General features: G+C 45.7%; 1 protein-coding gene across 3 annotated transcripts; it reads left to right on the top strand.

The window, feature by feature from the left end:
• Positions 1 to 158106: 158106 nt before the first annotated feature.
• Positions 158107 to 385557, top strand: PDZRN3 (PDZ domain containing ring finger 3). 3 transcript variants are annotated; one of them, XM_040995071.1, is made up of 10 exons: positions 158107 to 158911; positions 170646 to 170732; positions 176726 to 176833; positions 361791 to 362038; positions 364707 to 364794; positions 376923 to 377021; positions 378130 to 378192; positions 380493 to 380594; positions 382356 to 382472; positions 383137 to 385557. In XM_040995071.1, the coding sequence occupies exons 1-10, from the start codon at positions 158189 to 158191 to the stop codon at positions 384697 to 384699; spliced, it is 3198 nt and encodes a 1065-aa protein (XP_040851005.1). In that variant the 5' UTR covers positions 158107 to 158188; the 3' UTR covers positions 384700 to 385557. The 3 variants fall into 3 exon arrangements, with proteins under 3 accessions (XP_040851005.1, XP_040851007.1, XP_040851008.1); XM_040995073.1 differs by lacking the exons at positions 158107 to 158911; positions 170646 to 170732; positions 176726 to 176833 and adding an exon at positions 298825 to 298908; XM_040995074.1 differs by lacking the exons at positions 158107 to 158911; positions 170646 to 170732; positions 176726 to 176833 and adding an exon at positions 334143 to 334211.
• Positions 385558 to 576716: the final 191159 nt, after the last annotated feature.

Below are 576716 nucleotides of genomic sequence, written 5' to 3'. Positions count from 1 at the left end.
TAGTACATTCCTGGCACTGTGTGCAGTATCTTACTGAACACAAAGAAGTCTATTGTTCATTCATCATCCACTGTATTGGGTGTCTTGGCACTCTTGTACACTGTTCATTTACATTGAGTTTCTTCTCAACGCAAGCCGTTTTGTCTCCTTACTTCTAACACTTGTCTAGTCAGTGTATGCCAGGCCAGAACATGACACTTACCATGGAAGTCTGGCATTGCTCGGTCAGTTTGTCCCTCCGGCATTTTGAACAGCATCTAGAGCCACACACCTTCGTAACTGCCAGCCTCATGCCACTCAGACTGGTCTCAGACATGGCATTGGGAAAGTATAGCCCTATCTCAACCTGTCCTGCCTGGCCCTTGCTTGTGCTGGGAGATGGGCTCTGTTTGGGTCTCCGAAGGAGTCTGGAAGACGTATTCCATGATGCTGTCCAGCTATTGATCGCTTCCTTTCTGCTGGGAAGACCAGATGTGTGTCTCCTGGAAGGTCTTGCAGGCAATGGTATAAGTCAGAGTGTAAGATGTGGGCAAGGGTAAAGCAGAGAAACCCAGGAAGGGAATCAGGTGACCCCACTAGAGCTGATTCTTCAGCAAAAGTTCCAGAAATACCAATTTCACAACACTTTTTTCATCACAAACAAGGAGACCTTCAACCAACGAGAGTGGAATGGAATTCAGAAATTCAGCATTCCAGATCTACGTCAATGTTTAATTTTTATGATGATGGATTCATGTGCAAGATGAATTGCTTGAACAGTGAAAAGAATAATAAAAACACATCCCCTCGGGCCCAGCGCGGTGGCGCAAGTGGTTAAAGGTCCTCACCTAGCACGCCCGGGATCCCATATGGGCGCCGGTTCTAATCCCAAAGGCCCCGCTTCCCTTCCAGCTCCCTGCCTGTGGCCTGGGAGAGCAGACGAGGACAGCCCAAAGCTTTGGGAACCTGCACCCGGATGGGAGACCCGGAAGAGGCTCCTGGCTTCGGATCGGCATAGAATCGGCCCGTTGTGCTCACTTGGGGAGTGAATCATCGGACAGAAGATCTTCCTCTCTGTCTCTCCTCTCTGTATATCCGCCTTTCCAATGAAAAAATAATAAAAATAAATCTTTAAAAAAAAAAACACATCCCCTCGTAAAATGGAGGTTGCTTTTTCTTCTCAGAGATAGCACAAGATTGGTCCAGCTTGAAGGTAACTCTTCTCTAAAAAATTATGCGAACATTGCATTTCCTTCTTTCTTCCCTTGCACTGCTCTGTCATCCCCCAGTGTGTTGCCAACTCACGTGAGTGAAGATTGGGTGTATTACATACCCCACTTCCAGCTCAGGGGTAATGGAATAAAGAGAAAGTTTGCAGGAAACAAAATAGATTTTAGAAGGTGGCTCAGGAGGCATAGCCCATCCATCTGTCTCTGCTCTGCTGGTGATGGCTCAGCCACACAGTCTCACCTAGCTGCTGGAAGCTTCTCAAGCATTTCCAACTGGCACCCGTGTGGTACTAACACTAGGAAAAAAGAAAAATACAACAAAGAACAATTATGATTCCCTTACTTAATCAGTGTGTAAAAAAAGATTGGGAGTCAGGAACATTTTTTTTCCCAGAAACTACATACCCTCCCCCCCCTTCTCTCTCTCGCTCTCTCTCTCACACACACACACACACACACATTCGTACAATCACTACCACAGACAGTGGCACCTACCTAAAATGCCCAAATCCATTGTTTCCTTAGGGTTTTTTTTTTTTTGGTTTTCTGAACCTAATAGCAGCAAACAGTGAAAATATGAGGAATGAGGAAACTGTTTATCAAATGTAGATTAGATTTCACATTTTGGCTTTCGACATCTCTTTCCAGTCCTTGCTTTCATTTATGCTTCTGATGCACATGCAGTGTAATTCTATTAGCATGCAAATTAGACAGCTTCTGACATGTTTTGAGTGGAAGAAATCCCTCTACACCTGTTCAAGTTTTTAAAACACTAAGCCTTAAAAAGATTACAAAATTAAACTTCATGCCTTACACAAAGACGGGTGTCCACATGACAGAGCATCACGTGACAAGCCAAGAGGTAAAGGGAGACTAGGTATAAAAGCTTAGTTCTGGTTTTTAGAATGACTAATGTCCAAAGCTGATCCTCATTGTCTTAAACACTTTCCATTAAACCACGCCCTTAAAGTGTCCACCTGCTCTCAGGACCACCAACCATGCCTATAACACACAGACTTCCTGGGAACATTTAACACCCAAACCGGTACCCACAGCACAGCATCCATCAGCAATGACGAGCGAGACAACTGTAGTTAGCAGGTGATATCTGATCTCTAGTACCCCACATCTTCCAAACGTTCCATAGAGTCACTCCAGGGTCAACTGGCACACATCTTTCATTTTTCAGAATGTTAGAAACCCCTTATAATTAAAATTCCCCCTTAGAACTTTTTTTAAAAGATTTATTTTTATTATTTTTTTTTACTGGAAAGGCGGATATACAGTGAGGAGAGACAGAGAGGAAGATCTTCCGTCCGATGATTCATTCCCCAAGTGAGCGCAATGGCCGATGCTATGCCGATCCAAAGCCAGGAGACTCTTCCAGGTCTCCCACGCGGGTGCAGGGTCCCAAAGCTTTGGGCTGTCCTCTGCTGCTTTCCCGGGCCACAGGCAGGGAGCTGGAAGGGAAGCGGGGCTGCTGGGATAGAACCGGCGCCCATATGGGATCCTGGGCGTGCAAGGTGAGGACTTTAACCACTTGCGCCACCGCGCTGGGCCCAACTTTTTAAGAAAGTTTACATTTAAGGCCAAATTGTATAAATGGCTCAAAGAATATCTTTCTTAGCATTATTCACAAGGAGACAATACAGTCTATATTTTAGGATGCTTTTTTTGTGCCAAGCCAATATATTTTCTTTTTGGAATCTCGGTATGTCAGACAGAATCACTGCTGTTCTGGTTAAAGCAGAGGTTGGAGTGAAAAACTCTAACCACTGGGCATTCCTGCCATCTGTCACTAGTGCCCGACGCCTCTTTGGGAAGTCTGCTGCCACTCTGTGAGCCCTCTGAAAACAACACTCCGTGGATTCTGCTCACCAGTTGCAATGCAGGGGTGCACAAGACCAAGGAAACGGGAGCTTTTTTCTGTAATGCCAAAGCAATGTGCCATTCCCTGAACTCAGCACAGTGTAAGGAATCGAGCCAGATGGAACATGGGAAAAGTTCTTGCAAAACATTTGCACCAATATAAAATGAACCTTTAATTCCATTTCCTAAAACCTTTTTGAAGTTTCCTCATACGGGAAAAGGAGGGAGGTATTGAGAAACTCGTGTGATTTTTTTTTTTTAATTTTTTTAGTGTTTTCCCCAGACTTGTGAAATTTTCGCCACTGCTGGTCTCTGCTGACCTAGGTCTTTTCTTCTACAAGATAGAACAGGTGCTGTGTTGAGGGCCAATAGGATGCTCACCTGCTGTTTAAATAGAGACCTTGGCAAGCCCCCGGAGTTGCCTCTCTCGCCACTCCACGTGGGTTGCACTCAGCACTCCTTCTGTCCTTCCCGCTTCCCTCGTGTGTCTTTATTCATCCAGAGGATGTACCACCACCTGATGCCATACACATGTATCCATCACCTCTGATCAGAATGCAACCTCACAAGGGCAGAGTCTTGGTTTTATTTGGTTTGCCCCCTCTCTACCTGGAGCCCAGGAGAGCTTCTGACATGTAGCAAGCAGGCAATAAAATCAGTTAACCGTTGACTGAATTGTAAGACTGCTGTGAAAAGAAAAGTTACACAAGGTGTTTCCCTTGGTGTCTGGCACATCAAAGGTCCTTGACACATTAGTTATCTGTGTTCTTGTCATCACCTTCCATGAAGAGACTGTCAGAATGTGACCGGCTGAGGGATCTCACCTCTTTACAGCCTGGAAGATCTGCATTCACTCCACAAGTTACAACAGAATGATGTAGGCAAGGGGGATAGCATTCCCACATTCCTGACATAAGCGCATGTGGAAAAGCACATGTGGTTTGAAATATCTTAGTAGAGTCTTCAGGAACACACAACCAAGAACAACAGGCCATGCTTCCTCTACACCCATCCGGGCCAAAGAGTTCCCCCGACGTCGAGAGAGGGTGGTGATTCTTGGGTTGACACCAGGTAGAAGAGCCTGTGTTGTAACAAACGTGCTAGTAATAACTGAACTCTTAGAATGTTTCACACGACTCCATTTGAAAAGTATGAACTGTCTCCGTAGGGTGAGATGTAGCCAAGATGGTTGTGAGAACAAGTTCAGGAGATGAAGGTAATCTTTTGTCTAAGTTGTTCTGGGCCAAAACTGCAGTCAGTGATTCACTTCCATGTTCGTTCTGTCTCTCTCTTTCACTTCTGTTCTGCCATGCGTGTAGGTTCAAGTGGCGTGAGTGGAACATGCATGCCTACAGAGGCGTGTGACGGGATGCTCAGCCCATTCTTCAGTTGGAAGGATCTCCAGCAGATGTTTTACCAATATGTTCATTTTAAATAAATTGCAGAAGAATGTGGAAATAATTTCTCTAAAGATACACAGGTAATGAGCCCCATTTCTGGGACTCACCAAGCCAACATTTCTGCATCTTGCTTAACTCCCTTCTGACACGTAAGACTCTCATTTTCTTTCTCCTGTGTCCTCTCCTACAGCCATTTTTTTAAGGGCAATGCACTTTCTCTGAGCTCAGGATTCAAACATCCTTTGGTGAAGCCTCTGTGTTTCTTCACCCTTTTCTTGCTTCTGTCTCTTCTTTGTCTACTTTCCCAGGAACCAATAGGATTTCTGCAGAGCCTCCCCAAATGGATTCACTTCTCTGTAAGCAGACCAGTTCCCATCTTCTCCACCCTCTGGGCAACATCGCTAAGTGGCTGGTATGGCAATCACAGCAATGCCGCGTGGTGGGGCCTGATATTTTTTTTTTCTTTTCCAGTTATTTGGAGCAGGGAAAAATGTTCTCACACAACAGAATAGGAAAACACATTCAGACAGTGTGAATGGAGAATGCAACGGACTCAGAGACCCCAACAGTACTGACAGAACCTTGGCTTTGAAATACTAAGCATCTGCCTAGAATGCCAGATTGCTGCTGTGGATTCAACTGTGGCTACAGATGACCTCACAACACACTTGGAGCCTGAGAAATGCTTTGAGACGTTGCACAGAGCAAGTTTGTTGCTGGAGAGCCAATGTGGCTGTGGAACTGAATCCTTCTTGTGTATTTTGATGGGAACCAATGTGCTGGTTCCCAAAGTGACTCAGTCACAAATCCACTGCCACCCTCATCACTCCACCTCACTCTCATCTCTCCTCCTATTCACTCCCCACCCTCCCTGCTATGCCACACACACATACATACACACAAATCTTTCCTTTCCAGAGTTTGCCAACAGCTAAAAGCATTTCATTTCCTCCTGCTGCAGATGTGGCCTTTGGAATATTTTCAATGGCTATGACCATGGAGAAAATTACAGAAAATACAGAGGAGGTAGCTTGAAAGGAAAACTAAATTGGAACAGTACTGTCCCTGGACTTCCCCAAGGTCATCTATGGTGCTGGATGTTAACCACCCTGCCCCCTTGTCCTGGTTCTATTTCCTTTTGATTCCATTAGTGATCTTAAGTCTCTCCACATGTTTTACAGACATTGCCCCCCTCGTTCACTGGTATAGTTCTTTAGGCCAGAGACAGGAGGGAGAAGAAGAGGAAAAAATATGTGCAAAGCTTCTGTCTGAATAAGCCAACCATTTGGCTAATGCCTCAGGTGACAACCTAACAGCCTTTGAAGTTGACAGGGAATTTGAGTCTCATTTTGTAGGTGCCTTCCCAGTCTGACTGATGACATGTCAGGTTTGAAAAGACCTTTGCTCCAGAGGTGGCTTCTGCTAACGTTGGAATTGCACTAGCCTAGAGTGCATGCTGACGGGTGGGTAGTCATCTGTGAGGACACAGAAGGCAGCACAGATCAACCAAGGGTGTTATTTTTAGAGCATTCACGTGACATGATTCATCTTCTGAACATTTTAAGGGTGAGGATCCGGGACTATCATCATGATTTACTAAAATCAGGGGGGACACGTGGGACTTTCTTGTTTCCAAGATGACACGATGAGGACACCATCGTTTTGTTTTTTTTTTTCTTTTTCCCTCCTTTTTGTTTCACATAGAATTGTTGGGCCAAAGCACAAGACCAACATAACTTCCCCCAGTACCCTGCTGTTTCTATTCAAAGCCTCTGAGTGTTTGGTGCACATGATCTATGTACCAAGGTGCTATTCGAACAGAGACAAATTATGTTCAAACATCTGAAAGTCATCATTTCTATGCATACGCGGGCATTTTGAGAAAAATCTACAAGAGGATCAAAAACAAGATTAAACCACATCTGCTTGGGTTTAAATGACATTGTCTATGTAGTTCAAAGTTGTTTCCTTTTGTTAAAAAAAATAAATTCCGCACAGCTGTTTTTTATCTTAAATTCTTAGCCTTTATCAAAGAAGTGTTTTCATTGGCTAGCCGGTATTATTTTTTAAGAGTTGAAGTATTTAGGAAAGGGGATTAGGGAAAAAAAAAAAAAAACCTACTTTGTTCTTCTATGTTCTATCCCCAAGCTTTTTCATGGTACCCTCAGAAAATGAATCCAGGGGATTTGTTGATTTCTAAATAGAAAGGCTGAACCTACTGTGTGTCATCACATCGTAAATTAGGTCTTCCATCCTTTCCTATAAGGAATTGATTACAATTGAGATTGATAAGAAACATGAAACACGACCCTAAAAGGCACCTATGAAATAAGAAATGACTGTGTGGCCAGTGGAATATTCTAGAAAACTACATGGAAAGGTGAATGTTTCTGAAAGCCGTTGTCAGCAAGCAGTCTTATTTAGGCAAGACACGGGTGTGGAGTGACATCGTCCTGGCAGCATGCTTCGTTTGAACGACTGACGCATTTAAATATGAAAGTAATCACACCTGATTACAAAGACTTCCTACCTTATGAGGACGATACAAGCAATGCTATAGCTATGAAGGCTTACTAACACGTTTATTAGGATGAAACCTAATAACAACAACAACAACAAAAAAGTCTGAGGACTCTATGCAACTAAACCAAACCATTCTATGGAATTGCTTCATGGCTGTCTGCTTAAATGGTTCTGCATAAGTTTGCAACTGTGTTTGGCATAGTAACTAAGACCATGACACAAACATACCAGCAAGCAGATTTACACGCACACAAACCCACACACATACATCCTCACTGACTCCGTCGTTGTTACCTAGCGTCAACAATCAGCAGGTAATTTTACAGCATGATTACGGTGGAAAGCATACGTTTCCACTGTGACATTGGCAATCATTTCTCAGCTGCAGACAAGTGAGGAAATTCTTTTTCCTCATCAAACATGGACACTTCTAAACTTTTGTACCCAGCCTGTGTCAAAGAAATGGTACCAGTTTCTTCACTCTTGATTGCCATAAAAACATATTTTTGAGAAGCAATAAATAAATAAATATTAGACTCTCAGTTTCCATGTGAATGGCAAGTTCCATAAGCTTTCCTGTCCACTGGGTTTTAGCTCTTTCTCTTTGCTCAATGCATTCAAAATACCCATGCTAGCATCATGTTTGCGCTTTGGAATCAGATTGTCTACTTTGAAATCACTGTAATTTGGGGGTGACATAAGCTCAATTTCTTCTTCTACAAAATAGACCAACTTCGACAGATTTTAGTAAGGGTTTATGTAAGGAAGGCTATGCAAGGCACCTCATCTAATATCTAGCACATAACAATTGCTCAGTAATTCTCCTTCAGACTCTGGTTTAAATGTTCTCTCTACTCTTCACCTTCTTCCCCACCCCTCGCCCCTGCCAGATGCCTGCTGCTATCCCAGGCGATCAACTTATACACCAGATTTCTGATCTGACGGCTAGGGAGTGGACAGTACCTAATGATTTACATCTTACCAGAGCTTACCGGCTACTCTCCTTCTCTTCCTTAGCCTCTATCTCTGAAAAAGTCACCCTCCTCCCTTATAAAACCACTTCATCCATCTCTAAACACAGCTCACAGGTTTTTGCCAAGAAAAGCCAATGGCAATGTGCTTGCTCTGGGTGATTGGCCACGACTGTATGGTGCTATCCACCCTGGTTTGTAAGAAGGAGAGGAACGCAGTGGCTGATGGGTGTGTGGCACAGACCCTGGAGTCCTGGTTCTGATCCTTTCTTGCCTCTCCAGAGTGCATACTCCTTCAGCCATCACCTTTCTCACTTTCCATGCATCTCTCTCAGGGATTATGAAAATCTTGTCTTAATGGACCATCTAACTACTGCCTTTCTTCCTTCTGGTCCCTCTTCAAACTGCTGCCCAATGAATCTCACCCAGCCGTTTCAATCCAGAAATAGCTCATGATCCCTGTTACAGACAGGGAGAAAAAGTCACTCTTCTTGAAGCTGATAGGAAAACCATCAGAACTTTACCTGCCTTCACGGAGAAAAAGAAATCTAAATTGTCTTTTAAAAAGAAGACGTGGGTCACAGCAATGATAGGTCAGTGAATAAGATCCTCGCCTTGCATGCACCTGAATCTAATATGGGCTCTGGTTCTAATCCCAGCGGCCTTGTTTTCCATCCAGCTCCCTGCTTGTGGCCTAAGAAAGCAGTGGAGGATGGCCCAAAGCCTTGGGATCCTGCACCTGCGTGGGACACTTAGAAGAGGCTCCTGGCTCCTTGCTTTGGATCCGCCCAACTCTGGCCGTTGCAGCCACTTGGGGAGTGAATCATCGAACTGAAGATCTTCCTCTCTATCCTCCTCTCTATATATCTGACTTCCCCCCAAAATAAATAAATCTTTAAAAAAAGAAGCAGATAGGAAGCACAGAACATTCTGGGCACCAAACTCAGTGCCAACAGTTTTGCCCATTCTTTCCGTTTTAGTCTTCGCAAGAGTTCTAAGAGGTGGGTCTTACCATTGTCCTCCGTTTGGTGACAGGGAAACGGCACAGCAAGGGCAATCAGGCTCAGGCACCCCTGATTCTGGTGCCTTGCTGATGAATCGTTTTGTGTATGGCCTTCTTGTTTCTGTCACCCCAACCTCTATACACACGTTTTCCCTCTGGATTTGCACCAGGAAATTCATGCCAAGTAAGCACACGGTGGATGGTAAATGCCTTTTGAACCGAATTGGATTACAGGTTTCAAGGAACTCCTTGCGTCAGCACACATCTGCACCATTCCCCAGAAGGGTTCTCCGTAGTCTACAGTACTCTGCACCCTCCAGTTCTCAAAGCATCTCCCCACTTCTCTTCTCTGATCCTCCAGTAAGCCTTGTGATTCGAACCTGAATATTCCCATTTCGTACAGGTGGTAAGCGAAGTGCGAGACAGTGGTGTGGTTGGCTAAAGCCATTCACTAGTCATTTATGGAACGAGAGACGGACCTACACCCTTCCAATCTTCTCTAAACATCTCTTAAACTTAGGCGTTTAGTACATTCCCTAGTTGGCAGCGCAGTGGCTCAATGGCTACAGAAAGTTGGCCAGTTCCATTATTTTTAAGTACAAATAGCCAGGGAAGATCCTAAAAGCTGAGTAGGAGATTGGAGTGTGGGCTCCCAGCACGTGGCTTTTTTGCCCATGTCTGGCCCAGGAGGTGAGTTAAGGACAGAGTCTCCACTTCACAATGAATGTCTTGGTTTTCCTGAATTGATTTACCAACCATCCGGGATATTATTTCAACACAGTTTATCTTTCTGTGCGGTCATACGTCCCTTTATAATTTCAAGACAGATCAACATAAACTGGGGCTTTTGAGGTTTTTGGACAAAGGTGGCCCTGAGCTTTATTCAAGGGATTTGAATTTCAAATGTGCGGAGGAGGGCTTGGCGAAAAGCCTGCCCTGAGGACGTTGGACTGCGATGCCAGGGAAGGAACGTTAATGCCGCTCCTGTGTTTGGCTGATCTGCATCCAGGAAAGAGACAAGAAAGCACAGCTACTTCTCAGAGTGGGAGGAGCTGATCCAACGGTTTGTAAGAGTATTTCAGTTGCTTGGTTTCAGAACGGTTTGTTTAAGTGGATTTTCAAAAAAGTGAAATAATGAAATGGCCACACTCCAGAACCGGCCAGCTCTGGAACAAGCAGGAACTCCATAGGCATTTGGGGGAGGGAAAGATCCTACAGCGATTAATCCACATGCCAGGTTGCCCCTGACTGACAACTGCTTGTTTCCGGCTTGTAACATTGATGTTTGCGATGTGCGTCAGGACAGGTGCACTCCTTTGTCAAGTCCAACACCACTGCCAACCAAGACAAAGCAGAAAACTCAATGGCTCTTGAACCAAAAGCATAGATTTCTGATCCTTAGAAATAAGTGATCTAATTGATAATTTACTATTTTAGCGGCAATGCTCAGCATTGGTTTGGGGGAACCATCCATTTTTATCTACAATGAATAACTGTTTACATTTGTCTTAAAAATAAAAACAAAAAGTGGAACAAAGCTTGGTGCTGCCCCCAGAGGCTCTCATGGCTGCTTCTTTCTACTCTCAGTTATTGTCAAAACGTACCCTTTCCAACATGCATTTCCTCAAACCTGCACTCTAATACAGTGCCGATGATTATCTTGACCTTAGATAGAGTCATGGTGGCGTGGTTTTGTATTTAAAAAATAGTTATAGGGGCTGGCCTTGTATCGTGGTGGCTTAAGCCACCACCGGATGGTAGCATCTCCTAATGAGTCACTAGTTCAAGTACCAGCTGATCCCCTTCTGATCCAGCTCCCTGCTGATGCAAGACGAAGGGCAACCATGTTGTAGCCCTGACTGGAGTTCCAAGCTCCTGTTTTCATCTTGGACCAATCTCAATCATTTGTAGTCCTTTGGGGAATGAAGCACAGAATGGAAAACTTCTCTCTCTCTCTCTCTCTCTCTCTCTTCTCTCTCTCCTCTCTCTCTCTCTTTAACTATGCTTTTTAAATAAAATAAATATATCTTTCAAAAAACATAGCCATGACAGTGTGCCCATGAACATTCCTAAAAGCAAGGATAGTACTGAATTCTGCTAAAAAAAAAACCTGTTTTTTTCTATGCACACTTCCTTATGACAAAGTTCAGTATAAAAGTTTAGTGCAGTAAAGTTAAGAGCAACTAGAAATAAAATGGAAGGGTTGGTGCTCCATGCTGGAATAAAATGACCACATCACTAGGCTGTGTATTGTGATCCGAGGGATAACAGCAGGGGATCAGATAACAGAGACAGTGCCAAGTGCCTAACGGGCAGGTAGTGTGAACAGAGAGGTAGGCTGGACCACAGCATGGTGCACACCCAGGGCGGGATAAATACGATTGGTGGGAGATTTCATCCCATCAGTCAGAACCACACACCATTTAAAACTAACTTCTGGAAATTTTTGTCTAGCGTTTTAGATCATGGTTGACCACAGTACAAAACCATGGGTAAGGAACTGGCTGTATTTATTTTATGGAAATTCTTACTGGAATACATTTAAAAAAAAAAATAACCCGACAGAGCCGGTGTTGGTGTACAGGAAATCAGAGTATCTGGGTTGACATTGTGAAAGGAAGCTGTGACTTCCTAGGAGTTGGGCTTTTCTTCTCCCTTCTCGTTTTCCAGGACAAAGTCAATTCTTAATGATTTGAGGGACCATAAAAAAGCCTCTCCTCACTCATTTGTCCCACTTTCCCCAGAACCCAGCCCCTTCAAATCACCTTGTCACTTTTATCACTTTCCTATCCCCCACCAGAACATAAAACCCTACACAGAGGCCTGATCTGAAATCTGTGGTCTCAGAGACAGCGCGGTGGTGAGCATCAACCTGCCTTTCTGTTGCAGCCTTGTGCCACCCTAGACCTGGCACAAGTTCTGCCCTGCAGGGTCTGTTCTCTCTGCTTCCACATTCAGGCATCCTTCCGATGTCCAGAATAACAGTACCGACCAAATGAGGCCACTCAGAGACTGTGCCACAGAGAAGCACTTTAAAATGGAACTTCTTGGGCTCAGCGTGATAGCCTAGCAGCTCAAGTCCTTACTTTGGATGCACCAGGATCCCATATGGTCACCGGTTCTAATCCCAACAGCCCCACTTCCCATCAGTTCCCTGCTTGTGGCCTGGGAAAGCAGTCGAGCATGGCCCAAAGCCTTGGGACCCTGCACCCAAGTGGGAGACCCAGAAGAGGCTCCAGGCTCCTGGCTTTGTATCAGCTTAACTCCAGCCGTTGCAGCCACTAAGTGAATCATCCAGTAGAGGATCTTCCTCTCTGTCTCTCCTCCTCTCTCTATATCTGACTTTCCAATAAAAGAAATTTCAGCCTTTTCTGCGGTCTGCGTGTTAGTTTTTCTTCACGTGATAATTGGATCAACGACTTGGCTTTACAAATATTACACCTAGAGAATAAATTCTGCTTTTGGTTTTACTGATTCTGACTTTTTCTGTCCATTTCTTCCTGCTGCTTTCTCCAGCAAAATGGAAAAACAGAGTTGGGATGATGACTGAAATGAGATAAATTAAAAACTACTTGAAATCCCATATAAATGCCAAGCCAAATGTTATAGAAATCCAAAATGCATTTGAGATATTCAGCAGTTCTCCTAAGGTCTGATTACAGGCTTGATGGTCTTAATTTTTCTCCAATATATAATTCTCTATGAAATGCTGTAGCATATCATTAATGCTCTCAAAATGTCACAAAAGTGCACCGGGCAGAAAACCTCCCAGCTAGAGAAATTTTACAATCTAAAGATAGAGGCTGTTCACTTTAATCTAGGAGGCTGAAAAATAACCACAAGATGGGTGAGTGTCTTATGTAGAATGTTCCTCCCATTCCTTTTGAAATAAGACACTAAATGTGGGGCCTGACAGTGTTTGGGCTATGGAAAAAAAATATATATATATATATGAAATGTGATCTAGAAGTTGTCATGGTAAAGGGAAGGAGAAACAGGAAGAAGACAAAGCAATGCCGAGCCTAACAGAGCCCCCTGTTGACGCTGACCAAAAGCCAAGTTCAGAAAAACGCATGTCCACACATACATTATGTTGAAAAGCAAACCTAAGTCTGAAGTGATTGGGAAGAAAATAGCATAATAGAAATTGGAGGTGCTGTGTTACTTTGTCAACCGAATGTACTGAAAAAATGCAAATAATTCAAGCTTTAAAAACTTATGATGGGGGTCTAGTACCCTGGCTCAATTTGCTAGTCCTCCTCTTGCAAGTACCAGCATCCTATCTAGGTGTGGGTTCATGCCCTGGATACTCCACTTCCCATCTAGCTCCCTGCTTGTGGCCTGGGAAAGCAGTAGAGGATGTTCCAAAGCCTTGGCACCCTGCACCCGCGTGGGAGACCTGGGAGAAGCTCCTGGCTCCTGACTTGAGATCAGCTCAGTACAGGCTCCAGCTCAGCTCTAGCCGTTGTAAACCATCAGGGGAATGAACCTGTGGGTGGAAGATTTTTCTCTCCCCTGCTTAATAGTCAATGATTTTCCACTAAACTTCAGAGAAGACTCTTCCTTTTCCCTGATTATAAACCCTTCCCAATCTGGCCCCAAGATCCACCATTTCATTTTTTAAATTATTTATTTGAGGAGCAAAGTGACAGAGAGGGAGAGATGACCCTCCATACGATGATTCACTCCCCAAACAGCCAGTGTTGGACTAGGCCAAAGTATCCCAAAATTCCACGAGAGTCGTCCACGTGCGTGGCAAGGGCCAAAGGGCTTACGTCCAGCTTCTGCTACCTTCACAGCAGCATTTGCGGGCAGCTAGATCCGACGCGCAGCAGCCAGGACTCGAACTGGCACTCACATGGGATGCCAGGGTCGTGGCCAGCAATTTATCCTCCTGGGTCACAACCCTGGGTCTCTCCTCACCCTTTTGGCCCCATGCCATACATTATTCTCTAAAAATAGACTTGCTGCAAAACCTTGTAAAAGTCCAACCCTCAGAGGCCTACAATAGCACAGCTCAAGTGTGGCCCAAGGACCCTTAACCTCATCCCAGAGGTGACAGGAGATGCATTGGATAGGGTCCGTCCCTGACTCACCCTCAGTGGGAGTAGAAGGCTGTGTTTCAGCAAGTCCTCCAGGCGACTTTTCTGAGTGCTAACAATAGAGTCACTCCCCGAGGAACTTCTGCTCCCTGACTGAGAATGAGCTGGGATTTCAGCTATAATATTATCAGCAGTCAAAACACAAGTGGTGGGGACGTAGTGATGCGTTTCTTTTCCTTAAAACTGTCTGAGCAGGTAAGCCAGAGCTGGAATGGGATTTCATTTTTCCAACAATTCAGATCCTTGCTGTCTTGCTCCGCTGTTCGTGACAACCATGTTCAAGTTCATATCATGACCCAAAATATCTACTGTGTTTCCGGCTTTCAAGGGCAGAGAAAAGGAAGAGTGTCATCATCTTCTCCTTAAAGACACCTCCCAGAAGTACATCCTACAGACCGGAATGTAGTCACGTGGTCACATCATGCAACAAAGAAAGCTGCCAGTGACAAGTGTTTATTCCAGATGGTCTCTTATCTGAAAGGGAGGAAGGGCAAGGAAGGAATGAGGGGACGAGAGAGACGAGTTTACTCACAGTGAATCTTGGAGTCAGAAAAACAGGAATCAATATCCCGATATATGGCAGCAAATATGTACAGCACAAGCCTAAAACAACGTATGCCACTGAAATTGAAATTTTGATATTATGATTTGCCATTTACTGTTTATTGGATCATTTATTTAGTGGCGAGTTAAGCTCTTGATTGTAAAGAAAATGGAAAGCAGGTCATCGTAGAAATTGAAAGGAAAATAAGAAAGAAGAGACAGGGTGAGAGTGAGGGAGGATGTGGTGGGAAGTACAATTCCGCTCTTAAAACTTACATACAAAATTCATGAGATGTGTTCCCTTCATATAAACACAAAGAGAACACACAACCACACCAATGTAAAGAAAACTCTTACCAAAAGAATGTGAGTACCATGTAGTAGATAAACAACATTAAAAGGATCAGTAAAGATCAATATGGATTTTATATAGTGAACCTGTATGTGCCTAACACAATTTCAGAGTGTATAAGTCAAAAGTGATACAAAACAAAAGAAGAATGATCCGATCTGTGATCATTGAAGACTCACTACGCTTGCCTCAGGAAATTCCCTATCAAGCCTAAACATTAATGAGACTATTCATACTGGGAGCAAAATTATCAAGAGTAGTCTGCTGTGTGTCTGAAGCCTTGCTTCCAACAATAGAACCCTCTTCAAAAATACATGCAAGTAGAGTGTTTTTAAATTCAGCTTCCATGAGGCAACAAAGGAGTGTCAGCAAATGCCAGAGAAATTGGATCATAAGGACTATGCTATCCGACAAGGGCGTGATAAAATTAGGCCTCAGTGTAAGAGAAGAGTCATCCCTCGGAACATACGCATCTAGAAACTTCAAAAGTCTGCTTCAGTCCTTACAGCAAAAGAGAACAATGGGAGACGATTTACAAGTGACTGACTAAGGAATCCCACTAAGTTCCACATGAAGCAGATTGCATCATCTTAAAATAGCATTTGGCAAATGAAAGTAGGGTGGGCATTTGGCTTGGTGGCTAAGATTCTGCTTGTGACATTGACATCTCCAAATCGAGTGCCCGGGTTTAAATCTCAGCTCCACTCTCAATTCCAACTTCCTGCTGATGCACAGCCAGGCAGACAGTGGTGATGACTTCAGACGTTGAATTCCTGCCATCCATACGGGAGATCTCAATTGAAATCCCAGTGCTTAGCTACAGCCTGGCCCAGACCCAGCCTTCTTGGGGATTAAGGGGAATGAATCAGCAAAGGAAAACTCTCTATTTCTTTCTGTCGCTCTAGTTCGCAAATAAACAAATCAAATAGAAAAGATTTCTTAAACAAAAGAAAAGTTGAAACCAGTGAGCTAAGTGTTCAATCCAAAAAGATGAGATAAAGAATACTGGGGTAAATGTCAATGAACAGTAAGAAGGAAATGATAAAAGTAAAACTTAAAGGAGTTTTTCTTTTTAAGCATAATGAGGATCAACCTAACATGACTTCAACCCCTTGAGAAGCTATTTAAATGGACAAGCTCATGTCAAAGTCTATGATTGTGAAAAGGGGAAACGGTTGCTGCTAAGTGTGGTGAAAGAATGGTTTGGCAACAGGTCACTTTATTTCAGTAAATACACAGGAAAAAAAATAGGATTACGCAGGTGGAAAGCATGGCTTGGTGCTTTCAACTCAGAAGGAACAAAGTAAGCATTGGTCTTCCTTCTCTGAATGAAACAATACATAATTGTATTAAAGGGCAAGAATAGCCCAGTGAAGGGATTTTGAAATGCCCAACCCATCTTTAGATCAAATTGAACTCAGAATCCGAAAGCATGAAAACCGATAATAGCACAATGGCTTTGCAAAAAGTCGGAGGCAGAGGAATTTTTTTTTTCTGTCTCCCAGGAAACACCTGCATATTTCCTGATAACCCTTAGAACTGCAAGACCCAAGGTTCAAAACTAACAATTAGTGTATCTGCTAACTAAACAAATCCTTTCAACAGGGCCACCATGCCCCGAGCCCTCCTGTCTCCAGGATGTCCAAAGGTCTCTGTGAAGAAGAGAATCGCATGGTAGCAACATGCAACAGACTGTTGGGTACCTCTGTTTTAAACTGTCAGAGTCTTCAGGGTTTCCTCATGCGCTAAAGGTGCTTTCACTCTTCATTTGAGGCAAAACACAAGCCTGGCCCTCATCGGTGAAGCCCAGTGTCTCTGCTAGAGCACTTGGATTGCAGGAAGGTAAGACTCAGGCCAGCAGCCATGGAAGCCATTTATTGAAAGAACACTGGGCAACCCACTGATCCTCCATGGAAAGAGGACGCTGAAGACAGCTCCAATGTACACACAGAAGGAATTGAGAGAGTTTAACCACATAGATGCTGCACTGAGCTGAATCCGTTCCTTGTTCTTTCCCAGGAAAGCCTCCTGGATGAGACCAGCATTCTGCCCGATGGCCTTCCCGGCCATAGGACCATTGCTGCGCTCCTCAGGTCCAGCCCTTTGCAGCTGTCTGGGTACTGGCCTGTTTTCCAAGTCCAGTTCACAGCTCCCCAGGAAGTCTGTGAATACTTGCTATTCTCTAGGTCCTTAGGACAATGCAGTCAGTACCTGTGGCTCAGAACCACAGCCTGGCTCTGTGGTTAGTTAGCACCCTTCCCTTCAGGGGACTGTGCGCATTGTGACATCGGTGCCCTAAGCTAGCATCTGACCACTTTCTTGCGGCTTAAGCTTACATCAGCCGGAGTTAAGAGATCAAAGTGCAAGGAACTCTCTAAACCCAGTCGACCTCTGGCAAAACCAAAAGCAAGGCTGTAATCGCTCTCTTGGTTGCCATTGTACTTTTGTAGCTAGACTGTATTCTGAGAGAATGCGGCTTTGTTTGCTTGTCTTTTTCCTTGTTATAAAATCATGAAATTAAAGCAGAAAGGCTGACAGTGATTCTTCGTCCCTGCCAAAGTGAATTTGTCAAAACAATAGACAAAATAAAACTTAATTTGATCATCCCAGGTGGGGAACTTGGGAACATATTGCCAAAAATATTTTGCAGAGCAAGCCTTCAATCAAAATTGCCTTTTATTTGGGGAGACGTGTATAAACTGGCTTTGCAGAAAATGCAGCTCTGTTTTTGCTAGCCTTAAATGTGTGGGAGCCAGACATAAGCCTGCATATGCCCGGATTTTTTATTAGACAATTACTTAAACTCTCAAAGAACATTGTAAATTCATAGCAACACATCCATTGAGAATTTTACCCAGAAATGCATGGGAAATGCCCAGGCAAATGCTCACTAAACAGTATCCTACACACCAGCCAAGGCTTCAGGGGCTTTCCTTCCAGTCTTGCTTGGTTTTCCCCATTTGCTGAATCAACTTCTCATACAGAAAGGTTTGCCCAGGAGAAGCACTCTGTAGGAAAGAACAGAGCCCCACAAATCTAGAACATGTCTACGTTAAAAGAAAGAATGAAAACCATGAAGTTTGAAGAGTTGAAAACCAAGCATCTTTGGAAACCATCTGCATTCGTCCTTAACAAATTTCCCTTGATCCAAATACCAAGATTTGGCCAATTCACAAGCAGGTGCCAATTAACTTATAAAAAAATTGATTCACACCATGAGTTATCAAGGAACTGCAAATTAAAATCGCAGTGGAATAGCAGTAGCAAATAAATGGCTTAAGTTAAAAGCTTCACCGTAACAAATAATACAAAGAATTAGGGAAACTGGAGTTTCCATAAACTATACGAGGAAACCTAAATCAGAACAATTATTTTGGAAAACTGTTAGATACACCTCTTCCATGACCTAGCAATTCCAACGTACGTATTCATTCATACAGACAGCAAGAAACACTTATGGGAATCTCGTTAGCAACAACATTTGTGATTATCCTAATCTGAAAATAACCAAATGTTCATCAGTTATAAAAGAGATAAATAAATCTATGTAATCAATACCATACAATCATGCAAATGACCAAGTTGCATGTAAAATGCAGGAATTTGATCGAATCCACCTAAAAAAAGTCAGACACGTAACAATACTGCCATATTATTCCTTCTATGCAGAGTTCAAAATCAAAGACAGCAAACCTACGGTTCATGAAGTTAGGACTGCAGTTGCTTTTGAGGAGGTGGGAAGAGCTGACGGGCGGACTGCTGCAGCACGTCCTGTGGATTACCCAAAACAACCGATGACCTTCATCTCAGTGGAAGTTAACAGGTGTTCTCATTTTAATTCAATACCTGTACTTTTGGATGCTTTCTATATATACAAACGTCAAAATAAAGAGTTTTCAAAATATAGGTCTGGAGACTCCTGGGATAACTGTATTTCCAGGTCTAGATGAGAAGAGAATCATAATGGCAAAACTCGGGGACTCCACAGTCGTACCTGCACTTGCTTATGATTTCCTCACATTAAAAACAGACCTACTAGGCCCGGTGCTGTGGCCTAGCGGCTAAAGTCCTCATCTTGAAAGTGCCGGGATCCCATATGGGCACCGCTTCTATCCTGGCGGCTCCACTTCCCATCCAGCTGCCTGCCTGTGGCCTGGGAAAGCAGTGGAAGACGGCCCAAGGCCTTGGGACCCTGCACCCACGTGGGAGACCTGGAAGAACTTTGAATCAACACAGTATTGACCATTGCGCTCACTTGGGGAGTGAATCATCCGATGGAAGATCTTCCTCTCTGTCTCTCCTCCTCTCTGTATATCTGACTTTATGATAAAAAAAAAATAATAATAAATAAATAAATCTTAAAAAAAAAAAAAACAGATCTGCCAACTCCCACCCTGCAGGGGGCTGGCGTTGGCTTTCAAATAAGTGTTTCTCTACGCCTGGAAGGCTTTGCCCAATACGTTAACTCAGGGCTTTCTTGTCCTTAGGGCACGAATGTTGATGCCCCTTCTCTCAGAAGGCAGTGACTGCTCCACGCTGATGGCGCCTTCTCCTACCACGTCACATTGTTGCCTCCTAGTTTCAACAACACAAGATCGATGATCAGGCTGATCAAGAATAGGAAGAGTCACGGGTCAGGAATTGTGTTGTAGCAGTTACGACACTGCTTAGGAATGGCTCCGTCTAACAGTGGGAGGCATGCTTCCGGTCTCCACCGTGCCACTGTGCCTCGGATCCGGCTCCCTGCTAATGTACACCTGCAAAACGACAGGGGATGCCTCAAGTGCCCTGGTTGCTGCCCCCTCACGTGTGAGACGAGGTGGAGTTCCAGGGTCCTGACGTCAGCCCGGCCCTGCCTATCACAGTCGTTTGTGGAGTAAAGCGGCAAACCCCTGTTTCCCTTTCTTTCTTCTTCTCTCTCTTTGTTTTTCCACCTTTCAAATAAATAAACAAAACTTCAAATAAAAAAAGAAAAGTGTTACAGGAGTAGTGAGGATCTGAGAAATTTTTTTAAAAAATGACCAGAAAAAAAAAGTCTAAAATCATGGTTCTGAGGAATGTTGATGAGAAAACGGCTACTCTTATAGCTGCCATCAAAGAAACAAAGTGGGCTCTCCCACAGGGCATCAAACCCCACCGAAGCCTAGCAAAGGACTTCCTGGGGAGCAAAACTTACATCATCGGCCAGTAGCATGGTAGCAAGGGCATTTGCTCAAAGATGTTGTTGGCTTTCATAATCGGATCGGTCTTTGCCCAGTCTTATAACTTATAAGGAAAAGAAAAATCTCACTGTAGAGTATAAAATAAAAGTTGAATGGTCGCAAGTAATCCCGAATGTCGGACATAGTCTGTTGTGATTCCCTGTTCACATGCCTAAGAAACAGCGCCATCTGAGACCCAGAATCAAATCTAGCTTGGTACCATTTTACCTTCACAGCGGGCACAAACACAAGAGCAGATGACGGGACGTAGAAAGGTTTGTGAGAGAATTGAGTTACAATAGAAAAGCAAAACAGAAACTTAATTTTCAACCCAAGTCCCATCACAGTCGAGACACTTCTGTAAGCAATGGGACCAACTACTTAGTCCATCCCTGAATAATTCCTGGCCCTGGGAAATCAATCATATCAATGTGTATATTTAAAAAGTAATATTTAGAAGAAATGTAGACATCTATCAAAGATTAAAAAATAAATATGAAAGTCAAAAAGAAGCCAAATCAGCACTGTAAGGTGGATGCCTAATGATTTCCTGGTAAAACTCTGGAGAAATGGGCCCGGTGCGATAGTATAGTGGCTAAAAGTCCTCGCCTTGCACGCGCCTGGATCCCATATGGGTGCCGGTTCTAATCCCGGCAGCCCTGCTTCCCTTCCAGCTCCCTGCCTGTGGCCTGGGAAAGCAGTGGAGGACGGCCCAAAGCTTTGGGAACCTGCACCCACTTGGGAGACCTGGAAGAGTCTCCTGGCTTCGGATCGGCATAGCATCGGCCGCTGCGCTCACTTGGGGAGTGAATCATCGGACGGAAGATCTTCCTCTCTGTCTCTGTTCCTCTCTGTATATCTGATTTTCCAATTTAAAAAAAAAAAAATTCTTGGCACATGTAAGGTGAGGACTTTAGCCACTAGGCTACCACGCCTGGCCCTAATTGCTACAGCTTTTTGGTGTATTGTATGTTGTATATTGTGTGTTGCCTAGGTACTGTGATGGCTTGATTAATACAGTATTAATTTGATTAATACAGTATTGTTTGATTAATACAGTATTAGTTCTTTGAAAAAAATCAACAGAATTAATAAACATTTAAATTTAGTTTTATGAACTACAACATTGAGAATATACTCAAAATACTAAAATTGACATATCATAGATAAAATTTAAAGAAATTAAAGTGATTATAAGAAAATCTCTTGATAATTGTATAAAAAAAAAAAAAACCTCTTGAGAAAAAATCACCCTTGCTTGTTGAGAGAAGTTTTCCCAAGGATTTATCTTGTAAAATTTTGGTGAACTTTCTCCAATAAAAAGACCTAATTAAATAAGCCTATGCGGATTTTTTGGTTATTCAGAAAATAATCAAAAACGTCTTGAATGTTCCAAAAACCTTTTGCCACTACCTTTGCTCACAGTCCGTCTCCTTTTCAGCTTTTGATTAAGCTTCGGATGGCACTGCTAAAGTCACCTTTGCAGCTCTCAGAAGAACTCCAGGCCTCAAGGTCTAGAAGCCTGTTAGGTAAGCTGCCAACCAACCCTCTGTCATCCGCAGCTCGTCGGAGCGTAACCATTTCAGCACTGCTCATGCTCCATTCCACTTGCTCAGGTAGAACTGAGTCAGTCGACCGACGGAGATGTCTTTGGTGTTCCCTACCGTTTCTGTCGTTAATCATAGGTCCGTTTCAATTAGCAGCTGGGCAAGATTATTTTTTTTTTAACCTTGAAAATGGATGTGAATAGTCTGCCCTCGTGTGTTTCATGTTCAACATCATCTTGTCCCTTCTTAAGATGAGTATCTATTTGTAGACATACAACTTCCTGAGAGTGTTGTTGCTATAAAGCCCTTCCCAATGTATGAATGATTGCGCTCCATTTTGCCACCCAGCTTCACCATAGATGCGATGCGTGTCCTTGCTTCCATTCTAGCAGGACACAGACTGTTGTGACAGGGGCTCCGCTCCAACTGATGTCTTATAACTCTAACTCTTCCACGCTACTTCATATTCAGACCTGCCATCACAAATTAGCATGAGTTTGCTTTGATGTAAAAGCAATGAAGATTCGTGTATAATTTTCCAAAATATTTATCTCCCATGTACTCTTTGAAAACACTTGTTAAAATAATAACAAGTCGGGGTCATTTTTCATTCTGCTTTGTGCCCCTAAGAAAGATATTACAGGGTTTGTTTTCAAAACATATTTGCTGAAGAAAACAGTTGAACGAGTATACATCATCGTAATTCATCTCTGGTAGGACAGACCTAAGCAACTGCACAGTTTGAAGACTGACTGGTTGCCTAGATGTTGTGCTAGGTCCTGCAGCCAGTGGGGAGCACCGGAAGGTGAAGATTTTCTGATGACAAGATGGATTTTGGCCAACTATCAGTAAAAGTCTGCGGAAGACTGTCCACACAACCTAGGATGCCAAAACCACAAACAGGCTTCTTTTCTCTTCTTCATCTACTTCTCATCTCGCTTCTCTTCATCCCAGGCAGCTGCAACGAAATTCTGCATGCAAAAGTCACTGAGATCTTTCTATAGGGGCTCCAACGGACAGGATAGCAAACTCCTGTTTCGAAAACTCTTGACTTTGCAAGCTCAGAGCAAACTTCCGATTTCTGACTGATTATCGTGGTTCGTGGATCCAATTGCTTGTGATTGCAAAGTTCTTTCTATACCGAGAATATCTAACTCAAGGAGGTCGGAGAATCTACAAGTTTCGATCAGTTGCCCAGAGATGTAGAAACAGTTTTGATTCATACAAGACTTCAGACCTGATGAGGAGGAGGGTCTCTGGTTGTATGTAGCACATGAGAACACAGCCTGCTACACCCATTTGTCAGAACACAGACAGGGAGGCTGTTTTTAGCAGACAGTCCAGCTAAATGGGGGAGAGGAGGTGAAAAAGTTGAAAAACCCAGATGGTTGCGTATTTACGTTCAAGAAAGAAAATTTTGAAGTATGATAATGTTTTCTTCTTGACTTTGGAATGATTCGGGGACTCTATTTTTATGGGTACAGTTACACAAGGATAAATTAAAGGACCAGAAACCATGATTACACAGTGCTGCTGCACATTTTTGAAATTCCGAAACGCCCTTTAGCTGTGAGGGAACGCCAGGAGATGGCAGCATTTCCTCCACCATGTGAGACTTCATCGGCCAAACTCCGAGACTATCTACATTTCAAAGTTAACCATCGTCAATTGCGGACCAGCTGCCCAATTTGCTAAGTGTAGTAACCTTTCTTTTATAATACACCCCTTCATTCTTTAAAAGCGATCCACTGAGCCAATATTGCCGTTAAATTTCCACACAATAGTAAAACTGCACAAGCAGTGTGCCAACTTTCCCTTCTTTTTTTTTCCCTCTCTTTCTATTGGCTCAGATACAAGGGAGACTTTGCTTGTCTAATTGTATGGAGGCAATTAGCTGTTCTGTAAAACGTGGCCTCCTCCGATCTGCATGTGCAACCACTTACACACAACTTGACTTGCGGGCAGCAAAGCAGGGCCAGTGAAAACACGAGGGACCAGGATTGATTTTCAGCGCATTATCCTATCCTGGCTCCATCACTTCACTTTGCTGAGCTGTGTACTGATGTTTCTTTTCACCATGCTTTGTGTGTAAAGAAATGAGTTGGAGTTTGTGGCAGCTATACTGATTGTCAAACGTACACACAACAGTGCAATGGAGTGAATATTTAGTGAGTCCCTATTATATGTCAGGCTTGTGCCAAACAGGACGCACACATTCCTGGAAGGAGCCACCTAGAAATGTGCTTGACAATAATTACTTGTCACAATTTGCAGCTATTTAAATACCAATTGATGAAATTAAATCATTAAAATCTAAACAAGGGGCTGGGTTTTGGCCCGGTGGGTTAAGCCTCCACCTGGGACACTAATACCAGATCTACCAGAGCAGCTGTTGGAGTCCTGGCTGCCCCAGTTCCTACCCAGCTCCCTGTTGACATGTCTAGGAAACCAGCAGAAGATGGCCCAAGCATTCCCAAGCGAGAGATCTGTATGGAGTCCTCTGGCACTGGTCCAGCCCATCCCCAACTCTTGTGGCCATTTAGGAGGGGAACCAATGGATTAAAGATGAAAGATATCTCTCTCCCTCCCCACCACACACACACACAACCCTGGCCTTTAAAATAAACAAAAATAATACTCTAAAATAATAAAATAAGATGTAAATAAATTTAAATTTTTGTTGCTCAAATGCACTGGCCATTTTCCCAACACTCAATGAGTCACATCTTGGATAATGCACTGACAGGACATTCCCACATCATTACAGAAAGTTCTATGAGATGGCTGGACCCAGAGAAGTGTACGATCAGTTGGAAATGTGCTGAGACAAAAAACGCAAAACATGGAAGTGAAACCAAAAGGAGCCCTGAGTTCATCCCAGCAGTGCCAAAGAAGATACAGGTGTAGATGGACATTTGGTTTAGCAGTCAGTTAAGATGTCTACATCTTGGGTCAGACATAATGGCCTAGAGGTTAAATTCTCTGGTTGTATGTGCCAGGATCCCATATGGGAGCCAGTTCATATTGCAGCTGCTCCACTCCCCTTCCGGCTCCCTGCTTGTGGCCTGGGAAAGCAGTAGAGGATGGCACAAAGCTTTGGTACCCTGAACCTGCCTGGGAGACCCAGAAGAAGCTGATGGCTCCTGGCTTCAGATCAGCACAGCTTTGGCCACTTTGGCCTTCTGGGAAGTGAACCAGCAGGTGGAAGATCTTTGTCTCTTCTTCTTAAATCTCAAAGAAAAAAGGAAAGAAAGAAAGAAAGAAAGAAAGAAAGAAAGAAAGAAAGAAAGAAAGAAAGAAAGAAAGAAAGAAAGAAAGAAAGAAAGAAAGAAAGAAAGAAAGAAAGAAAGAAAGAAATGCCCATATCTTGCACAAAAGGACCTGGATTGAATTCCCGTGTGCACCCTTGAATCCAGCTCCTAATGCAGACCGTGGGACACAGCAGGTGCTCAGATCCCTGGCACCTGCTGGGAAACCCAGCTTGAGTTCCTACCTTCAGGGGTCAACACAGGCGAGCATTAGGCACTGGGAGCATTTAGGGCATGAACTGGTAAATGAAGGAGCATTCTCTCTCACTGTCTCTCTCTCCCCCATCATCCCTATCTCTCCAATAAATAAATAAAGCTGAAAATCACATAGATACAGATGACACATATAAATACATGAACACACTTCATGAAAATTAGGAAAAAATTAGAGTAAAAGATAAGTTTATTTTGCTAAGAAGAAACTCATGTATAGATTTTGCATAATATGCATTTCAATTAATTTTTTTCTTATCTGCATGAATTTCCAAATTTTTTGCACCCAAATAAACTTATATTTTAATTCCATTTTCACAAACTTCTTTCATATATATCTATTTAGAGTCAAATAAAAGATTTATTTATCTGAAAGTCAGAGTGACGTAGACATTTATTCTCTCCTCCGGTTCATTTCCATTTGGTTGCATTGCCCAGGGCTACATCACATGAAAGCCAAGAGTGAGGAAATGCATCTGGATTTCCAGCACGGGCGGCAGGGGACCAAGCATTTGGGCTGTGTTCTGCTGCTTTGCCAGACACATTAGCTGGGAGCTAGAGCAAAAGCAGAATAGCCAGGAGTTGACCCAGCATTCTGAGATGGAATGCTGGTGGCTGAATCTACTGAACTACAACACAGGATCCTCTACAAGCTTTTTGAAACACCCTCACAGATGCATGTTGTTTTAATAGGTGAGGATTACAAAATCTGGTGCTCAAGAAGGAACCCAGGGCTATCAGTGATCTCAAAATAGCTGGAGGAGTGAGGAAGACACAAGGAAGTGGGGAAGAGGCTCATGGACCAAATAAAGAAATACCAGATAACTACAGGAAATTCAGACTCATCTCTGTTGTGGAAGAATTAAGAGTGGGGAGCAAGAAAAATCTGATGAAAGAAGATGAAGGTTAGAGGGAGAGAACCAAGGAGGAGAAGGAGCCTACCTGAACTGTGGCCCTTACAAGGCCAGTGAAATGATCGGATCTGGCCTTGCCCAGACAGCTGCGGACTGGGCTCGAAATTCTATAACTCTACAAGAGACATATTTTTTAGTTGATAATTTTGCAGGACACGTGAATGTTGTTTATAAATATCCAGCTAGTCCCTGGCAGAATAAAAAGGTTCCCAGCCCTCCACATGGGTTAGCTCTTCTTTCTACCACAACAGACAACTCATGGTGACCCATGTTCTGTCTGACGCCAAAAGAGAGGCAGCGGAGTATTCTTTCCACTCAGCCATCTGCACGGAAAATGAAACCAAGGCCCTTGCCAAGCACATCTGGGAACAGGGCTGCTTCTCTCACTCATCCCTCAGACGACAAGAGCCACTCACTAGCCACACCACCGAGACCACCCCCTCCCCAGCCCCCATTGGACAAGCCCTGCCGCCCTCTCACCTCCCACGGTAAAACATAGCCACGTCTCAAGGATCCCAAGCTTTGAACCAATCTCCAACTTTCTGTGGTCAGAGTTCACAGTCAGCTGGCAAAATGTGACTTCCTGGTTCTGAGATTAGAAGACTTGGGAAAGGGGTTGGAGGGGTGGTGGGGAGGGGAAGGAGACTGAGAAAACTGCCTTGCATCCACTGCCCCTTGCAACATCCAGCTTTGATGAGCAAAGTGCAAATGCATCCTAGTCGTCCCAGTTACATTTCTGAAAATGTACACACTTTTGAAATGTCAGGGAAAATGGGTGTGAGGTTTCTCTGGCATCCAGACATTTGAGCAAGAACTGGAGGTGCTGGCTGACTGGAGGCACACAGCTGGGAGGACGAGGGCCTTTCTCTTTGGGAGTTACGGGGTGGGAGAGGAAGGAGGCGAAGAGCGCTGTGTTGTAATGGATGGTCCAAGAATCAAGGGTCTTTCTCAAGAGGAGCGAGTGCGGGGAGGAGCTGGCTGAGCTCTTCATAAGGTTTTATTTAAACTGGAGTGAAGATAATCAGCTCTGCTGTTTATTTCCATACCAAATGTTGAGGGGCCAAAATTCCGTCACATTCCTAAAGCAGATCATTTTAGCAGTCATCGTTCTAAAATGGAAAATGAACCAAAGACACTTCCTGGCGAAAGTCACCACGGGAATCCAGAAGATCCTAGCCTGGGACAAATGAAAAACCATCACCAATCACTGTCTGGGGTGGCCAATACCTCATACTTTCCGTGTGATGCCATTGGACGTAGGAGAAACCAGCCCAGCTAGATCGCAGGCTCACCCACTGGAAACACAACCTCTTTCTCTCTTTATCATCCTGATTAGAACGCTGATCGGAGACGGAAGCTGGCACCCAGAATCACCCCCAAAGGCTTCCTTCAGTGATGATGCAATCAGGTATTTTGCAAAAGGAGGGAAGAGTTGGCGGTGGAGAGTTTGCCTTCATGCCCTAGCTTACAATTTGATTCCTCTTAGTCTCAGTGCCCTCATCTAGGCAAATAGACCTCTCCTTGTGTCTATACCTCCCAGGGTCATTTTGAAATATTGTGAGCTGTACCCATTGGGTGCCAAGCACACTAGCTCTGATCCTTGCTTGCCTAACCCTTCCAAACTGCCCCCAGCAGACACCCTCACTGCCTCACATGGAGTGATAGGATTTGAATGTGTCCCCGCCTGGTGAGAATTGGAAATTTAATCCCCCATGAAAGAGCGTTGGGAAGTGGAGCCTAATGAAAAAGGATTGGGAGGCCCACCTCCCTGAATGCATTAAGCTCTTCTTTGCAGGAGTGGTGGGCTGCTTGCAAGGGGGACTTTGGCTTCTCCCCCGCCTGCTCTTTGCCCTACAGAGAGTAATGTACTCAAAAGACCCCTACCAGATACCAATCCCTCAAACTCCAAATTCACAGCCTCTAGAACCATTAAAAATAAGTTTCTTTTCACTGTGAATTATTCCATCTAATATATCCTGTTACAGAAGGCCTGACAGACTAAGACATAGAGGGGAAGGGAAGAAAGTCTCCCAGGAGATTGAATACGCTTTGCTTTACATTAACTTCGACAAAATACCTATCTATCCATTTGTCTATCATCTCAACCATATCATTTATCTGTCTATCTATCTATCTATCTATCTATCTATCTATCTATCTATCTATATTGCTTCTGATCCTGCTAACACACTTGGGAAGGCAGACGCTGGTCCAAGTACTTGGGGCTTTGCTACCCATCTGGGAGACTAGGATGGAACTCCTGGCTCCTGGCTTCAGCCCGATGCAGCCCTGGCGGATACAGCCATTTAGAAAATGAACCAGGGAATGGAAAGCCTATCTTTCTGTTATTCTGCCTTCCAAATACATAAATAAAAAAAATTAAATGTATAATGCAACTAACTAAGCTGCAGGAAGAACTAACGGCAATGCTCCAGAGTAGGAAACACAAGATTCGAAGTCAGACATAACAGTTCAAATATAGGGATACTGTGGAAAGCCTGTGGGAAATGGAGATGAAAGATCAGATTATCCCGGTGCAAAAACACTTTCACATCCATGCCTAGCTTTTTTAATAATAAATATTTCCCATTAACTTTTTGAAGTACCTTCATGTTGACCTTGACTTTATCTGAAAACTTGGCCAAATTATTCAATTGCTTGAGTCTTTCTATCTTCCCATAAGTAATAAGATGTGAACATCTGGTCCCTGAGGATGTTACACGCTGGAATAAAACATCTAGTAGAGTAGGGCTTCTCAAAGGTTAGCACACGGGAGAATTTTTCTGAAAATCTTGTGAGCACACAGGGTCTGATTCAGTAGGAGTGGGGTTTGAGGGGATGCATTGCTCACATGCTACCAGAGGCGCCAGGGCGCCTTGAGGAGCCAGGTTGTGGAGTGCTTGATCACAATACCTAACAGACACTAGCACCTACTGGAAGGGCATCCACTCCTGAAAAATAGCTTTTCGTGGAAGGCTGAAGCAGATAAAAATAGGTCTTGGCTCACGTATCGCATGTGATTTCTATAAAGTCTAAGCAGGTAGTCCTTTATCCTGGTGACAACAAACTACAAGTCTGGGCCGTGATGACTTTCACATGGAGATCCCAGGATCCATTTCGGCTCCCGGCAGTGGCCACTGGGCTCCTGAACGAGGAAATGAGATGGGAAGAGTTAAATGTGTTGTGCCAAATGATGCTTCTCCAAGTCTCTTCGAACGACCACCACACTCACTGCTTTGTGTTTCCATATGAATCTTTTACTCCACAAATAGCTTAACTATATAAATGTGTTTCAAGTACAGGGATAAACAACATAATAATAAAAAGCACATGGCTTTCCAAAGAATGCATCCCTGCAGTTCTGAGCGAACAGAGACAGCAACTTTCACTTCAGGGGAAGGGGATGAGGACCATGTTTCAAATGCACTGAAGAGACTAAAAGAAAAAAAAGGAGACAGAGCAGGAAGAAGGGAGAGAAATATTGGCTGGTATGACTAAAATATTCCCAGGACTGTGGAGGCATTGAGGAGGAAGAGGGCAGTCTGGCAAGCAAAGATGCGTCTGGTTTTGTGCTGACGTTAGAGACAGGAGGAGGAAAAGCTTGTGTCCAGGAGTGTAAGAAGATGGCTGTTGGATTAAGGCAGAGCCTGATGCGATGCGGCCTCAAGCCTGTTACTCCCGCGCAAACCTCAAAACCAAGTTACCATCTGTGATGTGGTAATTCTCACCTTGCTTGAATCACACTAACACGACACTCAGAACACGTGGGGGACATACTTGGGAAGACTCTAGCTTGAGGCCACCAGTTGAACTGAAGCTCATGCAGTTGTTTTCCACCTGCTTTATCGAATGGACCGAAACCATTGGCCATCCCATATGCAAATTCCCCAGCTTTACCTGAATCTTTAGACATTCTAATCAGTGATTTTCTGCTCCAAGATCACAGCTCCTAGGACATATTCATGGCATTTGTTCCAAATCATCGCTTTGCTTTTCGACACCTCCAAAGCCAGGCAGCCCCTAAGTGGATCCCTTTGTCCACCCGAGCTCGCTTCACATAGCACTTGCTTACCTTAAATCCTAAAGCCATCAAGATGCACCTATGCAGTCCTATGACTGTTATTGACTAGTGAGAGAAACTTAACACATTGTTTAGCTGCCAAGTCCACTTTCTCCCTGTGTTAAATGGGGAGTGATGACCCTGCCTCCTCAATGAGGCTTCAGCCCCGTAGCTGACATATGGAAAGCAGACAGACACACTACTGGTTGCGGTTATTGTTATGACTCACGTTGGACTTTCTTCTTAGTTACAGGTTTAGGAATTTGCATTCTAGGTGAACCAGTGGTGGCGTCAAACCTCACAAGTTACTGGTCCCGTGGGGACAAGGAAGCTTTTAAATGTAGAATAAAAGATGTTCAAGACATCCAAAATAAAACTTGCTGGCTCCAAAGCTCATGGCCTCTACAGAGTAACACAGTACTAGGCACTTACAAAAAGTGGTAAGGGGCACAGGACATGGGTGGCACCCCATATCTTTCCAAGGACTCTGGCATGACAACAGTACGCTAAATGACTTTGGGATGTCACTACTGTGAGAATTCTTCTCCCTGTCCTTTTCCCCCCTTCTCTCCTGAATAACTCCATGTTCTTTCACTTGCAAGCCATCTGACTTTCACTGCTTTGTTGGCTACTCTCCAAAAAGAAGACACGAAAACCCTGTAAGTCAGACAAGATGAAGACTCCTGTGAAGAAAATCACTTCACTCATTTGCTGATGTCCCTGGCTCATCATCATGTCTGCCGAGCTGACATTTCTTCTCCAGCCTTAGGTGTTGACCTGGGTTCTGGCATCTACCTTCTGATTCAGGGAATTGGACTTGATTGAGGCTCATTTCTTTTCATGCTAAGTCCTTGTTGGCTTCAGGTTTTGCCTGCCTTCCTGATTTTTACTCTTTTGGTAGCTCAAATCCCCAAAAGCTCCCTGAATTCATAAAATTGGCTTAGTTTTCCTAGCACCTCATCTTGCTGGCCTTCAGATGGTGGAGTGTCTTGAGTTTCCACTGAACCGCTCTGTCCTCTAGCTGCTTCTCTTGCATGATCTCATCCAGCTTAGGTTTGAATACCTTCCTCCACCACTGTTCCTGCATGCATCTCTCCTCCCCAGACCTCTCCCCAAGCCTGATGCTAATATACCAAAAAGGCCTAGGAAGTCCTACAGGAACAGACCTCCTTTTGATCTCATTGCCTTTCAGTTTCCACCCCACCCACCTCACTTCTCCCTGTTCCGCCAACCCACTTGCTGTTTCCAAATGCACCAAATTTTCCACTCCAATAAAAGGATCCACACTTGCCCTTCCCTCTGCCTAGAGCATTTTGCCAAACATCTTGGTCAATTTTCAGTCACCATAACACAAGAATTTGTAAGGAAAAGAAATGTGTGTATTACAATTAAGAGGGATGAGAAGACCAACATTGAGGGAGTCCCATCTGGTTGGGGCCCTTTTTGCTTTCTTCAGAATCCCGAGGTGACCCGGGGCATCACACGGAGAGACAGAACAAGCAGCCAGGGAGGGCTGCTCCTACTGCAAAACCATTTCCGTGATAACCCATTCATCCATGAGTGGATTAATCCATGTCAAAGGTCCCACCTCCTAACACCATTCTCACGTGACTCCAGGAATCAAGTCTTACTCCTAAAACCTTAAGAGGACACATTAAAGTCAGAGCATCACACATATCTACAAAATTCCTCTCACAGTTCATGCCTCTGCTCATGTCTTGATTTTACCATTAGGGGTCTTTCCTGACCAACAGATCCTCAGTGCCTCCTCACGACTCATCGTGTCACCATTCTCTGGTCCTTACCTGCTGTGTCTGTCCTGGCTGTGTCACAAACAGCCTTCTTGTGCACTAAGAGATTTAATTATCTACCACTTCCCACTACCACCCCAAGCTAGATTCTGCTACACTCTATGAAACGGATGCCTGCCGTTGTACCCTCCAACTCCACAAACATGCCTGACACACGTAATCAATATGTGCTGAATGAATAAGCCTATTGCTATCATTGCTGTTTTTCATCTTGTCACCTAAGCCCAGGGGAACAAAGAGCTAGCTGTGGAATCCCTGCTAATAAACACATCCCAATTATCTTCAAAGGATTCAGCAAGCCAGGAACTTGCACATGGCCTTCTTCCCCTTCCTAATCCTGACTCATCTGAAGCCTGGTTTTATAGGACGCTGGCCCTTACAATGCCTACATCTCTATACCCTCCACTCTGATATGTACTCTCTCTATATGAAAGTATATCTGTATGCATAAATGAAGTTTATACTCTGATTTATTTGATTTGTGAGTTCCAGAAGTGCAACACAAATAAATGTAAAGTTAGAAAAAGAGGAGGAGGAAGATAAAAAGGGATCAAGGGTCTGGGAAAGAGATTATATATGAGTGACTTGGGATGGTAGAAAGCTAACCGCCATGCATGACGCTCTGGGCTCAAACTGGGGAAAGCTCAGGAAGGTTTTCACAGCAAGAACCACTCCAACACGAGTGGGCTGACTGTGGACGAGATTCAAGAGCCTCGTGGAATTGGGGAACTCTTAATTGACAGCGTCTGACCTGGGTGAAGAGGAAAGAATGGCAATCAATCCACACGCTAGTGAACCCTCGAGGCGGGCCTGAGATACACACCAATGTCTCCACGCACCCGCAGAGCAAACGAAGAGCGGGTAAGCACGCCCGTATCTGATGGGCTTTGACTGCATGGTCTGGCTTGAGTTACTGTTAACCACTGGTGGTGCCTTGTCCTGTTTGCTTTTTCAGCATGTGCACAAGTCAATATTGAACCATTCTGTGAGCCTGCACCCAGTTTCCCACTACAAACACACTTCACAAATACGGAGCAGGCTACATTCGTTCTATATCTGGGGTTTGGTTTCTGAGGTTGTGGCAGCAGTTTGGTCCAGATGCTTCAGTCAGCCCCACAGGACACACGGTTCCACGATGGTGGATAATCAACTCCCCTGGCCCCATCTCTCAAAGCCAGTCACTGCAGCTCGGAACCCACGGGGAGGACGGCATAGTGAATCAAATCAGATACACTTTCTCCTGTGTCTTCCTGGAAAAAAACAGCAGCATGTTTGATAAGAAAAAAAAAATGAAAAAAAAAAAAAAGAATTCTGATCAAAAATGTGTTTGAGAACGCCCGTTTGTTTGTTAGACTAAGAAAGACAGCGAATTTTTTAAATTTTTATTTTATTTTGATATGTTTGCTTTACCCCAGAAGTTTGTCTGCAATGATATGATAATGAGAAAGAAGAGCAAGGGATTATTGCCTTAATGTATTAAAAGTTGACTCAGAGCTTAAAATATTTCTCTAGAATGTTGGAGCAATAAGAATGTGTTTCATAAACTTTGGGAGGTCATTTCTTTGAAGCTAATTTTGAATACTCTTTTTTCCTTCCTCTTTCCCTCTTCTCCTATCCTTCCCTCTTTTTTCCTTCCATCCATTTTTTTTTCTACCTCATTGAATTAAAAGCTTGGGAATTGGTTATGGAGTTCACACAATACAGAATAAAAAGCCAAGACCAAAATAAGTTGTGAACATTCCTTGTCTTCTAGAGTTTATTTTTGTCTTTTTTTTTGTTTAGGTTTTTTTTTTCCCCTCCTTGTGGGGACCAGGACTACTCTGAGATCAAAATTTTGCTCAGAAAAATGAACCCTACACTCCCAAAGTCACCAGCGGCCCTCAGGGCCCCCCTGGCTGGCCAAGGTTTGAGTGTTCCCAGTCCACATGTCAAACTCCATCTGCTAAAGGGCAGTGCGAGCCCTGGAGTCAGCAACGAGCCAGCATCACAGGGAGGGAGGTCTCTGGCCATCTGGAGGCTGCACGGCTAAGCCATCTATTTTCTAGCAGATAAGCTGCACAAGGGGTTAATCAGTCACAGCCAGTTCAAACGCAAAGCCTCCTCCCCGAAGCTCACACACCCCACTGCCAGAGCCAGCGGGGCAAGACCCAACATCAAAGCCAGTGTCTCAAAGCAAACATGCCAAAAGCCCAAATGGAAGTGGCTGAATTGGAGAGGCCTGGATGAAGTGTCACTTCATCGCACAGCCCAAGAAGGGGCAGAGGTGACAACGGTCACACCCAGGGCACAATCCAGGCATGACGTGGCCTCAGAGAAGATGAAGGCTTCCCAGCACGACCCCCATCTCCCTTGCAAGCTGTCGCTTTATAAGAACCCACCTTACAAAAATATTGCAAAGACAAATAATCAAAGAGCCATTTCCGCCAGCAAGGCCAGAGCAAGCTTGCCCTTGCACACTCTCACGGACTCGGTGGAAAGGGGCAGACGGCGTGGCTTGCTGCCCCTGCTTCAGCATTGCTCCGAATTGGACACAGATGGTAATTCCTTGACCTTTTGGCAGCCCCCTGAGGAAGGGGGTGCTGCGTCAGCTTGGTTATCTTTCTTGTCCTGGCTCTTTGCCCCTCTGCTAGACGATTTTTCATTATCTTGCAGGGTAATAAATGTGCACTTCATTCTTCCAACTATACCATGTCTCACCAACAGCGCCTTTAAACTCAGATGGGTCTGGATGACTGTATTAGTCCATTTTTCATCACTACAACAAAATACCCAGCAGGCATCTTTCTAAAGGAAGAAAGGTTTCTGGGGCTCATGGTTCTGGGGGCTCAGCATCCACATCTGAGCAGCCGCAGAGGTTGGTTTCCCATTAAGCTTCCCTCCACGCCACGACCCAACACCACCTCTAGGGACCAAACTTTCCATATGTGAATCCTTCTTGGAGGACAGACCACATCTAAGCCACAGGTATAACCACAGACGCTACCGCTGTGTAGCTGTGCACCTGTGGGCTTCATCTTTCTTGAAATTCCTTATTATATTCTGTAGGGTGGAAAGAATAAGCATTTCCAGGGGCTTAGGGTTGTTGAGAGGATGATGAGAGAAGATTGGATTAAAGGTTTGGAGCAAGGCCTGGCAGAAACAACCATTCCCTTCAGAAGGGTTGCAAGGCTCCAAGACTTCCAGCAGATACCTAAAACCAAGGCATCCTGGGATCCCTGCCTGTGCCAGCGTCTTCCTGTGCACACATGATAAAGTTTAGCTCATCCATTAGGCACACCAAGAGATGAACACTAAAATCGAATGGCAAATAATTACATACTGTGTGATAAGAGCTATGAGACTATGATTTTCCATCTCTTAAAATAGATTATGGAACTATAGATCTTAGGAATCTCAGTATCCACTTTTTTCCCGTCCTTATTAGGTTAAGCACCTGTACTTTGTCACATAAAGGAAGCCCCATATGGCTTCTCTTTGACCTATATGAATTTCCAGCATCAGCAGTTTAGTGTTTGGGACAAATATTAGATCAAACAAGAGTTAGTGAATACTACCCCCCTACTGATAATTGTTTTAATTACCAAGAAGGCTAAATCACCATTGGAAGAGTAGCATATACCACAGGCAAATAAACTGGAAAATGAGATAGCTCAGGGATCTGCATTAAGAACGGTACACTGTTAAAACTTATGAATTATTTATTTCTGGAATCTTCCATTTGAATTTTGGGCAACAGTTGGCCTATGGGTAACTGACACACAATTCAAATAACCTGCTTTACATGGCATTGCCTGGATACAATGGGCAGTGGTGACCAAGATGCTGTACAGGGCATTCCCTGGATACAATGGGCAGTGGTGACCAAGATGCTCTACATATACGGGGCATTGTCTGGACAATGGGCAGCGGTGACCAAGGTGCACAGGGACATTGCCTGGATACAATAAGTAGTAGTGACCAAGGTGCTATACAGGATATTGCCTGGACACAGTGGGCATTGGTGACCAAGGTGCTACACAGGGTATTTGCTCCTGCAGAGTTCACATCCAGTCTCCTTGGGGAAAATAGAAGCTAAGCAAGCAAATAAACGCATAAAACAGAATGATGCACATAATGAAACCATAGGGTTCATGCTATAGGGAAAGGCCTGGGATTGGGATGGGGGCTTCGGGACTTGGGGTCCTCATAAGACCTGGACTAAGACTTGAAAGACAAGAAACTCCAAGCAGGGACAAATTACTGCAAAGGGAGGAAAGACGTCCAACGGTTCTGTGTCAGGGCTAAGCATGGCACTTCTGTGGACAAACAGAAAGAAGCCTGCTGGGACCTGGGCACTGACAGGCATGGGCACAGCGGAACAGTGAGCCTGACAAAGTGGCAGCATCATTCCTGTAGGACAGTCTTTACGGGACTCAAAAAGAACTTGGCTTTTCCTTGGCCCACTCTGTTCTTGCATCTGCTGGCCCTTTGCAGGGAATCAAGAAGAAGACATTGACTTTCCCACAGCCTAAAGGCCACCTTTCCTATTCACAAAGGCGCGGAGTACCTAGTGAAGGGACCTTGGGAAATCTCTGGACGAAGTTCACACACATGCTGCACACCAGGAAAGGCAAAACGCCAGAGCTGAAACACATTGTAATTGTAAGAACGTGCAGCACCTGATAACTCAGGTTACTCCTGGTTATTTTTCATGCTGTGGGCAAATGCCTAAAACTATGGTGTGTTGGTTCTTTGTTCAGATACTCTATGTTGAGAGAGAGAGAACGCGCTTGGCATGCAGAATCCTAGTCCGTGATCCACTTCTCAATTCTGCAATCTCATCACAGTGTGATCTAGGTAATGTGTTTGCCTTCTCTGATCAGAATCTCTGCTTATTCATCTGTATACGGGGTTAATGCTATTTCTATATTACTATATGTAAGATGCTACTTATATATAACTACAAATTATAATACATAAATATGTAAGTATGATGTACACTACTATATAAAATACATAATTTAGAATAACGCACACATACATATATTTGTGTTTGTATTTGGACTAGGTAACAGGAGCATCACACACCCTTGAGTAGGCCCGTCAGTGTACAGCAGCATGTGGGTATTAACAATGACACACGCCTGTGGCTCACAAAGCAGCAAATCTCTCATGGGCCTAACCCCCATGGCTGCCTGCTCTTATGAACAAAGATGCGCTGGCTGCCAGCCACATCCCATATTGTCATATTAGCTATGGCTGCTCACAACCCTTTGAGACCAGGAACACTAATGCAGACCTTAGAGCCCACACAGCATATGACCTTAACTCTCTGGCCCTTCCCAAAGTTCTTTTTCCAGTTCTTCAAGTTGCCTGGAATGTCATTCCATACCACCAGCTCCTCTTGGGTTCCCAGCTGTGACTTGCAGACAGTAAGCAGTTACCATGGGCGGTGTAAGTGCATTCAATAGAATGGAGTTGAATGAGCTACAGAGAAAACATGCATTTGATCAGTGAGCAGTGTTGCTCAGGGGTTGATTCTCCCCAAAAAGCCCTTCCCTGGGCTGCAGGTCCACTTTTTCTCAGTGATTGCCAGGGGATTCATCTGTGTGTTGAGGATGCCCCACAGTGCCCTAGCTCTTCACCCTGTCTGTTTTCAGTTCCTCCCACTCTCTCCCTTGCTCTCTGCTTGCTGTGCCTGGAGACCTAGGGGTCCTGGCTCATGCTGATCCTCTGTTGAAGGCCACCTCTCAATAAGCACTGCCCACTGCCCATCCACCAGCCCATGGCCCTGCATGGCCAAGCCTCTGCCACGGTCTGTTCCCCCTGGCATCTACGGCCCCCTTCCATATCTATCCTGTTTAACATAATTGGTTTCCGCCATATGTTCCCTCCGCTACAGGTAAGTTCCACAAGATGAGGACTGGGGGCGTAGTCCAATCAAGCCAAAAACTTAGTTATTTATTTTTCTAACTTAGAAACTTCTTGTGGACCTGATACTCTCTTAACCTGGCCTTCCTTAGTGGTAAGTAGCTGATAAATGTTAGTGCAATGGGTAAAATTGGAACTCTAGCCTGGGTGTGGCTCTGGGCCCAGCGGATTACAATGATAGCCTTCACTCCGACCTGTTCCTGCGTGTGCTCTTAGACAAGTGATCAGCTTCTCTGAACATCCTTTTTGTCCCACTTAGAAAATAAGAATGAGGATTCTCACTTAAATAGGTTATTTTGACTAAGGTGCTGGTATAGTTTTGTTGTATAGGGAAAGACTAACAAAAGCAGCAAAGTAATGCTACAGTATCACAACAGTAGGCAGAGGACCAGGTTGACCGTGCCTCCTTACTGTTCTCCTGACTCTCTTTTACACACAGGAGCCATGCTTAATATGTCCACAAGGTGTGAGTTCTGCAACGCAAAGTAAGTAAAAATTCAAACCAGCTTCCTTGGGCCGAATTCCCTGGAAATTAAGGTAGCAATTATTTCAAAGCATTCAGTTCTGCCACCTTCCTTTTGTATCTTGAAAGAAAACACAAGAATAAATGACTTAAGCAGTAAAAAAGAGGGAGGGGAGGATTTTATTAGTCGTTCCACATCAGTCATATTTCTTGCACACCTAACGTGTGTGTGTGTGTGTGTGTGCGTAAACCTTTTGACCAGCAGCAGGGACACACAGTGATCAGCACAATCAGGGGAACCGCTGTCACTCCGCTCACCCCCATGTGTGATGGGGAAAGTGCAGGACCTGAAAGGCACCAGGATGTTCAATTACTATTATTAAATTTTCTAGCTGTCAAGCACTGGACTAATGATCCCTAGGCATTCATGATTTTGTTATGCTGGTGAGGCAGCTTCTACCACTATGCATTTTTTTTTTTTCTGGAAGAAGACAAAACTTCAAGGCATTGAAATGTCCAAGAACATGGGCAGGAGAAATCCAACCGCAGCCCAGGCTTGTTAGCAGCTGACAGCAGTAGCTCTCCAAGTGATAACTGCTGGGTCCTTACTGAACGAGTTGTCATTTTCAGATTGATTTTGTCATCTGCAGAGATAGGATCTACCATCAAAGATGGGAAGAAAAACTAACAGGTGACAGATGGACAGTAATCAGACGAGACGTAATCCACGCCACTCAGGTGGATGCTAGTTCTTAGATAAATGTATGATGATGGAGCCCTGCTTGGGCATACAGATAGACACATAGGACAAATAAACGCATTAGTGGTGACCGGCATGAATTAGCCACTTACCGTGTGCTAGATGCTGTGTTCTCACGTGGATGAACATGTCAACCCAGCACCAAGGAGTGTGATCAAAGAGACAGAGGAGGGACCCAAGTTACCCAAGGTCACACAAAGCAAACCAAGGCTCCAGTGCTCTGGGTCCAGGGTGTGGCCATAACCACATTGTTGAGTGCCTGCGGGTAACATCACCATTGTTGTGATTCCAACAAGATAAACAAACAATACACCAAAACAAAACCCCTCAGGACCAGTGCAGTGGCACGCAAGCTAATTCTATTCCTACTAGAACCAACATCCCATATGCATGCTGGTTCCTGTCCACTGGGTGCTTCACTTGCAATCCAGTCCTTGGGACCCTGCACCCACGTAGGTGACCCTGAGGGAGCTCTTGGCTCGGGGCTTTGGATCTGCTCAACTCTGGTTATTGTGGAAACTTGGGGAGTGAACCAGCGGATGGAAGATCTTTGTTTCTCTTCCTCTCTCTGTAAAATTTGTCTTTCAGGTAAAAATAAATATTCTTTAACAACTCAACATACTATTAGAATTATATTTATGAATATCATCGAATCTATTCTATTTGCATTAACATTACCCTAACATGAAAAGCGTTAAGAAAAATGAACTCTAAAAATTTAGTGTTTTATTCTCAGAGAATAGTGACATAAAACGTATGCATTAATTTTCTAACGGGGCTTGTTTTTCTTGTGGCACCTATAGCTTGCTATAGCTGGAGAACCCACCTGGATGTTTCCCTTTGTTCGCATCCATCAGAGCCCTTACGATGTCTGTATCTGACTACTTAGAATGTGCACCTGCTTCTCACCTGCCTTGCTCCACATCATCCATTAGTGCCCTGTCAAGGACAGTGAATGCCCACCCTCCACCCCTGTCATGGCCTAGGAGCTTACCTGCCTAACATAATTTGCAATCGAACTCTTGATCACCCCTGGCAAGGAACCCTTGGAATGCCAGCTCTGCCTTGCTTGCCTCGAGTTGCCCACACACTGACATTTCATTTGCCAAAGCTGTGCTGATTTTCTCAGTAACTGTTCAACTCAGTACAGCACAGAGAGAAAACTAGGCAATTCTTTCCACTTGCCCACTGAATTTCCTAAAGGAGATTTCAAGCCAAAGAAAGGGAGCAAAGCAGTCCTTCCTTTGTATTCTTTTCCAAGCTACGAACTTCGCCAGACACCCCACAGTTTGAGTCTGATCTCATCTTGGATGCTGCTTTGGGAAGGAATGGGTTCTTTTTGGGGCAGTGAAATATTTGCTAGCTTCTCCTAATGAATGTGATTTGCAGATGTGATTTCCACAGAGCTATATGGTCAGGGCAGGCGTGGACAGCAACAGGCAAGCCATAAAGCAGGACAGGGCATGCAGAGTTGGGCTGTAAAACTCAGGTCCCGCATGTGTTGTGAGGCTAGACACCATGGCCCTGTGCCCTCGGCCACCTGTGTGCGATTCCAGCCGATTAGATTGTTTCTGTCCAGAGGCCATTTTCTTCTAAGGCTTGGTTGTGAATTTCATTAAGTTTTACAGTCCTCCACACACGTGTATATAACAAGAGCTATCTCCCCTTGTGGGATGACATTTATTTTTATAATACCAAAATGAAATCAAAATCTAAGTCATAAAGGATTTTTTTTTCCTTTTCAAGCGTGTGAAAACCAATAGGCAGAAAATAAATCACCCGGCATAGACCCCTGTGGAATGTCAATCAAGGTCCCTCTGAAGGGGCCTGGAGAGCTATTTTCAGCATTACCCTGAACTGAGTATGACAAGTACCTTGAGACAACATGAGCATAAGCTCAATAAACTATTGAATGCCTGGATATGAATTCTGTTGAGTTGGAAGGCATGCCTTGGGAGGAGAGTGGGAAAATCCACCCAGGCGACAGAAGTGTCATTGCAGAAAGCAGCAGGTCCACAGTGTGCGGGGGGACGTGTCCAGGATCTCTTCATTGGAGTGCCCTGCCTTCGTACCTTCGCAGCCTGGTGAAGACTGAAAGAGGCCCAGGGGTGCCTCACGGGCTGTGCTCACCTCTGTGTCTTGGAGTGCAAAACCCTGGGTTCCACATCGCCTACAGACCCTCAAGAATTCTGGCATTTTAGGTCTGAGTGGCTTGCCTAGTCCAGGGCTTGGTCAACGTTTCTGTGATGGAGATATGGGAAATCTTCAGCTTCGTGGGCCTCCTGACGTCTGTTACAACTTACTTAGTTTTGGAGCACGACAAAAGTCAGAGACAGCAAGTCCGTTGAGGTGCCGCAACAAAGCCTTTTTGGAAAGTTCACACAATTCCCACGTGTCATACACTGCTTTCCCCACCCCGCCACCCCCAACCATTCAAAACCATAAAGCCATCCTTAGCTCACAAGTAGTATGAAAGCAGGGAGTGAGCCAGATTTGGTCACAGCTTGTTAACCTCTGATTTAGTCCAGTTTCAAAGACCCCAGGGCAAGGTAAAGGACTGGTATATGCAACCAGCCTCATTTCTCTCATTTCTTTGTGTGTGGCTACTTCTCAAGTAGGCTGGACTACAGACATCGAAGCAGTTATAGGACAATTTCTTCTTTGACATTCTAATATTTAATAATATACTAGGCAGCCCACTGGGGCCTGTAGAAGACATCTGGTAACATAGTAAAGGAGAACAGAACAAAGTGGACAACAACCCCAGCCGGACAAGAACAGCAAAAATCCAGGAGAATGGAGACTCTAAGGTGGACTATGTCAGCCAACGGACACTGAAAGCTTTCCCTCATCTTTGACCAGCAAGACTAGCACTTCAGAAGTATCAAAACCACCTACGCCGTTCCCCATTTCCGGGTACTGGGGCGGAAGGGAGGCTGGGTGTGGCTTCTCCCCTTACATCCCCCCCCTCCCTTCAGATGCAGGAAGAAGAAATAGAACATTTGGAAACAATAATCATACCCACTTCGCCCTAACCCTTAATCCTTCCCACCCTGATTAACTATGTAAACATCAACTAAAATAACAATCTTTGAAAAAGAAAGGTTTTAAATGTCCTTTCTATGTAAGACAGAAAAATCCTAACTATGCAAGATAATGGGCATGGTAACCAGTCATTCCACAGCGTCAAAATATTCTATAGACACCTCGGGTAAATGCAACTTTTGTCAATCAGGAAGTTATAATGAATGGGTAAAAAGGGCAGTTAATAATTATTACTCTCTGATTTGATCTTTAGCAGGATTGATTTCTCTTTGTGATCCAAAGCCTTAACTTGGCAAATTGAGAAACCATGATCTGCTATAATTCTATAGCATAAGGCAGTAGGTTCAGCTGCTGCCTATGAGGCTGGCATCTTATATCAGCAAAGCCTCAGTCCCAGTTGTTCCACTTGCTGGTCCAGCTCCCTAATAACGTGCCTGGGAAGGCAAAGATGGCCCAAGTATTGGTGCTCCAGCCACACCAGTGTAGGAAACCAGGATGGAGTTCTGGCTCTTTATTTAGCCTGGCCCCATCTCAGCCACTGCAGCCATTTGACTAATATTAGCAGCCTCAGAGAGCAGCAGAGGATGGCTCAAGGCATCGGGATCCTGCATCCAAGTGGGAGAAGAAGCGCCTGGCTCCTGGCTTCAGATCAGCTCAGCTCTGGCCATTGTGAGCGTTTGGAAAGTGAATCAGCAAATAGAAGATTCTCTCTCCTCCCTCCATCTGTTTCTCTCTTTCTCTCACTTCCAGCCTTTCAAGTAAAACGGTCTTTTAAAAAAAAATCATTTTTAAAGCCCACAATTATCATTTTTACCTGAAATTTAAGTCGTGACAAATTCTATGCTTGTTCTCTTCTTACTCCCCTGCAAGGAAGGAATGTCTTCTCCCCACTCTTGCCCCTCTCCCACTTTGGATCTTGCGTACGGCCAGGTGGCCAGATTTGGTGGATGAAGGCAAGCAGGCCAGTGAGGTGACAGGGTGTCTATTCTAGGCAAGGACCTTAAGAGGAGTCCCAAGTTCCTGCTGTCCCTCCAGGAGGCTCTGGCTCCCTCCCTGAGGTGAGTGTAGTCCAGGAATTGCTGCTTCTGCAGACTAGTCCAGCATGAGACACCCAAGAGCAGGACTGACCTTGACACGGGGCCACCATAGCTGACCAAAAGACACAAGGCTGGATCTGCCAAACCACGATCCAATGGCAAGCAGTAACCCACAGAGATCTCAGCTGGTTTGCTTCGCAGCACAACCTCAGCTCACGGAGAAAGAAGGAAGATTGAGTTGTCATAGGATAAGGTGAAGAAGGAGCCCCACTTCTTCGGTGGAACTTCTGAGCTATCCCCAGGTGCCAGCCCTGGTCACCAGCAGCCCACCACATTTTGAACCCATGGTCTCCATTGTTCCTCCTCCTCCTTAAGGCTTGAACATCTTTGCTGTGTTTATTTTCCTTTCATTCTCTCTTTGTTTTTATTCCCAGGAAAACTTGGCATATTGTGAGAGACAAATCTCATTTTGTTTATCTTGAAAATGGATTTGAGAGAAAAGGATCAGGTTTCGTCTAAGTGGAAAAGACAGTGCTGTGAAGACAAGAACAATATGAGTACAAAGAGCTCAGAGAAGAGCTCGAGTGCTTCTGAGAGCTAGAAAGAAACCCAAGGGCAGAGTAAGTTTCCATGGAATTGTGTATGTCTGGAATTTTTTTGAGATCATATCCACATATACCAATTGCAAAGAACCAGCTAGCTTTGTTTGCCGGAACAATCATTATAAATTTGGTGCCAGGCTCTATTTAGCAGTTGGCCTAAGTAGGACTAGTATTTGGCATGCTAACTGTAGGCTTGAGAAGGACAATTCAAAAACAAAAGAGAACCGTGACAGTTGAGCACAGCGATGGCCTACACTGCTGCTGATCCTCTTGCCTGGGCTCAGTGGCTTGTGGGAGAGTCTTGCTAGCAAACTCTGCTGCTTGTCTTCCCCCAAGTCCCTTAGCAATTCAAGCCGCACAAAAATTTCGAAGACCAAGCTTGCTCACTTTATACTGTTACCGGCTTGGTCTTTCTGAGAATGTAGAAACAAACAGAACAACACACAAAAATAAAAGAGCTATGAATCTGGGAATTCTTCCAGACCAAGAAGAAAGAGAAAGAGAAAAACAAAAAAATTCTGCGAAGAAAAGGTAATAACACAGGTTCCGCATTTTCAAAGAGTCAGTCAATGCAGATCAACAATATTACAAAAAAAAAAAATCATCTCTCCTGGACACATAGAGATATTGCCATTATTAACCAAACAATGCAGTCTAGAAATTATAGCCTTTACATTGCACTTGATATGGTAAGTGATCTCAGGATGACCTAGAGACTATTTAAGAATGTACATAGGTGACAAGCAAATGATTTCCTAATTTCATATGAAGGACTTGAGTATTTGTGTTTATGGGCTTAGAATAAGTTCCCCTCAAATAACCAAGGGACATAGCATCATGTAGCTGAACAGCACAAGAAATGAGATGTGAAATAAACTCACTGCTTAATCATAACTAAGGCAAGTCAAATCGATTGAGCTTCCTCGTGGAAATAAGGCATCAGATTGTACAAGGTGATCCCGTTGTCTACAGGATGAAAGCTAACACTAGGTTCCATATCAGATGGAATCCGAGAGGAGGGGTTTTACGTGCCTTGCCTTTTTGCTTTGCCTGTGAAAAGCCAGCATAATGAAGACGAGGACAGCTGCCTAAGAGCTATGACTTACATTCAAACATGCATAAGACAGAGTTGATTGAGCTTGGCACAATGGGGCTCCAGTGGGGCAAGTGAAGCCGTACACTTGAGCCATATACCTGCCCAGGAAGGGCAAGAGAAGGTTACTTTTAACTATTTCACAGAAAACATAGAAGATCTGTGAGCCACGCACCTGCCATAATGGGCACCATCTTCTCACCAAATAGACCAGAAAAAGCTTGAAAATGAAGCAAAGGGGTTGCCTAATATTACACTTGATTCATAAAGGATATTTTTCTTAGATGCCTCCCCTGTGTTTTCAACAAATAGGCACATCAAAAAGTAATAGATGTTTTCATGGAAAGATGTTCTCATTCTGCATTTTGTCCAAGAATATCAATGTTTTATCAAATGACTGATGGCATTCTTGCCATTTGCTCATATCACTGTGCTCCGAGGATGCTATGTTTAGCTGGCAGAGACAGGGTCCAGGATTAGTGATGGAATAAATAGTTCTCTGATGGAACCTCTCTCCCCAGTGTGACTCAGGCCATCTGGTTCCACTGCTGAACTACTCACCTAGTACTGGGGGTGCCTCCTTTCCATCCAACCCAGGGAGGCCTTGGGTCCCGCCTTCCAGATGGACTCAACAGCATAAAATGATATTTCTTGTATGAGTTAAGGATCTAATCAGCTTCACCCAGACTTCTAAAAAGCATATCTGCAATCTAATACTTGGTTATACATTGGAATAGTTCCAAATTCAATGGAGTATTTAAGATGAACATAATTAAATGGTTACATTTCTTCAAAGTAATTTCACTTGAAATAAGGCCTTGGGCCTGGTACAGTAGTCTAGTGGCTAAAGTCCTCATCTTGCATGCCTAGGATCCCATATGGATGCCAGTTCATATCCAGCTGCTCCACTTCCCTCACAGCTCCCTGTGTGTGGCCTAGGAAAGCAGTGTAAAATGCTCCCAAAGCCTTGGGAACCTGCACCCCTGTGGGAGACCTGGAGGAAGCTCCTGGCTCCTGGCTTCATTCAGACTGACTCAGCACCAACTGTTGCGGCTACTTGGGGAGTGAACCAGCGGATGGAAGATCTTTCTCTCTGTTTATCCTTCACTCTATAAATCTGACTTTCCAATAAAATCAAATAAATCTTAAAAAAAAAATAAGGCCTCAAAACTCTATAATCTTTTCTACGCAGGACTTCCTTGTAGCTGCCTGGCTGAATCACACCTCAGGACACCAAGCTTTATTCAGTCCTTTGCTACAGCTTTTCCTCACCTGGCCTCAAGCTTCTGCACCCATTGTTTGCTCCCCTGAGATCGCCTTCCCTTCTCTCTGCTTGGAATTATTTGCTTTGCATCCCCCTTTAGTGAGGTATTCCAGAACTTCGCCAAATTAACCAAATCCCCTGTTGTAGCATTGCAGGAAACGATGCATGTCCTTGGCGTGTTTGTACCACACTCCTGAAAGACACAACCTCAAATCCCATAATCTCAAATCAGAAAATCCCCAAAGCTTAAAATCTCGAGAGATAAAAATCCTGAAATCGCAAGTCTAAAAAAGTTAATTTTGAAAATTCTCAAAATGCACTTTGATTTTTCTACTTACTCTTTTTAAAAAATGTGTATTTATTCATTTGGGATGTTTGTGTACTTTTTAGTTGTTTTTATTTATTTGAAAGATAGACCTACAAAGAGAAGGAGCGACAAAGAGATCTTCATTGGTGAACGCCCCAAATGGCCACAACAGCTGAACTAGACCAGTCCAAAGCCAAGAGCTAGGAAGTTCTTCTGGGTCTCCCATGTGAGCACAGGGGCCCAAGGACTTGAACCATCTCCCATCACCTTTCCAAGCCTTAAGCAGGGAGATGGATCAGAAGTTGAGGAGCCAGGAATATAAACTGGTTCTCATATGGGATGCCAGTGCTGCATGCAAAGGCTTAGCCTATGTACCACAATACTAGCCCCTATTTATTCACTTGAAAGGTAGATCGAGAGATCTTTAGGCAAGGCTAGGTGTTCAATCTTCATTGCCCATGTGGATGTATGTCAGCTGACCAAGCTCTTAAGCCATCTTCCATTGCATTCTCGGACACATTAGCAGGGAACTGAACCAGAAGTGAAGCATCCAGAACTCAAAAAAGCAGTCATATGGGATGCCATGTCACAAGCAGCTGATCCTAAATTGGAAATTATTCAGGTTTATTTCTTTGAAAGGCAGAAAGAGATCTTCTACCTGCTGATTTGCCCCTTAAATAGGTACAACAGACAATGCCGGATTAGGCCAAATTCAAAGGCTAGGCACTCCATCCAAGCGTCCCATGTAGGTGGCAGGACGTCAAGTCCTTGACCCTTGACTGGTTGCTTCCTAACGGCATTAGCAAGAAACTAGATGGGAAGTGGAGCAGTAGGAATTCGAACTGGTTCTGTAGAATAGTTAGTCCACTGCACCACAATGCTGGCACCTATGAATAACACTCTACAGGCAGACAGAGGGCCCTTGTACAGTGCTGAGCAAATGGAAATCATTTAAAAGCAGTGTCCCCTGCATGGATCCCTTTTTATTTTGAGAAAAGTAGACTAGAATGGCACAGATGTACACAAAAATCCAGAACAAGACATCAGCACATCAGCAAAAGCTATCTAGGGCTAATAGGAACCTGGACGGTGTCCTTGCTTCCTTTCTTACACCCATATTTCCTCTTTTTCCCCAAATTAGCACATGTCACTTGTGCATGCCATATGCTGGTTTCCTCCCACAGCGGCACTGTCTGTGACATCCAGTCTAAGGCACCCTATGTCTGCGTGCGTTCTCCAAAAAGCATCCACTTAGACCAGGAGCCGTGGTGAGCAATGCTGAGTCCTGCGGAACTTCCCACGATGGCGAAGTCACGTTCTCATCTCAGAACCCGTGGTGTTGATCGCTAAAAAGTTTCCACGAGACTTTCTCTGATGTTAGGGTTCTTTTCCAAGGAGTCCGTGGCCTCCTTCTCACTCTCCTCTCTTCCCCCCTTGTCCGGCGGCCTTGACCTGACCTCAGCTACTAAGTGATACACTCTTGTAGTCCTTTCTTCTACATGGATCTTGGTGCAGTCCCATGCTTTGTCTGTCCTCGCATCTGGCGGAATGTAACCTCTTTTCAGTCAAGGCCATGTTTCCTCAGTTAAAAATAGTCTCAAGCCAGCTGCGGAAGAGACACAATTTCATCGACATGGCTGCCCAGAAACAATGAAAACCGAATGATGATGCTCTAAAGACGAAGAAGTTCTTGTGTAATGAATCATTCTCTTAGGATAGGCTGTCAATCCCTGCAGTAAAGCATCGCCAGCCTCGAAGGCAGAAACATCTCGACAGAAGTGTGGGTCTGATTTAAGATTCTGCTGATCTTTGGGGAACATTATGCACCGCATATTGCTCTACTGATCAAGTTTCCTATCGTGCCACCAGACTCTGGATACTGGTTTTGAACTTCTTAGGGCTGGTAGAACTCTGAAAACTCAACTCTTGGCAGGATTTGAGGTCATCTTCAAAGGCCTGGCACACACACACAGATAAATCCATCCCCGGGGATCTCATGTCCTTAAGAAGTCCCAACTGTTGGCTGCTGAGACTCTAGCACTTCGCAAGAGCCAAGGGGGAAACCACAGCGCTCGGTAGTCAGGCAGCCATCACATCAAGCAGGGAGGCGGACAACTTCGAAAGTAAATTCCATCAATTCCAATGAACCCCAATTTTCGTCCAGAACTCCCATGTATAACTGAAGCCAGAATTCCTTTCATTTTTGTTAACAATAATGAGGGCTAGCATTTGTTAATGGCACGCCAGGTCCTGGTTGTAAAAAGCACAGCATGAATGATTCCCTCCAACTCCCCCAGCATCCCCATCCTATAGCATGTTCACCCTGCCCAGCCTCCCACCCCACATTTTATTGGAAACCTGCTAAGGAGTCTGTCCTGCATCTCACAAAGGTGCGGTGGCTACAAGGGAACTTACGGCTGACTTCAAGTCCACAAAAAGTTCCCAAAATCTGTGAAATGTCCTGCTACCCCACCCCCATAGAATGGAGTCTTCTCTGCCCTCACTTTAGCATCTAGCTGGAGAGCATTAGATGATATCCTTAGGCCAGATGCACTAATATTATATATTTGCAAAAATGGTTTTCAGTTGTTCTGGCTCAGTCATTTTCTAAAATGACCCCTATTAGCAGTTAAACATCTGTGTTCCCAAATGGCTGGGATAAAAACTGTCACGTGTGTTTCAGCCCTCGGCGTGATAACTACTAGAACAGAAGTAGAGTAAAAGCAAGTTCAAGGACTGCTATTGTGAAATATATTAGTATTATGTCATTCCAGAGTCCTCGTGTTCCGCATCTAAAACTGCTATATTATAACACATCTGGTAGAAATTGGCATACACTTAGACAAAACTGTGATTTAAAAAAAAAAACTATCAGAAACTACATACTAGTATTTTAGCCTTTCTTCATGTTGTAAGTTCAAAGATTTTTAAAAATTATTTGTCCTTTAGAAACTGCTATTTAAAAATATAAAGGAAGAATTTACATTTAGTTCTTGCAGATAAGTTTCTATGAACATAAAATTCTCATACTTCACATAAAGACATAATAATTTTCTTTCAGTTCAATATTATTAACCTTCATCATGTCTTTATTTAAAAACTGTTTATAACTTAGTAGAAAACAAAATGAAGGTCAAATGAAAAGTGGTCAGCTTTATGGTTCTTATAGTTCAAGTACAAATATCAAGGATAGCATTTAAAGTTTTCTATTATTATAAGCTGAAATAAATTATGGAAAAGAGAAATCTCCTCTTGTACCCTAACGGGTCCCTCTGAATTTTATTGTATCTACTTTTAAGTTACCAAAAAGTAGATGTCCTTAAGTACACATTTTTATAAAAAGCCCAGTGTCTTGCATTCTTGCCAACAGGAGGTTTTGCCATCAAACCGATGTGAATTCTACTCTCAGCTCCATGGAAGGCACCATGGCCTAGGGCAAGTACCCATGCTTGTGAAATTGGGACAATTATAAAGTGTGGATTATGTGGAATAGTATCTATAAACAGGCCAAGGTGGCTGCAAGCACACAGTATGTGCTTAATACGTAGTCATTTTCAAAACAATGTTTGACCTTCCACTAATGGCGGGATGGGGAACATTTTTTTTTTCTGCCAAGAGTCATTTGGACACTTAGAACGTCCTTCTGGGGGCGTACAAAATTGTCAGCTTAAAAATTAAGTGGCATAGATTTACTGAATTTCAAGTGCTGACAGGTCCTGGTCAAATGACTCCCCAGGCTTTATAAGGCCCCACGGTTTGATTGTCCCCTCACCTCTGTCCAAAGGTGAATGTAACTTGTTCACGCCAGTTAGCATGCTGTGGTTGTGATGTGCACCAAGTCGTGGTCATTAGTAGCCTCCATCACTTATGTAGTGTTGCTTGGAGAGGCCCCTGGAGTCCTTGACACTCAACGCTTCCTCCAGCCTCTTAATTCATTGAGAGAAAAGTGCCAGTTTAGCAGGATCCATGATACATTGCACATGATGGGAAGCTACCTTAGGACTCGGTTACGCTGAGCCAGTATTCTGGTTACATAGCTCTTATTTTTTTTTATCTTTTTTTTAAGATTTATTTTTTTTTTTTTGTAGGAAAGGCAGATATACAGAGAGAAGGAGAGACAGAAAAATCTCTGCCCACTATTTCAGTCCCTAAGCGGCTACAACAGAGAGAGCCGAGCTGATCTGAAGCCAGGAGCCCGGGGTCGCCTCCAGGTCTCCGTTGTGGGTATAGGGTCCCAAGGCCCTGGGCCTCTGCTGCCTTGCCTTCCCAGACCACAAGCAGGAAGCTGGAAGGGAAGTGGAGCAGCTGGGATATGAACTGGCACCCCCGATGGGATCCTGACCCATGCAAGGTGGGGATTTAGCCACTAAGGCCACTTAGGTGGCAAAGGGTGAGGGAGACAGGGACTGAGCAACATGTAATGCCAAGGGAACAGATGTTGCAGAAAACTGGTGTGCCCAGCATTCTCAGACACAGGAAAGGAGCCATGTCCAGTGTCCCGCCTGGCTCCCAGTTCAATGCTGAGTCCTTTGTACTGAACTCAGTGTCATTTTCCTCAGCACTCCTGCATTTTATGAATAACAACTGCACCTCCCATTATGTCGCCCTGGAGAGTCTTTCTCGTGATCATGGATCTGTCTTTAATGTCACCATGTCCACCTGTCCTCTCCCACAGCTATGCCTCCTACCCACTTCCCAGGGTCTTGACTAAATAAATGGTTGTGTGGCACGTAGATGGACCTGCTCTAATCCAACCACAAAAAATGATTTACTACAGTCAGAAATAGAAGAAAAGGGCAATCCTGGAAACTACAGTGTAACCAAACTACTTTGAAATATGTGCACTGAATAATAAATTAAACCCTCAAAGTGTTGACAAGTTACAACATATAATTTGCATGCTAATTGGTTATAAATTGAGATTTCTGAAGTTCCTAACATTTGAAGTAAATTTATACTTGAAATACTTTTTCTTTTTTAAACTGACAAGTATGTTTATTGAAAATATAGCCCTTGCTCAAAGTAAAAGGAATATCAAATTGGAAGGTATAAAAATAAGAAAAAAATTTATTTTGCATCATGAACATGTTAATTGTAAACAAGTTTTTTAAATTGCACATGTTTGGGCCCAACACAGTAGCCTAGCGGCTAAAGTCTTCACCTTGAATGCACCGGGATCCCAGATGGACACCAGTTCTAATCCCAGAAGCCTTGCTTCCCATCCAGTTCCTTGCTTGTGGCCTGGGAAAGCAGTCGAGGATGGCCCAAAGCCTTGGGACCCTGCACCCACATGGGAGACCCAGAGGAGACTCCGGTCTTCTGGCTTAGGATCAGCTCAGCTCTGAGCATTGCGGCCACTTGTGGAGCTAATCGATGGACGGAAGATCTTCCTCTCTGTCTCTCCTCCTCTCTGTATATCTTACATTCCAATAAAAATAAATAAATCTTTTAAAAAATTGCACATGCTTAAAGAGAGTATTCTTTAGTTCTTTACTTCCTTGTAAAGCCCTTCTCCATCAGCATATTAGAAACTCTATGTAAGACAGCACCTGACTTCAATTAATTGTTAGTATTATTGTCAAATGATGATTTTCTAACTGTATTAGGATGGTATTCTCATACGCAGAAATGTCCCCTTTTCCTAAAGAGGCAATTTATCCATATCCATACGGAATCATGGTTTCCAATTCCGCTACAATCACTCTCCCGGTACTCACATTGTCCGAGATGGGGACACTGCACTACCTTCCACACGGGGAAGCACAGGGTCAAATATTTGTTTGTGTCGTTTTGATATTCAGCCTCAAGGTCGGTAGTGCAAATAAAGAGGTTTGAACGAATACAATTCTGAAGTTTCTCAGGAATTTATGTTTACTTCCTCTGTTCCAGTGTTTGGGAATAAATGTCTGATAGCAATGTACCCCACCTTAATAGAATCATTTTTAAATGGCTGCTAATTGAATTAAGGAGATGGGGCTTCTCAAGTACATTCCTTTTTTCAATCTTTGAAGTTACTGGAGGAAACATGATCACAAGATTCCAAATATGTGCCCTGAATCAGCTTGTATGTGATCAGCATAAGCGGCTCATAATACCTCTGGGACTGTGCTCAAGACTGAGACGCACAAGCCGCAGGTGGTGTCCCTGGAGGGACAAATGAGGGAGTGAGGTGGGATGACCTCCTTGCCGACAAGCAAGACAAGAAGTTCCATGTGTAGGCAAGCAGCCACCTAGGCAGTTCCCCTGCTCTTTCTTGCCACTGCTAAAGCGAGGTGTTTTGCATGATGTATCCTTCCTACCCCCTACCCTGAAAACTTGGTTCATGTGAAATCACAAAATTCAATTATGGGGTGTGAAGCCATGCTCCCTGTGTTGCAATTTGCCACCCTCCCCAGCCCCTGTTGGGCAGGTCTCGTTCGCTGATTCCGGTTTTCAGAGCATACCAATGACATCCAAAGCCGTGGAGCTCTGACAAGCTTGGTCATCAATATTCAATAAGTCCACAGGGGTATGAGAAGTAGCTTCAGAGTTCAGCGAGAACTACACATGCCTGAATGATGTCAGGAACCGTGTGAAACTGAATGAGATTCAAGGAGCTCTTGAATTTGCAGGGATTTTATAGAGACTCTGGCTCTTCAAACAGGAATACAATCCCAGAATAAGCACAAAAACCCAAACCATGGCCCAACCAAAAACTATCTCCTACATCCTTTAATAGGGTAAATTCTGGGGTCTGTATTGTAGCACAAAAGGTTGCGAGCTCTGGTTCACATCTCCTCTGCTCCACTTACAACTCAGCTCATAGCTAGTGCCTCGGAAAAGGCAGCAGAGAAAGTACTTGGGCGGGTCTCCCGCACTCACCTGGGAGACCCTGATGGAGATCCAGGTATATAGCTTCAGCTCATTGTAGCTGTTTGGGGATTGAACAAGTACATGTAATAAGATTCTCTCTCTCAAAATGAAATTGGCTTTAAAAAAACATGAGCTCTATGGTATATGAATTGTGTCTCAATGGAGCAAAACAAAGCAAAACAAAACAACAAAACCATCTACTCCTTCAAGCTGTCACAGCGAGGATGATGCCAAAGGCTGTGAGATAGGACCTCTCATTATTCCCACTTAACACATAAGAAAACTGAGGCAGAGAAAAAAGAAAAGTCTGCCCCCAAACATAGTTAGCACGTGAAAAAAAAAAACCTATGTGTTTTGTTTTGTTTTGTTTTTCTCCCAAACCCAGGCTTTACCCAACACACTAGAGTTGAATAAGAACGCACAATGTACAACCTGAAGTTAGCTCAGCTACCTGTCAATGTAATTTCTCATCAGGAGCAGGTACTCAGCGAGTGGTTACGATGCTTCCTTGCATATTCAAGTGCCTGAGTTTTAGCACTAGCTCTGCTCTCAGTCCCAACATACCCTGGGAGGCAGCCAGCGATAACTCAGGTGCTTGAGGGTCCCTGCTACCCATGTGGGACAATGCATTGAGGTTCCAACTCTTGGCTTTGGCCTGGCAAAGTCCTGGCTGTTACAGCCACTGTGCATATGAACAAGTAGATTGGAGATCTCTCTCTCTCTTTCTCTGTCTCTCTCTCTGTCTCTCTTTCTTGAGCACACCTGTGTATAATATGCATGTGTGTGTGTGTGTGTGTGTATCTGCGCCTTTCAAATTAAATACTTTTTAACCCAGAGTTCCCCATAAGAACGAAGTTGTATAAAAGAAATACTTGGATCACAAAAGCAGGGTTATGTCAGCACTTCAATGAGTAAGAGTCCTGGTTCCTGGTTTGCAAGTTTTGAGAGAGTGCACTTTTGCCCTCACAGGCTGGGCCTCCTATTTGACTAATTATTTCAACCAATAAGTTTTATTTTTAAAGATCTATTCATTTTTATTTGAATGGCAGATTTTACACATTCAAGAGATGGAAAGAGAAGATTTTCTGGTTTACTCCCCAAATAGCTGTATAAACCAGAACTGAGTTGATCCAAAACTAGGAACCCAGAAGTAGCTGGGTCCCTCATGTGGATTCAGGGACCAGAAGACTTGAACCATCCTATACTACTTTCCCAGGCCATAAACAGCTGGATCAGAAGTGGAAGCGTCAGGACATGAACCAGTGCCCAGAGAGGATGCCGGTGCCACAGAGCCGAAGATTGGCTTGACACACCACCTTTCCAGCCCGTCAACTAACAGGTTCTTTACAATAAAATCACAGTCCCTGAAATGAGAGAGAAAATATGAAAGAACAAGAAGTATCTTAAGTTAATCATTTATACTATCTGTAATTGGCTACTATATCTTAGACAGAGAATACTTTCTTTAATTTGTGAAAAACAATGGGTTATACCTGTTTGTTTTATGCATTTGAAAAGAAAAGGTATTTGATGCACTCCCTGGGACACCTGCATCCCACGTCAAAGCAGTGTGGTTTCAGTCTTCATTCTGCATTAGTTTCCTGCAAATGCACGCGCTGAGAAGCAACAGGTTCCAGAGCAAGTACTTGGTTTCCCTCAGCGCAGGTGCGGGGTCTGAATTGAGTTCCTACCTCCTGGTTTCTGTGGGCCAGACCTGATGTTTGCAGTCATTTGAGGAGTGAACCAACACCCCTTTTCTCTCTTCCTCCTTCTTCTTCTTCCTCTCCTTCTGTGTTGCAAACAAAAACAAAATCAAATAAACAAACAAAAACCAAACGCAAGAGGTATCCAAATTGCCGATTTTGGTAAAATACAGCAAAGCTAAAAATAGAGTTGGAAAGTAGGTGCATAGAATTCTATTGTTTATTAAAAAAAAGGGGGGGGGGGCATTGTCCTCTATGCCTTACACTGAACAGGTACTTCTTGAATGGCCAGACACCTGCGAGTTGTGAGTCACCTGCATTGTTCAGTGCAGAAGCAGCCGGCTGACCTCAGGAGGGCTCTGAGTGCCGGTGTTGCTAACCTGCTTCCTCGGATGTTGATGCTTCCGACACGTGCACCACATGGAGCAGCTCCACTAAAGGGTAGCCTACACTTGCCATAATAAAAACCATCCGGAGCTCACGAAGAAAAACCGTGAGAGAGCTCAGCAAAGCCAAATGCAATCAGGAGATGCAGTCACTCCCATCGTCCGCCAGGTGACCATCCCTGGTCTACATCATGCATATGTCCCCACCTCAATACTATTAACATACAGGACACAGCCACCAAATTAAAACAAAAATGCAAGTCCTGGTTGATTGTCAATGCGTTATTTCAATTGATTTATGTTTAGTCATCTATGGGATTAAGATATTCAACATACTGTATGCGTGTTAGGCAGTCTTCATAACCTGAGCTCTGTCTTCCTTTAAGACCCAGCTATAAACTTTGCTAGGGAACAGATTAAGGCTGACAGATATGGTGCTAAGCATGCTTGGTGTTGACATGTTTGTGTTTGCTTGTACAAGAATATTAGTTGGGCCCAGCGCTGTGGCCTAGCGGCTAAAGTCCTCACTTCGCACACACCAGGATCCCATATGGACACCAGTTCTAATCCTGGCAGCCCTGCGTCCCATCCAGCTCCCTGCTTGTGGCCTGGGAAAGCAGTCAAGGATGGCCCAAAATCTTGGGACCCTGCACCCATGTGGGAGACCAGGAAGATGTTCTGGACTCCTGGCTTGGGATTGGCTCAGCTCCAGCCATTGCGCTCACTTGGGGAGTGAATCATCGGACAGAAGATCTCCCTCTCTATATATCTGAATTTCCAATAAAAAAGGAAAGAATATTAGTTGCTCATTGATTAAAAGCTGAAGGGGAGAAAAGGAAATGATAAAGAGGAAAGGCTTAAGACTTGGAAATCAATAAATATTGCCCATATTTGGCTTTAGGGTGTGAAAAAAAAAAGATTTATTTATTTATGTGTTTGTAAAAGAGAGATCTTCCATTGGCTGGTTCAGCCTCCAAATGATCCTAACAGTCAGGGCTGAGTCAGACGGAAGCCATCAACCCGAAACTCCATCGCCGTCTCCTGTCTGGCTGCAGGGACCCAGGGACTTGCAGGCCATCTTCTGTGTTTGCAAGCAGATGAGCAAGGAATCTGGATCAGAAGCGCAACAGCTGAGGACTGGATTTTGTGCTCTGATATGGAATGCCAACCTGGCAAATGGCGGCTTCAACCACTCTGCCGCAACACAGGCCACCCCCCCCCAACCTCCCAAATATTTTTTTAAGCGCAGGTTGTCAGTCCTTTTTGAAATATACCAGACTCTCCTTGTAATTTTCATATGTAAATGCTCCTGTTATAATTAGCAAGCTGATGCACCAAAAAGACGACATTTCAAAAAGTTTGTGGAAAATGGAATTAAAACATGAATTTACTTAAGTGCAAAAAGGTTTTAAAATCCACACATGGGTTTTTTTTTATCACAGTATGCATTTCCCATGAGTTTTTTGAAATTGCATGCATGGATTTCAAAAACGTATCCATCCAAATAAACTAAACTGTTCATCTCACTTTTTCCAGGAACTTTCGAAAATTGCCTTGTGTGTGTGTGTGTGTTTGCATATGTGTGTAAACACACACACATATAATATGCATCGATGTATGCAAACACACACATATGTAATATGCACCAATGCATGCAAACACGCATGCATACATTATGATTGCAAAGAGGGCTCTTGGCTGGACCTTCAGAAAGCATATTGCATAAACTGTGCTTAGAATCTCCTTGCTCCACTTCCACTATACTCCCAGTCCTTATAAAATCGAATTACTGAAATTCATGAAAGTATCTGTCTTTTATCATTTCCATGCTACGTCCACTCTTACTAAGTATCTTCCTCAGCTTTCTGAAACAAGCGAGAAAACGCTTTCTTTTCTGCAAGTTCAAAGAAAAAGACCTCTAGCCAGACCTGAGCAGTTGCCTTGGGAATGCAGATTTATGAAAATTGATAGCCTGGCTTTGTCTGGCAAAACAAAGTGTCTTTCTTTCCCATTTTGTTCTCTGCCTCTGTAACACAGACAAGTTTTTTTTTTTTCCTCCTCTTTTCTTTTTTTGAGTGTGTGGGGCGTGGGTGGGCGGGCTGTGAATTTCTACATTAAACATTCCCTCTCAAGGCCATGGCAAAGAAATACCTCTGGGGTCTCTGCAACTCCTTGGAGCCCCACAGGAAAAGATGTTGACTTCAAGTTCAAGCAAAAATGAAGCCTGAGAGCCAGTACGCTGGGCAAGAAAGAGACAGATGTTCACATCACGTGTTCAACTGATGATAAGTAAACAGCTTATTATAAACAAAGCCAGACGGCTGCATATGGTTAGAGAGTGCTTATATAAAAAAAAAGTAAAATAAATAAGATTAAAATTCTCCTCTAAAAAAAATGAGAATGTAGGAAATGTTGAAATAGTTCTGTTCTATTCCGGTTTGAGGGAGGCAGCATCGAGGATTTACTGGTTTTTCGACTCCACAAATTATGTTTATATGAACACTGAGCTTACCTAGGCTTCATAGCATATGCTAAAAATAATAACATCTTCTCCCCTGGGACCAGATCACATGTCCCTGCAATCATCGCATTTACAGTGTGTGTGTGTGGTGACCAGGGCCATGAAAAAGGTACCAAGCAGCTGAGATAACACCATGAATGTCTAATATCACTTGAACATCCTCTATTTACTAAGGAGACCCAGGGCCTCCGTGGCTCTTTTTTTTTTTTTTCCTTTTGCTGCCCTACAATGTGGAAAGCAACTGCATTTCCTATCACACTTGGGGGAACTTGAACAGCATCCAGACATCTGTGAGATGTGTATTTTTAATCACATCTGATTTTCACGTCCAACTCTTGTATATGAGAAACTATCATGTGGGTACAGCCCGTAAGGTCGCCTACAACCCACCCCCCAACATGGGAGCTTCCTGGAGCATTTGTTCCCAATTTCCCCAACTGAGTCAGTGTGTATGACTCCCCTGAAGTGCTGGAAATCTGATTTGATTTGACAAGGTTCTGCTAGCCACACCTTCCCCAAAGCGTTTGCATCGACACTCTTTCCGAACCCAAGTCAAGTCAACAGACTTTCTTTTATTTGCCCGGAATGATGTAATAACTTTACTACTAAATAAAGACACGTTTCCTAAGCATTTACTAGGTATGAAACATGGCCTTAGCATTGAAGAGAGTGGTAGGATCGGCCAGCACCGAACTTGGTTGAGTGAGAAATTAAAAGCAGATGAGGTCATCAATAGCAATCGAAGACATCAATAACCATCCAGACAGCAACAGATAACAAAGGGTAGCTTTGCAAGGATGAGAACGACTGGAATTCAAAAGAAAGTTTGGCCAGATATATTAATTTGGGTTTGACCAGACAACTGGTCCTTTTAAGTTTCAGAAGTGTCCCAGTGTGTATGAGAGATTGTGAACTCAGAGAACAGAGAGAGAGTAGGAAAGATGTTCCCAAAGGAAGAAAATGGAGACATTAGTAAGAACTAAGAGCCAAAGCAAAGTGTTTAGGGATCTCACAGAAAATGTCGCTAGCCTATATCTTATGTCTGTAACTGCTTCCAATTAGAGAGAATAGTATGTGTATGGCGTTAGGTAAAATACACAGATAACACAGATGATTATAAAAAAAAAATCCAAGATTACCCAAGATTTCTAGCACCTCATGCCCACCATTGTTAGTATTCGAGATGCATGCCAATGATAGCAATTTTTCCCATGCGGATGTAATCTGAAAGTGCTACTTCCTACTTCATCCACACTGTATTTGCTCACTTTCTGTGTCGTGACCATATGTTTCTATCAATAAGCCAGATCTATTTTTTAACCTTTGATTGCTGGTGCATAGAATTCTATTATACAGTGAGCAATGATGCATTGAGCTAGTTCCCAAATTAGATATTTGGGACATTCAGAGGGTAATTTTTGTGCTCTTATGAATAACATTGCAGAGAACATCCTTAGGTCAAATCTGTATTCAGTTGTCCAATGACTTTCAACATCACACATTTCTAGAAGCAATCTTTTCTAAATAGATTCTTTTGTAGAAATTTAAACTTACAATGGAGAAGTTGAGCCATCCAAGCCACTGGTCCATTGTCATTTGTTCCCAGGTGAGCAGAAAGAATAGTTTTAACACACTTCTGATTTCTCCACTTGCTGTTACAGCTCTCTTAGCTTTCTTGAGGGAATGCATCAGCCTCTGGATTCGTCTTTCCCCTACCCAGCTCTGTCCAAAATGCTCTCCACTGCATGAAGACAAGTTATTTTAAAACACCGCCCAGATGATGTCATTTCTCTGCTTGAAACCCTTCAATATGTTCCAGTGAAACTTCAATCAAAACCAAGCTCTCCGGCATGATGCCACAGGATTTAACCAGGACTGCTCCCTGTTACAATTCCTTCCCGTTCCCCACGCCTTCAACACTCCAGCCTCCGTGGCCACTCTTCCATTCCTGGAAGGAGCCCAGTCTGTCCGCTCCTGGGTCTTCCTTCACCTGTCACTCCCAACACACTCATCTTTATAGCTGTGCTCAAACCTCATGAATTAAACCCATATCTAGGGCCCGGCGGTGTGGCCTAGCTGCTAAAGTCCTTGCCTTGAATGTGCCGGGATCCCATATGGGCGCTGGTTCTAATCCTGGCAGCTCAACTTCCCATCCAGCTCCCTGCTTGCAGCCTGGGAAAGCAGTAAAAGCCCAAAGCCTTGGGACCCTGCACCCATGTGAGATACCTGGAAGAAGTTCCTGGTTCCTGGCTTCAGATCGGCATAGCACCAGCGTTACACTCACTTGGGGAGTGAATCATCGGACGGAAGATCTTCCTCTCTGTCTCTCCTCCTCTCTGACTTTGTAATAAAAATAAATAAATCTTTAAAAAAAAACATATCTAATTAGTCCACAATTTAATCTCCCCTATGAGACTGTGCATAGAAAAACAACTTTTTCTCACTCTTAGTTTTTGTTTTGTTTTGTTTTGTTTTTTGGTGCTTCTGAAAAGGGTGCTTGCACATAACAGGTACCCAAGTAAAGGCCAGAGGCAACGAAATGGATGGGATCTAAGAATGTAGCTCAAATAACTCCCCTTAGATTAGAGGCTGCCCTTCATTAATTTAGCCTGATACAGTCTAAGATCAATTAGCCAGGGAAGGCGCACAAGCCTTATTGGCAACCAATGATACGACACCTGGAGACACACTGGTACTACCCACAAAGAACCTGGAACCTGGCCCCTAGATACTCCCTTGTTCCACTCAAGGCTTCCCCTGCTGAAGGCTAACCCCAGGCCAAAACAGGAGCTGGCAGCTGGAATGCTACGCACCTGGCTTTCCAGAGGACAACAGAAGTCACTCCAAGGGTGGGGTGACTGACACTGCACAGCGGCACGAGGGTGACCAGAAGGGTTAGCCAGGTCAAGGCATGAGCCAGCAGGAGCAGCCAGTGCAACAAGCCCCACAGATGGTGAGAAGCGATCGGGTGTCACCTCTGCTCATCTCCATCTGTCTGCCTGTATGACCCTGGCGCTGGCCCCGGCTTTCCTTCTGGATTCAGAGACAGCTGGAACCCGAGGACAATGAGTATCCTGCAAGACTGGTGGGCACCTGTGTGTCCAACATGGGCTCATAAGTCATGAATGCGACTGGTGCACAGTATCAAGTTACGGTCTCTGCTTGTTTCTCTTGCCACAGAGACACAGTCCGGTATAAAAGAGATGGAAGGGAGACTGTGAGGGGACAGAAATCCCCATATGCATCATTTAAGGAATCAGCAAATCAGTGAAAGATAGACAGAGGTCTGTCTTTGGCTGTGGGTTCCCATCAGCTCCTGTACACCAGACTGAAGGAACTTGAACTCAAGGTCAAGGGATTCTAAATGCTCACTTAAAACTAGCATTTGGTTTGACTCTGAAGTTGAACTTTCTTGGGTCTGGAAAAATCATGCTAAAATATATCCTAATGCAAAAAGAAAAAAAAAAAGTCATGCCATAATGCTTAAGAGTCTTGGCACTGCTTAGACCCCATGACATGATGGGTACTGACATTAGAAAGTGGTACTCCTACACAAGTGTTGTGCCCAGGGGCCTCAGACTCCCTATGGAAAACATCATGGCAGTTCATCTGTATAGAGCTTTCAATGGCTTCCCACTGACATCTGCCCAGCTGTGCTCAGGTCCAGCTGTAGGTGACTGCCCCTGGATCTTGCCTGCTTAGCCAATGTGGGAGGTCACAGGCACGTGGTACACCGTGCCCCTGGGGGATCCCGCGACAGTGATTTCAGTTAACTGAAACTTCAACCTGACCTTCTCACTAGTCATTCAGGCAAGGGCTGTGGGTTGTACCCCAGTCTCTCTTCTCTGCCCTTGGATGAGCTATGCTGGGACTTCTTTGATAAGTAACTCTTATAAATCAGGTGTGGTCTGCGCTACCTGCCAGCCTGCCTGGCATAAGTGATCCACAGCCTACCTACCAGCCGTGAGTGTTGGACATGACCCACGACATGATTGGAGGGTCTAGAGAGATAGACGTGCCTTCTAGCCAATGAAAGTGCTGCCGTTGGGAGGGCGGACCATCAGGAGATGTTCCCTTGCCTTTCCCTTTCTTAGTCTAAGTTTGTGCTTGCATGACAACAAACAGACATGCTCAGGCCCGGCACTATAGCATAGTGGTTAAAGTCCTTGCCCTGCACGAGCCAGGATCCCATGTGGGCGCCGGTTCTAATTCCGGCAGCCCTGCTTCCCATGCAGCTCCCTACTTGTGGCCTGGGAAAGCAGTTGAGAACAGCCCAAAATCTTGGGACCCTGCACCTCTGTGGGAGACCTGGAAGAGCTCTTGGCTCCTGGCTTGGGATTGGCTCAGCTCCAGCCATTGCGGCCACTTGGGGAATGAACCATCAGATGGAAAATCTTTCTCTCTGTTGTTCCTCCTCTCTGTATATCTGCCTTTCCGATAAAAATAAATAAATCTTAAAAAAAATAAAATAAATAGACATGCTCAATCAGACTGTCTCTGGTGGTTCGTGCTGTTGAGGAACATCACCACCATTGCCTCACCCCCTTCGTGGACACGGCATCCTGCTGGTTAGGCAGCCCCCGAGATGCAGGTCCCATTCATATAATGTCATATGCAACTTTATGAGAATAACTTCAGAATATTAGATGAGAAACATGGATACAGTCAGAGAGGATTCTGCCACATTACAGAATAACTTGGGTCCTCTTTAGTTCCTAAAGAATTACAAAAGTTGGCAGGAATGTCCTTAAGTGAAACAATTTCTCCATTTATGGAAGACACAAATAAGTATTGAGGTCATTACAGACCGATCGTTGGTTCCATCAGAAAAATGTGTGAATACAGAGGAGACATCTAACCCGCTTTTGTAAGAAACGTATGTGTGCATGTGTGGTTTTCCATTCTTTTTAGCTTACAAAACAGCATCTGAACACCGGTGACTGTTAAACTCTAAAATAAGCTTTATGGGGAGAGTACATGAAGAAGAGGAGGCAAGCTAACCATGAGGAAGGAGCAGATGCAGTAATGAACAGTACGCTCCCACCAGCTGCATGGCTTTGTCACCTAGCTGCACCGGAGAAGCAATGATCTCATCTTCCAACTGAGGTCCCTGGGACGCTGGCTACTCAGCACTGATGCAATGATTACATTGACAAACACCGCTCAGCATCTGCCCATGAAGAATGATTGCTACTTTGTGGTTAACATGAATTCTCCTGTGTGTCTCGATATCTTCAGAAAGGACGCTAGAACCATGGTGACATTTGTCTAATTCTGTATCACATCTGGGATGAGACCATCTCTCAGCTCTCCCCCGGTGTAACACATCATCTGAAGTGTAGTGCTGTGATCGACTGCCAACGGCTGCCCGCAATAGAAAAGAGTGCTATGCCCCTACCCATACCTTACCCAAAAAATCAACCAAAACGCCAGTTCTAATCCCAGCAGCTCCACTTGCCTTCCAGCTCCCTGCCTGTGGCCTGGGAGAGCAGTCGAGGATGGCCCAAAGCTTTGGGACCCTGCACCCGCATGGGAGACATGGAAGAAGTTCCTGGTTCCTGGCTCCAGATCGGCGCAGCACCGACCATTGTGGTCACTTGGGGAGTGAGTCATCGAACGGAAGATCTTCCTCTCTGTATCTCCGCCTCTCGATATATCTGACTTTGTAATAAAAATAAATACATCTTTTAAAAAAATCAACCAAATAAGATGGATAGAGAATCTAAATCTGTGACCTGACACTACGAAATTATTAAAGGAAAACATCAGGGAACCTTTGCAAGACACTCTGCAGGACATCAGCATAGGCAAAGACTTCTTGCAAAAGATGCCAGAAGCACAGGCACATAAAGCAAAGGCACATGAATGCAATTGCATCAAGCCAAGCAGCTTCAGAACCACAAAGGAAACTGCGAATCAAGTGGAGAGGCAACCAACAGAATGCGAGAAAATAGTTGCAAATGATGCAATTTATGGAGGATCAATACCTCGGCTCTATAAAGAGCTCAAGAAACTCAACAACAACAAAATAAATCACGCAACAAAGAGATGCACAAAGGGTATAAGCAGGTGTTTTCCAAATGGACAACAGACACATGAAAAAAAAAAAGTCCACATGTTCACGAGCCATAGGGGAAATGAAAATCAAACCACAACAAGGTTTAACGTCATCCCAGTTAGAATGGTTATTCTTCAGAAATCAGAAATCAATGAAAGCTGCCAAGGATGTGGAGAAAATGGCACCTTAATCCGCTCTTGGTGGAAACGTGAACTAGTACAACCATTCGTGGCAACAGTTTGGAGAATCCTCAGAGATTTAAAATGGATCTACCATATCAACCAGACAGTGCACTCCTGGGAATTTAGCCAAACAAAATGAAATCAGCTTCCAAAAGAGATATTAGAATACCTACATTTATTGTAACTCAATCTATCAAAGCTAAGATGTGGAGTGAATCGATGACTGGATAAAGAAAGTGTGGGATGTACTCACTGTGTAATACTACTGAGCCATAAAAAGGAATGAAATCCTGTCTTTTGCAACACATTGTCTGCAGCTGGAACCCATTATGTTAGTGAAATAACCCAGTCCCAAAAAGATCACCATCATCCATTTCCACGGTCTGTGGTAAGTAACACACAAAGTACAAAACAGGTAATCTGTGTGAATGATGGGGACGAGTTGAGATTTGACAATTGTCCACAGTCTTTGTCTATACTCTTGAAGAATTATAGAGAGGTTTTTTTTTTGCTTTTTTCCTACTTGGTATGACTTGAAATCTTTAGCCAACGGAGTGGTCACAAAGTGAAATGAAAAAAAATATCATTGCAATGAAAAAAAAAAAAGAGTACCAAATAAGGAAAAAGGAGTGTGGATACAGGCAGAGAGGAGACTGGGGTGGAACGTATCACGGTGCTCCTAAGCGTGTATTGTGCAATCCATGAAGTTGCACCTTATGTAGATAAGGCGACAATAAATTAATAATGAATCATAAGGGTCCTTCGGCCATGTCTGTCAGAGGCAAGGGTGAGCGGGAACAGCTGGTACCATTTCTGTCACCAGAATGTGGCCAACAGCTCTTCAGAGAACACCTCTGGACGTGACAGGACACGCGACTCTTTTTCTCACCCTCCCCAACGCCAAGACACATTCCCTGCCATCTTCCAAAAGTGCCCTCATTCTCAGAAAGAAAAAGGCAGAACAGCCATCTGCTACTAACCACGTTTCTCATTTCGCCTCGGCAGCCTCCTGAGTCACTTCTCCTCGCCCACCAGCAATCCCAGCTGAAATGACTGTTTTTCACCACGTGGCAGCTTTTCATAGCCTGAGGACCTGCTTTCTCTCTGCTTGCCTGAGGCCTCTGGGTGTGGGGGCGGGCCCCTGCACATCTTCTCTCCTGCAGGGATTTCCTCTTGAAATCTGTTTTCTCCTCCACATCAAAGCCCACTGGCAAAAGAGAAACCTCAACCCATCAGGGGTTATATACATATATAAATACATCCATCAATTCCTCTAACCCTGGTTTTTATCAAGAGCCATTCCTCTGTGCGGGCACAAAAGTGCGTTTCATGGGCAGTTGACATGATCGATGGCCCAGCGCCCTGGACGGCGACCACAGACGTTTTCCTGCAAACCCCTGCATGAAGTGCATGGTGTCCTTGGTTGTGTACTCAGAGCTGTTGCTCAACGGCATTCAGTTCAAGGAAACCTCACTGCACAGCAAGAAAATCTGTGCACAGCATGATGCAGCCACAGGCTCTGCAGCAAAGGAAATTCCATTGCAGAAGGAACATCAGCCGTCCCCATGAGAGCCAACTCCACCAGCCCTCTGTCAGTCGGTTCTGTGGAAGCTCACAGCAGCTGGGGAAAGTCTGGGTAGTGTTTTCCCTTCCCATTCTTGCATAAGCGGCCCAGAATCTTTGTGTCTAAATCAGAACTCTCCAAGCTTGAATCAAAATCACAGGGGGAAAGACGGGAAAAGAGTCGTGGGGTGGGGGGATGATGCCACATTAGGAATTGGATTTGAGTGTGTCCTCAAAATTCCTGTGTTGGAAGCTTGTCTCATATGGGCATGTTCAGAGACCTGTAAGTGGGGAGAGACGTGGAGAAGGCAGCTCCCAGCAGCCCAACCACATCAGTACCCAGGAATGGGGGATGGCCACCCAATGTCATTCCAGGGTCTCCAATGTGGAGCATCTTCTGAGGGTACTGCTTAAGAGGATTTGATAGTTCTGAGATGCTGGTGATTTCATTGCTCCAAGGTTGAGGAAATCCTTCCAAGGCCCATTTGCTGACATAGTCCACCTTAGAGCCTCAATTCGCTCAGATACACATTGTCAAAGCTTGACTCGGAGAGCTGTCCAATTTGTTCAGCCCTCCACAATACTAGACGTCATCTGCAGGCTTCAGTGAACTGGTTGTCGTGTCCCCCATGAGCATCTGGACATGCCATCTGCTGCACAGGCCTCAGCAACCATAGAGACATAGTTCTGACATATGGACTCCACAGACAACTGTTTCCACGATTTTCACCATGATTAGAGTCCAGTGATTCAGTTTGAGGGTACCTGCCCAAAGAAACCTCACCAGAGGTGAGCCCAGGCCTCGCTCCTGTGTGTGACAGCCAGTGCGGAGTCTGGCTCAGTCCATCAGCCACATCAGCCCACACACGTGTCTCATACACAAACCACAGCCCTACCACAGGCAAACCAGTGGGTGCTGCAGCCCAGCTCAATCCTGCCTACCACACGCTTGGCCCTCACACATCCTGGCGATAACTACAGCCTAGTCAGAATAACCTCCAGTAACCCCCATCAGGCCCACCCCCACCCCTGCTTCTTGTGCATAACAGTATGTACAACAAACCATTCCAGTTCATCCCACATCCCATTCAGCTTTTGTACACATCGATGGATGCTGCAGCCTAGCACAGACACTACTATTCCACCCTCAGAAGGTACCATCGCCTGTCCAGCCACGCCTGCCCCCAGCACCACTTATGCTCACCAGTGAGGGAAGCAGCCCACAGTTTCCCTACTGGGCCCACTCCCAGCCCCAGATCCTGCACTTTTCAGGTGGTTCTGTAGTCTAACCTGACAGGACTTGCCCCCAGGCCCAGCACCTGCTAGCCGATGCTGTGGCAAAGCCAAACCAGCCTGCATTGCCTCTAGTCATGTACATACTAATAGATACAGTTATTTAGCCCAGGCTGGCTCTCCTCCTAACCCATCTTAAATGCAGGTCAAAAGGCTTTGTAGCCCTGCCCAGACTGGTCTGCCCCCAGTCCCAGCTCTCATACTTACCAGCTGGAGCAGTGTCCCAGCAGGTGAGCCCCCACAGTGACCCAGTCTGACATAACTTGCCTCACCTCAGCACTCATCAGCAGGTGCTGCAGCCTGGCTTGGCCCTGCTTTCCCCCAGTTTCAACTCATGCTGGTGGGTGATGCAGCCTAGCCCAGCCAGAATTGCCCCCAGTCTCAGCCCTAATAGGAACTGGCTGGGATTGTGGGCCAATCCGGCCTGTCCTGCACCCCATCCTGGTTCTCACATCTTCCAGTGGGTGACTTTGAGATGTGTAGGTTTCAGGTGCATGTCTCCTAACTCAGGCCTCCCACATGGGCAAGTGTATTAATTTGACCTCCAAAGATCCTCTGATTTCCCTTCTCTAAACCACCGATCTCAGCCCCCTAGCTTACCTGCAAGTGCAAAAGCCTGATTGGTGGACGTCCTGCAGAAATCACTCCTCACTTGTCACATTCTCTTTCAGCACACTCCTCCCTCCCGCGCATCTCCAGATCTTCTTCCCTGAGCAATCCCAGAGCCCTAGACCCACAGATCCCCAAGCCCGGGCCTCTGGCAGTGTGCTGTGCTAGCCTGGGCCCTTGTCTACCTACCAGGGCCAATACACACTCATGGACCGGTGCCCAGACCCTTACAAAAAAAAAAATAGAATAGGGAACTATGCTGGCACACTGTTACAGTTAACATAAATTTGGCATTAACCAGGCCCAGAATGCCCATCAGCTATAAGCTGCTTTTCTCCCCGTAGTGCGACATTTGTCTAGGTACAATCCAACCTAGGCAGTTGTCTATAACTGGAGAGATTTCTAGGTTCTCACTTAATGGATGCTTATCTTGAAAGGCTAATGAATGCCTGGGAGCCTGCATTTTAAACATAGATTCTTTCTTATTCATCTGGTGTATTAGTCACTATAACCCAATACCTGAAACTGAGTAGTAAATAAATTAAAGAGGTTTACTTAGCACATAAGTCAGAATATCCAAGAGCATGGTATGAGCCTCACCCTGGCAAACACTGAGAATTAATAGGAGATCCTGTTGACTTTTGCCCAGCGTCTTAATCTTCCTCCTAGCTCATAGATTCATGACAGTACTTTTTTTTTTCCATAGCATGTAAAACCTTGTAAAGTCCCCAAGAAAGCCCAGCACAGTTTTCCCTCAATGTGGCTGCATTCTTAGACAATGCATGTGGCAACAGTGCCTGATAGAACAATGCTGTGTGCGTAAATGTCCATCAGGCCTACACAGCGCATGCAGATAAGCATACTAGTTCCACTTGTGGGTCTGGTAGTTGTGCCAAATACTGCAGCTGCTTTAGAGTTCACAACTTCCCCTCGTTTACATATGGAGTTATCATATGACCCAGAAATTCCACTCCACGGCATACCTCCAAGAGAAGCAGGAGCATAAGCACATCAAAAAGGTGGGCATATGTGCCCAAGGCAGCTTTATAGAGAACTGCAAATCGAAAGCAAGTCCAATATCCCTCGATGGATGAATGTTGAATAAAATGTGATGTTTCTAAGCACGTTACACTGAAGAGGAGGAAGCACTCATATCTGTGACCTTGCTAATAGCGCGCTGTGTGAAAGATGCCCACCACCAAGGACAACACATCGTCCCGTCCTATTTGCATCAAAGATTCAGAATAGAGGCAAAAGAGCAAATCAGTCATTTCCTAATGACTGGGGTGGGAGATTAAACAGTTGCTATGGTTATGGTTTTTTGTAAGGAGAAAGGATTAATGAAAATGGTCTAAAAGTCACTAATGGGATAATTTTTATAACTCTCAGAATAACTTAAAAAAATAAATTGAGTACTTCAATTAGATGAGTTCAATGATATGCAAACTGTTTCAATGATGGTATTTTTTTAATCCCTGCAGATCAGAAAACAATATAATAGTGTGTGAGACTATATATTGTAACCCTCTCTATACGTTTTTTGCTTAAGATATTTAGATTCTATTCCACTTGTTATCTCAAACGCAGGACAATAGTAGCAGCCTCTTATATCTTCACACAGTGCTAAGTTCAGACTTACAGAAAACCATGAATCACTGCTCTAAGCCATTTGCATAAAACAATTCTTTCTTGCCATGGATTGGCTCAGACATTCAGAGTTAAGCCAATCAGTAGTTTGGAGACACAGCGGTCATATGACCTGCATTGGCCCAATCACAATAGAAAAACATTCTATCCAGTGCTTTTAAAGAGTCTCTTTTTCTCTCTCCCTCTGGATGTGAACAGAGACACACACCTGCTTTACATCATCTCAGATGCCATTTTGAGCTGCGTGGAACCAGCTGTAGCATGAACCTCGTGCTGCTGGTGAGAAAGAGCTGGAGTTCATGGCTCAACTGCTTCATTGCCCAACTCTTGCTATTCTGTAAAATAACAAGTTCCCTTTCTGTTTTAACCATTTGGAGGTAGATCTTCTATGAAATCAGAACCAAAATGACCAAGAAATGGCGGTGAGATTTGCTGCTACCTTGAGGTCCAAGAACATCTGCGTGTTTCCGGCAAGACTTCCAGCTCTGTCAAGGGAGACAAAGAAGACCAAAGAACATGTTTTAGGCCCTGAACCTCTGGATGAGGGTTCAAGTCGGGCCCTAGACTTCAAGCATGCCGGGACAGGGTGTAATGCACAAGCCGGATCGATTAGACACATAAATGAAGGAATAGCCAAAGGAAAATAATATCTGCATTATCTGTGCCCTTTTAGAGTCTCCTATTTCTTACAGCTCTCTGAAAGTTTCCCTTTTGTTTATGTCAATATTCTAACTCTATTGTTTCATAGATTATTAGTAAGTCTAATATCTGATGTTTTTCCAGTTCATTTTTACTCTGCAGTTTCTGTCAGTTCTTACTCTGAGTACTTCGTTTCCTTGTGTGCATGGTCATATTTAATGGTGCATTAATCAACATTCTTCAGCAGAATTGTGGGGAATTCTGTGTAGCTTAGGCGGAAGACACCTGTGCGGAGATGATCTGAATGGGCCTCTAGCACATGCCTGTGAGCGTAGTCAGTCTAGGGCAATCTCAACGTAAACTCCTGTACTGAGATGATGGTTTTCACGGATTTCAGTGACGGTATCATCCTATCCCTATCAGCACCAAGCACACACTCAGTGCGCTTCATACACAGCACCACACTTGGACGTCACAGGAACCCTAGGATGCGAGTGTCGCAGTTATCCCAACACAGCTGAGAGAAAACTAGGGCACAGGGCGTTACATGATTAACCAATCCTGAGACACACAGCCAATCATTGGCAGAAATACTAAAGCCCTAGAACCTAAAATCCTGTATACTGCAGCCTATTTGCTAAGAAAGTAGGCACTTATTACTCATCAGTGCAAAGCTATTGTTCTTATGGGTTTTAAAAAAAATGGAAACGAACCAACAACAACATCGCTCCGGTTGATTTGAGATGAAGTCCATTAATCTCTAATTGCCTACACACTGCATGGGTGGATCGGATCGAGTATGACTGGTTGTGAAACATCAAACAAGGTTTGAAGATGCTAGGAAGCTAGGTTTAAATCAAACTTAAACACATCAGCAGCAACAACAAAAGCAATAGATCCTTGGGAACCACAAACACCATTAAATTTGTAACTGAACATAAAATTATTTTTCAGGAAGAGAGAAAGTTCTTCAGAGAGTTTGTCAGTCACAAGCTGAATAAATTATTGACAAAACAATTTAGAGGAACTTCTTAGAATTCTCTGTTGACATCAAACCGGAGAGTAAGTATGAATTGAGAGGCCCCAAGTGGCACTTTCTGGAGGTGCTTAGGCCCATGATTCTGCCACACTGATCAGATTTTCATTGTCGATGCTTGGAACCAGGCCGTCAGGTGCTCTGGGTAATGAGGCCAGTGAGCCAGATGAGGGGATGTATTATCATTGCCTTAGGGTAGGCCTTTCTCATTACTCACCTGCACAATTAACATTGATCCTCCAGTGGACTCCAAATGTCCGCTGACTGTGGGGACTGCTGGTCTTTGACTGTCAGCACAGTGAAGTCATATTCACCTCCTTGGTTCAGGCAGCAAGGATTTATTGAACACATGTTCTCTCTAGCCATCGAGGGATTTGTGCTACACAGCCGCCTGTATAGCCCTTGCTCTATTGCGGTGCACGATCTAATGAGGGACTCTGGTGTCACAATAACCAAAGACAAGTGCACAATGACAAATGGATACACTCAGTGAAAGACAGCCACTCTGGATGTTAAGATTGATGCATTCCATGGACCTGGGGGCAGGAGGGTGGGGAGCTCCAGTGAAAAGTAACATTTGAATGCAAAACTGAAGGATATACTTTTATCAGGAGCAAACCATGCATGCCAAAAGACTCATGGTTGCAAAGGTCCTACAACACAGCATGAAATAGTCCATCAACAATGATTAGATTTATGAATGAATGCATGTGTGACTCAGACCAACAACCAACACCACTAATGCTCTTAACCTTGTGCCAGCAGTTACGTTAAGCGTTTCATTTACACCAGCTCATTCAACCTCCACACAACCCTAGGTGGTAGATATTATCATTAGCTCCATTTTTTCAGATGAGAAAACTCAGTTACTAAAAAACCCAAGAACCTGGGTTAAAGAAGAAAACCGGGCTTTTCTGAATCACCTACGCAATCCATGGAGTAAATCATTACACAGGGCGTGGTAGGCTGAAACGGTGAACCCCAGTTATGAAACAAAGCCAGCAAAATCCAGGAGCAACTTTCTTTAAAAGTTGTGAGCTACTCAAAGGAATATTCAGTATAAAGTGGCTTTCAAAAATCTCGTGGCAAATTCAGATCATGAAAAAAAAATGGGGGTGATTTCAATATTTTTCTATATTAATATAAACCTATCACTAATTCCATTCTTCCATAGGTATTTTGAGGTCACGTTGTAAGGACTGTATTGATGTCCTAAAAATTCAAGTGTCATTATTTTTCAAAATGACACTTTAAGTTATACATGTGTAATGAAAAATAGCGGCAGAGAACAGTAAAACAAAACTAGGGTAGAAACTGATGAAAGGAAGACAGCAAAAATATTTGCACAGTGCGTGCTGCTTCTTTTGAGTGTTTTTCTCGTAGAAATTTGAAACAGCAATTTCACTGCATTAAAAATTCTGGACAAACTCTCTTGTATTCTTTCACTATGACTCCAAGTTTTGGAACAAGGTGAAGGTCAACCCAATTTTCTAGGGGCCTTCCTGCTAATCTATCAGCCAATAGAAAGTGTGACGCTGTGGACGTCATGAACCCCGTCTGTTTCCCTGTTTCTGCCATCTCGAAAAGAATGATAGTTATCCCTTTGTCTCCAAGTGCAAGACATATTGAGAGTTAGGAAATTCTGGAAAATCCCTCCTTTCTTCCCAGGGAGGAGCCCTGCTGCGAAACTCATCCTGCTTGTCAGCTAAGACCTTGTTTCCTTTCAGAATTGCATGAATCCCAAATCCAAGTGAAATCCTGGGATGGCGGGGCCAGGCAGGCAGGCAGGCAGGCAGCCAGCAGCCCTGCCAATGCTAGTCAGCCTCAGCCAACCATGGCATCATTCATTAGCCCAGAATCTTCCAAGCAACGCTTACCCTTGAATGTTCTGCTCACGCTTTTATATCAAGTCAAACATTCCAGGGGGACGAAGGGCTGTTAGTTTACTTTAATGGCTCCTTCTCTTTGCTCCGGCCCCTCCCACTTTGTCTCTGTCTTTTTCTATTGTTGTTGGTTTCTCCTTCCATTTTTGTCTTTTTCTCCAGCCACTCCTAGGAGCAAACTCCAGCAGGGGATGGTTCACAGTCGACTATTTTTGCTCTCACTGTGGAGAATATTTACAACATATGGAAACTCCGGCCTGTGGTTTAACATCATGTATATTTTCTGAACAACAACAACAACAACAAAAGGACTGGTTTCCAGATTCAGCAGATAACTTGAAACCCACTGACAGCTTTCTGTATATACCTTGTCCTGGGAATCTGAGCTGACCCTGACAGCTCCGGAGACTGTAAAATCATCCCTACAGGTGTGAGAACTAAGGATGGGGTGGGCTCACGCTTTACAGATACTAACTTTGTGACCAGTGGCTCATTGTTGTGAAAGACGAAATTCAAAACAAGCTACATGCAACAAGAAATATTGTGAGCATCCTGTGTGTGACCTGATTAAATTATTCCTCCTTTTCATCCAACCAAGTTACCCCTAAAATGTTTTTGGATACATGTACTATTCCATTAGAACGCACTTAATCTTGAATACATTTTACCATGAAATATGAACATAGTAATTACAGAATTTTCCATTCAGCATCCCCTATCATATTCCCAGCATATTGGATTCTCTTAGAATAGCATTTAACTGTTTTCATATGGGCTTCAGCAGACATCCTGGAAGATTTGAAATAGCCGATAATTTCACTGCACTAGAACTCCATAAAGACACTCTCCCTTTCTCTCTCTCTCCCTCTCTCACTTTCTTTCTCCCTCCTTTCCTCCTCCTCCTCCCCCCATCTTTTGCTATGATTCCAAGTTTTGAAATAAGATTAAGGTCTACCTAATTTTCTAAGAGCCTCCTGCTGATTCATCAGCTGATAGCCAGTCTGCGGTCTTCAGGCCAATTAAACTGGTTCACAAAGCATTGCTCAGCAGATAAATATGAGGGGGGAATGTGCAGGAGGTCTTCTTTTATCTCTACTTGAAATCAGAAGGAGCCAGGCAGGCTGACTGCTGTGTGTGTCAGGGTGGGCGGGAAGCAACCCACTAGTGTCCACTAAAAACGATGCTGACGGTAGCTTTCTGACAGAGTGGCGCCCAAGCCAGTGGACTCTGCTTTTCTGGCTCATGGGGAGGTTTCTGTGGGAGGTTTCCATCCTCAGGAGGTTTCTACCCTGCATCAAGTCCTTGGGGAGGGAGGGACTTGGATTGTCTCAGCTGTCCTGCTGGCTCACACTGGGCAGCCTCCTCCTGTTTGGATCCTTTCTGAGGTTCTGTGATGTCAGCATCACAGAGCGTGGGCCAGTCCCGGGGGTGAGAGTCTGAGAAAACTGGTTCAACTGGGCTGCGACTTCCTTGGCTTTGGATGGATTTTTTTCTTTTCTCTGTTCTTCTTTCTCGTCTGTATAAGTTCACTCTAGAGAAGTAAAAACTCCAAGAAAACAGAAAATGGCCAACAAGATCTATTTGCACTAGCTCAACAGTCTTATCTTTCACAAAGGCTTTCTGTGTTGTTTCAAGAATGTCCCAGTGGTGCAGCCAGCACTGCAGGATCACTCAAATTGCTTGCTGACTGACTCACTACAAGTTGTTGCACAAACCCCAAAACAAGCCCAACGGGGTTTGTTAGCACAGACCCTCCGGCTGTGCTGCTGCTTATGCAGCACATTCCTGTGGGGTTGGAATTTGTGTCCCTGATAAACCCCAGGTGATGTGATGTTGTTGGTCCCAGGGGTTGGGGAGAGTGGGCATTGTCATGGAGGATGCCTCAAACTGAGTCTCTTCTGGGAGCCAGCAGCCTCAGTCCCGCCTAGGCTGATGCAGCAAGCCCTGTGGCTGTTACACAGTTCCGTCAACTGTATGCATTCATTCAACTCGTACTTACTCCAGCTCTACAATGCAGATGGCAGAAAGTGTTCCAAACACTGAGGACAGCGTAACTAAGAGGAAAGAGTTTCAGTCCTCAGAGAGATTCCATTCCAGTTGTACAATCAGGCAAGAAGCAAGTGCATGCCTTAGGCGCTGCCTGCCAGCAGCAAGTGGTATCAAGAAGACCAAAGCAGAACAAGAGGATCAACAGCAGAGGTGGAGGGAGGCAGCATTAAAAGGGTGCTAAGGAAGGACTGGGCTGCATCCCACCCGACAGGCTCAATCAGAAACGCGACGTAAGCCTTGTCGGCAAGGTGATGCGTTTTCCCTGTAATCACTGTTCTCTTCTGGGAAGGGAAAGGAGCAAACATGAGGCAGACAAAGGGAAGGATTTAAGATACAACCAGGGCTAGGATGTGCAATGCAAGGGGCAAGGAATTGGAGAGTGTGCAAGACAATACTGCTGATCCTAATGTTGGACTTTTACCTTGTGGAGCAGGAGAATGCAAGAGGTTTCTCAAAGAAGACATGGCAGAATCTATGGCTGGAAGCCTTAAAGAAATGGCGGGAGTAATTATGCAAGGGAGTTGAAACTTAGGAGGAGAGAGAATTCTTGAAGATGGTTGCAAATTCTGTGACATGACTCTGGGAGTGGGATGAATGAGATAAAATAGAAGATAAATGCTAAGATTAAAAAAAAAAAAAGTCAAGCATTCTGATTGGACCATAGAACTCGTCATTGGCACCCAAAGAGGCAGAGTACCAAGCAATGAGTAGTTACCAATCCATGGAGAAGCATCAACCACTCAACATTTCAGTGCTGTGTAAGAGAAAAACACAAATGAGAACAATCTTTTAGACTCAAGAATTATGTCAACATCAAGATATAAAAAGTTTGCCATGAAAATATCAACCTGCTCTATAAACAAAACATTGTTGCACAAAACAAAACGTAGCCATCAACTGGAGGAAAATTGGAGGGTTTTATTTTGTTTTATTTATACTTCCAGTCAAAAATAATGCCATACATGTTTTTATGTCTGTGATCCTGACATTCGCAGGATGCACAATGCTGGGGTTTTGGTGGTCCAGAACAAGTCCATGAAGTCAGGTGTTAGGTAAGCCATTGCAGAGGATGGTCCTGTAGACAGCGCAGCAGGATTGGCTGGATAGCTCTGTACATTTTGTTCGCAATCACTTATTCAACCCCATATGCAAAGATAAAGGTCCAGAAATAAATGATATAATGCCAGTCGTGAGATTTCAAAATCTCATGTCTTTTTATCTCTTGTGTGTAATTCTTGTAACCAATTTCATTGTACTTCTTGCTTTGGTTTTTGGATTATCAGAGCTATCTGTATGGTCCACCATTGAAAATGTACAGGACTTCCTGGCAGGTGCTGTGAGGGTTAATTTATTATTTCTTCCCCATGTTCTGTCTTCCCTAACTATTTGCAAACTATTTTAATTTTACACTTGCATATACCCGTGTAAGCCTCTTCAGCTCCTTTGAAATAAGGTTAAAAATAAATAATTAGCATAAGACAAGGTGAGTCAATAGATTGTGATCAGGTTGGTTGTAGTGTAAAAAAAAAACAATAAAAAAGAAAAAGAACATTCTGGTGCACATAGCTGGAACCTACAATGTTGAATTTCAGCAATAATTAGATGTAGACACTTAAAGGACTTTGTCACAAACTGTCTGCCTGTTTCAGCTTTCATCTCAGGAAAGAGCTGAAGGAGCAACACCAGAACCTCCTGGAGTCTTGGCATCAGATATCACCAAATCAAGCCAATGGGTTAATGCTAGGTTAGCGCTCTGTCCTGTTTGGATCAGTCTGGGCCACACAGCCATCCAGTTTAGCCCAGCCAGAACCACATAGATGGTGGGTTGGGAATGGGATAACTTTCACAAAGCTAAAGTTGTGTGTTATGCCAAGCGAGGCAGACTGGATCCATCCTTGGGTGGAAACCACAGACATCACCGCTCCAATCTTATAATCTAGGGAAGATAGGTCCTGGGCACCAGAAATGAAGAGAGACCAAGCACACAGGACATGCACCCAAAGGATGATATTTATCACAGAATGACATGAGGGGGGCAGAGCAGATAATTTGCAAGAGACTTTTCACTCAATAAGAATTTAGTGAGAACCTTTTATGTACCAGGCGCTGTCTTAGGCACTTGAAACACATTCTTTGTACTCCTGTTAATAACATTTCAAACAGTACTTTAGAGATATGAAAATGAAGTGCAGAGGGAGGAACTGGCATTGTGACGCAATGGCTTCAGCCACCATCTGGAGCACCAGCATCTCAAAGACAGTGCCTGCTCCACTTCTGGTCCAGAGCCCTGCTGAACACCTGGGAGAGCAGAGAAGGATGGCTCAAGCAGGTAGGTTCCTCTTCCCATGTGAGAGACACAGATGAAGCTCCTGGATTTTGGGAGACATCAACCACTGGGTGGGAGATTCTCTCTCTTTCTTTCTTTCTGTCTCTCCTTCTCTCTTTATAACTGCCTTTCAAACAAATAAATATTTTTTTAAAGAATGAGTGTAGGGCTTATAAGAAATTAATGGAAATAGGAAAGTAGAGTAAAGAAAGGGAAGTTGGAAATGCTACAAAGCTAAGGTAAACCTCAATGAGAATCTGTGAAGGAGCTCCTTGTGAGAGACAAGGCTATATTTTTTTAAAGATTTATTTTTTAAAAAAATTTCATTGGAAAGGCAGATATACAGAGAGGAGGAGAGACAGAGAGGAAGAGCTTCCGTCCGATGGTTCACAAGAGCTGAAGCTGAGCCTATCTGAAGCCAGGAGCCTCTTCCAGGTCTCCCATGCAGGTATAGAATCCCAAGGCTTTGGGCCATCCTTGACTGTTTTCCCAGGTCACAACCAGGGAGCTGGATGGAATGTGGGGCCGCCAGGATCAGAATCAGCACCCATATGGGATCCTGGTGTGTTCAAGGAGAGGACTTTAGCCACTAGGACACTGCACCAGGTCCTACATGATTGTATTTTGAGTAGAATTACATGACAGAATGTCATGACTTGGGGACATCAACTTGACCCTGAGAAGCACTGGCAGGTGAGGTTCTGCCTCCTGAGATCCTGCTCCCCTACAGGATGCCTTTCAAATAAATACATATATCTTCTTGCGAGAATACATGCTTAAAATATAATGGAAAAACTTATCTTCAAAAGACATCACAAAAGGCAATGTCAATGTTTGATAACTGCCTAGCTTTAAGGAAAGGAATGGGAATGTCAAAGGAATTTTGAATTTTGAATTTTGTCCCCTGGGGATTGTGGTGCGGAGTCCAGAGCTGAGAAATAATACTAAGGAGCTGCCAGTTAGAGTGTGTTTAAATGCATGTGTAAGTTAGATTCACATTATGACTTCTAATTTTGACAGATGTGCAAAGCACTTTCAGATCCGGAATAATAGAAGTATGATGTGAGAACAGAGGACACAGACCAGAGAAAGCAGATTAGGTGTGAACTGCAGAGTGATGCTTGAAGACAAATCAGTGACTAGATTGTTTTAAGAGGTGTCTTGGAAAGGCACGAGGAGATATGGGTGGATGACTAAACGTTGGTGGCTTTTTTGTGTCACAAGGGAAGAACAGAGCTTCTGTGGCATCACAGGAACTGAGAAAAGAGGATTGCAAGGTCAAGTCGGTTTTGATCGATCTTATGTCAGGTCAGGTAGACAGAAGACCAAACCACTGTGGACAGAAACCAGAGGCCAAAGCAAGCAGAAACAGCCAGGTAGAGGCAGAGATGGCTGCTAGGTCTTGAAGCCACATGACCGTCCTCATGAGATCCTGATTCTGAAAATAAACTTGTCAGTCTAATGTTCCTCCGCTCAGGCACTCAACAAATGTGTGGGGGACCACTGGGTGCTTGAACATCACTGTCCATAGAATGCTCCAGTGCTAGAATGTACTGCACACCGACCGCCCTTTGGATGCTCAAAACATTCGTCAACACAGCAAGCTTTGCATTTTTTTTTTTTTTTTGCTGAAACAGATTGAGAAAGCCCTGGCTGAATCAGTAATGATACATTCACTTAACTCAGCTCTAGGAGTGCGGTTTAGATGACAATGACTTACATTATGTGATCCAGGCTTTGAACCTTCGATCCACAGTTCAAACTTCCAGGTGTGACTTGTTTTAATCCCAGGTTTGAGAAAATCCCTCCTTTTGTTCCTTCTAACAAACAATGCCCATGACACTATGCTTAGTCTGGCTGGATTCCCTAATTTCTCATCATGGACCTCATGAGTAATACGCTTTCTTTGAAAAACCTCACTCATAAATTGCTGAGTTTCGCTTTACAAATAAGAATGAGCCAGTATATTAGCACAATTGAAATGTGCTGTTATTTTTTAGAGTTAGACTGGTCATTAAAATTAAGTCCGTGGGACAAAAGTTCTCCCTGATTTGAGTAGAACAAACATAATTTACCTCTCATACTGAAATGACAACGTGTATAAACAGGAGCAAGGAATATTCAACTGTGTAGTCAATCTTGATTTACATGAGCAAGGCATCTACATTAAACTGCAGCTTCAAGGAAAACACCTTGTACATCATGGACCCTCCATAAATGTTAAGTTAAACATCTAGCAATGGAGAAAATCTAAAGATAGTTTATCACTGGCCCACATTTCTCAAAGGTTTTCGACTGTTATTTTATTGTGGCTTTAAAGCTCAATGATAAAGAGCAGACCATGTGAGGTGCTCTTACCAGTCTATAGGAATTCTACCACACTAGAAAACATGAGAAATTGGGAGAGGTGATCCACAAAGGGGAGCTTATCTTCTGGAAATTTCCAAGCAATGTCAGTGGCTACAGACATGCTGGACTCTTTATTCATCATGAAACATCAGTCACTTCATCATACAAGCCTCAGTTTCCCTGCCTGTAACAGAGAAAAAGCACTGCTTATTTGGTAAGTGTGGGTTTTGAGTAATGAGATGATCTCCACCACAATGCCAGTAGGCAGTATGGGAACCTGGCTGAGAAACCCTACAGATCCACCTTGTCTTTTTTAATTATTATTATTTAAGATTTATTTATTTTAATTGGAAAGGCGGATATACAGAGAGGAGGAGAGACAGAGAGAAAGATCTTCCATCTGATGGTTCACTCCCCAAGTGAGAGCAATAGCTGGAGCTGAGCCAATCCAAAGCTAGGAGCCAGGAGCTCCTCCAGGTCTTTCACACAGGTGCAGGGTCCCAAGGCTTTGGGCCATCCTCAACTGCTTTCCCAGGCCACAAGTAGGGAGCTGGATGGGAAGCAAGGCTGCCAGGATTAGAACTGGTGACCATATGGGATCCCAGGAGCTTGCAACGTGAGGACTTTAACCACTATGAGACCACATCAGGCCCGATCTACCTTGTCTTACACATAGAATATTCAATGAGATGTGTAAGGAAATCCTTGGCAGAGGGCTTCTAGGGCTACCTTCTGTTCTTTTGCTCTTCCCCTGCCTGCTGCTCAGGAGGCTGAGCGTTAGAAGCCCAGTGCTACTTTCATGGCCACCTGAAGGAAGTCAGAGGTTCCAGCTCTTAGCTAATACCCAAATAGGCAAAATCGGAGATCTGAATTTCCATTCACTTGCAGGCTGATCCAACAGCGTATAGCTTTGGCTAGTTGGCCTTACTTCTGCATCACTTAGCTCCTAGAGATAAACTGCTGCTTCTCTTCACTTTGTTCTAGAGAGAAGAACGTCCTCCCTACAGGATTTCCCGCTGAACTTGATAGCATCATCGTCCATTTTCCCTTGACCTACACATTTATACATAGAAACATGGGCTCTGATCTTTGCATTGCAAAGGATACGCTAAGTAAAACGATGCATGGAAATTCTAAAACTGTTTCCAATGGTGAAATCAACACTTTGACCACATGGATCTCTAGAACCTTCCAAAATGGTTATTCCTGGGTGAACTGTGTTTTATTAGAAGACCAGACATTCCTTGGTGGTCTCTCTGCAACACAGTAAAAGTCTCTCCTGCAGTCAAGCTCTGAGCCACTGTCTACATCATACCTGGAAAAATAAGAAAAACAGGAGACCCAAGTTCAAGGACACAGGAAGCATGCTGGGGCACTCCAGGGTAAGGTCATAAACTTGAGTTGTTGCCAACTTCGGTCAGCGAGAGTAGGAAAAGAAGTCATATGAACATCTGACACCTAGTTGATTTTCCCACTTTGATAAGAACATGGCTTTGGGGTGATTTCTCCACTCTGAGAGAAACAATGTTACAAGCACAGAAAGACACAGCAGCTGAAGATGTCTCAGGATTAGGGAGAGAAGAACGGATACATTAGCGACCATGACAAGCCAGGGTTTACCTGCTGTCTCCACAGAGGGCCTTTTTCCTTCACTCCAACAATGTGTTTCTACCAGAGCTTCCGATTTTCCAGGAAAAGCCAGAACTCATTGTTTTTGTGTGTGTGTAATCCTCTCATGTTTAGCAGGAAGACTGTGTAAGCCAGCCCGGGACCTACACTTGGGCAAGAGCAGCTAAAAAAAAAAAAAAAAAAAAAAAAAAACAGCAGCAAAGGAAGGGGATTGAAAATGGAATCAGGGGTTATTTCACCTAAAACAAGTCCATTAAAGAGGTCTTTGTATACGCCCAGGCCCACAGAAGGCATTTGATTTGAATGAAATCCGAGACAAGAAGCAGAAGATAGAAAGGGATTGTTAAATGCGACAAAGAAACTTAGAAATCAGATGAACTTTGTTAAGAGGACGTTTCCAAAAGCCCAGGCAAAGACAGAAATAATAAATGAAAGAAGTAAATGGTAGGAATGTTAGCCAACATCCCAAATGGCAGGTGTTTAGCCAGGCTCCAGCGCCCTCGCTCTCTGCTGTGCACATCCTTAGGTCAAGCCATCCTTAAGAAAGTTGGCTGCATAACCAACAGGATATTGCAGTAATATAGGAGAAACAGAGCATGACTGCCAAGGCTAGATCATAGAAGTCATGCTTGCTTCCATCTTTCTCTGAGATCACCGCCTCCAGGGAAGCCAGCTTCCCTCCTGTGAAGATATCCAAGAAGTTCTACACACAGGTTCTCATGGCAAGGACCAAGGCCCCTGACCATGGCCAGCGTGGCAAAGAGACCTCAGGGCAGCACTCATGCAAGACAGGCCCTTGGAGGAAGAGCCAAGGACTTGGTAAGGTTGTAGTTGCTATGGGACAGACCTGGGAATGAGCCTCAGGAGAGACGAGGGTGGACAGCGCCAGCGAAAGCTCTTCTGCACCCAGGAGCCCTGGGCCCTCAGCAACTTCCCAATAAGAAATGTCTGTTGTTTGAATCTATGAGGCTCCTTCATTCCAACAGGAATAGTTCCAGATCTTTGGAAGAACAGAGGCACTGGATATGACTACCAATCCAAATCTTTTAACAAACAAGAGAAAAGAAAGAAACAAAGAAAGTGCAGATGAGTGCTGCTGTAGAGGGTACAGGTTTTCCAAGAAGAATAATGAAAAGCAGTAAGAGCTTTTCAGGTTAAGCAGACGTGAACCCGAAATACCACGATGCCCTGAGCTACGTGACGCCAAACACTTTTCAGTCTCTAAGCTTCAGTCTCTTCTGTTACGCTTGCTCTCAAAATAATAGTAACGCCACACACTTGTGAAAATTAAAAGACAAAATGCACAGGAAAACCTCTGTGTGGCACTATCACTCATGATCATGTCATTGACGGTGGGTATCACACATGTTTGAGATCCTGATTTGCCAATTTTTTTCACTGGGCACGGTGGAGGGGTGATGTCTGTGCAAATGTACCATTCCATCACCTCTCGGCCTTTTGGCTAAAATCAAGCTTGGAAATGTACCACTTCAGTGCTTTTTTCTGTGTGTGTGTGTGTCGGGGGGCGGGTGTGATTTTGAAATAGTCATATACCAGAAAGTTGATGTATTTCTTTTTTGAAAAGATTTACTAATTTATTTAGTTGAAAGGCAGAATGACAAAGACATGGAGAGACAGGAGGTGAGGTGAGCTTGTATCTGCTAGTTCACTTCTCAGATTTCCTCAACGGTCAGGTTCGGTTATGGCTGAAGTTGGAAATCATTCATTTTCCCCTCCTAATCTCCCAGCTCTGGGACTATCTTTTTTTTTTTTCTTTCTAATGATACAGTAGTTGCAGAGACTTTGGGATTTTCGTTCAGATTTCCCCTATGTTGTTACAATAGTATAGCCCTTCATGAACAGTCGTAAGTCCTTCATTCTGCCATTTAAGTGTATCCTGATATTGTAGATTTCAGGTACAGACAATGGCAGAGAGCTCAGCATCCTATTGTCATGACGTATTTAACAGTTTCACTGGAATTCCATCTTTGATTTGGAACCAGTGATGCCTACTGCACTGTATCCTCACATCTGGATATGATAGTCTCTATTGCACAGTTACTTTACCTCCTTTTCAAGGAAAAGTCATAAAACAAAAATCAACAACAGGGAGAAAAATAGAAAATTTACAACAACATTAAGGTACTTTACACAGGAAACTGGGTCGAAATGGAGCAGACTGGACTGAACTGGCACTCCCATTTGGGATGTAGGCACGGCAATCAGCAATTTAATCCACTGTACCACAATATCAGCCCCTTATTCTCCTTCTTTCCGCTGAATTCTCTTAAACTTGAGTTCTCGGCACCCACAACATCTTCAGGAAGAAAAAGCTCCAAGTGGAGCGTGGAAGTAAGTGTGGCCAAACACACAATAGAAATAGGGATGGCTTGAGGACAATGCTAGCCCTTCGCTTCCCGTTGAACGCTGTCAACCCTGTACTGAGAACACACATTCATTCCAGCTTCCTTTCACAGCAGATGCCTCATTGTTAGTTCCAAGTTACCACTGTGACAACAGTGCATCAAATTTCAATGACGTCATATTTTACTGTTTTGTGGATTACTGAATCATAATCCTAGCACCACCAGCAGCACTTCCACGCCCACACAAGATGGAGGCACTGAGACACGGGCTGTCAGCATGTGCTACTTTCAAGGTCGAATATCCCTTCCTCTCCCATAAGGAATGGATGTGCTCTCCACTGAATGAAAACCACGCCCTGCAGAGTGGCCCAGTAGTTGGTTTGATATCACCCAGCCAACTAATTGCACTAGAACCTTAATTTCTTGTCCTCAAATTGAGAGCTTCCTCTTTTTCATTTTAATGTATTAATTTATCTTATATGAAAGGAAGATAGGGAGTGCTCACAAATGCTGGCAACTCCCCACATGCTGACAACAGCCAAGGATGGATCAAGGCAAAGTCAGGAACCATAAATTCAGTTCGTGTCTCCCACTTGAGTGGCAGGACCTAGGTCTGCATGCCATCACCACTGCCTCCTGGTGACTGGAACAGCAATTGGCAGGTGAAATGAGGATTGGAGCTGGGACCCCCATGCAGGCACTCTTATGTAAGATGTGCTGGGTTAAACACCCACCTTGCACACTTTCCTTAACTTGTATCACTAGACTGTTCCTCCTTTCCTTCCCCTCTTGTCATTCCAGCCCTGCATCATATCACTGCCTTCTTTCAGATCTTGTCCTCATCCCCTTTTACCACCTTTATCGAGCCCACATATCATTATCTTTCTGCTCATATTAAATAACTACAGCAGCCCCCCTCATCTTCAGAGAATTTTCTTCAAGCTCTATAGGGGGTGCCTAACACAGCAGATAGTACCACATATACTCTATAAATGCTATGTTTTTCTTAATCCATATCTGGATCTATGAATAAATGATGCAAGTTGACTTATAAATTGGACACAGTAGGAGTGTAACCATGCAGGCAGGTCTCTAGCCTAGTAGTTAAGATGCAGATTAAAATGGCTAATCCCCCAACGGAATAGCTAGACTTGATTCTCTGCTGCAGCCTCCTACTGATGCATACCCTGGCCATAGTGGCCATCGGAGAGTGAACCAGCACATGCAAGACTGCTCACCCTCTCTCTCTCTTGCTATCACTCTAGCTTGCTACCTTTCAAAAGATTAAATAAATCTGTTTTTAGAATAAAGTCACAAGTTTATCAATTTTAAACAATGCAGGAGAGTATATCCAATAGCTCATGGGAAATGGAATTAAAAGTTAATATCACTTCGGTCCAAAAAATAAATCTATGCACAGGTTTTCATTGTACACATTTCTGTGACCCTTTGAAGAACATTTTAAAGGCTTTATTTTTATGGGAAAGGCAAATTCAGAGAGAAGGAGACAGAGAGGAAGACCTTCCATCCACTGATTTACTCCCCACAACCACTGGAGCTGAGCCAATCCAAAGACAAGAGCCAGGATCTTGTTCCGAGTCTCCCACACAGGTGCAGGGTCCCAAGGCTTTGGGCCGTCCTCTACTACTTTCCCAGGCCACAAGTAGGGAGCTGAATGGGAAGCGGGGCAGCTGGGACACAAACCAGTGCCCATAGGAATTCTGAGGTGCTCAAAGCAAGGATTTAACCTTGAAGAATGTTCATACACATGCATTCACAACATCTTATACCCTAAATTTTTATATCTTCTTCCATGAACTTTTGGAAGCAGCCTCACATTGTTGTAATACCTGTTTTAGTGATCAGTGTTCTTTGTTCACTGATAAATTTATACATAAATTTTGTCACAGGCGTATATCTCCAAAACAAAGCACGGCACGCTTGGGGTTCAGACCCATCCACAGATTCAAGAAAGCACTGAGGCTGTTGAAACATCTCCCTGGCAGCAATAGGAACTGCTGCAATTCGTTATGGCAGCAAATAGCAAATTAAGACTGCACCTTCTGGAAAATGGGCTTCGTGGTCAAGTGAGATTTTGAAATGCCACTGCTATACCTTCTTGCTGGAGATCTTAAAGAAAACCACCATGAGAAGTGTGAATACTAGAGAATCTTTACTAACTTCTTAAAATGTACTCTGCCCCAAGTTTTCCTCTGAGGAAGACCTATAAACATTCTTTGGGCTAATAATAACAGTAATAATAATTATAATGGTAGTTAACATCTATGAAATGCTTACCACATTCCAGACACTGTGTTACATGTTGAAATATTATTTAATTTCCTAATAGCTTAAGAGATGGTTATTATTACGTTCGTTTTATAAGGTGGTAAGTTGATGCTCAGATGGATTAAGTAATTTGGTTCATGGCCATACTACAAGTAAGATTTAAAAGTTTGCTGAAGTTCAACACTCATGACTCCAATCCTCCACTCTAGTTTTAAGAAATGCTTGCTGAAACCCTGAATACACCCGAGCTATTCTACAGCTACAATAAATCATTAGTACATAATGTCCAACATCTCTTGCCATAGTTTAAAAGGTATTATGTAAATCCTTTTGCTAGTAGCAAAGCCAAATGAAGGATAAGAAGGCGGTTATCAACTGGTTTGAAAGCAATTAGCATCCAATTGGAAAGCAATCAACACAGCCACTGGATACTAGGGTACATGCAAGGTGAGGTACCCAGCTGCTCATGAAGAGCCAGTGTTAAGAAGCAAAGTCCCATAAAGCAGAAGTACTGACTGAGCACAAAGAATCAGCACAGTTAAATGAAATTCAGTGCAGAGGCACCAATGAGACATCCCTGGATTACCAACATTTGTCTTGTAGAGAGCTGTGATCCATCCCTACAAATCAACTGTTAGCTAAAACTAGGAGAAAAAAAATGACTAAGAAAAGGATGCTTTGCAGGTAACCTAACCCCATATAGTGGTTGGGAACTTGCAGGGCAGGTAGGGTCGTAGAGCAGAACAGGAAGGATTTTTGTCATCCAAACAAATATCTATCATCCAAAATGCCTTTGGGGAGCATTTCTTTCCTTTTCAATTCATGCTTTAATAAACAAGCACATCACTCTCTGATAGAATATCCTTACTTCTAAACTGCCATGTGCGTCAACTTCTTCACTGACTATTCCCCTCAAAGAAGTATGTACTTACTCTAACAAGTTTTGGTATATATGTACATGGGCTCCCAAATTTTAAGCAAATTTTGGGTCAATTGCTATATTTTTGGACTTTTTTTATGCATGCTAATATAAAAATCAAGCAATTTCAAAATTTATATACTGATAGGGATTTTCAGGAAAAGTGACTATTTAAAAAATATTAGTCATTTGTTCATTTTATCTGAATGCCAGAACAGCAGAGCAGGAGCGCCATTCATTGGTTCACTCTTAAAATGTGCCAAACACCCACCCTTCCTTTAAAAAAAATAATTGACATTTTTGAAAGAGAGAGAGGAGAGAGAGAGAGGAGAGAGAGAGAGGAGAGAAGGATCTCATTGCCTGGTTCACTCCTCAAACACCTGTACTAGCCTGGACTGCGCGGTGCCAAAGTTAGGAGCAGGGAACTCAATGCAGTTGTTATTTCCCTCGCCTACTTCCTGTCTCTTCCATCACACCTACAGGGGTGGCAGAGGCCCAAGGTACTTAAGCCATCATTGCAATTTCCCAGAAACAGCAAAAATCTGGAATGGAGCCCAGAGCTGGAACCCAAAACAAGGTTCTCCTGTGTGGGATGCAGGTGTCCCAGCTGGCACCTCCACAGCTGAACCAACTGCCTGCTCTTGGGATCGTTTCAGACTTTCTGAAAATCACAGAGATGATACAGAATTCCTGTGTACCCTTTACCATACTCCTTTTGATGTTACATATTATTCTACTGTGACAAAACTATCAAATATAGGAAAATGTCTATTAATGAAAAATCAATTGCCTATGTTTAGATATTACATAACTGTTTGCTATCTAACAGGGAAAACAGAAGCAGCGTGCCAAACGGCAAGATGCCCTGATGCTGACACTCCTCGGTGGTAACACTTGTACTGTTTAATCTGATTTTTCTTTTCTTCATTACCATTCTGCTGAAGAGCTGGTTCCTGGACATATCTCCTTCTATAAGGTTCCAGTTAGAAGCAACACAACTGCACAGAACTTGGCACCAGGTCAACATGCATAGGATCGCTTGTGCATTTTGCTCACTTGTCACCGTCTTCCTATTTAGATATCCCATCTTTCCAGGACAGGAACCATATCTGTCTCATCTATTAATGCTACTCAGGTACCAGTCCTAACATGGGGTGGGTACTCAAATGCTATATGGTGCTGGGTATGTTAGCAAGGTGGCATCTGATTGCAGGATATCCTGAAAGGACTAGATGCACCTTTGCAGATACAGGGCAAACGGGGCTCATGTGCATAAATGAAGATTCCAGTGGTCTGAGTCATGAATATGGATGCAAACCTGAATGGGGTCATGAAGTGAAAATTATGTGATTATTCCCTCCTTGGAAAACAAGTAGATAAACAGAGTTTAAAGCAGTTCCCTACACAACAAGGGTGTAGAACAGCACCCCATTAGTCTTCAGCAAGAAGGCTCCACAAATTCATTCATATCTTAAGTGTATTTGAGCTCCAGGTGCTCAATAGTCAGTGAATAGGATAAATAAGAGGGGGCCATGGGTGTGTCACAACAGATTAAGTTGTCACTTCCGGCACCAACACAGGTATATCATATTAGAGACCTGGTTACAACTCCAGCTTCTCTGTTTCCTAGCTTCTTTCTTTCTGGCCCATCTTCTTGCTAACGTTCGTGGGAAGATAGCAAAGGAAGCCCAAAGTACTCTCATATAGGTTACAGAGATGAAGTTCTACCTTCCTGGTTTCAGCCTGGCCCAGCTCAGGCTATTGTACTCAGTTGGGAAGTGAGCCAGCTCATGGGCAATTTGTTTCTTCTTCCTCCTTCTCCTCTTTCTCCTCCTCCTCTTCTTCTTCCTCATCCTCCTCTCTTTTTTAGTCATCCTTTCAAATCAACAAATCTGTTTTAAAAGATAGGAGTTCTGCCTTAAGATGTGATGGAAGAGATAAGAAACAGACGAAGGAAACAACACCTGATGTGCTCAAAGGTTGAACACCCATGCGCCATGCCAAATCCAAGGACAGCAGAAGGAGAGAAAGTCATTGTGGTTTGGGTTTACAAGCCCTGGGAAGCTCTCTGAGTTGAAGGCACTCAGGTTTTGCAAGGAATATTGAGATGATCAATCTACAGCGTTGAAGGTGGTGGTCCAGAAGGCACTCATTCATTCATTTCGCCATTTCTATGCTTATTCACTTGTTATCTTCGCACTGAGTGCCTAGTATGTCCTAGAACCATCCCTGAGAAATAAAGAACATCATTGACAGTCCACAGACTAGATTGGTTCTGGCCAATAAGCTGTAAGTAAAATTGTTACTGGAATTTTCTGCATCAGTTTAGTCTTTCTGCTAAGTAGACACACCCCTCTGCGATGGCCCATCACCTCTTATTTCTTTCCGCATTTACACATGGTACCTGGAACTTCAGCTGTCATCTTGTGATAATGAAGCAATCAGAAGGGGGAAAGAGCGTAAGGGAAACCTCACACAGGCTAGTCCTGAGACTATCAAAACTCATAAACACCCTTTATTCATAAGTCATTTTATAGGTCACCTTAGCAGTGTTCTGTGTTGGTGGCTGAAAACGTTCCTACCAGGATGGATTTGGTGGTCTGCCCACCATGCTCAAAGGATGGAGTTTACCACTTTCCTGAGCTCTTTGGTCATTAGCATCCCCATCGTAGGTAGTCACCACCCAGCATCACCACCGTCATCATCATCAAGACCATCACAATCACTCCTGGTGTTTATGGAGTGTTATCTGATTGTCTATTACCTAGTTCATGCTTTTCAATTATTCTGTAGTTTATTAGGTAATTAGTATCTCATGATCTAGATTGTGGTCTATTATTATCTATGCTTTATTATCTGGCCTTTAGTATCTCTGAGACAGTAGATATTACTAAGGAAACAAGCTAGGCAGTGGATTGCCCAAGGTCACACAGCTGAGCCAGGATTCAGATTCAGATAGTCTGACTCCTGTATCTTCAAACTTGACCCTAAAACTCCTATTCAGATCCCTCATGTGCAAACACACGTTCAAGTTCCAAACTGGAGTCTGCTCTCCCAGGAAGTAGCTTTAGTCACAGGGATCTCTGATTCTCAGATGTATCCTAGAGATAAGCCTCATGAGAAATTAGCAAAGTCAAACAAGCTTGTCACCTCATTTTCTTCCTCTCTTCAGCGCTGGAATCATCACAGTAGGAACACAATTTCACAAAAATTGCCAGTCATCCATTTTTGGCATCTTATTTGCGAAACAACATTATTACTTTTAACAGGAGCGTAATTTCTTGGGCCCAGTTGTTTGCAGAATCGTGTCTCCACCTTTTCACTAATAGAGAGATTATCTCTTTCTTTATTTTTCAAAATCCCTCCTAGATTTTACCCACAGTAATCTTTTAAATTGCTATCGAGAAAAAAAATAAAACCTGAGTTCAATTCTCCTGTGTCTCTATCCCCTTCATTTGAATGCTACCAAGCTGTTCAAGGAGATGGGAAGGAATTGAGAGCCATTAAGAGTCATCTTTCTCATGCATTAAAACATCAGCTCTGTAAACAGTCTGGCAGGTAGCTTAAGCTGAATGCTAATCTTTTGTTTAACTCTTGGCAGATGATTATGTTGTCAGAGAGAGAGAGAGAAATAAAGCTAAAATTATTTTATACAGCATCCACACAGAGCTAGTTCACAGGTGAAGCGATTGCTAAATAAGGAAAAGCAGCTTTAGTTTTCTCTTCCTCATTATCACTACCGCGGCAAGACCTTGTACTAAGAGCCAGGCCATGTCCTAAGGCAGGGGTGGGGAACACCACAGAAGGCCCATGAAATCAATGACTTTGACTCTGCCAAGGCAGTTGCAGTTGGGACTCAAGATTCAATAAATCTATAACACGTTAATTTTTAAATTGGTAATGTGGTCTGGCTTGCAAATTATGTTATAAATGCCGATTAGCAGAAAAAAAAAAGGTACCTCACCCTTACAGCACTCAAGATCAAATAACTTGTTAATTGTGGCAATATAAACACAACATAACATCTACCACCGTCACAATTTCATGCATGGTCTGTGCAGCCATCTCCACCATCCACCTCCACACGCTTTTCACTTTGCAAAACTGAAGCTGTGAGCTCACCAAACGACTCCTTAGTCTCACTGCCTCCAGTCCTTAGTAATCATCATCCCACATTCTCCCTGAATTTGAGTGTGTATTGACTGAATTTCTACATGTGGAAAAGGAATCACACAGGGGGAGGTATAGCAGCCCAACAAGTGAAGCTACTGCTTGAGACAACCACATTTCAGGATGTGCTTGGCTGAGTCTTGACCTCTTTGCTACAAACCCAGCTCCCTGTTAATGTGCCTGAGATGATGGCTCAGATGTCTGGGTCTCTAACAGCTACATGGGAGACCTGGGTGGAGTTCCAGGTTCTTGCCTTCAATGTGATCCAGCCCTGGATATTGCAGCTATTTAGGAAGCGAAATGGTAAATGCAACATAGGTGTTCCTCTCTTTGTCTTTCTCCTCTCACTCTGCTTTTCAAATAAGCAAACCTTTACCTAAAAAAAAAAAAAAATTAAGGCATCATACAATGTCTGTCCTGTGACTGATTTATTTCACTTAGCAGGATATCTTTAACATGATATGTCGTATCATGTTTCCAAATTCTCTCGTTTTTAAAGCTGAATAATATTCCCCCATATTTATGCCATATTTTTCCCACCCATCCATCCTGCAGCAGGCATGTGGCTTGCATTCACTTGTTACCTAATGTGAACGCTGCTGCTAGGAACATAGGGTTAAAGCCATCACTAGCCCTTGGTTTCATTTCTGTTGACATGACCACTGGGTCACCTGGTAATTCTGAGATCTTTCTGAAATGCCACCAGCAGTGCCCAAAGGCTTTCCCAATGCTTGTCACTTTCCGGTTACGTGTGTGAGGTATGAGGATTTCTTTCCAGTTCTATTTGGTGAGGGAGACAATTAAAGCCCAGAGAGGTAAAATAGCCTGTTGAAATATCACATTGTCACTAATCGGCTGCAGACCTGGGTCCAAATCCAAGCGGTGGAGTTCTGAAGTCATGCAATTCTCTGTTGGCTTTTACTGTCAGGGACACATAGCAGAATTGATTTTTAATCCTACAAGACAGTCATTATTACCTCTATTTCTTAATGAGAAAGATAGGAAGAAATTAAGTGTATTGTTCAGGGTTATTTGGCAGGTAAACAACAGAGCTGGGATTCAAATCCTGATCTCTGAATCAGGGGCATGGATAATTCATCTCTACCCCATATTGAATTTGAGATCAATAATCCTCCTATTGAGTTCCTGATCTTTCTTTGTGGTCTCAATACAGACACTTTCCTTTCCCAATAGCTGATCAAAAGTCTTCAAACTGAATTCCATCACGTTCTGCATCTGCTCGTTGTCTCAAGGAAGCTCATGCTCGAATTTGAATGTAATTCTTCAAGGCTTTCCAGTAAGCTAAGTAGGTTGAAACATGTACACCTAATGCAACATTCCTTCCCAGGTAAGAGTGGGTTGGCAGGGCTCACCGTCTCACAGCTGGGCCGTGACTCTTTAAAGAGCACTCCATGTACCTCTTTGCTTTTTCCCAGGTACCTTGTTCTTTCTAGATTTTTCACCAAGACAGAGTGCTGAAAGCAAAAGTGTCTCACTGCCGCTGCTAATAACTCTTTCCTCAACTTACGATTGTATCTTTGGAGAAGCCAAGCAAGTTTACTCCACCCTCTCCTCAGAATCTCCACTAAGCCTCTTAGTTGTGCAGGAGTTTTTTTGCAAACATGAGGTTCCAAGAAATGAGAAAAACCATTCAGAATAGTGGGAAGCAAGCACAGCATCGTGATGGTGAATATAAACCCCAGAGTTCACCAAGCTATCTCCAAGTACTTCGTATAGACATCTCACTTGGGGAGAGCTGTTTCGGCCTCAAGAAGCCTCAGTTTCCCATGCATATACATGGGTTAAAATGATCTGTATTGTGGGGTTTTGAAAGGATCAAATGAGATCATATGTGTTAAAATAATATCATGGTATTTGGCAAAGAGTAAAAACTCCATAAACTCATTGTTCTAGTAAGGCTCACCAGCTGGGTGATAGCATTCCAAGGGTAGTGATTAATCCTTATTGTCATGTCTAGCAGGGAGCCTGAGACACAGTAGGTCAAGAAGAAATTTTTCTAGATGATGATTGCTTATTAGGCACAAGATGTTTTCTACAGTGTGACTACACTCCCAAAGTTTAAAACAAAGGACCAGAAAGGCTATAGCTAAGGAGGGTAGAGAGTTTAGGGAAGCAGGCTTGGAGACAGGCACTCACAGGAATCTCAGAAATCGCCAGGCTGTGAGATCCAGCCTTGAAGATTCTTCAGACTTCAGGCCAGACGAAGTTGGCTGGAGCTTCTGTGCTAGGAGGTGGGGTGTTGAGCAAGGATCGGCATGTCTGGACGGTTCCAGCATCTTGCCCACCACAGGAGCTGTCCCGACACCACTCCCGTCATTCTTCTGCTTTTCCACACCCACACAATAGGAAATTTCTCTTCTTTAGGACACTCTTGGCCAAACCATCTCCAATTGTACCTTTGAATGCAATCAGCCTTGGAAGCATTTTTGCTTGGAATTGGAATGCCATAGTGTTGTACTAGAAAGCCAGCCCAATTCTTACGTCATTGCTGGAAATTAAACCCATTTATTGTTCTAGAACTAAGCTAATACAGTAATCCCTATGCTCATGTGGCTATTTAAATTTAAATTAATTTGTATAAAATGTATATTTATCTCTCCAATTTCATGAGCCATAGTGTAAGTGTACAATAGCCAGTGTATAGGACAAGACAGATGTAGAACATTTCTCTGTCATCACAGAAAGTTCCATTGGGCAGTATCATTCTAGAAAAAAAAAACACAAACAACAGAAAAAAACCAAGTGTAAGCATTGTGGAGCAAGTGATTCACATGACAAAAGCCTCAGAGTTAGATGAAAATCAAGAGGCGATGGGATCCCCTTGCACAATGTGTGATTTTAAACTGTCATACAATCCCTGTCATATCTCTCATACAAGGTGAATTAGATTCGCCTGCTGTTGCATCTTGGCTAAACCTGGCAACTTGCTTCTGGTGAACAGAATGTGATGCAGAAGCTACTTGAGAATTTCTAGGACTGTTAGAAATGGCACCAGAGCTTCTTCCACTTGGCTCTCCCACGCTGCACCTGTGCAAGTGCCAAATGGGTGTCTAGGGGCATCCCATACCACAACATGAGAAACTTCCTAAATGCATCTGATACAATCTACCCCTTGAACCACTCAGATGTGTTTTACCAAGTTCAAACAAGTACATGGTCTCCTTCAAAGGGGTGGTCCTTATACTCTCTGCAAAGACTCAAGAAAAAGGGGCCAATGAACCAGGTTGCCACATCACAGCTGCTACCAGTATGGGACTATCATTGCTACTCCATGATTCTCCTTCTTCCATTAACCACTAGCAGCTAGTGATGGTCAATTTAAGGTTATCAGACTGACTGGATTCAGGGAAACCAGATAGCTGGTATAAAGCATTGCTTCCATGTGTGTTTGTGATGAGATTTCCAAAAGAGATCAGCATGTGACTCAGTGGCCTGCCTAAAGCACCATGCAATCAGCCAAGAGCCAAGAGAGAACAAGAAGACAGAGGAAAGCCAAGGACCTTTGGGCTTTCTTTTGCAGAGCCATTTTCCCATTCCATTTACAGCTATAGGGCACATCCCCACCCTTCTCACACTGGAAGGTGCCATCCAACAGAAGCATGAGCAGCAATTTCTGCCTTCTGTGGCATTTCAAGGTTCTGCTAGACCCAGAGCAAGCCTAGCTTCTGACTATGGGAGAGTTGATGCTCCAGGAGCAGCTCACATTCAAAAGAGAGAATAAAGCCCCTGAGCCTCTCACAGTTCGGGGCAGCACACCATACACTTCTCCGATGTCCCAGCAGGATCTCACCCCCACTTTCCAGAGGGACAACGGGAGCAGTTAACATTGGCTTTTACTCCTCACTTGTTCTACCCTCCCAACTCCCTCCGTCTTGACTTTTTAAATCATCTCCCACATAAGATCTCAAGTAGGCTCCAGAAAAAGAAAATCATCAGGGAGAAATTGAGGCATTTCGTTGTGATAGATCAGTTCTGTAACAAGAGTTAGTATCCCTAACTATGTAGGCCCTAAGGACAGAATGGCAACATGCAAGGCAAGAAGTGAAAGAACTGTGGGAAATACACAGGTGAGGATCAGGCAACTGGCCTAGCAATTAAAAAGGATGTGTAGAGATACTCAAATCCCAATATCCAAGTGCTTGGGTTGGATGGTCACTCCAACTCCCTATTCCAGCTTCCTGTTAATGTGTAAACATCAGAGATGGCTGAAGAAATCATATTGCTGTCACCCAAGAAAAGATATGGTTGAATTTCTGGCTCCTGGCTTTGACCGAGCTTGGCCTCAGCTGCTGCTGCACACAATCGAAAGAGAGAACCATTAGATCAGGACCTTTCTCTTTGTGTCTGTATGACTTACTCTCTCTCAAATGTGCAAAAAAACAAGAAATACAAAGATTAACACTCTAATATAATATAGAATTACAATACTTTCTTTAAGCAATTGACAGGCTAAGCAGGGGAATACTTAAAAGATCAGTACTATCAATTCATTTGATCTGGTTGATGCCTATAGCTCACCCCACAAACAACAGAACATTCTTCTCAAGCTTACCTGAACCAGTTACCATAAAATCACAGCTGTACTTGGACAACTTCAAAAGAAAAGTGATCACCCAAGAACATGCCCTTGGAGACAATGGGATTAAACTGCAAGTCCAGTGACAAGGAGACAGCCAGAAAATTCATAAACACTTGAAAACTGACACATTTCTAAATCACGCATAGTCCAACACCAAACCTTACAAGACATCTAAAAATAATTGAAACGAAATAAAGCTAAAACTGCAGCTGCTCAAGATGGTTGGGGTGACGTATAAGCAATACAAAGAGGAACGATTATAGCATTAAATGCTTATGTTGGAAAAGTAGAATCCTCTAAAGTCAGTCATGTAAGTTTCCATGCTAGGAAACTGGAGGAAGAGAAGCAATTTCATTCTAAGTGAAATAAAAATTACAGTAGAAATTGCTGAAATTGAAAACGGGAAAACAAAAAACTTGTTTCTTTGAAAAGACTGATTAAATTGACAATAACATAACCAAGCTAACCAACAGAAAAATAAATAATAACAAAACCAATTATATAAGAAATGAAAAAGGGTCATCACCACTGATCCCATTAACACTATAAGCATAATTAAAGAGTTATGCTTGTGGTATTTGTGGACATATAATATGTCCACAAATGTGACCCCTGAATGGGATTGTTTGTGAAAAAGAATTAGCTCCCTGAAAACCACAATAATATAAGTCACATAGGAAATAATACAATTCAATAGTCAGCAGTAGATTATCTAAATATGGTTGCGTCGACAATACTCATTGAATCAGCAATTAATAACATTTTAAAAGGGAAAGGCAAGTACAGCTGACTTTACTGGGGCAATCTATGAAATATACAAGGAAGAAATGATGCCAGGTTTTCAAAATATCTTACAGAGAGCGAAAATAGAAGAAATATTCCCTAACTCATTCTGCAAAGGCAGAATTACTCTCATTCCAAAAGGAAGGAGGAGGAGAAGGGACAAAGAGAAGAAAGAGGAGGGGGAGAAGCTGGAGGAGAAGCAAGGGGAAGAGGAGGAGAAGGTGGCAAGTAATTTCCACAAATATTAACCTAACACACAACCATGAGTAAAATAACATAAAATGGCCAGATGGGAGTTATTCCAGGTCCACAAGGTTGGTGTGATGCTCTCCAGTTAATGCACTCCATTGCATCTGTGGACTAAAGAGGAAAAATTATGTGGTTATATTAACTGATACAGAAAAAAAGAAGCGTTGGAAAGAGTCACACATTCCTGGTAAGAGCTCTCAGCAGGTCAAGATCTTTTTATCCTCCTCAAGTATGTAAAGAACATATACAAAAATAAAAAATGAAGAAGTCTATATCATTCTTCATGGACAGAAATGGATCCTTTTACCCTAAGACTGGGGATAAAGGCAAGAATGGCTCTCACCATGCTCCATGACAATTTGTTTTAAAAGAGAAGTTGGTATTGTGGCATGGTGGGTCAAGCTGTGGCTTGCAACACTCATATGGGCTCTAGTCTGCTGTCCTCCGTGCTTCACTTCCCATCCAACTCCCTACTAATGGCCCGGGAAAAGGAGCAGAAGATGGCCCAAGTGTTTGGGCCCTGTCATCTACATGGGAGAGCCAGTTTAGAATTATAGACTCTTGGCTTGGCCTGGCTCAGCCCTGGTCATTATAACCATTTGGTAAGTGAGCCAGTGGACACAGAGCAGAGAAAAATATTTTTTAACACAAATATCTGACACACAACTTGTATTCACAATATACCAAGAATTATTTAAAAATGAACAATAAGAAAGCACGCATCTCAGTTTAAATAAGATTGAAACAGACATCTCACAAAAGATTGGCAATTAAGGTATATGACGATGAGCCTATGCAAAGACGCTTGGTTTCATACTTCATTAGGACATTGCCAATGCAAGCATTTCTCACCTCTCACAATAGATCATTCTTTTTTTTTTTTTTAAATCAGCTGCTGAAAGAATACACAGTAATGAACTCTCATGGGGTACTGGTTGGGAAAACACAGACACTTTGGAAGGCAGTTTGCTACTTCCTCAGAAAGTTGAACGTAATCTTCATATACAATTCGGTGATCATACACCTACCTATTTACCCAACTCTCTTGAAAATTTAAGATCACACGAAGCTTGTTTGTAGTCCCTTTAACCATAATCACCTCAGACTGTAACCAAGTCTCATAGCAAGCCACAGGTAGACAAAGGGTGGCACACCATCAAATAGAATATTATTATTCAGTGATAAAAGAAAATGAGCTACCAACACACACACACACACACACACACACACACACACACACACACACACACCTGTCTAAGTGAAAGAATCCTATGTGGATAGACAATATGCAGTAGGATGCTAATTATAAGACACTCTGGAAGAGGCAACATTGTAGCAAGGGTAAGAAGATTAATGGTTGCCAAGGAGTTTGTAGTGAAGCTAGAATCAAACAGGTGAAACCCCGGGAATGTGTGGGATGGTACAACCATTTTGTGTGATTCTGTAATGACGGGCACGTGCCAGGCAATTTGTCAAAACCCATACGTTATAGCGCATAGAGTAAACCATAATGTACACACATTATAAAAAAGCATTTTCACAGTGTGAGAATCCAGGATGAAAGGCTCGTTGTGACCAAAAAAGTCTGACCGTGGCACAAACATATAAAGCATCTCAGCAAAAGAGACTAGAGAAGCTGCTGAGCTCATTAACTTTGAAAGGCACAAAATCTGCAAGACACAAGTGAAAAATAAGCTGTTGGTAAGCATGTACTCTAGTGATAAAATGATGCTTACAGGAGTAAAAGCTAGAGCCCCAAATGGGTTCTTCCTGGTCCAGGCCCTGCGGTTGCAACATGTGGGGAGTGAGCCAATGTATGAGAATTCGCTTTCTCTCTCTTTTCCATTGTTTTACCTGGGCTCTCTCTCTGCCTGACTCTCTGCCTCTCAAATAGAAATAAGAAGGCTTCAAAAAAAAAAAAATAATAACAGTAGACATCCTGACCAACACCACCTTACCTGGATGCAGAAGTCAAAGTCCTCAGTGATGTTTAGACAACGTTGAGAGTGTGTGCTCTTTAACCCAATGCAGCAAAATGCACTTTACTTCTGTGACTTTACTCCCAGGGACTCCGGGATAATTGTGGGAAACACATCAGATGAACTCAGACTGGGAGAAACTGTATTAAATACGTGATCAGTACCCCCCTTCAAACCAGGAGAAACAAGGAAGAATGGAACATTTGACACACACATCCCTCAGAAAACAAACATCAGGGGCAGGTGTCAGGTTAAGCCACTGCTTGGGACTCCCACATCAGATGGCAGAGCGCTGGCACAAGTCAGGGCCATTCCATGTCTGCTCCGACAGCCTGCTACTGCATCTGGAAAAGCAGTAGACAGTGGTTCCAATACGTGTGGCTCTGCCGTCCATGTGGAAGACCTGGCTAGAGTCCCCAGTTCCTGGCTTACGGTTAGCTGATAAGAACATTTACAGAATGAGCCAATAAATAGGAAATGTCTGTCTCTCTCTCTCTCTCTTAAATGAATAAGTAAATGTTTAACTGATGCTGTGAAAAGGCCAGTAAAGCACCTATCTACCTGGCCGTGTTTGCTGTCCTGCAGGGACGCGAGGCCTATAATAACAGGTGTAGACTCCTGAGATGGTCAGATAGCCAAAGTTTATTGCTAGCTTCAGACTTTCTAAAAGAGGTTGTCACGTAGGCATCACGGGATTTGAGGCATTTGCATTTCAACAGCAAGAGACAGTCCCCTCATATACAATTTGTCTGTCTAGCAGGTCCCTCCTCAGTCTGTTAATCCCTGGTCCCCTGCCTGGAGGAGGAAGCACCCTCTTTGATCTAGCATCTAAACCTGCAGACTGGGGAATTTCTTGTCTGCCAGACTCCGTACTGGCAAAAATGCACAAATATATAGCGTCAATTATAGAACTCACAGAGAACATTCTTCTTGCCCAGGACTCCCTAGTCAGTTCTGTTTCTCTTTACCCCTCACTCAGATCATTTATCTCCATCAGAACTTTGGATAAAAGCACCTCATCCGCTGTTTGTCTCTCCAGGATCTTATAAGGGAAACTAAGAGACACAGATGGATCCATATGCCCCGTGTTCATTGTTTATGATAACAATGTCTTATCCTGAGACACACATAGGCCTGTGCCTACTGAGCAGGTTCAAGTGAAAAAAAAAGCAGTGAAGTTGGGGGTGGGGACGGGAGGAGGTGAGAGAGAACAGCAAACAGTCCCTTTAAATGCCAGGAGTATAAAAAATAAAGCAATTCAACCCAGATAGCATCAGAAAACTTGAGCCCAAGTCAGATCCGGTTGGAGTTCCTGAGTTTCGTTGTTGTTGTTTTACCCTTAAGTTCAGGCCTAACGGCAAGATAACAACTTTAGAATAAGATAAAACTTGAGGAGGATGTCAGATTGCGGAGGAGAAAGCTTTTACTGCAGTTACACGTCTTGGATGCAAAGGGGGACAAAACACAGGGCAGATGTCAATTCTTACTTCACAGCAATCACCTAATTGATAGATTCTTCCTTAAGCACTGAGCGATTTTTTTTTTTTTGAGAGGCAAAAGCAAAGTGTCTGCCTTTTCTGCAAAGGTTTCAAACCAGTCAACTCCTGTGCTTTGAAAGGTGCCAACATTTTAGCAGAAAATTGGGCTTTCCATCTACTGCTTAAGATAAAAGTTTGCATCCTCCACTGAGAAGTCTGTGAAAGTTGTCTGATACATACATATATATACATATATGAACACTTTTACAGTTTTTTAGAGAAATTGTGAGCCTCACGCATTATTTTTTTTTCCCTGAGTAGTTTGCAAGTGATAATGTTCCTTAAATGGCTCTGAATGTTTGGTTGCACTGTCCACGCTGTAAGGTGGTCCCCTGATGCTTTCAGAGTCTGTAAATTAGGCAGAGGAGTCACGTGAACAGCCAATGAACACTCACAGAACTGCTCTGGGACAAGATACCTTAGCCTACTCTTCAGAACAGAGTATGTCTCTTGACTCCTAGGGTTTTTAAGATCAAATTCAGGGGTGAGATGGGTTCCAGGCCACATTCTCACAAGGCATCCAACAAGAAGACGGATTCTGCCGTACCCTATGGCAGCCACTCATCAGATTGGCTAAGGAGAACTACTCACTGGCTGATGATGACATCAGACTCAAGAGATGCCTCCGCTTACCCTTGAGGGCCCTGCTTGGCATAAGGGCTGCCTTGCAGCAAAAGCTTATCATAAATATGACTTGTGAGTGTACAGCTTTGGACATCTGATAAGGCCCAGCTACTCGTGCTAGCCTCATAACCCTTAGCGGGTTACGGAAAGTGAGGCTCAACGCGGCTAAGTGCTGTCCTTGCTTGGTCCCAGGTAGAACAACTGAGTCATTCTGTTGCCGAAAGCCAAGCCACTAGCCACGCTGTAAACTACTGCTTCTACACAAAGCATCATGCTTGTGGGCCTCACAGATGACAGGCTCTTGAGTCAGCCTGGTGTGCCTTTAATCACTCCCTAAGAAGTCAGAGAAGCCAAAGGGAGAGCCAGTCCTAAGGAGGCACCTTCCCTCACCGACTGCTATGTATGTGCCAGGCACAGTACATCGAAGGGTTTCACCTGGTCCTTCTGAGAGTGCTGGCTCTCACAGGGGGATTCCATCAGCTCTCACATCCTTTTCCCAGACGAAAAAAGATTTTGGATCACACGATCTTTAATAGCAGAAGCATGACGCAGAGCATTGGCTGTGAGACCCATCGCCTCTTTATTGCAGCAAGCTGCACGAGACATCACGGGAGTAGAAGCTCAGGCATTTGCTGGGTGTGTTCTGCAAGCTGGAGCCCTCCTCTAACTCGAGTGTGCCATACACGACAAGGTTCTTGGAGCTGTGGCTGGCCCTCTGCCATCCCCAGCCCTTCCCAAACACAGAGAGAACCTTCTAGCTTCCAAGTTCTGGTGACACATCCCCCCACCACCTTTTCTTATTTTTATTTTTAAATTTTTTATTGAGAGCCCATTGCCCTGTTTTGCTTTGCTTTAAAATATGGATTGAAAAAGACAAACCACCTTGTATAGCAAGCATCTGTTTTCCTTCCTCTCTTGTCCCACCATAGTGGGCAATGTCTCATTTTTGTCTTTTCATCATCTTTCCCTCTATTTCTGGTCTGGAGAGCCTGATGCTTATTTACAGACTGGCAACCTTTTCAATCCATGACTCAAAGCAGAACAAAAAAGGAGAAGAAGCAGAAGTGATCTCAGCAAATCCATTTTAGCATTTGGATTTACCCTTGTTTGATGAAATAATTAACTTTATTTGGAGAGCCTGCATTCAATGTCCAGTCTCTGACTGCAGCATTCGCCAATGCAGGAGGCGGAAGGTGATGGAGGCGGAAGGTGATGGAGGTGGAAGGTGATGAATCAGGTAGTTTGGAGCCTTGTCACCTACAAGAGAGACCTGGATTGAGTACCTAGCTCCCTGCCTTCGCCTCGTCCCAGCAACTGTGTGCTATGAAGGGTGAACTAGTGAATGGGAAAGCTCTCCCTGCCTCTCTCCTCTCAATTAAGAAAACGATTTACAGTAAAGGTAGGATGCTACGGTTGTAAGGCCCAATATCACCTCCTTTAAGCCTGTTCGCTACCCATCTAGGAGAAGGCCTCATTTGGTAGCAAACACTTGAAGCTCCCTACTGCTAGAAGGGTCAGACTAAACAGCGTCCCTGCAACCAGCTTCTGAACTCATCCTAGGACCTGACAATGAGGAAGCGCTTACCCTCGCCCCCAAGAGAAGCAGTAAACCCAAAGCTGAAGCCTGGTCCCTGAGTTGAGAATCCCCAGGCCAGCCATCCTGCCTTAGCACAGCTGGACCATCCAGAGGTGGGGACACATATCAGGACAGGGATGATTTCTTCTGAGCCCTCACTTACTCAGCTACATCACCCAGTAACCACAGCTGATTCAGACTCTGGTCACACCCCGTTCTTTTCCACTTGGGGGAAATGTTAGAACAAATGTGTTCAGCTTTGCCTGCCCTGTGACTCACATCTCACAGATTATCTTACGTTTTGTCTTTCTAGTTTTCTTTTCAAGGAGTTGTACAGGTTAGACGCTGCACAACTGTGGGGAGCGCCATTTGTAGAGTCCATGGTGGCTCTCAACAGCTGCTTGGTGCCCTTTAAACTCGAGCCTCTTTTTGTTTTGTTTTGTTTTGTTTTGTTTTGTTTTCCCTTTCATTTGCACATGGGAGATACAACCTGCTTTATTTCCTTCAGTTATTGGAAGGAGGACATAACATAATTGAGACCAACATGCCTCCTGGATTGCATAGTTCATTAAGGAGTGTGTGAACTGTGTTGGAGTGGAGAGAGAGGCTTCTCCAGCTACCCTTACATAAACACAACGGCAGTGTCCTAAATGACTCACTTTATCCAGAGGATGGAATTTGTCAGACATCCCTCCACCTCCTACACGGGAATGTTTATTCAGACTGCAAACAAACCTGAAGAACTGAAACTCTTACACCACCTCCGTGGGGGAAAAAATATACTTGAATAGAATAAAATAAAGTAAAAATAAAATAGCATCAGGTTGTGTTTTTGGTGGTTGCTGTTGGACCAGATGTGGAAGAGGCCAACTCGGAACCCCAAGGTATCTTGGCACAGATAAGTCCGTGTCCTCATAGACTGATACCCAAATTTTAATCAAGAAGATGTCTCCTTCAATCAGACGTTTACAGTGAAATAAATGCTGCTTTCAGAACACATTTGACAGAATGGATATCCTAATCAGCAGAAACATGAAATAGTCAAGCAAATCAGACATTCCATCTGAGCCCTAGCAGGACCAGCCCAGGAGCAACAGTGAAGTCGTGCCAGCAAGCCTGATGTTATCGCCAGGGACACAGGGATTTCTTGAGCTGTGTTTTGACTCTCCTTATGGAAGAGGGAGCAGTGTGCTATACCCTCCTCCAAGGCCTTTGGCCATCTGCCTGATTTTCGAAAGTCAAACTGCTATAAAATTACATAGAGACAATTACATTCGGAGTTGCCTTTGCTGGGTATTTTCAATTAGACCAAGAGTCAGCCATGTCAGGTTCTCCACTCAATAAAAGCAATTCACAGCTACATTATTTTTTAATTGATCTTCATTCATTAGCGCTAAATGAGAGGAATAATTGGTTCTAATTACCCTGGAATCTGAGTAAGCGGTAGTATAATTTTCCATTTGGCTCCACCGTAGTCTCAATAATTAAGTCATGTCTCTATCTAATTTAAGAACCTGAACGAAATGACAGAGTGAAAAAAAATTCAAAAAACTTAATCACAAGCCTTATTGATATGCAGCTTTTTTTTTTCCTATCTGTAGCTTCATTTGGGTTCTAATCAGGACTTGCAGTGGGGTGCCAAGTTCATGGGGGTGATCGGAGCAAATCTCAAACTACGTGCAAGAACGCTGTTCTGTTGCTTATTCGGGATGAGAATTCACTGCTTAAAAATGTTTAATGCTGAGAGGGACAGAAAAATAGATACCATCCCACGGCACGCCTGAGTGCTTTTGTTTTGATTAACATCAACTTGATAGCAATCCAATCCCTTCTGAAACCCGAACACAGATGTAACATGAATAATTAGGATAGGTATTAACTTACATTTATATAACCTTTTATAATTTTCCAAGTATTTTAATGTACATTATCTCATTGGAACCAAAAAGAAGCAAAACGTTGTGTGTAAGATGCCAGCGCTCGGCTGGGGCAGCGTGAGGTCTAATTTAGATCGTACCATTCCCTAGCATACTACCACCCTGGGTAGTCATCTCTCTGCGGCTTGCTTTCTTCATCCGCAAGACAGAGATGGTGTTAGACCCCCTTTCACAGGGTGCCTTCCAAGTCCACATCAGTTATTGGCAGCCACAGTGCTTAGAACATCACCATTGCCCAAGTTCATTTCCCTGGCAGCCAAAGTCAGAGTCCTTCATAAAATTCACCTGCCCAAGGTCAAAGATGTGGTAAGAACAGGCTTGCTCAACAATGGCTCGGGGACTTCATTCTTTGTTTGCTATGGCTCATGAGCATAAGATAGTTTGGCTTTTTTTTTTTTAATGGTTGAGGGAAAATAAGTAAGAGTAACTAGTGGCATATGAAAATGATGTGAAATTCAAATGTCAGTGTCTGTAAATAGATGTTATTCGAACACAGCTGCACCCATTATTTTGTATTGTTTATGCCACATTTATGCTACAATGGCACAACTAAATAGTTATGACGGAGACTGTATGTCCTGAAAAGCCAAAAATATGTACTCGCTGGCCCTTTACAGAAAATTAAAACAGAAAAAAGTTGGTTGTCTCATGGCTTGCTTATTAAAGTCAGGTGCATAGGGAGGGTAAAATCCATGTAGTACAATCAGAAAGGCAAGGGGTTGTTACGAATCTCTAGTGTTAGGGAGGAGGAATGGGGTTAGTGCTGGTGAGACAGACCTGAGCTGAATCCCAGCTCCAACCATCCACATCTTGGACAGCCTTGGGCAAGCTACTCAGCTCTGCTGGTGTCCAGCCCCTTCATCTGAGAAACAGATGATAATACTAACCTCACAGCGTCAGTCTCAGTACGCCTGGCTTCCACATCTGCAAACTCAACCAATGGTAAATAGAAAATAGTTGGGGGAAAATAAAACTGCATCTGTACTGAACATGTACAGACTTCTCGTGATTATCTAAACAATATGGTCTAATAATTGACAGCATTCAAACTGCATTAGCTCATGTATGCAATATAGACATGATTTTGCGCATACAGCAGGCTAGGCACAGGTTATGTGCAAATACTGCACCATTTTATACAAGGGACATAACCATTCAAGATTTGGATATGTTCAGGTGGTCCTGAAATCAATCCTTCTGGAATACTGAGGAATGATGAGGTTCAAAACAGATAATATTCACTAAATACCCAATGGTTATTTAGTAAGTGATCATCAGGTGTAGGTCTTACCAGGCTAAAAAAAAAAAAAAAAAATTAAAGCCTAAGGTTGAAAAAGCACTAGAAGGGTCAGCACCATGGCATGTTGGCTAAGATACTGCCTGTGGAGTCTGCATCCTATGAAGGCCCAGCTGCTCCTCTTCCAATCCAGCTCCTTCACTATGTCCTGGAAATACAATGGAGAAGATGGTCCAAGGTCCTCGGGTCCCTGAACCCACATGGGAGACCCAAATGGAGCCCCTGGCTCCTGGCTTTGGATCCACCTAGGAGCCAGGAGGGTCATAAGCCACAGTTCAGCTCTTGCAGCATTTGGGGAGTGAACCAGTGAATGAAAGACATCTCTCAATCTCTCTCTCTGTCACTCCTTCCCTTTGAAACTCTGCCTTTCAAATCAAAATGAAATTAATCTCTAATTTTAATCAGGAAGGAAGGAAGAAGTACCAGGAAATATAAAGCTGATTTCAAGGACTGGGGTTTCAGAATCAAAGAAGCAAGCACAGGTTTAGGAGAGGGTAAGAGGCACAGGCAGAGCATGCGCTCGAGCTCACAAAGGAGCCTGATTAAGAAGAGAGAATTCTTCCAATGAGAGATGTTCCTTCCAATGAGGCCTCCACCTAATCCTGCAGCGATTTTCCCCACACGGGTGTGACATGTTATTTGTGGACTCAGGTGTCTCTAGGTGTGGTCAAGTGAGGGGCGTGTAGACCAGGATGAAGGAAGTAGGCATGTTCCATCTGAGACCTGTTGGGTTTGAGGTGCCAATGGGCCATTCAAGTACAGATGTACTGCAGCAGCAGGCCTGTAGCTAGAATCCATGGAGGAGGAGTGGGTAAGTCTTCAACGAGGAGATACAAAGGAGGAAAGGAAGATGAGGAAGGTAAAAACAGGACACACATGTGGCCACATGCAAGTCATCGTTGGATCCACTGCTTCCTTCTACCAAAATGTCTAGGACAAATTTTCCCTTAATGGACTGTCTGAAAATATCAAGGTTTTAGGAATTTTTAGGTAACAGAAACCCATTCAAACTAGTTTCAGCTTAAAAAGAATATAAGGATATATCAAAAAGATCATGCAAAAAATTGGACAAGTTTATTTTGAAATTTTGGCACACCATTTTTTTTTAGTGATATGCATTGCCATAAACTTTTGAAGGTTCACTGTCTATTAAAAGAACACAAAACCATTTCAGATAATACAAGGTAAAAAGGAAGTCAGACATTATAATGAATTCTGTGGGGAGGATGCTGTGGCCCCATAAATAGAACTCTTCCTCATATCCTGAGCTCTGACCCCAGTGAGAAATGAGGACAAAGATTTAATAACAAATAGAAGACCAATTTTGAACTCTTATTCACTCCTAGAGTCTCAGAACCTAATGTAGTGGCCAACATTTGGGCAAAATCCAGCAGTTTTTGGGTGAATTCAAATGAATTAATGAATGCAATATTTTTCTTCTCAGGGAAGAAGTACATTTTAATGAAAAATAGTAAGGCCCAAATGATTAAATTTCAGAGACCAGTGACAAATGATGAGCTTCGCAAAATCCATTGTCCACTATATTTTACATCTATAGCAGTAATCACACTGCTTTGGTTGTTGTTGCTGGTGTGTGTGTGTGTGTGTGTGTGTGTGTGTGTGTGTGTGTGTGTGTGTGTTTAATTCATCTAAATAGAGGGAGAAGGAGACAGAGAATGTGTGGAAAGAGCTCCAGTCTGCTGATTAATTCTCCAAATACTTGCAATAGCCATGAAGGGGACAAAGCTGAAGCTGAGAGTCTAAAACTTGTCCCAGTTCTCCCAGTAGAAAAGTATCAGTGCAGTCCCTGGAGCCCTCAGCACTCACTGCTTCCTACAGCCTGCCGGGTCAGGAGCCAGAGCTGAGAATCCAATGCAGGGACATGGATATGTGATATGGAGGTGTTGCGACGGCAATGCCCAACATCCGTCATGATATATCCAAGTCTTGACTCACAAGGTTAGGGACTTCATATGCGAAACAGTTATATCTGGGTTGACCACTGTCCCACAGGGCCAACAAACATTTTTTTTTTTAAGATTTACTTTATTTTTATTGGAAAGTCAGATCTACAGGAAGTAAAGAAAGATCTTTCTTCCACTGGTTCACTCCCCAACTGTCTGCATCGGCCAGAGCTGCAACAATCTGAAGCCAGGAGCCAGGAGCCAGAAGCCAGGAACCAGGAGCCAGGAGCCAGGAGCCAGGATCTTCTTGTGGGTCTCTCAAGCAGGTGCAGGATCCCAAGGCTTTGGGTCATACTCAACTGCTCTCCCAGGCTACAAACAGAGACCATGAACCGGCACCCATAGGGGATCCCTGCATTTGCAAAATGAGGCTTTAGTAACTAGGCTATCACTCCAGACCCAACAAATATTTTCCTTGTGATTGTTTTCATTTTTTGCAAGCTTTATGGCAACTCTCACAACTATTCAATATTACTACTGATGTAGGCCATATTTGTAAAGGGTTCACATAAAATTATGATCTAATAAAACTTTGTTAGCAATGGGAAGTGCAGATGCCATAGTCTGCTGACCCCAATCTAGCAAATAGTTTAGTGTTTAATAAATATTGGATTCTGCATCAACTTGTTGATTTCGCACTGTGCCCCAGTAGACACCATGAGAGGGAACATTGCTTTCCTTCCCTTCTCTACAGAAATCTGGTCTTGAGTAAAAGGCTTTCCAGAGCAGAGCGGAAACAGATAAAAGGAAAACAGTTGTAATTTTAGACAAAACAAGCAGGCACTTGGCACATCTTTGGGATGCCCACATCCGATGAAGGAGTAACTGGATTCCCATCAGCAGCTCCACTTCTGAGTCCAGCTTCTTACTAGCATGTATTCCGGGCGACCCCAGTGGTTTCTCCAGCTCCTAACTGCGCTGTGACCCAGTCCCAGCCCTGCAGGCCTCTGGGGAGTGAACCAGATCAGATCAGAATTCTGTCTGTCGGGCCCGGCGCGGTGGCGCAAGTGGTTAAAGGTCCTCGCCTTGCACGCCCGGGATCCCATATGGGCGCCGGTTCTAATCCCGGCAGCCCTGCTTCCCTTCCAGCTCCCTGCCTGTGGCCTGGGAAAGCAGCAGAGGACGGCCCAAAGCTTTGGGACCCTGCACCCGCGTGGGAGACCCAGAAGAGGCTCCTGGCTTCGGATTGGCATAGTATCGGCCCGTTGCGCTCACTTGGGGAGTGAATCATCGGATGGAAGATCTTCCTCTCTGTCTCTCCTCTCTGTATATCTGCCTTTCCAATAAAAAAAATAATAAAAATAAATCTTTAAAAAAAAAAAAAGAATTCTGTCTGTCATTCCCTGTTTTTCAAGTAAATAAAAACAGTAACAATACACTTCTAAAAAGATAGAAAAATTGCAGGTTATATTTCTAGACTCAGAGCTAAAGGAAGACCATTTTATCTGAGTCAAGGCGACCCACCAATGAAAAGTTTCCACAAGTAAAATTTTTGAGATTGTTTGAGCTTTGAGAGACCCAGAAGGCCTGAGTAATACTGGGCAGGTGACTTTCTGTGTCCTGATCTACAGGTGAAAATAATGGGAACTTCCTTACAGCATGCTTGAGAGGGGTGGGTCATACCTGAATTAAAAGCCAACAAAGAACTCACCAACCAACACATAAAAATATCCCCAACAGATCTTTTTATTTTAGAGCTAGTACAGCTCTTGTTTTCATTTCGTTCTGAAACCCTTTTTTTAAAAAAAATAGATTTGCTCCTCTCCCAAAGATATGTCACGTGCCGTTCGGCCCTACCCAACTTTCATGAAAAATTCAAGACCGTTTCTTCTCTGTACACATTTCCTTTGACATCACTACACAATACAGAACATGTGTGCGGTCACAAAGGAGAAAATAAGGCTTTGTGGCATAAAGTATTGATATGTTTTGGAGCATATGCAAAATGAGACATGGGGGAGGGAAACAGAGTGAGTAAAGAGATGAATTTGAAAGAAACTTGATTTATAAGCACAATTAAATCCCTATGAAATGATCCTAGCTAAACAACCATAATTTAAACAGGCTGACTATAAATTAGGGAAAATTGAATTCACTAAACTTGTTTATTGGCAAGGGTGGATGAGGGTAGTTATCCTAGAGCCTCGTACCTCATGTTACCCTTTGCAAGGCTGACCTTGAACATGAAAACGATGTTGGTATAATTCAGCATGCCATATCGGAGAAGGCAAAGGATATTTGCCTTCTGGGTGTTTTGTAGAAGCAAGCCAAGCTACAAATTGTAAGGAAAGAGCCATCATTTTGTTAATCCCCTTCCCCCTCTGGTGCTCGCATGCACATTTTGTTCTTGTAATTAACAAGTTCTGTTGTTTCCCTGAAGTACCTCAAGCTGGTGAGGTTCTGTGCTTTCACTGGCTCCAGTGGCGAGCATGCTATGTCATTTTCCTAAGAGTTAAGTAGCCCCTCAACCGTGCTCTCACTTCCCTTTCAATTACACATTTCCTCTGTCCTTCAAAGCGGGTCTCAAACCACAGCCACAGAAATGGCTTCTCCCTACGCAGACATTTTTTTTTGAGATCAGGTGAGATTTACCAAAAAAATAAATGAATCTACAAATAAAAATGGAAATATTACTCTCGCAAAATTTGAAATAGGAAGCATTTCAGTTTAAAATTATTTATTTGATTGGCAGAGGGAGAGAGAAAGAGAGATTTTCTATATGCTGGCTCATTCCTCCAACGACTGCAAGAACCAGAACGGGGTGAGGTCAGTTCCAGGAGACTGGAACTCCATTCAGTCTCCCACGGGAGCAGCACGGATCCTTCGCAAGTGCAGTAGCAAGACTGCGCATAGGAAATGAAGTAGCCACGATTAGCACCAGCGTTCCAATAGGGTAACCCAACATCCAATATGGGGAATTACGAGCCCTCTGTGCTTTAATGCCAACTCTTCCTCCTTTTATTTTTAGCTTCCTGTCATAATGGGTATCTGAGTGTCATTATAGTGGCATACTTTTATAATTTCTTAACCTGAAATTACGGAAAAGAAGGTCATTTCCAAAGAGACAAGATATGTGAGGAAACTGACAGAAAAGAACAAAGCCTGATCTCTTTCTTTCTTACAAAATTTCTGTATTTAAAAGGTAAAGTGACAGAGCAAGGGAGAGAGAGAGAGAGAACCTGTTCCCTTGGTTCACTCTGTAAATGGCTGGGCCAAGCTGAAGCTGGGGACCATGCGCTTCTTCCAGGTCTCTCACACTAATTGACAGGAGTCCAAATACTTGGGCCATCCACCTGCTGTTTGCCCAAGCCGTTAGCAGGGAGTCAGATCTGAAGTGCAGTACTTGGGATTCAAACCGAGGTCTGTATCAGAGGCTGGTGTCCCCGGCATTAGTTTTACCTTCTGTGCCACAATGCCGGCAAACTTGGTCTTCTAATCTCTTAATCCCAATTACTCAAAATTGATGTATGATGATGTATAGTCTAGCAACTATTTTGAGGCATACTTAGAAAAAGTATGCCCACTTAGAAAAAGATGTTTCAGGTATATTTTACGTCTCAGAGTTCCCATATATAGCCAACACTTCTTGGCTGTTTTTCTTGCGCTCTCTTACCTAAAGAAATGGGAGGCCAAACTCACATGTCACCAGTATGACAGAATCTAAATGAATAGTAGAGGACAGATACCTTCACATTAAACACAGAGGGCTAGTTCTCCACCAAGGTGCAGCCTCTGAGCTCCGCTTCTGTTGCAAGAGATGGCCATCTGTACTTGCTTTTCATGCTTGTGAGTCATCCACAAAGACAAGCATTTCCTCACCCTACACAAAGCACTTTCACAAGCTCAAGGACAATGACCCTGATATGAGAGAGGCAAAGATGAATAGCAGGTTCTGTGGTGAGCCTGAGAGTCCAGTGGCCTCACCCAGAGAGGTGCAGGCTGCTCAGCAACCCAGTCAATTAGAAAACTGGAAGGTGTGAGCAAGCTCTGACAGATGGCTGGTTCCTTAGTTACACAGACTCTGGCACCAACAAGTGCCATCATTGTTGTTGGTATCATTGTCATTGGTCCCACATGAGCTGCAATGGACATGAGAAGTAGGATTAAATTAGATCAGCAGCAGAATTGATTTCCATTACAGAAGCAGTTGACCATTCAGGGCATGGTTTTTGTTTTTTTGGTTTTTTTTTTTACTTTTTATTCTAATTTCCTGATTTTCTCTCAGGAACATGCCTCCCACCTCCACCATCCTGTTGTCCAGAGGCTAGAACCTATTGTGCTTTTAAGTCTTAACTCTAGAACACAAAGTCTTCCTATGGATTCTTCCTTCTTCCAATGTAGAATCCAAATTCTCATACCCCTATTCTTTTGCTAGGGAGTTCTCGAACAGGCTTGTACCCATTCAAAAGGAGTAAATGTTAACATTTTTTCTAGAGTGTTTAAGCTGGCTGTTAAACACAGCATTATTGAAAAATCAAGGAGCAGGAGTTGAGCCTAGAAGTTGGGATGACTGTAACATGCTCAGGAGTATTGGGGCTCAGTACTTGGCTGTGCTCCTGATTTCAGCTACCTGCTCATGCAGGCACTGAGAAACAACAGGTGACGGCTTAAGTGTTTGGGTCTTTGCCACTCATGTGGGAGACCTGGAATGAGTTTGACCTGGCCCAGTCCTAACTGTTGTGGGCTTCTGGGGGAAGTGATCCAACTAACAAAAACACCTCTTCACTGCTCAGTGTGTATAAGAGTCTGTGCGCCTGCCTTTCATATACAGTACCTATTTCTGCTGATTTGATTTATAAATTTTTGTACTTTTCAATGATATCATATTTCTCAGTTATTTCAACGCAGTTTAGTTACTGCCAATGTTCTTGAGATTACTAGCTGAAGCCTCTACAGGGTAGCAATGCTACATGATGGCAGGCTGCAATTGCCTGTGCTAAACCGTAATCAATGATTTCCAATTGGTAGCTTGAAGTTTGCCTTGTTGGGAATGTGTGGAAATCCACAATCACTACAAATTAAAACTTTTCTTATCACCTCCGACTCAGAACCAGGAGTTAAACATTTACTGGAACAGCATTGCTTTCATTCTTTTGAATGTTAATCTTAAAAAAAAATCTGCACCTCTCAGGATACCACGTTCTCCTTTGTATTACAAATTCTTGGCTATGAATCACATAACTCTTTATAGACTGTATGTTCCTAGAGGGTAGCAAAGTCATCTTATTTGTGTCTTTGTTGTCTAAAGCATCTGGCACAGGATAGATTCAAATAAAATTCGTCGGAAGTCCTAACTCAGTCTTTAAAAAGATAGATTCAAGTCTCACATTTAAATAAAATGAACCACATGGACCAGATGAGGAGAGGGGAAGGTGACTCCAGCAGGTCTGCCCAAGAAGGAAGAGGCAAGGTGAAAGATGGTGTGCTTGTGGACGGAAAAGAGCATTTAAAGCGGATCAAATCCAGGTATCAGAAGCTTGAGAAGAACTGATAAGACAGAAGTCCAGGTTTCTTCTTCTCTCAAAGTGGGATAAGGAATTCTCTTTCACAAATCTCTCTGCTTACTCAGAACATTCTTGCAAATCTTTGAAATGATTCTGTAATTGGTCTATCAGAACAGGAGCCAATTCCTGGTATTTAGATGTCAGCCTCTTCCTGCCTGCCTGCCTGCCCACTCTTTATTTCTAAGAGGAAACCGCCCAAAGTGGAACTCCTACTGCCCATATGGCCATATTTTCTGCCACAAGACCCTGTTTTGATGGCAACTGGCACAGGGATGAGTACCTGATCCACTAGACTAATCTGTGAGTGACGTGTCGAATGTGGGCAAGTTTCACCTAGGAAACACATTGAGCTGGAACCAGTTAGATTTTGGCAAAATGGGTGAGAGGTGGGTACCATGCTGTAGCAGGTCTAGGTCTCTGACCCAGAATTTCACAAGAAATTCTGAAGCAGAAAGTGGCACTTTATAGCTAAGAAAATCTGCAGCAAATAAAGAAAAGCGGGTACTCTGAGCTATGAAATGGAGCTACTTTCGGTTTTGTTTAGCAGTGAGATACCATAATTTTAGACACATATAATGCAAGTAACTTACTCAAGGTCACATACAGTGAGCAGTTAAATTTCTCATTCCCAGATGCATGATATTTTCAAAACAGGCATGTGGAGCATTTGCGACCACCCCCACTCTATTTACTTAGCTTTCAACTCTTTCTGAAGATAAAGTCGAGGTTCCCGAGTTGGCTCACAAGTGTAGGTAGTTATACCCTGGGTTTACATGTGAAGGTACAAGCCATCAAGTTATAATTCTTGACAGATGTGCTCAGCTAGAAATTGCGTTTAACCATAGTAGGAGGGCTAAGTAACACGTTCGAGGGTCCTTTCCAGTTAGGCTGCCATTGGCCAGAGGTGGATCCTTCTCTCCACGTTTTTAACAAAGCAAAATCCCCTGGGAAGGTTAGTTCCTCCTGATTTTTTGGCATCTGGTGCAAGAAGAATTTTGTTGCCATAATCTGTCAGTCTTGTGCACCCATCCTAAATGAATAATATACTTGATTTGATCATGCATATCCAAATTACAGGAGATGCTAGAGGTGAGAAGGGACCTCCTCTGTAACATCTGGAAAGAGTTCGACTGCAAGGTAGCCTCAGATACCTTCCTGAGGAGCGCAATGGGCAAAGCTTAATCTGTGCTTGTCGAAGTTTAACACTGGAAAACAAAATAGCAGCAGAGGACTCGCTTTTACCAAAGTCACACTACATAGGAATGAGCTAAATTTGAAACTTATTTTTTCTATTTGAAACTTTAAAAACTTACTTGTGACCAAGCTAGGTAATTATGAGTGTGGGTTAAAATATACACTTCTTATACTATGAAACAATTCCGATGATTTTGCACTTTTTTCAACATGAATCAATATGCAGAAGGCAATCATTATGGTCATCAGCAATTTGTAAATTGGCTATAAAAACTAGAAGAAAATAATTTAGGAATACTTGGTTGATAATGAAAAGTTCGGAGTTGGTTTTCAACCTATGTCATACTTGTTGGATTGAAGCTAACAAGCTTGAGTTAATACAAACACAGTGATTACTTAATTTGAACATACACAGATATGAAATTGATATCTTTATGCTTCAAACTCAAAACAAGCCTTAAATGAGAGAAAATTCTGTCAACATAGCTGCAGATATTAAAAATGGATTTCAATGTGATTTTGGGGAAACTTTTAAATACATTTGGAAAAACTAGGGCATGTTAGTCTATATTTTCAACTATAAACTTAAAGAAATCTAAATACAAATTAACAATTTACAGCAAAAATACAACTTCCAGAGGCAGATTTAAAGTATACAGCAAATTCCAAAGACTTGGAATAAAAATGATGAAATATCAAATTAATAATTTTATACTGATTAGATGTTCATATCATAAAATAAAGTTATGCATGATTAAATGAAACATATTATTAAAATTAACTTCAGCCATTAAAAAGATTGTAATGGACTGCCGGGAAGTTTGAAATGGTGCATGTGGCTGGCACTGTATTTCCTTGGGACCATGCTATTGTAAAGTTAGAGCAGGGAACTAGTGTCATGACCTAACAATTCAAACCTCTGCCTGTGACACCAACCCTGTCTATGAATGTTGGTCCATTTTCAGCTGCTCTGCTTCCAATCCCATGCCCTGCTACTGTACCTGGAAAAACATAAATAGCTCAAGTACTTGGGTCCCTTCCTGCATGTGGGAGACTCAGACGGCGTTCATAATCCAGGCTCCAGCCTGGCTAAGCCCTGGCTCTTGCAGTGGTTATGGAAATCAACTACACAAAGAAGATCTCTTCCTGTCCATGTTTCTACCCTCTTTCTGTCATTGTACCTTCGAACAAGCAACTCTTGAGAAAGAAAGAAAGAAAGAAAGAAAGAAAGAAAGAAAGAAAGAAAGAAAGAAAGAAAGAAAGAAAGAAAGAAAGAAAGAAAGAAAGAAAGAAAGAAAGAAAGGAAGGAAGAAAGGAGGAAAAAGAGAAAAAGATACATAGCTGTATCTAGAGCTGTTGTGTATTATTTTAAATTTTTTTTCAGTTTCAGTACAAGTGTTAAAATACTCAAAATCTATAACATCAGTCCTACTTTTTGTTAAGGGATCCCACTGAACTTCTAAGATACTAATTATTTCACAACCTGACCGTTAAATCAGCATCCTGGACTAACAATCTGGGGGTAACCATGAGTGAGGAAGGATCTGAATATTTGGAAGGTTGCGTGTGTATGTGAGAGAGAGATTGAGGCAAAACATTTGTAGTCCGAAATTAACCATTATGGCTGTGTTTCAATCCTATGAAATTAAGTCTATCCTCATTGTTGTGCAGCCATCATCAGCTACTATCATCTATGGCAACCAGGATTCTGTACATACCAGACACGCATTCCCTCTCCCAGGCCCTGACAAATGTCCTTTCTGTGGGTGTGGACCAGGGCAGTTTAGGTGTCTCATACTCACATAAGCAGAATCATTGTGTGTCTGTCCAAGTTTTGATCGTGTCTTTCAGTGGTATATTTTGGAATTGATCAAAAATCTCATTTCCAAAGAAATCTTGCTTATTCACAAGTAGCAATCACTATGCTTGATAAATGCTAAACAAGAGTCTGTGTGCCGGCTGGCTCCATGGCCTAGTGATTAAAGTCCTTGCTTTGAAAGCGCCAGGATCCCATATGGGCACCAATTCTAATCCCGGCGGCCCCGCTTCCCATCCAGTCCCCTGCTTGTGGCCAGGAAAAGCAGTCGAGGACAGTCCAAAGCCTTGGGACCCTGCACCCACATGGGAGACCTAGAAGAGTTCCTGGATCCTGGTTTCGGATCACAGTACTGGCTGTTGCGCTATCGGACGGAAAATGTTCCTCTCTGTTTCTCCTTCTCTCTGTATATCTGACTTTGTAATAAAAATAAATAAATCTTTTTTTTTTTAAGAGTCTGTTTGTAAGGCACTTCTTTTGCTTAAGGGGAAAAAAAAACCCAGAGTTAAAGTCAAGAAAAAATTAGCAAATCTATCAGGAAGCATTAGGGTGACATTAGGATATTCTGCAATGAACTTGAAGAAAGTGTTAAAACTTGGGATAACTGTAAATTATACAGCTCACTGGGTCCTTCACAACTGTGTCAATGCTTCACATATGCACGCTGGCTTGACAGGACAGAGTGACATTACTCAGTTGAAGAGATCCTGAATGGCAGTTCAAATCATTCTCAAGACGAACAGATGGAGTCATCAGATTATGCATCCATATTCTCTGCTCACTAAAATGATGTGGAGGGTGGATGGATGGATGGATGGACGGATGGATGAATTAGATCTAACTTTATCTAATATATATCCAGGCTGTGCACTGTTCACATTTCTTCACTTTGGGTTTCTTCTGGGAGAAAAGTGAAATATTTTTCAGTGTATTGATAACCAGCTATTTGTACTTGTTCTTCACTCTACAATAATGATTTAGATAACGTGTGCCTCTACATGCTTAAACATGAGTTTGTATGCATAGAAACAATTAAAACACAGAAGAACAATGGATCGCTATGAGGGAAAAAAAATCAATAAACCTGTAATTAAATCCTTGGGAGAAACATATTGCTCTATCCTGAAGGCTCATCAGAAGAGAAAAGAAAGGTTTTTAAACTGAGAAAGTGGAGTGATACCAGAAGAGTACTGAGCAAAGTTTCAAATTAGTGCCAAGAAATCCCACTGATTCATTGCAAAGGTAGGAACTGAAAGAAGGCATGAATGTGGCTTTTGGTAACAAGAGGTCACAATTCGGACACGTTAAAGATGACACAAAGAGTGGGTGGAGGGTGTCAGGACCACCACAATCGTAGCTGACAGGAGAGTGGAGACCCATGCCAGTCCTACATCTTTCTCGCTCTGTTCACCTTGTATTCAATCTACATCTGATCATGCAAAACAAACGGAGCTTTCATTTATTTTGCCCCCTTTATAAAAGCAGGAAGTATCTGCATTTCCAAGGAAAGCATTTATGTATTTTTAAAGTGGAATCTAAGACCAATTTAACACGCATATAAAAGCAAACAAATATATTTGCCTGCTGGCCAATGTTGTCTGAGATCCTAACTTGTTTTACATGGGAACAAAGACAGAGAAGTTTAATTCAGATGAAGGAAGGCTTTTAAAAAAAATTTTGTTACCTTACTTTTGAGGGAATTTGCTCCACTTGCTTTCTTAAGCGACATTACAGCACGTGCAAAAATACATCATGGCAGAAGGGGTCTGAATACTTTCGAAGTGGGGTTCCAGTTGTTGGTAAACAAAAATGGATGAGTAGGCATTGAGCACTTGGAGGGTTCCATTTTTCATTTTCCACAAGGAATTGTAGACTTGCTAACTGTGAATGCCAGCATGGATTGGGAGAACCGTTTTTCATTTAATAGCTTTCATTTTCCATTTTAACGGAACAACTACAAAAGCCCATCATGGGGCCACTACAGTGGAAGCTCATTATATCTCAGCACCATGTGATACCCTGAGTTCGATAACCAGTAGGTTCAAGAAATTAAATGAAATCTGGTATCCCGGAACACACAAATAAAGTCAGTGCAGGTGGAGATGCAAGCAACTTGAATCAGAGGGGTCTCCCTGTTGGAAAGGAGTGTTGACTTCATGGCTTTAGACACTGTGCCCTGGTGTCTTCCTCCACCGTCATGCTGATTAATTGGCTAATGTAAATTCCAGAGGGTCTTATTAGTTGGATTAAAGAAATAGCAGTAGGTCATGTTAAGTTTAAAATTAATTAAGGAACTTAATCATCAGTAACAACTGTGAAATTCCTCTTTGTGAAATGTTCTAACAGTACAAAGAAGCAAAAGATAATAAAGAAGAAACCGTTATAAATGTGTACGTTTCTAATCTACATAACAGTGGAGATCTTAAAAAAAATATTTAACTGGTGCTTGGGCAATTTTTCCTGCTGTTTTGACAAATCACTATATACATACCTAGTCCAGCAATAGTTTTGTCATTCTGATGTTGTTCTTTGTCATCTGCTGGCCATGAAGTCGGGACAGAGGAAAATCGCAAAAGCAATGGCTGTCATGGTTGCTTTGGGCTACAGCTGTGAATTAGGCTCTTCCTCTGACCTCAGCTACAAAGTACCTGCTGGGGGATCTCAGCCAGCTGAATCCTGCTCAGATGAGCCCTATTGGAACTTTGCTGTAAGATCCAGGCCCCGGAGCTGCCAGTGTCAGTATCAAGAACCGCTCGCAGGATCATGGATCTTTGAGCCATCACCTGGCATGACAAGGTGCCATCTTACAGACGAGGGAGGTTCATCGCATCCACGTTTTCTGTATTAAACTTTAGTTTTGTTGATTCTGCTCAACTCTTCCTTCTGGAGCCCAGAGTATTGTCTTTCCACTCTATGTCCTAACATCTCTCACCTTCCTTGCTGGTCTTCTGCTTACATCTCCATTCTACTGACCCACGATCTAGTTTCTGCCACAAATAGAAGGGAAAAAAAGTTAAAGATCTCTTCAGGTTATGAATCATACATCTGTGTTTAAAACTTTCCAGTAGAGCAGCACTTGGCCATGGGGTTAAGCCATCAGCGAGGACACCTGTGTCCTATATTGCAGTGACTGGCTCAGTTCCCAGGGCTGGCTTAGGATTGCAGCATCCCACTAATGCCAGCCCTGAGAAGTGGCGCTGACAGCTCAAGTCACTGGGTCTGTCCCACACACATTCTCAAGCAGAGATTTGTCCCAACCCTGCTTGTAGCAGGTATGGGAGAAGTGAACCAAAGGATGAGAGTACAGTTTCTCTCCTTCAATCCCTTTCTTATTTTCAGATAAATAAACTAATAAATACCTTTTCAAAATAGGACAAGATGCCAACATGAGAGTATTTTAAAAAAGCACAGAGGCCTTAGAAGTCTGAGTCACAGGTCACACAGCAGCAAAGCCAGCCCTGTCCTCACCAACACCACCCCCGTCACACTGGGGCATTCTCGTAGGTAGTTCATTGAGTCTTGCTTTGTAAAAGGCAGCTGTGCATGAACACCTGCCCCATCATCTTACGGTAACTGTTACAGAGCAGGTCTTCCTGCCACCCTACTTTTGACACACTCCCTATCCTCCAGCCCCTCCTTGGAGTAGTCCAGCACACCTGTGGTATCATCCGTACACACAGGTGAAAATAAAGAATCAGCACCGTAAGGAAATACAATTTGTGTTGATAAAACAAACACAAAGAAAAGAGAGGCCACCACCATGTTGTACTGGGCTGTCCCTGCCTGCAGTACCAGCATTCTATATGAGCACTGGTTCATGCCCCAGCTGGTCCGTTTCCCATCGAGCTCCCTGCTTACTGCCTGGAAAAGCAGTGGAAGATGGCTCAAGTCCTTGGACCGCTGCACCCATGTGGCAGACCAAGAAGAAGCCCCTGACTCCTGGCTTTGGATCAGCCCAGCTCCAGTCATTGCAGCCATTTGAGGAGTGAACCATCAGGTGGAATATCTCTCTCTGTTTCTCACTCTGTTTGTAATTCTGCCTTCAAATGAAAATAAATAAATTTTTAAAAAGGAGCAAAATGCCCCGGAGAGTAAGCATAGAGAAGCTTTAAGGACCACAGCATGGACTGGCCAGCAGAAGTAGCCAACAGCAATCGCCTTAGTTATCCAATGCCCTGTCCTTGTCTCCACCTTACACTTTGCAGGAATTTCCCTTTACTATTTCTTGGACCATAACAATAGTAATACTAATAAATACTGTATCTGCAGCAATAATCACAACCACTGCAATGTTTTGAACTCCTAATATGTATCCAGGCCTGTATGTGGTGTTTGACTTGCACCAATTCACAATTCGGGGGGATGCTTTTACAGACGAGTAAAATAGACAAAGTAGGCTTGAGGGAGTTAAGAATGATCCATGCTGAGTGAGTAGCGATTCACATTTCCCCAAGCCCAGACTCCTAAGCAGGAATTCTCCCTTGTACTGTCCTGTCCCGTGCAAGCCAGTATTTCTGAAAGAATGCTCAAAGGACTCCGAATCACCCAGGTGCTCACTGAAAACAGAGAGCCTCATGCACAACCTGGAGAGCTAGGCTGTCCGTGGTTGTGGTCAAGGATGCTGTGTGTATGTGCCCATGTGTTTTTATCAAGTCCAGGGACTCTTACTTAAAAATGAATCTAAAATGTCTGCTCTGTTTTCTTTCTTTTTAAACGAGTATTTTTTTTTTTAATTTTTGTTTGAACAATAGATTAACAGAGAAAGGTAAGGAGAGAGAGTAAGAGAGAGTACTTCCGTTCACTGGTTCATTCCAGAAATGATCATGATGGTTGGAGCTAAGCCTATTGGAAGCCCGGAGTTGAGAGCTGCTTCCTGGTCTCCCAAGTGAATACAGGGATCCAAGGGCTTGAGCCATTCTCAGCAGCCTTTCCAGGATATAGGCAGGGATCTGGATAGGAAAAGAAACAGCTGGGATGCAAATCTGCAACCCTATGGAATGGCAGAGTTGCCAGTGGAGGATTATCTCACTAAGCCACAATGCCAGCCCCTGTTTTTCCTCTTCACCCATTTGTTTTTCTGTAAAATCTCCCCGCCCATATGTTCCTTTCTGGAGGTCCTTGCATTCCTTGGACCTTCATCCACTTTAGCTAAATGATGGGATAGAGTTTAGCATGATGGAGTACGTGTTTCATGCCAGAAGCCCATGCAATGCAGTCAAACAGAGCTTGCTAGTCTCACCCAATAAAAGTTAAAGTAGATCATTTTCCCATACATGATATGGAACAAGATAGGCCAAACAGGGTCTTTAATGTTGCATTACTCACTTTGCTTCCACCTCCATGTGTGGAAGGTCATTTGTTACAGCTCCTGTGACATCGACATTCCACAGCCCAGCCTAGGGCTCTGAACATCATCAGCTGAGCGGAAGAAAGAACCCCAAGGAATGAAACCAAACAGGCACAGAGATAAAAGCCATCTCTGACCTCTAGCCTGTTCCCAAGATTGCACGATCAGCACACATTCACGGAGTTATGCAGAGCATAAATATATTTTGAGATCTTGCCTCCTGCCACTAATGGAGATTGCAAAGTTTCCCTGTGTAAGCACTCAGCCTACATTTTTCTCCACCTCATTCATACCTTGTCATTAAATTCCCAGCCTGTGTTTACTTTACAAATACCAAGTCGTGATGTCATGTTATTAAAATGACATCTTTTTAAATCATCACACCAGTTCACTTATACATCACTGTCTGTGCTGCCTTGGATCATGTCTTCTAGAGAAATAAGCAGGTTCTGATTGCCTCTGACTGGTAGAAATGTGACAAGGAGGGAGGAGGCCAGTTTCTTGGGGAAAAAAAAAAAATCATCATCTTGCCAGAAAGTCAGAAGAGAAACACGAACTAAGGGGATCTGGCCACAGAGTGCTTGAGAAGTAATTCAGAGGGAACATTAAAACATGGCCCCAGCAAGGAGTCTTACACCCAAATCACGAGCATGGTTTGTAAGGTCAGAATTCATCCAAGCACAAATAATAAATCCATGGGAGAGAAACATGGTGAGGTTTACATTTTCCCATTAGCGTTCAGCACATCAAAGCTTGAGCAAGAGGCAGATTCCTCCCAATGCCTGAGGAGAAGGGGCTCACCTGGAAGCACCCCATCTTTCCCGTTCTGAAAGCCCTTGGTTTAGAAGGCATTTCTCAAAGGTTCAGCAGACCTTGTGATCCTCCTAGGCCCTCTGCTGTAACGTGCATGCTCTATTCTGAAAACGCCTCTTGTCACAACTGCGCTTTTCTTATTTCTAGGAAGACCAGACCCGGAGCTCACTCAAAATGTCTCAGAACTGTGTAGGAACGGCAGAAATTGGCAGTTCATGTTGCAGCTGCTCCACCTCCGATCCAGCTATTGGCCTGGCAAAAGCAGCGGAAGATATGCCAAATCTTTGGCCTCTATCACCCATGTGGAAGATCTAGAAGAATGTCTCTGGCCATGATGAGCCAACAGATGAAAGCCATTCTCTACTCTCTATCTCTCCCTCCATGTCTCTGTGTAACAGTCAAGAGCAAATTTAAAAGCAAACAAATAAAAGCAAAAATTGAGTACTGATCAACATCCAATCCAGGTTTCTACTAACTTTCCTGGGAAGGCAACGAAAGACAGTCCAGGAACTTGGGCTCCTACCAAGGTATCTGTCCCCTTACTTCAGCCTGGTGCAGTCCAGGTTGTTGTGGTCATTTGTGGAATGACCCAGAAGATGGAAGACCTCTATTCTATTTATCTATCATCTATCTATCTATCTATCTATCTATCTATCTATCTATCTATCTATCTATCCATCCATCCATCCATCCACCCCATCCACCCATTCATCCATCTCTCCCCCTGCTCTCCTTTTCAAAATAAGTGAATACATAAATCTTTAAAAATAAATAAAAGAAGAAAACAATACAGAATTTTTGCTTGATCAGAACTCAGAGACAGGGAATTCCCCAAGTGCAGAAGAAGGTGTCTGCTGGCTGATGGTTCTGAATGTGCCCTAGGCATTCCCGCTCACTCTCAGCTGTTCATGCTGCCTTGTCCCCTTGCAGCTCAATGATGGGATGAGCATTTCTTTTAGAAAACAAGAGCTGACTTGGGCTGATGGGCCGGTTAGGAACAATTACCTCTCAAAGGTCTTACCGCACATTTCAAAGATGCCTAGCTTTGGAAAAGCATAAAATATAACCCAATGAGTTTAACAATTTCCAAGAATGTTCTTTTTTGAAATAAGCAAGAAAAGCATATGGGTTCCTCAAATTAAAAAAAAAAAAAAAAAAAGACCTAGCAAATTTCAGAAGCTACGTCAGAAAGATGCAAACCTTTTCAGAGGCATGGGAAGCAAAAACAAAAGACAGTGTTGCCACTATCGGCAAATGTGTGGGTGTCTGAGCTTTTCATCTACTAAGATACACTTGTTTTTGCTTTAATATGGTAAGGAGAATCTGATTCTGATCCGAGAACAGAAGTGCTTATGAGTTTGCTTGATTGACTTTCTGTACAGTGCTGAACCCAGCAGGCATAGATATCAATACATTCACGGATGGAAGTGGCTTCCACAGCAAAAGCCAAAGTTAATGGGAATAACATTGCCCCAAATCCCTTAGCAGAGCTCCCCCTATGAAGTCTCTATTGCAGTTATCTCCATGACCATGACAGTAGAGCATAGAGATAATGCATTGTTGACAATCAGATAATGTAAATTACATTTGCTCTGAAGTAGTACTGCTTATTTCTTTTGAAACCAGACAAGGTCAAGCATACAAGATGCAGAACATACACACATAAAGCATAGGAACATGCAGACCACCTGCTTCGATTCCCTGAAACTACCAAGAATACCAATGTCAACTGTTGTGAAGCAGGCAGGATTGTCCGTCAGGGGAGGGTGTCCGATACTATCACATATTAATCAGAACTAGAAAGCACGGGGATTTGCATGTGCTGCGACAACAAACACTGACTGTACCTCTTATTCGTGTTGCCCTTGTTGGTGGCAAAGGCCTTCACATGCCCTTGCTTTTGTAGTTGCTATTAATCCTCTCATCGTCATGTGCAGGTGACACAAGACCACAACGTCTTGTCATAATACAGAACCTCAATTTCAGGGTATCTGTTAAGGTTTGATGGCGAGGGCCAACCGGCTGTCTTCTATGCCAAGAAAGAGTCAGGAGTGAGCAGAAGCACCTAGGTACAGTAACACTGAGGTCTGGGTTGACAAGAAGCTCAGTTAGAGCTGAACACTAATGTAGCTGGTGAAGCATTCATTGCATCACAGACTCAGATGCTTGTGTCAGAAATGAGGCAGACAGCACCCACTCCGTCACACGCAGAGTATTGAATGCCGTTCTGGGTCTCAGACCTGTCACACATAGGCTTACGATGCTGTGTGAGCATACTAAAACGACCTCTTGACACTCATTCTTCTGTGTAGGCATCAAGATAACCAGTGAGGATACTATACAGCCATAAAAAGCAAAGAAATCTTGTCTTTTGCAACAAAATGGATGAAATCAAAGACTATTATGCTTAGAAAAATATGCCAGTCCCCAAAAGACATGTATCATGATTTCTCTGGTTTGTGATAAATAATATATAAAGAACAAAATAATTCATGTATATGAGTGAAATTGTTTATAGTCTTTACCTATACTCCTGAGGAACAATATCCTTTCTGTTTTCCTAATTGTAGGATTCTTTACTTAGGGTAGAATTCAGCTTTTGATTGCGAAGCAAACTGAAATATTTGGGAGTCAACTTTATGGTATAGCAGACAAAGCCTCTGGTTGCAGTGCTGAAATCCTATACAGGCCCTGATTGGAGTCCTGGCTCCTCCACTTCTAATCCTAGTCTCTACTAACAGCCTGAAAAAGCAGTGGAGGATGGCCCCAGAGCTTAGCCAAAACAAGATCCTGACTCCTGACTGTTGTGATCATTTGGGAAATAAACCAGCAGATAGAAGATCTCTCTCTCTCTCTCTCTCTCTCTCTCTCTCTCTCTCTCTCTCTCTCTCTCTCTCTGGTTTTCCTTATCTCTCCCTAAACCCTTCCTTTCAAAGAACTAAATAAATCGTTATAAAAAGAGAGCTTGTCGTTGCAAAAGTTAGCTAATTACTAAATAGAGAGAGGAAGGAAGGGAGGAAGGAAGGAAGGAAGGGAGGAAGGAGGAATCTGCTTCTTCAGGCAACTCCACCACTGTATACAGTCTTTATGGAGCAGCAATCAAACTCCAAGCTAAATAATAACATGCAGATCAAACCAAACCCTTAGCATTTCCTCTTCCAGAAATGTGAACCATAGATGAATAAGAATCACATAAAATTTAAAAGCAAGCCAACAGTAGCAGTCTGCAAAGATGATCCTACTGTTTGATCCCCAAGCTCTTATCGCTGACTTTTTTCAGGGCTTGCAATTTTTATCTTATTTTATAGCCAATTCCCAAGTTCTTAAGTAACTTCATAGTATTATCATTTAATTTTAGAGGGGCACTATTGCTTATTACTCAATACCAAATGACTTTCATCAAAGTTAATAACTCATCACTGTGGAAACTAGATTCAGACCTTGCCAATTTCAGAACTAACACATTAAACTGCTACACTGTTACAGCACGAATCCCTGTGAGCAAAGAGTGGGAAAACTGAATGAAGGAAGAAACAGGGAGGCAAGAGGACGGGATGCCACTGGCAGATGAGAGAGAGAATAGGTGGTTTTTGCTGCAGAAGGGTCAGCAGGGAGTCACCCCTCAGGTAACTGAAGGGTAGTTGTTCAGAAGAAAGATTAAAGATGATCAATATTCATTGACCCATTGACTCTTTTTGTAACAGTTTTAACTGAGATGTGTCCAGTGCTGAGGTTGCAGAAGCCAATAAACCTGAAATCCTTGTTTCTATGAAGCTTCTACAAGCTAGGGATAAGAGGCTATATAGATATATAAATAATATATACATTATAAACGTTATATATATTATATATGTATATATTATATATACATATATATAATAAAAACGAATCTAAGAAGTATGAGGAGGTGAGAGCCATCCCAGAGATATATTGATTGGTGGCCAGAAAAGGTCTCTCTTGAGGCAGCAACTCTTAACGAGAGAATTGTGTGAAGAGCTTAGAAGCTAGGCCACTAGAAGAAATCTTTCGACACAGAGGAAGCAACAGGTACAAACTTAAGTTTTCCTTTTCTAGAATATGCAGGTGCAGTTAGAAGACAGTGACACAGCAGCAGAACAGGTGCAAGAATGCGCCTATCGTTTCTCACTGTGTGTCCTCACACAGTTACAACATGGGTGGACCAAGACAGTAGCAGGAGAGGACGTGCCTTTCAAACACCTGTTATTTAGAGAAGATGGAGGCAGACAAACACGAAAGCATGAATCCCAGGTAGGAAGCAATGGTGGTCATCCAGACTAGAGAATGACAGCAGTGCAGAGGAGCTTGGCGCATGTCTGCGGGAGCTCTCACGGTTCTGGAGGATGCTGTGCCGAGCAAGTGTAAAAGGCAGACAAGACTACAGAGCAAGTCTCGGATTCTTTCTTTTCCTGAGCAGTTGGGCGAATGGAAATCCCATTTGCTGCCAGGATTTATGGAGTGAAATTAGGACTGATGTAAGATGAATCACAATGTTATGACAGCAAACACATTGCAATAATCATATTTGGAAAAGGAGGGAATGAAGTGACCCTTCATGAAGATGAGAAATCTGCCACCCAGGGAAAGGAAGAACTGAGTCAGCCCAGTAATGTGCAGTGAGATCTTCCTAAAGGGACTCAAGTGCCACTATGACTGAAGGTGAAGAATCTGAAAGGTCTTTCAATAGTGAAATTTTGCCCACTGTTAGACTTACAGTATTGGTCACCCATTATTTGTAAATAATACACACATTGCATTTGACCTGTTTCAAGTTTGTGAACTGAAGACAGGGTATGTTGGTCTAACTCTCCCAAGATATTACACTGTTTTTGAGTTCGGAATAAGACAAGGTGAGACTGTCTTGGGAAAGCAATGAAGTGTGGTTTGCTGTTCTTCTCTCTGTCCTCAATGGGGATTGGGGAAACCCAGTGCATCTGTGCAGTCTGTCGAGGCAGCAGACTGGAAGAACAGCGCTAGCATCTCATTATGTTCCATTCCCTGTGTGCACCGTCCCTGCCAATGGCAAAGATTCTTGAGGGCCTTCCAGACGAGCCAGAGGCAAGAAAGAAGAGCAAGTCTGGGGAGGGTTTTTTTTTTTTTTTCTTTTTCTTATTTCAGGAGAAACGGCCCTTATATAAATTTTACAAATGATCACTTTGTGTTCTGCGGGACATATTTAAAGCTGATTCCTCATGTACAGGGGGTGCAGGCATCCAAAGCCCATTTCCTGTGCATTTGAATGTTTTTTGCCAGTTTCCCTTTCCCTCTCTAGACGTACCAGCTGTCCTGTTCCCCTGCCCAGGGACAGTGCTCAACACAGCTCTCAGAAATTGTCTCCCAACCCTGGATCTCATTCATATCTTGGTGCAGAAGAAATCATGAGGGAAAACCCACTCCCTGACTCAATTCAATCTTCAATCTTCATGGTCACTGATGATTTTTAAGAAAAAAAATCGAAATCACCATCGAAACTGATCTGGGGTGGGGGTGTCTTTGTCCATCTTGGCTTGCTTTTCTATGAGAAATTCCCTCACCCGTCATCCATTCATTCTATCGCCTTCATGTTCCGTTCAGGCTGTTTTTCAAAGTCCATGGAGATGCGTATTATGAAAAAAAATTCTACAAAGATCTGTTACTCCTCACAATGACACTTCTGCTTGTATCACTCTGGAGAAAGGCAGGAAAACAAAGTGGAGATGAGGAAGAGAAATGGCGACAGAGGATGATAACTCCAAAAAGATAGGATCACACACAGGCCGTGCGGTAGCAACAGGAGACCGCAGTGTGGACCGACTCAGCCACCACCCCCCACTCCATACATACACACAGAGAAGCCGATTTCCAAGGGTGATTTCATTATACACAAATGCAAGAAATAATAAGATACTGCTCCTGACCTCCCTAAATAGACTGGCATGCTTCCTTCAGAGGATGCCCTCTCCACGTGACGTCTCCATGAAAAGCGCCTATTCCTTCCCTGCAGCACGAATGTCTATGCATATTTACCACTACACCATTAACACCCCAGGAGTGGGACTATTCAATCATGCAACATCTGCTATTGACCAAAGAGGCAGTATGTGGTAATGCAAGGATAAATAAGACCTAGACTCTGGATTTGTGTTCAGTAAGTTCCCAGTGTGTGAAAACAAAGGATTAGCAGGAGACATACTTGCTCTCCATGTCTTTCTGTGTCTGGAAAAAGACTGTCCCATAATAAATTTATCAAATCGATATCTATGTTGAAAGGAGGGCACAAATTAGGTGATAAACATGCCCAAGAAGAGAAACCATTGGAAAGAAAAAAAGTAACACTGGAATGCCCTCAAATCCTTGTTTGAATGAGGAATCCACCTTAAGTATATTTTACTTTTTATTATCACCACTTTGATATTTCCAGGGAAAAGAATACCCTCATTCCTTCTCAGATGTCACATGGTTTCTAGCTGACTTTTAAAGTTTAAGACAATAATGAAAGTTAAAACCATGGCTGGCACAGTGGTGTAGCAAGCTAATCCTCCATCTGTAAGCACCTGCATCCTATATGCATGTTGGTTTGTGTCTGAGCTCCTCCACTTACAATCCAGTTCCCTGCTTGCGGCCTGGGAGAACAGTGAAGGTTAACCCAAAGTCTTGAGATCCTGTACCCATGTGGGAGGTAGGAAAGAAGCTCCTGGCTCCTGGCTCCTGGCTCCTGGCTCCTGGCTCCTGGCTTTAGTTGCTGGTAATTGGCTCAGCTCTGGTTTTTGCAGGCCAAATCACTGAACATTCCAGCCAGAGGCACTTCTCCTTCCCAGTTATTGTCGTTTTGCTTTTTCTGAACAAATTTTGCTTACATTTTTCTTTTAATCTTGTGATACAATTCCATAGGCTCTTAAGGTTTCTTCCCCTCCTGCTGGCTTTATCCTAAACTTAGGACATGTTTAGAAACTGCAGATCAAATGAATGCATGGTTGGAAAGCAATAAGGAATGCAAGGAAAACATGGCAAATAGCAGAAAATCATTGATGTGGCAATTTAATGACACTAAAAGAAACTAATCAGATGGCTGTAACAGACATGTCCGTCATTGTTGTGATCCTCAGGGAGTCTGCAGATCTAGTTCCATGATGGGAGACCCAGAAGGTTGAAATCAAGTGCAAAAGGAGCACATCAACAAGCATGGTCCAATTCCAAGCCTGGGTTCTTTGTTCTGGAAAAGGGAAGCATGTCTGGTTAATTTATCCAAAGGATAAACATGCTGGAAGGACACCCAGTAGCTCATCAACCCCAAGAAGGCAGAGACACAGCTCAGGCAGGAAGCAGGGAAGGCACGGCCAAGTTTAGCCATGGCAGTGATCTACTTAGAGACTTGTTATCATAACTGCCATGGAAGCCATTGCCATTGGTGTTTTGCTCCATGGCCTCAAGCTCTCAGGGGTGCTACAAATCACCTCCATCTGACCCTACAACTTTGTTTCATTGCACCAAGATGCAGCACCAGATGGACCAGCTGTCATGAGTCCGTTCACCGCAGGGAGCAGGGGTGGGAGCATGCCTCTCACCCTCTTAGCTCTTGGAGCAACACATGTCTTTCTTTGCTCTGTCCTCTGGCTTCCTCAAAGTAGAATATCTAGACATCATCCAGCCACAATGTCAGGATTGGTCTCTGACCAGCAAATCTCAGGAAAGGCAGGTGACCTGAGAAACTTTCTCTAAAGGGAATTCAAAGTGACGTGAACAAGTAGCTAAGAAACGAGAGCAAACAAAAATGGCTTTCACTGAGGGTCGAATGACCAGGAAAGTTTTATTCAAGGACTCACAACACTAAATGGGATGTACTGGTTGATCTGGGTCTAGGAAGAGGCAATCAACCCTCATACACAATGTTTTTTTCTGTTCCTAAATGCTTTCCACAGCATCCTGACATGATGATACTTCCAACAGTTTATGGGACATGGAATAAAAATAAGCTTATCTTTATGCAGATACATATATATATATAAGATAGATACCCCATGCATTTTTTCATGGATGGAAATGTCTCTGTATGTCTCTTGTCACCCTTTAATTCTGACTTCAAAATAACTAAGTAAATCTTTAAGAGTATTTTGCAATAAAATATTTCTCATTCTATGTCTATTTCCATGACATTTTTGAAATACTCTCATTAAAAAGGCAGAGATAAGCTGTCGCCTGTCCCTTTGTCTTCCAGAAACTTCTGCCACCCACCTGTCAACCAATTCCCCTACGTTTGTGTGCCCAAATTGTTAAGATCTACATAATTCATGGCACGAGAATGGATTTTTTTGGTAACTGTTGGATAAACTTTTGTTGCTATGTATACAAACGACATTCAGGTCTGTGTAATGGAAAACACCAAGAGCCCAGGGTCCTGGGTTTCAACATGGGTCAGGGTGTGTTCAGCTCTGTCAGCATCAGCGGCCCTGACGCAGCTCTGGGGAGATGGGTCCTGCACTGTCCTTGGCCTTTCTGCATCTGCCCTGGTCCCTGGATGAGCTGTGTGTCTGCCTTCCTGGGCACTCTTCCAATTCAGACTCATTGAACACTCACAACAGCCAAGGAAGTGAGTATGGTTATAATTTCCCACGTGTTACACACAACGAAACTGAGGCCCAGAAGGGTTAAGTCACATGCTCAAGCTCAGAAGGCTGCTGGGGAAGGAAGCCAGGATTTATACTCAGACAGGTTGGTTCCAGATCCTGGCTCTCTGTGCCATGGTGAAGGGCCTTGTAAGGAGATGAGCAGTACTTGGGCCTTCTAGCTCAGTGATTTCCCCTTTCATCTGTTTCATCAGCATGCCTGAGTCTCCGAGTGAAGGAAGCAACAACCAACACTCCCACAGTACTAAATTCATGCCAGGTGCTGCTGCAAGTGGTACGCAAATAATAAAGTCTAAACAATGAGATGGAGGGTGTCGTTAGACCCATTTTACAGACACAGAAACTGAGGCACTGAGAAGCTTAGTGACGTTCCCAGAGTCAGAAAGTAGAAGATCCATAATCCAAAAATCTATTTTTTAAATTGTATGTAGTTACTTGAGAGAGAGAGACCTGTCCCAACCAACTGCTGGTTCACTTGACTCTAAATCCATAAAATAGCAAGGTCTGGTTGAGTCCAAAAATGAAATCTAAGTTTTCCAGACCTAGACCCTGGAGCTGCCTCCATTGCCTCCAGGGTCCACATCAACAGCAAGCTTTTGTTAGGAACCAGAGGCAGGAATACAACTGAGCCCCTCTGGCTTGCCTGCCAAGCCAAACACTGACTCAGCATGCTTTGCGTCGGGATTACCTAGCTTTAAAAATTTTAGCCCATGTAATATACTTTCCCACTAAGCTAAAAAGAGCCATTATTAGCCCACTATACATATGAAGAAAGTGAGGCTCAGAGAAGCAAATCTCCTGGGGTGCAGACTCAACAAACTTCCTCTATATGGAAGAGTATAAGTATTTTCAGACTCGTTGTCTCTATGCCACTCTGTAACTGTACTATTAAAAATCCACCTAGGAAGAGGCAAAACAAAACTCAATGGGTGGGCCCGGCGGCATGGCCTAGCAACTAAAGGCCTCACCTTGAACACACCAGGATCCCATATGGGCGCCGGTTCTAATCCTGGCAGCTCTACTTCCCATCCAGCTCCCTGCTTGTGGCCTGGGAAAGCAGTTGAGGACAGCCTAAAGCCTTGCATCCGTGTGGGATGCCTGGAAGAAGTTCCTGGATCCTGGCTTCAGATCAGCATAGCATCAGCTGTTGCACTCACTTGGGGAGTGAATCATCGGATGAAAGGTCTTCCTCTCTGTATATCTGACTTTCCAATAAATAAATAAATCTTAAAAAAAAAAACCTCAATGAGTGTGACTTTTTGATAAAAGTTATGTATAGCCACTATAATAATTTGGGAAAAAATATTAAAGGGGGAAAACAGGGAAGGAGAAGGGAGCGAGCAAAGGGAGAAATCCCTACACCTTTAACTGTACATTGTGAAAAATGTCTCATTTTGTTTATGGTTTTTAGAAAGAAAGAAAAGCTTATATATAAATGCTGAAATTTGAATTTCATATAATTTCCACTTGAGGCAGCTTATAATCCTTCTTCTGTTCTGTGCAGCTCTTTGAACATGTGAAAATACATTCTTAGCTTGAGGGCCATGCAGAACCAGGAGAGAGCCAGGATTTCTCTACACACCATAGCTTACAACACTTGGCCTCAATCACAGAGCTGAACTGTGTTCTTGTCTAAGCCAGGGTTCCTTCCTCGGAGCCATGCAGTTCCTCAGCAGAGGAAGGGGGCAAAGAGAAGGGTCTGTCTACACTGGGGCCGGGTCAGAGGCTAGTTTACACACACCACTCCTCGTAAGTTGGGGCGAGTTGCTGAAAATGGAGCATTGGTGGAGGAAGGGAAGAAACAGAAAGGCACACTTGCCCTGCAGAGCAGTGTGTAGTTTCCCTTAGTCATAGCTGATGGTAAAAATATACACTAAGTAACACTTCCGAAGCATGTTTTATAAAACGTCCTCTCCATCACAGAATGGTGGCAAATAGTTTTCCAGGTCATGATAAAATGGATTGTTTTGAACCATAGTCTGTATTTCCCCCTTTCATCCCAGGAATCAGACTGAACGTGCATGCATTGCCCTGAGAGGGCTCCTTGCCCATCCAGCCATGTCCGCTCAGGTCTTGGACTTCTTGAAAAACAGAAATCACTCCTGGTTGTAAAACCAGTGAACCTCTTTCCTTGATTTAACCTCTTGCCCTTGAAAATGTGCTGTTTTATGGTTCGCACGTGATCCCACTAAGCCTGTTCTCAGCCATCCTTGCTCAGGAGTTGTATATAGAGGCACTTCAAAGAGAAATGTGGTGCAACTGCAAGGGGGAGTTGTGTACTCCAATCCCATCCTAATTCATACCACTGAGTTCCACTGCCAAGTACGACAGTCTGGTGCGTAGGAATTCTGTCTGTGTTTCCTCTCCCCTCCATCCCTCTTCCACGATAGTGCACACCGGTCCTTGGAAGACTCTCTGGTTTACCAGCCAGCACCTGGAGTTCTTTGTGGGCAAGTGCAATAGGGCTGCTTCAGAGGGCTACCTGCAGAAGAGCATATGTGTAGGTGCCTCATTCTTGGGGGAAGTTCCCAGCAGAGCCTGAGGGGTTTGAGACTACAACTGTCTCCTCACTCCTGATGAGAATAACTCTGAGATGCGACCCATGAAGTATCTCGAGTAACCCCGCTGCACTGAGTCACCTTCTGCAAACGGTGCAAGATATAAACTCCATGCTTGGCCTTTTGCTCAGCTTGCTTTCATGCCCCCACTCCTGTTGGTCCCCCCCTCCCCCGGCCTCCTTGGAAACACATCAGATTAAATTGCTTTCACACAAAACCTCCTCTAAGACTCCCTGCTTCAATGGACAACCTAAGTCATGGGTCTCCAACAAGCATTCAGAGCTCTGCCTTCATAGTACATTAAAATGAAACCCTATTTCAGAACCCTAAATGCTCCCAGAGTATTGCCCATGGAATCTTCCCGACAAACCACTCCTTTCATTCTATATCAGTGGGAAAACTGGGGCTCAGAGAGAGAGTCACCAACTTGCCCCAGGTCACCCTGGTATGAAGTCATAGCCCCTGGTGATAGCACTAGGGTGACCCAGTGTGACCTGCAGCAGATAATTTGTCTCGTGGACTTTTATTTCCTCCCCAGCTAATAGTGGGGAAAAAAAAAAAAAACAAATACAGGTCATTCTGGTCCGTGCAGGCTATTACAATAGAAATGTTTTTGGCTGAGTGGCTTATAAACAGCAGGAATGTGAGCCTCACAGTTATACAGGCTGGGAACTTCAAGGTCAAGACACTAATAGACTTGGTATCTGCAGCTGGCCACATTCTGATTCACAGATGGTATCTTTGCCCATTTTCTCACCTCAGGCAGTGGATGGCTTGTTCCCTGGATACTTGAGGCACCACCTGCATGACCTAATCACTTCCCAGTGGCCCCTACCTCTTACTGAGATCACCCCAAAGGTTAGGATTTCAACACAACCCAAATGCCTGTCGAAAGAGGAATGGATAAAGAAACTGTGCTGCATCTACCCCACAGAATACTATTCAGCCATTTAAAAGAAGGAAATTCTACCATTTGCATCAAAATGGTCCCAACTGGAGACCATTATGCTTAGTAAAATAAGCCAATCCCAAAAGGACAAATATCATATATTCCTTCTGCTTTAGGCAATATTCATGCAAAATACAAAATAAATATATAGGTAAACATGTATATAGAGATGTCCTCACAGACTGACTGTATGATGGAGATGAGCATCCCAGGAAATGAAGGTATATTTCAGTATGCAGCTCTACTTCCAAATAAAAGGAGGACTCCAAATGAAACTATTAGATATATCTTGACAATATATACTAGAATATCAACGTTGCCTATACCTACACTGCCATGATGGACTACATAACAAAATGTTGTACTTGTGACTGTTGCTGAAGGACAATACTGTTGCAATAATATGGAAGAAAATGTTGGTGAGGGAGAGAAGGAGGAAGGTAGTGGAGGAGGGGATTCCTATATGTACAAAGCTGTATCATGGAAAATAACAATAATTAGAAGAAAAAAAGGGATTTCAACACATGGATTTGGAGGGGAGGACCCAAACATCCAGTCCATCAAACACTTGCAGGCTGCTTGTGAAGTTATAAAACAACGTGTGTACAGGAGGGCCTGGCTCAGTACCTGAAACTCTGATAAGAGAGTCTTGACTTCAGATATAGAATAAATAATGACAAAAGCTGTCAGCACGACTATAGCAGTCATGGTCATGGTCAGTCATTGTTGTGTTGATGTAGAACAATACTATTATTGTGGGCGCAACAGCTTAAGGCCCCTGCGTACACCATTAGCACTAGTGAACAACCATGACCCACATCATACAACGCCATTGTAACCTGTTGGAGGGCAACTTGTGCTTTAGGATGTTTCCAGAACAGCCCTGACCACTAGAAATGCAACATAAGCCACCTAAGCAAGACAGAATTCTCCAGTTGTCATAATTCAAAAAGCAAGCACAGGTGGAATGGATATCAATAACATGTTATTTAATTCATATTAATACCCATAAATAAGATATAGCTGACATATTAGTTGATGCGTTACTAATATGTTAATAATGTAATTATTTACCTTAAAATATTATGATTTTGACATGTAATCAACATAAAAGACATGACCAATGATATATTTTACTTTCTTTTTGTACTAAGTCTCCAAAATGAAGTGGGTCTATTAAACTTAACACATCTAACTGCAGACAAGGCATATTTCAAAGGCTTCCTAATCATATATGATTACCAACTGTTGACGACTATTTGGGCAGCAGAGTTCTAGATAACAACAACCGAGGGCCCACATTGTTGGCACCATGGGTTAAGCCACAGCCTGCAACACCGGCAGCCCTTATTAGCATGCCTGATAGGCTCTTGCCTGCTCTGCTTCTGATCCAGCTCCCTGTAATGTGCCTGGGAAGGCAGCAGAACAGGACCAAGGGCTTGGGCTCTTGTCACCCACATGAAAGACCAGATGGAGTTCCAGGCTCCTGGCTTTGACCTGGCGCACTCTGGGTCTTCCAGCCAACCGACTAGTGAATTCTTTCTTTCTTTTCCTCTCTGTGTCTTGCTCCATCTTTCAATTCCATTAAATAAATATTCAAAATAAAAACTAAAACAATACATTCTGGATGACCAAATAAACCACATTATAGGGTCGCTCATAATGCAGAATTTACATGCTTCCAACTGCACAGAGGGGAAAAAAATCGCACTTACTTGCAATGTAATGAAATGATCAAAAGAATACAAAATTGGCTCTGTGGAGGCTGAACATCAGAAGCAATTCTATATATTCCCTCGCAGTGGAAACATCTGCGTTCCTTTTCTCCATCAAGATATACAAACAAATCAGTAGTTTAAAACTCTTATCCCTTTGATTATAAGTTGGAAATGTGCCTCTTCTCCTCACTTCACTGCAGTCTCCATTCCAATATCACCTTCCCGGAGGAGTGCCATCCACACTTCCATACACACGATTTGTGAGATAAATGTCTCTCCATCATTTGGATGTCATTCTGTGTTTTCCTTATTGGTAAAAGATGTCCACCTGTGAAAAAAATCCACCCCACCCTCTTTTTCTTCTTTCTGGCACTCGATCAGGACACTTGAGATAAACAAGCTGTTAGAAAACTATGTATATTTATAACAAGGAGGGAACAGCATTGTAGAGCATCGTGTGAAGGCGCTGTCTATGATGCCAGCATCCATATGGGTACTTGTTTGACTCCCAGCTTCTCGTTTTCCAATACAACTGCCTAAGAATGTGCTGGGGAAAGCAGCAGAGGACAGCCCAAGTCCTGGAACTTTTGCACCCACATGGGAGACCCAGATGAAGCTCCTAGCTCCTGGCTTCTGCCTGGTCCAGCCCTGGCTGTTGCTGCCTCTTCAAGAATAAGCCAGAGGATGGAAGAATTCTCTTGGTAACTCTGCCTTTCAGATAAACAAAGCAATTTTTAAAAAACAGAAAGGAAGGAAGGAAGAAAGAAAGAAAGAAAGAAAGAAAGAAAGAAAGAAAGAAAGAAAGAAAGAAAGAAAGAAAGAAAGAAAGGAAGGAAGGAAGGAAGGAAGGAAGGAAGGAAGGAAGGAAGGAAGGAAGGAAGGAAGGAAGAAAAAATAGTACTGGCATTGCATGCAGGGCCCTTAGCCCACAGGAAGGAATGAATTCGACACCTAATGTGAAGCAAAGTGCAGAATGTCTGCAGAAATTACGTACATTCCAGAATATTCCAATGGCTAGAATGCAAGGGATAAAGGAGAAGGAGGAGCGATTGCTGTGCCTCCAGTTTGCATCTATAGCAGTGGAATAGATGCAGTGACCCTTACTGACAGGAGAAGGACCGAGGGAAGAATGAAGTTGTGGGGAGAATTTAAGCATTAAGATGCAGTGTGAGAGTTCATTTTAAGAATCAACTTGACTTTGTTGAAGGATTCCCATAGAGCTGCCAAAGTATTGTTTCTGGGTATGCTTGTGAAGATATTTCTGGAAGGGGTCAGCTCTGAATCGGAAGGCTGAGAACAGAAGATCTGAAGAACCGAGTCTAGGGGCCTGCATAGCCTCTAAAGGCAGCAGAGAAGCAAACCTGCACTCTCTCTCCAGAAGCAAAGACGTTCCAACTTCTGCCTTTTGACATCAGATTCTCAGACCTTCCTATTTCAAGACATCAATCCCTATGGCTTCCCAGTTTTGGGGACCTTTAGCCCTGAGTTAAAAACTCTACTGCTGGCTTTCCCAATTCTCCAGCTTGGCAGAAGAAGTTATCATGGGACTTTTGGACCTCTGTCATTGCATGGACCAATTCACATAACCAGTTCTGTCTTACAATCACCAATTTGATGATTTCTGTCTAGTTTTACAATGATGCAATGCCATGTGCATTCGGGAGAAACCATACCTCAGATGCTCAGTCTTGCTGTTTTCCTGGGTCGATCATATTGACTGTGTTTCTGTCTCATGATGTGAGCAAGCAGCAGCCTCGGCCACGGCTCCCAGTCAGCTCCGTGGTGATGAGGGAACACCAGTGCTCCACGGTGCACTGCGTTGCTAAGCTATGGTGCTCGTTAGGTCAGGTGCAGTCAATGCGCTTTTGACTAATGATGCTTTTAACTTGCTATGAGTTTATCAGGACGTAACCCCACCATAAATTAAAAAGCATCTGTATATAGAAACATGTTCCCTATGGTTCAGTTTCTCTGGAGAACCCTTACACAGCTGGTAAACATATTAGGAAGTGAGTCAGTAAAGACTAGAGTCCTAAGGAAAAATCTGGACAGCATACATAAATTTTGGAGCCACTACAATAGAAAGAATATTGGAAGTCGTGTAAGTGAATGAGACAATGTAGAAAAACTGGAAGAACCGAGTCTAGTGGCCCTCAGCCACTTCAAGTCTGTGATTCCTATGTTGAAAAGCAATTAGTAGAGTTATATTCTAATACATATGCACAAACAAAATCAATATATGAATAATGTAGACAATGAATTAGTAGTGCTATATTAACCTTATTGTAATGAGCTCTTGGTAACCCATGAAACAGTCCCAATGAAGTAAGCCAATAAATAAATGATACAAACAGGAATCATTGGTGCCTGGCCCTCTAATCCCTCTTCTGCCTTCATTCCAGACTAGCTCTCTCTACTAGGTGCCCAACAGGAAGAAGCCCACATTCTTCTATTAAACTCACTGTTCAAAAAGATTCTCCAATTGGTTCTTCCAGAATCTCTTCAGAATCTCTTCTCATTACACTCTCTCAGCGCTTGTGTCCACGTTTATATTAATCCTGTGCCCGATATACATTGATTGTTCAGGCTTAGGTCCCACATCCATCATCTTGGAGGAAAAATCAGTGTCTCTCCCAGAGGAAGTGAATATTGGTACCAGGCTAGGAAATACAATAGCCACAGTCACAGATCAGCTTTCTCTCTAACCCATGAATACTATATGTAAGCATTCAAAACCGCTACTGTCCCATCAGTCCAGATGGAGCTTGCCTTACCCGAAGGGAATGCCCATTATGTGTAAACACTGTAGGACTAGAGAGCAGGGATGAAGATTGGGGCTGTCACAGGATGACCCCAAAATTAAGAAGTCAAATGAGGAAAAAGAGTGAGGTTAGGGGGCCAGTGTTGTGGGTAGCGGACTAAGCCACTACCTGTGGTACTGCCATCTCATATGGGTGTCACTTCATGCCATAGCTGCTCCACATCCAATCCAGATCCTTGATAATGGCCTGAGAGAAGCAGTGTATGGTGATCCAAGCGCTTGGGCTGCTTACCACCCATACCTAGAAGAAGCTCCTCAATCCTAATTTCATCCTGGCCCAGAGCAGGCAAATTAACATCCATCTGGGGAAGGAGCCAGTGGTTGGAAACTCTCTTTGTTCCCTCCCCCACCTCATCCCCACCATCTGTAACTCTGACTTTCAAAATAAACAAATGGGTAGACAGAGGGAAAAGCAAAGAAACGGAGATAACTGGGCAGATTTGAGGATTCTAACCAGTGGAGTGGGCAACATCTAGGACATCTAAGTGGGCTTGACGTCTTAAAGTACCTTGAGAGCTTCAGACAGTGGAGAGAATTCTACCAGGTTTAGGAGCCTGGACTCCAGCGAGGGAACTTCAAAGATGAAGGATGATAAGAAACAAGTAGAAACGTTGCAAACTCGTTTCCAAGCTTGTAGGAAAGGGATCCTGAGCAGGGTAAAATCTGGTAGCTTTGCAAAATGGAGCCTGACCCTGCATTTCTGCCTGTGTGGGACAGTAATTGTGTTGATGAATCTTAGCAGGACTCTGCTCTATTCAAAAACCTAAATCCAGCCCAGCCCAGCCCCCTGGAGCCTGTGAGCGGCACATGAAGTCATTAGGCTAATGTTCTCCCTGTTGTCTCTACTCTGAGCCTTCCCATAAAAGCACAAAGCTAGAACCATAGCGGGCTGCAGCCAGGTGCCACATCTACATTGTGAAAACACACACACACACACACACACACACACACACACACACATTATATTTGTTTTCTATTGCACATATATAAATATAATTATTTTTATATTTATCTGAAATGTAGACCGGTAACTAGTTCACTTGCTAAATGCCCACTTCTATTGGGACTGCACTACACCAGGGCCAGAAGCAAAGAAGCCACATTGGTAGTGGGGACCCAGTTACCAGAGCCATCTCCACTGTCTCGTAGAGCGGCCATCAGCAGGAATATAGAACCAGGATACAGCCATTCCAACACAGGAGACACTATCCAAAGCAGCGTGCTAATTCTTGTCCCGAATTAATGCCCATCCATCTTATTTTTGTAATGACTTATTTAGTTGGAAGTCAGAATAATAGAAGGAAGGACAGAGAAATTTCATATATGAATTGACTCCCCAAATGACCATCACAGCCAGGGTGGGGCCAGGTCAAAGCCAGGAGACAGGAATTCTATGTGAATCTCCCATGTGGATGGTAGGAACCCAAGTATTGCAGCCATTGTGTGCTGCCTTGCAGGTGGGTGTGTTAGCAAGCAGCTCGATCAGAAGCTGCATAACCAGCCCTTGAACAACACTCGGATATGGGATGTGTCTCACACCGCAGCTTAACCCACTGTACCTCTGTGTCTACCCCCACACTTTAGTTTTGTATTTCCCTTCCCCTTCTCAAATACAAAGAGCAAAAATTAGAGGATTTGTTTCAAATGCCTGTGAATACATAGCAGACAGCAACTTTGAGAAAGGCTGTCCTCTATCCTTGTGTTTCATGGCTTTGACACACCCAAATATGAATTTCCAAACTTTCATAATATGATGGTTGATGAATAGCTAAAGATGAGCTAGTTTTAAAGCTAAAACAGGCCTCCACCCCTTCCGTGCAGGTTTTGCTTTTTGGTGAGCTGAGAGTGGGGCGGCAGCCAAGGGCACCTTGTGGCTGAAAGAGGAAACCTACATTCTCACCAGCTCTCCCGCACCTTGCAGATATCCGTGGGTCTGGGTTTCAAACCATCTGGGGGACTCATAAAGCCCAGCTGGCCCAGAGAATTGAGTTCTCAACTGAGTTAAGTGCGACTGAAGAAAACACAGAGAAACAATTCCGGGCTAACAAAAGAAGGAGCAAACGACTCGATTTTAAGTGAACACTTCATTCTCTGTCTGCATGATTCGGCTGAGATAATCTAACAAGGGGCAGTGGACCACCACCACCATTCCTGTTCCAGCGGCTCACCAGGCCCAGGAGGCAGCAGGAAGCCAGTGAGGGCCTGTGGATGCAGGCTTGGGAGATGGAAAGGCTGGGAGTATAGCACCGGTGGGCCTGTGTGACGTGGAAGCTCACCTCTAGGCAGGTGGAATGAACCTGGGGATTTCCCCATGTGCTTGGTCCTGGGTGGGGAAAGGGGAGAGGAGAGCCCCAGGTCATCACGCTGCCCTGGTGAGCTGGTGAATCAGGCCTGGAGAACCTCAATGAGTCTAGATCTGGGGTGTGGGGGGGGGAGAAGGTACCAGGCCAGCTCATGTTCCAGGAGCTTGTGACTGTGGTGGGTGGGGAGAGCTTTGGATCAGCACGTCAACTACTGGGCTTCCGAAGGCTGGGCTGAAGAATCCATGCACTCCTGGGCATGAGGATTGTGGATTGAGTAGGGAAAGGAGCTAGGGGATATGGGGTAGGGAAGACTGTCGTGGGAGTATGCAGGTGAGAAACGACTCCCCTCCCAATAAAAAGGCCAATGTACTTTCAGGTAATTTGGGGGGGCGGGGGGGGGACTAAGACCTGGTGCTTTGGAGGAGAGAGACCAGAAGACCAATATGGGTCAGACTGATGACTCAGCCCACATGGGAGACCTGAACTGAGCTTGTTAGCATGGGTGTAAGTAGATGGGTCTCTGCCACCCATGTGGGAGACCCATATCGAGTTTCTGGGTCTTGGCTTCAGTTGTAGGTATTTGTGGAGTGAAACAGTGCGTGGGGGCTTACACTGTCTCTCTCTTAAATAAATAGTTGGATCTGAGGCATCACATGCCACTTTTAGTCACACCTCATTCAGTGAGACTGACTTACACAGGGCACCTCAAAACAGACCGCCCTGAGTGTTGTCCTGGCCTGGCTGGGCATATATTTCACAGCTCTACTGCCATGGAGCACTGCAGCAACTAGTATCTTTCACTTGAGAAATCTCCAGATTTTGCATTACCTGGGCTCCTTGCCACCCACCACATGGCATGGTTTGTTCTCTGACATCAAGGTATATGGGTTTGAAATGCTACTTGAATAGTACACATGTCTGCAGGTCAGGTTGGGCAAGTGTTGACCTCATCTGTCAGGTGCGAACAGCAGTGTAGCTGTGAGGATTGGATGGAATAAGCCGCATCTTCTATGCTGAGCACTGGGAAGAGCAGGGTACACGGTAAACAGCAGCCACCGTGTGCATCGTTCGCCTACCAGGAACAAGAGGCCCGTGTGATGCTCTCTGCTCAGCTTCATGACTGCTGGCTTGACATGCTTCAACACCTGCCTCTTCTTCCTGCCTCCTCAGCTCCACCTTCACTGCCATGTGACTTCACAATCTGTCCATTTCTCTCCTCATTCCAAGGCTGGGCCCACCTTCCATCCACAGTGCCAAATGATTTTAGCAAAGAAGGGGGGGCGGGAGAGGTCTGGCTGTGAAGCTAGGCAAAATGTCCAGAACTTCTGTACGTAATCCACATTGCTTAACATAGCGCGTTCCACAGAGCGTTCAGAAGGCTCCGACTTTGTGAGGAGAGAGACCAAGTTCTGGGAGGTGGGGGTGGTTGTGCACCTGCTGTTTCAACATGATCGGGAGTATTCAGCCAAACTCTGCAGAAATACCAGGACCAGTGTGCGAGGTACTTCTCACCTTAAATGCTTCTGGGATTAGCGAGAGGAAACATTCTTCCTTTTGAGATATCTGCAAGGGGCTCCCTCAAAGGGTCAACCGAGATAAAGGGATGAAGCCACTGATGACCCAGTTAACTGGCTACTCCCCTGACCCTGTTGGCTACCTTAAGAATGGGTCCTGTCTCAGGAAGGGTTAAAGGACCACAGAACTAAGTAATAATCAATCAAACACAAGACATGTAACCTTGAGATAAACATTATTAATCCCACTTGCAAGATAAAGAAATAAAGTTTCAGAGAAATTGTGTATGGTCCACAGGTATCCTAGGAACTAGGTAGAAATAATTCTTAACTGTAATCTGCTTTTTATTGGTCAAATATTTTTATACAACCATTAAACACACACTACACACACAAACACACAAATACAAACATATGTTCTCTAAAGGAGGGCAGAGAACAATGGTCTCAAGGATCTTGAGAAAAAAAGTGTGGCTTTATGGACTCAGAAGATAAAATCTCATGGACTAGAGAGACAGAGGGAAGAACAGAAAGAAATGAAGTAAGCCGCAAGCATCTGTCCTTCCGGCCCTGCGCTGAGCAAGCCCATTTCCTGTCTCTGTGTTTACTCTTTCTGCAGATGATGGAGGAGGTGGGGAAGGCTGCAGCATCCTTATCTGCCTGCACATTTAAAATGTGACCACAGGGGACACGGCTTTGGAGAGGGTGGCACCGGGTTCGTAAATCATATCACATATAACTTAGCCTGCAAAGCACGGGGATGGAAAGCAAACAGTTTCAAAGGCGAAGGCGAAGCACAAATCCATATGTTTCCCCGAAACACAGAAGTGTGCTAACTTTAGCAGATGTTCTAGCTGATGTGGGCAAGGCAGTTCCCTGGGCAAAGGCGAAGTCAGAAAACCCCGTTTCTCTTAGGTTGTTTCTCCTTCGCTCTCTAATCAGCACCACGAACCCCTCTCTCCACTCTCAGGACCACCATGAGCTCCTGGTTTGTGTCTTCTGTCATTAGTATCCGATTTTCTTCTCCAAATTGCAGTCACATCAGTAACCAGGTCACTAACCACGTCTGGGGTTCTTTTAGCAGTCATCATCATAGTTCCGCTACGTAGGCAATTACCAGTCATGGTCCCTGGTGACTCAGTGGGAGGGTCAATGGAGACTGCCAGAGGCGGTGACGCTGACACGGACACACGACCACAAAATGGTAGGAGGGGAAGGATCAGAAAGCCTAGACGTCCAGTGGCTGCAAAGGGGACCTAGAGAGGGGCCTGGCATAGCTGGTTCTAACAGAAGTTCTCAATCTGCTGTGATTCAGCCCCTCTGTAAAGATTCAGCGATGTCTGGAGACATTTATCTTTGTTTTCACAACAAGGGAATGGATGCTGTTGGCATCCAATGGATTAGATGCTAGGGATGCCACATAACTTCATACAGTGCACAGTTTCTTCAAACAAAGAATTATCATCCCTACAAGACTAATTCTGCCACGGATGAAAAGCTGACTCTTCAATACGAGCCCAAATAGAGATCTAACTAAGGTACATCTTAAGACCAGCACAGTGGCACAGCACAAGAATTCTCCACCAACAGCACCAGCATCTCATATGGGCACTGGTTCAAATCCCAGATGCTCTGATTCTGGTCCAGCTTCCTGCTTACAGCCTGGGAAAGCAGCAGAGGTTAGCCCAAATCCTTGAGCCCTGCACCCATGTGGGAGATCTGGAGGAAGCTTCTGGCTTCAGGTCAGCTCAGCTCCAGGTATGGCAGCCATTTGTGGAATGAAGCTCCAGACATAAGGTCTCTCCTCTTTCTCTCAAAATATCTGCCTTTCAAATTTAAAAAAATATATATTATTATTTTTAAAGTAAAGTACATCATTTTTCATGTTTAGCAGCTCAAATGGGCAGATTGACAGACATGACCAATCAGTACCATGAACTCAAGTTCCTTTCATCTTTTGCTATGCATTCCCTACAAATGGGGTTGGAAAATTTTTCCATGAAGGACTAGGTTGAAACGTTTGATTCTGTAGGTCAGAATGGCCTCTGCTGCAGCTTCTCAGCTCTGACTTAATTGCATGGCGGTGACCTGAGTAAATGGATGTGACTACTTGCCAATAACTTTTCTTTCAAATATGACAGGTAGGTTGGTTCTGAACTACAGACTGTGGTTTGGATTCCTTTCTTACTCAGACTGTGCTGGCAAGTAGAACAGCAGAGAACAGATTTGGGAAGTAAGGTGTTTTTTTTTCCTTTTTAAAAAAGATTTATTTTATTTTTATTGGAAAATCAGATACACAGGAGAAGAGACAGAGAGTAAGATCTCCCATCCATTGGTTCGCTTTCCAAGTGGCCACAATGGCAGGAGCTAAGCCAATCCAAAGCCAGGAGCCCAGAGCCTCCTCTGGGTCCTCCACAGGGTCCCAAGGCCTTGGACCATCCTCAACTGCTTCCTCAAGCCACAAGCAGGGAGCTGGATGGGAATTGGGGATGCTGGGATTAGAATCAGCACCCATATGGGATCTCGGAGCATGAAAGGTGAGGACTTTAGCTGCTGGGCTAAGGTGCTGGGCCCAGCCGCTTTCCTTTTAAGGACAAAGGTAGAAGTGGGTAATGGTGCTTTAATACATTCATGGAAAACCGAAATTCATAAAGTTTATTTCACTATAACAATGTTGGTATCCATGCATGTAAAAGATCTCCCAAAAGTTCATACAAAATACATGTTATGAAAAGACTATGCATATTCAATATTTTGGCACTGAAATAGTTCAACTTCTAATTTCATTTTTCCACAAATCTTTTCCAGTGCTCACATGTGTCACTCCTGCTTTTGTTCTCTTGACCACAACTTAGAAAAGCTGAAAATGCATTTCTTAGCAGGATATTATTTTCCCAGGGAAAGCTAAGTTTTTTAAAAAATGATGTAAATAGTAAGGGACAGTGGGGAACAAATGATGGCGTCTTCAATTGCGGGAGTGTGGGATCGGGGAAGATTGAGAACTAAAGCTGGGAAGGCGGTCAGGGTGAGATCACCATGCTTTGTGTTCAAGGTATGAAACAGGATTCCAATTTTTGTCCTACAAGAAATGAAAAGCTCTTGAACAGCTTTAGCAAGGAGGTTCTCGGTCACTTTTCCATTATAAAGGCTCACAGTGCATCAGCCTGTGGAATAAAAAGGGGCCACACTGAGATAGGGGCAGTTGACTTTGGAAACCATCACCCACATCCAAGCAAGACAGATGAAGGCAACGAATGCAGATGGTGGCCGAGAAATGAAGTGAATGGATGGCAGAAAGTCTCCTTTTAGGAATTTGGGAAAAAGAAGCTCCATGAATTACAAATCTTTAAAAACAAATGGAAAGCCCCCTTTCTCATCTTCATCTCTATGGGGAAGCTGATTGGGCCCCTGTGGATGCTTGTCCTACTGTTTGCTTTCTGCACCCCAATGCCCATTGCCCCCATCTCCTAAGGAACACTGTCCTGACTCTCCACTGGACTTATGTGACTCAAGAAGGGATGCAGCCTGCCAGGTCCCAGATGTGACAAGTGGGCAATCCCAGTGCCTAGCAGAAGCAAAGCGCAGAAGTAGGCTTGTTTTTGAGACTGGCTGGCTCCTAGGTAGACAAAAGCCCATGGTATAATTATGCCAAGTATATAATATGATGCAATCTGCTGCTGTCTCCAATATGCCCTGCAGTGCTTGTGAGAGGGCTTTGAATAGCAGAGTGCTTCAGACCCAACAGTCTATGGCCCCTGGAAGCCTGAGAAAGCCACAGCACTTTGTCTTTCTCAGTCAGGGTCGTGCGTCTCACTCGGGCACATACCACAGGCCAGGGATGCACAAGTAAGACAGGAGCATACGAATTTCTCCAATAGCTCTCCGGTTTTTTGCCATTGTTCCCCCCAAGAACAAAAGATGTACAGATCTTTGTTTCCTTTGCTTCAGATGAGCTTCCAGGAGCAAAGGCATTTTGACAACAGCAAACTCGGTTGTTGGGATCCTACGAAGTTCCTTTGGTTTTGTATATAAGGATGGTGGACATGTTTGGCCTCGAAAGACCAGACTGCCCAATAATTCACTTTCCAGAAAAGATATCACAACCTCTGAATCTTCTTCTGTTTTCCATGTTTTCATGCTTACTCTGGGAACTCATCAGCGAATCCACAGAACAGCAAATAATTCCAAGAGAGGAGATTCACATGAAATGCTTCCTTTTCTAGGTGATGCTGGCCCACAAAAATGTCTCCCTGCCCCCTCTTTAAAAATTTATTTGTCATATTGTCCCTCCACTGCTGCATTGCCCACATGACTGCAGTGCTGCCAGAAGCTGGGAGCTAGGAATTCAATGCAGATCTGCTATGTGAATGGCAGGAACATGGCTAATATGCTTATCCCTGCTGACTCTCAGGGGCCGCGTTAGCAGGAGTAGGGAGCTGCTTGTCAAACCCGTGTGCTTGGATATGGGATTTGAGCATCTTCAGCACTCGCCCCAATGTCTACCCCCTGCTTAGCCCCACCAACATAGCCTCAGTGGTTTCCAGGTCAGCAGGGGTCCAGTGCAGACCAACTACTTCGCATGTTTCCTAATGTGTCAGGACACCTCCCCTGTGTGTCTGCACTGTACAGGGTGTGACTGAATCTCTCTCTTACTAAGGAGGAAACCAGAGGGAAATAATGGATCTGTACAGCCAGCGAGTGGTGAATCCTGGATTTGAACACAGATTTTTCTAATTCTCTGCTGTTTTCCTTTGAACAAGCATTTATGGGTTACCTATTAATTACCACAACCATAATATTCTGTGTCATTGCAATGACCTTGATGAGCTCTGTAATGATTTTGTCTCAACAAAAACGTACATTCATGCACATCAGTGTTTGGCAGACTAGGGCCCTTTGGAAAATTAAGTTTTAGTGGGATACGGCCTCGCCCATGCATTTACAGTATTGTCTTGTGCTACTTGTATGCTTGTGTCCGCCAGGGTCCCAGTTGTGAGACTATACAACCCACAAAGATGGAAGTATTGACTGAGCCTGCCAATCCCTGACACAGGGCCCGATCACATGTACTGTCTCCTGGGTGAATATTTTCATATTCAATGACAGTTTAACTATAACAATGCATGTATAGGAGCTGTTTATGTGACATCACTTTTTAAAATTTTTTTTTTTCAGGATTCAGTTTCATCCTACAGCCACCATGTATGATGCTAGCATCCCATGTGATCACAGGTTTAGAGTCCCAGCTGCTCCACTACTGTTCCAGCTCCCTGCTAATGTACCTGGGAAAACATCAGGAGATGACCAGCCTCCTGGCTTGGGCCTGGCCCAGCTCCACTGTGTTGCAACCCTTTGGGAAGTGAATCAGCTAAAGGAAATACTCTGTCTCTCCTCCTCCTTCTCTTCTTCCTGTCTGTAACCCTGCCTTCCAAATCAATAAAATTCTTTAAAAAGAAAGCATCTTCCTATCAGTCCAACTCAGCAGTTGTTTTATCAGATGCAGAGGAGCACCTGTAAATGATTTCTGCAAAGAAAAAAAGGCACCACTCTTGCTGAAATGTGTGCTGGGGAGACTTCCGGGTCTGTGTGGAAGGCTGGTCTGGGGCGTTGTGGGCAATGCTTAGAGCATGCCTGCCCCTGCCCATGCCTCTTTGAGACTTGGCTATCTCTCTCTAGCCAGTTACCACCATTTGGGAGAAAAACTAAACAGCATATGCGACAAAGGTTAGCAACACGCTTGCACTGTCTCTCTAGCCATTTAAAGAACTCTCAGAAACCACTGTAGTTCTAGAATACAGAAAGTGGCGCGAGCCCTCCGTTTCCAGCTTTATCTTCATCTGTGTGCTTACACAACCCACAGATAAATTATAAGTTACTGCAAAGATTCCCACCAATGACAAACTGACTCACTGTCCTCCAAGTCCTTTCATCTTTCTGGATTCCACTTCTAAGGCTCTTTATGCTCTGTCCAGACGGAGTGTGCTATTTGCCAAAATTACAGATGGCATGCCAGCATTTGGACACATTTTCCATTTCACCTGTATACAGATATCACACCACCGCTAACACTTTCCACAGCTGCTTTTTTTTTAAATCCCTGTAGACAACAGTTCCTACACAGTTTTGTGAAATATGCTCTCTGCTCCTGTACAGTAACGAGCGCAGAATGAAAGGTTAACTGCCTTTTTCGTTTGTTCATTACAATATAGCAAACTACTATCCTAGAAACATTCCATGATTGTAGAAGGGTTTTTTTGTTAATGTTTTCTTTTAGCTTCTTTGCCAAGCGTCTGCTTGATCTGGGCACTGAAACCACCCTTGCAGAACACAATTTCAAAGAACAGCGATGTCACATTTCTCCCGTTGGCTGACATCTCAAAGTCGTTCTGCCTGAAGCCATCCCGGAACAGGCATTAATTCATTCATTGTAAAATGATGAAAAGAAAGGAGGGTAAGAAATTAAAAAAAAAAAAAAGAAGGCAAGCTTCTTTTCTGGTACAGCCCAATGATTTGAAGGGCAAGGGATTGTGTGTTATGTACTAAGATGCTCTGAAAAATCATAAGTTTTGAGGGCTGCAGTTCTGTGCTCAGATCTGGATTCGTTGATGCCAAATGGCGAGTATGTTTACATTCTGCTGTTAGGACGCCCTCCTGACAACTGGCCTCATGATTCACATGCCTGTGTTTCATATTGGAGGTGTGGGTTCCACATCGGCTCTGGCTTCTGACTCCAATATCCTGCTAATGTGTGCCCTGGAAGGCGAGCAAGTGATGGCTCAGTAGCTGGATCCCTGCCCCTCAGTGAAGAAACCTAGATTGAGTTTCCAGCTCCGGGATGTTGCTTGTCCAATCAATCAGCATCGCGACTATACATGGAAGTCATGTCTAATTCCATCCCCAAGGAGGAAGAACATCAAGAGTGTGACCGACTAACTTGAAAACAGAAAGTTGTTCACCAGCAGCTTAAAATAATAATACTTAGCACCTGTGTAATGTCTTCACAGGTTTCTGCATATAAAAATTAGTTAATTAGCAATTATTACCATATGCCAGGTAAGCACAGATTATTATTATCCTAATTTTACAGACCGAGTCAATGAGAGTGAAGGTGAAGGTGCCAGGAGAAAAATTAAAATTAATGAGTTCCTAGATCATAGGCTTCAGCTGCAAGCACTTTAAAGAGCTGGTTTATTAAAAAAAAAAAAAAAACACGCCTCAAAGTTTCAAAGTTATACTTAAGTACCAGAAAAGTCAACTTTCCACATTAGAAACGTTCTATTTCTTAATAGAATCTGCACCAGGACAGTGGCATTTATGTCATTGCTTTTTGTGGCTTAGATCTCCCATACATCTATGGTGACTGACTTCTGTATTGCTAATAGAAGAATCCATGTTATTCATAGGTCTTACTCATTGAATCTTGCGGCTTATCTTCTTGACTTGAAGAACATGAGTGTGTCTTTGAGGTTTTAAAAACCTGGAAAAGATGCTTCTGCCAATGGGGACTTGGGGGAATGGCCCAACTAACTGACCTGCTTGCTGAGGGTCCTCTGGGAGCCGAACACAGCCCTGGCCCGGGCTGTGTGATGCAGAGCACACCTGCATGACGGGTGCTTGCTACACTCCACTTTAGACACTGTGCCTATGTGTGTGACTGAGCAGAAGGAAGAGGATCACTGGCTGCATAAAAGTCATTTTGTGGGGTGGGGAGGAAGGACCTGGTATGATGGTTCAACTGGCTAATCCTCTGCCTGTAAGTGCTGGCATCCCATATGGGCTCCACTTCCCATCCAGCTCCCTGCTTGTAGCCTGGAAAAGCAGCCCAGAACCTTGGGACCCTGTGCCGCTCTCTGGACAATTCCTAAGAGGGTATGCTGACTCCTGTCTTAGGATCAGCTCAGCTCTGACCATTGTAGCCATTTAGGGAGTAAACCAGTAGAGCAAAGATCTATTTCTGTGCCTCTTTCTGTAGATCCCACTTTAAAAAAAGAAAGAAATCTTTTTCGAGTCATTTTAGATGTACTTTGAATTTGAGCATATCATAAGTGTTCTTATGGAAAGAGCTCTACATTGATTTACCGACCAAACAGATGATTGTTCAAGGCGGAATGTTACTGATAACCTTTAGGGAGGCCCCCGGCATTCGTGAAACTCATTCTAAGGCAATGGTTGTCCTTATATTTTACAGATAACACTGCCTTAACTCCTTTAAGATTGATAATGACTTCTGCGAGAACACTAGAGGCAACAGGGCCTGCCTGTCTGACTTCGCTTTGTGATACCCCAAGGATTCAGATTCTTTTTTTCAAAAAGCATTACTTATTTACTTATAGCAACAGAGAGAAAAGGGGAAAGAGAGAGAGAGAGAGAGATCTTCTCTCTACTGATTCAAAACAACCACCATGGCTGGGGCTGGACCAGGCAGAAGTCTCTGAAAAGCAAAATAAGTCTTAAGTCACAGAATTTTGAAAAACAAAGTTAGGCATATATAGATAATCAAGATGCCACATTGCTGCTTCCTTGTGACATAACCCTATTAATATTTTAGAATTGCAATAATAGCTGTATAGACACATCATTTATAAGTCATAAAATGTATCTGTTGAGACAACTCAGTGTTCCAGTATATTCTCTGAATTATACAACTGTCAGCACAATCAAGTTTCCCATCACGTATCGCTGTATAAGAAGCCCCTTATACATGAGCAGTCACTCTCATTCTTCCCTGCCCCCAAGCTTCTAGTATTGCTGAATTTCTGTCCTTATTCCATATAAACAGAGTATGTGTGGCTTCTGTATAGCACATAGTATTATACTGCCTAGATATTCTGTGTTTGGCTTGTATTTCATCAGTTGATAGATATCTGAATGGGTCTGTTTATAGCTGTGAGCGTTCATGTACACATTTGGGGATGGACATTCATCTCCGCTCTCTTACGCACACACATAGCAGCAGAATCACTGGACTACATGGTCGCTCGATGTTGACCTTTCCGAGACCCTGTCACATTATCTTCTGAAGCGGGTGTCCTATTTTCCAGTTCCAACACCAGTTGCTTGTGAGTTTCCCTTCTTCACTTCTTTGTCAACACTTGTCATTGTGACTTTCTGACTTCAGGTCTGCTGGGTGTGAGGTGACATCCCCTGGTAAAACTCCATTAGTATTCATAAAGCCATGCTTCTGCGGAAGGAAACAATTTTCACAGATTTTCTTCGCTGAGTGGAGGGCATGCAGCAGGGATGCAAGAGAAAGTGGTCAAGAGGAGATTCCAGCACAGCTCCTTGAAAGGATGACTGAGTGGGGACTATTACATTGGCTTCCATCTCCCTCCCCTATTTTTCCATTCCAATATCTTCTGCTCTCCAACATTGAGCACGGGGCCAATGAAGTGAGCATAGAGGCCAAGCTCTAAGGATGGTAGGGAGAAAGAAAAAAGGAATCCTGAGCCCCTGGGCTGCTCACTAGGCGTTTCTTACTTTTGCTTGAGAAGTAAATTTCTAGCTTATTTATCCAAAGGCTTTTTGGATGTTTTGTTAAACTTGAATCTTTTTTCCTCGTGTGTGTGTGAGAGAGACAGAGAGAGAAAGAGAGAGAGAGTTAGTATACAATTATAAGAGGACTTCAAAAAGTTCATGGAGAATGACACTGAAAGTTAAGTTTCAGGGCCTGGCAGATCAGCTCATACGGCTAAGCCCCCACCTTTAAGTGTCAGCATTCCACATGGACATTGGTCAGTATCCCAGCTGCTTCCCTTTCCATCCAACTCCCTGGGAAAGGAGCTGAAGATGGCCCAAAGTCTTAGGACCTTGCACCTGTGTGGGAGACCAGGACCAGGGAGAAGCTCCTGGCTCCTGGTTCCAGATCGGCTCAGGTCTGGCCCTGGCAGCCATTCGGGATGTGCAGCAGCGGATGGAAGATCTTTCTCTCTATTTGTCCTCCCCTCTGTAAATCTGTCTTCCCAATAAAAGGTTTTTTTTTTAAAGAAAGTTAAATTGGTGCAAACATGTTGAAATGTATACATGTAAATGATCTTCAACAAATTCATGAAAATATGTGTTACGAAAACATTAAGCATGAATTTCAAAAACTGTTGCACCAAAATAAGTGTGTCTCTTGAATCCATTTTAAGGTCCCCTACTGTGTCTACAGATATATATGTGTGAAGTATACACACACACACACACACAAACACATAGAATTTCAGTGTGAAGTCGGCCAGGTCACAACCACCAGATAGTAACCCAGTTGTTTACTTAGGAGTTGCTTGTTCAGAGCTCAAGACAGACTTTGTTGTAAGAGCAGGATTCTAAATGAAGATATGAATTCTGAAGAGTCCACACAGGCCTCTTTAACCCACCCTAGGGTTCACAACTTTCAGGCTGGTAACACCCATGAGAGCTTAAGATCCTAGAAGCGTGGATTCACTCAAGTAGGTGCTTGTTCAACATTTATGAAATGTTGGTCACTATTATACTTGTGGGATGGATGCCCTATTCCATGAGGGCATGAAGAACATGACATGGAAACTAGATATTGACCAAATGTGCCCTCCACTGCCCCAAGCTGTCCACTGCCCCAAGCTGTCCACTGCCCCAAGCCCTCCACTGCCCCAAGCCCTCCACTGCCAGTCTGTACCCTGTCTCCTGTCTACATCTCTACCCTCCTTCGGTTATAGTCTAGCCTTTCTCAGCCTGCCCCAATTCCGAGGCTGGCACAATTGAACTCAAACAAACCAATTTCTTGGCTCCCTCTGGACCTTGGCCCTTCTTGTTCTGTCTGGAACATTCTCCCAGCTGTTGCTGATTCGTTTTCATTCTTCCAGCAACGATCGCATCCTCTCGTCTCAGACTGGCCTGTGTGAAGTAGTAGCCTAGCATATCAGCTTGTTTTATGGTGTTTAAGGTATTATTTTTCAAAAACCTTAAGTGCACACAGGTTACTTTGGAATCCTTTTAACATGCAAATGCTGGTTGGGTAGGACCATAGTGCGGCCAGAGACTGCCAGTGCAGCCAGCCCCTAGATGGTGATACTTTCTCACCCTAGATCACACTCTGTGTAGTGCTGCTTCAGAGAATGCATCGTATTGCATAGTTAGAGCACTTGGGTTTTCCTCTGTTCTACCTCTAGTTATCGTGGCATGGGAATTCCACACAGGCCAGTGACATTGATGCTGACCATCTTTGCTATCTGTACAGGTGAGAACAGCCCCTTTCTAGCATACATTAGCTGCAACAAAAGCCATCACTGACTGAATGAAGACACCCTGAGCCATGGTCAGTGTTACACAAGGGCATGGGAGCTAACTCCATCTGCGGAAACAGGGAAGGATGGCTGATCTCTGGTCCCTGACTTCTACACATACTTGGCAGAAGTACTTTCTAGAATCTTCCTTTTCTTCCACCTAATAACTCATCCTAACTTATCCAAGTTTTCATACATCTCCAGGATTAAAAGCTATCTTACTCTTCTGCTTACCTTCCAATGCAGGGTCCAGAAAACGTCTGAGCCCCCAGGATGGAATACGCTGGGCAGTTTAAAAAGTCATCTATCTCACTGTGACCTCACATTGACAGTAAAGACGCCCTTGCGGCCGTCTGGTGTAAGAGCATGTCTGTTAGTCTAATTGCATGGTGCTCCACAAACACTGGAGCCAGGGGAAGCCACTGGACAAACACCTTGACTTTATTTGTCTTCTCCAGGACTGACCCCCAAATTATGTGGATGCTAGGGGCAGCGAAGGAGCAGATGAGTGAAGAGGGAGGTGTGTGATCAGCTGTTCATTTGTAACCTGAGGTCTCTGTAATTAGGGGTTCTGGAAGAGGCAGCGTACGGCTCATAGAGGTTAAAAGTGAAGGTTCTGGAAGTGTGCTGTCTGCACTTGTGGTTGCCAGATCAGTACTTTACGCAGTCACTCAGGAGCTCAGGCTCTTCATCTGTGAAATGGGACTAACACCATATCTACTTGCCACATGCTGCAGACATGGGTAGGTATGCGCCGAGCACAGGGCTGGTACCTACTCCACACTCCAAACACAGTAGGTATCACCACCACCGTTTGGTGAATCACACCGACAAAAAGGACAATACGAACAGAGATTACAACCAGATGGTGGAGTCACCATTGTGGGTTAAGCTGTGGCTTGCAGTGCCTTCCAGGCCCAGCTATTCCACTTGAATGAGGCAGCAGAAGATGACCCAAATACCTTGGGTCCCTGCCACCCATGTGGGAGCCCAGGGTGGAGTTCCTGACTCCTGGCTTCAGCCTGACCCCGCCTTGACTGTTGAGGCCCATTGGAAGAAGGAAGCTTCAGATGTCCCCTAAGCCCCAAAGCCCCATCACGTTTCTCTCTGTGTGTCTTGCAAATAAATAATACGGTCATTAAAGATAAATTTAAAAATAAAATTAGGGAGGGATGGTGATGAGAATAGAAGTAGTATTTCTGGGGGTGGTGGGTGTTTGGTGCAATGATTAAGACACTGTTGGCAATGCCTGTATCCCTTACCACAAAGCCTGGGATTAAACGTTGGTTCTGTTTTCAAGTCCTGCTTGCTGCTAGCACACACTCCTGAAAGCAACAGGAGATGATTCAAGTGCGTCCTTCAGCTTTTATTCAGGTATCAATGAATCCATGGGATGTCTCACCTGTCAATCCCCCCTGCCTCTTCTCCTGGGCTACATGCAATTCCAGCTGACGGTCTGCGCGCTCCCAGCATGGGCTGACTCTGACAGTGAGCACAAGCTTCTCTTGAAGCTTGGTTCTGGCTTTGACCCAATTGTGCCTTGGGCAGGGTGGCGTGGGGGACACTGAGCAAGCATGCTGGTCTTTGCTGTGAGCTGAGGTGGGGAGAAGTGAGTTGCTGGCGCTACTGTAGCAAGCAGGTGACAACCAGAGACACTGTGACACAGCACACAGACTACCACACTGAGGACGCCCTGCTGGCAAATAAGCAGCTGAGGTGTCAGCAAGGCCAATGTGGAGACGCTGTGCCTTGAACAGCTGTAGTGCTCTGGGCTTGCAGTTCCCCTCCCCGTCTGATGCAAACTCACAGACTCAATGATAAATGCGTGATCCTGCCAGCTCTGCCATTCTAGGATATTTTGCTGACTTCCAAGAATCCCGATGCTAAAATTAACCAATGAGGAGTGGCTCACACAAACTTTCCTTTTACCCGAGAGGCCCGTCCGCAGTGGCTCCAACTTCTCCGTGGCCTCAGCTGGAGCATTTCATCAACGGCTTCCCCATTGGTCTCCCGGGGGGTGGGACAGGCCAGCTCTGGAGGGCAGCTGACATCTTAAGCCAGTACTCATTTCCCATGCGCTGGGGGCAGTACGGTGGGGGGAGATGTATTACAGAGCTTTCCCTGCATCTGAAAACCAGTTTGGTTTGAAGATTACCCTGTTGACAGTAGCCCACCCCGTGGAGCTGACAAGCCCACACACCTTTGTTGAAAGAATGTGTTTCTTGCCCATGATGAGAGTCCCTATGAGCAAGTTCATAAATATGCTGATAGAGGAGTCCCTGGCACGGGCTTATCTGAACAATGGCCAGCAACATTCCACCCAGGAGGGATCTTATCAAAGAAATGCAAGACCTCATTAAGCCCCAAAGAAACTTTCTGCCACCAGAGCCAAGCGAGGCCACCAACACTGATGAAAGACCACTGTCCAGTGACCTTAGCCATGCACTCCCAAAATCTTGCAAGTGACAACTTTTTTTTTTTTAAAGGCCAGTTGAAAACAAACGCGTCTTGGGATATCAAGGTAATTGTTCCAGTCTGATGAAGCACTTTAATAGTGCAGATCACAGGGCTCTCACAGCCGCAAAAAAGAGAGAAGTCAAAGCCATCAGACAGAGTGCATGCTAAAATCCCACTTTCCAGGCTGAGGAGTGAGCGCCCGCCTTCCGGCTTCCCCTCAGAAAGCAGCAATGTATTCCAAATGAGAATTCCATGGCTTGATGTGCTCACCAACGCTGTCTGTGTCTGTCTCCAGGATTCCTACAGCCTCGGGAGTTAAAGAAAGAAATAGCCCCTCCAAGCCACGGAGGACGCTCCGGAGGCTCCATCTAAGTTCAAACCTCAGAGTACTCTTTCAACACTCCCAGGTGTTGCTGAAGACAAGAACCAGTCAGGCTCGCTGTTCGGCTTGCAAAGCTGTCTTGGAGTAGGAGAAAAAGTCCAGTGGCATGGAGGGCCAGGATTTTCCGGTCAAACGGAAACCGATGGGTTGGCCACACCAGTAGTACACAGGATTACCAGAAAGTTCTTTCCACGCAGAGATCCTCCGTAGCCGGGGTCAGCACAGATAGACCCAGAAAAACACGGAACTACTTTGCAGCAGGATTTTCTTCTTTTTGGGGTGGGGGTGGGGGAAGAACCTTTTCTCGGCCAGGAAAAAGAGACATGACAAAAAGGGTAGCCAGGAAAATGGAAGGAACGCAGCTGAGGTTACAGGGATTTTTCCGAATTCTAGACTTCTGCAGTTCTCGCTGGAGGGCCCGTCAGCTGGGAAAATCGTTTTTCCAATGATCACGAAAAGGTTTAAAGCGGCGCCCAGTACCAGACCAGTCAGGCTGTGTGCAGCTCTGAGGCATCACAGGCACTGGGGCAGAGTGTGTGTGTGTGTGTGTGTGTGTGTGTGTGTGTGTGTGTGTGTGTGTGTGTGTGTGTGTGTGTGTGTGTGTGTCGGGGGCGGGGGTGAAGGAACAACAAACCAAAGCCTCTTCCACCGCCACTGCGGGGCCAGCTGAGCAGCCCCCGACCCAGCAAGTTCACCCTCCGGGCCTTGCAAACGCCTGTCTGCGGGCTAAGCCCCAGAGTTGCCGAGCCTCTCTAGTCGAAACTTAAGTTGCAGCAGCAGCAGCAGCAGCAGCAAGGACAACTGGCAAGCTCTGTAACTTTCCCCGGGATGAAATAAATAAATAAATACAGGCCGTAAGTGCTGAGATAGATGGCCCGGTTGCTTGTGCGCTGCCCCTCTGGAGAAAGCCACAGGCGAAAGGGGAAGAGGAGGAGGGGAGCCTGCGAGGCTTTGCTGCGCTCCGGAAGGGGTCGGTCCAGCCAGAGCTCTGGCGGGCGCCTGGAGGCGGCTCCTGCTCTAAACTCTGGGAGGCCTTCCCTGCTGGCTCAAGAGGCTCCCGTAGTGAAAAGTGCCCGGGAGTGGGACACGAAGCCCGGGAGGGTTCAGACCGGCGACCCGGCCGAGTCAACCCCGCCTCAGCTAGCCTCGGGGTCCACTCCCACCCCCGATCCTCTCCCTGGAAAGGGGGCGGGCGGGCGGGAGGCCGCCGACCAGGGATGCGCGTGCGCTCGCGCAAATACGGTCGGAGGAGTCCTGTTCCTCGGGCATTTTCCGAGGAAGTCTGGAGCAATTAGGCTCAGTCCGGGGAGAGCGAGCGAGCGGGCGGGCGGACGGCGCAGCCGGCGTGTCTGGGCCGCCTCGCAGGGAGGGACGGAGGGAGGGGGCAGCCGCCCGCCCGGCGGCGACCCCCGGGCCGGCCGCCACCATGGGCTTCGAGCTGGACCGCTTCGACGGCGACGTGGACCCGGACCTGAAGTGCGCTCTGTGTCACAAGGTCCTGGAGGACCCTCTGACCACGCCGTGCGGCCACGTCTTCTGCGCCGGCTGCGTGCTACCCTGGGTGGTGCAGGAGGGCAGCTGCCCCGCGCGCTGCCGCGGCCGCCTGTCGGCCAAGGAGCTCAACCACGTCCTGCCCCTCAAGCGCCTCATCCTCAAGCTGGACATCAAGTGCGCGCACGCGGCGCGCGGCTGCGGCCGGGTGGTGCAGCTGCAGCGGCTGCCCGAGCACCTCCAGCACTGCGACTTCGCGCCCGCGCGCTGCCGCCACGCCGGCTGCGGCCAGGTGCTGCTGCGGCGCGACGTGGAGGCGCACATGCGCGACGCGTGCGACGCGCGGCCCGTGGGTCGCTGCCAGGAGGGCTGCGGGCTGCCCCTGACCCGCGGGGAGCAGCGCGCGGGCGGCCACTGCTGCGCGCGGGCCCTGAGGGCGCACAACGGGGCGCTGCAGGCCCGCCTGGGCGCGCTGCACAAGGCGCTCAAGAAGGAGGCGCTGCGCGCGGGCAAGCGCGAGAAGTCGCTGGTGGCACAGCTGGCCGCCGCGCAGCTGGAGCTGCAGATGACCGCGCTGCGCTACCAGAAGAAGTTCACCGAGTACAGCGCGCGTCTCGACTCCCTCAGCCGCTGCGTGGCCGCGCCGCCCGCTGGCAAGGTAAGCGCCCCACCTCCCTGCCTTTGGGTCCCGGGAGTGCCACGAGCTGCCCTGGAGCATCCTAGGCTGCTCCTGTCTGGCCCAAGGCTGGCCAGCCGTGTCGCCACGTGCACGGTGTGCGGGAAAGAGCGGGGGAGGGTCCCCACTGGCCAGACGCCCCCGCGCTGAGGCAGAGCCGCAACAGTTCCAGAGGGTCCAGAAAGCCTAAGGTGCCTACAGCCAAGTGCAGCGGGAGCAAGGAAAGAGGCAACCCAGGGGGGAAGGGGGAGTGAGCGCTGTGTACGGAGGTGATGCTTGTTCCCCAGAGTTCAGGGAGGGAAACCGCCCACCCTCTCAGAAAGGAGGGAAACCGCGGCGCCTGTGACAGCGAGGAGAAAATAGTGACAGACAGGGCGAACCGGAACCACGTCAGCGCTGGGATTCCACAGCCAGGAGAGTCCTAAACTAAAAAAGATGCCAGCGCCAGAGCGAGGTCTCCAGCGTGAAAGCTGGAGCCAGACGTGGGCTCTGCTGCCAGCCAGCCAGCTGGCTGACCTTCAGCGCGCCGCCTAACCCCTCTGCAGTTGGGAAAGGCAGGCCCTGGACACACACACACACACACACACACACACACACACACACACACACACACACACAGAGTGAGGCACAGCCAGCCAGCCAGCCAGCCACCCTGGGAGGTAGCCATCTGGGGGATTCAGAAGGAACCAAAGGGAGCCCTTTCCCTCTCCCCCCTCCCCCACGCCACCCCTCCCTCCTTCCCCCAAGAAGTATAAAGTCATTTTGTGAGTCCCTTCCGAGAGTTTGAGCCGCGTTCCAGTCTGGGCTTTTCGCTCACCTGCTGGGTGACCTCCTGTCCCCACCTCCAGGTGCCTGAATGCAAAGGCTCCTGGCATGGGGCCTGACAGGGAGCAAATGCTCAACAATGCCATGTGGAAGGCGTGTAAACATCTGGTAGTTGGTAGAACAGCCAGCCCTAAGAAAGTACCCAGCCTTGGACCCTGAGCTAAGTTGGGCCACCACCCACCCCACCACCCCAGCTGCCCTTCGTACTCCATCCATTAAGGTAGAAGGAGGCGCGCTTAGGGGCATGTGTGACGTCCCAGAGCTGGGTTTGATCCCATGTGTTATCCTCGCTGCAGCCAACTCTCTTAGCCATCACCGTGTGGCCTTGCCCGGGTGACCACCAGTCCCGGTTAGTGTTTTTGAACGTGCCTGGAACTATGGGGGCCCTTCCCATGCTCTGTTGGGGTGTAGGAACAGGCAGGTTATATAAGCTGTCTGAAGTCCAGCAGTGACGCACGGTGTAGGGTTGCATTCAGATGGTGCCTCTGAGTTCTGTTTGCTGAGGGCGTGCTGACATTTTGGGCAGAGAACTCTTCTTGGTTGTGGAGGCGGTGCTGTTCTGTGCATCCGGGATACTGTGCAGCATCTCTGGCCTCCACCCCGCTCGATGCTGGTAGAACCTTCCCAAAGCAAATGGTGGCCGTCGAAAATGTCTCCAGCTGTTGTCAAGTGTTTGCTAGGAAACACAGTCTCTTCTGCTGAGAACCTCCGGTGTCCTGGACGGCAAAGCTTGATTTTCAGCAGCTGGGTGCTTCTGCTTTCTTGCTAGGGAAGGACACGGGCCATGCTGGTCGTCCAGCTCCGGGTGGCGTGGCAGAGAGGGTCTCCAGGGGCCTGTGGCTGCTCTGCCTCCCCCTGGCCTCTCTCAGGCCCCTTTTTCCATATGTGCACATCAGGCCTGGGAGTTTCCTGACTCCCCCTTTCTCGGCCCCTGGCCTGTCAGTTTCAGCCTCAGCAGCTGGCCGGTTCTAGAGGAAGGGCAAATATTTACAGCTCCACGGCTCACCCGGGAGGACCGCACAGGCGTACAAAAGCCCGGTGTGAGCCGAGAGTCACCAAAGCAGAGAGCTAAACGTGGTCTTCCATTAGGCGCTGGGGTGGGGCCGAGCCGTGTCCCAGTCTCCCGTTGAGACTGTCATCTAGACTTCCTGTGTCCCTTAAAGTGATGCTTATTTATAAATAAGCCATTCACTGCCTTAGAGTTTATACAGCCTTCATTGTGGAGTTGGTTTATTATTCCTTCTTGCCTTTCTGTTTTCTTTCTGGAGTGTTTGGGTAAACGCTCTCTCCAAATCAAAAAATAGGATACTTGAGTCAAAACTGTGGACGTTTTTGAAGCCTGGGCATGTTGAGTGGGTGGGAACGTGGGGGAGATTCAGCAGCGAACAAGATGCTGACTTTGAGCCTACAGAGAAAGTGTGGTTCTGGAGTTGGGGGCCTTGCTTGACATGTCCACAAACCCGGATTCCAGTCTTGAGGATGCCCTGGGCTGGTTGTCTAGAGCGCTGCCCTAGGTGGCCTCTTTGACCTGGGCCGCTCCTGCCCTGAAGTTAACCCTCGGTGGCCCTTGTTGAGAGCTTTTGCTTCTCCTGCGTCAGCCATAAAAACCGCCACTGGAAGTTGTTTAAGAGCTTGTTTATTTCATTGGGTTCACTCACTGCCCCTGCTGGGCACTGCTTGTTCTCTCCTAAAAGGGAGACGGTTTTATATGGGCTGGAAACCTGACGTTTGCGTCAGGGTTACCAGCTGAAACAGTTCGGAAACATTTTGGAGGTGTCGGGCACCAGCTCTGTGCCTAGAGCCTGTTTTGCAGATGACGTTTTCGGAATTAGCTTGGGTTTCCATTCTTGGACACCTGCAGGATGGCGTGCTTAGGGTTCTTGCGTAGATGTAGCTCCTTTTCTTCCCAGTGGGAGCTGCAGCCCTGGTGTGATGGGAGGCACTGTTGGGGTTATCAACACACAGATCTCACTCAGTCTCACCCCTGGGAGTACTGACCCACTGGGTCTGGGGCCCTAGGTTCTGCATTTACAGTGAGATGTCGGGAGACCCCGTCCTTTGTGTCATTAGGCGGAGGTTTATGTGGGGGTGTGGACCACATGTGTACTGGACTTCTCCAAACAGCTGTGATTTCCCTGGTCATTGTCCAAGCAACCCTTCTGAAGCCTGTAAGACCAGGATACTGGTTGATAACTCAGACTGCCTGACAGTGACAGGTGACCGGGGCCCACAAAGGCATTCTGAGGCCATAGATTTGGTCGTGTTACATGGAGTAAGTTAAGGAGTTTGGCGTCCAGCCTCAGCTTCCCACCCTGACTTAGCCACCTGACTCGTAAGAGGAAAAAACCTTCCCGAGTAAATGCTAGTTTCGTTTTCTGGGGAAAGAAAAAAATTCCAGATGTTACTTTTCTTGGGGTTGGTGAGAACCTTAAGACTCCACTGTTATACCCCCTGATCTTTGCACCGCCTCCCTCCATAGCCAATCTGTCATCACCTTGCGGGGGCATTACGTCCTTGATCTGTTCTCAGCTCCCTGACTCATTCCAAGGGTTGCTTTGGTCTATACTAGGGTTTCCTAACTTCAGACTCTGAACATTTTAAAGTGGGTGAGTCTTGGTCACACGTGGTTGTTTTTTAGGATGGAGGGTGTGGCTGTTCTTTGCGTTGTAGGATGTTCCGCACCATCTGCAGCCTCTACCTTCTAGAAGCAAATAGTTCTTCCTAAGTTGCGATCATCAAAAATACCTCCACTCAGTGCCAGATGTCCTCTGGAACATTGATCCCAAGCACCGCCATCCTTCGCCCTCACCACACCTGTTCCATCTGCACATCCGCTTGCTCAATTCGTTCTTTACCTAACAGCAAAAGCAATCTCAGCACGGCAAAGAGACAACACTTTCTTTGTCCTAAAGCCTTGCACCTTCCTGTTTCTTTAGGGTGTTCTGGTCCCTCCCGGCCTGTCTCTTCGCCCCTTTAATTGTCCCCATTGGGTTCACCGGCCTGTGCAGGCTGGCTGGATGACCACCTCCCCCAAACTCCCTCTGTGCGTCTGCACCCCTGCACTGGCTCTGTCGCCAGTTTACCAGTGCTCTTCACTGGCCCACCAGGTGTGCACCCCTCCCACGTGCCCCAGTCTCTCTGTCCATGTGTGTGGTTTTTTTGTCTTCACCGGATAATTCTTTTTCTCCATGCCGTCGCATCCCAAGCCTCGCCACGTCTAGGAAATCAAGCATCTGCCTTTTTGAACGCCTGCTTCTCTGATTCCCTCTTTTTGGTGCCCAGCCCCTGCTGCAAAGCATTTCTCATGGCTGTCACTAATTCATTAGAGGAGGTGTTTTTATTCAGTGCCGTGTCCCAGGCACACGGATCCATTGCCACATGCGCTGTAAGCTCTTGATGCTGTGTTTGCTCAGTGGACGAATTTTAGATCGAAAGGGCTGTCTTGTCAGCCATCAGAGCTTCTCGTGTTGCTCAACCAGAGAAGGCCTGTGCTAAAGAAGCAAGAATTGTGTTTTTTTTTGTTTGTTTTTTTTCTGTGACATCCTCCCACCCCTGCTGCCTGTCTTAACAAAATTGTTTCCAGGTTTTGGGGAAGCAAATTTTATTTTTTTTCTTCTCCCTAGATCCACCCAAATCAAGTTAACATCAAGTCCCAAATCCCAGACACACATTTGCCTACTTTAGCGTTGGAGATAGCCAGTTCTAACAGACAGTCGTATCCCAAGGCTTCCTAGATGTCCCCGGCCCTGACCAGCGTGCAGTGGCTCTACGGAGTGTGCATCCTCAAGGATGTTTGGCTTCTGAGAAACTTCAGCGAACAGCCTCATCTGGTTATTAGAAGTGTTGGCTGTCATTCCTTTTTTGACTTTAGAGACTTATGAAGAATATTGGAATTTGGTTTACAAATACGATCCCAGCTACAGTGGATTAAATGCGCATAACTTGGTGATTTGGACTGGGAATTCTGTTCAGATTTATCTTTATGTGGTTCCTTCTCTGTTCAGAAGCGACTGCCTGGCTCGCTTAAAGAATATTGGCTAAGCAAGAATCCAAAGAGCTTACCAGGAAAGAAAATATTTGTTGAGACCTGCTAGGTGTCGCACCTATGAGGGCGCTTCATGTTTAAACACTGTTTGTCCGCCTTCTCTGTTAAGTAGAACTCTTTGTTACTGCGAGGGACAAAAAAGGCGTTACAGGGGTAGACGTTTCATCTAGGGGTTTTAAGAGCCCAGGTTAACATGGCCAGGCGCTCATGTTCCCTATAGCAGAGCACTGGTTTGAGTGCTGGTTGGTCTGCTTCAGATCCAGCTCCCTGCGGATGCAGTGGGGAGTCGGACGGCAACTGGAGTGGCAGGCTTCGGTCCCTGCCACCCGCAGCGGAGACCAGAGGGGATTCCTGGCTCCTTGCTTTGAATCTCCGCAGCCCCAGCCATTGCAACCATGTAGAGATTAAAGCGTTGGATGGCTGATCTCTCTCTCTCTCCCCATTTCTCCCTCTTCACCAACCCCCACCTGTGTCTGTGTCTGTGATTCTTCCTCTGTGTCCTTACTTTTATCTTTCTGTTCCCCCCCTTTTATTGAGACTTATTTATTTTTTTTGGAAAGTCAGATATACAGAGAGGAGGAGAGACAGAGAAGAAGATCTTCCATCTGCTGACTCACTCCCTAAGTAGCCACAATGTCCGGAGCTGTGTTGATCTGAAGCCAGGAGCCAGAAGCCTCTTTCGGGTCTCCCACATGGGTGCAGGGTCCTAAAGGTTTGGGTCGTCCTTGACTACTTTCCCAGGCCACAAGAAGGGAGCTGGATAGGAAGAGAACTGGTGCCCATTTGGAATCACAGCACATACAAGGCAAGTACTTTAGCCACTAGGCTACCACGCCAGGCCCTCTCTGTTTTTCAAACACATAAAAGAAAGCTTTTGGCAAAAACAAATACTTGCATCCCACATAAGAGTGCTTAGTTAAAATCTCCCTTCCGGATCCTGACTTGAGGTTGCTAGGAGGGCACACGCCTGGCAGGGAGGAGTGTTATGTCGAGCAGTCGGGTCCCTGCCACCCACATTGGAGGCCTGCGTCAAGCTGCCAGCTCCCAGCTTGGGCCTCAGCCCAGCACCCGTGGTTGTGGGCAGGTAGGCAGTGAATCAGTAGATGGGCGCTCACTCCCTCTGTCTCTGCACCTCGGAGATAAGTAAATAATTTAATGAAAACATCATAAAACTGTTAAATGAAGCACGGACGCTGGATTCCAAGTGTGGAGCTGGGCCGTGAACCCCGGCTTCAAGCACACACGCCTGCTATCAACACGAGGCAAGTGCTGTTTCTTGGGCAAGTGACCCTTCTGAAGTCTCATGCCAGCATTCACAGAGCCTCCGTTCCACATTGCAGGTGTGTTTATTTCATCCTCAGATAGGTGGGCACTCCTGCCCATCGCTTGCCACCCTCTGTGCCTCAGATACAAAAGCCGGAAGCTCCAAGGGTCAAACAATTCACCCAGCCTCCTCTTCGGGCTCTGTTTTGAACTTGTCTGTTGACTGCGGGTTCACGGTAATGAAGGATGTTCACCCTGTGTCTTTAAGACGCCCCCTTTAAGGGTCTACTCTATAGTGCATCAAGCAGATCCTAGCCTCAAAGGAGATGCAGATAAAATAAATAAAAACGAATAAAAAAGACATGGCATCTCTCAGATGGACCAGCTCCTCCCGCCTTTAACTTTTATCTTAGCAGTTGGAAGAGAAGTTGGTAGGAGGCGCTGAGGGAGATGGTCCCAGTGCATGGTGGCAGCTGAGTTCCTCGCAGTCACCCCTCCCACGGGCCAGGCACTGTGCTAAGGCACCATTGGATGCAAGTGTGAAGCTGAACAGCTGAGACCCCTGGCCTCAGACACCCGCTCTGCCTTTGAAAGCACAGCACCATCTTTCTGTTCTTTGCTCATCCAAGCTTTGCAGCCACGGGTTAGCCGCCGTCTCCCCTTCTCCCCTAGACTAATGGTGTCTTGATAAAGCGGTTCCAATACGAAGGGGGAAGTGGCGTAACATAATGATTACTCTTATAAAGAAAATAGCTACCAGATGGACCTGTGTGGCCGTCCTTCTCACCCCTTGCTTGTGCATAATTACAGGGACCTGAGCGGGCCAGACATCATGCAGTCTGTGTGTGAGACTGGGCCCTCCAGCAGCCTTACCGCTAGGGAGGGTGGTGTGTGCCGAGTTGAATCCTGGGCACAGAGCTTTCCCCTAGGGCTTTACTCTCTCCTGCTTCCAGGTGCTTGTGTCTCTGTGGATTAAATGGGCCCAGCACAGTAGCCTAGCGGCTAGAGTCCTCACCTCGTATGTACCAGGATCCCATATGGGCAGCTGGTTCTAATCCCAGCTGCCCCGCTTCCCATCCAGCTCCCTGCTTGTGGCCTGGGAAAGCAGTCGAGGACGGCCCAAAGCCTTGGGACCCTGTACCCGCATGGGAGAGCCGGAAGAGGCTCCTGGCTTCAGATTGGCTCAACTCTGGACATTGTTGCCGCTTGGGGAGTGAATCATCAGATGGAAAATCTTCTCTGTCTGTCCTCTCTGCATATCTGACTTTCCAATAAAAATAAAATACATCTTAAAAAAAGAGGGAGAGAAAAAGAGGGGCGGGTGATATGATTAGGCATGGATTAGGGTTGGCTGCAGGAAGAGAGTCACTCGGCAGGCTCCAGGCTCCTGAACAGTGTGATGAATGTGGTTAATATCCAGGCTCTGGAATTCACAATATTGGCTTAGTGTCCTGTTGTGGAGGGAGTTGTTAAAAAGATGTATTTGTATTGATTTACTTATTTATCTGCTTGCTTATTTGAAAGGTAGATTTACAGACAGAGTAATATCTTCAATCCACTGGTTCACTTCCAAATGAGCTTGTGGCCAGGCCTGGGCTGAGCCGAGGCCAGGGGCCTGGACCCTTACCCGCGCTCACGTGGACCCCAGCATCACAGAAGGAGCGTAATGCGCTGTATCGCAATGCTGACTTCTGTTATGGGAGTTTGGTAGGATCTTCATTCTCTAATCCTCAGTTACTGCATCTTTGAAATGAAAGGATGCTCCACCAGCAGGTAGGGGAGTCATTGGGATGAAATGAGAGTATAGATTTACCCAGCGTTTACTGGATATCGATGAAGTGGCGTTTTTAAATAACTTAGGGAAGGAACATCCGAAATTTAAGGTGGTACTCTAGGGTAGGAACTTGTGGCTGCATAGGTGTGTAGTCTTTTCAACTTCATTTCTGGTTTACTTCAGTTTGGATGGTTGGTCGTTTAAATGTCTTTGTTTATTATTTTGCTTTCATTGTATCTGAGAGAGAGAGAGACAGAGAGACAGAGAAAGTTCAAATGTCCACAACGTGCAGAGCTGGGCCAAGCTGAACCCAGATCTCAATCTTGATGTCCCACATGGCTGATGAAGTCCCGCATGTGTAAGCCATCACCTGCCATGTTCCAGGGTGTGTGTTAGCAGGAAGCTGGAACTTGAACCCAGACATTCGGAAATGGGATGTAGGTATCCGAAGCAGTGGCTTAGCTCGGTTCCAAAGCTTGCCTATGGGATGTTTAAATTTTAAAAACTCTAACCACGCTGTCCTAGACCAGTTGGGCAGCCGGTTAATTGGAAATTTATGTGGAGAAAAGCATGAAGCATGGATTATGACAAACTACCCCAGAGAATCGATATTGGTTAATAGTTCCTTCCAATGCGAGAAGTCTCTGTTAAAACAATGTGAACAGTTGGAAGAGCAGCATTGATGCAAGCCTTGGTCATTTTTCCATTTTTCCATTTATTCATTGCTTCGTTGGTGGCATATAATTAAGTAATCACTTGAATGCCCTTGGTCATGGAGAATTTTGAGTCTGGGAACAAGCCAAGTGGCTAAACAGAAATTAATATTAGCAAATGGAAAGTGTTTTTACAACTCTTTCCTTCTGAAAAATTATTAAAAATTAAGCGAAAGCAGTTATAATTGGGAAAAAGTGGGAAGGTAAAGGCACCATGAAACTTGGGATGTTATAAGCAGATTAAGACCTTTGATAATGAGTTGGAAAAGTGCAAAGAGTCGAGCCTATTCTGAACTGTTCTCTTCATTGACCCTTCTGGCCTTCAGTGCTATGATTTTCTGCACATTGTGTTACTAGCGTAAGTCAGCTCTGAAACAGGCCCTGCAGCCCAGAGACAATGGCTAACCCTCCTGGCAGCAGACTAGGAAACCTATTGCCTAACCACCAGCCCATTTTTTTCTTCTCCCAGCAGTTGCATCTGGAAAGGGCACATACGTTTACTGGAGTGTTCTAGAACATTCTTTGCAAGTTGCCATTGGCTGAGGACTGCTGTTTCAGGGATGGCCTCATTTGTCCCTAGGTAGAGTTTGTTGACACCCAGACTGGACTTCAGTGTCCTCATGAGACTGAGTCTTTGGGTTTTGGTTCAGACACTGGTGTCCCGAGTAAGCCATACTTTACTGTGTTCTTTCTTGGAAATTGGGCAACTGGATCACCTTGGTAGGAGCTAAGATGCTACCAGCATCTATGTACGTGCTTCCTATATGCTAAAGGGAAGAGTGTAATGGAGAAATTAAGAGCTAGAATCGAAGGTGTGAGTTTGCATCCCAGCTTGATTTACTGCTCTTTGGTGTGGAATAGTTTCCTTAATTTACACTCCCTCAGAGTTCACACCTGCGTCCCAATATATAGTGATGTATTTGTATAATACAATATAGTGCCCAATTGTAAGATGGATCAGATGAACCAACACATTTAAATACTCGATGTAGTTTCCAGAACAGAGCGAGCAACCAGTAGAAGTTAGTTGTTATTATTGTTAATGAGGAGTCATTAAGAACATTTTTCTGGGCCTAGCGCAATGGCTCAGTGGCTAAATCCTAACTGTGAACGTACCAGGATCCAAATGGGCACCCGTTTGTATTCCCAGCTGCCCTGCTTTCCCTTCCAGCTCCCTGCCTGTGTCCTGGGACAGCAGTCAAGGACAGTCCAGAGCCTTGGGACCCTGTACCCGTGTGGGAGACCCGGAAGAAGCTCCTGGTCCCTGGCTTCAGATCAGCTTAGTTCCAGCCATCATGGCCACTTGGGGAGTGAACCAGAGGATGGAAGATCTTTCTCTCTGTCTCTTCTTTTCTCTGTATATATCTGCCTTTTTGGCAAAAGTAAATAAATATTTAAAAAAAGGAACATTTTGCTTTTTATTTTTTTTTTAACAAGAAGGTATCATGGCAGATTTTAAACTTTGTGTTCATCTGGCTGTGTGCTTTTGTTTCTACATCATTCGAGATGATTAAACTGAGGCCGTCTGCCTTGGGGTACTGTGTAACTGAAGTTTGATGGGTGGTAATTGTATGCTATGTAAGATAACTCGCTCAAATTCCCATGTATGTCCTTCACCCCTCTCAGAGCAAGACAAGAAATGGACTTTACTAAGATCTTCAGGCTCCAAAGCAGAAAGATATAAACTTTCATTTGGATGCGTCATTGTAAAATAATTACTTAGCTTAGTTCTGAAAGTTTCGTTTGGTGGCAGCAATGAAAGTGATTGCCTTTTATAGAAAGTCCTAATGAATTATAAAGTTGATAGCACTGCTGGATGCTAGGGATGATCGTGCCACTTGACGAAAAACATTTTTAAAAGAAGAACCAAAGAAGAGGGGCCTGCCCTGTGGCAGATAGTTTAAGCTGCATCTCCTATCACACCCACATCTCACGTCTGAGCGCTGGTTTGCTGTATCCTCGCTTCCAGTCCAGCTTCCTCGCTAGGGCACCTGGGAAGCAGCCAAAGATGGCGCAGGTACTTGGCCCCTGCCACCCAGCTTGGTAGACACAGGTGGCATTCCTGCCTCCCGGCTTTGGCCTGGCTCGTCCCTGACTATTGTAAGCATCTGTGGAATGAACAAGTGGACAGTAGATCTCTTCTCCTCAATGTCTCTTGCTCCTTTCACTCACTAAGCCTTCCAAATAAATAAATAAATATGTGTATATTTTAATTCCGTACCGTGTTTAAGTTGAACAAATCAGAGAAGTAAATGCACAGTGCATGTGCAGTTTTGTGTGTCATTTTGTAACTGGAAATATTTTGAAGGTGTATCAGTGAGCTCAATGTTTATAGCAGGGAATGTTAAGTGACGTTTTTCCCAGCAGGGTCAAATCTATTTTTATTCCTGTCTTTCTTGAGGTGCCCTGGCGCCTGCACCCCTTCAGATGGTTGAATGTTACGCCTGTGAGACCGCCTGGGTGACTTCTACTTGTTTGATTTAAAGGGTTTCACACTGACCAGCCTTAAACAGAGTGTTTTGTGTCAAACAGCTCTGTGCTTCAGATGGATTGCACAGTAATGACTTTGTGAAAACGTCCCCTCCCCTCCCCCTTTTCAGTACGACTTGGGACTTGCTGTTTTCCCTCCGTGTCTGCATCTCACTTCTCATGCACGATTTTCCCCCTCGAAGCCCTCCCAAACAGAGATGACCATTGATGGGCCTTGCATGCGCTCCAAAGCCTTCCGTGACATGACATGAATGCTGCGGCTGAGAATGGCCCAGCCAGGCAGACGATGACCCTACAGGCAGCTGTGGCACGCAGGGCCAATTGGCAGAAAGACCCCTTGGCAGTCCATGGAGTCACTGATAGAAACTGTCCATTGTGTGTGTGGCCATCTCCAGACTTTCCTACGTGGCCCGTCCAAGGCTGGATGGTGTTTAGAGATGTCTATAACCTTGAATTTCAGACCAGGTCTTCACTATTTCCTTGGCTTAAATTTAGCAAGAACTGGAGCATATGGTGAATGCCATAGTCCCTGAGTGCACTTAGAAAATTCCTCCCATTGATTTCCTCTTTGCAAGTGAACATCTGAGCTCATTTCTTCCCTGACAGGGTGAAGAAACCAAAAGCCTGACACTTGTCCTGCATCGGGACTCCGGCTCCCTGGGATTCAATATCGTCGGTGGCCGGCCGTGTATGGTATGTTCATTGCTAATGTGTATTTTTTCCTTTCATTGGTGTAGCTGTAAGTGAGGCTGAGGTTTTGGGGGTGCGTCAGGATCCCTGGCTGACGTCATTCTGCTGTATGTAATTAGAGAGTCTGTTGTTTATCGGCCATGTTTGCTCTTAGGTTTTTTAGTTTTGACCTCCTGAAACAGCATTATGTTCTAGCTGTGCCGTAGCTAATTCCTGGTGTTGAGCTTTGGGACTGCATTTCTGGCTGTGGAGCAAACGGACGGAGTGAAGGTGTGCACTGTCTGGGCAGTTGGAACAAAGTTCCCAGTCACCCTTGAGCAGGGATGGAGTGGAAGTGGTCTGACCGGAAGTCAAGTCTAGAGGTTCCACTGCCTGTCCCCCATCATCTGTTGGGCGGGGGACGGGGTAAAGGCCTCCTTGGAAGGTCGTGTAGCAGTTTGGCCACCCTGCTCTGCCTCAGTCACATTGATGAGATCACATTGAAATCTGTCAGCTGAGCCGCAAGGACAGTGTAGAAAGGACGGCGCTGCCGTCCAAGGGGATTGTGTCATGTGTGTCATCCCTGGCTTTTCCCTTGTGTTAACCCTGTCGTCGTTTGTTTGAAAGGGAAGCACAGGTCAAGAGGAAAAGAAGATCAATTTTGTTGGCTCAGCAAATGAAAATGTTTGCTAGGAGCTGGGAAATCCAATGGAGGCTAGCGGGGGAAATCCCTGTGGCCCAGGAGGCCATGTCCTTGAGGGGAGGGCACAGCAGACAAGGAAGTAGTCAATGTGTAAGAGAAAGAGTGGCATACGGTGGTGGGGTGGGGGGGGGGGTGAAGAGTGAATGTGGAGAGTCCCAATGGCTAAGGGGACGGGGGAGCGGGGGCAGAGAGGATCTGCTCAGTTGACTCCTAAGGGTGAGGAGGTGCTGACTGGCCAGAGGTGGGTGGTGATTGTCCCTCCTCCAGATCCAGGAAGAACAGCCCTGTCCCCAGTCCCCCGTCCCCAGAGGGCGTGCTGTCTGCCAGGTCCTGGAGAGGAGGCATCTCAGGCAGAGCCACCTCTGAGGTGAGTTCTGGTGGATGCATAACCGTTTGCTGGATTAGAGGACCGTGCAAACACACATGAGGGGCTTCAGGAAGTTCATGGAAAATGTGCGTTATGACGAAACCATGCATTTTAACTTGCGTGTTACAAGAGGATATACTTTTAACTCCATTTTCCATGAACTTTTTGAAAAGACGTGTCTACATATTTATCATTTTAAAACAGGAACATGTTTGGTAAGCTTAGATGATCCGAATCTAGAGCAAATGAACATCATATGCTCTATGAAAGTTACTTGCATAAGGGAGTGCTTTGTACAATGCGTAAAATATTAGAAGTTAAAATAGGACTATCGATCTGTTGTGCTCTTTCAGTATTCCAAAGTATTGATTCACATGTATCCTTTTTTGAAGACAAGTGAGCTAAAGATAGTGGATGTGTGCCCAGGGTGGACCGGGGCACTGCCACAGTTGGAGTTAGGAGTTGGGAGCACTAGGGGGAGTAGCATGTGGACAGAGTTCCAAAGTGGCCAGAGAAAAGACCTGATGCCAGGCGACTAAGCAGTCCTTGGGTTGGAGGTTTCAGTTACCCTGGGGCAGTGTGTGCAGGGAGTGTCCTGGAGGGACACCAGAAGTGTTAGGCCACAATCTCAACAACAGACAAACATTTGGGAAACAGCAACTTAGCTGTAAATGGCAAGTAACCATCAAAACACTGACTGTTGTCTTAAAGAAATTCGTCTTGAAAACAAGTTTCTACCCTGAGGTCCAGACTCATCTTTGTGAATATGAAGGTGACTGGAGGTCATTTCCACTCAGCCAAACTTCTGGGCTGCACTACTCTGCTTCCCCTTCATCGTGTGAGATCTTAAGAAGCAGTGACCTTGGTGTTATCTGCCCCCCACTAGCTCCAATGCATTGAGAACCCAGGCTGCATATCCTCCTGCTGTTCTCATTTTATTCCTGCTCTGGAAAGCAGCAAGGGAGCGACCAGGGACCCACAGATCTCAGCAGCTGACCTCCAGGAGACAGTAGGACAGAGGCTAGAACCCGTGTTTGCCAGTGTGTCACTGAGAACTGATTCAGTCATGCAGTGCTGATGTCATTGCTGGCTTGGTTGACCTTCATAATTATGATTCCTCCCCTGCTACCCAATGATACCTATTATGTTTTTAATTTATGAAAGAATGAATTTCAGAGAGGTGGAGCAAAGAGAGAGAGAGAAAAAATATTCCATCCGCTGATTAACCCCATCCCCTTTATTACCTAACCAGCCAGGGCTGGGTCAGATAGAAGTCAGGAGCCTGGAGCATCTTCTGGGTCTTTCCCAATGGGACCATCCTCTGCTGCTTTTCCAGGTGTATTAGCAGGGAGCTGGATTGGAAGTGGAGCAGCTGGAACTCAAATCGGCCTCCAGATGGGATTCAGATGTTGTGGGTGGTAGCCTAACCTACCATGCCACCATGCTAGCTCCCCCAAGCAGTTTTAGGTAACAACTTCAAATAAACTAAAATTCACTTCACTCTTATGTGTTTCAGAAGATTCTGCAACCCAAGGAGCTCTCTAGCTTGCATATAACCACATGAAGCCTAACATTTAGCAAATGCTTAGTGGGGTGATGGTGGGAACACCTACAGTGTTAAGGTCAGGCCTGGCTCATTTGTAATGCTCCCCAGGAAAAGGAGACATGCCCAGCCTCATGAAAACAGTCCTTCCTTGTGATGTTAGACAACATGATTTAGCTTATCTTATTTTTCCTTGAAAAAGATGATTTAAATGTAGACCGGATATGATTTTGTTGTTTTCATAAATATTCTTAGTTTAAATAGTCTCTCTGTAAGAAATGCATGCCTGGTCTCCCAGAAGAAACTTTGTTTCCAGAGTCATGTATTAGGCCATAACAAAAAAAGTGAAGGAAAGAAAAGAAAGAAAAGAAAAGAAGAAAAGAGAAAGACACAAAGAAAGAAAGAGAAAAGAGGAGAAAGAAAAGAAGAGAGAGACTTGCCTGTTTAGCAGCAACAGCATAATGGAACCTAAATACATTCTCCACTGTTGCTTAGAAAATCTGGCAGGTCATTGAGTACACGCAAGATGAGCAACAATGCACACACATTGTGAGTTACTGGAAGTAGGGCGCAGTACAAATGATGTGTGTGTTTTCCCAGGAACTCCTGCATTAGATGCTTGGTTGGTTTGTGAAATAGCCCAGCTGGGGGACTTGACATCAGGCTTTTCATTGCGTGATGCAGTACATTATGCTCTCAGCAAAATCACATCATTCACTCACTAGTTCTCAGATCCCTAAAGAGACAGCCGCCAGTCCGGTGGAGCAGACTTTTCACTTAAGCCGTTGGCAAGTGTGCTTTGTCGTCAGGTACTCCTGGGATGAGAACAGCCCCTTTCATTTGTCTCTGACTCAAGCCAACAAAACAAAATAAATCCCAAGTCATGTTAGTCCACCTTGATAAATAGCTCTAACTGAAAATGTGTTAGGAGAGGAGCCAAACAAATGCAGAATAAAGAGACCGTAAGAGAAAACTGTAGCGATTCAGAATGGATTTGGCCTGGTTTTCTCTTATTTTGTGTTTTCTTTTTCTTTTTTCCCTGTTGTTTCTTTCTTTCTTTTTGCATTCTATTCGACTCCTATTTTAACTTAAGTCTCAATGTTTGGTTGCAACTATGTTTGACTTTTGCTTGAACTTTCTGGTGTCCCTTTAGTTGAATTACTTATGTACAGGATATTTTGCAAAAACAAACTAAAGCCAAAATCCCATCCCCTAGCTCCCTCTCTCTCTCCAGCCAAGACATGTGAAGTGGTTAAATCAGAATCAACACAGATCTTTTCACATTTGATATATTGGCATCACTCTTAGAAAACAGACTGACTCATAACTCCTTTGTGGTCCACTAAGACACTTCAGGTTCCTCTACTGGAATGTTCCATACCCTAAAATGCTGGGCTTTCAGGGTTTTCTCAGAAGGAGGCACATCAAACACCAGGCATGCTCAAGAGAATCAACTTCATCTCTGTGCGAAACCAAACCATATTGCTCTTCAGCTGCGTGACCATAACACCTTACTTGAACTCGCGTGGCCTCTGTCTTTTTGTCTGTAGAATGGGTAGACATGGCACACACCACTTAGCATTCTAGCGAGGATGAGATGATGCACATTAGAGCAACCTCAGTATCCTTGGTGCCCAGCATGTGTTCGATACATGAAAGTAGTGTGTCCCTTTGTCCTTGCATTTGGGGTGCTCACACAAGGAGCTTTGCACAGACCCCCAGATCAGCACGTTTGGGAGCTGCTCTACTGTGAGAGAGCAGGGAGGCACCTAGATCAGCAGATGGGAAAGAGTTAGCATGCCACAGGCTGGTGCAGAGCGCTGTGATGCTAGGCAGGGATGGCCTGCGAGGATGGCTGATCTAACCCAGCACCCACAACGATGCTGGCCCTGCTCTGGAGCGAGTGCTGATGGAATCCAGATGGCAGTGAGAGACGGATCTTTGTCATGTGGGAATAAATGTTGGGAAAAACACTTAATGCTCTTTTTAGGTTGTGATTTTGATTTCCTTTGATGAATCATGTAGTATTTCAGTGTGTGTCAGGAGGGAGGTAGACGGAGGGAGGGCCAGGAATGTACATTTTTTCCCAACCTCAGTCACTGGGGTTGCATTGGATGGGTGGGCTGTCCCTGCTTCAGAGCTGTGCCTTTCCTTCATGAGAATATAAGGACTTGTTCTGTTTTGACTGTTTGAAGACGAAGATGTTGATTGTGTAGTTGTTTTTTTGAACAATGACATTTTGTATATTTTTATGCTAAGTATCATTGAAGCAGATCTTCCAGGGCGTTATAGCAAGTATTTTACCATGATGATGGAATCTGGAGTTTTGTGGAACATTTTGAATCTACTCCTCAAATGATTTTGTTTGGAAACAACGCATGCTTGTTGCTTTTGATTTATAAATCCGTCTGCTAATCACTGGAAATTTAATCTCCAGACTTGGAGAGACTTCATCGCAGGGCTGCTTGGGAAGAAGTTTATGGACAAGCTGTGAAGGCTTTTTATGAGCCTGTGGGAGCCTTTTGATTTTCAAGAAAGGAAGGCACTGTCTTCTTTTCCAGAAAGTTTCCATCCTGATGTTTGAGGATTCTAGAAGTTTGGAGATCAGAATGTACTAGGACTAGAACCACATGGTGGTGAGCTTTCGTGATGCAAATCTGAGCAAAGACACAAAGACACGTGTTTTTTGGATAAGATGTTTGAATATTGACAAACGTAATAATTCCCAGTGCAAGTCAGGCTAGGGGGAAGCACTTTGGTAAACCATGCGTGCAAACTCTCTCAGCAGGGTGGTCTGTCCTTGTCTGTCAAATGCCTGTATCCTTTGGCCTGTTAGTTCCGTTGATAGGTATTTACCCTAGATGCATAGAGGCAGAGATATTTCGACATACGGGTAAGAGAGAATTATCACACCATTGTCTCTAGAAGCAGCAACTGCAGACAGTAATGGCTCTCTGTAATTGGAGTTACTCTTCAACCTCTTAGAGAAGCGTTGGGATAGACGAGTGATGCTTGCTGGTGGAAGAGTTGCAATCATTTTAGAGTTAAATGAGAGACGAAAGGACCTATGGATGGGGGGTAACATAATCCCATGAATGATCATATAAAAGGAGCAAGTGCAGATTTAGGAAGTTGCTACTTTGGGATATCTTAGGGAGGATGCCTAAATTCCGATGCTACAAGGGAGAAGAAGGCTGCTCGGGTTGGCAACAAAAGGGACTCATAGTTCTTTATCCAATGAAATGGTTTGAAATATTTTATCCTGTGTGTATTAGCTTTTGTTTATAACAAATAGGGAGAAACAGTTACCCTCTTGCCAATTTAGACAGCAAGAGTAAATGCCTGTTTTAAGAGTGCTTTACTCTCAGGCCCAACTTAATGCCTAACGTCTTTTTAACCCAAAGGACACCCAAGATGGATCATCCAGTGAAGGCATCTTTGTGTCCAAAATAGTTGACAGTGGGCCTGCAGCCAAGGAAGGAGGCCTGCAAATTCACGACAGGATTATTGAGGTATGTGAACCCTGGCCAGTGTCTTTTAATAGGTGGCGTGCCATCGTGTCTTGGTCTGGTTAAAAGCTGGATGAGGGATGGGGGAGGGAGGTCTGAAGTGGGAGATGGTTGGGCCAGAGGCTCGCTTCTGCCATTGTATGGGACCAGACTGAGCGCTGACTGCGTTGCTGTTAAGTTTTTGTTAAATATGAAGAAGCAGGGTTATGAGTGGCATGTTCACAATTTGGCTCCTTTCATTGCAGACTTGCATCTGTTTTGTATGCTTCAGTTGTAGCCTTGTGCAAAAACCATCGGAGGGTTGTGTGTTAGAGCCAGACGAGCAATTCCTGTTGTACAAATTGTGACTCTTCATGTTGGTTACCAGGGTGCATGGTGTCAGCTCTGGTGGCGTTGTGTCCCCAGGACTAGCAGCTCACAGTGTCTGCAGACACCTGGTTCTCTCGTCTGTGTGTCCCCTCTGCCACCTGTCGTTTGTACGACTTGGTTGTCCGTGGATGTACAGGCACAGATTGATATTGGGGTTGGCTCACATTGTCACCATCGCTTTTGTTTTCTGTTGTTCACTCATCATTTCAGATTTTTGTATACCAGGTTTCTCAGTGTCTGTGAAGGTGGAGAGAAGTAGATCCTTTTGCCCACCATGCATGCGATACCTTGGGATATGATTATGTCATGCTCTGGATACTCCAGATTGCTGAAAGAGAGAGAATGATTTGTTGTTGCCCTGACTGGGCTTTTATGGCAGAAGTTGATAAAATGTGCTAGTGTTTTTGACTTTTTGGATTGCTTTCCTATGGGTGTATCTGTGGGCTACCTTGGTTGTATTTCCTATGCAGGAAAATGTAAATATGAGAATCCAAAATGACTTGCTGGATCCCACTAGAAACTCACCATAACCCTCATGGAGTGCATTAAATGGGAAAATAGAAAAACAGCACTGTTCCCTGTGGGGGGCTAGTGTTCCACACTTTTGCGTCATGTCAGTGTACTCATGGTCCATTTCAAAACCTGGGACTGAGTGAGAGCCATGGCTGTGCGCTGAGCTGTAAGTGAAGTTCATACCGCCCGTGGAATGTGGCCTGGTGCTTCTCGTAGGAAAAGCAGTTTCAAGAAGGCAGAGAACAGACTAACTTTTCCCAGCCCATGTGGACACATTTTTGCAATGTGCTTCAGGATGATTTATGTCCCCTAAGAAAAAGCGCAGTGAAATCTCCTGGGAAAGCAAACTTTTAGGGTATGTGTTAGGCTATGAGGAATTCTCCTTCGAGGGAGGGGGTGCTGTGGGGTAAATTGTACATTCGAAGGATGCTTGATTTGATTTTTAGAAGTTGATTTAGATATGATTCCACTCCCTTCGACTCTTGAAAGTGTTTTCAAACTTGGAGCTCTTTTTGCTGTTTGCTGTAGGTTCAATTGTTCTACTTCCTGGGCCAGAGGCGTGTATTTTCCCTAGCAGGAATTTTTGTGAGTGAGGGTACTTTCACCAGAGTCCAGATGCATTACTTAACTGTCTTTTTCTCTTTCTCTCTCTCTCTCTGCTTTCTTTTTCTTTCTTTCTTTCTTTTTTTTTTGAGAATGAATACATTTTCTGAGACTATTGTTCGAAAAGATAAGTACAGCTTCTGTTGCCAAGGGTTTGGTTGGAACAGCCAGTTTCTCTAAGTAATGGAATTTCATTGCTCTTATGTTTTGCAAATGAGAAATCTACAGCTGGGCAGGATTTTCTCTTGGCAAAGGATGATCTGTATTTGAAATGTTCAGCCTGGTTTCTGGTAAGTCACATTCCCTTTTTGGACAGTATGTAAAATATTAATCATGTCCCAGTGTTGAGATACGAAGAAGAAGGGTCACAATCAAGAAATGATACCAGGATAATTACACTTGACATCCCATGCCCTTTGCTGTCAGATTCGAATCTTTTCTGATGTGATACAGAGATTCCCAGGACTGAAGATACGTGCTCTGGTTTGGCTCGTCTGTGTCTAAGTTTATTACTGGGAGGCAAGAGTTTGATTATCTTACATGTGTGCGTGCGTATTCCATCACTATCGAGAGGCTGAGGCTTTCTGGTTTTCCGCCAGAAATCTCCCTTTTTAAGGGAGTGAACCAACTACCACTGGATCTTCCATGCAGAACTGCAGTTCTTGCAAAAGGGTCCTTGTGTTAAATCCCGAGAGATATGCACCCTATCTTGTTCACACTCGGCTGATTCTGTTCCGCTGCTCCCTGGTTTTTCTTTAACATTTTTATGATGTTAAGACACAGAAACAGAGAGAGGGCTTCCATGCTCTGGTCTACTCCCCAAATGCCGGTGGTGTCTGGGTGGAAACCAGGAGCCAAGATCCAGATCTCTTGTGGGGATGTCAGGAGCCCAGTTACTTGAACCATCATGGATGCATCCTATGGTCCACATGAGCTAGAATCAGGAACCGGAGCTGGAGGCCAAATCCAGGAACTCTCATTTGGGATGTTGATACCTTAGGTGGGACCAAACACCTGCCCACCCCAGATGCCTGTTTTCTGATAACAGGATAGAGAGTCTCAACCATATCAAAGCCAATGCTACTCTCCCTTTGTCTTTAGTATAAATATTTTGAAATGTCACTGATACTGTTGGAAAATGAAATTCACACATCTTAAGTGAAAATAACCATAGACACTTAACTATAAAAATACATAGACTGTGATGCCGTTGGAAAAAGAAAGGAAGATAACTTACCATAAAATACAAGTCTAAGTGTGTAAATGCTTCTGCACAAAGCCATTGAAAGACTCAGCCACACCCACAGATGCACGGGTGAGGCTGTTGTAACATACACACTGTGAATGCTGCTGAGTGTTGGGAAGGTGCGATGGGATGCTAAGGTGCCATGACTGGCATCGATGTCTGCCAGGCCATTTTCCACACTGGTGAGCAGTCAGGGCTAGATTCAGACACACCAAGGTCTGACCCTGTTTTGATTGGTCCAGAAGTTGCCCTATGGGAGTGTGTGTGCGTGCATGGATCCACCTGGTGACATGGGGTAGACAGCTTGGCATAACACTAAGTGGTGTTACCATTTTCCAGGGGCCTTAGCACGAACTCAGTGGCATGCAGCCACCAGTGCCAGCAGCTCCCAAACTTCTCCACGTCTCCCAATTGAAACAGTACCAGTGAAATGCTGGCTGCTTCTTCACCCCCACTTCTGGCAAGCCACTCTACTTTGTGATTCTATTTTGATGTACATGGTGGGCAGGGCAGGACACCCTGGAAGTTCATGCATGTGACAGCAGTAGCTGCTCCGTCCCTTCTTTGAGGCTGAATGCCATTCCATTGTCTGCATGCACTGCAGTTTCTTTATCTGCTTGTCTGTCCACAGGGTCTTAGCTGTTGTCTTCCTGTTGAAGTGGTGGAGCTGCCACCACAAAATGGGAGGGAAGAAAGGGCATGGAATCATATAGGATTTAAGACTCCAAAGTCAAAATCTAATGGTACTAAAAGGATGGAAATTGTTACTGGAGGGACACATGGATGGCAGGCATGTCTTTAGTTCAGGATGGTGTTAACAAGCTTTGATGAACTCATTCTCTCCACCTACTTCTGGTTTACCATGCTATCCTTCATCCCCTTGGGCTCTGCTATTGCCACCTGCCAGCCTCATAAGAGGCCACACCAATGGTCTTGGCCATCCAAAACCATTAGCCAAGAGGTGTTTTTTTCTTATGAAGTCAGTTGACTCAGGTGTGTCTTTGTAGTAGCAAAATAATATTGGGACCAGTCCTTTTAAGGCCCTTTGCTCTGAAACACTCATGACAAGTGCTTTGATCAATAAGCAAGTTGGTTCTCACCCTGGATTTGACGATGCCAATAGGAGACTTTGTAAACACAGAAATGAGCTTCATGTTAATTCATGCTCAAGTCCAGAAATCACTAAGGGTGAAACTTTATCTGTTCCACATTGGAATTTGGAATGTGGGAACAGTAGCGTGGCAGAGAACAGGTGAAAGTGATTTATCATAAAATACAAAAACAAAGGATATTTTATGCAGCTGTTTTGCAAACATGGACTTGAAGAACAAGTCAGAAACAATAGAAAACCTTGAAGATATTGGGGAACCAGATGAAATATTTCTAGATCCTAATCTCCCGCCTCCTTTTGGCATTTTGGACTTGTACAAATTAGCTTCCTCCAAATCTGAAAAATTAGAAAACTCCAGAAAACTCCATTGAACACTTGATAAGTTGTTTGCTGCAACTGGAAATATCACAGTATACGACTGACCATACCAAAGTGAGACCAAGACCCCATGTTGTACATGCTAACCATCACTGAACAGTATCTTCCTCCAATGCTGCACTGAGGCAAGCCAGAGCCTGAGTCTTTGAGGCTTAAGGCATCCTGTGTAGATAAAAGTTGAGGACAAAGGAAAAAACATTTCTCGTTCACGCAAGGTTGGATAAAATGCTTCCAAATGGAATTTTGGACAATGCTGGGAAGCATAAAGGAAATTCTAGATCAACATCTCTAAAACGTTGATCCACCACAAAGCAGTTGATTGAAACATGGGATGATGCTGAGAAGCCCAAATGTTCCATTTTAAACCCATACCAAGAACTCTCTTCCAAGCCCAGTCATGCCCAAACAGCTCAGCTATTGGTGAAAATGGGCTCAGCGAGGTGTCTGCTACCAGTGGCTCTTTCATAAACTGTTTTGCTTATACCTCCATCTTTTCTTAAAAAAAACAGAGAGGAAAAAATATTAAGGAACCAAGTTTTATTCAGCAGCCTGTTACCTTCCTTTATAGCCAAGGTTAAGTGTTTAGAGTAACTCCTTCCTCTCATACATTCCCATGTGAGTAAATCTATTCCAGGAATCTCAGCCAAAACATGGTTTGTGATTCTAAGCTACAGCTGTAAATACACACACACACACACACACACACACTGGTATCGTATGGAGTGGAACTTGTGAAAATCACTACTGAGAGGCCCTTTTGTAAATCCTTCTTTAATTGACACATTTGACACACTAGGGTTTGTGTGTTTTATTCCAAATACATTTTCTACTGAACGAAACAAACCACTCTATACAAAACATTGACCTTTCATTTTTACGCTATGATTCCCTCATCAATAAATGGCATAATCGGGAAAAATAGTTACATATAAAACAGCTTGTTGGGCAAATGATCTGAATAAAAATCTCTCAAAAAGAATAAAATGGGCAACATAAATGAGTCAAAGAAACGCTCAGTATCATTAAACACAAATCCAAACCACAAGGCATCATGTCCAGTTAGAATGGCCATTAGAAAAAATATAAAAAGTAATGCAGGCAAGGATGGAGAAGAAAGGGAGGGAGTGCAAATTAGTTTGGTCATCTTGGAGAACAGTGCGGTGGTTCCTCCCCAAACTAAAAATAGATCCGACTTGTGGGTGGATAACTGAAGGAATTGAAGTTGATGAAAGAAATACTTGTATTTCCATATTCATCACAGCACCATTCATAATGACCAAGGCAGGTCCATCACTGGATGAATGCATCAAGGAAATGTGATATAAATAAATGATGGAATATTTTTCAACTCTTAAAGAAATTCTGACATCCACAGCTAAGTAGACAGAACTAGGGGTGATTATATTCAGCAAACCAGACACAGAAAGATAAATATCATATGTTCTCTCTCATATGTGCAACTTTAAAAAAAGTTGATCTGAACTTTGCATACCAGAGGCAGAGAAGGGGAAAGACTGGACTGGATAGCTGTTATCAAAGCTGTCAGATGTAATTAGATGTAATATTCCACAGCCCAGTGGGACAAGTGCAGTTCTCAATGTTATTACTAGGCAAAGCTGGGAGACTAGAGTGGGAAGGCTAGAACCATGAAGAAAATGTGAGATCGAGAGGCCCCTTGCCTCCTTTGGTCAGTTCATGCTATACCTACGCATCAAAATACTGCACTGTACTCTGTAAAAATGTAAAAGGATTCCATGTTCATCAAAACTGCTACCAACAATCTCCATGAATCCCCCACTCCTAAAACAAGAATTGCCTAGACCCAAGCAGCTGGAGGTTTGTTGTTTTACCATCATGAGTGTCTGTCTGGGGAGAAGGCTGTGCTGCAAGAGGCATTGTTCTTCATTACAAGTCTTAGGACTTGCCCCCTCGGGTTCGGACCCTAGTCTTGTGACAGTGAAAAATGGCACCAGGGTTCCGAGTACTCCCCTTTGGGGAGTGGCGGGGACACCAAGGAGATTGATCTTATTCCAAGCGCTCCAGTGAACATGGACTTGCTCAGGGACAGAGCCATCGACATTTCTCTCTAACCTACTAGACTGCCAAGAGACGGCCGTCCACTGGGTCCCCTGGTAGGGTGTTCCCAGTCTGATAAGCAGGTCTAAGTTAGCCACTCTGGATCCGTAGCTGGGAATCTCGAGCTTCCTGAGATTAATAGCTTCCTACCCCTCAGGTCCTCCCCTCCAGCTCCCGCTCCAGTCACACAGCTGGAGGATCCGGGTTCTGCACTGGGTTCTAGTGCTCCCATCTGCTTTGGGTCTAGAGGACAAACTCATTAAACCCATCTTACGTCACATCTAATACTGATTTACAAGAGGCTCCCACCTACTCGGCATTTACTGCTTGTGTTTTTGTGTCTTCCTTGTACCTCCCTGCCTGGGAGTTGCTCTAGGCCCCTCCTACAACTTCTGACCGTACTTTTTAATGGAATGTACACAGTTGCTCTTGGAAAAACCTCACCTTCACTTCTCCGGAGCACCTGTTAGGACTCCTTCTCAGCGCATGTCTCTAAACTTGCTTCCTAAACTACCTTTTAAAGCCAGTGCAAGGCTCCTACACCTTGACACTACCTGACTGCTGAAACACACACTGCTTTTGTTCTTTTGGGCAGTTGTCAGTCTTTGCAAGAATCTCTGAGTGCTCACAGAGTGATGGTTAATGGACTTAGCAGATTGGTTTGACAAATATGGCAGTGTTATCTGAGAGTTCCAGCATCTAGTCTAGACCACAGAAATCCTGCCAATATCTGTTATAAATTATTTAGAATTAAAAATCACATGAAGTTAATACCAACCTCAAAAATCAGTCAAGAAGGTGCCCTTTAGTGACATACTGTCTCTGTTAGTCCAGGCATCTGGTTGCACTCGACATTGCATCACCTCACTGCTCCCTCAGTTAAGCACCATAGGGTGCTTTGATCTGGTACTGCGAATGCATCATTTGATAAAATGCTCACCTAAAGAAAACCACAGGGAAACAAAGGTCTGATAAGAACCCAGTAAGTTCATGTTTAGAAGTGTGCTATCCAGCCTGTTACTTCTCTCTAAGTCAGCCTTTTGTTTGGCATGGCTTGCATGTAGTTTAAATGGCCACGTGATATAACTCCCCTGAAAAGCCCAAAGTCATATAGAAGACACATTTGTATGTTTTGCAAATTTGAAGCCACAGAGGCTGGAGAACCAAGTTCAGTTGTATCCGGTTGTATCGTACAAGGCTCGTGTTTGTTAGTAAAGGAGTCTATAGTCACTGAGTTAAATGTTATTGCGCTTTCAGATAACAAACTGGATTCTCTGGGTGTAGTGAAAGTAAGACTTTAGCTCTCTCTTCCCAGTAACAGTCATCTTGTACAACTGTCTGTAAATACACAAATAAACCTTCCACTCACAAGTGTTAGGACTGGAAGACTTGAGGATATGGTCACAGAAGCCGTGGAACCTTGGGGGTTTTGTGTAAACCAGGTATTCTCTCTCTTTGTTTGCTCTTGGTTTAGTTGGTCTGTCATTGCCAACAGGTTGGGTTACAGGTTGACTCCAAGGATTAGGAGTGCCTTGCCTCCTGGAGAGTTAAGCTACTTGTTAGACAGAAGTGAGATTCCACACTTGTTATGATTGACGATCATGTCCCGAGGCGTGCAGAATGGCCTGTGAACCAACCTGATGGAGCAACGTTACTGTTAAAAGAAATGCTGGATTCCTTGGTTTTTCCTCGTAACTTTTAATTTTGACATGATTTCAGATTTATAGAGATGAATTTTTATGAGCGATTTACCCATATAATAACATCTACCACATTATTTTTTTTACTCATTTTTTCGCCCTCCTCCTTATCCCTAGATACATGAATATGTAAATAGTCTCAGCATAGGATACTTCCTAACATTGCTAGAGTACAGTTTTCTAAATGAGAACATCAACATAGGTATAATGCTATTGTCTGTAGAACGTACTCAGATTTTACCAGTTGCTTCTATCATATATTTTATAGCAAAAGAAAATCCCCTGTCAGGCTTCATTTTTCTTCCCTTTGCTCTACAATTCCTTAGCTTATCTTGTGTGCCACTATTTTGAATGAACGTAAAGTCATCTGTAGAAAGTTTCTCAGTGAACATTTGTTTGATTTCCCTTATGGGTGCATCCAACTTGCACATTTTGAGGCAGAAATGATAAGAAATGACCTTCTTGGTGTAGAAGGTCAGAACTTGTGATGTTGAGTATATTCCTGTGTGGGAGATGTTAGCATGAGCCCCTCGGTTAAAGCCATATCTGTTCCTTTACAATAAAGTTGCTATTTTCTCCTTAATATGTGCACATCGCCCGGAGCTCCTTGAATGGTCTTACACTGGTGTTAGCGTACTTTGATGGTTTCCAGTTTGGTCTATTATTTTGTGTCAGTTAGCTTAATGTGCTTAAAAAAATTCTCCTCTCCTTATATATTTTGACTTTACTGTCCACTGTTAGAAGAGATGTTCCTTTGCCACCTCTGTTTAATAGACCTTGTTGCCTTCTCGTCCGTCAATATGGCTGCTGCTTGCCCAGCTTCAGCTGCAGCGCACTGTCCAGCTTTCAAACCTGACCTTTGGATATGCTGCTACTTTCTGGCATATCACAAGATTCCAAGTCCATATTCTACTCTCCTTGTGCCACTTCTGGAATCATCCATATTTTCCAAGGAGCTGTAGCTCGGCTTAGTGGAGCATGGTGGGTTTATGAAATCAAAACACGGATGCCAGGGCACCGACGATAGTTTGGGCTGCATGCTTCTAGGCACCCTCAGCAGAGTGCTGGAACATGCAAAGATGTGCCCATGTAATTGCACATGCGCACTAGTGAACCACACGTACTGCTCCATTTCTGGCCACCCATCTCCGTACCTGCCATCTCAGCCCAAGCCTCCTCTGTGACGTTTCTCACTTCTCCGTGTTGGTTTATCAGCCCTAGTAGAGTCCTTTTGCAATAATCATCAGTGTCCTTCTATCCTCTACACTGAGTCTCTAAGCTTTACTTAAATGTTATCAATGGGTTAAAAATTACTGATGAAAAAATTTGAAGGAATGCCACATATGTTTTGATTTGATTTTGAGAAAAGAAATAGACTCTCCACGAAGTGATTTTCTAATTAATGTTTTTCTTTTCATGGGGGCCATGAGAAAGAGTCGAGTTTGTCTTGTATCACTTTTTCCAGGAAACTTAGTACTGAACAGGCATAGATATGCATAATTCATTTTTCATTGGTGTTGAAAGTCAACACAGGAGGCTGTTCCCTCGGCAGTGACCGACCCCACAGACCACATTCAACCGGAGAGTGTGAAGAACTCAGTGTCAATTACCCACTTGTTTGTGTTCATTTGCAAACAGTTTCTCAAATGTTCTGCTGTGATGAAAGAGATGTGGTATAGTTCAAACCGGTTTGAGAAGAGTCTTTGTTGCCATAAATTAGCAGATTTTATAGACGCTACTCTCCTATATCCAGAGGCAGAGACTGGAATTTCATCCTCCATGGAAATTTTAGTTTGTCTCAGTTGGCAGTGACATCAGTCTGCATTGTGGTGAGCGAGGATTCTGAGGCCGTGCCTGGACTGAGTGGGGGTGAATACAGCACTAGCCAGTAATGTTTTTATGTGCACACTTGAACACAGGGGTGACTCTTGGGATGTACTCCTCTGCTCACTCTACCATGACCAGTGTGAAATGAACAGGGTTAGGGGGGCGGGTGATGTGCAATTGAGAAAACAAGAAAAGAGATGGATACAAGATAATGACCGAAAGCAAACAGCCAGACGGAATCCCCTTCTGAACTGGCACAGATCTAGAAGGCTCGAGAAGGCTCACTGCCTCGTTCTTATGTCGAATTGCTTGCAGAGCCAAATTACAGGATTTGACATGACACCAATATGAATAGCTACGTGCAGTGTGGATGTTATAACAACATTTGATGATACAGAAGCAACAGTGTGACCCATGTACAGAAATCAGTATGTGACTGTCTCAGGATATTTTCAAACACACAGATTTAAGGCCTTGGACCACTGCCCACTGCAGACCCTTGCCCACACGCCTTGCCATTGGTCTTGGACTTTGGCCCACTCACAGATGACTACGTGCAGTTTGAGCTCCGTCTCCGGCACCAGTGGTCTGTGAAGGCAAGATTGCAGACACAGTCTGTCCTGTTCTTCTTTACCAAATCACCCTATTATTTTTTACAAACTGCCTACAGCAGATTCCAGACCAATAAAAACTCGGGAAATTATGTACTTGACATCTAATTTTACTCATACCACCCACTTGTGCCCTTTAAATAATAGATCTCAATGAATGAAGGACTAATCAGCCCATGATCACACCTAACTATAGGGTCACACATTTTATATTTTTTAATTTAGGGATGCTGTGACACAACATGGCTCTCAAGGCCTTAACAGTCAATTTCCCAGTATATGAGCTCTAAGTGAAATTTGATTATTCACGTATCCACCATGAGGTGACTCAATTATGCTTGATGGACGCAACAAGCCCGCATATGCACTTACCATGCCACATGCATCATTTACTCCATCGTCTCTCCCAATGCTTACACTTTAACCTATATAAAAATTTGTGCATACATACTAATATGTGATCTTTTATTCCATGCTAAATCTCTAAAACGAAAAGCCACCATACTGTTCATAATTAACTTGAACTGTGAATTCACTTGTACCTTCGTCTGGAAACAAGCTTTTGACTGTTTCCCAAATTGAAATTAATTTTTAAAGAAAAATTTTAATATGTAAAAGCAAAGATGTAGAGAAACACCAAGCTGGATTCACTTCCTCCAAAACCACAATAACTAGAGCTGGGCCAGGTCAAAGCCCAGAGTCTAGAACTCAGCCTGCGACTTCCATGTGAGCCACAGGAACCCAAGTACTTGAGCCATCACCGGCTGCTTCCCAGGGAATGCTTCATCAGGAAGCTCCAATGGAAGTGGAATAACAGGGCCTGAACCAGTTACTCCAGTTTGTATTGACAGCATCCCAAGGGACACCTAAACTTTTTTGCCACATACCTGCCCTGATACAAATTTTTAACCTAAATAGTTCACTGTGTTTCACTTTTCTGAACTACAACTTGCTTTCTTACTGAAGTTATTAAAAAGACCCTGATGCTAGCACACCACTTAGACCTTTTGTTTTTTCCTTAGAGGACACCACCAAGTTAATACGACTTAATTTTAACCCTGGGTAGCACCATGTACTCTCCTCCTCTGGAGCAATAGGCTTCATTGCAGCTGATGTCTTTAGAAGGAATGCATTGGTCTCGTGAAAGACCTGGAATTCAGATTCAGAGACCCAGGGTGAAGACCACACCCAGCTGCTCCTTTTGTAGTCTTAGTATCCTAAATAGCAAGCCTCCATTTCCTCATCTGTTCAGTGGGGAAGTTGTTGTTCTTCCTGTCTTTCTTACCTGCCATCCTCTGTGGGTAGACCAAAGAATGTTTGAATAGATGTGAAGACCCATTCGTTCAAGTTCATCTCTTAGTCCAGGGCACATTAGTGTCACATTGGAGCTAAGTAAAGACATGGGCAACGTGTTTCTGACAACTGTCTTTTTTCTTGCTATGTGTTCCAGCAGGAATGTGTTGCTGCTGCTGCTGCTGCTGTGGGGTTATTAAGAAAGTTAAACTATTTGGAGAGACTTTCCAGAATTAACTATGTGACCAATTAAAAGCAAAGATTCTTTCATGACTTCATGGCTGCCTTTTAAATGGCATTGGGCATTTCTTTCTAATCTCTTATTAATTTCTAATTCCTTTCCAAGGATGGTGCATAGCCTGTTGTAGTGCTGATTAGATTTGATTATGTTTATTTTGATTATTTAGATGGCACTTATGATTATCAACTTAATTTCTATTTTGCTATCAAAATTAGAATCTCAGTGAACAAATTTGTAATGTCAGCTCTTCTATACCACTCAAACATAAAACAAGTAAATAATAGAACACAGGTCAACATACGGCTCAACAGGTTAACCCACTGCTTGCAACTATGACATCTCATGTGGGAGTAAAGGTTCAAGTCCCCGCTACTGTCTTTCCAATCTAGCTTGCTGCTAATGCATCTGAGAAGGCTGTAGATGAAGGCCCAAGTACCTGGACCTGGCCACATATGTGGGAAAGCTGGAAGGAGTTCCTGGGTTCTAACTTTACTCTCAGCTGTTGTAGATGCTTGGAGAGTGGAAAACGTCTGTGTGTGTGTGTGTGTGTGTGTGTGTGTGTGTGTGTGTGTGTGTGTGTGTGTGTGTGTGTGTGTTTGTCTGATTCTTTCACTGTGCCTTCCAAATAAATAATAAGAAAACTCTTAACAACAAAAGATTGCACTGATAACATTATGCAGCCTTGTTTGCAAGGCATATTTACTATGTATGTTAGTTTGTATGTAAGAAAAAATTCTGAGCTACTAAACACCTTACGTTTAATTATTCTTAGAGATTATGGAGAACTGTAAATATGTGAAGGCACACTTCTGTCGTGCAGGATTTTCTCCAAGTAGAGATGAGAATAGTGGTACATCTCCCCCTTAATATTAGATGTAAAAGAGCTAACTGCTGCTTGGATATTTGCTTTTAAAATTATGCCTAATTTCCAAAAACGTAGGTGCAGCACATGGCCCAGGTGTGGCTTGCAGAAGTATCTGGCCCTGACACTTGGTGCTCTGGGCTCCTCTCCTCGGCAGGGCCTCTCTCCCAGGCTTTGCTCGCGTTGAACCACAATTCACTTCATCTAGATACTTTGTACTTGGGGAGCTGTTTGTATTCCACCAAAGTTGTTGGTTTTGTTTTATGTTTTAAAATTTGTTTGTCTGAGCGAGCTTCCATTGGGCCATTCACTCACCAGATGATGCCAACAGTCACAGCTGGATCTAGTCAAAGCTAGGAATTCAGAACTCCCTCTGGGTTTCTCAGATGGGTTGCAGAGACTCAACTAGTTGAGCCATCATTTGCTGCCTCCCAGAGTGTGCAGTAGCAGGCAGGTGGGATTAGAAGTGGAGCTGGGGGTTGAACCCAAGCACTCCCAGTATAGGATACTGGTGCCCTGGAGGTATCTTTTGTATTACGAGATTTCTTTCTTCTTTGTGAAAGTGAACATTACAGAGAAGAGAAGGAGAGACAGAGATCTTCTATCCACTTCTTTATGCTCTAGATGGTTGCAAAGCTTGGGCTGGGCCAGACCAAAACCTGGTTTCCCTCAAGAGTAGCAAAGGCCCAATGGCTTGGTCCATCTTTGGCTGCTTTTCCTAGCAAGGACTTCACTGGGTGCCCAATATGGGATGACAACGCCGCAAGCCATAGCTTAACTCACTGTACAACAATGTCATCATCTAACATAACATCTTATCCACTGCTCCTCCATTAACAGTTTGTTTCTTTCCTTCGTAGTCATCCCTTAATAACCAAATTTAATTAGATCAATCTCAAAAAATTTTAACATGAAAAAATATATACCTAAATCAGAAGTATCTGGCATCCCTGTTAATGTTTTTAAGATTAGATTAGAAAAAATCTGACCTAATTTCCCAAGCAGCGAAACAACACAACAAACCCTTGACAAAAGTAGAGGTAAAATGCATTTTTTATTAAGTTATCTTTTTATATAACTAGAGACTTATCTTTAAGCATGGGCATTTTCAGAACAAAGAGTCCCCTCTTTTTAAGAAATTATTTTTTTGTTGCTATACTATGCAAGACAATAAAAACAAGATGCATTTTCGGAACATTAAATTGGGAAGGTGTGTTTGAGATGGTCTGATTTAAACAACAAACTGGGAAGCCATGTGAAACATTAGGTTGATGCAGTGCTGGGGGCGTCCTTCAACAGCCCTCGTTTGGGGAGCTAATCAGAAATTGTCAGTGGGAATTGCGAATAGGAGAGCTCAGCAGTAACTTCCCTGGGAACTCGGAGAGCCCAAGTGCCTGCAGCACAGCTTCTCCTAATGAATCTTAATGAGTCCCCTGAGTCACCTTGTCTGGCAGTTTTGTGGCATTTCTCTGCCACACTGCTCCTTGGAGCCCAACTGACTTTTACCCTGCTGAGGTCTGTGTTGATGGTCACTTGAATCGCAGAGGGTCCGGGACATTCTATAACCTTTCTTGGGGTTGTGGCACCTCTTGATGCCTTTCTGGCTCTTTGGGGGTTTTGTTTTATTTTCATAATGAACCCTCTGGGGCCCTCTTGGTGCTCAGGAGAATTTAAATCCTGAGAGTGGTTTCCCAGCCAAGTCCCTTATTCTCCCAAAAAAAAGTTCCAATCTATTCAACGGTAAGTGCAAAGTTTGTACACACACACACACACACACACACACACACACACACACACTCCAGTATTTGGAGAGGTATTTGATGGGATCAAATAGATAATTATGGGAATCACTCATCAGAGAATTTTTTTTGTTCATTTCCTGAAATATTTGTTAGGAGATATGAATACAGACGTGATGATGTGAGAATTCAATACCCAGATTCCATGCACCCATCTCCAAAGAAATGTTGATTTGAGAACGTGAAAGAGGTATGAATTCTATATAGATAACTTGGACTGTGGCTTGTTGAAAACTCCTCCTATGGTGTGAGTCCTTAAGATACCAACAGGAAAGAAACAACAAACACATTCATTGGGATGTACCTGGGATTACTCTGCACCGTAGGATGAATCAGAATGACATCTATAGCTCCTATGAAGGCTTGCGTGAGGCTTGTGAGACTCTGCCTGGAGGAGCGTGAGGGGATTAGTGTAATTTCAAGGGCAGTTAGTATGTAGGTACATTGAGTGATTTCTGAAATTGAAGACACTTTTTTAAAAACAAAAATTTATTCATTTTATTACAAAGTCAGATATACAGAGAGGAAGATCTTCTGTCGAAGCCAGGATCCAGGAACTTCTTCCAGGTCTCCCACGCGGTTTCAGGGTCCCAAAGCTTTGGGCCGTCCTCGACTGCTTTCCCAGGCCATAGGCAGGGAGCTGGATGGGAAGTGGAGCTGCCGGGACCAGAACCGGTGGCCATGTGGGATCCCTGGGGCGTTCAAGGTGAGGACTTTAGTTGCTGGGCCACGCCGCCGGGCCCGAAGACACATTTCAATTCTTCTCTTAGTTTCACCACCTGGAGCTAGCTCCTATCATCACTTAGCAATGCTTTCTCCTATAAAACACAGGTCAGGGTTACTGTAAGGTTGCCATCATCAAGAGGAGGCTGCATGTGCTGGAATACTGTGGATTTGGCCACAGAGTAAACGCTCACCAGGTGCTTAGCTCTGCTGTTTCCTGTAGGGGCTTTGAGATGCAGCTGGCGGAGCTTCCTGCACACAGGGGCCCTGCTGACGGCTCCATGGCATGGTTTCATGAACCTGAAATTACAGTTGTGAATGGACTGTTTCCATTTGTTTTTGACTGCTTTTTGAAATCAGTGACCCTTTGAATCTGGATTGGGTGAGAGCCGCCACTTCCTAAAGCCCTATAAATCACAGTAATTGATCAATCAGAAGTAATTCTTAATTTATGTCTTAGTGTGAACAGTGTAGTAATTCATTGCACATGTGCTGACTTAAGTGTTCTAAAAATAAAGTAAAACAATTGTACATTCAATATCAGCTATTTTTAAAGTGCCACGACAGATTAAGAGTTCTCTTGTTACATCCAGTCACGAGTACTGGAATTTTCTCACAACTGTGCAAAGTTTGTCTTCCTTTGACAAAGTCTTCCTTTAGGATTGCAAATCATGCTTGATTTCTTTCTTATCGTAACGTTTTTGTACCTTGAGATTAGTGCGTTGCACTGATGTCAAAATTTCTTAAAATACCGTGAAGCCCAAAGATGAAAAATGAAAGCCCTCACTAAGCATTGTCTCAATGAAAAACTGAATCGGTTTGATCATTCAGGAACGGATGCAAGGGCTTACGTGCCCAAGTCTGATGGGATACGGAAATTGCAGATGGAAGACATAATATTTTGATTACTTGTTCTGAACTCTAGCTTAAGTGAAAGGGAGAAGTTCAAGTACAATAGGATTAAGTCCGATTTTGTCAAAGCATTGCTACAGGTTTTCTAATGCTTTGTATCATTCTTTGAACCATCTGAATGAGTCAGTGTGTTTGTAAGGAGCTGGGGTGGATAAGATTAACTTGTGTGGATACTTGGAAAAGAACTGCTGGTGTTAAAGCAAATGTGGGGAGAGAAGCAATTAAGTGAGAACAAGAAAATTCATTGTATGTTTGTAGAAATCTCCCAACTTCCTAATACTCTGATTGACACGACCTCTTAATTTTCTTTCATTGCCAAAAAATCAGGTTTTGAAACCTAAAGAGACCTCCCCCTTTTGTTTTAAAGGACTAGCACCAGTGGAGTGGTTGACGTTGCCTAAGTGTGTAATCAATCACTCAGCACCCGGATACCTGGAGGGAGGTGAGAGAGTAGAGGTTTTCAGGACCCAGCGGAGAAGGGCACCGGATTTGCTGGAATCCCTTTCAACGAATGATGACTTTGCAGCGTGCTCACCTTCATGAAGGCAAATTCTAGTTTCTGTCCAGGTCTATAGCACACCTAGCAGCTTTATGAGCCACAGCGCTTTAAGTTATTGTGCATTGGCAAATAAAATTTCTCTTTTTTTTTTAGATTACTTAAAGAGTTTGTCAACCTAAGTGTATATGCAGCTCTGTATTGAAAAAAAAAATGACTGCGTGGAGGGTGCGCTTAAACAAACATTCATGAAAATGCATTGAATACTGCGTCAGAGCTATGCATGGGTTTCAAAAAGGTTTTGCACCAAAATGATCTCATCCCTGAGAGCCGTTTTGCACGCACATTTTGAAGTCCCCTCGTGTATAATCTCCGAAGGACTGTGTTGCCCGAATGCATTGTTTTTGGGTGGACTTCGCGTGTGCAGACTGTGAGATTTCGCCTTTATTTTTTAGTTCATTGCTGGAAACCCACAGCAGATTGGGTGATGTTTTCACTTGTTTCGGGTACACTCTGTGCTTCTGGGTTTATGCTTCGTCATCAATGAAAGGAGAATCATGTGGACAGTGGAAATCAACCTTTGTTTAGACAGTGAGGTTTAATTACCCACGGATTAGCTTAATGGCTTCATAAAGTGAACTTTACCAGTGGAATGCCCAGGGTGTCACCGGCTCCATTGAACAGATCATAGAGAAAATAAGAAACTGCTATTTCTATTGGAATAATAACTTTCCTTTCCTGTGTCAGTTTGCTTGAAACTTAGGTCCATAGCAAGTGTTGGCTCTGTGTGTGTGTGTGTGTGTGTGTGTGTGTGTGTGTGTGTTTGGCCACAATTAGAATATTAAAGGCATCCAGTCATAGGCGCTGTCTTCAGCCTTTTGTTATAATTGATCACTGTTCTAAGTAATCTTTTAAAACTTAATAGGCATCAGATGTGATTTTTCTGGTTCTACATCAGCTGTTTGCCATCTTGATTAACATGCTGTGTCTGAGAACCACAACCAGAGGATGTAAAAATAGTTTGAGGTCAGATCCAGGGAGGACAGACCATTAAACTGTGTGAAGGCTGCTGGGTGAGGCAGAAGATGAGTCCTTCCACGTTGTTGGGCAGGGGAAGGGAACCTGCTCCCCTACGGCGAACATCACAGTGAGGGAGGGTACGTTATGCATCTTTTGAAGTCGGCCCCGATCATCACACCCAAGCAAGTATATCTCACACTTCAGTCAGTCTCGTACCACCTGCTCCGTTTTTTCCCCTAAATGTGCCACCTGGTTTGCAAGATTCTTAACATTATTCTTATAGTAACATTCTTTCGTTCTACTGAATGTTAAAAGGAAGCTGGATGTGATGCCTTTGAGTGGAAAGCCGCTTTCACATGCTATTGATAGAAACCAATGGTCAAAATAAATACGATGAAAATACAGAGTTCACAGGGTTTAAGCTAAATAGTCTACTTGCTATAGACTGTGCTTCAGGATGGGCTGCTTTCTTTCTAAGGGTGACATGAATCTATGGGATGAGAAATTAGGATGCTAACTGGGAGGGGCCAGAAGGCTTTTAAAAATCAGGTCCCTCTCTGTTGATTTTTCGAAAAGTGCTTTGCAAGTGTGTGGATACTGTAGAAACGCATCAAATTCTACAGTCACAAGAAGCTTACTGCCAAGGACGCGTTGCGAGAGCTGCCTTGTCATCTGAGTTCACTGCTGTGTGGATATGAGAGTATATGCTGAGGTCCACCTACGGAGTAGAGACCAGTCACGCTATGTGACACCTTGTAACCACCGAGAGGTGTCATGGGCGCGAGATGTATAAGGCTGTTGCCCGTGCCATGTTCTGCATCATTCGCCTAAGTCATGATTCTGGTATAAGGGAATTCTGACTCAGTGGCACGGTTGTTGGTTACTATGCAGTATTTCGTGCTGTACATAATAAGCACACTTGCTGCGCTTTCATACAGTGGTAGCCCAGTGAGTTTGTATACAGCAGCATGGATTGCAAACATGCATGTAATGTGTTGCACTACAGTGTCCGTAAGCAATAGGAATTTTCTTCTCTGTCATAATTTTATGGGACTCATGTCATATAGGCGCCCTGTGAGATGTCTTGTGTCTGTGGGATGTCCCTGTGTGGCACGTGGCTTACAGTAAGTTCACTTTCTGTGTATTGCGCATACAGTATATTTTTGTTTAAATGGCGTCCTGACTATTCAGTCCCCCAATGAGTCTCTGTTCTAAATATAATCAGGTGGCCTGGAGCTTGCCAGTGAGCTAACTCTTCCTGCCAGTGAGGGATTTTAACAGCACGGATTTTAGTAGCTGTAAAGAGCTACCTAAACTGATGTCACACGGGAGCCCCCCCAGAAGGGTGGCGAGTGCTCCCCTTGTTTCCCCTTGCTGCCCCAGGCTCAACTGAACACCATGTCACTGCTTCGATTTGGTTGGTGAGAACAGAAGGAGCCCTTAGAGGTTAGAATCCACTAACAGAGCAGAGGAATTCCGTCACTGTTCAAGAATTCCAAAGGCAAAAAGGTAAATATTAGTGTCCCAGGCCAGGAACCCAGAAATTGGGGGAAATTCCTCCTTGATAAACAAAGTTTTATTGTTTATTTGTGTAAGTTTTGGGAAAGGCATCCTATCCGATACATCCCAGTTGTAAGCATTTACTGTGTGGATGTTTGTTAATGGGCACAGCCAAAACATAGATTGAAAGTGTGTTCAGACAATTTCCCATGCAGGGGCTCTTTGAAAAAGTATTTTGCAACTCTCTTTGGACTAAAGTAAGAAATATGTCTTATGGGCAATCCAGTGTAGCATATATGCGTAAGGGGATGAGAGTGCGATGTATATTAGAATGGGGTCAAATTTCATGAGGAACTTTTATCCTTCCTGCACGACCACAGCTGGGTATTTCTGTTTTATTCTTTTTCTTTTAATGCTGGCTGCCACCCATCAAGTAGGTGTGGCCTACTGTCAAGGCAATGGGCCATAGTTTGAAAACATTGCACTTTGGATGACAGAACTGTATCATCCGTGTTGCCAAGTAACGCCTTTTTCTGATATCCCACCCTAGCATCTGCTAGAAGTTTAAGACTGTTGCCAAAAAAATGGAGTCAGCTTTGATAACTAGAATATAAATCTAACCAAGTATTTGCCAACAATGAACTCCTCTTCCTGTCCACTCATCCACTAATGAACTTCTTCCCTAAAGCCAAGTGCATGAGCTCTGTACGTCAGCAGCAGATGGCTGATACTGATCTGTGGTCACTGGTCACTTGGGTCAGGGTGGACTTCCCACAGAGGAACCTAGATGCTCGATTGGGAAGGCTGTGTTGTGTGTACATGTGGAACTTTGGCGTAAAGGGTGCTTTCTAACCTCCTCGAGCAGTTTGGGACCAGCCTAGGGGTTGGTAGGGATGCTGTCATGTTTCGTTTGGAAGTTGCCGAGCAAGGTGCGTCTTTGGATCCCATGACACAGTTTCTTCCTGAAGGATCTAATAACGCAGGCTCGAACAGCTGCTCCTGAGAGTGGAAGCCACATCGATTGAGCTGTGTAACTGCTGAATTCCTAGCTCCTAGAACTACTGTTAAGTGTCGGGCCTCCACTCTGTGAATACCTGTCTCATGATCCAGGAATAGCTTCCCAAGCCACCTGATCGTCTTCAGAGGGTAGAACTATAGGCAGTCTAATGTTAGAAGTGTACAAGGCAGGTGACGGTATATCATGGGGCCTTGGGACATTTGATACTTCAACAACACCTCCTGCAGACAGGTGGACTCGGCCAGCTGTCTATACAGGAATAGCAACGGGTTAAAATAGATCTCTTTCCCTGGGCCAGGAGGAATTCACACGTAGGGAGTTCCTTTATTTGGAAGCAAGGGGGTGAATGGGTTTGCCAGAGAGAGAAATCATGAAGAAACCCTAATTTACTTGTTGTACAAATTTAAAAAAATAAATAAACATAATGGCATCCTCTGAGAACCAGGAATTCAGTTTTTCAGTAGACCATATTGGATTTTAAACCTACACTTTAAAAAACTGCTGCATTTATGCATTCCAACCTTTCTATCTGAAGTAAGCCTTTTGCTTGGTCCTGTTCAACAGCAAGTTTAGGTAACTGTTTTATCTGTCATTAACTTAGCTCATGTGAGGCTGAGCGCCTGTTTCCTTTAGCTGTTGTGCTGGTTGCTTCTGAAGCTGGGGACTTTGCCACCATTTTGGAAAATATTTAACACTGGTCACATTTGTCCTGCCTTTCCTGATTGATTTGAGTCGTGTCTTCCTGTCCGAACTGGTGTTGGCAAGATAAATGCAGTAGCAACTGCATATGCAAAGATGCCTACACTCACACCTATTTTGAGCATGCCAGTTTTGTTCTAGGGAATTTGGCCACTCTTGTGGCCACAGAATTTTCACACATGTTCCAGGAAATAATTGCTTGGCCATGGTTGCTTAATTAAACCAAGTTCTCAGTGGAGCGATAAACCACGGTGGAACTTTCTGAAAGCTTCTCTGGGGGGTGGGGCGGGATGCAAATCAAAGTGTTAGTGGCCTTGGGAAAGGTCTTGGTGGATTCCTCCCAGCAGACTGCAGCCCAGTGGGCATTGGACGAGCAAGATGGCATTCAGTACCTGGCCTGGGAAGGAGTTGCATTTTAGCTTTTTAACTATCTGCCACAGTGTTTTGAGATCTGTATTCTCCGCTGAACTAGTGGGAGAAATAGACGAGGTGAAAGTAGGTGAATGTCCTTGTAGAATGAGTGTTAAGGCAGACAAGAGGGTCATCCTCCTATAAATGAAGTCATCAAAAGCATGTTTCCTAATAGACATTTCCTGACATGTTTTCTCATAATAATACTTTCCAATAGAAGCTGCGAAATCTGAATTCCCAAATTTTGGAACATTAAGAGTCATGCAGAGCAGCAGTTCTCTTCATTTTTCCGTTGAACAGCTGAAAAAGGCAGCGCACTTCTTTAGAGATGGCAGAACATCCTAAAGCCATCTTAAACATTCACATGTTCTATCTGGAATCGCAACCAAATAGTGTCTTAAAAAAAAAATCATTTGGTTGAAGACTGAAAGACGATCAAGTAAAAACGTTGCGATTTCTCCTTCCCCTGGCAAAATTCAGGCAGATAGACTTTTGCTGAGTGGTGTCTCAATTAGAAAAGACAATGAAAGATAACCTGTCTGGCAATTAGCTACTTCTGGTAGCCTGTAGGAGAGGTCGTCAAAACATTCAAGTGATGACGTGCATAACAGAAAAATTATGCATGGCTTTTAAAACAGTAATGCATCAAACTAAGCATCCTTGAATCCGATTTCCTTGAACTTTCTAACAGCACCTTGGTGTCATTAATTGTGAGTCCCTTTAATTCAGCATATTTTCAGCTTCGTAACCTAACAAGAAGGAACATATAGTTAGAATGCAACGTAGTTTCTGCATTTGTTTGAGATAAATGGCAATGAAACACTGTTGGTTAAGGTCATCCTACTAGGTACATTAAACTAATGCTGGGGGTCGGGGATCAAAATAATTTTTACAGCTGACCTTAACACACAGAAAAAAATAAGTGATTTTTGTTAGTGTTACATTGCTTCCTAAATCAGCTTTCATTTATTTTCCTTTAAGCAATAACGTATTTCAACTCGTGTACCATTAGTGTGGGAAATGAGAGAGATCGTGCCGGACACAAGCATTGGACAGGCCAAGGAGTCTTTATTAGCCAAGCTTGCTGATGGCAGCACCTGCCTGTGGGCACTAAGCTGGTCGCCGGAGTCCCACCAGCTGAGTTTCATGGGGGACAATGTACTCTGTGATAAATCGGGGCGGTCATCATGATGGTGACCGAGTACAGGGCAGTGGTCTCAGGTGAGGACAGACTGGACACCACCCTGTTCCCCCGTCCCACTTTACTGGTGGGGTTTTCTCACTTCCTGTGGTTAGATTTGGTTTGGGGTGCTATAGTTGCCCTGAGGAAGGAGAAGCCCTCAGAGCTGAGGAGTGTCTTTTGCAGAGGACAATTGGATGACACACAGGTAGAGGGGCTCAGAGCGTTCAACGGCACAGGGGGCTCGCGTGGGGGCATTCAATGAATCCATCCACATTTGCCAGGGTGCAGAGGTGTGCAAAGCAGTGGGGAGAGTTGCTCCTGCTAGCCTGAGGCTGTTGTAGCTCGTGCGGTTAATCTGTTACTCCGTGGTGCCCAGGAGTGCTCATGGAGGAAGAACTTAACTCTGTACAAGCCTTCCACCGTCCCAGTTTTGAGCAGTGGTGTATCATGTGGACAAGGGTGAGCTAGCTGCGTGGGTTTGATGTCATTAGCTTGGTAGTCTTGGCAAGAAATTTGCAAAGAATATATTCTACATGTTTCATACTCCTGAATAGAAGGACTCCCAATGAAACTTACACCTAAACCTTTACATTATGATACTAGGTCCTCTATATGTATCATGCCATGATTCACTTACACATCAGAAAGTACGCTTGTAAAAAGTGACTATACTATTATGATAATACCGAGACAAGTGGAGGAAGGGGAAAGGGGGGACAGAGGAAGGGGAGAGGGCAGGAGAAACCCTTATGGCTACAAAAGTGTATCATAGAAAACAATACACAAAAAATGAAATTTTAACAAATGAAACACCTGTGACTAGATGAGAAGACACTGATATCTAACACACAGATATAATCACATCGATTCCAAAGCTCTCCCCTGGAAGGTGTGTCTTCTGAAAGCAGGGGCCACACTTACTGAAAGACTAACATAACGTTGCTGGGTGATGTGGTGTTCTAACCTTTAAGAAAATGTGGTCACAGCATGGAGAGCGTTCAGTGTGTTTGTTTTAAAATGTGGGGAGCCCTGGAAAACGCGCTGGGAAAACCATCCATTCCCTTTGCCGATTCAGCAGACAGGGAAGGCAACCCACACGGAGTTCTTTCTCCCCAAGGGTCCCAGAGGTGCGGGGCTTACTGCGTAGACAGGCTGTTCTGTCCAGAGAACGTTGTCTGAACCTTGGAAATGTATACTTGAATAAACTGAAAACCCCAAAATATGATCCTACTCCCCCAAGAGCATTTTGTTTTTCTGAAATGAAACTTGCTGCTTGGTGATTTATGCTCAGTTACATCCAAGTGTTGACGGAGATGCTGTCAGGGTCACCGTATTGTGTTTCACAATGGGTTTGAGGGGGATTTTATTTGTATAATGCAAGATGCAGTCCAAGCCACAACTCTGGAACAATCACAGCAGTAACCAACCAGTCTTTTCTGGAGACCCACCCAGTCACAGGTGTTTAAAGAGTTCAGTAAACTCATTTTCCTAAACGAACTGAAGTCAAGGTTAAACAAAAACCTGATGTTGAGTCTTAGGTGAGATGGTAAAAGCTGCTTGATAGGCTAAACAGCCACAGGACAGGCCTTGTTGTCACCAGGTAATGGGGGAGTGGAGAGAGAGAGAGAGAGAGAGAATCTTTCATTGGCTGGTTTTCTTCCCCAAATGTCTGTAGCATCCAGGACTGGACCAGGCTGAAGCCAGGAGCCAGGAGCCTCATCAGGGTCTCTAACATGGGTAGCAAGAACCCCAGATACTTGGGCCGTATTCCATTGCTGCTTTCCCAGACATGAGCTGGAGCAGCCGGGACTCAAACCTACACTCACGGGTGATGTGGGCATGGCAGGCAGGGGTCCTTTGGAGGGAGGTTTCCATGACAGCAGTTGCCAAGGGGAACCACCCCCGTCAAAAAAAAAAAAAAATTGGAGCTGAGGCCTCACTTTTCTTCCCTTGCTGAACTCAGTGAAAGGCAAAAGAACAAGGGAATCCCATGGACTCTGTGCCCTGTGGATACCCTCCCTGGGGACAGAGAGCAGGGTAGAAGAGGGAAGCAAAGCGCTAAAGGGGATGTAGCTTACAACGCACCTAGCATGGGTACCCCCACTCTCCCAGCCCCCATGGCCAGGCTAAGCACGCCGTGACCACTTCATCCTGTTGTCTCGTTCCTAATCCCGGGGACCATAAACATCGGCATGTGTGATTACACACAGGGTTTATGTGCATATTTTCAGTTGAGAATCCGAAGAGTAAATAAGGAAAGGAAGCTTGAGTGGAATTTTCCACAGAGACCACTTGCTGCGGAGGACATTCATCGCATCTCAGTCTCTCCTCCCCCCGGGGTTGCTGGCTGCCTTTGCCTCTGGAAGTGCGTTTTGCTGTCTGAGATCTCGAGTGGGGCTTGAAAGCAGGGAAAGCCTCTTCGGGAGAATGAGTGAGTGAAAATTGCACTGTATTCATCAGCTATGCATGAGCAAGGGACTCCACGGAGAAAAGAAGCAACCCGGACACAGTCCGGAACGTCACATCACATTGCTGAGTGATGTCCACGAACACCGGTCTGCTGATGGCCTTGCAGTTCCCACTCGAGGGGCGTGGAAGCCAGCTGTCTTGAGAAAGTGTGTTGTGCCTGGCTTAGTCTGAATTTTCTTGGTGTTCTTATATTTTGATTTCTTGATTTCTCCAGAGATTATCGTTTATCTCCAGGACTTTGATTTCTTTATTTACACCTCTCAGAGCTGTCACTCTAAATATATAACTTAGTGCTAACAAGATGACAGTTCCGACAGTTCTGTGGAAGCCTACGTTTGTAGGTTACAGGATGAGTTAGTTGTTGGTTTCTGTTGGACAGTGTATTTAGTCTATGAGTTCAACCAAGCACAATTTAAAAGGGCTAAAGTTTCAATAGGTATGTTGAGAAATTTGTTAGCATCTTCATATTGACTTTCTACCTCTTTTCCTCCTAAAGTTGATATGCTTCCATGGGTACTTTATGTTTTTTAATATTTCTTTAAGATTTATTTTTTTTATTGAAAGGCAGATTTACAGAGAGAAGGAAAGAAAGAGAAAAAGATCTTTTGTCTGCTAATTCATTCCCCAAATGATAACAACAGCCAGAGCTGAGTCCCATCCAAAGCCAGGAGCCAGGAGCCTCTTCGGGGTCTCCCTTGCAAGTTCAGGATCCTAAGGCCTTGAGCCATTCTCGACCACCTTCCCAGACCACAAGCAGGGAGCTGAATGGGAAGTGGGGCAGCTGGAATATGAACTGGCACCAATATAGGATCCCAGAGCATGCAAGGCAAGGACTTTAGCCACTAGGCTACTGTGCTAAAAAAATGAGTCTTTTAAAAAAAAAAAAGATTAATTCTGATAACCCACCACTCTGCTTTAACCCAGTCAGCACAACTAACTCCCCCCAACTGTATAGCACCCCACGCACAAACCAAAATGCTGCTGCTCTCTTGTCTTGAGAGGCAGCCTTATCACTTGGCTCAGACCACTGGCAATGAGTCTCTTGTGTGGTCCTTGGTGAGTTGGTATGGTTTGTGTTGCCACCACTTCAATGTGGTGCCATGACTCAGATAGGCTGTCCCATTGTACTACTCTCCACTCCAGGGAGCTGCCATGGGATCCTATTCTTTCTTGGCTGCAAACCTTCCACCCAGTGAGTTTACCTTTCATCTCATCAAACACTCCTTCTCGCATCCATCACTGGCCAAGTCAGTAAGTCCTTCTTTTGGTTGGAAGACCCAATGTGGCCAAAGTGGATTAAGTTGAGCCCTGTGAACTCTAGGCTAGAGGTTCCTCTATGAGAGCCCTGTTCTTTCGGCTACTAAGTGATATCAGGCACTGTGCCCAGCCCTGACCTAGTGATGTCTCCCAGTGTGGGAGGGAATCTGCCCAGGGACAATGGGAAAATGCTCCTGCTTCTCTGGTCAGCCTCTCCACTCCCTCATCTTGGGTACAGCACCTCTACCATTCCTGCACAAACTCCCCTGAGGTGCGTTCTGAACAAGCCAGTTGCACTCCCACTCACCCTCGATCTAAAGCCTCCGTAACTCACCTGACTCTATAATACAGAGTGGCCTCAATAGTCCCGAGATAATGCTTCCAAACAGCCACTCCGTGGCATCTTTGATCTATAACTTGAGCGAGCACTCGGGGAAATGGAGAGCTCCCCTATGTCCAAGCTTTCTTTAATCTTCACTCCATGCCATCTATCTCTCTGTTCTGGGTGCTGCCCAACTCAAATAGTCCCTGCTCTCAGAAACTCCTCAACCCCTTCTATCCCGTCCTCATTCCCTCCCCTCACTTCATCCACTGACTTTGATCTCCTTATCACAGCCTGCACAGCCCGCAGCACCCTCACTCCCCCAGCTTAGCCTTAGCCTGCCAGTTACATGCTCCCGTGCTACTCAGCCCACTCAACCCGTCCCCATAATCCCTCTTCAGGAAGTAGCAGATGCCAAAGGCATAGTCCGAGTCCACATCCCATTCTTCTTTGGTGACCTTTTTCAAATTAAAAAGACACTAGGCTCTTTCACCTCTCTAAAATTTCCATTTCTAACCCAACCCTACAACATGACCTTCTGTGACGTCCACACCATTATTACCACTACTCTACCTTCTGAGGAGCACAGCTAAGTTCCAGAACAGGCTAGAAGTGATGAGGTTCATCAGATTACCCCCAGTCATCATGCCCTAGGGGCAGATACGCTCCCTGAACACAGATCCAACTGGGACTCTAATTCTGATGAGGTAATCCTTAGTAAGGACCATTTTGTCACCTGCGTTTTAGCCCAACTTTAAAAATGTGCCCAAAAGGGCATTGATTATAACAAACTCCAGGAGATTATCCAAGAGAAGGCTGAAAACCCATCTGCCTTTCTAAATTGCCTCACAAGGGCTCTGCTGCAACATCCAGATCCCAGGACCCCAGATCCCAAGACCCCAGATTACTGGGTTTTTTTTTTTTTAAAAGATTTGTTTTATTTTTTTTTTATTGGAAAGGCAGATATACAGAGAGGAGAGACAGAGAGGAAGATCTTCCGTCCGATGATTCACTCCCCAAGTGAGCGCAACGGGTCAATGCTATGCCGATCCGAAGCCAGGAGCCTCTTCCAGGTCTCCCACGCGGGTGCAGGGTCCCAAGGCTTTGGGCCGTCCTCGACTGCTTTCCCAGGCCACAGGCAGGGAGCTGGATGGGAAGTGGGGCCACCGCGATTAGAACCAGCGCCCATATGGGATCCAGGCGCGTGCAAGGCGAGGACCTTAACCACTTGTGCCACTGCGCCGGGCCCCAGACTACTGGTTATTAAGAAAAGGTGCAGTCCTTCAGAGTTTGAGATTTTCTGCTAGATTCGCTTGTTCACGTTTTCTTAAGAAACAAAGCAGCATGGCTTTCTTGTGCCATGTTTCTGAAACTCACCTTTTGACAGCGTGCCCCAGGAGCGCTCTACTGTAAATGAAGTGATGGTTCAGCACACAACCCAAGTGCCCAAGATGAGTGGGTGGCAGTGCGGGTAGAGAGGTGGGATTTCGTCTGTTTTCAAAATCACCTTTATCATTTTGGGGGTTGAGTCAGTCTTAGGTTCCACTTTTGGGCTGTTTCACAGTAATAAATTTGCTAGTTGGAGTGAACTCACTGATTTCATTTCCGTTTGGAAAGATGTGCGATGGGGTGGGTGTCTGAAAAGGACGGGGCGACTCTGCAGGCCTGCTCTGCACCGCTGCGCACAGCCAAGTCCTCGGGCTGGCTCAGAGGCTTCATGCAGTGCGAGCTCTCCAAGTGCCCCTGTCCCACACAGTCCCTCGATAGTGAGATTAGCACTCAAGAGGCTGGAGCGAGGGGGTTAGAGTGTACTCAGAGGGCAGCCTGGAGCCTCCAAAGGGAATGGATGTTTGATGTTCATTTCCCTTTGGAGGCTGAGTGTCAAATAGCGGACAGGGCTAGCGCCCGCTCATTAATCCTAACAACTGCTTCTCTGTGATGCTAGAATAAAGGGTCTTGGCCCTTTGCATTTCAGATCTCCTTGCTTCCCGCAAGCCACTCATGTCTTGAGGATGTACTAAGAGTCTAGCTACACACGCTGCCGGGCTGCCACAGGCTTATGCCTGTAGTGGGGCTGAAGTGGGCAGCTTATATCTTGAGTGGGATGGACGAGTCCTTCTATCTTTGCTGTGAACACGTTTCTTAAAGTATTACCACCTGGTTGGCTGTGTAGATCCCCGTGTCTAGTGAACCCTACTAGTGGGTAGTCAATACATATATGTATTGTTAGCTATTTTTTAAGCCTTGCAAAGTATTTTTGACAGTCTTCTGTGGTTTTGGAAGAATGAATTTCATCTATGATGCTTATATTGTGGAGTTAGTTCGATAGGTCAACGGTTGGCAGATTTCATGGAAAGGGCCACAGGTGCTTTTGGCTTTGGGAACCAGATAGAAACTACCCCGTTTGACAGCTGTAGGCTGGAAGCACCCATAGATAGTAAATGGGTGAACAAATGGGTGAACATGGGTATGTTCTAATAAACCTTTATTTTTAAAGTGTCTGATCAAGATAAACATAGCCAAGTTCCAATAAAACTTTACTTAATGAAAAGTGGCTGGATGAGATGAGCATGGCCATTTTCCAACAAAGATTTTATTGAAAAAAAAAATAGGATAATTGGTTGGAATTGGCCTGTATAGGCAGACATTTGTTACTCTCTGCTTGGTTATTCTCCTAACTTTGTCTTTGTAGCTGTATTTCCTTTTGAAACTGAATCTCTCATTTTCCCTCCTCATCATCCCGGACACCCTACCATCCAGGTTGTCACTTGCTGGTGTGTCCCAGGATGCAAGCATGTCATGTCAGGTGCTTTGTGCACATCTGCTCCACCCCTCCCTGCATACCTTACCCGGTTAGGACCTGTGCAGAGGTCTTGTCGTGCCCAAGGAGTCACCCTGGGACTTCAGGGAGGTCTGTGGGAGGCCTAAGATTCTGTAAGCCACCACAGGGTTCCCACCATCAACCATCAACAATTCACCTGTGGATCTTGCCCTGGGCTCTGAGATAAGGCGTTGTGGACAGGGAATGCTGTGGAACACAAAAGAAGAGTTCCAGACCTCTGGTTACTGATAGTTGTGAGCTGTCTTCTCATTTTCTCTCAAGTCTCCAGCCCTAAGACCCCAGGGGTTATCTCTCCAAAACTCTGGAAGTTTTCACAAGGTTGCCATTAAGCATTAAAATCCAGATGATCTCTACGCCCAGGTTTCCCAAATGCAGGATGAACTCAGAGTTTTTCATTAAAGAACCAAAAAGGGAAGCACTCTTGTAAGCAAAACTTCCCACCTCGTTGCCCAATCCCACTTGGGTGGTTAGGACTGTTTCTTTTGCTACCAGGTGGGTTGCTTGTTTGAGGCTAATGCTGCCCCTGTGAGAAGCTGCAGTCCACACCTGCAGTGGCCGAGGTGTGCTTAGAAAGCAGGACACAGCCAACTGGTTGAGCTGTAATGTACTTTGACAGCTGGAATGTACCATGTGATTTATGGAAGTCTCGCAGAGATCGGCAGATAGCTTGGTGCTCCGTTTTCTGACACCCAGGCAAGGGTTTGAGGCCCAAATCAAAAGAATGCTCTCAAAGGAACCACTGGGAGCTCATGGGATTTCTCAGTGTTGTGATGGAATTTATCCAGGACTCAGCTAGAGTTTACCAGAAAAAAAAAAACAGCATTAAATTTCCATGCAGCTCAGTTATCAACTAGCAGTTCAACCACATGTATATTGAAACTTGGGAGGACTTATTAAAATCTGAAACAAGGATAAGAGATGGAGGAAGAAAATGAAGTGAGAATGCTTTAAGTGGACTGAACTTGGGAAAATACATAGCACCGAGCATATAGACTTGAGACGTCAGTTTTTGAAAGGCAGCTTTTTCAGAGACACAAAGAGGTCTTCCATCCACTGGCCCACTCTTCAAACAGTTGAAATAGCCAGAGCTGAACTGATCAGAAGCTGGAAGACAGAAGTTTGTTTCCCTGGCCTCCCACATGGGTACAGACCCCCAAGACCCTGGGCCATCCTTTGCTGCTCTCCCAGGTCATAAGAAGGGAACTGAATCAAAAGTGGAGCAGCAGGGACGTGAGCCAGCACCCCACATGGGACACTAGCGCGAAGGCAGAGGATCAGCCTGCAGTGTCATGACACCAACCCCCTGAGGCTTTATTTCTATGATTTTGAAGAATAGAGAATGCCTTTGGTCACCTTGATTCTTGTTCTCCATTTGTGTGTGTGTGTGTGTAAGTAAAAGGTTACATGAAGTGATTTTTAAGATCCTCTGCATATGCATTGGAAAACTTGTTAGGAAGGGAGTTTGGGGCCCTGCATGAAGCCACTGCTTGCAATGCCCCTGACCCGTGTTGGAGTACTGATTGCAGCCCCAGCTGCTCTGCCTCTGATCCAGCTTCCTGTTAATGCTCCCTGGGAGACAGTAGGTAAATGTTCCAGTGCTTGAGCCACGCACTTGGGAGACCAGGTAGAGTTCCAGGCTCCCTGGTTGCAGTCTGAACTAGCCTTGACTCTTAAAGACAAAGGGAAGATTGATCTCTCTCTTTCTCCTTCTCTCTCTCTCTCTTTTTTTCTCTCTTTCTCTGTTACTGTGTCTCCCCCGTGTGTGTGCAACTACCTCACAAGTAAATGAAAAGAAATGAATATTGTCTTCAAAGAACAAAAGAGATTGGAACCTGTGTTTAAGAAATAAACACAGCACAAAGCTAGTGAAATTCTGTCAGCACAAAGCTAGTGAATTTCCTGAACACCATCGCCTTGTCCCTTAACTCCAGTGAAACGCAGAATTGCCTAGGAAGCCCTCCCCTCTCCCCGCTGTAATCCCACCTCCACCTTTGTACTCTACTCTGCCCTGCCCCAGCTTGAAAATCCCGGGGATGGAGAAGGTTCCGTCCTGACTTTTCTGAACAGGACAACTGCTCTGTGGGTTCTGAGCAGTTGGCACAGATGTCCTGGGGTCACGAGGGCCCCCTCCACAGGTGCGATGAAGGCGGAGGGCCCCAGGGCTCCTCTGCCTGGGCAGGACCCTCACTGGGCAGCTGTGGCTTTGATTGAAAAGGTGTTGTGGTCCTCCAGAGGCTGCTTCAAACCAGATGGCTTTGGTCTGTGAAATGTGCATTTTATCCCAGCCGCCCCCCGCCCATGGGAAGCGTTTATTCAAGGATTTTGCCCTTGCTTTAGAAGTGAGAATGTGACTACAGCCAGATTGCTGTCTCCAAAGGTATTTGCTACATATGTGTCTTCCGCTAATATGTTTAAGGATTTGTAATGAAAACAGTCATTCTGAAGTAAGAGGACATGGACATAAAAAGCAGTAATGGTTGATGCTATCTACTTTTTTAAAGATAAGGGTTTTGTCACAAAGGCACGATTTATGGTGGGAAGGCTGCATAGCGGCCCCATGGCAGGTAATAAATCATTTTTTTTCACCACTGGATATTGAAAAAAAGAAAGAAATACAAAGACATTTTACAAATAGGCAAAATAAGAACACTTCGGAGTATTTGGCTTGTGGAAGACAAAGTGTACAAAATTTACAGTGGCTAAGCCTGAGCATATATTATTGAGCGAGAAGAACCGTAGTTTAAATTTACTTTCATAAAACTGAATTTTGAAACTCTGTATTAGGCAGCAGGTAATTTTGGATTTTTAAAAATTTATTTATTTTACTTGAAAGTCAGAGTTATAGAGAGAGGGAGAAACAGAGTCACATCTTCCGTCTGCTGCTTCACTCCCCAGATGGTTGCAGTGGCCAGAGCTGGGCTGATCTGAAGGATGCTGGGAGCCAAGTTTCTTCTGGGTCTCCTATGTGGTTGCAGGATCCCAAGGTTTTGGGCCATCTTTCACTACCTTTACAGGTCATAAGCAGGGAACCAGAGCAGAAGTATGGAGCAGCTGAGACTTGAACCGGCATCCATATGGGATGCAGGTTGCACAGGTTCCATAATGATGGTTTTGATTTCTGATTTTTTTTTACCAGGAGTAATTATGGTAATAATAGAAAGCAGAGTCTTGTTCTTCTGGCCACAGTTAGGCAAATAGAATGAAGCGAATCCTATTTGTATGTGAGAATAAAGCTAGTACCCTAAAGGACTTGATGGAAACCTCACAGAATGCAAGAACCTAGGAAGGGATGGGACACGGGTCCTTCTCTCCTGGGCACCCTTTTTCCTCTTCCTCTTGCTCCTCCTCCTCCTCCTTCTGTACTTTCAGTCCTCATGGAAACCTGATCCCAGGCTCTGCTGGTATCCATGGGCAGTAGGAAGTCTCTGTCCTCAGATCTATGTAAGGAAACCCAAATGTAGGTAGCAAGTCAATTGATTGGGGTGCTAGATTTCTAATAGATGCATGAAGGCCCCAAGAGATCTGATTAAGAAGAAAGATGGATTGAACGGGGTTAACCAGGGTCCACAGTGTGATGAAGAAAAAGGGCCTGTAGTTTGTAATCAGATGAGCTTGATCCCAGTTTAGCTGTGGCTGCAGCAGATGGACTGGACACGCTGTGTCATAGGAGCTCAGTTGTTTTTGTTTGTTTTAATCAGAAAATGGGAATAAATGACATCTCTGCCCTGAGAAGACAGGAGTGAATACAAGTTCCAGGAGAGCTTATAATTTCAGTTATTCATATACGGTGAATCTCCTTTTTTAAATTTCGTTTTTATTTATTTTTATAAATTTATGAATTTGTTTTTATTTTTCATCAGTTCTGTAGTTTGCCCACTATCTTTAATAAGACTTACCTTTTTTTATTAGAAAGTGGCATGACAGAGAAGAGAGAGGAGAGAGACATCTTCCATTCCTTGACTGATTCCTCAAATGACCAATGGCCAGGACTGGGCCCAGGCTAAAGCCAATTCAGTCCCCCATGTGAGCAGCAGGGATCCAACTTACATGGATCATCTTCTGCTTTCCCAGGCAGTGGAAGGCCCAGAGAGCTGGCTCAGAAAGAGCAACCAGGACTTGACACAGCTCTCCACGATGGAATAGCAGCATCTCTAATAAACTTGACCCATTGTCACTTGCGGCATCTTAACCCATGGCACCACAACGCTGACCCCAGCAAATCTCTTTCGGAAACTGTAGGTCTGTCTGATTCAGCCTAAGCAAACAGGAACTCTTTCAGCATGAACTTGGGCCTTTGTCTTGTCCCCAAACATACTTGTTACTTGTTTGAATCACAGGATTTTAATGTCCTTTCAGTGCCATGGCCAGTGAGTTAGCTTGTATGTAACTGTAGCAAATATTGGAAGCATCAGTGGTGAGGGCTATAAAAAGAGTGTGCCACAAACAGGGTTCCATCCCCTGCCAACAGATGCCTTTGCTCTCATGTGCTTCAGTATCAGGTGAGTTGCCAAGAATCCCCAAACTGCCCTTGGCCTCTCTTGGTTCGTTGGGAGGTGGTCCGTTGGTATCACTGTGTTGATCCCCATGGTTTTGTAGGGGAGGGACTCAGCCTGGCCGTAAGACCCAGCCCTTTGAGTCCCAGGTATCTCAAAGGCTATAAAACTTGTCAAGTTGAAGCTGGGTTGGATTTTCCTGTTTTAGCGATGCACTAGGGAACATAAGACAGCAGCTTGCATCTATTTTTGGAGCAACCAAAGCCTCCTGCTTTTGCAAGGGAAGATAAATAATGACGACATGTAGCCATGGGCAGGGCGTGTAACCTTGAGGTAACCTTGCCGGCATTCCTAGCCTTTGTTCTAACTAGCTTGGGGGAGGCAGGCAGGGTGCTGACAGTCTACACTATTTTATAAGCGCAGTCACCGAGGTGGTTTGTGGGTTTGGCACCAACTGCTGCTGCTTCTTCACCTGCCGTCCTTATGTGTATTCTCCCTGGGATCCTGTAGCTAAAGATTATCTGAGAGGTCCTGCCTAGTTTCTCTCCTGTGAGATCAAAGGCCTTGCACCTGTTGTCCCAACTAGCCTGTACTGATTTCTTAATTCACATTAGCCTTTCATTGTGTTTCTTACTGTTTAAGTAATTCTTAGTATTTCATTTTATGACTTAGTCCTAGCTATTAATTTTGTCTTTTTTTAACGTGTTGGATTTTCAATCGGTAGTTATGATTTGGTGTTCTTGATTAGTCTGTTCCATCACTGGAACATAAACGCCAGCATTCAGTGAAGGCCAGGACCTGACCCCATCGTCTTTGGAGCTCAGCCATCCTGGTACTATGTGTGACCCAGCAGAGGTCACGTGATGCTGTGGGGGTGGAAAGGAGTGGCTGAAGTGTAAAAGGCTGGTTAGGAACAGTTGTTTGTCCCAGTGGTTAAGATGCCCATGTCCTAGCTCAGAGTACCGGAGTTCAGTTCCCAGCTGTGGATCCTGACTCCATCTTCCTGTTCATGTGCAGCGGGTGCTGGCTCAAGGAGTTGGATCCCATCCACCATGTGGAAGAGTGTGAATGACTTGAGTTGAGTTCTCGGTTGCTGGCTCTGCTGTAGCCTAGCTATGGGAACACTCGCCCACGTGTGCCTTGGAGGACTTTTTTCTATATTCAGTGGACTTTGAATTCAAAGCAGTTTCAATGCTTGTTCTGCTTGAGAAGAATTGATAAAATCTGTTAGCCATCAATTTTGCTTTAAATCCCTGAGAAATTTTTTTTAACTTTAGGAACCCAAGCCATAATCTCAAACTTTTCTTCCTAATTACAATTGTGTTCTTCCTGAATCCCCATTACGCAGATCAGAAAGTCAGAAACAAGGAAGCATTAGGCATTGCATACCTCATTATGAAAGTGTCCAGGTAGAGCCAGGAAAACTTCCTTCTCAGTGACAGGTCTACATTGCACCTAAACTACCAGATTCTTAAAACTTGTTTCTTTTATACATTTTTTTTAAAGATTTATTTTTATTATTTTTTCATTGGAAAGGCGGATATACAGAGAGGAGAGACAGAGAGGAAGATCTTCCATCCGATGATTCACTCCCCAAGTGAGCGCAACGGGACGATACTATGCCGATCCGAAGCCAGGAGCCTCTTCCGGGTCTCCCACAGGGTGCAGGTTCCCAAAGTTTTGGGCCGTCCTCTGCTGCTTTCCCAGGCCACAGGAAGGGAGCTGGAAGGGAAGCAGGGCTGCCGGGATTAGAACCGGCGCCCATCTGGGATCCCGGGCGTGCAAGGCGAGGACCTTTAACCACTTGCGCCACCGCGCCGGGCCCAAAACTTGTTTCTTTTAAGATTTGTCTTAGGGGCTGAGCCAGAACGGTCTGGTTCTAAAGGTCCTTTGTGAGAGTATGAATAGTGAACAACTAGATTTTTCGCTTCTGCTTTTCGATGGGGTCCCATCCTGTTTCTTCAGACATTCAAGGTTATAAACAATAGAACTCCTGAACAACTTAAGCATGTTATTTTAGGTCCACGGACTGGGTGGTGCCCAGGCTGGTGAATGGGGTAGTTCAGTGGACACATCAAGGAGCTAAGCGAGTACTGTGCTTGGGTAACTTTGCTGTTGTAAAAAGAGCTGCCCAGCCTTTATTGAACACTGACTGTATGCAGGGCAGAAAGATGGGAGCACTAAAGAAAGGGAAGTGTATAAGTTAAACTTGCAGGTACTAAGTATCAGAACCAGGCCTCCCATCCGTCTTTGCTGGTTTTCAGAACCTGGGGCTATAAACTCCAAAACTTAGCCCTCTTTATGGTCAGGAGACAGAGTGGTCATTAGGATACTGAGGTTGCAAAGTTCTGAGTGGAATCAAACATGATCTGGAAGGCCCCCCCCCCCAAAAAAAAATCCCTAGGAGGGATGGGTCATTTAGTGTGCATAGAGCAGTGTTTCAGGTGAAAATGAAAACGATTTTTTCTACCCATCTGATACAGGGCAGGGCAGAGGGGGGACGTCAGGGAGCAGTGCAAGCCCTGAAATGAGAAGTCAGCTGCAGGTGCTCGGGAGAGATGATGGACTGCAGTTGGGACTGGTTCAGCTTCTGACTCACCGTGTGGCATGGCCCAAACTGTGGTCATGTAACCAACCGAGAGAGCAATCCCACTTGCTGGCTGGCTTCTGTGAGACAGAAACCCACGGATGACCAGAAAGGAGAAACACCAACAGCTAAATGCCAAATAGTACTGCAAGGCAGGCAGCTGGTTGCCAGAACCATACAAAATGACTTTCACATGGGAAGAAAGATTAGACAGGTTTGTTAAAATGGCAACTCAAAATCTTGGCACTGTCACTGAGCTAGGATTTTTAGGCCCAACATGGGCCTAAATATGTGGAATATGTGAAACACTCAGTGTTGGAAAGTGGTGCCAAGGCATAGGGGCTGATGGGCTTGGAGGCAGCAGAGCCTGTAAACCAATACAGTACGCAGGCTCTCTGTAGCCCAGATGTCCAAACAAGCATGGGTTCAGGGTAGTGCATGCTGATGGCTATAATTACAGTAATACCTGTAACAGGTTACAGGGTGGTTAGGCACCTGGGTGCTGAGGCCAGTCTGACTTAGACCCCTGCCCCTGCATACCAGCTAGCTGTCCGTCACTGGGCCCCAGTTGTACTTACATAAAGTTGGAATAATAGTTAGACCTAATAATATCTTATAAGAGCTCAGCAAGTATTTAGAGCAAGAGTTGGGACCCTTTTCTTCTCTGTTTATTTTTAAAGATTTTATCTATTTGAAAGAGTAAGAGATGCATTGAAGGTGAAGAGAGGCCGAGAGAGAGAATTTCGATCTACTGGTTGGCTTCCCAAATGTCTGTAGTGGTCAAGGCAGGGCCAGGTGGAAGCCAGGAGCCAAGAACTCCATCCAGGTCTCTCATATGCACGGCAAAGGCCAAAGTACTTGGGCCCTTTTCTACTGCCTTTCCGGGAAACATTAGCAGGGAAATGGGTTGATGTGGAACAGCCAGGACTCAGACTGAAACTCATATGGGATGCTGGCATTGCAAGAAGCGACTTGACCTATTGCAACACAGGACCGACCCAGAATCCTTTTCAATTGAGGATCTAGTAGTGCATATTTTGGGCGTTGAATCATGTGTCTTCTCAGAACCACTTAACTGCTAACTTGGTGGAAAATTCAGGCATTTGAAAAATCTCATTTGTCCTGGGAAGTGTACCCACAGCAGGAAAAGTCACCTAACTTATAAGTACTACCATAAAGCTGAGACTCCAGACGCTACGTGATCAAGGCAGCCAGGTGCAGTAGCAGGTGACATACTTTAACACAGCTTTAGTGTGTACATGTGTCATTAGGGATGTTTGTTCTTTGTATGAATCTTCTGGACTTTTCTGCTAAGTATTGCGTTTGATTGATAGGCCCGCTTTTTTTTTTTTTAAATAAAAAATATAATTTGGCAAACTGCAGGAGGTGGTTGGGTAATTACACCAGACAGTCTGGACACCTGTATTTCGCTTATTGAAAAAAAGGATTAAGTTGACTTAGAACCCTCAGCTGTTGACGCATCCTTTAGAGATGATGTGCTTTGTTCTTCCAGTGAGGCGCAGCAGAGAGATGTACCTTGGAATCTTTGTGACTAAGGAATTCTCATCTTCTCTGCCCAAATTAAAAAGAAAAAAAAAGAGGGAAAAAATAGATCCTGTCTGGCCGGGCTTTGATTTGGAAGCAAGGATATATGCATGTATTATTCTGCCAGTCCCTGGGAGCATAAGAAGCAGTTACACAAAATGAAAATGCAGACAGCATGCCTGACACAGGACTGGCCTTTAAAAAGAAACACAGTTTGTGGCCTCAAAACATGATTTCCTAACACGGGTTCACCAAGATCAAATTGAAGAGGCCTTAGTAATGATACGTTTGGGTCAGTAGCATTCAGAGAATGGGGCCTTTTTGCTTATTTGTTTTTCTTCAGAAGGACTCTGCAAACTGTGTCTTGCTGCAATCTAGGGAAACACCTCCTGGCAGCGGGGGTCTGTGGGATCAGTTGTTCTGATGGGGAGGTACCTGTGAGCCCCCCCTTCTGCAGGGTCTCCTGGGGCCCTCCCTCTCCTTTGCAGCTCCTGTCTAGATGTCCTCTGCTCGTTACAACTCTGGTGATTATCGTCAGGTCGTCATGATTCCAGTGTGTCTGATGTGAGTGTGCTGAGCACCTGTTAGCACCTCCTAGACAGAAGCAGGGAGGAGCACGGAGGTGACCCTGTACACATCTCCATGAACTTGGATGTCCTGACACCTTGAGAGAATAGAAATGCACTTGCGATAGTTTCTTTTGACCAGAATTCTTTAAAGTTCAAGTGCCTGAACAGATCATTCTTCTTGAAATTCAGCAGGTGCTTATACTTGATGTACAGCAAGCCACAGCTCTTCCAGTGCAAAAGATGACTCGTGTCTCTCTCTCTCTCTCTGGGATGGCCCTCCTTCTAGGTTGTGTTTGTTTATTTCAAATCACAAGAAGAAGTGAGGAAAGAGAATTTTTTTTTCAAGCGCACTGGTCCGAAGAATGAAAACACAGCTGAAACTTCCTGAGTGTCGGCCCCAAAAAACCAGGATGCAGTGATACAGGCATCTGCCTAGGGTTGAACATGGCTTCCTGTCCTGTGTGCCCTGTGGGCAACTTACTGTTTTACGGCAGGTGCTGAGCTCAGTATTTTTCAGTTAACACCTGTATGCCAGTGAGGAATAGTCCAGGCAATGTCAAGTGCTAAGATAAAGCATTCACACACTGGCATCCAAGGATTTAGGTTGTACTTTGGGTGTGTCCATCAGTGAACAGAAACAAAATTCCCTGCGTGGCAAGTTCTAGAGCTCCACACAGTGGCTCTAGAGCCTTGCATACACTGGCTCTGGGGCCCCAAACAGAAGCAGGATGCATGAATCTAAAGCCAGGATGGAAAGGCCTTGAGCCAGGGTTTAGGTCTAAAGCCAGAGTACGGAGTTCTAGAGCCTCTCGTTCCCATCCTATTGGGCCTGCACAAACTGGCTGTACCCACTGAGTGCAGCAGTCTTTCTCAGAACTAGAACACTCGGTGTCAAGGGAGCTGCTGGGTAAAAATGTCAAGTCGATCACAGCAGTCATAAAAGGAAGAAAATCCACAGCCTAGGAGCTTGCCTCGTGGGGTGAGCACTGTAGATTGGAAGGTTGACAGCCTTCGTCGTGTTTACCACTGTTAAAAGCAGCTCCACAAGGCAGTTTGGTAAATGTAAAGGCCATGATTATTTGTTTGCAGAGCTCGAGTTTCAGATCCCAATCAAATCTCTGATTGAATACATGCTTTTCTTCTGCCAGCCAGTAGAAGAGTGAGCAATCCAGTTCCTAACTCCAGACGAGAAAGCCAGTGTGTGCCTTGATGTATCTTACACGGTGATGCTATGCCAATATGTATACACAATGGGGGATGTTCACTTACTCTTCACCGGATTGGTCATGCTATTTACATAGTTTGTAAACTGGCTTGTCCCCTTCCATTCACTGCTGCCCCGTCCATTTCTCTAGCAAGCAGTATGAGGACATAGCAAATAGATTCGAGTATACAGATGGCCCAAACCCTCTGCATACCTATGAGCATGATCTGTGTTGGCTGTCACCAGGAGCTTTCATGATTAAAGAGTCTCGGTCTTAATGGAGATCATGGTCTGTGGGCCGTGAGGCCACACAATTAATCTGATGCAAAGTGAGGCATCCCCCCCAGGGCTATGAGAAGTGGGTCAGAGACAGCCGAGAGGATTCCCAAAGGTGAATTGGCACTCCTGTGAATGACTTGCAGGTGAAGAACAAAACATGTCTGACCTGCCATTGGCCAGATAGCTTTATACATTCTCACACTTCTTTCCCCACATTTCCAGGGGTGCAGGATTTCTTGGGGGTAACATCCTGTTTTCCATTGAGGTATTCCAACTGGGCTCCAGAGTTTAGTGTTGCCAAACACAGTCATGGAAAGGGGATGTACGTGTGGCAAGGAAGAAGTCAGACCCCAGGTTGAATTTGTCACTTTATTTCACTCCGTTTTTTTCTATGGCTTCCGTTTACTGCACCGTACAACAGGGACAGTATTGACACTTAAGTGAGAGGAGGTGGGGAGAGAGATTGTGGGATTTGACTTACCCTTCTCCTGCCACACAAAAGGAGCTTTGCAATTTCATTTAATTTTTCTCTTCAGGTTTCAGGGGGGTGGGGAAAGAGGGGGGACTTGTGGGAAATATTGTTCTGCCTTCTTGGGTTAAAGTCTTATGAATCCCAGTAGGTTATCAGAGCCCAAGTTCCCTGACCAGCAGAGGGAAGCTGGGGCGGGTGGGGAGGTGACAGCAGCAGGGTCTGCGAGTATACACACCTGTGTCAGAGTGGCTGGGTGGCTGGTGAGGGATGAATCCCTGCTCCTGTTTCTCTGTTTTGATGGAGTGCATCCTCTAGCATTTAATCTATAGGATAGTAAACATAATCGGAGCATCTTAGATTAAGCAAAGTTCATTTGCAGAGTTTTTCGAACCATGCAACTGAGGTTTTAGTAGGAACTACCACGTTGTACAGAAATTAGGACATTTGAAATAATAGTTCATATTAGTTCTTTTTGAAAATTTCAGTTATCTTGCTGATGGCTTTCCAGACCGTTTCTTGAGATTTTTTGCTCTGACATACCCAAGAGGATTCCCCATCCTATAGTATATTGCTGGTCAAGAATTCTTTTTTTTTATTATTATTATGTGAACATAACTGATAACACTACAAAGAGCTATTTTTGAAAATATGATTCTTATATTTGTTATTTTTAAAACATATTAAATTTATAGACTTTCTGTAATTATAGAACTAATGCATTTCTGTTGCATTAAATATGTGGCAATGAGAAATCTTGTATCTCAACATAATTGCTTGTGTTTCACTGTTATGCATAGAAGGAAAATTGAATTTATATTGTTTAACTTGTTCTGTTTTCATTTTTGCATCTCTCTTTGTGTGTGGAAGACACAAGATGACCTAAATGGTATTTTTTAAAGGTTTATTTAATTTGTTTGTAAGGCTGGGTGACAGGGAGAGCTGGAGGAAAAAAAAATTCTTTGATTTGCTGACTCCACTCAAATGCCCAAGGGCCAGGTGAGGCTAAAGCCGGGAGCAGCCAGCTGCATCCGGGTATCCTGCATGTCCTCCACTGCCTTCCCAGGAGCCTTAGCAAGTATGTGCATGAGGATCAAAGCAGCCAGGATCGTTGCTCTGAGATGGGATGGGGACGTGGAGGCAGTGGCTTCATGCACGGTGCCGCAGCACTAGTTTCATAAGCAGTATTTAGTATCAAACTTACTGATTGAAGAGTTAATGAAATGATTTGAAATGGTGCTTTAAAACTTTAATTGTGTGTCTTTTTGAAACATTGTAATGTCGTCTCCCGTATATTTAAATGTGCTTCAGAAACATAATGTTACTCCTTAGACATTTAAATACTAAGTGGAAGAAATAACCAGTGAGATTCATTGGTTAAAAATGCCAAGAACATTCCACACTTGTCATTACTTCTGTGTTATTTACAACCATTAGTTTGATTACGTAGTTTGTCATATGAGGCCTTGAATTTAAAGCGTATGATTATTAACCTAAGTTGGGAATAAAGAAAAACCATACACTCCATTTTATTACCACCACAAGACAGAAGAATGCAAATCTGAGGATGAGAAACAGTCACAGAAATTCAGCTTCATAACTTAAAACCCAGTGATCAGGTTCCAAGCCAAGATAATTCAGATTTTATTAACTCGAAGCAGCTGTTGTCCCTAATACGGTGCATTGTTTACCCCCGGAAATGGAAAAGATCTTACAAAATAAGAATACTCGTGCTGTTGCTTCCTTCCTTCTTCCTTCCTTTCTTTTTTCTTTTCTTTTTTTAACAGCAGCTGGCTTCCCATGCTTGAAATGTTTTTCAGTCTGAGAGCCTCAGCTCTGGCTGTTGGCGTGGTGAAAGGCAAGGTTTACTGATACTCTTGGCGTATTGCTTGTGAGTGGCTGGGGGGGCAGGGACAGGAGCTGGCACAGGCTGTGGTCAGCTGTGCACAGGACAGGTCCTCCCCTCAGTTGCAGAGAGCAGCCCTGGGTCTGGGGTCTCCACCAAGGGGCAGCCACGGTCATGGGAGGAGCCGGGCAGGGGCCAATGCCATGGCCACTGGAAGGCGATGAGAAGAGGAGCTGGGAGGATTACAGTCTGCAGAGGAGGAGGGGAAAGGCTGCTTCTCAGGTGCTCACAACTCAGGGTTCACCTGTGGGATTCCAGTGGGGGCCCTGAAACTGCTGCCCCCAGCATTCAAACAAGTGGGCAAGACTCTGGGACTGGTAGAGGCCTGAGCATCTCCCTCACTCTTTTTAGTTGTTGAAATGTATTGTACCATTCTACATAGTCTGGGATTCCCCCTGCCATTTTCTGCCCCCCATTTGATTTTTCCCATAATGTCACACTCTCACTCTTCATAAGGAGATACAGTTCCATCAGTCTGCTATTTAAGTATGCCCCGATAATACTGGTACAATGTCAGACAGTCCATCATCCCGTTTTCTAGATATGTCCAACACCACCGTTTGTAGTTCATCTTTTGTTTGGAAGCAGAGATGCATGTTACATCATGTCTTTGCTTCTAGATACGGTAGCCTTCGTTATTCCACCACTACACATTCCAATTTGCATGATAGATTCCTTATATTAGAGAAAACATATTATGTTTCTTTTTTCGTGATTGTCATTGGTGCCCTTCAAAGAGCTCATCGGATTTCACTTTTTCAGGGCATGGAGTCGTCTCCAAGCCCTGGGTTGTTGTCATGACCATGGCCATCCAACAGGACATCTGTGGTCTTGCTTTCTGCTGTTTCCCTTATCTGCTGTCTACTGCATGCCAACAGTGCGAAATGTGAAAACTCCACAAGTAAACAATTCATGACATTTAAAGTGCGCATACTTTTCTGAACAGCCTAATGGAATCTTACGCTGTTTATACAGTGTTGTCCAGCCTGGCACGTGAATCAACCAACCCTTGGGCATAACCACTTCGCATATACTAGACCTCGGCTAGTCACATGGCAGGTGGCTAGGTTAACAAATCCGCTGTTGCAGTACTGCAGTGTTGTTGTCAAGTGAGCCTTGGCTTACCTAATGATAGTCCCAGGACACAGGAATAGTGATGCAGGAAATTTGGGCATGCTCAAGAGAAGTCATAAGGGACTTTGTTTACATGAAAAGGAGAGAATGTAAGATATTTCGAGAAAGAAGTCAGAGTAACATAAATTTTTGTAGTATAAATTGTTATTATTCCTACTGTTAATCTCTTACCGTGCTTAATTTATACATTAAACATTACCCTAGGAATGTGTGCATAGGAAAGAACACAGCACGTAGAGGGTTTGGTGTTATCTGTGGTTTCAGGCAGGCACTAGGAAGTCTTGGAAAGCATCTCATGTGGGTATATAGGGTATCTTCACGGATATCGGGAGAGGGGTGTACTTATACAATTATTAGATTAATGTGAGATTAATGTGTTTTGCCTGCTGATCTGTTCATCATTTTAGCCTTAACACCAAGCACCATGTCTGCATCGCAAAGCCCTCACTAAAGAGCAACGATGTAAAACAGTGGGATAGCAGCAGCTCGCAGTGCTCACATCCACATGGAGCACCAGTGGCAATCCCAGCTGCTCTGTTTCCAGGCCGACTTCCTGCCAGTGTACCTGGGGAGGCAGTGATGGGTGGCTCTCGTTCTTCTGGGAGTTCTAGGTGGCGTTTCGGGCTGCAGGCTTCATCCTGGCCCAGAACCGATTGATGTTGTCACTTGGGGAGTAAAACCGCACATGGAAGATCTATTTCTGTCTCTTTATCTATCAGTATCACTCTACCTGTCAAAGCAAACCTTTAAAAAACAAGACTGATCCAAAGGAAAAAAAAAATGCTTTTACTCAGAGAATATCACTTTCTGAAAACATTTATGTTGAGTATTTTGGTAGCTCTATCATTGTGAGAAATTGCATTTTATTTGCACAGGAAAAGGACAAAATTATAAATCTATAATATTCTTGATTAGTTTATATTTATTATGCTCTAATGTATTTCTTTTATTAGAAAAATCATACTGTGCTGTTTAGCGTCTGCTTTATATTATTAGTTCCAAACCGTTTTTGCCAAGTTAACTTTTTGTGCAGATATTTTCTTAAACGATAGTTTCATGGGTCATGAGTTCTGCTTATTATATTGGACATTTCCTTCATGTTTAATCCACTCTGAAGATTTCAGAGAGAAAAGTGTGAACGTGTGGCCATTTTTCCCATTTTGGAGATGAGGGCACTGGAAAGGAAGAGGATTTCTGTCAGTGGTGGATTTAGAGAAGAAGATGAGGGGGTGGGAATCATTTCTGGAAGTTTCCTTTCATCACGTCTTGCGCATCTTTTGTAACCATTGCTTGTTTCAGAATCACTTTCTTCAATGACTAGCACAGCCCCTGCAAGCATTAAGTACTGAACACGTGTTTGAATTTTTGTGTGAATTAGCTATGACTGGGGATGTGGAAGGAAGACTTAAATCCACCTGCTGACAGCCTTGAATTGAAGCCTATTCTTTTTATCTTGATACAGGTTAAACAATAGTTGCTTTCAATTCAGAAATGGAAAGCCAAGATTACCATGAACCCTTCCCTTTCATCCTGTGAGCTTTTCCTGGCCTCCCCCATCTCCTGCCTGCTAAATCCTCATTGCTATTTGCTGTCAATTTTATCCTTCCCAAAAGTCGGACCGGGCAGACGCTGTTGATTCAGACTCATGCAGTGTGGACTTACGGGCTGTCACCCTGGAGCAAGGCTGAGGACAGCCCTTATTTTTTTCAGAAGGAAAGGCTGTGCCAGGAAGAACAATGCTTTTCACAAAATCTCAGCAGGAACGTTTTAATTACTTTAGAGAATTGGACTCTTTCTAAACATCCTGGACTGTAGAAGCCTCTGCAAATTTGGGTTCTCCCAGTGGGTTTGTGGATTCAGAGTCTGGCTCTGCAGCTCCACAGCCATGGCAGCTGTTTCATGTCCTCATGTTCCTGGAGAATCACCCCGGGACCTCACACTCCAGTCTTCCCTGGCGTCCCTAGTGACCCAGCTGAGTTTGAATAACTGAGCCTTCTAGGGAAAGAAAGTGGTGGCTCCAAAATGCTTCTTAAAAGTATCAATGGTTATGTTATGATCTTCCTTGAGTAAAAAAAAAAATAATAATAATGACTGGCTCTGATTCAAAAAATAACAGCATGTTGGTTATAAATCCCTAATTGCCTCTGGAAAGCAAAAACAGACATGTTTAATTTCTCTTTTCCCTCTGCAGCTTCAATGCTTTGTCTGGCAATTTAAACAGGCGACAGCCAGTCAGCACGCTGGAATCTGGTCCCTTCTCTGCCACGCAGGGGTTTGGCTGAGGCCTCGCACATGCGTGGGCCTTGCAGAATGCATCTGGCTAGTGTGCTGCCCTCCCTGCCATGCAAGGGTCTGCCCACTCGTCCAGCCATGTTAATAAGGCCCTGACAGCGTTTATATGAAAGGCAGCACTTACCACCATGCGTGTGGATGGGAATTCTCAAATGTGTCTTACCCCTTTCTCTTACCTTTACATCTTTGAATTCCTCTGTTGCTATAATAGAATCCTGCAGAGTGGGCAAACCAAAAAAAAGAAAGTTTTGTTTCTCAAAAAAGGCAGGGGAGAGGAAGGAGAGAGATTGAGGGAGGGAGGGAGGGAAGTATGGCCACCTTCTTGGAATTGTACCTATACAATATAAGAATTTTTTTGTATTAATAATTTTTAAAAGTTGTCTTTCTCACCAAAAGGCAATGGCAGCAGGCAAGGGCCTTCATGCCGTGTAATAATGCTTCTGAGGGGGACATGAGCCCAAAGGGCACAGAAATTGGATGAACTCATGGTTTTGTCAAGAGCTAACTCCCAAGACGGTTGACTCACCCCGCTCCTTCAACAGTGGTCTTCATTGCGCTGGTGCCCACTTGTCCTAAGCACCTCCCCCAAGGCCCTGCCTTTGAATGTGGCTACTGTGACATCCGAATGGTACCCTGAGTTTTAAAGTGGACGACTCTTCCAAGTTGGCATATATGAAGCTGTACCCCAATGTTTTTAAATGAATCCGTGATAATTGATGACACAGATGTTTATCTAGTCATTTTCCCGTGAGTGCAAGCTCACTGCTCATTGTTCACGATTTCAAATGATGCTACAGTAGTAATGATGGCAGCAAAACAGTAACACACACTCACCAAATGCTGTGTGCCTAGCATAGCTCTCATCACTGTGTGTGTGTTTGCGCACATGCACATGCGTATGTGTTACTCCTCACTGGGGAATCTTGGTGGTAAAGCCTCTGCTTAGGAAACCCACATCCTACAAAAAAGAGACTGGTTTAAGTCCTGGCTACTCCACCCTTCCAATCTAGCTTCCTGCCAAATTGCCTGGGAGACAACAGATGATATTTGGGGTCCTGTTTACCCTTGCGTGTTCCTGGTTCCTGACTTTGCCCTGGACTAGCTTTGACTGTGATAGACATTTAGGGGATGGGACAGCAGATGGAATCTCTCTCCATCTTAATAAATAGATCTTAAAAAAAAAAGAAAGAAACATCAGTCTTGAGCTTGGCATTGTTATATAGCTTCTTATGCTTGTATTATATTATATTGGAGTCAAATGAGGCACAGGGAAGTTTTGCTATTTGACCAATGTATTAGAGGTAGTAGGTTTCCCAGCTGGGATCTGAGTGCAGGTAGAACTCTTTACGTACGTATACATGTTAAAATAAATGTACCTCCTCACCAGTACTCACCCCGCCCCCCAGCAGCTATGGAGCGGCCATTCCCCACATGCAGCCCTTGGCAGTCAATTCGTCCATCCCAAAAATGCAGTCAGCAACTGTCTGTTGGCGAGCCCCAGATTGCCAAGCTTCCCTGGCCTCTGCCTTGCACCTGCAGCTGCCAGCAAAACATTTGCATGCAGTAGCGGGTTCTTTGCTACTCATCCACATTCTTTTCTCATTCTTGTTGTCCTGGAGTCTTGCTGTCATCGGGATTAGCTGTCTGGCCATGTATGTGTTGTACACATTTCAGCGTCTTTCCTCACCCCTGCCCTTACCCTCCTCACCTGCCCAAATCGTTTGCCTGTGACAGGACCCAGGAATTTGCCAACCACGCCAGCCCGCAGTGATATCACCCTTTATGTTCTGAAATTGCACACTGGCATGCGGGAAAATGTGAAGCACAGATGCCCAGGACCTCAGTTCAAACCCTGGGTCTGAATCACTCCAGCTGGCTGCACTTCAGCTTTCTTATCTGTGAAATGAGGACAGCAGTTCTGACCTCACTGAGTTACAGCAGTGACGTGGTTGTGTCCACTCTCTGATACTTTTTAAAACACTCCCTTTCTGATAGTCTTTGCTGGAGCCCTATTTTATTCTATTCCATTTGCTCATTAATTTGTTTGGCCTCGCAGTTAAGATGCCAGTTAAGATACTCACAACCCACATTGAAGGGGCTGGGTTTGGTCCTCAGCTCCAGCTTCTGGCTTCAACTTTGTACTAATCTAAATTTCTGGAGTCCATAATGATTGAAGTGGCCGGAGCACTGAGAAACCCAAGTTGAGTTCCTGGCTGCTCACTCTGGCCCTGCTCGCTGTTAGCCATTACTGGCATTTGAGAGTGATGCCAGTCTAGACACAGTCTAGACACCAGCATCTAGAGTGATGCTAGTCGATGACGCTGCTGCTTGTCCATCTATCCCTACCTCTCAGATGATTTTTAAAATTTTGGACATGGAATCAGCTGATGTTTCTCGGACTATGAGAGAACCAAGCCACAGTGATGATCACATAATAGGTAGGTCTTGCTGATGATCCTGCGGTTCGCAGTAGGTCTCTGGAGGCTGTGCACACGCGGATCATCCTGCTGAACAACCATGCTGTTCTGCATTGTGCATTATTCATCCTCTAAGAGAAGCATTGGCCTCCTTTGGAGATCTGTTGTCCTTGTGCCTAACTTGACTGTTTCATATTCTAAACAGTTTATTCATCCTCTTTCCTCTGAGCCGTAGCACCCATCACCCCTGGGCAGAGAATCCATAAGCCGATGTCTGCACGGGTCAAGCTGAGGCCCACTGCGTGATGTCTGACCAGTGATGTTCTGCATCGTCTTGTTCGTATCCAGAGCTCCACTTGCAAAGTATGAACGTTCTTTTGAACACCGTGAGGCACGCTCTCAACACACATCATAGATTTATAGAGTCACAAAGACTAAAAATGGGAACATTGTGTCAGCTCCTCAGCGAATTTGTTTCCCAGTTCCAGTCATTGTCCAGTTAAAGCCAGACATTAAGATGCTTCCTGAGGGGAAAGTTGTGAGTGGTGAGAAAGTTACTAGGGCATAAAACTGTGGTAGTGATTAATGTGACACATCTTCCCAGAGGCTTCTTAAAGACAGGCAGGTAGGTATGTAAGGTAAATATGAGGGTGAGTTTGTGAAAAATTGAATTAAAGGATTTGTTTATTTTTTAAAAAAAAAAAGTTTTGAAACCTTTGCCTGTAAGCTGCTCTTCAGGAAGTTTGTAACATGAAAAAGCGTAAGCTTATATTTTAAATTCCATTTTTGTGCGCACTGTTGAAAGCCCCTGCTACACGCACTCACCCCTTTTCATTCACAACAGAAATCCAAGAGGCAACTTGGAGGTAGGCAGCTGAGGCCCTGAGGAGTAGAGGACTGGGGGCACAGAAGAGAGACCTAAAGAAGGCAGTGGGGAGGCGTGGGCTGTCCCCAGGGAGGGTTACACCGGGACCAGCAAGGGCTTCAGAGCACCTGCACAAGGACTGCTCGTTGAGCTGAGCCATGACCTAGCCTTGTGCCTTGAGAGTTTTCTGACCTCCTTTGACCTGGAGTTACTCACCGGCACAATAGCGACACGGTGGAGGTCTGTGTTGTTAGGATGGAGTCCTATGCATCAGCCAGGCTTAGTCCGCTGCTTACAAGGTGGAACTACTTTCAGGATTTTTACTGTGGGCCGCAGACACTGCAAGTGGGGCGATAAGGATGTTCTCAGGTTTCAAATGTCTGCAGTGGAAAGTGGACCAGTCCTGCCTCTGGCTTCATGGAAACATTTCAAAGCACTTCTCTGAGACAGTGTGTCCTTTTACCCTCCCTACTGTAGTTTCCATCTCTCAGTAATTACAAACATGTCCCTCGGTCGCCACAATACAAGTGACAAAATTAAACCTCAACCGAAAAGACCAGTCTTTTGGGGAAAAAAATCATTAAATACCAAGTTTGATTTTGTGTTAATTTTTGTCTGAGGGATTCATGTCTACAGGTTATGTCTACTGTGTGCTTGATTTCTTTGTATTTATTTATTTTGTATCTGACATTTTCAGTATACTCAAGCTCAATAAATAGTATCTGAAGCATAGATGCAGATGTTTTGTGAAAACTGTTGTGATGCAGAAGTATAGTAAGGTTGTAAGTTCTATAGAGGACAATAACCCCCCACGTCTAGTTGTGGCCCAACCCATTGCCAGATCTGAGATTGGAGCATAGCTTCCCATGATGATGGTGCATTTTAAAGCCATTTCAGGGGCCAGCATTATGGTATATCAAATTAAGCTGTCATTGATGGTATTGGCAACCCACAAGGGCACTGGATCAAATCCCAGTAGCTCCACTTCCACTCCCGCTCCCTGCTAATGGCCTGGGAAAGCAGCAGAAGACGGCTCAAGTACATGGGCCCCTGCACCCACATGGAAGACCTGGATGAAGCTCCTAACTCCTGGTTTTGGGAAATGAACCAGCAGGCGGAAGATGTCTTTCTATCTCTGTAATCTGGGGTTGGACCAGGCTGAATCCAAGATCCAGGAACTCCATCAAAGTCTTCCACATGGGAGTACTTGGGCCGTCTTTTGCTGCCTGCAAGGCACATTAGCAAAAAGCTGTATCCGAAGTAGTGCATCTGGGACATAAACCAGCCCTCTGATGTGGGATGCCAGCAATGCAAAGAGTGTCTTAACTTGCTGTGCCCCATGCCAGCCTCCTTGGAATTGAAGTGGATGTGAGGTAGACATCCCTGCTCACAGGTGTGAAGGCAGAGCCCAGAGTATAGCATTTCTTAGTGGCAACTGGCATTCCTGACCTACGGATCCAGGGTATTCTACTATGCACAGCTGGCAAGAAGATGAGATTGAACCCTCGTTGTACTCAAGTGCCCAAGACCCTGCTGGCCAAATGCAGCCATTCATGATGTAGTAGCCATGTGAGTCCTAAACACAGGACTGTAGGACTGGCTTGCTGTGCTATTAGTTGCACTTGAATCAAGTAACTGTTTCCATCATGAATGGTTGCTGGAAGGCATCTGGGGCTGTCTTCTGTTATCCTCTGTTTTACCTGGTGTTCTTTCTACAGTGTTATCGGGCTTACAGATGAGAGCACCACGCACTGCTCTGCCTTCCACAAGACAGGAACACTTAAGAGTGTTGCTATCTCTTGACCTAACAAACCTGCTGAAACAGACCCAGTTATTTTCTGGTTTTTGTTTTGTTTTGTTTTTCAGCATCAGTTGATCTATTCTTTCCATGCCATGATCGGTTGGCATTTGTCTCTCTTTGTAATCTCCAAACCTGACTTTAGACCAGGGTCTCCTTGGGTGGATGCAGTAGTGCCCAGGTAAACATTGATTCCTAAAAAACAACAACCATTGCTCCAGGCCTACCGGGAAGGATTTGACTCGAAATCACACTGGGAAGGTTGACTTGTCAACAGCATCGAGGTTTTCACTTTTGACCTTGCAGTAGAATGGATTGGGGAACTTTGAAGTCAAGATCAAGGCATGAGTCCTGTCGGGTTTCTGGTCTCTTTTGTGGAGACTGGCATCCGGTACTGGTTGTTCTGAGAACTCTCTGGATGGAGTTGGTTGCTTGCGACTGGCTTTGAGAGCCAGGGACCCACACATTCATTTTCAAACCTCACCATGTCATCCCTTAAGAACTGCTTAAAATACAGACTTCCTTTCAAAATAGGAATTCGTGCGAGGGTCCATTAAGCTATTCCCAAGGCCGACAAGTTACTTCTGGACACTGCAGCCACCACTGAGAGGTGCTGTTTGGGATGGGATGATTGGAGCATGCATGTATAAGGCTCTGGACACTGTGAACTATGCCAACCTGGCAACTTGTGCCCAAAGAGAGCAGTTTTATTACAGAATGTGCCACCTAAGCTAGACACTGTTCTATTTAAATGGACGCCCCAAATCTCCAGTTTTTCAACTCTTGGGACTTCCGATCCCATTCTCTTCTCCAAACACATTCACCATGCATTGTCACCCATTTGCCCTCCCCTGGTCTTTCTGCAAGGGTATGCCTGCTGATCTGTGTCCAGGGACCTGAACTTTGGACTTGGGGGTTGGACATTAAACCTGAGTCTCCAGCAGCCAGGACTGTTTCCTTGCTCTCCTGCCTGCTGTGCCCTTTGCTGGCTCACAGAGAAGAAAGGAGCCCATTCTGTCCATTGGACGGGCCCCTAATTAACAGTAATCGTGAAAATTGAAGTTGTGCACTGCCATTGCATTCACCATTGTCATATGAGCAGTTCTTGGGCTTCACAAACAGAGGACCCCTTATTCTGCAATTAAATGAAAGATAATGGTCTCCCTTTGGCTTTTCAGGAAGGAAGTGTTTAAGTGCGTGATTAAGCTTCACATCATTATAAACAGAAAGTGATTGTGGTTGTGTTCAGAGGCGAGAAGAGATATGCCACCAACGTGTGACCCATCAAAAGACAAGGGCTCTTGTGAGGGCTGATGCTCCTGAGACTGCCGGCCTTGTGCTGTGTTCAAGGCAGGTGCCAGTTCCCACATCATTTTCTCTCTTTTCATCAGCTATCATCGCTGCCTCTGCCTTTGGCATCCACCCCATATTCCATAACCCCTGAAGTCATCCTTACTAGCACCCACATCCTGCCTCTTGGCTGTCTTTCTTCTTTGGGAGACGCTCTTCTTAAACATGCCAATGTCTAGAGTGTTCAAGTGAGGAGACACAGGAGTTCTTGCAAGTGTTTTGCAATTGACCCTCTTGGGTGACTCACTCCCGAAATCTCATACACTCTCAGTTTCTCTGTCTTCCTCACACTTCATCAGATTAGTAGATCACATCTGTGAGAAGGTAGAGGCCAACGTCTGAATTGTGATGTTGTGAGTTAAGCCACCTACTGTGATGCCAACAACCCACGTGGGCACCCTTTGTAGTTCTGGCTGTTCTACTTATCATCCAGCTCCCTACTAATGCACCTGGGAAAGCAGCAGAGTGCTTGGGTCCCTGCAACCACCTAGGAGACTGGATGAAACTCCTGGCTCCTGGCTTCTGCCCAGCCCAGCTCTAACCAGTGCAACCTTTTATGGAATGAACCAACCAATGGAAGATCTTTTTCTTCCTGTCTCACCTTCTCTTTGTAACTCTGCCTTTTGAATAAATAAAATAAATCTTTTTTTTAAAAAAAAAAAAAGCTAGAAGCCAAGTTGCACAGCATCAGCCACAGCTCAGGCCATGAATGAGGATGACCTGCTTTGGGGAGCGTCCAGACTCCAGGGTAAAGGTCAGGAGACCCACAGATTGTGGGTGCTCAGAGGCCATGGCCATTCTTTACTTTGGCATAGTCATTACCTATCAGCATTCCCATGAGTGGAGTTTTGGAGATGTAAAAAAAATTATGTATTCTGCTACATGATTCCAGCAGTCAACAAAAGCTCTAACGCTTGGTTACAGAGAGTTCCAGAGTCCCCAGCACCAACAGAGAAAGCCATGGTCCCCACAGTGCTTGTCAGGCTTGACCACACAGTCACTTTTGTGCTCACCCACATTTACAGTTAGTTGCTGGACATGGAAGGCTCACAGAGAAAGGGAGGTGGGATGTTGTCTCAGCCTTCATGTAGGTTTAGCAAACGTCTGATGCTTCCCTAGTTTTCACATCTTCCTCTTCAGCGTCCATGGCCTCACCTCCTGGTTCCAAAACCCCTGTGTATTAGGAAGGAAATGAGAGCCACATGTTCCTCATTCATTTACATACAGCTCATCAAAATCTAGTTTTGAAAGAGCTCTTTGGTGTCCAAGAAAGGCTTTGGAACCTTTTTTTATGAGACTTTTAACTCCTTCGTTTCTTCTTCCCCCCACTTAGAACCAGGAAGCTGAGACTTGCCAAGAGTAAACAGAATCAAGCTCCAGGGCTGGCTGTGGCCCCAGTCTGACCCAGTCTGGTCTGCGTCTGCCATGGGCTCATGGCTTTGGCGGCCGCAGCAAACCGCTCTTTGCCCCTTTTATGGTGCCAGGGAAGTAGGTACCACCCCCCCTGGAAGCCCCCGGGACACTGCATTTGGTCTCAATTTTAGCCTCTCTTTGAGATGTCCAGCTGCTTCCACGGGACAGTTGCCCAGTGCAGCCTCCTTCCTCTGGCCTGTGAACAGAGAGCAGGTGGAGTCCTGTGGCTGGAACAGAAGTTCAGACAAGTCCCTTAGAGCAAGTCCCTCCCTCTGCCCACTCACTGGTCACTAAACTGAAAGTGAAGACTTCTGAAAGCTAGCTCATGGAAAATGTGATTAGAAGATAAGTTTCTTGGGGGGCCAGAAGGTTTTGAAATCCATGCAGGGAGGGAGGGGGTCTTCCAAAAGTTTATAGAACCTTCCCGTTATGAGAAGAAACTATACTTGCATTTCAAAGAACTTTTGCACTCAAGCCAAGCTGTTTCCCGTGGGCTTTCTGAAGTTCTCTCATATCTCTGAGATTTTTCAGGTCTCAGATTCTGACCAAGGGTTTTCCCTGCCACCTGAGACTTTCGTCCTTCCTTTGGGATGGTGTTTGAGGCACCCACGTGCTGCTATTGTGGACACCACCATCATTTAATGACATGGTTGAGCATCTCATTTTTCTTTAGCAAGAAAGGCTGGTAAGCTTTAAGGGTGTGGGGGTGAAAAAAAAAATTACTGCCATCAAGTCTGTGAGCAAATGAAATGAGTCGAGTTCAGTTAGGGAGAGGTTGTGAGGGCCATTTCTCCTCTATTCTAGAATGATGAGTTGTGGAAGCAGGACCTGAGGACTCCTTAGTTGGGGGCGGAAGGAATTCAACCGTTCTCTTTCATTTCGGACTCAATTCCTTGATTCAGGATGGGGTTGTGCCCTTCCAATGCTAACACGTGGGTGGCATGGAAGCCCAAAGATCTCCAGCAGAGAACAGAGGCAATCTGGAAACGCTGAGCCCATCCCCCAGCTCTGGACGCTGGCTCTTTTCGGAACATGTGCTATCTCTTGGTGTGCACGCATAATGTCATAAAAATTCATCCACTCATTCAGAAATTGTAACAACTGCAAGTGTGCGTCTGCAGAGGTGTGCTTTACTTTCTCATCTATGGAGTTTGGAAAGTCATTGGTCAGTTTCATCATTAAAAAAACGCCACATTTAAATATTCCGTGTACTCCCTTTGTATGTGAGCCAATGGGAGAACCTTTCTGAGCAGAAATTTGGGCCTATTCCACAGCAACCAGAAAATGCAGAAGAGATGGTGAGCAGACTGAATGACATCTTTTGAAACTCCGAAACAGGCTTTGCTAAAATTCTACGGCCTTGTCCATGAGGACAAAGAAAGCTGTTTCCTCACTAGGGAACGGATATTGCACAAGTACAAACTTGGGTTTATTTGGTTATAGTCACTTGCCAAAATGAATAAGCCAGTATTTCCATGATCTGAGGACAGACATCTGTTGGCCATTGAAAAAAAATGCCTTCAAATGATTTGAAGTTTGCTTTATAGATTAATAATCAGCATTGGGTGCAATCATGAAGGTGACATATTCTTCCTTTCTCCTGCCTACAGGTGGTCCCTACAACAGTGTTATTGGTGTGAGACCACTGCCCCTCCCCAGCCTCAGCCTGTGGGTGGAGTCCCATCTGGTGATGCAAAGAGTGAACTGGTTTTTCAGTGTTAGCTTCAGGCTTTCTTTAAAAAGCTAGTCACTTCCCTTCCTTTTGCAAGACCACCTTAGCTCAGCACAGGCATTTCACTATGGTGTGCAAACAACACTGCCCCTGTGCTCAGCAGAATGCACACACTCCATGCTTAGGAAGGAAAGGCGTCTTTATCTGACAGTGACTGTAGCCAACGCATAGAGATCAAAGGAGTTGATCCGACACGTTCTAAGCATGTTCTAATCGATGGTGTAAGACAGACTGGCACAGCCTAAGTGTTCTGTGAGATCCGCTTTTTCTTGTGAGTCAGAATGGTCAAATATTGACACTTCATCTGTTGACAGCATTTCCTTTCTCGTTGTAGCTGGTGCATAGTAAGTGCTTAATAAATGCACACAGAACTCCTCTTTGTGTCCAAGGTACTCAGACATTTCTGAGCAGTACAAAAACAGTTGTCTTTGATCATTTTAAAAATCTTTTCTCATAGTGGCTTCAATTGTAGAGCATTTAATTAAAACTTCGTTTTCATGGCCCGCATCACAATAGCGACTAGGACTCATCTTCCCCTGGATGGTTCTCTCGCAGGATCTTCAGCCCTCTGATCCTCAGATTATGACTTTTGTCTTGAGATTATTATCTCTTGGGACTTTAGGTCTCTGAATGTATGGGGGTTTTGTCCACTTCACTCCAGGCCCTGTTGGAAAAATACTAGGTGTTTAGCAGCAATGGGGAGGGTTGGCGGGTTGTGTCAGGAAACATTGGCAGTTTCAAAATTATTACCATTACATGCCAGTATAGGTAACTATACAGTAAGACAAATGAGGCAACATAAATAGGCCTTTTATCTTTACAAATTTTTTTCCCAATAATGATTTTATCTTATTGGAGAAGTAGGGAGTCAGACAGATGTCCCATTTCCTGACTCGCTCCCCAAGTGGTTCCAATGACCAGGGCTGGACCTGTCTACCTCTTGGATGGGAGACCCAAGTCCTTGAACCATCACTTGCTGCCTTTCTGGACCTTCCTTGTAGGAAGCTGTAGTCCAGAGCAGAGCTAGAATTCAAGCACAGGCACCACATAACTCTTGTCATGACCTCCAGGTCAAACACCCACTCTTGGGTCATTCTTTGCTGGGTTGGTACTGTGTGTGTGTGTGTGTGTGTGTGTGTGTGTGTGTGCGCATGGACTTGTTTTACAGCATGTGGATGTGATGCAGAGGCACAATGGGGCATTCAGTTATCCTATCAGATCTCGTGCATGTTCTGAAGTCAGCAAGGAAACATGCCGCCAGCTGATACCTGACACATGATGGGCTCCACAAATGATGCTGTTATAAACTATCGCCATCAACAGAAGTTCCTTCCTATCAAAAGAAAAAAAAAAAAAGGAGGCACCTGACTTACAGCATTTTTTTTACAGTCTTTCTGAATACCAAGATCTTAATCAAATCTCAGTCTTGTCAGTTGAAGAATAAAAAAAAGTAAGTGGAAACTCAGGGCAGTCAGTGGGGAAAGTCTTGGCACCCTGGAGGGATGGTGTCTTTCTCTTGATAGCTCTGAACATTCACGCTGAAATAGACACTTCAGAATGAAAGCAGCCGTAGGAGGTGAAGGATGTGTATGCAATGCTTTCGACTGCAGTGCTTTCATAGGGCAGATTCGTACAATCGCATCAAGGGATACACCTAAATATAGCCAATCACCACTCTCAGTGATACTTCCATAAAACTAAAAATGTGCAAGTCAAAATGCTCTGTAAGGAGCAAGATAAAATATTGTGCAAAGCGATTGTAATTCACAAGAGTATAGATAGTGCGTCGAATAACAGTTGGAAGATTTCCAACTCAGTTTTAAAATGTTTTATGAATTGCTTGATTGATCTGAAAGGTAGACAGAGAGAAGCAGGGGAGAAAGAGAGAAAGACTGTTTCCATTTACTTGGTCACTATCCAAATATGCACAACAGCCAGAGCTGGGCCAAGCTGAAACCAGAAGCCAGAATCTTTTTTTAAAAAAAAAAGATTTATTTGTTTGTTTTTTATTGCAAAGTCAGATATACAGAGAGGAGGAGAGACAGAGAGGAATATCTTCCGTCCGATGATTCACTCCCTAAGTGGACACAATGGCCGGTGCTGCGCCGATCCGAAGCCAGGAGCAAGGAACTTTTTCCATGTCTCCCACACTGGTGCAGGGTCCCAAGGCTTTGGGCCGTCCTCGACTGCTTTCCCAGGCCACAAGCAGGGAGCTGGATGGGAAGCAGGGCTGCCGGGATTAGAACTGGCACCCATATGGGATCCTGGCGCATCCAAGGTGAGGACTTCAGGTGCGTCCAAGACAAGGACTTTGGCCACTAGGCCACCGCGCTGGGCCCCAGAAACCAGAATCTTAATCCAGGTCTCCTACATGGGTGTCAGGGATCCAGATACTTGAGCCATCCACTGCTGCCTCCCAGGGCACGCACTATCAGGAATGAAGAGCAGAGCTGGGCCTCAACAACCCTGGTCCTCCACTATGGGACACAGGCACCCCAGGTGGTGTCTTTGCCATCTTCCCTCCCTGAAATTTGTGAACTCTCAGCTGCTATTTGGGGCTTAGACAGGCACAGGAAACCTGAACTTGGTGGTTTTGTGTGTTTGTATAATTGATTGTGGCGAAGGTGGACACTGTGGACTCTGACCTGGGTAGGCAGCATGTTTACCAGATTCTGGCGGGTTGGAGCATCTGTTTCCGATGTGAACCTCTCGGCCACCCTGTGTTGTAGTCCCAAGGACTGACTTTACTGAGCCTGTCTTCTGCAGTGTCTGCCTCATTCCTGCATTTCATAGTTGATCTGATTGTATAAGATGTTACAAGGGCATCTCACAGTGTCAGCTATATCCAGCAATGTCCCTAGAAATTGACCTGTGGGAGAAGCAAAAGTCTAAAGGAAATGCCGAATCATGTATCTGTTAGAAACATCGGTTCACATTGAAATATATGAGCATATACAAAAGAGATCTTCAGATTCATAGGAAATTACCCTTATGGATGGAGCTAAGAGAAAAGTACTGTGGCACTAAAGTGAGATTGTCTTTTGATTCCGTTTCCACAGATTTTGGGAAGTATCCTTCCATTAAGGCATGCAGAGCATTGAAAGCATGAAAAATAAACTCTTCCACTGTCAGCATGTAGGAATGTACAAGGTCTGCATGAGATACTCTTTTTGTTTTTAATGCAATACAACATCTTGCCTAATTCATAAGAGAGGGAGCCCACATCTCACTACAGAAGCTGCCCTTTTGGTCCAGTGAAGGAGACTGGCCAGTAAAATGTACATGAAGCAGAGTGAGGGCTTGGTCTAGCAGTTAAGATGCGCTGTTCCCACATGGAGTGCCTCTGGTACCCACCTCCAGCTCCTAACTCCAGCTCCCTGCTAATGCACATGTTGGAAGGCAACAGTGATGGGTCAAGTCATTGTGTTCCCATTTGGGAGATCCGGATTGAGTTCCCAATTCCCGACTTTGAGCCAGGCCCAAACAGTAATGGTATTTGAGGAATAAACAGCTCTTTGGAGCTCTCTTTCTCATTGTGTGTTTCTCACCTGCTCAAGTACATTTTGAAAAGCTCTGAGCATGAGCAGGACTTTTGCTCATCTTGTATCAGAGTTCCTTGTCTTGATTGCAGCTTCTTGCCAATGGGTGCTCTGGGAATCAGAATAATGACTCAAGAAGCTTGGTTCTTACCACACACATGGGATACCAAGACTGAGTTCCTGGCTCCTGGCTTCAGCCAATCCGGTCCTGGATGCTACAGACATTTGGGGAGTGAACCAGTTGATGAGAGCTAACTCCTCTCTCATAAAGACAGATCACAGTTTTGAAAATGTGCAGTTCTCCATGGCTGATGGAAGATGCCGTGGCCACATGGTGGCCTTAGCAATGCAGGGTTCTGCACTTGCCTGCCTGATGAAATTGGGGCCTCTCTGTGCCAGATGCTGTTTATCTTGGCATGCCACTACTGGTGATCCTTGGAAACAGAAAACAATAGAACTCAGATTTCTCCATTGCTGTCATTGTTATACTCTAAAAGCTCTCTGGGAATGTAAGTGCAAGTGTTCACAGTGATCGGAGTGACATGGAAAGCCCAGCGTAGAGCTCAGAGTGCCTGAAAGGGAGATAGGGCAGGACCAGGCTGTCATATGCCCCAAGGCACACGAGAATGAGGGCAGGCCGGGTATGGTGACGTGGTCATAAGGGGCCCCATGAATCACATGAGTACCTCAGTATATCAGGATCCCCTGTATCTTGGAACATCCCATGGGTGTGTGGTCCAACCGCAATGCACGATTTGCAGGACCTAGCCACCCCTGTTGCTGGCTACAGAGAAAAGAGACAGGGCATACCCAGGTCTTCATGAAAAACAATATAACCAGATCCTCCAATCCAACAGAAGACTGCAAACACCTGTTTAAAGAATGGAAAGAAAGGCAGGTGGCACAATACTTCAGGGCAACTTCTATGAAAAGAACCTGGGCCGGTGGACACTCTGAGGCAGAAATGGACAGCCAGTGAGCCTTGGAATTTATACAGAGAGTGAGAACGAGCCCCTGTGAGGACGGATGAATGATTCCACTCTTACACAATGACCACTCACTCCTAGGAGATGCCCGTGCTGTACGACGGAGGTCCCCGAGGCAGCCTCAAGAGACCATCTGCATTTCCTGCCACTAGTGTAGTCTGACAACAAGCCCTGGGGCACCCTTATTCCCCTCCATTGCCCCCCACAGTGGACGCTTCTTGACCCTCTCCATCGCTGTCACAGGCCCACATATATATGCAATCCTCATTTCCTTACCTCCACAATGAACATTAAAAATAGAGGGTTTTAAAAAAAAATTGACTGTTGTTACTCCTAAAAGAAACTTGGTAATCTTTTAAAAATGAGAGTGTGCGCCATTTAAGGCAGCTGGAAATAATTAATAATTTACAAACTAATGATATAAAAACCTAAGGAAATTATCGAAAACTTTTAACTAACACTACTTTGTTTCGAATTGTGTAATTTGAGAAAACATACTCACTTTAAAATGTTACCTGTTTCTTTGTATAGAAGCTCTGCGTCGTGATTGGGTTTTTGAAACTGAGCATGTGAAATTTCGCAAATTACCCCGGAATTCTAAGTAATTCGGAAAGTAGGTCACAATGTCTCAATCAAGGCAGTATCGCATCAACTCATTCTGTGAACACGTGGGTTATGGATGTGACATTTCAAGCTTGTACAATATTTGTCAGCCACCTTTTCAAAATAGCCCATTAAATAATTGTCATTAATGAAAACCATGGAGTAAGTAGTGCCATGTGGCTGTGTTTTTCTTTATTTCCATTTAGCAAACCAATTTTCTTTAGTTTATGCACTCAGCTAAAAGTTGTAGGGCCGTCCAATCAAATACTTTTATAGTTTCTCACTCATTTCAAATAAGCAATTATTCACCAACTTTCTGGAACTCATTTTACCAAGATTATAGGAAAAGTCAAAGAAAGGTTCAAATGGATGGAATAAGCCAGCATTTTCAGGTAAAATAATTGGATCTATAAAAGAAAACAAATGGTCATTAGTATTTGAACCCTCCAAAGTATCCAGTTTAACTGTCATTTGTGCATTTCTGTGAGTCAGTCAAATAAAAGCAGGAGGTTAAAATTTGCATTTCCATATACCTCCCAATAGGAAATAGAAAACAGTTAATTAAAGTTAATTTGAATGCAATATAGAAACAGTCTTAATAGGGCTTTCTTGTAAATAAATGGTACCTTTAGAACACTCACTTGTCATTATATTCTTGTCACTCACACTTTTGTACAAAGCAGCCAAATTCAAGAGACAAAATGGATTTTCATACATAGTGCATTGTTTTCTTGGTCTCATTTGAAATAATCGGTGTACTTTGGAACATGAACTAAAGTTTGATTTTGTATTTGCAAATAAAAATAACAACATCAAAGAAAAAAATTATAAAAGTTAGAAAATGCATGAATGAAGCAGGTGACAGAAGAAAAGAGATCCCACCTTGTAAGGTCAACGTAGGCATCCTCAGGAATCTTCCTCATTGTAATAGGAAGGAAGAGCAAAAGGGGACAGGAATTCAGAGTGCTTGGCTTCTGTGATATAAAGCTTCCATCACTGGATTCCTACTATTCTGGCAGTCCGCGCATCAGCTCAGAGTGTGAGGAATGTGGGTGAGTTCAGGAGAGAGAGAAAGGCAGGGCAAATGAGCTGCACCAAAGCAGAGTTTGTCTCCTCCGTGGTGTGTGTGAAAATGCATGCCGTGCAACAGTATCCCCAGGAGTGGATGCACTGGGGTGGTCCATCGCCAATAACCCTGGAAGGATAGTCTCAGCCTTGGAGCAACGAAACCAACAGTGACCTCAGAACTATCAAAACTACTCAAGCAATACCTACAGGACATTCTTTTCTATGGCGGGAATTCTAAGATGACGTCAAGTGGACATCCCCCTTGTTCAGGTAGTGATATGGTTTGGCAGACGGGAGCATTGCCCTTCTCCCCTATATATAGGAGAATAGGAGGGAAAGGGAAAACTGGGAGCGTTTGTCCCACCCACCTTCCACCATTCTCTGACACTCCCGCCCTAATCAGTGGTTTTCATGGTCAATGGTTTCATCCTTCTCAGCTATGTAAACATCAAAAATAAGAAATTGCAAAAACAACATGTATTACCAGTCTAGTAAATGAATTGTCTTTTGGAAGAATTGACAATCATATATAGATGCTGAGTTAATATTGATAAACAAAAGAAAACCAGAAGATAGAAAAAAAATATTGATAAACAATGTGTTGATTTGTGTACTTTTTGTCCATGGTAAGTGTAGAAAAAGCAGAGTTGGATTTTAAACAGACAACAAGAGGAAGAAAGATTGAGATGGGCTAATTGGAGTGACACTATGTAGGTTTGTGGTTAAAGGTGGGGAATAATGTATTCCCTGGAGAGATTATGAAAACAAAAAGTGTGATGTTTGGATGCAAAGAGAATGTTTTTAGATCTTTAGTTATATGAGGCATTGATATAGGCTAGAAGGATGCAGAGTTCAATGCCAACCTCGGTCCTTTAGAATGCAGAGGTGTTCCCTGTGACAGATTCTTAGATGTGAAAGAAAATGAACTTGAACAGAAGGACTCTGAAGGGACAGACAGAGGCCGCATTATTGGATGATGTACACCTGTGGATGTGGGGCCCTCCAAATACTTCTCTCCCAAGAACCAGCACATCTCCTTCCGCTCCTGGTCCCCACAGAATGAGCATTTCCCCCAGGACTGTAAGCTCCAGTCAGTGACATCACCCTGGACAGGAAGGCAGAAATGGGCAGTGGGTGACACAGAGAAGGAAAATGGCAGCACACGTTAGGGTTTTCTGGTAACTTTCACTCGGCATTTCCTCACATTCTGGATGCATCACCTCCTTCGTTCTCTAGGTGACTTACTCCACTCTCAGTGTCTGTCCAGGCTGGCTCTCCCAGAAAGCCTCATTTCAAGTACAATGTCTAATTCAGGCTTGGGTTAAAAAAAAAAAAAATTCAGTTCTGGGCCATAGTAGTTGGATGGAAAGGAATAGGTTGACTCCTCAACTGAGAACAACAAATAGGAATGGGGAATCTGAGAGAACCCTGGAAAAGACAACCCATTTTCCACTGCACTTGAGGGGTGGACAAGACAGACATGAATTTGATGGACAAAATAGCCTGCAATGAGTCTATCCCAGAATGCACAAGCCACAGGCAGCGTCAGTTGAGCCTCCCCATTCTGTGTAATGCCTTAGCCCAGTTTTTCTCATGTCTTTTGAGGGCTCTCAAGCAACTCCTTGTGTTGTTGCTGTGTTTAATTCATTTGAATTGCACTTGCTGCTATTATCGTCCAAATTGTTCCATAAAATATAAGCTGCCTCCTCATCAATGCTGGCCAACTAGGAGTCTATAATTACTCTTACCAGAGTTTCCCTTCCAGAAAGGCTTCAAAACATTATTAGGATTGAGCAGGCTAATAAGCATAAAAACAAATTTATTTCACAAATAATTTCATTTTAATGGTCAATATGTAATTCAATGGTTTAGGTTAAACTGGACTCAATGCCACCATATCTAAAGGTGGAAGGCTATCCAACAATATTGCTTCCTGAGGGTCTTTTAAGCCTACACCATTTGGTATATGTTGGACAATGAACTAATTTGAGATGCAGCTGAGATGTCACTGGGGCTTGAAGCTCATTCATTATAGAAAACTTTTTAAAAGGCGTTATTTATTTATGAAAGAGAAGGGGATCTTCTTCTGCTGATCCACTCCCCAAATACCTGCAGTAGTCAGGAGCCAAAACCTCCATACGGGTGACTGGGAGTCCAATGTTTGCTCCGTTCCCTGTGCTTCCCAAGGTGCTCATTAGTGGGGAACTAGACCAGAAACAGAGGCAAGACTCTACCCCACGCACTCCTGGATGGGATGCAGGTGTTCCACACAGGAACTTAACCCTCTCTGCCACAGTGTCTGCCCCCCTCCTTGCATGTATGTAAGCTGTTAGTGCCTTCTTGTATATACATGTCACAAGAAGCTTTGTTATGGAGCCTTAATTTTGCATCCACGTGACATTTCCATATTTTTTCTGTCTCTCCCGTAAATGTGCATTTGTGCTAACTATGATGATCCACTTACTGAATACTTGAAAAAGTAATCCTTAAAGGACTTATTTCTAGGGTTAGTTAACTCATGGGACCCTATGGATATTCCCCACAGGAATAAATACCATGTTTGCGATCATTTTCCTTTGTTTTCAATTATCACTGCTAGGCAAAAGAAAAAAAAAATCATCCCCAAATTAATGGTTTATTTTTGCTCATGGCTAGTCTTACTGGAACTCACTCCCATAGCAGCGTTAGTGGGTTGCGCAGGATGGCTTCACTTGTGTGGTTGCAGGTAGATGGTGACTGGGTTTCTGTCTCTGCCCTTTCCTACTCCAAAGGGTTCCTAAGGGGCTTCTTCTGATGGTCTGAGGGCAACAAGAGGGCAATTGCAGCTATGCAATGTTGAGACCTCACTCAGAAGTGCCCACTTGTCCCATTTCTTGTTTCCTATTGGTCAGTTTTCTATAGGGCTGCATTAGTTGTGAGGTTGGCCTGGGTTAGAGGTGAGGAATAACCTCTACTGTTACAGGCCCAGCAAAGGATTTGTGGTCATTTTAAACTCACTGTCACCTCACGTTTGACAGGTGCTCTCCAGTGATTTCTGCAAGTACCCAGAACTTGCCTTCTTTGAAAATATGTTGAGCTCATGTGTCCTCCCTAAACAACATTCTGTTCTGCGAAACCAAGTCATTGAGCTGATGTCATGGTTGTGGTGGGGTTCTCTTTCATATAGGACACCGGTTCAGATGCTAGCTACTCTTCTTCCTGTCCAGCTCCTTGCTAATGAGCCTGCGAGGTGGCAGGAGGTAGTTAAGTCATGTGGGTCCCTGCCACCCATTCAGGAGACTTGGACAACTCATGTGGCCATTGGGGGAGTGGCCACAAGATGCAAAGTCATTCCTCTGTCATTTCCCTCGTGGTTAACAGGTACTTGAGCTGTCACCAGGGCCCCCCAAGGGGCACATTAGCAGGAAGCTAGAGGCTGGAGCAGAGTGAGGACCTGACCCCAGGGACTCTGATATGGGATCTGGGCATCCTAAGCAATGTCTCACATCTTAGGTTATAGATGTGAAGGCAGTGGAGCAGACAAGGGCTTGTCACACTGATGGACAAGGCAGGTCTGGTTGGGCCACATTTAAGTGGGACGAGGATGGATCCTGCTCATGTTCAAGCCTGGTTGTCTGCTTTGTATGTTTCTTGGAGGGATGTGCTTTGCTACAACTTTGGCACGTGTACCTCTTCTGTAAGCATCTAGATGACAGAACAAAGAGATACCTAGAGACCCCCATGGACCCTTGGAGGAGGAGGGTCCTATATTCACTGATGGGCAGACATCCTCTGTCATTCATTGGGCTGCCATGAGAGTGTAATTGTCAGGCCTCAGAATTTTCCTCTACCTACATGCTGGTGTAACTATTAAAACCAGATGAAAAACCAAACATTGTCTGCAGGAGAAAAGTGGAAACAGCCAATCAAATCCCGTGGAGCTTGAAGTGCTCCGTATGGCTGAGGGTTGACTTCATTGCCTCGTGGAAGGAAAGGCCAGGAAACTGCTTTGAAGGAGGAGTCTCTTCAAGAAACCACAACAGAAAGAGCTTGACATAATAAATACATTTAAAAAAATGCACAGTACCCAGCTTAAAAGGCAGTCTGCAATTTTTGAATTATGTGTACTATAAAAGTACATCAGGTAAATACATGTAATTGGAGTCCCCGGTGCTCTGGCTAAACTCACTTTGCCAACCTTCAAAAAATATTTTTTTAAAAAAACCTACATTTCCTTTCTTAGGGGTATTATTTTGATTTGAAAAGGCTCTTCTTTGTCAGTGGTGGGAGGAGGGAAAGTACAGTATTTACAGAAAATGAGACAGCCGCATCATACTTGCAGCATGTATAATGTGTGCATGTTCTCTGCAAGAAAATTGAAAGTCTCTGTTTTTCATTCAGAAGCAATTAGAGGAGTCTTGGGTGGCTGCTGGGAGCCAGATGTGAGACTCCAGGAAGTCTGACACAAAACACAAAGGTGGGAGGTTCAAGTGGCTTGCCTGGGCTCTTCAGCTAGTGCTCCAGAGGACATTTCCAGGTGCAAGTGTGCTCACAGACAGGCCCCCTTGAGATCTGACAGAACACTAAAGTCACGCTACTCCAGGGACATGGGTGGTCATGCAGCTGATTAAGCTGCAGCCCACAATGCCGACATCGCATGTGTGTGCCAGTGCAAGTCCTGGCTGTTCCACTTCGCATCTAGCTCCCTACTAATGCACCAGGAAAAACAGCAAATGATGACCTGGGTACTTGGGTCCCTGCCACCCAACTGGAGACCCAGATGGAGTTCTAGACTTCTGGTTTCAGCCTGGTCCAGCTCCAGCTGTTGTGGCCATTTTGGGGAGTGAGCCAGTGGATGGAAAATCTCATTTTCTCTCTCTAACTGTGCCTTTCAAATAAGTAGGTGAACTTTTTTTTTTAAATGGAAAGGCAGATCAGATTTATGGAGAGAAGGTGAGACAAAGAGCAAGATCTTCCACCCACTGTTTTACTTCTCAAGTTACCACAATGCCGGAGCTGAGCTCATCCAAAGCCAGGATCCAGGAGCTTCTTCCAGGTCTCCCATGCAGATGCAGGGTCCCATGGCTTTGGGGGCATTCTCTACTGCTTGCCCAGTCCACAAGCAGGGAGCTGGATGGGAAGTGGAGCAGCAAGAACATGAACTGGAGTCCATATGGGATCCCAGCACGTGCTAAGTAAGGATTTAGTAATTGAGCCATCACACTGGGCCCAATAAATAAATCTGAAAAAATTATGTTGGTCCACAGATCCCTGCTAGAACAAATACCTGAATGCTAATCATGACCATGGCACCTGGAAGAATGGCCGGTGCTGTGTCTCAGCAGACTAATCCTTCTGCAAGCATCCCATCCCATGTGGACACTGGTTCACACCCTGGATACCATCCAGTTCTCTTCTTATTGTCTGAGAGAGCAACACAGAATGACCCAAAGCCTTGGGACTCTGCACCCATGTGGAAGACCCTCGGGGGCTCCTGGCTTCTGATTGGCTCAACTCCGACTATTATAGCCATTTGAGGAGTGAAACAGAGGATGGAAGATCTTTGTCTCTCCTTCTTTCTGTAAAATCTTCTTTTTGGGTGTAACTAAATAAATAGGAATCGCCTCTCACTTATTGCTTAGAGGAGAAACCTGAGACTTGCTTGCCATTGGCTAGTACTTTCTGAGCTCAGTTCCACAGAAAGTAGGCTATTGAGGCTGTTGCCTTGGGTTTGTTGATGCAACATGTTTCCAAATAAGACGTAGTTGAGCATCACGGGGTTAAGCCAGCTGGTCAAACAGAGCAAATTTGTGCCTGTGTTAGAGTGTGCTAACTGTTGCACCAGCAACACTGACACTTCAGAGACTTCACACAATCTGGTTTTACTCCTTGGTCAAGCCAAGTGTCAAAAGACTGGGGGCTATATTTTTTGCAGCCATTCAGAAATGTGGGTTTCTTCCATCTTACAGTCCCACCTTCTCTGTGGTTCCCCAACCTGGCTTGTTAGAAAATAGGTGAGGGTCCATCAGGGGGTGTTTCAAGGGACAAATCTCCAAAATGGGGCATGGTATGCTGTGCTCATTTTGGCACAGTGGGCACAGAGCCGGGGCAGAGCATCCTGAGCTGGGGCAGGCCCCACCCTTGCTGGCAGAGGTGAGCACCCTGGAACTCTGGCTCAGTGCTTTCGGTCTAATCACCAGGCACGGGGGACGGGGGTGGTGGGGGGGCTTCCAATGGCCGCTGGTGCTACCTTCTCTGCCAACAGACCCCGCCCCTGCGGGAGAACCACATGGCCATTCCTCCTTTGGGGTCCCTTCCCTTCTTGTCACTGATGCAAGGGTTGCTGCCTGTGGAAAACCTGTTCTCCTTGTGTAGGAACCTGTCACCCCAGGGGACGCAAGGACAAAAACAGCTGAAGAACACGTGTGGCCGTTGAGACACGAGGTTCTCCTTCCAGTCTCTAAATTATGGATATTGGGTTAAAGAAGGCTTTGTCTCAAAACAAGCTCCTGGTGCTCAGGATTAGAAGCAGCTGGGACTCATTGCAGAAATATCTGATGTGCCTCTGTTGTTTTTTTTTTTTTCCTAGTAGTGAAACAGATGCTACAAAATGTCACACATACCTGTCATACCAGTAAAGCCACATCCTCAGGGTGTCTGTCCTGGCAGAAGGGATGCAGGCCCTGAACCACCACAGGGACTTACTGTGGGGGAACTCACTTCATGGGAACCTCGCCTCCACTCATGACCTGTCTGCTTGCCTGGCAGGCAGCAGGCCAAGTGTGGAATGGGGCATTAGGACCACAATACAGAACACTCTTGATGTGTTTGATTCGTTGGTTCCACTATGCAAAACTTTCAGTGTCTCTGGGATACAGAGTGGATGGGCTCCATCAGCGGCGGCACACACACCACGATGTGTTAGCAGTGCCTTGCTGGACAGGGCTGAGCAGACCCCACTGTTTATCTTCAGGGGAAGTCAGGGTCTGAAGAAAGAAATTAAAACTCTGTTCCTTGGGATTTTTGATGGCTGTTATTGCGCCTCCATCGCATTTATTAAATGCACTGACTGAGGGTGTCTGATTGGATTGTATGTTCCTTTTATAGTGAAGTTGCATCATATATAATTATGGAGAAACCCCAGCTTCGTATCCTTGTAAATGCGCCCCCTACCTGCAGTTAAACCCTAGGCTCCGTGCTTTCAGGCCACACTGAGTCTGTTCGGCTTGTTTGTACAGGGACCCACACATGTGGGTGCGTAATAAATACTATTCGGCAGTCACCGACAGGGTGCACATTATGGGCCGTGTCTACACCTTGTGTAACAACAGAGAACTGGAGAATGACAGTTTAGGAAACGCAGGTGGTAAGCATGCAATTACCCTAATTACGGACCTATTTGGGACCCGACTTGTTTTCATGCTGCAGTCAGCCCCATGTGAATTGTCAGGTGAAACTTTCACAGGACACTCTTGCCCCAGAAAGCCACCTCCGTGGAGAGGCGCCTGTTTCTGTTTTTTTTTTTTTCCTGGTACTTGGCTCTTCAAACTTCCTTTGAGCCTGGGGAGTGGGGCTGAAGAGCGCAGGTGCTTCATGGCGTGGCTGGACCACCTTGGCCTTCGCAGTCACTGAGCATCTCTGTTACCATTGCTTCAGTTCATCTTCCCTTCACACACAGGGTGCGGGAAGGAAACCTTGGGTAAGACTTTACAGAACACTCATTTGCATGTGTGGATAAGGGATTGGAACGTACAGCAACGCAAAGAAGTGTGGATCAGTGCCTGGTGCTGCAGTTAACAAACACCTTTTAAAAACGTCACGTGGTTGCAGCAGGCGTGTTTATTTCTTGTTCTATGTGTAGTTCCATCCTAGGTCGGCTCTGCTGCCTGTCAGCAGCAACCAGGGGTCACTGGTTGCCTCGAGATATGGAAGGCAGTCTGTTGTGGCGCAGTGGGTTAAGTTGCCCCTTGCAATGCATTCTACATCAGAATGTCATTCAATTCTGAGATGGTCTACTTCTGGCCGATCGCCTTGCTAGTGCAACTGGGAAAGCAGCAGATGATGGCTCAATTGTTTGGGCCCCCGCCACCAGCTTGGGAGACACAAATGAAATTCCTGATGCCTCGCTTCCCAGCCTAACCCCAGCTGCTGCACGTATTTGGGGAACAAATCAGGAAATGGAAGATCTCTTTTGGTCTCTCCCCCTTTCTCTGTTGTCTTGTTTTCTCATCAATGGATCTCCCCTTTTTTCAATGATTCAGTCTTGACCTGTGGCTTGCTGACTGTCCCGAGCTTTCTCTGTGTTTTCCCTTGGCTCCCATCCATGTCTTCCTTTCTCCAAACATCCAATCACAGGAAGCAACTGAAGTGATGCTACTCCTCTCAAGAATGAAAGCGGATGAAAGCAGCACGTTACGCTGGGCATCGCTAGCGGCAGAGGTCACCTCTCAGAGCATGATGGTGTCCCAGGTCCTAAAGAGGAGAGGCCACCCTCCATCAGAACCGTTTTAAAAATTTGTAATGACAGATAGTATCGTATCCGTAAATGGGATCCAGGAGAATGTTTTGACATATGTGTACAACATAGCAGTGATCAGATGAAGCTAATTAAAAAAGAAAAAGATAAAACCCAGCTCACAGGGAGCCACTGTTTGAGTGGATGAAGAAAAAAAAAAAAAAGTGAACCCAGAAGTCCACATGTAAGATGTAGGCAGTGTCAAGGGCTAGGACAGAAAATCCAGGTGAGTGGGAGTAAAGGGCGTTTGCAGGGGAAGCATCTGGTGCTCCACTTGGGACAGACTGGTCGTGGAGATGCCAAACCTGTTCATCTTGTCCGCCTGAAACTCCTTGAAGAGGAGACCTGCACACAGAAGAGAGGAAGATGAGGATGCTCTTCGGGGGTGAAGCAACCAAAGAGCCGAGAACACCCAGTGGTACCTGCCGTAGCCGATTTCTCTGGCTTCTTCCATCCTGGCCTTCTCGTTGCAGAGAATGGCAGGTGGACATTTCCCGTAGACCATGTCAGGGACATGGGATGGCAGTCCACATAGTACCAAGCTTAGCGTCTGCTTTGTTTTGTTTTTGAGTCAAAGAAATCTCCTTTTACGGTGCCAAGGTGCCTTGGTTCGATGTTTTCACCGTTGCTGCATTTGGAGTTGAAAATAAGGATTACTTTGGTATGTGATCAAAATCTGCAGTGGTTCTGTGGCTCTGTAGATCTGGTTGGATTTCTGCAAACGGTGGGTAAGAGCAGGTCATGGGAAAGTTAGCACATTCACAGGGCTTGACTGTCATGTGAAAGAAAGGCGAGCAAATACTGTGAACGGCTGGACCATTTGGGATCTGGCTTCTTTCGTCTGAGTTTTTGCCAAATCGAAGCATTAGGAAATATGGAAATTTGATTAAGTTAATGAAGAGGGCTTGCTAGGTTTGGTTATTGAACTTCTCTCCAAGGCCTCCCAGCTGACTCATTTGATGTTGAATCTTTCCCCCCCCCCTCACTTTGATGTTGAAGTAATCAGATTAAAATTAACTTTTTAAAAATCTGAAGCCCATGGACATAAGGAGAATCCACGAAGTTAAATTCTTCTATGAAAGAGTCTCTGCTTGTGCTTTTATGAATTCTAATTAGAGGGCGGGTTTGCTTGCCAAGTGCGTTTAGTGCCCAGATTTCTGGATTCTTCTGCTCAGTAGCCCATCGGCCGGCAGGCATCACATGAAGGGCCCAGTCATACCTCTGAAATGTGGTCGGATATCTAATTATTTCTCACGTTTCCAGAATGTGATTTGTCTGAAAAGCAAAGAGAGACAAAAAGAGAGAGTTCTTCCATTCACTTGTTCACTACTCAAATAACCTTCCCCAGCTGTGGCTGGACCAGACCAGGCCCACATAGAGAGCTGAGAATGCAAAGACAGGAGCTGGGCCAGATCCAAGCTGCGAGCTATTACTCCTGCCTCCCACAGTATGTGTTAGCAGGCAGGTGGAACCCAGAACCGAGTTGGCACTAGAGTCCGGGTATGTGATACATACAGTATGTGGGCATCACAAATGGTGTTGTAACCTCTGCACCAAATACTCACCCCTGTTTCTCACATTTTGGGTTTGAATGTTAGACCACGTACTCTTAAGAAAAAGGGCCCAACACAGTCCCCTAGCAGCGAAAGTCCTGATCTTTGCATGCATTGGGATCCCATATGGGCACTGGTCCTAACCCCAGCTTCACCACTTCCCATCGAGCTCCATGCTTGTGGCCTGGGCAAGCAGTTGAAGATGGCGCAAAACCTTGGGACCCTGCACCCACATGGGGGACCTGGAGGAAGCTCCTGACTCCTGGCTTCGGATTGGCTCAGCTCTGGCTGTTGCTGCCACTTGGGGAATTAATCAATTGACAGGAGACCTCCCCCCCCACCTGTATATCTGGCTTTCTAATTAAAATAAGGAAATAATATTATAATAAAGTAGTATTATAATAAAGTGTTGTATTATAAAAAAGTGTAGTATTATATACTCTGTCAAAATCTCAGGAGTCCATGGTGCTACCTCATTATCTCCCCCAAGAACCATCCAGCTCTTCCTATGGGATCTGCTTGGGGGTTTTTCATTTGCAGACACAAGCCATGTGCTTTAGGGGAAAGCAATGTTTGAAGTCACACAGACCCAAGTTTAAATGCTGCAACTGCCTGGCAGTGACAACAGAGAGAAAGGGGCTTTCCTCATGTGGCGACAGGTGTGTGAGATGCAGCCCATTGAGGGGACGTGCGCGAAGCAGTTAGCACAGTGCCTGGCGTACAGTCGGCGCCGTTCCTGGTTTGTCTTTTGCAAAGTTGTAATAATGGAGTTATTATTCATACTCCCTGGCCTTTGTAGAGAGTCCTCCATACAGCCAGCAGCCTGTGGGCTGCATGTGGCCCAGGAGAAGTTTATTATTGGATTAGCACTGTGTTTTAAAAATGCCTGGAATTTGTTGCCAACATTTCAAAATCAGGAGGTTTTTACATAAGGTCTGGGTTCTGTCTTTATTTGAAAGTTGAGACTGTCTGGAAATACTGCACCCGTCCGCTTCCCACAATTCAGCAGTTAGCTGCTTCTCCGGGGTAGTGATATGAGCATTGGTCTTCCCTCCATCTTTCATAGCTCTGTTATGTACCGAGGGCATCTGAAGTGTCAAAGCCAGCACTTTGATGTTAGGCTGATGCGATTCCGTGTGACCCAATGCGTGCTGTGTTCTGTGTGGCGTTGAGAACTTGGGAAGCTGTACGCTGGTCCTGAGATGTGCTTGATTCTCATCCAGGAAGATATTCTTTTGCACAGTGAATGAAGAAGTGTGTGGAGCAAGGCTATTCTTGAGAATGCAGCTCTGGCCACTGCTAGACCCGGGAAGAGCACTGAGGCAGGCAGGCAGGAAGATCCACGCCCTCCAACCAGCCTAGAGCAGTGACAGGTTCACCTCTGAGTCACCCTCAAGTGCATGACCAGGTAAGCCTGGTCGTGACAGAGATTGTGCATGGGGAAAATTCCAGGAATGGAATTCAAGGAAAAACCAAGAGAGTAGACGTGGCTCAGCCGAAGCAAAACAGACAGGGTAGCTCGCTACCAAACACTGTTAAGCACAGAATCCGTTTTCTCAAAACTGTGTAAAAATGTCAGCCCACTAATAATCTTTCCAAGTCCTGGCTTCCTTTTCTGTTGATAGGATGCTCGAATGGATGCATTGCTGATGTCTCTTCCTCAATATTCCAAGTTTTGATTGATGGTATTTTAAAGTCTATAAGAAATGACTCTTAACTCGGATTTCCCCTCCTCCTCTCCCTAACCAATAAATTCAAGACTTCTGGTTTCAATTAGCTTTGAAAAAAAAAAAAAAAGAATAACATTTGATCTATATTGTTCTCACCACAATTTAAGAGACTACATTCAGCTATGAATGACATTTGCAATTTTACAGCCTGGTTCTTATACTTGACCCCGCTTTAGCATTAACCAGGTACATGAAGAGTTTTCACAAGACCATCTTCATGGCTACTTTGATTTTCCTTCTTAATTTCCAGGATAGCAAAAACTGCCTTGGTTTTCATAAAATCTGAGTGTGTCGTCATCGATGGGAAAGTTACGCTTGTTGAAGACTTGCTCCAAACGAACATGGCTTCTCTGAAGGGTTTTGTTGTGAAGCCGTATATAGTCGTGGTTTTGTCATTGGGTAGGAGTGGTCTTATGTAACCACTTAATTTTTATTGCCTGAGTGTTAAATCATAAAAAGTGTCTACACTGTGCTCAGTAAAAGAATCGGAGTCTTTTAGACATCTTTGTGGTCGTTGTTCTGGCATGCCAGTGTTAAGTTCAGGCTGAGGGAGAATTTGGTTTGCCGGGAGCCCTGCAGCAAGACCAAAATTTGACCCCCGGAGTAAAAGGGAATCCGTGTTATGTGGCTTCGCCTTTGGGTTTGGAGGTGGTTATCAGAAGTTTAAGGAATTATGACTAAGTAAATGGTTAAGGAGAGAATTCATGTTGCTCCTGCTGATGATGATGGTGACAGCTAACATTTATGGAGTTGCTTCAGCATCCCAGGCGCTGTTCCAAGAGCTTGCTCTGCATTAATGCATATGATTTTTCCAGAAGTCTCACAAGGATGGTGCGGCTACTCTCCTCTCTGCTCTTTAGGAAACTGAGGTATAGATTGCCTAAGATATTTGCCCAGTTTAGTGAAGTGATAGGAGCTGGACTTTAACCTGACCTGGCTCATGATTGAAGCTCCTATATTGCCTTTTAGGAGTACCTGGTTAAAACACACACACACAATTTTTTTCATTATTTTTTGATAGGCAGAGAGACACAGAGCTTCCTTCCCGTGGTTCATCTGCTGCGAAGGCTGGGAGGGGCCAGATGCAAGCCAACAGCTGAGAGCTCATTCCAGGTCTCCTACATGGGTGGCAGGAACTCAGCTACTTGCATCACGGTCTTCACTGCCTCCCAGGATGTACGTTTGCAGGAATCAGGAAACAAGCGCAAGCTTTTATTGTCACCTGCCAGTTAACTCACTGAGTGCCTTGGACAGTTGTTCAGATAGTATAGCAGCTCCTACTTTGAGCTGTAAGCAGTCATTAAAACCTCTTTCTGTGTGACCACTAACAGCTTAGGGAACTTTCTGGAATGCTTTATGATTTCCTGTGTTGATACGGGGCAGATAGCGCGTGTGACCTGAGTATCCTTAGGTCACACTGAACCCCCCGGGAAAGACAGCGGCCTCCTGCTCTTCTGGAAGAGTTATTGCGATGTAGTGTTCACACATGGTTTTGGTTTCAGATATTTTTTTTTCTCTTTTTCCATACAGATAGGATATTAGCTCCTGTTGGAATTTTAGTACAAATCAAATTCCCTTCAACTTGCCAGTTAAGATTGTCCCTGGTTGTGGTTGAGCTCTGCATCTGTGAATGTGAGCAATTCCCAATGGCAAGTATTTTCTAGAACATGATACCAGCATTGATGCGTGTACCATACAGATAAACCTACTAGGGTTGTGTGTGTGCTGAATTGCACAAACAGTTTGTTGTCTTTATTCCACAAACAATGCCTTTTACCAACTGTGTACATAGCATTTACGTTGTCTTAGGTGTTGTATATCTAGAAATGAAGTAAAATATATGGGAAGATGTGTGTAGCTCTATTAGGTTTTTTTAAATCCTTACAAGGGGGCCCGGCGCGGTGGCGCAAGTGGTTAAAGGTCCTCGCCTAGCACGCCCGGGATCCCATACGGGCGCCGGTTCTAATCCCGGCAGCCCCGCTTCCCTTCCAGCTCCCTGCCTGTGGCCCGGGAAAGCAGTCGAGGACGGCCCAAAGCTTTGGGACCCTGCACCCGCGTGGGAGACCCGGAAGAGGCTCCTGGCTTCGGATCGGCATAGTATCGGCCCGTTGCGCTCACTTGGGGAGTGAATCATCGGACGGAAGATCTTCCTCTCTGTCTCTCCTCTCTGTATATCCGCCTTTCCAATAAAAAATAATAAAAATAAATCTTTAAAAAAAAAAATCCTTACAAGGAAATTCCTAAGGGAGGCCAATGTTATAAAGAAAGGAGAGGAGATGGGTTTTGCTCACAATTTGGAGATTTTAAGTACAGAGAACATAACAGACGCACTGGCGGGGCCCTGAAAGCAGGGAAGCACTGAGCCCCTACCTCTTCAAGTACCTGCCTCGCGGTGCTACCGGGACGCCAAGCCTCCAACACACAGCGCGTTGCTCCCAGATCCAAGCCACAGCAACAGGTTATGACAAACTCTGTGCCGTGTTATGAAGTGACAAAGGACTTGCTGCGGCCTCAGGAGATCTTGGATTCTACCCCTTCCCCTTAGGAGGAGTGACGATCCTTGGATCTTGAATCTACTGCCAGCTGGGAAAGCAGATGACTTGCTTTGCCCGAAGAATAATCACCAGCAAATAGCTCGAGTTCCCTAAGCAAAGGGGAAGCCAGGTCCTACTTAGGTATCTCTGTGCATTTCTTACTTTCTCCATCCCCCGTTGTATCGTTGTGATATTTGGGTTTTGCTTGCTTGAGGGAATGAATGAGTTAAGTCGATCAAGATGTAGTTGGAGCTGGGCATTTTGACAAAGATATCTTCTTCTTCTTATTTTTTTTTTCATTCAACTGTTTGCCTTCCCTTTGGGATGAATTCCATCTCTTTCTGTTTCTTCCTATCCCCGCAGGCTCCTTTGTTGACTAAAGTGCTTTGCGGGTGATGGAAAGTTCGAATTTGCTGGCTTGAATTGGGAATGGAGTTGCTGGACCCCGCTGGGGACCCATGAGGCAGAGGCAGCCCCAGAGGTGGCCTCAAATGTCCCCCCTTGTGTCAGGTGTGGGAATCCTTGGGGAGAAGAGCGATGGCGCAACGCACAACACAGGCATCCGCTCTGCCTGCTGGCAGCCGTGCCGAGGAGCCCAGCCGAGCCCTGGTCTGCGCTCTGAGTGCCCTAAGCGACACCGGGATATGTGAAGGGCAGGCTCATAATTCCAAGGTGCTGTGAGAGAGGCCAGATCTCCAAGCTCTTGAGGTTTCCTAGTCTGCACTGAGAAAGTCCACGAATAAAACTGACTCCTGTGGAAGGGCACTGGGTAAAACCCCTTGCTACAGGGATTTCCCACACGTGCAAACCCCGGTCCCAGTCTTTGCTTCCACTGCCCTAACCGTGGAGACATAATACAGAGCAAAGCCTCTTAACTGTTTATCAGGATTGTTTCATCTCAGCCAGGTTGTACTAGGAAACATCTTAGGGGATCAGCAAGTGGTATCTTCGTTTGCATCAAGTGTTCTTAAGGACAATGTCATCTAGGTCTCCCTCCCTCCTCATCCCTGGTTAGTTTCTTCTAGCCCTTCCCTTTTTTGCTCCTCCCCAAAAGGCACTGATGCACCAATCTCTTGTCTGATTGTGGGCAAGCTACTGCATCTTTTTCAACACATTTAGAATGACTACAGCATGCTGCTTAACCAGCCTATTAAAAGTGGCTTGTTAGTACTTTTGCTGTCTTCGTTCCATAGACCTCTTATTCCATGAGTGTCATTAAGAATGCACCCAGAAGTAGAGAGGAGAGGTGACGCAGCATTTCAAGTAGTGTTCTGCTTTCTGAGACACTTGTGGATTGCCAGTTTGACAGTCTTTGCTCTTCCGTGGGTTAAGATTGGGCTGCATGCTCTTGCCTCATTGCTCAGCTACCCTGAGTGTAGCACTGCTGTTTCTCCATGTCTGATATCCTGACAATGGCGGCCTTCTCCCCCCGGGGTCACTGTTTCCACTGGAGGTGTTTCTCTTCTCAGTGGCAGCCAGCTAACTCCTTTGTGGAACTGGCCTTGGAAATGGAAACAACGTGACGAGGCCCCCCTGGCACAGTGGATAAAGTAAGATGGAGGCACTAGGAGGCCTCATCAGTGGGGTGTTGAGACAAGCTGCTCCAATTGCATTTCTCCAGCCAGTCCATTAGGGACCTCAGACAGCCGTGATGTTTGCAAAGCATGATCTGGCCCTCAGCCTCTTGAGCATATGGTGGGCAGCTCTTGACCTCCCAACCTGCTGCCCTCTGACCTTGACCTTCCAGCCGGGAGTGTCAGGAGGAGTGAGTTGCCTAGGTTTATGGTGTGTGAACACAGCTTCTGGCAGAGGTGGCAGGAAGACCTCATGAATAGAGCCTTCCACATCTGTGCATCATGGGAGAGGAATTCTCCATTGTCTGTGTGTTGCCCAATCGTAGGAAAGGGGGGTTTGTTTCCGTCACTTGGTTTGTAGGTCAAGTGGTCATCCTGGGTGGTCTGAGACTTGACATGGAAAGGGATAATTTAGGATTCCCCCTGCGCTGCTCACAGCCCCGCTGAGGCCCGGTTAACTTTAGGAGTGCTGGCAAGTGAATCTTTCTCCTTGGAGGAGTGGGCAGATGCTTTTCATAACTAGACCACTTTAAATAGCTCGAAGAAAGCTTCTTTCCCTGAAACAACTTTCTTCATGGACCTGAGAAATCTAAGAATGGCTCAGAAGCTATGTAGCTTTTTTTTTTTTTTCTTTCTCCTGACCTAGATTTAAGATTGGAAGTAGCCAGGCAGACAGAAAAATACCAGTACAGGTGCAGTAGGCAATTCCTCAGATGGGGTCAGGAGACAATAAGAAAACTTTTAGAATGGCATCTGCCATGTGAGATAATGCAAGGATTTCAGCATTCTCATGGCCCTGTGCCAGAGAGCAAAAGAACTATTTCTTATAGGTTTTCCATTTCTTCCTCTGCCCTCTCCTCTCCTCTCCTCTCCTCTCCTCTCCTCTCCTCTCCTCTCCTCTCCTCTCCTCTCCTCTCCTCTCCCCTCCTCTCCTCTCCTCCCCTCCCCTCTCCTCCTCTCCTCTCCTCTCCTCTGCCCTCCTCTCCTCCTTTTTCCCCCCTTTCTTTCCCTCCTTGTCTCTTTCCTTTCCTTCCCTACCACCTGCCTGATGCCAATCTCTGGAAACTGCTTTTCCCCACATCACCTCCTTCCATGCTCACTGCAATTCCTCAGCATCACTTCTTTTATTCCTGTTTCACAGATGAGAAAATTGGCGATCCCAAGGTTTTAGCACACAAGACTGGAGGACTTAAGGTGCCCGCTGTCCACACTGTGTCAGCTGTAGGCTGTCCAATGAGCATCACCTCATGGCTACTCCAGCTTTGTTCTTAGGAGAGCCTGCAATGTTGAAGTGAGAACCTGCCAGGAGAGGGGTCAGCAAAGAGTGTCCTCCCTGGATGCTGGGTGGCTGTGCCCAGTGAGGTGCCACGTAGAAGAAGTCAGTAGTCACCTGCCTGTTCCTTCGTGTGTGCATTTAGGGGTTCAGTCCTTTGGTCCACTTCTGTTCCAACACAGTGACTTGCACACACATGCTGATTCTGCACAGGGCTGGCATCAGCATCAGAGATAAACAGTGGTGGGATAATAGCCATGCTCCTGGATGAAACACTCCCTGAATATTAAGGAACACATCCAGTGCTCTAGCTGCGCTACTAAATATGATAGCATTTATTAATTTTTTAATTTGCTTGAGACAAAATGACAGACCAACAGACACAAAGATAGAGTATCCTGCCAGTTTATTCTATGAGGATCTTTAATGGCCAAGACTGGGCTGGGCTGGCCAAAGCCAGGAACTCAATCTAGGCCTCCTATGGAGGTAACAGGGAGTCAGTTCCTTGAGTCATCGCTGTTGCCTCCCCAAGTCTGCATTAGTAGGAAGCTGAACAGAAGAGCAGGAATCAGGTGTCAAACCCATTTTCTCTGATCTTGTGGTTGTCTGCACGTTAACCAGCACCCACTCTGCATTTGATTTTTAACATGAAAAAAACTGGATAATATCAATCTAACCAGCACATAAAATGAAATTACAGGAACTTGCTGCTGTCCTGTGGTAAAGCTGAGAGAGAGACCCAGCAGTCCACTGGGTCTTCACCATGATGCCGTCATGTCCCTGCCCTCAGGAAACTGCTAGTCCAGAGAAGGAAGGGCAGAGGTAAAGCAAACCAAAGCCAAGGCCCAGAGCTAAGCACAGTGAAGGATCAGGCCAGGATGCTCTGGCGGATGGCAGGGCCATGATCTCCAAGACACCTGCAGCAGGGACAGCCCTGCGTGTAAGGTGAGATCTGAACATGGACTCAGAGAGGTGCTGCTCAGCACAGGGAGACACAGGTCAGAGGAAGGGTGCTCTGAGCCCCATAAATATGGAGGTGGACTCTGCACCTTAACCTGCTGCACTAGGATGCTGACCCACAGCTGCTGCTTTAAATGCCGCTCGCTAGGGTGGAATCAACAGATGGTGACTTCTCTCCATTCACACGTACAGCCAGTTTTATCAATGTGAAAGAGACAAGGCCGTTTCAAGAGTTCCCATAACTGGTTCCATGTCACAAACTTCTCCCCTGTCCCAGGTTGGGGTGAATAGAAGTCAAGAGAAATTCAGGAGCCTTGCCTGCAAACATTCCTGGATGGTCTTTGTTGGGCCGCGGCTCTTCTGAGACCCTGATCTGCTTCTGAGACAAGAAGTTCCTCTGGCTTTACAGAAAGATTTAACAGCGTCAAAGCTTGGAGCAAGGAAGATTCCACTGTTCTAAATGCTTAAACACGCTATGCATAAAATGAATGAGGGCTGATTTATTTTGTCCTGCTTTTAACCAATAAAGATTATGCAGACTTCCCCCCAAAAATGATTTCTTGAAATATCTTTCTGCCAGCACTGATGCATTCCAGTTGATCCCACCTTAGGAAGCAGCATTTAAAGACAAGCAGCATCCTAGAGCAGCATGTTAAGCTGCCTTCTGCCAAGGCTGGCATTGCTTATGGGCACTGGTTTGAGTTCCAGTTGCTCCACTTCCAGCCCTGCTCCCTTGAATGCACCGGGGAAAGCAATGAACGATGGCCCAAGTGCCTGGGTGCCTGTCACTCTCATGGGAGATCCGGGTGGTATTCCAGGCCTAGGTTCAGCCTGGCTCAACCTGGCCATTGCAGCCTGTGGGGGAGAAAGTGAAGGAAGATCTTAACTCTGCCTTTCAAATAGATAAACACGTAAGCCTTTTAGGAACAAAAAGGGAAACTCCGTTTTCCGTCTCTCACCCTTCTGTGGCATGTCTCACTCCCTAAGACCTTCTGGAAACTTTTCCAAAGTGTAAAGCAGGATTATGTTCATTTTTAATTTGCATTCCTGGGTGACAGTGTCACTAACCTTTGCTGTTCAGTTGTAAATTAAAATTAATTAAACTGGAGCTTACCAGCGAACACATACCCCGCTAAATATAGATTTTTGTTCTATAGCCCTGTCTAGGAAAAAATATATATATATCTTTGTATTAGAAATTGCTGACCTCACATGAAAACAACAAGAGAAGACCAAGTTCTCTTTCATTTTTAATAAAGGGCTGGTCTGCTCTCCAAGGGCACACCTGACCACACTGCTCGTGGCACAAGCAGTCCAGAATGAGTGGCTCAGAGGCCAAAGCCCACTTTCAGAGGTCACTGCTTTTTCTGAACTTGATCTGTGTAGTTGGGCTAATTTGTTCATCAGAGTCACTACCATTTTGAAGCTTTTAAAAACCCTGACTTTTTAAATGTCCCTAGGAAAAGTTAATTTTGCACTTCCTACCTGACCTAAATTCAATGTCTAACGTGTTCTTTGAGGTCTGCCCACTAGATCTGCTAGTCTCCCACATTCCTGGGTATACTTGCCATCTTGACTGCCAAGAACAGTAGCAGTTCGCCATGTCTTTCTTCGTGCAAGATTGCACTTCGAAGTGGAAGTGGGCCTGTCAAGGCCAAGTGTTTTCCATGTACACAGAGTTCAAGTGCCTGGTGAAAGGAGAGATTCCACAGAGGGGGAAGCAGCAAGCCTTCTCTCGGGAACTAGCGAACAAGAAGTAGCTCACCCTCCTTGTTTGTAGCTCCCACCCCAGGGCTGCCCACCCCTGCTGTGTAAACCCCCTCACTTCACTCCAGGCCTCAGTGTCCTTTGGCAGAACACATTGGGCCCTCTGTGTTGGTTGCAAGAAATGTGGCCTCCACTTGGCCGTCTCCTGTTGCCTTCTGCTTCCTCTCTATGCTTGTGTCTGTTCATTCCTGAAAGAAGGAAGCGTCCAGGAAGCTCTAGCTGACATTGGAGCCGTGGGGAGGACAGGGTGCTGTCCCACCGGGCAGCGCTGGCATGAGGGTTGTTCCAAGCCCTTGCATCTCCTTAGTCAGTTTTACCCAGTTTCCTGATTTTGTGGTTATGGTTTTTCACTTACTTGAAATGCTGTGATCCACACTGTTCGGTAACACTTCTTATGTCCCTCCTGGCAGATCATTTCTTTTGCACAGAATCACTGCACACACCTTGTCTGTTTCACACTGTATGTGTGTGAGGGTATGTGTATGTATGAAGACCATGAAACCTCAGCAAATTCATGGGAAAGAGAATTAAAGAATGATACGCATCTTCATGAAACTTTAGAAATACTTCTGTGTACAAACTTGCGTGCTTACATATTTAATTATTGTAATTGGCAATTATGTCAGTAAACATATACTAAGATACTTTGAGGTGATTACTGTGTCATTTGTAATTAAATGGCAATTGTTTCCCATTCAAACGTTGCTACCTTTTATTGTTTTATTTTCTTGTTCTATTTTACTGGCAGAAATCTTGCCTTATTGGAAGGTTCTCACTTTTCACTTAGATGCACAGCTCTGATGTCTGAGCAAATTCAGACTTACACATTATAGCCTAGGGGTAGCAACACGTATTTTACCTTTAAACATAAAACATACAACCTGAGGGAAGCAATTAATTTTAGATGCAAGTATCACTGGACATTCCCTTGCTCAAGTGACATGCCCCTGCAAAAACAATGAAGAAAATTAACAACAAGTGCTTGCAAAGTGTCAGATGCCAGGTTAAAGAGGTAAAATGTTGCTGACAAGCAATCTTTTCATGTGCTCCTCTTCTTGCTAAGAAGAGTGAGGCTTGGAAAGTCATGTGGCTTGTGAGATATTCCTGCAGCATGGTGATCATCTCAGATGCTTAGAATCAGGCCGTTGGCTCCCTGTGATGGTTTGATGTTGATGCTCCAAGATGAGTCCAACTATCACTGTTAGAATTCATCCTGTCTTCGTGTCAACGACTGGGAATTAGAGCCTCTTCTGAAACACAACTCTTGCACATCTCAGCTTGAAGGATGATACATCAAGGAGTGGGAGTGTGACATCCAGTGGTGATCTTAGTTCAAATGATGATCTTAGATTTAATTTGGGGGGGAGTGTGGAATCACACTCATTTCATCTTCTATTTTTGATATTGCTTGCTCTGACACAAATGGTAGACTTGTAGTTGCTGATCTCTATAATATTCCACATCCAAGAAGCACCTCCACATATGTATGCCAACTCAGCTGTCTTTGTCTTAACCGATTTATACTTTTGATGCTGGTAAATGTTATAGTTCACACAAGTGAGACCCGACAGACTCGACAACATCTTGCTTGTGAAATAGGAAGTCATTTTCGAAGCAGGTGCATAAATTACAGATAGGAATTCAATTAAATAACACATTGGATATTTTGACTGCCCTAACCACAGAGTCTGCAAATATTTTCTGGCTTTCTCCTCCTTGTTTTACAAATATCCTATTCTGTAAATTCCTTACTTATCTAGCCCTTTAGAGAGTTTTCTGGAATCCTTTTGATATGAAACCTAGCTGTGATATTGAAGGATTTGGATTATTTATCTAAGATCCATTTTTCTAAAAGTGAATGCAAGGTACCCGGACTGTTAATAAGCATTTTATTCCATCTGCTAGTTAAGAGATCTTTTCATGTAGAGAGAAAATCCTTGGCAAGCCAGGATTATCAGTTCAAAGGAAATATTAATTTGTTTGGAATTAGAACTTCTCAAAAGTTAGTCACATGTGAATCATTGTGCCTAGTCATGGCAAGTTCCACTTATTTCATACTTCCTGTAACCCAAGCAATTACTCTTTGGATCTGCATGTTTGCTGTCACTGCTTTCAGTAATCCTGAAAGATAGTGCAATTCTCAGCTTCATTTTCCAGGGAGGGAAAGTAGGATTCAGAAAATGTAACCAGCTAGGTCAAACCCACCCCCCGTAGTGTCCCACCCTGTCACAGTTTCCATGCCCCCATATGTGGCCACCTGGGACACACACACAATTCAGATGTGTGGCGGCCTTATGCACACTCTTGGTGACAGCCCAGGCAGAGTTCTCCATTTTAAAGTCAGGTAGGTGCTTTATCTTGCCCCCGTGGTGATGGCATTTTCTGAACCAGGCCTACCACTGGAGCCAGAGGAACTCCATTTCAACTGGGGTAACAGCTTAGCACCACAACTTGAACACGTTGCCTACTGTAATGTGGTGTTCAATGTGACCTGACCAAATCCCCAGCGCCCTACTCTGCAGGCAGAGGAACACGGCCAACAACCAGATCCAGACCATAAATGGATTTGTAGAGTTCTGCTCTGGAAGGATTGGGCAGGTATCCAGAACTCTTTGTCCTGTAACAAGTGTAGACCTTTTCTGGAGTGTTTGTTTTAAATGTCAGAACTTGAGGGTAATTTTGGCCGTGGTTGCTTTTACGTTTTTTTATGGGTGCCTATTTATTTCGTATCTATTTTGTATCCAGCCCAGAGCCATAAAGACTTGATCATTTTGACAATGCAAAATGTAAAACTTAGATATAGCAAAAACGATATAGAATTGAAAAATGACTTAACAAAGTCAGACCGAGGGTGGATTTTCTGCTTTCCCAACGGGCTCCTACATGTCAGGAAAAAGACAAGCTGCACGATAGAAAAGTGAGCCAAAAATATGATCAATAGACGCATGAAAAGGTGCTCATCTTCAGTCATAATTAAGAAAACGCAGGAAAGAATGATGTTGGCGAGCATGTAACAGTCTGACAATATGCAACATTGATGAGTGTGTTGACATAAACGCGTTCATAGACTGTAGGTGGGAGTTTCAACTGGTGCAGCTTTTGGCAACGTCTATTAACATTAAAATGCACATCTGTCTGACTCATAAATTTCAGAATGTACATCATGGATGTAATCGCAAAAGATGATGCCAAGATGTACGTATTACATACATATGCATACACGGAGGCATGGATGCAGACAGTCCTTGTAGCATTGTGCGCTGGGAAACAATACTAGAACAAGCTCCCAATCATGAAGCAAAGCCAAATAGCAAATAAGTGGGATGCAGCCCTACCAAACAAGGTTCAAGGGGACAAGGGTTCAGTGGGACAGACTTGAAGCTTCATTCCAAGTATTCGGGTGAGTTTGTTGGCCAAGTGCTGCACATGTACTGGCATCCGCTTGAGTCCACAGGGATATGTGATAAAGCAACACCGGTTAATGCTTTGGAACATTTTTAGGGCTGTACATTGGCTTTTCTCAATTTACATCTGTTTTTCAAAACTGTCCCCTCCTACATTCTCTGTGTCAGAAAAACTAATAGTTGATTGAAAGATACATGAAAGTGTTTCTCCCGCTTAGAGCTAACTCCCTTTCACTTTATCGTCCTGGTTGAAAAGACTTTGAAAAGACAGCTGGTGCAACGGGCGTCCAGAGCTGTGTTCTTGGAAAGAGAAGATCCGGGATGACTCGCTTTGGAGCTGGGAGATGGTTTCCCAAGTAGACCGTGATTTGGATACGCCCTGTGGAAATCCGTCTTTAATGAGTGTTGGGTGGGGTGGCTCTTTCAAACGGAGATTCTGTAACACCTGGTGAGGTCCCTGGCTTGTGGGGATGTTGTGGAAAGAAGAGGAAAGCTCATAAATTTCCTGGTGCTTCAGCAGAGGTCAGTTCTGGTGGGAAAGAAGGCTCAGCCAGTAACCTGGCCAGAAAAGAACATCTGGATTCAGATCCTCGGAGCCCCTCAATGCTCAGAGTAAGTTTTGTGTATGTGTGTGTGTGTGTGTGTGTGTGTGTGTGTGTGTAGGGGTGACTCTCATTATTCTCCTTGGAAGATGGCATAAGGTGGCTCTTGCTCTGCACTCAGATCTCCTAGATCTAGACAGAGCATCTGGTGCTTTCTCAGTTTCTGATCTACTTGATCTGTTTTCCTCATCTGCGAAATGGGTTTATGAGTAATATCTCCCGTGCAGGGTAACAGATCCAGGGTTCAAGGAGGTCATGCTGGTGAAATATTTATCTTCGTTGCCTGGAATGTGACCAGCCTTTGACGACACTTGTCCCTCTTGGTGGGTCACAACTGTATAACCTTAGCTAAGGAGCTGCCAGGATGGACACCCAGCAAGCAGGAACAGGCCATTGCCTGGGATTCGCTTAGTTCTGGAACCAGCAGCAGTCATCAGGCACCCATGTGGGATTAGGCTCCCATGCCATCTACTTACTAAAAAGACCTAGAAGTCAGGTGTGTTTATGGAAAAGCCAGAGGATTTGTCTAAGTACGAGCTGAATCAACCATAAACATGAAAATCCTTCTCCCAGCTGGTCCTCTGACCTGGCGCATTGGTTGGTATGTTTCTTCAGTCCAGATCTTACTTCTGCTGTAACCCACACACTGTCCATTGTCTTGCATAGACCATCTGCCTCAGCTGTGACCCGAAGAAAGAGTGGTTGAAGATCACCCCAAACCTTTAGCGCATTCATTCCGACTGGAACTAAGTAAAATGAACAGAACCCCAGCCTCCGACCCATGGAGACTCAGCTTTTCAATCTTCTTAAAATCTGCCTCTCAGCACGATCAAAGCCTTGTTCCTTAATCCTGCAGACAACACCAGCACTTCTAAGTGTCCTTTGTACGTCTTGCTTATCCCAGCAAAGGTGATTGGACGTTTGCCTTACTAATCACCCTCCTCAAATGCTTTGTTCCTAAATGTTAGAACAGATACCCCAGACTGGTCCTTAAATATCGGGTCAGCCTGCTTGTGAGCGTACCATCCGGAAGGTCACAAAAGGTTTGTCTGTAGGAAACACACGAAGATTTCTCTCTTCACTAATGTCATTCGAATATATTCTCATCGGCAGGCATAAACGTTGTATGCGTCTGTTTTCAGGAGCAATGAAGATTCATTCAAGAGCCACACGCTAAACTATTACTCAGTGCCGTCCAACTACAGGTCCGTGTCTTTGAGTCTAGTGGGGGTGGAGGTGGGCCCTCTCTCTTTGGTTGAGTGTTTTCAGGAGATTTGAGAATGCTAGCAAATTGCACCAGCCTCACCCGTGGGTCTTAGTTCAGAACCTCGATGTCAAAAGTCCTGGTTTGTGGCAGGGAAAGGTGACAAGTTATTGCAGTTCAGTTTGTGTAGAGGGGCACAAAACGGTGGCTATGGTTATGGATGTGTGAATGTTAACAGGTTTGCTTCTCGGGAGTTCTGGTTAAACAACTTCACTGGCCAGAGTCCAGCGCGTTAATCGTTAACCCGGGCTGAGCATCTGCTGCCCTCTGTAATTCAGAATTAGTTTATCGTTACCTCCAACTACTGCCTTTTATGATTCCGAAGCACTACTATGAAATCTCTTATCACCGCCCAGCCCCAGCTTCATTAACCGATATCTTAGAGTTGGACTTAAGTCAGTGGTTTAGGGTCAGTTGAAGAGTCTTGCCTTCTGACTCTTAGGAAAAAGAAGACAAACAGGCAACTCACTCTGCAGTTCTCACGTGGTGGATGGCACCTGGAGGTTCACATTCTTGTGGTCCACGTACCCATGTAGCTCCGGGCCACCCTGCGTTGCTCGGTGTTCTGGCCTCAAAGGTTGGCGGGGCAGGATTGGGGCACGCTGACAAGCAGCTGGATGGAGGCCCCGGCCATCACCCGCCGCCAGGTGCCCGAGCTCAGAGCCTGAGAATGGCAGAGCTGATTATAGGACTCTCAGTTTCTTAAATGTCCCCGTAGGTGTTCTGAGCAGGATCCAGCTTTTTTTATCTTCTTCCTCCTCCTCCTCCTCTCTCCTGGTCTGCAGATCAGGTGTCCGCGGGCATCACCGACAACCTGGGTGACGCTAGAACGTGGAAGAAAAAAGTTCTTTGAAAAAGCTTAAGCTTAACACATACTGATTTCTTTTCTTTTCTGGTCCAAAAGCTGCCAAACATTTTCAAGGGATCGACAAGTTCAAATGGGACGGAATGTGTATTTAAAAGGCAATCCATTTGACTGTGCCCTATAGGTACAGGCTTTTAAAAATCAATGATCTTAAAGCTTTTCTAAGCCTCCAGTAGGATTTGCCTGCACCTTACTACAGTAGGCAAGTTAGGAAACTTTGAGTTAATTTCTATTTGAATTCTGGTGTTTCAAAACCAAAAAAAAAAAAAAAGCCAAGTGTGATTTTGGCTTTAGTTATGGAAGGAACAAGTTGTCCGCCCCCTCCACCTCACCCTCAAGTTGAAATTCCCTTATGATGCTATTAACCGCCTGCCTTTGGGTTTTATGTTTCCAGGATATTGTCCACATAAATATATGCAATGTGCAAAGAATGTGCACGACTAGTAGCGTGTACGTTTTCGCCTTCTGAACCGAGGGTTTATGAAACTGGCTGAAGAGTGTTTTATTGAAGCAAGACAAATATTTATGAACGATTCAGAATCATCTGTTTTGAAATGTAAAGTGCGTTCCGCGTGGGACACGGGGTTCCAGGTGTTTCCTGTCTGAATTTGGAAGGGGTCTCTCTGCGAGGGGCTGACAGCGTCTTTGCTTTCCTGGCGTTTAATAAAGACACTGAAAGCTGCCCGGCCTCCCCACTAGGTCCTGATGGTCAGAAGCACTCACAGGCTTATGCTTGATTTAATGAGTAGAAAGCCGTCCTGAGATGTGAGTGAGTGAGTGAGTGAGTGTGTGTGTGTGTGTGTGTGTGTGTGTGTGTGTGTGTGTGTGTGTGTGTATTATATTTGTTCATGAAAAGGCACAACAGAACAGCCCGTGCGCAGAGGGAGCGTGTTAACTCCTGCAGGTCTGGAAGCTCTGCCTCTCTCACACTGGTTCCGATCGCTTTTAAGGGGCTGACTTCCTGGGGGCCCCCCAGCATCGATGCTGTTACCAGCCACGGTCTCTGAGATGGAGACGCATTAGGTATTCACCCAGGACCCTTGGAAGCCATTGGTGTGTGCAAATATGGACCCTTGGACTTTGCTGTCAGCCCCGAAAGCTCCCCAGTACAATGAGGTGTCTGTTTTAGATGCGGCCGCTGAGTTTCGGTCCCAAAAGGTGGATTTGTTTCTCTGCCCAGCGGCAGGACTACTTCTCCCAGCATTCTCCCTTGGTCGGCCTGGAGGGAGTGGATGGCAACTCGGGGCAGCCGCTGTTTCTGCTCCTGCTCAGGCCAGCTGGCCGGAATGTGATTTTTGGGGGATGTGGTGGAGGAGGCTTGTGCAATAGTCAGTGGAAAATTAAAGTTTGCCCTCCCGGAGAGTGGCTGCAAGCACAAGCAAGGCCAAGTGTGGGACCTTGGCTGAGTCCATGACCCAGAACCCAGCCCAGACATATGCACTGTGTCTGTCTGACCTCTGGCTGAGGAAAGAGAGCCAGGGCCACTCAGGACTGGACAGGACTGGGCTCAGCCCAGCATGAGGCTTGCTTCTGACCCCGGTGGTTCTTCAGTGCATTGCATCTGAAGCTGGTTCAAGTGCTTGGGCCCCTGGTACCCACATGGAAAACCCAGGTGGGATTCCTGGCCGCTGGCTTCAGCCTGACCCCGTCCTCTATGTTGTAGCTACTTGGGGATGAGCCCGAAGATGGGGGAATTCTCTCTCTCTCTCTCTCTCTCTCTGCCTTTCAAATGAATAGATTTTTAAGGTGGAGGGGGAGGAAGCCAAGTTTTAATGCAATTATTTTTAAAGCCCATGCATAACAGGGTTTTTAAAAAATTGCATGGGACATAGCCTATTACGCAAACACATCATGTATAAACATTTTTTCTCATCTTAGTGCTTGCATAATGGACTATTACATATATAAACTAAAGCTCTTAGGCTGTTTCCCCACAAATTGGGCTTCTTCCTACTGCACAGGTGAATCTTTACCATGAACTTGATATCTGTTCTTTCCCTCTTAGCTAACAGTTTTTGTTGATTTATTCCAGAGGTGGACCAACAGAAAGGACCCATCCATTGGTTCACTCCCCACATGTCTTGACGGCCAGGACTGAATCAAGGTCCAAGCTGTGGCTAGAGTCTCAATCCACATCTCCCACATGAGTGGCTGGGGGCAAAAATCTCTGAGTAATCCCCGCTGTCCCCAGGGTCTGCCATGGCAGGAAGCTGGAGTTAGCAGCAGAGCTGGGGACAGAACCCAGGAACTCACCTGCAGGGTATAGGCATTCCAGCTGGAGTCTCAGTGCTGGGCCAAGGTGCTTCGTTTTACCCATAGAAGGCCTTTTCCATCCATCTTTGCTGGCATGGGTTTCCTTGCCCATATTCCCTGTGCACCTGGGGTAGGTAGGGACCTGGGAATGGACAGGCAGGTGCCTGGGTGAGACAGAATTTGACATCACCCCAGGCAGGGAACACCAGCCTTGCACATCTCGGAAATCTGGTTTCTACCGCTCCACTATGGCTGTTTCTGGCCTGGGGGGTTTCATGGACAGGAAAGTAAACGCAGTCTGAAAGAGTGCAGGAGGGCCAAGTTGGATTCTGCTGCTAAGCCAGTTACTGTGCTGGTTGCAAATCTATCAAAATACTAGCCTTTGATAGGAAACATTTGTCTGTGGGCCTCTCCCCCCCCCCCCCCCCAGTGTACAACAAATGAATCAGTCATGGTAGGAGCAAAAAACAAAAGGCTTTTGTAGGTGCTGCTTCTTTAAAGATAACCTACTGATTTCAAAACACTTGCAGCCATGGCTTTCAAGGAAAAGATGGTGGGAGGCCCTGGCTCCTGGTTTCCCCAGTGAGGAACGTTTGTGGCACTTCCAAGGGGCATGATGCACCAGCACTCAAGGCGGGAAGCTGGGTATTCACTCAGGCATCTGCTGGCAAAGACGGAACCTTCCATCAGAGCAGAGAAAGTCATCGCTTTACAATCACTTCAACGGGAAGGGCCGACATCGGGCCAGACATGTCAAAGCCTGACTCCTTGGGTTAAAACTAAATCGTGGCGTGACCCTCGTGGGCTGCACGTCCAGGGCCACCCTCTCAGGACGCAGGCCACATGCTGTGTCCCACAGCATCCAGCTGTGTGTGCAGTGATGGTGTGATGGGTGAATGGGGCCCAGCTCATCCCTTCCCCGGGGGTGGCTGGTTTCCAAGGTGAAGGTACAGGCCAAGTTGTTGCCCCAAGGGGGTCCTGGGAAATGAGAAAGCAAAAGCTGAAAGCAGGAGGAAGTCTCTGTGTTCCCAGCTGGATTCCAATTATTATTTGTATCTTGCCACCTTCCACAAAGGATTGCGGCAGCTTAGAGGGCGGGGGGGGGGGGGTAGATACGTTCATACCACGGCGTCCGCTGTCCACCACAGACACACAGGGACCCTCCAGCGGACACTGGCCACATTGTGGTCTGGGATTTATTTTTCTTTCCTCCTCTCCCCCAACCCCCACACGCAAAGGAGGTGGCTCTGGTCCCTGTGCTAGGAGAGCAAATAGGGACAGAAAATAGAGAATATTTTTTCTAAGTTACCAAGTTCGTGTGCCACACACACAAATCTCACATAGAAGTCCCTTTGTGCTGACAGTTCCAGAGAAACAGGAAGGAAAGCTCCTGTTTCTATTTATAGTTTAACGTCTCCACGAGGCCTTACCTGGGAGTGGGCAACCTCCAGGGAAAGTTGGAACTTGCTGGTGCAGGATGGAGACCCGGTCGCTCCTAGATCGCCCCCTTGTGGCCCCTCAGGTCACCAAGTGCCTTCATGAAGCATCTCCAGCTCATGGGGCAGGAGAGGTCTCCTGAAGCAAGCTTCTAGCCTGTGCCATGTCTGCAGTGAGGGCTAGGGGACCCGGGCTGTGTCGCAGGCACGGGGTTATTGTTACAAGCTCTGACCCCTGATGACTGGTATTCTTTAGCCAAAAATGTGATCACCAGCGGGGACTGCCCCTGTGAGTTATCCTAATTAGACCCCATGTGATCAGACCTCGAAACTTCTCTGAGTTATTCAACTAATACAAGCCCATCTCTAGAAGCTCTGGGACTCCCAGAGTGACAGGAAATGGACGTCACCTCCATAAGAGACGCGTTGCCTACGTGTCGCTTTTTGGGCAGCGGCTGGCATTAAGGAAAAGGAGAGGAAGCATGAGTTTATCCACACATGAACATGCTGGGGGAGCCCATCTTTTCCTGGGGGCACGGTAGCCCGTTTTCACTCAATACTGTCCATAATCAGTATCTTTTGTCTTTAGATAGCATCTGGTTTTAGGTCTTGCTTTGGCTGAACAATTCAACACATAACATGATAGTTTTTCAACAGCTAATACTGTTGTCGTGTTTCCCATGGGCAGCAATGCTGTGTTCTAGAGCCTTCGATGTCTGTCCTCTGTCCGTGTCTGCAGTTTCCCCATGCACCGTTTCTACCATGGAAGAGTTTGTGCTGTTGACAGGGACGTCTTGCTGGGAGAGTGGTGGCTGTTGTTTATACACAAGGAATGTCTGAGCAGGTCTTTGCCTTGCTCCTTCACAATTGCAAGACTGCTTCAATTCTTATGTCATAGAGAATCTCCACACACTGGTTCATTCACCCCAAGCACTTGCCATGGTCAGGACGGGGTTGAACCCAGAAGCTGAACACTCAATCCAGGTCTGCCGTGTGGGTGGTAGGATCCCAGCCTCTTTAGCCATCACAGCTTCCCTGCAGGGTTTGCCATAGTTCAACACCAGAAGCTAGGAGGCTGAAACCCCATCAGGATCTCCCACACGAGTGGCGGGGGCGGGCATTGCACGTGGTTTTGTTTTGTTTTGTTTTGTTTTGTTTTGTTTTGTTTTGTTTTGTTTTGAAGAGCTATCTCCCGCCTCTCCCCCTGGTGCTGATTGGGGTGGACTTGAACCTGAGCTCACGTGGGATGCTGTATGCTAACCCACTGCACCACCAAGCTGGCCCCAACATGAAAGCCTTTTATACAAGAGGCTGGATTTCCCACAGCCTGTTCCTGTGAGAGGTGAATTTCTCTCCTTTCTAGCTCACCCAGTTCTTGATTCTATGAATATTGGGGTTTCTAGTTGGCCTGCATCTTTATGTAGGTTTGATCTCAATGGAAAGGTGCTGGATAGCATGGATAAAATCACTCATCTTGCGTGTCTCAATTATCACTTCCTGCTATCACCCATGGTTTATCCCCATGAGAGTTTGTGGTGGTCTTGGGGTGCCCCCTTGTGCAGGAGAGGGCTGCGTGCCGCCCATGCAACCAGGCTGAGCAGGCAGATGAAAGCTTGTTCTGGAGGGGGTCGGCGTCAAGTCTGACAGGAGCACTTCCCTTACTGCTGGTCACCTTTATGTCTTGCCTCTAATTTGTAAATGGAGAGGCTGATGTCACGTTGCAGTGTGTTAAGCTATTTCTTGCTGTGCCAGTGTCTCCCATGGGGGTGCCCATTCAAGTCCAGCTACTCCATTTCCCATCTGGTTTCCTGCTGACGCACCTTTGAAGGCAGTAGGTGATGGCCAACGTGCTTGGCACTTGCCAACCAGGAAGGAGGCCAGGATGACATTCCTGGCTCCTAGCATCAGACTGACCTAGTGCCAGCTATAGTGGCCAGCTTAGCCACTGAAGCAGCAAGTTAAAGATCTGTCTCTCTTTGTCTCCCTTCCTCTCTATCCCTGTTGCTTTGTCTTTTAAATAAATACATCTTTAAAAAAAAAAAACTTTGCAAGTGGAATGTATTTTTCCTCCTACTGATTTTACCTCCTGTTTTGAAAGGCATATGTAAAAAACCACCTATAAACTTTCAAAATTTGAAAATGTATCTATCTCCTCCTGATACTCAGTAAGTTTTTGATCATGAAAACACATTTATTTAGCAAAATATTTAATAACATATACAGTGGTTAAATAAAATGAATATAATGTTTTATGCTGCTTTTCACAAGATGGGCAGTTTGAAAATCTTGATTTTCCTGACTGATGGGTTTGCTGGTTTGTGAAATAGAATATGTTGTTTTCTTACTGTATTAGGGGACCAGAACGGTGGCACTGCGCGATGGTCCTCTGCCTGTGGCGCCAGCATCTCATTTTGGTGTCAGTTAGCATCTCTCAGCTCCCTGCTCCCTGCTTCTGACCTGGGAAAGCAGCAGAGAACGTCGCAAACACTTGGGCCCTGTACCCACTTGGGAGACCTGGAGTAAGCTCCCCGCACCTGGTTTCAGATTGACCCAACTCCAGCTATCGTGGCCACTTGAAGCATGGAAAATCTGTCTAGCTCACCTTCTGACTCTGTAAAATCTTCCTTCAAATACAATAAGGTTTTTTTTTTAAAAAAAAAAGAATATATCATTTTCCTACTTTGGTTAGTCTGCGATTTGTGTTTGGGATTTGTTTCATGGTGTTATTATTTCTACAAAATGAATGATAATTTGGTTCTGTAGCTACCACAACAGACTGAACACCGTGAAGTAAATTACATGAGCAAACCTCTGTGCTTTGAATCCCAAATCACTCCAAGGGTCACTCCAAAGCACTGAATGTAGGAGTTATGGGGGGCGGGGCTTCACATCTCCCGTGCCCAAAGGAGGAGGCGAGGAAACACCAGAAGGCGATCTTAGCTCTGAATTGCAAAAACAAAACCCCCGCCTTCAGAGCTGTGATCTGGCTCTCTTCAATTCTGGAGTCCTCCCTTGAGTGTCAGGCTATCCTGGACAAGGAATTGGGATTTGGCTTTAAGTCAAGAACGTGACAGAATATCGTTTCCAACGCGCCCGGAGCCCTCGTTGGCGTCACTGCAAGAAGTTTCCTCTTCACATCCCAAGCACATTCCTGGAAGGACGTGTTGGGTTTTCTTCCTTCCGCTCTTTTTCTAGGAGAACTTCCCAGGCAGTTCTTCGATGTGTCTCCCACCAGCTCCATCAATCATGTTGCTAATTAATACCATGAAAAAACTGAATTCTCTGCGTGTACTGAAGTGACTTGGAAACCACAGGCCTTGTATGCACGTGTCTTTCTCACCGAAACAAAAAAAGAAAGAAAGAAGGAAGGAAGGAAGGAAGGAAGGAAGGAAGGAAGGAAGGAAGGAAGGAAGGAAAGAAAGAAAGAAAGAAAAGAAAAGAAAAGAAAAGAAAAGAAAAGAAAAGAAAAGAAAAGAAAAGAAAAGAAATATATATATTTCTAGTGGGGCCAGGATTGTGACATAGCAAGTAAAACCTATGCCTGCAAAGCCAGCATCCTGCATGGGTACTAGTTCGTGTCCCAGCTGCTCCGCTTCTGATCCATCTCCCTGCTAGTGTTCTGGGGAAAGCATTGGAAAACGGCGCAAGTGCTTGGGTCACTGCCACCATGAGGGCAATCCCAATGGACTTCCTGTGTGCTGGCTTCAGCCTGACGCAGCTCTGGCTGGTGTGGCTATCTGGGGGAGTAAACGAGATGACAAAATAACTATTTGTCTCCACCCTCCTCCAACACACACACACACACACACACACACACACACACACACACACACACACACACACTCTGTAACTCTATATTTCAAATACATAACTCTTAAGATTTTTTTTTTTAAAAAAAGTGGTGTACTGCAGAGGTGGGAGGGTGTGGTTTGGAGCGCCAGTGGCTTGTTGAGTCAGGGCATTACTGCATTTCTGGAAAATGCGGCCCACAGAAGATGGAGTCATTGCGAAGTATACCAGCCCTGTAATCGTCCACCAATACTGGCTTGGCAGAGGCAGTGCCGCTTGGTGAAGGCTGTCTGGAGACAGGCTGGCAGGAAGGCATGGCAGGCCCCAATTGGAGAGTGCCGCGGTAGCTGAGTCGTGGACTCCAGAAAAATAACAGGCCCTGTTGGAAACCAGAAAGGTTGTCATGGAGATGAAAATCTTCCTGGTACCACCACGGCCCGCCTGTCATTCGCGGGGAGCCCCTTTTATTTGCACAGGTGGTTCTCCTAGCTGAGAGGGAAAAGTGTCAAAACAAAGCCCTGCCTCTATGCGTCCCTAAGAGTCCGTTTCCTTTCTTTAACCCTTCAGTCGTTGACCCATTCTCAGTGGATTCATTCACATGTAAATCTTGGGCAGGGTCATTGGTCACACCACCTATGCTAACTAACCTGTCTGTATTTCTAAGAGCCCAAGGCTGTTTTAGCATGGATAATGCAGTGGGTTAGGGCATCATCCAGCCAGAGGGGGGGGAAAAAAAAGACTTCTGCAAGGCCCAGGGAAGCACGTGAATGTTCCTTTCCTGGAGGGACTGCTGGCTGAGGGGCCCACGCCCTCACCTTTGCAGCTTTGAGGAGCTGCCTTGGCACCTGCAGTTCACTGAAAAGAAACCCCACGGCTGGGATGTGTGTTTCACTGAGGTGTCTTTCAAACCCGGAGGCTTTCCAGGGGACGTAGTACAAAAACACATCTATGCGAGCTCTCCCTACTCCCTGGCTTCCCAGCCCCTGTGTCAGGGAGCGGAACTTGATCTTCGTATAAGTTTTGGTTAATAAAAAAAAAGAAAGAAAGAAAAGAAAAGAAACTTTCATGGTAGGGTTTTTCTTTCAGTCTGCGATGCCTTTCTGCCCCAAGGAAGTTCAAAGCTCTTACCAGGTTTCTCGAGACACAGTCAAGGTCACGTGGAAAGAGCTGAGTTCATACACAATACGTGCTGTGTTCTATTTTGGGGAAGGACCTTGCGTTCTGTCATTTAAGACTTTTGCAAAGCACTCGGGGAAAAAAAGCATTTGATGATGTTCTCTGTAATCAGAAACTACCAAACGAGCAAAGGAGGGATTTTTCATGGTTCGTTGGAGAAAGCTGCGGAGACAGCAGTGGGAGTAATATTTTGACTAAAGCATTACGGAGATAATGAATTGGTTTCAAAGAAGGAGACTGCTTTTATGAAAACTGGTATTTAAAGAATGAAATCCTACTTCCTTGAGGTTTAAAAATCAGGAAACGCACGTGTTTAATGTCAAACGGAGGCTGCGCGTTCCCAGATGTCTGACCCACCCGTCGCCTGTAAGTGGAACTCACATCAGATTTCCCACCTCAGTAGCATCTTCAGATAAGTGAAGGACCGCTTACACATTTCCCCCTAAAGGTAGTGCCCAATAAAAATTAATTTTTTTTAAGGAACCACTAAAGCATGTCTAATATTTAGCTTGCAAAGAAAATCCAGGTACCTAAAACTCATTTAGTTTCTTTTAAAAACACTGAAGTACTGAAGTTCTTCTTAATGGTATTTCACAGTTATCATAAAAATGCTCAGATTTTGAGCCTGAGATCAAGAAAGCACTGACGTAATTTCTCTTTATTAACAAATAAGTTTGGCCTGGCCATTTTATTCTGACGAGTTGTATCCATGGGTGACGCATGACCACACTGTATTTTGACGCCTGTCACTTTTGCACGGAGTAGTCATCGCATTCTGATTTCTGTAAACGGGTTCCAAATCACTTCTGTAGGAAGCAGTTGTATGTGAAACGTTGGCATAGCTGGGCCAGAAGATGGCGCTCTAATACCACATGATGGGATGTTTTTATGTGTTTTGTTTTGTTTTTCTCCTGGGAAGACCTGGGCTATTCTCTCATCATTGTACTGTCCCCCTGTCTAAGGCTTTCTTTAACACATTTCACAGCGGATAGCTGCCAGTCCCTGAGAAATCTGCTTTCCCTCTGACAGCCTCGTGTCCACTGTACCACCTGCTCTATGGCTGCACATTGGAATGTGTCATTTCTTTTTTTTTTTTTAAGATGTATTTAATTTTTTTAATTGGAAAGTCAGATGTACATAGAGAAGGAGAGACAGAGAGGAAGATTTTCCATCCGCTGATTCACAGCCCAAGCGGCCTCAATGGCTGGAGCTGAGCCGATCCAAAGCTAGGAGCCAGGAGCCTCTTCTGGGTCTCCCACGCAAGTGCAGGGTCCCAAGGCTTTGGGCCGTCCTCGACTGCTTTCCCAGGCCACATGCGGGGAGCTGGATGGGAAGCAGGACTGCCGGGATTAGAACCGGGACCCATATGGGATCCTGGTGTGAGCAAGGGAGGACTTTGGCCACTAAGCTACCGCATCAGACCTGGAATGCGTCCTTTCTTACAGTTGCTTGGTTCCACGATGCTGGTTCCGAACACAACATACCCCCCTCCCCCAACAGAACTCTGCTTAGGTAGGCTCGCTTGTGTGGCAGTGATGTCAATCATAGGAAAAAAAAATTCAGAAAGGTAGAACTCATGGGTATTGGGGAAATTGATTGATTGCTTAGTTACCATCACTTAAGGAGAATGCAGAGTCCTCTCCGAGACCTGACAGCTCCCCCCTTGTTGAAACGTCAGCTTCACACCACCGAGCCCCACCACGCGAACGGAGTCTTGTAGATCTACAGAAAGACCTATCCTTTAGGCTACAACCAACTTACAATTTTGACTGAAAACCGAACAGTTGTCTCAGCCTGGAGTGTCTCACACTTGATTCTGTGCCACCGGTCTTCACTTGATTCTTCGTGCTGAGCCGGCTACTTGTCCTTTCTGTGCTAACACCATAGCTCTCAGGGAGCCAGGGGCCGTCTCCCTCTTCCCGAGGGCACGGAATGGAAGGCAGAAGTGCTGCCCTCTCTCCCACCTTGCCCCTCCTGCCCCATCCACTCCTCAACCTGCTGCTCATTTTTAAATACGCTTCAAATCATGGGACCCTGCGTGGAAGGCATCAGGTCCATGGCCAGGCTTGGGCGGAAGCCCTTGGGCCTGTGAAGAGGCACGCTGTTCTGGTCAGAGGTGGAGAGCGGCTGGAGACGTTGGCTCACTTTCCTGAGCAAACCAGGGCATCTGCGGTTTTGTGTTTAATTTGGCACTTTAATCGCGTTCCTGAGGTCATAGCCCAACTTCAGCAGGAGTTTACAGTGATCACCTGTCCAGATCATCCAAAGATTACAGGTCATTATGGGGCCCGCTTACCTGAGCCTTGGTCAGGAAAGAGAAGAGTAGGTGGAATACAAAAGGAATGTGTGATCTAATGCTTGGTCTTGAGAAATTGTCTGTCTAGGCAGAGCAGGATTTTATAGGCCAGGGAAAACGCAAGCAGAAAGAAATGATTTCACACAAAAGGAGGAGAGGGGCTGATTGTCAGATGCGCAAGGGTTGATGGAGCTCAACCTGGACCCATAAACGTCATGACGTAGGCAAGCCGAGGAAGAAATCAAAGGCGCGGATAGAAATCGATTGGGCATCTGGGGTCAAGGGCCTGAGATGCTTAGAAAGCTTGCCCTGTGCCCGACAAAGGTACAAATGGCCTGGGATGTCAGGCTGTGTAAAGGGGCTGATTCCGTGCGGCTGGAGGCTGGTGCTGGCAGGTGCGCTAGGCTGGGATGCTACGAAGCACCGGCTCTCACGCCACCCTCCAGCAAGGCGCTGCTGGGAAGGGAGGGGGTGTGGTGTGTTCCAGGGGATTCATCTGGCAGCGACACTGGAGCAGACTGGGGCCATGGTGGTCACCATCTGGCGGTGCCAATAATTCAGTTTAGAGATCTGCAGAGCCCTGGGAGAAATGTGCCATACCTTACAGGGACATGAGGGAGGTACCCAAGAGAAGTGTTGGAAACCCGGCTGGTTCCATCTTAAAAGCAGATATCTGTCTCGACCCAGATGTTTTGAAGAATTGAACCTGCAGTATTTTTAACATATTGTTTACTCAAGACTATGTCAATTAATTCCATAACGTTGTATATTGATGCTGATGTTTTGTTGGGGCTTTTAACTGACCGGGACTTTACTCTGTTAGCTCTACCTTCAGACCAGAGAAGGTCTCCCCAAGAGGCCACTGAACTTATCTGGACAATAAGATGCTGGACTTTATGCTAGGTATATGCTTGCAATGAAGGAATCGCAACTGAACTTGAACTGAGGTTATGCAGCAAGGTGGAGGAATCCACTATGGGGGGAGGGGAGGGGGGAATCCCCAGTGCCTATAAAACTGTATCACATAATACAATGTTAATAACAAAAAAAAGTAAAAAAATATGAAAAAAAAAAGCAGATATCTGCCCCTGCCATTCCTGATAACGCCCATTCTCATGGTGATTAGGTTTTGCACACATGAAAAGAAATCATCTTAGACACTCAACCACAAGCACTGGGTCGCGGCAGCTAAGGGTCGTGGCAGCTGAGCCTCGCTGTGTAGCTGCTTGGTCCAGAGGTGTACTGTCTCGTTGTCACAGTGGAAGAGAGGTGGTGCTGCTCTGATCATGGTTTCTCAGGTGAGAAAGCATGTTGTCATGTTTGTTGTTGATGTCCCTGCACTGGGCACCGGGCATTTTACGGAAGGCCATTTGTATGCTGCTGTGTCAGAGTGCTAACAGTTTCTCACCATCCAGTGAGTGACTGGGATGGGATTCAAGAGATTTCAGTAAATCGAGAACTTGCCATCGCCAGTATCTGGGAGAGCGGGGATTCGTGGCTCAAGGCCGTATGCGTCCACAGTGTCAGCTGGGGCCAGCCAGGGCTCTGTAGGTTCCAGAATTGGGCCCGGATGAGCCCTTGTCACATTGTATAGATCTCAGATGCACACATGCTTGTGAGCTCAGGACTTGCTGCTTCAGAGTCTGGGCACAGAGCTGGGCACCTGCTGCGTGCTGACGGGCACAAGGAAGACAGCACGTCGTGGGCAGGGTGCTAACGGGATCTTGGGCTCAACCTGAGTCTTACACATAAATACATCTCATTGCCACAGGACCCGAGCGGGGCTCCCTCAGTCGCAATGCTGGCTGGGGGCTCCTGTGTGGTGTACAACGTTGACCTGTAAGTGGTTGAGGGTCCTGGGTATCCCATTCTCTCCCTTTCTACTCCTGTTCCCGAGTGAGCATGCAGTTCAGTTGGGAATCCAGTGTTGTAGATAGAGCAATCAGGAAGAAATGAGCGAACATCCACTTCATTGTTTTTCAAGTATCTTTGGAAACATTCTTTGTTTGAAAGGCAGGAAGAGAGACAGAGAAAGCGAGTTTCCGCCCTCTGGTTTATTCCACAATGTCTGCAGTAGCTAGGGCTGACCCCAGCTGAAGCCAGGAACCAGGAGCTCCATCTGGGTCTCCTACATGGGTGGCCGGGGCTCCTGCTTGTCCAGGTGCGTTAGCAGGAAACCAGATCAGAATCAGAGCCGGCATCTGACCTAACCCACTGTTCCAGATGCAGTGGATCTGGAAGCCACACCTTAATCTTTTGTCTTTTCATGCCTGCTGGCTGCGAACGGATCAAACACACTGTCCCCACCCACGGCACATTCCCTGGGGACCCTAAAGAGTGATGACAGGAGGGTGGATTCTTTGAGTGCTTAGCCAGCTGCTGCATCTGGAGGGAGATAAGTGGCTGCTTTGTGTGTCCATGACCGCGCTGAAGCAACTTACGAAGCACCAGGTCTCTGCGAGCAGAAGAGAGAAGACGGGGAACCTTGCAGTCTCAGTGCCTTCCAGAATCTGCTCCCTCCAGGTCAGCCCTCCACAGACCATGCATTCCTTGAACTCAAAGCGGTCACACGTTGACGTGCGTGGCTTTGAGATGCTCCTGTAATATCGTGGCGATAATGAGGCAGTGGCTTTAGAGAAGCAGCGGCATTTCCAAGAGTCTCGTGGATTTCCTGGCTGTTGATGCCTGCGCCAAGAGAGGCATGGCCAAGCCCCCCCAGCTCTCCCCTGTGCCCAGGAGTCTCATCACTCGCCTGCCAGCCTGCCTGTCATACACACATGTACAACTCCCTTACACATACAGACACACACACACACACACACACACACACACAGTGTTTTCTGAGTATGGAAAGCAAACGAAACAGAGAAGCCAGCATTCCTGTGTGGCCACATTGAAATGAATCTTGTGCTTCCTGAAAGAAAGGAAAATAAACAAGCACCAAACCCAAACACTCTTGTGTTTACTCAGTTACTTCTAAGCAGAGGCAAGTAAGACCGAGAACTGTGCGTGCGTCATGTCGTAACCCAGGAGTCTCCTCGTTTGCTTTGGTCACTCACTGCCTGGCTGCGCTCCATCCCCTCAAGGACTCTGCTGCACACCCAGGCAGACTCGCGGGACCAGAAACAAAGAGCCATGACCGTGATCCACTTCCAGGAACAGACACTTCGTGTTTCGGGAGCTCTGGATTCCATAGCAAAGCCTCAGTATTCAATGTGAAAGTGGGGCAAGGTTGGCCGTTTGGTGAAACTAAAAGAATTTTTTTTTAAGGTTTTTTTTTTTAATTGGAAAGTCGGATATGCCGAGAGGAGGAAAGACAGAGAGGAAGATCTTCCGTCCGATGATTAACTCCCTAAGTGGACACAATGGCCAGCGCTGAGCTGACCTGAAGTCAGGAGCCAGGAGCCTCTTCCAGGTCTCCCACGCAGGTACAGGGTCCCAAGGCTTTAGACCATGCTCGACTGCTTTCCCAGGCCACAAGCAGGGAGCTGGATGGGAAGTGGAGTGGGGCTGCCAGGATTAGACCCAGCATCCATAAGGAATCCTGGCACAAGCAAGGTGAGGACTTTAGCCACTAGGCTACTGCGCTAGACCCAAGAGAATTTTTTAAGAACCCATAAAGTGGGGTATTTGGTACATTGTCTAGATCCCAGTGGAATGTCTCCTAATTTTTTTTTTTTAGATCCACTGTAAAAGGGTATTGTTGATTGCTGCGAAAATTTGAATACGGGTGGATGACTAGTGAACTGAAGGCATTGTTGTTTGCTATGTGCTCTGGGTGCTAACAGCATGTCAGAGGCGGTGCTGGTGCCTGGGAGTCCACTCAGTTATTCTTGTTCTTTTCATGGGTGGAAGTTTCCACAGTGAAATGGTAGGAGATCAAAGAGAAAATGAACATACGCATCAAACTAATGTGTATCCCAAAGAAGAAGGAGAGCGCGGTGATTGGCTTGGAGCCCTCAGTGGGCGGGAACAGTTTGGAGAAGGCTCGGAAGCTGATTGGTGCGTGCTGGACATTTGTTCTGTATGTGCATTATTTAAGATAATCAGACCTGGCATGATAGCCTAGTGGCTAAAGTCCTCACCTTGCACATGCCAGGATCCCATATGGACACTGGTTCTAAACCCGGCAGCCCCGCTTCCCATCCAGCTCCCTGCTTGTGACCTGGGAAAGCAGTCGAGGACGGCCCAAAGCTTTGGGACCCTGCACCCATGTGGGAGACCTGGAAGAGGCTCCTGGCTTCTGGCTTCAGATCGGCTCAGCTCTGGTCATCATGGCCACTTGGGGAGTGAATCAGCGATCTTCCTCTCTGTCTCTGTTCCTCTCTTTATATCTGACTTTCCAATAAATAATTAAATCTTTTTAAAAAAAATGATAATCATACCAGACTTGTAACTTTAAGAATCAATACAGTTGAGGCCGGACTGTGGCATAGTCAGAGAAGTTATCCATCTAAAACACTGGCATGCATGTGGGCATGGGCTTGAGTCCTGGTTACTCCACTTCGGATCCAACTTCCAAAGAATGCACCTGGGAAAGCAGCAGACAATGACCCAAAGGGCTGTTTCCCTGCATCCGTGTGGGAGACGCGGATCAAATTCCTGGTCCCCAGCACCTGCCTATCCTGTCCTCGGTCACTGGAACTACTTGGGGGTTGAGCCAATGGATAAGAGGTGTGTGGTGTGTGTGTGTGTGTGTGTGTGTGTGTGTGTGTGTGTGTGTGTGTGTGTGTGTGTGTGGACATGTTTTGACTGTGACTTAGTGATGAACTGTGCTTCAGGAATGCATGGGCAGTCAGTGCAGTTCCAGGTAAGAGGGAGGAGCACCTGTCAGGGTCGGGAGTTCAGGAATCAGCGCTGTAACAATGTAAAGCTCACAATAGCTGAGTCGCTTTTAAATACCTCGTTTGATTTAATCACTGCCACATAACATACAGCAAAACACCTCACTGTTTTCTGTACAACTATTGATTTGCCAGTCAAAAAGTAATTTTTTAAAAAATGATAAAGGAGCAGCTATAAGTTAGTGCGATTCTGGGCAGGGGGTTAGGGAGTGGTGGGAGATGGGAAGAAATTGGACACGGGTCACAGAAAAATCACCGTTGACTGTCAGCTGTGAATTCTGCCCTAACTAGGCAGCCTTCTTGGAAGCAGTTCTTGGAAGATCTGTTCCTTCTAATGTGGAGGAAACGGCTTCAGTTGATAGAATCTCCCCCGGAGCTGCGTGGTTGCTGGTTGCCGGCAGCTTCTAAGTTTGCTTTAGAGCCCAGGTCTCTGTCCGTGAGAGCCAGCAGACGCGGGCCAAGAGACGCTTCTGCCTTCTGGATGTGCAGGGGCTGACTCCTAGGTGCTCCCTGCCGCATTGCTGGTCACAGGGGAAAAGAATCAGAGACATCAGAAATGTCTACCAACAACAGAATGGTTAAGACAAAATCTGGAATTGAAAGACGTGACGTAGGTATACTAACTGGAAAAGATCTGTAAGACCTCAAGTGGCAGACCCGGCGCGGTAGTCTAGCGGCTAAAGTCCTCACTTTGTATATGCTCGGGTCCCATATGAGTGCTGGTTCGAATCTCGGCAGCCCCACTTCCCATCCAGCTCCCTGCTTGCGGCCTGGGAAAGCATTCAAGGACAGCCCAAAGCTTTGGGACCGGGCACCTGCATGGGAGACCTGGAAGAGGCTCTGGGTTCCTGGCTTCGGATCGGCACAGCTCCATGGCGGCTGCTTGGGGAGTGAATCAGTGGACAAAATATCTTCCTCTCTGTCTCTCCTTCTCTCTGTATCTGTGACTTTCCAATGAAAAAAAAAATACATTATAAATGAATAAGTGATAAAATATTTAAATTTTAAAGATTTATTTTTATTATTTTTTTCATTGGAAAGGCAGATATGCAGAGAGGAGAGACAGAGAGGAAGATCTTCCGTCCGATGATTCACTCCCCAAGTGAGCACAACGGGCCGATACTATGCCGATCCGAAGCCAGGAGCCTCTTCCGGGTCTCCCACGCGGGTGCAGGGTCCCAAAGCTTTGGGCCATCCTCCACTGCTTTCCTGGGCCACAGGCAGGGAGCTGGAAGGGAAGCGGGGCTGCCGGGATTAGAACCAGCGCCCATATGGGATCCCGGGCGTGCAAGGCGAGGACCTTTAACCACTTGCGCCACCGCGCCGGGCCCAATATTTAAATTTTAAAAAGACATCAAGTGGTACGTGATGTCCCATGGTATTGATACACAGCTGACATTATGAAAATGATTGGTTACACCCTGGATGGGTTCTTGGGGTTTCTGCTTGGGAGGACAGAAGGCCAAATGGAGTTTTAGGTGTTTCAGGCATTTGTTTCTTTCTTTAATGTTTTTAATAAGCCAAATATATTCTTGAGGATCAGCATTGCGTTGTGGCACAGCAGGTTAACGTTACTGCTTGCAATAACGGCAGGCTCCTGTCCAGGATTCAGCAGTGCCAGTCCCCTTGCTGATGCTGCAGAAGACAGCCCCGTGTCTGGGCACCTGCACCCCATGGGAGTCCTGGATGGAGGTCCAGGTTCCTGGCTTTGGGCCTGATCCATTTCCTGCCATGAAGTCATTTGGGCAGTGAAGTAGTAATTTGAAGATCTCCCTTGGTCTCTTGCCTCCCCCTCTCTCCGTATCACTCTTTCAATTAAATAAATGCTTCAAAATAATTTTAAGGAGCCAGTATTGGCATGTAGTGGGTAAAGCAGGTGCTGCAGGCCATCCCATACAGGTGCTGGTTCAAGTTCTGACTGCTTCATTAATCCGGCTTCCTGCTACTGGCCTGGAAAAGCAGCAGATCATTGTCCAAGAACATGGGCCTCTGCATCCAATGGGAGACCCAGAAGAAGGCTCTGGCTCCTGGCTTCAGATCAGTTCAGTTCCTGTCATTGTCCCCGTTTGAGGATGGAAGACCTCTCTCTCTTTCCTTTTCTCTGTGTAACTCTGCTTTTCAAAAGAAAATTAACAGATCATTTTCTTAAAAAAAAAAAAAAGTTTTTGTGTATTACCTTTGTAATAAAAAAAAATGTTCTAAAAGGTAAGCTGTTAGTTAAGTGATTTTTGTTATTAAAAGGAATTTCTTAGCAAATCATTTAGTAAAGCGATTGCTTTTGTTAAAATTTTACCTCTTTTGTAATACTAGACTTTTTGTTCTGTTTGGTTTTTGAAAAGCAAGCTCTATCTTATATACTGGGGGGTGAGTCATGTCATCTATTTTTAAAATTTAGCTGTTCCGTAGGTGTTATATTTTGGCATTGAATGGTACAAAGGGACTAAATACAGAAGTGAGGCTACAAAAATATCCTTGAAATACTGCAGAGAAAAAGAGCCTAGGCAGACAAAAATGACTTTGTAAAACATGCTGCTCAAAGAAATGAAAGAATTGTATCCAAAGCCAGCAACTCTATTATATTTCAATAAAAACAATTCGTAAGTATTTGCCACAAAACATTTTTTTTTTGCAAATGCTATTCTATGGCTTAAAAAACATTACCCTTCATAGATGCTATACGAGGTATTTGAGTGCCTTGACTAGCATTTGAGATGACAGCAAATGACCTAACATAAAGCAGACGTAGAGTTTATTCACACCATGTCCCAGGAGTAGCATTATGTAAATGTGCCTTGAACTTCACAGTTAACCAAGGAAAGTGAGTTATTACGGGGAATGGTTAGACTTGGACATCTGGCTTACATCAATTTTCTAATGAGTGGTGTTAAAGATGTGTAAATACTAACATAAAGATAATGAAATTAGCCTTTTACTTTTTAGTTCTCTTATTTCGCTCTTTCTGGATTTGTTAAGAAAATAAAAAGCCCTACTATGAATTCGAGGTATACAACTAATTTAAAGTACAGTAGTGGTCCCTGAAGGCCAGAAGTCTCTGGAAGGTATATAGCAAAACTTTGACCCAAATTTGCAAACAAAACAAAATAGAAAACAAAACAAAAATAAATGACAACATCACTGGCCTCTGGTAATGGAAAAATACCAATACATCCTGCTTTAGGCTCGGCTAGATCTAAGTATTCAAACTGTGTCATCTGACATTGGTCTCTTGCCGTTGGCTCAACACCGTTGGGTTTATTCTGGAGTGTGTTCTTTCTCCCAAGTGGCTCCAGCATCTCCAAGCTCGATTCTAGTATACTGTCATCTCAGAAGTGAAAGGCAAGATCTTCTCTTGGTAATCTGAGCAGAAATCTTAATGAGGTTGCCCATTGGCCCAGTTTAGATGCTATGCCATCCCTTAGAAATCACTACTGCCAAAAGTTTGCAGAGATTTGATTGGCCAGATCTGAGACCCAGTACTGCTTATCACTAAAATTAGTCTGAGTGAATCTAGTCCAGCTGAACCATGTGTTAAGAAGACCTAAGGGGATTGAAATGATCTGTTACCGAGGCACAAGTAAGACAAGTGCATTACGCGATTAGCAGGTGTTGGGAGTCTGCTGTGATCTTCCTTGCGTGCCCATCTTTGTGTGGGTGGGTGCTGAATCGCCCTGGTTTGGAGTTGCTTCTGGGATGACACATGATCTCCTTCCAGCTTCAGGGTCCCATGCTCCCCGTAGGTCAGGTCCCAAGCCTTCTGCCTTCCTAGTCATTCCCTTCAATCAGCTACAAAGGAATTATCTTTCCCGTTGCCTGTCACGCCTGCCCATCCTTTGTCATGGGACTCTCAGAAGAACAGGTGGAGTGTGGGTGTGTAGAGGGAGGCGTCAGTGTGGACATTAGAAAGCCTTGGGCTCCAGCAGGCTCCTCTGGCCTCAGAGAAGGTATGGGGTAAAAAAAAAACAGAAGCCAGAGAGGTGGGGCTGTGACTATACTCTCCACCTGCCATCTTAGCTTTCATTTTTTTTTTTTAAAGAAATTTCTGCTTATTTATTCAAGAAGCAGATACAGAGTTCCCATCTTCTGGTCCACTTCCAAAATGCCCCAAATGGCTATGTATGCCCTAGGCTATGGCCAAGGCCAAATTCAGGAACCAGGAATTCATCCCAGGTCTCCTTATGTGAGTCAGAGACCTGACCACTTCCTTCCTGGGTTTGCATTGGCAGCAGTGCTGCAGTTGGGAGTTGGAGCCATGTATCAAACCCAGTTGCTCCATGCAGGCATGTGCAGTTTTTGAATGCTGTATTTTATTTAGTTAAAAGGTAGACTGACAAGCGATTTTCCATCTACTAGTTCATTCTCCAAATGACCACAAACCAGGATCCAAGAACTCCATGTGGGTCTCCCGCCTGAGTGGTGGTGGTGGGGGGGGCAAAGGCATGAGGGCCATGTTTTCTCAGGTGTGTTTGAGGGGACCTGAATGGACGTGGAGCAGCCAGGACTAGTACTGCCATTCCCATAGGAGATTCCAGCATGGCAGGTGATGGCTCAGCCGGCTTGGCCTAATACTGGCCTGGATACAGGTGTCTCAACAAGCATATTCAGCCACTAGACTAGATGCCTGTCTATACAAATGGCTATTTTAAATAGGACCAGGACATCCACCAGATACTCGAAACCAGTGCCACTGTGCCTTCTAGAGCACCACACCACCTCCTTGTAACAGCTTGCTTCTAAGGGTGCCCCATCTGCCCGTACCCCAAAAGCCCTAGGAAGAGACACAGCGCAGTTCTAGCTCGTTAAGTCAAATCTTACACTTTAGATAACTGGGAAATCCCATATTTCCCTGAGCATATTTGGGCCGACCATCATAAACTCAAGTGGCACATAGCAGGTGGGGATTTGTGGTCCACTCCGGCCACAAAGCCCAGCCCATGACATAAACCACTACTAGAAGTCAGCTGGTTATGGCCAGGAAGAAATCTTAACCTGTGACTACCTAAGCTTTGTACACATTTGTGTACAGAGAGACGGAAGTTTGAGCTTGAATGTGAAATACTCTGATTATTTAATGTCGGAAACCAACTTCAGCAATGTCCCCCCTGACCTTGGCATGGGTGCTTGCTACAGCACAGGCAGAGCGGTGGATTTTAAGAGAGGAGAACAGGACAAGCCTGGAGAAGGATCTTTGGAAACACTCTTGCCAATGGTGCACCTGTTTTTTGGAGATGGAGAGGGGTCTTGAGCTTATATTGAATGTGGAGTGCTCCCCAGGCATTTGCTGCTGGTGCTGCAGGGCCTGTCAACTGACAGTGTCAGCTAGACTTCTGTCTAACCTAAGGCAACCCCCTCCCCCTGACCTTGCACTCTCAGCCTGAAATCTGTTCTGGAGCAGTGGGTGCAAACCCCACCCAACACCGTGAATTTGAACATTTGAATCCTAACAAATGGACCCTAAGGAGTGCATCTGTAGCAGGTTGAAGTGCTGGAAAAAAAAAAAAAAGTGGGGCGGGGGAGGGCGGTGTCGGTGTAGCCTAGTGGCTAAAAGTCCTCACCTTGAACACACCGCAATCCTATATGGGTGCCGATCCTAATCCTGGCCTTGGGACCCTGCATCCTCGTGGGAGACCCGGAAGAGGCTCCTGGCTTCAGATTGGCTGAGCTCTGGTCTTGGTGGCTTGAATCAATGGATGGAAAGATCTTCCTCTCTGTCTCTCCTCCTCTCTATATATCTGACTTTCTAGTAAAGTTAAAATAAATCTTTTTTAAAAAAGTGTCCAGGCATCCAACAGAATGTTCTTCCTGGCTGCTTGTTCCTGGGGGAAGGCTGAGCCAAGAGGCCCTGGAGGGAGACGGAGTCACTTATACACTAATCTTAGTGCAGTCCCTGGAGGGGGGAGGGAAGAGCATGGGCTGCAGGAATTTCATCTCCTGCTCAGCGCCCTGCAGAGAAGCTCGCCAATTTAAAATATGAGTTTCTGAAACCTGAGCAGGAGCCTGGGGGAGTGGGGTGCAGGGAAGTGGGGGTGGGGGGGGGGCAGGGAACAGAAGGGGAAGCCTGCTGCTCGCCTGCCAGGAGGCCAGAGGGTCACACTTGTGAGCCCAGCAAATGGGACTGTGGAGAATCCAAGCCATGTCCCAGAGCTCTGCTGGCCTGGAGCTAGCTGAACTGACCCTGAACTTGGAAGGTTTGCCTGAGAGGTTTTTGCTGGCTGCTGATATTGCGGTTTCAGCCTGAAAAGAGTGGGAAAGAAAGGCCTTGTGTGCGTTTAAGGATTGCTGTGTGTGCACTCACCTCCAGCCAGGGAGTCCCTGGATGCATGCTCTCTCTCTCTCTCTCTCTCTCTCTCTCTCTCTCTCTCTCTCTCTCTCTCTCTGTTTGGCAGTCAGCTGGGCCTGGTGACTTGGATTCCTTTGAAGTCCAGGGGCAGAGGGTAACTCTGACTCCAGAACAGCAGGCCCGATGTCTGCAGCGGCTTACCTGCCAAAAGAACCAGACTACCAGACCCTCATTGGCAAGGTCATTTTCACGTGCCTGTTCCTTAACAGCCCCAGCCATTCCTTTGTAAGTGCAAATTCATGCTGATTGAGCAGGAAAGAACGGTAAGCCCCAGACCCCAGATTTTCCATGAACTTGGCTCGCAGTGGAACCTGGAACTGGAGGACTGGGGAAACAAAAGACCTTTGTGGGGGCCCATGGGTACAAAGTTCACCACCAGAATTCTGCCACATGCATCCCACTGTGGGGGAAGCGAGCAGGCCTGTTGGAGTGGGCACTGAGAGGGGCTGGGGGCCTTTCTCAGCCTGATGGGTGCAGTGTGAAGCTGAACACCCCCCGCCCCCAGTTGTACGTGAGCAACAAGACTCCTAGTAGGAGCGTGCTGTTTTGTTTCTCCGCACTTTGGACTAGAGGGGGCTCAGTGTACGCATGCCACGGTGCGAGTGAGTCCCTGAAATGGAGCAGCTGGGATTATTTCAGCTGTGCTTTCCCAAGGTAAGTGGACTCCGTGCCAGTGAGCTGCAGGCCCATGAAGCCTCTGGCACGAAACACTGAGCCCATGAGGGCAGCAGGTGTGGCCGGGCCTGAACGTGAAATGAGCCCTTTGGAGAAATATACTGGCTTCCTGACTGCAGGCCAGACAGAGCCACTGAAAGTCAGCTCACCCGCGGGACTTGAGTTAATGCGTACATTTGTCCATGGAGAATGGGATTACGGTAAATGGCTGATTCTACCAGAATCCGATTCTAACTCTGGCACTGTGTCTGAGAGCCCAGGAATCCGAAAAGCATGCTGAATGGCTGCCACCTTGGGTGACTGAGGGGATGTGGGCGAGTGTGCATAGATCCTGCTGGGACAGACTCAGCATTGGGCCTAGGTCCGCATCCACTAGTCCTCCTCCTACTTCTATGGCCCCGAATTCATCCTGACTGATGGTGAGCTGGGAGAGAATCAGTGGGAGGGAATTGGTGGGGGGCATCTACCCAGCGCTGGTTGCCCAGAAATAAGGTTGATGGGATTGCCCAGGTGATTTGCAGGGAACAGGACAAAATGAAATTATAGGATTCATCAATCAAAATGGTGGGAGTGGCAGCGCTATAGCCTAATAGCTGAAGTCCACGCCTTGCACACGCCAGGATCCTATATGGGTGCCAGTTTGTATCCCAGTGGCCCCGTTTCCCATCCAGCTCCCTGCTTGTGGCCTGGGAAGGCAGTTGAGATGGCCCAAAGCCTTGGGACCCTGTACCCATGTAGGACACCTGGAAGCGGCTCCGGGCTCCTGGCTTTGGATCAGCACAGCTTCAGCCGTTGTGGCCATTTGGGGAGTGAATCAGCAGATGGAAGATCTTTCTTTCTGTCTCTCCTCCTCTTTGGGCCACCTTCCGCTGATTTGCATGGTCCCTCAGTAGGGAGTGTATTGGAAGTGGAGCAACCGGAGCAGAAAACAGCACCCATGCGGGATGCCAGTTCATACAGGCAGGGATACCATCCACTCCACCATTCTGCCAGCCTTGGCCAAGACTATTTGTCAGATTGATTTACGCATATCTTTCCAATCCCTTGAAAGTATGAGATGAAACATATGCCCTTTGACACATCTGGTGTTAGTGTCTAGATGTTATCCATGCCAGTCTTCTGTTGGCAGCTGCGCAAATAATCACAAAAATTATTTTCTAGCTCTGGCTCTTGGCTTATCCAATACTATATTAAGAGAAATGTCATGAACCTTACAAATGTAAGGTATGGCATTTAAAAATTTTTTAATTACAGTAGGATATACTATCTTGATTTTTAACCATTTTTGAATCTACATTTCAATATCCTTAATTCCATTTACACTGTTGTATTATGAAAACCTCTTGATTACCCCAATCAGAATCTATAGCCATTAAGCAGATAGATGGCTCTTTTTGTTCATTCTATTGGTAGAATGGGGCTGTTTTGGAAGGCAGTAGAAGATTGCTCAAGGGTTGGCACAATGGCTCAATAGGCTCATCTTCCACAGCAAGCCAGGGGATCCCATAAGGGCATTGGTTTTATGTCATGGCTGCTCCACTTCCCATCCAACTCCCTGTGTATGGCCTGGGAAAGCAGTAGAGGATGGCCCAATATCTTGGAACTCTACACCCATGTGGGAGATCCAAAAGAAATTCCTGGCTCCTGGCTTAGGTGGCTTCAGCTGTGGCTGTTTTGGCCATTTGGCGAGTGAACCAGTGTATGGAAGACCGTTCTCTCTGTAAATCTGCCTTTCAATGAAAATAATTTTTTTTTTAATGGCTTAGTCCTTGTTGTACCCAGGGGTGAACCAAAATGAGTTCTGTACTGCTGGCCCATGTGTTCAACCCAGCCCTTCCCTGAATGTTGAGGGTATTTGGGAAGTAGATGGAAGATATTTTCTCTCTTTCTTCCTCCCTCACCCTCTCTGTCTCTTCCTCACTTTGCATTTCAAGTAAATAACAACACTTAATGAAAATAAATACACTTTGAAAATCCCAGTGGTTTGGGAGGCTGTTTTCCTTCTGCCTCGCACTGTCTGCAAACTGTGAATGCCCTGCCTAACTCTGCAAATTCCCAGCCGAGTGCTTGTATCTGGCTGGAATCCCACCCCTCCCAGTCACAGGCTCTTCCGTAAGCCCTAGAACTTGGAGTGATTGCCCACCAGAGTGAGATTCAAAGCCATTGACCCGAGCCATCCCTGGCACGGCATCTCCCAGCCCTGTCTGGTGATACACTCAGTCTTTTTCAGAATCCTTTACCACACTGAGCAGCCTGTCCTGGCTGCATGCCTTCTACCAGCATCCTGTCAGCCTGATCCACTTACTTCCTCTGATGAAGATAAAGTTTTCTTTGCACGGGAGCTGCTCAGCCACATCCCTTGCTGTATGCTGGCCAGAGCATTGATAATAGCTTTACAATTCACTTAAAGAAATTGGAAACAGCGAGTCACGTGCAATTATTGCCAGACATGTTGTTAATTACTTGATGGGGATGCTACAGGGACTGCCTTTTGGTTGTAATTATAGGTTTTTCTCATCCTGTTCTTGACTGGAAGTTTCTCCGGATTTCTTCTTGCACCTTCCAAGTAGAGGCAGGTCGGCTAACAATATGAGATTACCTAACAGTTTCCCTGAGACTGACTTACTGTATCTAATTTTTATCCATTGGGTGTCACCTACCTTTCATTTTTCATGGTTTTATGGTTTAACTTCCTGCTAGCAGGAAGCTTGGACTTGACTAAGGTCTCGTTCAGGAAGTTTCGATGGATTAAGATACTATCATCTCTCCTAAAATTACAACTTGATTCTCTGTGATGCTGTGTAGCTATGTTTGACTTTGAAGCTGTTCTAGTGAACAAATCGTGCTACGAAAACTACTTCCACCAAAGAGAGAGCCTGTTAGGAACAATATCTGGACGTTGGAAAACTCCTTCCATCTTTGAATTCCGTTTTCTTACTCTACAAGGAAACGTAGTTTGAGGAAAGTGTTTCTTATTCTCACTGATGATGACTCTATTAGAATGTCAGTCAGATTTCTCAGGGTGCTGCCCATGCGTTCAGCCTTTCCTGTACACCTGTACACCTCTAGAGCAGTATGTTCTTCGTTCTCTTAGTTTTCCAAGTCAGGGAACTGGGACCCACAGTATGTTTCTGTTTTTACCCACTGGGATAAAGGCAGAAGGTTGGACTGTCCTTGCTTCCTGACTTGCCTCTGCGAGCTTGACCAGCCACCCCCTTTCCCTAGGAGGCACCCTGTGGCCTCACCTCCATGCACACTCTGGGCAGTCTCCTGACTTTTGCAACTCCCATGACTCGCTTGCCCCTGCTCCAGAACCCAGTGTGTGTTGCCACCTATCCCCAGGACATATCTGCTCAGGTAGCAACATTCCCCAAGCTCAAGGCAGAGAAATCTGACCCCTCCAGCTCAATCCCTCTTCCTCTCAACAACTCTCCCCTCACCCCCTACACCCAACACCCACTCCCAGGAAGGAACCTTTCCAGCCCTGCTTTATGTGATGTTCCTTGGAGATGTTCTGGACTCTGTTTCTTATCCACCTGTCCCCCTGCTCAAAGTCCATCACAACCCCCAACCCTGACTTGTTCTACACAACCCAAACTTGTGAGCCTCCTGACCGCACTGTCTGCCTGTACATCCGGGAATGTCCTTCCTCTGTGCCTTTGTGTTCATCCGTCCTTCCCTCCCTCTATCAACGAAACTCATCACATCTTTGCACCGATTGGGTTGCACACTCCATTTCTACAGAAGGGTCTAAGAGAACCGACTTTTCTATGCATCCTCCACAACCATACTAGGGAAAAGCAAGAGCAGGGAGTGTTAACTGCAAACCCCGGAGCTTGGCACAGGTCACACATGGGTCACTGATATCACTGGTGGCCAACTTGTTCATCAGACACTTCTTAGGCCATCGTCCCCAGAGTGTGCAGGAAGGGAAGGCACAGTTATGTTAGCAGCTTCATCCTCAAAGCTCCCACACTATCTGCAACTATCTGTAAAGCTACATGGTGTTTACAATTTGGTCAGCCAGCTTCTTTAGTTCACTTTATAGCCTATGTAAGTGATCTTTTTTTTTTTTTCAGCATTCTGTCTTTGACAATCTAGGTTATAGGAGGTGAATCAAAAAGTTTGCAGACCTGAAATTAAACGGTGTTCATTTGAGGGCAAAATATTTTGAAATGTATGCATCGTTTTTCAAAAAACATGCTATTCATGACCTTTTCAAAGATCCTACTTCCATGGCAGCTACTTTTCCCCAGACGAGAGAGAGAGAGAGAGAGAGAGAGAGAGAGAGGCAGGAAACTTGAAATACCATTATGATAGCTGACATGATAGCAAGGATTGCGTCTGGTGAACGCGAAAATAAATTCCCCTTCCTCTGTAAACACTTGAGTGTTCGTGAAGCCAGGGTGCATTTCTTCCCCAGGACAAAGGACGCGGTTGACAGAGCATCCTGCCTGCAAACACGGCTCCCGTCACATGCCTTATGGCCACCGCTCGCTCTCGCTTCTCCCTGATGTTGACTTTACAAATGGGGAAGAAGCGAGTTCAAGAGGGAACATGTTTGTAGCTTCTCTTAGATTGCTTTAAAATGAGGCTCTTGCCTTAATGCGCCTAGATTTGTCTTGGTAGCATTCTCCCTTCTGCTTTGATCATCGCTTCGGTTGCCTGGCAGCTCAGTGACAATCACAGCTGTCTTTTCTTCTTTAATTGACCTCTGCCTCGGAAGTCGAGAGAACATTCCACCTTCTACTCTGGAGCACTAGGCGAAAGCAAGGCTTGTTTGTTTGTTCTCTCCTGCTCTCTGATGCACTCGAGTTTTCATTAACTTTAAAATAAGTACCATCAAGAGCGATTCCTTAAGCCAGTTGGTGTCCAAAGAAAAACCATCCGTGTGTAATGATAGAAGTCAGAGAGCCATGCTTGTGAGGATTGGACCAGGGTGTGTGGGAAAGCCACTGAATGTGCCTTGCAGGAAGGCACACTGCGTAGATGCCAACTCAGTCCAAGAGCCCAGCAGTACAGCGTGGCTGGGGAATGGTGTCTTATGACAGCCCAGCATCCTTTATCTTTATGGCTGAGAGCTTCCCAACCGGTCCCGGGGGTGTCCTAGTGTACTGTCTGGTCCTAGGTGGGTTTAAGTAGTAAATTGTGCTTACCTAGGGAGATCCCAGAGAGGGGAGAGTGCTATGCCTTAGTAACATTCTACGGGCACTAAATGGAGGCTCGTGATGTTTTCAAAGTCAGCTGGGGTCAGTGTTGTGGTGTCATTGTGTTAAACCATTACCTGAATAATGCTGACATCCCACATGGCTGCCGCTTCAAATCCCAGTCACTCCAGTTTCAATCCGGCTTCTTACCAGCACTCCTGGGAGAGCAGCAGAAGGTGGCACAAGTACTGGGACTCTGCTCCTCACGTGAAATACCTGGGTGCTTTTCCAGACTCCTTCCTGCCCTTGGCCTGGTCCAGCCATTTGAGGAGTGAAACAGTGAAGATCTCTTTATGGATAGATAGATAGATAGATAGATAGATAGATAGATAGATAAGAAAATCAGTATTTTTTAAAAACTCAGGTGGAAGATTGTTTGCAATTAGAAAAAGAAAAAGCCTTGCATGCTTTAAGGAACCAGGCAGTAAATTTGTAATCTGGCCATTTTAGAACAGCTTGTATGAGTGAGGTCACAGGGCAAAGGGCAAGGTTGTGTCCCTCTAATGTACTACACTGGTTTTTAACCTATTTAAAGAGACTAGAGATGTAAGACTGTAGGTTGTGTTCCAGCTACAGTCTTTCCTTCTCACATGACTTTTCTTCAGTGGATTGGGGTAAGGTTCTAGGGTTCTGGCTTATATACTGTAATGTGTTTTCCCTTTAAAACAAGGACTTGTTAGGACACTAGTATAATTGCTTTTGACATAAAGTGTGGAAGAATTCAACAGACACATTCTGTGAAAAATAATCTTGGAAAAGGAGCGGGCAGCACTCATGCTTCCGTTCTGTACCTGCAATAGACATGTCTAATCAATCATGACCATCTTATCCTCAAGAACCCACCCATGACATCATAGTATGATGTATCACTCCAGGCAGCCACTGCTACTCAATTCAAGATTCCGTTGGTGTTGAAGACCGTTTGCCACAAATGCTGGTTGGAAGGGATGCCATGCTGGGATTCAGGACACCTGACTTTAGATCTGATGCCACCACTAGCTGCCTGTGTATATGTGTGTGATACAAGTGGTAACAAGGAAAGGACCTGGGGTTTAGGATTTTGCTTGTTTGCTTTTGATCTTTTACCCTTTGGGGACCTGTTTGTTCTTCCCTATAAAATAATTGATGATAACCAATGTCCCTTATACTTTTAAATTTATACTCTAAAGTTTTATGGTGAAAAAAAAAACCTCTTCATTAATTTAAGTGTTTTTCTTTCATTGCTTCAGGGGTAAGAACTAAGCTCCAAGGTTTGCATCTTTTGACCTTTTAAGTTGTCTCTGCAACCAAGTCCCCATCTTATGTGTAAAAACAGCCTGTGGTCAAACCTTTTTATGAAGTGTAATAAAGTATGTTCTCTTTATTCTCAACTTCAAAGTGAGGGGAGAAGATTCCCCCCTCAAAACTACTGTGCCATGGACCCAGCGTGATGGCTCAGTGGCTAAATCCTCACCTTGCAGTCGTTGCTGGGATCCCATATGCATACAGCATAATGTTCATCCAGCTCCCTGCTTATGGCCTGGGAAGCAGTCAAGGACAGACCAAAGCCTTGGGACCATGAGCCCACATGAGCCTGGAAGAAGCTCCTGGCTCCTGGCTTCTGATCAGCTTAGCTCTGGCTGGTGCAACCACTTGGGGGGGTGGGCGGGGACTTTCTTGCTATCTCCTTTTCTTTGTAAAATCTGCCTTTCAATAAAAATAAATAAATCTTTAAAAAAAGTTCTGTGCCATGTATTAGTCTGCTGTGCTCTTAGACAAACCACTTACCCCCAGGCCCAATTTCCTGGCTTAACATCAAGAATTATATGAACATCAGCTTTTTAGGATGATGAGAGTTAAATTGAGATGATATTTGCAAAGAAGCTGTCAGTGACCCCAAGCAAGAGAAGCACAGAGCTGATTGACTTCTCATTGTAATGGGACAGAAAATGTTTTGGAACACGTCCTCTCTGACATAAAGCAACGTTCATGCAAAATACAAGATAAATAGATATATGGGTAACTATGTACATACATATATTCTCACAGATGAACTGTATAATGGAGACTAGCATTTCAGATAATGAAGATATATTGTAGAAGGAATCTCTGTTCTCGAATAAAAGGAAGACTGCCAGTGAAGCTGTTAAATATACCTGGACAACATGATACTGGATTTTCTAACTTTGTTTATACCTACAATGTCATGATGCACTTAAATAGCAGATTGTTGGACTTGGACTATTGCTGAAGGCCTATACTGTTGCATCAATATCGGAGACAACTGAGTCAGGGGAGAAAGGGGAGGGAGGAAGTAGAAATGGAGAGGGATCCCTATGCCTATAAAAGCATATCATGAAAAATAACATAGATAAAAAAAGAAAACAGTATGGGCACAAAAGTCACTTGTCTAACCTACACGTATACTGAACTGAGAGCCATCATAGGAGGCAGGACAGCGTTTCTTTGGACTGATGCCTTCCCTGACAAGCTATCGTCCTGGAGTACCAGGGATGTAGAGGATTAAGAAATCTCCACTGTTCAGGAGCACATGATGTCGAGAACAAGGGGTGAATATCAGCTGTCATTCTTCACAGCGAGTCAAATGCAGTTTCTGAAACAAGCAAGGACCACGAGTAACAGAATAGGAAGGAGGGCTGGGGAGATGTGTCTAAAGCAGTGTCTTGATGGGCGTGTGCCCAGGAAAGCAGGAGGTGGAGTGCGCATTCAGCCAAGTATAAAAGAGACAGGGACAGGGCTGTTAGACTAATGCTGGGAGGGAGGCTCCCACGCAGAGATCTACCGGATGCAGGGGAGCCAAGGTCTGGGTCTGCTTGTCTTGTCTTGAACTGACACTGTCTCAAAGCGACATAATACAAGGGTCAAATGCGGCAGTAGTATCCAGTGTCCCGACTGCCAAGCCCTCATAGTCATGAAGGCTTTCAGACAGGAGAGCTTGTTGGCCCCAGTTGCGACAGCAGTGATTTCTGCCTGCCTGGCCTTCACGCCCCAGTGCTTTTAGAATCAGGACTCTAAAATGAGAAGTAGCCGCAATGGCCAAGAGCAGACATTGTTTGTCTAGTAAGGAGGAGTATTAATGCAGTTATTAATAGTGAGGCCCTGGCCTCAGGTCTTACCCCAAGGATGAGGGTTTTGAACTTCATAATTGGATTGCCTCCAATAAAATCACATTATCAACAGAAGAGTTTATTGGAACACCTGGTGCCTGCATCTATATTAGAATTATATCCCAATGCACTACAGTGTCCCCTGCACCTAACTTAATTTCCTTTCTTCACCATCCTCTACCCATCACACTCCGTTACACCTCTAACTTTGCCAAATCATACTCCCTGGAGCCGTATACGAATCCTGTGTTCTTTGTTGCTGTTGTTGCTGTTGGATGCATGAAGTAGACTGGGTTGAACTTCTATAAGGATTGTGCTGTGGGGAGGGAGAACGGTGTGGGCCTATTGTTCATTGTGACTGTTACAAAGATCATTTTGAGTCTTTCCCAATGGGCCCACAAACTGTGGTCACCTCCCGGAGTGGGCACATGTAGGGAACAATTGATTAGTTTTGATCAATTTCCAGTAAGTGCTGTCCAGGGTTCGTGCAGAGGAGTGGATGGTTCTCCCTAAGTGTTCTGGAGGATAGGTTGGAAGTGCCAAGTAGTGGGGTACCACTGGGCAAGGAATCCTCTTGATCAACTTTCAACAAGTGTATACTGGCTGAATGAGAGAGAGCAAGCCTTAAGATCAGGTTCTTCTCCCTTCACAGCTTGAAAACTCTGATGAGCAAAAGCAATACAACATTTCGTCTTTGAATGCCAAAAAAGCACAGATGCTCACTGTGGCTATTTTATTTGCAGGTGCTGGGTTATGCTGATATAGACTAATAGTTATCATGAAGAAGCAAGCTCTTAAAAGGCAAGACCTTGGTCAAGCTGCCCAAATTCACAAGTGCTCATGAGAAGTCTTAGTCTCATTGGCAAACAGGTGTTCACTGAGCGATGAGTCATTTAGTACCTACGATTCTGCTCCCAGGTTAAAAGCTGTGTGTCAGCTCATCAATTCTGTAAGACCAGCACACAGTTTCTGTTAATCCCTTTTAACGGGAAGTTCCAAGGGTCGGAGGGTTAGACCTTTCCTTCATCTGCTTACACCTCCTACTATGCCCAGTAGCAAGAACTCTTGAAGTTTCCATATCTGTGCAGGTTAGAATTCAGCCAGACTAATATGCATTTGCCTTCTGTGCTTTGATTCCAAGTCAAAGGTAGTAGTCCCATGGTAGCACCTAGCCAACTCTCATTGATGTTCAAGATATTTCTACAGCAAAGAAAAACCTTGATATGTTTGAGGGTTTTTTGCTGAAAGTTCCGATTCACGGTCTCTCCTGAGGTTCTGGGGAAGATGTGAACTGGAATTCCAGAAGCTCAGTGGAAAGATCATCTTCCCTGGTGATTCCCTCACAAGTTGGCCCTGGCTGCTGGCGGGAGAGGGAGACCTCAGCTACTGCCCCATGGGCCCCTCTAAAAGAATGGGCAGAGCCTTGCCAGCTGGCTTCCCCCGGAGCAGATGGTCAGAGACAACGGGGGAAACAGAAGACGCAAGCTTGCAGATCTCATGTCCTAACTTGGAAGTGACAAACCATCCCTCCTGCTACAGTGGAGGAGGGGTGGAGAGAGGCAAAGAAGAGCCTAGGCACAGTGTGAGGGGAGGGAATTACTCGCGTGGGTCAGTACCTGTTGGCAGGGTTCACTTTGAACAGTATCCCTAAAAGGTCAGATGGCGTACTAACCATGAAGCCAACTGGAGACCATCAGGAAAGCTTCCTTGGGGTTGATGATTTCCGATCTGAAGTTGGCGTGTGTTTTCTGTGGCTTTGAATACCCGCAGACAGTCTCAGCCATATGTATTCACCACTGTGCCCCCTCTCCCTGCTGTATATTCACCTGGGCTTTTATTATGATATTCAGGGACACAATGTTTGATTTCTCTGCACTGTGGGCCTGGCTCATCTCCTAGTTTGTTTCAAAAATGTAAAGCAACCCCTTGCTAAAGGTTCGTTTCATAACAAACCAGCTGAAGCCAGTGACATTCTAGTCAGTCACCCGTCAGAGTGGTTCTCCCCACCCCCACCCCCAGTTTTCTGGGGATGGATTCACCACAGTATTCCCTTAAATGGATTTTTTGGCCTTTCTCTCAGACCCGCATTTGACATTTTCTCAAGAATGTTTATGTTTTAATTTACAACTTTGAGAGGTTTATTTTATGAGATGGGTTTTATGCAACAAACTATAATGGGTTCAGAGAGGGGGGTAACCCTGTGAATTCTGAATTGATGGCCACAAGAAGGGATTATTCATTTCATTTGTGGGAGAAAAAAAAATGACAGCCTACATGAAGGGAGAAAGGTTTCAGGTCTCCATTCACTGATGGAACCTATCGCCCTCCCGAAGTCAGCGCGCTCTGAGGTTTGTGTTTGCTGTAGATTGCCATTTGTGAGGCTTCTAGAAGGACGTGATTGGGGTGTGATCGCTGGGGAGGGAGGGTTGTTTTGCAGAGTCCGCTTGGTTGAAGGGCCCTTTTGAATTAAAACAAAAGAAAATGAAGGCTTTGGCCTCGTCAGAGCTGAGAATCCGCGGGCATGGTTTTTTATCTTCCCTCCAGGGTGAGGGGTCTCTTCTGTTTTTCCAACAGAAGATGCTTCAATTCTTGATGCCTGTGCTCACACGTTCTAATAAGATAATGGTAACATATTAACTTATCCAAGTGCTGGGAACCTTAATAACCATTCTCCCTGGCTCTTTGAGCAGAAAGGACTGTAGAAGCACCACTCTGCTCCCGTTTTCACCCCGGCACCCCACACCACTCCATTCATTTCCAGACATCACCCTTCATTAGCAAGCCCATGGCTGAAGGAGTGCGTGATGAGGCTGCGGGGTCATGAACCGCACCGTCTACCCCTGGGTTCACTTCACAGCTTGCTCCTGTCTTAATACCTCATGGCTCATTTTCCCCCCTTCACTTGGGGAGCGAGACCTTTCCCAGGGCCTGGGATAGATGGGGCTCCTGCTGGTCGTCTTTTGTTTAGTGCCTTCCTGTTCTCTGGTCTTCAGAGTAGACTCCGTCACTGAGTTCCCAGCACCATTTGCCCCACGCCCTTGGCGTAAATGCTGCTGGGAATGCAAGGGAACTGTGGACCTGCAGTGCCTGCTGCAGGCCTCCTCCTTACCAAGTCAGCTTCTAAATGAAGATGGAATACACGAGGATAATCGTATTATTCAGTAAAATTACTCTAATACATAAACCCCATGGTGGAAGATGGTATTTGGTGAATTTAATCTGCTGCACCTTTTTTAATAAATGAGGTCATTATGAGCTGTGATTGTATTTGCTCACGGAACGCCATGGAGAGCAGTTTGCTTTAGAAATACTGCGTGTGTAAAATAAACCTTCTCCACTGATAGCAGCAAGGATGAAGGGCGCACCTGCTGGGCACTGGGATTTCTCCCATCTGTCTGCGTTACCTTTGACCTTTTCCTTTGATGACTGATAGGCTGGTGGAAACCCCTAGTTGCTTCTGCAAGGGTCTACCAAGGTGACAGTGAGAGCAGGATTAAATTCTCCCTTCACATAAGTACTAGATATGGAAAAGAGTGAGAAAGGTTACAACAGGATAAACTCCTGGTTCCAAATACACTGGGTTGCAGCCAGCCTCTGCTGCTCAGTAGACATGGAATTAGCACAGGGTTTGCCTGTTTCTGCATAATTCTTTGCCCTGACACCTCATGGCAGGCCGTGCAGTTGGTGGCTGGGTATCATGCATGAGGCGTGGCTTCACCCCAAGTATGTCTGGGTCAGGGGTTCTTGGAGGCTGCCCTCAGGCATGACTCCAGTGAGCCATCGCCTGCCAGCCACGGAAGCCCAAGCATCTGCCCTAGGGTTCACCCTTGTGGATGTTGGAGTCCTCGACAGATGGGCTGTGTGGTGACGTTGCAGAGCAAACGCGCGCCTGACTTCCCAGCCTTCATTTTGTCATCAGTAAAATGAGGGACATAATCCTACTTGGAAGGATATAGTGAAGATAGAATTTTAATGAAGATGCTTAGCACATCTTCTGACTCTTGATAAACTCTCACTTTGCATTTTTATTGTCAACATCCCTGCCGTGCTCATCGATCTGGCGTGTCTCAGCGTTTCAATGGGCCCGCTCTATCTCCTGATTTTAAACTCTTCTGATGCATATGGGAGGCAGAGAGATAGAAAGATAGAAAGATCTTCTGTTCACTTAATCCCCGAATTCCTGCAAGAGCCAGGGCTGAATCAGCTTAAAGCTGCGAGCTCTGAGCTCAAACCTGCTTACGCTCTTTGCCACCAACCATCTCCCCATTTCCTTGGTGCTTTCCCGACTGCCCACAGTCAGAGCTGTCAGATGTCTGTAACTAGATGCGGCTTGGGACTCTTGCATCCTGTGTTGGAGTGCCTGGATTTCAGTCCAGGCTGTACACCCAGATCCAGCTTCCTGTCCATGTGCAGTCTGGGAAACATTAGGTTATGTGTCAAGTGCCTGGATCCCTGCCAGGCCTGTGAGAGACCTAGGTTAAATTCTGGGCTCCTAGCTTTAGCCTCTCCCAGTTCCAGCTGCTGTAAACATCTGGGGAGTCAACAGGCAGATGGAGTGCCTTCAGCTCTCTGTAAAATTTAAAACTTTGAAAATCAATACCAATGCCGATGCACAAAGAAAAATAGGAGACTTGACCAAATCCCAATTTGCTACCAGAAAGTTAAGGATATGGTCAACAGCGGGGTTGTAGAGAGCCCGCACAAACTATGTCATTAAAATAGGCAATGAGTTCTTAATCAGGGCTGATGCTACAATTGGAATAACAGAAACCATGGGCATGGGGAAGATATGATAGTGGAAGGTGCAGAACTTCTCTTGGTAGGCAGAGAGTGTCTCTGCCCATTGCCACTCCTGTGGAAGTAGGATGGGATGCAGGAACTCTCCTCCTTGGAATAAGGCTCCTGGGCTCATATCCAAGTTTGGCTCAAGTAGAGACATCCACAGGTCCCATTCATCCACTCTGGGCTAGTTAACTCTATCTGCACGCAGACATCAAGAACGTAGTAAAGATCAACCTACAGAGTCTTTCTCACAAAGTGACCTGCAACTGGATGTTCCTTTCCATGCATCAAATACCCACACATATTAGACTCTTGAGTATTTGTGACTTTCCTTGCTACTTTGGCTATCTGAATGATACCAGCTATCCATAATTTGTTTTTCTCAACCATGATGTAATCATGAAGTTGCCTTAATGAAGATTGAAGGTTTAATAATGGAAAGTGTTACAAATTTCAATTTAATCATTCCTAAATTGATTAGCAACTTTCCCCAAATGCCTGGCAGTGGAAAACCAGAGGGCTAAGAGAGACAAAGTGCTGCGGTCCGAGTTTGATAAATGGAGCTTTGGAGCAGCTGTAATTGAGTTATTGAATTTACTCATCTTCCAGATGATGTTTGCATTGTCTCAGCCATATGTGTTGAGGGCCAGAGAAAGGTCATTAGAAGCTTCAGACCGAGGGCACAGGCAGGTTACAGGGCTTTGGAGAGTAGTCAATTAAAAGTAACATCTAGCAAGGTGTCCGGAAGCTTCCTGCTGCAGGATGGTCAGTAGTGAAATCCCAGAGGCCTATTTAAAGGAGTCTGAGGATTCTGTAAGTAAGTGTCTACTCTTGGCCTCAGGCCGTTTAGCCCCTGACAAATGACAGGGATGAGCCCCTTTGGGCGGATTTGCAGGGGAGGACACCTGTAAACAACTGTGGTCCTGGCAGCTTTAACAAAGCCAGGATTGAAAGAACCTGCTCACAGCCACCGCCTCCCCAAGCAAGGAGGAGAGCTAGCTGCCCCCCTTGGATTCAGCATTGCCCTTACTAATGCCAGATTTGAACTTTTTAACTTTTCCCATCAATTTTCTTCCTCCGCAGCAGCTTCACCATAGCAAGCTGGCATGACACTTCCCCTGTGGACAACTTGGAGAACAGGCATCCTTGTCCAGCTTTGCTGCCACAGCCACCTAAACCACCCCAGTCTGCCTGCAGTCCACATGGGTTCACACCCATCAGGGCCACTTCAGGGTTCAGTGGCTCTCTGAGCCTGTTCATGAAGCTGTCATGTGACAATGCTGTGATCTAAGGCGCGATTCCTGTGAACCTGTTAGAATTCATAGGAACTGACATTCTAAACCTACGGGGTTAATGCCGTTTGGCCTGGGACCGAGAAGACAGGATGCTGGCAGGCATAGCAAGAAGTAGGAGGAGCCAGTGACGGACAGTAAGGGAGTCCCCTTCTCCCCCCGGAGGGGAAAGCCATTGGGTAACATTGGCAGAGGCCCAGCTGCCAGGAGGTGTCAGGGAGGCCTCTGTGACTGTGTGGCCGTGAGCCCAACCCTGCGTATGACACGCACATCCCATTGACAGGTCTTCTTAGAAAATTCCATTTGCTTTACACTGACAAATGTTACAGGCAAGAGTCTTCTCTAATGCACGAGACATATATTTCAAGGTCTTTGGTGGATGTTTGAAACTGGAGATAGCACCCCCAAGCCCCTCAAATATCATGGTACAAAAAAAATACATCTCTTTTTTTTTTTTTTTTGTCTGAACCAAACACTTAGCACACACTATGGTCATAACTTTTGCAATTTAAGGTGTGATGAAAAATTAGCATGGGCTCTTATTGAATGCATCATTTCCCAAGTAGAAGATCCATTTTTTCAAAGATATTAGAGGTGTCAGCATGTGAGTGTTTTTCTTTCCTTATTAAGTAAGGATATTCCACATTTTCATATATATGTATATATGTTTCAAATGCAAAGAAAGATCTTCCAACTGCTGGTTCACTTCCCAAATGGCTGCAACAGCTGGAGCTAGGCTCATCTAAAACCAGGAGCCAAGAGTGGCTTCTGGGTCTCACAGCAGGTCCCAGAGGTCCGTTGACTCGAGCCATCTTCCATTGCTATCCCGGGCACATTAGCTGGTTTGGAAGTGGAGCAGCTGGGACATGAATCAGCACCCACAGGTAGTTCCAGCATCTCAGGCATCAGCTGTGTTGCAACACACAAGCAGCCTCAAGTGTTTCACTTGAGAAAGCACTTTGTGGGGGAGTACTATTTGGTAGAGGGCTGGGCTACAGCTTATGATGCTGGCATCCCGTTGCAGAGATTGGTTTGAGGCCTGGCTGCTTTGCTTCCCATCCAGTGTCCTGCTATTGTGCCTAGAAAGGCAGTGAAGATGGTCTGATCACCCCCGTGAGAGACCTGGTTGGAGTTCTTGACCTCTGGGTCCCAGTTTCCGGCTTTGGCCTGGCCATCCCATAGCTGCTACAGCAGGAAGGTCGCTCGCTTGCTCGCTCTAGCTCTTGTTCTCGCTCCCTCTCACTCTCTGTTTCTCTTTCTCTCTGTCATTCTGCCTTCCAAACAAATCTTTAAAAGGAAAACATCAGGCGGAAACTCAGTCAAGATGGCTTGACGAAAAGCACTTGGCACACGTCACAGTTCCTTCTCCCAGCATTCATTCTTTATATAGTCCCAGATCATGCTGGTATCGTTTTAATAATCATTAACACTACACAGTTTACAAAGCACTTTCACTTATTATTACAGTTAGTTTATATCTATTGATTGAGGGACACCTTTAAAATTACAGAAATGCTTCTTTTGAATTACTCACCACCTCTAGGTTGTCATCACTATGATGCTTGCTGTGTTCAATATTTCAATTATTATGATTATTAGCCAACAGCCACAGTCTGTGATCTCAGAGCTGTTATGAAACCCCAACGTAGTGGTTCTCACTTGAAAGTGATTTTTACTCCCCGAGGACATTCAACGGTGTCTGGAGACATTTTTCAGTGTCATGCTTGAAGGGATTGGAAGCTCCCGCTGGCAACCAGTGGTGGATGAGCTAGGCAGCCTACGGTGCACACAGCACCACGCTCTCTCCCCTGACCTCAGATGATGTGGCTGTAGATGTCAACAACTCTATAGAGTGGAGAGCCTCTGCCCGAAGCTACCCAAGTATTTTCATGAGTAAGTGCTCCCCTTGAATCAGTGCATCCAATCTGAAAACGGGTGTCCTAGCAACGGTGCTGGGTTGTTTTGTTTTCTTCATTCCACACTACCAAGAAAACTACTGAAAAAGCCCACAGTTGAAGTCAGTATACACTTGATAAGTCTATAACCATGAGACGCTGCGTGAAACTGTGGCCAATCCTGGCTTGGAGAGCAGGTTTGGAACTGGGAGGGATGGCACAGTGAGGGAGCTCAGAGCACAGGTGATTTCCATTCCAAGCAGGCCAAGGACTAATGCTGCTAGCTCCAAGAGCCCACTTCCCCCAGCCTGCTAGGTTCTTGAAGCCACCCGCTCTCTATTAAAGGCCATCTTCAGAACATCAGAAGGCTGACTGCATGGCATCAATCATTTCCCAACTCAGAATACAGGATGAAATCCCATTGTTTAAAGGAAAATAGTTCGGGCCCGGCGCGGTGGCGCAAGTGGTTAAGGTCCTCGCCTTGCACGCCCAGGATCTCATATGGGCGCCGGTTCTAATCCCGGCAGCCCTGCTTCCCTTCCAGCTCCCTGCCTGTGGCCTGGGAAAGCAGTCAAGGACGGCCCAAAGCTTTGGGACCCTGCACCCACGTGGGAGACCCAGAAGAGGCTCCTGGCTTCAGATCGGCATAGCATCGGCCGTTGTGCTCACTTGGGGAGTGAATCATCGGACGGAAGATCTTCCTCTCTGTCTCTCCTCTCTGTATATCTGCCTTTCCAATGAAAAAATAATAAAAATAAATCTTTTTTTAAAAAAAGGAAAATAGTTCTATAGTAAAATCAAAATGCCAAGGAATCATAGAACCAGCATCATCCTAGGAGACAGTATTACTTCAGCGCTTCATAGCACCACCCTGAGTCAAAAGTTGGCATGCATCTTTATGCCCAAGTCTCAGGATGGCTCTGTGGAGTGGGTGGTGCAAATTGTCCCATTCCACAGATGCAGAAGCAGAGGCTCTGAGGTCAGGTGACAAGCCCAAGTTTATTGAGCTGGTCCATGGGAGAACCCGTATTAAATCTGGGCTTGCCAGCTCTGAATACCTAGTGGCACTTCCCCTGCACAACAGAGGGGTTTGGGGCAAATGAAAATGAAAGGTGCTGACTAGGGTAGAGTTTATGTCAGGTGTGTTGAATACTTGTTCAGTCCGTCCCTGTGGTCCTGATGCCACTGAGGTAGTCCCAGAAAATGCAGCTTGCCTTCTTGCCCACAGAAGGTGTGTGTTCGTCACCTGACAGGTGCCCCAGGCCTGGTTCACGTTGTTTCTCTAGCCTGGAACTGTAGCACTGTCATCTCCAGGTATGTTTCAACTGATCCGAAGAAACATTAAGTAACTGCATTATGCCAGCAGGTAGGCGAAAAGGGGAGGTGCTGTGAACAGCACAGACTTCTCTGAGAGTTCTGCAAAGCCAGAAGTGCAGCGTGTTTAACCATAGCAAACCTGAGGCATCAGCGGGGCTGTATTCCCTTCTGTAGGCGAGTCTTTCCCAACTTCTAGAGGGGGCTCACTTCCCTTGCTTCTAGCCTGGAGTCTCTTCCAGTTTTCCCATATAAGTGCAGGGTCCTAAGATTTTGGGCTATCTTTCAATGTTTTCCCAGGCCATAAGCAGTGAGTTGGATCAGAAGTGGAGCTGTTGCGATGCAAACGAATATCCTTATGGGATTCCAGCAACCAAGGCAACAGTTTAAAGTGTTACGCCCACAAACCTGCCCCGCGCCCCATCTTCAAAGCCAGAAGTGTACATCCTCCTGCCTGGCTTCCTTATTCTCAGCTTCGTCTGCCTCCCTCTCCTGCCTTTCCCATGAAAATGTGCAGCGTGCAAGCTGCCATCTGAGCTGGGTTTAATGGTACAATTGAGTAGAGTTCATGACATTACTGAGCAATCCCCAGCACTTTGTCATCTTCATTCCTGAAGCATGCCTTCTAAGACGGTGACCCCACAGCTGGCACCTCATCCTGAAAATCCACGCACTATGCTTTTTCCTATCTGTACTAATATATACTTATGGTAACATCTAATTTGCAAGTTAAGTACAGTAAGAGATTAACAGCAATAACTAATAAAAATAGGATGCTTACAACAGTGTGCAGTAATGAAAATTATTTACAACTTACCATTGTTTATTTTTGAAATTTTGTACTTCATGTTTCTGGCCTCTGTTTCTGACCTATAAGGGAGGATTCCTGGGCCTGATAAATAATGACTCCTCATTGCTTCCTCCCCACTGAGCCCAGCGGCATCCACTTGACTTCCTGGTGCTGTGAATTTGACTGTTATGGGTGCCTCATAGGAGAGAAATCACACAGAAATTGCTATTTTACTTGTTCGGAGATAAATGTTCTTTCTTCTCAGATTAAGAAAAACACAGCAATGCTTGTCATGAGTCAGGGGAGTATCCAGTAAGACAAACACAAAGAAGCCCATGATGTGCTGCTAGCTGGTTCCACTCTCTGACTTTTGCGCTGAGATCAGCAAGGTGCACAAGACAGAGCAGCGTGAAACGGAGGCCCGTATCTGCAGGGAAGCAAGACCTGGAAGAAGCCGTGCTCTCTGGCCATGGGATTCAGGGCCACTTCTAGGCCCATCTGTCCCTGGATTACTTAGAAACATCTCAGGAGATGACGGGGAGGGTGCTGGACAGAAAAACCAGGCAGGAAAGCAGTGGGCAGGAACTGTGAATGAGAAAATCATCTAAGAGAATAAGCAGATATGTTCCTGAAGAGATAGACAGTCTAAGAGTATCTGAATCAAAAGTTGGCCCCGCCAGCCTTGTGGCATATCATGTTAAGCCACTGCCTGTGCCGCTGGCATCTTGTATCAGGATTCCAGTTGGAGTCCTGACTGCCAATCCAGCTCCTTGGGAAAAGCAGAGGAAGATGACCCTTGCCACTCACGTGAGCGATCTGGGAAAAGCTCCTGGCTTCAGCCTGGCCCAACTCTGGCGATTGTGACCATTTGGAGAATGTGCCAGCAGAGGGCAAATATCTCTCTCTTGCCTCCTTCTCTCTCTCCCTCTTTCTTTTTCTCTTCCTCCTTCCATCTCTCCTTATCATGTTATTTGGTGCTGTAGTTTGTTAATTTTTTAAAAATGGCCCTCCTGTCCTACATCTGCTGTCACCTGGCACATTTTAGTTGCTTGTGAATTACATGCCACCAGGTGGTTTCCAAAGCAGTTTAATTCCCCATGAAAATGAGGACTTAGGCTGCCTCTGCTTTGCAGCCAGTACCTGGTGCTTGGAAGCTGCTCATGAATCCCTTCGTGCAATGCCCTTAAGATCACCAGACTTCAGTTGAGTCTTGGTTTCCTGCACCATCTCAGCAGCTGCGGTCAGGAGCATGTGCAAAAGTCAGAGGCCATCGCTGAATGATGAGAGGCAGGAAACCCTGGGAATCTAGGCAGAAGATCCAGGCAGACTTCCTGGGGACCCACTTTTGTCCTTCTCTGAAATGTTCCCAAATGCATATCATGAAAAAATGAAATGATGCATCATTTGATATGCCCATGCATTCCTGCCTAGTTCTTAGGGTCCAGAATAGTCTTCTTTTGTTGTTGTTTTGTTACTTTAAGTGGAATCCGGAGTCTCATTGGGGTGGATGGCTTTGAATAAGAATTGTGATGAAGCAGCCACTTTCAGATTCACATCAGAGCAACTGGACCCTCCACCCTGGAGTTTCTCTGATTTAGGGAGTGAGTGGTTGTAAGCCCAAACCATAGCTAGACCCTCTGTATCGATTGTGGTTCCACCACTAGCTCACTCCATGTCCAAGCCCCACCCTAACCCTACCGTGGACTCCCCATGTCATCTCTCCTGGGCCCTGGCTGTGATTGGCTGTCACGGTCTCCCAGGTGAGGTTTTGGTTATCATTTCATCACCCAGTGTCTCGGAGACACATTCACCCTGTGTGTTTTAGCTTTTGTTGTCCTCGGGCTTTGTGTTAGGAGCAGGAACACCGCCCCTAACAGAACTCAGGGAGAGTTTTTATTTTCTTTGATCCTTCTGGGTAGCCTTACCCAGCAATCACCATGCCGAGCTAGGGAGAGCAGAAACTTTTTGGTTGGTCATTTCAGAGAGGACACCATATGTCAAATTTGTAAAATCTTGTTAACATTGTGTTTTCTTCACTGGAGAATTACCCACTAGTAGGGAGAAATGGAACTGCCAATTACAGCAGCCTCCTGCTGTGAATAAACTGGTGTTCTATTCCCAGACATCAGGCTGTGCGACGAGAGGGCCCCCAATCGCCTTCTCCTTTCTTGCCTGATAGGATAGGCAGCGCCTTCGAGTAAGGCATAATTAGCTTGACTGACAATCAGGAGAATACAGTCTTCAGGATCTGTTTTTTTTATTTTAAGGCCTTCTTGTTTTTGGAAACGTATTCCAAAGCCATCTTGCAATTCAATCCTCATTGGAAAATCCAATCAATTGGAGGGCCAGAATTTGCTTAAAATGTTTAGTGCACGTTTCAAAAGAAAAGATAAATGAATCCTGTCTAGTGACCAGAGAAACGTATGGCATAGCAGACCGTAACTATTAAAAAAGAAACCATAAATCCCTGTGGCAGGAAAACCAATAAATTTTTTTAAGCTGCCTCCTTGGGAGGGAATTTGGATCGTACACTAAGTTCTTAATTGTATTGGGGCAGAGATATTACAGAAAAGAGAACTGTGTCTCCATCACTAAGCACAAATAATGTGCAACAAGAAATCGTGGCTGTTGCCTCAGACCCCGTTAGCTCTGCCGTTCTATTCAGGTAAGGCTTTGTGCATCAGCTTCTGTCTCTTCAGTAATTTGTCTTGTGAAGGAAGAGAGATTTTCAGAAAAGGAGAGGCTGAAATTTGAATCGCAGAAACTAAAGAACACCCGAGAAGGAACTCTTCATCATCTAAGATTCCATGCACCTGCTAGATGGCAGACACTGGACAGGGCTCCATGCACCTGTTAGATGGCAGACACTGAACTGGGCTCCATGCACCTGCTAGATGGCAGACACTGGACTGGGCTCCATGCACCTGCTAGATGGCAGACACCAGACTGGGCTCCATGCACCTGCTAGATGGCAGACACTGGACTGGGCTCCAGGGGCCTAGTGATGACTACCACACCAACTCTGCCCGTACCTGCATCCTAACAAGATGAAGAGAGGATGCTGACTCCATTCCAGTATCAGTCACACACATCGCATCGCAATTAATCCACAGCTTAGCAATTGAAACTCACGACTCAGGGTCTCCTAAAATTTAGCAAAGCAGCATTTGGGTTCTGGTTAGAAAACAAGGCACCCTTTCCGAAGTTATAAATTCCCTTAATGGTAAATGGGTGCCATGAAGTTTCCAAATAGTAGGGATTTGTCACAATAAGTAGTGCTGTATACGTGACAAGGAAGCTCCTGGTGGTCCTCGTGTCTTAGATCATTTAAGGGCCTCATCCCTCAGTGTCTCCCAAACACCCTCACTTGAGATTCATCCTCTTCTGCCCCAGAGAGTGACTGCTCTGCTTCATGCTTTCAGCATTTCTTTCCTTTCCCAGTCCTGCAGAAAAAGAGACTAAAGCTGCCAAGGTCGCATTGCACAGAGCCCAGGCATGCAGGAACTCCCTCCACCCGCCTCTGCTCGCAGCTTGTCTTCACTTCTCACGTGACTGCCAGGCTCCCTTTCCGTGTGTACACTTTGTCCTGGAAACTCTCCTTCCTCTTCCTTTGGATCAGTGGTGGTCCTGACAGTCGGGAGTCATAAAACAAGCAGGGTAGTGAAAGCAGGTAGTGCATTTTGGTGGTCAAGTGCACAAGGTTGCAAGCAAGATGGTCCTAGGCATGAATCTTGACTTTGGGCCTAAGAATTAATTCCACTAAGGTTGCTTTTCACATTTTTTTTTTAAAGTGTGGCTGATCGTATCCAAAGAACTGTTGAGAAGGTTGAATGGTACAGTGTGTGCACAGTATTTAACAGAGTAAGGACCTGGGGTCTGTCTGGTGACCACTTAATCAGCCTTGCTAGCATAGAGAGAGGATCACTCCATTACAAAGCCAGCAGACAGATGATGAGTGTAAGCAGAAGGTCTTGGTTTCTTCCTGACATGCCATCCTATTTTAACTGAAATATTTCAGAATTACTTCCTGCCACCTTAGACCCTGGAAGGGAAATGTCTCAACCTTAAATAGAGTCCGTTTCTTGCTTTTTTTTTTTTAATGTATTTTATATGAGAAACAGAGAGAGCTCCTGTTCTTTGGTTCACTCTTCAATGGCTGAAACTGGACTGGACCAAAGTCAGGAGCCAGGACACAGTGCAGGTCTCCCAGGTACTCCCAGGTAGGTGACAGAGAACCCAGGGACCCCAGTGTTGGAGGTGTCTAAACCAAATGCCTCCCCTTCAAGTTCCCTTTTGATGTTAAAATAGGGATCTTTATGCATCTGGAGCAAAATCACCCTTCATGTGGTTCCAAGAATACTCCTTCTTACCTTCTAACCGCAAACCTTCATCATCACAGATATGCAAACATAAAGAACAGAGCTCTTGCGAGCACTTAAAGTACTGGACATTTTGCTTTTTGTATAATTGAAAGAAAATAATATGCCAATTTACACTCAAGGAAAAAAATGATATATGGCATCGATGCAAAACATGAAAGATGAACTCTTTTTTTTCTCATTAATGAATATTGAGCAAATAAATAGAGCATTTCAAGATCGAGGACTAGTATATGAGATCCTGTGTATTTATTTTGTTCATTACTCTGGGCACAATGTCACCCAAGAGTATCTGGGAGATGACAACCCAGCAATTAAAGACAGCTGTGTCCAAGCCCTGGCCCCTCCAGAGTGAATCATGGCTCTCTCTCTGGCCACCCCATGGCTGAACCCCTGTCCTTGGGGAACCTTGGGTTGCGGCTGACTTGGTAGTTGCTGTGACATGTACTTTTTCACATCCGAGTGACATGCGTCTGATTTGATGCACCTGCTACCCGCAGAACCATCCCAATGACTTAATACTATCTGCAGATCTCCCTTTGAGAAAAAAAAATCAATAACTTACATGCAAAGTTTTCTGTTTCACATTCAGATTATTGTAAGAACTCTGCTGTTGGAGAGTGAGCTGGGAAATGGTGTCCCTAAACCAATAAGCATTCATTTGTAACATTAATACACTGATACATTCATAAGCTGGGTTCCCAAACATGGATCCCTCTGGGCTGAGTTAACCAGAAGTAACAAGTCATTCTTGATACAGTTTCTGGGACTGGCATTCACAAACCCCTGCTCCCCATCCTGGTTGTGTGTAGCTTTCTGAGTTACCTGCAAGTGCGTGGCTGTGAAATGTTCAAAATAAAAGAATGGGCCTGATTAATAGCTCTTTTTAGGCATAGCTCTGTTCCCTGAAATAAATGACAGGGTTTAGATTCTTAGCCATCTCTTTCTACGCTACGATGATACTCCACAATTCATTCACTCTGAGACCAACTGATACCTTTCTGGTGAGTAAAAAAACCAAGGTAAAGTGAATCATTATGTCTGTGCCTAATCAGAGACCAGGCTGAGTTAAATTCATTTAACAGATGAAAAACAAGTGCTGTGAATTTGTTTTCTTCAACCTTCGTCGGTTGACTTTTAAAAAAAAAAAGATGTGTTTATTTATTTGAAAGGCAAAGTTTGTGTGTGTGAGAGAAACAGAGGGAGAGATCTTCGATCCACTTATCCACTCCCCAGATGACTGCAATGCCTAGGACTGTGCCAGGCCAAAGCCAGGAGCCTGGGGCTTCTCTCGGGTCTCCTACACGGGTTGGGTTCTGGGTTTAGGAACCCAAAGACTTGAGGGCCATCCTCCACTGCTTTCCGAGGCACATTAATAGGGAGCTGGATTAGAAGTGAGATAGCCGGGACACAAACCCATGCCTCCATAGGATGCCAGCACTTCAAGCAGTCAGATTTCCTGCTGTGCCGTGGTACCACCACCACCCTGACCCCCCCGCCCCATCAGTTTCTTATGTAGGAATCTGACTAGGAGTGTGATCCAATCATGATTGCAGAACACATGTTTGCAGGAGGATCTTCCTTCCTGAACTCATAAGAAACCTACTTTCCAATGGATTGTTGGGATGGGTCCGCCACTGAGCCCTCAGATTGTTGGCCCCATGTATTCAGGTCTTAAAAACTACTCGAGTCACCAGTGGGCTGGGTGGGTACCTCCAGCCAATGCAATGCACTCACCACCCCAGGAGCACAGGAGAGATGTCAGCTCAGGCACGACCTGCTCACTCAGTGGCCTCTCATCTACTGGGATTCTTTCAGGGACAGGATTCTTTCTTTTAATTTTTTTAGGATTTATTTCTTTTTATTAGAAAGGCAGATTTACATGGAAAAGGAGAGAAAAGTCTACCATCCACTGGTTCACTCCCCAAGTGGCTGCAATAGCTGGAGCTGAGCCAATCTGAAGCCAGAAGTTTCTTCCAGGTCTCCCAGGCAGGTTCAGGGTCTCAAGGCTTTGGGCCATCCTCTACTTGTTTTCCCAGGCCAGAAGCAAGGTGCTGGAAGGGGAGTGGCACAGCAGGGACATGAACTAATATGGGATCCCAGTGCATACAAGACAAGGATTTAGCCACTAGGTCATTGCACCAGGCACAGGATTCTTGTGTGCTTAATTGGTGAGATCTTGTAGGTAAAGTTTCCAGCATGACACGTAGCCACAAATGTGCTTCAGAAGAAGTTGGTAGAAAATGCATTTGTCTTGGTGCAAAGAAAATTTGTTTCAGATTTATTTATTTCAAAGGCACAGATATAGAAGACTATGAAAAGTATCTTCTTTCTGCTAGTTCACTCTCCCAACAGTTGCAGGGCCAGGGCTGGGCCACACCAAAGCCAGGAGTCTAGATCTCCACCCAGAGCCCCAAGGACTTGGGCCATCTCCTGCTGCTTTCTCAGAAGCATTGGTAGGGAGCAAAGTGGAGAAACCGGGACTCGAACCAGTGGCCATAAGGGATTCCTATATTGCAGGCTGTGGCTGAATCTGGCGTGCTACAACATGATCAATGCAGAAAAAAAGTTTGAAATCCATGTATACTAGGGGTCTTCAATAAATTAAGAAAAATGTACATTATGAAAACACTAGGCATGGATTTCAAGGGTTTTAGCAGCCAACAAATGTATTTTAAATTGTATTTTCTCACAAACTTGCTTAGCATACCCTCATAGAGTGTTCAATAAGTATTTAGTCTGCCATTAAAACTTCAAATAAGCACAAAATGTTGGAGAAAATTATTTTAAATGAAAAACAAGCAAAGTTACTTGCACTGAGGCATAGGACCTGCTTGTAGGAGTAAGCTGACCCTGTAAGACCAATCCATTTGATTTTCTTCGAAGCAGTAGAGGAAACCAAATCTCAGAAGTGAGCAGTCTCCAAAAGACGGCTATTGACATTAGGCTTGCGAATAGTCACTTAGCAGCTCTGATTGGCACCTGCTGTTTCACCAGAGCAGAATCTGCCCACAAGGAACCATTCTGCTGCCTGCTGTTTTCAGGTCACGTGGATGAAAAAACAAATGGCGAGCGCTGCCTGTGGAGGATCCACTGTGTTCAGAGTCCTTCAAGGAAGAGCATAGCTAGGGGGTCCCTCTCCCCCATGTACACATAACCAAAGCCCTGTCTCTGAACCCAACATGCCTCTTCTGTCCCCACAGCATGAGCAATGCTGACTCTACCGTTCCAGGTCTATCATTACCCATTTAGCTACTGTAAGGGAAGTTTAGGATCATGGTGCTGTCATATTGTCTGGGGAGGTTCTGCCTCCTGGTTCATAGATAACTCCCTCTTGCTATGTCCTCTCATGGTAGAAGAGGTTGAGAGAGCTCTCTGAGGCTTCTCTTCTCCTACCAACACAGGTGATTTTTTTTAAAGATTTTGTTTACTTTTGGGGAAGGCAGGGTTGAACAGAGAAAGATGGAAACAGAGAGAGGGTTCTTCCATCTGCTGGTTCGCTCCCTAAATGGCTGCAGTGGGCCAGCCTAAAGCCAGGAACCTGAAACTCCACCTGGGTCTCCCATGTAAACACTGGTGCCCAATGGTTTGGGCCATTCTCTACAAGTGCCTTAGCATGGACTTGGATCCGAAGTGGAGCAGCCAGGATTCAAATCAGCACCCTTATGAGATGCCGCAGTTGCAATTAACTTGCTGCATCATGGGACTCATCTCAATACATATGCTGTTTCCACACATACATTACTTTTTGAAAGCAAGTATTTTGTCCTAACATACTGTCAAGATACATGGCCCTATGTCTTAAATACCATGATTTGCTTTTGTTGTCACTTGACGTCGCAGAGACTTAGCAGAAAAAATACACAGTCCAGAAAATATGTCCTTTGTGTTATTGCTTATCAACTTGGCTAAGCTGTACATGATGCTGAGCAGTAGCGATGCTTTTGCTGTGATTATAGCTACCTTTTAAACAGTTGGCCTAGTCTTGAATGTTGATCTGTGTAATGGAAGTTTTCGACCCCAAATATATTGCCTCACCTATTCGTGAATGGATATAAATGGCTGTTCTTTATCTTAATGTGCATTTACACATGACAGTGTTATTTCATGGGGAGGCATATATCTGTGCCCTGTCTTAATACTCATTTATTCTTCAAGGAAAAATGAATTGAACACCATCTGGCTTCAAATTCAAAAGCCAGTGACCATTTCTTTAAAGTGTTAACAGTCCAGTACTTAAGGCAGATAGTCTTTTAAAAAGAGTGATTTTTATTTCTTTCGCTTGGTACCAGTAGGCATTACATTGTTTCTCTTCTATCAAATCTTTATTCAACCATAAACACAAATCTTGATTGCATCTTAGTGGAGTAAGATTGGCTCACTTGGGAATTTGTTAAGATGAAAACAGCTAAAAAGAAAGCTCTTCTGATTTGAGGACGAGCAAGTGTGGGCCAACTCTTGGCCAGTCACACCATCTGACCTTAATTACTTCACCAGTAAGGGGGGTGTCTTCATGAAAACAAAAGGACACACACACACACACACCTCTTCCTTCTTAACACTCCAGAACTCTACATTTGTACATAGACCAGCATGAACAATGTAGATTTCTATGTTCACACCATTCCAAGAGAGCAAAGCCCATCTTGTTTTTTTTTGTCCCCACTCCTGTTGGGTTTTTTTTTTTTTTGAGACACTCAGAAGAAAGTTATTATTTATGCAGGGTTTGTGCTCCCTCTGCTGGTTCTGTAATTAACTAATAAGTCTAATTCCCATAACTATGCTGATGTCATTGATTATTTTTGTGCATGGACATGGAATTACCCAAATCAGCATGTTCTGTTCAAACATCATCAGGAAAATTAGCAGGAGGTCAGAGGAGGACATTTGGTCTCGTGAAGAAAATGTACATTTGGACATGGCTGAATCTGTGTTTGAAAACCTGAAGTACGGTTTTAGGCCTTTGTTTGCTTGGTGTTAGAGCGAAACAATCCATCACTGTTTAAATTGGCGTGTTACTCCTACCCTCTCAGAGAGTTGAGGAAACAAATATTTTTCATCCTGAGAACAAGATTTATTCAAATTTTTGTTTTGTAGGTGAGGAAAACAGAAGCTAAGACATTGCATGTGTCTTGCTGCTCAGAGCCTCCATAGACTAAATGAAGTAGAATCTATAGGCTGGCTGGTAACTTAACTTCGTGGGTCTGAAATATCCTTCTTTATAAGTGTGGCTGTTTTGCTGTGTCCATTTCTCAATATCTGCATGGCACCATGCCAGTCGTCAAAAGCACAACCTTATGGTTGGGTTGACTGAGCCAGTACTGGTTCCAGTACTTCCTCTGTGTTCCTGGGTAGGCTCCCTTACCCATGCCATCCCCATTTTTCTTGCCCACAAGCTGAAAATAACATGATGGCCAAGAGTTATGGAATTATTATAAAAATCAAATGAAATAATGCATGGTACAGAGCACTCAACACAAATAGGGAATGATCTGAAAGAGTCCTTGGTTATAACTCATGGCAGTCCTCTTTTGCAACATATAACAGTTTTCTTATCCTGGTAATACAAATTGAAACCTGTGAAAACGGTGAGAGCAACTCTCAAATGTGAAGGGTTCAGTTTGTCAAGAAAATGTAGATACCATGAAAAATGCTTGAATTAGGAGGTGAGGAACTGGAAGGAATTGCAGGAGAGATTAGCCCCCCAAAAAAGTGTGTGTAGACATTCAAGATGTGTCCTAGAGATACCAATCGTATCAACACGTTAATGCCAAAAAATGATATCCTAATAGTAAAGAAGAGGTGGGAAATGGTTTAATACTCCAATATGCAGAGAAAAGACTGGAGCAAACACCTTCTAGAGGTTCTGCATGAATTTATTTATGCTTTCCTAAAACCCACCTAACTTGTTGTCTATACATACTGCACACTTTTGTTCTAGAACCCGCTTTTTCTCAGTCAACCCCACAATCTGGCTGTTCTTCCATGGTTATGGTCAGTATTGTTCTTGGCCTGTATGATTCTGTCACCCTTAGCATTTATACATAGATACTACTACACTTGGTGCAGTGAATGTGGTCTTAGATGATGCAGTTCATTTCAGCAACAACCTGGGCCAAGCGGGCAGAGAGGTTAATCTGAAGTCAGGGTAGGCTACGTGTTAGCTGGCCTTCCCCAACACGGGTGTCAGTATCTCTTGGATAAATCATGCCAGCCCCCTCTCCACGGGATCTGTTGCTGGGGAACTCTGGAAAGGGAAAGCGAAGGGACAGCTTGGACCAGCTATGTCTTTCTGGCCTGTTCAGTGTCCTGGCTCTTGTGGGTCTGGCGGAAGTTCCTTGAGCTTGTGTACATGTTGGTCATTTCAGCCTTGTGCACAAAACTCTTGTGAAACTGGCCTCCTTGCTAAAACAGGGCAGGCTCACTGCCCTGCCCAGGGAGCACTGTCATCTGTGTTTGTTTTCCAGCTGGTTTTAAAACAGGCACTCTTGTGGTGGAGTCCCCTGATGGGATCTGGTTATTTAACTGTAATTTTTTTACCTGTACTTTTCACAAGCTTGCCCTCTGCCATGAAAACGTTTGGAATTTATAACTGAAACAGTGGAGGCCAATTTGGTTGTTGATTTTAAACATGCTAGAGGTTTCATAATGGTTATTAATGTTGTCCAGCACTGACCCCTGTGCAAATGACCTGTTGATGTTGGCCAAGGATGAGAGGCACTGAATACAATGCAGGAAATGGAAGGAGATCAGAAAGGAAGAGTTTGTTAACTTAGGAACAGTGCTTCATGGCTTAACATGGAAATCAATTGTCTGTGCTTTGGAGCTTTCCAGAATCTCATTATTTAGCCAACTTGTGGGAATTAGGCATTCTTTTAAGGGAAATCTCACAGAACCTTCAAGCTGTGTTTTACATTACAATAGCAACATTGTTGATGTTATAAAATCGCCCTAGATCATATAAAGTTATATATACATGTGTATGGACTTACAGCATGAAGAAATGATTGGGTTTTCTTAGAAGAAGTGTAGTGGTCATTGTGTGAGCTGGTGAAACTGGAAAGTTCATTTCTGAAGACTGTTCAAAAATTGGCAAAGTTCTGCCTGCTGTGAAAAAGGAAGCCAGCATACTTCCTGGATTGTTTTTTTCTTCTCATCATTACATTCCCTTTCTTTCATTTATTCAGTGACCAAGTGTCAGTTTGTTCATAGCCTGTTTCCTATGTCACTTATCAGTGTATAAGTGGCAGATATGAGACAGCAGAACACACATGTTTGACAGCTGCCCCATAAATTATGCAGAAGAACAAGTTAAGGACAACTGCAGTGGACTTTTGAAAAAGCAGATCCGTGGCTGGGGTAAAGAATTTCCTTTGGAAAGCTTGCTTGTTTTGTTGGCACCTGCCACTGCTTCATGAATATCTTATCAAATAAAATTATTCAACTGTATCCATTTAGTGAAGTGTCAGCATGGTTTTGGGGATCATATCAGAGTAACTCAAAAATTGGAGCTGAGTAAAATTTTGGGTTCTGCAAAAAGAGCTAAAAGGAAACACCTGTTCTTTGGAATTCCAATGATTAAACCAGTGCGTGGACAACACCAGTTGTGATGCTAGGAAGATGATTCTAGAAGATTAGCCCAACTGGAATTTGTCTGGTTCTGCATTGTGTTCTTTGTGAACATCAAGTTTTTTAGCATGTGCCTCTGCGTTCAGTGAAATTACCTTTACAAAATTAACATATATTCCCACGCCAGGTTTAGAGAATGACAAATGGCAGCTACATTATGGTTTCCTGGAGAAAGTAACAAAGGACTCACATTGGTGAGAGAGCAAAGAAGTGCATCCGTGACCAAAATCCGAGACTTTTTTGCCACATCCACTTCAGCATAGGACTTGCTCTGCTAACCTACCATGAGGGCTCTTTGCTTGGACCTGTCTGCTCCTCATCCTATCTGAGAGTGTGTATTTGTGGGAGGATGGCTGAAAATGAAGAAGTCACTGGAGCCTTTTGACTGTTTGTCCTCCTCCCATGGACATCAGACTCATTGTTATGATCTGTGCTACGTACCAAGTTAACTAGTCCTAAAAACATGGCGTATTATTTCTCACATATGCTGCTGATGGACTGGAGCCCTCTGGCTCGCCCTGGTTTCTATGTCCAGTGTTCACTCTAGCAGTGGCTTGCTGCTGCTGCAGAGAGCTGAGTTTCCAGGAAATAACATGAGCACGTTGATCTTTAAATCTCTGCTTATAGGGTTGTGTGCTGTGTTTGTATATAGATGATGAGCAGCTTGAGTCTGTGGAATTCAATAAAAAGAAAGCTGATGACCTCACACATAATATTAAGCGATTATAGTACAAGTGCTGGTTACCTGGTACCAGCAACCTGGTAGTTATTCTCAGAAAAGGGAAACAACGCTTGAACACAAGGAGGCAGATGTGCTTTGGAAGGAAACTAGTTTGCCTAATCAAGTAGCATTTAGATGGGTAGTTGGCAGCACAACCCTTCTTTGAAACCAATTTTGCTTTGATATTTTTCTCCCATTTATTTACAGTCTTTAGTGACTCTGCTTGGCTCCTCGTTGCACCATGACCGAAGTGACAGACTTTGGTCTCTGTTGGATTAATCAGTGTGCTCTTTGATCCGTGGCACGTGCTCCCCCTAGACATTTAAAGTCAACATATTCAGCATTTGTGGTCTGGCAGCTCAGAGTTGTTAACGGGGCTGATAGGCTGTTCTGAGCGTTTGCATCCCAAACACTGTCTCCTCCTCTCCCCCTCATTCGTACATCCACACATCCACGCCCAACAACACAAATATTGACTGTCTCAATCAGTCATTAGCAGTTCAAAAAAAAAATGAGAGCAATTATTTTTTTTAACTATGCTCGCCCTAAAGATACCGTTAATTACCTGATGGCTGGTGGAATGGAGCCAGTTTCAATGTTCCAGAAGTCTGTACCCCACCCAGAGGTATCCTTGCAGCTCCTAGGAGCATGATTTGGGCTGTCTTCTGGGCAAGCCATGCACTGGCACTGCCTCCTGAAGTGAGATGTCAAAACCTCACCTCCTCCTGACTTGGAGCGGGTAGGTCTTGATTGGCCTGCCATGGTAGTGTTCTCCTTGGGGGCCTCAACTAACTCCAAGTAAACAGTGGAAGAATATGAAATTTGGACTGTGTTACCTTCTCTTCTTTTCCTGAAAGCATGGGGCATGTTCCAGATCATCCTAAGGGTGATTATCAGAAAAAAGAGCATTTCTGGTGATGGATCCAGATGCTGTCAGCTAAGAGACAGAAAGACTCCCAGGTCCTGATAGAAACCCCCCTCTGTTCTGGCTCCCTGTGGCTTGCTGTGCAGATCTTCCACAGGTGTGCATGACCCCAGGGAGTAGGATGGGCAGCAGCTGCCAGCTGGCTTTCCTCTTGCTCCAACTCGAGCTAGCAGGAATCTGTGAAAGGACCTGAATGGTATACTGGAGGTGGGCCATTCCTTTGTCTAGAAAGGACTGATTCTGTGTGTGGCATGTCATTCCCCACTCTCCACCCCCAAAAGAGAAAACGAACGTGTGAGTTACTAATGCGTTGGTTACCACGGGCCTCCATCTCTGTGATCAAGTCCCCTGCGCCTCACCATTCTGCCTTGGTACCCGTGAGGTTGATGCTCGCATCTCCATCTCTCTTAGCAGTGTTGCCATTTTTAATGTAAGTTGGAAGAACGTCATAGTAAGTTTGACAAAGGCTTAAAAACTTTTAATAAGCTCTCTGGGACAAAGAAAAATTGCTTCTGGGAAGGCTTCTAGGGCATATGGCTTGTCCAATTAGGACAGAGGAATGTGGCATAATAGACTTAAACTGTGAGAGCTAAGACTCTCTTACATGAAATCGAAAACTTTTAGAAAATCTTTCCTGGGAGTCAAGGGTATTAATACCTCAGTGGCATTGGACTGATTTTCTCCCTCCAAAGATCACTGAGTCCTAAAGAGTGAGCTCTGAGTGAAGGAGAGAACATGGTCCCCTCCCTGCCTCTTGAGGCCCATCCTGTTGTCACCACCCTCCCAAGGATGCTCAGGGTCTGTCCCATGCAGCTGTTGGCAGCTGGAGTGTCTCAAATACAGTGGAGGGGCTGGTTTTGTTTTCAAAAACCACCTGCCTGGGAAGCATTTTTGTTTGTTCAATGTACATCAGCGTAAGGAAAGGACTAGATTCCTTTATAGCCTGGGCTCCATGAAGAAAAGTCCAGGTGGCCCCATTATCACAGTTTAGCTAAATGACTGATTCTAGCCTGTTTTGATTAAATTACATATTCAATTATTTTTGTTTGAAATTAAAGGCTTGCATCTATCACCAAACGCTATGTAATTTTACCCATGTCGTTCACTTAGTGAACAATGCGCCATACCGCATGATTAACAGTGTGGCTGCCAGGAGAAAGGAGAAAAATAATCATTTTTTCAATATACAAGTCCTCATCATGATTCAGAAATCAATATGCATCCATGGAGGGTTTGCACTCCCTGTGGATTTGGGACTTCGGGTGGCCTTCCCTCATTTCCCTATGAATGGGAAATCCCGAAGACTTTGGTTTGCCAGGCTGGTTTTTATTTATCTCCCTCGTTCTTTAAAGACTGATGTTTAACTGCAACCACTGGGACCTAAATCAGAGAATCTAGTGCCCAAATATGAATATTAATCAGACGCCAGGCCATGGAGTTCCTCAGCGAGTTTGACAGTTTAAAGGATCAGTTAGTTAATTAGAACATGACACGGCACACGGGGTCCCAAGGCTCTGCCCTGCCTTCTGTCTTCTCTTTTCATTTTCCTTTTTGACAAGTTGGATTACATCATTACTTATAGTTTCACTTGTTAGCCCCACCATGAAATGATAATATGTTAAGCTTTAATTATCAGTGATGTCTCTGCCCATCTCTGCAACGACCAGGCGAAAATGAAGCTCAAAGACACAGAGAGGAGCCGGAGGTTCAAAGGCCCACGGAAGCTGGCCTTGTGGCTTCCCCCACACTGCTTTGCCATGTGTAGGGGAAGCCCTTGAATAGCATTGGAAGCTGAGCTGCACAGACGTGGTGAAAGCCTTAAAGATAATAGCACCTGTTCTCACTTGGGTACCTGGGTGTGGACATATCACACCAGGTGTTTCTGAGATTTCTGTGGTTTGCAGTGTTAGGGAGTTGTGCAAGTCCGTAGAGGGGGTCCAGAGATGACAAGGCTGGCATCCAATAGGAACTGCTTGGGATGCAGCAGCTTAACATGGTATGTGGCAGGGCCAGTCCCATCAGATTACATGTCTAATGAGTTGCACTGCTGTGCGTGGTACACAGAGAAGGGAGGCCAGAAGAAGAAAACTGACATCCCTGCTAGGTACTGTGCTGTGTACCAAAGGGCCTTGTTAATCAGGATGGATCTACCTGCATGTAGAAGTCTAGAGGAGGGAAAGACGCAACGGCAGAGGTGAGGCGTACAAGCCAAGGTGACCGGCGAGCAGCTAAGAAGCAGTGGGTCCTGGGAAGGTGCAGCTGTTGCAGCGGAAAAATCGAAGCAGATGCTGACATTGAGAATGAGTAACATCAACCTAGCGGCCAGAAGGCCATGCCTCAAGTCTGTCACGAGACTTCTGGGCTACTCAGCCACACCAGGCTCCTAACCTTTACAGACACTGCATCATTATCTCCAAAGTGATTGGATGGTTAGAGTGCCCTCGTTTCTCTTGCCTAGATAGTTGGCTCGTAGACCTTTCAGCAGGCTCTTGCTTGCGATGCCCAAGAGATTCTCGGGACCCTACCGGGTTTAGTTTCTGCACGGTGTGTTTGGCTACTGGAGGTGGGGCAAACCAAACCACACGGGCGGAAGAGGAAGAGATGCTGAGTGTAGACGTCTCCATCAGGAAGCATGGCAGTGGAGGAAGAATGGAGGGGTGGATTTGGAGAGGCAGATTCGACAGTCTGTAGAATGTCTCTAGAATCACCTGCAAGTGTTCTCCCGGGAAGGGGGCACAGCAGCAGGTGGTTTCCACAGGCTGCACCAGAGGAGGGCAGCTGGCAGGGAGCACATGGACTTGAGCAACGTCCTCTGACTTTTGTGGAGTGAAGGGAGCCAGGCAATGGAAAGTTGGAGAGGGCAAGCTTTGACTGGGCAAGAAGGGCACCAAGTTTGTTTCTTGCATCGGTGCAAGTCATCTGGGGAGAGCAGTTAGCAAAGAGACCAGTGTGTGGGTTGCAATATTATTTAAATATTTTCAAGAGGTTGTGAAGGAGCAGAAAAGAGGCAACTCCTATTGATTTGACCTGGTCAGGATTCCTTCCTTGCTGTTCTGTCACTGTCAACCAATGAGAGCAGGCAGGCTCTGGGACCAACCCATCTGGCACTGCTGACATCCCTGACATGGGAAACACAAGTCAGAAGGGTAGCTAAGGGATGGTGTTCAGTGTAGGTGTCAGACTCACAGCTTAGATAAGAGAGCTGGATCTCCATACCTGGCTCTGGCTCCTCCCTGGGAGGTAGCAGCTGACACTTTGTGTATTTCAGACCCTGCTGCTCACATAGGAGACCAGGAGCAAATTCCCAGTTTTCAACCCCAGCCGTTGTGGGCATCTGGGGAGTGAACCACTGGATGGGAGCTCTCTCTGTCTCTCTTTTCACTCTCTCTTCCTCCTCCTCTTTCTCCTTCTCCTCCTTCTTCTCTCTCCCTCTGAAATACATACTTTTGAAACAAAGAATGCAGCTGACATTCAGTGCAAACCTGCCTGCTCAGCATGGTACAGTTCGATAGTAACAGCTTTAGTAGGAAAGTGGTCAGTTTTTTGGCTCTTGTGTGTATTCAAGTGGTAGAAGATACACATCACCCAAAAGATCTTTCCTAGCTTTGTGGAGCCGTGTTGCTGTTTGTATCTGTAGTGGCCAAATGCATACAGATTCACACGAAAACAAGAAGGCATTGCGTACGTGAAATACAAGTGTTGCCTTACAAATACATTACATGTAAATTCATGTTACAGATATTATCAAATATAGACTTATCATCTTTGAAAATCCATAGATGATGCCCAGTAATACTTTAAGTGTTTTTTCCCAGTGAAGCTACTAGGAAGTTATTTTTTAAAAAAAATCCTTATAAAACAAAGTGTGTGTTTGGCCGTTCAGTTGGGCCTCCATATTTTGCCTCTTTAGTGTCACCAGTATGGAAGATGCACATGGTGTGTGGCTCACTTGTTGACAACCAGTAGATGAGGTGGATGAGCGGAGTTAAGCTGTGGCTTGGTACAGCACAGCATTGAAAGAACACTCACTCTACCTCCTCCTGTGTCTTGCTTCCTTTCCTTGTAATTCAGAGCTTGGTCCTAGGTGGGTCATGGCAGGTGGGCCATAGATGAGGTGGGCAGAGCTCAGTGCACTGATAGGGACACCTCTCCCATACAAGTGTAGAGAAGAGGCTGTTCATGGTCCTCAAATGCATCATGGGACAGAAGTGATGCTTCAGGAAGAGCCGTGTGAGCAGTGTGGACAATGGAGGGTGCAAAATCTAGGTGGCATTTTCAGAGTACCTGATTGGCAACCTGCCAGCTGGTATTAGACAACACACCTGCCTACCCCAAGGGCAGATCACCTGGAAGATGTCGAGGTCAAGGCCGCCGAACCTTAACACACATGTTAATGGGTTTCACACCTTTGTATCTCTCTGATATTATTGTTTCACTTCAGCAGGCCCACTAATGTCAGATATATCCTATCAGGGACTATTTTAAATCACCTCAATATTTTCTGCCCCTGGGCTGAGGCCATAAGACCAGAATCCCAAGCAAGTGTGTAGCTTGTGATATAGTGCCTTGCTTTCCCCCCATTATAGTGGAGGGGACTTTATTAGCTTTTGGACACACGTGTATCAGTTTTAAAGATTAAGTACAATGTCAATAGTTGTTCCTCGCCTCTCAAGTAGATTGAGTTGTTATGCTTTCCCAGAGAATGTTAAAAAAAAAAAATAGTATTGCCATTTGTGGCAGCATTTTTCTCTTAAAATAAACCATTGGTCATAACAGCATTTACTTACTTGTTCTCTGAAGTGCTGCTTCATATAGAAAGTAAATCCAGGATATAAGCCGGGTAAGATAGTTTCAGATTGGACAGCACATGAACCTTACAGATACAAGGGAATTATGAGCCCTTGCTTTGCAATGCTCCTTCCTTTCCCCCAAAATCTCTTCTTTGCAATTACTTTGTCTTTTGATGATTTTAAAATATTGAACCACCTGCCCTTTGATGCTGCCATCATCCAGCTGGCTCATGCTTCCCCTATCTTTCTTATTCCCCCAGACGTGGATAATCGAGTAACTCATGGCTCAGTTATAAGCCACAACAAGGGCATGTCCTGAATCCCAGAGTCTGGCCAACAATGAAAAAGGAAAGCTGCCAAGAACCATATGTCAGGCTCTGGTCCAACCAAAGAAAACGCCAAGCGCTTTGTCAGTGGGGACGCCCAGCTCTCCCTGTCTGTATCGTTGTGCTGTGCGCTCACCCGTGACCCTCCCCTCCCTCCCTCCAGTGTCACACCAGTCACAGGTCTCTTCCTGGAGAGTCACTTCTGCCCATCCCTCATCGGCATGTACGACCACAGCCCGAGCCTGTAGCATCTTCTCTTAGCCAGAAAGGTGTGCCCTGCAGCTCCAGCTTGGCTTCCTTTTGTCTCTCTCCCAATCCCACATCATGCCTACTCCACCAAGATGGTAGAACTGTTACAAACCCAAACCCATGACCCCACGGAGCTCTGTTGCAACGCTCTCGCTAGGCAGAGGAAGGACTGTTTCTCACCTCCTCCACCTCCACTCCATGCAGCCATGACTTCTCCTCACCCTCTTCTGCTGGAGTCCCGTTTTCCAGAAGTCATCGGAAGCCCCTTGAACTCAGGTCTCACCAGTTAGCAGGATGTAACAGAGCTGCTCCATTAACCCTGCTCATTCATCAGTCACTGATGTGGAACTCCAGCTATAGGTCCTAGAACGTGGTGCATATTCTGTCAGTAGGAGTTAGAAGGGTGGAGTAGCTGGGCTTTGGTCATCCTTCTGCCGCAGTCCCTTAGCATAATGTTGGCCTTCTTGGAGTAAATGGGTGGAAGGACAGATGGACATGTCCTCAAGGAGTTGGCAGGATGCAGAGAACAGCAGACACTCAGGCAGAGCACCTGCGAGCTAGCAGTCAATGGCGAGGGTTAAAAACTGGGGCTGGCTGTACAATGGATGGGATGGGAAGGATGGGATTCCAATTCAGGCAACAAGGCTGTGTGGCAATGAGATTCCAGTTAGGGCTAGCAGGGTGGATTAAAGGGGTGGGGTTTTTGCATCCAAAAAGTGGACCCAAGCACAGGAGACTTTAAGGGAGGCAGAAGGGGAAGGCTAGTGAAGCAGGTGGGAGAGCTAGTGGAAAGGCTGAGTGGCAGTGCCAAGTGGATGTTTATTGCAAACGTGCTACACATGGAGAATTATGTGTTTATAAGGATGGAATCTTCTATTTTGAGATCCATGTGGCTGTCTTTGTAGTCTATAGGGATTTGGTTTTATATCAAAAACATGCTTCAGTGAAACCAAGTAATTCACCTGCAAGAAAAATATCAAGTTTGAGTCATTCAATCCCCCTAGCTGGACATGAATGAGTTTGTTCCTGTGGAGAGTTGGAAATGCACAAAAGCAGATACCTGAAGGCCTCGGGGACAGATTGCTGCCAAAACTGAAAACGTCACCCAGGCCCAGGGCTAGCGAGCTGCTGGTGTTTGGAAGCTATGGGTCAGGCTAGCCAGGGCAGCTGCTGTGGGCCTGTGGTGGCCACCCAGGAGGGCAGCCATTGCTGTGCCTTGTTGATCAGTAAACAGAGACATGGCTGGCTCAGAGTGATGACTAATGTTGAGGTTGGAGCAAACAGGTGGAAGGCGTGAGACTATAAGCGTTGCCACCTCCTGCTGCTGTCCCGCCACCTCCCAGACAGGAGCCTGGCACAGGGCAGGCCTGGGAGCAGCCAAGATTCCCACGCCGTCTGCAGAAGTGAGCTCACCTTCTTTCAGTAGGAAGAGGAGGGTGGGAAGGAGTGAGGTTGGCCCTGCAGTCTGGGCCTCAGGCTCCTGTTGGGTCTTACCCCAGGATGCTGATCCTTTACAACTCCAAGGTGGTGTCTGGTTCCACTGGCCAGGGAGGGAGCCTGAGAGAGAGGAGTAGGGAGGAATGGAGACCACAGGCTGGTGTATATATGTGTGTGTGTGTGTGTGTGTGTGTATATAAAAGCAACAGCTGCTGGTTTCTATATTTTTTTCCCCCTCATCTCTGAGTTACTTACCCTCACAGGCTGGTTTTTCAGTGCTCCTGCTTTTTTGGAGTTCACACTGAATTTAGAAGTAGGAAGAGGCTGTGCCAGCCCAGCAGCTGTATGCAGACTCTAACAGCTCATTCTTAAGGACGTGAAGGTCACATCTTCCCTTCTGTCCCTCCAGCTCCTGTAATCGGCAGTGACCCCCACAGTGTTTATTTCCAAGTATGCTATTCTAGCTGCTTATCTGGATCAATGATAAGATCCACAGGTCTGCACAGCTCCAGCTTTGAGTTTTATCATGTCACCCTCTCTACTTCTCTGCCCTCTCACAGCTAAGCTATGTGGGGCTTAAAGAATATTTATTTGAAAGAGAGAATGAAAGACCATCCGTTGGTCCCACTCTCCAGATGCCTCCAATAGCTGGAGCTGGGCTTAAGTTGGGACCCTGGAACCCACTCCAGGGCTTCCCCATGGATGACCAGAAAGCAACTACTTAAGCCGTCACCACTGCCTCCCAGTGTCTGTATTCGCAGGAAACAGAGCCAGGAACCTAACCCAAGCATTCTGATGTGGGACACTGAAGTGCTAAACCCTGGGCCCAACACCCACACTCCCCCCGCCATCCCTGCATGTTACCCATCCTGACACCTACTGTGGCAGCCTCCTGATCCAACCACCTCCCAGTGCGTAGACTTCCTCTCTTCCAACCTTTCCCAGCCTGGACTTCTGGATTTTCCTTCTCCTTTCCTGCTTCCAAGTGAATCCTCACTGCTTGCTGGTGGGAGCAGCTGGGTGAAGTTCCCTCAGGCCTGTGATATGTCACAGAGTCGCCTGCAGAGCCAGAGTCCCAGAGCCACCAAGCCCTGCTCCTCATCCACACAGCAAGTTGGAGGAGCACAGAGACCAGAGCGGGGGAGTGGGACTCTCTCCATCCTCCAAGGACTGTGAGTCGGGTCTTTGGATGGCAATGAACAATAAAGGGAAAACCAAACCCAAGCAGAGCTCGGCACTGCCCACCTCGGGTGGCACATTCTCTTCTTCATCACTCCCTTCCTTCTCCAGCAAGAAGCCAGCTTGTGCAGGCGGCCTGCGGACACAGAACTGCAGCTGAAGCTGCCTGGCCTAACTTGGCTTTGGGAGAGTCCACAGTCAGAAGTCCCATCTCATCCCAGCCTGCTGGTTACAGGCTGGGTGCTCTCAGGCAAGTGACTCTGCCTGCCTGTTCCTCAGCTTCCTCCCCTATAAAAGCTGCAGAGGGTGGTCACTCATCATCTGAGAGAGGCAGAGACCCCTCTGCTCAGTCTTGCATAGACCCACTGGCGAGTGAACCTGATGCGCAGGCCCAGTCCAGCACACAGCCCACTCCGTGTGACTTGCACATGTCATGTGTTAAGTTTCACAGGAGCTGCCATGTGAAGAACCTTTGGGTCAGGTTCAGCTTTGCCTCTCCTCGCACAAGGTGTAAGACATTGACCGTCTGGTGCCTTATGGAAAAGGCTGCTAATTCCTGTACTAGGATATTCTGGAGTTGCCCTTGAGTTTGTGCATTTGCCTTTGGTGCATTGCACACCTGTCAACTGTGTTCCAAGCACAACCACAGGCCTTCTCTCTTTTGCTGAGCCCTCTCTCCGGACCCCTGGATTGGAGGGGTGGGGACTGAAACGTGAGGGGACCATGTTCCTAAGCAACTGCTCACATGCTCTATGGCTGTTCGGGGGCACTGGGTTCAGTTGAACAGTGACAGCGACAGCAGCACCTCCTGGCCCCAGGCAGATTCCTGTGCCACAGCCTAGTCATGCTCATTAACCTCACAAGGTTCCCGAGGCCCTTTTGAGGGCTGGAGCTGTGCTCGGCGTTCCAGAAGCCACAGCCTTCACTTCCTCGGGAACTCTGCTTCCAGCTGAAGTCACGGATGTGAAACTTCCCGGTGTTCATCACAAGGCATCACCAGAAACCTTCACATCCCACACTGAGTGCAGGCGTGAGTACTGGATGCTCAATGTCCAATCCAGCTCCCTGCTGACGTACCTAGAGAAGGCAGCAGACGGTGGACCAAGGACTCAGGTGCCTGCCACTCACAGGTGACACTCAGAGGGATTTCCTGGTTCGTGGCTTGAGTCTGGCTCAGCCCTGGCTGTTGCAATCATTTGGGGAATGGACCAGCAGCTAGAAGGTGTGTATGTGTGTGTCCCTTTCTCTCTGGTTCTGCCCCTCAAATAAATAAAAAATCAATATTTTTTAAATTCCTTTATTTACCTGAGAGACACAGAGAGAGAGAGAAAGAGAACTTCCACTCATTACTTTGGTCTGCAGGTGCTCACAATGGCCAGGGCTGGCCACGCTAGGGCCGGAAACAGCTCAGGTCTGTAATGTGAGTGGCAAGGACCCAGCTACTCCACCCATCGCCACTGCTTCCCAGAGTCTGCAATAGCAGGAAGGTAGACTCCAGAACTGGATCTGGGGCTTGAATCCAAGAATTCCAATATAGGATGCTGGAGCTGATACTTCAGGAGCGTGTTGAAGGCGGAGGATTTGGGCGCTCCGGGCCTTGGCCACAGCACATGCTCAACCACAGAGGCGTCCATGAGCCTGCTACCAGGTTCTGCTGGTAGCGTGTGCTAATCTACAGGACACATTAAAGAGGGCAGGTGCAGGGCACACTCATGGGGTTGGCGTATGTCTAAAGGAAGTGAGTTTATCTACTGTACGTTCAGGGTTATTCTGGCTATGGTGTTACGTAGGAAGCTGAGGCAGAATGAGGCTGGATCCTGAAAGAAGACAAGCCGGTGCTGCTAGGCGATCCAGGAGGGGAGAGAAAGGACCAGAGGGAAGGCAGGACCGCAGGTGGAGCTCCAAGGTTTGGGGGAAGGCACCCTCGGTCCCGGGACTAACTGGTGCCTGTGCCGGGTTGCCACTGTTGCGCAGGGGTCTGGGCCCCTCCTTGGACCCACTTCTTGGATCCCCCCAACTCCATCTTAGCTGATCAGAAGTCTGTAGACCCGTGCTCAGCCAATGACACTGGGGCACACAAGCAGATCCTGTTTCAGGTGTCAGGCACAGGGATGTGCCAGGCAAACCACAAGTCAGACAAAGCTCCAGATGAGAGCTCACCCAGCAGTCAGGCAGGGGCAAATTCATGTCAATGTCTGCTGACGGCTCACAGCAACCCTGACAACATGTGGAGTCCAAGAATGCTGACGAAGCTTGCTCTCTGGGCAAGCCCTTTGTTTGAGTGCCACTTCCATCTGCCTGTCGACCTGAGGGTCCTTGGGTGTCCCTTCTTTGCACTTGACTTTTCCTTGGCAGAAAAAGGCAGGGGCCTAAGGGTCCTGAGCTCCCAGGAAGGGTGCCCTGGGCTCTGGGGAGCCTTTGGGAGCACTTTCTCTGAAGATGTGATTACCAGTTTGGGAAAGATGTGAATTGAAGCCTATTGACCAAACAATGTGTGCCTTGTGTGGTCAGGGCTTGTTCGTCTGCCCAGGGACAGCTGCTGTGTGAGACACAGTGCTGTTGTCAACAGCTTCCTGTCCCTGGAAGAAGTCCCAAATGGCATGGTTTGTGTCCTGCTGCAGGTGAACCCTTTTGCTCCCAGGCACCTGTCTCAAACATGCTGCCCTCTGAGTGTGTCAGGTCATTTCCACAGATAAAAGGCACTTCTCGTTTCCAGCATTCCTTTGGGAAGACTAGTGATGGGCATAATGGGTGTGTGTGTGTGTGTGTGTGTGTGTGTGTGTGTGTGTGTGTGTGTGTGTTTGCATCTGGATTCCCACAAACTCAGATGAACAACTAGCGTGGAGCACCAGCCGTGAGTTGAATGTATCTTAGGGTCCCCTCCACTATTCTTCCCCTGCACCCCCAGCAACGAGGCTTTGGGCACTGCACTCATTGAGGTGCCTCCTGGTGCATACAGCAACTGGCAAAATGTGGCCCAGGCACCCATAGGGGTTTGTGGAGGTTTGATTCCAAAAAATATGCAGGACCCAAACCATTTTCATAACAACATCAAGATGTCCTTTTTCCTGTTGCACTGTCATGCTTTGAGCTGTAGACGGAACGGTGGCAATTCCAGGAGCAGACATGACCCCGTCATTGAATGTATGCAGAAGCAGCTATTAAACATTCTGCTGCCTTTAATTCCACTAGACCTTAAAGAGCTTTGGGAAGCTGTCAAATGAGGTCCTTGTCAAAGCATTGTTTTAGAAAAAATAGCAATTCCATACACATGCTGCTGGTGTGAATACTACCGGATTGGCCGATGCTATCGTAAAAGGAATTCTTGAAATCATATTTTTAAAATTTGGAATCATTTCTAACCTGGTAGGTAAGTGGTCAATATTCACAGATGTAGGCCGTATAAATAACAGCCCGTTGATGTTCTCAGTAACCACTGTTTCGAGAATATATAGGATCCGTAAGCCCAGGAAACTGAAGAGCTACTGATGTGAAAGGTAACAGGCAGTAGTAAAAGGGCTGTAGAGAATTGTTCATGGAAAATGAAATCCAAAAATTAATTATTTTGCTGCAAAAAAACCAAAACTTGAAATCAAGGGATCCCTAAAACAAGGATGAGAAGGCACTAACTTGTAGTTACAAAGAGTGAGAAACTTTGGGGTTCTGCTGCAAAGGGGGGGTGCCTGTAGTTATTGATATATCTCCATATTTATAGATATATGGAAGATTTTGAATATTGTTACCATAAGACATTATTAAATATTGGAAGAGATAGATCTATTGTGGGGTATGTTTGGACCTAATGTTTCCTTCCCAGACTCCTGCCACTTACTTGAAAACTACAACACAGAAAAAGCTTTTGAAGAGATCGAGTTTTTTGGGAGGGTGAGGACAGCGCAGGTACGTGTGGGCCATGTTCCAGGACAGAGTGGGCCAAGACGGGAGAGGTGGGAGACAGGTTTCTATGGACCTCAGGAAGAGAGCTGGCCGCTGCTCAGCGTGGGCTCTGATGGGGCTCGAAAGGGAACAGGCTACATGGCACCGCCCACGTCAGGTCCCAGGTAGGGACAAAGGAGTCTTGTCACTGACAGGTGTGATTCCCAGGGCGTGACCCTAAGCTGCTGTCTATCCTGCCCAGGTCAGCTCTGTCCATCCCACTGGACGTCCTATAGTGTCCAATTGCAAACGCATCTATTTCTATAGAGAGAAATAGTACCTCATAAATAATATGTAAAACTTGTATGTCCATTACAAAGTTTTAAAGTAATAACATGCTGCATGCTCCAGCCTTTCTGCCTGTGGCACCGTGGCATTCTGAAAACCATTTACCATGAACTTTTGAAAATGCCTCTCTGAGTTTGTTCCTGAGATTTGAAATTCTCAAAGAGCGAAAGGAGCCACATGTGGGCTCGTTTCTGTGTGGATCTGCGGGCATACAAGCGAAAGGTGCACAGCACACAGGCGCAGCCATCTGTGCGGGGAGGGCATTCGTGGCCTGGCACTCCGTCCTTCCCGGATGGTGCTTGCCAGCCTGTACCGTACCCGACGGACATCCCACTCAGGAATGTCTGCTCACCACCTGCCGAGGGCGCAGGCAGCCACAGCTGCAGATTTAGAGTCCCTGCCCAGGTGCTGGGACAAGGACACTAGCCCAGGGAGGGCCCAGGCACAGGGCCACAACTTCTGTGCAGAGCTATGGGAAGGAGCAGCCCTCCTCCAGGACATATGGGTTAGGTGGGTCAGGAAGGAAGTTCACCCAGAAAACTTGCATGGGCTTCTCTCAGCAAGGCTGCCTTGGATGGAGTTGGAGGAGGGAAAGGAGAGGGGCCTTGGAGCAAAGGAGAAGGCATGGTGTGGCGGCCAGCAGGACCAGCTGGGAGGTGAGCTGCCCAGTGTTGGGGATCCATGAGCAAGGACTGCATGAGGCATCCATCGAGGGCACTGCTGTAGGATCCAGTGGAGTGCTCAAAGGATGCCTCCTAGAGACCAGCATGGTGGCTGCTACAGGTAAACAGGAAAGAAGCAGAGAAGGCAGCAGGGATGCAGGTGCCCTCGTGGTGAGGGCTGCTGATGAGGGCGGGCAGTGGGGCGTGGGCGTGGGCTGCTAATGACTGGGTCTTCCTAGTGTCCCCGCAGTCAGCAGTGGCCTCCTCGCCAATGGAGTGCTGCAACTCCCCTACTCTCCCATCTCAGCAAATTCAGGCTATTAGCTGCCCCCTGCCGCCGCCGCCACCACCACCACACACACACACACGCCCATGCCCATCTCCTGGGGCTGAGAAATGGGCATGTGCTGGCCACAAACCCAGGCCGGATTTTATTGGGGCTGGTTCACTCAGGTGTGTCTCAGCACTGAGAGAAAGGGAGCCTTCTTCTCCGAGCCCCATGACACTTCCTGCCAGGGGGACGTGGGAGTCTTTCCCCAGACAGTTAAACATGTATGGACTGAAGGAGGTAGGAAGGCTTCCGGAGGTGATGTGAGAACTTTCAACATCGCCCATTTGGGTGGGAAGAAAAAGGGGGGCCCTCACATGTTTTGAGGGTGACAGGGCGACCCTTCACAAGCACCAAGGCTTGCTACAGAGCAGGCCCGTGTCTTTGGGGGGGGGGGGAAGGGCGGGTGGGTTGGGGTGATGGAGACTGCAAGCAGGGCACTTGGTTGCTCGCTGCCCGTGGGTCATGTCACGGCTCCCTGCCCTCCCGCTGCCCGTGGGTCATGTCACGGCTCCCTGCCCTCCCACGATGTAGCACAAGCCAGGTGCAGATCTGCAACACCTGTGTGTGTGTGTGTGTGTGTGTGTGTGTGTGTGTGTGCGCGTGCGCGTGTACATGGTTCAAACCTGTCCACTTCACTTCCTTGCAGTTAGCCAGGCAGTCCTTTGAGAAGTATTCTGCTTTGGGAATCAGAAGATGAGTTTTTGTGGAGGTGATCTGCAGGCTCACCTGGAAGGCAGCCTCATTCCTTACAACCGCCCACTCCTTTGCCTAATCAAGGCTCTGTTGTGCAATTTAAATTTTTTTTTGCCTATTGCTTTCCTATGTGGGGTACCACTCCAATATGCAACTTTGTATGAAGTGCTATATATTATAACAGCATTATTCAAAACATGTCCTGTCCATAAAATCCGTTTATGTGCCATCATTATCTACAGCATTAAATATATTTCATATCATCAGACATTTTATGATATATTTAAAAATGAATCTCAACTTAGCTGAAATGCATTAGAAATTATCCGGAGAGACCTGGCTGAAAATGCAGCCCTGTTTATTTATAAGTGCCAGAAAATGGCTTGCAAAAATTGTGACTGTCTTTTATTATCCCCTACCACTGGAGCACTTGCTTGTTAATTAGAGAAATTTCAACTGTCATAGTGGGCAATTAGAGCTCCTGTATCATTGTCTGTTATGAATAGTCAATGAGGGCTGATTAATATGCATGAGCAGCAGTATATATAGCGTGCGCATTGGACCACAATCCAGCTGCCAGAATCCCTCGGAGGAGGGAGCGGGGTGTGCGCGTGTGCGCGTGTGTGTGCCTGCGTCTGCATGCTGCCCGGGAAGGAAGGGAAGTGGGGAAGGGAGAGAGAGAGAGAGAGAGAGAGTTGTTTTGCAGCCGGGGAGAGCGTCGCCCATGAGCTCTCCAAGGGCGCCTTGCATCGCTGCCCGGTGACGGGGCTGCTTTTCCCGGCTGCTGGAGAATCCTGGAGCCTTGCTTGGCCGTTGCTCGAAACATGGGATGCAGCCTGTGCAGCCTACAGAAGCAAGAGGAACAGTACAAATTACTCTATGAAGTTTGTCAGGTAATGCGTGGTGTTTTACGTCGTCAGACAGGGGAGGCACGCACCTGCCCGCGTCCCGTTTCTAGGGGAGGGATTTGGGGAGGTGGGGGAGGTTTTGCGTGTGTATCTTGGGTTCTGAGGCTGCCTGCCTGACTTTTCTGTTGGATCCCTGGCCAGTGGCACTCGGTGCTCGCTCGTGTAACAGTGTTTGAAGCAGTCATGTCACGGAACTCCTTGACAAACTGACCTGTCTGCCCAGGGCGGGCCTGGAGGGGTCAGCAAGTGGTCAAGCACGCGTTGAAGGAGCGTTGGGGGAGATGCGAGTGGTGATTAATGCCTGCGGGGTTGATGTCCCCTGTGAGTGTAAAGAGTTAAAAGGCACTCCTAGCTAGTAGAAGTGCAAGCCCTCTGCCGGCTTGGGCTTGGTGCTTTTAGCAACTTGTGGGGACCGGCCGTGTGGTGCGTGCTTGGGCTGCACACCAGCCGATTCTGTACCCGTCTCTGTGGAGAAGTGACAGACGGCAGGAGCCAGGGACTGGATGCTGGGTGCTGTCATCCACAGCAGGTGTTTCTTGTGTTTCTACATCTCCGTGAACAACGCACAATTGCAGTTGAGATGAAAGGGGCTATTTACTACACAACCCAGATAACTTATCTGACACCAGCATTGAGTGTTTTCTTTGGCGATTTAGATACTGCCGTTGATAACCTCTTATTTCCTTCTAACTCCTTTAAATGTTTCTTCAGTCATCAAAGGCACAATCCCAACAAGAAGGTTGGTGTTTTGTTGATAAAATAAGCGTAGAAAACAAAAGATCTGTGTTTCCTGATTGAAAAACAATAAGTGGCAGGTGAATATCTATTTTTGAAAAAGCCAGATTTCAAAGTGCAGAATGTGGTTGGCTGTTGGATGTACTTTTTGCGTGAGCCACCAGAGGGCGCGAACCATCAACGCGAGCCTGCGAGGCAGAGCTGTTAACAGTGAGTCCGCTGCCTCTGTGGACAAAACCCGATATCAAGCATGGGAAAGTCAAAACAAAAATGTTGACGCCTGCGTCCCCCTGTGTGCCAAAGGCACGTGTTTTACAAAATCATAAGTCTTAAAAATCTGACCACTGCAATGTCGGAGTCAGGACTCTGATGAATCTGTCTCCTTTCTTTTTATTTTTCCTTTTTTAAATACAAAATATTTTGTTAGAGAGATCTAAGAGAAAGAGAGAGAGAGAGAGAGCCCCATCTGTTGGTTTACTACCCAAATGGTCAGGACTGGCTGAAGCTAGTTAGGATTCCTGAAGCATGGAGTCAGGAGCGCGTGCCTGGTCTCCCAGGAGAAAGGAAGGGACCCACAGGTCCGAGCCATCACCTACTCTCTCGCAGGGTACACAGTGGCAGGAGGGTGGATGGGAAGCAGAGCTGGGACTTGAACCCCGGCACTTGGATACGAGACACACACATGTCAAGTGGCGTCTTCACCCGCGTGCACGTGTTCTCTTCAGAGCAGCCTGGAGCAGTATGGAGGCTGGGACAAAAGTGCCGCTGCCACTGGGCCGTCCAGCCTGGGTCCCTCGAGTGGGACCGTGCAGCGTGCTGGCATCCTGGGTTTGCCAGGTCACCCTGTGTGTCCACAGGGAGACCAGCTGGCGGGCCACCTTCACTGGTCAAGGTGTTTGTGCTCCGTCTTACTCCTCCGCCTGTGCAACAGCGAAACACGGTGTGGGCTAAAGGCGACTTGGGGAAAACTCACTTTGGGTGCTTTCATTTGTTTTTTGACACCGGGGCAGTCATGGGGGTGGCTGCATTTGTCACACTGGCACCTCCTCAATAGAACTCAATAGAACTCCACCACCCCGGGGACAGTAGAACACAGTGTCTGTCATCCGTGGGCCCTCCTCTCCCTCCCACGACTGCCCCCTCACGAGGGAGCCTGGATTCTGTCTGTGTGTTTTTCACTAGGTGGATTTACGTGCAAATATTTCTGGCCGAAGCCTTATGTAGTAAATTGCTGATAACTGACTCCCATCTGGAGTAAACTTCATCAGCAATTTCGGAAGCCACACAGATTTATTTTCAGGAAACTCAAACTAGTTTTCGTACCCATCGCCCTCGTGCCAACTGAGGGGGAAAAAAGTATCTCCCCTTCTCTCTTCTATGCTTTGGGTGTCCTGAACCGTAGCGTAAAGGAATTCACGAAACACATGCAAGAAGTAATAATTGCATTCTCGCCCTGATTATGCAAAGCTTTGTTAGAGCAGAGAAATGAAGGGTTCCTTTCCGTAAATGACGGTTGCAACGGGTCCGGCGTGTCTGGCTTCAGCAAGCCCTGGTAAGGACGGCACAAAGAGGATCAAATATTGCAGGCTTCACACTTGATCCTTTCCTCATCCAGAGATAATTCAAAGAGATGCTCTTCATTAGGGCCGCTGGTGAGCAGCCTGCGGTTTCTTTTGGGGGGCTGCTGCGAGCCTAATGATGCAAAACAATGGCTTTGCCTCAGGTCGCTCACATACCTCATTGTACCTTTAATCACATTAGAAAAACATCGGCAACTCATGAAGTTGCCTCGCTGTGAAAGGGCCTTGCAAACAGTGCAGGTGCACCAGGCGTCAGAGGATGCAGCGATGCTCTTGGGGACCATTGGCACACTACCCAAGCAAGGACAAGACAGGTCTCCCGCTGACCCTCCCGGGAGGGGCGAGTTACCAGGTCAAGTGAAGGACAGTGGTTCTTTGTGCTGTTTCTGACAAAACGTGCTGTTGCATCGGGACAGGACCTGTGCCCATCAGGGAGAAAATAAATAAATAAACGATGACAGTATTGGTTGGCAGCTGCATTGTGCTTTGACCGCAAGGTGGGTAACCCAGGAGGCTGACTTAAGGTTACCAAAAGGGCACAGCCTTCTACTTGGATACATTAGTTGAACACCAGGGTTGTTGTGTTCTGGGGGTAAGAGACAAAGGAGCCTCCAGCTAAGGGTGGTCACTAGGGGACCAGGGTGGGTGAGGACGAAGCCCTAGAGGATCAGGGAGGTGTGTGGCCCTGGGCTTGGTCCCTATTGACTGCACTGCAGACCCAGCTCCAACCCGCCTGTGACCTCTCAGGACACGGGGCAGGGCCGGGCACGGTCTGTAGTTGGAGGCAGTTAGCACAGCAAGCAATAGCGGCTGCTCTCTGCAGAGTGAGGGCCTCTGCCCGTTGGATCAGGCTACAGGGAAGTGATTCTGGTGGAACCTCAGGCTTTTGTCCGGAAACTGAGGCTCCTACGCTTCCCTCCGGCCTGTTCAGGATGACAGGGACAGCTCAGAACATCACAGTCACACTGCTGAAGCAGTCTCCGTGCTAAGCATGGACCGCGCATTCTGCCGGCAGGTGCATGCGATGGCGGGAAGAGAGGAGCATGATGGTCACATTTCGGAAGTGACGACACTGACCCGTGCGGAACTTAAAGAGCACTACAATTCCCAAGTCCGTGAGTTCTTTTCAGTGGTGTCAACGAAGGGTGCCCAGCATGCCAGGGAAATCTTGGTGTGTTTGTTTTTCAAAGCGCTTTCCTCTGTAACACTCAAGACCCCCAGGGTCTCTCAGAACTCCCTGTGCCGCTTCTGTCCTCCTAATGAGGATGTGTGTGGGCCTCTGATCCCTTGTGTCGGGAGAACATTGTCAAGTGTCAAGGGAAACGAACTTGAGACCAGCACAGAGTTTCATTAACTTCCTGGCAACCTGAATGGCTGATGTGACACAAGTCCTTTGGCCTCTGCATAATCACAAGGAATACAGGAGTTTGGGTCTCTGAGGCCGCATCGACTGGCTGGTTTTGGAGAGCAAAAACGTGGGCCGAGCGCTGTGTCTCGCCCAAGAACTGTTGGAGGACTGCAGGGATAAGTTTGTGACCCTTTCGACATCAATCTGTTAGCCAACTGGCTAGAAAAACACAAAGAGTTGCACGGCAAATACTAATTAGAATCCACAGGTTTATGGCGCAGTCTGGCAACTTGACTGTACACAATCCTATTTTCATATTTAATGAGCTGCACGCACTACGCAATTAGCTGAGTTTACTGCAGCAGAGCCAAGCAGCCGAGAGTCTACGGACAATCCGCCATGGCCTGGGATGATTAAGTAACGGGCAGAATCCATGGCCGTTAATTGGATGAACATCAACTTGACTTCCACGCGGCCGTGTTGACCCTGGCAGAGTCTTCCTGCGAGGAGGAGTGAATTTGCCTCCATGACCTATCAATCCCAAAGGCTTTGCTCTAAGAGGCCTTTTGCTGTAGGGAGAGCAGGAAGGAGACAGTGAAGCCCTTGAGCAGCCTGGGACCCTTTCTGTGAAGCTGGAGGATGGGAATAGAGCCTGCCTGTGGCTGACAAAGGAAGTTTTTATTTTGTTTGTTTTTTTTTTAATTTGTTCATCATGCCTGCCCTGTGACTTAGTGAGTTAAGCCACTGCCTACAATTGCCAGCATCCCGTACAATACCGCCAAGCGGCCACAGCATTCTCTTGCCTCTCCAGTAAACTTCCCACCTCATTTCGCCTGCTCTGGTTCTGCAGAGCCCCTTCCCAGTCCCAGAACCCCACCTTGCTCCTTGCCTCCCAAGACATGGGAACAGGCCGGGTTTTGATTGCCTTTGGTGACTCAGCTCCGATGGCCCTTTCCCCAGTGACCCCCCACCCCCGACCTCAGAAAGCCCAGAAGCCACAGGCTGATGTCTCTGTGTCCCGAGCACTTCACACCTCTCCCACTCACACACCTGCTAACCAACACACCTTTGACCTGCACCCTCCACCCACCAACAGAACAGGCATCACCCGCCTGAAGGAGGTGCCCTGGGTCCCGCCACTCACAATACACTTATCAGGTTAACTTCTGAATAAAAATGCATCCACCGAGTCCTGCTTCGGTCTGGGCCGCTTTGTAGCAATGACAAATGAGTCTGTGTCCCCAGACGCTGATGACCTCCCTGGACCCAGCTGCATATGCCCTGAGGCAGGTGGTACAAGGTCACAGGAGAGATGACTCTCTCTCTCTCTCTCTCTTTCTCGCTCTCTCTCTCTGCATTGCTGTCACCCACCAGCCACGGCATTGCAAGGGAACATGGAACAATGAAAGCATGCAGTTTTAATAAATGAGTTTTCTGTGTCCATCAATAATGCAGCTAGAGATCATGGTTAAGAGGGGGTAGGGATAGGTACCAAGGGCACGGTCAGCAACTGGGGAAAGGCACAGCCCCACCAACTCACCCCCTCCCAGTCCCCGTCACTGGTGAATGCCAGTCTCAGGTGTCACAGGATTGGTGAGATACAGGCAGGCCAGGCTGTCCTGAGGCACGTCCGGGATCGACACATCCTACCTAGACTGACCTGCTTATCTCCTCCTTCACCAAGGACACACTGACTCACGTGTCCATTGGTGATCTTGGGGAAAGGGGTGCCTGTTTCTGTCTAATGGTCGCCCACCACCAGCATCACGTGGTTTTCAAATGCATCAGATTTTGCTCACAAGCTTGTGGCATGCAAAAGCTGAGATCATGCAGAGTGGAAAAAAAAAAACAAAAGGTTCAGTTGTGCTGTGCGCTAGGCTTGACAAGAGCAGGGATGGCTTCTCTCTCTGCAGAGCCTCCAGGAGTTTCTTCTAAGCCTTTTGTTCTCAAAGTATGTGGCTGGAACTTGTCAGAAATGCAGGCACTTGAGATGAGTGTTTGGGGTGCAAGGGATTAAGTCATTGCTTGGAGTGCCTGCCCGGAGATCCTGGTTCAGGCCCCAATGACTCGCTGCACTTTGCATTCCGTTTGCTGCTGATACCAACTGGGGGGCAGAAGATACTGGTCCAAGTACTTGGGTACATGCTACCCGTGTGGGAGACATAGGAGGGGGGACAGGCGAAGTGCCTGAGCCTTGCCCAGCCAGCCTCAACTGGTGTGAACATCTGAGTCTCTCTCTCTTTCTCTCTCTCTCTCCCTCTCTCTCCTCCTGGAGGGGTCTCTCAGCAAGTGGGGCTCAGCAGTCTGCATCTCACAGGCCCAGCAGGGTCACTTAGGGTGAATTTGCTATTTGGGAGCCTCTGATTTTCTTAACGTTATTGAATGCATTGAGTTGAATGAACAGGCAGCAAAGAGGTTGTATCCCAGACACACCTACGCAGATTGACACACCTACGCAGATTGACAACTTAATTTTCTGTTGGTTAATACCAAAGAGCTATTTTATTTTGCTTGGTAACTTTTTTTTTCAAGTTGTTCGGTACTATCTAGCTTACAATTGAAGGTTATTAAAGTTGTGTGTGTAAGTGTCACACGTATGTGTGTGTGTGTATTTCACATTGTCCTCTCCAAATCACCCCAAGGCTCCAGAGTTACCCCTTTCTTTCTCCACCACACATTGTCCTTCTCCTGCAAACACTGCCTTCCCGGGAGTAAATAGGAAAGTAATCTAATTAAAGCAATTTCCAATAATGTGAATGATGACATACAGAATTCCCCTGCCAGAAGGGAACATATTTTTGGACAGAACCTTGTTACCCAAATGAATCCTAATTTGCAGACTCCTGGGGGAAATAAACTGGGGCAGAGACCTCCTTCCAAAGATGAGAGTCAGAAGTGACAGGGCATAGCTGACAGGTTCCACTTCTAGGGCGCTTTCAGGTTACGGTCCAACCGTGTCCATCCACAGAACAGCAGCGGCCACTTGACCTTTCAGAGGTCTAGAAGTAGGTGGGAGTGTGTCACAGGGGCATGGTTACAACTCCTCCTGGTTGTCGCCAGCTTGTTCCAAAGGAGGTTCTCTGTGCAATGACCCCTCCTTGCCCCCAGTGTCTGATGGTCCATCTCGCTCACAGTCCATACAAAGCTATTCCCTCACTTTCTTTTCCCTTCCTGCCTGTTTGACGTTCAGCCTGCTGAGGAGACACGTTCGTTGGCGAATGGAATCTCACTCTTGCATTCTTACAACCCCTCTCAAACTATGCTAATGCCTTTGGGACGAGGGTCCTCAAACCTGAACTCGCATCAGAATCACCTGACTTGTGGGTTGAGGCGGGGAAGGGTGTTCCTTCAAGCCCCGAGTGCTGTGCTCCATTCTTGAATGTTGCTGCTGTGGGTCCAGGGACTGCCCTTTGAGAACCACTGCTCCAGGGACAGCTGGGTCACCGTGCGGAAGTTGATGGGTGAGTGAAGCAGCGTGGCAGGGAGGGAGGCCGCTGAGAGCTCACTCCTCCCCAGTTTCGCTAGTGTCAACTTGTCTTCCGCTTTCCAGGCGGAGGCGTTCTTTCTGCTCTGTATCCCTGCCAACACTTGGTATTGTCCCAGGTCTTAATGTTTCCTGTATTGCAAATAGGAAGAGGCATCACACGGTGGCCTGAGTTTGCTTTGCCCTTGCTTATTAATGAAATTGAGTATTTTTAATTTTACTTGTGGACATTGGGTCATTTTTGTTTGGGGCTTGTGTGTGTGTGTGTGTGTGTGTGTGTGTGTGTGTGTGAAATGCTTGGACTTTTCATCTTCTTCTCTTGAAGAATATTGAAAGCACACCAGGATGTGAAGCCATGATGTATAAATGTTTCAGTGTCTCCCAGTTGATGTCCTCGCAGTTTCTTCATGAACTTTCAATGGACCGAATCTCTTACTCTGTTATAGTAGAATCTCTCTTCTCTCGTGGTTTGTCTCTTTTGTCTGTTAAGAAATGTATTCTCGGGCCTGGCGCAGTGGCGCAGTGGTTAAGGTCCTCGCCTTGCACGCCCGGGATCCCATATGGGCGCCGGTTCTAATCCTGGCAGCCCCGCTTCCCATCCAGCTCCCTGCCTGCGGCCCGGGAAAGCAGTCGAGGACGGCCCAAAGCTTTGGGACCCTGCATCCACGTGGGAGACCCGGAAGAGGCTCCTGGCTCCGGATCGGCATAGCATTGGCCGTTGCGCTCACTTGGGGAGTGAATCATCGGACGGAAGATCTTCCTCTCTGTCTCTCCTCTCTGTATATCCACCTTTCCAATAAAAAAATAACAAAAATAAATCTTTAAAAAAAATGTATTCTCTACAGACAGGAAGATATCTCCTATATTTTCTTCTGCAAGTTCTATATATTTTTTTAAAGATTTATTGGAAAGTCAGATTTACAGAGAGAAGGAGAAACAGAGAGAAAGCTCTTCTATCTATTGGTTCATTCCCTAAGTAGCTGCAACAGCCAAAGCTGAGCTGATCTGAAGCCAGGAGTTTCTTCTGGGTCTCCCACATAGGTGCAGGGTCCCAAGGCTTTGGGCCATCCTTGACTGCTTCACCAGGCCACAAGCAGGGAGCTGGATGGGAAGTGGAGCAGCCAGGATACAAACTGGTGTCCATATGGGATCCCGGCACATGCAGTACAAGGACTTTAGCCACTAGGCTACTGTGCCTAGATCCAAATTCTATATGTTGTTTTTCCTTCACAGTTTTTTTTTTTCTTTCAAAGAGTACAATGGTGGCGTCCAGCTTCATTTTTTTATGTATGTGGATATCTCAATATCACTTAGAGGCAATCCCAGCAAAGGGAAATGCTCATTTTCTTGCGCAGTTGACACTGTTTCTTGACCTTCCGTTCAGTCCCATTGTTCAGAGATTCTCCTATTCTAATATGGCACATAGGATGGCTGTTAGATCATCCTGCCTTTGGACAATCATTCTGGTGTCTGGCAGAGCAGGTGGACAGAGTACAGGCACAGTGCCTCCTTGCTGCTGATGTCTTGGCTGGTCTTGGTGCATTTGCTCTTCAGGTTGCCAGGGTGAAATATCAGCACTGTGCCTTTCGAAGTGCACGGCAGGGGTACAGCTACTTGTGGTGCATTCTTTATCATGACACAAGACACCTTAGAACTTTTTGAATAAGTATTTTCTTAGAAATAAAACTTCCTTGGAACTTTGTAAATATTTCAAACATTTCCCAAAGGAGAAATATTAGGCGGCACCCAGAAAGAAATTTATTATGTCTTTTCCACCCCATGTTCTCAGGGAAAGTAAATCAGAAATAGCAAGAACAGGGGCAGATGGAGTCAGCTGGTTATAAAGATCATCACAAAGCAAAAATCTTGCTTTGCCTTTTTTTTTCCCCTTAATACAAGGCATTCCATAAAATCCTGTGAAGTTGTCTTGTCAATGAATTCTTTCAAACTGTAGCATTTGATGTAATAGCAGAGAAAAACCATCTGTACAGCTACAGTTAAAGACCATTGCCTAAGTTTTCATATCTCTAGCTAAAGAAGTCTTTAACAAAAGATTTGTTTCTTAGGAGAGAAACAGCACATGAAGCCAACAGTACAAGTACTATTCACCACATTAATCCAATGAAAGCAAAGTTCATTTCTCAGACACCTGGGAGAACAATAATTTTATTTTGCTACTCTGGACAAATAATTACCCCTCTCCCCTTGCCCAAAAGTGTCAGTGGGCCTACCCCATTGCGAGTGGCTCACTGAACATGAACCACTTTCTCTTACTGAGCACTTGTTTTCTCTTTGAGAAGATTCAAAACCAGAGAGAAGTGACCGGTCCTTCCCAGCAGCGCTTCTATTGGCATTAGGAGAAAGAGAACCAGATATTCCCCCCTGAGAATCACACATGTATTTCTCATCTGGGGTTGGTTCTTTCTTATCTCCTGACTGCTTGTCTGCCACAAATAGCTTGTAATGTTCATGCTGTATACCTTACATACCAGATATTCCCATTTTATGCTCAACCATGTACATTTATGTGTTCCCATCTGGAGTAATTCCCCACCAAGAGGGATATCCTTTGCTCGCCATTTTTCTCTTTTTAAAATTTCTCTCTGTGACAAATTCCTAAATCTAAGTTTGGGAGTAATGGAGGTATCTGAAAAACCTTCCAGTATTTTCTAAATGCATAGAACAATATGTCTGTGTAATTTCTTCCTCCCCAATTCTATTAACACGAACTCTTCATTCAAGTCCATCTATGAATGGATATGAGAGGAAGTAGCTGCTCCCCTAGGAGTGAAGGGAGGGTGGGAGCCCCCAGCAAGTCATTAATACAATTGTCCATGAAGTTTCGGAAGCAGCCCTACCCCGTGTCCAACCATGGTCCATTAAGACATAGCGGATTTTACATCCTGAAGTTAACAGAGAAACCCCTCAACGGAGAGGTCAATGGTTGCGTTTGTTATTTCTGTAAGAACAACGATGATCATTCGTGAGGGTTTTTGGGCAGGTGCAGCTTTCTATCCATGAGTTATACACAGAATCTTATCATCTTCCCACAACTCTTAAGGTAGAGTTACTCAAAAGAGTCATTTTATTTATTTGAAAGACAGAGCTACATAGAGCAGAAGAAAGACAGAGAGGAGGAAGAGAGAGATCCTCCCAGAACGGCCACGATGTCAAAGGGCTGAGCCGGCCCAAAGCCTGGAGTCTAAAAATCCATCTGCGTCTCCCAGGCATTGTCTGCTGCTTTCTCAGATGTACTAACAAGGAGCGGGTGGGTGGTAGAGCAGCCACGACTTAGTCAGTGACCATATGGGAGGCTGGCATCACAGGTGGTGGCTCAACCTGTTGTGCCACAAAACCAGCCTCAAGGAGAGGCACTGTTCACCTTGGCACTTTTCAGATGGGACATCAGAGGGTTAAAGACATTGGCTAACCTATCTGGGATCGCACAGATGGTTGGTGACAAAGATGGAATCAGCACTGGCCTGGGAGACCCAAGGCAGACCTGACCATGAGCAGGTTTCTTCAGGCAGTTTGCCTTCTATTGGGTTCTGCCATGAGAAGGAACATCCCTGCCCCTGCCATGTGGTCTACAATCAGCAGAATTCAGAAATTCAGTGTTTTCATCTTGGGCATGTAATTGCTGTGGGAGTGGCGACCTCCAAAGGCATATGGCTCTACCCTCAGAAACACCATGGTATGAACCAAACAGGAAACTGCTCGATTTTCTCCTCTGCAAAAGGAGGGTAATTCTGCAGTCTCAGGAGCTGAATGAAGCCTCAGTGTGATGCCTGGCTCCTGTAAGGATGCCCTGTGGGTTTTGTTAAAGCAGAAGGGGGATTCCACGCACAGGTTGTTGCAGTCTGGCTTTACCAGCTTGTGACTCTGAGTGCCTACTGCGCTCTCCAGGCCGTGAGCTGGGCGAGGGCCTCACAGCAGCTACCTGCCCTCAGCACTCTTGGCCGTCCCCTGGATCTCACTCAATAAGGGAGGAGTCGGAGTCTAGGCTGTACCACTGAATGGCTGTGTTAAGGTCTCAGCCTCTCTGACACTTGGTCTTGCTCTAAAGCATCCAACTACAGGCTCTCCCTCTTAGGCACTGCAGAAAAAACTCATGGCAGATGGAATTTAAAAATACCTTGATTTTGGAGCAAGCAGATGTTTTGAAATCTAGGCATACTTTTTTTGTATGTGAACTGTGTGGAGAGTTCATATACATCAATGTCAACATCTATCACACCAATTGAAGCAGGTGTTTGCATTCCATTTGCCATGACACTGTTCAGAGTGTCCTTGTGCGTACTGTCCCTGGAAGTTCATCTCATGCCTTAGCTCCAAGCACCCGTGTGTGTTTATCACCAAAAACAACCTCAGGGCACTAGGGAAGGGAGGAGGAAGCCAGGGTATATGGAAGAGGTTGGGGGCAGAAACAGGTTAAAAGTTATGGGTCAAGGGTGTGTCCCTCCCCCGCCCTGGGAACAGGTGCAGTGATGGAAATGGGTTCAGAAAGGCCAGCTTATGTGGGGATCCTTGGCCACTGCTGGTGCTTGCCACTGCTTTTAAGGGAACAGCAGAGAGCAGGGCTTTTAGAGCAGCTTCTTGCCAATCACATGCGGGGGTAGAAACAGCGACTGCATTTAGAGAAAAAACTCAAACGCACTCATGTGGTTGTCGGGAGGTTGACCAAGTGCTGTGGTGTGCCTGGTGACACCACCATGGCTGCACAACCAGCAGAGCCATTGTCCCCTGAGCACTTACCACCCAGAGAGAAAGAACGACACCTACAGGTTGCCCTGCAGATCAACGTGCACCGAGGGTGGCTCACACTGAGTGCTGGGGACACCAGAGCAGAGCAGGGTCACAGTGCTGGAGCCAGGCTGCATTTCCTGAGCATTAAGAATGTGGAGCGATAGGTGTCAACCAGGCGGAGGACCAAGGCAGGAGGAGCTGTGGGAGAATGAATAACATTTTTCCATGCTTCTGTCTCATGTGTCATTTCCTATTCAGATAGCACTTGGCTGCCTAAATTGGACACACACTCTCGTGTCTACACTAATGAAAACACTTAGCCAAGTAGGTAGACGCTGCTAGACAGTGCTGGATGGTTCTACTGTGCACTGGATGGCACCACCTTGTGACCCACAGCTCCATTGTCAAGCCTGATGAGATGGGTCATTCCAAGAGCTTCACGCTGTTGGCTTCAAAGGTGACTAAGAAAAGACAGGAAGAATCTAGACCTGCACAAAAATGGGGGTGGGGCAATGGGGAGACTCACCGTTGCCTACAGCAACCAAGAAATCTCCCGCGTGGCCCCACAGCTGGCTGCTCTCCACCAGGCCGCGGGAGGGAGGCCCGGGTTGTTGCTGCCAGCAATCTCTTCTCTCAGACCTGCATGGCATTTTGCTGAAGCAAAACTGGAAGTGCCTTTCCACCCAGCTGCTCACACACTCAGCTAGGCGCTCTAAATGTCACCCCTGCTGTCTGCTCTCACCCTCGGATAAATTTACTCTTTCAAAAAATTTGTTATGTGCTTGGTCCAACCAGCATCAAGAAGGACATTACCAGAACTGTGTATTATGTATAATTCATTCTCTTCCTCTCTCTCTCTCTCTCTCTCTCCCTCTCTCCCTCTCTCTCCCTCTCTCCCTCTCTCCCCTCGTCTTTCTCACTGAAAACCCCCTCACTGCCTCATATTCTAATTGCATTATCAAGTGTTTTGTTTGGTTCATTAATTCCTTCCCAGATGATTTGCCCCTGGTAGGTTTCTAGCAAATTCTAGCCATGTCTAATAAATCATATTAGAAAATGCTGCAGGTTTTTCTCTGGATCCACCCGCTGTTTCTTCTGGCCCTGCAAGTAGGTTTAGTCTCCTCCAGTTCAGAAAAGCAGCTCTCTTAGTGTCAAAGTTAAAACTCGGGCAGTTGAGCCACAGAGCAGAGATTTCTAAATTGCGCTTTGGTTGGCCAGGTCAGCAAAGTTGCTCCCCCATTTGCTGTGCATCAATACACCAAGGATGTTTGCTCATTCAGGTACCCCGTCTGCAGGCAACCACAAGCCAGGTGTTGTCTTACCCTTGTCCCTTGCTCTAGGACTTGAAATCAGCGAGGTGGCCTGAGTTCTAAGAAAATAACCATTCCCTCCTCCCTCAACCCTTCTCCTCCCTTTTTTTTTTTTTTTTTACTTTTAATTCTTGCAATAACATTCTTTCATAATCAAAGCATAGGACACCACTGACCATAATGTTCAAGAAGTAAAAAGTAGAAAGACTGTGTACCCAAATACTAGTAACGCTCCAATTTACAGATATGGAAATGGAGGCTTGGAAGGAATGAGTGCTTTCTTTACATAAGTAAATAGTATATTCTTGTTTGGCTCCCAGCATTTATAATTGATTCACCTGCACTTTCCCGTTCAGACTTTTCATACATATCATTTTTTTAATCTCTGTTCAATTCAACAAATTTATCAGGGACCTGCTATATGCCAGGTATCTACTGCACCTAAAATATAAATTTATTCCACCATCTTTACTTTCCAGAATTTAATCACAAGAAAGCAAAGATCAATTATTATAATGTGGTCATATTTTAGTGCCTGTGAAGCCGAATGGATGAGTCCTTTTATTTCCTGTTTTACAGGTGATAAATATCCAAGAATGTCATCATTATTCTTTTTGTGTCATTTGTAAATCACATGTATAAATCCTGAAGGAGGAAGTACAGAGTTAACTTACTTTTGATTTGTGAGTACACTGAATCTCCCTAGCATCTCTGTCTTTCCACTTGGATGCTTCCAGGGTTTGTTAGCCATTCATTTTCCTTCGTTCTTCTTGCAAGACCCATATTTCCAAAATTCTGCATTAGCTTCCTACCGCAACCACTACTAGACCTAACCACTTCTACAGCTGACTGCAAGTTCTACAGTGGAAGTTCTCCATGTCACAGAAAGAATCTCAGCCACCTGCACCTGTGCCCATTTTGGACATAGGGTCACCCAGCTCCGTTCAAGCATGGAAGCAGGCCAGATGGGATGTTCATGCAAGTTACAAATGAGATGAGCTGGTGAGGTGGAGGTAGGTTGTTCAAAGTTAGAAAAATGCCTCAACGCAATAAAAAGAAGGCACGTGTTTTCTCCACTAGTCTAAGCTTCCCCATATTAAGCAATCATTTATAATTAAAAATACAAAATTTTACTAAAGTTCAGGATATACACAGACTAAGTTTTTGTGCTCTAATTTTGTATGTCGGCAAGATAAGCAATGAAATGCTGCCCACGCACTTCCAGCACCACTGTCCAAAGTCACTTTATTCTAGGTGTCAGGAGGATAACTCAAAGACCCATGTTGTCGTTCTGGACCACAGGCAGTCCCGGTAACCACAGGCTTCCATTTTTTTTTCTCATAGGGAGAAATCAGTGGAAATAGATTATGAAAATTTTCATAATGAAAATGCTGACAGTTTCTCAGCATCAAGCACTGAAAGGTTGATATCCAATGAAGATCAAATTTTTTAAAAACCAGGGGTTTTATGAATGGCTGAGGTTTTCCACTGATTCTAAAGCAGCAACTAGGTGGGACAGTTTATGTAAGGAAGAATTTTAAGAGCCAGTGGTTAGAGCTTCCCTTCCTGCCTGCCGCTGGGGAATGTGTATCCAAGTTTGGACAGACTTGTTGAGTGGTTTTTCTGAGCAGTCTGCAGAATAGCTTGGCTCCTTATAATCTACTCTTACGATGGATGACAAAGATGTATGATTCTAGATTCTTGGGGAGCAAAGTTGTCAGCAACACATCCTACCTTAGGAAAGAACATTTTCCTAGCGAATGAGATGCTGGCTGAGATGCCCATATACCATACTGGGGTAAAGTTTGAACATAGGATTGCAGTTTATAACCATGCTCAAGAAATAGGGGAGGGCTGGGTCTACAGCAGGTAAGCCACCACCTGTTATGCCAACATCCTATATTGAAGCACCCTGTTTGCGTCCTGTCTGCTCTGCTTCTAATCCAGCTCCCTGCTAATGCACCTTAGAAAGCAACAGGTGATGGTTCAGATACTTGAGCCCCTGCCACTCACAAGGAAGACCAGCATGGAGTTCCTGGCTTTTGGCTTCTACCTGGCCCAGTCTACACCACAATGGCCATGTGGGGAATAAAGCAGTGGATGGGAGATCACTCTCCCTTTTGAATGGATATATCAGTCTGTTTTAAAAGAAAGAAATGGAGTAGATGGACAAAGCTAGCAGTTAAGATGGGCACATGACACATCAGGGTGCTTGGGTTTGGTTCCTGATTTTTCAACTTGAGTACAGTACTGGCTCAGGGACCTGAGTTCTTGACACCCCTGAGGTCTGGATTGAGTTCCCATATCACAGCCCTTTCTGGGCTTACAGGAATTGAGGGGAGTGACCTGTGAGTAGGAACTCATTATCTACCTCTCAAGTTGTTTTTTTTTTTTAATAAACAGTTCCTTAGGTTGGTACAGTGACAGCAGGTGGTATTGCGGTATCCCCTCAGAGACACACCAAGCTTGTGTACTTGTTAGAACATTCCCCAAAGAGGAGCACGGACTTGGGACCCAGACACCATTGCAGAGAATGTCTCTTAGGCTGTAGTAGCTGAACAGTGAAACTTCTCAGGAAGTCCAGGGTCTACCCAGGTCCTTCATTCAAGTTTCTGAACTTTGATGGTCTGCTCTTGTTTTGCCTGGGTGTTCACACTGCTATTAGAGAGTACCGTACTGGGAGTTAAGAGACCACCTTCTGGCTCCCCACACTACTACTGTCTAATTAGCAAGTCACTCACCCTTTGGAGTCGCAGCTACCTGTACAAAGGGGAACCTCAATGATGATTAGGAGGGACCCACTTTCTCAGCATCCCTGCTACAGCTGAGCCAGGCCTGCCATCCCAGCAGTGTGCAGCCCTCTCTTTGTGCAGTCTGCGAAGATCATGAGCCTGTTTCTGAGCTACAGACCTGAGCGTACATGTCCTCTTAGTGCTGCATCTCCATCCTCCCATTCAACCATCTCAAAATCAGCCTTTTTCACAGGCTTGATTGGTAACAAGAGTCTCCAAAAATCTACCCTTGAGATATTTCCATCATACAATAGGATGCTATTAGCCATAATTAATTTTAAACGAGAATAAAAGAAAGGTGACTTATTAACTGCCTTGACTGTAGTAATCATTTTGTTTCATTTATATATCAAAACATCATGTGTACATCTTAAGCATATGTAATAAATAAATAAATGAAAAGACAGAAGTCCTAATTGTAGGTCAGCCTGATCTCCCGCTGTCCACCGTCCAGTTTCAGCATCAGCCCAGCCATCCTGACTGGCAGGTGCATCTACTCTACGACCTGTGCATGCCCTTCCCTTTTTTGATAATACCTTCTTCTCTCTTGCCCCCTACACTGAAATCCTGCCTGTCCTTCCACTCAAGGCTCAGATACAGCACTTGGCTTGCCCTCAGTGTGAAACTTTCAAAAATGGTATTTAAGACATTGGAGGTCTTAAGACGATCTGTCATCATGTATCTGGAGTGTTGCTAACGAATGTGTGTTGTAATAGGAGCACAAAAGAAAAATGAACCTGTTTTTTCAGCATTCATAGAAGTCTTATTTCCAAACTAGCCATAGTTCTTTTCAACTGAATCAGGTCTGTGTGTGTGTAAGCCTCTAAAACCATAGTCTGATGCTGAAACATTTTCTCAAAGGCGCCTATCCCAATCATTTGAACAAAAGTTTTTCAGATGGTCTGCAGATCCCAGAATGAATTTGCTGGCTTCGTAGAAACCAAAAATTAACTGTGATCTTAATGACAGATAATTTTGTTTAGTTGCATGGGGAACAAACAAAAAGAACAACAACGACAAAAAAAAAAAAAAAATACCAAACCACTGTTTAGGTTCCACCACAGTTTTGAGGCCTGGATTCACAAAATGCAGGAAATTCTATTTACAGTGAATTAAATTCAACTTTGATTTGTTCTTGGCACTCATGGCTTTGTTACCTAACCTTTGTGTTGCTTAAAGACAGAAAATTTTATTATCTTACTCAAAGGAGCAAAGAAAGTGTAGGATATTGCATTCAATAAACACTTCCTGGTGTTTGCTTTCCTGCCATTTCTCTTTGATACTCGGGGCTTAAAAATATATATATACGATCCTCTTCTCTCACCAACTACTCAGAAATTCTACTTGCACAATTGACTGACATGATGTGACTTTTGTCCCCACTGCTGTATTGTACAACATGTTCCAAGGTGAGGGCCTCACACAGTTCTGTAGGACAAGTTTAGGGCAAACATGTTGAAATTTGATGCGGCAGGCAGAGGGAGAGATGAATGGGGAGAGAGAGAGAAAAAAAAAAAAGCATTTGCCTTGGCTTCGTCCTTTCTTCAGCCACAGGGGAAGGGAAGTGGAATGAATGCCCCGATCCTGTCTGCTACACTCTGTTTCTTAAACACGGTGCCATTGCCAAATGGCAGAATGGTCAAAATGAGCTCCTGGGGACAGGCAGCAGACCTGGCTGCTTTGCTTCGTGTGGCAGAGCCCCATACATCCTCACCAAGGCCCAGGTAACGCGCATCCCCTCCCTAGGCAAGAGCCTTGGCTCTTCTTACTGGACCATCACATCCTTACCCCTTCTGGAGACCGCCTCCCCCTTCTGCTGAAGCCTGCTCCTGCCACCGTGCCATCATGGCCTGAGGTCACTCCCAACTCCTAAATGCCCTTTTGTTTCATGGCTAAGGTCAAGGAACAGCACTTGTAGGTGTGAGGTGTGATAGAGTCTGCACTTGACTCTAACTTAAGCCAACTTCAGTTGTGTTCTCAGGTTCATTAGCACTGAGCTGGATGGGAAGCCAAGCACTTAGGACACTAAGCAGCATTACAATATTGAATGCCAGCACTGCGGGCATCAGCTTAACTTACTGTGCCACAATACCTTCCCCTACATAAAGTCCTGTACATTTTATGATGTTCCCTAAGTGGGTGCCTGGGCTCTACCCAGGTGTCAGTTCTTCCATTTTCCAGGCGAGAACCATGAAGAAGTGAGGCCATTTGCCCAAGCTGAAGTAGTCACAGCAGCAGCAGATCCTGGACCCTGCACCAGGAGCTGTGCACAGATTACATTGTGTAGTTACTCATGAAACCCACACTTGAATCGTCTCCATTTCCAGTTGAGTGCTGTGCAGCAGGCAGACATGGAGAGGAATTTACCTAAAATCGCACATCCAGCCAATGGCACCGCAGAGGTGCACACTAGTGGATCTCTCCCTGGAACCTGAGAGTGGCCAACTGTCATCCAGGGTCAGGAGTCATGGTCTTTTCTTTATCAGTCCCTAACACATCGTGGGCTCCCCAATAATTCCTCCAACCAGGGAGGATAATTAATTGCACAAATTCATTGAACATTCCCTGTGCACCAGCATGTGGGGCCTCGCTCTAGTCTATGCAGTGCCTAATTCCTTATCTGCCCACAGATGAGTTAAGACCTGTTGTTTTAACCCACTTTACAGATAAGAAAACTGAGACACTAGGAGGATAATAACCTGCTCAAGATAACACAGCACAGGAGGGATACAGCCTTCACTTACACCCCAGGCCAACCGTGGAGCTGCAGGGTTAGGTCGTAACTAACGATGGATGATCATCAAATGCACATACCTCTTGCACAACTTCAAGAGCCTTTCTTCATTTTGAAATGTAAATGGCTAGCACACATTAGGGCCTCTCTGTGACACACTCTTCAGCTCTGTGCCACAGTTCTGTCTGTGGAGGACTCTTCCTCCATGTCTTGCCATTGGGTATTCTATGCTGTTTCAGTGGGCCCTCTGGTCATTAAGGGATTTGAAGTTTTCAGGAGGTATTTGGGAGGCCAGTGTGAGGTTCACAGTCCCAGCCTACACCTGATGAAATCAAATGGCTTCCCTAATGCTTTGGCGTGATGCTTGCAGAAACCTAAGCACGCCTTCCTCCCTTGGTCTCTGGCTGCATTTGCTTGGAAGACAAGAGGCAATCTCAGTGAATTGTGAAATGCAGTTCAAGTGACCTTTAGGGAAAGTACATCATCCTCTTGAGCATGCCTTTGCCCAGGCGAAGGGAAAGCCATGGGCATTCTGAGCAGGTCAGCTGCCGGTGTTGCACACACATGCTTTGTGTTACGTGATGACAGTTGCCGCACACCTGCCTCCTGGAAGATCCCAGATACAGTCGGGAACACACCTGGTGTCGCGTGGCGTGGAGGAAGTGCTGCACCACTGCTCCCCTTGCAGCGTCAAAGATGCCCCATTTGATGGCAGGTGTTCTTGGCCACTCAGTGACACAAGTGACCTCAAGGACACAGCCACTGACATTGACTGTCACAGGCCATCCACACTGCAAGAACTCTGGGGGACATCTCTGCCAAACCCTTTGGAGGGAGGCACAAGGCAGCTGAGCCACCCCCACAGCCCCCTTCTGTGTATCTGTGGCTCGGTGGCAGGTGTCCAGGGTCCCAGATCGTCATGTGACTCTGCTGCACTGGCTCCTGGCATAGAGACAGCTGGAAGTGGGACCCTTGCAGCACGAGTTGGAGAAAGACAGACACAGCACCTCTGCCTTCCACTTGACTCACATCCTGGCTTTGGTATCTTGCTCACTCTCAATCCACATGACTCCACAATACAGAGGGGGTGGGGGGAGAGAATCTTGCATGATCTGATTTGTGAGGACCACAGATTCCGTGTATCTCTCGCTTTCCTCTGCATGAAGGAGTGTCTCTTTTCAGTTGACATATCCCCACCCACCATGCAGAACAGTTGTAGGCAGCAGGGAGGTTGGTCCGAGTCACCTTTGTTCCCATGCAGACACCCCAAGACCTTTCTGGATCTTTTTTTTTTTTCCTTCTCCACCAAGCAGAGGATATTTTTCCTTAATTTTTTTTTAAAGTTTTGTTTATTTGAAAGGCATTTATAGGGAGAGGAGACAGAGAGAGGTCTTCAACCCTCTGATTCAATCCCCAAAGGGCCCCACAGGCTAGAACTCAGCCAGTCCAAAAGCCACAGGCCTGGAGCCACTTCCGGATCTCCCATGTGAGTACAGGAACCCAAGGAGCCCATTGTCTACTGCTTTCCTAGATCATCAGCTGGGAGCTGGGGCAGCCAGGATTCAAACCACCCACCTAATGGGATGGCAACACCGTGCTGGGCCACAGTGCAGGCCCCATGCTATTTTGATCTCTTCAAGAAATGCTTCAGTAAAAATGTAGGAAATGCTTTCAGCCTTTAAGTGTCTTTGTTTTCCTCCCAGAGAACACATGAAGAGTTCCAGAAAAGGGGAGATCTGACTATGGAAATGCTTACAGTCTCTCTAACATCCAAAGGGGATGCTACTTTAACTGGCCGCCATTAAGGCAGCGTGAAATGTGCACAGTAATTGTAGAGGCATAATGGTCCAGCTGTAATGATGCTTTATAGGCATTTGGATGTTATGTCCTCACATGAGATGGTATCAAGGCTTTTAAAAGGCGATAAGGTGGATGATCATGCAGGTGAGATTAGCATCTGAAAAGAAAGTATTTTATAATATGGGAGGACAAACATTTGCTTTCTGATCGTGAGAGTACGTGTCTGATTTTCAGCCTCTGTTTCTTTCTTTTTCAAGATTGTCCACTTTTTCTTTATTTCATTCATGTGAAAGGCAGAGTTACAGAGACAGAGGGAAAGGTCTTCCATCCACTGGTTCATTCTTTAAGTGGCTGCAACATCCTGGGCTAGAGCCCTTTCTGGGTCTCCCAGGTGGGTGCCTGGGGCCCAAGGACTTTGGCCGTCCTCCAGTGCTTTCCCAGACCATTAGCAGGGAGCAACCGGGACATGAACCAGAACTCATGTAGGATACCAGTGTCTTGGCAATGACCTCACCTGCCCCAAAATAATACCATCCCCTAGCCTCTATTTCTTTATGATACAGTATCTGCCCTCTGATTCAGAGCCCATTCTCCAGTTAGAGTCTTTCTTTCAGAAAAAAAGGCACATGGTTCTTTTTTTTTTTTTTTTTTTTTTTTAAAGATTTATTTTTATTATTTTCTCATTGGAAAGGCAGATATACAGAGAGGAGAGACAGAGAGGAAGATCTTCCATCCGATGATTCACTCCCCAAGTGAGCGCAACGAGCCGATACTATGCCGATCCGAAGCCAGGAGCCTCTTCCGGGTCTCCCACGCAGGTGCAGGGTCCCAAAGCCTTGGGCCGTCCTCGACTGCTTTCCCGGGCCACAGGCAGGGAGCTGGAAGGGAAGCGGGGCTGCCGGGATTAGAACCGGCGCCCATATGGGATCCCGGGCGTGCTAGGCGAGGACCTTAACCACTTGCGCCACCGCGCCGGGCCCGGCACATGGTTCTAAACTAGAAGATGCTTAAGTGAGAAAGAAGAATGGCTCCTCATTAAACAGGCTATAAATTCACCTGTATGGGGTAAAGGGAATCTTTCCAGTTATAAAAGTATCACACCAAATATCCCATCAGAATCCATTTAGAAATTACCATGGATAATAATAATAATAATAATAATAATAATAATAATAATAATAATAATAATGTTGCGGGGAGGGAATCCCCATGAACAAATCCCCAAACAGATTGGTGTTTCAACTTTCTGGAAATTGAATCTGTTGTCTGTGTATCTGCAGGTGGAGATGTAGATGCATTTCTATGTTAACACCAAGTTAGTTTGAATACCCCTTGTTCGTGAAGAGTCCTGTTCCTCTGGAAATGCCATATTCTCCACAATTCAGACAAGTTGCCATCCCTGCCCTGAGCCCTGGAGCGGGCTGTAAGTCTGAAATAAATTAAGACAGACAGCAGTTTCCTGAATGGAAAAAGGTTTTTTTTAAAAAAAAAAAAAATTTTTATCCAACCCTAAATCAGGTCTTGAAAGCTTTTACTTTTTGCTACAGAGTTTATTATCGGCGGCTGCTTCCAGTGAAATCTAAGTTTTAATTAGTTTGAAAACATAGGTGTGATATTTTATAGAATGAAATCGCTGCCCCTGTATTTAATTAAATGAACCCTATAAATGTTGGATTTTAGCCAGGAGCATAATTTATAGTGGACTGAATTTAAAACTGCATTAGCCCTGTGGTTAGGGTTGTTGGGGCTTGTAATAGAACCAGAGGTGATTGGGGAGATACTTATCCTCAGAAGTGAAAGGTCTCCCCATAAATAGACATGTATTCTATCATTTAAAAAGTGTATGGTGTCTTTACCAAAGGTGACACTTAAACTATCCTGAAGTGCTAAGGGTGGAAAATTCGGGAAGCTACCCAGGTTGCAGTTTGGAAAGGTGACAGCGAGTGACGGTGGCTTGCCAATGTTTTTTCCAGCTGGGCAGTGGAACACGAGCCTCTTTGTGGTTCCCAGGCATCAGCAGCATTCTAGCGAGTATAGACTCCAAGAGCAACCAGGCCAGATGTATCCCCTTGCAAGGCGTCTAGGGGAAACGCCACCCATGGTACTATCACTTGACCGTTTCTTCAGTGGCTCTCAGGTCTGGGACCTCACATTTCCATCCAGAAATTCCTTCAGTGTGCCCTCCACAGTCTGCTAAGAAGAGAGCTAGGATTACACAATAACATCAATCAACACTGGCTGGAAGAGATAGAGATGGGTTGCCAATGAAATTTACCTTTCACATCAGTGCGCAAGGCTGACTCCAGGAAAGACAGGTGCAGGCACCACCTTGCAGGAGGACAGGGAGTTCGGAGGCCCTTTCCCTTGCCCCTGGCATGACTGTCTGATCCCAGGAGGAGCTATGCAAAAAGCACCTCTTTAGGGTTCCTTACTGTCAGCTTGCATCTGCGCCAGGGATGTTTGCCTTGAAACTGATTGAATTTTCCCCATAATCGCGCTTAAGTCCTGGAGGACCAGCCAGAGCCTTAGGTGGGTAACTTAAGCATTTCATTTATAATAAAGACAAAGTTTGCAATCAGCATTTCTTGTTCCAAAACATTCCATTTACTTGGTTTTAGAGCTGCATAAAATGTCTGGAAAGCAATGTGCTCAATTGGGCGAGTTAATGATATTTAATTTGACCGGGCCAAACGTCACAGGAGGAGCACCCCGGCTCCGTTCTGCGTAATGTCGATGGGATGTTAATCCCCGGAATACAGCTTGCCACCCTCGGGTGGCTGCCGGCAGGCACCACGATCATCAACTCACTCTGCCTCTCGGTTTTGTGACTCCTAGATGACAGTGTAATAAGCATTATGTGCACAAGGTAATTCAAAACAAATTTGACTGCAGAAACAGAAACAGCAACAACAAAAAAAGGGTCATTTAGGAGGGTAAGCTTCTGCCTTGTCTCATTGTCTTTTAAGAGAATGTAATGATCCCTAAAATACCTTGTCTAGAAGCTTGTGGGATGTGGGGTCAAGTCCCATAAAATGTATCTGTTGCATCCACCCCACACCCCTTGCAAAAAGCATCTTGGAGATGGAAATGTCTGTGTGTGTGTGTGTGTTGGCAGCTGAGCCACTTGAGAAGTACAGCAAGCTTCCTAGGAAATAACTCTTTCACTATGAAAGTGTCTCTTGAGACTAATGTTCTGGAATGACTTTTGCTAACTGTTTTTTGAAAGATTGATTGATTGATTGATTGATTGATTGATTTGAAAAGCAGAGCCACAGAGAGAAACATCATGTTCACTCTCCAAAAATGGCCACAAGGGCCAGGAGGCAGGAACTCTGAATCTCATGGGGGTGGTAGAGATCCAAGCATTTGGGTCATCCTTCCCACGTGAATTAGCAGGGAGGTGGACAAGAAGCAGAGCAGCCAGGATTCCAACACACCAAGTTCCAGGCCTCTTCTTTCCCCAAGCCTTCTGTGCAGCAGAGATGTTCAGGTGCTGCTGCACCAGCTGTCTTTAACAGAACCCAAAGTCAAGTGCAAAAGTATCATTCTGCTCATCAGCACTTGAACCACTGGGATACAGGGATCTCTTTGCCCCCTGGAATCCAGCCGGCATAAACTGATTTAAACAGGTCCTTTGTGCATAGTTTTCTATGTCCCATGCAGTGGGCTCTAGAGTTGGTTTATTATAAAAACTACTAAATAAAGCAATAATTAGCCCTACTTTTTCCATTAAAAATTAAGAGAACTGATTAAAGTGCATCACTAATCAGAGAAGCATTTTTACTAAGTCTTTTACACCAACAATATCATTTGAAATAATTGAGAATATGTTATCCTATGCCCAATTTTATGACACCTCTGTGCAGTATTTACACCTGTTAGGATCTTGAGGCTGCAGATAGCTAAACTTCACGTCCAGTGGCTTCAATTATAAGTAATGTATTACCAAATATAATTTTTAAAAAATTGTGCAACAAAAGACTCTAGACTGTTGGTTCACTTGTTTAATGATATCATCAGGGACCCTCTTCTCCCATTCCCCCCACCCATCCACCTCAGTGTGCTAATTTGGCCTCCAAGGCTGGTTTACCATATGGTCCAAAATACTGCCATGGGGCTAGGAAATGCATGCACATGACTTGCTCAGGAGCAGGGAAAGGCAGCTTCCAGCCTCCCGGCAGATCCCCTCTTATCACATCAGCCAGAATTACATTGCAGAAGAGGAAGCTGCCTCCAAGGAGCTGCACTGCCCAAAACCAAGAGCTCGGTCTCCAGCCTAGCCTGAACTCAAAGTTTTCATCCTTGAGTCCTCCATCCTTGAGCCATAAGACAGGGGGCCACCTGACTTGCCAAAAGACACATGGGGATGGGATGGGAAAGCCAGGAGTAAGTTTACTTCTGGACAAAAGGAATAATACCACCATGACAGGTTAAATCAAGTCTTCTTAGCAGCCAGATTATGTGACTCAGTGGAGAGGAAACAACACGAGGGCTCTGTTACAGGACAGGATGCCAAGGTTTGCAGAAGGAATTTTGCTGGCCAGGCAGCTGACAATGCAAGCTGCTATTGTAATCGAGAGCCTTCGTCATATGCGTGCAAAGACTAGTCTAAGAGACACCACTTGGAAGATGCGTAGCGTCTTAATGGTCCTCCCTCAGTTCGCTTAGCTTAGTGTTTCTTTTAAAGATAACAGGGAGTTGAGAGGAAATAGATGTTGTAAGAAAACCCATGTGTTCATTCTCTTGGAGCGGAAGATCTGGTGTTTATACAGAGAAAACACAGATTGGACAGCTCTCACAAGACACGTTGAAAAAGCTCAATAGCTGAGTTCCTTGTGAGTGAAACTCTCTGAGACAAGCTATCGCCCAACGAAGACCAGAGAGGAAAACCAAGGTGTGAAGGTGGAGTTGGCTCTGACCACATTCACTGTGTTACTTATCCACAGGAAGACTCTCCCCACTGTAAACTCCTGGATTGTAGTGGATTGTAGGCAGAGCATCCCCTTTCCAAAAGTTCCCAGGGCATTTCAGACTTGAAATTTGTGGATCAGGGATGCTCGAGGGATAACTTGACAGATATTCCCAAACCTGAAAAACTGCGAAATCTGAAATCCTTCTGGCCACAGACATTTTGGATAAGGGATACTCAACATGATTCTTGGTATCACACATTGATGGGAAGTGTGACCCAGATGGTTCCATCTGTGATGAATTTCACGGCACTCCGTGGAACTTCTCACCCGCAACTCGCACTTCCTTCCTCTGCAGCCAGGGTCCTGAGTGTTCTGACTTCTAAACAGGGAAGGGGTTGGGACAGTCCTTTGGAACGACATAGAGAATTCCTGCGTGATTCTGTTCTCCCAAAGGAGAGAGCAGAGAGGCAAGCGCAGTGTTTAACCTGACTGTTGCCCATCTTCCAAAGAGGGAATGTCCAAGTCATACGGTTCAGACATGGTTTTATCTTGAGAGCACTAGAGCCATTCTGTGCCCCACAGTTCTTGTCGAACCAAACTGCTGCATGATGGAAGTAAATTACTCGAGCAGATTAAGTCCAAATCACGCCCAGCGTGCCCTGGCACCATTCATTTGTGCTTCATAACAAGGAAAGCATCTGACGTCTCTTCCTCAAGGCACTCCAGCCTAAGAGCTGCCATTCCTCTGGGGTCGGAGCAAAAGAGAATGCGATCAATACTCCAGTTTTGCCTGGACCAACGGTAAAGGAAGTGATGTGCCTCAGGAAGCAGAAGAGATTAAGGGTGAAAGGCTGAAGCATCAACCTAGGAGATTGCAACTTGGATACTATGCTATCCAGGGGCAGCCGTGCAGCCGTGATGCTGTCCCCAGATATGAGCAGCTGGGGAACTTCTCAAGCCATGGATTCTGGGAAGCATGAGGTTCACACCGTTGCATTGATGCGAGGGTTTAAAATGCCAAGCAACACCACCTGGGGAGTTGACAATATTTTGGAGGTAGATACGTTCAGGCAGGCCAAGCCTAAGACAACGCCGTATTATCTGCATATGATGAGTGGAATGTGTTTTGTTGTACAAGGGGGAGAAGGGGGAGAGGAGAGGGTGGAGGAAGACATTGGGCTTTCCTGATGACTTGGAATGACTCCGGTCTCTGGAAGGAAAATTCTGCTTTGTACGTCATTGTCCCTTAAGCTATTTGAAAGATAGTAGTGTGGAGTTCTCATTGTACGACAGAAAGAATCCTGGCCAAGCCTCCAGCCTTCTGCCCCACCAGGAACAAGTGGAGTCAGCCCATGGGCTTTATCTGAGGCATTGAAAACGGAGATCAGTATCCCTCCGTCCTTGCCAAGCAACATAAGCACACAACTGTTGGGAAGGGGTCCTTATTGAAGTCAATGTGGGAGACAGTAGGCAGTGAGTAAGTACAGGCGTTGGGGTTACAATGGTAGCAAAGCACTGCAAACAGTGAGAAGTGGACTGCCACCACGCTAGGCTGGATTTCCCCAACGTTTGGCCATTTGACGCCTTTCTTTGTGCTATCTGCCATCTGTGCCTACAGCCTTTACTGTCATGTACTTAGCATTTGTGATGGATGTCCTTAAAAAGAAAGACAAAGAAATGAATAGCAAAAGTCCTGTTGCTTCCATAACAGGAAAGCTAGCAATGCCTGACACACACTGGCAAAACAGACACCATCAACACATAACAAGGTAATTAATTTCTAGTTAGCTGTTACTGCCCTGATAAAGATTCGGAGCCTGAGGCTGGCCTTTTCTCTCACAGACAAGATGAGCAAGTGATGGAATTGTAGAAAAGATGTGCCAGGAGGAAGCCAAGGCCTCCCTGTTGTGAACTTTATTATTTAATGCCAAATTCTTATGCTCCCACAAACTCACCCCATGCCTACCAAGGCATTCTTTGGGAAACCTAAATGTTGAGCCTTGACGTTCTCTCTCTGACACTTCCCCATGCATCTTCCTATTGGAGGTATACAGGTACAATCAACAGTCTTTCAGTTGCTGCTCTGTTATAACCCTCTCCTACCCTCAATATATCTCAACAGGTCAATGGCAAAGATTTATCCCGGGCAACTCATGACCAGGCCGTGGAAGCCTTCAAGACAGCCAAGGAGCCCATCGTGGTCCAGGTGTTGAGACGAACACCAAGGACCAAGATGTTCACGCCACCATCAGAGTCGCAGCTGGTGGACACGGCCACCCAAACAGACATCACCTTTGAACACATCATGGCTCTCACCAAGATGTCCTCACCCAGCCCACCCGTGCTGGACCCCTACCTCCTACCAGAGGAGTAAGTACTGTGACCCCGAGCTACTAATGCCTTAATAAGTATGATGAAGTTGGCTTTCCCTTTTCCCTGTGGTGGGAAAAAAAATTGATGTGTCTTATAATTTTCCTCCAAGTTGCCTGTGTTTAACTTTATTGTTTATAGAGGCAATAAATCGAATCCTGCTCAAAACCGCTCCGACATATTAATGACTTTATTATAACCCTGGAGCGGAGTTATTCAAATTATATTCCAAGAACAGAATTACTTACAAATGTTGTAAAAGTTGTTTCAGAATAAAATTTAATCACAGCAAATGGTAATTTGAAGGTTGCATGGTTACGACTAGAGGGAATGTTGATTGTTCTTTTAACTAGACGGCAGAGTAAGGACAGAAAGTTCTGTGGGTTGGGCATTCTGCTTTCCTTGGTTTCATTTCAAACTGGAATTCCTGCAAGCAGCCTGCACGAGGCTCCTATAAATACTTGGTAGACCACGTCAATAACAACGTGAAGCAACACGCCTGGCCTTCTTTGCTACACCTCACAGTCAGAGAAAACCCTGCTGCTCAAGCCAATTTCTGCTTGAAGGACTTGGGCAACTACTTCATTGTCCACTATGACAATAGTGATAAAAATAATATGCCTCTCCCAGGCTTGCGGAAGGATGAAAAGAAGTAATGTATGGAAAGTGCTTGGCATAGCAGATGCTAAGCCCTCAATAAAGGGTAGCAGCTGTCATCATTAATTCAGTAACTGATGGAAAATATTAAGAAATATCAAGTAAGAAACTCTCACTGGCTCACGAGATGTCCCATTTGATTTTGCCTTTCTCATGTGACTGTACGTTTCAGGGGGTACCGTCTCTCTAGCTGACATTAGGGCCACCTTCATGGCCTCCCATCTTGATTCCATCTGGGTTGGGATCATTGATTACATGCATTCTTTCCAAGGGCATTTTCACCTCTTGCAGGGAAAACCTCTGAGCGATACCTGTTGCCTTTCTATTAGCAACTCGATAGCTGGCAGGAGCACGTGTTTCCTGCGGTGCTGTCAAATCCCAGACAGAGGCTTGTCTTTCATCTCCTGGCTTTAGTGGTTGGCTGTCCCTGGAAACCAAGGTGAATTCCCCAAGTGGGGCTAAAAGTAGATTTCAGCTATAGCTCACAGTGCATAAAAGAGAAGGCCAGGAGTCCACCTGATATGGCCCCACAGGGCGCAGGTGTACACGTTAACTGCTGGTTCCTATGGAATATTTATTATGCCTGGCTCTCCTGTACCAATGAAGAACTGCAGCCTCACCAAGCCCTACTCAGCAGCACCCGGATGGAAGACAGGTGTGTTGCCCTCAGCTCTTAGCTCTTAATCATGATACTATGTAGTGTCCCAGCTGGAACCAGCGTTGCAACTGGTCGATGCACTGAGTCCACTAATTCAAATCAGTTATCTTGCATTCCCCACCCAAACAGCCTCTCGTTATTGATGAGGCCTTTAAGACTACTCCTGAGTCTCAAATGTTGAGTCATCCCAGTGACAGGTCTTTACAATCCAAACCCCTGATCTCCTCTTATGTCTGGTTAACATGACATGACTTATCCCCCCTGGGATGATTTGGGAAATGTCAGAGGAGTCCAGAGGTCAGGCCCCTGCAGGCTGTGGCCTCCAGGTCAGACAGTTGCAAAGGGCCTGCCTGGAGGTTGGATGGGCAGTGTTAAGTTGATGCTTGCGAGCCCAGACTTCCAGCAGTATCCTTGGTACTAAAAGCCCTTTAAGTGCAGGCAGTGCATTTGCCTGATGGGGCCAGAAAATTGAAAGCCAGCCCTTGTTTGAATGACCACTCATGTCTGATCTGTTGTTGCAGAACTAAGTGCCTGGGAGGGATGGCCAGAACCCACTGATTGCTATGCTGGCCTTTGAGAATATGAGGTCTGGGTCCCCAGCCAACAGTGGGAAGCTGCAGCTTTCCATCGGCATCTGGCACCGTGGACCCACAGCTGCTTTCACAGCTGCTAACCAAGCGTGTTGTACCTCCCATTACCTTTCTCGTAAAGATTCCATTAAAGACACTCCTGAAAGCTGGTAGGTTCTGAGAAGTGTGTTTTATAGAAAAGCAAGTTTCCAGTCTTCCAACAGAATGTGGTGTGTGTGTGTGTGTGTGGAGGTGTGCACACATACACACACATGCACTTATACCCATTCATATGTAGCAAGCACTTGCGTGCATATTGTATAGTAAAACTCGTGTTTCTTGCTGTGGATTCAATCCAGAGAGCTCAGGAACACAGGATCCTAGATGAGTGCGTCCCCATTTCAATCATTGCTCTTGGAGCCAATCTCAGAGGTCAGCACATGTGTTTGAGTGTTGCCTGGACTCAATCCTACATCTCTCCAGAGCAAGCAGGTTTAATACATGCCTCTCTCCTGCCCAGTGACTTCATTGGCAATGAGTCACATAGTACACATCACTAGTTGGCTATGGGACAGACTCCTGGCAGAGAACCTTGCACTGTGTGTCTTACCTCCTTCCAGAGAAAGCAGACTTGCAGGCAGAAGGTGAAAATCTGATGGTGCAAGATCTGACTGTGCTCAGAGCCACATCCAAAGAGAAGTAGGCTGTGACAGGCCCATGCCCTGGGAAGGGTGTGATGCCCCTGCTGGGTGCGGGGCCTTAAAGACCTTTCACTCTTTTTCAGGCATCCCTCGGCCCACGAGTACTATGATCCAAATGACTACATTGGCGACATCCACCAGGAGATGGACAGGGAGGAGCTGGAGCTGGAGGTAAGAAGAGCATCGCACTTTGGGGGTCATTCTGGAGAAACCAGGAGGTCTCCTAAGCTCCTTTCTGCAGCACACGTTTCAGTTTGGGATGTTGATGAAGAATATCGAAAGCAGAAGCACCCCGATCACTCCTGTAAAAGACATAGCTGGTGTTGGGCTGTATTTTCCCTCCTCCTTCTAGAGCAGTTCACTAGCCAAGTCACACATGCAGAAAAGTAAGTTTTTGAATTATGTTGTCATCATTATTATTATTAGCATTATTTTAATGACTTAAAAATTAAGACATTGGGGCTGGAATTGCGATACAGCAAGTTAAATCACCTCCTGCAATGCTGACATTCCACATGGATGCTGGCTTGAGTCTCAGTTACTCCACTTCCGATCCAGCTCTCTGCTGTTGCACCAGCTCGACGTGCTTGGTCCCCTGTAGCCACATGGGAAAGCTGGCAGAAATCCTGGCTCCGAGCTTCTGCCTGGTTTAGCCCCAACCCATTGCAGCTGTTTGGAGAGTAAGCCAGCAGGTAGAAGAAGATCCCTCTCCATCTCCTCACCCCTCGCCACTCTCTATCATGCTGTACCTCTGCCTTTCAAGTAAATAAATCTTTAAAAAAAAATAAGACAAAAAAACAATACGACATTCTCAAGGTTGCCATTCTCAACCTCGGTTCTCATATAACCCATACATTCTTGTAATTAAGGTAAGCCTCCTCACCATCCAGCTGTTTGTTTATTGTGTGGATGTAAATCTCACATTTAGTGGTTCACTTTCCAAATACTCGCAATGGCCAGGAGCAGGCCAGGCCAGAATCAGGAGCTCAGAATGCATTTAGAGTTGTGCTAGGTCAGGCACAGGGTTCTAGGTGCTTGGTCCATCACCTGCTGCTTCCCAGTGTGTAACGTTAGCAAGAGGCTGGACTCTTGAGCAGAGTCTTCACCTCCGGCTCTCCAGTTTGGGATACAGGCATCTCAGGGACATCCTAATTCCAAGGCCAAACACTCTCCCCTAACTTCTATCTTGTACCATCAGCCCTGATGCAAAGGCTGAGTTAGCCCACCGATTCCTCCAGGGTTTGCTAATTCTCATCTTGAAAACATTGGATCAAATCTGTAACTCCTCTTATGCGTTATTTGAAGCCAAATCTAAATCAAGATTCTTGATGTGATGTAATGTAAATTGGCCTCTGTCAAGTGTTCAGTTGTTGAGAGGACAACAGGATAATTCTGTTTCTGTATAAACACCAGCGTCCGTGACCAAGTTATTTATACTGCCAGGAAGAAAAAAAAACATGGTTTCCTATTTCAATGTGTTTTCAAAAGATACGAGAGCATTTCTGAAAACTGATTTTTTTTTTTCTGGAATAGAGGCAGAGGGTATGTTTTCAAAAGGTACCTGATGCTGACAGGCAAGTCTTTCGGCACCACAGGAGGTCAGCCCAGGGAATTCCGTTAACATTATATCCAGTCTTGCGGCCAACTGTTGTGTAGTCTGAGCTGTCCCACTGACACTTCTGAAGTTGATGTGTTGTTCAGAGGCAATGGGGGCCTGTGCAGTGAAACAGCCGAGTGGTACAAAATTGCTGGCCTCCCGGAGCAGTGCTTTCAAGTCACCAAGAGCTCTCATTCCGAAACAGAAACTGAAGATGAATAAAGGAGTGCCCAGGGCCACTTTTAACTGCTGCTCGCCTACTGCTAGACGGGCAAAGCAAAGCCTCTAGTCACTGGAGACATGAGCGACTCCATGACATTCACATTCTTTTCTTTTTTTGATTTTGAAGTTGTCTTTTAAACGCATCAGCTCTGAATAGCACTGGCCATTGCTCTAACTGTACAAACCCTGGATGGTTTCTGCTGTCAGCCAGTGGCCAGTGCATCTGTCCTCAATCATCGCTCTGGGTGATGTATTTTCTTACTGTAAGGGTTCTGCCCTGTACTTGCCGTGTCCTAGTATCCCCAGGTTCAAGGCTTAGCTAGTGATGCAACTGATGACTCCTTATGGAGATGTGTGCTTCCTATAGCCACCACTTCTTCCTCCCCAATGGATACCATGATCAGTGCAATTGGGAAACCCCCGAATAGGATTTCCTAGAGAACTTTGCAGAATCTTGACTGTTTCATTAGCATGCCAAATGCCCTGAGCAAAGAGACCAACCACGGGAGACAGACTCTCCCAGACCTCTTTGGACTGGCACCTGCTCACCTTTTCTGTGCTTGCGCTTAGAGAATCCCCACTCTGCAGAAAGGACTAATTAATCATCTTTATGGGACAATCCTGCTCAGTGATGATCATTATAATTATGATGAAGTACAGCTCTTTGAAAAGCTGTCACATTTCTCAGACGCAAGATTTAGGAAGTAGTATATAGACTTGGCAGTTATTGTTATTTAGTCAGACTGTTGAGTTCTTTCATTTAGTTTCGACGATCTTCAAGAAGCTGCTGGAAGCCACGTTTTCCTCTTGCCTATGAATGCTTCTGCAGGGGTTCAGGCAAGTCCCTGAGCCCATAGATGGGGGTCTGCCCACTTTTAACCATTCTGCCTTATATTCGAATCTCACCAGAAATTTCCTATTTTCTATTCCTAATTTCTATTCCCTTTCAACTCAGTGTATTTAAGCTAGGACAATTCTATTTTGAAAGAAACCCTGTATAACCATCTCTAAAAGAAATTCAACACCAATTGCTACAAACAAAAAAAAAAATCTCGTAAGACTTAATACAGTGGATCCAAGATATTGTTACTGAGTCCCGGGGTCAACACTGGGGACTGTGGGCCACAAGTCCCTCTGCTTTCCTGTTCTTCCCAGGAGATAGGCTCACATTCAAGATGAGCTCTGGAAGTGACTTTCCTAGTATGAACATACCTGGGGCTTCTTGCCTTGGGTGGCAGCAAACCCCTCATATCTTGGGTATCTGAAGAGCAGGGAGGGCCAGGCAGCAGCTTAACCACAGCTGGGAGACATGGGAGCTGCAGCACCTTGGTCCCCAGACACACGGAGCCAAGAGTATGGGCGCCAGCGGAGCCCCCAGGTGTCGGGATGCACAAGGAGATGGTGATGCTCTCTCCTTCAGGCCTGGACCCCCCACGCTCCTATTTGCTCTGTTCTCACACCAGGGAGGCCATGGTTGTGCCTTTCTTTCACTGCAGTGGACCATGTATCCCAGGTCACAAATATCATCCACATGGTTCATGCAAAGTTACCACAGGCTAGGAATGAACATGCCCCTAGGAGATTTAGGCAGGGCTAGTAAGGCAGATTCTCTCTTGTCATGAATAAAGCAGAGACAAAGGAACCCCAATGGAGCATTTCTAAGTTAGAACTTAGATCCCTAGACTTCCCATTTATGCTTGTTTTTCTCTTTTTCTCTATTTTTAATTTTTTAATATTTTTTTATTGGAAATTCAGATACATAGAAAGGAGGAGAGACAGAGAGGAAGATCTTCCATCCATTAATTCACTTCCCATGCAGCCATAATAGCCATAGCTGCGCTGACCTGAAGCCAGGGGCCAGGAGCTCTTCCATGTCTCCCACGCAGGTACAGGGTCCCAAAGACTTTGGGCCATCCTCGACTGCTTTCCCAGGCCACAAGCAGGGAGCGGCATGAGAAGCGGGACCTCCTGGTTTAGAACCAGTGCCCTTATGGGATCCTGACCTGTGCAGGACAAAGACTTTAACTGCTCGGCTACTGCACCAGGCCTTAATGTTTTTTCTTTTTCTTTTTTTCTTTTTAAGAGATTCATTTGTTTACTTGAAAGGCAGGTTGACACAGAGAGGAAGGGAGAGCCAGGAACTCCATCCAGGACTCCCACATGGATGTCAAGAAGCCAAGAATTTGAGGCAGCATGCATTCCCTCCCAGGGGCATTGGCAGGAAGCTGAATCAGAAGTGCAGAGAAACCGGGATTCACACCCGGCCCTTGGATGTGGCATGCAGATGTCCACGTAGCTGTTGTGCCACTCGCTGCCCCGAGGCTTTGTTTTGTTTCTATTCTGCTCATCAGCCAAGCCTGAGCCTCCTGCATGACACGTCCTGTCTGGCACTAGAAACACAAAGACAGGAAGCCACCACCCTGTCTGCTCATCAGGAGCTCCAAACCCTTAGCGACACTGGACGCTTGTTATTTCTCAGAAACACAGAATGTGGATGGATCGCCAGCTCCCATGGCCACCAAGCAAGTTTAAGCCAGGCAGCTGGAATGGCATCAGGTCCTTCCCATTTACTCAACACCAGCTGGGGTTGAGTGAGCGACCATCCCAAATTCTGTCGTCGTGGCTACTGAGGAGGACTAAATTAGGGGGAGCCTTGGTGCTTAGCTGTGGATTGAATGTGTCCTCCAGAGCTTGCTCCCTGGCATGATCTGAGATGGTGGCCCAGGTGGGGCCCAGTGGTAGACGTTGAGCACTGCTCAGATGTCATTGAGCACTGATGTCACAGAAGTAGTTCATTCTCAGGAGAATAGACACTAACAAAGCAAGGTCACCCCATTTATTTGGCTCTCACTCCTGTCTTGCCATGAGATCTCTTTCTCTATGTCTCTCTGTCTCTGTCTCTCTCTCTGTCTCACCAGAGATGACCATATGCTCTTTTTTTTTTAAGGATTTATTTTTATTATTTTTTGATTGGAAAGGCGGATATACAGAGAGGAGAGACAGAGAGGAAGATCTTCCGTCCAATGATTCACTCCCCAAGTGAGCACAATGGCCAATGCTATGCCGATCCGAAGCCAGGAGCCTCTTCCGGGTCTCCCACACGGGTGCAGGATCCCAAAGCTTTGGGCCGTCCTTGACTGCTTTCCCGGGCCACAGGCAGGGAGCTGGAAGGGAAGCGGGGCTGCCGGGATTAGAACCGGCGCCCATATGGGATCTCGGGCGTGCAAGGCGAGGACCTTTAACCACTTGCGCCACCGCGCTGGGCCCGACCATATGCTCTTGACCTCCAAAAACCATGAGCTACATGGAGCTGTCTGTCTTCTGTCTGATGCAGCCAGCTCTGGGTATTACATTATAACAACACGAATTAGACTCAGTGAAGCAGAGTCTTCTGGGCGCTCCTTGGCCATTGACCTGCAGGAGAGAGAGAGCAGTGGGTACACTCCCATGCCATCCCATTTCACTGTTCTGCCTTGGGGCCAGAGGGTCACCTGGTCACTTTAAGCAGGCACTGACCTGAGTTTAGCAAGCAGACTTGGATTTCAGCGATGCTGGCACGTACCTGCCACCTGTCTCCCAGGAGATGTCTTAGAGTAGTTGACGATGTCGTCTCAAATCCATCCTCATTGTGGGGTTTGTCTTTGGAAGGATTAGCTGCTTTGAATCGGGGACCAATCTGAACACACCAAAGTAAAATTAGAGCAAAGTCAACATCTTTCAAAGAACCATTTGTATAGCGGACACTATAAATGAGGAACCTAGAGGGGAGTGTGTCGGGATACAATTGAAACAAATGCTCAGGGAGAAACAGATGGTCCCCTTTGAAAGTACACCAGATGATCATGTTTAGGTATGTGTCACATCCCTGTCTTCATGTTATAAGGATTATCCCCAGGGATACCCCAGGGTTAAGCAGTCACATAATTACCCGTAAATTCTCAGGTACCAAACACCTGCTCTAGATCTTCCTGCAGGCAATTAAGAAAGAAAATAGTATCTGAGGAAGGCTTTGTCCTGAATCTGTTGTCTTAATTTCCCAGATGAGTCAGGACCGGCCGCCTCTCGGGCTGCACAGTCCGCTGTCATCGGGACTGTGTTCTGATGATGTAATTCCGAGACCAGAAAGAAAATACGGAAGCTACGGTTTCGACCAGGGGTGGGGGGAGCAGGGAATAAAATAGCTCCCAGAATCTGGTTGCACAGAGTAACCCAAGTAGATGAGAAGGCAACTGGGATTGTCCTGGAGGGAGCGCAGGTGCTCCCAGTCAACCTAGACATTTTTCTTCAGCTTTTGCGACTCAGGGCAAGGCACTCTTCTCTGTTCTGCTTGAGGCAGCCTTCTCATATTACTCTTGCAGTGCCGTGAGGATCTTCCCCATCCTTAGCTTTGCCACCTGCATGTAGTCCAGGGTCTACTGTGCTTCCCCCAGACTTCTGCGCAGCTCAGTCTGTTGCACAATTGTCACCTCTCCAGGGAAGCTTCCTCGGCCTCTCTGTCAGGCATTGCCACATCACCAGTACCATTTTCTACTTATTGCCTGTCACCCCCACTACAATACAAGCTTCAACTCAATCTCTGTTAGAGTCATCCTGATTAAACAATGTCTGGTATGGCGTAGGCGCTCAATGAATACCAGCTGAATGACTGAATGAATGGTGTGTTATTCTGTCTCAAATTGAAGGGCCTTCAGAGAAAAGTCGGTTTCGCGATATCAGCGCATCCCCCAACAAACACCTTATATGAATGCAGAAACTGATGAGAGGCTTTGCAGAGCTACCCCCAGTGGCTAAGGTGTAGACTTGTACTTCAGGGACCAGTTGTCCTGGAGGAAGATAAACCATGGAAATTAGTCCTAGGGACCCCTTGATGAAAGCAGCTGATACCAAAAGAAAGAGCTGGACTCACCAAGGATGAATGACCCCCCTTAATACTCTTAATTGGAATATCGTTTCAATTTCATCTGAAATGTCAGGCTTAGCTGTTGGGTTTTATCAAGCGGCACATCTAGACCAGTAAGCAACAGGATACCAGGGGTGGGGGCAGCTGTAATCCACATAATGCTAATACATTATTCATAGCCGATTGATGAATGGTCTGCTTTGAAATCTTATCTCCATCATCACGGACAGATATGTATCGATAAGCTCCACGCTTTTAGCGAATATGCTCTATTATGTAAGGCTAGCTCAGAGTCAAAAAGGTTGAGGGTTTACTAAAAACACCCAGGAAGTTGCAGGAATTTCCGTTTCTGCTCATCCTGAAACTGCTGTGTCTTATTTTAAAGCTTTAGAATTGGGTTCAGTGACTTGCTGAAGGCAGCTGCAGCCATCAGTGGTAAAGCCAAGCTTTGTATCGTGTCTTCATCCTGCCAGGGAAACTCAAGTTCATTCACTCAGTCTGGCTAAGCATGATCACTGCACAGCATACAGGCTAGACACCGCTTTCATGGTACAATTCATTACTAAAGGACGGTTGCCTTGCTAGAATCTTCTTTACAAAGAACCAAGATAAAGCGCTGTGTGGGGGTCAAGATGACAGCAGCTCTTGCGGGGCTGTTTTCCACGCGCTTCTGCAAACCTCTTCTGGTTCCCTCTGAGCTTAGCCAGAGCCTCCAGACTCCTCCTCTGTGACATTGAACCAGTCCTTGGAAATTGAATGACCAAGGCTAGGCAGTATGCTGTGCCTTCTAAATGCAATTTTTCTGACTTTGTTTAGGGTTCTTAAGAAGGCCCGTGTTATCCTAACACCAATATCAAGTACATGTCTGGTCACTGCGGAGTACTCCTTGCTTTATAATACTGCTTAACACGTGCTGCCCCAGCAGCCAATGCCACTGATCCCACAGGGCTGGGCAGGGTCTAACCCACAGGTCATGTGAGATCTGCAAAATCCTTTGGCCCAACCCTGCCCATAGCCAAGTACGGGCGTGACTCAAAATCCAATAAATTTGTAGCAGGCTGGTTTTTTTTTTTTTTTTTCCAATTGATCATTTTCTATGACCTACAAGTGGTGTTATAAATAAAAAGCCAGGTACCTAGTCAGGTCCTTCGGCATCTGGAGGAATAAGAAGACCGCTGTCCACTGGATGGTCCTTGAGTCCGAGGCAGAGGTCCTAGAGAAAGGTCTGAAGGTATGGGAGTATGAGTTGAGAAAAAATAACTCCTCAGACACTGGAAACTTTGGTTTTGGGATCCAGGAGCACATCGACCTGGGGATTAAATACAACCCAAGTATTGGCATCTACGGCCTGGACTTTCACGTGGTGCTGGGCAGGCCCAGCTTCAGCATCGCAAGCAAGGAAGCACAGGACAGGCTGCGTGGAGGCCAAACACAGGATCAGCCAACAGGAGGCCATGCGCTGGCTCCAGCAGAAGTAGGAAGGAATCACCCTTCCTATCAAATGAATTCCCATTTCTATCGAAAAGGCCAGTAAAATGCTTTCAGTGAAAAAAAAAAAAATGATATTATAAATGACCCTTGGCAGGATAAAAACAAAAAGGTCCCCCATCCCTGCTTTAAAACATGGACCAGGGTGGACATTCAGCCTGACAGGGAAGACAGAGGTCAGTTAGGATGCTCATGTCTGAGTTAGTGATTCCAGCTTCCTACTCCTGCGGACACAGAGGAGCCAGAGGGATGGCTCAAGTGGCGCTGTTTCTGTTCCTGCTGCCCTGTTCTGCCAGTGCGGGGCCGCAGGCCATCCGAAACTGCTGCTGACTAGGGGGGACCCTCCTCTCGGCTGTGCAAAAGTGCCAGTCAGTCAGCAGGTAGGAAGCTGGAACAGGTTTAAGTATACCGCATCCACAATGCCCAGGACCAGAAGGAGTTCAGATTTGGGAATATTTGCATATTTAGAATGAGATATCTTAGAGATGGAGCCCAAGTCTATTGACAAAATGTATTTCTATCTCAGACACAGCTTCTACACCCACTCTAAAGGCAATTTCATGTGATATTTCTCTGTCCCTGCTGGCCTGTCACGAGGTCAGCTGTAGAGTTTTTCAGTGGAGGCATCATTTTATCACCCAAAATCCTTCAGATTTTGAACATTTAGGATAGCAGATTTTCAGATGAGGGGTGTTCAAACCTGTACCAACTACTAACTACAGGTGAGGCTACTGACATCATATAAAAAGTGTTTAAGAGGCATAAATAGATCTTGATTCAGTTATTGGTGATTCAGCTGAAGATATTCCGAAACAACAAATTCTTTTGAACTGTCTTCTATTCCAGCCTGAAGTTTTGCTATAAAGCTCTTATAAAAGTTTCTTATAAAAGTAATATGGGTTTGTAGGAAGAAATAGACAGCTTCAAAAGGAAAAAAAAAAAACACAGAAAAAAAAATTATCCTACCAGCAACAAATGAACTGCTATCAACTTCATGGTTCAATAGTTCTTCTGATATTTGTCCATCAAAATTCACATTTTCTCTCTCTTTCTGTCAACTTCTCTCCACTCCCTTTCTCTGTAAGTCTGCCTTTTAAATAAATAAATCTTTTCAAAAATGAAATCAAATGCTTTTCAGGTTAGATTTTTATCAAAGTCACACACTAAAGACTTTTGAAATCAGGCTATCTAAGTTTTTATTACTAAGCCAGATAAGCACACAAATGCAATTTAGACATAAGTTTTTCTTGGTGCAAAAAAAAAAAAAAATTGAAACCCATGCTTGTTTGCTCCATAAAACACATCTTGTGTTGATTTTTTTTTTTTTTTTGAAATCCCTGGAACTTTGTGCCATTGTTTACCAAGACAGGATTTATAGACATGTCCTCTTCCAAGGTTGTCAGGGCTTTTGTATTCCAGTTGTGTTTTTCTGTGTAAGATTTATCTTATTTTTAGTGGAAAGTCAGACATTCAGAGAGGAGAGACAGAAAAGAAAATCTTCCATCCTTTGATTCACTCTCCAAGCAGCTGCAATGGCTGGAGCTGAGCTGATCCGAAGCCAGGAGCCTCTTCGGGCTCTCCCACGTGGGTACAGGTCCCAAGGCTTAGGGCCATCCTCGACTGCTTTCCCAGGCTACAAACAGGGAGCTGGATGGGAAACAGGGCTGCCGGGATTAGAACCAGCACCCGTGTGGGATCCCAGCACATGCTAGGCGAGGACTTTAGGCACTAGACTACCACGCCGGGACCTCCAGTTGTGTGTTATAGTCGTATTTGTCGAGCTATGCTGAAAGAGCATGAGGACCGGATTGACTGGCTTGTTTACTCTTCAGTTTACCACTGACCCATACATGGTTCAGCCAAGTATGAGTGCAGAAGTGACTGTGTATGTGGCTCTGCAGCAGTACTTTGTTCATTGATCAAGTCAGCTGAGCATGTCCCTGGTGACACTGGGCAACTGCACAGCTAGTAGGTTTCTAAATGCTTCCTTCAATTTCTGAGCCTACCCCCTTTGAGCTCAGTGGAGCTGTTGACCGCTTTGGTGACCAGTCATTCAGAGAAGGCTGGCGCTTGCATTAGGTTTGATCTGCTCTCTTATGTGTCTTCCTGCAGTCTTGCCAGTGTTCTCCCTTTGCTTTGGCTGCCCGTGCACCTGCTGCAGCATCCCAGGGCTCCCCCAGCGATAGCTGGGGGTTCTGTGGCAGCATCTGTGTCGCAGCTGTGCACTGCAACCTCAACACATGGTCAGGAAATGTATCTGATTCAGCGTGACCAGTAGGAAATGCCAAAACACAAGAAGGCACACCTCTTTCCCATCCTCCAGTGGAATGTAACGGAAGGATGATACTGCACATGACATATGACTAGAATGTTTGTGCTCCGGAGATCGGTTATCCAAAGTATTTGACACGGTGGCTAAATACAATCCCTTCCGCTTAATCCTTTGCGTAGTATGTTTCTCAGAAATGAGGGAAGCAATGCCCGTCTAATACAGCCAAACTATCACAGATTTGAATAAGAATTTACCCTATTCCTAACCCGTGATTAGGAAGTCATTGGATTAACCACCATACCAGTTTTCCAGAAATATAAGGATGTCTTATAGAGGGGTTGGAATTTGTCCACTGTGCCACAAACATTGTCTTGTGAATGCAGACCTGTGAGTAACCACACTTGCGGTTAATCACCCTGCTTCCAGTAACCAAGGACTTTGCATTCAGTACTCTGCATACTTAGTCTCCTCATCCCATCCGAGACAAGAATGAAATGTACAAGCCGGGAAACAGCCCCAGGCAGAATCACCAGCCCAACAGCCAAGATGCCAAGAATAGCCCGGGTTGGGATCTGCACCTACAATTGCCTGGATTTGTAGCCCCAACTCTGCACCCTGCATGATGCACTGGGAGTCAGCCTGAGATCATGGAGCGGCCCTCACTTGAACCTGCGGCTGTGTTCCCGTGGTGTGGAAATCTGACCTGAGATCCTCATGCTGCCCGCGGGGCCCCTCCCGGTCAGGCTCTGCTGCCTGGATACTCTAAGCCTGTCTTTCTCTGCCTTGCAATCAGGGCATTAGCCACCTTTTTGCACATAAGGCTCTTCTCCCACTGTATTGGGCACCCTGAGCTTGTCTACATGACAGCTACAACCTTCCCCACTCCAAGATCATCAAGAAGGACCATTTAGAAATGGTCCCCACAGACCTCCCCACCTCAGGGCCCTCTACCTTTCCTGGTTTATGTGCAAAATACTGAAGAAAACTAGACAGGATCCTGTGGGGAACTCAGCAGGGGGCTGTTCAGCTGACCCCTAACTTATAGAAGCAAAAACTTACTAGAGTCAAGGGCAGAGTAGGTAGGGAGGAACTTGGCCTGTGCTCACTTCAGAGAGCCCAGGGCCGCCCTCCTGAGCCTCCCACAAGTCTTGAAGTTTAGACTTCATTGTCTAGCGCAGGCTAATTGGCAAATACAGTAGCGGTCTCAGTACTCAGGCATCCCATGCCTGCTCTTCCTTTGCTTTTATCTTACTTAATTTGCAATAATAGCTGCTAAAACTAATTTCTCCACTATAAATATCACAGCTGTTGTGGAAAGAATTAATTACACACCATGGTGTTACCCTCTTTTCTTGAATCAACCTATGTGTAATCCATTTGCAAGTGCCATGACCGTGACTGTCAGGGGAACACAACACGAAGCAATCTAACCAACCATGTTGAAGACACTTGTACTGGACCAGCTGGGCGGGTTGGGGTATGGGAATACTCTTGTATGTGGTCGACACTGAAAGAATACTTTTTAAAAACCCTTCTCGAGAAGTCTTGACATTGAGTGAAATATGGGTCATTTTTCTTTCAGAGGATCAATAAAATAACTATTTTCAAGATGACTTTATATTGACTGAAAGGTCAGAAATACCCTGGGCATTGATCCCGGGTCCATAATCACTCTTTGTTTAGGAAGTTAACTGGCTCTCCACAGTAGAAAGCAGGGAAATCCAGTTCATCATTTAAACAAAATATTTTGAGAGCATTTGACATCCTCCCAGCCCTCGCTGCCTGCTGGCGTCTCACCGGCATCATCCTTCTTTGTCTAGGAAGTAGACCTCTACCGCATGAACAGCCAGGACAAGCTGGGCCTCACCGTGTGCTACCGGACCGATGACGAAGACGACATTGGGATTTATATAAGTGAGGTATGTGGGCCGATTTTCCTGTCAAGACCCAAAGGATGTTTTTGCCCCTTTTATGTGTTAACCAACCTTAGCTTCAGCTCATCAAGAAGTCTTTGGAAAGACACGGATGAATTACTTCGTCCCTTTATCACACTCGGCGGAGTTCTGTCTTCACGTGGGGTTAAGTTCCAATGTCATCACATCAGGCAGAATTACCCTCGAGAAGCGTGCGAATCGGCCATAAAATGGAGCCGTTTACATGGTTTTGTGTGTTCAACCCCGAGGGAACGACAGATTCACATTTCCCAACTCATGTTCATTGAGTGGAATGGTAAATGGAATCACTTACGCTTTGTAAAGGCTCTCTCTCATTTTTTTTTTCTTTTTGTTTCGGTGGAGTGCATAGAGTGCATTTCATAGATGTGAAATGCCACTCATATGAACTTACCCGAAGTACGTAGATAGAGGCTGTTTTGATCTCCCCAGAAAACAGTACAAAGCATGGGTGCTTCGCCGTGCACACCCATGCTGATGAGCAGACAAACCCAATATTTTTCAGGAAGTAAAATCCATTTCAAAGAGATGAATGCAGAGATGTGCCACCTAGACCTACTGATGCTATTGGCTAGACATTATGTGTCGAGTTCAAGTTGATCTAACATGAATACATTGGGGGGTGGGAGTGGGGAAAACCTTTCGTAGCCTCAAGCACTTGTCTTAATGACATTTAAGCGTTTGCTATTTTCCAAAATTTAATACAGGCATTTGCTAGTCAACATCACAAATGATCCTCCTTGAACCTGTTCTACATCACTAATTCCATTTGCATTACTGTGTTGCATGGCAAGTTGGCTATGTGCCTCTTCGACCCCGAGCTGGGCAGGGTCTGGACACATGGTGTTGTAACGAGGCTGCCACGCACGAATCCACATGCAGGCCCCAGAGAAGGCTTGGAAGCCGATCAGCCATGATTATCTGTCCTCGCATGATACCCGGTCTTGTAAATTTCTATGAAAACAGGAGCATGGCAATGAACATGACTGTGGATCAGACAAGGCCCCTGGGATGTGCTGGTGTTCATTTTCCCATGTGGCCAGGCCTGTGCTGAGAGATCTGCTCTATGTTTCAGATTGATCCCAACAGCATTGCAGCCAAGGATGGGCGCATCCGAGAAGGAGACCGCATTATCCAGGTAGGTCCACTTCCAAAAGGTGGCCTTGCTCTGCTCATGGCAACTCAAGGGCTGAGAGGTTAAGAACAGGAAACACAATTTCAGATGAGGCCAGACAAGATAAATGAGTGAGTGGGGGAAACTGGCCGATGATGTGCAACAGGGAGTACTAAGGTCTGAGACAAACTGAAGATGCCCTGCCTAGAGCGTATCTTGCCGAATGGGAGCCAGTTCCCATCACCTTCCCTGATTCAGTAGGCATCCATTCTTGTCAACCAAATCGTTCCCACGTTAGCATTCAAAAAGATTCATTACAGACGAGGCATTTCAAGGCAGTTCTTATCCTTATAATGGGAAGGACCATGTTGGACAAAGTTAGCGAGCCTGAGAAGTCCTTTCAATTGCATGATTCGTCATTTCACAGCAGTAGGGAACATCTTCTGAGGACAGTTCTCTTGGTCTGTTTTGTCTTACTGTAACTGCATACCCAGTGCTGGGTACTTTAGAAAGGAAAGGGACTTTTTAAAAGAAAGATTTATTTTATTATTTTTATTGGAAAGTCAAAGATATAGAGAGGAGAGACAGAGAGGAAGGTCTTCCATCCAATGATTCACTCCCAAAGTGGCCGCAATGGCTGGAGCTGAGCCAATCCAAAGCCAAGAGCCAGGAGCTTCTTCCAGGTCTCCCATGCTGATGCAGGGTCCCAAGGCTTTGGGCCGTCCTTAACTGCATTCCAAGGTCACATGCAGGGAGATGGATGGGAAGCAGGGTCACCAGGATTAGAACCAGTGCCCATATGGGATCTTGGCACGTGTGCAAGGTGAGAACTTTAGCCATTAGGCTACCAGGCTAGGCCCAGAAAAGGGGCTTTTTTTTTTTTTTTTTTTTTTACGTTTATCATTTTGGAGACTGAAAGACCAGGCTGAGGTGGCACTCTGTGGAAACAGACATGACAATGTGTAGCAGGTGCCCTGTGTGCAGGGAAGAGCTAAGTCCACAAGGCCGGTGTTAACTCCCTGATGTCGCAGCCCCTGTGGCCTCATTTCCTTCCATTAAGTCCCACTTTTACCAAGCTGCTAGCACTCTGCACTGCTGTGCTGGGGCCAAGCTTCCAGCATACCAACCGCTGGAAACTCATTGAACCACTCTTCAAACCACGTCAGCAGGACCTCAGCCATCACCGTTACTACCGGTCCAAAAGCTGCCCCCTTCCTCGGTCTCGTGGAAATTGAAGGTCTTGATTGCGTTGGCTGTCACTAAAAGCTTAGGCTTCACACTCGTGTTTTCTCATTTCTAACCACCCATGTTTTTGTCATTGGATACCTCACTGTGAGAATTTTTTTTCCCACTCCAATTCTGTGTTTCTCCGGCCTTCAGAGCCTCGGTCTCTTAGGGAAAGTCACTCAAACCTTCACCATGGAGACTCAGAATCCTGTGCACACTTTGTTTGCTGCAGTGTTCCGTGAGCCTTGACCCTAGGGAGAATGCAAGCACTGGGAGCCGGGGTACCACCAAGAATCCCGCAGATTCCAGGCCCAGTTCTCCATGTGTCACAGAAACCGCACATCCCGCCAAGAATGGGAAGCTACCATCTCAAATGAAGTCAACCCCTTTTCCACCTCTTGGCTCCATGGTGTTAGAGATCACACGAGGGCTTGACCTCAACTCGTTGACATCATTGCTATGTCCCCAGAAGGAAGCATTTCCCTGGGACTCACACACACACACACACACTAGCAGAGTTCAAAGTTGAGAGGCTAAAAGCCTGCAAGAAGGCTGTTGATTGTGTCAGAGTGTCACTTTGCATTGACCACTTTGGCCTAAAGAAGCCCAGATAGCAAACTCCAAACACAAAAGCCTATGTATAATAGTAAGTCTCTTCCCTTCTCTGCTCACAGCCTCAGTAATGTTCACATCAGTTCTGTTGCTGCCTTTCCCCCCTTCCCTGTAATGATGCTGTGGTATATTCCACGTGCCCCACCCCCGCCCCGCCCAAGCATCCTGCCTGAAAACACTGCCGAGATATTGCCATTTGCATGACATGATGATGTTTTTCCAGTGTGCTGTTCTGGGGTCCCAGGCCCTTTCTGTTTGTAGTTGCCGCCAACCACACTTAGGCAGGCACTTTCCCAGACCAGAAGGGCACACTACAGTGAGCAAGGCTTTTGCCAAACCAGCTTTCTTATCCAGCTCCAGGGAGGTCCTGCGTCCAGCTGTGAGGGGCAACAAGTACAGGCCTGACAACAGGTGGAATGATTCTGTAAGATCTCACGCTGCAGTTGCCTACACAGCCCCACTTCTGTTTTGTTTTCTTCTTTAAGATTAATGGGATAGAAGTGCAGAACCGCGAAGAGGCTGTGGCTCTTTTAACCAGCGAGGAGAACAAGAACTTTTCCTTGCTGATTGCAAGGCCTGAACTTCAGGTGAGTGGGCTTTCTGGAAAGGAGACCAGGCCTTGAGTGCTAACATTCCAAAGTCCAAGTCCCTGGCTGTCCAGGACAGTGGCTGAGTATTGACTCTGAACTTGAAGGTGCTTTGCACCCCAGAAAAGTAATCAGACTTGCAGTGACTCTACATCCATTTCATGATTTAACCATTTAGGGAAGGCGTAGACTCCCACACTAGCACTTAACACTGCAATCCCAGTAGGTTCATTAGCACAGGGATCTTTGGGGAGGAAGCATAATGGAATGGAACACGCAGCCAGGGGCATGGCCATCAAGATATTTAGCTTTCCCCGGCCTGACAAATGTTCCTGCCCGTTTCTAGGTGGGCCCCATTTAGAACAACAGAGCAGGCAGAAATCGAAATGTCTCCTTCAAAATGAAAGAAATATTGATTGATCAGTAATGACTCCCACTCAGTGACCACCTCCCAGCGTCAGGCACAGCGCACAGCCTTTCCCACCTAGGAAAGGCTCCTGCATCCCCACAGGTTCCCGAGTTACTCAGAGACACAGCAGGGGCACACAAACTGAAGGGAGTCAGGCCCCCCCACAATCAGATTCCACAGACGCTGGGCCATGATAGCTCCTTCTATTGGGAGCTATCAATGTCAGGGGTTGACATTGAACTTGGGCCAGGTGGCCCTGCCAGTCCACCATGTCATGGAGTGTCTGTGGCCATGGTTGTCTTGAGATTTGAAAGTCAAGTGGGAAGTAACCAGCAGCATGAAGAGTGCCTGATTCTCTGGAGATGGCAGTGCCATGAGCTCCAAGGGAACCTGAGCAATGATCTGCCACATCCAGGGTGAACAGATGTTTTTTAAAGGGCCAGATAACAAACATCTGATGTGAGTGGTTCAACAGTCTGGCTTGCTCCAACTCTTCTGTGCACGGAGGAGCCAGAGCCGATACAGAAATTAACGGGTGCGGCCATGCTTGATTCTTACTCATTTCTTTTTCTACCCCTTCTGAAGAGTCTGCTGCTTTTGAGGGCAAGGACAATAGGGGGCCTCGTGAAAAGGATATTCTTATCCAGACCAAACACCCCTTATGCAGGAGAGCTGTTTGTGTCAGAAGGAATTCTTTCTGGTTTCTCTTTGTGTGGCCCAGCGAAGCAGGAGGCCTGGCTGCATCCACCTGAGGCTGCCACACCGACGGGCTGTCAGACTCCCAGCAGCCAATCCGGACGAAAGGGTGTCCCCAGCACAACACACACTGGGCCCCAGAGACCTCCCTAGATGGGGCGTACGTAGGGTTGGCCATTTCTTTCGTAAGGTTGGTTTTAGTTGTCTGAATTGCAGAGTGACAGAGCGAGGGAGTAGAGATAGGGTGAAAGAAAAGAGAAATCTTCCATCGGCTAGTTCATTCCCCCAGATGGCCACAAGGACCGTGGCAGGAGCCAGGCCAGAGCCAGGAGCTTCTTCTGGGTCTCCCACATGGGTGTAAGGGCCCAAGCACTTCCCAGGAGCTGGACTGGAAATAGAGCAGCTGAGACTCAAACCAGTGCTCTAGTAGGGGGTGATGGTTTTGTGAGCAGTGGCTTAACCCACTGCACTACAATAGCCGCTTCATGGAGATCTTAGGACCGGGTGCCTTTCCAACGTGTAGCAGAAAAGAGGGCACATTGTGCTAGAGAGAACCCCACAATATTTCTCCTTGCCCTGGTGCAGCCTCTTCTCTTGTAATTAATTACTTACCTACTAAAAGAGCTAACTGCGTTGCCTCCCACCTCCCGTTGCAGCTGGATGAGGGTTGGATGGATGACGACCGCAACGACTTCCTGGATGACCTGCACATGGACATGCTAGAGGAGCAGCACCACCAGGCCATGCAGTTCACGGCCAGCATGCTGCAGCAGGTAACACTGGGCCCCACCCCGCACCGGCCCACACCCCGCCAACTGCGGGAAGGGGGCTGCCCCCTCCATCTCCTTTGGCCGCCATTCTGAGACCCAGAAACCCACTGACACGGAAGACCCGCAAGGAAACAGATTAAGTGCTTTGGCTGCTTGAACACGAGGGAGATGCAAACGGATCCTCTGTGTGACCAGGCTTTTAAAGCTGACCCTCTGAGAGCTGTTTAAAAAGCACATGTGCGGATGCGAGCGCAGAGCAAAGAAAGTTCGTTTTCCAAAGCAAGGGCAGTCTCAGTTGAACCTGCGCTGGCGAGCTCACCCTCCTGCACTACCATCCATTGTCAGGCTCAGCATCATCCAGGGGAACTCCTTTCGGAGCTAACAGAGGCTGGTCAAGCATCCTGCTGCCCAGGGATCAGTTGCCCAGTAGTTAGGGATAGTCCCTGACATAAGGCAACTGGTACCCTCATTTACAGTGAGAAAATGGAGTCACACCGCCAAGGGTCAGAGACACTCAATTAGACAGAAGGAGGGCGGGCTTATTCCAGGCCTGCTCCCCAGACTTAGAAACTTAGGGGGCTGCCCTATGCGGGAACACGGGCCCCTTCAGGAGGTCGGGCGGGTTGCTGTGCCCCACACTGACCCTTCCGTACCTTCCCTTGCATAGAAAAAGCATGAGGAGGACGGAGGAACCACGGACACCGCCACCATCCTGTCCAACCAGCACGAGAAGGACAGCGGCGTGGGGCGCACGGACGAGAGCACGCGTAACGACGAGAGCTCAGAGCAGGAGAACAACGGCGACGATGCCACGGCAGCATCCGCCGCGCCGCTGCCGGGCCACAGGAAGCTCAGCTGCAGCCAGGACACCCTGGGCAGCGGCGACCTGCCCTTCAGCAACGAGTCCTTCGTGTCGGCCGACTGCACCGACGCAGACTACCTGGGTATCCCGGTGGACGAGTGCGAGCGCTTCCGCGAGCTCCTGGAGCTCAAGTGCCGGGCGGGCAGCGTCGGGCCCTGCAGTCCCTACTACTCTGGCAGTGGCCTAGACGCAGCCAAGAGCGACCCCGAGAGCGTGGACCAAGAGCTGGCGCTGCTGAACGAGGAGCTACGCAGCATCGAGCTGGAGTGCCTGAGCCTGGCCCGCGCGCACCGGGCGCCGCCACTGCGCGAGCCAGGACGTGAGCCCTGGGCGCTGCCCCACGGCGGCCTGCGCACCTGCAACCCCGGCGCCGATGCGCGCCGCCGCGAGCTCTCGGACATCACCGAGCTACCGGAGAGGTCCGACAAGGACAGCTCGAGCGCCTATAACACGGGCGAGAGCTGCCGCAGCACGCCACTCGCGTTGGAGATCTCGCCCGACAACTCCCTGCGGAGGGTGGCCGAGGGCCTGGGCCGCCCTCGCGGCGAGGGTCTCGCCGAAGTCCCCGGGCCAGTTGCCAACAGCCTACTGGCCATCACCGAAGACCCCGAGCTTGGCTCCCCTACCTACGGCTCCTCGGCAGCCTCGGAGTCGGGCCCTGGCCAGGCCCCGGAGGGTCACGAGCGCAGGGCAGGCGACAACAGCCGCAGCCCCGCGGGCAGCCCCACGCCGGGCTCGGCACACGCAGCCTCGTGCCCACACTCGCCTTACAAGCACGCACACATCCCGGCGCACGCACGCCACTACCAGAGTTACATGCAGCTGATCCAACAGAAATCGGCCGTGGAGTATGCTCAGAGCCAGGTGAGCCTGCTGAGCGTCTGTAAGGACCTGGGTCCCAGCGGCGCCTCGGAGCCGAGGATGCAGTGGAAGGTGAAGGTGCGCAGCGACGGCACGCGCTACATCACCAAGAGGCCGGTCCGCGACCGCCTGCTGCGCGAGCGCGCGCTCAAGATCCGCGAGGAACGCAGCGGCCTCACCACGGACGACGACGCCGCCAGCGAGCTCAAGACCGGGCGCTACTGGAGCAAGGAAGAGCGCAAGCAGCACGTGGTGCGCGCCCGCGAGCAGCGGCGCCGGCGTGAGCTCATGATGCAGAGCCGCCTGGACTGCCTGCGCGAGCAGCACGCGGCCGACGAGCGCCGGGAGCTGAGCATCCTGGAACTGAGCCACAAGAAGATGATGAAGAAGAGGAACAAGAAGATTTTCGACAACTGGATGACCATCCAGGAACTGCTCACGCACGGCACCAAGTCTCCGGACGGCACGAGGGTGTACAACGCCTTCCTGTCGGTAACGACGGTATAATTGGCCGTGCGTTCCTGGGCGCTGTGTACATACCAAGAGACCACTCCGGGGGAGGGCAGGAGAGCGACACACCTGCCTCGTTCAATGCGGCAGGCTCCTTGTACATACGACGAGCGCGGCCACCGTGTCTATAGTCCAGATAGGGCACCGCCCTCAGCGCTGGGTGCCATAGCTCTATTTTAAGCGGAGGGACAAAGCACACCCTTCCCTACCTTGGAGGTCAATGTTAACAGCTTTTTTTGCGAATAGCGGTTGTACTTTTTTACCTGGTACCTTTTACATAAAAGTGTTTTAAATTTCAGAAAGATCTTTTATGAAGCTTTCACAGAATAATTTCTTTAAACTATATTCATATGAAAAAAAAAAAGTTAAACGTGCTTCTTTTTTTCCTGCCTAAAACACAAATGCGATTGCCAGCCTGTATTTTTAATGGATCCTCCCCCCGCCCCCCCCCCATTTTATAACGTTGCTTCGCTGAATGTGTTTCATATGAGTGACCATTAATATATTATGTGGGTCGAGGTTTCAACTCCAAGCCACGGAACCCTGTGGGGCAGGCTTGACTCTGCACTGGCACACCAGCCTGCCGCTGTGAAAGGTTGGGAGATGAAGTTTCCCAGAAGACTCTCGAGGTTTGGAAAGAATGCAGGATATCTTGCAGCTTTACGAAAGTTTACGGCATGTTTGCAAACAGTGCAGCCCGTTGGAAGCATTTGCATGCAAAGGAAACCGTTTGTGGAATTTCAAGTGCTCATCATCGTAGTAAACCTTGGCTTTGTAGATTTGAAGGCACAGACTTGTGCGAGTTCATGAAATCATACTTCGTCACAAACATTAAGTAAATGAAGTTAAAATAAATTATTTTCTATTGGAAATGCCTTTCCTGTGATTTCTCTGTTTGCATTCTTGCTTAGAAGAGGGTGTTCATTTTCTCCTTGGTCCCATCACCCACTGCTTTGGAAGGAGTGAAGCCTTTCAGACAAGCTGATTCCTCCGTTCAGCCCAGAACCCAGAGAGAAAAAGCCAAGGTCTAGCAGGGAAGAATGAGGAATCAGTAGCACCGTATAATCCTGCATTCCAACTGCCTGTCTTACGCAAAGTTCCCAAGAGCCTATTGGCTAGAGCTGTAACAAGTTGGTCCATTAGGGTCCTGTTTGCCGCAGAATCTTGGTTTATGCGTGTCACTGTTCCAGATGGGGAGCTTGTGTCAGAAGCACCTGCCGATCAGGCATTGCTTCCAGGGTTTCAAAGGTGATATGTTTCAGATACCTGCCAGCATTCTAAGCAATGAGCTTTCTCTCGGTTGTTCCCTGATTATAAAGTGTTCACCCACTTCAGTTATAACACCTACTGGAAAAGTGGTTTTGTTTTTGTTTTTAAAGAAGAGGAGATTCAGAAAGGCATCATTTGCATTTGTCATGATGCCTGGCACCTGGTGGACTTACTCCGTAATCTGAGTGATGTTCTGGTTGCAGTGACCTAGTGGTTTAGGCAGCTCAAAAATAGACCTAGTTTGAACCAAAACCCTCTCCTTTGGGGCCAGCATCTTGAGACTAATTAGTACTCACACATATAATAAAGCAACTTAATGAAAATAAAACACTGAAACACTTACTCCTCGCTATTAAGATGTCTGTTCATTATTCCCCCCAGAACTGCACATTGCTAAGATAATTATGTCTACTGCATTATTCTAATCAACCCTCCAAGGTGAAATTTTTGCACAGTGGTCTATTTGAGAGCCACAGTTTTCTGGTGCTCTCTGGGGTTCCTCTTCGGATAGAAATGGGTCCTCAGCTCGCAGGAGGAGCGTTGTCCTGCCAGCCTTCCCCCCCTCCACCCCGCCCCACCATGCCCAGCACGCCTCGATTCCCTCCATGCTTTCCTAGTTGGTGTTTCACAGAAAGAAAACAACAGCCAGATGAGGTCTAACTTGCCATGAGGCGTATGGAAATAGCCAAGTTTATTTGGGGAAGCAGATTTCTTCCCCTTGTGTATTCTTCATAAAGGCCAGAAGGGCACACGTGACCTTAAGAACAAAGATTTCCCCAGTCCAAACATTGATGCAGTGGCAAGATCAAGTGGAAGGATCCGTGTGCTTGTCGGGGACCTCTGGATTTAGGGGTCAACCTGCACACTTACTAAAAGGTAGATGGAGGTAATAACATCCAAAACCAACTCTAAAGCCTTGAATTCCAAGTTATGTTTTCAAATCATTTTTATCATCTGCATATGCTCTGTCATAACTTGCAAAGTAATCTAAGATTTCAGCAATCTGATTTAGTAGATCAGCTTCTAAAAGGCATAGTAAGTGACTTCAGAAATCATCACATTTTAAAAATATATTGATTTGTTTGTTTTGAAAGAGTTGCAGAGAGAAGGAGAGAGATCTTTCATCCCCTAGCTCACTCCCTAGATGAGTACTGGGCCAGGCAGAAGCCAGGAGCCAGGAGCTCCATCTGGGCTCCCATGTGGGTGGCAGGGGCCCAAGCACTTGAACCATCTTCTGCTGCTTTTCCCAAGTGGTTAGCAGGGAGCCGGATCAGAAGTGGAACAGCCAGGACATGAAGCAGTGCGCATATGGGATCCCAGTGTTGCAATTCCCAGTAGAAACATTGCTGAGCTGTGATCAAGATTTACCTGGGGAATAATGATGAGATGATTTGCAACTTTCATTCCCCTGACTGGGAAATCTCAGCTTCAGTGCAAACAGAACACACACGACATCAGAACTTTCAACCACCTTTGTTGCCTAGTCCTGATGTTGTGGGCCCACATAACAATCTGATGGAAACTACAGGTTGTCTCTGCAGTGTGTGTGTGTGTGTGTGCGCGCGCGCGCGCTTACAGTGAATAACATGTAAATAAGTTGTACATCATTTACATAAGGGCCAACTGAAGCTGGTGACTCTAGAAGCGTGTTTTTTCAAGCTTTTGATCTCAGTTGCATTGACTATTTAATTTTAATGCCCACTTTTAATATCAAAAACGTACATATTTCCTATTAGAATCACATTGTTTAAGGCAATTAAAATTCAATGAACCATTCCTACCTATACTCTTGAAATCATTGTGCTAAATGGGTTTTCTTTTTACACACAGCCAAATACATTTAGGAAGGATGAGTGCATATTCTCCATGGGGGCCTTTCCACTGGCTGGATAACTCGAGTTTAATTCTGGCATACAAAAGGAAGGAAAGAGAGGAGAACTCATTGGTTGTTTAGAACTGTACTGTTTGGTGCAGCAGCCATGTCTGGCCATTACACTTAAAATATGGTTAGTCTAGGGAGTGGAAATTTAGCCTAGCGGTTACGATATTTGTGTTACATACTGGAGGACGTGGTTCGAGTCCCAGCTGCAGCTTTCCAACATTGTGCATGGGAGGCAGCCGTGATGGCTCGCGTGGCTGGGCCTTGCTTGGTTTGAATTCCCAGCTCCTAACTCAGCCCTGGCCCAGCCCTAGCCAAACTGCATGCATTTGGGAAGTATACCAATAGGAGCTGTCTATCTCTCTGCCTCTCAGATAAAGAGTTTTGCTTTTTTAATTTACACTTGGTACGAATTAAAATATTCCATGAAGTAGATTTTAAAGATCCAGTGTTGAAAGAGAACGTAAATTATTTTGATATTTTTAGTGCATGCTGACATAACATTTTGCATGTGTTGGCTGAAATCTTATGCATAATGTTGTTTTGCCTTTTACTTTTTAAAATGAATTGTGAGGAGATGTTGTGCTCCATCTACGGCTCCCATAATAGTTACACTTCAATCAGATAGCGCTGAAGCTGAGAGCATCAGGCACATACATGGAAAACACTTGAACTCCTCATCTCACTAAATCCTTGGAGCGATTCTGCAGGGCAGGTGGTCTGATCAACAGTGGAGACCCCGGTGGAGAACTGTGCCCTGTGAGTGGAGAGATGTGATTTGAATTTCCATCTACCTGATGCCAAACCCTTTGCTTCTCACCACGGAGCCTCCAAGGACTCAGGGAGTGTCTGCAAACATGTTGACACTATGCTAATATGTGTAATCTAATCATGATTACAATAGAAGAAATGATTTCAAAGTGATAGGCATTTCATTCAGCTCCCTTTGAGTTCTCAATTACTGAAAATACGGACTCTTGGCAAGAACACACAACAACACAGAAAACTACAGGGATGTGGAGCACGAATAAAGCTTTTCATCTTCTAAATGAAAACAGGCGCTTTCCAATAGCACAAACCACAAATACGATGCACAGAAGTATGCACTGCTTAGGGAATACGAGTCGGAGAGCTAATTAAGATTATAAACGGAAGTATGAAAATTAACCAAATAATTATCCCTTTGTAGCCTTCAGAAAGAAGTAGGTTACAGGTTACGTGTTAGCAAAAGGGCCCAAAACCAAGGAGGCGAATGCGGTACTGCCACAAGCAATTACAGCTCTCGCTTTTATTTCTGTTTCCCAGTTGTTTTAAGTATTTTAGGATTTCTGCGGTGCATCAACTAATTAAAAAGAAATCACTAAAGCCAAGATAAGATGCAAGAATTCTCGCAGCAAATGCTGTAGTTTTCAGTTTTGATTAAATGCGAATTCCCTTAAGCAGTTACAGAACAAAGTGTGGGCTCTTTGGGTTTCATTCAAACGGGTTTTTCTGCTTAAATGATCCATTTTTCTCTAGCTTCCGGTAGCAGCTAATCCTGAAAGCATGGAGCCTACAGGGGTTCTAATGTGGTTTTTTTCCCTTTCAGTGGCAGAAAGCTGACCTCCTTGCACTCAGCATCCTTTTAAAAAAGAAAAATGGAGATTTAATGACCCTTCTTTCAAGGGGACCATTGCAAATTTCAACTTGCTCACCAATTTCCTGAGCCTGGCACAAATCCTCAAAAGTCAAATTATACTCCCTGGACCTCACTGGATTCTCAAAAATATACTGGGGCTAAATTAGCTGGGATGTTTCATCCTGCAAACATTGCAAACATTCTGGGTCTTGTTTGGCCTTGTTTTTGTTTAGGATTGATTTATTTATTTGAAAGACAAAGTGACAGGGAGGAGGGAGAGACAAAGAAACATCTTCCATCTGCTAGGTCACTCCCCAAATGGCCACAGCAGCCAGGGACTGAACCAGGCCAAAGGCAGGAGGGCGGAACTCCCTCTGGACGTCCCACACGGGTAGCAGAAAGCCACGCACTTGGATCATCTGCTGCTATCGCAGGAGCATTATCAAGGAGCTGGGACTCAAACCAGCCCTCCAATAATGGACACGGACATGGCAAGCAGTGGCTTAACTCACTGTGCCACAAACATCGCCAGCCATTATGATTTCATGAGCCAATCTTAGCTTGAAGGAATCCAGATTGGTCTTCTTGCTTCCAACAGAATCGCTTCAGCCAGTAGCTACCATGTGTTCATCTGGTATAGGAGCATGGAAGATCCTTCTGGAGTTTATAGTCTAGCGGGGGCAAGCAAGCCATATAGCCCAGTCACCCCACAAATACTTATCCACATTTCAACAAGCTTGGAGTGGGGGCAGATGATGAGCCCATACTGTGTGTGTGTTTAAAGAGGGTTTCCTGGGGTGGGGGGGGGCAGGAAACTGCAACCATTGATATGAGAGCCAGTAGATGGATGTGAATTAATTAGGCAAGGATAGCATCCTTCACACAGAGGCAGTGTCATGTGCAAGGGTCCTGGGGTAGCAGTCACTAGTCTTACTTGAAACAAAAATAGCATGACTTGGGCACAAGGAAACACTGGAGAAGAGAATTAAGATCATGAGGTAAGAACAGATGGGAAGGGGTCAGAAGGAGCCAGGCTACCATGTGAGCATGAATACTCCTTTTGGACATAGGCAGCATTTATGGAGCACTAATAGTACCGGGCGACTCTGCTGCATGGCTTTCATGGGCTTTCTGCCTTAACCATAAGCAAAGCAGCAGCCAGGGAAGATGTTATCATTATTTCACACACAAACAAGTAAAGGCAACTTAGATGCAGGCGGCTGGGATAGGTGGCCCATGGCAGAAGGGGAACCCAGCTCTGTCTAACTCTTAAATTTCACTGCAAGAAAGCAGCAAGTCACTGCGGATTTCACCCTGGGGAAGACTCACGGATCCGTGAGCTGACCACTTCGTGCTCTGCCTTTTCCCACTCGGGACTTGCTCCATCTATAAGCATGCTGCTCCTCATTTCCTAGCAACAGCAGATGCTATGCTCAACAGGCAGAGTCAACTCCCATGTACAAAGTCAGCCAAGATGGACAAAGCATACTTCCCTCTCCGGGGCTCTAATCCCCATGAGACAGACACAGCTCATCTTCGCATCCCCTCAGCTGCAGCCCTTTCTGCCTCTACTACCCTTGGAATGGGGAAGGTGCTGATCGGATGATCCCAGGGAGTACACAAGCAAGCCAGCCACTTAGGTGGATTTAGGTTCACACAACATCCCCTAAAGCAGCTCTCGTGAACTGGGCCTGGCTGTGTCAGGTGGGCGATTCCACAGGGAAGCGGGCAGCTTTGCTCCATTGCTGCCAACCTGCTCAGCTCAACCTTCCCTCATCAACAGAGGCTCCTGAGGTTCCAAACGCACTGAAGTTCCTCCGCATGGCAAATTGGGTGCACACATAACACAGCAGGGCTAAATAAATTCCCAGTTAATTGTAATTTAAGCTTTTCTATTTTCCAAGAGGCAGGGGGCTGCAGACACGCAATGGCGGTTTTTGCAAATGCCTGACAGTTACTCAGAGCAAACAAAGCCTGCTTGACGGGTCTTAGAGCAGCTGAACAAAGGTGCTTGGGTTGCAGCGGGAAAGTGGGTCTTACCTGGAAATATCTGCAGGGCAGCCTATGTCTTCAGAAGTTGCCGATTGAAACTGAGAGTTTGTTACCTTCGGAACACGGGCATGTCTGCTCTCTGGGTGCCTGGCCACAAATGTTTTCACTGATGCTCTTTGCAATAGGCTTATATTTGACTAGTTTTGGAACCCAATAAACACATCTGGCTCTTCTGACCCAGGCTTTACAAAAATGGGGAGATCCGTTTCTACCTTTTCATCCATGACGCCTCATGCTTTCTGTTTTGAAGATTTATTTATTTGTTTGATGACTAATTTACTTATTTATTGATTTGAAATACCAGTATATGAGAAACAGAGGGAGAAAGGAAGAGAGAAAGAGACAGAGAGATGATCCTCCCTCTGATTCATTTCCCAAACAACCCACTAGCTGCAGCCGGTCTGGGCTGAAACTGGGAGCCCAGAACTCCATCCTGCTCTCCATGTGGGTGGCAGGGGCTCGGATGCTTGGGCTCTCTTCTGCTAACTTCCAAGGCAGGAAGCTGGGTCAGCAGTGGAGCAGCCAGGACTGGAACAAACCCTCCAATATGGGATGCCAGTGTCACAGGTGACAGCTTAGCCCACTGCACCACGAGGCAAGCCCCAACACTGCTGCTATCCTCATTTTCTCCAATTGTCAGCTCTTCAGTAACCACCTAAAGTATCACAATCTTGTTTCTCTTATGAACAACAGGTGCAGTTTGCAAATTGACACTTGGTGTGTATTTCTTCATTCATCTGTGTCCTTTGGACATTGTTCCTAGAAAAATGCACATGTTGTTGCACAGTTCTGTACTTGGAAACATGACCAAGCGCTGAATGGATTTCTCGAAACCCAGACAAGTGAAGTTAGTCAATATTCAGTCTTTCTGAAGAGAAGAGATCTGCAAGGAAGGTGCATCTACCACCAAAGCCAATCAGCATGTGTAAGGCATTGCTAAGTGGTGAGCCAGGACGTACACCTTCCACATGAGCTGTGGGAGATGTCATCAGCAGCCAGCCAGGTGCCTATAGGATACCCAAATGCTTTCTTGTCTTTTTAAGATTTATTTATTTCACTTCAGAGTTATAGAAAGAGAGAGAGAGCTCTTCCATCTGCTGAATCACTTGCCAAAAAGGCTGCAGTGAATAGAACTGGACCAAAGTCCAGTCCAAAGTCAGGAGCTTCTTTCGGGTCTTACACACAGGTGTGGGGCCCCAAGGACCTGGGGCCACCCTTTGCAGCTTTCTCAGGCCATTATTAGCAGGGATCTGGATGGGGAGTGGAACAGTCAGGACTCAAACCTGCACCCATATGGAATGCTGGCAGTACAGATAGGTTACCCTGCTGTGTCATCCCACTGGTGCCTGTTTCTTATTTTTGACACAAAGGCTCTTGTATAATTTAAGGAGAAGTTACAGAGAATGCACACGATGTTGCATATAAGATAGGAGATTCACAGACTTGCTATGCTGCATTAAGCAAAGAGACAATAAATGATGATTCAATTTCCTATTCCAAAAAAGTCATCTTTATGACCTTGGACTTGGCAATAGATTCTTAGATAAGACACACAAAGCACAAGCAATGAAACTAAAAATAGATACATTGGTGAACATTTTATACACCAAAGGACTTTATTAAGAAAATGGGAAAATAATCTATTGAATGAAAAAAATGTGCAAACCAGATATAATTGATAAGGGTCTGGCATGAAGAGTATATCATCTCCAGCCATTTTGGATGACAAGTACACCTTGATCCAACCTGGCAATAAAATGATAACCCAGTGAAAACGTAAGCCAAGGACTCCACCCCAAAACACATTTCTCCAAAAATGATACACAGATGGGCAATACACTCATGAAAAGTTGGTCATATTTAGGAACATGTAAACCCAAACCACAATGAGGTACCACCACCACATCATGTCGATTGGAATGGATTATTAGGGAGTGTGGGGGAACAGAAAATAACAACGATGGTAAAGATGTGGAGAAGTGACTATTCCCCCCTCTCCCCCAGCACCATTGCTGGGGTTTGGAAACATCCAGCCACTCTGAAAAACAGGGTGGTGGTTCTTCAAAAAATGAAATGTGGAATTACCTCTTAATTTGGCAATTCCAAGGGAAGTGAAAAACAGAATCTGGAACATATATTTACGGCAGTGTTGATCAAAGCGTTACTCACAGCAACCAAAATATGGGGGCGGGACTTCATGTGCCCATCAACAGTTACACGAATAAACATAATGCTGTACACACGTGCAATGGAATTTAATCATAAAGAAGGATTGGAATCCTGAAAATAAAAACATTTTGGAGAAAAGATACTAGCGTGAACTTCACACTGCCAGTCTGCGCACTTAGAAATGATTAAAATGGTAAATTCTATTTCGTTTATAGATACATAGCATCCATTATATAATCTTGAACATATAATCACAATTCTTAAAAACTCATGCTTTTGTAACCTTCACAGACTTCCTATGTCATTGATTGAGGAGCACAGGATTATTTCAAGTCTTGTGAAGACCTAGGGAGAGCTATGGACACTCACCCCAAAGCGAACCCACTGGCCACATTTTACATGCAACCCCAGGAGGTAAAAAAAAAAAAAAGAAAGAAAGAAAGAAGGTGGAATTGCAGATCATAAGGAAATAAGTGCAGGACCTGGAGAAGAACATGCATGAGAGCAGAGGTCTCAAAGCAGAGCAGCGGGGCTGCAACTCCCAGGCTGCCCCTGAAAATGCCCTTCTTCGGGTATCAAGTCAGATACCCAGAGACGGAGCCACTCAGAGAAAGGACAAGCAGTCTGCTCTAAAGCTCTCCAGATGACCCCATGGGTACACACTACAGTTCGAGAAGTATTGCAAATAAACAGGAAGACTGACCATTCCTCCCGCCCTCATACCTGTCCCTCCAGCCCTTCAACCAGCTGCTAGATATAACAGGCACATTGTCAAGCATTAGAAACAAACGGACAAGCAATTGACATGGGATGATGTACTTTAAGATGGGTTGTCACAGAAGACCTCTAAATATTGCAGCTGAGACCAAACGTTTAAAAGCCAGCCATGCACAACGGGGAGCAAGAACATGCTGGGCTAACTGAAACAGCAAGAGGAAAGGTCCTAAGTAGATGACAACTTTTCTCAAGGAATAGAGTGCTTGACCAGGCAAGCTCAGGAGTCTGCAGTTCAAGGAACACGGGGGTGACTGGGCTTTGAGCCTGACTCCCTGCCGACACACCTGCCTTCGCTCTGAGAACAATCGCCTTTCTTGTTCAACACTGCACGGGAAACCACACAGAGGGGAGGTCCGTGTGCACATGAGGCGTCCTTTACAGAGTCCGGTTTGTTCTCCTGGCAGGATGAACTCCCAGTGACCTTGGGCAAAGGGACTCCCAGGTGTCTCACTGAGCAAGGAGGCGGAAGTAGGGTTGTGCACAGGGCTCTGACCTTCCACAATTTACTCTGAAGTTAGCCCAGTCCTCCTCATTTCAGACAATAAAAGAAAAAAAAAAAAAAAAAAAGACGGCTCCAAGACAAATTCAAGATGGCATCATAAAAAGTGCATGAAAGCATAAGAAAGAACGCAGTGACAAAAATAACTGGAACTTTCCAAGCTAGGGGAGCCAGAGCTAAGGACTTGGAGCCAAGTCACTGCGGAAGCACCCTGGATCACTCAGATGTAGTTCAAGGTTGAGCCACACTGAAAGCCCGCCGGCCAAGGCAGCACAAAGAGACCGCCAGCCTCGCCACCACTGCTTGATATTTTATGCCTAAGACACCAGCTTTTCCTCAATTACGCCCAACAGGAAAATGTCCTTGGCTGTGTTTGTTAAAGTTAAAAAACACTTTCATATAGTTACCAGAGATATCGCTTAAGCTATAAAGAGCCAATTTGAAAAAAAAGTATATTATGCTGTGATATCCTGCCCATATCCACAATGTTCTCAATTGTTGCAAAAGATCAGAACTTGGATGAGGGGTGAGTGCACTTTTTCTATAAAGGGACATACATAGATATCATGAGATACATGGGCCCGAGGACAAAGTCAAGACTACTGTGGAGTACCTATGGAAGAAGGGAGAAAACAACTTTCCACAATCTATTCTGCAAACATTGCATTTACATAGAATCTTTCATAATATAAGTCTATTATTGAGAGGAGCAGAGCTGGAGAGGAGAAACAAAATTTTGCTTACCTGGGATTCATGATTACGTGTATTCACGGGTGAAAAGCATTCATAGCTCACCAGCCCCATAGACAGAGCAGCAGGCTGAACTGGGGTTAGGAGTTGTAGCTATAGTCTGTTATTTCCTGGTTTAAACCATGTAGTCTGAAGAGTTCTCTAGAGAAACAGAACCCATAATGTGTGTGTGTGTGTACATATGGAGATGATGGATTACAACGCTACATACATGAGAGAGAGACAGAGAGATGTTAATGACATAAACATGTGGAATTGGCTGTCATGATTACAGACGCAGGCAAGTCCCACAGGCTGTGGGTCCAGTAAGCCGGAGATCCAGGCAGTGCTGTAGCTCCCGTCCTTCAGTGGGAACGCCTGAGAATCGGGCAGAGCTGAGATTCAGTCTGAGTTGGAAAAGAAGAAAGAAAGCGGATGAGGGACATCAGGCAGGAAGACCTCTCTCTTACTCTTTACCTGCTAGATTTGTCTCATTAAATTCACATCAGTGCTGGGGGGAAGGTGGGGGACCAAAGCAAGCCTCAGTGTCATCCAAAACATGCCGAGCTTCTGATGCTATGCAGATACAACCTGGGCTCCCTACGGTTCACCTCTAGGTACTGCCCAGCTTCCCATTATTACAACTCGGAGACCTCAGACTCCAAGGTGCGGTTAAATTGTGCCCCAAGTTAACGTTCAAAGCTCCCATGGCCCAGGAATATGATCTTTGCAATTTGGGTCTTTACAACAAAATCAAATGGACTCGAATCCAACTTTATGAGAAGGGAGGGAATTTGGAGACAGACACAAGGTGGATACCATGTGAAGGCAGAGGCAAAGATGGAGGCGGTTTTAGAGGCCGAGAGCTCCCAGACATTACCAGCAAACTTCAGAAACCCAAAGAGAGATCAGTCCAGAGACTCGTGGTCCTCCAAAGAACCCACACTCACCCCCACCCCCGGCCAGCACCTGGTCCTGGGACTTCCGGCTCCTGACCTGATGAGACAATGGCTTTCTGTTGTTAATAGGAATTGTGCAACTTCACTATTGCCAATCTAGGCAAATTTCTTGTGAAATTTCCTATTCCTCCTCTTGGTGTCTCTCCAGTAGTATCATCGCCAGGTTTTTGGAGTACCTATTTTAAAAGCAAATCATTTAATTATTCTTCATAGCACTAGCTATGATATCTGTCTCCCACGTTGCAGAACCCAGGCCATAGGTTGTCTCTGTCCCCTTCACGCCATCTACTGGGTCATCCAAAGGGATCGCAGACATGGAGGATATGTGCCATCCAGAACAGATGTTTACGCTAGTGGATGGGGAATCTCTCTCTCTTCTTCTTCTTCTTCCCTTCCTTGTTTCTTTCCTTCCCTCTCTTCCTCAAGTAAATAAATGAAAAATTAAAAATAAATTCAGTATGGGCCTGGCACAGTAGCATAGTGCCTAAAGTCCTTGCCTTGCTCGTGCTGGGGTCCCATATGGGCACTGATTCTATTCCCAACAGCCCTACTTCCCATCCAGCTCACAGCTTGTGGCCTGGGAAGCAATCGAGGATGGTCCAAGTCCTTTGGACCCCGCACCTGCGTGGGAGACCCGGCCATAGGCTCCTGACCCGTGGCTTCAGATCAGCTCAGTTCCGGCCTTTGCAGCCGTTTGGGGTGTGAAGTAACAGGCAGAAGATCCTCCTCCCTGGATGCAAAATCCATATTGCAAAGCCCGTTGTGAATCCAGAAAGTTGATAAATATCAATTTTCATTTGATGATGGGCATATAGGTAGCTGGGAGGCATGTGAAGTCCCAGACAACTCCCTACAAGTTCCGTGTCGGCCTCTTTTAGATGACTCCTGGCGATGCATGGTAGGACAGCTGTGGTTGGCCCATGTACCACCCTGGCTGGCCTGTATGACAAGTCCCCTCTGTGCACTGCCTGGGCCTGCCTCCCAGGCCCCAGCAAGCTCCATGTCTTAGAAACCACACTTTCACACCACATTGAGACTTGGAACCAGCGATATAAGGAAATATCTGTTTGGCTCCTGCGACTTTGAGACTGTTTCAATGTCCTTATCATAAAGTTACCATTAGGGACCATTTCCACTCCCATCACACACCTGATACCATGACACTTGTCATAGTCCCAAAAAGGGGCTGTCTTCTTTTCAGTAATCCACTAGAGTTCACCCTGACAGTACCTCTAAACTGCTGGATGGTACAAAGAGACGGCCCAGCCTGATGGAGAGGGGGATTTCTTTTGTGGAGGGCTTGGTGGCTTTTTGTTGGCTAGGCATTTTCCTTTGTTTGGAACCTTTTAGCATTTTGATTGTTTGCTTTCTCTTTCTGTCTCTTCCCTTCTCTCTAGCTGGCCCCCCCTTAGCGCCTGAATTCTCACTGTTACTTTCTTCTGCATTAATCCTGCTTCCCTCCTCCCTGTTTGCCAATATGCCTGTGCTTTTGAATTGCTTCCTGCCTGGAGGGAAAACCCTACAGTAAGCCCAGCAGGAAGTCCCACACCTCACGACTTCAGTGCAAACTTTTGTTGCTTTGCTTTGCTTTCCCTAACACTCCTTCTTCACATACCACAGAGCCACAGATTCAGAACCATAGTCAGGAAATGCTGACAATTCACTTTGAACAGTGGAAAACTTCTTTTTAAAAAAGATGATGTTTATTCTTATTGGAAAAATAGATCAGATTTATGGAGAGAAGGAGAGACAGAGAGAAGGATCTTCCATCCAATGGTTCATGCTCCCAAATGGCCACAATAGCTGAATGGATCTGAAGCCAAGAGCCAGGAGCTTCTTCTAGGTCTCCCACATGGCTACAGGGTTCCAGGCTTTGGGCCATCTTCTATCACTTTTGTAGGCTGTGAGCAGGCAATTGGATGGGAAGTAGGACAGCCAGGACACAAATTGGCACCCATATAGGATCCAGGTGCTTGCAAGGGGAGGATTTAAACACTGGACCATCGTGCCAGGCCCTGAATAATGGATAATTTCTTAAGAGAGATCCATGAGAGAAAAAGCAGTCATCTGGCACCTAGCCATCCTGACTCAGATGCAAAGTCTACAGAAGAAAGAAATAGAAGGGGGGAAAAGGAAGGGAGGGAGGGAGGGAGGCAGGCAGGCAGGCAGGAAGGAAGGAAGGAAGGAAGGAAGGAAGGAAAGAAAGAAATAAGAAAAGAAAGAAAGAGAGAGAGAAAGAGAAAGAAAGGAAGAAAGAAAGAAAGAAAGAAAGAAAGAAAGAAAGAAAGAAAGAAAGAAAGAAAAGAAGAAAGAAAGAAAGAAAGAAAGAAAGAAAGAAAGAAAGAAAGAAAGAAAGAAAGAAAGAGAAAGAAAGGAAGGAAGGAAGGAAGAAAGAAAAATTTGTCCTCATTAGGTCTCTACCTAACAAGAAATTACTAGTGTTTTTTCAGAACCAGCTTTCAGCTCTCCTACACCAAAGAATCAAACTCTCCCGTGAAGATTTGTTAGGCAGTAAAAGCAAACAATTATTAGAAGCAGAAAAGCCCAAAGAGCTTAAAATGTGATTAGCTTTGCTGATAAGAGTGTGGCATTGAGGTGACCATAAATTGTTGATAAGAGCCTTAAGCAGGCCTATCAGCAGGTGCAGCAGGATCAGAAAGCAAATAGAAACGGGATTCTTTGTTATTTGTTCCCCCAAAGAACCCTCTGGCCTAGGGCACACAGATAACTGGCCCCTACCTGGAAGTCAGGACCAGATAGTCAAATGGGTGTTATCTGGTCTGTGGACTGTGCAGGCACAGAAGGAGAGAGACCCAGGCTTTCTAAGGAAACATAGCCCAGTGTGGCTGAATGTGCCAAAGGTCACACCGAGGACTCCACCTTACAATCCAGTGCCTTTGTGTCTACATTCTCCTCGCGTGAGAGCAGTCCCCAAAGGCTATACAAGCTGGGCGAAATCAGAGGAGGATAGGGACCACCCTGTCTCAGACCTAGGAGAGATGGCAATGTGGTGGCAGCAATCTCTGCCCACTCCTTGAGCACTGCCTGGGTGCCACGCACTGAGCTGAGCCCTTGACACTCACTCCCAAGCCTGCAAGGGGTGAGTTTTTGCATATCCAGGACTTCCAAGCCTCTGTGAGACTAAACAACCTGCTCGAGACCACGTGGTCAGCAAGCGGTGAGCCTGGGAAGCACTCTTGGAATTCCACCAAAACCACGGTGTGGACTCATTCACTGAAGGCATGGATCCAGGAAAGAAGTGGGCATCTCCAAGATTGTCCCTAGTCAGCAGGGGAGACCTGCAACCAAAGGCAGGAACAAGGCCATGTGCTGGCCTTAAAGACAGCACCTGGCTCCTTCCCTAAGCACCTTCCTCTCCCCGCGTCATGTTGCATGAAAGAAAAGTGTGGAGTTTCTTGCACAACACTTGCAAAAAAGCAATTCTGTCTTGACCCCAAAGCTGGAGAACTTATTTTTTTTTTCTGTTTATGGACAAAAATTGGCCCCAAACTCCTATAGTCTTTTCTTTAAATGATTTATTTCTGTTTATTGGAAGGGCAGATTTACAGAAAGAAGGAGAGACAGAAAGATCCATCTTTCTGGTTTGTTCCCCAAATGTCCCAATGCCCAGGTGACTCAGCTGATCTGAAATCAGGAGTCAGGAGCTTCTCCTAGGTCTCCTATGTGGGTGCAGGGCCCAACGACTTGGATCACCATCCACAGCTTTCCCAAGCCACAAAGAGGGAGCTGATTGGGAAGTGGAGCATCTGGGACATTAACCAGTACCCGTATAAGATACCAGCACTTGCAAGTGAAGGATTAACTAATTGATCAAAAATCCTATAGCATTGTCTTTCTCCTAGAAACAGTGCTTTGGTCATTTTTTCATGTCCATGAATAAGTGTCTGCAACTCCATTTCTCACAAAGATACAGCGTGCACCATATGTACCATATGGACACAGGGAGCATGACACGGACACAACACATCACATGGACACATTACATGGACACAGAGTGCATCACATGGACACATTACATGGACACAGAGTGCATCACATGGACACAGCACTCATCACATGGACACAGTCACATCACATGGACACAGCACTCATCACATGGACATAGCACTCATCACATGGACACAGCACTCATCACATGGACACAGCGTACATCTCATGGACACAGCACTCATCACATGACACAGTGTACATCACATGGACACAGTCACATCACATGACACAGCACTCATCACATGGACACAGCACTCATCGCATGGACACAGCATGTACTCATTGGTTTCCTGAGCAGAGGCATTGCAACCATGGCTACATCCAGCCTGGTACTAGCCTTGTCCAGTGCTGGACAGATGTCATGACTTTCCATTCCCAAAGTTCCTTTTGCAGTTTGAGAGAGCTCACTTCCCGAAAGGCCTTGCTGATGGACACCTACAGGGCTGGCTGGGGTGTTTCAGTAGGGAACGTCCATGTCAGCTATAGAAGGACCATTTACACAGATGTCTGTCTGGTCTTCCAGTTCTCTCTCCCCAGTCAGCATCTTTCCATTTTCTGGTATTCCCTTCCCCATCTGTTCCTTTGGTGACTTCTGCTTCAGGTTCTAAGCATGATGCTACCTCACTGGAGATCCTTCTAGATGGCAGAAGGTTTCCCGTTTGCAAACACACATCACACTTTGGGGTTCTCCTTTCTGCTAAGTGTTTGTGGAAGTGGGAAGAATGTGTTTAATGTCTGTCCCCAATGGGAGACTCACAGCTCTGTGAGGACATGGCATAGGGCTTCCTTGCTCAGCACTGCGTGGCTGACACCTGGCACAGTGCACGAACTGGTCACAGCTGCTTGAAGAGGGTGTGACGAAGGGAGGGTGGACAGAGAAGAGGAAGAAGACGAAGGCAGAGGGAGGGAGGAACAGAGAGGCAGATTGTCCACTGGAATCTTCTAGGGAACTGGGAAGGGGATAGAGAACTAGAGGGGAAAGTTAGTTCATGATCTAGAATTTTCTGTTGACTCAATCACTGGGTCAAATTTTCCCAGGTGCCTGTTAGCTTGTGTGTCAGAGGGCTACAGCAGTAGACAAGAAACAGACAAGGAACACAAATCTGGTCAGGATTGTTTCAGACCTACAAGGCAGAACAGAGTCCATGTAGCAGGCACATTCAAGGGCTGGCGGCCGTCAGGAGTAGCAGCCAGGGAGGGGACCCCTAAGGAGGTGATGCGGGAGGAAGCGGCAACAGGAAGAACTGAAGGTAGAACTCTCTGCAGGAGTGAAACAGGAGATTTTTATTATGGTTGTTATTATTGGAAAGAGAGGAGGAGAGACAGAGAGGAAGGTCCTCCGTCCAATGGTTTATTCCCCAAGCTGCTGCAATGGCCTGTGCTGTGCTGATCCAAAGCCAGGAGCCAGCAGCTCCTCTGGGTCTCCCACGCAGGTGCAGGGTCCCAAGGCCCTAGACTGTCCTCCACTGCCCTCCCAGGCCACAAGCAGGGAGCTGGATGGGAAGTGGGGCCACCGGGATCAGAACCGGTGCCCACATTGGACCCTAGCACGTGCAAGGTGAGGACTTCAACCACCACGCTATCACACCGGGCCCAGGAGGGTTTTTTGTTTTTTTCTTTTAAACTAGTTGCAGTCACCATCATGCAAAGCTGAGCTGAAATTTTCTTATTGGCTAAAATGGACTGTCACAGGGAGGCCCTCCCCAGTACTTGGACAACTTGTAGAGTATATTCCAAACAGAGTGGCTTCAAACATCAGGAATGGGCTCCTTTAGTTGTTTCAAGTAGCCGGAAGTTGGACACACAAGTGCTGGCAGGTCCATGCACCTAATGAAGGCCCCACAGAGAATCAGCCCTGGATCTCTGAGCGTTCTGGGCTCATAGATGCAAGACTCTAATCCCAACTCCAACATCACATGGGCTTTTCCACAATATCTTTGTTCTGCCATGAGTCTCTTTAGGATGCCCTGCAGGACTCCAGCCAGCCCAGATAATCTCAACCTGACGTGTGACCTGTGTCCAGACCCTGCCTCCTAATAAGGACACATTGAGGGGTGCCAGCGTTTCAGACCCCAGCATTAATCGGGGAAGTGGTTCAAAGACAGCCTGTGTTCAAGCAAGCTGATGAGCTTTTTAAGAGCTTTAAGAATGGAGATTCTGGGGTCCAGAGCATGAGCCTCATGGCTAAAGTCCTTGCCTTGCATATGCCAGGATCTCACATGGGTGCCAGTTCCTGTCTTAGCGGCCCCACTTCCCATCCAGCTCTCTGCTTGTGGCCTGGGAAAGCAGTCGAGGGTGACCCAGATTTTTAAAATAACTCCAGTTTCCTGGGTATCTCTTAACAAAGATTTAGAATGAAGTAAGGAATATTTTTGAACAAAAAACTCTGTATAATGTTTTTACATTGGAGGATTTTGATCATTTTTTTCTTACCTAAAAAAAAAAAAACTTATTTTATTTTAACTTGAAATGCAGATTTAAAGAGAAAGGGAGAGACACACATCTGTTACTTCACTCTTCAAATAGCTGCAGTGGCTCGGAGCTGAGCCAACCTGAAGCCAGGAGTTTCTTCCAAGTCTCCCAAATGGGTGCAGGGTCTCAGAGACTTGCACCTTCCTTTGGCATCTTCCCAGGTCACAAACAGGGAACTGGATGGGAAGTGGAGCAGCCAGGACACAAACCAGTTCCTATATGGGATGCTGGTACCACAGGCAGAAGATTAGCGTGCTACTCCATCACCCAAAATGACAGATAGGGAGAGACAAAGAAAGAGAGGAGAGAAAAGGAGAGAATCTTTCATCTACCGGTTCATGCCTCCTATGGTAGCAATACCCAGGGCTGGGCCAGCCTGACATCTCCCATGTAGGTGGCTAGACCTCACGTACGTGGGCCATCTTTCCTTGCTTCCCCAGGTGCATTAGCAGGGAGCTGGGTCACAGGCAGGATTGCTGGGAACTGAGCCCCTGCTCCTACATGGGATCCCGGCATCACAGACAGTTTGACCCACTGCACCACAACGCTAGTTCCTTACAGAGTTACATTTTCAAAGAGAATTTACCCTGATCTTGTTCATGAATTATCCTTATAAATTCCAATTTGTAAGTGTGTACTGGAGAAACTGATTTCGGCTTGCAATGCTTTGGTTGTAATCTATCTTAAAAACAAAATATTACACCATTTAAGAGACCTTAATACTCACCATATTAACCTAAGTTAATTTAGTAACTTTGTAAGAATTACTTAGATTCATGCAAAGTTTTGAAAACTCATACAGTTGAAGTAAATAGAAACTCTTTAAAAATGAGCTTGAACGTTAGCAGCTAGTAAATGCCATGTAAAGTGTTTTAAAGGTTTAATTAAGTTCAACAAATAAGCTCCAATAGTAAGCAAAGATTCTTTAATGAGATTGTTAAAATGTGAGATTTACAAATAGGATCATAAGATATATAAAATGTGAAAATAATTAGGACATTAATAAGCTGAATACTTTAAAAAAAATAGCTATTGGACTAGGCATTTCAGCTAGTGGTTAAAACGCCTATGTCCCATCCACATCAGAATTATGGAGTTCAGCTCCTGACTCCAGCTTCTCACTCACACAGCCCTGGGCAGACAGCAGGTGTACAGGATGTGCACACTGACTGTGTACTTGAGTGTCGTCCGTCCACATGGGAGTCCCGAATTGAGTTCCTGGTCCCCAGCTTTGGCTTAGCCAAAATTCAGCTGTCGTAGGTATCTGGGGACTGAACCAGTATATAGGAGCCCACACTCTTCCCCCAGCCCACCCCATAAAGGACACTAAACAAGCAAGTAGACTGAATGAACCCTGTTTCACTGGCTTGGCATTTCCTCATTGCTCCAGGACGAGTGTGTGGGTATGGATGCCTATGTGTCGTTTCCTTCTCTTTATTGGATCACGCGTGTTCTTTACATCAATCTATGTGGCTGAGGATGCAGAGTTCCCTGTCATCTCTTTGCAAAGCCCACATCTGTACACATCTGTACACACTCCAAGCCCCGATAGGGGACGTGACTGTCACACAGCTGTCTTCCTGGCCTTGCCCTCACTCCTGGACTTACAGTCTTCCTGGGTTGGAAATGACCACAGCCATCATCCCGTCTCCCCTTCAGTCACAGGGCCAAAGGCCCAGGCTCACAGACACTGGAGAAAAGGCACACACCCATGTGGCTCTCTGCAGGGTGAGGTCCACAGGACTGAATGCAACACAAGACAGCTAGGTTGGGTGTTAGGACTAAGGGAGCCGGAATTCTTTTTATTTTTCTTTTAAGATTTATTTTCTTTTTATTGGAAAGATTTACAGAAATAAAGAGAGACAGCGAGAAAGATCTTCCATCCACTAGTTAACTCCCCAAGTGGCCATCCTGGTCGGAGCTGAGCCAACCCGAAGTAGGAGCCAGGAGCTTCATCTGAGTCTCCAACACAGGTGCATGGTCCCAAGGCTTTGAACCATCCTCAACTGCCTTTCCAGGCCACAAGCAGGGAACTGGATGGGAATTAGAGCATCCAGGACATGAAACTGTGCCCATATTGGTTCCCGGAACATGTAAGGTAAAGATTTAACCACTGAGCCCCAGCGCTGGGCCTGGAAGCTAGAAGTTTTGCAGTCTTGCCATACAGCAATTCTCTTTAACTGTCAGCTTCCTGTGCCCGTCCTCTCTGGATGCGCTCGAACACCTGTGACCCAAAGGAGCAGAAACCACAATGACCAAATGGAATTTAAATTCCACATGGAAGTGTCCGAAAAATCCAACAGGCTTCACGACCCTACCCCATTTGTTTCTCCTGTTGAAATTCCACCTGCTACCTCCTAAAAGCCTCTTGAGGGTGAGGTCTCTCTACCGTGGACCATACTTGGAGGTGCTACTTGGGTGTTTCTCTCTCTCTCTCTCAACCCCCTGACCCACCCACAGCTACCTGGACCCATAGCAATAACTGCAGGGTGAGCCCTAACTTATTCCTCCCTGTGAAAGGGCACTTTACACCTTGTGTTTTCTACACGTTTGCTGCAAAGCGTAAGCACTGCCAGGGGAGAGGTAAAAAGCGGCTAACTTTAAGCCCTGAAAAAGGAGAGAATCAATCCTAGTGCCCGGGGTGCGGTGGGGGCCTTGGGCAATACCCCGCCGCGCTAACAGTGAGTCTCGCACACCCAGGCGCAAGTCTTTATGGCTCTGCTAGGGCAAGGATAAGCCACCGGCCCCCTAAGAACCTTCTCGGAATGGCCATGATGAGCCTACCTAATGTCAGCTGCGCAGAGCGAGTAACAGCGCAAATGGATGAAAAGGCTACATTTATGTCCTCGCTATTAAATCCAAAGCCGTAAACACGGAGGGCACTAAAGTTGGTGGCATCACTGACAAATGTGTCCCTTAGAAGAGCCAGAAGAAGGTTAAACCAGCGAGAACAGCCAACACACAGCTGCGGAATCTTCCATCCAGCCCTCTCCCTTCCCACTTGGATGTGCTTTCTTTTCCTCGGCATTCAGTGTCATTTTAAAAATGCACTTTGTGGCATAGAAGGAGAGGATATAAAATCAACCTCGGTTGGAGTGGCTAGCCGGAAGGTGACCTTGGGGCGGTTCCCAAAACCTCACCCTACCCCCTCATTTGTATTCTGCCTTGCTCAGCGAACAGGGACACTCCTGGGTGTGCCTGAAGTGTTCCAGGGTCAGCCCATGATTTAGAATTTCTTTGAGAGTCTGAGGGCAAGAGCACACCTGTGGGGCTAAGTGAGGCTCTAAGGCAGGCAGGCACCGGCATGCCCAAAAGCAAAGGATGCCCCCCAAAACTAGTAGTCAAGGCAAAGATCCTTTAAATGCATTGATCCGAAAAAAGAAAAATAATAAGCGGGGGCTGGCATGATGGCATCACATGTTGATCATCCAATTGTGATGCTGGCATCCCATATGGGCAAGGTTTGGCTGTTCCACATCTGATCCAACTCCCTGCTGATGGCCTGGGAGAGTGATGGACGACCCAGGGCCCTGGGACCCCGAACCCATGTGGGAGACCTGGAAGAAGCTCCTGGCTCCTGGCTCCTGGCTCCTGGCTTCAGACCAGCCTGGTTCTTGCTGTAGCACCTGAACCAGTAGATGATAGAAAGATCTGTGGTGTGTGTGTGTGTGTGTGTGTGTATGTATGTGTGTGTGTGTGTCCCCCATTCATTCTCTGTAATTCTGACTTTCAAGTGAAATAAATCATTTAAAAATACTGATAATCAGACCATCAAATCCCCGGCCCTTATATCAGCTATCCATTGCTGCAAAGTTTTACTCAAAGTCCAGGGGCATGACTAGGATAAAACATCGGGTCTGGGTGGTACAAAGGCAGGTGTGGATATTGTCTGTACATGAAATTTTGATATTCTGCCCATCATGGATGATGATTCTTACAACTATTACTTGGGGGCCAGTGTTACAGCATAGTGGGTTAAGCCACCACATGGTGTACTCATATCAAATATTGGAGCTCCTGATTTGGGTTCCTGGCACGTTCAGTGGTTCCCATTTGGTGTCCCTGGCAGGCAACAGCTGAGGGTGATGTGTGCACTTAGGAAGACCTGGATGGAGTCCCTGGTTCAGCCCCCTCAATACAGGCAAACTGTTTTTCAAATACACAAATCTTTAAAAATAAGCAAATTTTGATTAAAATACAGCTTATCTCGGTTACTAAGTTTTTTTTATCTCCCTAAATCTTGTACGTCAAAGTGACTACCTGTATCCCTTCCCAACTACACAACTCTCACCACCCAACTTTTTCATAGATCTATATTACAATGTGATGTAACTGAACCCTCTCTGTTTTCCAAGGATTTAGCTAGTCATCATTCAGTTTCCTCACATTGTGGGTAACCTGAGTCACGAAGAGGCCAAGTACCTCCCCCAGGTCACACAGTTGGTCTAGCCAAGGAGCCAGCCTCTAACCCAGACAGTCTGGCCCTGCGGTGGGACTCTGTGCCCGCTCCATTCTCCTTCCCTGATTTGTATTTTGTTTCCTCTCTTTCCATCCTAAATTTATTCTGTCCACTTTCTCAGCACACAGTGGTTTCTTAATCCAATTTACCCAGCCTTTATGGCGATAAGTTATTTCTACTGTCAGACACAGATGGCTTTCTAGAAGGCCAGCCAGCTAAGTGCACCACCTAAGCATGCAATAAAACTTGTTTTTCTAACCAGCTAGATTGGTTTACGTGGTGAGATAAATATTGTGCTAAAAGTAGCTCCCAGTACACCTCAGAACAGACGCAGCACGTCCTCTGGCAGACGCTCTGTGGCTGATGGCAAAGTTCGTGGCCTCTATGTGCCTTGCGCCTACGCTGCCCTCCCTGTGCTGGCCCGCAGGTGTCAATGACGGGGTGGAAACCCAGGTCCAGGTGTCCAGGGCCTCTGCTGTCGCCTTGAGAACTTGCCACAGACATTATCTACTCCTCCCATTCCTGTTCCTTGTTGGGATGGGTGGGCAAGTAGCAAGATCGGCTCAGCACAAGCAACATGATGACAAAACCACCACCACCTTCCACATTGCGGTGGGCAGGATCAGTACCCACCTTCAGCTCCCGACTCCAGCTTCTTGCTAACACAGAACCCAGGGTGGCTGAAGCAACTGAGTTCCTGCCACCCATATGGGATACCTAGATTGAATTCCCATCTTCTAGATCTGACCCCAATTGAACCCTAGCTGTTAAGGGCAGACAGAATGTAGACAAGTGTGTGGGAGCTCTTAAACTCTTCCCATGTTTTAACAACTGACCACTAAAAATTAAGACCTAGAAAGTGCTGCAGTCCTAACATCATCCTGCAGCTGGTTCCACCTCCACGCCACTTCAAGCCCCACCTGCTCTCCTGCCAGTCAAGTCCCTGCTTGGTCTTCTCCCCACCATGTGGCGCCTCAACTCCTGCTGAGTTCCTCAAAGCTTCCCACAGGACTCTTGAATTCCAGCTGGGCCTCCTCCTGCTCCGCTTCTCATCCAGTTCCCTGCTTATGGCCTACAAAAGCAGAAGAGGATGACCCAAAGCCTTGGGACCCTACACCCACGTGGGAGACCTGGGAGAAGTTCCTCGCTCCTGGCTTTGGATCAGCTCAACTCCAGCTGCTGTGGCCATTTGGGGAGTGAAGTAGCAAATGGAAGATCTTTTTCCTCTATATCTCCTCTCTCTGCAAATCTGATCTGCATTTCCAATAAATGAGGAGGACGTGGAGGAGGAAGAGGAGGACGAAGAGAAAAAGAACTGCTGCTCCTGGTATTTGTTTTGCGCTACCTTTGACAAAGCTGGCTTCCTCTGGTTCTGAGAATCCTCCTTCCCAGCCTCACCACCCCACCTAAGTGCTGCTCACATGGCTCTCCATCTGTTTTAATTACCGCTAAGCACACAAAGCCATCCAATCACATTGCTTCTCCTGCTCATTTGCAGCCTGTCTCCCCTCTGCCATCAGGAGTATGAGCTGTCCTTCATGACTCTGCACCCACCCCACCCCCCAGTGGCTGGTAAGTGGTAGATGCTCAGTAAACACACGTTGAAGGGCATAAACTTATACAGGTTTACTGTATTGAATCGAACCAGGCAAAAACAGAAAACGTAAGTCACCCTCACTTTAAAAAAAAAAAAAGATCTATTTTTTTGATATTGGAAAGTCAGATTTACAGAGAGAAGCAGAGACAGAAAGATCTTACATCCGTTGGTTCACTCTCCAAGTGACCGCAACAGCCAGAGCTGCACCAATCCAAAGCCAGGAGCCAGGAGCTTCTTCTGGGTCTCCGATGAAGTGGAGCAGCCAGGATATGAACTGATGCCCATATGGAATCCCAGTGCATGCAAGGTGAGGATTTTAGCCACTAGGCTACGGCACCAGGCCTGTCATTCCCACTTTTAACCACACTCCTAAGTCATGTGGGGGGTCTTTTTAGGATAAGATCACCAAAAGTAATTGCAACTTCGGGAAAGCATTGCTTGAACTTGGAAAGTTATTTCTGTCTCCTTCCAAAGTCCCATTATAATGACAATAAACCCACAAGGACAGAGACGACAGGAAAAAAGGTACCCATCGGTGAAAAACATCAGCTAACATTCTCAGACCACAAAATGCTGAGATCTGAATGTGTAAGTGTGTGGCAAGGGCCCATCGGGTTCCAATGTGTGTTGCTGGACCCCAGAAAAATTCAGGAATTGGAGGTGCTTGATATCACTAAAGAGGGGGTGAGGGATAAAGCTATATAAGAGACAAGCAGCTCAAAGTTGATGGAACGACATACCATAATACCTCCATAAAGCCGGGTTTAGGGCCCATTCTGACCCAAACAGAGAACATGGCTTCTATACCTGGAATGATCAGGCCAGGGGTATTTTCCAAGCATGAAAATTCAAGGCACAACACAGATTTGCAGGCGGCAGCAAACAGAGACCAAGGCTGAACTGAAAGTCTACATATTAAATGAGGCTACCTGTCTCTTCTGCCCACAGCAGCTTCCGGCAGCCTCTTGGGAGCTAACTGTCACTTCCTGAGGCAAGAGACTGACAGGTTCCTGCACTGAAAAACTGACCTAAGATTAAAAAAATAATGACACCTCTAGATACTGACATGAGCGAAGTATCTTGCCCCTCCTTACCTCACAGTGAAGCCCTCCAAAGACACCACACACACACACACACACACACACACACACACACACACACACACACACACACCCCTCAGGTACATAAACCCAGATCTCCCAAGCAAATACACACATAGATCACAAAGAAGCATATAGGTACTTACACACAAGCACAAAATATACAACTATCACACCCTCAGATCACAGCCCTCACAAGACTCAGAAAGAGATGCTGCATCCATGAAATAAGCGAAAGGTTCCACATTTTCATTTGTATTTGTTTATTTGAGAGATTGATTCCATCTTCTGTTTCATTTCCCAAATAACTACACGAGTGGAGCCAAAGTTCTCCTAAAAGCCTGGCAAGTCCCAACTACTTGCGCCGTTCCCTGGTGCCTCCCAGGATCTGCATTTTCTGGGAGCTGGAGTCAGGAGCCAGAGTGGAAAGTGAAACCCAGGTACTCCTTTATAGGGGATGGGTATCCCAAGTGACAGCTTAGCTGCTGTGCCAAGCACTCCCCACAAGATCCTACTAAGAGACTGTCTATAAATGTAAAATGTGACTGCAGAGGAGAAAAAGAACAATACGAGAGATGGCAGAAATGGTTTCCAAATAGAACAGAATAAATAAAACTAGACGTTCAATCCAGAGACTCCAAATTGGAAGACTCAGAAAGAAAGAACTGAGAAAACAAAGGAAGGCAGCAATGACACAAAATAATAAAAGGAGCCGGAGACGCAGAATTTAAAATCTCTAGAATGAAACGGGGCTTTGGATGTGCAGCAAAAGGTACTGACTAAGGGTATACTTCATAGTGTATTTAACTTGGACATTTCAGAACATAAGGATTAGAGGGAGACGTACATTTTGAACGTCCTAAGAGGTAGATGCACAAAATACATCTCTCACAGAAGATCAGAAATCAGCATTTGATTTCTCCACAGCCAACCTGAGGACCAAAAAAGCAATAGAGCAAAGCCTTCCATTTCCTGGGTAACAATTATTTCCAACCCAGAATTTCACACCTAAATAAATCATTATGCAGATGTAGTCATAAAACGCCTTTATATTTCAGGCATGTAAAGTCACCTCATTTTTGCATTCCTTATAACACTCCTGGAGGATATGTACTGCTCATGGGAAGAGGTAAACCAAGAATCATCTGGGAGAGTCAAGAGAAAGAATACCAATCACAGGAGGCAGAGGAATGTCCCTGTCTGAGGTGGAAGGAAACCTCTGAAAGATAACTAACTGTGCACCCAGCCTGCAGCACAGCCAGTTCAGCTTGAGAGGAGGGAATGCATTTCTGAATATAAATAGTTTATCCAGTGAACTAACTGCTGTATTTATCTGGTGTTATACTTGACATACCATCCTTTGTCAGAATGTGTGAGAAAAAAAAATATTGACAAAGACATAGGAAATTAAGACGGCTAAAATTATAAAAATTAAAGCAACTGTCAACTCCCGGAAAAAGGAAAAGTTGAATAGGAAAGGAACAGTAAGCCACAGCATACACCATGGCTCAGCAATGAGCAACAATTACATAATGTAAGCAATATAAATACAGAATAGTAAATTGACTAAAAATTAGTAACAATGGAAGCATGTAGAAAGGGACAATTCGCGTAGGACTTTGTGTCTGCATTGGAAGGTAGATAAGAAAGCAAAGCTGTCATCTTCCATTTTGGACAGTCAATAAGAAACCCAAAGGCCCAGCAACATCAGTGTATTTCTTAACAATGCAGCAGTAACATCATGTAAGAATCAGCAAAAGATGACGAAAATGGTTTGCCTCTGAAGAGAAAGATACAGCAATTGGAGAGTGACTGTTGGTCTCCATTTACAACTGCAATAAAATCAGAAATTAAGTTTTAAAATAGAACAAAAGGACATCAAACAAAGAAAGGACACTGTTTACTGAACATTTCGGGGTATGCATCACAGAAACACGGAAAGCTAGACGCATCGCAGGGAAGCGACCCACAAAGAAGGTAAGCCAGAGCAAATGCCAGTAGATCATAAGGACACTGCGCCTCACGTGTGCTCCGTGTTGACACCTGCCCTGTCAAGGCTTGTCTCTGGCCTTGTGATCCTCTCGGTACAAAGAGCAGCCTGGCCTTACGGAGAGCTTCCTGGGAGCAGAAAGTGTACCAAGCAGTGTCCTAACCCTGCCCTCAGAACCTTGTTAGGACAAGATACTTTCATGTCCCTGTCTCCAAATGAGTAAACCAGAGAGGATGAACAACTCGTCCAAGAACAGTGTAATTCGCTCTCTTGACGTCAAAGAGGAAGAGATTGTTGTCTCCTGAACTTCTGCCTTTCCAGAAAATTAAATAGCCAAAGACATTCACTTCCAACCCTGGGAGGACTTGGTCAAAGGCCAGGCTGACTTGACTGGGGAGGAGTGAAGCCACCAAGCCTGGGAAGCCATGCATTGCATCAACAGTAGAGAAGGCTGCTAGAGCCAGACACAAATCTGTCCAATCATTAAGGGGGAAATTGCCAAGCTGGAAGCATTTATAAATCACCCCAAACTAATCAGCCATTTAAGGACAATCCCATAAAAAAATAAAAGGAGGCACAGCAGGCTGCTCTTGAGAGATAAATGGCTTTGCAGGCTCATCTGGGGTATGCAAATGGGAGGCTATCAGCAGGCATTTTCTGAATGATAACTTGGTTTATTTTTGAGGGGACAGCTCATGGGGAAATGGAGCTGAAAGCTGGGGAGAATTCTCCGGCTTTGAGGTGAGCCCTACCAGGAGTGTTTTGCTTAGCACGCATGGTGCCAAGAGCTCGATAAGGCAGATGGCAAGTCAGGTAACTCCGTTTTGAGATGGCCACTGCCACATTACCAGTACCACCAGGTGACTACAGAAGCCACAATGGACAGGTCCTTTCTGCAGAGTCAGTGTCTCGCAGTCCTCTCTCACCTGTCTCCCCACCACTATCCTAATGTACAGCAAAGAGAGCCATTCTGTAGGGCTGCAGCAAAGAAGCCAGCAAAGTTGAGCTGCTTCGCTTTCCCCTTGGAGGGCCAAGACCCCACTAGGGTGGGCCCCAGATGACGTGTCCTGATGCTAACCACCAGGCCCTGGGACCATGCCCTTGCTGGGAAGAGGCTTCCCAAGCATAATCAGGGAATTTGAGATGAGATCATCACAGATTATACAGCTGTATCTTAGACACAACGAAGTGTCCTTCTAAAAGGTGGAGGAGAAGAAGGGAAGAAGGCCCTGAGAAGGCAGCGGGGGCGGAGAACAGAGCGAGGGAGACACAAGGTAAGAATGCCTAGAGCCATCAACAGCTGGAGGGGACAGGGGAAGATTCAACCCCTGGAGCCTCTCTGTATCCTTAGAGATGGAAATGAACCTGTTGGACTCTGACTCACTCTTCATCATGTCCCCCTCAGGGTATTCATGGAGAAAGTCAAGATCAAGTTGCCTTCCTGACCAGGCTGTCAAGGTGATCACTTAGGGTCCCTGATTCTGTTCTCTCATTGCTTGTTTACTGGACAGGCTGCTTCCTGTTGCATCAAGTGCTGCTATCCACACCACTTTTCCTCTGAACTGTCAATGGCTCCTGCTGCCTGTCTGAATCCTTCATGCCATCAACACAGCATTGATGGCAGCAGTGGGCTGCATCATGACTGGCAGTGGGCTTTCAGGGTAAAAAAAAAAATACCCCTCAAGCTCATGCGGGAGTGCTCGTACTGGAGTCATACACAGGCAGGCTTATTACCTGCTCTGAGAGGCTCTGAGCCCTCTGGTGTTTCATTCTATCTCAGTGCCTCTCGACAGGGAGGCTGATGGCTGCTGCTGTTGCGTTTTCCACCCACCACTTAGAGCAATGTTCCCTGTATTTGGAGACATGCTGGTGAGACAACAGCAGGGGTGAGGAGGTGCCTCCATCCACCCAAGGAAGGAGGTCAAGGATACCACTCCTCTGTCTGCCCTGCACAGATCGCCCTGATGGTTCTAAATGCCACCTGTCCTGAGCCTGAGAAACCGTGCTGTGGACCCAGCAGTACTCCCTGCTTCAACGCCCAAAGGCTGTGGGGAAGCAGGCCAGGGAGCTCTGCTCATCTCTGTATATCTGACTTTCCAATTAGAAAAAATAAAGACAAATATTTTTAAAACTGAAAGAAACTTTATATAATAAGGATATGAAGAAAATACTTATGTGTAGCTACATATAATGTGTGTTTAAAGCTCATGATGAGTTAAAAATTTGCAACTTTACAAGAAATTGCAGTAATCTAAGGTTGGTGTATTACTGAAGAAAGAAATGGCTTATGAATTAGAGTAGCCTCCTCATGCATAGGGTGTGTGAGTCTATGGCAGTGAACACTCTTGCCCTAGGCCTTCAGATTCCTTCACCACCCGTGGCGGGGCTCATTCAGTGCAGCCCCATTTTAGCCAGCCCCAACTACAACAAATGCCCAGTGCAAGTGAACCACGTCTAAATCATATACCTTATTTTCACTCTACCTTGCCTAGGCTTCAAAATGTTCAGATACACACATACTTAGCATAACGTTATGGTATGACAAGTTGTACAGGACGTGGCGTACCCCAGCAATAGACTCTACCACACAACCTAGGTGTGTAGCGGCTGTCATATCTGGATGTGCACAAGATGCTCACACAACTGTGAAATCCCCTAATTGTGCAGTTCTCAGGATGTATCCCCATATAGCCCCGCATGATGACTGCGTGGAAGGATTTGACCTGTGTATGCATTGTGAATGATGACCACAATCAATTAGCATATCCATCACCCAAAGTTCACTTGTGTGTCGGGGGGGAGCTCTACTGTTGGGCAAATCTCAGAAATAGAATATTCTATGACCAACCATAGATCTCTTTTATGTGTGCAATGTAAAAACGTTGAACTTAGAAACAGAGCAGGTGGTGACTGGCAAGGCTGGTGGAGAAGTGGGGAGATGTTGGCCAAAAGGCACAAATGTCAGTTGTTAAGATGAGCATCTGTTGGAGACCTAATGTATGATGTGGCAACTGTGGGTAATTAGTGAGATTGATTGTTTTTTAGTTTTATAGATTGATTTATTTGAAAAGAAGGGTGACACACAGAGAATAAGAATGAAAGATCTCACATCTGCTGGTTCACTCCCCAAATGGCCACAACAGCGAGGTCTGGGCCAGCCCAAAGCCAGGGGTCAGAAACGCCATCTGCTGCGTCCCTAGGCGCATTATCAGGAAGCTGCACCAGAAGCTGAGTCAGTCAGATGGAAAGCAACACGCTGATACAGGATCCCACCATCACGAGCGGCGGCTTAACTCACTGGACCCCAACTCTGACCCCTAATTAATACATGTTAAAGCAGTGTCCTGAGAAGAGGGCCTAAGCTTTCACCAGCTGGCTAAAGGGGTCACTGGCAAACAGCAGTTTCAAACCACATTTGGTTAATAATATGCTCGCAGGCTGGAGGACGATGTCCAGGCCTCACTCACTTGGAAGCCCTGGCAGTGTGGTGCCTGGCACAGGGGAGAGGATCAGGACACATCCCCACCCTCCTGAGACCTTCCAGTTTCAGCTGCGCTGTCACTTAGCTTCAGCTCTTCTTCCAGAGGACAGGACCATGGCTTTGCAAACATTTCAAGAATCAACTGGAGCCCTGAAGCTGAGCACGTGTGGGCAGGGATCGCTGTGAACGATCGTCTCCTGCCGTGGCAACAAGCGACACTGTTTGCAGCAGACTTCAAGGAATGGCCTCACTCGAAATGTGAGCTGCTTCCGTCTACAAAATTCCTTCTGACTTCAGGATGCCCTTATTTGGCTAACGAGATTCATCCGTGTGCATCATAATTTCAGCTGTGCATGCTTCTGCACGGTTATCGCTGCCATCACCAAAAACACAGGCTTTCTCCACCATAAATGCTTTTGATAATACCAATAAGGTCGCTCCAGGGAGTGTTGTTATCATGAAATAATCATGGTCACGTGGGATCCACCTGGCCATGTTTTATCCTTGCAACGCCAGAAGTGGGAGAGGGCAGCAGGAAGGGCTGAGGTAAGGGCCAATCAACTCAAAATTATGACACCCCCTGTGGTGCCTATTTTGCTTACAGCTTTGTGAACCTGTGCTTGCCGATCATAAGGCTCAAGCAGCTGGGACCGGGTTGCACGCAGCCATCTGCATTCATGCAATTTTAATGGCCCATTGGAGGCTGTCAACGCGCCAACGCAACTTGGGTTGGATTTTGAATCTTGGTCACTGATCTTAGTCCGGTTTTTGGTTAGTTCTCTCTAACAGCAAGCAGCTTATGTCTTCAGAAGTGATCACCGACCAAGCTGAAACTGAAGAAAAGCCCTCGGATAGGGCATCTTGCATGCGCCATCCTGACCCAGCCATAGAGGACCAGGAAAATTCCCCGGGGGCTCAGACTCAGCCCATTCGACTTATTTTGATTCCATGCGAATTTCCCTCCCTGATTGCCAATGTGTGTTTTTGGATGCCGTGGCAAATTCGTCAGCTTTACATGGTAGATAGCTACGCAGGAGGTTCGTGTCTGTCTATAATAATGCAAAATGACAACCCACGATAAAGAGAGATGCTGGTGAACTCTGCTAGCAGCGTGTGTGTGTGTGTGTGTGTGTGTGTGGCGTGTGCGTGTGTGTGGCATGTACTCCATTGGTAATGACAGTGAATGAAGGCAACTGTTTACAAAAATGACTTCTCCAGTTGTCGCTCAGACCATCTCTACAAATTCTCCTCTTAGCGAGGTGGAGAATACGGAGTTTCCTTCCAGAGGCGGCATAGCTTTGAACTTGCAAAGGATCAAAGGTACGATTTGTAAATTAAGGTAATTGTATCCTCTCATTGAAGGAGGGCTGGCTTTCCTACAACAGCTAAAACATCCCTTAATAAAAGCGGGTGGGCTGCTGGGCTGCCTCCTTAGAAGGCAATCTGTGGCCTTCTAAGGAGGTCTAACCAGGGCTTAGGTGCAAGGGTAATTACATGAATTTCTCCTCCTTACAAGGACACACACACACACACACACACACACACACACCCCAACATATACTCATACACCAACACCACCAAATACTTGGAGACCAGCATTTACTTGAGGCAGTTTGCTCTCTCCCCATGCATAAGCATGAATCAAACAATACTATCTGATATCTTCAGGTCTTGTCTATTACAAGATCAAAGTCACAAGAGCTAAATTAGACTCTGAAATACCCAGAAAATTATTGTTCAAGAATATGTACAGACTTCTGTGGCAGAGAAGTAATGCCATTGAATGCTCCCGTGCTAAGCCCCCATTCCCTTCCTGAAACTCAGCACCGCCACGTGTCGTCTTCCTCCGAGAACAGGTACTCTTAGAAGTCAGATATGTGTGTGCTCAAAACCTCCTTGAAATCATTCCAGGTACAAAGAAGACAGGAGCAAGATGGTTTTAATCTTACAGTGACACTGATTCGACCAATTCAGCATTTCTCAGGGACTGGCTGCTTCCCTATTTTTTTTAATTCCATCAGGCCAAAATGGTTATAAAACGTCTTCTGTGAAATAATATTCCATTTTAATCATGATTTCTCTTACGAAAAAGAAACGTAAACATGTCACCAGGACACTGGAGAACCACAATGCGTCTTCCTAATACAATAATAGCCATAGGTTTATGAACCATTCGATGAAACAGCCAAAGGAGAAATTAGATCATTTGGCTCTGGTCGCCAAGTGTAATAGATCTCCCTCGGTTAAGATAGCTGGGAACCGGCAGAAGTGATTAATGGGAAAGCTTGATGGTGTAAAAACTGCTTAATGTAAGAGCACAATATGGCATGCAAACCAAACTAAAACAACCATAAATATTTTAGGCACCTTATAAAGATTTAAGAATATTTATTCCCCGTGTAAATCCTCCGTGTAGTATCAGTGCCAGCACAGCCTCCAGAGCACACTGGCAGCTCCGACGACCACGTCGCAGATGAGGGCCACGGGACTTCTTTCTGTCTACCTTTTCCTGAGATGATTAAACCAAATTAGTTGGCTAACTGCTTCCAAAATGAGCCGCAACTCCCAAGTGCCACTCCTTTTACAGCTCTGTCAGCACTTACTGCTCAGAGAAACCTGATCTCTCAAGATTTCTAAGGAGGGAAGGATCCGGAGAAGAGGCTCTCCGGGAGGGTAGCTCTCACCTCAAGGCTGCTGCAGGCCGGCTAGCCAGTGTCGGCCATGGCAGTATGCATGGCCTGGCTGCTGTCTGGAAATGTTGCATCCGCAGGCGATCTGGATGGACATTCAAGTTCGAATAACCCTCAGTTACACTCTTCTTGGTCCTGCCCCTCCCAGGCCTGCCTCTAGCCCCACACTCCATTTGTCTCTCTGGAACCGGGTTCAACACAGCAGCCTTGCCTCTGCAAGCTGAGTTCTTGGCCTCTCTATGCCTCGATCCTCTCACTTCTTTCTCATAGTAGACACAACTGCAATAACTTCAAGGGCACGGTGAGGGGGTGCAATAAGATCCCAGATTCAGCACTCACATGAGGTGCCCAACGTACAGTTAGTGTCCCACCAGTGATGCAATCTCAGGGCAATGCAAAGACACAGATGGGACCAATGTCATCTTCACAAAATGGTTTGGAGCTCTTGGCTCAATCGCTCTATGCAGTCAGTGAGGTGAACCTATACCACGGCGATGTCTAGAAGCTGTGATAAGAGACAATTTACACTAGTAGGAAAGAAACTATGAATTAGTCATCTTCTTTCTAAATGTCAACTCCCCCTGAAATTTAGCAGCTGATGACCATCACTTATGTTCTTGCAGCTTCTGTCTACCAGGATTCCAAGACCTTCTGGCTGGTGGTTCTGGCTGAGAGATTCATGAATAACAGTGATGGCTTGAGCTGTGGCTGGACTGGAGCAAAAAGAATCTTCACACGGTGCTGGATGCTAGCTTAGGCCTCCATCCCTCCCTTGGTGAGCCTCGCCATGGTCTGCTTGTGTGTCCCCACAGCATGGCAGCTGGTTTCTCTTGCAGCGAGTGATCCGAGAGAGAAAGGAGAAAGAGGAAGCTAAAATGCCTTCACTGGTGTAGTCTCAGACATCACCCAACATGGTGTCTTCCAACCGTCTCCCTAAGCATCATCCACAGTCAGGCCATTAGCAGGTTGCTGGGGTAGCTTTGGCCCTTCATTAATTTTTAGAATCTTAGGTTCCACACAAAGTAAAAATACGAGCCAGTACTGTGACACAGTGGCATAAGCCACCACCCGAGGTGTCATCATGCCGCACGGGATGATAGTGTGTCATCCACTCTGCCTCTGAGTCAGCTTCCTGCTGATGTACCCAAAATGGTAGCAGATAACAACCCAAGTTCTGGAGGCCCTGCTGCCCACATGGGAGACACAAAGTCCTTGATCCCTGGTTTCAGCCTGACCCATAGATTAAATAAATACATCATTTATTAAGCAAAACCAATGACCAAGTATCAACTGAAGTATGAACAGTATAACAGTTGGAATTGTTGGTTTCACAGAAATTCTCCTCTTTGGACTAAATTGTTGCCCCCAAATCCCTCCTGAATGGAGATGTTGGAGTCCTTACAGTGTTATCTGTCATCATTCATAGGATGTTTTTTTGCTGGGGTGTAGGGATCTCTTGAGCCCCCTTCAGAGGTTGGTGGGGTCTTCAGTTCAGCCTGAACACTATACTCCAGTTCAGATCCCACAGGCCCTTCTTGGTGTGGGTTCACCATGCCTTCCACTGGGCAGCCCTGCATTAGACCCCTGCTGCAGACCAGGAGCCTCTCCAGCGGCTTTAGCTTTTTTAATCATCCTATTCTTCACATGCTTGGGACATTATGTGTTGTCTGTGCCTCTCTTGATCAGCCACCCAAATCCAAGCTGATAGGCACCTTGCCCAATCGCATTCAGTTTGTCTGTACTGGAACTCCATTCAATGAGATCCAGTTGGTGAGTTTTATTGTATCCATCCAATCAATAGATGTTGCTGAGGGCTTAATGGTATACTAGCCAAAGTTCCAGGCACAGTGGATACAGCCACAAATGAAAGCATGCAAGTCCTTTCTCTAACAGAGCTATGATTTTTTTAATTTAGTGTGTATTGATCTGCTTTCATTTATTTGAATGGCAGAGAGCCAGAAAGAGAGAGATGTTCAGTTTGGTGGTTCACTCCCTCAATAGCTGCAACAGCTGAAGCTGGTTCAGGTGATAGCCAAAAGACCAGAAACTCATCTAGGTCTCCCATGTGGGCAGAAGGGCCAACACACTTGGTCATCACTCACCACCTCCCAATCACACTAGCCAGGAGCTGGTTTATAAGCAAAAAATCCAGAACTTGAATCAGCACTTGGACAAAGGGTGCCAACCTCCCAGGCCAGGCAGCAGTTTGACTGTGTATTACTGTGTTCACAAAAGCATTTTAATTCTAAATGCACATACAATGTAAAACAAAGACTCAGCATGTGGATACACAAGAAAAATTCTTAGAAGAAGCAGAGAGCTAAAGAATAGAGCAGGGACGAGCATTGTGGTATGACAGGTTAAGCCACCACATGCAATGTGAGCAGCTCATAAGGTTTTAGTTCCTGCTGCTCTGGTTCTGATCAAGCTCCCTGCTCAAGCAGGGGAAGCAGTTGAAAACAGCTTGATTGGAGACCCAAGTGAAGCTCCTTGCTCCTGGCTTTGTTTCTCCCTGGTCCCAGCGATCGCAGACCTTTGGAGAGGAAACCAGTAGATAGAAGATCTCTCTCTCTCTCCTCTGTCTCTGGGTAACTTTATCTTTTAAATAAATCAATCTTTAAAAAGTAAAAAGGACAAAGTGATGGTAGGTGGTGGGAGGAGTTTCTATTTTAGAAAAGATAATAAGATAGTTGGTGGGGGGTCTGAGAAGGATGAGCAAAGCCATGAAGCAATTCAAAGACACAGCCATGAGGACATGTTGGGGAAGAGAGCTCTGGAAGGCTGGGAATGACCAGTGCCAGACTAAGGTGGGAGCCTATTGTGCATTTCCAGGGAATGACAGAGGCCCACATGCTAGAGAAAAGGGGCTGGGAGGTGCCAAGGTCGGTGAGTTCAACTGAAGAGAGCAGACCGCACAGCTCTCAGAAACACTGAGCCATCAGAAAGTTTGACTAAGGGGCGACAACATGGCCTGCTGGAGGTGACGTAAGACCCATCTGACTGCAGCAGGAAAAGAGACTCCAAGAGCAAACACGGATTCATAGGCCGTGAGGAAAACAGAGGATTCCCTGTGACACCCCCCAGGGACAGAAAGGGAAACCTGACTTTTTTAAACTGATTTTTATGTATTCATTTCCTTTATTTCAGAAACAGTCAGCCAGATGGAGAGAAAGAGACATCAATTTCCCATCCACTGGTTCACTCCCCCAGAATGCCCACAATGGTTAGGAGTGGGCCAGGAACTCATTCTAGCTTTCCTATGTGAGTGGCAGGGTCTGAGCCATCACATCACCTCTCCAGGGTCACCTTTAACAGGAAGCAAGAGTCAGAACAGGAAATGGACTCAAACCCAGGCACTGTGATGTGGGATGGGTTGCTAGCTTCATCCCTGAATACTGCAAAAAAGAGAAAAGGATCATATACACACATGGTTAAACATGCAGACAAATGGTTAACACAGGAGCCACAGATTCTGACTAAGCAGTGCAAACACCTGCTCTGTTTCGCAGTTGCTAACTACACGCCCAGGTTCTTCACCCAGAAACTGAGGCTTGCCTGCAAGAGACCCCACACAGGAGGAGATGTGTCCCACAATGCATCAAATGACTACACCCCCAGTGTCCTGGCACCCACAGATGTCACACAAAGAATAATGGAGGACCCATGAGGCTAGGTACCTGGTAGAGGACAATTGGATGATTCTAAGAATGATTGTAAATGCAGCAACAGGCTTCAGAGAGCTCAGAATTCCTTTAGCCCAAAAAAGAGATTTGTACCCTTCTCACTCTCATATTCCTAAATAACAAAAAACATCATTTCTGCCCACCTCTCCAGGCCTCCTGAAGATACTGTATCTTACCACATTCTCCGCATAGAGGAAACCTTTTTCTGCCTAACATTCAGACTCATTCCTGCTGGGTTTTCCTCCTCCTCTATTTTGGTTGTGTCTTCTCAGGGATGTGCTTCAGCTATCTGTGACAGCCTACACCAGCCCCAGAGATGGCAGATGCCTGGCCACTGTGCCAGCTCTGCCCCGTCCTGTGTCCAAGGTCATCTCACTTGGGGATGTTCTTTGAAATACCTAGCAGGATTCTTAGCTGGCTGATCATGGTGGTTGCAGTCATCTGGCCAGGGGCAGCCATGCCCAGAAAGGGGACCCAGGAGCAGAGATCAGCGGGTTCTCTGCAACAGCTCTTGGAAGATGGACACACGAGAGAAGCATGGACACCACTTGGGAGTCCTCTCTCGTAATAAGCCAGACAAGAGAGGAAGATGACCAGGTGCAGGTAATGGCAGTGGGAATGGGGGACATTTTGCTCTGTCCCTTCCAAGCTGGGGTCACAACATCTATTTGCTGGGTCATGATCACCATTTGTTTAAAATGAAGTAATCAAATCGAATAGAATAAGTAAGTATTGCTCAGTGAGACCCATTTAAGCACTCTGTGTTTCACGTGTGTACCAGATTGCCGTGTTCAACATACAGCTCTCCTGGGGCTGCACTCCCTGTCCCAGCTGGCTAAACCATAGTTGTCTATTCCCCAAGAATAGCCCCATCCCTTCAACCTGTGAATATGTTACATTTCATAGTTAAACGATGTGGGAGGGGTTAGAATTAAGGTTCTTACAGCCCTGGGAACTGGGAAGGCCGGTAGAGCCACAGCACACAACCTGTTCCAGCTGCAGCAGGAAGCCAAAGGCAGGCAAAAGAGCTGGACAGTTTATTTGGAGCTGTGATCAAGTGGTTGGGTTCTACCACCAGCTCTTCTTGTATCTTTTTTTTTTTTTTAATGTTTAAAGACTTATTTATTTGAATGTTAGAGGGAGAGACGGAGAGACAGACAGACAGAACAAGAGAGATCTCCTATCTGTTGGCTCACTTTTCAAATGGTTCCAACAGCTGGGGATAAGGCCAGCCTGGAACCCCATCCTGGTTGCCCACATGAGTGGCAGAGGTCCAAGCACGTGGGGCAGCCGTTGCTTTCCCAAGTGTATTAGCAGGGAGCTGGATTGGAAGTAGAGCTTCTGAGACCCGAACAAGCTCTCTGAAATGGAAAGGTGGTAGCACAGTGGTAGTTGAACCACAATGCTGCTCTTTCTCCCTTGTGTTGAACCTTGTGCGACCTTGGGCAAATTATTGCAACATTTCCTCAGCTGTACAGGTCAGAAGTAACAGAGTTAATTCACTAGGCGAAATCTTAGAGTAGTACTTATTTTTATAACCTCACTTTAGGAGAAAGGCAGACTCTCAACTTCCATTATTTTATCTGAGAAATTCAGATAATATTACTTCTGTCATTTGATTAATAGCAAAGACTAATCAGGTGTTATAAAATTAGGCCCACGAAACTAACCACCTCTACTTTTTAGCAGGTACCTGGATGTTAAGGATAAGGAGGATGTGGTCCAGCCTCTTAAGCTGCTTGATGCAGCTAGGAAGTGAAGAGCTGGCCACTCAGGTGTAATTATACTGCAGTTATTACAGCAACTTTGGGAAAGCAAAAGCCTGCTTCAAAGTCTTTAACGTCCTTTTCTGCTGAGGCAGGAGTTCAAGCATCCACTTTGTACTATGAAGTAAGAATTATAGAGGCAGAATACGAAGAAATTTAGTCTCTAGAGAGTTGGAGGAGGGGTCTCACTAGCAACCTTGGAGGGTTACCTCAGGGCTTTATTTACCTAACAGCAAAACAAGCTACAACTTTAGTGAAATCGGTGTTATCTGGAGGGCATTCCTCACTGCAGTTGAACAGGAAGCTAAGCAACACAGGTGACTAAGGAGACGGGGAAGCGGTTTTAAGCAGAGGGATGAGCAGACAGGGACTACGGGCAATGAGGAACTCCCCTGAAAAATCAGTGGTTGGATACTATGGTGCACTGGGAATGACAGCCACCTTGTGTCATGCTTCCCGGGAAGGAAGAGAGCTGGTCTCCACCCTTGTAATTGAGGCTCTGGTGATGCCAATAATTCCTTTCTAGAAGATACTATAAGAGTTGCAAAGGAGGGTGTTGGAGGACTACAGCTTGGCTTGCAGAGTACAGAGTTCACAACTTTAGAATCTGTTCCTTATAGAGTCAAACCACTCCCAATCATGAAGGCTCTCTAACCTTATGAAGCTAATAATACTTCAGAACGTTAGGGATTGCTATACATATGCCAAGAACTCACAAAAGGATTCCAAGTATTTGCAATATACATAGATACATTTGACTATGCAATTAAAGTAGGAAGACATCTTTAAATATAGATGTCTTAGACAATAAGTTTTTTTTTTCAAATAGCTCAATCTTACGGATCAATCATCAGTTACGAAAAAAAAAAAAACTGGCATCTTTGTGTAGCTTCATAAAGGAAATTAATTTGTGGTCCACAGGGAAGTTGCTTTTCATGCACCCCAAATGTGTTATGTCAACAGAATCAATAAAGATGAACGATTTTGAGATGAGCATCCCCATGTAATCCGTTAGAGTGCCTGGACCATTTGCATTTTCTAAAGACGTGAACAATGGCGTCAGAGTAAACAGCAACCGGACACAATCCCAACCCTCCAGAGAAGCCCAGTGCGCAGGGCCTCTCGGCATTGTTCAGAGCAGAACTTCGGCTCCGCCCGCCCGCCTCACTCGGGATTCTAAAGTTCCAAAGCCCATGGGCCCTTGCAGGTTATGAAATGCACTTGATTCCTCGTGATAGGAAAAGAGGAACCTATTATAATTCAAAAAGAAACTTCAAGGAAAAAAAAAAAACCCCTCATCTTTGTATGACCTTGAAGGGGAAGAAGGGCATTTATTATGGGTGGCACAATTTATGTTCATTATCTCACTTAGTCCTCCTGCTACGCCAAGGAGACAGGCATGGTTCTGCTGTTTTACAGTTCAGGAGTGAGTATGTGGCGTGAAGCCACTTCCTCAAGGACACTGGAAGACACCGACTGAGCTAAGAAAGAAACCGGTGTCTGTGTGACTCCACTGCCTACAGCAGAGCTGCCCAGGAAAAATAGAATGCAGCATACTTTTCCACATAAGTAATTAAAAATATTTTACAGCCCCACATTCAAAAAGGAAAAAGGAAGCAAGTGAAATTGATGCTGCTACTTTATTTGATTTTGAAAACATTTTGATTTCAACTTTTACTCAGTGAGATTTCTCATGTTCTCTTGCATTACATCGTCAAAAGCTGGTGTACATGTATTTTTTAAGATTTATTGATTTTTATTGGAAAGGCATATTTACAGAGAGAGGGAGAGATGGAAAAAGAGCCTCTATTCACTGTAACACTCTCCAAATGGTCACAACAGCCAAAGTTGAGCCGCTCCAAAGCTGAGCCACTCTAAAGCCAGAAGCCAGGAACCTCCTCTGGGTCTCCTACATGGATACAAGGTTTGCAGGTTCTGGGCCACAAGCAGGGAGCTGCGTGGGAAGTGGAGCCGCCAAGACACTAACGGGCAGCGCCCATATTAGATGCTGGCGCCTGCAAGCAGCGGATTGGCCGGTTGAGTCTTGTGCTGTCCCGTGGGGGTATATTTCATCCTTCGAACACATCAAACAGTTAGTAGCTACTGGCTCAAGGGAGGTGGTGAAAGAAGACAGCCAAAGAGCTTCAGAAAGTTCATAAAAAGGGGAATTGAAAAGATTGGTGTATTTTGGTGCAAGTTTTTAAACCCTTGCATCTATGAGCATTGCGAATGGATTAGCATCTGCTAATGTCAGAAGAGCTGGCCAGAGCTGTCTATATTACTCTTATCTTCTCATTTCACCAGAAGCTGGTGAGCATCGTCTCCCTGTTTGAAAGGCATGGCCGGGGCATGGGAGTCTTTGGTCTTCACAGTGGCTACCTTCTTCTCCTTGGCACTGTCACCAACCAGCCCCCATCCCAGCTTTCCAGGTGGTTTACAGCCCATAAAATGTACTACATAGCAAGTAACAGTGGCTACTTCCACCCATGATTTACCGAGACTTTGATCATTTTTAAATACATGTTTCTTTTCTCCTTTCACCTTAAGAGGAAGCAGACCTAAATGCTAATATTGAGCTCGCCTTGCAGGGGGTCAGCTTCAGTATGGGGACAGCCTCTCTCTGTTGGGTAGGGGAGAAGTAGCAAGAGCTGCTAAGATACCCCTTCAGGTCCCTCGAAAATAGTTTAAGACTTGGGAGGTTGGACCAGTTCCAGCTGCTCAAAGGATCCCAGGTGGCCCAAAGGGATCGTCCACAGCTTACAGAGGGGGAGGAAAAGACTGCCTTTTCTCCCCCAAAGCTAATGTTTGTCACAAATAAAACCCAGCAGATATTACACCAATAATACCAAGGCAGCCATTCGTCTTAGGTGGAAGGATTGTAAAGCTTCAAACTTCCAGTTACACTTCAATAAAGCCCTCATGAAATCATAAGGCAGTTTCCTCTCTGGAAAAAAAAAAAGAGCTATGTGACCCCAAATCACAGCACCTTGTATAGCCCCAGGAACTCAGCTGAATTTTATTAATCTTTAGATTAATATTTGGCCACCTTATAAAAAAAAATGGGAGGCTTCCTGGGTCTCTTAAGTGGATTTATTAGATCTTTAAAGGAAAAAAAAAAAACCGACATCACTTTAAGTAATAAATAAATATCTAAACAAATAAATGCCACAGACCCAACGTCCCGCAATTCACACAAACAAGCTCATTGCCCTTTTTTACTGCTCCCAACATCACAAAAATTTACAACGAACAGCCACCCGCATGAGAGAAGAAAGAGATCAAGAGAATGTTTATTGCTTTTGCAACAGTGTCGCCCTCCTCAGCACAGGGTCCCTGAGTGACGGGCACGGCTGATGTGTGCAGGGAGCGCAGGCTCGCGGCAGGGGGTGCGGGGGGTGGAGGGGGGATGTGGAGGCTGAGGATGCTCCCTAAGAAATCACTGTCAAAGGCAAGCTTGTACATTTCACACGGCCTCTGAGCAGGGCAAGGGCGCCTGACTTTGAATCAAGACAATCAAAATGCCAAAGGGAGAGAGCCTCCTAAGTTTTATGGAAAAAAAAAAAATAGACCAATGGTCAGAGGCCTCAATTGTTTTCTTGCGTCTTCTTAATTTCAGGTATGTGTGCAGTTCTTTCATCGGTTAATTTATTCATTCAGGATCTGGAGACACTGGCTGCAGCAACATACAACACTTTTTAAAGCTTCATTACTTTATTCGGAAGGCAGAGAGGCACACAGAGAGATCTCTCATCAGCTAGTTTGTTCCCCAAATGCCTGCAACTTCCAGTCCTGGGAACAAGCTGAAGCCAGAATCCAGGAATTCCTTGCCTAAGTCTCCCACATGGGTGGCAGGAATGCCATTGATACAGGCAGACGGTAGGGGGGAAAAAAGAAGTAGCTGGAAGATTTTCCCACATTTCTGTCTAGCAAGCCCTGCACTTCAGCTCTATCCGCTTACCCAGCCCACTTCCCATCAAAAACCTGCAGGAAAGATGAAGCAGCTGGATGAATATATGGGGGGATTCCATGACTCTTCCAGACAGCTCAATCTCTACGCCCTGCCCAAACTACACCGTTTTTCTGTATTCAGTTGGGGGGGGGCAGTGCTTCCTCATAGGAATGGGACCAATTTTTTTGGCCCCTACCTTGCCTTCTCCCATGCTGTCTCCTCATGAACAGTTCACTCGCTCGCTCGTGATGAGTGGCTCCTTTGGTGAGGTTGCCGGATCTCATATCTGTGTGTTCACTTTCGCACATGTCTCTGGAGTCCGGCGCAATGGCTCAATTGGCTGAATTCTGTCTTTGCAAGGGCAGAGATCCCATATGGGTGCCAGTTCATGCCCGGGCTGCACCACTTCCCATTCAGCTCCCATTTGTGACCTGGGAATGCAGTTGAGGATGGATGGCCCAAAGCCTTGAGATCCTACCCCCATGTGGGAGACCTGGAAGAAGCTCCTGGTTCTTGGCTTCAGATTGACTCAATCCAGCCATTGTGGCCATTTAGGGAGTGAACCAGCTGATGGAAGATCTCTGTCTCCCCTCTCTGTGGATAAAAGTAAATAAATCTTTTTTAAAAAAAAATAAATAAACCTCTGTTTGAATTGCAGCCTCACACTGGAGCCAGGATTTGGAATAAAAGTAGGAAACGCATCCTGCCACACAACTCCCTAAGGCTGGGCCTACTTGCCTGTAAGGTGTAGTTTAATAGGAAGCTGGAATCCAGAGTGGAGGCCAGACTCCATCCTGGACACCCCAGTATCAGATGTGCACATCCCCTAAAGCATCTTGACTGGCCAAACACCTGTCCCAGTGATGCTGCTTTTTGAAAGTTCGATAATGTCATAGTCCTGAACAAAGCGCACATTCTCTGGGCCGGCACAGTGGCTCTTCAGGCTAATCTTCCACCTTGCAGCACACTAGGCATGGGTTCCTGTTCCAGATGCTCCACTTGCAATCCAGCTTCCCACTTGTGGCCTGGAAAAGGCAGGGGAAGATGGCCCAAGTCCCTGGGACTCTGCTCACACATGGGAGACCTGGAGGAATGAACGTGTAGATGGAAGACCATCTCCTTCCGTTGTTCCTTCTCTCTGGGTAAAACGTGCTTTGCAAATAAAAATAAATAAACCTTAAAAGAAAATGGTGCACATTCTCATATAACCATATATTGATGGCAGTGTAAAAAATGTAAACAATTTAAAAGAAACTACCTCTTGACTAGAATGCTTGTTGATGCTCTGGACTATTGCCGGCTACTTTGTGGCATCACCAATGAATTATACATAACACTGCAAAGTTGTTTCTGACTTGGGAAATGAGCCTGCTGCACCTAAGACAGAAGGACATTCCCTGGAGAAGGGAAGCATTTCACCCCGGGGTGTTAAGCCAGGACACTTATCAGACAAGGACAAGGCCATTCCCACGGAGGGACGGTGCTGGGATCCTCAGAGCAGGGAGATGCAGGGACCGGAGAAGCCTCTGTCACTTCTGCCCCAACCCTCAGGGCTGTACCCAGAGAGGAGAAGGCAGCTGCACTGGGGTAGACATGCCCATCATCCTCTGGGAATTATGGGAAGCCTCCCTCTCTATACAAGACATGTTTATGAGAGCTGTGGACCTGCCTGTCCTGAGAAGGGCACAGGTGCTTCCAGAGGCAGATGTGGAGGAGAGACCTCATAACCTGAAGATCTGGTTGAGCCTGTGGCCAGCGGAAGGGATCCGCGCAAACCTCAGGGATGGACCCATCCCAGCCACCCAGAGCATCTGCCACAATGATGCCATCAACCACACGCAGCAGGAACATTTCTGGCACAGAGGGTCAGCAGGTGCAGCGCTGATGCCTCCTCCCACCCAGCTGTCCCCATGAAACTAACCTTTTCCCTGAGCAGATGCTACCCAGAGGGGAGCAAAAAGGAAAGCAGAGAGAAGCAGCAGCTATTCAGGAGAGACCAAGGGAGCCTTGGAATGGCTGTTCCAGACGGAGTGGTTCTGGCTGGTCCTTTCTTTGGCAGGTCTAAGGGTGTGTGACAAGGACATTAACTGATGTCCATTTTTTCAGTAACAGAATCCTAATTTTCAAACAAGTTCATTACCTACCAACTAAACATTAGATTCCAGCCTGTCTTGCTCCCCAGTAGGATTGTGAAACTATGTTATGGCCAAATAAGATGTGAATAGAAATGTTATGGATGATTCTGCCGCAAAGTCTCCTTAAAAGATGTGAGCAGAGGTTTCTGCCTGAAACCCGGCTGTGATTTGCCAGCAAACCAAAATCAAAGAATGGAGGACAAATGACTGGAAGTATCCAAGGTGCTGGGTGATGCTCTAATCTCCCTAATATTGGCCCTAAATCTCCCAATTCCATACATGAAAGAGAACTTAACTTAATCTCATTTAAATCTCTCCATGACCAGGTGCTGTAATACAAAGCTGAAATAGTCCTGATCACTTTGCTTACGGTGAGAATGAGATCAATTATATGGCAAACAAGGAAAGACAAGGCCTCTTTAGACATAATACAACGTCGTTTGAAGCTACTGTAATTATGGAGAATGGATATCAGAGGGAAACCTACAACATAAATTTCAGTGTATCTTTTGTACCAGAATAAACTTGTTTTAATACCAGTTTTTGAACAGCTATTGCAAAGTATTCCTATATAATATGTTTTCTGCTATTCATGCATTTAGCATTTTCAAATATTGGCAGGAGGAGCCAAAAACTATTCTAAAAATAACTATGAAAAAACTCACCTGTCATCCATGTGAGAGATCCAGATGGTGTCCTTGGCTTCTAGCTTCAGCCTGGCCTAGCCCTGGCTGTCGTGGTCACTTGGGAAGTGAGTCAATAGATGGAAAATATTCTCTCTCTCTCTGTTCTCTCCTCTGTCTCTCTGCCTTGCAAATGAATAAAAATAAATGTTTCTTTAAAAGCTGTCCAAGAGGTCAGTTTTCCCATGTGGGGAAACCAACTGGCTTGCTCTTGTTGTCTTCATAGCCCAACAGACTCATCCACTGACTGCAGCAGGGGCCTGGTACAATGGCCTGGTGGCTGAAGTCCTCGCCTTGAACATGCCAGGATCCCAAATGGATGCCAGTTCTAGTCCTGGCAGCGCCACTGTTCCTTCCACTGACTGCAGTGGGACAGTTGAGCTTCCGACAGTTTTGCAACCCGGTGAGCTGCGTGCAACCCACCTCAACTGCACCCTGAGGACCTTCTCATCACTGGAGACCACTTCTCAGCCCCTCTTGCAGGTTGTCCTCCGGCCTCCAAGGCAAGGATGGGAAAGGACTTCCAGCATTCTTGTGCACACCAATCACACTTGTATTTTGAATTGGCCCAGGCCTTTCAAAACTCAAAGAAACGTGCTGGTCAGGAAGCTGGTGAACGGCTGGCAAAATAAGAGCTATTTGCCCCAGAACAATCTAATCAAATAGTGGCCCAGATATTGTAAGTTATTTGGAATTACTTATATCCCGGAGAGAATAAAGAATCTAAGGTGAGGGTAATTTTTTTACCCTAATGATAAATACAGGTGAACTGTCACATTGCCTGTTGGCTGGCTGGCATGGACAATTGTATTAGAGGGAAGCCTTGTAAATTTCAAAAGCCCACGAACAAGCTGTAGAAAATTACCTGGGTTTATAGCGCCATTTATCAAAAGACTTCCATAAGTGTTAGAAACCTATGTGTGCATTCTTATGGGAAGAATTCACATTGAACCTAAAATGAAACAAAATTCTTCTTTTCGGGAAAAAAAAAAATCACAACATCAACTGTAGTCCATTAAGGAGGGAGGTGAAATGGGCTAGACCCAAGCCTTTATTATCAAATGACTCGCAAGAACATCAAAACCTCATCGTTTACCCAAGAAAGGAGAGAAAATTTAACTGATTGGAACGGGAAGAAATGCTGAGCAGCTCTCTTGCAACCTTGCGTTAAAAATACATAAGTTTTCTGATCCTGCACCTTATTTCAGTCTGTACTAAGGCAATGTAGCTGAATTACCATGCTCCTGCATTCAAAGTTTAGCTGCAATAAATCTCTTCAGCTGAGATCACTATTGGGAGAGAAACAACATCCGCAGCAATAATAAGATGAGCCAGATATCAACATACCCTGTCCACCCTGCGATGCTGACGTGAGGAACGCCTTCCGCCATGGAGATCGCCTGGGGAGGACCAAGCTGCCGGCATCCGGAGCCTACGCAAAGATGAATTTCTAGAGCTGAAGCTTCCGTACCCTTGGGTTTTGTGGGCAACCTAGGACATCGGCCACAGACACGCCACAGACAAGAGTGGCGCCTTGGCTGCAGTGGTTAAAACCTTGCTTTCAGGAGACAGCGTGCCTAAAGGAATGTCATGGCTGGTCCCTACTTTCACTTTCATCAAGGTAGATAGGACCTGGTTTTCACTTCCCAAAGATTCCCCAAAGGTCTGCTTTCCCCCTTATCATAGTCAGAGTCAGCAAGTAAAGGTTCTTCATTCTTGCCTGGAGGGGACAGATTGACAAGCTACACCTAGCTCCCTTAGTTACAAGCCCTGAGATCTTGGGTAAGTCATCAAAGCTCCCTTATCCCTACACCGCAACCTTGGTGGATTTGGCTGTGATTTACCAACTCTCCATGCTACTTTCAGTATTGAGTTAAATGCCATCAGCATGTTAATGAACCAGCAGAATGAGCCCTGCTTCACAGAGCTTGGATTCTGGTGGAGATCTGGGACCAAGATGAAATAAAAAGATACTGGTTTTACAGAGTGTGGGGATTGTAGCAATACCTCTCTCCTAGGGATTTTGTGGGGACTAAATGAGACAATACGCATCAATGCCTTAGTGCAGAAGCTGGGCCCCCCCCCCCCCGGGCCATGATCAACTCAAGTCGTTACAAGGAACCATGAGGAAGAAAATACGCGTTTTTCCATCATTAAAAGGAAGACAAAAGGGTAGGTGCATGGCATCCCGCACCACACTGCCTGGGTTTGATTCCTGACTCTGCCTGGAAAGCAACAATGCTGGCTCATGTGGGTTACTGCTTCCCAAGTGAGACACCTGGCTTGCCTTCCTGGCTCCCACCCTGGGCCAATCCTGGCTGTTTTAGGGGTACTTAGGAAGTAAACCAGTACACGGCTAGTTCTCTGCCTCTCAAATAATTTTTTTAATGAAATGTTTACCCTATATTTATTTTCTGTCTTGAGGCGAGCATTTTTTTTTTCCAAAAGCAAAAATCACCTGTAGGCTCCATAGCCCACAGAGGACCGTGCCCAAGACATCAGAGTAAATTGGATTTAAATAAACTGCTCACACGACTAGATCCTGGGGCGGGAGTGGCATGATGTAAATTCTCCCCAGTTCCAATTTAGTCATCTGCGAAATGGAACACATCACCGTGCCACAGAGGGTGTTCGTGTGTGTTTATGAAACCTTGTCTGTAAAGCACTTAGAACTTCAAGCAGGGCAAACTCTGAACTCGTTTGATTCACCTATTCAATTATAAAATCAACACAGTTTAATACTTCCCCAAACATAGCTCAGAGGTACATTGCTTTTTAATTTCTTATTTATTTAATTTATTGGAGCTACACAGCAACAGAGGGAAGGAGGAAGAGCCAGAGAACGAGAGGTTACTCTCCTGTCGGTTCACTCCACAAAGAACCACAATGACCTGGACTGGGCCTGGCTTGTTAACAGTCTGAAATCTCATGCAAGTCTTCTTTGTAAGTCACAGGAAATCAAGTCCTTGGGCCCTCAAGCCCTGTTTCCCAAGGAACATTAGCAGGGAGCTGGATGGGAAGTGGAACTGCCAGGACTTGAACTGGTATTTCAACATGGGATGCTAAGGTTGCACATGACGTCTTAACCTACTGTGTCACAACACTTATCTCTGGACAGGTTCTTAAGAATCTCCTCAATTCCCTTAGCCTGATTTCTCTTCTACCCTGACATACATTTTTAAAAAGCTTACCAGCACCTTCTCTTGTTTTCCTACCCCCGCCAGCCACCCCATGTGGTACGTGGACGATCTGCTGGGCTCTGGCCTCAGCATCACTCCACAAACTGCACACGCTGTGGTCCACAGGGTGATGGACGCTTGTCATAAACTAAAACCTGTCAGTAATTGCAGCAAACTCAGGATGGATTGCACAGAGCACAATCTGTGAGTGCGGGCACTTTAAAAAAATAGATCTGAATGAGACCTGGATTCAACTCCTCTGATGACTCGCTGGTTGCCTGATTATTCCATGTGCCCTGGGTATGCGTGTGAGTGCACACTCAGACACATGGCCGTCCTCTGCCTCCTTATAGAGTGGCTCTGTAGGCTCCATAAACCCAAAGACAAATAAGCCAGGAGTTAAGAGATCTACAAACATCCCAGGAGACCGCCTTTCCCCGAGACATCATAACCGCCGGGTTTTTATAATCCATCAAGGGCAGGTGATTTAAAAGCTGACTTTGGTGACATAATGAGTTAATGCCAGTTTAAATAAAATGCCGTACATCAATCCCTCTGTTTAGTACAGAAAGACCTTTAGAATAGGAACACCAAGACCTGTTCCCTGGGGAGCCAAGAGCGCCACCTGATTTATCTCTTGCTATTCTTTTATTGGGTTCCTGGGCGGCTGCAAGAGCGAAAATCCCCTGCCTACCCCATTCACGATAAAATCCACCTGCCCTTACCTCCTGAACCACACGAGCCCTGCCCTGCCCTGCCCTCCTCCGCTCTGCCTAGCTCTGCCCAACTCTGCCCAGTACCCAACATGGGTTGAGCAAGGGTCAGATTAACTCACAAGCAAAATTTCACCCCAGAATCAGGAAGGAAAGAAATCTGCTGCTAAATTGTAAAACAGAATCGGCAAAACTCATCAACACTTGTCTGGCAAGCAAGGATTTGATCGCTGGGCTGTGCCTGCCACCACAGGCGAACAGGGCTTCAGGCTACAAACTGATGCATGAGAGCAGAAGAAATCAACCGAGGACTGCAGCCACGGGTGGCCTGGTGCAAGCTCCCACTGAGAGAGAGAGCACCCACCGGGCAGCCCCAAGGCTGGCATCCGCTTCTCTACCCAGCACCAGGCACCGCTCAGAGCAGTTTTCACCAGACGCCCGTGCGTGCTTCCCAGGGGGTTGTGAGAGGAGCGTGATCACCCCCAGGCTGCTGCTCTTCAGTTCTGCTCTGTCTCCATCTAAAGCAGAGCACGTCTTTTGACCTGGCAATCCCACTCCTAGGATCTCACAAAGACACTATGGAGAAGGATAGTCATGAATGAGCATTGCGTGTATGTTAGAAATCATGATACCTGAAAATATCTATTCGTAGAAGAAATGAATGTGTTATGAAGTACCATATAACTGTTTTTTAAAGTTCATGTATAGTTCTACATGTTAGTGTTTTGGGAAAGTAGACAAAATATTACACACAGGGATTGGCATTTCAGACACAATTCAACATGCCCCTGTATCCTACCAGATCCTCGGCTACAGCTCCCTATGCCAGCTGGCATCCTCCCTATGCCAGCTTTCCGCCAATGCAGCCCCTGAGGCAGCAGATGATGGCTCATGTAGCTGATTCTTGGTGCTGCCACTGTGGCATACATGGCATGTTAGGCTCCCACTTGGGATTCGCTGGAATCCCTTATCAAGGTGTCAGTTCAAATCCGAGCAACTCCACTTAGCTCCCTCGAAAGGTACCAGACCCCCCAAGTACCTGGACCTCTCACTCTGTCACACGTGTGGGAGTTGAGGAAGGAGTTCCCGGCTCCTGGCTTTGCCTGTCGGAGGCATCTGAAAAAGGAACCAGAAGATCTCTCTCTCTCTCTCTTTCTCTCTCTCTCTCTCTCTCTCTCTCTCTCTCCTTTCTCTGTTCCCTCTCCCTCTTTCTTTCTCTTAGGCTGTCTTCCTGCCTCTCAAAAACAAAAAGATTAAATAAAACTCACAACAACTTCTACACAGAATGTCTTTTCCAGAGATGGAAACATAGCAGTAATAAGGAAGTATTTGATCTAAACTATGTAATATCAAGGAAACTATTTTGACTCGCCTCTGAAATAAAAGGCAGACTAAAATGGAGCCAATCGGTACTTGTTTTTCAGCCCAGATTCTTTCTCTCTGGCCTTTGGTGGAAGTCATTGCCACTCCGGACGCATGGATTCAATAGAAATTTCCATGATTGTCTCCACCAGTCTCATCCCAGTGGTAGTCATCTGGTCCCTCCTAAGTTCAACGCCTCCCTCTCTATCTCTCAGATTTTGTGCTTGTAAGACTGTTCAGCGCTCACTGTCTCTTCTGGGTGGATGAGGCTACAGAAGGAGAGAGAGAGAGAAAGAGAGAGAGAGAGAGAGAAGGCAGAGAGACATAGGGTAGTCTACAAGCTCCTGAATCCTGGAATTGCCAGGCCACGAGCCTCCGGCCCTTCTTGCAGGCCGATTAGGGGAGAAAATAAACTTCTCCTTGGTTTACACTCATTTGTAGCTGAGTGACCATCACACACAACCCTCGGAGTCCTGAGTTATAAAGAGAAGGTACAAGGCTTCCTTCACACCCCTAAACGGATTGAGGAAACTACACCTGCTGGAAGCCAAGCCAACCGGGCTGCCCACAGCCTGGGCAGCAGATCTATGCATGACCAGCTGGACATGGTCTCAGGGGCAGGCTGGCAGAAGAGCTCTATCCCCGAGGAATACACCAGTGTTTGGCTGCAGGTGCACCTAGTCATTATCCCCTTGGATTATTTGAACCCAAAAGCCATCAGGAGAGATGTCGGTGGGTGGGGGCTACAGTGCCAACAACAGACAGACAAGAGCTGTGCTAGGAGGGTGTGAGGGCCTTGCAGCTGGAGCAGAAGGCACAGGCTTCTGGCTGGGTGACTCCAGAATGACAGTTGAGAGAGAAGTGACAGAGAAAAGCAATCAGGAGAGCAGATGTGGGCTCACACCAGGGCAACCCTTCCCCCTTCTGGGAGTGAGGCTGCCTCCTTGAGCCTCGGTATTCTCATCTGCATGATGGGAGGATAATGCTGACCCTGACACATCACTATGAATACTCAATGAAATAATGGTGAGAAGAGGAAACGATGAGTTTTCAATAAGTGGTACTGAGATAACAGGCTGGCTCTGAGAAATACACTAAGAAATGCAGGAGCCTGTATAGCTCATGCTTGACTGAACTACAATGGAAACACAAAAATGAGACCTTAACCTTACTGGGGGAAAATGGTTTTTATAAGGTCACCATGGGAGACACTCTTCCAATGCAACACAGAAAGACTCAGTTCTATGAATTTTCTTTTAATTGGCACGGACAAACCACAGATGGGAAGCTTAAAGACCAATTAATGAACTTGGAGCTATAGCAACCTTTGTCGCGAACCAAAGGTTAGCCTCTCTCGTAAATAAGAACTTCCAGAAATTAAAGCAAAGAGACAACCCACAACAGAGAGAAAATAGAAGTGTAAACTGCAAATGACCAAACACACAAAAAGAATTCCACTTACAGTAAGAGAGCTGTCGATTGTAATTATACTGAGTGGCTGTTTTTAAAGGGCTTATTGACAATAGTGCCAAAGCTGGATAACCTATTGTGTTGTGTGGAGCAGAACAAAAGTTGTGGGCCGTGGAAATGGATACAGCCAGCAAGCAGGACACTTTGGCAATTTCCACCAAGACCAGAAAGACACATGCCCTGTGACTCGGCAAGTCCACCCCTAGGAATTGCACTCCCCTACACACACACTGTCTATGAGAAACGACCTGCAAATGCCTCAAACAGAACTTGGCTCCGTAAACTCAGGGAGATCTGGGAACCCCAGAGTCTTGTGCTGAGGCTTGATGTACTAAGGCTGGATACTTGATGATCTGATTATAACATCTGAGGGATGGGTCTGGTGGGAAGTCTCAAGTCACTAGGGACATGTCCCCTGAACGAAGCTATTCTCTGCTTGTGTCCGTGCTTCTTCGGCCCTCGTGCCATCATCTTCCTGCCACAGTCAGCCGTCAGCCAGTGACAGACCAACAGGCCCCCCATCCTGAACTAGGATTTCCAGGCTGTGAAGTCAAGTCACACTTCCTTTTCCTTCCCTAGAAGCTCCTCTCAGCTATCGTGGTTAAAGTGTCCCAGAGGTGACACACCTCGCAGCTTATTTCTGTTCATCCAAACAGGATTCAAGGGTATTGACCTGAGAAGAACCCCAAGTTCTTCATTGTTACATGTAACAGGAATGCAGAATACCTTCATTCGAGTTTGAAAAATACACAGTAGAAGGGCCTTCTGCAGCAGGTTAAACCTCCGCCTGAGACACCAAGCAACATTAAGAGCCCTGGCTCAAGTCCTGGCTGCTCCACTTCCCAAGCAGCTCCCTACTAACACACCTAGGGATGCAGCAGAAGATGGCCCAGCCGCATGAACGCCTGCAGCCATGTGGGATACCGAGGTGCAATTTCTGTTTCTTGACTTCTGCTTGACCCAGTACACGCCGTTATGACCATTTTAGGAATCAACCAGCAGATGGTTCATTTTCACTCTTTTAAAATTTGGAAAACACAGATGTAAAGATGAATGTAGGTCATTCTTGATAAAGGGGAGTTTTAAGAAGTTTGTTGAAAATGGAATTAGGAGAGCAGTATGTTTGGATGCATACGCATGAGTGTTCTTCAACAGGTTCGTGAAGACATATATATTATGGACAATCTGTCCATGGCTATCAAAATTTAAAGCAGCCATGATACATCTTTACTTTTATTTGAAAATGGAATTTTCCAGAAAAATATTTCTGCAAGGATATGGAAAAACTAAGTGATAACATAGTTGTTCAGGATCTAGGAATGTCCATTTATGTTTTTAAAAAATATTTATTTTTAATTTGAAAGGCAAGAAGGGAAAGAACTTCTGCTCATTGGTTCACTCCTGAAATGGTGACAACAACTGGAGCTGGCTCAGGGAAGAGCCTGGACTCAAATCAGGGCTCTCCGTGGATGGCAGGGGCCCAAGCACTTAGGTCATCTTCTAAAGCTTTCCCAGGTGCATTAGCAGGGAGCTGGATCAGAGGTGGAGCAGCCAGGACTCAAACCATGTCTCAAGTAGGAGGCCTTTGTTGCAGGTGGTAACCTAATCCACAGCACCACAATACCTGCCCCTAGTTGTGCTTTTTGAATTGCAATTCCACTACCTATGAATTTCAAAGAATTAAAATGCATAAAGGAAATGAAAGGAGTGGTGAGGTACAACTCTTAGCAGAGCACGTGGGGTGTAGTATGTCCTTAATAACTGTTCGCAGCTTTTATTGTAACTATTTGGTAGTAGTCGTAATAGAAGTAGTAGTGACTGCATGGCTGCAGGAGTCCCTCTTAGACGCTAGAACTCCTGCTCCTGCTGAGCCCTCAACAGCATCCTAGAGGACATGGCTGAATATCCCTTTTTTCCTTGCACTGCATCTTTATGCTAATTCCAGCCTTCTCCCATGATTCCCTTGACCTACTACCACTCTTTCACTCTCCACTCTAAGCAGCCTGTCACCAATGAACGAGAGATAAAGGGATGTTGACAAACACAACAGATGCAAACCCCTGGCTTCTCTCATCACCCAAACCCCTCCCAAGCCACCTTCTCCATCCTGCCAGCCAGCCTAACTGTGCACACAGAGCTTTCTCTAGAAGAAATCCTGGCAAGCACTCCCCCAACTTTCCATTCTGCAAACACATTCCACTAGATGGAAAACTCTGTTAGCCAGAAGCAAGCGGCTTTCCAGATGGAAGGAGCACACATGTGGACCACTCACTGCCTCTTTGCTCCTGGCTTCCCTGCTGTTCCCTCCTACAGGTATGCAGGAAACATATATTCATAAACACTTTGTGATCTGAAGATACATACCTTTTGTCCTGGTGTGATGGCCTAGTGGCTCAAGTCCAAGCCTTGTGTGCACTGGGATTCCATGTGGGTGCTAGTTCGTGCCCTGGTGATCTGTTACCATCCATCCCTGCTTGTGGCCTGGGAGGGCAATGGAGGTCAGCCTGAAACCTTGGGATCCTGCACCAATGCAAGACCCAGAGGAAATTTCCGGCTCCTGGTTTCAGATCAGCTTAGCTTCAGCCTTTGTGGCCACTTGGGGAGTGAACCAGCAGGTGGAAGATTTTTCTCTCTGCATCTCCTTCTCTCTGTATATCTGTCTTTCCAATAAAAATAAATGAATCTTAATTTTAAAAAGTGGCATGCCTTTGCAAGGCATTATCGGTGTAAACCCCTACAGATGTCACTTTCTTCATGACCTCCCAACACTTGTCAGGTGCTAAGAGCAAGTAGCTCTGACATAGAGGCTACTTGGTCACACAACTGTGTAGTGTGACACAATTGTGTACCTTACGCACCAGCTGGGAGATCTTCACATGGCCCCACTGCACCCCTCTAACTCCAGATCAAACTTACACGACATAGATCTTTCCAGGTCTTCTCAGGGGAATGTGGCTTTATGCAGAGCCAGAATTCACAGCCTTTTCTCTGAGTGTCAGAAGGTGGCAGAGCCGAAAGCACTGGTGATCACGGACTCCTGCTGACCCGACAGAGGCACTCAGAGACATATTCCTGGAGTCCAGGCTTTGGAGGTGCTCAGAGACACATTCCTGGAGTCCAGGCCTCCTTCACTGCTTTCTGGGGCCTCTGGAGGCCATGTGAACTCACCGCCTCCTTAGAGCACCTAGCGTGGCTTCTGATCCCTGCACTGACCCTGGAGTGAACATTCCTGATGAGACTCTCTTACTCCTGTTTGCATCTCCACTGTCCAGAGCAGTGTGTGGCGGCAGGCGCTTTGTCAGGATTTCCAGCAAGCTAACGAAATTAAAATACATGTGTCATTTCTTGGCAACCAGATATTGATTAGCTCCACAGACTATCCAAGCGTGTCTGGTGCCCTAGGTTTAGCTTTCAAACCCAACCCTTTAGGACCAGAGATCCTGCTGTTAGGAAAACAATGTAACTAACTGCATTTCACAGAAGAAATCCAAGGTCTCTAAGGGACAAAGGACATTTTTGCTTATACAAACACTGGCCCGAGGTTGAAACAAACACTGGCTTTATTAATGAAAAAAAAAAATTCTGTGATCCTGCCGTGGTCTAGTGATTGGGCACCTGCAGGTAACTTTCATTCTCCATCTTAATTTACTACCCACGGGTGACCCTTGTGTAAAAATCGGGACAGGGGAGATTTGATCTTGCATGTAAATTTTATGTTTTGTCTGCTGGCAGATTTATGATTTGGGCTGCGCCCAACGCATGCAATGAGGGGAAGCCACACTATGGTCACATGTGTCATCACCCAGCCCATTAAGCCGCCCTGCAATATCCCAGATTACAGCAGCGCAGTGCAAAAGCATGGTCATTTGAAGGTAATTCATTCCGAATTCCACTTGGATTGCTTTTCCACTACGACTGACAGCGGGTTATGCAACACGACCATCAGTGTGTAGCTTCATCCCCGAAAGGAATTTTCTGCTTTCAGAGAACAACAACAAGAAGTCAGGATATTTGATCCATTCAAAACATAATACAGAGAGAGAGAGAGAGAGCGCGCCCTTTGTAAGATCACTTGCCCTAAGTGCACAGAAACAGGAAAGTCATGGAGACAGGTGGAATAGGGTGAGCACGAGAGGGAACATTCCTGTCAATGGGGTCTAGGACCTCAGGAATGAGTGTGTGTGTGTGTGTGTGTGTGTGTGTGTGTGTGTGTGTGTGTGTGCGTGCCCACCAGGGAGTGCCCTGGGCCCCCGGACACATTGCCCCTTGAAGCCATCATGGCCTCCAGGTGCTACGAGCTCACCTGTAGGCTCTCTATCCACATCTACAACGATGTGTGCCCAGTACCCAACTCAGGTCAGGGACTTGAGTCAGTGATGACAAGCTCTTCTCCCTGCCTGGACAATTCTCAGGCTTCCCCACCAAGCAGCGGCTGATTGGTGGTCGCTCCCCTGGAAAAAGCCAACAGCATTTGCTCAGGGGATAAAGCCAGCAGTGAGCCACGAAGACGGATGGGCAAAGTCTAATAGTCTGGGGTGGGCGTTTGGCCTAGAAGTTAAGACGTCCATTAGCATACCTGCATCCTACCTCAGAATGTGTGGGTTCAAGTCTTGGTTCTGGCTTTTGACTTCAGCTTCCTGCTCCACACCCTGGGGTGGGAGCAGTGGGGATGGCCCAGGTGGTGGCATCCCTACTTTCCAGCTGCAGGAGACTAATGTTGAGTTCTCAACTGTCAGCTCCAGCTTCCAACACCACAGGCATTTGGTGAAGGAAGCAGGTGATGGGAGCACAATCTTTCTTTGTCTAGAACCTGTCTCTCAAATAAATAGTGACGTTCAAAAAATGCAAGGTGAGTGCTTAGTCCAGCAGTTAAAATACATTTAAGACTTAAGAGACCTGTTCCCTAGTTCACGGGACCTAGGTTTGATTTGCAGTTCTGCCTCCTGACTCCAGCTTCCTGGGAGGCAGCGCTCAAGTACTTGAGTCCCCAACACACCCATGGGAGACGTGGATAGGGTCTCCAGCTCCCAGCTTCTTCTCACTCAATTCTATGCTTGATCTTAGCCAAAAAGCCGAGAAGCAATTCTCTCACTCAATGCTGAGTGCGTGCAGGCATCTGGGGAATGAACCAGCAGCTGAGAGCATTCTCTCTCTCTCTCTCTCTCTCTCAAAAGTCCTTTTAAAAAATGAACTGCCACCGGATCTTTTTACACGTTAGATGTATTATTGGTACTGTCCTCATGCGTGCTTTAGTTTAAAGCATAGGATGAGAGATGACACTTCGGCAGTGCCGTTTCCAAGGTATGATCACAAGTCAACATTTTCAGTAGCACCACCTGCAAATGTGTGCTTTTCTGTCAACGGTGTGTGTGTGTGTGTGTGTGTGTGTGTGTGTGTGTGTGTGTGTGTGTGTGTGTGTTAGTTACCAAGAAAGAGGTATTTAGACATGACTCTCCAGGAAAATGCTCTGGATTGGTTCTGGAGCTGCAAGTCAAGCCTGGCACAGTGCCCCTATTCCCCTGGGCAGCCCTCCCTTGTTTGCAAAGCTTGTCACCAAGGAAGTAGAACCGGGTTGAAGTGGCAGCATGGCTGGAGAGCTTTCTCCTGCAACCAAGGACCCCGCAGCTTGGGAGTTCAGCCCAGCAGCTAAAGGCTCGTGCTGACAGCCCATCTCCAAGCACTCATCTGGAAGCCTACAAAAGCGGTCATTAGGGCTGAGGCTGTGCTCCATTGGAAACACAAGATTTTTTTCTGAACCAAAACTCATCATCCACGTTCATGGAGGAATGCCTCCTTTATTTTCCAGTGGCTGATCTTGAAGCACCCAATTACCAAGTTTGATAATTTTCATCCCCCTTTTTATCGATACCCCCTTAGAAGAGAGGGGGAAAAAAGTCAGGGACCAAGAAGATGATTGAAAGTAAGACAGGAAAGTGATTATAAATTGCAAATAGGCAATCTCTACACCCAAATGGCATCAACAAATTTCCAAGACCAACTTCACTATCCATAGCACCGATTCTTTTCAGGCTGTGTATGGTTGGATTCAATTCCCAAGAAGTTTCAGAGCACTTTATAGCCATTAGGGATATAGGATTTTTAAGATTCCATCTCATGGGCTGAGGTGCAGAGGATTAAACCTCTGCCTAAAATGCCTGCATCTCATATAGGTGCCGGTTCAAATCACAGCTGCTCCGCTTCCAATCCAGCACTCTGCTTAATATGCCTGGCAAAACAGTAGAAAATGATCCAAATAATTGGATCCTTGTGCCCACCTGGAACACCTGGTTGGAATTCCAGGCTCCTGGATTTGGTCTGACTCTGTCCCTGTCACTATAGCCATCTAAGGAAATGAACCGACATGTGGAAAATCTCTCTCCCTCTCCTTCTCTCTCTCTAACCCTGTCTTTGAAATAAATAGACCTTTAAAAAGATTCGGTGAATGTATATAACAATTTTTAAAATAATTCCTAGGCTGTGGGACTGATGCCCAGTGGCTCAACTAGCTAATACTCCACCTTGTAGTGCCGACATTCCAATATGGGTGCCAGTATATGTCTCGATAATCTACTTCCCACCCAACTCCCTGGGTATGTCCTTGGAAATCAGCATAGGATTCCCAAAGCCTTGGGGCCCTGCATTCATGTGGGAGACCAGGAGGAGGTTTCTAACTCTTGGCTCCTGGTTTCAGATCAGCTCATCTCTGACCATTGTGGCCATTTGATGAATGAACCAGTGGAGGGAAAATCTTTCTCTCTGTCTCTCCTTCTCTTTGTAGATCTGCCTCTCCAATGGAAATTTTAAAAATCTTAAAAAAAAAAAAAAAAGTACGCCTAGGCCATTTTTCCCCAGTCCATGCTTTATTAAAAAATGATGGTTATTTCGGGTCAGCATCCGAAAAAAGCAGAAGCTTATTTTCTACTCCCGGGGCTTCCCAAACCCACTAAAGGCTCTGTGAAGTTCCGCAGCAGGTAAGCACCCCCAGTTTTATTTCTCTCAGCATTGCCCTTACTTACCTGATCCGCAACATGAGAGAATCCTCTGGGAGGCGAGAAAACGGGGAGTTAATTCCCAGATAAGTGACTTTGTCAGGCGGGATACTAAAGCATTGGCCTTCCGGCCAGGGCTGGTGCTCACTCATGCAGCCTGTGTCTCTCAGGACTTTTGCATTTTCACTTCTGAATCCGTGAATTACACGGAGCTCTTCATGGCAAGCTGTCATCGCAGCGCTCCTCTGCTGGCAGACGTTAGGCTGCGACTCCACAGTCCCGTAGAAAGCGCTGCTGTCAGGACTGTGAGCATGCTATGCATGGTCAAAAGAGGGTACCCACTGAACCGACAGACAGACTGCCACAGACAAAGCCTGGGGTGCTCTTGATTTCTGCCTCTCTCACTCCATTTGCCTGCCTTCTCCTCTTTGCTCTTCCTCTAAACCTCTGCCTGCTTCCTTCTTTGTCCCCTTCCCATCTACCTCCCACACTTTCTTTCTCAGTGCCAGCATGAGGCAGTCTCCCTGTAAAGGCATCCAACACTGCGAGGCCACTGTCTAGCCTATCACAACCGCCATTATGTGACAAAAGCAGCCGTTCATCCTGTCCTCCTGTAAAACACTTTTTGCAAAACCATGTTGTAGGATAGAATCGCCCCTCATGCTTACATTAACCAACCCCAGATCTGGGCTTTCGCCAGCCAGCTTCAGGAACTCAAGTATGTTTCTTCATTTTCTTTTAATTTCTGGAAAGATGCCGCCCATTTCCTATTGCTAATCCATACCCCACACTTGCCTGGGAAATCTCTTCTTATTTCAAAGACCTCTCCAAATCCCACCTCCTTCTCTCCAAGCCTGCCTTTCTGCCTGCCCGAGGACGCTCGCTCTGAATGCTGATTGCTCACAAGTCGATGGACAGCAACAGAGTGGAGGACATCCCCCACTGCCTCTCCTAGAACTCATATTAAAACACTGGGCCTTTCATTTCCAACGCATGCTGGCCATCCCCATAGCCCAAGCCCTACAGATGCATACAGAGTTCCCAAACTAGACTCCTGCTTCCATGGGATTATCTGATTTGCTTAGCTGCTTTAAAGGAGAGAGATCCTTCTAGTAACAAAAATGAAGTTTACCAAAAGCCTAAACCAAGCTGCTTTTGGTGTAGGGTGATTAACAAGCATTGCCTTGGGATGGGTGTGTGCCCAGGGTGGGGGTCATTGTTTAACATAAGAGGGAAAGAGATCAAGAAGGATGTGAGAAGTGCTCTTTCTCTCTCACGCTTCCAACACATCCTATGGTTGCATCCACAGTGGCAGTCTTATAATAGAGACTGATTAAATCTATTCTAGCAAGGAATCGGCCGGAAGTGCTAAAACGCAGTGCCTTTAAAGGAAAAGCCAGGGGTGCTCACCTTGGGAGCCCATCAAATCTATTCCCACTGCTGCCACGTGAACCTCCATTTGTCTGACTTGAAAGGAAATGGGCCCGCTGAGATCTGAGTGGGAGAGAAAGCCAGTATTACCAAGACCTGCTTTAGCGCACGGCTTAAGAGGCAAGCAACTGGAGTGGCCCACGTGGTTTTGAACTAAATCTTCTCCTCTTTCCCAGATGCAAATGAGATCGTTACAGAAACTTCAGTTCCCTGGGATGGATGGGTGGGTGGATGTTTTGCAAGCAAGATAGGGAGTGAGGAAGGAGGGAAGCCGGCTATCTGAGGATAAATGACAGGAGTGGCCACTCTGAAAAAGTATAGCAGAGTTGCCAAGGTAAAGCTACAACCTCACCTGTCAGACATGCACTAGTGGTATCTCCATGATAGCACAGTACCCACCCCCCTGTGTGCTCTCAGGAGTGTTTAGGTGTATGTGTGTGGCTGGCACAGAGATTAGGATACCGCCCACTTAAGAGGCCAGCATTGTGGCACAGGTAGCAGAGAGTCCCACATCTGGACTTTCACCGACTAACAGCATCCATACGGGCTCCTGTTCAAGTCCGGCTGCTCCACTACCTATCTGACTCCTTGCTAATGTGCAAGCAGCAAAGGATGGTCTAAGGGCCAGGGCCTATGCACCCATGTTGGAGGATTCAGATGAACTTCCTCGCTCTTGACTACAAGCATGGCCCAGCCCTGGTTGTTGGAGCTATTTGAAAAGCAATTCTGCAGGTGGACGAGCTCTCTCTCTCTCTCTCTCTCTCTCTCTCTCTCTCTCTCTGACTCCGCCATTCAAACAAATTTAAATGAATCTTTAAAACTTTTGCTATTATGACTAGAGACTTTTAATAGGCAAGTGACTGAAGTACAAGCTGGAGGAGACATGCATTCCTTTTCTGAGAATAGGCTGAGAGTAAGCATCTTACTGTGTCTTACTTAAACAGCTGCATTTCTGTCCTAACTACTCAACCCTGCTGTTGTGCATGGAACAATCCTAGACAAAATGAAAGGAAATGATGGGCAACTGATTCCCAAAAGACATTGTTTTTAAGACACCAAAATTTGAATTTTATATGCGACACAGGTGTCCTCACTGGCATTGTAACCTGTATGCCAAGTGTGTGTCCCTAAAAGTCATCTGAGAATTGAGTATTTGGTGCAAGTACTTGGTATAATGATGAAAATCTGCCTTAGGATGCCTCCATCCCATGCTTGGTTGGCTGTGTTAAGGTCCCAGCTGTGTTCTCTGCTCCAGCTTCCTACACACACACACACTCACACACACACAGCAGATTATGCTTCAAGTAGTTGGGTCCCTGCCACCCTTGTGGGAGATCTAGATTAAGCTCTAGACTCCTGGCTTCAGTCTGGCCCAGCCCTGGCTGCAGGCAAGCATTTGAGTGGCCTCTAGGCCATCACTTCCTGACCCCCGGTTTGGAGTGGCAATTCTGGAGTGATTCCTGCCATGTGACCTGGGGCAAGTTCTCTGCCCTCCTCCCCGCTTCTCCTAGCTCTAAAATGAGACCGCTTACCCACTTGTTCAAGTGGAACCTATAGTGAGGCTGGGTCCATACACCCTCTCCCTCCAATGTCAGCCCCAAATTTAACCTGAGCAACAAGGTCACCTTCTCAATGACAGCACCAAGGCATCCATCTCCTCACAATACCCACACGAGGGGTGGGCATGTCCAAAGCCCTTGCCAGTGATTGGGTTGCTCTCATAACTGGCAATCTGATGTCCCAAATGTGAGGGAGTCTGGGATTTTGAACTGCAACAGCAGCCTGAGACCATCTGTCACTGGTCAGCTGCAAGACACACCATGCCTGTCATTTGTCAATAGCACAGGCTGCCCCTGAGGTTATTCACAGGCTGAAGTTCTGGTGATGATAATGACAGAACCACCAGAGCAAAGACCCGCGTGTCTCTCCCCAACTTGTGAAATAGAATTCCTAATCCAGGAGCCTACTCAGCCCCACGCCTTAGTGCTGTGGTCAAACCTGAGTGGCAGACAGCACGCTCATAGCTGGTTTTTGTTTGGTTTAAGATTTATTTATTTGAAAGGCAGAGCAGCTGAAGGAGAGAAAAGGATAGATCTTTCATCTGCTAGTTCACGCCCCAGAGCTTTGTAAGCTGGGACTGGACCGAAAATGAAGCCAGGAACTTTATCTGGGTCTCCCATGTGGGAGCCAAAGGCCCAGGCGCTTGAACCATCACCTGCTGCCTTCTCAGTCACATTAGCAGGGAGCTGGATTAGAAGCAGAGCAGCTAGGATTCGAACCAGCGTTCCAATACGGGATGCCCGTTTTGCACATAGCAGCTTCACCTGGAAAGAAGAGCTTGGAAGATCAATGTTACAGTTTCAAATTGAACCAATAATTATTACAGCCAGAGAAAGAGGAAGCAGGATCCTGGGCCATGGAACATACTCTCTCTCTTTCTCTTTTTCTTTCACACACACACACACACACACACACACACACACACACACACACAATCAGAGAAAGCTGGCAGAAAGACATAGCTGACCAACAAATAAACAAGAGTGAAGGCAAGCGTGGCACCAGAGAGGGATGTTTGAACAAGAGCTGGGAGCTCATCCAATCATTTCTAGCTCTGCAAAGCCAGTCTAGGAAGGAGTGATGAAGTAGGGACAAAAGCTAGAGGGCCTAATGCCCAACGTGGACAACCAACACAAATCTTCAACAGGCTGAGACAATCAGCATCTTTTCAACCCCTTGCTGTTTGAATTCATCTGGACTACACACCCTCCTTGGAGCAGCCCCTGCTATGAAAATGCAACCCAGACAGTAAGGCGTACCCAGCCTGCACTCCAACAAGCTCCCCACAGAACAGCAAGCTGTGCAGGGCTCAGGGATGCCTCCTCTCTGTTCCCCTTCTTCCCAGAGCCTGACTCTTGCACGCTGTCAGCCATGAAAGGGTGGGAGCTCAGCTGTGCACAGGGCTGCCAGCTCCAGCCATATGTGGTGGGATCCAGGTAAATCCCAGTGGTTGTCATGGAGGGGGCAAGTGTGCGGGCCAAACCACAGGGCCGCTCCTTCCCAGGGCGCATGTGAGCCCCCTGGCATTATGAGGGAAGGCAAGAGAACAGGACAAAGCAGACCCCCATCGTCGCAGACGGGCCTTCTGTCCTAGGTGTGTCTCCTCCGTCAATCGCTAAAGCAGAGCTCCTCTGGGCCCCGGGTGGTGGTCCGGACGATTATTCTAGAATCATCGCTGATCACGTGCCTTTCTGATTTAGAAACATCTTTCTGCCAACTCAGAAGGGATCGTGATTTATTAGCAATAAAGAGGAACGTATTTTAAAGACTCAGTTTCCCTGCCACAGCAAAATATTGGAAGTAATTCCATGTCTGCTAATATGGAAATGATTCAGAAAATTATTTACAGCACTGCAAAGTACAAGCAGAGGGGAAAGGAGTGAGAAAAAGCCGTGCAAATGCTGAAGAAAAAGCTCCAAGAACGAAATAAAAATAAATTAGCTAATTAGATGTAAATTTAAAGTGAAGAAAAACAACAGCTAACAGGTGTAAGAATGAGATGTTCCAACACAGCAATGGGACATCTTAAACGGCACACTGAAATTTGGCTAAGGTGATCGATTTCACATGATGTCAATCACACGTACATGTGGTGAAAAAACCAAAGTGTTCATGGGGCCAGCACTGTGGAGTAGTAGAATAAGCATCTGCCTGTGATGTCAGCATCCTATATGGGTACAAATTCATGTCTTAGCTGCTCCACTTTCCATCCAGCTCCATTCTCCTGATCTGGGAACTCAGCAGAGGATGGCTACACGGAAAACCCAGAAGCTCCTGGCTTCAGCTCTGGCCATTGTGGCCAATTGGGGAGTGAACCAGCAGATAAACAATCTCTTTGTGTCTCCTTCTCTTGTGTCATTCTGCCTTGCAAAGGAAAAGAAAATACATTTTTAAAACATCTCATCTCTCATAAAGCCAGTTTATATATATTATACATGTGCCTATGTTTATGTGTTAATTCCATATTTAGATATTTTATGCATTAATATTAAGATGTGTGTGTAAGTGAGAGAGAGACTTAGCATGTGAACGGGAAAACAAATATTAGCAGAATTAGACACTGACCTCCAGGGAGGGGTGTGACACGGAGAGGGCACAGCAAAGCACAGCAGAACTCAGCTCGGGCACCATTCCACGCACATCTGACAACATTTTCAGATACGTACCACTGAATGAAATACTTTAAGCAAAAGCTCAGAGAGCAGGGCCTTCTCTAAGATGAAGTAGTTAGATCTCCTCACTAGTTTTTCTTCTGCAGGAAGACACGTGACCCATAAGATGTGTGCCTGTGAAATGAGCATATTTGTCTACGGCCGTACCCCCCTGAACACGCCCGATCTCGTCTGAAACGAGCGTATTTACTAGGCATAAAACGGGTCCCCTGAAATGCTCTTTGCTGTAATTTCTTGAAAAAATATGTAACACTTTATTTATATCCTGCTTGCCATGTGCCAGACAGTTTCAGGTGCTTCCCAAATGTCAACTTATTGAATTATCACACACACCCAGTGAGGCAGGGCAAACAGGAACTCTTCAGCAATGATCACAGCGCAGCACGGAGAGGTTAACCAACAAAGCCAGTCACAGGGTGGGGCAGCCGGGGCCTCCGTGCAGTCATGCTCGGAGTCCTGGCTCTTAGGAGCACCTGTGCTTCCTCCACCTTTGTCATCTGCCGTTCTTCCTTGTCAGCCTCCCTCCCTGGCACCTCCCTCCCTGGCACCTCCCTCCCTGGCACCTCTCTCCCTGGCACCTTCTCTTCAATCTTCACATGACCTGACCGTTCTCATAGCTGAAGTTGTAGCACAAACATTGGCTCTCCAGGAAAATCTGCCCTGATTTTTACAAGGCAGAAAATCGGACCCTACCTATAATAGCCGTGCTCCATCTGCAGCCCTCTGACACACTGTGGGGTTCTTCTCTTTTGTAGACGCTACAATGATCTGGAAGCATTCCATTATCTGCTAAAAAATCATTTACTGCTTACTAAAATCTTATTCACCATTCTTTCTCTCAGATTACCTTGAGCTTCATGAGGTTGGGAACCCTGCCTTCCTGGGTCCTTGGAGAACCATGCCCCCGTTCCTACCACAGCAGTGAGCATTTGGCAGGTGTTCAGTTCGCCTTGGATGGACCATTGGAATGACAGTTGGAAAAATTGGGGAATAATGTAATGACTGGAATGAATAAAGCTACTCATTTTTGTCCTAGACAGTCATTCCTTCATTCCACCCATGCAAGTTCAAACAACTGTAGATGGAAAATACTAAAAAAGGGGCCTAGTGCAATGGCCCAGTAGCTGAATCATCACTTGCACATACTGGCATCCCATGTGGGCACCTGTTTGTGTCTGCTCCACTTCCCATCCAGCTCCCTACTTGTGGTCTGGGAAAGCATTAGAGGATGGTCCTAAGTCTTGGAATCTTGTACCTGTGTCAGAGGCCAGGAGCAGACTCCTGGCTCCTTCCTGGCTTTGGATTGTCTCAGCTCTGGCCGTTGCAGCCACTTGAAGAGTGAACCGGCAGATGGTTCTATCTCTCCTTCTTTCTGTAAATCTGCCTTTTCAATAAAAATAAATAAATCTTAAAAAAAAACAAAGAAATTACATTTCTACTGAATAGGTACATGTCCTATAAAATACAGTGTCACGGCTATTTATATAGCATTTACTTTGTATTATGTATAACTAACCTGGAGGTGGTTGAACATGTGCAGAAGGATCGGGTGCGTTGTGTGCAGATGCTGTGCCATGACATGGGTGAGAGGAAGGCTATTGTAGAAACTACTTTGAAATTGCTTTTCTTGGGATATATTCATTTACTTTTGTGAAAGGCAGATCGAGAGAAAGAGAGAGAAATTGTCCGGTGGTTCACTCCCCAAATGACTGCAATAATCAGAATTGGGAATTCCATCCTGGCATCCCACATGGATGGGAAGGGACCAAGCAGTTGGGCCATCTTCCTCTACCTTCTCAGGCTCATTAGCAGGAAGCAGGATCAGAAGCAGAGCAGCCAGGCTCCAACCAACAGTCTGATGTGGGATGCTTGCAACACAAATGGTGGCCAAGACCATTGCATGACAAAGTCAGCTCCAATCTTGAAAACGTTCATTTCCATTTGTAACTAATTTGTCATTGGATGACTCTGATACTCAAAATTACTGTTGGGATCAAACCATCAGCCTCACGGAGCGCAATGGATAGAGACATGTGTCAACAAAAGCTCTTCCTGACAAACCCTTTATCTTATCCATAGGAAGAAATACTACTTCCTTGAAATGAGAGGATGGGACTAAGACTGACAAATGGCACCAGTATTATTTGGGAATAAGGGCTCTTGGACCATATGAAAAAAACCTCAGCTACACAAGGACCCAGATAAGAGACCCAGGGCCCAACTTGCTTATCTGGTGCAGTCAAGTCATGGATTTGAACACAATTGAAACACTGGTCTCTCTCCTTTGGTCACAAGCTATCTAGTCTCCTTTCATCAAGCACTTTTGAATTCTTTGCTTTAAAAGCAAATAAGGAAAAATATCCCAATCGCATGCGCCAGATATTAGAAAGATAAACAAGTAATCTCTAAGAGTAAAATATGAGATATTGAACCTGGCTCCCGGGAGCAGCAGTCTACTGCATGCAAGTAATTTTAGGAAGATGGAATTGATTTCTGACCTTATGCCTTGGTGTATTTGTACGCATCTGTATTTGATGAAAACCAGTTGAAATAAAGGGCAGTTTGATTTTGCAAGAGCTGTGAAGCACAGACAAGGATAATGGGGGTAACTTGCATATTATCCAGCAAGTGGCCAAAGGAAAAAAGTACTGACTGCAGCAGGCAAAAAAATTAAAAAAAAAAAGATCAAACAAACCCCTCCCACATTTTCCTCCATTGTATTATTTCTACCATGACTGCATTTGTTCAAGACAGACCGGTTTATTCAGTGAGGACCATTCGCCTGCCTTTTCTCCTTCACTCACATGCAAATCCTCAGGCACGCCTGAATAGCATTCAGCTTGGGGCTTTTTGCTGGTTTCATGGAGAAACATCTTATGGGCCACTAGGAAGAAGACAAAGAGATACCCAAGCCTCCTGAGATATGTACAGGCCTACACTGTCATGCTGGGCCATCCAGGGTGATACAGTTCCCCTAATACCAAGTAACAACTTCAACCTCAATTACCAAAAGGCCCCATCTTCTGTCTTTTAGTCAGATGACAAATCAAATTGATGTGAATGGGGACAGGGAGGGTGCTGGGGGGGTTGGTAAGCAAGGAGGACCTGAGGACTGACAGCACTTGAGCTACGTTATGTGGGCACGTCGAGCTTCACCCTCTTCAGCACCCACCAACTGAAAGTGTCTAACATGGTTTTAGACTTGGCACACCCATTCCCCATCATACACCTGAGCCTTATGTCTCATTAGGCATGAGATGTTCTACCACCTTCCCAGAGATGATCAACTGTGTACTGAAGACCCATGGATCCCAGATACTGGAACACTTGAGAGCCACACAAAAAGGGACAATGGAAACTAGCAATATTCACCTGCTTTGAGTGGGGGGGCGGGTAGCACAAGGACAGTTTGGTAGAGTCTCTAAGCTAAAACAGGTGTATGCTCTCTAGCTCTTCAGAGATGCAACCTCCTATCTGAGAAAACTTGTTGGAAACTCACCCTAACCGAGAAAACACTACAGTTACAAGTGTGCCTGTTGGACGGCACTCCAGCTTCTGATGGAGGCTGTCCATTTGGCTTCTCCCTTGCAAGCCTGTGGCAACAGTCACCCTCATTAAGAAGGGTATACTCGGGCCCAGCGAGGTGGCGCAAGTGGTTAAGGTCCTCGCCTTGCACGCCCGGGATCCCATATGGGCACCGGTTCTATCCTGGCAGCCCCACTTCCCATCCAGCTCCCTGCTTGTGGCCCGGGAAAGCAGTCGAGGACGGCCCAAAGCTTTGGGACCCTGCACCTGCGTGGGAGACCCGGAAGAGGCTCCTGGCTTTGGATCGGCATAGCATAGCATCGGCCGTTGCGCTCACTTGGGGAGTGAATCATTGGACGGAAGATCTTCCTCTCTGTCTCTCCTCTTTGTATATCCGCCTTTCCAATAAAAAAAAATAATAAAAATAAATCTTTAAAAAAAAAAAAAAAGAAGGGTATACCTCTTAGCTGTTGGTCTGTGTTGTGACAGTTTCCAGCTTCTAGTTGACCTGTTACCCACAACGCTGGCTTAGGCTGGGTGCTTCTTGCCCCATCAGCACCCTTTACCCTATAAGAGGGACATCCAACTTCAATGGAAGCAGGGACCTTAATTTCATTCCTTCACAAAAAGAAGCTGCCCTTGCTCTCATCTGAGTGTGCTCTCAGTCCCATTCCATGAAACCTTACTTCCTATTTTTACCCTTAGAATAGTCCCCTCTTTGAATTCTTTTCCTTGGTTCGGAGCCAAGAACTTGGAATACACCCCATCAGGGATGGAGTTTCCACACACCAAAGTATGGCAAAGGTAGTTTCCAAAGTGTGGCGGGCAGAAGCAGAATAAAGCAAGGGAAGATAGCCAAAGGTAGATGGAAATAGCTAAAATGAATTACACACGCAGTGCTAGTAATGATCCAAACACTGTCCTGGGAAGCGATTTCACAGATGGCACAGATTCACATCCCCCTTCAAGGCGTCACTGGAGGAAGCTGTGCAGCCCTAAGCCAGGAAGCCAAGGGTTCCAAGGCCAGCAGAGCCTCTGCTGCCCAATGCTTGTTACAGTGAACTCTCACAAGGGACACGGAGTCACAGCAAACTGTGTCTCCAACGGGAGGCTCAAGGCACTGGAATTCATTGCCCCAACAGGCACATAATCTTAGTTTCTAATTGTCAGCCTTGAAAGAAATAGTTCTGAATCCATTTGCACATGGGCACTCAGTTAACTAGATGGCTGTCAGTCAGACAAGTAAAGTAAGGGGTCTCTTTGTGATCAGCCAACCTCTTGGTTTGTTTACAGCTCATGTCATGAGAAAAAGCTAAAAAATGGAGGCACTGGTGACAGACCACAGCCAAACCCATCACAATTAAAATGCTAGCTTCCTGGCCCAGCACAGTAGCCTAGTGGTTAAAGTCCTCCCCACGCACATGCCAGGATCCCATATGGGAGCCGGTTTGTGTCCCGGCTGTTCTGCTTCCCATCCAGCTCCCTGCGTGTGGCCTGAGAAAGCATTACAGAATGACCCAAAGCCTTAGGACCCTGCACCTATGTGGAAATCCCAGAAGAAGCTCCTGGTTCCTTGCTTCAGACTATGGCTCAGCTCTGGCTGTTGTGGCCACTTAGGGAGTGAACCAGAAGATAGAAGATCTTTGTCTCTCCTTTTGTCTGTAAATCTGACTTTCCAATAAAAAAAAATAAATCTTTTTTTTTAAATGTTAACTTCCTTAGATTCTTAGCAGCCATAACACAGTAAAACACTCAATGCAATATACCCCAGATTCTGTATTGAGACCACAAACACAGGTTGATCATTCTAGTACGCAAGAGGAGTTTGCAAGAGCCACTTTCCCAGGGCTTGCCAAGGGAAATCAACCTGCATTTGGACCTCATGATGAGGACATACATTTTAAGAGATCCAATGAACGTGCAGTGTTTACATCAAGAATCTGTTCTCCTTCCACACGCTCACTTTTCTTTGCCGCTGGGACAGGTTCGTCCTAACTCCTGATTCTTCTAGCTCAGGGACCTTCCAGATGTTTAGATTCCAAGCTTGCTTTGCACAGGAGCAAAGATCAAGGTAGAGTGGGAGGAGAGAGTGAGAAAGGAGAGAGAGATCACAAGCAATTATAGGACCCGAAGACCTGTGATTAAGTCTTTAACAAGATTTGGCTTCCATTTCAAAGGTCCACCTCGCTGCTTCATAATTAGGGAGTGATGACTCTGATAAACATGATTCAAGCCAGACGTAAACAGAAATTGGGCATTTTGTGCTATATCCACCCCACCGTAAATAAACTCGAGAACGGAACAAGGCAGGAGGCTTTACCTATAGAGCTGAGGTAGAGGTGGGAACAGCCAGGCTGGCTCCTCTGACATCACACAAGTTGTCTGGGAACCATGCAATCTCGTGCAGGGCCGCGCCTTTGGAGACTTGGGTTACCAATCAAAAGCCACCCAGCACACAGTTTAACTGAAACAGCCTAGAGGTAGCTTCAATGCTCACACCCGAGTCTGGGGGGGAATTTGGGAGTCTTTGTGCTTCTGCCAATACAAGAAACTCTTATTCCTGAGAGTGTGTCAATTGAACAGAGTTTCTGATGTCATTGTTCAGTCTCTCTTTTGGCAGATGCTCCCACTGCCTCCCCCTTCATCATCCTACCACACATGGTAGGCATTGGAGCAGCATCAAGCACTATCTGCACAAACGTGGCCAAGGAAACAACTTGTCTGAGGTGGCAGCAAGCCAAGCCAAGGGCCATACCCTTGATGCCTATGGTGTTCAGTTTATCGGGCATCAATAGCTCTTCTTTCGCTCTCCTCTGTAAAGAAGGACTCATTAAGTTCTAGGGGAAACACAAGGGTAAGAGACTCTGAATTACAAAGACTAGAATTGTCCCTACAGTTCGCATCTCAATACCAGTCTCTATTCTGAGATTCTTGCAGGAACTCACTGGCCTAGATTAAACAAAGCAATAGTCAGTCTACCATTGGACGCCAGGCAAGCTGGAGCCCTCTTTTGTCACTCCACAGGAAACCCACTGGCTTCTATCATTGGCCAGTCAAAGGAAGGCCATACGCATTGCAGAACAGCCAGAGGTGCACACAGGAGTGGCTCACATACTGCACATGGCCAGCTAGGAACAGGAAGATTCACTGCCTGTCATCCTTGAAGGACTGCCTGACTCCTGGCTCTGCATTTTGCAATAAACATCTGCTTCTCCCACTACCCAGAGGACAGGAACTGGCCTGCTGCATTTTGGGTGCAGAGAGGAGGTTCCATAGCAAGATTCCAGTTTGGGGAGAGTTTGACAGCACTGTGGAGACATGTCCTTGTATGACCTCTATATCAAGAACTACCATCTGGAGAAATGTTTGCTACTTTGCTGAGAGTTTTTTCTTTCCAAAGCATCCCCAAAGCCATGTGTGATTTTTACATCTCAGCTCCTGCTCACACAGTAAACAAATGCAAGGGTGATCATTCCCTTCATATTTCTTCACTCAAGAATTATCTCCCACTGTATTGGGAATTCATTCTCCCGGACCCCAGGGTAGAAGAGATCATCCTGATAGCTGGAAACCAGAGCCTGTCAAGGCCACAAACTGGCTGAAGTGGTGGCTTAACTGCCATTAGAAAACAGTCACCTGTGAGCAGAAGAGCACATGATGTGCATAATGAGCAGGTCATGGCAAATCTCAAAAGCACGTGGAGGTGGGAAGGAATGATTGATGACCAATACCAAGGTCATATCTAACAAGTCAGGACGTGGTTTAGATAGGCTGTTGTCCAGGTATCGCCAGCTCTCACCGCGCCTGGTCCTGGCTGGAACATCTGGTGCCTTAGGGCTCCCTGTGTTATCTGTCCAAGACCCAGCTCTGTTTGGTATAGGCCTATGTGGCTCATCTTTATTCCAGGTCCTAGCCTCCACCAAGATCAGAATTCAAAACAGAGGCACAAACACAGGGCACAAATACAGGGTTTATTTAAGAGAGAGTGTGTGGCCACCCCACACAGAGAAATCCCTGTCAAGAGTGGGCCAGACAGCTGCCTGTGAGGAGGAAGGGGGGAAGAGGAGGGAGGAAGAAAGCATCCTCAAGCAAGATCAAGAACAAAAGAAGGCCCTCCCATCTCATCAGTTTCTTTTCTGAGCAAGGGAGTGGTACCTTTCCTAGAATGTACATATAGGATGGGTTTTAACATGGGTGGGGTTTGGGGGATTTTCATGCCATCACCACACACACATGTGGCTATCATGGTACCTCCTCTTCCTGCTCCAAGATGAGGCACAGATGCATCGAGGGAAGGCCAGTGAATCAACCTGATAGGTAAGGGGATGGAGATATCATGCAGAGCTGGCCAAAATTCCAGCTCCTCTATCCCTTCAAATCTTCCTGCTTAGTTGCCCCATCTTAAAAGCAGCAGCAAGCACAGCTGGTAGTGGTAGAGAGGCAGGTACTCTGAGCTCTTACAGGTTCTGGCCCAACAGGAGTCAAATGCCCAAAGGGCAAGAGGGTCGCTGCCTTTTATCAAATGAGTTCGAATGTGTCTCCAGCACCACTTACTTGATGGGGTAGCATTCCCATCCATCTTCACCTCCCTGCCCACCTCGTCCTGTCCCCTAGTCCAAGGGAGCTCTTGCTTGTTCCCAAGCACCCAAGACTCTCTTGCCTCCATAAGGGGAAATGACCAGTCGAAGTGATTTAGTGTAACAATCACGTCCCAACCAGGACCAAGGTTCTCATTTTCGATGCAGAAGGGAGAGGAACTGCAGAAGTGAAGTTCCAGGTTCTAAGCAAGCAGCCAAAACTTTCCGAAGATGTAGACATCTCTGTTTTCTTTCTTAAAATGTGTTTCATGAAATGAAGAGTTTGACACAGCTGTCAAAGACACACGGGATATATGGAGATCTAAATTGTCAGAGCTCCAAGGTGGAGGTTATTAGGATGTTTTAATTAAACGGTGCAGGCCAAATATCAACTAGACATGCAATAATACAATGCAACATTTTAAAAGAAAATAGGAGTGGTGGTGTGGTGCGATGGGTTAAGTGATTGTTTGCAACACAAGTGTCCCATGTTGCAGTGCTGCTTTGGGTCCCAGCTACGGGCATACAGCAGGAGATGGCCTGGGGACTTGGGTCTCCGTCACCCATGTGGGAGACCTGGATGGGGTTCCAGGCTGCTGATTCAAAGAGAAACAGGATTGGCAGAGATTCTGTATTTCCTTCTTTGCTGCTTTGGGTTTTTTAAGTGAAGGCATATATACGAGTGTTTGGTGTTCCCTTTCATGTTTCTCCAGTACCACCCAGGCCTCCTTCTTGGAGTTTATGTGATCTTGTCATTTCCAAGTCCTTAAGGTAACTGATCACACAGCCACTCTCCAGTCACAAAGGTGGGAGGTGTGCCTGGCCCAGCAGAACAAGTCTCTGTCTAGCCCAGGGTTGAACTGCCTAGATAAAAAACAAACTTCTCTCAGGGGCCATCATTGTAGTGCAGCAAGTTAAGCTGTTGTCTATTCCACTTCCAATCTAATTCTCCGCTAGAGCACCTGAGAAAGCAGCAGAGGGTGGCCTAAGTACTTGGACCCATGCACCCATTTGGGAGACCTGGGTGAAGCCTCTGGCTCCCGACTTCAGGCTGGCCAGGGCCCAGACCCAGGCCCAGCTGCTGCAGCCATTTGGGAGCGAACCACCTGATGGAAGATATCTCTCCTCTCCTCTCCTCTCCTCTCCTCTCCTCTCCTCTCCTCTCCTCTCCTCTCCTCTCCTCTCCTCTCCTCTCCTCTCTTCTCCTCTCTTCTCTTCTCTTCTCTTCTCTTCTCTTCTCTTCTCTTCTCTTCTCTTCTCTTCTCTTCTCTTCTCTTCTCTCTCTCTCATAGATTACATAAATCTTCAAAAAAGAACTTCCTCCCATGACAGAAGCACTGAACAGTTGTGTGTGAGTGTCGGGGCAGATGTAGACACCTTTCCCAGGAAGGAAATCCAATTACAATAGATTAGAAGGTAGAGAAAAGCAATGAGTGACAGAGATGCTGAGCTGCAGAGGAAAGATTCACACCAACCACAGGACCCCATCACCCTGGGATCCAGATCCAGCCTGGACCTTCCAAACACAGAAGCAGTTGTTGATTTCACATTGGCTTATACTCCTATGATCAGGGTTTCTAGCTAACGGAAATAAAAGAACCCTCCCAACTACATGACTATCTACATGGAGACATTTATACCCAATTCCTGCACCCAGTTGAAAACATAGTCAAATGGTTTAACAGCACAAGCCATGACATCTAAAAATTAGTGATTGAGATTTGAGTTAGAAATAAGTATTATTCATTTTATTCACTATTTTTACAGTAAACTTCTATTATTTTTATGATTTTTTTGTGTGAAAACATGGTGTTTTTTAGAGTCTGTATTCACTCTTAAAGTAGGAACCATTAAATACCCCGTAGAAGCAGTATCTGAAACAGATGAAATTGCAGTATGCTGCGCAAAATAACACCTCTAGTGTGTTAGCTTGATGCGGTTCATTGTACAGAAAATCATCACAAACTACAGTGTTCTGGAAACATAATTTAGCCCTCTTTCATCTTTACTGCTTTTGCTAAAAAGCTCTTCTTCCATGTAAATGTTACCCTGGGCACCACAAAGGCGGGATTTCTTGAAAATTTCAGCTCACCGCTTAACCATTCCAATAACTTCCAAATTATACTCCATTTTCTCTTTTTATGCCAACCAAGAACAACCCGGCTACCTCCAAGGAATACATAACAACATGGCCAGATTCTGTCAGATTAAAATATGAGACAAATTAACCCTCATTAAGAGACTGCACCTGCAACACTGCCTACCGACTGTGAAAAGGCAACTGGCCACGTCTCTGAGTCCATATTGTCTTCACCCTTCATTAAGCAGCTCCTGGACTCTGCTGAACAGCCACCACTGTGACGGGCTCACCCAGACACAGGCAGCAGGCCCTACGTCTACACTGAGACCTTGAGTCTCCTGTAACTACCTCTTCAGTCCGAAGTGAAGGGAAATAAAACCTTAGGAGCCTATCTTTGTGTTGAAAGGCTGAGGGACAGAGACAAGGAGAGACAACAGAGATCTTTCATCCACTGGTTCACTTCCAGGAAGAAGCAAGGAGCCAGGAACTCAAGCCAGGTCCCCCAACAGGAACAGCAGGGATCCACGTCATTGGGCCATCGTCTTCTGCCCTCCCCTGTGCATCAGCAGAAAGCAGGAATGGAAACAAAGGAGCCAGGACTCAAACCGGGCTCTCTGAATATAAGGTGCTGACATCACAAGCACCAGCTTAACTCACTGCACTACAGCAACCACCCCAAGAGTTTTTAAAGGATGCCAGTTATAGTCTGGTTTATTCCCTACTTTTGAAAGCAAAAAGAGTTTTTGTTTTTGTAGATCAAATTCCTTTCTAAAGTCCATTTCTGCCCAAATTAACAGAAAGGCTTAATCTCTTTCCTGGAGGTAGAAGTGTCTTTCCCACTGAAGAGATTCCATCTCTAAGTAAACGTTAGCATTTTCTGATATTGCCTGTTTGGGATAACAGCCCTAACATGAAGGCTCTGTGGTTAAATAACTTCTCATCCCTTGGCTCACCCTAACTTCACTGAGGAGGCAGAGTTTGAGCGAGTTAGGATCAAGAGGTGAAACCCAGCTGACATCTGATGCCAGATGCATTTGATTTCAGAAGCACATTTGTGATTAACTGTTGTAGTGCAAATTCCAGGCTGCCTTCTGCCTCCATAAAGAAGAGTTTATTGCAACACAGGTATGCCATGTGTATATATATTATATCTGGCTGCCTTGCCACAAAGACTCCTGGCCTGAAAATACCTACTCTATTCTCTGGTCTTTTTGCCAGGACTTTGTTTACACAGTGTAAATAAACTGATCCACAAGAAGTGTAGAACTCAACTCAATATTACAGGATACCAAACTATGTCATTGATGAGGTTTATTGCCAGGCAGAATCACCAGTTGCTGCAGCAGCACCAAGCATGTGAGGAAGCTATATATGGTCAGCAAAGCTGTGCTACAAGCTCCATTGCAGCCCCTGAAATGAAAGGAATTTCCTGATCACTGCAGTCAAGATGACTACAAAGCCAAAGGTGGGAAAGCCCCAACGATCTTTTATGATTACGCACAAGCTCTTTCTCCCTCACCTGCCTCTGCAACCCTCTCACACCCAGGTCCCTGGCAGAAGGGCCAGCTATAGTCCACGCACTGGTATTCTCAATGCTTCCCAGCAGAATTCAGAAAAAGCCCTCTATGGGAGTGGATGACTTGAAGGGCGGAGATGCTGAGCTACAAAGAACTGACCACTCTGTAGGGCGTGCTTCCCCAATTTGGATTTGAGAGATTTTCATCAGAAGTGCTTGACAACGTATTCTAGCAGGTCACCAAACACATAAAAGCAACTTCATACTCTAATTGAGAAAAAAAAAAGTCATCAGAATATGGTTTGTATTTGTTGTTATTTTAAACTGTATTAGAAAATTCATAACTTGTCCTTCCAGGTCAACAAATTAGATTATGGCAACTCAAGCTTTTTCTGTTTTTTTTTTCTCCACTATTTGTTTTTGTGCATCAGATAATCACTGCATATTTATTTTGTGTCTATCTGTGTAGTACGTATACATAGATCCAATGGTCTCATTGTTCCTGGAGTTTCCATTCTAGTTGGGAAGAGCTAGAAAGCAGTTATAAATAAATGAGAATAATTTAAGTAGAGGTAGATGCTAGATATGAAACAAACAGTCCAGATGCATGCATAGAATAATTGGGATCTATGAGATTTTAGACCGAAACACAGAGAGAGTTGCCTTCGGTGTGCCAGCAGTTGTGGCTGATTTAAGGATACAGCAAAGACAAGATTTGAGTCAGTTAACATAATAGTTCAACTGGCTAATCCTCCACCTTCAAGCTCTGGCCTCTTATTTGGGCAACAGTTCATGTCCCAGCTCCTCCATTTCTCATTCAGCTCCCTGTTTATGGTCTGGGAAAGCAGTAGAGGATGTCCCAATGCCTTGGGACCCTGCACACATGTGGGAGACCCAGTAGAAGCTCCTGCCCTCAGATCAGCTCAGTTCTGGTCATTAAGATGTGTGACCAGCAAATGGAAGATCTGTCTCTCTCTCTCTCTCTCTGTGTGTGTCTCTTTCTCTCTGTAAATCTGCCTTTCTAATTAAAATAAATCTTTTTTAAAAAAAGGATCAAGTCATCATCAGATCTATATAATGGCATCTCAGACAGCACCTTGAGAGTTGTCCAATGGACTAAACCCAAAGGCCTCTTGGATAGAAGAGCCAAAAACAATTTGTGGGAAGATCTATGTCACCACAATAAATTATTTTGTTATTTATGTATCTTCTGCTAGAAAGGATTTTGTGCCTCAGAATGTAGGAATGGCAGTGTGAATATCTAACAATGGGGAAATGGTTCAATACAATATGGGTAATTTGAAAGACGTTGCAGAAGTCCGATAATAAAATGGAAGAAGGTTCTCAACAGATCCCTGTAGGAGGGAAGCGTGAGGCTGTCATGTAGCATCACTTTGGTTAACAGTGTAGGAGGATGCATAGAAAACCAGTTACTGACTTTCAGCTGGGTGTTTAGCCCTAAGTGATGGGATTACTGATGGTTTGGATTGCCTTTTTTCGTGCTTCTCTGCATTTTTAAAATGTTGATTCAGTGATTATGCATCTATGCACATATACATATAACAGACTATTTTTCTCTGTGTAAAAGGCAATTTAGAAAAATTAGAGACAACAGACTGAGTTTTTCAGTTTCATGGGCAAAGTTATTCCAGGACCCTTGCAAGATAGCAAAGCCCAGCTGTCTGTCCTCAAGCCTATGGACTTTTTCTTCATTCATCTCTCTGGCACCAGTACCTCACTACCAAACAGCCCAGCAGGCAAAGCTTGCCTTCCTGCATGGAGCTATCAAGAGCAAGAATAGTACAGCCACACTAGAAATGAATGAATCTGTCATCCGGGTTTCAGGTTTTGAACATGTGAGCCTAATAAATATGACCAAGGAAGGTCCTACAAGACACAGGTCCCCACAGCTGAACACAGCTTCTGGGCCGGAGAGGACTTTTGCCATTGTCCTCCTTGGTTTCTGAATGGACCCTTCCCGTTGTGGGTTTGTACCTGGAGCAGTGCCTTAGCCATGTCTGCAAAATTGGTGATGTCTTCTGCTGTACTCTCCAATTTTAGGCTCCCCCAGATGCGGAGAGCCTGATGTACCTTCCTTCAATCTTCCACTGCACCTTGGGAAGTACTGGGGTACAACTTGAAATCACTAAAGTGCATTCCTTAAGTCTTAGCAGGTAGCCAGGGATCAGTACCCACATTATTTGCCCAAGAACACTGGGGCTCAGAGAGCCTTGGGCTGGTTGAAGGCCACACGGTACTTGCACCTGGCAGAACCAGGTCCAGGCTTGACTATCCTTTCCTCTCAACTCCTAACGTTTCCTTTCCCTCAGTGGCCATCTTCACCCCGTCTCAGGCCCAGCTGCCCCTAAAGTATGTGCAAGGACAAGTCTGTGCTTTACAAATCATTTCCTACATTCCCCAAACTGCCGTCTTAACAGCCTATAAAGTTCAGACAGATAATGTCAGTGCAGGAAGCAGGCAATTTATGGGAGGAATCTGGTCTGTGGGAAGCTAAAGAGAAGATGCCCTGTCTATGTGGGCATCCCAAATCCTGGCAGCACGGGTCACAAATGTCAACGTAGGCTCAAATCTGATATGCTTGCTTGACAGAATAATTACATAATGTCCTTGCTTTCACCTCTCAATCCACAAAACCTATAATAGTCACCACCTGGTCCCTTCCAGAAAAAAGTAAAATCCAACAACCTCTAGGCATGGCAAATATGGGAACTGTTCTAAACACGCTCCTCTGAATAAATCTTACAAATGATGCATGAATTAAATATGTGCTCACAGGTTGCATGTCTATAAGGTGTCCCTGTGTCCACAAACCCAGAGAGATGGAAAAATGGGAATTGGAGGGCACTTGTCGGCATCTGGAAGGCAAATCAACTGAAGAGAGATCTCTGCTAGTTTCTTTGTTTCTCTGCCTTTAAAATATATTAGTTACTGTCACTGGGACTTCTCACCTAACATATCACGGGTGTTTTGTAAATGTATCTACTATATGTTTCAGACTGCACGTGGAACAAACCCTGAAGAAATGTTACAGTTAAGTAACTCAGACATAAACAGCTCATCCCAGGCAATGCTGAATGTGTGGAGTGAGTATTTAGCCTAGATGTTAATATGCCCACATCCCCTACAGAGGTCCTGGGTTTATTTCACTTTTGCCTTCACATTCGAGTTTCCCACTAACGCAGACTGTGGGATGGCTAAAGTAGGGGGTTGCTACTCACCATGTGGAAGACTGGGACTGTTAGTGGCTCCCAGCTTTGACACTGACCTTGTGCTGAAGTCTTAGACAAAGACAACAGGTGAGCACACACTTTTGTCCACTGTTTAACTCCCCAAAGGTCAGGGCTAGGCTGAGGTTAAAGCAAGAACTAGAATTAAGAACAATCCAGAACTCCTAGGTGTATGTCAGGGACCCAATCAATGGATCCAGCACCAGCGGCCAACTACAGTCTGCCTATAAGCTGGAGTTTGGAGTCAGACCCAAGTTTTGAATAAGGCACTCAGATATGACACCTTAAATAGATGGCTAAATTCCTCTCTCCGGTGAGTTGTTTTTGTTTGATTTTTTAGTTTGAGAGGGGGAAATACAGAAAGAGAGAGACAGATGGGTGGAGATAGAGCGAGAGAAAAGCAGAGAGATCTCTTCCATCTGCTGGTTCATGCCCCCCGAATACTCGCAACTGCCCAGTGCCAGGTCCGGCTGAAGCCAAGTGCTGATAACTCACTCCAGAACCACTTGAGGCATCCCTGCTGCTTCCCAGGCTGTACATTGGCAGGAAGCTGGAATGGAGAACACAACCAGCACTCAAATCCAAGCACTTTGATATGGGACGTGAGCAACTCACGAAGTGACTTAGCAGCTGTGACAAATGCCCACCCCCAGGCAGGGGATTGTGAGTGCAGCTTCGGTTCCCAGGCTGAAGTTCACTGCAGACTGACCTGAGGAAGCATGGTGGGACCTGGAGAGCTGCTTCCCTCCTTCTTTGAAACAAACATTGTCAACACCAGGAGAGCGTTGTTCTCAGGTGGGGATGTGAGTCTACGTAGTGGGATTCCAGGCAGGTGTACAGCACTGCACGCATTTCTCTGTACCCAAATCCCACAGTACACGATGACAGAGAGGCTGCTTTCCCTGGAGAACCCCAACCTCAGTACTAGATAACAGACATGCCATGCTGATAAGGGTTCAGAGGTCACCTCTGGCCTCGAGGAAAAACATACACAATTGATCAGCAAGGTTGACAGTGGAGATGAGAAAGCAGTGGGGTCTCCTGTGCTGAGCAGTCGGTGTCAGTGGGCTGTGGCCTTAGATTGATTTGAAAAGACTTCGTGGGCTCAACATAGTAACCTAGTGGCTAAGGTCCTCACCTTGAACGTGCCGCGATCCCATATAGACGGCGGTTCTAATCCTGCGGCCCCACTTCCCATCCAGCTCCCTGCTTGTGGCCCAGGAGGGCAATCTGGGATTTTCCAAGGCCTTGGGACTACACGCCCATGTGGGAGACCAGGAAGAGGCTCCAGGCTCCTGACTTCAGATTGGCTCAGCTCCAGCTGTTGCAGTCACTTGGGGAGTGAATCATCGGATGGAAGATCTTCCTCTCTGTCTCTCCTCCTCCCTGTAAATCTGACTTTGCAATCCAAAAAAAAAAAAAAAAAAAAAAAAGAAAAGACTTCCTGGACAAACAGGCCTACCTGCTTGGCTTCTGCAGGCAGGCATCTTTCTAATGGTTTTGAAGACTGATGTGGCACTACAAAGAGAGTCGGCAGACTTTCCCTGTCCAGGGCCGGAGAGTGAGTGCTTCAGACTTCGCATGTGGCACAGTGTGATGTTCCTTCAGCTCTGCCGCTGTGGCACAAAGCAGCCATAGACCATATGAGAACAAAGGGATGTGGCTGGTTTCCAATAAAACTTTATTTACACAAAGAGGCAAGGGACTGCATGAGCCCATGAGTCACACTCACTGACCCCTGCTGGCAGGTAATGGCAGATGCCGTCTGTTGGCACAGGGACATGCTGATGGACTGTGATTATGGAGTGAGGCTGTCGGGATGAACGTTCATGTTTATGGGTAGAAAACTCATAAGTACAAGAGCCTCCGGGCCTGCAGTGCATGGCCTCTGATTTGTTGGGAGGCAGCTTCTGCAGGAAAAAGGAGGACTGTTTGGTTTTGGTTTGAGGGCAACAAAGAGACGATGCCCAAGTGGCCACCTCGCCGTCTGTTCGTAATTATGTAGTTGTTTCTGGAATGTGTTCCACATTTGCATGTTGTGCTCCACATGTAAAAGCTTGGTGGAGTCTAATTTCTTCTCTACAATCAAATGCCACAAAATGCAAACCATCTTGCTTAACATCTCAGATCAAGTGGGATCTGTGCGTCGTAAGCTGCTTCAACTCTTCGCAAACCTCCACCTCCAAACTTCTCTGCACCCATGCTCCTTCTATTTTCTTTTGAATTCAGGGTCCCCCCCACCTTCAATCAAACCTCACAAATGACACCATGGGCACATCAAACACTATTTAGAAGATTTTTTTTTTTTCGTGCAGAGATGGGGAGAGAGAGCCAGGAAGAGAGAGCTCTCGTGTGCTAAGAGCTTTTGCCTGTAAATCTGCTGTTCTTCAAATGCCTGCCATGGCTGGGGCCAGGTCAGGACCAAAGCCAGGAACTGAATCCAGGTCTCCCACGTGGGTGTCAAGAACACAATTACAGGAGCCATTGCTATTGCCTCCTGGGATCTACATGAACGTAAGCTGGGATCAGGAGCCAGAATGGCAATGGAACTCTGGCATTCCGACATGGGATGAAGGTATTTTAACTGCCAGATTACACATATTCAGCATTTACTGAGAGGAGCTGATTACCAATCTGGCTCTTCACTAGCATTAGTTCTCAAGAGCAACATTCTTTTTTATTATTATTAATTTCAGTATCTGTTAGTGTAATTTGGAACTTGTAGTGGGGGCATTGAAGAAAAAGATAATATTTAGTAAAAATAATTCCCAAACACTGCAACTAATTTTAAAATGTATTTATTTATTTGAGAGGCAAAGAGAGACAGACAAGACACAAATATCAAGGGGTCGTCCACCTGCTGGTTCACTCTACAGACGTGCATAACGGCCAGGGCTGGGCCAGGAAGGAACCAGAAGACTCAATCCAAGTCTGTGATGTAAACCTACACTTACTCGGTAATTCCTATATGTCTTATTTAGTTGCATTTTAAGTTAATGTTTAATTTTATTGGGGTAATAAATGTACGTCAAAAGTCACTTCTCATTCCTGGATCTCTCTTCAGAGGCAAACCACCTGCATCGTTTTTTACTGTTTCTTTCATGATGCTTTCCTCTGCATAATTTTAAATTTCTATCTACTTGAATGGCAGAGACAGAGAGATACAAAGAGAGCTCTCATCTGCTAGTTTAGTTCCCAAATGCCCACAAGAAGCATCACTGGGCCAGGCCAAAAGTGGCAACCTGGAACTCGGTCCGGATCTTGCATGCGATGTGGCAGGGACCCAAGCATTTGAGCCATCACCAAGATGTGCTGTACAGAATCCCAGGAGGTATATTAGCAGGAAGCTGGAATCGAAAGTGGAACCAGGACTCAGGTCCTTGGTTCTCTGATCCGGAATCCAGATGTGTCACATGGCATCCTACCCAGTGCACCCAACATGAACTCAGAGAGTAAATGATGCATGCAAATTCAGTGCTACCTTAGCTTGTGGGCATGCTCGCACACATATTCCCATTCCGTCAGATTGCCGTGTTCCCTTATCCCATTCCATTTTATACGGAAGAAAGTTTCAAAATTTCATCTTATGGAAAACAATATATGAAGAACTTAGGGTTGTGAATGAAATCAATGTGCCAAAGATAGTCCGTAGGGTCACAGAAGGGGCAGACAAGCTACACTAGAGTGTCTGGTTCGGGACCTGGCTACTCCATGCTTCTGATGTAGCTTCCTGCTAATGTGCTTGGGAGGCACTGGACGATGGCCCAAGTTGGGTTCCTAGCACCCCCATGGGACATCCAGAGAAGGCTTATCACTCCTGGCTTCAGCCTGGCCTAGCATTGGCTATGGTGAGCGTTTGAGAAGTGAACTGGTGACTGACAGATACTTAGCCACCGCCTTTCAAATCAATACATGGATTGCCTTCCACTTGCCTTTCAAATCAATACGTGGCTTTTCTTTTTTCTTAAAAAAAGAAGCAGTTCATAGAACATGCATTTTATTTAAAAAAAAAAAGACACCTAGATCTCAAAATTTTTACACAAAAATCAACTTATCTTTTGATACCATTTCCTGATCCTTGAAGTACTCTCCTATTTCTCTTTTCTACTAATGTTTTTCTTTTAAATTGCTTTCTTTTCTTTTTGCACTTTCCAAGCCATTGCAGCTCTCTCGAGGAGAGCCCCATGAGCACTGGGCTCAGGGATTATTTATGATTTGTAACTACGTCTGGCCTCTTGAAATCACAAACAAATAAAGGCATCCAAGTGTGCTCCAATCACTTGCTAGGTCCAGTTTCCCAATTCTTCTTGCATCCTTCTGCTTGCAGTGATAACCCCTTCTATCCACATCCTGCACAAACTCAATATGCTTCACACTCCCTCAACCACATGCTTTATTATTGTCTTAAGGTCAATACCTTTATAAACATGGCTTTGACTGACTTCTCTTAGATAACTTGAGGGCACTTCTTCTTTGCAAGCAATAATAAAAATAACCTGGCCGGGGATGTTATCAAGATGAAAGTAATTACAAAGTCCTAGCCTGAACTGCATGGGAAAACGTGCATCTCTTATTATTGTTTAATTCTTTGAAGCAGGAGAGCTTAGTTTTATATAATCATCAATTGCAGACCTGCCTGATTTCAAAGAGGCCTCACCCTTAAATATATAGATGATAAGAAATTATGTATTTGGTTTTTGCCAGCAATTCTTCATTGCATGTTAATATTCTTCCATCGGCATCTAGTGCTGTCTTGAGCATACCTTTCCTACAGGTATGTGGATATTGAACTGCCCTTACCTCTATAAGTAACCTTGACAATTCAATTTCCCACATACTGTTCGCTTATCTTCCCAGCTCCCAGACAGATCTCAAACCAGTTGGCTGCCAAAGGCTATTCTAACCGTGCCAAGTTCAATGTCAGTGATGTCAAACACAAAGAAGCAAAGCACTCAGGGAAAAAAGATCCTGGCCTGTCCTTATGGCATTTCCTCTGTCCAGATTTCTCTGCATTCTGTGTCCAGAAACAACAAGTGACCGAGGCCACCCCAGGAGAGGAATGAGCAGCACTGTGAGCTTCGTGTTCTTGACGGGAGATGGGAGCCTTTTCTTATCAAGGACTATGGCTTCTAAGGAGAAGCCACACTCACTTGTGATGCTCCAGCCCAAGCTCATGGATCTGTTGGAACCTGGATGTCTGGGTGCGGGCTCTGCTCTGCCGTTTCCCAGCTGTGTGATCTCAGCAGTGAGAGTAAACTCTGAACTACAGGGAGTTCCCCTAAAATGAACCATCAGGAGAAATGGTGCGGGACTGAAAAGTCAGGACAGGTGAGATCCGTAGTAAGCATGGTGCCACCGTGGGGGCAGCCAGGAGCTACTGCCCAGCTCCCGCACAGATGAGCCAAAAGGGCCTGCAAGAACAGCCAGCCTTCCATTATCCACTTCCTGGGGATAAAGATCCAAGAATCTTGCTCCAGTTTAGAGTTTAGGAGACCTGGATTCAAAACCAAGACCAGTTCACTTTCCTGTGAAAAATGACTCCCAACAAGGAATCCCAGGAAACTTCCAGAATGCTGTGCCATCTGTTACCCTAAAATCTGCATGTGTACACTTCACATCCATCAGCTCATTGGCTCCTCACCGCAGTCTGGTTAATGTTGGTGCTATTCTCATGCTCCTTCAACAGAGGAGGAAAGGGAAGCCAAGAAAAAAAATCAATGACTTTGCATGATTGCCACATGGTAGGATGTTATGCAGTCTTCAGCAGAAGGAAAGGCTGGCACTTGCCACATCATGGATACACCCGAAGGACATCATACCAAGTGAAATAAGCCAGACAGAGAAAAACCAACATCCTACCATCTCCATCATATGTAGAACTTTTAAAGGCCAAGTGCCACTCCAGTGAGTCCAGTGTGACAACACTGACTGTATGGCAGTCCCTCCCTGAGGCCACCAGCTCAGATCCTTCAGGACACACCCTCAGTGTCCTGGCCTACAGCAGGTGATTGGTTATTACTTCCGGAATAACCAAGTCTTGCACTTTCCCTTTTCTTGGAGTGGTTTTGGTGGCTTTGGTAAATGGTTGCGGTAAGCTGCTTTCCCTACACAGGGCTTACGGCACACGGTTCATCTTGTTAACCAGCTGGAGTGGAACCCACGACTCTGCATTTCTACCCAATTCCTGGGACCTTTAGAGGCTGCTGGCAAGAATTTGGAAACCCCAGACCAAAACAATTCAGTGGCTACAATCCAAGAAGAGACCCTTGAACTACTTTCTCAGCCGCTTTGATGTAAGAGTTGCCTTGGCCGTGGTTTCAAAGCTGATGTTAAAGAAGTCACATTTTTTTTAAAAATATATGTAAATACTTTCTTAAAATACGGTGTGCACACACAGAAATTCACCTAGACAAGTGTGTTTTGTGTCCTCTGAGCATGTTCATAGTCAACACCCGAATCAAGAACAAAACATTGTTAATATCCCAAGAGCTCCCCGTGAACAGCCAACCAGGGAGTTGTACTTCACAAATCTCATTATATCTCCTGTTATTTTTAACTATCACCATAATTAAGTTCAAAGATTTACCTCACACAGCCCACTTTGGCATATGACGCATACTTTTTGATTTCCAGCATATTCACCACACTCCAGTGCCCCTGACACTCATTTGTCAAACAAAGAGCTGTCACAGGCTGTCAATCACGCCCCACCCCCAACTCGCCTGTGCCAGGCTTCATCAAGAAGCAGACCATTTGCGGCAAGTCCCCAGCGTTTGCTGCTCAGGTGCTCCCAGTGGCTGGCATCTGTCGTCCAGATGACCAGATCAACACAGATTCCCAGGGTCTGGGAAATGGTGGCGGCCGTGCTTTTGGCTGCTCCAAAACTGACCCATGGAAATGAAGAACTAGACTCATAGGAGTGAAATAACTTTGCCCAAATCATGCTGTAAGCTACAAGCAGGAGTTAGAATTGAGCTTCTTGAGTTTTGAACCTGAAATCTTCCCAAATTTAGAAAAGATGCTCCCGATATGATTCACAGCTGGCATCAATCTATGGATGCTTTGTTAGCTGTCTAGAATGAGACAAGTTCAGAAATGGAGAATAAGAAATTTAAAATGTTAGGGGCCGGTGTTTTAGTGGGGGTGAAGTTGCCAGTTGGGACAAGCATGCCCCACCTCAGAGTGCTGAGTTCAACTCCTAGCTCATGTCCCAGTTCAAGTTTCTTGATAATGGCATCCTGGGAGGTAGCAGTGGTGGCTTGGGTTTCTGTCATTCCAGTGGGAGACGCAGCCTGAAACCCTGGTTCCTGGTTACAGCCTGGCCCAGCCCCAGCTGCTGTAGACATTTGAGAGGTAAACCAATGGGTGAGAACTCTTTTTATCTACCTCTCTGCCTATCAAATATGTTGTTTTGAAGTTGTATGTGATCCGGACTGCATCAGGAGTCATGGCCAGCATATCCATGGACTGGCACAGGAAGTGTTGGAAATAAAGCTTGGGCCTTTGTTCTGGCTACTTGTTAGAGTGGTCCCAGTCTCCAGCACCAAATCTCTCCCATCGCAGCACTGAAGATCTGTGGCACTCACTGCCTTAATTCTTAGTTCAATTTTAAAAAGATGCAACAATGTGATCCATTGAAAGTCACTAAGAACTGGCACTCTGCCACTGGCTGTCTGGTGGCATGCTTGTGGGGACTTGGTGTGTTGTTTGCAAAGCACCTAGGGGATAGCATAGGTGGGGTCATGCAGGGACCTGGGGTCTCACCTCCAGGGCTGGTGGTCTGACCATAAAGTACAAGTGTCAGAACTGGGCCTATTCAGTGGAAAAGATGGAGCACTGGATGGATGCACAGGGAGGATATGGCAGCCCTTTGGAGCCTGCAGAGGACATCTGGCACCATAGCAAAAGAAGGAAGACAGAAGAAAACTGGACAACTACTCCAGCCAAATGGTGACAGCAAATATCTGGGCGAACCGAGACTCTGAGGTTGACTATGTCAGCCAAGGGACATTGGAAGGGTTTCTTCATCCTTGGATCGCTGAGATCGACAGCATTTCAGAACTATCAAAACCACTTGGGTGGAACTCTCAGAGCATGCACCACACTGGAACACTGAGTTAATATCAAGTGACCTTTCTTCATCCCTGGGTATTGGGGCAGTTTGGAGCCTGGGTGGGGCTTCTCCCCTTATCTCCCCCATTCTCCCGTATACAGGAAGAAGAAATAAAAAATTTAGGAACAATAATCACACCCACTTTTCCCTAATCCTTGATCCTTCCCACCTGATCAACTATGTAAACATCATCAAAAATTAACATTAAAATTTTTTTAAATAAGAGAGGGAAAAATGGCACTCTGGTCACCTCTGGGAACAAACCTTCAAGCAGGCCAGGATATAACCTGGCCGCTAGTTCATGGGCACTGGTGTGAGTCTATGCATGGCCCACCTGATTCCACCACTCTCCTGTTTGACCTTGGTCGCTAAGCCTCAGTTTGCTCATCCATATATTGGGAAAAAAGAAGGAGGAAGAAAAAGAGGAGAAAAAGGAAAGACAGGGCAGGGAAGAGGAAGAGGACTAAGGAGAAGGTGGAGAGGGAGGGAGAAAAGGAATCTATTAACAGGAGTGTCTAGCACCATTTCTGGCACATGGAAAGTTCCCCGCGCCCAACGCCTATGCTTGTAAGTACGATTAGTACAAGAGGCAGGAACATGGAAGCTTGAATCACTGTGCATTGGTGACAATTCCAGCTTCATCACTTACTATCTCCTAGGCAAGCCACTACCCTCACTATCCTTATTATCACGTTCTTAGAATTGGATCTACAAATCACACTGAATCTGTTAAAAAAAAAACTAATTCGAAATCAAAATTTTAAAAAACTCTTTATCTTCAAATGGGAATGCAAGTGCTGCTGTTTCAGCAGGCTGTTGTAGAACAAAATGGAGTCACCCGTGTAAAGTGTCCATGCCCAACTCATAACCCAAGTGGAAGAGGCTGTCTCCCACTATTCCAGCCACTTGAGAAGGAATTTACCTCCAAGGAAACTCATGGGCCTTACACATCAAAATTCCTGCTTGCATCTCAGCTTGTGGTTATAAGCAGTTATGATTGAAAACCCAGGCCATCAGTCAGACCAAACAGACCAACTCAGAGTGGTGGGCAAGTTTCAACTCCAGCTTCTATCAAAACAGTAGATTTCAAACCTCTGTACCCTTGCTTGCTGCCTAATTTGTTTGACTCATCTGATCCATTTACAAATGAGATTATCTGTAGCTGGGGCTTGCCAAGAATTCAATAACTAGACGATACAGTGTGACATTAATTTCTCTTCTGATACAGTCAGGAGTAGGCCATGGGGCAACCCCATGCCTGCCAAAAGCCATTTGGCAGCTGTTTGCTTGGGCGGCTTGGCTTAGCCCAAATGCCAGCCCCATGGGTGAGGCTGAGCAGGTGGAATTAGGTTTGGCAGGGGGATCCAGCAGGTTCTCCATCACAGAGGTGCTCCCTGTCTTGAGCTGCACTGTGTTGCCAGGTACACAAGCAGGACAGCAATAACAAGATGTGTTGTAAGCTAAGCATTCGAAGAGCAAGAAAACTGAAACCCTCTGAGCTACTTGCTGTCGTCCACTGTTGAATGGGGCAGGAAGAAGTAGAGATTCCAGCTCATCTTCTTCCAAATACATGAGCTGGGTAGCAAAGCAACAGAGGGATGGCTTTTTCTGGGGCTCAGTCTGGAACTAGATGGACCTCAAAATGCCAGGTCCTGGGAGGCAGTGACTTGGTCAATAGGGGAAAGAAGATGATTGGTTATTGAGTGGGCAGCTTATATCTTCATTAGGGGAGGAAGTAGCCTGAGGTCTCTGCCCTGGCAGCCTCCTGGGCAGCTCTAGAATGACACAAGAGCAAAAGAGACATGGTGCTGTCCCCTGAAGAGACCAGAAGAGATAGCTCTATGAGTTCCAGGGTGCTCATTTTCCCTGTTTTGTTTTGGCCATGAGCTGATCTGTCTAACACAGTAACCACTTGCCACATATTCCCACTTAAATTAAATTCAAAATTCCATCCTTAATGACGCCTGTCACATTTCAAAGGCTCAACTGCAACATGTGGCTCATGGCCACCACACTGTCCAGAACATTTGCATGAAGTGCAATGGGACAGCATTGGGCCATAGATAAGCGCAGAGTATAAAAGCCCTTGAGTGAATGGAAAGCAGCATTCAATGCTGACGAAACTGCAGTCAAACGGTTACTGTTACAGCTGGCTCTTGAGAGCACAAATTGGGTGCAATATTCCTAGAACATGATTTAACCATATCTTCCCCCACCCCACCCTCTAACAAAAAAAGAAAGAAAAACTTGAAATAGTTACACTCTTCGACGTATTATCTGGGCAGGCAGAACTTGAGCCAGTAGGAATAGCCCAGGAATTTGTTGAACTATTTGCTGCAAAAGTACTTGTAATAGAAAGAAAGCTAGAATATATATAACTACACAATAGGAAAGTTACAAATTTGGTTTTATCACTTGAGGGGATACAATACTGCTAAGAAAGATCTGGCTTGTAAAAAAGTTATACGCAAGATCGCAAAGGCATAAGTAAAGAACCAAGATAACAAACATGTACACATTTACTGTTTTAGAAATCACATGTAAAAATGCAAATAACATGGAATGCACACACCCCGATTTTAGTAGTGACTATCTCTGGCTGGTGAATCATGAGCAATTTTGGATTTCCTTGTAACTCCCTGGAAGAGTTAAGACTGTGCATTCAACATTTAAGTCTCACTGTATTAGGTATACTTTAAGGAGGTTTGACCCTCCCAAACACACACCACAGTAGACTCCACCCACATTTTATAAATGGGAAATGCAGAGACAAAGGGATGCAGGCGCTCCTCCGAGCTCACACAGCTACGAAGTAGACAACCTAGGATCTGAAAGCAGATGCTTGGTTCCAGCTGCTGCAACTCAGACCCACTGCTCTAAGCCGTCCAACCACAGAGGAAGGTGCTGAAAGAGAAATTACATAGTACAGCTAACAACTGGTCAGGCTAAAATCTGAACACACCCTGTTAAGAACTGTCAGAGCCTGAACTCTCCAACACATCTTGGAATGGTCACCATCTTTATCTTCGTATGGGACATTCTGGAGAGTGAAAACAGAAGCCGTTCATCCTACTCCAGGATAACAGGTGCAAGCTGCGACTCTTCCAGGCCAATCGAGGAGTCCCAGCCAATCCTCTGCCAGTAGGCTAGACACAGTCACGCAGGTTTGTGAGTCTTTGGACCCTCCCCTACCGCAGACCCCTGGTACGAGCCAAAAGGACACTGCTTCTGTAGGGTTACAGTTATCTGTTACATCACACATTACAGAAGCTTGCTTCTTGGTGTTTCCCAAACTGTGTACCTGCATCTGACTTCTCAGTCTTGATCTGTGGGCCCAGAGCAGGGACAAATGCAACAATTCTTCTGTTGTCTCGGGATGGGGGTGGAGGGTTCTGTCTAGCAGTTAGGATCTGTTATCCTTGCCAATGAGCACAAAGACCAGACAGCACTGATTCCGCCCACATCCCAGCCACGGTGCCAGCTGTCATTCATCGTCACGCGCCTCCTGTACAGCTCCTCTCATGTTACCCAGGTGAGGCAGCCGTCGTGGGGAGAAGATTCCGCCCAGCGACAGATCTGATCCACATCACTGCCCCAAGAGCTTTACCTACCCTGGAACTAGCCCCACAACCATCTATAAATGCTTCGCTAGGAGTCAATGACGAGAGATGGCTCAGAAGCCAGCTCATTCCACGACCCATTACACAGTCGCCCTGAAACACACAGCACTAGCGGACTAATGGGGCCCAGGGCAGCATCAGGTCACTGGGAAATGACATCTTCCTGGAGACTGGGATGGCCTTTTCCATCTTAGGAGAGAAGCCACTTCTGCCTGGAGGCAGCTGTTGCACCACATGAAGTCACAGAGCAATGTTCACAGGGTGGGAGAGAAGGTACAGGTGACACGTGAGGGCAGAGGCCTAGCTCTGCCATCATCTTGCTGTGTGTTCCAGGGCAGTCTCTTAAATATTGATTTTTAATTTTATTTTCATCTACATGAAAGATACAGAGTCAGAGAAAAACATCTCTCACCTGCTGGCTCACTCTTCAAATGCCCACATCAGCCACAGTTAGACCATACTGAAGTCAAGAGCCAGGAACTCCATCCAGGTTTCCCACATGGGTGGGAGAAATGCAAGCACCTGCTAGCACACATCAGCAGGAAGCTGGATGAGAAGCAGCAGGGCCTTCAACTGGCACCCAGATATGGGAGACAGGGTGTCCCAAATGGAGGCTTAACCCAGCGCATCACAGTGCCTGTTCCCTAGGGCAGTCTCTCAATGCTATAACTCTCAGTCCACTTACCAATTACAGAATTAAAATAATAAGAGCATCTACTGGGTTCTGTGGGCATTAAATGAGATGATACGTGAAAAGTGCTTGCCTCGGATCTGCTCACATAAAGGCTCAATAAATGTTAATGGTGATTTTAAAATGTTATTATTCTAACATCAGTGCTAAAATAATCATTCCCTTGCATTAATTAGAATATATCTATATAATGAATATGTAAAACACAATAACAATCATATATTATTACCACCTCATTTGTTGGATAAAAGCTACCTACTCGTGTATTGCCTAATATCAAAGGGAGAGAGTGGAGTAAAACAGAACAGAACAGAACTACATGGAATGAAGCCCCTGCATTCAAGTCAAGGTAAAGGCCACAGATCTCAAACTTCTCTTTCCTTTTGACCTCAGCCAAGTTTGGGGGGAAATAGAGTTGTGGGGGAGTGGAGTCGGTGCTGCAGGGCATCTCTGAACCAACCCTGAGAGTCAGCGGAAGTCAGATCCCAAATCCCAGCAGAGAAGAGAGGCAGGAACTTAGCCATGGGTACCCAAGCCCCTCTGAGTGAACTCTGCTACCATCTGCTCACGAACCCTTCTTCCACCTTTCTCCACACCACCAGAGCCTGAGAAAAGTATTCAATGAAGAATGATCAGGGAGCTTGGAGATGTGTGACTGAGACATGGAAACAGCATTATCCCACAGGACTCTCCCATCCTCCCTTGTCCTAAGTGTACCACTAAATCCAAGGGGAGAGCCGTGGTCAAAGCCGTTTCCCTCCTCCATGCAGAGAGGTCCTCACTGACACAGCCCTCCGCTTGCCTTGTTGGCTTCACCCTGTATTGCTTGCTTTGCTCACCAGTCCTTCCTGCTACCCCAGTCCCCGGGAGTCACTTGACAATAGGCTGGACTCTCACGGCACTGGTGCGATAATGTGCAACAGACTTGAAAATCCATGCTAGAACGTTGTATGCCCTGAACCACTGCCCTCCCCCACACAGCAGGTGCCACATGGGTGGTGGCAGAGAGCAGAGGGCTGGTCCCCTCCGTGCAAGATGCAGCAGGTACTGCCTCAGCTAATAGAACCCATGCGTGACAACTGAGTGAGATGGAGAGATCCAATGATTTCAGCCTCCTTCAGGGGCTGGGGCTGTAATTCACCAGATTACTGCTCAGAGTTCAATATCAGTCACCATTTTTCATCAGTCCCTGCACACTGTTCAGCTAGCTCTCTCCGCCCTGCATCCTTTCTGAATGCTGCGATTTTGGGGGTGGCTCTGTTGAAGGAACAAATTCTGACTTCAACACACAGATGCACCAATCCTGGGCATTTTTCTTTCTCTCTCTCCCTCTCTCTGTAAATTGGCCCATTTTTAAAGCAATGGCTAGCCTTCCCCAAAGCAGGGTCATAAACTCCAACCCTACCTGAGGCCGGGTGGACCTGCTATGTCAGGAAACATTGCTGGAAGCACTTTTTTTTTTTAAATCATTTTCTTCTGCACAGTGAGATCCATGCTATCAAGAGCAGCTCTTGGCTGCGGGAGCCAATAGCCCATTTATATCCAGCTTCCTCCGTCATTTCTCCTCTCATTATCATAGAAAACAACTCAATTAAGACTCACTTCAGGTCTCCCAAAAAGCTAGCGATTGGGTCTTACCACCTAACCTCGAAACCTCAAAAAGCAGTGACTTCGCCAGCCCCTGCAATTAGGTGAACTAAGATTTGAATAACAGCCAGTAAATTTTCCGGCATTATTGATTTTCACTGAGCGTGTGGCACATTGTATTTTCTGGAATTGAGTGGAGATACTTGTTTTCTTAGCACTCAATCGATGGTTCTCCTGCATCACTCCAAGGGTGGCCATGAATCTGTGCCACGAGGAATGAAATACTTTCAACAAAAACATCCAGAGCTTTCCAGGAGCCAGCGCTGCTTCCCAGCTCCATCTTCACACCCCACCTGGAGACATTCCAAAACAAATTTTCTTCTCCATCTCCTTTGCTCCTCATTCTTTTCAAATCTACTCTTTGCCAAAGACAGCGAGCATTGCCCGGGGGCTATTTCACTGCCATGAGATAAACATCGGCAGCGGAAAGCATTAAGAATGGATTTATTTGTAATTTTTCCTTTTTGATTTACACTGTATTGACCCTCTCCAGAAATGGCAGGAATTCTTTCAAATTAGCAAACCTAGAATAGACATCAAACTCATGTGGAGAAGCCAATCAGCCCCAGATGGAGTAAGTATGTTGACAAGAGGCATCTCCTGGGGGGATGCAAGCAGGCTAAGAAATGGCTGGGATTTGGAAAATTGACAAAACTTGCTAACTGCTGTCTTTCCTACTTCAACACTTCTACCCACACAAATCCCCCAGGATCTTCCACAAAAATAGTCTGACTTGATCTGAAGTTTCAGAAAACACTCACTTATGTGAATCTTCCATACTTGTGACATCCAGCAGGATAGCCACTAGCCATACTACTTGGTGAGCACTGGGAATGTGGCCAGGACAGATAAGAAGTTCACAGCTTATCCTGAACCATAAACTTCACACTTAGACTGAATTTTATCCTCCATGTTATTTCATCTAGCTCTAATTACCCTGTGTGGCTGTGGCTCCCCTACTGGATGAAACAGCTCTACAATAATAAAGAACTCTTTTACTTAGGAATTCTGCCATTCACATCTCTCCTCAGTTACAGTAAAATCACCAAGAGAGTGTGCCAAGAGCAATTGTCAGCATCTCCTAGCAGTTGCCAAGGGTCCAAGGGTCTCACTCCCAAGCTACATCCTCTGCCCTGGGCAAGGCACAAGGCAGGCGACTGCTGATATTTTTATGCGGTCTGAAGGCGCGCATTGTTTTCTCCATAAGTAATTGAATTTGGAAAAGACTCTAGTAGCTGAGCCTTGCCAGGTTTTGTCTTCTGTTGGGACCAACGGATACCAGCGAGAAGTCTTGTATTCTCATGTTCAGATTATAGACGTGTCTTGAGGAAGCTGGCATCCCCTGACAGTGGCTGCTGTCCTCTAGGGATGAGGAAGCCAGAATGAATGTGGCCAATTTAGCTGAGGACAGAGCTCCTTGCTCCACTCCCCTCCTCCATCAACCTCCCTGGGGAAACTTCCAGTTCCTTAGGAAACCAAAAGCATGGTTAAAGATGCCAGTTCATTCCACTCTTCTCTAATCTGATCCCGAAGATGTAAGCCCATTTTCCTCACATTTCCTTCTATCGAGGACAAAAACAGCATGGAATCATTTGCTAAGGTTTGGGTGCCCTTCAGCTACACAGAGATTGCCTTAACTCCTTGTTTTTATCCTGTATGTCACTTAGTAAGAGTTTTTCCTTAACTTCACTCACATTTTTTTAAACCTGAATGTATTTATTTACTCATAAAGGGAGCTTTATACCTCCAGGTGAAAAAGAAAAAAAACACCATTCTGATGTCCTGCATATGTGTTTCTACCCTACAAAATTTTAAATAATAAATATATCTGTATATGCCTAATAACCACTCATCAACACCCTGAGTCCTGGAGGCTGTGCTGTGAACAGCATAACCAATTACCTTGGAATCCAAGGACAATTATTTGTACATTTTCCCAACTTTGCTTCTGTTTCATACACACGTGTATATTACCTACCCGATTATAAGAAGCCAGGGAGAGAAAACTGCACCTGCAAAAAGAGCAGGGCGTTGGCTCAGTCATGGCAAACGTCTTTGTTCCTGGAGCTTTGGACAGAGCCTATTTGCTCCGATCATCGGATTTCCCACCTGACCCTTTGTGAGCCTACCTTCCCATGCTGTAACACAGAACACCATCTTAGCCTCTGCTTCTGCTGCATGCTAAAGCCTCCCGTGCCACTCAAACTTACAGACTGACTTCACGGAGCATGCACCATTCTGGCCACCCAATGTCCTTCACATCCAGCCCGCTCTGACCTCATGATGCTAATTGCCTGTCTGCACAGCTGCCCCTACTGGCCTAATTTTACTACTCTTTCAGAAACAATTCATTGAGATTAGCCTATAAACCCCTCATATAAAATGGGCAATTATCGATTGCTGACACTCCACGGCTCCACCCCTCCATGAGGGAAGGATTCCAGGCCTGCTTAATCAGCTCTCCCTGCCAAACACCAGGCAGGTCAACCCGGCCCCTCTCAACAGTGTCTGAGCTACGCTGCCATGGTCGACAGCAAGAAGCAAAGCCAGCTCCAGGGGACACACTGGCTTGGCTTCTTGTGTCATTAAGTGTAGCCCAAAGTGACATTTCTGCAAGAATCTGTGAGTGTTTGAGCTTTGTCCTGCATTTTGACATCTGGAATCAGTACCAATATTCTCTAATTTAGAGGATTCCATCATTCAACTGATACCAGAGATTTTTAGGAATTTCATGGATGGTGCATCCTATGGAGGGGAGGGAGAAGTGTGGGTGGGTTTCAGAAAGCTTAACACCAAAACACAGTGAGCTTTTAATTTCATTTCTCCATGAAGCTTTTGAAGTTCTCATACTTCGTGCACCTGCTACTGGTGAGCAATGAGAATAACAGTGAACAAAGTACTCAAGGCCCTTGCTCTCAGGAAGCCTAGTTTTGATTTGGGAGACGAAGGACATGGTGCTGATCAGAGAATATATTTGAGGTTGATCAGGGTGGCAAAGGAGGCAGGCAAATAAGAGGGTGCAACTGGTAAGGACAGGGATAGACTTATTTTAGTGATAGCACTACCCTTAGGGAATACAGCAGCTTTGTGAGAAGATTAGATATGTCACCTCTTACTCTGGACACTTAACTGCCACCTTCCAAAATTGTCACAATGTGTACCTGATACATGTGCCGTGGCTGTGACATGAAGAGGCGTCCCCTCCCTTCAGGTGGGTGGTCCTGACACTGCAAGAATTCATTTGGCAGCCAGGTTTACAGGATGGCTTCTCTGAAATGAGGACCTTGGAGCTGAAGCGTGAAGGATGCAGTCGTGCTGGCATTCCTGGAGGAACATCGCAGCCTGAGAGGACACGGGCCATGGCCCAGAATGGGCCTACTGGAGGAAGAAGAACAGCCCATGTACCAATCCATGGGAGCAGGAACAACAGGGTGATGGGTCCGGCAGGAAGGGAGCAGGTACAGCAAACTTTATAGGCATTGGAGATAATGAGGAGTCACTCCTGAGCACGTGACACGGTTTCTGTTGTTTATTGACACACCCCATCCCATCCTATCCACTGGTTCACTCCCTAAATGCCTACAATAGTTTAATCTTGAATCAGGCTGAAGCCAAGAGCAGGAAAATCAATCCTGACCTTCTAGATGGCTGGTAAGGAGCTATATATTTGAGCCATCACCATATATCTCCCAGGGTTGACATTAGCAAGACATTGGAGTCAGGTGTCAGAGAGAAGATGCAAATCACACACAGACCAAGTTGGCTGGTGTGCTATAAGGCCCAGTGGTCAGAATTTGAAAGTGCCCCAGAAACTTTCTATCCCCCAAAATGCTGTAGAAAACACCTCCCTAGAAGTTGTGTAGGTAGGCTCTGGGAGCCAACTACATCACCCAGGTGCTTGTTCAAAATGCACTCTCAGCATCTCACCCACACCTGCACAATCAGAAAGTGGCCATCTGTCCTAAGTCTTCCAGAGGATTCTGATGCTGCTAAGGGTTGCGGGTTTCTGCTCTAGAACATACCTTTCTTTCTTTCTTTTTATTGGAAAGGCATATTTACAGAAAGGAGAGACAAAGATCTTTCATCTGGTGGTTCACTCTTTGAAATGACCAGAGCTGAGCCAATCCAAAGCCAGGAGCCAGAAGCCTCTTCCTGGTCTCCCACGTGGGTGCAGGATCACAAAGTTTTGGGCCATCCTTGACTGCTTTCCCAGGCCACAAGCAGTGAGCTGGAAGGGAAGTAGAGCAGCTGTGGCATAGAACCAGCACCCATATGGGATCTCAGCACCTTCAAGGCAAGGACTTTAGCCACTGAGCCATCACACTGGACCCTAAAAGATAGCTTTGTAAAGAAATATGAAAATACTACAGGGCTATTACAAGGGACTCCCGAGTTAACCATTAATGACAGTGCTGCCCCCCATTTACAAAGTTATCACTAGGACTGTGCTCAAAAGGGTTTTTCACACTGAGCCAGGGACACTTACCTCCGTAGATTGAATCCCAAGTCTGTAAGAAATCTGGATAATAATACAAATGCAGGGTCCCCCATGTCTTACGTGCAATGCTTTCATGCACCTCACGAAAGTCATGCATGATAATGGCCCCACCTTATACATTATACTATGCCCATGTAACTGCTAAGGAAACTGAGTCTGAAGAATTCACTAAAGGTCACAAAGAAAGAAATTGTGTGGTTCTGTTAAGTCTCCCGCTGTTTTCACCTTCTGACTACACAACATCGAGCCTACGGCTTCAGATTAGATATGTCTACATTGAGCAAAACACATATCTGACGTTGCCATTTACACAGTGCAGTCCAAAGTCTGGCTTCCAGCCAAGCTAGTGGGACATCCATCTGAACTGTGTAGGAAGAGCAAGATCTATCAGGGTTGAGAGCAATGCCCAGGCCAGTCCGAGGTCAGTCTCAGACCCGCCTCTGGCACATCATGTGAAGTCCTTTGGAGAACTTACAAACTATAAAGCCAGAGTCACCCCCAGGGAACCCCAACTCCAGTGGCCTGGGTTATGACTGAGACCCTGGGATCTATAGAAACGACCTGTGTGCCAACCACAGCTGCTAAGAGAAGCAGGCAGAGTGATGTGCAAAGGCTATTTTTCTGGAAGAAACACATGAAGCCCTGGACACAGCCAGGTCATTTGAAGGGAAGCATTGGAGAGGAGCCCTTGAGACCCTGCAGCCAGGCAAGCTGCAAAGGCAACTATCAAGCCGGACATGCACCAGACAGAAACACAGTGCAAAACAGAGCCGCCTGCCATAAAGAGGACCAGAGGGAGAATGAGGTAGAAGGGGAGGTACGGGCCAGTAGCAAGGTCAAGAAACCAAAAGGACTGCCACCCACTATGTGCACCAGTTCCCTTTATGAGATAGTGGAGGGGTCTCTTGATTGAATATGCAAATGAGTCCGGTGGCCTTAGTATGCTGAGGTTTTCCCACCACGTGCATTTGAAATGTCCACGTGGCCATCACGGCATCCTCTTCTTGGGGTAGGAAAAACAAGTGCATCCTGGAAAAGTGACTGTCCGGGATTGGCATGTGGAAAGGGGACGGGGTGAGGCACAGTGGAGTCACAGCATCCGGCTGCAGAAACAGAAGTGGTGGGAAAACCGCTAACGTCCTGCCGTGTTCCTCCAAATAACCCCCAGAATTAACGGTTGGGGCTTGTGTGAGAGTAGTGTTGTTCTGTGGTGCAAAATAATGATGCAAGCTCCGGGCGCTATTTCTACAGCTCCCCCATCTCCTTGCTGGGCTTGCGTCTTTCTTGACTACCCCCTGTAGAAGACCTCAGACCGCAGGGCAAGGAGCATGGCTCCCTGTCCCTTACACCAGCTGACCAGTTCTCTGGGGTATGGCCTATGGGGCGGGTGGTAGAGAGCCAGAAATCCTGGCACCTCCACACAGAAACAGCAGGTGACAACCGCCCTGCCAGTCACAGCCGGGACCAAGCTTCCCCACCGCAGAAACCTGTTCGCCTTAATTGCAGGTGGAAGGCAACAGGAGATGCGTTACTGGAGCTGAATGCCTTTACGGATGGGTCCGGGGAAGGACCACTCCCTCCCTCCTTCCCCAAGGAGGCACGGAAAGCCTGTGACTCCACACGCAATAAAAGGTGCTAATGAGAAACCTTTAGCTGGCGCAGGTTGCCCTAGAAGCAGGTAATAGATGCTGCCTTTACCCCGCAGCTGCTTAGGGAAAGGAGACCCCGGGCAGCATTTCCACGTGTAATTATGCTCTCATCCCACCCCTGCTGCCGAGGGGACGTGAACTTTACTGCCGCGCTCACCACCCGTTTTCATTTTACTGCACAAGCGAACTTGTATTCCACCAGGAAGATGAAAGATTTCAGGTTCCGAGGCTGTCAGACATTTCCACTTACGGATTTAGCCAGACTCCTAAATCATGACCGAGGCGTAGCTTCCAATCTCTCGCCCCTCATTCCCAGGTTTTCTAATATTTCCCCCCTGCTCTTTTGGTATCTTGGTGTAATCACGCTAATAGGAACAGTTTAATGGAGTCCTGGGGAGGCAGAGGCTAGGAGGATTAAATTTCAACACTCAGCTCCTTATCGTTGCAAAACATCCCTCCTTATTGGATTCCCTGGATTCCAGACCTGCTCTCCCTCTCTCCCAGCACAGCCAGCTGCACCTGATCCGGACAGGAGAATTAGAAATGTGATTACTGCCCTTTTGAAAATCTCGATTCTAATCAAGGACAGGCCAAGGGCAAGGTTTCCCACAAAGCAAAGATGAAGAGCCACCATCTACATGCAAAGACTGGTGAGTCCATTTCCTCAGTCCCCTGGGGGCCAAGTTCCACACAAGGCACAGCCCCCCACGTGGACGTCCTGTGCCCGCTCCTGAAGCAGAGAGGTGGAGAAGCTGTTGAGCCACCTGCAGAGAGCACTCCCTGTGATCTCAACATTTACAGGACACGGGCTTGATTCCCCTTACTCTGAAGAGAAACAGAGCCCCCTGCCTGGACCCAACTCATGCCAGGTAAGAGGACCAAGGCTGACCTAGGCTGACTTACAGCTCATTAGATGGTCATGCTAAAACAAAACAGCTGCCAGCAGCCTTGACGTGTGGAGCAGAAAGGAGTGCTAGTTAGATCCTGGGAAATCTCCACCTGCTTCCCAGAAAAGCCATGAATATTCCTCCCCCTTATTAGAATGCACCTCCCCTTTCACTAAATGACCCATACAAGGTTAAACACAGTTTGGAATCAAGGTCACTCCCCTCCAAAAAGGTCCCACAGTCTCTGCACAGTGTACATCTTTAATATTTGCTGCTCACCATTCGCTACTCTCTCACTGGCTCCCGAATTTCTTCTCTTCTAAAGATAGATTATTTGGGGCCCGGCGCGGTGGCGCAGTGGTTAAGGTCCTCGCTTTGCACGTCCGGGATCCCATATGGGCGCCGGTTCTATGGTTCTATCCCGGCAGCCCCGCTTCCCTTCCAGCTCCCTGCCTGTGGCCTGGGAAAGCAGTCAAGGACGGCCCAAAGCTTTGGGACCCTGCACCCGTGTGGGAGACCCGGAAGAGTCTCCTGGCTTCGGATCGGCATAGCATCGGCCGTTGCGCTCACTTGGGGAGTGAATCATCGGACGGAAGATCTTCCTCTCTGTCTCTCCTCTCTGTATATCCGCCTTTCCAATAATAATAATAATAATAATAAATCTTTTTTTTTTTTTTAAAAAAGAGATTATTTGAGAAACAGAGCAAGAGAGAGAGAGCTGGAGGCAGAGAGATCTTCCATTCACTGGTTTGTTCCCCAAATGGCCAGGGCTGAGCCGGTCTGACTCCAAGTGCCAGCAGTGTCTCCCATGTAGGTGGAGGTGCCCACTGTGTCTCCCATGTAGGTGGAGGTGCCTACTGTGTCTCCCATGTAGGTGGAGGTGCCCGAGCACTTGGGCCATTCACTGCTGCTTTCCCAAGCACATCAGTAGAGAGAGCTAGATCAGTAGCAGAGTTACCAGGACTTGAATGTCACTTTGACATGGGTTTCAGGGGTACCAAGGGGAGTCATTTCACCTGGTGCGCCCCCAAGGTCAGCCCCTTGAATTCCCTCCTGAAGCAAAGCCCTCAGTCTCAAGACCAAATAAGCCATTAGAATCCTTGAGAGTTTCCTAACTACTCCATCTGCCTCAGCCCCAACCCATCAGCAGATTTCCCCGAGTTCTTCATGAAATTTCCCTGGAACACACCTCTTAGCTTCCCTCGGTTCCTGCCAGATTAGAACCAGTGCCCATATGGGATCCAGACACATGAGAGGCGAGGACTTTAGCTGGTAGGCTACTGCGCTGGGCCCGGGAGCCTGCTTCATATGTGGGAGACCCAGATGGAGGTCCTGGCTCCTGGTTTTGCCCTGGCTCACACCCAGCTGTTGCAGTGACTTGTGGAGTAAACCAGTCGAGGATTGCACTCTCGTTCTCTCTCTCTCTCTCTCTCTCCTCCCTTACTCTGCCTTCCAAACAAATAAATTAACCTTTTTTTAAAAAAAAATTTGTTCTTTAAGCATGAATGAAATCAGGAAGTGGAGTATAATAACTGCCTCTGTGCATGTGTGATTCATAAAGTAAAATAAATTCATGAGCAAGTTTATAAATTAAAAAAAAAACACAATTAGATCATAGCAATTGATCTAATTATTCCTCCCCAAGAATCTACTAAGGGAATAGAAAAATCACAGCCCGAACACTGTGCGAAGATGCTCATCACTGGCTATTGTCATTGTCCAGCAAAACCCACAAGGGAGTAGCATCTGTTTCAATATTAGACTTGATAAATGTACTATAGATGGCCTTTTAACTCAGTCCTACAGTCAATAGAGGCATATTTTAAAATATTATTCCACATCAAAATCATTTTCTTTTTTGAAGATTTGTTTTGAAAGGCACAGTGGCAAAGGGGATATGGAGAGAAAGCTAGATCTTCCATCCACCAGTTCACTCCCCAAATGAGCAAAACAGTCAGTGCTGGGCCAGGCTGAAGCCACGAGGCTGGCACGGCTGAAGCAGGAGGCTGGCACTCCACCCCAACCGCCCCGGTGGGCAGCAAGACCCGAAGCACTTCCTCCATCCTCTGCTGCTTTCCCAGTGACACCCGCAGGGAGCTGGAGTGAAGAAACCAGAACTGAAACTGACATTCTATTATGGGATGGCATGTCATCAGCAGCAGCAGCACCCCCAAGGCCAGCCTGCAAAATCATTTCCATTGCCTAAAGTACATTTTATTTTTAACATGTGAATATTTACACATCCACGGGAGTAATACTCTAAAGCCTACTGCAAACATTAATGACTATCTCTGGACAGTAAATCATTGGAAATTGAATTCCTGCTTATATTTTTTCTAAATATTTAAATAAGGAGATTAATGATTGGAAAGTTTGTCTCTACAGTATACTGCTATTTATGTTTCAACACACACAAAGACGGCAAGAACGAATTCTCTAAACACGGGCGAATACGCTAGACCACTCTCTCTTCAGCACCTGCTGGCACTTTTGTGTCCACATTATGGTCTGTGCAATTTCTCGATTCCTGAAGATGCCAAGAGGCCAGGCTGACTCACGGATGAGTGGAGCAGGGGCCCAGCCTTTAATCCCGGCCCTGGCCCTCATCCCGGTGCCTCTCTCTGGGTCTCCCCAAGTTTCTAATAAATCCTGACTCCTAACTTGGCTCTGAAGAGCCAGTAAATTAATTCTTACAAAGTGCTTCCAGCAGTGTCGGGCATTAATGTTATTTAATAGTATTTATTAAAGAAAAACTAAGCAGAAAATTATCCTAAAGAAACAACCAGATGATAATATTTCCTGCAACATTGTTTCAATGGGAAAAAAAAATACTGCTATGAAGAAATTCATTAGAATCAGAAGAATTCAGGCTCAGAAATCGCATTGCCTAGGTTCAAATCCCAGCCCTGAGTACATGACTTAAATTTTGTCTGCCTCACTTTTCTCATCTATAAAATGGGTGAAATAATAGTACCCACTATGTTACAGTGTAAGGACTTGGCAAACTCCCCGAAGAGCACCTGCAGCAAAGAGAGTTGACAATTACGTGCTCACTCTGGCAAGCAGGGATTTTTTTTTTTTTTTTTGGTAGGCCCCGTCATGGATGTCTGCTGTGTGTGTTTGAGGAAGAGACGCAACGTGCCAAACAGGACGGCTGTCTTTGTGTGAGCAGGTCTCTGTACAGATGCACAGGGCCGGATCTGTGCCAATGAGGAAGGAGTGTGCTTTTTCCGTAGCAGTGGGGTGCAGATGACAGCTGGCTCCGTGGAATAGTCAGTGGGCGCTCGGTCATGCAAAGCTAAATTGATGGCTCTATCATGGGTTTTAAACGCAAACCCTTGTTTATGTGGCTGGGGGACCAGAGGTAGTATTCTGATTTTGCTGAACTTTTCTGTGTGCTAACTGCATTCCTCCTCCACCGGTCCCTACCAGCCAGCATACTTTTTGTCTGAAAACAAAGAAACTTCATTGAGCAACCTAGGCCTGACCATATGAAAGAGACCTATGATGGCATATTAGGTGAGCAACATTCCATGAACTTATGTGTGTGTTTAAGACTTCTAATTGAAATCTTTACATACAAAGATGGACAGTTGGACCAGCATGTTGGTACTTTAAGCTAATTCTCTGCCCTGTGGCACTGGCATCCCATATGGGCACCAGTTTGTGTCCTGGCAGCTCCACTTTTGATCCAGCTTTCTGCTTCTGACCTGAAAAACAGTAGAAGATGACTTAAGCCCTTGGAACACTGCGCCTACTTTGAAGACCCAGAAGAAGCTCCTGGATCCCTGCTTCAGATCAGTTTCGCTTTGGCCATTGCAGCTATTTAGGGAGTAAACCAGTGGATGGAAGATCTCTCTGTGTAAAATCTGCCTTTCAAATAAAAATAAATAAATAAATAAATAAATAAACAGTTGGGACAGGCGTATGGCACAGTGGGTTACGCTCTATCTCCTGGGAATCCCGTATGCTATATTGGAGTGCCAGCTTGAGTTCCAGCTACTCCATTCTGTCTGGCTAGCTCCCTGCTAGCGTGCCTGGGAGATGGCAGATGATGGGTCAAAGCCTCAAGTCCCTGCTGCCTATGTGGGACACTCACACTGGCTTCCTGTAGATTTGGTGATTGTGAGCGTTTGGGGGAGTATTCAATAAATGGACAATCTCACTTTCTCTCTATATATATATATATACACACATACATACATATATATGCATATATATATCACATACAACACACACTGTGCCTTGCATATAAATAAATAAATCATTAAAAAATCAGCAAATGCTAGGCCCAGCACTGTGACCTAAAGTCTTTGTCTGGAATGCATCAGGATCCCATGTGGGCACCAGTTCTAATCCCAACAGCCTCACTTCCCATCCAGCTCCCTGCCTGTGGCCTGGGAAAGCAGTCGAGGACGGCCCAAAGCCTTGGGACCCTGCACCCATGTGGGAGACCTAGAAGAGCTCCTGGCTTCAGATTGGCGCAGCTCTGGCCATTATTGCTACTTGGGGAGTGAATCATGGGATGGATGCTCTTCCTCTCTGTCTCTCCTCCTCCTCTCTCTCTCTCTCTTTCTCTCTCTCTCTCTCTCTATATATATATATATATATGGTTTTGCAATAAAAATAAATAAATCTTTTAAAAATCAGCAAATGCTTTCTCTTGGCCTAAGATTTACATACGTTCTGTATTAATGAGACTTTTTTAAAAAGTTTTTTTTTCTTAGATTTAATCGCACATGAATACAATGAGGAGTTCGTGTGGCGATGCTATCACAGAAAATTCCCATTTCCATCCTGGTGTTCATCTATCATGCATGCATATAGCTTCATACTCCGGAAATACTTATTAAAACTCACTGTAGTTTATCGTCCTCCTCTCTGGAATAACCAGGTTGATAAAGGGCTACATTCATGCAAACTCTTCCCCAGTGAAGGGAATACTGTGTGCATTCTACTCCTCCCCTCCCCAGAACCAACACAATCAGGTGAAACGTTTGACTCCCAGAAGACAACAAGTCGGTTTCATCAGTTAAGGAGAGACGTGCCCCAAGCAGATTTCCCACAATAAGCCTCTGCTGTGGTGGAAACTTTAGCAAACCTCATTTCCAAGTTTCAGTCATGCCTCGTTCCCAGCTTCCCCGAGGAGTGCTCAAGGAAGTGACTGTCTTATTTACAGATTATTTTTATTCCTTTTATTCCCGGCTGTGCTGTGCGCAAACATTTTCATAGCTGGAGCAAAGCAGTGAATACACATATCCACACACACACACACACACACACGAGCAGAGAAACACAAACCAGATATTAAATACAGATCACACCCTCCAGGCTGGCAGGCTGAGAAACGATTAGGACAGACACACACAGCCTACAATCTCCAACGTGTTAAAATAATTTAATTGGGTATTTCATGGCACATTTTGCATTATTATAGCTCCCTTTGGATGCAACAAATGATTTGCTCCAGTAATATAGAGTCCCAAGTAGTGGCATTATGTGATTAAGTAAGTGAGAACACCAACCATTAAATTCAGTTCAGTCATGCTTACATCCGTCTTCCTACCTTTTTATAATTTAAATTTTCCTGCTGGTATATATTCACCTGAGACCATTTTTAAGTAATCTGTTTATGAGAGTTTCTCTTCCGACTTTTCATCCAATTACCACTGCATTTAGACTTTCGGGACTGCAATTTGATTCTCCTTTGTTGAGTGGACGGACCGTTAGCTTATAGCACGCAAGAATACTGCCCTTGATTTCCATATTTATAACAGCCCTCCAAAATATTTCGAAAGGCTTGTTTTGTGGGCCTCGTAGCAATTCCAGTTTATTAGACTCGAGCACTTGATGAAAGCTTGCGTGATCATTAAGCAGTGGTCTTAATCAGCCTCTCCACCTATTAAGTTCAACGGTGTGTGGGAGGTTAAAGGAGAACACGGGGAAAAGTTGAGAAACAGCTCCAACATTCTAGAGCAATAATTCTCAACCTTGCTGATCCATAAGCTCCCTGGAGAATATACTGAAAGTTGCAGACCCTTCCAGCAAAGAAATACATGCATACAAAATGAATTTCTCGTAAGTGAGAGGGTTCCCACACACTTAGCCTACCTACTAGTTCAAAGCACTCGTGTTAGAATCCCTTCTATTTAGAAGTGGTCCTCAACCAGGAGGGATTTGTGTAACTCAGGAGACACATGGCAATGTCTGGATGTGTCGCTGGTTGTCACAATTGGGTGGGGGCAAGCATGCTCCTGAGTCTAATGGGCAGGGGTCAGGGGTGCTGCTCAACTTCCTCCCATGCACAGCACACTCCCATACAATGAAGACGTCTCTGGTCCACACAGCAGCAGTGTCGAGGCTGAGGAATCCTGCTGTGTGGAGGCAACACACACAACTTCTTAGGAAATATCAACAAACCCCCACCTCTTCTCCATATAGAAAATAGATCAAGACAGGCACAGACATCATGGGAAAATCTTCCCACGTGGGTTTAGTCATTTACCATTTACTTATTCAGCAACCTTTTATTACACATCTGCTCTGTGCCAAGTACTGAAACAGTCACTGGGAATCCAGACGGGAACAAAACAGGTTGGCTGCCTTATGTGGAAGTCACCCATTAGAAATAAAGTTGGTCAAATAAATCCCCAGATGCACGGTATTAGAGAGGAATGAGCTCAGCCACATGTAACACTTAAACAAAACAGGGATTCAACCTAACCAGACATGTTTCTGTGTAAAAAGAAATCCAAGAATAGTCATCCTCAGCTGTATAAGGCTGCTAAAGCCCAACCACACTTAGGTTTTTCCTGCACTTCGTTTTCCTGCCACCCTTAGAGTTTCAACTTCACTTCTGCTCTCACAAAATGCCTGCTGCTTTTTAAGGAAAAAAAAAGAATGTGACTTTCAAATGGACAGAGGAAGCCAAATGAAGGACAAGGATAAGATCGCCACGTCTGCCTTCCTCTTATGTAGAAGTTATAACTTTCTGGAGAACCTGCCCAGAAGAATCTACTGTATCAATCAGTAGATTTGACAGTCATGGGGCCACATGACCACAGACTGCTGCAGTGGAGTCTAGAAGGTAGGTATCAGAAAAACCCAAGGTGGGACAGATACAGGAGAGGTCATCAGCAAAGCCTGCCGGAAGGGGCGAGTACAGGAAGACAAGATGTAGGAAACGCAGAAGGGACACCCAGGAAAGGCAAGCAGCCTGACCAGGAGCATCAGGGAAGTTTCCTGGTTGTGTAAATGCAGATTTGAAAAATGAGGAAGAGCTGCCTGGCAGGTGTAGACTAGGAGAAGTTGGCTGGGTGTGGAGCTAATGTCAAAGTGACTCAAACTGAGGAAACCAGATGCGTAAGTGTAGAGGGGAGATGGTAGCAAGAGATGAGACAGATGGGACATGAAAATTCATACCTATGAACTTGGATGCTGTATCAAGAGTAATGGGATGCCTTCAAAGGGCTTAAAGCATGAAAACAGCACTGTCAGAACAGCCATACCAAAGCAGCACTGCAAATGCAATGCAGAGCACCCACTGGGTGCGGGACAAGTCTTGGTACCAAGAATCCAGGAGGGAGCACCTTTGAAAAGTATAAACATGTCACCCACCCTTCAGCCATACAGCAGGGCCTGGAGGCTCAAGTCACGGAGCTGGTAGGCAGAAGTTGGGGTTTTTTAAGCTCTCATCCTCCAGTCAGATTGAGAAGCCCTACAGTACAAAGCTTCCATGCATTCCATTACCTAAGTGGCAGGAGACAGAAAGGACGCTGCCAGAGCCCAAAGTTTCCCCGTAGTTAATTAACTTAAGGTAACACAGTAGGAGGCACAGTGCTCAGAGCCCCTCAGAGCTATTTCTGTGCTGTCAACTAACTTAAATGGCACAAGAGGAGGTAGGCATGGCAGGGCACAGAACCTCAGTTTCTGTGTTTTCCATGCTGTCAATTAACCTGGCAAGAAGATGCCAGTCAACCAATCAGCTGCACCCCCATCCTACCTAGATCTGTGTTTAACACTAAAGTGTTACAGAAAATCACACAGACAGTTTCCCGAATCATGCAATGACACACTTTATTTTCATTCTTTGAAGATGTGACACTCTTTCAGCTGGAGAGGTCTTCTTCAGAAATGCATCATATGATTATTGGCTAGCCCATCTGACAAACATAACCTCAAGGTCATAGACTCCACTTGTATTCACGCGCCTGCTGGTTTCTTTCTCTTTTTTTAAGACTTAATTATTTTTATTGAAAAAGCAGAAAAATCCTCCATCCACTGGTTTACTCCACAAATGGCCACAATGGGCAGGGCTGAGCTAATATGGAGCCAGGAGCCTCTTCTGGGTCTCCTGCACGGGTGCAGGGTCCCAAGGATTTGAACTATCTGTCTTCGATTGGTTTCCCAAACCATCAGCAGGGAGCTGGATGGGAAGTAGAACAACCAGGTTATAAACTGGCACCTATATGGGATGTCAGTACCTGAAGGTGGAAGATTAGCCTATGGAGCCATAGCAGTGACCCCAGGCTGATTTCTTAAATGGTTATTTTTATTTATTTTAATTTACCTGAAGGGTGATGTGTCAGACAGAGTGACCTCCTGTTTTGTTGGTTCACTCTCCAAACACCTACAAAAGCTAAGCATTCCAAGTGACAGTTCAAACCACTGCACCACAACACCCACCCCCCTGCCTGCTGATTTTGACTACATTTCTACAAAACATCAGCCATACTGAACTAAACGCAAACAATCTTCCATCTCTAGCTAGAGGCTGCCCCACAGCTCACTGGGACAGAGGCCCTGTGCTGCCACTTCTGTGCCTCTGGTTCCATTCTGAAGCATGACTGCCCTCAGTAGCACGGGATGGTAGCAACAGACTATGGATGATAAACAGCACATGGTATAGAACACGCTCAGCTCCAAACAATGTGGGACAGCACTGCTTGGCCGATAGACACCACGACACGCATCAGTGACAGTCAAACACAATGGAAGACAGTGCATGAGGTAGCACGCAGATAACAGGCAAAAATATATTTCTGTTCTACAGTGAACCATGCAATGAGTCTCTACATGGGCATATTTTGAAACTATGTCCCCAAAGTAGCATCGTCTAAAATATGAGCTGGCACTGACCACTCAGTCATCAGGATTCTGGGGACCAGTGGTACCTTACAACGATGGGCGGTTGGGAAAGCAGAGGTTTCATGTATGCTTCTGGGTTATATATAAATCTTGGGTTCAAAATCAAGTTATGTCATGTATCATAAATACTCATTTCAAACAATTACCCTCAAATTTGATCAGTTGTTCAGAAATCTAAACACTGTAAATCTTTATTTGAATAATTTAACTTTTCAGTGATACTTACTTCACAAATTAATATGTTAACACAGTATCATTGAGGTAGAGTTTATGTCATAAACTCAAAAAGTTCTCAGACCCTAATGGCTAAAGTCCTCGCCTTGCACCTGCCAGGATCCCATATGGACACTGGTTTGTGTTCTTGCTGCTCCATTTCCCATCCCATGTTTGTGACCTGGGAAAGCAGTCAAGAACGGCCCAAAGCCTTGGGATCCTGCACCCACGTGGGAGACCTGGAAGAAACTCTTGGCTCCTAGCTTTAGATTGGCTCAGCTCCAGCCATTGCAGTCACTTGGGAAGTGAACCAGCAGGTGGAAAATCGTTCTGTCTCTCTGCTTTTCTCTGTAAATCTGCCTTTCCAATAAAATAAAATAAAAAAACTCTCTCCTTCCCTCCTTTTCGCCAAGTCATAGGCAACTAGCAGTGTTCTGCTGTGTTTTCTATCAGATATGCCATTTCTGGAAACTTCTATCTTTTGCATTCAGCTTCTTTCAGTTGGTGTAACGTTTCTTTAGGTCACTGAATGCATAGCATGTATAGGTTGCTCTTTGTTTCTGAATAGTTTTAAGTTCATGGGTCTAACACCTTCCGTGAACCTATTTATAAGCCAATAGACATTTGGAATTTTCTAGTATGAGGTTGTTATGAACAATGATATTATAATAGGTATAGATATAGATATAGATATAGATATATGAGTATGCAGAGTCACTCATTTGTTTTTCAAGAAGACTAAAATGGGATCTAAAAATATATTTATACTTCTCATTTCTAGTGCTTTCTATTTCTTTTGAAGCTTTGAGTTATTTCTAGAGTCGTGTCTCTTAGCCTACAGGATGCTTTTAGTATTTCTTGTCAGTTAAGTCTGTCAGCAGACGATTTTTTTTTTCAATCTTGATCTTGAAATGCCTTTATTTGCCTTCCTTTTGAAGGACGGTTTCTTTAGACGTAAAATTCTGAGATTTATGCAGTTCGCCTCCCCCTTGACTCTGATTTCACTGCCTTCTGGCCTCCATTGATTCAGGTAAGAAGTCAGTTATAACTATGCTCATCTTTCTGCATACATAATAAGCCTCTTTTCTCAGGCAACTTTCAACTTTCTCCTTCATTTCCAAAAGCGTGGTCTCATTGTGTTTAGATGAAAGTATCTTTATTTTCTTATTCTACTTAGGGTGTGCTAAGCTTAGTAATTTTTCTCAAAAAAAAAAAATGACAAATGTTCAGTCGTTACTTAACCACACGTATTTTCCACCTCCTTCCTTGTTACTTTTGGTACTCTCTTCACAGGTATGTTGATGTTTTCTCTTTGATGGCATATTCTCTGATCTCTCCACATTTCTTCATTTTTTTTTTCTCATTGGATAATTCCTAAAGAGGCTTGAGTTCGCTGGTATTTGAATTTCTCTAATGGATTATTCATTTCAATTATTGTGTTCTTCAACCTGAGGATGTTCATGAAGTTCTTTGTCCTGATTTCTACTTCATTATTAGAAGGCTCTCTATTTGTTGGCTTATTGTTGTCATGGTTCCCTTCAATTCTTTAAGCACGGCTTCTGTTAGTACTGTGAATATATTTATAACAGCTGGTGTGATACACTCATCTACTAAATCTAATAGCTAGGAAAGCCCAGAGTTTCTATTAACTCTGGTTTCTTCCAAATACCATCCTATTTCTTTGTACATCTCATTTCACTGTTGTTTTTATGAAAACAACGATAAAACGATAACAGATACTAACAGTTCTAGATTCTGACTTTTCCCCTCTGAGGGAGAAACTGTTGCTGTTTTGACAATTTGGGAAGAAAGTTTCTGTGGCTAAATCTGCAAATCTGTTTCCACCATCTGCAGCCACTGATGACTCTAACCAAGTTTATGAATTGCTCTTGTATAAACTCCTGATCAGAAAGAGGTTATGTTCAAATGCCTGAAGCAGTAAGTCTGCTCTCTTCTGATGATAGTAAAAGGTAAGAATGGACATTCAAATTTCAGGTTCTCCTCACGTTTATCCTAGCTTTTGTTTCTTGCTAGTCCACTTTGTGTCTTCCATAACCATGTGCAAAGCTTCAACTTTGACCTAGAGCATATATGAGTGGCTTAAACTCTTTCTGTAGTCTTTACAATGTGTGTGCAGGCTCATATGTGCCTCAAACATGACTGAGTGCTCAAGATAGTAGAATTATGGGCCCTCTGCATTGGCTGGTCACCAAACGGTGACTTTAGCCATTGACACCCACCATAACATCCATTGTCCCAAGCCAAGGAGACCCCTGTGATGGTTAATTTTCTACATTAGTTTGTCTGGGTAATAAGATGCCTTTACTTTCATAATAATAAAATATTATTTTGGGGTGTGTCTATGACAAGAGATTAGAATTTGACTCAGTGAACTTGTTGAAGTTAATTATCCTCCCAGTGTGGGTGATGTCATCAAATCAGTTGAGGTCCTATTTAAAAAAAAAAAAAAAAAAACAAGAAAAAGATTGAATTTTCTCTCTAGGCAACTTCTTCAAGTGGAACATGGATCTTCTGCTCATTGCACTCCCAATCTCAAGTCTTCAGACAAGGATTAGAATACATACCACTGGTCCATGACTATCAGAGTATAACACCTGCTCTGCTTGTCCTCCAAGTGGCAAATGATCACGGACTCAACTTCCAGACCTGTGTCAGCTGGAGTGAGCATTTAGCATAGCAGTTAAGATGACAAGATGCTCACATCCTTTGATTCCTGGTTGCAGCTCCTGATCTAGCCTGTATACAGACCTAGAGAGAAACAGTGATGACCAAAGCAACTGGGCTCCTGACACTCAGGAGAGACACATTGACTAGGTTTCCAGATCTGATGCTGGGCTCACCCAACTCAGCCCACACCATTGCAGCCATTTGGAAAGCAACACAGCGGATCAGTGGATAAGACTCTCTTTCTCTCTCTCTTGCTCCTTTTTTCTCTCTACCTTTTAAAATTTTTGAAGAAAAAAGCAAAATCATGCCAACCAATTTCTTATTCATAAATATTAGTATGCATATTGGATGTGTATCTCTATGTGCCTTCATGTCCCTATCCATTTTTATACTTGTCCACATCTCCTCTTGGTACCATTTTGATGGAGGACCATGGCTTATGCAACCCTTTTTGACAGTGACAACATAATTTACTCCAGCTGAGCTGGGAAGAGGAGCAGTTACAGATAAAACACCACAGATTGTCACAGTTCCTACCAGAATTTCAGCACTTGGCCAACATCAGTGCTTCTCAGATTGTTGGATGCCACTGGCTAATTTTCAAAACACTGAAATGAATGCTTCTGTCTACTTCCTCTAGCTTTATAGATATTTTTGGGGTGATGCTTTTCAGATTCATTTACCTGCTGATGCAACTGTAACTGGAAGTGCTGACAATAATTCAATTTGAAAATTATACCACTGTAATTACACGCAGAATATGGCACTGGAATGATTTGTAAGGCTGTGAGTGTCTAGCGGGTGATGTCATGACAGACTGATCCATCAACCAGGGCAGAATGGGAGAGGTCAGAGTGGCTACTCACATTCCCATTACTGTCAGTCCCAAGCATAATTTACAAGTCAAAAGAGTGGTTCTAAGTCATTTATAGAGCTTGGCAGGTGACAGCTGTTTTAAAACACTGAAGTGCAACTCTGAGTGTATATGTGTATACATTCTGTAAAGGTAGAGAAGACATTCAAGGGACACTATGCACTACTGCTTGTATATTGGGCAGAAGAATCGAACGCTAATGTGAGCCCAGTTCTGTGACAACTGCACATACAACCATATTATTTAGTCTGAAGGTGATTTCCAAAAAGATGTCAACGGTACTTAATTATCCCCCCAAAAATCTGATTGGCTGTGAATACTGCCATGGGGGTCGGAGAGGTTTGTTCCAAGTTCAACAACATCTCTAAAAGTAGCCCAGGCTCTTACAGTTAAATAAAAAGCTCAAATTAACTTCAAAGCTCCAAGTGGCTTCGGCAGCGATTTTTCACGCTAGATCATGAATAATGTCAGTCGGCGGAAACTCTGATGAGTGTCTCCAGGGAAATTTGTAGAGCACGTGTTAATCTCTAACCTCTCCCCCAAGAGTTTTTCTTCACAACTGTCACCATCTCCCTGCTACCGGGTGAGTTCAGTCACTGGGTTGCCATGAGTGAGAGCGAAAGAGACAGTGATGGGGAAGGCTGATGTGACACATGGTAGAAACTTCTTTGTCAAGAACGTCTCAAGGCAGTAGGGCGGGGGTGGTGCTACTGCTGTGGCTGTCACCCTCAGATGTTTGGAGCCACTTCCTTGTTCCCTGGCGCCTTGGGCCATGGCAAGCATAGGAGTGTATTCATAAATGAATACAAGGCAACTACTATTGATGGAGGGCTCCTCCCGTGCCTGGTGTCACCTCACAGCTGTCTGAAATCAGTTGAACTTTTTATACGGAAAACACAAGCTACTTCGAAAGGCCACTGTTCTGAGCGTCATGTTTCAGGTCCCTTTGTCTAGCAACTCTATGAAGTAGGTATTCTTAATGTTCCCATTTCACAGATGAAGAACCAAGAATTCTAGAGAGAGTGAATCACTTGCTCGCGGCAATTCTGAATAATTATACTCTATTCTCAATACTCCTTGCCTCCGCCACAGATTTAGTTGTCTCAAATATCTCTTTTTTAAAGATTTGTTTATTTGAAAGTCAGAATTGCAAGAGAGAAAGAGATTTTCTATACATTGGTTCATTCCACAAATGGCCACAACAGCCAGAGCAAGCTGATCTGAAGCTGGAAGCCAGGGTCTCCCGTGAGGGGCAGGGTGCCAAAGTTTGGGGCCTATCCTCTGCTGCTTTCCCAGGCCATAAGCAGGTGGCTGAATTGGAAATGGAGCAGTTAAGACATGAACCAATGCTCATAATTCTTAGCTGCAGGCTAAGAATCAGACTGCTGTGCCTTGGTACCAACCCATTGGAATCTTTATTTCTAGAAAATAGCACTTGCTTCACTACCTTGAATTAGGCCAATTGTAATATAAACAGAAAGAATGGCACCACCGTAATAGGACTGCTACGAGCAATGGGAATGATATGAAGCCAAGCTAATATCTTATCTTTAGCGTAATTTTAACTGGGCTATATCTTGCGTGAAAAATGAGGAAATACGGTGAAGGATGCTAACATGTAGATGATTTTGAGTTCAAAGTCAATTCCAAAAGATAATGCTGGCATTGTCCATTCATAATGTTATTTATTGATTTACTTCTTTATTGAACACTAAGTAGATGTAGGGATTTTGCTGCAAACATAGTGTCAATGCTTCCAAACTCTGTGGAATGGAGAGCAAACTAAGTCGTTCGACAGATAGAATTTCAATGAGCATCCTGAGAGCTACTGGTTCGTATGAGCACTCCAGCCTCATCTTACATTTTCAGAGATATTTCTAGAAAGTCAGGCCAGTTGAGATCAGCAAGAGCCATCCAGGTGACTCCGGATGATGGCAGAAAATATTCAGAAATACATCACATCACCTCAAATCCAAATGATGAGCAGGAAGAAGGACTACTCAACCAATGAGAAGTCTTGGAAATGCCATGCTCACGCAGCAGGCATGATGAGATGAGCCCAGACAAAACTGAACCAACAGAAATAGAAACCCCTACTTGCATAATTGGTAAAAGTCCCAGGCTTGGCACAGAAAACAAGTGAAACACAACACTTAGTGAAACCATCTCTTCCTGGTCCGGCTGTCTTAGGTAAACAGCGATTTGTTTAAAAGTTCACACACAGGGACATTTTTAAATGGGCTTGGCTGCTGACCTGCTGTTTCCTGCAGGTACAAGGTGGTGAAGGGCGAGGCAGGTGCTCCTTTTAAAAGCAAAGACGTACTGAGACGCCATCTAACAGAGCATTTAATCTGGTGTTACTGTCCTTATCAAATATGACACTCTGGAGGAAAACAAACCAGTAATCACAGAACGCACTTCTCATCTTTAGGACAGTGAAGCATGTGGAAGGAGACGAGGGAATGGTGACAAATAGGCTGGTTGGGGATGGAGAACTCGAGAGTTGGAACCAAGGCTCATTTCCTGGAGGGCCCAAGAAGCCATAATGTGAGTTGCAGGCTGCCAAGCTTCCTGCTTCAGCTGTGCTATAAAACGGAAATAAAAATGGTCCCTGTAAAAGGACTGCTGCGGGATGGGACGGGGGGGGGGTGGAGGACACCCTTTTATGGGGACCATAAACTCCAGTCCTGGTGGGAGAGTTGAGCCACTCTGCAGACAGCAAATGGCATATACATCCTGAGCACAACAGACTCCTTGTTGTCCACCGTGTTATTTGTCCCTGTCCCTCTTGCCAAGATGACACCTGAGCGTTCTTCAGGCCCCAGCTTATGCCATTTCAGAGTGTTACTGCCCCTCACAGCTTCATGTCTCTTGGCCTTCACTTCCGGAATCTCATTAAACTGGGCTTGGTTCTCATCGCGCAACAGCAAGAGTGCAGAGAGCTCAACCAGCCCACGGGAGACTATGCAGCCTTCTTTGTTTCTGCAATAACTTTCCATACAATGACATGAACCAGGAACCAGCTCAGGTCCTTTCTTATGTCACCTTCACAGCAGCCCAGGATAATTAGCACTTGGTAGAACCTGAAACCAAGGCTCAGAAACAAGAGTGACTTCCCCAAGCCATGTGGGTGGGTTCTAACCAGGCCTGCTGGTTCAAATCCTGGCTCCCTCCCCTGGTGCATGCTCAGCAGGTCTTCTGAGCAGAGTCCAGTTTTGTTAGAGCCAGGCACCTCCCACGCCTAATATGATTGCGGGGACGGCATTGTACCATATCCAGTAAAGCTGCTGCCTGTGATGCCAGAATCACATATTGACACCAGAATCAATCCAAACTGGTTCATGTCTGATCAGCTCCCTGCTAATGTCCCAGGAAAAGCAACAGAAAATGGCTCAAGGTACTTGGGCCTCTGCCATACCTGCAGGTAGACCCACAAAAAGCTTGTAATCACTGGGGCCATTTGGAAAACAAACCAGCAGATGGAAGATCTCCTCTCTCCCTCTTTCTCTGTAACTCTTTCAATAAGTAAATATTTCTTTAAAAAAAACTCATAGATTAAGCCTATTGTAAAGTAACTAGAGACGAATCTCAAAAATATTTTGCATTAAAACAATCTTCGTTTATTCCACTTTTTCCATGACTGGAGTACTCTCACATATTTATATATCATATCGTATAGTATGCTAAAAGCTAGTATTATTTCAATTTCTTAAAATTTGGATTGATTGCTATACAGAGAAATGACCTTGAAAAATAAGACAGTAAAGCAAAACAACAGAGCTCTGTAACTCTAGCTAGGGGACCTGCTCACTGAGGGCTACAAGTAGGAGAAAGAGAAATAGCTGTTCAACCTAGGAGTTAAAAGACACTGGTGTCCACACCTCAGGCAGCTGAATTAAGTCCCTGGGGCAGCTTGCTGGTAATGCGCACCCTGGTAGGCTTGATGGCTCAAGCTATTGGGTAGTGCCGCTTGTTCGAGAGACCTAGATTGAGTTCCTGGTTTCAGCCTGCCTGGCCCCAGCTATTGCTGGCATCTGGGGAGCGAAACAGTACATGAGCGCTCACATGCTCCCTAACACACTCGCTCACGTGTTCTGTCTCTTTTCCTCTAAAAATTAAATTAAACGAAATTTTAAAAGCATAAGGGAAAATAACCAAGTCATATCAACACCTCATTTAGATGTTTTCTCCTTGACCCAGCTGAGATGATCAATTTATAATCGGTGCTTAGAATAGCGCCTGGAACATGGCAAGTACTATATAAAAAAAAATTATTTGTTAACACAAAATATTTTGTAACTGATAAGTGTTAAGTTTCACCATCTGGTGAATACAAGGAAAGAAGAAGAAAATGAATAAGAATAAAAGAGGAAAAAGAGTGGACATGATATACAGTGAGAAGAAGATAGTGGCATCACCAGGTGTTGGCATCCATGTTCTCTCAAGGTCATCACACACAACGTTCACACCCTCACTGAGGACATCCTACACTTTAGGGGAAAAAGCAGAGGCATTAGGTCAGTGTGATAACTGTCATTTACAAATACAGCCACCTCTCCCGTGATGCCCCATAAGCAGAGGAATGTATTGCGTACAAAGGGTGACAGCTCTTGGTTCAGGCAGAACCAGATGAGGGTGCTAAACCTGGGGCAGATCTAGAGTGAAGCGGCTGAGACAAAAAGAGAAGAAGAGGGAGAAAGGAGGGAGGGTGGAGGGAAGGGGAGAAGGCAGTACACAGCAGGAAGGCAAGGGCGGGCAGGAGGAAGAGGACAGGGGCTTGGAGTTTCCTAGTGGGCAGGAGGGAGAGAGCATGTGCAGGACTTGTTCGAAGACACCAAGTCTCTGCCTGCTAGCCCTTGCCAAAGCCAGAAGACACGTACACAGTCTCCTCTCTCTCTACTCCTTATCTCCCTAACAACAGGAGGAGGTTCCTAGCTGGCACCCAGGGCCCAGTGCACAGCGGCGCTCAATCCATGTTGAGCACCTGTTGACTGAGCAAATAATGAGGAGAAAAGGCAGCCACAGGGAAGGAGTGCAGAAAATGGGAAAGGATGACCACCAGAGAAGATTCTTCCACTTTGCCCAACACACACACGTGTGATCAGTCTGGGTAAGGAAAAACCAAGATACCATTAGAAGTAAGGTCCAGTGTGCAATATGCCACATTCCTTCTGCCTTTGTCTCCCTGTTTCCATGATTGAGTAGTGGGCGTTTGGGCAGAGTAAGCAAATGAATCAGTTCACATAAAACTGGTGAGAAGGTCATAATTACCAAAATGCTGCGTACTTTGAGACATGGAAATGCAGAATGGCCCAGTGTCGCTTCTTGGAAATCCATAGGGGAAGCTGGGATGCGAGCTCCAGGTGATTTAGAAAGCAGGCAAGCTGAGAAACAACCTCTACCCCAACCTTCCTTGGCCAGCTGATTCTTCACTTGATCTTAGCCAAAAGGCCGAGAAGCAATGGCCAGCTGGTTCTGCAGGATAAACTAAAAATATAGCCAGTCAAGCAGCAGAGCAACGGACAGTTCCATCCCCAGCAAGTGGCAGACACAAGTGACGGTACATGGGCGGACATCACTCCAAGCATAGCTTCAAACAAAGGCAATCTAGAAGGCAGCATAGTGTCTCCTTTAGCATAACACACTAGCTATCAAAGCCCCTTTCCCCACGGAGCCATCCAGAAAGTAGATAGGCCTCCATTCCAATATCAGCAAGAGCTATTGATTGGTATTTATTAAGTGTCTGTATGCTCCTGGTGCTGGACAAAAGATTCAGTTCCACTTATGAAAGCACTCACTCAATAAGAGTATCAACATTAATATAAATGCCACGTGGCAGTCTCAGGAGGACCCTTCAGGGCCACATCACAGAAGCCATTGGTGGCACAAGCCCCTCAGGGAAGCAGGACAGATGAGAGACTCAATGACCTGATGGACAAAGGATGCTGAAAATGAAGGGCTGAGATCTCTGTTGAAACAAATGGCTTTCATTACTGAAGATACAGCACCGAGCAGTTTGCTTCTGTCCTGGAGGGAAGGGTCACTTCTCTATGGTTTATCCCAAAAGAGACAAGCAAACTTACACATTTCAGGCTGCCCTGACAGGACTTTCCTAAGATAAGAAAAGTTCTTCCCCAATGTAGGGGCCAATTAGCCTCCTTAAAGCTGCAAATGGTTGGCAACCGGTAGTGGGGAGAGGGTTCAGGAGTCAGGGAAGGGGTGGATAAGCAAGCCCTGGCCATCTGGGCTCAGCTGCTTTGAGGGTGACCCCTACATCTGGAAGGAGCAAAAACAGCACCTCCACCCAGAGCTGGGTTCCTGAACTGCCCGTCATTTCTCGGAATAACTTCCCATTAATCCCGGGGAACATTTATATCCATGAAGTCTGAACAGCTCTTCCATCAATTTCCAGGGGGGGCTTCTAATAAGGAAGCTGTCGTCTTCCAACAAGGAGATGATATGCCCATTGATTCCATTTCTCTTCCTGGCACATGGGGAAATGGTAACTAATGCTTCTCACCCCGTGGGGAATGAATCACCAGGCGGCATCAACACACCCAGCCTCACAATGGAAGACCCCACACTGTCTTGTTTGTCACCCGCTTCTCCCCGCAGCTGATCAATGACAATATGCAAATGTGCATTCCAGACAGCCCACCCCCATCTGGCAGCATTGGGGCGCCCCTCCTCCAGGATCCTTTTGTGTGACTGTGACACGGCGGCTTGATGAACCGTCTCCCTGACGCTCTCCGTCTCATTAGGGGACAATCCTTTGCTCAATTCTTAATGGACTTTACAAATTGGCCGCCCTCCCTCCAGCACGAGATTATGATAATTTTATTATTCATTCCAGGAATTAGTTGCCCAAAATGACAACATGATCAGCATTGCAGACAGATTCCAGGAGCATCCCCCATGACATCCCAGGAAGGGGACCATCTGAAACAATGTTTGATCTTTAATTAGGAAGAAATGATTGGCCACTTTTCAGTGGGAGAAGTGAGAGGTGCAGGATAGGCACCTTCTGCTCCAGGAAACTGGCAGCATCCTCCTTGCCCCTGCCCTAAGGGCTTTAAGCAAATATGAAGCGAGTTAATGCATGATGAACAAAGGCCTCACTATGGCAGCTGTAACATATAAGTCAAATCTCCACTCTCCATCATCATCATTCTTGACTCTGTCTTGAGGAGCAAGCTCTAGACTCGGATCTCACACCAGGCCCAGTGAGCAGATGGTTGGCCAGAGTGGAAAAGCAGCAGCCACTGCAAAGTCGGCTTCCAAAACTTCATCCATAACTGATACTTCTGCTCACTGAACTCAGCAACCATCCACTTCTTCCTTCTACCACCCTACAGGCAGCATCATCCACCTGCCACAAGAAAGAGACAGAAATTGCCAGGTACCAGCTTCCCTGACCTTCCTGGCAACTCGGAGTAGCCGTGTGATACAGCTGTATCCACCAGTCATCGGTAGACACATGCAGACCTCATGCGATTGAGACGGGAAGAGATCAAGAGTGAGTGAGTGAAGAGAGAGGAGTGAGAAGAGGCGTTCATGTGTCATCTCCTCCTTTCAACCTGGACGTTGCAGTCCTGGCATGGGCACTTGCAGCTGCGATGGCCGTGATCAAGCCAAGAGGGGAGGGCAAGATCACAGCTGAGCCCCTGCAGTTCTCTACCCCCTGGCTGCGAACTGACCCAGTCACTTCCCCAAATGGTTTATCATCACATATCATCTTTGCTCTTCTTCTGCATTTTTCCCTGTGTTTTGTGCCTCACATGAGAGCTGCCTAGCACCGCTGGTGGATGTTGGACTGACTTTAATAGTAAATCCTAGGAAAGAAGAGCTTGAGGAAAATGTCCAGTCCTTCTGGGACGGGTGTCCAGCCAGGACCAGGATGGGGAAGTCGCTTTTCCATACCTTCCTCCAGGACCTAGTTCCCCTCCGTGGCTTCACTCAGTCTTTCACTAATTCAGAAACTTCATCAGTTCAGATACTCCTGAAGTGTGTGTTTCTGGAATATGATTAAATCAAAAAGATCCACTTATTGAATTGGAAGAATTGAGAGAGAGAGAGAGAGATGTACCATCCACTGGCTAACCAAGAATTCAGAGTTCCATCTGGGTCTCCCACATGAGTAGAGAGGCCCCAAGCACATGGGACACCTCCCTCTGCTTTCCCAGGTATGTTACCAGGGAGCTGGATTGGAAGTTGAGCGGAATTCTGATACACACCAATATGGGATGCAGCCATTGCAAGTGACAACTTAATCCACTGAACTAGCTCACCAGTCCTTAAGTCTAGGTTAACAAACTTAAGATGATGCTGGATCCTCACATACACAAACGTTTTAACAAAGTGACACTAGCAAATTGCTACAAAAGAAGACATTTGAAGTCCACTTGAAGAAATATCCAAAAGTTATTTTTTGAATCATCTGTCAGCCTTTAAGAATCTATTCTAGACCCAAGACATCCAAGACTGCTAGAAGAAATTAAACATATACTTCTCTGCTGGATCCCAGAAACCCTTACTTTTACTAACCAAATGCTCTTCAAAATGCCAAACTCCAAAACTCCACCCTCACACACACACACACACACACACACCAACAATAACAACAACAGCATCTGAGCAAGCCATCTAAAAGAGAGATCTGTTTCATCCTAATTTCACCATCGTCTTCACGTACTCGGTGACCGCGGGAGCAGCTCCCAGGCAAAGCTCTCATCTGATAGGTTTCAGAGAGCAAAGGGGACAATCGCGGCTGAATTTATGATCGCTGGATGTCATCTGAGCTCTCTACTCGGGACCAACGCTGCGGAGATGGCGAGTAAATGTCACTATGACAACCATTTATGTGGCTAGATGGAAAGCCAGATTTGATGAGAGAAAAAAGGAAATGTGTGTACCAATAACTCTAAAATATATGATGACTTTTATGCTTTTTTTTTTCCCTAAGACTAAAACCAACACCTGCCCCCTTCCTCTCCCCTGTTCGTGGTTGTGCATGAGAATAAAAGGGCCTGCAATGATGCCATGAATAGCATGGAAATGGGCTTGAGAAGAAGCTCCACAGGGTCCTCAAGCACCAGTCGGGGTGTCCGTTCCCACGGACCTTGTCCTCCACAGCAAAGCCATTTGTTCTTCCTTCATTTGTTCTCTTCCCCCAGCCCCAGTTTGAAATATGTTCTGCCAAAACCCGCCACAGCTAAATATTCAAAGTGTTTCAACGCTGCTTTCTTAAAACAACAGGCAGAGCAAGTCATGAGCTATTTCCCTCTGGGCTTGGCCCAGCCTGCCAACAACACACCCCCATCCTCTTCTTTTGGGGGAGTCCCTGGTGTTAGAAGCCCTGGAACGGGTGAGTTAACACTCTCCTGATCACCCTGAGAAGATCTCACCGCATGAACCCGAGGATGAACTACAGTTAGGGCTGACTTTGTCAACTCTCGTGGCCTGAGTTGCAAACGCCTAAGTCTGCAGGAAGAGGAGAGAGCCTTCCTCAGGCAAATGCTAGGGAATAACTATGCTGATTTAAAAGAAGAAGAAGTTGTGAGGCAGCCTTTAATGTAACCTGAGCCATCGCAGGCCTCACCAGTGAGAGTACAGCTGAAATTACATTTATGTTGGAATTACACTGGCTCCGCTGTCCCCACTTCAAAAGCTCCCATTATTTCAGGGAGTCCTTTTGATGTCTTTTTCCTCTGGCATCCTAGCTGGCACCACTGGGTAGAGGTACCCCGCCACCACCACCATCACTCCTTTCCCATACTGCCACAACAGTCAGAGCCTTACACAGGAGAATGGTTCCTTGAGTGGGGAGCCACCTCCTTTACACTCCCAAAAGTGACCACCCCTGCAAGAGCCCATGGCTTTGAGCTCCGCCCCCTCAGGCGCTGCTGCAGCAATCACACTTGAACCCTTTGCAGGTGTGAGGAAGGGATATTCCCTACCTGCTGCCTGCCTCGACTCCTGTTCTGGTCCCAAGCCATGGAACAGTCACCCCCAAGACCTGAATCTCCCAGGACACAAAGCCATTCCAGATCTGCCCAAGGCCTTCTTGGCTTAAAAGACAGGCAGCTAGCAAATTCCTCCTGTCTTCTCCTCTCCTCCTAAGGATCAGACTCTAGATTTTTCTCCCAAGATCACTGTCTGTAACCCCACACACACATTCAAATGACAAGCAGGCTCTACATCTTTGGGATGCAGCCACCTGACCTGGGCAGCCATGTCACTTACCTGGCTGTAGATGTTCTCCATTTTTGTCAATGTTTATCTATTTATCTTCATCTTACCTGAAAAACAAGGAAGAAGAGGAGGAGAGGGGAGGGAGGGGAGAGGAGGGAAGGGAAGGGAGAGATGGGGAGGGGAGGGGTGGGGAAGGGATTGGAGAGGAGAGGAGAGGAGAGGAGAGGAGAGGAGAGGAGAGGAGAGGAGAGGAGAGGAGAGGAGGAAAGACACAGAGACCTTCCATCCATTGGTTCACTCTAAATGCCTGCAACAGCCAGGGCAAGGCCAGGCTGCAGTCAGAAGTCTGGAACTTCATACGGGACTCTTACATGCATGGCCAGAGGCCAAGTACTTGAGCCATCCTCTGCTGCCTCCCAGGAGCATGAGCAGGAAGTTGGATCAGAAGCAGACACACCAGGACTCAAACGGGTGTTTTGATATGCAATGCAGGTACCCTATTAGGTGGCTTAACTCATTGTGCCACCCATCCCATATTACTTTTTGAGACACACTGAGTTTCTTCTTATCTCCTCTCTCTCTCTCTCTCTCTCTCCAAGGAAGTGTCCCCACAGTTGGAATCATCCCCAACTGTGGCTTTAGGAACTAGGTCTTCTAACCTCTCTGATCTATGCTAACCTGAGCTGAGAGTCAAAGGGCCCAGCTGCACTTCCCTCTCTGAGAATCCAGAGCACCTAGGGGCCTCCTCTCACACCTCCAGTTTCATGGCCATTGTCATTACCACGGTAATCACAGGCTGCAGCAATGTGGTCCACGATGCAGCAAAGTGGTACTAACTTCCTCAGCAACACCACAAAGCTGGGTAGTCTCAATGTGGTTGCACACCAGAGGTCGCCAGCCTTGGATTGCCCATGGGCAAGAGCTCGACACCTTGCTGCAGCCTGAGGGCCCGAGAAAACATCTCTACACCTGTCCTGGAGGATATGCGTCCTGGAACCAACTTCTACATCAGCAAGGATACAGCCAGGACACAGAAACCACACCAGGTCTTGGTTTGTCTATCAGAGAGAATTCATCAAAAGTAAGTGTCCTGTAAGGATGTGATTGTCATGTTCCTTGAGGGCAAGAAGAGAACCCTAAGGCATCACATAGGAGACATCTTCAGGAATTTCACTCAGGGCTACAGGAACTTGCTTGGGATTAGAACTCAGAGAAGATTCTCTCCAGACCAAAACTCAAACCTATCAAAGAAAGCATTGCCTGCATGGCATTGCTGATTCTGAGCTTAAAGGAAGGAGTATCACAGACCTGGCACCCAGAGCTCTGAGTCCACAGCACCAACTAGCCAGCACTGGGTAGGCACAGCATGGCTGATTCTCCTGGAATTGGGGTCCTTGATGCTGGGTTCTGGGGTTGCTATGGACACTGCCAGGGTCAGGGTGAAGCAGCATTTCTGGGCTGACCCTCAGGGGAATGGAATGTCTTCCAGTCTCTTCTCTCACCCTGTCTCACTAACAGCAAGCAGTGGACATGGTGGAATGTGGTTTGCAGGGTCTCACTGCAGCACTGTCATGAGCAGAGCACAAAAGGTTGGAATTGGAGCTGGGAGGCACTAACTGCATAATTGGCACTGAAGGCATAGAGTCATGGCGTGTACACTAAACACAAGAGTTCGGCTTTGCTTGCTTGCTTAGTCAATTGTTTTGATTTTTGTTTTTTAACTAAGACTGCAAGTGTTTTAGTTTCTTTCTCTAATGGAGGCCCCATCAGTTTATTTTCCATCATTGAGAGAGAGAGAGAGAGGTTCCATCTCCTCATCCACTCTCCAAATGCCTGCAACATCTGAGACTGGACCGGGACTAAAGCAAGACCGCGGAATTCAACCCCTATGCAGTTCTCAGGACCACAATGACTTGATGCCTGACTGTGGCCCCCTTGAGTCTGCACTGCCAGGAAGTTAGAGCCTGGAGTTAGAGTCAGGAATTGAGCCTATGTACACCACTATGGGACAGGGGCATGTTAACACCAGAGCAAGGGAGAAAAGGTGTTCTGGCCAAGAGAATAGCATACGCCAATACAGAGATGTGGGCAATGGTTTGTAGTGTCTTTAGCTGATGAATGGGAGTGGAAGAAAAGACAAACAATGGGAGGATAGATTGCTACCATACTATAGAGGGCTTAAGAGGCCAACAGGGAATCTAGGACATGCCCTAGCGTCACTTATAACCCACCCAGTGTTTGCCGTCGGGAAAATAAATCGATCACCGAGTTTGCATATAGAGCTGTATAGAGAGAGGAATTGTCACTATTTTCAAACTATTATGGAAGCACCAGAAGACAGCCTTGTTCATTTAGCCTCAGCAACCCCTAAGCTTAAGTTTTCCAAGGGCAAGCGACACCGTGCAGACGTATGGGGGCTGGGAAAAGGAGGTGACTTCTCTCCTATAAAACAAGGTTTTCCTCCCTGGCTGAGTACCAGGTTAAAAATCACAGGTTTGACTACCAGCTAGCTACAAAGGGGAAGATAGTAACTTTACAGGGAAGAAACTTGGCTTTGCCATCAAGGAAAATATCCCCTGTAATAAGACACCCCAACAGCATGAAACCATTCATTAGATTCACAGAGGACGCAACGTTTTTGTGGAGTCCTTACCCAAAACGTAAACCTCAGGCCAACTATAAGAAACTGTGGCAGAGATGCAAACGGAGGGCTTCTGATAAGCAGCTGACCAGTATTCCTCAACAGCCTGAACGATGGGGAAGCCCAAGGACCTGCTGGAGACTGGAGACTAAAGTGCCATGACAAGTTAGGTTAATGATTAAAGTTTATTAAAAGTCCCTGAAGTATTCACCTGAATTGGGCTCCATGGGATTTCCAGCCATCATCTTCCCCAAGTAAAGTGGGTAAACAAACGACTTTGCTGTGCGCCTCTGGTAGACAAAAACGAGGGGCCAGAGGTCACAGTGAGGCAGACAGGTGGGATGTAATTTAAGAAGGAGCCGCGAGGACCGCTGGAGTAGACAATGGGACCCAGTCAAAGACAGGTGAGAGGTTATCAAAGACCAACATTGTCTGCTTCCTAATTCAGCCACCAGCCAGACTCATTCACAAGATGGAATAATAAGCCTCCTTCAAGCAACCCACACCTCAAAACCTGTTCCCAGGACCCACACCTAAGTCATTGCTGCCTCCTCCTTCACATCCACATAAATCAATCACCAAGGACTGCTGACGCGTCTCTATCCTTCAGCCCATCACCGCCTCTTCCATTCAGGTCTTCCTTCAACAATCGCTTATTGCTCTCCTGCTGTCAGATAACCAAAGTCGATTGGCCATTAACAGTCATCAAGCCCTTTTGATATTCCAAGATCTCTCTCTCCTCCACCCAGGTGGTATAAAGACAATAAGAGCAGATCTCCACAGAATTCGAGCACATCACCCTCTTTGTCTCTTCTAAAGTCTCTATTCCCAGTCTCTTCTGGTATTTCATAAGGCAGCTTGCATGGAAGGTTCATCCTGAGATAGGTACCCTGTCTTTTGAAAACAAAATTTATGGGCCTGGCATGGTAGCCTAGTGGCTAAAGTCTTCACCTTGCACACGCCAGGATCCCATACGGATGCTAGTTCTAATCCCAGCAGCCCTGCTTCCCATCCAGCTCCCTGCTTGTGGCCTGGGAAAGCAGTCAAGGATGGTCCAAAGCCTTGAGACCCTGCACCCGCGTGGGAAACCAGGAACAAGCTCCTGGCTCCTGACTCCTAGCTTTGGATTGGCACAGCTCAGGCCGCTGTAACCACTAGGGGTGTGAACCAATGGACAGAAAATCTTCCTCTCTGTCTCTCCTGCTCTCGTATATCTGACTTTCCAATAAAAATAAATAAATCTTATTTTTAAAAAACAAGATTTATTTTACTTATTTTAAAGGCAGAGAAGAGATACATCAAGCCATATATCTATATGGCTCTGTGTGTGTGTGTGTGTGTGTGTGTGTGTGTGTGTGTGTGTGTGTGTGTCAGTGTTGTGGTGGGGCAGGTCAAGCCTCCACTCTATATCACATGGCGGGCAGTGAGTCTTGCTTCTGCCTCTGTTTCCAGCAGCTTCTTGCTAATGCCCTTTGGAGGCAGCAGGTGCTGGGTCAATAGTGAATGCTTGTCAGCCATGTAGAAACTCCTGGATGGAGTTTCTGTTTCCTGCCTTTTGTCTGGCCCAGCTCCAGCTATTTCAGGCATTTCAGGAGCAAACCAGAGGATAGGCAGTTTCTCTCTCTCTCTCTCTCTCTCTCTCTCTCTCTCTCTCTCTGCCTTTCACATAATGGAAATTACCTATACACTTTCAATAAGCTATCAACAATCTAACAACCCCTGTCTTCCGGGGAGATGTTGAGGAAACTGCTGGGCTAAAACGGACACAGCTCCTGTCCACAGGATCCTTTAGCTGCCACTCACACAACCATTCCCAGCCAGTAACGCATGCTCAGAAGAGAAAGACACCACTCTTGCAGAATCAGTAATGTAATCTGTAATGTAATGGTCTTCCAGAGGAACTCCAGGTATAGCACAGCTGAGTGATGGTATGAGAGGGGAAGGAAAGGGAAGGGAAAAGGACAGAGAGAACCCTGCCCCACCTGCTCCTGAACTGTCTGTCTCTGGTGTCCTTCCCTACTCACCCACTGCACACACCAGAAACTGCTCATTTGTGTGCCGCCATTCAGGGTGGCGACAGTGTCCTCTTCAGCCACGCATGGAGAATCTTTTCTTTAAGTGGACTCAACCTTTTGTATTAATACAGAAATGTGAAAGGAAACTTGGCACCGTCTCCCCCAGTATAAGACGAGTCTCACTCACCTATAAAGGAAAGCAATTCTAAAATGCAATGAGGTGCAAATGACATCATTCATTTCAGGTTTGAGATGGCAAGAAGCAGACAGCCTTGCACCTCGCAGAATAGATGAGCCAGGGTTAGGGAGGTGTTAGAGGCAAGAATGCTCAACTGAGAAGTTCTCCTTGACTTCTTGGAAGAAGTCCAACAGAAACAAAAGACTCACATGTTACTCTGTAGGATGCTATGATGTCACACCTTCTTGGCACAACCATATAAGCTTATCTCCACAGGCATGTGTGTCACACATAGAGAGGCAGTCCTCAAAGGAACATTCTTTGAGAACAAGCCTGAGAGACGTGAAAAAGCAATATCATTCTACCCACGACAGAGCAGGAAGCTGAAGGTCCAAGCGACATTCACGGAGCCAGACTGACAGCGAGGGAATCCCACTCTAGAACTTGCTCTTTTCATGACTATGAACTCTATTCATTTTGTGCTACCTGGAGGAGGGAGGGAAGAGTGAAGGAGGTAAGAAGCAAATCCGAGAGGAGAAAGGGACAGAGGAAGAATGGAGGGAGTCCAGCAGTTGTACCTCCTCGCTGTGTTTCCTGAGCTCAGTCCTACCCCAGGAGTCAGAGCGTTGTAGTTTTCACCATGTAGGTTCAACACCGACCCACAAATCCAGAGCCCACTGCCTGCCTGGGTACCCAGCAGACATCTGATTGGCTGTAGCATTCTCTTGCCTCCAACACCCAATGTGTGATCTCAGAACCCTTGCATTGTACTCAGGGCAACCTATGAAATGAGTTAGAGCCAGCGCTTGGGGTAGGGTCCATGGTCATTCGCCTTCCTGGCCAAACCCTTCATCCTAGCAAAGCTTGGCCTTGCCTGGGGCCACCTAGGTCCATGAGAAAGGGACGCAGGAAGTAGGTGATGGAAGGCAGTTGGCATCTTAAGATTTTTCAACATCTAGAGGCTGATGTTAAGCCTCTAATTTGTACTGCCTCCTCCTGTCCTGCCCCGTGGATTTGTTTATTGAGTCTCCTCAATGAAAGCTCTTGTTATCTGGTCTGTATGCAAGAAGCCATCTCAGAACAATGCCTTCCCAATTAGGGAGAGAAATGTTAATTTGCTGCAACTTCCAGCCTGGATTCTCTAAGGGAAAATAGGAGGCGGGGAGAATCAGCCTCGGGTTTTGCCCTGGGGTCCTTAGAGATGCCGCCTACTTGTTGACACTTTCTACACCTGGGGGCCCAAGAGATAAAAGGACTCAGGGGCACTCTGGAACATTCTATATTGACATTAATGACACAGGTGGAAGCTGTTTCCTGACTTCCCTGCAAGCAGATGTCTGGGGTTTGGAACACCTTGATGTTCTTGGTTGAAAATGTTTCTAGCATCAGTATTCTCCAAGGTCTCTAGCTCCTCACTTGCTCTAATGTGACAGAACTGCAATCCATCTGAAATAGCATTAACCTTGAATTTGCCCATTTGTTTGTTGTCTGTTCTCTTACAGGAGATGATCAACTTGTTGGAGACAAGGGTCTTCCCTCTCTGTTGTAAATGGGCCTTCTCCTCCGAGCCTAGAACTCAGCAGCCTGGCCGTGTGTCTACCTAAACTACCTGAGGGAAGAAATGAGGAGTGCTGAAGGAAGAACAGACAGAAGCCTGTTGCAAGCAAATGTAGTCATTAAGAACGTGGCCTCTCCAGGGTGGCTGCCAACGTTTTCCTCCCAGCTCCCCTCCTGGCATCCTTCCCAGCCTCCTGAGGCCTCAGTTTTGTCTTCTGAAAATGGGGATAATACGACCTACTTCAAAAGACATTTGGAAAGAGTAAGTTGAACTAATATGTTTAAAGCACTCAGTGTCTGTTGTAGATAAAGTTCATTACAGTAAGTTCTGCTACAGTAAATTCAGGTCTTTTTTTTAAAGGTTTATTTTTATTGGAAAAGCTGATATACAGAGAGGAGAAGAGACAGAGAGGAAGAGCTTCCATCTGATGCTTCACTCCCCAAGCAGCCACAACGGCCAGAGTTGAGCCAATCCGGAGCCAGGAGTAAGGAGCCTCTTCCAGGTGTCCCATGTGGGTACAGGGTCCCAAAGCTTTGGGCTGTCCTCCATTGCTTTCCCAGGCCACAAGCAGGGAGCTGGATGGGAAGCGGTGCCACCGGGATTAGAACCGGCACCCATGTGGAATCCTGGCGTATTGAAGGTGAGGACTTTAACCACTTCACTGTCTCACCGGGCCCAGACACAAGGTCTTATCAAGCCTTTTTCAAAACTCAGTCCAGGGAGAATCATGACAGGATCTCAACACACAATGAGTTTGTTCTTCCTCCCACAGACATCTAGAAAAACAATGTCTGGCTAAATTGATGCCACTCACGTCGGTTTACAAGCTGGGAAGCCTTATGGTTCTCAGAGCTTCTCAAGAGAATTCCTGGGGATATGAGGTAGCGTGGTGGGGTGAGACCCTCCTGGAAGCCTGGGAATTTCTGTCTCCTGCTCCTCTCCGGAAGCTTCTTGTTTTCCCAGCTCAAAAGAGCTGCTCTTGATCAGCTTCTCATCATTTGGCAGTTTATAAACCACACCTCACTTTGCTGATTAGGAATCTACTTGATTTTATCACCTTTCCTATAATTATATAGTCTCCCTTTATATGAGATCCCGTTCAACGTACAAGTTCAAGGGCATGCATTATACTTCAAACTCCCCTTCACGAAATCTCAACAGCAGAAGTAATGGACATCTCAGAACATCATTTCTAATTTTTTTAATTACGGCAACTCGTGTAAATTACGGGCATCAGAAGCAATAATAAGTGGCTGAGATGAAAAATGAAAAACTTGTACACTGCCTAGAATGCTTAGATTCAGCAAGAAGAAAGCAAAAAAAAAAAAAAAAGAGTATTCTGATGTACAAAATAATAGGTAATAAAGCCTTTTTTTAAAAAATGAGATCTGGCCTAAAATTTGATTCCAATAGCCTTCTTGGCAAAGAGATTTCCTGTTACTATTTAAATGTAAATGAGTCATGAAGGTTGTGTCAGAAATATTTAACTCCAAACCAGACCCAATAGAGCAAGAGTCGGAGAACAAAGCCCAGCAAAGCCAATGCAAATGAGAATGTTTGAGTTTCCAGATTTTGATAACTTTATATTATCTAGGAATGGAGGGAAGTGATAGATGAGTGCAATTAAGAGACTCTACATGCTATCTATTAAATATTGTGTGACACGCAAGTGCATGGATTTCTATCTTAACCAATCGCAAATTTAATCAGAGCAGTTAACACTCTGTCTTGATGGTGCTTTGGAGAATTCAACTATTGATTAAAACATATTTATGTGTCCTTTCAAAACAATCCATTTTAAGTGTCTTTGATTTTTTTAAAGGGAAAAAGAAAAGACATTTAATTGTGGCCTCAATGTCCTAACAAGAAACACAAGCTTGAAATCATATCTTTGTTCCAATCCAGTGAGGCAGACATGCAATTTAAAGGAATGTAAAAGGATTAATCACAGCTGCAAGAATGTGGTCTACGGAGACTTTTACTTAAGCAGATATTAATGCAATTCACTCAGCTAATTCTTCTACTTGTTTGGAGGGAAAATATTCTTGTAGCCTCACAATGGGAAATAAAGACTAGAATCTCTCCAATCATAAAGCAAAAACAACAAAAACAATAATAGCCACAAGCATTTATCAAGTATCAGGTACTCCACTAAGGACTTTGTGCGGAAGAATTGGATTATTGTCATCCACTTTCTTTTGGTGATCTTCCGTGACTCAGTCTGGGCTAAGAGATGTGTTCTGGCAGACAGATGGCCATGAGTAACCTGTGGTAGGCTTGCCTCTCGCCATGGCCTCTTGCTGTTCTGCCTTCTCCATAACAAGGGCATGCCCCAGTGGCTACCATTCACAGAATGGTAGAGGCGCAGAAGTAGACCTGAACTCTGTGCAGAGTCTGTAAAAATGGAAGCCAACCTACAAACCCACACGCAAAACAGAGAAATCCTTTCTACTGTAAGACACTGAGACTATTGGATGATGTCAGACATAGCAGCATGGTATAGTAAGCTGACTACATCAGTGTATTACTCTGTGGGAGCTGCAGAAACAACATGTCCCGGACTGGATGTTGTCAACAGAACGGTGTCTGCCATGGTGCTGGAGGTTAGCAGTGCATGGTCAAGATGCAGTTAGGGTTGGTTCTTTCCGGGGACTCCGGCGGGAAGGAGGAGGATTTGATGTAGGTTTTTCTAGAACTTGGAGTTGAGATGCTGTTGGTTCCCTGGATCTCTTCAGTCATCTTCCTTTTGTGTCCTTGTGAGTCTAGCTCTCCACTTCTTAAGGGCACCAGTTCCACTGGATTGGGGCCAACTCTAAGAACCTCACTTGAACTTGATCATATCTAGAAAAATTGTCTCCAAGGAAGGTCTCATTCTGAGGTTTGGGGAGTTAACATTTTAACATAAGACTTTTTTTTTTTAGGAGGGGATATAATTCAATAGCGTTCAAGTATCATGTCTTGATACACAGTGTAGAAATTGAGATTCAGAAAAAGTAGTTTTTCCAAGATCACAGAACCGACACATGTTGATGAGCTATGCATGAATTGAGATATCTGACAGGTTTTTTGTTTGTTTGTTTTGTGTGTGTGTTTTTCTTTTTGGTTTTGGTTTAGGTTTAGGTTTTGGGTTTGTTTGTTTGTGTTTTTTTGTTTGTTTTTGCTTTTGTTTTGGTTTTGCTCTTAAAGCTTGTACCACCATCTCTATTCATTACTTTACACAAGATACTCAAGGTAAATCCTGGAAATCTGATGGGTTTGTCAGTGACTCTTCTGCAACCACACATGCACATTGCTTATACACAGATATCTCATTTAACTTACTAAAGTTTTTTATTTATTTGAAAAGCCAAGTGGCAGGGAAAGGAAGCGACAACAGCAGAGCGAGCTTTCATCCACTGACTCACTTCCCCAGGGTCTTCAATAGCTGAGGCTGGGCCAAGCACCAGGAACAAGATCTGGATCTCCCACATGGGTAGCAGGCACCCAAGTATGTGGACCATCTTCTGCTGCTTTCCCAGGTGCATTATCAGGAAGCTGGAAAGGAAGCAGAGCAGCCCAGACTCAAACCCATGATGTGAATGCTATACGCTGTTTATTAATTCCCAGTGCCAAAACGCTGGCCTCCCATTTCAAATTCTTTTATGGGAAATGTAGGGACTTTCACTGAGTCCTTCAAATGTGAACACTCCCAGAAGTTAAAACTTTCCTCTCTTTCAATACTTCTGATGTACTAACTGTGAGTGAGACATTCTCATTGCCTGCCCAAATGAAGCCCAACATCCAATGTGGGGGACAGTTGATGGCTCAAACCATCCCACCAGTGACTCTTAATTACAATTACGACTAGTGGGACAAAGGGAAGTTACAAAGTTCCATGAGAATGGAAAAGGGTCTATAGTGGAGACCCAGAGATGTCAGAGGCAGCTTGACAAGAAACCAAGAACTGGGAAATCTCCAGCATGGGGGGGATCCATGCAGACAGAAGCAGGGACAAAAAGCATTCTGGAGTGGGGTGGAGATACAGTGATACAAGGGAGCCCTGTACATCCAAGGACATCCTGAGGAGGTAGTACATCAAACCCCCAAGGCGACAGTCACAGGGAGACACGCCTGGGAAAGGAGGGTACTGGAGAACACAGCCCACCCAGCCTCCCTGTGCTGTGGACTCCCTTACCGGCCTCGTGCTCCCAGGGAGAAACCAGGACCTAGAATCTTCCTCAAGGCCATCCAACTGATGCCTGCAAGGGCAGGAGGTCACGCCTGTGTATGACTGGTGGTGGAGGCCAAACGCTATCACATGGCAGGAAGACACTTAGAAATGCTTCTAGAAAAACATGGGAATAAAAGATTAGGGTTTTTTTAATGCAAAAATGTTCAAATCAGTGCATAGTTTTGTCATAATACACATTTTTGTGAACTTCTTGAAGACTCTTTTACAAAATGAAAATCATTATTCAATTGAGTAGCTACTGTAATTAGCAACAACACTTAGGGACCTATATGCATCAGCAATGGCTGATACATCAGATGACATTTCCACTACCTTATTTTATGATATTCTTGTGTAAAATATACTGAATGCTACAAAACTGCCACTTTAACAGTTTGAAAAATGGCCCACTATTAGCAAGTTCATGTTTTAACCTAATTCACCTGATCACATGAATAAAACACATGAGCTGTTGAATAAATAATTGTAAAATAAATAGATACATCTTCATTACCTAAGAGATGGAATCAATTGTAGCAGTGTCTACAAAGACCCCTAAATTCTCTTCCCAAAAACACAGATCCAGGTCTATGCTATCAGTAGGGGAGACATGCTAAGAACAGGTGAGAAGACAGGGGTATTTCCATGGAAAGCAATCCACTCTAAATTTTCTAATATTTACTAGTTATTTCGAAAGCAGAGTTAATAGAGAGAGAGGGAAAGACAGAGAGATGAGACCTTCTATCCACTGGTTCACTCCCAGATGACCACAGTGGCCAGAGTAACCCAGGCCAAAGTCAGAAGTCTAGAATTCCACCTAGAACTCCTATATGGGTGACAGGTGTCCAAACATTTGAATAATATTTCACTGCTTTCTCAGGCACATTCACAGGAAAATGGGGCAGCCAGGACTGAGAACCCACACTGAAATGGGATGGCAGCATGGCAGACAGCAGCTTAATCCATGGCATCACAAGACCAGCCCCCAAATGCTGACTTCCCACTTGTGGTATCAGCTCCTGCAAGGACACCAGAGCCTGTGTTCACTCCAATGTAGCCATTCCTAACTCGAGGGCAGATAGCAGGATGAAAGACATCCTCAACGAATCCACCATGGCTCAGCTCCCGGGGCATTTAAAGCAATTCATCACAGCTTTTCCACAAGACAGTCCTGGGTCTTAATGAACTGCAACTGCCAGCAGCTCTGCTTTCCGGGGAAAACCCCAAGTTTCAACTTCCCTCCCCCATCCCAGCAAAATGAATGCCCCATTGTCCATTGTCCTGGGATCCCAGAGGTCTGGGGCTGGCCTCACCAGTCTTTGGGCTGCTGTGCTTCCATCTGCATCAGTTCAACTCTCTTCTGTGGCCCCCAGCCTGACAGGCCAGGCACCTGCGTGTTTAGCTTGGCTCTTGGCAAAGGCGCACTGGAAGGCTGGTTTCCAACGTGGCTTAAACACAATTAAGTTTTCATTTGATGCGGCCTGCCTTTCTCCGTTCCTAATGTTCCCTTAGGACCCAGGATCCAATAAAGTCCAACATGTGACCATGAAAGCCAGGGAGAGAAACTGACCAAATATTGTTCAAGGCTATATTACAAACCTATGGAAAAGGAGTTTAATTAAAGACCACAACAATTCTTTGGGGAAATGCTTCTTTTATTAACCATTCTTGCCGAACAAAGCAGCTTTAAACAAACCCTGTCTGCCTGGAAATTGTGTATGCCTGAGATTTTTTTTTTTCTTTTCTTCTTAATCTGTTCTGCTTTTTGGTTATTTGGTCATTAGGAAAATCAGAAGTGTCTTGGACCCAAGAAATCCAATTTAAGTCAGCTCATTCCACATTTATAAATATGAGCAGATGACATTTAAAACAGACAAGCCAACAGGGACATTTCTAAGTGTGAAATTGTTGTTCAGCATAAAGTATTACCATAAATATAGAGAGGAGCTATTTGTGGATCAACTAACAAGTTCAGGGCATTTCAGAGGAATGTATGCACAGCCTCAATGTGGGTAAGGCATTTAAATATGTAGAGGAAATGCAATTCTTTTACACGGCAATGTAATAAAACCCCTAGTTAGTGTCACCGATATGATAGCACCAATTGCGGAAGGGTGAAAACGCAGAAATCAAAATAGAAGAACCACATCTGAGGGAGCAAAGAAATTGGATTTTAAAGTATTATTGGAAAAGAGGAACTACTACAGAGGAACGAAGACATGGGTGTATGAATTTTTTAAAACGTGAGGAAAGTCAGAAGATACATACATTTAAAACTGACCCCAGGCGGTGTGTGAACATCCCAAGGCCATGCAATGAGCAGAAAGCACACAGCATACAGGACACACTGGTAACAACGAGCAGAGGACCAAGCACAAGTGTAGAAACATGCGTGGGCTTTGAGTTCACTGTTTCCAAAAATGACAAGAAAATGCACAAAGAAACATGAGTGTAGACACCAAAGGACTGTAATACTGAGCCATCCACTTTTCATTCGCAGGAAATGCATCCGTTTCCAAATTACTAGTATAAGGTAACTCCTCTACTTAGGCAGTCTCCCGCAAAGGCTTGGTCTTAGGTGTGTCATGTGCAACAGGCTACATTTTCTGAAGATTGCTTCACCCTCATGCCCAAGCCCATATGCTCTTGCCACACAAGTGGTAGAATCTATTGCTATGCTCCCTCTAACCTGGGCAAGACCCCAGTATTGCTTCAACCAGGGTGACGTGGTGCTAGTTGTCCACACAGCCCTCTACTGAACATACAGCTTCTGTTTCCTGCCTCTAAAGTCATCTCTGATGCACAAATACCCAGAGATCATCTCAATCTGAGAAATGCAGCCACATGGAGAGTCTTAGAGGAAATGTGGTAGGTAGCTAAACGATCAGGATGATGATGATAAATATAGATAGCAGATGGGTTAGACTAGTGAATAGAATAATAGATGAAATGTAGGCAGATAAGTTGATAGGCAGACATCAATGAAAAATGGATAGATTAGGTAGGCAGATGGATAGAAAGGGAAAGAACTGATAGAAAGATGGGTGATAGATAAATACACACACACATACATACACAGAGACATAGATACATGCCAAGGAACAGCAGACATGTGATTGAAACTGCCGTCTTGGGAAGGAGTCTTCCTGTCCCACGAGCCCTACCTGATGACCTGCAGGTCAGACTTGAACTTGCCTAAACAAGTCCTTCCTAAATTCCTGTCCCACAAAATCAAAACAAAACGTTGGGTTGCATTCCAAACCGAGCAGTTTCCCAGGTAGCAGATAACTGGAAAACTTCCTTCCCTGTTTAGACTTGACCTAGAAAATGTGCATTTTGCTCAAGTTCACAGCTAATGGTTTTACTATTTCTTGAGTCAATCAACTTGTTACTACTTCTTTGGAAATCTATGCGCCACCAACAACACCAAGGTTTGGGTTTCCTTTTGCTACTGAATGAAGCAGAATTAGTGTTCCCCAGACTGGGTTCTGGGGACCACTCTCAGCTGAACACCCGGAAAAGGTTTGTGAATAAAGCAAATTCTTGATCCTCATCTCAAACCCACTGAAAAAAAATGGTCTTCAAGGGCAGGACCCAGAAGCCTGCCCAGAAGTTCCTCAACTTGCAATGAGGTCATGGTCCTGTAAACCCACTATCACAATGAAAATATTGTAGGTTAGCTACCACACACCGAGCTTTACGCTGCAGCACACCACAGACCAGCAGCTGTGTTGCCTGACAAGGAACTACCCTCTCTGCTGTTGAGTTACATCCAGCCTTGCCAGAGTGGGTCAACAGTGCTCCAGGAAAGAATTCCCGTTCAGACTTCTCAGAATGCTATCATTTTCACATCACAGGAAAGTCAAGAAGACCTTCCTAAGTCAAACCATCCCAAGTCAGGAACTGTGTGTGTTTTGAAACCCTTTGCTCAGGCTCAACACACAGAGTCTGATGTCATGACCCTCCTAAATCGCAAACCAATTGCAAGCAATTTCTAGAATGATCCTAGTGATACTTTGGCAACTGCGGTCATAAAACCCTAGGACCTGGCAAGGCTATGATTTCACCCATTTATGCTTACAGTTTGATCACAACCTGCGTAGCATGAAGATGAGCCCCTTGTGCTCACCCTCTCTCGTTTAACAACCAATACACCTGTACAATGAAACTCCCTGTGAATGCCAACAGCACATCACAGGCCAGCAGCCCTTCTCTCAGCTGAAGGCAAATCAATAGCAAACTCCAATTCAAAGCAAACTTTGCTGCAAGGTGATGTTGAGGATACTATAAAGAAGAGAAGGTGCCCTGACCTCTGGCTGCCCGGCTTGGTAAGGGAAGCCGTCAGTTACACAAACAACGCTTGCCATTATGCAGGCAGTCACACAGAGCCACAAAAGAAGCAGTGTGCTGGCCTTGGCACCTAAGGCCCCCAGATCTTGAGCAAGAGAAGGGGCTGTGTTTGGAAAGCAGATGTGAGAGGCGCTTTTCATTTTTAATAAGGAGAACTTCTTCCTCCAGGACAGAACTGCCACAGTGCACAGCAAATGCTTTCATAATAGTTGCGGGAGGAACAATGGTGAATGGACACACTCAGGGCCACCCGTGAGCACAGCAATGAAGTTAGCAGCAAACTATTCATGACAGATGGATTATTCAGCAACTGTCAACTGGATGACACCCCAAACTTCCTACATGGGAGAAGTCTCCAACAAGAAGAGAGACAGTTCCTGGCCACTGGGAACTCAAATGCTGCCACCACGATACTCATGCTGTGAAATTACAACTTGGTGGAGGGTGCTAGGACTTGGGGAAGGGAAGGGGCAGCCTGAAGAATGTGATTACCCAGAGTTTAAGTTGGCTCTATAAATACAGGCAGATCATTGCCATCATGAGAGCTTATACTTTGCTGCTCAAAACTCACTGATAGCCTGTAGCATTTTCAGGTAACCCTGTCTACTGAGATTGACCAAGCTAATGTGTAGATTTTAGTCATTTGAGATTCAAAAAGGTCAAGCGACACTTGGCCATGCTCACACACAACGGCAGCATGAGAGCCAGAATTCTCCAGTGCTCTGACTCTAAATTCGGTACTCTGGCCAGAGGGCATAAGAAGACACAGCAGTAATAAGACTGCACATTCAGAGATAGCTTTGATGAGAGTGGTTCTGACCGGCTGAGAGGTGTTTAGGCTGGCTCCAGGTGACTGGCTCTAGACCTAAATCAGCCTTTCCATTGTCCAAATCCCTTCCCCCCCTCTCCCCTTTATATTCAGTCTGAGTCCCCTCACCTGTAAAATCAACTGTACCAAAATGGGTGGACTAAGTGAAGAAAATAGGAGCCAGTTGATATTACCACCTGCCTCAGAACTGGTCAAATCCCCAAATACAGAAAAGCTATAATGCTGGAAGATCCAAGGAGAGAAGAGAGGAGAAGGAAGATGCTTTGGGGAAGAAAGGAAAGCAGGGAGCAGGGATTTCGCTAGACTAGGATGGGAATGGAGTCCTGGAGGGGTCTAAGACCAGTCCTAACCCAGAACTTGTCCCTGCCCTTCCTGCAGCAGTGCCAGGAGAGGTGGCCACACCTCAGAGGGAAGCTGAGGGGCCTCAGATCTCCTGGCCTGGGGTGAAAAAACAGGACAGGGAAGCCAGGAGAACCAAAATCCAGATCTCTCTGCCACAACACTCGAACCCAGGAAGTAAGTGGTGTGGACAGCACCTCATCACCCCATGCATTGCAGGGTGACTGATGAGCCCAGCCACAGCTGCATCCTGCAACCCAGGGCCCTGTCTCATCAATTCCTCAGCAACCAGCTCTTCTTCAGCAAGAGGCACATCACTCTTCTGTTGAGCCCCCAGAAGAAATAGCTCACTTGCCTATGGGGACCATGGTTTATGAAAAAAAAAAAAAACAGATTAGACCCACTAAAGGAAAAGTGGATTCACAAGCCTTTCATCTCCTGCTGGCCCCAGGCATTCGCCCTGGATGAAATGACAGAGCAGCCTTTTGATGGGCAAGACCACCACTACAACTCAAGGTCGTGTCACATCCAATTCCAAAGAAGACTGAGTTGAGTGGCAGAGGGCCAACGGCCTTGTATTTCCTGGGTCTCCAATTCAGCAAAAGCCCCCCCAAGGACTCACACACAACCCTTTTACCTGCCCCACAATGAAGGAGAAGGACATATCCAAAGCTGTCTTATCAGGACCACCCAAGAGGGGTCATTAGCCATGCCATCACAACTAAGTAGCTCCTTTTAGTAGCATAAAAAAAAAAATCTATGCCAGGGGTTTGTCAGCCCATGATGGATGCCTTCATTCTTGGAGTGTTATTATTGCTCTCCTTATGTGGCCAAGCTGCAAGGGGGAGTCTCAGCTTATTAGGCCCCACACCCCATCTGCCGCCATGCCCTGGAGCTAGAATTTTGTTGATAGATTCCAAACATAAGATTCATAATTACAGTTCCACCAAACAGAAAGGACGGGCGATCACTCCAAGGAGCTTTGCTCTACTCTCAGACTTGGAAAATCCTGAATCTTTCTCTTGGTGCTGATCTGAAATAGTAAGAAGAATTGAGAAAAAAAAGTGAACCCTTTGTGATTCAGCTAGTTGGGTAACCAGCACCTTGTTCTTTGTTGAGCAGGCTTGGTTGAGTATCACTGGCAACCAGAGTGGAGATTCCACTTCAGATTGGCTTGTGTGCTCTCTGTTTCTCTCCTCTCAATCTAATTCTAACCGAACCGACATGAAGGATATTTCCATGTTGGAGAGATCTAACGGGAAGAATGAATACAGACAAATCTGCCTGAAAGCCCCCAGCTCTCTGCCGCCAGCTGTTTGGATCTCCCCAGCTCAGGCAGTAGACAGACACCTTGGATGGGTCTTCACATGTCTCCAGCCTTTTATCCGTGCCAACTGATGCCAAGTAGGAAGAGAGATGAGCTGTCCCCAGCAAACCCTACCCGAGTTGCACACTCGTGAATCACACAAATGGTTGTTGTTTCACGCTGCTAAGTGTCGGGGGTGGTTTGTTGGACAGCATTCGAACAACCCCATCCGCTGTAGTCAGAGCGTGGTTACCACGTTGGCATTTATTACTCTCAGATGATAAATGGGTATCTCATTCATTCACAAGCAAAGAAAAAACGTGCTGAACCTAGCAGTTTTGTGCTCCAGATGACTGTTTTTACAAATTACCAGTCTGGGGCACAGAACCAATTTCCTCCAACCAAGCACACTAACATGGTGGGTCAAGCCCCACAAGTCTGTTCAACCTACAGCTCACCTATGAAATGGGTGGTCCCAGGGGGGAAACTCTACAGAATAGCCTTGCAACATGGTGAATAATACTTCTTCCTTTATTTTATTATTATTTTTTTTTTAGCTTTTCAGGGACCTCTGCAGCCTCCAGGATCTTTTCCTGTTTATCTGTCTTACCAACATCAATGGTTTGATTAACTTTCTATGCTTGAAAAAAAAATGCTAAGGAATTCAATACAGGACAGGTGACTGTGAGTTGAAGAAAATTTCAGAAAAAATTTAGACTTGAGTAGAAGAGGAGATGAAGGAGTTGACAAGGAGGTTGAGTCTCTTATCCACGACCCTTACCCCTCGTTCCTTTAGATCCTTTTATTCTGAATGTGGCCCATGGAGCATGAACATTGGCACTGCCCCGGAGCCGGTTGGCAATGTACAATCTCAGGTTCACCCTCCTGAAACAGAATCTGCAGAGCCAGCGCAGTAACCTAGTGGCTAAAGTCCTCACCATACTCGTGCCGGGTTCCCATGTGGGTGCTGGTTCTAATCCCGGCAATCTCACTTCCCATCCAGCTCCCTGCTCATGCCCTGGGAAAGTGGTTAGAAGGTGTTCCCAAAACCTTGGGACCCTGCACCCACATGGGACACCTGGAAGAAACTGGGCTCCTAGCTTTGGATTGGCTCTGCTCAGGCCGTTGCGATCACTTGGGGAGTGAATCAGTGGATGGAAGATCTTCCTCTCTGTCTCTTCTCCTCTCTGTATATCTGCCTTTCCCATAAAAAAAATAAATAGATCTTTAAAAAAATAAAAAGGAAGCAATGCTGTTGTCATCACTGAGGGTCAGATGGAGACCATTGCCAGCCCAATGCAGACACTGGCTGTCAGGGTTACTTGGACCATGAATAAGGCAATAACACAAGCATCCTGCAGACCATTGCAAAAAGAGTGACAGAGACCTAATTCCTTCTTCCAAATACTGAGAGAAGTCATTCTTCCTCCTTTGCGAGGAGTGGAGTGGCGAGGTGGAGGAGTCCCATGCCACTACGGAAGGGAAGGATGGAGAGACACATCTTTCTGCTCCCAGGAGCTAACACAGCCAGCAACTGAAGCAGGGGGCCACAGGGAGCCGTAAGGTGGTGAGGGCATCCCCTGACAGTCTGAGAGGCTGCACCCAGGCCACCCAGAAGTTCCCTTAAGCAGCTCCAGGTAAGTTACCATCTCCCTTTTGGAAATGTCTGTGTTAGGTTCCCAAGAGTCCTCATTCCAATAAGACAGGCAGAAGAGGTTCTTCTGGGGCATCAGGCCTAATGCTGTGTAAGGTACACTTTAGGATCACTCAGAAATGGGTTCTTGTTTGGATTATTTTGCTTTGGTTTGATTTTTTTTTAAAGATTTGGAGAAAGACAGGAGAAAGCTTCCATCTGCTGGCTTACTCCCGGGGCTGGAACAGGCAGTTAGATCGGAGCTAGGAACTGCATCCTGGTCTTCTCGTCCCTGTGGGTGGCAGGGGCCCAAGTACGTGGGCAGTCTTCCTTCTGCTGCTTGCCCAGGTACATTGGCAATAAGACAGATCAGAAGTAGAGTGGAACAAGCAGCCACCTAACTTACAGGATGCAAACATTGCAGGTACAGTTGGCCTAACCCACTGTGGCGCAGTGCCACACCAGCAGCCCCTTGTTCAGATTGTATATAGGACTGGCAGGGTTAGCTCCAAAGTTGGAAAGTTACTGCAAAAATCTCACAGGTGAATTGATACGGATATCTGCTAGGTCACTCAGTTGTCAATGGTGATAGACAGGGAAGAACAGACCTGTGGCCCTGCATTTGCAAGTCTTCTCAGGTACAGCTGGAAACGGAGTGGGACAGGTAAAAACCTGGCCCACTGCCTGGCATGGAAGCTCTTTTTTTTTTTTCTCCTCCTTTTTTTAAATTTTTTATTTTAGCTGATGTTTACATAGTTGATCAGAGTGGGATGGACCAAGGGTTAAGGAAAAGTGGGTGTATCATCGTTTCCAAAGTTTCTGCTTATCTTTCTTTTCTTGGGGGAGATGTTTGAAGTAAGGGGAAATGCCATACCCAGCCTCCCAAATGCTCCAGCACCCAGAGATTGGGAATGTCTACCCGATATCAAGTCAGGTCCCAATGTGGCACATACTCTGAGAGTTCTGCCCAGGTGGTTCTGATAGTTCTGAATGGTACTGATCTCACCAATCCCAGGATGAGGGACCCTTTTCAATGTTCATTGGCTGACATAGTCAGTCTCAGGGTCTCCATTTGCCCATTTGCTGTCATCATTTGGCTGGGGTTGTTGTCCAATTTGCTCCGTCCTCCTTCCTCTGGGATGGTACAGATATCCCCTGCACGGCTCAATGGGCTGCCATATCCTGTGTGTGGATCTGAGCCTGCTGTCCACTACTTTCTCTTTTCCACTGAGGAGGACCAGTTCGTGTTAGGTGGGACTTGGACCCAGGCAAGGGCAACCCAAGCCCTGCAGGATTCTCGCACACCCAGGGCTCATGGACCTGGCTCCCACCACACAGGTGGACCAAGGACCCAGGCCAGGCAACCAGGTCCTTGCCAGATCCCCCACATCCAGGGCTTATGAGCCGGGTGACCAGGGCCCCCACCAGAATCCCCACCCAGGGACTCATGAACCCAATCCCCACCGTATAGGCAGGTCAAGAACCCAGGCCAGGCACCCTGGGCCTTGCTGGTCTCCCTACCACCAGGGGATCATGAACCTAGTACCACCCACATCTCCCTGACTGTCCTGGCTTGCCTCACCCCAGCATCCGCCAGTGGGTGCTGCAGCCTGACTCCAGTGCAATTCATGCTGGTGGGGGCTGTAATCCAGCCAGGCCCATCCAGCCCCCAGTCCCAGCCCTGATATGAACTAGCTGGTGTTTTGGCCTGACCTGGCCCCTCCCACACCCTGTCCTGGTTCTCAGATCTGCCAGTGGATGTTATGAACTGGCCCAGCCTGGCCCACCCCTGGACCTGACCCACATGCATGCTGATAAGTATTGTAACCTGGCCTGGTCTGGGCTGACCCAGCAAGGCAACTCTTAAACAATGGGTGCCATGGAAACTCCCCAGAACCACCTGCTCCCTGAAGCCTTCCCATTGCACTCCTACTCCCCAAGGACCCCAGGGATTTCAAACCATGGCTTCCCACATTTCCAGGCAGAATGACCTGAAAGTCCTGACTCTTCCGGGAAAAACATTCTGTCCCTAACACTCATACAGGATCTTCTCAAAGCCTTTACTACTTTGAAAAGTAGTTGGTACATTGCTAAAACATCCTGCTTCATTTCTCCTTTTTCGTATCATGAAAATCTGTAGATCTGAAAGGGTGAGGTTATCACGTGCAAAGAGAGGCTGAGACTCTCCCACGCCCCAAAGGTGGCCCTGGTACTGGCAGGTTCATGGTGCTGGAAAAAACGCTCTCAGCAACTTAAAGCCAACTCCAGGAGATGGTGCCAGAGAAGGAAGGCTGAGTGAGGGAATCCCAGGCAAAGGTGAGGTGGAAGAGGAGAAAGACAGGACTTAGGCCGAGTCCAAAATGTTTGACTGTGGCCCCTTGGGGAAGTTGAATAATAATGGAAAGAAGATGTGTAAGTGATCTTGAGAAGGAAAGCGAGGGACCAGGAGGAACGCTTCAGGCTAGCGAGCAGGCTTGGGTCTGAGCTCAGATGACCTAGGAGTGATGAGCCAAGTACCTGCAGTGAGGGGTAAAGGTTTGTTGACTTGGGTCACCCAGTTGGTGGCACCATTCAACACCGGCAGCCCTGCTTCTCAGGAGGCTTGCAGTACAGAAAGGAGAAAGCATGGCATGTGAGCATGGAAGTGGGAGACAGGAGAGAAAGAAGCCCTCCACCCTGGTGGAGGTGAGAGTTCTACCCCGTCCACACTGACCACATGTTCCTAACCTGTCAGCTTCCACTCACAAGCTTCAAATACCCCTGTCTGTATCGTTCAAAGAAGGCAGTAAGTATCCAACTAGAAAATAAATGGCTCAAGTCCACGCACTGCCTCGGAGCACGCAGTTAGTCTAGCAGCTAAGATGCCCATGTGCCTGATGGGAGATCTCGATTGAGCTGCCAGGTCCCAGCTTCAGCCCCACCCAGTCCTGACCACTGAGGTCATTGAGGAAGTGGACAAGCACATGGTAACAAGACTCTCTCTCTCATTTTTCTCTTGCTCCTTCTTTCTCTCACTGTCTCTTCCTGTCTGTCTCCCAAATAAATAAGCAATGACTTAAAAATTAAAAATATAGTTTCATATGGGTTATTCTCACTATAACAGAAAAGAAAGAGGAAAAAATTCATGGTGAACAGTGTGTTTGATGCCTAAGAGCCGAGGCCTTACTATTCCCATTTCATGGCAGGCCAGTCATCAAACTCCTTCAGAGTAAATATTTCAGGATTTGTGGGCAACATGGGGTCTCTATTTTGTATTCTTTTTTATTTCTTGACACTTTAAAAATGTAAGGCCTGTTCTTGGCTTACGGGCTGTACCAAAAGGGGCCACAGAATGGTTTAGCCTATGGGCCCTTGTTCTCTAATCCTTACACAGGACTAGGCTGTACGGCTAAATGTCAGGAGCCAGTCCTCGCTGATGCGTGGGTTTGCACTTGCAGCGTGGAAATAAAGACTAACTCATTATAATTCTGTGTGTGTGTGTTCATTGAACCATCCTGGAAGCTATGGTCAGAACAGACTCGGGAAGGAATTCTCCACCAGGAACTCAATGCAGACTTCAGTGGTAACGTTTCCCAGATAGTTTCTAGCTCATGAAGAAGTTCTGGATACAACAGACTAAACTCTTCCCTCCATTTTGTTTTACTTACACAGTGTATCATAACCATGCCAAAAGTATATTTTACTGGGAACTGACAATACGGTATGGCAGTTTAAGCTGGCATCCCACAGTAACAGAACGACAGTTTCATTCTCCACTGTTCCAGTTCTGATCCAGCTCCCTGCTAATGTGCCTGGGAAGGCAGCAGAGGACAAGCCAAGTGTTTGATCTGCTTCCACTCACATAGGAGACCCCCAGATGGGGGTTCTAGCTTCTACATTCATCCCAGCCCAGACCTGCTTGTTGTGGTCATGTGTGGAATAAACCAATGGGTAGAAGATTATCTCTCTCCCTGTCTGTTGCTCTGCTTTTCAGCTAAACAAATAGATAGATATTTTGTACTGGGTATATTATACTTACGTGGAAAATGGCACTGAGTTCCTTCTTTCTGTAATAGGAAACCAGTTTTCACCTCCAATGCTGTCTTGCATCATTTGAATGTCACGCGAGGCATATCATACAGAGAAACCTGGAGGATGTCAGCTGCAGTAGGCAATTCTAGTCTCCTTCACCCTTGCCCACCCAGAGCCAGGCGGCCCGGTTATCTCCAATTACCATGACCAGCACAAGTGCCCTCTACAAAGTATTCCTCACAGGTAGAGCCAGAGTCAAACAATGTTCTACAAATAGAGTTTTTAAGTTTCTAGAGTTTCTTCCACATCCTTGGAAAGAGACCTGCTTCTCAGGGCCATTGAGCTCGATGTTGCAATTGAAAGAACCAGGTAGAAGGTTCACCATGAACTAGACAGATGTGAGGCTAGAGCCTAGCCCAGGGCAGGGCTCCAGTAACTCTCAGTGAGTGAACACAAACCCCTATGCAAGCCAACTGCAGACTCACAATCAAGACTGACTACAGAGCCAGCACAGTAGCCTAGTGACTGAAGCCCTCACCTTGCGCATACCAGGATCCCGTACAAGCTCTGGTTCATGTCCCAGCTGCTCCACTAACCACCCAGCTCCCTGCTTGCGGCCTGCGAAAGCAGTAGAGGATGGCCCAAAGCCTTGGGACCCTGCACCGATGTGGAAGACCTGGAAGAACCTCCTGGCTCCTGACTGCAGATCAGCTCAGCTGTGGCCGCAATGACCATTTGGGGAGAGAACCAGTGGATGGAAGATCTTCCTCTCTATCTCTCCTTATCTCTGTAACCCTTTTATTGAAAAGGTTAAAAAAAACTGACTACAAATACCATCAGGTCCCAGTGCAAAATGGAATTATGAGCCCCCTACTCAACCATATTCAGAATTTGAAGACAGTGGCAACAAAGCATTACATCCAGCACAAGGGAGTTGTTGAGCACCTGCTGTATGCCAGTCTTGCCACCAATCAAGCCAATGAACCTTCTGCACAAATATGCTTTGTTAGTGCCTCCTATCCATTGTTTGGTTTCTCAAGCCTGGCATTAACCTGGCTTCCAGGACACTGGAAAAGTCACCTCAGGTCACCTCCGGAAGTGAGAAGAAAGGGCCCAAGAGCCAGACTTCCAGCTCGTCCCCCCATCTCTGGCTGTTCTTCTGCAGCCGGGAGGCATTTTGCCCCTTGTCCTGTTTTGCCAGCCCCAAAGCCATGCGTGGAAACTTGAAAGACTGCCAGGCCAAGAGTTTGGGACCTCTGCCCCACCAGGGAGATTTCCAGTTTAAATGAACATGCAGAGACACACACCTTGATACCAGCTTTGCTAGGTCCCTTCTCATTGTGATGCCAGGTTTCCTTTCAGGAAGTCTGTAGCCATAAAACGGCATCAACAATTAGTACTAGATTATAAAGCCACAAGCCAGCTGAAAAGGGAGATTTAGCTTTTTCTTCCAAGGAGTACTTTTGACGGCACTGGGGGAGTGTTCAGAATTAGGGCATGATGATAGCTGACTGTGGGGGGCAGGGAAGATTATCTAAGCAATCTGCAAGGGTGCTTTCAAAAGCTGTGGAAAACAGAATTCCAAAAGTTTATTATGGCACAAAAATAAAATGAGTCCATGCATAGTTTTTTTTTTTCCATAAAATGCATTCAGTTAGTCCTGACAACATTTTACTGAATCTCCCTGCTCTCATTGTGTTTAACAATGGGAGCCTATCCACAGCCAAATGCGCTGCAAACCAGGCAGGAAATCAAAAACTGGGTGCAGCAGGGGCACCCTTGGGATCAGTCCTTTCTGCCCAGAAGGTCCCATGAGGACTTTCAGAAACTGAGCTTTTAGATCCTTGCCAGGCAGGTCAGGGCAAAGCGAGGCACTTCTCCATATCCACAGCCAGTCCACTTCAGCTTTCCCACAGAGGTTGCCATCTGCATGTACCAGTGAATGGCAGGATTGGCACCCCACAAAATGCTAGTTGTGATCTCAAAGTAGTACCCATTATTGCCACCCTTCTCAAAAGCACCAAGTTTCACTTGAAGTTGTTGCACACACACACACACACACACACACACACACAGAAAATCAGAAGCCAGAAGCAGGCAAGTTTCTCCTGAAATGAAAACAGTAGCCACAAACAAAGCGCCAACTCTCTATGAGCCAAGACAGGCTGGTGAGAGCGTGGCGGGTCAGGGAGGGGCAGCGCTGGTTACCCAGCTGTCAGCAAAAGCACAGCATGAATTACAGCTTCTGGAACAAAGAGAATACAACCCGAGCACCCGAGATATTTCATCGTAATCTACATAGACCACTGAGTTTATTTGGTAGTTAAGGAGGTAATGGCTTTCTTTCAAACTCATTTTAAAAGTTCCTTTTTTAATGGGTAGCAATAAATGTTTTTTAGTGCAGGAACGATATTCACTAGCGTGGCCACACGGTCACATTCAACCACATTCAACCCTTGCTAAGGATGCTTAATGAGGTGACACTGTTTTAGCTAAAATATGCTGTGCTGTTTCAACAATTTCATACTTAAGAGAACTGAGTCCCAAGGTAGGCAGGCAGACCCCTGCAGGGAGGGAAGAGGGGCTGTACCTTGAATGTGTGTGAGGCACCCCAGGGTTTTCCTAAGTGCGATGCTGTTTCCTCCCCATGAGGTACTAAGTGGCATGGAACTTTAACTGGGGCATAAAAACAAATTAACGGAAGTAACATATGAAATAAGCTCTTGCCATGATCCAATCATAGCATCAAGCAAGGCTAAAAACTTGATGGATGCCTTCTAACGTCGATCAGCATGCAGTGTAGGGGCTATACGCGCTGAAGCCCCTCACTGGTCCGTCAAGCCAGTGACTAGTGTAGAAAGCATCGATAACGCTGTCTGCCTAGCTTACAAGGACTCAGCTGCTTCTCTGCGCCTGTGAAGTTCAAGTTTTCTCCTTCTGATAACGAATAAAGGCTAACGTTAAAGCTCTTTTTCATCAAATGCCTACACCACTAAGTCAAGCAATAATTTTTTTAATTGGCAGTGACCCAGATTTTTCCATCATCACAGCTCCTGGGATCGTTTCGAAATTTGAGTTTAGGAGAAAAAAAAAAATGTAATAGCAATACTGGGTGAAGAAAATGTATGAAACTTCTATTTAAAAAATAATTTGGTTTGCAGTGGGTCACAGAATTATCCACATGTATTTCAGGTTTTCATGTACTATAAGCGAAACTTTGACATGAATGTTATCAAATTGAGATAGAATTAGACATTGAACTGAGCTTGAAAGACAAAGCCAAAACTTGAAAAATTAAACTGTGCCTCCTAAGATTTTTTAAAAATATACCTGATATTGAAAAAATGAAAGTATTTCAGGATAATGAATAATTAACAGCTGAAATCAAACCAATGGTTGAGGAAAGCCTGCTTTAAAAAAAAAAAAAAATCCTGAGACTTACGGGCATAAATCATGATTTATAACCCGTCCCAACTCTGACCTCATAGAAAGCAAAAAAGATCAAAGGTGATGCCTCATTATGAATTTATTACCTGGCCAAACCATTATTCATCGGCCTTCATTTTGAGAGATATATATGGACTATGTACAAATTGTTGGAGATAGAAGCATCGCAGGGAAGTTTTTATGTGCAGAATTTATCATGAAATCTGCAGCTAATAGCACAATATGGCTAATTTGTAATTTGACTGTCTCCAGATTAATTGCCTTGTGGCTTTGCAACAAAAAGATAGGAACTGCAGTGTGTCACGGGAAGATGGCTGACAGTCCAGATAAAGTCACCGTAAATCTGTGAGGGCTCATTCTTTAATTCTCTAATGAGGAGCTGACTAAACACTGCCGCTGCCACAAACAAACACATCCGCACATGTACAAGCCAGAAAATTCCATTTGGAAAGATCACATTCTATCTAAAATGAGGTCAGGTATAAAAGATTTGAGGTGGGATTGCTTTTTTAATTAAAAGGCTTCAACGACATTATAGAAGCCACTGCTGTGTACGTCTCCGTGTGGGAAGAGACAGGATGACATCACTAGTGTACTTCTGGTTTCTGGATGCAACAATCCAACATGTAACCACTGCAACTAGTGCTGGTCCCAGTGTGGTTCTATACACTCAGGAGAGGACTGGTTACCCTCACGGGGGTCGTCATAACTCCTCAAACGTATTTTAATGTATTCTTAGCATTTTCTGAGAAGCTGTAGCCAAGTGTCGGAGCAAATTGGGGAAAAACAGATAAGTCACTGGTAGAAACAAGCTGTGTCTAGTGATGCAAATTGAATTGAAAAGGGCCTGGAAATTCTGCCCTGGCACCATGGCTGCATGGCACAAGCCCCTCTGCCAGGGTGGCACAACACAACCAAATCACCAGTGTCTATCCCCCCGCCCCCTACCTCAAAGCAGCCATTCCAGCCATGAGCATCAGTTTACCTGGAGGGGAAAATAATGATGCAATAACATTCCCCAAACAATGCTGAACAGAAGAAATGTTAACAAACATTACATAGCACAAGGTTTAATTAGGTAAGACAGAACCGAACAGGTATAGCAGTTTCAGAACTTTTCAGGGCTCCAATACACTATGGAGTAAAGTCCTGAAGTGGGATAATCCTACAAGGGTTTATTCATTCATCCTCCTTTGCAAAATGTGCCACAAAGCTAGAGGTCTCAGAGAAAGAAAAGCAAGCAAACAAAAAACTCACCCTGGGAAATAAGAGAAAACAGGGGAGACTTTGTAACCGCAGAAACGTAGGCTCAAGTCCCTAACACGATAATTCCTACTATGTGGGTCCTTAAGCTGGAGACCCCAGTGTTGGGGACCACCACATGATGGAACCAGAGCTGCTTCCAGAGACACTGCCCGGGGCCGCAAGGTAGGATATGATAGAATCCTCTGCTTTTTTCCTGCCTCCTTCCTTCCAGCATTCCACTTGCACATCTCATGAACCCGAGCCAGCCAGTCCCCAGGAACCTGGGACATGTACCTGCAAATACCATCTCTCTTCATCTTGAACAGCACAGTGAAATGGTTAAGAAAGGATGCCAAGCCATCAGGCCTGGGACTGGCAGACAGACAAGGCATAAAGAATATGCCTTGGAATAGGTTTTTCTTTGCAATAGTTGGGGCTCCTTGGAAACCTCCTGGCCTTGACCTGTGTCACCTTTTATCTGTCACAGAGCTGTGTTAGTCACCCACCTTCTACTCTCCAAGTCCCATTTGCTCCCCTTGGCCCTTTCTAATAATAATAATAATAATAGTAATGATAATAATAATAATTTTTTAAAAATTAAAAACCAGCATTCTCTTGGCCTCCCCTCCCGGCATTCTGTGCAGCCACTAGTCCCAGAGGTGTCCTGGAATCCTAATTTCAGTGCAGAATTTTGCTCACACCATATGATGGAACAGACTTGCTGTATTTACTGTCTATGACAAAAGGAAAATCTCAAAGAAATGAGCCCTCCCAAGATAAAGATGAATGCCCGGTCCTGCTGGTTGCATCCATGTAGAATCCGTGATGGCAAGGCAGCATTTGTTTTATCATTAGCATGCTGTCAACCAAATTTAATACTAATTTTTCCTCCAGGGGAATTTCTGATGAGATTGTCCTACAACGGGACCATCTCCTAATGGGATTAGCGGATCAAGATTGTCTCTTGATACATGGTGTTGTTAAGCAGCCGGTTTAGAGGAAAAATCAACTGAGGGAGGAGATGGACCCAAGGGATTAAAACCAAAAACAAAAACCTTGCTGGCATAACCCAGGGAGCTAAACTGGCACTACTCACCTCCTGCACACTGGTATTCTTGGTATTCTTGGTATTCTTGTTTCAAATTGATTTTTTTAAAAAATCCAGGGCCAGCGAACATAAGCTAACATATCACCTGCAGCCCCAGCATGTCGTATGAGCACTGGTTGTGTCCTGGGTCCTCTGCTTATGGCCTGGGAAAGCAGCAGAGGATGGCTCAAAGCCTTAGGACCCTAGAGCAATGTGGAAGGCACGGAAGAAGCTCCTGGTTCCTGGCTTCAGACTATTCCAGCTTTGGCCATACATGCCATTTAGGAAGTGAACCAGTGGGTGGAAGATCTGTCTGTCTCTCCTTTCCAAATAAAAAGTTTTTTTTTTTTTTTTTTTTAAGATTTATTTTTATTATTTTTTATTGGAAAGGCGGATATACAGAGAGGAGAGACAGAGAGGAAGATCTTCCGTCCGATGATTCACTCCCCAAGTGAGCCGCAACGGGCCGATACTATGCCGGTCCGAAGCCAGGAGCTTCCTCCGGGTCTCCCACGCGGGTGCAGTGTCCCAAGGCTTTGGGCCGTCCTCTGCTGCTTTCCCAGGCCACAGGCAGGGAGCTGGAAGGGAAGCGGGGCTGCCGGGATTGGAACCGGCGCCCATATGGGATCCCGGGCGTGCAAGGCGAGGACTTAACCACTTGCGCCACCGCGCCGGGCCCGAAATAAAAAGTTTTTTAAAAGAAACAAAAAGGATCTGGTCTTGAGTATAGCTGGCTCAGTGTCCCCCAACAGCAAGGTCATGGAACATAGTGACCACTGCAAGTGGCCCCCTGGGGAAAGGCCTGCGATGGCGACAGCTCAGCTCCCTGGAGAGCTCCCAACCCCCCCACTTGCAGGTAGTGGTAGTGATGGTGGGATGGCACTGGCTTCATCAGCCTGAGACTGTGTCCCCATCCAGCTGCAGTTCCAAGACAACTAACCACGGTCCCAACTTTTCCCCAAGGATTTTCCTTAAGGAAACTACGAGTCTGAGAAACAGCTCCAATGCCTAAAGCCACCACAAACTTTGAAGCGTGGTGCGCCAAGGACCAAGCAAGAGCTGTGATCCTCTCAAGTGCAGAAAATAACAATGAAACTGCCTGGCAGGGCCAGCATGGTAGCATAACAAAGTAATCTCCTACCTGCAGCTCCAGTCTCCTATATGGAGTTGGACCAGTTCGTGTCCAAGCTACTCCACTTCTCATTCAGCTCCCTGCTTATGGCCTGGGGAATCAGTAGAGGATGCTTCAACTCCCTGGGACTCTGCACCCATGTGAGAGAATGGGATGAGCTTCCTGGTCCCCAGCTTCAGATCAAATCAGCTCTGCTCTGTCCATTGCACCCATATGGGGAGTGAACCAGCTGATGGAAGATCTTTCTCTCCATCTCCTCTTCTTTATGTAACTCTGCCTCTCAGTTAAAAGCAAATGTTTAAAAATGTTTTTTTTTTTAATCTAGAAAGATCCAAAAGGCAAACAATGAGTCCTTCAGAGAAAACTGATGCAAAGATGTACCTAGTCCCTCTTGGGCACAGCCTGCACTGACTCAGGGACCCTCAGCCTTCCCCCAGCGCCCTCATCGGAGCACTGTTTGCCTCAGGACTCCATCAGATGCTACTGTGCCTATGATGGCTGTGCCTGTATTGAACATCTACAGTCTTTCTTTTCATTATTCCCAAAGCAACACAGCACAACCACTATGTCCGCAGCACACACAATAGATGAGGTATTGGAAGCAGTCCAGAAATGATCTGCAGTATATGGCAGCTGGAAGCAGGGGAAATGCAAGCCCCAACATGTGGTTTCAGGGCCTCAAGCACCATGGCTGTTCTACCTGTGGGGTTTCTGGAACCAGCTCCCACCCCCACCGTGGACACTAAGGGGAAGCGACCGTCCATCCCTTTCATCAGCATGCGGTGACAGTTCTGCAAATGGCCGTGGAAATATGCTGTTACACACATACAAAAACTTTCACCAGTGTGGATTCCAAAAACCTTGTTTGCAATTACTCTGTTCAGTTTCAATAAGATAATTATCACTTTCAAGTAAGATAGTTGTCTTCTTCATCATGTAGTAAACGTGAAAGCCAATTATGTTGTCCCCGAACACACTTGGTTACTGGTCACAATTCTGGTCTGCAAACCTTATGGAACGAGACACTTTTGTATTTAAACAGCAACTTCAAAATAAATACAGACCAACAAACAGCATCTGAGCTCACTGAATTGTGTCATTCCATGTGACAAAGTACAGTAGGTGTCTAACACCTGTACGTTTCCATTGAAGAGGAAAACCTTTTTGCTTTTCCCCCGAGTAGCTTTCAAATAGCCTGGACAAGAGCTGATGCATTATTATTTCTCAAGATACTCTCTTCCGAAGCAAACCCTAGCCTGATGGGTTGCAAAATCTTTAAACAGAGCTTATCCTAGGATACGGTTGGGATCCACCTGTTTCCTTCTAGATGTTCTTCTCAGGATTCATGCTCAGTTTCCACATTTCACCAGTGCTCTGCCTGGGGTCCACCTCTTGCCAGGCAGACCATGTATCCATGGCCCACACAGCCTTGTCTGCTCCATGACTCAATCCACCAGACATTTCCTAGTAAGATTTCCTGTAGTAGTAGCCAGAAGCCCTTCCCTGTCTGAGTTCTCCCACAGTTTTGTCCCAGATGCCCAATTAGAGTCTTGGGCATCAGCGAACATGGATGGAGCCTCCAGGGTGAGCTCATGGCCTGGACTGTGCCGACTATAAGAGATCTGAGAGGGAAAACCTAAAGATTAACTGCCATTTGCATGTGGGCTTCCCGAAATGCTGGGGTTTACTTGTTACTTTTATTACAAAGAAACTCCTGGTGGAATAGTCTGCTCTATTCAGTGAGATCATCCACCTGGCAAATACCTTAGTATCATTCTATTAAACTCCGTCAGTTACCAGGAAAATACTTGGTGAAATTGCTTTCTTAACAATCCAAGACATCGGGCATGACATCCCAACCATTCCACTGTAAGCCCAAGTCCTCAATGTGAGCCTCAGTGTCTCTCAACAATGGGCATCAGGGCATGGGTGTTGTGACAAAGTGGTTTAGGGTGCCTGTAACCGTATGGGCGTGCTTGGATTTGAGTCTTGGCTCTATTTCCAATCTAGCTCCCTACTAATGTGCAGCAAGTGCTAATCTAAACCCTTGGATCTCTGCCATCCACAAGGGAGACCCTTGCTGAGTTCCATACTCCTGGCTCCAGTTGATCCAGCCCAGGTTGTTGCAGGCATTCAAGGTACAAATCAGAAAATGGAAGCAAACGTGTGCTCTCTCTCTTTCTCTCTCTCTCTCTCTCTTTCTCTTTTCTCTCTGTGTCTCTTTCTCTTCCACTCTCTGTAGTTGCACCTTTCAGATAAACAGTTAAAACTAAAAAAAAAAAAAAAAAGAGGTTCCAGGATTACACAAATATCCTAACTTCTCACCCCCAGCACCTTAAGTGTTTCATAACCGGGAGATACTGCTGTTATTATCTGAACAAAAATTGCCAGCAGAGGAAGATAAATGGACTGCATAGAATAAAGATTACTCATGTGACAAAGGATGTAAAATAAATGTCATTTAACTAAAAGAAAATGTGGTGGCTATTGGCATGGCAAATATCAAATTACAGCAGTCATAACAGAGAGAAAACTCGGCATCTCTAGTGTGCCCTGTGCGTATTGATGGATGCGATCCTCGTGGGAAGCACTGTGTTTTCATACACACAGCGAGGTTGAGGAGAGAGGAAGCAGGGGAAGGAGGAGGGAGAAGAAGGGGGAAAGAGAAATTTCTTGCACCAGCCCCAAATCGGATTTTATAAAACTTCCAAGAGGATAGAGAGAGTTAAGCTGCAATGGAGCCAACACGGGGCGAAAGGCCTTTGAGACATCTGTAAGAGCCTGCAGGTCCTTGCCCTCTTAGCAGCTGTTTACAGAGACAAAGAGAGACAGAGAGAGGGACAAGCGGAACGCAGTTCCCATCCGTTAGTTGACACTCCCAATGCCCACACAGCTGGAGCTAGACTGGGTCGCAACCTAGAGTCTAATCCAGCCAGAGCCCACATGTGGGTGGCAAAGACCAGCCACCTGAGCCATCACCATTGCTGCCCATGGCCTGTAAAAACAGGAAGCTGGAATCAAGAACCGGAGCCGGGAACTGAACCTGGATGTTCCAATGTAACACACAGGCTTGGCAACCGACTTGGTCTTAACTCTTAGGCCAAATATCCACCCCAAGTGGGTTATTTTCTTTTTTTTAATAATAAAATTCAAAATTTATTAAATTCCATTATTATTAGTAGTAGTATTTTACAATGTGTTTCCATAGGTTCTGGAGTCCAAGTGAGTTGTTTTCTAAAGCAAAATCTCAACCTCAGTGTTTGGCCTGACAAGTAAAATATGGCGATTACGTGTGACTCCACGGTCCTATCACGTTATCTCTGGTGCAGCTAATTGTAGTCTGCAGTAGAACAAAAGAAAAACAGTTCCATAGGTTCCATTGATTCAATGGAAAACAGCATTCTGGTTCTGTATTACATTTTTAATAATAATTTAGTGTTAGAGAAGATTAAGAATTTTTCAAATTAGTGGATAGCAAAGGGAACACTTTGTGCTATTGAAAACAATGCGAAATCCCAATTAAAATGATAACTCTTTAATCCAGTATTATTGTAGAACCAGATCTAAAAATCTTGTTACGAGAAGGTTGTAAATTTTGTTTTGGAGTTCAGGGCACAATCTTTTTTAGACCTGAACTCTAGACTCTCCGGGCTTCTGGTTTAATGTAAACCAGAACCATGCCAAGGTGTAAGTATTAATGCTTGCTTTACAAGCTAGATTTGGCAAATCAGTGCTGTTCAGCTTCTAGAATGATCTCTGAAATGTTACAATATGAAGACATTGAATACTTGGACAAGCAAAATGAGGGTAAACTATATGTCTATATCAAATTGATCTTCAAGATTCTAACTTGAAATTTGGGCCCGTCCTATCAGGTTTTTTTATTTCTACTAGGAAGGCAAAATATTTTTGTGTGCAGTGGGAAAAAGGGGAGGGAGAACTATTTCCAGGAGTTGTGTTGAAACCACACACACACAAAAAAGTATGTATCCATACGTGGGTACTTCCCAATAAAAGATCCCCGGATTCTTTCTGAATCTACTGGGTCAGTACTTAAGAGCGGAGCCCCCAGATATGCACCATTCACCTAGCTTTCCAGGTAGATCATTAGCATACTTCAGTTTGGAAGCCTCAGATACAATCACTAATCACTCAATGACAAAGATTCCGTCTAAGAAACGTGTTGTTAGACAATTCCATCACTGTGCAAATAGCAGATGGCACGAAATAGGTCCATTGTCGACAAGCAATCTTGATGCACTCAGGAGACAGGGTGAACATGATTTGCTTAAGGCTGCTGGCGACATACCAAGACATTCTGGGGTACATTACAATAGAGAGAGTTTCCATTCCTTGGTTCACCCTCCAAATGCTTGCAACAGCCAGAACTGGGCCAGGCCAAAGCCAGGAGCTGTAGTTCCATCTGGGTCTCCCATGTGAGTGGCATAGACTCGGGTCCATGGGTCATCACCTGCTGCCTCCATGGGTGTGCATCAGAAGCGAGCAGGATCAGATGTGGGGTAGCTACGACTGGGCCCAGGCACTCCGATATGGAACACAAACATCCCAAGTTGCGACTACTACACCAAATGGCCGCCACTCCAGTAAATTTTTATAGGAAGTACAAGCTAGAATAGCAACAATAAATACACCATGCTAACAGTCATCTGTTAGCATTGCCGTATGTTAGGGACTCAATGCAATTGTGAAGAGCTTATTTACAACAGGCAACGCAGGAGGCTTGTTTCCACAGCATCACCACACACAGGTGAGTAAGTCAGGCTGCTTTATGACAGGTATGACGCCACAGGACAAAGGGAATTGTTCAGCTCCATCGCAACTTTGTGGGACCACAGCTGCATACGTGGCCCGTGGTTGGCCAAAGCATGGCACAGCACGCAACCATGTTTCAGTGGAGCACGACAAACCTTCAAACGGCCCTTTCCTGTCTTATGCCAAGTACCACACCTGCCACCTCTCTGGGGCTGCTTTCTGATTGGCCTTTTGCTAACGAGGCCAACAAGTCCAGGATGAATTCGCACGAAGTGGCCGTTTCTAAAACCCAGTGGATTGCTTGGAGCTGCCCACACATCCTGAGACTCCACAACAATGCTCCCGTCCTGTTGCAGCTGTTGGCCGACAGTCACACATCCCGCTCTGGGCATCTTCCTAAACTCAAGGACCTTTTGTGAAGAGAAATTCAGTGTATCCAGCAGCCAGAGCAGAAATTAATTAGCACCCACCAAATGAGACAGCGGCTTTATTCCCTTCATGAATTTATATTTTGCTGTTGTCACAGCCTGAAAAACACGGAGAAAACTCTCGGTAAAAATCAGTTAAGCTCTGTGGTTTCGGCGGCACTGCCGAGCCTCCCCCTTGGGCTGTTATTTGCAGTATTTACATTTTTTTTTTTTTGTACTGAATTATCAAGTGAAAATCCAATTGTTCCTAATGGTGCTCACTCTGTGTGCGTCCCATTCTTGTATATGAGAAAGGGTTTATTATCCATTTGTAGTAATTAAGAAACTGATGTTATATAGATCCATAAAAATCCTTCATTAAGTCAGTAAAGAGCTTTTCATCAAAACCATGGTAGCTAAATATTTATTTAAAAATAAAATCCAAATTAAAAGGAAGAGCATCCCTACCAAAAAAAGGACTAATGTGGAGGTTGTGGGTAGTGTCCCAAGGAACTGCACAGCAGCCAAGACAGTCTCTTACAGAGCAGGAAGCTGCTCTTACAGAGCAGGAAGCTGGTTCCGTCATGGTTGGCCATAAAGGAATGAAGTAATTAAGCATAAGGAAATAATTCAGCAAGATGCTAACAGTTTAATAACATTTAAACATTTGCATTTAGGCGTTATTGTTTTTCAACGATTTCATAATTGTTTCGGATGTGCAAAAGGTGCTAAGACGTAAACAAAATAAAGAAAGCAGCACGAAATTTTCTTTTCTTTCCTGTTGTGGGCATTTGGAAAGGAAATCGGCAGATACAAGATCTCTCTGTCTCACTCTGCCTTTCAAATAAATGGATAGAACTTGAAGAAAGTAAAAAAGGAGTGCTGTATTTCTCCATGACTAAAGCCTTCTGTCTCACAAGAAATCTGTGGTCCAGGGCCTGGCACAGTAGCCTAGTGGCAAAAGTCCTCACCTTGCACACACCTAGATCTCATATGGATGCCTGTTAGTGTCCTGACAGCTCCACTTCCCATCCAGCTCCCTGCTTGTGTCCTGGGAAAGCAGTTGAGGACAGCCCAAGATTTTGGGACCCTGCACTCACCTGGGAGACCCAGAAGAGGCTCTTGGCACTCTACAGAATGGTACCATAAAATTCAAAATTCAAAATAAAAATGAAAAATAAAAGAAGAAGCTCCTGACTCCTGGCTTCAGATCGGCTCTGCCCCAGACATTGCAGCCACTTGGGGAGTGAATCAGCGGACAGATCTTCCTCTCTGCCTCTCTTCCTCTCCTCCTCTCTGTATATCTGACTTTCCAATAAAAATAAATAAATCTTTAAAAACAAAAAAAGAAATCCACTGTCCATCATCATCATCTCTAAGAAGAAAGGGGCTGCTTCCTTCTCCATCAAATCACAGAACAGCACGTCTCTCAGGGGACATCGAACATAGATCTAAGGATTTCATGCAGACTCTGAAAATGCTTTTTCATTGAAAGTATCTTATTAAAAAAAAACAAAACTATCTTGGGCCTGGCACGGTAGCTTAGTGGCTAAATTCCTCACCTTGCACACACCGGGATCCCATATGGGCACGGGTTCTAATCCTGGCGGCCCCGCTTCGCATCCAGCTCCCTGCTTGTGGCCTGGGAAGGCAGTTGAGGATGGTTTAAGTCTTTAGGACCCTGCACCTGTGTGGGAGACTTGGCAGAAGCTTCTGGCTCCTGACTTCAGCTCAGCCTGTTGCAGTCACTTGGGGAGTGAATCAGTGGATGGAAAGCTTCCTCTCCGTCTCTCCTCTTTGTACATCTGACTTTCCAATAAAAGGAAATAAATCTTTTTTAGAAACGACCTTAATCTCCATGAAATCTTTAAAAAAAAAAATACCCGGGAAACTGAATGTTACTCTAAGCCCTTCTTGGCAGTTGCATTTATGATCATATTAGCATCAACGAACATAGCTTCAATTGAGGAAGATTAAGGAGAAAAGTAATAATGGTAGACTTGATTATTCTGAAGATTATTTGAAAGGTGGGGGCGGGGGAGGGAGAGAGAGACGAAAACTGAATTTTCTCTCCTCTGGCTCGTTCCCCCAAACACCCACAAGAGCTAGCTCAGACGAGGCCAGGCCAAAGCTAGCAGCCCAGAACTCCATCCGTGTCTCTGACACACACACACGGCACGAACCCAAGTACTTGTTTCATCCTCTGCTGCCTTCCTGCTTGCACTTGCAGAAACTTGGATCATAAGCAAAGCAGCCAGTAGGATCTGGGCATCCCAGGCTGTGTCTTAACCCATCAGCTACTAGCCTGTTCCAATGGTAGATTTCAGCTGAAACTTATAGTATTGCCAAATAAAAATCTACAAAATCCTGGTGTGTGCCCTAGGAGGAAAAACATTCCGGTAGCTTGTATAGAGATGCAGATTAAAAGAGTTGAGTCAACCTATTCTGTAAGCCCAGCGACATCTTGTTTCCCATTCTTCAGTTTGTCAACGAGAAATTTCAAAATGTATTTCATGCACCTTCTGGTTGGATTAAGCAGCAGGTACTCCTGACAAGAGAAGGACACAAGTTGGATGGCTTCCTGGACCTGCAGTGTGTGCTGTCGTATCAGGTTTGCTAAGTTCTTGACCCAAGAGTAGTGAAGCTTTCTGACCGACTAGATGTCTTGAACACTACGCTCACTCAATCAACAATAAGCATGATTTCTAGACACCCCTGATGCAAATTTAAAACCCTCTGCTGGAGATTTTAGATGATGATATTTGAAGCCAATGCATAGCCACCCCTGGAGGAAGGATTTCCCAGCAGGTTCTTCAAATTCCAAGTCATCTCCCCCAGAGGAAGGATTTCAGCTGAAAACTGGGATGAGTTAGAGATGGCTGGGGAGCAACAACAACAACAAAAAAAACTGTGCTGCTGCTTCCTTTAGGAGTCTAAACTTCTTTCCTGTAAATCTGCGCCAGTGCCTGCGATTTCACCAGGGAAATGGCTAATAGCTGATTAGCAGTCAGATGATGAATCATTAGATGCAATAACACAGAGAGATAGAGACAGACAAGCCTGCAGATGGGTAGGGCCCGCCCTGTGGCATAGTCAGCTAAGCCGCTGCCTGTGGCACAAGCATCCTCCACGGACACTGGTTTGTGTCCCAGAGGCTTCACTTCTGCACAGGCCCCCTGCTTGTGGCCTGCAAAAGCAGTGGAGAATGGTTCAAGTCCATGGGACCCTGTACCCACATGGGAGACCTAGACTGTGTTCCTGGCTTCACACTGGCTCAGCTCTGGCCTTTGCAACCATGTGGGGAGTTCTTCTCTGTGACTGCCCTCTCTACAACTCTTTCAAGTAAAAGTGAAACATAAATCCTTTTAGAAAATGCATACCGGGCCCGGCGCGATAGTGTAATGGTTAAGGTCCTCGCCTTGAATGCACCGGGATCTCATGTGGGTGCCGGTTCTAATCCCGGCAGCCCCACTTCCCATCCAGCTCCCTGCTTGTGGCCTGGGAAAGCAGTCGAGGACGGCCCAAAGCCTTGGGAGCCTGCACTTGTGTGAGAGACCTGGAAAGAAATTCCTGGCTCCTGATTTCAGATCAGCACAGCTCCAGCTGTTGCAGCCACTTGGGGAGTGAATCATCAGACAGAAGATCTTCCTCTCTGTCTCTCCTCCTCTCTGTACATCTGCCTTTCCAATAAAATAAATAAATCTTCAAAAAAAAATTTTTAAGAGGAAGAAAATCCACAATACCATTTAAAAAAAAAACGAAAGAAAATGAATACTGACAGCTGCCAACAGATATGAATAGATAAGTAGTTGATAATAGATGACTGATTAAGCGATGGATTAAGATTGGGTATTGGTTCATGCACTTGTGGAGGCTGGCAAGTTCAACATGTACAGCAAAGCAAATAGAAAAGAAACCAGGAAAAGGATGATGTTATGGTTCAAGTCCAACGTCAGTCAGTGAGCCGAATTCCCTCTTCCCCAAAAGACAGCCTCTTTTCTGACGGTCTTCAACGGAAGAGGTCCAGCCACACTATTGAGTGCTACCTGCTCTACTTGAGGTTGATTTAAATATTCGTCTCATCTAAAAAAAATACCTCTGCAAAAATGTCTGGAGTATGCACGACACATTAACCATCAGAGTCAGCACTGATGACAAGGAACATGATGGTATATGACTTCCAAAGCTGAGTGAGTTCAGCACGGGCCCCTTGGAGCACACTCTTGGAAGCCTGGCCACCCTCGATCATCATGCCATAGGGAAGCCCCTGGCAGCCACAGGAGACAGCGATGCCCTGCCAGCAATGTTCCAGCTGTCCCAGCACAGGTATCAGGTGCACAGCGGGAGAGGCCGTCTTGTAAGTGCAGCCCTGATGACTCTCTGACACCTGCAGCCCATGGTGTCACCCGGCAGAGTCAGCACCATCTCAGAACCACGGGAGACAGTCACAGATGGCCTCTAACCCGCTCCATTTGACAGTGATTTGTTATGCAGCCTAGGTAAACAGACCAAGAACACTTGAAATGTCAACCAACAGCTCCTCGGGTATATCTGAGACTTCACACATATGCGCACTGTCTGCACCAAAACATTTGAAGCAAATGACAGCCAATATAATTATCCTGCCACATTCTCGAGTTCTGAATTTGAGCTCATGTGGCTTCTTATATCTGTTGTATATGAGTTAAGCCTGTGGAAAGTCTTAGGGGAATTATCCAGGATCCCAAAGCCACCATCAGGGCTCCCTAAGTTTTCTCCACCAGAGTACTGCATGTACCAGAGTGTCTGCATGACTCTGCCCAGTAAAACACAGGTGTGCTTCCAGGATGGGGAACGATGCCCTAGGGCATTGTCCCAGGGGCAGGCAAGGGAGCATATCTCTCCACCCTTTTTTTTTTTTTTTGCACCTGTACTCTCAGGATGCCCTGAGGAGCTTGTGGTACTGGGTGCCTGGACATAGCAGAAGCCAGCCGTGAGGCCAGCCGTGGCACCATCCTCTGCCTCTAACAGCCTCCCCATGTCATCAGGACACCGAGTCCCCCAGGAGCAGCCCGGGCCCTCACACAAAGGGGGCATGCCGGAGCACCTGCTCTGCAGCCCAGACACGGCCAGGCTTACTGCATCCTTCTGAGACTCGGTCTGGAAGCTCCGCTCCCTGTAAATGAAACAGTAGAGAGTACTGACAACCGAACAGATTAATCCGTGTAACCAAGTGACCCTGCAGTCAGAATTTAAATGTGATTTTGAGCAAAGAAGCTGACAGCCATTTCTCGGTAGAGCGGGGTTAGCAGTTTTGATGGCTCCATGCGGGGGTGCTATCCAAACATTTAACCACTGTAACACCTGGGAAGCAGGAGCTGCAGCCCAGAGCAGACCCCATCGGCTGCACCAGATACCAACCTGCTGCCTTTGGCAAGGCAGGGGAGGAGTGGGGCCAATCAGAAGGAGGTTGGGGAAGAAAGCAGCCTGGGCTTTGAGAGACAGCCAAGCAGCTGTGCAGCTCCAGGGAGGCATTCTCACGGAGGTTATAATGGGATTTCTTTGTTAGAAACCTGGATCCAAATGTTAACAACCAGTTTTAATTTTTTTACAAAAACTATCAGGACCAAGGGTTAGCACCACGACATAGTAGGCTAAACCTCTGCCAGCAGTGCTGGCATCTCATACAGGCACCAGTTCTAATCCCAGCTGTTCCACCTCTGATCCTTGATAAAGACCTGGGAAAGCAGCAATGTATGGCTCATGTACTTGGGGACCTGCACTCACACAGGAGACCTGGAGGAAGCTCTTGTCTCTTGGCTTTGAGCCAATCCAGCTCTGTCTGTTGTGGCCATTTGGGGAGTCAATGGGTAGCTGGAAGATCTCTCTGTCTCTCTCTCTGCAATTTTTTTTTCCAAGTAAAATAAATATGTATCAAGAAAAGAAGAGGAAGGTAGAGTTGGGGTAGGAATTCAGTCATGAGAATGGAGTTCCACAAATAAGATCAATGCCCTTACTTAAAAAAAGTCTTGATAAAGACATCCTTCTGCAGGAAGCCAGCCATCTGAGTCCTCACCTGAACCCAGCTGTTACGGCCCCTTGACCTTGGCCTTTTGCTGACAGAAATCCATTTGCACTATATAAAATCCACCTCGTTTCTGGAATTTTGCTACTGAAGCGCAAGTGGACCGAGACCCAGGCAAAACCAAATGATGAGAGAAATACACAGGACCTTCAGTTCTGCAGCGCTGCTCCAACAACACCACCACCACCACCGCAGAAGTCCCTTGGAGCCCACACCACAGGTCCGTGTTGGGTCTCTTAAGCGGCACCTTCATCACACACCTAAATTTGTGAGGCATTCACACTGGAAGGTTTGGGTCTATTTGTCTCTCACCGCCACTAGAATGAGAAGTTGAATTAGCATCTGGCTCCGGGAACTTCAGAGTGCAAACACTGGGAGTCCCCAACTTTTATTCAGCCAAGGCAAAAGTTGCAGAACACTCATCAGGGGAGCCAGGGATGGAATGGCGCTGCTCTTCCAGAGGTGGACGGTGTCTGCTGAGAGATGCTGCCCTCCACTGTGTGTGTGCTTTGGGGTCACGATCGAGTGGAGGGAGCTCCAGGCATAGGAACGTGGCATCCTGATAAGGCTCTGTACCAACAAGGACACCCGCGCTAGAGGGCCAACAATCTCGGCTGAGATGAGCCATCTTCACCTCTGGCTCCAACTCCATTCATCTCTGCACCAGGCATTCAGAGGCGGTTTTTCAGCAGACTGTGCAAATCCTTGAGCAAGACTGTCTTTGTAGCTTGTAACGTGTGCAGTCCCATGGTGCCACACACACACACACACTTTGGTTAATGCCATCTTGAGACTCAACAGAGGGTGCTGCATTTGCATTTTGTACTAATCTTCAAAAATTATATAACAAGCCCTGCCCTTGCATTGCCTGACAGTTGTGAAGGGACAGCACTGACACAGGGACCTTAAGAAGCAGGTGTGGCCAGAGGGAGTGAAGGCTGAACAGCTGTCCCTAGGGGAAACCCACAACATTTGCATCAACCAGTCAATATATAACCCTACCGCATGTGTGTTTCTGCTTAAAGACAACTTGCTTACTGTAAACTGCTCTCGAATGAACTTTGAGCTTACATGGCTGCTAACAGCTGATCTAGCACGGGCATTATCTACACATGACACGCAGGAATACCAGGCAGCACTCCAGCACTGTGCTGTGGGCCACCTTTTTGGAACTTACGTGTGTTTTTTAAGATTCGTTTCAAAAAGTTACAGAGAGAGAAAGAGAGAGACTGGTTCAGACCCCCAGAAGGCCACAATAGCTAGGCAAAGCCAGGAGTCAGAAGCTTCATCCAGGTCTCCACGTGGGTATAGGGGTCCAAACACTTGGATTATCTCCTGCTGTTTTTCCTGTGCCATTAGCAGAGAGCCAGATTGGAAGTAGAGCAGCCAGGACACAATCCGACACCCACATGAGACACCACCATTGAAGTCAAAGAACTTACCCAATTATGTCACAGTGCTCCTAACTCATGTATTTAAATGCTTTACTTTCTAATTACTTATGTATTTGAGAGGCAGAGAGGCAGGCCTTCCACTGGCTGATTCACTCCCCACATGCCTACTCCAGCTAGCTTGGCTAGGCTGAAGTTAGGAGGCTACCATTCCATCCGGGTCTCCCACATAGGTGGCAAGGACTTGAGCAAACTTCTGTTTCCCAGGATACACGTTGGCAGGAAGCTGGAATCGAAACTGACGGCAGCATCCGAGCCCAGGCACCTCAGGAGGGGATGCAAGTGATTCTAATTACTGAATCAAATGCACCTGTTCCCAAAATATGTGGCCACTTCAAACAGCAAAATCACCAGCAAAAAGACATAAAAATGAGAAAAAAAAAAAAGGCTCCACGTGGGCTATGCTAGTCTAAAAATCAGTAAGACAGTCATGACTTGTTGCACCTTAAGTATTGATGTGGGGATTACAAATATATGTTGTGCTCAGGTTCACCAATGCACAATCCGTGGCTAATGAAGATGGATTACACCGCTCCCCATTCTGGTGTGTTACAGGGGAATGGCAGAAGAAAGACCAGTGACCACGTTAACACTCCAAACTGGTAAAGAGACGAAATACTCACAATACTACTACTAATACTAATAATAATAATGAGATCCAATTACTTATATAGCACTTGCAATGTAGCTGGTACTGTTCTCGCACTTTATATAATGTAGCTCACAGAAGGATTCTAATAGCCAGAGATGCAAGGTTCATAATTTACTTTCAAATGCTTCCACACAGACAGCATGATGGTGAAAACGTGCCAGCTCATGCAAGCTTTAAACTGTAAGGTCAATTTGTCACTCTCATTAAAAATCCACACTCAGGAGTGGCTAACGAATGTCATATTAGAAGAGCCACACTCCAGAGCCGCCTATGACAAGTTTTCTCTGATCTGTATTTCCAACACTGGAAGATGAGCTAATTAGCAGAAGGAATATCAGAAACAAACTCTGCTTGGTGAAACTAATGGCTCACTAAATGGTATCAAGAATGTTCAAGGGGCTGGCATTGTGGCATAACAGGTTAAGTTACTGCTTGCAATGCCAGCATCCCATTTGGGTACCAGTTCAAGTTCTGGCTACTCTGATTCTGATCCATGTCCCATGTGATATGCCTACAAAGGCAGTACAGGATTGTCCAAGTGCTTGGGCTCCTGCCCCGTGCCCATGTGGGAGACCAAGTTAGAGGTCCAGGCTTTGGCCTGGCCCAGCCCCAATTGTTGAGGTCATCTGGGTAGTGAGCCAGCAGTTGGAAGATCTCTCTCTCCCTTTCTCTAACTCTGCCTTTCAAACAAAATTAATGTTTTTTAAAAAACAGTAGAAAAAAACCTATGTATGGACTTTAGAATTTAATTGTTTTAAAGAAAGTAAATTGGAAAAAGATTTTTCAAATATTCACCCCCTTTTTCAACTCAGTGGCCAAATCCTCGTCCTGTACACACCAGGATCTCATATAAATGCTGGTTCATGTCCCAGCTGCTCTGCTTCCCACCCAGCTTTTTGTGGCCTGGAAAAGCTGTTGAGGATGGCCCAGAGCCTTGGGACCCTGCACCTGCATGGAAGACCTAGCAGAAACTCCTGGCTCCTGGCTTCGGATTTGCTCAGCTGTCACTCTGGCTGTAGTGGCCACTTGGGGAGTAAACCAACAGATGGAAGATCTTTCTGCCCCTCCTTTTCTCTGTAAATCTGCCTTTCCAATAAGAGTTAATAATTTTTTTTTAATGTAGCAAGCCCTGGGACCAGTACCCCCAGAAGTGGCACCGAACCCCAGTCCTTCAATGGTCCTGTGTCTGCCCATCACTGCCATAGGAGGATTTCTGGCTGCCCAGTGCCAACTCTGGGAGTGCTGGAAAGGTGCTAGCCAGAACTGCTCAAAGCCATGGGCTGCTGAGCATATGTCACACGTGCAGAAGAGCTGAGACGCGTGGTTTCCCTTTGCTTGTGACCATTTGGAGAGATTTCTTCTGAGGCCACGGGCTCCAGCGCAAACTACTGGGAACCAGCTAAACCTCGCTCCACTCCAGTGAGTGGGGACGGGGGACCACCAACAAGGATGGAGAAATTGAAAGCAGCCAGGAGCTGTGCAGGGAAGAAAAACTTCATTTTCATCAGGGACCCAAAAGTAACCTGGGCTGGGAAGAAAGACCCAAAAAGAACCAATACATAAGAGTCACAAGAGGACCCCAAAGAGTGAGGCGTGAGAGAGGGGGTGCAGGCTGTGGATGCAATCAGCAGATCTTTAAAAAGCATGCAAAGGCCTGGCATGATGGCTCAATTGGCTAATCCACTACCTATAGGTGCCAGCATCCCATATAAATGCTAGTTCATGTCCCAACTGCTCTGCTTCCCATCCAGCTCCCTGCTTGTGGCCTGGGAAAGAAGTCGAGGATGGCCCAAAGCCTTGGGACCCTGCACCCGTGTGGGAGACCTGGAGGAAGTTTCTGGCTCCTGGCTTCGGATTGGCACAGCTCCTGCCACTGTGGTCACTTGGGGAGTGAATCATCAGACGGAAGATCTTTCTCTCCAGCAGTTGCAGGCATCCAGGAAGGCAAGCAGTGAGTGGTAGCTCACATTCTCTCTCTCTCTCTCTTTCTCTTTCTTTCCCTCCCTCCCTCTCTCTCTCTCTCTCCCTAAAATACATTTTTAAGAACAAAAACACAAAATACTAGCATAAATTGAAGCAGAGAACAGTGAGACAGAAATGATTGATGATGAGAAGCCTGCGTCTGCCCCAGGAGGGAAACAAGAAGAGCTCTTCCTCCAGGCTGCCCGCAGGGGATACAGCCACAGAAAGGCCAGTCTGGGGGCTCCAGCCAGCACCTTCCCTTGTCCACCGCCGCTGTCTGCACCTCCAGGGGTGCACAGTCCCTGGTCTCCACGGAAACCTGATTTCCCCCAGACAAGCTGCAAGGAATGACCACAGGCCCAGAGGGATTGTGCTGGGGCAGGTCAATGTGCTTGGGTGCGAGGCAGCAGCTGAGCAAGTGCTTGCCCGGGGAAGGCTCCTGTTTTTCCCGCCAGCCAAGCAGCAGCGATGTGCGCCTGCTATTTCTCCAGCAGCAGGTGTGAGCATGTTGCTTCAAGCTATCCACTCTAACAAACCTGGAAGCTCCAGCAAAAAGGACTATTTTTAGCCCCGATGCTTTGCTGAGACAATGCAGTGGACAGGATGGCAGTGGACTTGATGCGACCCCAGCTGCCACGGCCTTACTGAGAACAGCCGGAGCTTGTTGAAGAAGCCACACAGGCAGAACATGAGTCCTTTTGTAACAAGTGGTGATGATTCTGGGCTCCCGAATGTCACTGCCAGCCTGGGAGAGAATCCTCCCAGGATGATCGTGTCGACCCACGGAAAGGATAAAACTGTAAATTGCATTCTATTTCCGATGACAATTTCTGGGTCTAATTTACAAGGCTGGTGAGACTCTGCTCTTTACTATTTTAAGCTCCAAGGCACACATGCAGAATTTGTGGCACTGGTGACACATGATTCAGTCCCCAGAGCACGGTGACACCTGGAGTTTGACATAAAGGCTAACTAGAAAGAAAGAATTTGGACTTCTTGCTCAAGTAAAGCAAGCAAGCCAGAGGTGAGTGTTTCCCCTTAATGATTAAAATGCCCACCTTCTCCATCACGGTGCCTAAATTCAAAACTCACCTCCCGCTCCTGAGACCAGCTTCCTGCCAACACAGGTCCTGGAGGCAGAAGTGAGAGCTCAGATCATTGGGTCCCCGCCACCCATATGGGAGTTCCTGGCTCTTGGCTTCCACCCTGGCTCAGCCCCCAGTCATTGCAGATATTGGGCAGTGAATAAGTAAAGGGGATCATGCACACGCTCTCTCCCTCGCTTTCCCTCTTTGATCAATGAAAATTTGAAACTGTTCTTAAGACAAGGAAACCAGTACAGAGGCCCTTCCCACCAAACTGAACAAAAACAGCTTTCTGTTGCTTCAACAAGAATTTATCAAGGACACAATATGATCCTATGGGGTGGTTTTAAAGTACGCTCCTCTGTTACGGAATGGATTGTGTTTTTTCTCTGTGCTGTAGGCAGGACTCAGAAAATCACCCTAACTGAGCACTGTGTAAGCGGCCGTGTGGGGCTCCCCACAGAGGCTGTTATCAAATGCATTGCCTCTTCCATCTTTCTCTCTCTTAGATCACCTGCTTGGATGCAGGCACAGTTGGCTGCCATGTTGTGGGGTCTCCATGTGGGAAAAAGGCCATGCCTGCAGGCACTCACCAGCCGAGTGCACCAGCAACCTTGGCTATGGCTTTCCCCAGTCAAGCCTCCCTAACAACTATAGTCCTCTGACCAGTAACCCTGAGCCAGAACGACCCAGCCAAGCTTCTCCCAAGTTCCAGATCCATCGAAACCAGAAGCATGACAATGGTGCATGGCAACAGAAGAACCCAGGCAGCACACGGGAGCTTCACATGAAACCGCAGGCTCTGTGCTTTAGCCAGAGCCAGCTCTGACTGTTGCAGTCACTGGCAGTGACTTGGTGGATGGAAGATCTTTGTCTCTCTCTTTCTCTGATTTCCAAGCAAATTACTAAGCACATCTTTTAAAATATGGGTAAGAACATTCAGTAAGTCATAGGATATAAAAGGAACGCCAAAGCACAAAGCACCTTAACTAGCCAAAGCAAGCTTGAATAAAAAGAACAGCTTGGAGCAATCCCATACCAGAGTTCAAGACAGCCTACAGAACTGTCGTAACATGGTACTGGAATAAAAATGAACACATCCATCAATGGAGCAGAACGAAGCTCCTAAAAATGAATTAGCAGCTAATCTTTGACAACGTTGCCGAACAGCCTGGAGAAAGCATGGCTTCTTCGGCGAGTTTCTCGGCACATGGGACAGCTAGACACAGAAGGCTCAGGCCTGACACCTCACTCACCATCTCTCATCCTGCCTGCAGATCAACACCAAATGGGTCCAAGATCTAAAAGTAAGCTACGAAGCCAGTAGTTCCTCAAGACGTTAGCAGATGTTACACTTTCTTGAATGAGGACCCCAAAGCACAGGTGACAAAACACAGAGACAAATGGGATTCCAGCAAACTAAAAAAGCTTCGGCACAGCCAAAGACGCAACCAACAGAGTGACAAAAGAAACAAGAGATCTGGAAAAAAAAAATATGTGCCAACTACATATCTGACAAATATTAACACTGACAATATATGAAGAACAACAACAAAAAACCCTCAACAAGAGCAAAACACACACACACGAAAGTTAAGACAAAGAAGCAGTCATTTAGCCAGTTAAGACATGGGCAACCGCAGGTAAAAGCGCCAGCATTGGACTTTCAGTTCTGCTAATGTATACCCTCTGAGTCAACAGCACCTGTGGTCTTTGCCACCTACGTGGGAGACCCAGATGGAGTTCCCACCTCCTGACTCCAGCCTGGCCCAGCCCTGGCAATGAAAGTCATTTAGGAGAGTGACCCAGCAGGTAAAAATAAATTCACATAATTTTTACAAATAGCCAGGAGTGTTGTGCAAAACGTGGGCCCAGACCAGAGAATTTGAATTCTGAGTGGAGTAAGAGGCAAGGTCTGTTTTCTAGAGCACGGACCCAGAAAGCTCACTTGGCAGCACTGTGCCAGTAAAGGTGACCAGACTGCACAGACATGGCAAGCCAGAAGAGACCCCTGGAAGTCAGGTTTTTGAATCTACAATGCAGGGAGATGCACATCACCCCAGCAGCAGGAGCCCTCCCTGGCTCCCTTGTCTCTGAACACTTCCCTAAGGCTGAATATAAAAGTTCTGTATAGCTGCTTACAATACCTTCACACTGGCTTCTTGCCTTGTCTCCCACAAATAAAGTTTTCCTTTAAGCAACTCCCAGTTGAGGCTGAGGATTTGGTGACACCCCCGGAAAATGCACCTGTTGTGTCTACTAACAAAAATTGGAAGAGATGGGCTTGGAAGAGATGGGCTTGTTCCAAATACAAGGAATAAGAAAATGGACAGAGTCATTGCCTGGTTGTTTGGTTGGTTGGTTGGTTGGTGAAATAGTGCACTAGCTCTCATAAAAGATGTTCAAGTTTCCCACATGAACAAAACATTCATCAAAAAAAAAAAAAATACCCAAGACAGTCACAGGAATTATAATCTTATCAGCTCCCAAACATGTCAAATCTCCACAGAGCTGTAAGCAATACTGCCCCCTGTGGGGAACCATTGGTTAGTGGAAGAACCTGTTACGACTTGTGACATTCATTTGTCTGTTTAAGAGTTACAGAGAAAGACAGATCTCCTGTTCACTGGTTCACTCCCCAAATGGCCACAGCAGCCAGGGCTGGGCCAGGTTTAAACCCGGGAACTTCACTTGGGTCTCCCACATGGGTGGAAGGGGGCAGAAGTTGGACCATCTCCTGCCACTTTTCCCAGGCCATCAGCAGTGAGCTGAATGAGAAGTGGGGCAGCCAGAGTCTGAGCCAACGCCCCTATGCAATCCCAGCATCACAAGAATCTTAATTCAGAATCATCAATGCTAGACGAAATTGTAACTCCATGGAAACTTAATGTTTACATGCCCTATATGGATTCAAGTCCTAAAGCTACATGTTAACTTTCATTGGTTCTGTGCCTTCTAATGGATCTAGATAACAATTTCATGTAGCTCAGAAAGTTTCATGTGTTCTATAATGTTCATTGAGTTTAACTGTTTCAACACTTGAGCTTTAAATGAGTTCATTTAAACCCATGAATCTCGTTTGTAGTCAAACTGCTCAAGTCAATGTTTACTCTGACAGTGTTTCTCACCTAAATTCTAAATCTCAAGTATTCAAACTGGTGCTTCCACCAAACCCATTACATATTAGGTTGGGAGAGATTATAATTGTCTTTGTTTTGTCATCTAGACTTCAACAAGACGGAACACCCAGAGCCCGAACAACCTGCCAGGCGTCTCTGATGACTTCTACGTTCCACTGGGGACCCTTAGACCGACCCCCAGAGGAATACCCAACTGCTGCCTTTGAACTTCGTCCCGTGTCAGCAGGAAGCAGCCAGAGCGGTCGTCGTCCCATTTCCCCCTAACAGCAGTTAGGGTTACTTCTTCTGGGGGGCGGAATGAGAGAGGAGTTAGAGTGGGTAGTAGGCAGTTAGGGTATTCTGGGTCCCCAAGTAAAAGAGAATTTCCCCACCATGTCTTGGAGTCACCAGGGCAGGTCTCTTCCAAGGGACAGGGCTGCTATTAGCATATCAATTCCCCACCTGAAGTATTGGCCACTACCTCTAGCCATTGTGGGAGGGCCTCAGGCTGATCTCTTTATCATTGAAAGGAGAGCAGGAAGAAGTAATACACATCTGCCTAAGGCCTGGAATGTCCTATGTCTGGCACCTCTGTGGCCTTTTGTCCCAAGGCCAGGTACCATGGAAACCAGGAATTTTCTTTGTTCATGGAGAAACATCTTTGAGAGAAACCTTTAAAAGGTGCATTCCCCACCATTAATACGGGTTTTACTTCTTGTCCTCCTGCCACTATGGCAGAGCACTAGGGTTCTCATTTTCCTCCTGCCACTATGGCAGAGCACTAGGGTTCTTTTTTACTTTTCCTCCTGCCACTATGGCAGGAGGTAAGGGTCCTTTCTATCTCAAAACCCCCTCCCGTCGCTAGGACGGGAGTCTTCTCTTCTCAGCCTTTCTAATAAATCTTGCTTTAAAACTAAAAAAAAAAAAAAAAGAAGTTGTTGTACCAACTACTACATCATAGCACAGGCCCCTAATCAGATTCTGACAAAACTCAAGAAATAGCAACAAGAAATACATTGTTGCAATAAATAATGGTTGCCACAAAATAATTACATTTACAGATCTCCCATCTGCTGTTTCGCTGCCGGAAAGGGCCACAATGGCTGGAGCTGGGCCAGTCAGAAGCCAGGCACCAGGAGCTTCATCCAGGTCTACTCCATGCGTGTAAGGACCCACTTTCCTTGGCATGTTAGCAAGGAGCTGGATCAGAAGTGAAACAGCCAGGACTCGAACTGGTGCCCATAAGAGATACTGCCACCACAGAAGAGGTTTAACATGGGCACCAGCCCCCACAAAATATAAACCACCCAACGGTAACAGTTGCTATGGTAAAGAGATATCAGACGGCTGATCTGGCTGCCTTGACGCTGCCCCCACAAAAAGACTGCCTTCTTCCTCAGGAAGAAAGAGAAAAGGATTGGAGCAAGTTTGAATCTGCTCTAGTTTTCTTAAGTAGACAGCACTAAGTTTAGTACTTGAAGAACATTTTCCTACACAGCTTAAAATACTTGACTCATTTTGAATGCTGAGTGATTTTTGTGTCACCCACTTTCCTTAAAACCAGGTGCTTTCTCCCTCCTGTGGCAGTGTTTTTCAGCCTCACTCCTCAGAATAGCCTGGAAATGGTTTCAGCAGCCTTCTTGGTTTTTCTTTTTATAATACAGTTTCCCATGATTGACCGCTAACGCAAATATCTTCCGTTCCCTTGGTCTGATGTGTGGGCAGCTGGTTTTCTCCGTACACAACCCAGATGAAAACCGGTCATTGAACCCTACAGTTCTGCAGCCTCCTTCTGGGTGCCCAATCCTGCACCACATTCCTTGCCTGCATTTTCTCCCCTCTGTCCCACTGGGAGGTCCTCCTTGACAAGTGCAGAGCCCAGGGGCACAGAAAGGTCTTAAACTACCCGTGTTGGTTGATCAAGCAGAGTGCAGACACGGAATTTAGTCAGGGTTAAATGAATGTGGTTACTGCGCCAAAAAGAAAACCCTCCCGTGGCCCTGGGCTGGTGTCTTAATTCCCATCAGCCTGATAATAGTGGTCTTCTGGCAGGAGTGCCCGTGAATTTAGGGCCAGGAGGCAACCATGCAGCTCAGCGGGAAGATATCCTCCCGGGAAGATTTCTAACCACCTTCTGCAGAATACAAATGTCAGATGGTCACATGCGCTTTCCACTTTACAGCAACTCAACAACCCACACTTGATGCTAACACATGGCCAGATCAAGTGCTTGGATTTGCTGACCCTTACTTCTGCATCACTTTGCCAATGAACTAAGTAACAAGGTGAGCGTCCGGCCTAACAGCTAAGATGCACCTGTCCCACCTCAGAGCACCTGGGTTCAGTTTCCTGCTCCGACCCCTGACTCCAGCTTCCTGTTCTTGCGCAGCCCGGGAGGCAGCAGCGAGGACTCCAGGAGCTGGATTCCTGCCAGTCGCATAGAGATCTCCAAATGTCAGCTCCACCAGGAGCTGTCAAGGGCATCGGGGGGGTGAATCATCGGACAGGAACTCTCACTTTATAGACACACACACACATATATATAACACTATAAATTATAAAATCTATATCATAAAGTATAAAATATATTATAAATTATATGAGGTATAATGTATAAAACATAATTACGATTTTATCATGTAATTGTATAATTTAATTGTAGCATTTCAACACAGTGGTATAACACACAGCATTGGCATCCCATTTGGACACCAGTTGCTCCACTTCTGATCCAGTTCCCTACTGATGACCTGGGGAAGCAGTAGAGGATGGCCCAAGTGTTTGAGGCCCTACATCCACACGCATCTACGTGTGAGACCCGGGGCAAACTCCTGCCTTCCTGCTTTGGCTCAGCTCCACCTCAAACACTGTGACCATTTGGGGAGTGAACCAGCAGATGGAAAATTTCTCTCTACATCTATTTCTTTCTGTAACTCTTTCAAATAAAATAAATAAATCTTTAAAAATAGATATAATTATATCACATATAAATATGTTTAAGGTAGTATGTATATCTGCTCTATATGTTTCTATCTCTGTCACGTTGGAGCTCCATTAAGGGATGCCAGTGTAGCAGGCAGTGGCTTAACACACTGTGCCACACGTTGGCTCCAAAATGTCCTTGTTGAATTTTCCATCATCTTGATTTTAAGTACTCCTCTCACCGCTTTAATGCAGGCTTTATTTTCATAATGCTCCATTCTTTTATTATAACTTCATCGTTCAGAATCATAGCACACCAAGGTTTACAATGAAAGGAGCATGTTGGCGCCCGGCACAATAGCTTAGTAGCTAGATCCTCACCTTGCAAGCACCAGGATCCCATATGGCACTGGTTCTTGTCCCAGCTGCTCACTTCCAATGCAGCTGTCTGGCTGTGGCCCGGAGAAGCAGTAGAGAATGGCCCAAAGCTTTGGGACCCTGCACCTGCATGGGAGACCTGGAAGAGGCTCCTGGCTCCTGGCTCCAGATCATCTCAGCTCCAGCCATTGTGGCCACTTGGGGAGTGAACCAATAGACAGAAGATCTTTTCTCTGTGTCTCTCCTTTTCTCTGTAAATCTGCCTTTCCAATAAAAAATAAATAAATAAAACTTTTAAAAGCACGTGTATGTCCTCCCAGAAGTGATCATTCTTAACCATTTCATTTCCGAGTTCTCTGAAGATTATTGTCACGTGACCTGCTAACTTTCACATTCTAAGGCGTAAAAAGAAATCCATACCTTAAATTAGAATATGTACTTAAACTCTTCAAGAATATGACTTCTGGGGTCCATGTAGTGGTCAAGAGGGGTGAGCTGCCATTCACAATGCCAGCGTACCATATCAACATGCCAATTTGAGTCCAGCTGCTCAGCATCCATTTTAACTGTCTGTAGGTGCACCTAGGGAGATGACCCAGGTACCTGGGCCCGTGCCAGCCACCTGGGAGACCAGAGCACACTTCCTGAGTCCTGCCCCAACCTGTCCCAGATCCAGCTCTTAGAGCCACTGGAAGAATGAACCAGCAGCTAAAAGATACCTGTCTCGATCTCTCTCACCCTCTCTCTCTCCACTCTCTCTGCCTTTCAAAAAATAAAAGTTTTTCTTTTTTAAAAAAAGCTGACTTCTGGTATGAGTCAAAATCTTTCATGCCCCTAAAACTTAAACACACCCAGCAAAGTAATTTAATGGAAATATAATCATTTTTATACTCTTTGCAGCAGTGTAGCTAACTGTTCAATATCCATTTTCCCATCCTTCCTGTAAAAGCTTTAGCTCAACATAGGACTACCTGTCCCAAATTACATTTCCCAGCCTCTCTTTCAGCTTTCTCCATACAAACTTTCTAATAGTATGTGAAGTAGAAACGATTTACATAAATTCAAGTCAAATTTTTTAGTTATGGCTAAAACTGCCAGTATCAGATCCTTAAAAAGTTACTTAATGACTAAGAGCAGAGTCTTAATGCTGCACAAATGTGGCTGGAATTGCTTCTAAAAAAAATTATTTATCCCTTTATTTGAAAGCCAGAGCTGGAGATCTTCCATTTGGTTCACTTCCCAAATGACCTCAATGACCAGGGCTGAGCCAGGCTGAAGCCAGGAGCCAAGAGTTTCTTCTGGGTCTCCCAGCTGGGTGACTTGGCGTATCTTCTACTGCTTTCCCAGGTGCCTTAGCAGGGAGCTAAATTGGAAGTAGAGCAGCTGGGAATTGAACCATACGGGATGCCGGCACTTGTAGGCAGCAGCTTAGCTCACTGTGCCACAGCACCAGTCCCGTGGCTGTGGTTTCTATGATCAGACCCCAGAGCACGCTCAGCATGCAAACACAAAGGAAAGGCATATGAGGACTCAGGAACAAGATGGCTGTGATGGCTGTCTTCATGTCGGAACCAGGGTCCCTGTCAGAAACCAGATTTGCTAACACTTTAATCATAGATTCCAGCCTCCAGATCCATGACAGAGTATCAGCCCCCCGTTAGGCAGAGGTGTTGGAGTACGGAAGCCCCAGGGGGTAAGCCTAACCTCTCTCAGGCTGCTTACATAAATGATGGTGTATTCATAAAGCCAGGGAGCCTGAGGAGAAAACGGGAGCTTCGAGAAATGAGAGAGCAGAATAGTGGCAGGCAGAGCTTGGGAAGAGTGGGAAGAGTGGGAGGAGGGCGGGAAGCAGAGGGAGTGGCCAGCAGGCACAGGGGCGCAGGTGCACAGGAACAGTAAATCCTGATGTTCTGTGGCCCAGCAGGAGAGCTAAGGGTGACAACGATGATGTTGCAAAATAGCGAGCAGAGGGGATTTTGAATGTTCTGGAAACAAATGATAGGTGCCTGAGAGGATGGGTACGGCAGCCACTCTGAACTGGTCCTTACACATTGTGTTCATGTATTCAAGTCCACACTGCACCCATCCATATGTACAATTATTCTATGCCAACTAAGAAATAAAAATAAATCCTCAGCGAAGGAGGAGCAGGTGGCAGAGTCGATGCATTGCCATGGAAAAGATGTACCCAGCATCTTGTGTGAGGAAAACAAACTATCAATACCTGCCCAGCATGATCCGCTGATAAACAAGTGCTGTATGGGCTTCCTTGCACTGAACACGCCTGGAGAGGGAGTGACAAGGAGGACAGAGGGGCAAAAGAGGTGGAGACTTCCGCTACTTAACCCGTGACAGCTCCGAGACAAAGTTTCCTACGGTTCGTTAGTTTGTAACATAGTATACAGTTACAACCGCAAGCCTAGCCATTGGGAAGTCCGCATCCCAGCACCGGTCAAGCCCCGTCTCCAGCTTGACTCCACCTTCCTGCCCATGCAGGCCCTGGGAGGTAGCGGTGATGGCTCCAGGAGTTAGGGACCCGACACCCGCGTGGGAGACTGGGATGGAGGGCCCAGCTGCTGGCAGGGATTGGGAAATGAGTGCTCCTTGCCACTCTTATCCCTTGGCCTCTCAAATAAACAAATGTAAAAAAGAAAAAAAAAATGAATATGAGGCAACGTAGCAAATGCCAGTTGACATTCCTCATAATTCAGGGTCATGGACATCTCTGTAGTTGCTTATAATTCAGTATTTTTGTGAGTCTAAGGGTTATTCATTCCTAGGGTTTTATCTGAATGGGGATCTCGCATGAGAGAAATCAGTCCATTGGCTCCCCTCGCCCAGCATCTAATGATAGGAACTTTCCTACATGCAAAGGGTCTTCAAAAAGTCCATAACATGTATTAGGAAAAAGATTATGAATGGATCTCAAAGTGTCTTATGCCAAAATAATGATATCTCCATTCTAATTCAATTTTTCACGAACTTTTTGAAACTCCCTCATAAAAGTTGAATTTTACAGTGAACATCTATGCACCCACCACATAGATCCTACAGTTAATACTGTGGTCCTATTGCTTTCTCGCATAGCTGCCTGTCCCTCCATTCCACCCAGCGATCCATATTACATTATTATGTATTTCAAAGCCAATTGCAGAGAGGAGTCCTCTTCCCCCTAAGTATTTCCATATGTGTAGCATGTAACCTGCTTTTTAGCAGATGAAGTCATGCAAAAGGAAACGTTCACACACCAGAAGACCGTCCCCCTAATGTGAGACAACTAGAGGGTGGGGCTTGCTAACAACAACAACCAAAGAAAAAACCACTTCAAAAAGACTAATTAAGTTTTGCTTGTTGCATTGGTTCTGGCTTCATCCCAGAAGGAGCAGAAAAGCACTCTAGCTCATAGGCCAAACACCAATATGTTTGTCATTAGTCAAAATTCAATGAAAAAAAAAAAATCAAAGGGAAGAATCAAAGTCTGGACATATGTGTTGCTATGAGCATTTTCCAAGAGGACTCGATCTCTCAAATGGGGATGTTCAGCCCAAGCTGGCTCCCAGCCTGTAGCTTGTGGGGAGATAACAGCAGCCAAACATCCTTTCAAGTGCTCGAGTTCCCTGTCGATTGCTGTTTTCCTGCAAATATTTGCACGTTGAGATCTCTCCATGTTCTCCTTTTTCAACTGCTATTTTAAGAAACACCTAAACCCCAACAACCCCCCAGAAAACTTTCATGTCATTTCCAGCGTCTCCACTTGTCCACCCTGACCACAGAGGTTTGTTTGCTCATTCTCAGGGTAACATTCCAGTCTTTGAATTTCTAATTGGCAGGTACCCTCATAGAGTTAAGAAGCCATGTCTAGCTCCTTCTCTTTGATAGATGGGCCTGCCCCCAGCCTGCTTTGTGGATGGCAAAGCCGACTTCTTCCCAAGCCAGAGATAACACCTTTGCTCTAAATTCAATGAGCATATCCGGCGTGCACTGCCCACAGTTAGACTCAAGACCCAGTTAGCTGTTCTAGTGGTTCACTGTGGGAGGTTCCCTCCGCCCCTTGGTTCCCACAGCATAGAAACTCCTGTCCAATTCGGTCCCCACGTGGAGAATAACACTACATGCAAACTCCACCAAGCTCTTCCTTCTGAGAGGGTGGCCCTTAGCATGGAAACAGTAAATTCAAAACATCTTAAAACAGTTAAAAAGAAAAATCTAGAAAACAATACTGTTTTCATGTATAGTTAGTTATTTGCATGCATGGGAAAGACAGAGCAATAGAGAAAGAGAAAAGATGGAAAAAGAGATTGTGTATCGCTGAATCACTTCCCAGATACCCACAACAGCCAGGGCTAGGTCAGGCCACAGCCAGGACCCAGGAGCTCCATCCGGGTCTCGCATATGGATGGCAGGGACTCTGGTACTTAGGCCATTACTTGCTGTGGCCAAGGATGCATTGGAAGCAAAGGTGCTACGACTCCAACTTGTATTCCAATATAAGATCAGGTCTTAACCACAAAGCCTACCTCAAGTGCTGTTTATCCAAATCAAGACAGCATAAGAACATCTGCCACAACGATTAGAAAAATCATTAGATTGAATTATTCCACGACCTGTCCAGCACGCTCCAGTCCGCACCCCAACCACAAACAACAGATGATCCAGTTAAGTGCCTAACGTGTGATACGGGGGGCTCCTATGGTGTGCTTGGTGAGGAAAGATCACAGTCGACACAGAGAAAGGCAGCTTAGATGTCTTTTAAAACCTATCTGTTCTAATTTACATTCTCATTTCTCTCCTGCTTAAAATTCAAGAATCAATCCAAAGCTCCATCCAGCAGGACTTTAAATGGCCTTCGTGGGGAGGGGGAAATGACATTACATTTATCTGTTGAGAACATCAATGGAAAACTAATTTGGGAAAGAAAAGACTAATTAATAAGAGTAGAAATCACTACTTAACTTCCTTTGATCTTAGAAATTATTAAGTAGTAAAATAACCACTCCATTTTATTAGGCTCAGTAAAACAGAGAAAGCAAAGGAAGACAAAGCAAGCCGAGCAATGACCTTAAAAGACAGGGCAAGTTCTGGTTCACAGGCACTGTAGCCTGCCTGTGGCTGTTCTGCATGGAACTCACCGCCCGGCACATGGCTGAGAGCCTCGGGGTGGCCCTGCCCGGGTTTCCCACCTCCACAGCAGAGATGGAATCACAGGCCCTGGAAAAGCCCGGATGCCCATCTTGTGCCCATCAGGCCTTCAAATCCTAACAGAATGGAAAAAAAAAAAAAAGAAAGAAAAAAGACTTGCAAACTGGACATCTGACTACCAATTTATAGCCAGAATTTATAGCAACTCCAGTAACACAATCTCAAAAAACCAAACACTCCAAATCTAAGACAGGTTAAAACTTAAATAAACGTCCCCAGAGGAAGATATACAAATAGCCAACAGACAAATGCAAAGAAATAATCGCCATCAGTAACTATTGGAAATGCAAACCAAAGCCACAATGGGACAGCACTCCACTCATGAGATTGTTTATCATCCAAAAGACCATAAATAAATAAATAAATGGCAAATACTGACAAGGATGGGGAGAATAGGGAATGCCTCCAAATTGCTGGTGGGAATACACATTCGTAGTACAGTCCCTGTGGAGAATAATAAAGGAGTTTCTCAAAGCATCAAAACTGGACCCGTCACACAACCACCCTCAAGGACCCCTGCTGGACACACAGCATCCACAGGAAAGGAAATCCGTGCATTGAAGAAACACCTGCACGCCTGTGTTGACAGCAGCAGCACCGCTTACAATGATCAGGACATGGAAAGAAGCTCAGAGCTCAGCAATGGTCCATCGAAGCAAATACGGTACCAACAGAGTGCTGCTAAGACACAAAGGAGCTGGGGTCCTGTCATTGGTGATGACAGGCCTGGAACTGGAAGACACTGTGAAATGAAATCATTCAGGCACAGAAACACAAGCACGGAAGACCTCAACCACATGTAGAATTTTTAAAGGTTGATCTCTCAAAAGTGGAGAAAAGAACTGAGAGGAGAGATGAGGAGAGGGGGGTCATGGGTCTACTGTCTCAGACAAGTGCAGCAAGTCCTCCTACTGTATTACACAGGAGCGTAACTGGTTAACCATGGTGCATTAGGGGGTCAGCATCACAGTCCAGGAGGTCAAGCCTACACCTGTAAATTCAGCATCCAATATGAGTACCAGTTCAAGTCCTGATTGTTCCAGCCCCGGTCCAACTCCCTGGTAATGCACCATGCTAATTCAGCAAATGATGACACAAATGCTTGGACGCTTGTCACACATGTGGGACATGGAGATGGAGTCCCAAACTCCTGACTTCAGCCTGGCTCAGCCACAGTCGTTAAAGACAGAGATTCTCCCTCTTTCTCTCTCTCTCTCCTTTTCCTTCTTTTCCTCCCCACCCCCCTAACTCAGCTTTTAGCAGAAATGAGTTAACCTTTTTTAAAAAATCAATAATTCATTTTATATTTCAAAAGAACTAGCAGACAGGATTTTGAATATCTTCATTATAAAAAAAAATGATGGAAGCTAAGGTATTGGATGTTTTTGCTCCCCCAATTTGTTCATTACTCAGTGTTCACAAAAAACAGACATCACATTGTACTCCATACATTTGTACAATTATTTGTATCAGTCAAAGACAATTTTCAAAAATTACCCAGAGAATTGTGAACAATTCTTAGAAAGCAGTATTTCTACCTGCCCTCAAATTCCTTACAGTCTATTTTGCAAAGAGAAAGACAGATGTTGAGCCCATGACCTGTGTCGCAGTATGTGAACCCAGGGTCCGGCTTCACTCACGACTCCACCTTCCTGCCTACATACATTAGGAGGCAGCAAGTATGACCCTGGTCACCTAAGGAGTTGGGTTCCTGTCTCTCACCTGCAGGACCCAGTTGGATTTCCTGGCCCCTGGCACCTGGCTCCAGCTCTCTCACTGCTCCAGGCATTTGAGGAGTGAGCCTGGAGACAGAAGTTCTTTCTCTCTCACACACATATATAAAATCAATTCAAAAAAATAAAACCAAATACAAAACATTCCAAAGGGGGAAGCAGGAATAAAAAAAAAAAGAAATAATAAGGTTCTAGAAATTTGAGAAATCTGGGCAAAAGGAACTAAGGTCCCCAAATCTCAGCCAGCTGACCAAGAACCCCGGGTCAAACTCGGTCAGATCTCTAAGGAGTCGGAGCTGGCAGATGGATTCTGCATCCAATGCCCCCAGCTCAATTGGAATCCATTTACCTATACTTACATAAATGAGTCTGAACAATATAATTACAGTGTCTGAATCCCTCAAGTTCTATCCCTGCAGAACGTATTATTTGCATGTCGTAAAATTGCTTTGTAAACAGAAAAGTCTCCATACAATCGCTATAAATTCTATAATGATTCAATTATGTCTCAACCAATTTTTTTTTTTTTTGGTTCCCACCACTTAGCAAAATGCCTGGTACTTAGGAGGTGCCAAATTAAGAGGATTTAATGAGTTGTCATTAAGATGATAATGCCAGACTTTGTACAACTGAACCTAAAAACCACACGGAGGATCCCAGCGACTGTACTTGTATTAAGCTAGGTGTATTTCTGGTATTCCATGGTTTTGTTGTCTTCTAGAAAGAAGAAAAAAAAAGCATAGATAACTACTAAACTGCAATTTCTTTGTATAGGACCTGACATCGAGAAGAAATCTATACCCTACAAAAATCAGAGTTCACTCTGAAAGTAGCAGGTAGCAGGTACAATTGCTCCCACTTTACAGATGGGGAAACTGGAGTCTTGAGGAACTTGTCCCAAGATCCACTTACCAAAGGAAAACCCAGGAGGAGCCAGAGAGCAGGGCGGAGGCCGGGAGGCATTGCCTCACAGCTGTCCAAGGAGGGTTACCAAGGGAAATCCCCACGCTCTGGCTGGACGAAGTCTCCCTCGGCCCAGAGGCACCAAATTCACCCCCAAAGTCTCCCCGGGCTAGGTCCCACCCAGTAACACGCTCACATCTCTTTTGCACCAATGCTTGTTACTCTTTAGGAAGTCCCAAGTCCACTACCTGCAAATAAACCTCAGAGAAAAACAACGGCATTGACATTCACAGATCACAAGTGCACAGCCAGAAACCAACTTGTGCTTGGCTGAATCTGCACCCCCACTTGCGCTCAATGTTGCATCGTGGTGCAGCAAATTAAACCACCACCTGTGAATGCCAGCATCCCACTTGTGTTCGAGTCCCAACTGCTCCACTCCCGAGCCATCAGCAAAAACAGCAGCAGATGATCCAAGCTTGTAGGCCGCCCACACCCACATGGGAGACCTGGATGAAGCTCCTTGCTCCTAGTTCAACCTGGCCATTGGTGCCATTGAGGATGAACCAATAGATGAAAGATCCTCTCTCTTCCTTCCTCTCTCTTTATCTTTTTCTATAACTCTATTTTTCAAATAAATAAATAAATCTTTAAAAAAAAAAAACATACTGGGAGAAGTGTAAGAATTTGCATGAAGCCACTGAAGACCAAGACTGCATCAGAGCTGACAGTTTCACAGTGGGTGGTTTGACTCATGGGTTGCACAGAGACATAAATTTAAAAGCCTGGGCCCTCCAGCAACATTTCCGCGTGGGGCTCTTTTTCCCTTAATTACAAAATAAACTATAGCAGAAGAGGTCTCTGCTCTCCCGAGACTCCCCCCAGAGAGGTGGGAAGCTTGCTGCCTCCAATCCCATGCCAACCCCGCTGCCCCGGATCAATAGACCCTTTGGCTCGGCGTGTAATTGGCTGCCATCGTGAATCGCAGGTTCAGCGGGTGGGGCCTGAGTTGGCGGATCCCAGGCTTCTTTCAACTACACAAAGAATAAAACCGGCTGCGGAGCAAGGCTGCCCTTGTCAGAGGCAGAAATCTGCCACTCACAGCGTGGCACTTGGCAACACCAAAATCAAGGAAAAGCCTATTAAAAAATGCAGTCTCAGGCCCACCTCCCTCATATTTTGATTAGTTCTCTGTTGCTGCAACAAAACAGTAGAGACCAAACAACCGATGAAAAAAAAAAGTTTGCTTAGTTGGTGTCCTGTAGGCAGAGAAGTTCAAGAGCTCAGCAGCTGCCCCACGTGTGCGGAGAGCTTCTCACTGTGCCTTGTCCTGATATGAGAAAACTAGCGTACTGGCCTGGCCCTCTCTTTCTCTTCTCCTAAAGCCACCAGTGCCAGCTTCAAGACCTCAGCTAAGGCTCAGGACCTACCATAGATCCCCTCTCCAAATGCCAGCCACAAATGAACTTAGAGATCCGGCTTCCTGCATGTAAACTTCTTCTGCACGACGCAAACTGCACCCATGGAATCAGAACATTGCCCAGTGCATGCACACGCACAGAGGCATTTGAGCAGAGGAACCTTATACTAGAAAATGGACCCCCCCCCAAAAAAAAATATATATATACATATATACACACATATATATATGCAAGGCCAAATCCCTTGGATAGGACATGACTGCTGCCCTGGATTATAAGGAGCCTCTGACTCAAGTTCAGAAAGCTGAGTCTCGCCCTGGCCTCCACAATAACACTGGACAAACAGGTGCATGGGGACTTGCTGATGTGAGAGCTGCCATCATTACTGGTGGAAATGCACCAAAGATCAGGTGCCAGAGTGAGCATTTGGTACAGCGTTTATGATGCTGCCTGACACGCAGCCCATGTCGGTGTGCCTAGGTTGGAGTTCTGACACTGCTCCCAATTCCAGCTTCCTGCTCATGCACACCCCAGGAGATAACAAGTGATGGTCAGGTAACCAGGCCCCTGCCACCTATGTAGGAGGCCTAGATTGCATTCCTGGCTTCTGGCTTCAGCCTGCACCAGCCCCCAGCTGTTGGGGGCACTGATGTCCCAAAACACCCCCATCGCCAACATAGCGGCCCTTAGGAGGCATCGACTTGGGAAGAGCTGCGTCCTACCAGACAAGAGGCTCTAGTGGGACTTTCGAGATAGACACACACCTTGCGTGAAACACAGCGTGTTCATAAATCCTCCTGTGAAATTGTGCAGCCAGGTGCCGGAAAGGTGTGCTTGCCAGGTGGAGATGGCGGTTAGCGGGGAGCTGTTGGTAAGAGGTTTGCTGAGATCAGACCTGTTCCTGATGAGAGTGGGAGGGCTGTCTGAACCGCAGCTGGTGCCATTAATTGGTGGGAAAGTTTGGGGTTTGGGGTTTGTGGTCAGGGAGTCCTGTTTAGTCTAACACAGATGATGACATTCATTCTACCATCCTGGACATGATCTCCATTAACCGCTGCTGGGCTTGGCAACACAGATCCTTACAGATCAGGGTAAAAGGGCTCTCATTCAGAGGTGAGCAACACCTTGGAAAGCCCATGTCCTGTGCCAGGTGCTCCTCCATCAAATTCTACCTCACCAGGATCTTGCACAGCCCCTGACCAGGGCACTCCCCTCCTGATCCCCAGGCCAGGCCAACACTTTTAGAAATCCCTCCACATGGTCCCATTGCCCACTGGGCTTCAGAACCAGAAAATGTTCATCCTCTGGGGCCTGGTGCCATAGCATAGCAGCTAAAGTCCTCACCTGAAATGCGCCAGGATCCCATATGGGTGCCAGTTCTAATCCCGGCAGCCCTGCTTCCCATCCAGCTCGCTACTTGTGGCCTGGGAAAGCAGTCCACAAAGGCCCAAAGCCTTGGGACCCTGCACCCATGTAAGAGAATCGAAAGAAGTTCCTGGCTCCTGGCTTCAGATAGGCATAGCATCAGCCATTGCGCTCACTTGGAGAGTGAATCATCAGACAGATCTTCCTCTCTGTCTCTCCTCCTCTCTGTATATCTGCCTTTCCAATGGAAATAAATAAATCCTTTAAAAAAAAAATGAAGTTCATCCTTTGGCTGAGAAAACAGAGTGACAAGTTCACAGTTCCCCCATGTCCACTGGCACCTGCAGAACTACCCACCCCTGTAGCTGTTCCCAGGGCACCAGGAAAGCCACACACCACTGAAGGGGGACTTTGTGCCAATCCTGACCAACAACTTGCCCTCACCCCCAGCACAGACTTAACCCTGTGCGGGTACTTAGGGCACAGCCTGTCCCAGCAGTCAGTGTCTCCCGAGATACCCCGGGTACCTCCAACTCAGCAGGGTCCACCTGGGGCAAGGAGCTGGGCTGGAACCACCGCATATCTGTTCGGGGTCACCCATGGTGCTCAGCACCAGCAGGGGAAGTAACAGCGACAAAATTGCACCCCCTTCCCAAACTCTGTCCTGGAGAGGAATACCACAGGCATTTCAAAAACCGTAGGAACTCGGTATACACTATGATTTGTGTTCGAAGAAAAAGGACACATACGCACATATTCCTGCATGCACATGTTTTCAATTTCATAAAATGTCTCCAAAGTTGTACAACAAACCAGAAAACCGAAGGGAGACAGGGATTTTCATCTTCTACACGGGGGCAGACATTTCAGCTGAAAGCTGAGACCCCTGCAGTCCTGTGTCAGAGTGCCCACGTCCAAGGCCCAGCTCTGCTCCCACTGGAGGCAGCAGGTGATGGCGGCATTGCATCCCTGAGCCGCACGTGGGAGGGCCAGATTGAGTCGCTTGCTCCCGCCTTTGGCCTCAGCCCAAGGAACAGCCCACTGTTCTTCCACAGTGGGACACTGATTCCGCACGGCATCCAGCTTCCTGTTGATGTGCCTGCGGAAAGCAGCGGAAGCTGGCCCAGGTGCTTGAAAACCTGCTGCTCAAGTGGGAAACTCAGATGCAGCTCCCGGCTCCTGGACTAGGCTTGCAGAAGCCTAGTTGGTTGCTGTGGGCACTTGAGAAGCAAATCAGGAAGATGGAAGATTCTCTCTCTCGCATCTCTTTCTGCCTTTTTTTTTATTTAACAACAAAAAAAAAAAAAACTTTATTTTTTTAGAAATCTAACTAGCGCTCATAACCATAAATACAGAGGGTTTTTTTTTTTTTAAGTTCTGAAGTGTGTCTATAGTTTCCCAGCAGATTCCCGGAAGTCGTTCTGACCCCACGGGTGTCCTCATCACTGCTTGGAGCTTACTTATCCACATTCCATTGCATGAAACCTCTGCAGCACGGAACCCCTTCCTGAGTGCTCTTCTTCAGCCCCACCTGCCGCGCCTACCTCACTCCCTGGGGGCAGCACCTAGGACTCCACCTGCTCAACGAGCAGCTCCCCCTGCTTGCCAGCACCTGCAAGGCACATGCAGAAACCACAGCGGACTCCCTCCCCTCCCACCTCCACCGGGGCAAGTGTTCTGTTGGCGTCTGAACTTTCAAAGTCCTTGTAGCAGAGTCCAATTCAAAGAACACTGTTGCAGTTGTAGCTTTTTCTCGCCTGTTTGAACTTGACGCGTAGAAAGCTTACGGGCGGAGGACTACCACGTGGTGTGTCCGTATATGCACACCGCGATAGCGTCTCAATGCTGCAGAGCTGAGTACCTCACTTAAAAGGCTTCCTTCCCAAACTCCTGCCTGGCTTCTACTTAAAGATTAAAAGAAAGTCTGTTTATTGATCACTCACTTAATTACCAAGCGTAACAGTTTGTGTTCTCAATGGATGATTTATGGGTGACATAAACCTAACATTAACCGGGCCCGCCCTGATACGGTGATGGACAGTTTCATAGTCCAAACACGCCTCGCTGTTTTGACAGCTCACAGGGTCTTCAGTCCATCTTCCCCTTTGGTGGAAAAAAACTCATCCAATCCATAATTTGTCACCCAAGTTTTCTCATTATGCAGCAGGATGGGTCCATGTAAAATTCCTTTTATTGTTGGTATTTTAATTGGACACTAAAAAAAATAATAGTTCGTAGAATACAAGATTTACTGTAGCACATAAAAAAAATAAAATGACAATGATAAAAAAAAATCAATCTTGCTCATATAAATTAAGTCAAAGCCCTAACAATTCAACCCTATGAATATTAGATGGATTCTACGGTTGATTTTCCGCTTTCTCTTCCCCCTCAAAATGCAATAAATTACAAAATATTAGCACGCAGTCGTGCGCGGACTGGGTACTGACCAGACACATAATTCTCTCTTCAAACATCAAAGTCATTTCTTAGCAGATTTGTCTTTTCAGACCTTTATTAAGTCCGCCAAAGGAGCTTATTGAAGGCCCACCTTCATTTTGACCTCAGGGGCTTTGGGTTGGTAAAAACAAAACAAATGAGAACTCTGATATCACATACATACGAGGGGGAAAATCAATAGTTTTAATTTTCACTTTGAGGCCCACAATTTTCAACTGATGGCCTCAGCAGGTTTTAATGGACACAAACAATTTACTTTTAGTGTTTTAATTGTTTTTAGTCAATCACTTTTTATTGCTCCTCTACATCTGACTAAACAAATTAATCGAGCTATATTCATAAATGATGACTCGGTCGAATGGCCGGTTATGTATATTTTACTATTTTTGAGTCTCATTCACAGGCGACTTTAGGAAGTCGCTGGCCCAAAAGGTAGTCTTGGTCATTAAAGCAGAAAATAGAACCAGTTGGGAAGAAAAACCCCAGAGCAATGGCCCTCCGGGGGAGGAGGGGTTAGGGCATCTTGGGGCAGCTCCTGGCAGCTGCTCTCCCATCTGAATGAAGAGTGGTACCCCGTGACTCCCAGGGGAAGACATGGTTTGCAGTCATGGCAAGGTGACTGTTTTGAGGTCGGCAAAGGCTTTGGAGCCTGAGGCAGCCAAAAACTGTCTATCTCCAGTTAAGTCTCAGGCCAATCGGGGGTCAGACTAGTGGGAGCCCAACTCACTTCTTTTGCAACCAAGTAAGTCCATCTGTGATAGCCTGAGCTGCAAGCTCTCACCCCTCAATGAATTATCTGGGTCCCCCAAAGGCCTAGCAAGCAAGCCTCAGGAAGCTGCTCCTTCCCACCACCCCCAGCACGCACCAGAGATGGAAAAATACTTGAATGTACACAACTTTCCCTATCTTAACCTTTTTTTTTTTTTTCTGAATTTTGAAAGCTGGCAGTCTGGCATAGCATGTTAAGCTACTGTCTGGGACTCCTGCCTCCTCCGGCAGAAGGAGTCCTTGCCGCAGCTCCCATTTCCAGCTTCCTGTTAATGTGTCCGGAGGCAGCAGTCAACGGCTCATGCATGAGTTCCTGCACTCCAGATGTGAGATTTGAATGGACTTCCTGACTCTTGCCTTTGACCTTGCCCAACCCTGGCCAGTCCTGCCATTTAGAGAGTGAACCAATGAATGTAAGTTCACTTGCTCTCTTGTTCTCTCTCTCTTACTCTGTCTCACTCTGTCTTTGAAGTAAGTAAAGAAGGTTCCTAGAAGTTAAAAATGACAATAGTAGTGTTCCTAGGAGCAGGTGTTTGGTCTAGCCGGTAAGATGCTTCATGTCCATGTCAGAGGGCGTGGGTTTGATTCCAGCTTCTGGCTAATGCAGACCCTGGCACGGCAGATGGGTTCCTGTCACTCCCATGGGCATCCTGGACTGGGTTCTGGCTCTCAGTGCTTCAGCCTCGTTTGAGTCCTTAGTGAATGTTTGTGAAGTCTGACTTACCGTGGCATACAAGACAGAGTTTTCCAGAAATGCCACCCGGGTGTTTTCTGACTGTGAAGAGTCCTGGCTTCTCATCTCTCAAGAGAACGGCTGCATGGGATGGGTTTGACTGTCGTGATCTCTGTTATACATGGTGTTGG

The sequence above is a fragment of the Ochotona curzoniae genome, unplaced genomic scaffold, assembly GCF_017591425.1.
Source record: "Ochotona curzoniae isolate NIBS_2020 unplaced genomic scaffold, NIBS_Ocur_1.0 contig_908, whole genome shotgun sequence".
NCBI lineage: Eukaryota > Metazoa > Chordata > Mammalia > Lagomorpha > Ochotonidae > Ochotona > Ochotona curzoniae.
Note: the sequence above shows the minus strand (reverse complement) of the source record. Positions and strands in the feature narration are given on the sequence as shown.

Bases quoted from the DNA above. Each gene is read 5' to 3' on its own strand.
- PDZRN3 (XM_040995071.1), top strand. From the start codon at position 158,189: ATGGGCTTCGAGCTGGACCGCTTCGACGGCGACGTGGACCCGGACCTG. The intron at 378,193-380,492 runs GTAGGTCCACTT...TTCTTCTTTAAG, and splicing joins AAGGAGACCGCATTATCCAG to ATTAATGGGATAGAAGTGCA. The intron at 380,595-382,355 runs GTGAGTGGGCTT...CTCCCGTTGCAG, and splicing joins TTGCAAGGCCTGAACTTCAG to CTGGATGAGGGTTGGATGGA.